This window comes from Cydia strobilella, chromosome 7 (genome assembly GCF_947568885.1).
Source record: "Cydia strobilella chromosome 7, ilCydStro3.1, whole genome shotgun sequence".
In the NCBI taxonomy this organism is placed as follows: Eukaryota; Metazoa; Arthropoda; class Insecta; order Lepidoptera; family Tortricidae; genus Cydia; species Cydia strobilella.
In genome coordinates, this window is record NC_086047.1 from 15615595 (window position 1) to 16144989 (window position 529395).

At 39.1% G+C, this 529395-nt stretch overlaps 23 protein-coding genes and 1 long non-coding RNA gene across 29 annotated transcripts; 10 read left to right on the top strand and 14 right to left on the bottom strand.

Moving 5' to 3' along the window:
* Positions 1-70300: 70300 nt before the first annotated feature.
* On the bottom strand, positions 70301-75291 carry LOC134743212 (dual specificity protein phosphatase 14). The gene is made up of 4 exons (XM_063676593.1): positions 75045-75291; positions 72405-72627; positions 71785-71921; positions 70301-71333 (listed from the first exon to the last, which is right to left on the bottom strand). Exons 1-4 carry the CDS (start codon positions 75137-75139, stop codon positions 71144-71146), a joined length of 645 nt encoding a protein of 214 aa, XP_063532663.1. The 5' UTR covers positions 75140-75291; the 3' UTR covers positions 70301-71143.
* A 2479-nt stretch (positions 75292-77770) lies between these two features.
* On the bottom strand, positions 77771-81363 carry LOC134743213 (cytochrome P450 6a2-like). Its single transcript, XM_063676594.1, has 2 exons — positions 79637-81363; positions 77771-78147 (listed from the first exon to the last, which is right to left on the bottom strand). The coding sequence occupies exons 1-2, from the start codon at positions 80997-80999 to the stop codon at positions 77975-77977; spliced, it is 1536 nt and encodes a 511-aa protein (XP_063532664.1). The 5' UTR covers positions 81000-81363; the 3' UTR covers positions 77771-77974.
* A 9645-nt stretch (positions 81364-91008) lies between these two features.
* Positions 91009-92818, top strand: LOC134742802 (probable cytochrome P450 6a13). The gene is made up of 2 exons (XM_063675989.1): positions 91009-92373; positions 92649-92818. The coding sequence occupies exons 1-2, from the start codon at positions 91014-91016 to the stop codon at positions 92816-92818; spliced, it is 1530 nt and encodes a 509-aa protein (XP_063532059.1). The 5' UTR covers positions 91009-91013.
* A 2149-nt stretch (positions 92819-94967) lies between these two features.
* Positions 94968-97539, top strand: LOC134743214 (uncharacterized). Of its 2 annotated transcripts, none has more exons than XM_063676596.1 (3): positions 94968-95048; positions 95510-95595; positions 97173-97539. In XM_063676596.1, the coding sequence occupies exons 1-3, from the start codon at positions 95003-95005 to the stop codon at positions 97509-97511; spliced, it is 471 nt and encodes a 156-aa protein (XP_063532666.1). In that variant the 5' UTR covers positions 94968-95002; the 3' UTR covers positions 97512-97539. The 2 variants fall into 2 exon arrangements, with proteins under 2 accessions (XP_063532666.1, XP_063532665.1); XM_063676595.1 differs by having other exon boundaries at positions 94974-95128.
* A 1268-nt stretch (positions 97540-98807) lies between these two features.
* LOC134742803 (probable cytochrome P450 6a13) lies at positions 98808-100588 on the top strand. Its single transcript, XM_063675990.1, has 2 exons — positions 98808-100168; positions 100404-100588. Exons 1-2 carry the CDS (start codon positions 98809-98811, stop codon positions 100571-100573), a joined length of 1530 nt encoding a protein of 509 aa, XP_063532060.1. The 5' UTR covers position 98808; the 3' UTR covers positions 100574-100588.
* A 2770-nt stretch (positions 100589-103358) lies between these two features.
* On the top strand, positions 103359-105502 carry LOC134743228 (cytochrome P450 6B1-like). The gene is made up of 2 exons (XM_063676630.1): positions 103359-104719; positions 105044-105502. Exons 1-2 carry the CDS (start codon positions 103360-103362, stop codon positions 105211-105213), a joined length of 1530 nt encoding a protein of 509 aa, XP_063532700.1. The 5' UTR covers position 103359; the 3' UTR covers positions 105214-105502.
* An 11031-nt stretch (positions 105503-116533) lies between these two features.
* LOC134743253 (protein transport protein Sec24A) lies at positions 116534-153693 on the bottom strand. The gene is made up of 16 exons (XM_063676662.1): positions 153515-153693; positions 151493-153314; positions 142530-142632; positions 140883-141009; positions 139933-140120; positions 139272-139425; positions 138004-138161; positions 130344-130417; positions 129506-129657; positions 128323-128476; positions 126652-126827; positions 123711-123821; positions 122213-122397; positions 121156-121340; positions 119279-119515; positions 116534-118051 (listed from the first exon to the last, which is right to left on the bottom strand). The coding sequence occupies exons 2-16, from the start codon at positions 153301-153303 to the stop codon at positions 117940-117942; spliced, it is 3927 nt and encodes a 1308-aa protein (XP_063532732.1). The 5' UTR covers positions 153304-153314; positions 153515-153693; the 3' UTR covers positions 116534-117939.
* Positions 153694-157222: 3529 nt separating this feature from the next.
* Positions 157223-193030, bottom strand: LOC134743231 (MAP kinase-interacting serine/threonine-protein kinase 1-like). Its single transcript, XM_063676634.1, has 7 exons — positions 192679-193030; positions 175518-175706; positions 173650-173891; positions 164609-164878; positions 162286-162507; positions 161728-161930; positions 157223-159362 (listed from the first exon to the last, which is right to left on the bottom strand). The coding sequence occupies exons 1-7, from the start codon at positions 192713-192715 to the stop codon at positions 159089-159091; spliced, it is 1437 nt and encodes a 478-aa protein (XP_063532704.1). The 5' UTR covers positions 192716-193030; the 3' UTR covers positions 157223-159088.
* Positions 193031-195337: 2307 nt separating this feature from the next.
* On the bottom strand, positions 195338-284668 carry LOC134743257 (uncharacterized). The gene is made up of 3 exons (XR_010128001.1): positions 284532-284668; positions 244382-244463; positions 195338-195439 (listed from the first exon to the last, which is right to left on the bottom strand). It is a non-coding gene; the product is annotated as an uncharacterized LOC134743257 (long non-coding RNA).
* On the bottom strand, positions 267085-275966 carry LOC134743225 (uncharacterized). 2 transcript variants are annotated; one of them, XM_063676626.1, is made up of 6 exons: positions 273099-273930; positions 272545-272663; positions 271725-271865; positions 270207-270920; positions 269560-269719; positions 267085-268221 (listed from the first exon to the last, which is right to left on the bottom strand). In XM_063676626.1, exons 1-6 carry the CDS (start codon positions 273160-273162, stop codon positions 267713-267715), a joined length of 1707 nt encoding a protein of 568 aa, XP_063532696.1. In that variant the 5' UTR covers positions 273163-273930; the 3' UTR covers positions 267085-267712. The 2 variants fall into 2 exon arrangements, 1 of the variants encoding a protein (XP_063532696.1); XR_010127998.1 differs by lacking the exons at positions 267085-268221; positions 269560-269719; positions 270207-270920; positions 272545-272663 and having other exon boundaries at positions 271333-271865; positions 273099-275966.
* Positions 284669-284962: 294 nt separating the features above from the next.
* LOC134742675 (E3 ubiquitin-protein ligase Hakai-like) lies at positions 284963-311246 on the top strand. Its single transcript, XM_063675866.1, has 8 exons — positions 284963-285436; positions 285822-286009; positions 302689-302763; positions 303731-303832; positions 306033-306134; positions 306839-306952; positions 308880-309039; positions 309937-311246. Exons 1-8 carry the CDS (start codon positions 285223-285225, stop codon positions 310029-310031), a joined length of 1050 nt encoding a protein of 349 aa, XP_063531936.1. The 5' UTR covers positions 284963-285222; the 3' UTR covers positions 310032-311246.
* A 119-nt stretch (positions 311247-311365) lies between these two features.
* Positions 311366-319620, bottom strand: LOC134742672 (transmembrane protein 115). Its single transcript, XM_063675861.1, has 4 exons — positions 319070-319620; positions 318717-318912; positions 315199-315375; positions 311366-314417 (listed from the first exon to the last, which is right to left on the bottom strand). The coding sequence occupies exons 1-4, from the start codon at positions 319578-319580 to the stop codon at positions 314213-314215; spliced, it is 1089 nt and encodes a 362-aa protein (XP_063531931.1). The 5' UTR covers positions 319581-319620; the 3' UTR covers positions 311366-314212.
* A 309-nt stretch (positions 319621-319929) lies between these two features.
* LOC134743259 (NAD(P)H-hydrate epimerase) lies at positions 319930-322680 on the top strand. The gene is made up of 4 exons (XM_063676664.1): positions 319930-320092; positions 320164-320366; positions 321346-321669; positions 322364-322680. The coding sequence occupies exons 1-4, from the start codon at positions 320057-320059 to the stop codon at positions 322596-322598; spliced, it is 798 nt and encodes a 265-aa protein (XP_063532734.1). The 5' UTR covers positions 319930-320056; the 3' UTR covers positions 322599-322680.
* A 6255-nt stretch (positions 322681-328935) lies between these two features.
* On the top strand, positions 328936-333143 carry LOC134743260 (proliferating cell nuclear antigen). The gene is made up of 7 exons (XM_063676666.1): positions 328936-329089; positions 329325-329444; positions 330169-330275; positions 330782-330939; positions 331295-331411; positions 332019-332194; positions 332704-333143. The coding sequence occupies exons 2-7, from the start codon at positions 329331-329333 to the stop codon at positions 332812-332814; spliced, it is 783 nt and encodes a 260-aa protein (XP_063532736.1). The 5' UTR covers positions 328936-329089; positions 329325-329330; the 3' UTR covers positions 332815-333143.
* Positions 333144-335877: 2734 nt separating this feature from the next.
* On the bottom strand, positions 335878-351502 carry LOC134743261 (zinc finger protein Xfin). The gene is made up of 11 exons (XM_063676667.1): positions 351125-351502; positions 350509-350825; positions 349845-350094; positions 349245-349423; positions 348268-348408; positions 343992-344158; positions 342246-342869; positions 340350-340461; positions 337910-338050; positions 336523-336671; positions 335878-336049 (listed from the first exon to the last, which is right to left on the bottom strand). The coding sequence occupies exons 2-11, from the start codon at positions 350798-350800 to the stop codon at positions 336032-336034; spliced, it is 2073 nt and encodes a 690-aa protein (XP_063532737.1). The 5' UTR covers positions 350801-350825; positions 351125-351502; the 3' UTR covers positions 335878-336031.
* A 5505-nt stretch (positions 351503-357007) lies between these two features.
* LOC134743262 (integrator complex subunit 5) lies at positions 357008-378014 on the top strand. The gene is made up of 17 exons (XM_063676668.1): positions 357008-357367; positions 357476-357623; positions 358205-358315; positions 359298-359461; positions 361093-361213; positions 361958-362122; positions 363733-363891; positions 364524-364839; positions 365603-365780; positions 366337-366451; positions 366784-367007; positions 367360-367521; positions 368910-369026; positions 370739-370928; positions 376377-376510; positions 377220-377304; positions 377694-378014. Exons 1-17 carry the CDS (start codon positions 357152-357154, stop codon positions 377954-377956), a joined length of 2868 nt encoding a protein of 955 aa, XP_063532738.1. The 5' UTR covers positions 357008-357151; the 3' UTR covers positions 377957-378014.
* A 685-nt stretch (positions 378015-378699) lies between these two features.
* LOC134742856 (uncharacterized) lies at positions 378700-386873 on the bottom strand. Its single transcript, XM_063676042.1, has 7 exons — positions 386867-386873; positions 383666-383829; positions 382160-382317; positions 381229-381341; positions 379897-380940; positions 379202-379417; positions 378700-378801 (listed from the first exon to the last, which is right to left on the bottom strand). The coding sequence occupies exons 1-7, from the start codon at positions 386871-386873 to the stop codon at positions 378734-378736; spliced, it is 1770 nt and encodes a 589-aa protein (XP_063532112.1). The 3' UTR covers positions 378700-378733.
* A 783-nt stretch (positions 386874-387656) lies between these two features.
* On the top strand, positions 387657-393273 carry LOC134742857 (uncharacterized). The gene is made up of 3 exons (XM_063676043.1): positions 387657-388920; positions 388986-389694; positions 391131-393273. Exons 1-3 carry the CDS (start codon positions 387657-387659, stop codon positions 393271-393273), a joined length of 4116 nt encoding a protein of 1371 aa, XP_063532113.1.
* A 3914-nt stretch (positions 393274-397187) lies between these two features.
* LOC134743263 (uncharacterized) lies at positions 397188-405563 on the bottom strand. The gene is made up of 7 exons (XM_063676669.1): positions 405396-405563; positions 405058-405233; positions 404048-404222; positions 402076-402233; positions 401117-401288; positions 400785-400909; positions 397188-398082 (listed from the first exon to the last, which is right to left on the bottom strand). Exons 1-7 carry the CDS (start codon positions 405460-405462, stop codon positions 397942-397944), a joined length of 1014 nt encoding a protein of 337 aa, XP_063532739.1. The 5' UTR covers positions 405463-405563; the 3' UTR covers positions 397188-397941.
* Positions 405564-410591: 5028 nt separating this feature from the next.
* On the bottom strand, positions 410592-417271 carry LOC134742808 (zonadhesin-like). The gene is made up of 6 exons (XM_063675994.1): positions 417190-417271; positions 413391-413576; positions 412766-412948; positions 412105-412284; positions 411283-411492; positions 410592-410725 (listed from the first exon to the last, which is right to left on the bottom strand). Exons 1-6 carry the CDS (start codon positions 417257-417259, stop codon positions 410700-410702), a joined length of 855 nt encoding a protein of 284 aa, XP_063532064.1. The 5' UTR covers positions 417260-417271; the 3' UTR covers positions 410592-410699.
* A 3336-nt stretch (positions 417272-420607) lies between these two features.
* Positions 420608-422743, bottom strand: LOC134743264 (aspartate--tRNA ligase, mitochondrial). Its single transcript, XM_063676670.1, has one exon. It carries the CDS (start codon positions 422592-422594, stop codon positions 420696-420698), a length of 1899 nt encoding a protein of 632 aa, XP_063532740.1. The 5' UTR covers positions 422595-422743; the 3' UTR covers positions 420608-420695.
* Positions 422744-423280: 537 nt separating this feature from the next.
* Positions 423281-441761, top strand: LOC134743265 (exocyst complex component 4). Of its 4 annotated transcripts, none has more exons than XM_063676671.1 (17): positions 423281-423415; positions 423542-423703; positions 427614-427783; positions 427963-428116; positions 428685-428805; positions 429528-429685; positions 430156-430373; positions 431877-431973; positions 432551-432707; positions 433296-433422; positions 434625-434777; positions 436435-436723; positions 437243-437374; positions 437697-437852; positions 438717-438857; positions 439369-439560; positions 440859-441761. In XM_063676671.1, the coding sequence occupies exons 1-17, from the start codon at positions 423359-423361 to the stop codon at positions 441021-441023; spliced, it is 2649 nt and encodes an 882-aa protein (XP_063532741.1). In that variant the 5' UTR covers positions 423281-423358; the 3' UTR covers positions 441024-441761. The 4 variants fall into 4 exon arrangements, with proteins under 4 accessions (XP_063532741.1, XP_063532742.1, XP_063532744.1 ...); XM_063676672.1 differs by having other exon boundaries at positions 423345-423460; positions 423515-423703; XM_063676674.1 differs by lacking the exons at positions 423281-423415; positions 423542-423703; positions 427614-427783; positions 427963-428116 and adding an exon at positions 428244-428266.
* Positions 441762-469196: 27435 nt separating this feature from the next.
* LOC134742655 (lysosomal proton-coupled steroid conjugate and bile acid symporter SLC46A3-like) lies at positions 469197-480303 on the bottom strand. Its single transcript, XM_063675838.1, has 7 exons — positions 479355-480303; positions 477524-477683; positions 472088-472189; positions 471209-471346; positions 470481-470564; positions 469741-469897; positions 469197-469330 (listed from the first exon to the last, which is right to left on the bottom strand). Exons 1-7 carry the CDS (start codon positions 480141-480143, stop codon positions 469225-469227), a joined length of 1536 nt encoding a protein of 511 aa, XP_063531908.1. The 5' UTR covers positions 480144-480303; the 3' UTR covers positions 469197-469224.
* A 2256-nt stretch (positions 480304-482559) lies between these two features.
* On the bottom strand, positions 482560-497581 carry LOC134742686 (proton-coupled folate transporter-like). Its single transcript, XM_063675881.1, has 7 exons — positions 496491-497581; positions 492552-492711; positions 491610-491711; positions 490128-490265; positions 484096-484179; positions 483205-483361; positions 482560-482690 (listed from the first exon to the last, which is right to left on the bottom strand). Exons 1-7 carry the CDS (start codon positions 497274-497276, stop codon positions 482621-482623), a joined length of 1497 nt encoding a protein of 498 aa, XP_063531951.1. The 5' UTR covers positions 497277-497581; the 3' UTR covers positions 482560-482620.
* Positions 497582-529395: the final 31814 nt, after the last annotated feature.

The following is a 529395-nucleotide window of genomic DNA, read 5'->3' on the forward strand; positions in this document are numbered from 1 at the left end:
AAAATGTATATTATAAAAATAATATCTAGTAATAGGTCAAAAGCGATGTCCCTATTAAAAACTCCAGCAGAGGCCGATGGAGCGATAGCGCACACCGCAAATAAGAGGGCTCCTTTGTTCAAACCCCGCGATTTGCAATACAGCCTTTTCTCCCGCTTTTTTGTGCATCTTAATACTCGCACAATAGTCTGTTTACTTTGTCGCCAGATGCCGCGGGCGCCCATTTATATTTAAAAGAAAATTATTCCGCAGCCTGTTAATGTGGAACTAGGGCGGGAAACGTACATTGTGAGGCATGTTTCTTTTATGCAAGCAATATGGGTGTCGCTTGAAATGAATATGTAGACATGAATAATTACGGCTGCCTACTTTGAACTGCTCTCAAAGGGAGTTTTTAAACATGATCATAATCATAATAATCATAAATCTTTATTTTGAAATAGATATAGTACTTACAGATCTCAGGCTAATTGTATATAGGTCTATATAAATATCTAGACTTAAATATATTTTTAGCTTACTCGCTAAAAACGCATCGCATTGTTTCAAAGTTTTTTTTAATTAATTCAGATGTTACGCCTACGCAACTGTAAAGGGGAAATTTGAAGGAGAACCAAGGTCATCACACACCTAAAAGGGTTTCTAGACTTTAGTAGTAGTCGCAGTCCTAGCAGGCATAATTTCGGAGAACCGTCGGCAAATGTGGTAGAAAAGACCTTGTATTATATACTCTTGCAGTAAGTCCAGAAAATCTACTTTACAGGTCGCGAAACTATTGTTATAAGTTTAATGTATATTCGTGTAGGTACGCATAGGTATTTATTTAGGTCAGCTGCAGAGAAAAGGTACCCTGAATAGAAGTATGTATGCAAATGTGCTAAGCTAATAGTATTGCTGACTTGTATTTATCAGTTACAGCCAAAACATAAGAAGCCGACACCTATATTAAAACTTCTTATAGATCTTATTCGTAACTCTGAGAAAGTAGCGAACTATCCTCCGAACGTAAACTAGATCATAAACTGACAGCGAAACTTTTCAAGATCGGAATTCTGCCACAAAATCTACCTCAAAGTATGAGGTAACTTCCAAACCCAATAGTGATTCTATATCAAAGGCGTCTCGTTTGCCGGCATTTATATTTATTTATGCAGATGTCATAAAACGTTCCCGCGGGTCAGGCGCGCGAATTATGCAAATTTCGCCCTTCGGCGGAGCACAATTAGAAGTGATTATCGCATGAAATTGAGTTTCGAAGTTGCGGATCAAATTCCGCCGCTGTGAGGGCGTCGATTGCGTTTTGTTCGAGTTTTTCGATGAGTCGTTAGAGCGTTTAGGAGTCTTTTATGATACTTCAAATGGTCTTGTGCGAATGCAGTATTTTTGGTGTAAAGCAATAAAATATTGTATTTTTTTATGTTAAATCGTGCAGTCTTTCCTTCAGCAATAAGTTTATAGATATGACAGCTAATCCATTAACATGTGCCCTTAATTTTTCTCCTCCTCGCCTTTTTCTGAAGTTTCCGGAAACTTAATTAATTCTACAAGTTTTCACAAATAAGTTTAAACAATAGGTACTTTATCAGAAAAAAATAACAGTATGCAGCAAGAAATAAAAAGTATCCATTTAAACCAAGCTAAAATAGTAATCAGATTAAAATCAGCAAAGTGAACTCAAAATGATCATAAAAAAAGGATAACTATTTATTAATATAGTTTTGAAAACTCATGTCCAACTCCCTTACACTGCATATTCATAGGCAGATGTTCAAAAACAATTAAAACACGCCCACGGCCCAGCACGATACGATAGACGGCGTGAAATTGTTTCACAGATTATGACATCATCTGGCCGCCATATCCTTTGAGCCAACCCTCATAATCACGGGGAAAAAAACCTAGCATCTGCGACTTTCATTTGGAATTAGGTCTGCGACTGGAAATAATTTAATCATTTGAGTTAAGGGGTCCACTGATTATCAGTCCGCCGGACGATATCGGCCTGTCAGTTGTTCGGAACTGTCAAATTTTTGTTCTAACTGACAGGCCGATATCGTCCGGCGGACTGATAGTCTTTGGGCCCCTTTAAGCACATTTGGTTTGAGGTAAGATAAATATGTAGGTAAAACAAATTCCACTATAATTATTGATTATTTATTTAAGTATCCCTGATAAGCGTTTTTTTTTTGTATACAGTGTGTCTCTGGCCATGGGGCTTTAAATTCAGGGCTCGATTCTACTCGCTAATTGAGCTACTTTTATTATGGGACCGACCCCAAAATCGCGAAACAAAATTTGGCTTTTAATTAGAAAACGTCGACATCTGATCAGCCAAAATGTATTGAAAAACACCTATTTTTTTTCGCGATTTCGTGGTCGGTCTTATAATAAAAGTAGCTCAGTTTAGGGAGTAAAATCGAGCCCTGAATTTAATGAATTAAAGCCCCACGGTAAATGACACACTGTAGGTAGGTAAGTTTGTACTTAGATAGCAGTTTAAATACAAAAGACAGAAGTAAGTGGAAGTAGGCTGTTACTGAACCGGTGAGCTCCATCTTAGGCCCTGTCTTCACTTTCCATCAGGTGTGACTAGGGCCAATCGCCGATCAGTTTATAATAAAAAAAAAAAAAAAAAAAGTATAGTTGATAATAAAATATCGTTATCATTTTTCACTCGTTAATATTGATTGCTTCAAGTAGGTTACAATATCTAAATGAAATTTAATTCGTATCTACCTCTAGTTAAATAGCTTTTTGTTACGAAACAAGAGTTATCTCTTGAAATTCAAAATGCTTCTTGAGAAAATACCCATCTGTGTACAATCTCCATCTCTGTGTAATCCAAATATTTGGAGTGAACTTTAACCTAAATACTTTACTCAAATGCTGATAATGTTTAAATTCTCTCTGTGTATCTGTTTATAAGCAAAATTCAGTTTATTCTATAATTGATCTCATTCCAAGTAAATCAAACTTCGCTAACATTGTAGCGCGCCTTAATTGTGTTTACTTCTGTGACTTAATTTCAAATGGTCGTAACTTTCATTGGCTTTAGTGAACATACGCCCTATTACTTCTTGAATGCATAGTTCTTCTTTTATAATGGTAACCGAATGACCCCTATGCTGTAAAACTGTAAATTTCAATGAAAAATGTAGTGGCGTGACACAGGAAAGGCTTTGTTCCTTTTGGGTCCGACGGAACACATTAACAAAGGATTTGTTGAAGCTATTGTGTGTCAGTGTCACGATACACATCGTTTTTACGAGACTATAAATTAAAGAAAGTGAGTATTTTTATTAGACTGGCTATCTTACGTAACTATACCTCCTCACTTATTAATAACATATATTTTAGCGATTTTCGTACGGTGATATAAATTTATCTTTATACTGATAATATGATTATGATCACTTAATTACGTTTTAGATTTCGAATAATATTTATCCAGTTTTATAAGAATAATATTTTCTTCGGTTTCCGCGATAGTTACCGCGAGAAAATATAATACATCCCGACGTTTCGAACGCTGTAAACCCTTTACAGCGTTCGAAACGTCGGGATGTATTATAAATTCAATATACGCGTTAAAATCCGTTTTCATCGTTTTATTTCAGTTTTATAAGATTAGTATCAGGTATAAGTGAAATACTTTTATTGGAGATGTGTAATTTCTTTTGCAAGTAAATAACAATATTTATAATAATATATTATTTACCTTTATAACGTGTAAACAAGTTTCTCATTACAAGTTCCTCGACTAATTTCAGGAATTTCCAAGCAACAAGATTAACGGCAAATCCAGAATAAACCAGAGCAAGTTTCCGTCACGCAAGCACAAACAACAGGTAGCTTTATGGAACCCCTGACATATTATTTATGGAACCCTCGGTCCGTAGTGGAACAAACGAATAGCTTATTAAGTTATTTGGAAATTTTCTTAATAACTTAAACGAACGGGTCACATGGCTCGTTAACGGGGGCAATGTTAGCTATCGATTAGTTAATAGGAATGAGTTTTGATAAAGTAGGTAAGTAGGTAATTTCTGAAATAAAAGTGAGAATTGTTTTATATATCCAAAATAGGCCACCAAATGAAGGAAAGCCGGGGGGAAATAATTCGCGGAGGGTTTTGAATCGAATTGCTTTGATTTTGATTTTGTTTGATATTTTACAGTTAGTATTTTCCTTGTGCTGGTGTGGTGAAATATTTTGTGTTTCATTCGGTGGCAAAATTTGTTTAACCCTCGTGCCTTGAAACCCTTGCAAAGCTCAAGACACTCGCTACGCTCGTGGTTCAATTTTGGAATCTTTCGCTTGCTCGGGTATCAATATTAGCACCAGAGGTTAAACTTGAACTTTGCCCCCTTGTCAAAACAAATAACTATTAGTCCAGTAGTAAATTCTATTAGTATTAGTCACTAGACTTGACTAAGGAAAGATAACACTGTTTTTTCAAAGTTACCCTTATTCAATATTCATTGCTCTTGAGTATATATTCAGATACTCACACACTTACTACGAATAAATTCAATCTTTATTCCTTAATCAACTTATTCAGAACTCAATATAGTTAAGACCGGTTGCAAAATTGAAAGTCTCATAAAGGAGCGTATTGGAAATGAATTAAACACCGATTTCTCGGAGTAATAAAAGCGTTGTGAAGGGCTATAAACGGGTGTAATACAGCTGAAAGCTGCGATGGCGGCCGCCGGCTTAGCGGTGTAAGGCCGCGTACATACACGCCGGGGGCCTGGCTAACATGACAATCGTTTATCGACAAATGCCAATTGAAAAGTCAAAATGCACCGGGATGACAGCTTCGGAAAAAAGTCACAAGCAGCGATCTGTGTGGACAGGGACTGTGGGAAGGGGTAACCCTTCCCAGAAAAAAGCCTTTAACTGGCTTAGTCGTTTATCGAATAAAAAAATTTAAAAAAATATAAAATATCGTTTATTTCAGGCTTTTAGCCCATAATACATGACGACACAATGGCATTGATACTATATAAAATAATAATTAAAGCAAAATTAAAATACTATTATAAAACACTTACTACTTAACTAAGTATGTACCTACGTCATTTAGCCCAGTTTTGGGACACTGGTGCATGCAATGACAACCAGTGTCCCATAAAGGGACCGTCAAGCCTGTCAGCGACGACTGCCAGCAGGGCGCTGCCGCTGGCGCGCACACGTCGCGCTGCTGAGGTTGCACTCTTGCGCATGGTGGCGTAAAAACAATCCACACGCGCCTCCGTGATATAATTTGGCCTGCGCGAACAACGCCCAACGGTTTGCTTTCCCTTTGAATTGATTACCCGTTCATTTTGCTTAGCTCTAGGAAGGGGCTTTCAGAGTTACCGCTATTTACAAATGAAAGGATATTACGAACTATTCGCGAGTGTGCCGTGTGTACGTACGCGGCTTAATGTATATTACAGCGGTATAACTTGTGTAGTCGGTGTCGATAACTTATGAAGCCCGTATAGTTCGCTTTCTGTGCTCTTTTTCTTGGAGCCAGAAGCCTACAATCGCAATGAGAAGTGGAAGAAAGTAACTGAGAAAACGCACACTTTAGGTAACGTTCGGACGTCAACTATGCATTACTCTTACTGTTGCGGAGTGTGGGTTTCCCTGACAAAATAAGTGACATCCACCGCTGCAACAGTAATGCAGTTGCAATTGACGTTGCCTTTACGCCTCAACCACGAAAGCACGCTCCGGGCGTGCACGCCCGATGCTGTCAAATTGGACCACCAAATTGGTGAAAACAAAATTAAATGTACTGTGTTCGACGCTGACGTCGATCGTGCAAGCTTAGAGCGAGCGTTCCATGGCCCTCGGGTAACTGTAGGATGGTCATTGGTCAAGTATCGAAATCTAACTCGTTTGTGCGAACGAATGGCTACCGAATGACGACGCGAATAAAGAGTTAATTTTTTTCTGCATTTACACATTACGTCGCCAAGCAGTTCTGCAACGTATATTTAAATTGATATTTATGGGCTTAGTAAACACATATTTTAAATGAATATGAATACCTAATCATTCTAGTTAAACTTTTGCACGCGACTGTAGTAAGAAGTTCTAATTGAATTACCGGCTTGCTCGAACCAGGTCAGTTACTGAATAACCTGGAATTATTTAAACTTCTTTGCACTGGATTGTGGTTGGTTACATTTCTCTTTACAGCTGGGGTACGCGGGCTCACCAGGCGCAAGCAGATAAAAACTTTAGCAGCGAATACCAAGAAAATAAGTAACTTCAATCATGCGTCTTCAGTTTTAAACCAGAAGAAAGGGCTGCAACAATCGTGCGTTCTTAGACTTCGGGTCGGAACCTAACCCAAGCCTCATTGATTTACAAGAACCAGTGACGTACAAATAAGACTTTAATTTAAACAAACACAAACTTAATACTATATGTATATAAACAATTATACAAATTTTACCTGCATTATACGCAGCCCTCGTATTAACTTTTAGCACAAATCATAAGCATCGAGTCACATTAAATAAATAAAATCAGAATGAAATCACAATTGTGCTATTTGCAACAAAATTGAGGAGAAAAAACAAAAGACGGGCGAATAGCTTTGTTTTTTTTTACAACCGGCCAATGCGCGCGGTGGCTGCACTATGCAGGTTTGCCATGTTACACACTGACATCAGAATTATATTTAAATCATGTTATTATATTTTAACCTCAGCAGCTCGAACAAGCCTACTTTCGTCACTCCCTAGAGTGAGGAAAGTGCGACTTTCCTCACTCCAGGGAGTGAAACAATGTAGCTTTTTAATTTAGTAAAGGCCATGAACTTCATACTTTTATTCCATTTTTTTGTATGGTCTGGTATGGTATGGTATGGTTTTGGTATGGTATGGTATGTTATGGTATGGTATGGTCTGGTATGGTGTGGTATGGTTTTGGTATGGTATGGTATGGTATGGTATGGTATGGTATGGTATGGTATGGTATGGTATGGTTTTGGTATGGTATGGGTTGGTATGGTATGGTATGGTATGGTATGGTATGGTATGGTATGGTATGGTATGGTATGGTCTGGTCTGGTATGGTATGGTATGGTATGGTCTGGTATGGTCTGGTATGGTATGGTAAGGTGTGGTATGGTATCGTATCGTATCGTATCGTATCGTATCGTATCGTATCGTATCGTATCGTATCGTATCGTATCGTATCGTATCGTATCGTATCGTATCGTATCGTATCGTATCATATCGTATCGTATCGTATGGTATGGTATGGTACATATATATATGGTGTGGTATAATACTTTTTTTTCTGTTTATTCTGTGTAATTCGAAATACATTTTAACCTTTAATTATGTTCTCACTACTGAGGTAAAAAAATTATGTGTGCAACACGAGAGCAAAGTTATTTTACATCTCGTGTTTTTGAGTCCCTCGCTACGCTCAAGATTCTACCTTATTATAGAATCTTTCGCTTTCTCAGGACTCAAAATAAACACCCGCAAGAAAAACCAACTTTCCTCTCTTGTTGCACAAATAACTATTAGTTATTGTGCGGTTTGCCCGCGCCAATACAAACTACACGTCAAAAGTTCTACTATTCTATAATAGCTTAAAAAAAGATATGTTAAACAATTAGATTGTGACAGATACCTACCCTAGAACGCGAGTATAAAAATATATATTTAATATATTTCTCTCTCTGCACCAATTGTAGGTATCTCTGTTTAGCCCTATTGGTTGACTGGTAGAGAATGTCATTTGGCATTCAGTCCGTCATTTGTACATTGTTGTATATATTTTGTGCAATAAGCTTAAATAAATAAATAAATATATGTATCCTCTACTATTGATTTAATTATGCTGTCACTCTTGCCGGCTATCCGGTTGTTAAAAGTTGACGTTTGATAGTTCTTCAACTGTCAAACTCGAGAGCATTTTTTTTATTACACATCTATGAATCTTCTGAATTGTAAAATTTCAAGTCAAGAATATTCAATGCAATGCAAGGTAGGCAGCAATAGTATGTCAGTAGCCATGTGTAATTCAGAGATGTGGCTCATCGAGCTACAGCCGGCGCGGCGGGACGACATAGCATTGCCTGCATTCCGCTCCAGGGCGTTCAGGTCATGTTGCGGTGACAATTTCGTCAGGCGCTGTAATGGCCTAGATTCAGCAATTGTGTAAGTATCTGAAGTAGGGTTGCCACCCATACTATAATATATAGTACCGTACTATATTTTAGTCACTTGTACTATATATAATAGAAAAACAATATAGTACGAAAAATACTATATTTTCATCACTCAAGAATGGGGTATACAAATGTCACCGATATCGCATCGTATGCGACTTGGTTTTTTTAATTTGCCTCAAATCTGCGTTATATATTTTTTAATTTCCCAGTAATTACTATATTTTTTCAATGTTTTGACAAAAATACTATATGTGTATAGAAAAAGGGTGGCAACCCTAATCTGAAGGGTACACGGAAAGAACATGTCTAGTCACTTTTTTCGGAAAATGAGACTTTCATTTCAAAATGTAGAGCTCTTATTGAACTATTAGTTATATCTTTTGCTACCACTGTATAATATATGTAACGAACTTTTTTTTAGTTAAAAAAGACCTGGTCACGGAATTACCATATATAGTTGGTCAAGCAAATCTTGCCAGTAGAAAAAAGCGCGAATTAAATTTTTCTATGGAACGATAACGATATCCCTTCGCGCCTACATCTTTTAAATTTGCCGCCTTTGCAATATTTGCCATTATATTTGATATTTGACAATATTTGCTTGACCAACTAGAGGTAGTAAACCTACTTGAAAATACTTTAATTTTACAATTTACCATGAAAAACAACAAGGTGCAATTAATATTTGACTGATTTTTGTTAGAATATTTTAACACCTGATAGTGCAACTGCTCTATAGGTATTTTTCTAACGTAAACAAATTTTAAAATTATATTTAAAATACAATACACTGCTTTTTATCCATAAAAGGCAGGCTTAGGTTAAGGCAGTCGTGTAAAAATATCAGGAAGAGCATGGTATTAATTAATTTAACCCCTATTTTCACCCCGTTCGAGTGATTGTTGCAAATTCTGATTAAATAAATAGACACCCCATGAATCTTTTGTACAAAGTTTTGCCGCAAAACACAATATCCGTCTCTCGCGAAATAGGGTAAATTCTGCTTAAAACTGCCCCTATTTCAATAAGGTGGTGATATCAGATAACCGCCCCTCGAAGAAGGTTCTTTACACCTTCGACATCTATTATAAGCGTGTAATGTAATAACGGATTACACGAAATGGATATGGGAGTATTAATTTGAAAGAAGATTATATGGTAGAATACTTGTCTTGTTTTATGGGGAAAGTGTACTCGTAATTATACATAAAAGAATTATTTCGTCATTTGAACCGTAGAACTGAGATAATTATAACTACGCTACGGTAAGTAAGATATATGGTATGTAAATGACATATAAATCTGTCTATTCATTGTTGTTTCAGTTGTAATTAATATATTACAAATACTCATGTACTGAATAAATTTAGTATTGATTTCACTAATTGGTAATGGCGTACATTGAAGATAATATTTATTTAGTATGAAAAATAGAAAGTCTAAAGACTATATATAATTTTTAAAGAGATTGAACAAAAGTGTCACCGTTTGAGCAGTGCAATTTATGTTTTAATTATTTGCTCGTGTTACAAGTCACACCCGGTATATTACGTGTATGTGTATATATATCGTTGTCTGGGTGCCCACAACACAGGCCTTCTTGAGCTTACTGTGTGGCTTAGTCAATTTGTGTAAGAATGTCCTATAATATTTATTTATGTAGGTCGTTCGCAAAAATGACAATTAGGTACTAGCCTATTTCACTTTTTCTAATCACTACAGTCATAAAGAGAAGGAGTAAGCCCTTTTGATACTTATCTTTGTTTGTAGCCTTAACCAAGCCTCTTAAACATCGGCGAATTTTCCGTAACATGTAAGCTACAGTGATATGTAGACAATAATATTTAGTAATCAGTCTGATGCTTATTTTTACCATCCACATACTTCATCATTCGCCATTCCTAAGCGGTTGCCAAAGCAGGCGTAGGGTAAATGCCTCAATAGTAGACGTATAAATCAGTACGTCGAACATTAAATCTGGCTCTCAGCGCGCCAACAATGCGCCGTACCGTGGAAAACATCGGAAGTCACTTGCAATACCTGCGTTTCCATTATACCGGTTTGGTTTCGCATTAAACTTCGATTCGCGACTTCGCAATTTTCTAGAGGTATGAGATTCTTTAAAACAGGAAATTAGGAGTTTACATAGATGTAGTGCGACTTTGTTTCTTTAGTGTACCTTCTTCAGTCAGCCGTATCAAGCCCCCCCCCCCACCCCTAGAGAATAAAATTTGTAACTATGTATGCCCCTCCCCTTGGCCATTAGACATATAAAGTGCCCCCCTCCCCCTAGCCCATCAGCTGGCGACGCCCTTAGGCCGTATGCATACTTGCCGTCGACTTTAGTATAGGCAGTGGGGGGGGACACTCCTTCTTTCGTGCAATTTCGGCTCCGTTCGGCTCAGCATTGCTCCAAGCAATTATTAGGATTGGCACAACTTGACGTCCCTTTGCATGCACGACCACAGATAAGATAATTACTTGCATTTTGACAACCCTAAATAGCCGGAGGCATTAGAAAGGGACATGCAGCATGAGTCGACCCTGAATCGCTGTCAAACTTCGGGTTTGTAGGAAGTGTCCTTTCTGTACGGTAGTACTATTACTTATTCTGTGGTATAGGTTAGAAGCGGTGGTTGTTTTTGACATTAATTTTGTGTATTGTAATATAATTCGAAGAATAAAATTTATCATTTTCCTTGTAAATGCTAAATCTACTTAATCGTACTGTAATTATAGCTTTAGCATGAAAAGCTTTTCTAAAAATATTACGGCTAACTAGGGCACATTTAACCAATATTAGGTCGTGAACGCAACTTTAATCAAAAAACCCTAACGAAATTTTCCATGAGCTTTTATATAAAAGCTTCATTTACCCTGGCAATGGAAACAGAAGCACTTCACCGTCGTAATACTTTCAGCAAATACTGACGTGTATGAGACAAACCTCGGAGGGTGGATTAGACGAGGGCTAAGGTGACGAACTTACAGCCCATCAAATCTACAATGTTCCTTTTTACCTGGTTTTAAGGTTGAATTTTGACTGATTTTGAGTTGAGTGTAAGATGTCGTTGATGGGTTGTGAAATATGATAATCGCGGCTGATGATGGCATTCATAGTTCGAGGGAAGTCTTATAGGTGAGGGGAAGAATTAGAAGGCACTCGTAATCCGCAGACGGAGTAAATCTGAGACCGCAGAGCTACAGCTTGAGAAAGGCGTATGTGTCATTGCCAATAGGGTATTTGACAAATTTTTATTAATGGTATCAGTCGATCAGGTTTGTTTTGAGGATCAAATGTCTGTATGGGACCCATTGTCTTAAGTCACAAATGATGGTCAACAATACAATTTTTTTAATAAAATGTAAGAAATCGAATGGTACCATTATTTTTTTCCTATTTGGAAGTTAAAACAAAAGTCTGAAACTGAGGTATTTTTATTTATTCCCATATTTTTTAAGTTTACCATTTATTGCATAAATTGCAATTTGCTCATTTTCTGTTTATTTACCTAGATTTAGCTATAAAATTCAACATGCTAACTATCGGTTCCAATTAGGCGATTCAGCAACGACTGTGTCATTATCATCATCTATTTATTATATAAATCAATTTGAGAATGTAAACCCCTTTTCTGAAAGCGGGACTGGAAGTTTTTTACGACTTCCAGGCGTATTATAATTTTAATAGGGTCAATTCGATACCTCCTACGCATTTGGTACATTGATTTAAAAAGTAAAATTATTATGATATTTAAGTCCTGTGAAAACATTCTATGGTGGGTCACAAATCAGTTTGTTCGATTGTACATCATCTATCACTTTCTCGAGCAAAATATTACTCTCGTAGGTACTTAAGACCTTGTATTATTGGATAGCTGCAAGTGTTGAGTTGCGGTAAGACGGTGGGGATCAGGTGTTGCGGTATTGGATTTTGTAAGCCGCTTGGATGGTGTAATTAAATATTGTGCAAGGAAAATGCAATTGATACCTTAATATAAAAGATTTACTTACCTACTCTACAAGATTGTATATAGTAATATCACAGATTAATAAATAGTTACTACGTAACAGATACATCATTCCCATACAAAAGCGAAAATACCTACGCTATAATAGCCTACAAAATCTTAATAATAATACCTGCTGCTCAGGACGAGAAGAAATGTACCATAAGTACGCGCACAAAGAGTCTAGACTGCCTTGCTCGCCGTGCGAGTCACGTGCCAACGCGTCATCGTAAGAATGCGCTAGGGTTGAACTGTTACTTATGTTATTATTGTAGTAAAACGAATGTTGCGAATCAACCATATTTTTTATTAGTCAATCAAATATTTAAAAACAACACTTATAATACCTGACTCAAAAAACTCCTTAATTTACTATTTACTTACTTATGTTCAAAGAAATAAATGGAGACAAAATTCACAAAGATAGATTTAAAATACTACTCGGTAAATACGACAAATTTTCCTTTGTTTTTTTGACTTTTACACCCATCTACTGCACAATAATTACGTGGTTTCGGAATTTCGAAGCGTAGGCGCGGGAAACGTGCGGTGCGAGCGCTCAGGCGGGCGTTCGGCGGCCCTCTGTCGGTTGTATCGTCCACGATACGCCGAGCGGTAGGCATATAGCGCGTGGCCTTAAGCGAGTGAAGGAGGCCTGGTAATATGCGGGTTGCGGATTTCTGGTTTGATATATACATAGAAGGAAGGTATAAAAGAGTGGGGAAAAACTAGTCGGACACAAAAGGATTGTAACTTTTTGGGAAGGATCTTTCAATAACTACTGTAAGATGTAGGTACTCATCTCGAACGTACCACTAAGTTGGAGCGAGATTCCTAATGTAATGAGACAAATCGCGGTGCGTTTCGCGCACATCTTTAAACACATCCATTATATCATTATTATCGTATCAATGATATTATATACCTTAACAGATTTTAAAATCAGAATACTTCCCTCTTAAGCAGCCAAACTGCGATTACATATACAGAATGGCTAAAAAAGAAGTGCGTTCCCGTTGCCAGGGAGGTTTTGGGATTATACTGAGCAACTTTTACTATGGGACCAACCCTGAAATCACGAAAAAAAATTTTGCTGTTCCATTTTCTATGGGAGGGTAAAAAAAAATTTCGCGATTTCGTAGTTGATCCCATAGTAAAAGTTGCTTAGTATAATCCCTGGCAACGGGAATGCACTTATTTTTTAGCCACCCTGTATACTACACATAGGTATGTAGATTCAAACGTGCTTTGCCTGTATTACAGCCGGTTTTTGGCCGACATAACACTTGAAAGGAGCTTAATCCCCGTAAAGCTTCCGTTCTCCGTCATAATACGTCAAGTTTAATCCGTTTAAGAGGCAATTTTACTGTTAAACACCCTCCTAAATATCCGCAGGTAACGTATTTAACTTAACGTCGCTTACCGAAAATTACTTTAAGTAATTACCTATTATACTTTATTTGATATTCCAAGAGAGGCAATGTGGAATCTAAAGAATGTTTAAAAAAATACTTACCTTAAGTAAAACCTAAAAAAATAAGTAAGTAAATCATGGGCCAATGTAAATCGCACTTTTGTTAAAAGAAACATTAGTTTAAGTTCCTCAAAAGAAACCCCACCGCCGATTGTGGGTAGGGTCATAATATTTTCAACAGGGCAAAACTAACGTTTGAATGTCCATCGCTCCAATCGAAAAACATTTACCAAATTAATGTCATGTCATTAGAATATTTAAGTTCTAGTGGCAGACATGCGAAATGCATGGAAAACAATTGAATTTTTAATTAAGAACAGTAAAATATTCAATGATATTATTGAATTTAACTAAACAAAGTTAAAGTTGAACGTAAGTCAACATCTCAAATTCAAGAGAATAACAACCCTCCCTTCTTATAACAAAGTTTAAATCTTATTTTGACTCTATAACAGAATGAGTCTAAAAATATATTCTCCCATTTCATTCGCAATGGCCAGATAACTCATATTCTAAGAAAAGAACAGGGAATAAAGTCTTATCCGCATTTCCCAGCTATTCAAGGACTTCAGTGGCAGACACAAAGGAGATTATCACCCAATTAGTTTTGTTTGCTCGCATTCAGCATTTTTCTCGTGAATGGGATCTAATAACTGAGATTTATAAGAGCGAGAGGTAACCTGAATAATAAATGGTATGGAAGTAATGAATTAAACGCTCTCGTTCGATGTATGCAGGAACGCAGGCAATTAACGCATTCAGTGATTTAAACAAGGCAAAGTGCCCGGTCGACGCCGTTCCGTTCGTACAAGCGTCACATTGTATACGAAGATAGAAATGCTTTTATAAATAGGACGTGACGCTGCATCAAGCGTCAATGTGTGTTGTGCGTCAACCGGAGACCAAAGCCTGTAGAATATTTTACGAAGATAATGATGAACAAATAAAATGCTTTGATTTTTTAACCTTTCGAACGCCAAGAACACCTAAAAGCGTCGTAACTAGTCGTGCCCACAGCGCCAGGGACAACTATAAGTGTTATGGCGGACGCTGTCAAAGTAACCAACCTTCACACTTGCAAGTAAGTTTTACATTAGCTCGCTTGCGCCCGATACCGTGGCGTGCTGGCGTGTCAGTGACGTTTTTGTTTAAGACGTAAAGCGTTCAAAGGTTTAAACTAAGTACGTACGAGGCAAATAACATATTAATTTAATGAACTCTTACGAGGTTGGAAGTTGTGTTTTCAAGTGTTGCATACTTAGTTTTATTTTTATACTTTGTACTTATTTACATACAAATCAAAAGTGAATTACGTGCTTGAAACGATACATTTATTTTTAAAATATTAGTGTAGTCGAGGTATTTTCATGAGATTCACATTGTATCTATTGGGTAATTTCCGTTTATATTAAGGACAAATTTTGCCCGTAATATTTTTGGAATGTGAAGTAGATATCCCGTTTATTAACTCACATAATACCTAACTAACAGTTACTATGTACATAGGTATCACGATATAACTGTAACACTACTGTCCGAGCAAGCTTCACTCGACAATTCTATTTCCATCCATTAAGTTCTAGCGGAGATACAAAGGTATCCTATGCTCACCTATCGTACCTATGCTAACTACGTTGAAACAGCTCAACTGCCGGGGCTGGTTCCCTTAGCCTGCTCAGACAAGGGAGGGACAGCTAAAAGCTCAAAACTCAATCCTGCATCAAGGATTCAAGTGCCACCGTAGACAATAGTACGCACCTGCCACTTGGGAGCGTGGTACAGGATAAAAGCGATTGGTGTCGTCGTTTTTTTACAGATATAATTTCCACATGTAACCATCATACGACGAATTTAGTGGCATCATGAACAAAGCGACAGAATATAATAGTTTAGGCATTTTCCTAACGATTTTTACATCATAATTATAATTATAAAAAGCAAAACGTTAAAAACTGTATAAAGAATGACTCAGGTTAGACCGGGCCGAGTCCGGACCGGAGCTTTTAGAATTAGAATTAGAATTGTTTATTGCACTCATATTAGTATACAGTTCTTAAAACGGCTTCCGGCGCTTACTTTTCTATGACAGATGACGGGTGATCTTACGTGATGCTTTCCATAGAAAACGAAGCGCCGGAAGCTCCGGCGCGAACCCGGCCCGGTCTAAATGTGAGTCATCCTTAACTCAACTAAAGATTATTAGGTCTACTAAATATTGCAACATCGCAACAAACGTGGGAGTGATTTTGATTGCTTATGAGGGTCAAACACATTTTGGACAAAGGTCACTTCTGTGGAAATTTTATTATGAAAGTTAACGACTCTTGTACATATGTATCCTGTTTTTCTTATTTGAATCTCAAGTAATTCTTCTTCTTGAAGACGTACTGAAAAAATATATCCCGCCTGTAAGGAAGTAGCGTAAAATTAGCTTTAAATTTCCTTAATTTTGCTATCTTCTTCTTCTTTGTCGTAACCTCATGGCTGAGGAACGTGACGAGTGTGGACACTCTTCACCAGTGCTCTCCAGGCCGCTCTGTCTTGGGCCCAGTGCATGCTAGCCTGCAGTGTGGCGTTTGTCACTGATGTTATTCTGTCCGCCCAACGCGTGGCCATACGTCCATCCCTACGCTTCCTTGCCATAATTTTGCTATATCTACCGGAAAGACGCGAACGAGTTCACCATACTGTAAAATGTGTATGACCCATGAGCTCTTCTATCACCCATCTTAAGTAATTTTATTTTATGGGACAGACTGAATTCCTGTGAGTCGGATCTTTACGTTTTAATTGCAATCTTTGCAGTTTTTGAATGCTCGTAATGTTTATAAATAAAACTGAAGAGGTATAGCGTTTACTTAATCAGTTGTAATAGCCCGCTATAAACATGTAACTTAGGGCAACCGACTCCTTTGTTTGGGGCCCTCACTTAGTGAGGGGGCCCAGGTGTGTCCCCGGATCGTGCCCAATCACGAGACAGCCCTTTGATGATGTTTACGTCCCGGGTTATCCGTAAGGAATGACATTCGACATTCATCTGAACGACGGAATTTCTTCTATATTGTAGCCAAATGTACAAGGGATATGCTATTTACCACTACTAATTTAGTACAAAATAGGTTATATTTGTGATAACACACACGAGTTTAACGTAACTCGGGAATTTTCAGCGAGTTTTCAAATGTAGTCAATTACTGCGGGCAAAATCTCACCGAAAAATGGTTGTAAGTATAATTTTTCATTCATTCCCAGTGAAAATGAAAATGCTAATTGGATGTATCAATTAAAAGCCAATTTTTGATTTTTTTTTTATATTTTTTTTAATTAGTTCCAATAAAGTTTATCAATTTTTGAAAGTGGTTGTAAATGTTTAATTACATGCTACATTTACAAAACGAGACTTATCGTATTCCACTATTTTGTTAAAATGTCTGCGTCAATTTAACATCTTATTCGTATTTCTTAAGATTTAATTTATTACAGGAATCATTAATTAATCCAAACAAATGCTTGACATCTCAAGTGGATTTGACATTTCGGTAACAACTCATAGATTACAAAATGTCTGACGAATCCACCTGCATTTGACAATTTCTCTTAAGACGAAAATCATAAAAGTATATGACTGTCAGCTGTTTTAAGACCTCTTCCTTTTACATAAGATTCATATTTGCTTGTGTTAGCTATTTAGTGAAGACATTACCAAAGTAAGGTAAGTAGTTACAGATAATATATTGCCAGTAGTTCAAGTGTAGCTGCGTCTCTTATTTTAGCAGTAGTAGCCCATTTTAACTAAAGAATCATAGGTATGGAGCGATTGTAGCGTATTTATGTTGCATATTTCAGGCATTTTGTAATGTTTAAAAGGTTAAAGGTTAATGTTTAACGTTATTTTGTCAGGTTTGACGACCGGCCTGTGAAGCCGATGGTCCTGGATCCGAATCCCGGTAATTTATTTTGTAATTTGTGATGAGCACAGATATTTGTTCCTCAGTCATGGGTGTTTTCTATGTTTAAGTATTTATATATATTATTATATATATCATTGTCTAAGTACCCATTACAGGAGCCTCCTTGGGCTTACCGTGGGACTTAGTCAAATATTTATTTATTTACTTATTTTATTTATTTATACCTTTTCTATAAAATCCTGCTACTTTGAAATTTTAGAGCTGATGGTTCTCAATTTTAGATACAAGTAAACAAGAATGAAATTATTTGATACACGGGTTTTAACCGAATACCAATTATCTATTTAATTTGTTTTTTAATAGTTCGTTGGTAGTTTAGTCAATTATTATAAATCAATCAAAAAAGTTCGTACCTAGTTCTAGATTCTACCTTCGACTTCAACACAATATATAGTAGTTCATGCTCGCAGAGCCTCTGCCTTGAGTAACACGTCTGTGCCCTCCGCCCCGCCGAATCAGCGTAATGCATCATTAGGCGAGAGTTTGGCATTCAAGGTCCCCTGCGGGGACGATCCGCACGATTGATATTTCCATTCATTCCCCGCTACGGCTCGACAAACTTCGGGAAACTTTCGGGAAATTCCGCCTGCCGCCATTTTCACAAATGTCCCCCTATTATAGATAGAACATAGGCCACAATGCAATATTGATTTTGACGGCGATATCGCAAAGCTTGTGTTATGTTATCAATTTCAATTTTTAATTGTCAATTTGCTTGTTGCATTTTTTCGCAAATTTATAGGAGGCAAATTTGAATAAACGATAACAGCTGGTGACATAAGAATAACCAATCATGAAGCTAATGTTCCAAATTTTAAACGTTTGTATATAAAGGAGTTATCCTATTTTTGTTTTTATCAAAATTTTATTTTAAACTAGCGATCCGCCCTGGCTTCGCACGGGTGCAATGCTGATGTATTATACATATAAACCTTCCTCTTGAATCACTATCTACAAAAAAATCCGTCCATCGAAATCCGTTGCGTAGTTTAAAAGATCTAAGCATACATAGGGACAGACAGACAGCAGGAAGCGACTTTGTTTTATATATTATGTAGTGATGATACCATTTTGTCAACATAAATAAGTACCTATGGGTACCTATAGCAAAAAATACTTCACAATGTATTTCAAAGATTAGATATGACTATCCTAACCTCTTACTAAGGCAATTAAGGTTCATCTTCATATTCGATACGTGATAATGGTGTCTCATAACCATATTACGGATCTGTTTCTAACATATCATTATATTTAATGCATATTCAAATATTACTTTACGACCCATTTTAGAAACATTAAATGGTGTACATACTAAGGGAAGCTAGGGTACTCAGAGATAGGGTTATATGGTGTTAGGTGGTCCTTAATTGTGTTTTGATTTAATTGGTAATTAAGAAATATATACTTGAACTTCCTGTACTCAAAAAGGGTTAATCTTGTACTATGCTTAAAGGTAAATGTTAAAGCACATGTTAAACTACCACTACTGAGATCGACCCTTTAAAATATTTTTGCTGCTTGGTTGCCTTTATTTTGGAACCTTGGGAGTTATTTTTATATTTTTCATTTCTCATGCTCTGAAAAAGGATCATATTTGTTCTAAAAGGTGCGCAGAAAATGATACGTGTCTGCACTAGAGCATTTTACGTTCGAAGTACGATTTTTAATTTTTTTTTTACGATAAGCAATTGAAATTTGAGTTCAAATGGATTTGTTATACAATTTCCATTTTGATATTTGACTCTCTATTCCATAAATTACGACACTTTAGGCTAAATTGTTAACTGAAAATACACTTAAAAAGTACTATGAAAGTTTATACTTGGTCATGTTTAAAAAAAATGCATTTTACTTTCCTCGTATTCGAAATGAAAAGTAGAGTGTTTAACTCGGGTGAAACGCATCATTTCAGCCTCGGACTATTAGCGCTCTCACTGCGTTCGAGCGCCAAAATACCTCGGCAGGAATGAGTGCCTTTCGTCCCTTGGTTAACAATCTACTATTAAATTCCACCTTATGCTTTGTCTAAATTTTTCCGAATAGCATTTATATCCTTATTCTTAAGTATAATTTCAGAGCATGAAAGATATAGGACAAAGTGAGATGTCATCTCACTCGAGGTGAAGCAGCCCAACAGAACGAGAACGTTTCTCCACCTCACAGAAGGCCACGGTAATAATAACACTACCAACGCTGTATAAATGTACTCTGTAGCTGACGGCGAGCAAAGTTACCAGACTTCCAGAGTATACAATGCGTTGCAATTTGCAATGGTAGTCGTAACGAACCTACTATCAGATCACCTTGCTGGAGACCATATTGCTCACCGTGTTATGCGGACTATGGTTTACCATCAGGAAGGCAGAAAGAAGTACGACCTCCTACCCTTAATTGCCATAAAAAAAACAATAAATGGTAAAAAAAAGCCTGAACGAATAACTGGAATTGTAGCATGCCTTCCGGGCGCTCCCAATCTAATCTTCTAAGTACAACGTCTAGACTCGGCCCCCTGTCAATTACTTTGAATTAAATGTAAAGAGATTTTAAAGGAGCTTATTTATTTTTTTAAAGATTAGGGGTGAGTCTAACGAGAAATGTCGCTTTTTACAGCCTGCCGGTGTTTCCTAGGAAGGCGCGCGGTTATGGGCAACGTGACAAAAGAGCGCAGTGTAGCTGGCTGAAAGGCCGCTTTATATATGAAACCGTTGTCAAAATTGGACCAAACGACGAATTTCTTCATATTTGGTCTGATCATGTTGAACATTGATATCTGAGGATGGGAAAGGCTCCTTAATATTAATCCGTCGTCAAACATTTTATAGCTATCTATGAATCTAATTCTATGGCCAAAGGACTTCGAAAATTAAGGTACCTCGTTGACACAGGATCTGATTTATGTGTTATCTCCCGGTCGGCTATCAAGACGCCTTGCCCATAATCAAAATTTGATCTAGTTGCAGCCAACAATATACCTATGGACCAATACAGCTGACAATCAACTTGGGCCTCCGAAGAGCGTTCTCATGGAACTTTACTATAGCCGACGTGTCAAAACCGATTATAGGAGTCGACATTCTCATTTATTACTGGTGGACTGCCGAAACCGTCGACTAATATATATAATAATCTTACATCGTTATCGGTAGCCGCAATACCCTACAAGTCATCCAATAATATTGCTGCCATCAAAACCGTTACCGGTGAAACAGAATTCCATGAGATCTTATGCGAGTACCCCGCCATCACTAGACCTCCAGGTAGACACTCTCCATCGAAGCATAACAGTTCATCAAAACCACTCCCGGACCGCCAGTATCCTGCAAGCCTCACCGCCTAACCACTGCTTTTATCACTACAACTTTGGGCAAAAAGCTGACAAATGTAGTAAGCCCTGCAGTTTCGACTCAGCAAACTTCCCGGGCGGTCGGAACTATTAGCGGCCAGCGACTGCTCTATCTCAAAATCTGGCCGTCTATTCATCGGACTTCGGTCCCCAGGCACAACACCCGCCTGGAGAAAGTACTCTCTATTACGTCTCTCTATCTTTCCTACGAAGTCAAAAATCTGGCTTTTTCAACGTCACGATTTTGGCGAATTACTAATTTACAGTTTGGAACGAACTACCAGTAGTATTATAAACCTCAATGCTAAATTAAATAGGTAAACCAGGTACCTATACTTAATCAAATAGTCTAATTTAACACACGCCTTGCTAATAGCCCTTTACTTTACCCCACACCCGGCGTATTGACAAACCATTCGCAGACCCATGTTTGGTCCCGCCCAGGCCGTGTCGCAGGTACTTTATTCACGTATCTTAGGGTTGACAACCACAGTATTCAAGGGAAATTTCATTTATAATTTCAGTACTACCAATAAAGGTACAATTACCTATATAAATGCGTGAATGCGTTGATAACGCGTGGGTAAGCTTCCTATCACGATGGACAGAAGACTTAGTAGATCCGCCTAGGCCTTGTCACATGTACTTTATTAAAATGACATTTTATTGTTAAATTGTACCAATCGTACCAGAAAACGTGGATGGGTATCCCACTAGATGGACAGAAGAACTAGGTAGAAATTGATAAACCATTCGCATACGTACCTATATTCGGCCAGGTCCCGTCCAGGCCGTGTTGCAAGTAGGTACCGCTTTATAACGTCTTCATGATGGCTTACGCAAAAATCTAAATTTGAAGAAAGTCTATGTTCACCTACATCACTCTTATAATACTAGAGTATCTAGAAAAGTGAGTGACCTACTCCAGTTCTGCTTCAGCCACAGAAAACTTAAGCAGTCCATATTTCGATGAATTTATGTTTTTATGATAATTCGAATAATGAAAGTTTTTCTGAGAACGATTTCAGATAACAAAAAAAAACTACTAGAATTATGGCGTTATTGAAGTTATGTAAACTTACGTGGGGAACTGACAACCCTAGGTTGCGAAACAGTGAGTAACGCTGAATTGATTCTATAGCATTGTACTGCGGAATCGGATCTTGGCATGCGTCGATACCGGCTACATATACTACATACCCTGCGTTGTGAGACAAAACCACTAACTTCCGTTATCATGGGGGCCTATTTTCAAATGAGCTTTTGATGTATTGAGATTGGGATCGAAAACGTAAAATGGATTTCGCTTGCACGTTTTCCCGAGGATAAACGTGTGTCATAATAAAGGTTGGAAATGCAATTTACCGAACTAGCGACAATTTGTACTCTTGGTTGTCAGCATATAGAAAACGAATTACTTAGGTAATTAACATTTAATACACAATGAAATTAGTAAATAGTAAATATGTACCAAAAATATACTACGTAGAAAAAATTGTATAAGTGTTGAAAACACTAGTTATACACAGTTAAAATAAGATTCATGATTTTATCTAAAGGGGACTTTCGGGTGGCAACTGCAGCTGCAGCGTACTACGTAGGCGAACAACACGCGAACGCGAAGCGAAGCGATGCGGCGCGGGGTGAATCAATCCTTTGATACCTATAGAAGTGTCCTGCGTGGGCGATCTCGTTGCGAACGCGAACGCCGTGGGCCCGCCGCGCCGCGCCGCTTCGCTTCGCTTCGCGTTCGCGAGTTGTTCGCTTACGTAAGACGCACACTGCTGCGGCCCAGTCACGGCCGCTTTAACTGTCAATTTCCTTGGAAAAATGAGCGCGTTTGTAGCTATAATCTGTCTATTTGCTAGCTTGTCCGAATGACACTAACGTGTGCTTGTATCTAAGTACTAATATTATTTTTGGATACAGCAAGTCCTTTATAGGGTTGAATTGCAACTAAATTGGTTGTCGCTAAATATAGGCACTGGGCCCCTGCTTCCGTCATACGCAGTCAAAGCCATGGGTATTGAAGAGTTTCCCCTTTTTATGTCGTGGCGTAAAAGAGATCATACATTTGACGAGTGTTTTGTTCCTGCACACGGATACAGTCAGATGTCTCTAGTCGACGCAGGCACTTATTCCCCTAACAACGAAATGGCGTTCATATCATTATGAGCACCTTGTCCGCTGTAATTTCTGCTGCTGACTGTACTTTACACATTGACACATTTGATTAAGTAATGTGCTAGTACTGCTAGTTAATTATAATGGAATATATTCGCCTACGATCTTTGTTGCCTGAAATATATACGAAAAAATCATTGAAATTTTACGTAGTTGGAATTTCACATTGAGCTTTTACGTAAATCCTTTATTGGCAACGACTGTTAACCCTTTACGTTTTGTTTTGCTGGAAATGGAAATGTCAGCTTCTCGTTCCCTTCACTCTTAATTTTGCACTGAAAATTGCATTTAGAAAATAAATAAAAAAGGGGACAAATGCGTGTCCCTACAAGGATTCCGCATCACTACACAATTTATTTAAAGACACACGAACCTAGTTAGCCGCCGACAAACATACATGTTTTTCTTTACATTCAACGTATCGCATCCCATCACCAGTTAGAAGTTTGTATCTTTAACCGCGAAGAGATAATAAATATGCTTCTTGTATACAGGGTGTCCTTAGCCATTGGACAAAGCCGAAATGTACATATGCATTAGGGTATTTAGAATCAGTATCGTAACAACCGGTGTAGCGGTTACGAAGAAATTAACAAATTGCGATTTTTCACTTAGGAGCAGCCTGTGTTGTTTTAATAGCTCCTGAGGTAATAAATAGTATGAAACCTTCTTCGACCTAATTGATTATCTTTTTTATTTATGACATATATAAGATTCTGACTTATGACAAATGTACGTCATCATTGCCGCACATTTTCGAACAAATAGTCAAAAACACTGCCAATGATTAATTCAGCATGTTTCTTTTTGTCGTCGATCATTGGAATTAATTTTTCTTAAAAAATATTAACGTTAGAGCATTCCTGAGAAGGAACCCTACGTGGGATTTCAGGGTTTGTCCAATGGTGTATTTGTGTGAATTAAAGAATAAGTAATATAATAGTAGGACACTTGAGCCTTTCTCAGACCTAATACTTTATGTTGGCTAAATATGTTGGATAATTCTATGAATGGCTACCGTTTTCAATGGATACTCCTACTTATTTGTGTAAAAGGCACCTATGTTATTACTATTGCGTATAAGTTGTCACACTAGTGTTGCAATTCTGTGGAACTCATATGTTTAAATAGAAACGAACTAAAATACTAAAACGCAAAAGTTTACAAAAAACGTCCTTGCTGAATATTAATGTCGTTTAAGTAGCAATAACTTAATAACTAACTTATATTTATAACGTTACTTTAATAAAAAGGTACACATTAGAACGCCCATAAACGACTGTTTAAACTATAAGCACCTATTCCATTTTTGCTATTTTGGCCTCGCGAACCGGACTCTTTCACCGCAAAGCTAAACAGCGGAGCAGACGGCAAACACCCCACAAAGAGTTGTAGAGACAGCGTCGAGCCCGGAGCGCTCGTGCCAAGAGCGGTCATTAGGGACACACTCTACCTGCCATCTTAAGAATTCTTGTAGAGTCGTGGTTTTAGTGTGCGTCTATCGCTCGCGCCACGCTTGTTTGGGATTAGGTTATCAAAACTGATCCAGGAAACTTTCCAGGAAAAAGCGGCAATATGAGGAGTATAAAACACATTTCAGTTTCAAAAAAACTAAAATCCTTCTAAAAATGGGTAGGCTCGAAGACTAGATACATACGCCAATTAGCAAGAATAAACGAAGAAACCGCGAACAAAGCCTAATTGGGTTACTGTGCTCATAATTGTCCGCTATTCTATTAACGATCTTCAAAGATGCGCGTTTTTCGTTTTCCCGTCTGTTAATAAAAGCTGATGTGGCTGTTTCATTTGAAAAAGAATACCTACAGGCATTACTATGTACTCCTAATTGTATTAGTTAAGATATTTTATTCTGATTAGGCAATTTTTAATCTCCACGATAATTCTCCAACGTTTGGCCATACTAGGTAGGTAATAGTCATAACGAATCATAAAAAATCATACGTTTAGCCAGGTAGGCTCTAGTAAAAGTTAGTTTAATTTGACTTAAGTACATTTATATATTGACCTCGTTGAGTACGGAAAAACATAATAAATACCTTCCTACTTCTGACTCTGTTCCTGGGTTTGAATCAAGGCATGGCTAGATATACCTAGTTATGATCGTCACGGATATTTCTGCACGAATGAAACAGCTTTGTGTATATAGTTCGCGACTAGATATGCTATTATTTCTAGAATAGAAAATGTTTGATAACCTAAATAGCTCACATAATTATATTATGGTGATGACTGTCATAGGAATGTATAAAGATACATTTCTATCCTGAAAACATCCCTTTATTTCACATTTATTAACACTTAATGACTATACTTATCACAGGTACCATTAAGAGTCCCCGGCAAGCTCGGCCGAATTGCACCTACCCATTCAAACGTAGTCCAGCTCTCATTTTAAAACTACGTGTTGGATTGTAATAAAACTGCACATATCTGACATGAGGTATATCTAGGTCTGAAATTAGTTTATATACCTCCAGTTTATAAAACTAACGAAATAGAGCAAAAACAAGTTTTGTATGAAAAACTTTAATTCGCTGTATTTTTTTAACTATGGTATCTGAAGCTACATAAACTAATTACAGACATAGATATACCTTATCCTATTGTTAGTTTTAAAATGAGAGCGGAACTACGTTTGTATGGAGAACCGAGCTTGCCGAAGACCCTTAACAATATCGGGCTATAACCAATATTAGTTATCCAATATGTGAATCCGTAACCCTTAACCTGCGACTTCTACGCCATAAATCGTGAGCCGTCGCCGGGGCCAATATAAGAGAGTTATACTCGTAGACCAGGAAATTAATTCGGTCGACACAAGTAGGGTTATGTATCAGGAGGAGGTTTGGCAGGGTTATGGGGCTGAGATTCAGGTAACCCTATTTATATTACTTGTACTATATTTGGCTACGAAGGTGTAGTTGTTTTAAACAGTAACATTTATGTGTTATAAGTATTTTAGTAGGTACTTTATTACTTTAACATTAGGATGAGATTTTTGTAATGATCCCAAAGACTAATCTCTTGTTGATTGATGTTTGAGAGTTGTGGTACAGTTATAACGTATTTATAATGTTAGTTATGCTACGGATGTAATTTTGCATCGTCCAGTACAATTATTGTGTTTCATATTTTGATGCATGTTACAAATTCTAAAGTATAGGACCTATGTTGATTATTAATAGAATAATGGCCGAGTATTTGGCGGTATCTCCTAAGGAGAGGTCAGTACTGTTCCACCAAGGATAAGCCAAGCCTTAACTGTTCAAACAAATTCAAATTTCAAGCGTTATTTTTCAATCCTTAGGCACTTTTAGTAAAGAGCTAACCACGAAATCTAAAAAAATAATATTTTATACATTTCGATATTTTCTAATAAAACATTTGTTCGAGATTTCAGGGTTCCTTCCATAGTAAAAGTTTCTTAATATGAACTACTTATATTATTCACCTATCAGAGTATGGCTATATTCCTGAATTGCCAAGATACGAGGACAGTCAGAAGGGTTTTATAATAGTAGGATAAAACAAGGTTTGTCTACCCGACAAATGAAATTGATTTTTCTGGTAAGCTGCTTATACAACATATAGCAACGAATAATAACTTTCTATGTTTCTGCATTTCTTTGTTCAAATGATACTTAATATAGGCTTATAATTTATTAGAGTCTTCATTTCAGTTGCACGATTGTCGATCACCTAACCTTACTTTTAGTTTTATAGTATAACATTTGAAACTTTCGCGTTTTGAATCACATTTACAATCGGGTCTACCGCGAATTTATTTTGTTACCTTTATTTATTTAGTTTTATAGTACCTAATACCTACTTTATTTGTTTTATAATACCTACTTAATTATCATAAATTATGTAGCTACAGTCTGCACAAGAGCTGCGTGCTGCAAGCATTATATAATTTGTATTAAAGTGCAGTCCGTCACTAATTTTATCAAGTAGGTATTAGTAGAGTCAGTATTTAGATTATTTCTTTATGGTTTTGGCTGAGTTTTTACTTACATTTATAAACTTATTTTACAGAACTACAGATATGAAATATTTTGTTGAGATTTTTTTCAGAATATTGTATTTATAACCAGTAATCTCAACTGTGCGAATTCATACATTTTGAATTGTGCATCTCGCAGCTCTCCGACTAAAGATAATTGACTGTGACAACGCCTGCTTTAATGCCACAGCAGTACGATAGTAACACAACAGCAATGCAGCTGCGGTTGCCATCATAAATGTCACGTTTTAAAGAAGCGGGAATGCGCCGCACTTTGTACCTATTGTACCTAGTTCATTGAAGCTCGTACGTAGACTGTTTCTTATATTATATATATATAGCAATAAGTTTTTAAGTATGTAAGGCTATCACACACTGACATATTCAGGTTCAGCTGGAAACAAGTATGATATATAGTGACTAACAAGCGCGCTTACAGCCCGCCTGATAATTAGTGAATACCGCAGGCTATAGACACTTTCAACTTTAGCGGTGCACACCAGGGACCCTTTAAAAGCGTATAATGCATATTGTTCCTTACCAATCATGCTGCTACTCCTTTGTTTCACTGTTCGATATTAACGTGGAACTTCGCAATGGCCTTTAAGTAATGAATTCTTCACTTCGCGCCCGAAGCGGGTAATTATACGTGGTCTATCGCCTGCCCTATTTAACGCATGCTTTCGATCTTTGCACAGATAACAGAGGTGCGTGCACAGTGCAGAAACTATACTCACATCATATTTATGTATTATTTTCGTCCTTTAATCAGATTGTCGACAATGTCGATATCAATTTCAGATACCAAATTCTCTTCCAGTTATCCTATGTTGCGATGTAGGGCTCGAATCATATTCTTCCACTAACTCCGACTCCCATTGCTCATAGGCACTGATAGGCACTGCAATAAAATAACAGAACCTTTGGACCTTGGAGGAGTTTGGGCTTATTCAAATCTTGAACCGCTAGTTGTTAAGAAAAGGACAGTCAGCAATAAAAGCTACTGTCGAAAATGACTTTTATAATAATCTCAGCTATTATAGTTAAAGTAGTTATCTACCAGTGGGTGGCGGTACCACTTGAGAATATTTCTGACGTTCCGCCACTGTTACGCAAAAAGTTTATAGTAGGCATTGTACGCGGGCCACTGTGGTCGTGCAGTGTATTGCCCGTACGCGGGTAACGCGGGTGTTTAGCTGCGCACTGGTTGTAAATCGAAGCGATGGCACGGTTTTGCTACGAGGGACTGGGCGTTTATTGACTACTAGCTTATCCTGTGGTTTCGCATGCAATGAAATTTTATGGAAAATCGGCATTTTACTATTTTCAAGGTTACAGAATTATATAAAAAAAACCTTTCCGATGGTATGTCGCTTATTTTTATTGATTCATGGGCCAGTGCTGTGTCCATATAAATCTGCCAATCCTGTAAATTTTGCTTGTACGGTGGGCCGCTAGGGGATAAATTGTAATCTGAATCGGGTTCCTTATGATATGACTCTTAAATTTGTAACCCTCTAACCCAGAGGAAACTTCACCGTCACGTACAGTGTTAACACACTAATTACTGCCGCATATACGGGATGTCCTTAGCCATTGGACAAAGCCGAAATGTACATATGCATTAGGGTATTTAGAACTAGTATACACCCAGTTTCATAACAAACGGTGTACCGGTTACGAAGAAACTAACAAATAACGATTTTTTACTTTGGCCTCTATGTGTTAGTAGTAGTAGCTCCTGGGGTAATAAATAGTATGAAACCTTCTTCGACCTTTTTGATTATCTTTTTTATTTAAGACACTAATAAGATTCCGGGTTTAGACAAATGTCATCATTGCCGCACATTTTTAAACAAATTGTCAAAAACACTGCCAATGATTAATACGGTATGTTTCTTTTTGTTGTCGAATTAACTTTTGTTTAAAAATTTATTTTTTTCTTTGGTTTTAATTAAAAAAATATTAACGTTAGAGCATTCCTGGGAAGTAACCCAACGTGGGATATCAGGGTTTGTCCAATGGCTAAGGACACTCTGTATACATTCCTTCCTCAAAGACATGCCTCGTCCTTTGTAACTTTGCTTTGTAGAAGCGTTAATTGTTTAATTAATGTCCCTGTTAATTAATTAGGTCGTTCAGTGCAATAAGGGCTTTAAACACTGAAATCACAGTTGGCTGTTGTAGACCTTACGCGATTTTATTTGAGTTTAATTTTATTACTTTAAATCGTCGCTTGGTCTGTTTTATATTTAATCTGACGGATGGTGAGGCAGAGTTTTAGAAAAAGTAAGGTTTTTCTGTTGACAAGAGGAACACACTCGAAATGAATTGGTAATTTTTGAATATCTACATTTCTAGGGAGTAACTTCTTCATTATCACCTTTATAATCATACTAGCTTTTGCCCGCGACTTCGTCTGCGTGGAGTCCAATCTGCTTTTTATCGATTTCCCATACAAACTTCCACCCCTCTTTTCACCCCCTTAAAGGATTATTTCTAGGATAAAAACTACCCTATCTACCCCGGGACTCAAACTATCTCTATACCAAATTAAAAAGAGGTAACAGACAGACAGACAGACATTCTCTGACAAGTTCGCTCTTCTGTCACTCTCACTGGTCGTAAGCGTGAGCGAGATGGAAGTGCGTGCCCGGGAGCGCGGATATCATGTTTTTAATTTTAATCTTTTGTGTGTTTTAAAAATAAAAATAAAGTAATCGTTGAGTTCCCCTTAAGCATAATATTGCTCATTTTTAGAAATAATTTTCATGTTTAGCTTTTGTGCAAAAATTATAATAATTTTTTAAACTTCATTTTAGACCTATGTTCGTGATTTTTTTCTATCGAGGTGGTATGGTTACGGGATCCAACTGGTGGCTATACTAGCCCTATACGGATTAAAATTAACATAGTACGTTACAGCCGCTCAGTTTAAACCAGAATTAGTGTAATCCTGGTTAGTAGCGTTTAAAAAAGGCACCGGTTAGTTCACTGTAAAGTATATCTACGCTAACCTCCCTGGGTTTTCACTATTAAAAGAGCACACAAAACCATTATACGTGACATGCTAGCAACACAAATGACCCTATACTCGAATGTCCGAATATTCCTGGTGCTTCTCACTCCTTATTATGCCAAGCGAAAGTATCGCAGCCATACCACAGAATAAGAAATGGTATTATCATACTGATCATACAGAACGGCCACGCATCGCCCCGCCCCGATTTGAATTACCTCGCCCCGCGACACCAGATTGACGAGCTTTTGGCGAACGCTCAGTTCGGTTTTAAGCAACTACTCACACAATGACGCATGTGCCGTTCACACATAGAAACGCAAATGATTTTTGATGTATGGCGTGTCCGCCCTGTGGTCATACAACGCGATAGCCGACCATAGTAGTAAAAGCATCACAGGTGCGCGTTGCCGGTTCCCAACAACCACAAACGATAAAGGTTAGGTAAGTTTATTTATGTTGTCTTGATCGTTGGTTTGCCGATACTGAAAAAACCTTGAAATTTAGGCAAATAATACAGTCGAGAAATAAGTTACAGTCCAAATTTTAACGTTTTAAAACACACTTATTTTATTGCTACATGGTACTTCACCTATGCCCGCAAATAATTAGACTTGTCAAAATGAATCACATGAGCCCAATATCAAGGGGTCTACTGGTAGCTGCCGAAGAGTTTCACTATCCGTCATCAGATCAGATCGATTGCTCCAAATTATTGTACTGCCATTATATTCTTGTGAAGTTTCAAATCGATACGGCTAGACTAAGGCGGCTAAAAGTAGGTTAAAATTGACTAGCAAGATATTAGATTGTTAATTACAAGTTAAGTCATTATAAGTGTAAACTGAAATGTCACATACTAAAGAAAAGTGACCACGCTGGTGGCCGAGGCCGGAATCTAACCAGCGTTTTCAGCTTTCTTTTTAAGTATATGACATCTACCCATTTCAGTTTATAATTTATACATTGTAGTATGACTACTTAAAAACGCAAATCAAAAAATATTTAATAAATTAATTTGATTTGTTCCCTAGTTTTCATCAACTAATATTGTGTGTTAATAATAAAGACTCCAAATTATTATACCTAGGTAACACTACCGTGTCTGCTGTAAAGGACGCGAAACTCCTTGGGTACGAGCACATACCTACTCGTAAGACATCTCACAGGCAGGTGCACGCGCGGCGGTCGGTTCCCAGCAACTCGTTAACTGAAGGGCCCGCTCGGATAAACGGGGATGCGTAGGAATGTGTAGAAGGGGCATGGTGTTTTAACTTTTTTTTAATTATTTATGGACTGTTAAATAACGAAAACTATTTAAAAAAAACACGCTACTCCGTCATTCGAATATAAGTAGAGGTACAACATTTTGTGTCATTGGAAGGACATCGCATGCACACCATATGTATCTAAGTTTGAACGAATTTCATGTAAGTTTTCTGTCAAATCAAGATGAGCTTTTTAACTTATAAATTATAAGGTAGGTACAGTAAGCATCAAAAGTATCTACCATTCTCTAATGCCATTACAAAAAGAGATAGAGTAAACCGTCTATTACTGGCCACCTTCCAATAAGAATAACTGGCCACCTTATACTAAAAAGGATTCTGTTTAATATTCACACAATGCAAGTTAATTTTCAGAACTAATGTTAAGTATTTTCAGTTTACTTGATTTGTGTAAAATAACTAAATAGAATTCTTATTTTAGCTATTTTAATATAAGGTGGCCAGTTATTGGAAGGTGGCCAGTAATAGACGGTTTACCCTATATGTAGAACAACTAGACTTTTGAAACATACTTTTGAACGCGTACTGTAGTGATATACCTATTTATCTCTATTTGGAATAGCGTTGAAAAAACCGGGAAAATTTCAAAACGGCTCGTTTTTTTCAAGTTTCTTTCGAAAGAAACAATGTATTTTTCAATATACTTAATTAGGAATTTAAACAGGTATGTATTTGTTTATGGCATTGATACTGTCATCACTCATCAGTGGCATTGTGTGTGACGTATTTAATTTTTCTGTATAGAACTGGAAAAAAAACCGAAAAAAACGAAATTTTGTAAAATTCCCGAAAAAACAATTGATTTTTTTCAGAATTTTCATCCCTAGTTTGGAAGTGAATTCCAGCGCGCATAGCCAACGTGCTAATCGTTAACGCTCCGTAGCGTATCGTAGTCATCTACCTCTATCACTCTTCCACACTAGTGCGACAGTGACAGTTGCGTTTCGTTCGCTACGGAGAGTTAACGATTGCACTTTGTCTACGCACCCAGGGCAACTGGACGTGTATAGCCTGTCCGATTTCTAAGAGCCAGTTCGCCATAGATTTACTAAGGCGAACTGGCTCTTAGAAAAGCGTACAGACTAGTTAGACCAAGAAAAACCTGCAACGATTTTGATAGCACTCGCAGTGCAAGAAAAGATAGATATAACTCCGTAATAGATAGATACAGTCTAAGGAAAAAACGTGCCTCGAAAATCAAGAAAATTTGATTCTCGTTCAGAGGGCGCTACTAGTTTTGGCCTACAGTCGTATAGATGGCGTTGACGGTTTCGTTTGTTATTTAACAATTTTAACGCATATCAGTGAAAGAATATGGGTCAAAATCAAAAAAAAAAATTAATGCAAATAAAAAAAAACATTTATCTGTATTTAAATACATTCTATCGTATTTTTATAAATCTTCATTTTTAGTTTTAAAGTGTGTCGACAGATGGCAGTGAATTTACTGGGGTTACAAAATTTACTATGACAGTACCGCTCTAGTATAAGTTACTCTATGGTGCAAGTGTTATTTTAAACGTCAAACTTCTATGAAATGATGACGTATAAATGACACTTGCACTGCGTATGCTATCAAAATCGTTGCAGATTTTTCTTGGTCTAACTCTACCCCTGTATATTTTTGGCGCGTTATTTCGTCCGCTACTACTGATGCTGACTATACAGCAAAATGGGGCCAATGAGTACGTCTACACCCGCCCTGTCGTCCCGCTTTTAACTCTACAATCCGTGTAGGGCGCTATTTGTCTCCGGGTGGATTAGTATAAGTGTTCCCGTGCCCACCTGCGTCATCATAAACAACCTTCACTCACCGACGCAACTTCTCCTTAATAGCTTACTAAGACATGTGAGCTACTTGCCGTTTGCAAAACAAAAGGGAGAAATGGAAAAATAAGACAGTTTTTTTTGTGCGTGTAACTTTAATTAACAGAATATATAATTTTAGTAGGTATTCGCTGACGCCGCCATGGTGGGTACATACATATTAACAGTGTGAAATTTGACAGCTATCAAATAAACATCCGGACTTCCGGTTCGAGCGCCATCTTGATAGTTAGCCTCGTGATTAATTCCTTTGTTTTTTGCTCATTAATATTGTTTAAAGCTTATACAGTAAACTAATGTGGTAGTGTACAGTGAATGGAGAATTAATCTTGAAGCGCGTTTAACTACCATTTTGGAGTCAACGGCCGGTAGCCCACGTGCTTCTTGTAAAGTCTAGCTATCGCTTTACAAGAGCTAATAAAATCACCGTACACTATCTTGTACTAATCGTACAATTTTAGTCGTATTTAAAGCTCCTAAGACCTTGATACTGGTGAAATGGTCCCACTGGACTGAATCCATAATTTTAAAAGAATGAATGAATGAAAAAAGAAACATCCATTGGAAAACAACCACGTTGACGTTGGCCGAGAATACGGTAAACAGAACGAGTTTTCCAATAACTTTACGACTAGAGTCGGACCACGCTAAGTTCTGTATTTGTATGTGACTTTATTGCACATAAACAGGTTTACACAAAATAGACATAACAAAGTCCTCATGCCAAGTGCTACGTCAAATATGGAGCTTACTCGAATTATGCGTGGTGAAAAACATCTAAGAAAAATTACTACCAGAGCATTTTACTCTGTATTATATTAAATCGTCCCTAATGATAGCGCAAGATCGCAAAAAATTCCCTTTTCCCTGAAAATGGCACATACTCGTAATATGGTACTCACGGCATTTCAAGGGATGTCACATGTATGAGTGCATTACCTCGCGGTATGTACATTATCTGGGCAAATCAGCATCAATCACCCGCGGCGACAGCCCTGCAGGAAGCTCTTGTAGTTATACAAAACTACATGTACATCGAGAATATAGTTTTATAAGTATGCATAAATAAAAAGGCTAGATGACATGTTTTAATGGTGTCAGTCAATCCGGGTTAATTTGAGGATATAGGATAAATGTCTATATGGGACCCGTTGAAACCACAGTAAAACATACTTAAATTTTGAGGCCTCGTCTCGTATTTTTCCATATTTTTTGTTGTGTCCAATTTATTGTTATAAATTAATCTTTTTCTATCTATTTAACTAGAATTTGTTAAAATTCAACATGTGTCATCTTTCCAATTATGTACTTTTCTATCTTTTGCTTCGTTACTATTTTAGTATGTAGCGAAACCTACCCAATTTCAAAAGTAGAAAAGATGAAGGAATCTAGCTTCTTCATAAAAGACCACCATTTAAACAAGAACAATCAAAAATTCAGGAGCTTTTGTCACTTTAATAAAAAACAATTTTATTTTATTTTATCAATAGTACATGAAGAACTTGCGCCAAAAACATCAAAAAACTACGTCCGGAAACTTGCGGAAACATCGCACGGCCGCTATCGCCGAGCAATACTGACGCGGCGCCACTGTCGCCGCGTCAGTGTCGTTGGGTTAATGGCGCCGGAGCCGCTTTGCTCGGAAGTCTACCTTAGGGATAGAATATTATTTCACAGTCTCTCGAATCTTCACCTAACTCACAGATCAATCATTATAATTATCACACGCAGACGAAGTTGCGGGCAGAGTTAGTATCCAACATGCCCGGAGAGTGTTTTGAGAGTAACTCGTTTAAAATTCGAAAGATTATCTACGCGATTGAAGCTCAGAGAACCGAAAATCTTCCTTCCCAGCCTCCCAACTCCTAAATTGAGTCTGATTCCATGTAATTTGTATTCATCTGTCCAAATCCAATTAGAGTAAACCGGCCATAATGGAAACGAATAGTTGCCAATCAACGGCTCGTTGGTTCAGCCGGTCCAATAAAACTGTTAACGACTTGCTTTTAATTAAATTTACTTCTTTTGTTTCTTGGCAGGGGATGGCCCTTTTACTCTCTGATTGTTGTTTTCCAAGTGACAATCGTTTATAGTAAACGTAAATCTAAACTAAAGTAATGAATGGAAATGTAAACCGAAGTAAATATCATATAGGTACGAAGGAAAAATGAAAAAGGCTCCAGTGGCTAAGGTGACAATCAGTTGCATTACGATAACGAAACGCTTTGTGTCAATTGTGTCTCTCTATCACTCTTTCATATCAGTGCGACAGTGACAGTTGCATTTCGTTCGGTTGGAGCGTAAACGATTGTCATGCTTGCTACACACCTAGCCGTGATTCTGTTATTTATAGAGTTATTCATTTGCTAGGGAATTTTGTCACTCAGAACCAAAGAACCAAACTATACAAAAAGTTGTATGTAATTAATATGTAATTTAAAAAAACCGGCCAAGTGCGAGTCGGACTCGCGTACGAAGGGTTCCGTACCATTACGCAAAAAACGGCAAAAAAATCACGTTTGTTGTATGGGAGCCCCCCTTAAATATTCATTTTATTCTGTTTTTAGTATTTGTTGTTATAGCGGCAACAGAAATACACCATCTGTGAAAATTTCAACTGTCTAGCTATCTCGGTTCATGAGATACAGCCTGGTGACAGACGGACAGACAGACGGACAGACGAACAGCGGAGTAATAGGGTCCCGTTTTTACCCTTTGGGTACGGAACTCTAATGAAGCCTGCGCTGTGGATATGATGGTATGCATTTTTTTTTTGGTTACTAAATAAAATAATACCATATAAACAAGTTTGAGAACAAATCAAATTATTTTATTAAATATTTTGATTTGTGTTTTTTAAAGTAGTCAATATATATAAATTAAAAACTGTAATAGATGTCATATATTAAAGAAAAAGTGACGAAGCCCTCCAGTGGTGAAGGCCGGATTCGATCCGCGGTAGCGGGGTGGCCTAGGGGTTCATGGCGTTAGCCGCGATAGCTAAAGACGCCGGTTCGAATCCGGCCTTCACCACTGGAGGGCTTCGTCACTTTTTCTTTAATATATGACATCTATTACAGTTTTTAATACCATATAATTTAAAATAATGAAGTACCTAAAATGTAAGTTGTGACCTGTAATATTACAATTACCAATAAATGATGTCTATGTCTATAATTTCCCCTTTTCTTTCAGAAATATCTATATTTTATAGATTAAATAAACATCAGCTTGCTCATTACAACTTTTACGAGATTAATTTCAATACTTTAACTATATTTAACCTACTGACAACATTAAGTAAACTCTTTACACACCCGTTACAAATTAAGTACCTATCCGGTCTTTCTGCCGTTCAATTATTTCTTAAAAGGCTTAACTACGTGAAATTACATATATACTTAATTAACTCACGTCTTTTTCTCACTACAGCTTGGAATAATCTCGGTGGATTAATCACTGTTGCACAATAGCAGGAACGGGAAGAAAATTTGCATAAAAAATGGCTACGGAAGAAATCTAAATAATAAATTGTGCATTGTTGTGTTGGTTAAATAATTCAAACAGGTAGCCACGCGTACAGTAAATGTCGCTAAAATTAAAATAGCCTGTGAATTTTAGCGGTTGGTGGCAAATTCAACTTGCATTGGCAGATCGTGACATGGCGAACGCAGGCCATTTTGTATTAAAACGCAATTTTAATGATTTTGCTGCATTTGGACATTCATTTGTAAAATGAATGTTCCTAATAAATGTAAATCAGATAGGGACCGTTTTTACCCTTTGGGTACGGAACCCTAAAAACCGAAAAAATCACGTTTGTTGTATGGGAACCCCACATAAATATTTATTTTATTATGTTTTTAGTATTTGTTTTTATAGCGGCAACAGAAATACGAGTACATCATCTATTAAAATTTCAACTGTCTAGCTATCACGGTTCATGAGATACAACCTGGTGACACAGACAGACAGACAGACAGAGGGACGGACAGCGGAGTCTTAGTAATAGGTTCCCGTTTTTACCCTTTGGGTACGGAAAACCCTAAAAATCATGAACATTAGGTCTAAAACGCAACTTTAAAATTCGTAACAATTTTTGCACTAAAGCTAGAAATATGAAAATTGCTTATCGATTTTTTTAAACTTACAAAAAATATAAATTCAAAAGCATGATATCCCGGGCACGCACAGCTCACTTACGCTTACGCTCAGTCAGAGTGGGAGAAGAATCTGAACGCACTTTTCGATAATACTGATGGGCTATGTATATGCTATGGGGGTTTTACACAAAACTGAATTTAATGCATCCTCGTGGGACGTCACAGCTAGGTAGCGTATAGTGAATGCTTTTAAAACATCAATTATGTATCAAGTTTCTTCTTTACGGCGTTTACACATTAGCGTTATGGTCGATTCAAGGCGCTTCTCCACACGAGACGAGGAGACCAATTCTGATTCAACAACTTTTTACGATTTTGATATAATTTACGATAGCTCGCGCTGATTGGTGCGAGCGGAATTCAATGGAAGTTTTATGATTACATGTTGTTGGTGCTCAATATAATAATTTTATACAACAATTTTGCTCATTAATTGATTTAATTTATATTAGGTATTTTTTTTATTTATTAAATTTTACAATTTTATTCATTCATGACTTCCCAAATGTTATTGTTGAAATGATTTAAATATCATTCTAACTATTATTTTAGTCATTTTTTTCTGATAATTTAGTTAAACTATTATTATATAAAAACCGGCCAAGTGCGAGTCGGACTCGCCCACCGAGGGCTCCGTACTTTTTAGTATTCGTTGTTCTAGCGGCAACAGAAATACATCATTTGTGAAAATTTCAACTGTCTAGCTATCACGGTTCATGAGATACAGCCTGCTGACAGACAGACGAACAGAGGAGTCTTAGTAATAGGGTCCTGTTTTTAGCCTTTGGGTACGGAACCCTAAAAATGCTGAACAACATGCATTAGGTTAGAATTCCAGATGTTCAATTTCTTGGTCTAATGTGCATTGCGTCTCATTGTCTCACCAAAGATAGATATAACTCTCACTAAGCAAAATGTGAGACGCAAATACACATTCGACAAAGAAATTGGATAGGCGACATTGTTAATTATTTTACTGCCATCTAGCGTTGCCACTAAACATCTTGCTACGCTAAACTTGAAAGTATTCCCGTGCTTATTCTCTGCTGAGATGCAAGCTTATTCCCTATTGTAAAAGTGTTAGAAGTGAAAGACAGATGGCGTTATAGTCGGCATCAATTAGTGACCGCATGAAGTGGCAAGACCATAAAGAAAATAGACGAGCCAAAATGTATGAAACAGCCAAATTTTTTTTCGCGATTTCGGGGTTGGTCCCATAGTAAAAGTTGCTCAGTATAATCCCAAAACCTCCCTGGCAACGGGAATGCACTTATTTTTTAGCCACCGTATACTACGTAAAAATACAAGTATGAGTGTTGAAAACACTAGTTATACACAGTTAAAATAAGATTAATTATTTTATCTAAAGGGGACTTTCGGGTGGCAACTGCAGATGCAGTGTACTATCGGGCTGGAATATACTAATAATTTTATTTGGTCTGTTGTCAATAAAACGATAATAAATATGATATTGAGAAACATATTAAGATAAATCAATTCAAACCTCGCACAAACTATTGTAATTATACTCTGGCAAGCCAGCTTTGACAATAGGTTTATTTTTATTTTATTTTATTTATTAACCAACTTTACATTTACAGTTAAACCAAACATGCAAGTTATGGGTTATATAGGTAAACATATATGTACTTAAAACTAAAATAATATGCTTATCACTAAATTAATTAATATTAATAGTTGTGGGCGTGGATATTGATTCTAGGTAGCGGGCTGCTGTGGCTAGGAATTTCGGTTCTGATTGCGAGAATATGTCAAGAGTGGGATTATGTAAAATTATGTTATTAATATGGTTAAGTGCGATAAATAGGTAGAATAAGGCGGCAAATTAGAAAATAGTAGGCGCGAAAGTTGAATCTCCCATATACATTTTGAATTTCGCGCCCTTTTCTACTGACAAAGTTGGCTTGCCAGACTATAAAAACATAAATTACTTACACTTGTTAATTTGACAAGAAATTTGGGTCAATATAAAAGAAACTGCTAATCCCAATAAAATAAATATGAAATCGCAATAAAGAAAACAAAGCTGCTATAACAAATAACGTATATTTCTAAAGCTATTTAAACATATTTAATCGTTTCCGCTGAAGATAAAGGAACCGCCGTCTCTGAAATTAATGTAAGCTGTTTGATTAATTCGGTGATTAATCATTTGCGTAACGAAAGTCGGTTGTGTAACGTAAGATGTAACATAACATCCGATTAGTTACGCGGCTGAAAACTATCGATTCACGCGGTAAAACTAAACACAACTGCATCAATGGATGTGGTTGATAATTTGTTTCCACGTTGCAATTCGACACGAGAATTGACGCCAGTCAGCATAGATTAACTGCGCTAAGTCGACTAGTCGCCGGCGACTCGGTTTCTCGGTGACCAAACTATAGGCAACTAGGGCCAGGAGACCAAGCAGAGCGCAAGCATCACTAACGCGCTTCGGCTTCAGCTAAGGCTTTACCATAGGTGGGAACGATCGTTGTGTCTCGCTCTAACCTCAAAATTAAACTCTATCTATTAAAATTAAACTATCGTTAGACATATTTCAAAATATTGAAATCACTACGGTTACACACTAGTATTATATCAATACACATACACACACATGCGCACACACACACACACACACACACACACACACACACACACACACACACACACACACACACACACACACACACACACACACACACACACACACACACACACACACACACACACACACACACACACACACACATACACATACACACACATACACGTTTTATCTCTCTCAATTTTGTTAATTTAATTGTTTTGAGTGCACTAATCTCTCAACATTATAACTATCATAATTTTATTTTACTTAATTGTAATGTAAATTGTATGTTAAACTTTACTTTAGCTAAAGTTCATACCACGTTCATACTAATTAATATGTTCACCTAAATATTAGTTTAAATGGTATGTTCGGTTACTATTAATAAAACCTTAATAGTTAGTAGCGGGGTCTTCTGTCACAAGTATTTAAGTCTGTTTTTTTGTAATGAAATGAACAATTTTTTCAATTTTTCCATTTTTATTTACATTTTTCAACCTATGGTTGTCGCCTTAGCCGAAGCCAGTCGCGCAATGTCGTGGCCAGCGCATAAAAAATGTTGTGTTCTTCACAACTATGTTCGAAAGAGAGACGGATACACATTTGTGTGTTTGCATACACAGTTGATGAGCTGCAAATGGTCAAAATCTATATGACGCAAGATAAGGTTTTTAACGTTTTAAATTAAAATAGATGACATGTAGTTGTAGAGCAGCCTCAGGCTTAGTTACTTTTCTATACAAGTATGTACATCGTCGCCTAGCAGCCATAGTACAAGCTTTGCTTTGTTTGGGGCTATATTGATCTGTATTAAGATGTCCCATGATATTGATCTATTTTATTTATACTGATTATTTCTAGTACCTATACATGATGTTTATGTAGAAGCCTCGGGTTACCAATAGCTGTAGTATATTAAAAGGTTAGGACTATAATCTAGGTTCCAGGAAAACCAGAATGCCAAACAATAAAAGGTTTCTGAAAACAATGGAGACACGCCTTCTACGCATCACGCAAGCACCTGTTTTCGCGGCAAAGCGCTATTTTCGTGCTGTTGATGAATGTTTTGCCAATTCTTTTCTATCGTAGGCGTGTCCGGGCATTCTGTGCGTACGTAACCAGTTTAAGTGAGGCTACACACTACAATTTATGGGATAACGACTATAACAGACAACTCAGCTACATTTTGCTACGGCATAGTACACGTAGTGTTGTAAATGTTAATTGACATAAACGAATAAAATTATACCTAAGAGCCACTTGCACTATTTCACTAACCCGGAGTTAACCTGTTAAACCTGGCGTTACCAGTACAATTTGACAGTGGGTTAACAGTTTAAACACTTAACCTCGGGTTAGTGGGATGGTGCAAGTGGACCTAAGAAACACAGGAGGAGGATTCCGGGAGGTTAATTCAAACTTTATAATCTCGTTATGAAACCGTTACGAATATGATCTGTCAGCTGTCAACAGTGACATTTCTTTAACCAGAAATGACTTACATAATGGGCCTCCGGTGCGTTAAACGAATGTACAAATTTCTTAAGAACGGAACGGTCATGTGACGATGTGGGAGCCGCATGGTGTAAAAAACATAGCCTACGCGCAGACATGACGTGCAACAACAACATGACGCCGCCATGTTGGCTGGATTAGATTTAACGATTTTACAGCGTAGTTTGTTGTTCAGGCGTCATTCATATCGCTTTCGGAATCGCCTTATTGAGGCAAGCAAGGCAAGGCAAGGGGTATACGAGTAAAACTTTCAAACAGTCATCATGTTTTGAATGCAAACCCGGTTCTTTTTGCATTCGTTCCCAATGTAGCTTTTTTTAAGCAGTTTGTGGAAAGTTATATGAAGGTTTTTTTCTGGTACTTAAATAGGTTTTAAACCACAAAAACTTTTTATAAATAATGAACGCCATCCGAGACTGAAAAGCTCTTATTTAAGACACTTCCCTGCTGTCTACTAAGGTTCCCGTTTGTTGAATAAAACGATTAAATCAGTTTAAAATTCAGGAAGAAGAAAAGAAAAGTTTAGAGCGAAACCAAAATAAACCGGTATATATATTTTTAACTAGTTATACTTAAACTTTCGTAGATGTGTGTGGTAGTCCAGTCATTAGTTTAAATCTCGGTCGTGCAGGAAAAATTGTTCTCGAGTAAAATCCAAAAAGGTGACTAAAATTTTGGTCAGAATCTTTATCGTACACCGACGAGCCGTTTATCCGTTATCCTATTTGAGTAAAAGTATGGTGACAACGCAGAAAAACTTCAAATCGTATAAAAATAAATAAGGAAGCTGAATAATCACTCACCTAATAATCTGTGATGATTAGTCTCACAATCAGATGTAGATTATTTGTACATTCCTTGTTACACACAAATATATTTTCGAATATTTGGCATGACAGTCATGACATCGTATGTCGACTGGCCAGCAGGCTACCAAAGTTTTTGTTAAGAAGGTTCGTGCTAAAAAGCAAATAAGATCGATAGAGTCTGTGCGGAGAGAACAGTCGTATATAGAATGTCTCCCTTACATTCCACGGCTCTTCTCTTTCCGCACAGACTAACACCACTTACCTACATATTTGTTTGTGTAGGCTCATAAAGCTGGGAAATAACATCCTTGGAATAGATTCAACGATACACGTAGTTTGTTGTCCACGACTTGTTTAGCGATCCCACGCCTACGAATGTAGGCGCAGTAAGATTATGACACAGCTATTCGCAAAAATAAATGTATAGTGTTTCTCTCGTGATAAACAAACCCTACGTCACTTTGTCGGTAACGATACGCCTAATTTAATTTTCGTAACAACTAGCATCCACTTCATAGTCAAACAAAACATCCCGGGAATCTAGATTGAAAACCAGATATTTTAAGTTCGAATGCTTATTCTGGCCTGTAACTTTGTGATTCATTTAATAAAACAGAGCTGTGTCGATTTTAATGACCTTATTTGTTTGTATGGCCTTATTTGTTAGAAAAAGAGGGAATTAGCTATTACAGGCCTCTATTAAACGCGACCATGGTGTTCAAACAAACAAGTAAGCATTTTAATGACCCCAAAAATATTTTAATAGCGCACAAGAATCCGTGACAAATGCGCGATAAATGCTGGCGAAACAGCCCTTTCGATGCTCGCCAATAACCGTTATCGTAATTTTATCTTAACTCGTGACCACAAAGCATGACAGAGCTATAAGTACTAAGTACTATTTATTTACGTGTCAAGTATTTAGTACCCACTTAGGTCACTCAGAAAGCTTTGTACCTAAATGCAGCCACTTCGTCGTTCGATTTAAAGCAGTCCATGGCGCTACGAGTACATTTTAAACTACCCTAATGATACTCTAAGAACAAATAAAATTATTTTCTATGAAAATATTTTAATTTGTGTTTTTTCAAGTAGACACACTACTATTTAAACTATAAACTGAAATAAATGTCATATACGAAGGAAAAAATTACCAATTTATTTTCCTTCGTATATGACATATATTTCAATTTACCCTAATGATATTTATATATATGAGCAATATAAATAGTTTATTTTGACGCAGTTTTTTATTCCTAGAAAAATCTTTGCCACGTGTAAGAAGTTATTTAGCCTCGCATAAATCTGCTATGAGACGAATACAACGCAGAAATATTCGCTATAAAATAAATAATATAATGTGAGATTTCATAGAAAATAAAAAATACTTACGCCTTTTTATTCGGTCGAGCCCAGCCATTCGATGGTTTGAGCGACGGCCAAAGATCATTAATACTTTTGGAGGTTGGGCTGTCTTGACAGGATTTTAAAGCCTAGAACTGATTTTTAGAACACAGGACATTGATGAGAATAGAGTGTATAGAGGGTTATTGTCATAGTAAATTTTCTAGTCACAGTCAATTTACTGACATCTTTCGACACATGACAGGATTAGAACTAAAAATGAAAATGAATAAAAATATCAAAAATATGTGTATACATATATATGGATAAATGCTTTTTTATTATTATTATTTTTAGAACGCCATATGACTTTGACCCATGTTCTTTCAACTTCTTTCACTAATATGTGTTAAAATTGTTAAATATAAAACGGTGTCGCCATCTACACGAGCCAAATCTTTGAAGTTTGGCGTAGGCCAAAGTTCAAAGTAAGTTCAAATTATTTTTTCTAGCCTTGCACGTTGTTCTGGCATTTTGTCATTGCTCACTTGAACATGTATAGGTACTTATTCTACTTTTTGCCCAAACGAGCGCGAAGTGCGAGCGGAGCGTCTTTCAGCTTTGGCAAGAATGCTTTTGTATGTCCGGCTGTTCTCCTCTATATAGAACTTAATAGTTTTTAGATTTTATTCCTAATGATGGGGCCTTGAAGGGGGAGGGGGGGTTCGCAAGGTTTCCAGCTCACAGGGCCACAAGTAATATCTATTACCTACGTGAAATCTTTGTAATCGCAATTAAAAAACGATCAGACGTTCCTTTAGAATCCGGTCGTGTAGACGATGCCTTACAGGATGAATGGCAACGACGTGAATCCCCCTCTGGCCCGGACACGATCTGACAGATGCGGAAGATTGAAAATATAGCTCAAGGCCACGCGTAAACAACAGCTGCCTATTGTTTTATGATGCAGCGTCAGACTGTGTGTATCAAATAAATTAGTGTGGATTTAAATGAGGCATGTGTAATTTGGAAGCTGAGTGGTACGCAGCCATCTTTGTAGTTCAGGTCATTGATTTTCAAAAGTATAAAATTAAAAAATATCGAAACTAAACACTTTTCCTCATTGCTTATTTCTGAAGCAAAAATTATGTTACCTTCAAAAACGAATATGCATTATTTATTTGTGCTGTGGTATAATTTTTTAAACGCGTGTTTAGTTAAATATTGCATTAAAGCATGATTACAGTAGGAAATTGCAAACAGGCTCAGTCATTAGTGATCCTACCTACGAAGTAGGAGAGGGTTCGAATCCCATTTGTGTGTTTATTACGAATATATATATTCCAGGGTTATGGATGTTTTCTTACGTGTCTAAGTATGTATTTATCATGTATATCGTCGCCTAATACCCATAGCTTTGCTTAGTTTGAGGCAAAGTCGATCTGGGTAAGATTCTAAATACCTATTCAATATTTAAACATCAAACATCAAACATTTATTCAGCAAATAGGCCACAGGGGCACTTTTACATGTAAATTTTTACAAACAATAAAATTAACCCAAAATTACAATTTATTTTGTATAGTTCATCAAAAAACATAGGTAAGTATAAGGTATACAGATTACCTACTTAAAAACTGTTTTATCAAGCTTACAACAAACAAATGACTTCAGAGGTGAACAATTATGTCACAATCAGTCGTCTCGGCCATTAAACACAAGTTACCGAAATGGAGCCAAGTGTTTACCATAATCCATACTAATACTAATATTATAAATGCGAAAGTGTGTCTCTCTGTCTGTCTGGTCTGGTGTTACCTAAGTACGCTTTAACCGCTGAACCGATTTAGTTGAAATTTGGTATAGAGATAGTTTGAGTCCCGGGGAAAGACCACAAAGACATAGGGTAGTTTTTTATCCCAGAAGTCATCCTTAACCCTTAATTTTGTATGGGAAATCGATAAAAAGCAGATTGGATAAGAAATAAGCCACGCAAATTACTATCTCCACGCAGACGAAGTCGCGGGCAATAGGCAATATTTTTTAATATTTTTAATAATGTTTTTTCTGCGGTAGCAACACATAAACCGTTTGTCCTTGCTTCCCTGCCAAATTCCATAGCAATGTGCTGTCCCCAAGTTTTATAGAAAAACAGTTCATATTATTCAATCAAGAATACAAATAGTCTTTTATTTCGGGAATAAATTGAGTATGAAAATAAAATGAACCAGCCGCACCACAGGAGTGGCGGTCCAGAGAGCTAAAAAAAATTAGGAATGACCGCTGACAACAATTTTGTAAAATTCGACGCCGTCCATGCCGTCTATGGGGCTATTTGGAATCTTCAGGATCCTAAATAACTAAAATAACTTTGGGAACTTTGATCCCAAATATTTTGGATCTGCTTCTTCCTTGATTCCTCATGACTGAGGTCTCGGCCATATGAGGTCGTTATTTGTGTGCACCAAGGCTCTACATTCTGCACGATCTTCCGCCTTCCTGATAATAGGCGCCTGTGTAGATCCCTGGCAGGCCTTCTTTACAGTGTCCACCCAGCAAGGTGGTGTCACAGATTTTGTATCACTATACCTTTAAAATTGAACCACGTCCATACTTTCTAAACGGTAACATACATAGCCCACAATTCAGACTCAAGGCTGTAATTTCAAGATGTCTGTTACCTGCAATAATATGTTTATTTTCGAAGGCCGCAAAAATATGCGACACGCTCTTATGGCTCTACAAATAAGATCGTGTCAGATATTTTTGCGGCCTTCATATTTAAAAAGCGTTCCAGTTGAATCCTACAGGTTCCCAAAAGTTTGGGTCATTTACTTATTTATGTCATAATTTTTTTCTTCCAGAAGAATCAATAGTACTGCTGATTGTGAGTAGGATTAGCTTAAACTTCTAGGAATCCTCAGAACACAAAAAAAGCCCTAGCCCTAGTAATCCCTGTTATTTACTTTAAAAAATTATCGTTCTTCGAAAACGATGTTTCATCATTCAGCTAGAGATACAGACTAGGTCACACACAGCGCACAGACTGTTACCTAGGTGCGAGTTGGACTACTCTCAATAACTCTTCTAAATTTACGCAAAGGTGCATCGCATCATCAGTGCGGCAAACATGACTCATAAGCTTTTTGAAGAAGAGCCCTGAAATGCATTCTACACGTCTTGAGGCGTATGCAGATTTAGGAAATATGATACTAATGTACCGTCGAAAAGTTTCAAAAATCTTCCACTTCGAAAATGAGTTTCCTACCTGTGTTCCTACCTATTTCCAAGAATTTTTTCAACTTCTTGGGCTTTTCGCAAGTTGCGAAATGTGGAAGTTGCACACCTGTAAACTGCGCCATTATGCATAACAGCCGTAAAAGCTTCGGAAAACCAATTTGAATTTTGATTTTAATACGTGAAACAGCCATTGAAAAAGCGATTGTTTACTGTATAAAACAATCGCTTTTTCAATGGCTGTTACAGCTGTTAATCGTGGTGAGCGGGGTGTACTCCCGGTAATGGTTTTCTAAACAAAAACAAACCGGGAAATCCCTGTATTCGTTATACAAATTTAGAACGGGCGCATTCCCAAGAGGTAGTGGGGCAATGTATCTATAGAATTGATATCTTATTGATTTCATTTTTTTAACTGAATAACAGATGGCCAAAGCTGCGGTCAAAAGACTCGAGAAAATATGCGAGAACAGAAGCATAAACCGCAAAACAAAAATCAGACTAATGCAGACCCTTGTTTTCTCAATCTTGGAATCTGGACTATCAAAACTGAAACCCGTCGCAGGATAAATGCATTCGAGATGTGGTGCTGGCGGAGAATGAGATCCGCATGGACTGAACGCCGTACAAATGCATCTATTATATACTCGACGAACTTAACATTAGAAGGAGGCTCTCCACTGTTTGCTTCCAACGTGTACTTAGTTTCTTAGGCCATCTGAGCAGGACAGGGACAGATAAAGGGTAAAGCTGGTAAAGCTCATAATTACTGGCCGCATGGCAAGGAAGCATAGGGAAGGACGTACGGACCACGCGTTGGGCGGACAGAATAACGTCAGAAACAAACGACACACTGCAGGCTAGCATACACTGGGCCCAAGACAGAGCGGCCTGGAGAGCACTGGTGAAGAGTGCCCACATTCGTCAAGTCCCTCAGCCATGAGGTCAAGACAAGGAAGAGAGAGAAATCTGAATTAAACAGCTTGATACTCAGGCAATTTAAAACCATGCTAAATAAGCATAAAGGTTAAAATGCATGTAGTTAGTTGTACATTAAAAGTACCTAAGCACTTGTAGATAATTAACTCTTGAAAATTACGAAATCATAGTCGTGTAAACTCGAGATACATTTTGAAGAGATGCATTTAAAATCGAATATTTATCTACCTACACACCTAGGTACTAACATATTAGATGAATGAATTTGAATAAGTTTGAAATTAAAACTCAACAGAAATATTTACAATATTTCTGCCCTTCACACTTCATAAATGTTATTGTCTGAATATTGTGCGCCAAGCCACATAACCTTGAAAAACAAATTCACATGTTAACGGCTTTGTTTACGGAACTAATCCCCGTATGAGAGAACATATCAAGCGTCACTTCTGGTCTATCACTATTTTGTACGTTCAATATATTCTTATAATAAAGTTTGGCACACTACCCATCGAAGTCACCTAACGCCATCCAGGGTAAAGAAACGAATTTCTACAAAATTGCGAAGACAAGCATGGCTAGGAAAATAGATTGAAAACTAGCTAGGTACTTAAAGCCTGACCACTATATTAATTATGATAATTGTCCAGAGAGCGCTGTTATTTTCATGGGTGACTGTTCAGTATATAGTATGAAACAGTTAGTTCCGGTGAAATTCCGCAACATTGCGCGTGATATTAAATTCCTGGTCAGGCTTTAAAAGATGATATGAAAATCTTTATTTTCAGGCAACTATTGGCCCATAGTGTAAAAATCAGTTTTTCGACATTTTGCCAAAATCGACTTTTTGTGATATTCGTAATGTACGGATTAAGCTGCATCGACCACTTTGGCCCGTTTTCCGATATGTGGCTTAGTTTTCGAGAAAAAAGTCGTAAAAAGGACGTATTTGCACTAATTTTCCAAGCATTCCTAGTCTAAAAAGCGACTATTTGACAAAACCAGGCTAAATCAACGTATATGCAGCTATATGTTTTTTACGCTCTGGTTTGCGTGAAATCTTATCCACTATGTCTAGCCTAAAAGTACGTATAAGACAAAAACTAAGCAAAAAACACATAAAAGACGCTATACGTATTTTAAGACTAGTCCAAAAAATCTTATAATATATTTTTTCTGTTTAAACGTTCAGTACGTTACGTGATCATAATAGTCTTTAAAACCGTATAACTGCTATACGTTCTTCTTTTTTTTGTATGGACGTCGTATTATATAAAAACAAACTTTTAAAATGGTCGAAAGTGCGTCTAACTAGTCTATAACGCAGTATACGCTCCAACCGTTGTCATTCCCCCGCGCGCCAAGAGGCACCTTACGCTAAGTAAAAGCCGTCAGCAGTGAGCGGCGAGCACCGGCGCAGCTTGTGGCTGCCGGTACGAGAGCGCTGCCCTCCTAGTGTAAAAAGCAGTTTTTCGACAAAAGCTAGTTTCGAGATAATCGCAAAAAACCTTCTTTTTTGAATTTCTACGAAACGGAAAGACTTATTCTAATATTTCTTTTTGTATGTAGTAGGTATAGGTATGTACTTATTTTAGGCATTTATAGTATGTTTCTAAACAGCTTGGTTTTTATTTTATAAATCATAAATCATAAATTATTTATTTGCATGAATAGGATATTATTTTTGGGTATTTGATAAAAACCACTTTAGATTAGTATTAAGCTTAAAAATGTGTAGGTCGTACTAGTCAAGAAGGCGGTAAACATGCGTTATACGGCGTTCTAATTTAGGATATTAGTAGAAACTTAGGTAATAATGCCGTATATGTCCCTTACTGCCTTTTAACCTAGCAACAATGTAATTTTCACTTAAGATCCTAAGTTAAAAGACCTTATTGCAGTTATTCGGCCTTTTTGGTCAGTATCCGGGTAAAATTTACGATTTTCCACCAGCGTCCTAGTGTAAAAGTACGTATAACACCAAAAACACCGAATATACGGCTTTATAGATTAGTATTTATGATAGAAAAGGGAATAAAAAAAGTGACGTAGTTTAAATGTTTATTTATTATACGAACAAAAAACGCAATCCTACTAGCTAATTATTTAAAAAAAAACGAGATCCACCGATTATAATCTTAATTATCAACACAAAAATTGGATTATTTTTATTAGTTACCATCACCATGTTACCAGATACCATTTTTCCACTAAAATTTTGTTAGAGTTCAATACAGTGTAAATAGTTTTAAATAAATATAGATTTCTTTAGTAAATAATTTAAAGTCGATGAGTGTTTCAGTAAACTGCCTTAAAAATGATTAAAATTAAATTAAAAACTAGTTTTGTATGGAAACTTAAATTTGTTGTATTTTTTAACTATGGTATCTGAAGCTACATACACTCATTACAGGCATAGATATATTAGATATACCTTATCCTATTGTAAGTACAAAGTTTTAGTTTAGACTAGAGCAATCTAGCTAATTGTTTTTAAATGAGATCGTAACTACGTTTGTATGGAGAACCTAGCTTGCAAACATTTAATTTTGTAGGCGACCAGTTTTTGATAGATAAATACCTTAAAACTAGCATACATTTATATATTTTATTTTTATTAGCCTACTTTGGTGTCCCACTGCTGGGCAAAGGCCTCCCCTCGTTTTTTCCACTCGACCCTATCATCGGAATTGTCCCATCATTTGGGGTTTATACATATACTTATTACTATATATTTCTTGGACATTTATATATTATACAATATTAATTACATATATATTATACATATTATGGTAGGATAGTACTAAATACACTGGAAATATGGCACGAAGATATTTTGCTTATTGAAGTAAAACTTCTTTAGGCGCGACTAGAGGGTAACTCAGATTTTTATTCTGACGGAAGTAACGCTCAGGAGACACGTCAAAGTGCCAACATAGCGATAAACGTCAGAGAAGTTTTACTTCAATCGCGCGTAAAAATTACACGCACACACTTTTTACAGCATTTATTGTCTTTTTATTAATGTTTAGCTTTTTAGAACTTATGCGACCTACATAATTTAAATTATTCCTAAAGTCGTAACACAGACACCGTTAGGTAGGAGTATACTATTTCAGGGAGTCGCAACGCAACCCTCAATGAGTATCCTGTATCTCAAGTATAATGGAACCCTCTCGAACCCTATAAATACCTGCATTCGGAATGGCATGCGTCCGGAACCGCTCCCATTTGGCGTCTCGCCAGCGAGGTGCAACGATGATTAACGCTCCATGTCGATCCCCTGATACCTGCTCCTATAGATTGGTCAACTTCTGATTAGATACCAAATATATCACCTATTAAAGATCAAATCTCTTCTATGTTGAATCTTCATATCTGAAGGTCATGATCACCATAATTTGCTCTATGATGTAGTTAATTGTATGCCTTTCAAATGACCTGGAGTCGACCTCCTTGATTAAAAAAGATAAAGGATAGGCGAAAGTGCTACCTATACAATCGAAAGATATACGGTGGCGTAAACAGCTTTAACCAGAATCTTGAGTAACAATTGCTTATTCATCATAGGGTCCATTTCAATGTCTGTCAAAGAACACTAGCTTAAGAGGACTAGTTAGTCCTTTTGTGAGATGCAATTAACTGTTCCTATTAGAATCTCGATTACGATTATACGGTCCTCAAAATGTCAATTTCGACTAAACCGGGATCTTTCGGCAAAAAACTTTTAGTTTCATTTGGTTCCTTTACGTTTTTAGGGTTCCGTACCTCAAAAGGAAAAAACGGAACCCTTATAGGATCACTCGTGCGTCTGTCTGTCTGTCTGTCCGTCTGTCACAGCCTATTTTCTCAGAAACTACTGGACTAATTAAGTTTAAATTTGGTACACATATGTAAGTTTGTGACCCAAAGATAGACATGTAACGTAAATATATTAATTTTAAACACGGGGGCCACTTTTGGGGGGTAAATTAGAAAATTAAAAAATAAAGTTTGTCAAACTATATCGTGTTACATATCAAATGAAAGAGCTCATTGTGAGAATCTCAAATATATATTTTTTATAATTTTAAAATAAATAGTTTAGAAGTTATTCAAGAAAATAGGCAAAAAATGACCATTCCCCTCCTTTATCTCCGAAACTACTGGGTCAAAAAATTTGAAAAAAATACACAAAATAGATCTTTACCTATAGATCACCGGAAAACCTATTAAAAATGTGTAGTCAAGCGTGAGTTGGACTTAATTACTTAGTTTTTGATCCGACCCCTACGGGTTTTTTTAAAGACATTTCACATAAAAAATACATTGTTTAAATTGTATAATGTACGGAACCCTTGGAACGCGAGTCCGACTCGCACTTGGCCGGTTTTTATAGAACTACGCAGTAGCGTCCTTAAAAATAAGATCTTTTACACTATAAGATCTTTTATACTTTTTTTATTATACACTCGCTAAAAACAGTATCTCAATTATGTGTAATTTGTCACTTGATAAAACAGAATGGGGTCAATCGACTTGTGACGTCGATATAAAAGTTAAAACTGAAAGACATATATTAAAGATTCTAGGTCGACGTTTGGTTAATAAATTACCTAGAAATTCGCAGACGACTTCTGCTTAGCGATGACAAAAACCATAATAAAACAGTACAGACACGAAATAGGCTTATAACTAGCGCCGGTTATCCTTCACGTGTTAAAAACTGCATCTCTAGGGATGGGATATGACAAGGCAGTGGCGGAGAAATGATTGTCATATACTTGGAAATTTCAACCCATGCCACCGTGACCGGATAGCCGAGCGGTTTAGGCACCTGTCCGGTAAACGGGGAACGCTGGTTCGATTCCAGCTCTGGACACTGGAGGCTTTGGTAATTTTTTCCTTCGTATATGACATTTATTTCAGTTTATATTATGAAGCTAATAATAATACACTAAGAAACTTTCATTCCGCTAGCAAAGAAAGCACGTAAGGATTTTTTTAAAGCGAACTTATTTGGCGCATTTTTTATGTTAAAAGGAAGGCTAATCAGCTTAGAATAAATTTAAAATCCAGAGGCTGTGAGTTCAAGTCTCACCCAAAGCAGTAATTTTTCCTCTTCAATTTACTTATTCTAAACATAAAATATAATAAGGTGATATACCTTAATGATATACAAAAAAACCTTTTACATATGGTGCTACTTTCTCGCACTAGTGCGTAAAGGCACTTTTCGTGCATATGTCGAAAGTTTAAAGGGCCATATGTACTGTAAAACGTTGTTCGATACACGTGCGAATAGGTAATTCGCAATTAACTCGTGTCGATTTAAAACACTCCCTGTGGTCGTGTTTTAATTTATCGCCACTCGTTTCGAATTTCCTCTTTTCCGCACTTGTATCGAAAATAACTATTCTAGGGCTCATCCTTTTCAAATCAAACTTAAAGACGCATTTGATGTTAATAAGTATCTTTATCAGCCGACATGGGGAATCGTTGCTCTCTGGCGGAACTCGCACATTTGAGAGGGTGTCGTCTATGAAATACTACTAAACTTTTGCTTTAAGTTTGAAATCTGAATTTGTTATGGATACTATCTATCAGTGTCAAAAGTCCAACCAACAATATCCTCAACCAGACATTTTGGGTATATCCTATATTTCCCAATTTCGTGAACTTAAAAAAGGATGAAACTGATCTACATATATTGTTTTCGAATTATTACGCAACCTGCACTCAGAGAATTTTCGACACAGCGCGCGGGGCATAGGAAACATTTGTTGTCTGTCATCTGCGCGTACGCACGCCCGGCGGTTGTGTAACGGATAATGAGATTGCTGTGTTTTCCAAAACGCTAAATTACAGTCATAGGGCTATTTTTACTCATGCTCAATGGGAGACTTTTTCATTTATTTACATACATATATACAGTGGTACTACGTAAACGAAATTAATAACTAGTCACCCGTTGACCACGAACGCTGTAAAGGGTTCGAAACGTCGGGATGTATTATAAATTCAATATACGCGATATAATCCGTTTTCATAGTTTTATTTCATTAATAACTAGCTTAAATCTAAAATAGGCCCTTGAGGCATTGTACCAAGGATGCTGGCGGCATTTCCCCGCTGTATCGCAATGCTGATACGTTGTGCGAGAAAGCCGCCAGCTCTTCGGTCACCAGTCCCAACTAAGCTACACTATGAGACTAATTAAAAGAAATATCATTTATTAATATGACATCAACAAAATTTATCAAAGCTTTCTGTCGATAGTTAGTGTAGCCTACTTGCAAAATAGAGACAATCGAACATCAAAACGCTCAAAATTCAGACTATAAACATTCAGATCTTTCTCAACCTGCTAACTAGACTAGAATGGGGTTGGCAACTGTCAAAGGTTTGCAGAGATGGCGCCATCATAGCTTGCCCCTTTTTCTATGAGATTTGGCTTAAAGGGCTGGCATCCAGGGCATTAAAAAAAAAACAAAAATTTGACACAATTCTAGGGATTGACAGGGCAAGCTACGCTGGCGCCGTCTGCTAATTATTAACCCCATGAGGTAATTTAGACGTAAATTATCAAAGCCCAGTCTATTTGACACGTTGTCTCTTTCGAATAATTAAATTACAATTGTATTGCTACTTTGAAGTCCAAGCAATGGGCGAACAAACCAAAAAAAATACGATTGAAAAATTGTTGTAATCGATTGTAACATCTGCTTCATATCAACATAAAAGCTAAACAGTCGTGTAAGAAATATAAATACCATGTCACGGCCAGAAGTTAGATTCCTGGGCCCTGGCTAGTCTCGGGGTCGGCCTTAATTCGACATTATGGTGTAAACAAACTGATATTACAATCACCTAGCGAGTGGTCAGTTGAACACTCGGAGAACCAGTGTAAGTAGACCAATTGCCAATATCATCTAGCGTCCACACGTATACAATTTCATAGTAAGTTCGGGAGCCATTTCTTTGAATTACGTTCTTGCAACCACACCACGCATTTGACAAATAAATAAGATTGTGTGAAAAATTGTCCCATCATGGACGCCCACTAAAGCAGATGTCCGATTTGGCGTGAAAGCGAGAAGATATCTATTAGTAGAAACGCAAGTGTAGATAGATCCCCCGAGAATAAAAAAATGCATACGTACGAGTATATCGATCGGTGATCGCGGACTGCAAGCCGATGAGAACTTTCGACAGTCTCGAAACTCGGTCGGACTCTCACCGGTTGTACATATTTTTTTTAGATCTAGATAGATGACATGAACGTAGAAGGTTATGGGAAGGCGATGTGAGCTTTTATGAAAGAAGCGCTAAATCTTTAGAAATAATATCAAGCTTGCCACTGTTGTCTTTGTCACCGGGCCACTGAAAGTTCTTTTTTAGAGATCCGTACACAAAGGGTAAAAACGGGACCCTATTACTAAGACTCCGCTGTCCGTCCGTCTGTCTGTCCATCTGTCACCAAGGCTGTATCTCATGAACCGTGATAGCTTGACAGTTGACATTTTCACAGATGATGTATAAGTATAAATTTCTGTTGCCACCATAGAGTACCTTATACTAGAGCGGTACTTTCATAGTAAATTTTGTAACCCCAGTAAATTCACTGCCATCTGTCGACACACTTTAAAACTAAAAATAAATATTTATAAAAATACGACAAAATGTACTTAAATATGGATAAAAAAAATTTATTTGCATTAATTATTTTTATGATTTTGGCCCATGTTCTTTCACTGATATGCGTTAAAATTGTTAAATAACAAACGAAACCGTCAACGCCATCTATACGACAGTAGGCCAAAGCTAGTGGCGCGCTCTGAACGAGAATCAAATTTTCTTGATTTTCGAGGCACGTTTTTTCCTTAGACTGTATCCATCTATTACGGAGTTATATCTATCTTTGGTTGCCGCTATATAACAACAAATACTAAAAACTGAATAAAATAAATATTAAAGTGGGGAACCCTTCGTGCGCGAGTCCGACTCGCACTTGGTATTTTATTTTTAAGAATGGGAAATCCATACGTAGGTACCTAAGATGCAAAGTAAAACTAAAATTAATACTTACATAAAACTGTGAGTGCGTTTAGGACTTTATGAATAATAAGTAATAGTATCTCTAATTTTAATTGTAATTAAGAGACTGGTGGAGCTGCAATAGAGTCCGTATAAACTATCTCCGCACAGACTTGAACAGAGAAAAGTGAGGGAGTGTGTTCCCTTAGGTATGTTAATTATTATAATAAAGTCACACCAAATTCACGTCACAGTCTCACGTCGTTTATTAAGTCACGTCATATATATATATATATATATTGCTTGATTGTTAGATGATATTGCCACACTTTTTCAATGCAAATGTCATGCACCAATTAGCTTGATCCGACTAAGCGTCAACGGTACGGATTTTCAGTCGTACACGTTGGATTACTGTTACTGCACTATAAAACAGTGTGCGCAATGCTTTAATGTTTCAGTCGGAATTATAGTGCGCGAGTCAGCCAATTACTCTCAGTAGGTACTGCTGATAGTTAAGGTGGAATGCGCATAAAAGTTTTATGTCCGTGGTTATGCGTACACAAGTCAGCGACGTTATCTGATGAAATATTGAATAGCACGTGCACGGCGTCGCTAGCCCGACACGAGTAGAGGTGTTTTACTCAATTGTGGCTTTCCATCAGAGAAAGGTGCTTATGCTTCATGTTTCATGTGCTATTAAGGACCTATTCTATCAGAATTTCTGTTGGAATTTCAGATAAAAAGGTCCTTATTGCACTTGAAGCATAAAGACACAATTATTGTTCTGGTGCGCACTGCTTACGACTGCCCCGAGCAGCCCTGGAGATACCTCAAGGCCGATGCTGATTTAATATTCTGTCAAAGTTTTTAACTTGATATGATACGATTCGCAGTACATCTCAACCGCACCAATAAGTGTGAGTGACATACCTAATAACACCTCTCCCTACACATTTCGCGCGCACCAATAAACGTGAGCGATCGCCAATTATTATTATTTTTGTTTTTGTTTTTTGCTATTATTTTTATATTCCCTTTTTTAAGCATCTTATTTCTTTCATCGTATTGTCCTGTGTATGTGTGTTTTATGGAATAAATGTCTTTCTTCTTCTTCTTCCAAGTAACGTAGCAAGATCAAAACCTTAACAAATTGTTTAAATCAGAGTCAGCCTCCTCAATTATTAACCGCGAAGGTAAGTTTATTCAAATTATTACTACTTCATCTGCTTGTGACAATTACTCGGGTGTCGAAAACTTCGTTTTCTGACACAAAAATCTATTGAACTAGCAGACTTTTAGATTAACTTTTAAGCGGCGGGGCTAAAGCGGGAAAAATCCCAACATTATGAAACATACACTCTCTCAACACCTTATTTATCATGGATTATTGCTATTGCTTTATAATTTGCAACTGAGATTTTTACACTTACGCCACATCACATGACTCATAAAAATCTCGTTGCGCCAGCTTTACATTGAACGCCGACACACAATATATCAAAGAGTAGCAATTTCGCCTACCTATCTATTGAAAAAGCCACAGTATAGGAAGAACCCTTACTTGATGGAGCGATGATCTGACCGGGAAAGGGGAGTGGGGAAGACGAAGTGATCGGGGAAGATCGTCAGCAATTGACGTCTTTCATGACTTTCGTCTATGATGACTAGTAGTTTGTCCGGAACTGACACCTCGTGACGTGGGTGAAAAAAACCGGCCATGTGCGAGTCGGACTCGCGCACCGAGGGTTTCGTACTTTTTAGTATTTGTTGTTATAGCGGCAACAGAAATACACCATCTGTGAAAATTTCAACTGTCTAGCTATCATGCACGGTTCATGAGATACAGCCTAGTGACAGACAGACGGACAGACGGACAGCGGATTCTTAATAATAGGGTCCCGTTTTTACCCTTTGGGTACGGAACCCTAAAAATGATGCAATTTGGGGACAATAGTAAAATGTATACTTTTATGATAAAAACACAACCTACTTATCCTCTAGCCGCCCTAAAATCAAAACTGGCCAAGTCTAATGCAATATTGAGTTGTCATATTAAAGATTTAAAATGGGAGACGTCTGTGCGGAAAATTCTAATATTTAGGACACACAAGGACTCCATAAATATTCGACTTCAAGAAACATTCTATCTACGGCAATAACTTGAGTTATTTCGTACCTACCGCGTATTTATGCAACTGATGCACTGCGAATGAATTACTTTTCTGCCACCACTGTGTAAGCAGTTTCTCGTTTCGCGAATCAAAGGGTAAATTCCTCGGTTTTGGCGCCACGTTTTGTAAACAGTTTATGTGTATGACTAGAAAATATCGTTCTGTTATCTAAATGTCGTGAGCGTTTGTTTTTACATTCCTGGCTGGGTTATTTCGTATGTTTTGATGAGTCAACATCTACATTTGATTTTACGCAATTGTTATTGTTTTTATGTTTAGATTAGCAGTGCACTCGCTGCTGCCAAGGTGATCCTTAGTTATCTATAGTTTTATAAGGGCCACTTGCACCATCCAGGGTTAGTCACTAACTCGGAATTAAATTAAAACCGGGTTGAATTGTACTAGTAAGTCCGGGTTTAACCGGCTAACCCTGGGTGGTGCAAGTGGCCCTTAAGATAAATAAGAAAAAAACAAATTAGATCAACGTTTGTCGAGTCAAAAAATGGTCAAGATGCGAATTGCTAAACGGTTTCGACCGAAACGGGAAGAAAGAAAAAACCGGCCAAGTGCGAGTCGGACTCGCGCACGAAGGGTTCCGTACCATTACGGATAAAAACAGCAAAAAAATCACGTTTGTTGTATGGGAGCCCCACTTAAAAAATTATATTGTTTTGTTTTTAGTATTTGTTGTTATAGCGGCAACAGAAATACATCATCTATGAAAATTTCAACTGTCTAGCTATCACGGTTCATGAGATACAGCCTGGTGACAGACAGACGGACAGCGGAGTCTTAGTAATAGGGTCCCGTTTTTACCCTTTGGGTACGGAACCCTAAAAATGATAATATCTGATCATGATATAAGGTCACTTGGAAAATCTGGTAGCCGAAAGGTAACGAGGGCGATTTCCAAACCGTAGGCCGTGGATTTTGGGATAATAAATAGTAATTTATCTGCTATGGAAGTAATATTTTCACACCTAGTTTATTTTAAAACTGTCCTCCTTATTTACTAATGAGAATAAGTTCATCAGACTATATTTTTTTAAAGTAGGTACCAATGAAAAACTTCAATACCATAACATTTACCAAAATAGTTACTGCAACTACTTACATTTCTATGCGTTTTTAAGATTAATTTCGAACCCAATGCCTAACCGACATCATTGTCATCCTCGCAATTAGTCTCCAAGTCCGCCGAGGCTCCCGTGGCGACTCAGCCGTGGGGAATGCGTGGCATTTGGGGCATAGCTGAATCTTGTGACATCGCTGAAGTGGGCCACTTACTTCCAGCGTGCCTCTGTTTACCCGGATTGTGACTTTAAAGAAATGCTGTGTCGCTCCAATTTAGATTGAACTGGTTATCGTTGAAGGAGCGTTCCATCAGAGTGTCGTGTTCTTTTCATGTTTAATTTAGTCCACTTTGCACAAGCCAAAAACCAAAAGCCAAAGCCTTCATTTCATTGTGGGAAGATTTTAAAGAAGGCGTTCAGCTTTGACGGTTTCACAAATAGCGAAGGCTAGGTGACATCAAATTCTCAGGAATCCGAAACTGATATTTAGTTAGTTATGGTGATAGTTGTTAGAATGTTATTGCTGTCTGTTTTTGTTTTGTCGCTTTCTGTTTCTTGTTCCACTAACACTTAGTTTTTAATCTTAATTGTTACTAACCATTATGGGCCAGTGTTGTCTTAAATAAATAAATTGAATTGAATTGAATTGATAAGCCTTTGGGAAAGAAAGGCATGATCTACAAATGCTTAGGGCAACAAACAGCCTATATCTGGAATCGGCGCTTAGAAATCCTCAATTTTAATACATATAATAAATTCGTGAACTTTCTCCTCGCATGTAATTAAATAAATAGGCTTTGTTTTTCTTTTTTTAAACTGAAGTGTCGGGCGCCCCGGCCCGGACCCGAACCGTTGTAGCGTGAGTCATCCTTAAAGTCATTTTGGTGATGTATAATGAGAATTCAAATAAAGAAACATAAGAAACGAGAGAAAAGGAAATTGTTCAATAAACTCAAAAGAGTAGGCGGGGCGGTATCAAGTCTAAAAACTTCTAAAATTATTTGTGTTTTTTACTTTTTTCAAAGGTGAATTATTATACTATAAATAAAAGATGAGTCAGGAGGATGTTCTGTGATATCTTCTTTTCCCATTGGGAACAGTAAAAAACATATTCTATGTATACATAATGTGCGTGCCGTTTTAATGGAGGCTGAGAACGGAATAATAACCTTCAGCTCAATTTCAAGACGTTCTAACATTTCTAACCTCTACGCAGAGTTCAGGCAGAACAATGTGCGAACAAATATTCTCATTTCGACATCACATTAACATTTCAACGTGCAATATCAGAATAACTGGGCGAAGTCGATATAAACAGCACATTCCTCCGGCGATGTCATTTTGGGCGACAGCCAGGTTGGTAGGGCTTTGCTCTCGTGGTCCGCACCGACCACTCGGGACGCTCATACATCCGGCAATCCTTCTTCGCGATGCAATTTAGATAGCCAAAACCGTATTGGAATTACCTTGACGGTTTTCCGTGCGTATGGTTGGTGCATGGTTGGTGCAGACCCGACTGTGATAGTCTGAGGATTGCAGGTGCAAAGATATAAGACCTATATTTCGACAGTGGAAATTTCAAATGTCGTAAGGGACATATGGCCGTGTGTCCCTTACGAAATTTAGTATAGTATTAATAAAGAGTATTTAATATAATCTGTTTAACACACATATAATTAATTAGGCAGTCAGGCCGATTAATAAGCCAGCATATTTGACAATATATGTGTATTTATCAATAAAATAGTGCCATGCTTTATCTTTATCACCGACCGGGCATTTTTCATGGTCGGGTTATGGCATGATAGCAAGAAGGCGATGGCGAAATACCGAAATTTATAAGAGTGAAAGAGAAAAAGGATTATAAGTTGCCATTATGGAGACTATATGAGGAGTCAAATCTCTATGTATGAAAATTGTCCATCAAAAAACAGTAATTAGGCGGCGCCACCATACACCGAAATACTACCAAAAACAACCTACGTAATTTGGTCGGGTTATTTGTTGCCTTATATGGTTCATGTTATACTCATGTCCCAGAGCCTAACTAACGCCACCGGAGAGATTAGGAACTATTATTTAAAGCTGAAAGCGGTCACTTTTGCAACAATTCTGCCATAAAGAGATTGGCACCCTTTCTATACCATCCATAGTTGCCATACATGAAACTGTCAATACATTAATATGTCTTTATCTTACTCCTGGTCGCTCGGTTTCATGTCTATAACTACTTGTATATACTATGTCTATGATTTCTCACTAATTTATTAAGTTTCTCACTAATGTTTTTGACCAGTTTCTTGTTTTATATGTCTTTCTCTTACCCCTGGTCTATAACTACTTGTATATACTATGTCTATGATTTCTCACTAATTTATTAAATTTATTAAATTTCTTACTAATGTTTTCGACCAGTTTCTTGTTTCTAGATAATCCGGAAAATGTCCATGTGCCGTGAAGCGAGCGGTGGAATGCGAGCATGAAGACGAGGATGACAGCGTCCAGCACCGTATAAATAGTCAGGCATGCGGCAGGAATGCGAAGCGACGACCCTTTGAACACCTCGAGTCTCGCGACGACTACTGGTTTTCGTGAATACTCATGTAAATTTTACTTTACTATTGTGAATCAGTAAATTTTATTACTTTATGTGAGGCTTTATATTTAAATGAGGCGTAAAGCCAGGAAATTTGAAGGCAACAAAAGAGGACACACCGAACGAAAATTTACACACGCAGGTACCTACGTGTTTTTGTTTTTGTGGTTAACGTTTCTTTCCCTATGTTTATTATTTTATTTCCATTGTGTATCAATTCATAAACAACGAATTATAAAATATTAGAGTAAACATTCGTGGCGTTGGTCACGTACACATATTGTTTCGGGAACGTTAACTAGCGCCACGTGGAACCAATCATTGGCAAAACACATCATGGAGTGATGAGGAGGAATGTGGCGTTTATAAACTTCCTCTAAATCTGAAAACTCATCTCGTGCCAAAGGTCCTGTGAGTCTAAAGCATATGGTTATGTGCGAAGTTGATTGTGGGGGAAATAAATACATGCGACGCTAACGCACGACATGGTGAAAAATATGAACTTTCCTGGAACAACTTCTTCATACCAGCTGCTAACTGTCAAATAAACAATATGTCCCACACCAAAGAGTATATTAGATAAAAAGAGCCATATTGCCCAAACTCATTTCAAAGCGCTATCTCTAATTTGGGTCCGAATTTAACACTGTGTGTGTGCACATTTACATATGCATCCGTATTGGGTACTTTCGTCCTACATAATAATATAAGGTCTACTTGGGCGGTTTACAAGTAAATTTTTTGTTTGATTTCTTGTAACTTAGAACACGATATCAAACATTTATTATATGTCGGACGATAGTACACAATTACGACGAGACCTAATATTGTGTAGAAAAGGTTTTAAAAGAATGAAATCAAAACAAATAAAACTAACTAAACTGTCTAGCTATCACGGTTCACGAGATACAGCCTGGTGACAGACAGACGGACAGACGAGTCTTAGTAATAGGGTCCCGTTTTTACCCTTTGGGTACGGAATCCTAAAAACACACTGTACTTTATAATAAAGCCAGTATGTTAATTGTTTTAAATTTGGTAGGTATACAATATTGTAAAAGACTAAGTGTAAAACTTGCAGCTTCTCTTTAGAATTGTTCTTCTTTTTACCTTTGTCTATCTTTCTGTACAAAGCTGCATGCTGCATTAGACTCTTTTTCTGTAACTTGCGTCTTATCTCAGTCTGACCTAGAAACTCTTTCATCTGCAAGTCAGTTATGCTGACTTGCCTGATTGTCAAGTTTCTAAACTGAGCGCTCCTTCTTTGACCTTAACATGTATCCTACTGGACTTGATTTCAAGATATTGCAGAGGTGTAGTGTCTAAGTAGGATCTTGCAATTCCCGGTAATTTTTCGCCTCGCTCTGTACCTGCGTACACAGTTCGCTTCAGATATTATTTAAAATAAACACATGAGTAATGTAAATATGTCATAATTCGAGTCCTTAATATAATATGATAAATTTCAGGCATAGGTCGTATGTTTTGTCTACGCACATTTTCATAGATGCACTCTATCTCGTCTTACTTAGCGGAATCAAATTGCACCAATTTTTGCAGTGGCATATCGGACAAGTTTGTCGTAAATAAAATTATAATAATTTTAAAGGTCTTTATCATAGCTAGCCTTTTCATCGCTGGTTGCAATGAGCGCCAAGGATGGTATTTTCTTCTTACCTTCGAGAATATCTAGGCCTCCCGGGATTGCTTTGAGCACTGTTAAAATTTTAAACCTTCAGGTTTTGTAACATTGGAACTATTGGGATTCTAATTAACCTATTTGAATTTTACTCGTGTTTAATGCTGCTGGCTTGCTTGCTCAAATTTGTTTAATACAATGTTATTAAAAATAAAATAAAAAAAAGCTTTTATTTCGGATTACATATTACATCCATAGATTTACACATTATTAAAAAAATAATAATAATAATACTAAACTTAAAATTAACTTAAACTTAACATACTTAAAAAGTTACTTTTGATAGATTGCATGTGGCGCGTGCGATTTCGCCCAGTGGCCGAAAATGGGGCTGTCATAGGCCCCTGCGACCGCGCTCAGCAGCCCGTTGGTGCTGCCGCGCGCACGGCGCATCAGGGACGCGATGGCATGGAAATCGTCCGTGTGTGCCTCCGCGAACATCCCCGAAGCACTGCAGTACCGCGGCAGCCCTATCAGCATCCTGAACGCATTATTGTAGAGGACGCGCAACGCACTATAAGCTTTCTTCGTGCAGTTGATCCACAGGCTGCAAGTGTAAAAAGTTTGGCAATATGATCTGAACAAGGTTAATTTAACACTTGTTGTGCATTTTGCAAACCTGCGGATCAACATGTTGCTTCTCACTGATAGTGCCCTACGCTCCCTCTCCACGTCCACGTCATCATTTTGAGACGCAGTGACCCAATGCCATGAGGTACTTAAACTGTGTTACTAATTTCAACTGAACGCCCCCTAACATGACTGGTGGTACTATATATGCTGTATGTTTTTAATGTTTGAAGATTTTTTTGTGAAATTCTTAGTATTAAATTTGATCTGTATAATAAGTTCATATCAATCATATCTCTGTTTACGATATATTTTTTTCTGACAGTAAATAACAGTTGCTAGGTAACAACCATGTAACAACTGTGTGTTACCTCTTCACGCTTAAACCGCTGAACCGATTTAGTTCAAATATGGCGTAGAGATAGTTTGAGTCCCGGGGAAGGGCATAGGATAGTTTTTATCCCGAAAATCATCCCTTAAGAGGGTGAAAAGCGGGGTGGAATCATGGTGGAATTGAGATAATTAATGAGTTGCCTAATATTTGTGTGCATATTATGCTCTAATTGAATGATTGCTATAAGACTTTTTCCAGGCGCTATTCTTACTCTAGCTGGGGTTACTAAGTCCACGCAGACCAAGTCGCGGGCAAAAGCTAGTTGGGAATAAAGATAGATCTTGATGTACGAGGTATTTGCAACCTTCTTAATATTATGTTATGTTATATATATTCATGCCTTTAATTTGTATTAATTTTATAGTGACATCTGGTGACATAGTTTACACAATAGTAAGTCAATTTTACGAAAAAGCCTAAAAGTAGGTTGTCCCGATCCAATTAATAGAAATTGCCTCCATCTTTACTAATGTTAACTACATTTCTAAGTGTCTATGAGCTCCTCTTACGATTGGGTCATCACATCATAGTCATCATGAGTGCTGACTGGGAAAGTTCATTGATAGTTAGGTTCCACATTATGACACATTTGCGCCCTATTCAGATAACCGACAAGATAGGAAACAAAATTTAGAATTGTAAGCCTGTGGAAAGTAAGGCTGAAATCATTTCTGCACTTTACACAGAAAAATACCAGCTTGCAAGTATACTTGCTTGGTACCAGTTTGCAGTTTGCTAATTTATGGCGACCAATGGCGCCAAGTTGATCATAAATGTGTTTGCAAGGTAAGTATAAATTTATTACGCTCTCGGATTTTATCGTCAAATGTCCTCAAACACTCGCTGTTTATAAACTCAATGAGTGTGTATTCAAAATTAAATGATGAGTCGGACAGAAAGGTCGAAGTGGGAATGCTTGCCGGCGAAAATAGCCCGGAATGTGCAAGGTATGGCCATGTATATTCTCAATGTTATGCGCGAGCAAGTCCAGTTTTAGGCCGCCAGTGTAAAGTGGCCTCAAAATTCTTAACAGCCATACTTGTTCAAAAGGTAAACTTATACTGATTCTCGTAAGCCATCAAAGCGGTTGGAATAACAACCCTGAGCTAAGTCTCGTCTACGCGCACAAGGCCGGACAAAACTATTCATCATAGTTTTTGTGAGCCATGTACAAACAGCTGTAGGTACAGACGATATTAAATATTGTCATTCCCGCACTCGGTACAAAAATACATAGGCGTTTGATTTTCTTCTGGCTATCATTTTTGCAGAAAATAACAGTAAAACTAAACACAGACTACATTACTGCAGTGTATGTGTATGTAGGTATACACAACTTTTTATTTTTAATAAGACAGAATGAAAATCTATGACACCGTGTGTCTTAGAGTCAGACCAAGAAAAGTCTGCGGCGATTTTGATAGCACATGCAGTACAAGTGTTATTTATACGTCATAATTTCATAGACGTTTGACGTTTAAAATAACACTTGCACTGCGTATGATATCAAAATGGCTGCAGACTTTTTGGTCTAACTCTATTTACCTTACTTACAAATTAATCTGGTGAAATTAAAAAACCAAACTAAGGACCGCGAACAAAATAACAAGAAGCAAGCAGTGCCGAAGTTGACAATATCATTCTCAGCCATATTTCTATAATGCTGTCGGTTTTGACGACCAAAAATAATTACAATTCGCTGCCAAAGCCTAATTAAGACGTGGTGTTATATTTGACCATGTGGCAGCAGTCCACAAAACAGCAAGGTGAGGAAACCGTACATTTGAGATGTCAAGTTGTCATGCCAAATCGCCATCAAAAATGACACATTGCCAAAATCTCGAAAATTTTGTTCGAAATAACTTTCAGGCCAAAATACTGTTGGAAAAGGAAGTAGTATTTTAAAATCCTGTTGCAGTATTTACAAAAAATCAAAGAATATCTAGTTAAATAATTATTTAATTTATTTCTCACAAGTCAGCAAACTTATGGTCTGAAAAAAAAATAGTTTTCATGCTATCATTTCGGTATCAGTTTTTATTTTTTTTACAATGTATACATTGTTCATTTTCATTTCATTTAAAGGGGCCCCCTGACTATCAGTCCGCCGGACGATATCGGCCTGTCAGTTAGAACAAAAATTTGACAGTTCCGAACAACTGACAGGCCGATAACGTCCGGCGGACTGATAGTCAGTGGGCCCCTTAGATTAAACAATCAAATGTTGTATACTGGCTTGAATATTAAAATCTGACAATAAACAAAACATATAAATTTTTGCTTTATGACTTCATACATTGAAATAACCCAGGTTTTTGATACATTAGAGAAACACATTAACAAAGATAATATTTTTCGTGGGCGGACGATACGCAACTGGGGTGCTGTTACCCAATGCCCAGTTCTTCTGCTGAACGAACTTTGAATGTGTAAACTACAGTGAAGTATACAATTTGAGAATGAAGATAATATTTTTAAATGCAAAACTTTTTAGCGTAAGTTTTTCGTAAAACGATGGATGCCCATTTCGCAGCAATCCGAGACGAAACATTTAAGTAAATTTCGCAAACATTAATTAAACATCCTTTCTGTTATACAAATTTTGCTTATTTCAGAGGGCCTACCGGGGACACCGAAGTTCGTAAATTGCGAGCATCAATCTCTGTTACTCTAATTACGCCTTAATTGGAGTAAAAGAGAAAGATGCCCGCAATTTGCAAACTTTGGTGTTCGCGGTAGACCATCAGGTACCATCGTTGGTTAAGTTATTTTGACAGTTGGAATCCCATTGGATATATGATGCTCTAACGTCCACATTAGCGTCGCCATCATTAACGTCACGTTCAAAAATACTACGTATGGCATGTCGGCTAATTATATTTCCACCGTGGCAATTAACATTGAACTTGAATCCCGTAACATTGCCAACTCTCGCCTAGCTAACCTAGACCTGTCTGTCAAAAAAATATTTGCTCTCGCCAATTCCATTGCCACGAGAACTTACCCTCTATATCTGAACGCATAAGTGTGTTTTATTTTGTTGAAAGCAAAATGTTTAATGTTTGCCAAATTTTTATTATTGTTTTCGCAAACAAGCCTTCAAAAGGTAGTTTTTGTAAAAGGCGATCGATGCTGGACGACAGCCAGGAATAGTTTTTTAAGCTTTAATTTCACCCGGATGCGGTAGCAATCATTCTAGTTTTCATTGATTTAAGCGCCAAAAACTAAAACAACGCTAGCGCCTGCGCTAGTACCTAGTTATACTAGCACCAACGGATGCATTGCGAGTTTATGCAGTCGCTAGCGATTACAGCCACTGCTGCATCGGCTGCATCTCTGGCACTATTAAATCTCCTCCGGTCCACTGGCTGCCGGTACTAAGCCGTGTAGCCCTGCCTCATCACGCGCTCAGGCTTTGAAGAGAGAAGCGAAGAAGTTTTTGAAAAACCCAACGCTACCAACCCATAAAGAATTCTGCCACCCTCCTCCACAACGGTTGGTTTCTCGAAACCCACCCTGTGCTATAGCGCCAAGCCTAAGCATCTTTAATATCTCGGACAGGTGGAAAGATGAATGGTCTACTGCCACGGCTAAAAAAGACGCCCAGATCCAGCGAGAAAACCAAAGGGGTTTCATCAACCTCGTAAGATCTGGTGTCGTCTGAATAAGTTGAGAACAGGTCATGGCCGCTGTAAATATTTTCAACATAAGTGGGGTTGGAAGGAGTCTTTCCTCTGCGAGTACGGCGAAGAAGATCAAACCACTGAGCACATATTTCGGCGCCTAGCTGAGGACCTGGATGCCCTGACACCCGACATGGTTACCTGGCTTAACAACCTCAAAGCTGTACTCTGATTGCCTAATCATGCATGCCATACGATTACATAACAGCCACTGTATACTCAATTACTCATGGTTAGGATATAGGTACCTAGTAAACTTACATGTTTTTACAAATTTCATAATACCTCAAAGTCTACTATTACCTACTGTCAATATACTGTACCGTCTTAAAAGCGAGGCAAACAAGTCGTATATTGCAACGTTTGATGTCCTCGTAGCAGAAACTTAAAAATTCCTGACACGGATCTTTTGCTTTAACCCATTTCCATGTCATATAAATTATTTGTTTAAATTTGAACTATAACTGTCAATAGAGTTGAATTTTATAACTGCCATATATTGCTTCGAGTGTACTAAAAGGTAAAGGCCTGTACCACAAGCGATTAGTATCATTCCAAAAATATGCTTAGCCCTAATAAATCTGTCCATTGATATATAGGTAATGCCATTAAAAATTACAACATAAAAACTTATACTATTAAGATGTGCTACATGTGGTACCTATAAAATGATTTCCATGTTAACATGGGCATCAATCAATGAACGAACTTTTCCTATACCTACCCATATTTTTACGTTTCATGATAGGTATTTGAATAAACCCGGAACACATGAGTCACTGATGAAAGCACTGGAGTTCAATGCCTGCATTTATCTCGTAAAAATAATTAATACCTATAGGGTAAATTCGCATTAATTGGTGATACGCCTAATTCGGTGATACAAGTGTTGAAGCATGACCCAGGGAAGCGCCACACCGTGTCTCTTGCCTTGAGCAAAAAAAACGATTCTCTTACCCCTCATGACCTTATAGGTAGTGAACACATCTCAAGGACATGTTGTTTGCCTGATAACAGATTGACAGAACTATGTGCCAATAGAAATTGAGTTGGAATGTTCTTTGCGGCGATGTAAATATTGCCAGCAAGACGCACTGTTGGAAAAAGAAACTTGATATTTGTATACGTCTAATGTGTGTGGAGGAATGACGACTGCGCCAGGAAAACAGCCATCACAGAAGAATGGCAGTGTGTTGTAGCTGAAGTGATGACCACGACCACTCTGCCAAGAGTAAAACGACAAAAAAGAAGAAAGAGTTTGTGTCAGGATAAGAAACTAAATAAAAACAAAATTAATGCTGGAGGAGGAGGATACTTTTCCAGCAAGGACTCCTCCATCCGTCACAAACCCAATCCATTCGGCAGAGCGCAGAACACACGTGAACGCGCAGCCCCCGCTCCTTTGGGCGGGCTATTTCTACTCCTGCTCAATGCCACGGGGCCAACAACTCGTGACTCAGTACTCGACTATGCCAATTAGGTAATACACGAGCTAAAAGTGTTAATGGATGAATTGGAGTAATTTGCGGTTTTGTCTGACGCGAATGAGATATTTTTTGTACGATACTATCGTGCTAATTATTTTCTGGAGTGCGCCGTCGTACGTCGTACCTACTCTACTTTGCAAACTTTTGATACTATCGTTTTCGTTTGCTTGTATCCCTTGGTACCTACTGGAAAATTCAAAGAAGACCGTTACTACCGTTACGTTACGTTGTGACTCATTTTCCTCTTTCAGACTGTGCGGGACCAAAAGGCAGCGACATTTATTGCCCTGTCCGTCGCATCACGGAGATCCTGCTCAGAGCAGGAATGCGGGCACGCCGGGCAAGATAGCATGTGTTCCATTGATTGGGGAGTCGTCCCACATGGACATTGGGCGTCTGAGCCGCTTAGAGCGCCCCCTGTTAATATATAAACTGCTGCAATTATAGCATTATTTGCTTCTATTACGTAAACATTTTGCAAACGTAGGTACTTACAGTAAATTAGACTCAATTAATATGACCTACAATTCTGTATTTCGTGTGCTCACTTTGAATAGCAAAACTGGACTTCTTTTTTTTACAATACAAGTGTTTCTTTTTAGTTTCTGTCGCTCTTACTATGTGTTTTACTACTAGAAATGAGCTGGGTAAACAATAAAAGTGAAACTGAAAATTCATAACTTATTTATTTTGGTCCCAATAAATTAAACACAAATAAATAACTTACTTGACTAAGATAACATAACAATTACATATCACATTGCTTTGAATGCTATCTTCCTACTTCAAAAGCTCAAGTTATTCGCGTAAATAATTATACATATTACTCTCATAACACATGTGAAGAGTAAAACAATTCCGTTTAAAAGTATATTAGACGTAAAAAATTAAGTTCCATCAATTGTAATTTTACTATTGCTATCATTTAGGTAATTGTAGATATGTACCTACTACCCGTGAGTTCTTAAAGTGTACTGGATAAATACTCAAAACTAGTTTTAAAAATGTTTACTGAATTAGGTACGCACACCGAAGAAAAAAACAATATTTTCGTTTTACATCAACAGAACTAACTTGAAATATGATACAGAAAATAAGTAGTGAAGTAATTAATATTTGGTACCTATAATCCAAATTACAGACCCTTGTTATACGATATAATTATTTTAACGTAATTACTTAACATTATATCGACAAAAAATCTTAAGAAATAACTCCTCCAGTCTTTCAAACCTCTCCTAGCACATCCGAAAGCATTCATTCGTTCAGTCTTGTATCACTACATACGATCTATTTCAGAGTCTCTATTCAGATCTACATTGCAGTCACTTTAACAAGATACTAGTTACTATAAGACTGAAAATTACTGAAATGATTCAGAACGGAAAAAAAAATTAAATTTTGAAGTAAATAAACAAAGAATATTTGAAAAAAGATCTCTAAAACTCTACTTTTGATGCAGAAAAACCACTAGCATCTTGCTAAATACGCAGTCATGCTTGTCCAGTCACTAGCACTTCTCGATCGGACCATATCTCTTCCGGAACCACATCATGCCTCTGTAGTCCGGTTCGTATACGTCCGGTATCTCCTTGTCGATGGCTTCGCAGTACACCATTTTGACTGAGGGCACACCGAACAACCTCTCTTCGTACTTAATCAGCTGTTTGAAGAATCCGGTGTTCGGCCGAATTTGCGGTCTGGAACAAGTAAGTCTTTATTAGCCAAAGGTGGTGGCGTCGCTCTGCATCCAACGGCTTGGTGCACTCATCTTCTCATAAACGTGTGGGAAATATAGAAAACTAACAATTTAAAATCTTCCGAAGACAATAGTGTTATGTGCTTGATATGGACTTTTATAGAATATTCTATTGTCAAGCGACCATCAATTGTAATATCTAAATAAATAAATAGAATATTCCTTCCAAAATCATTAAGCCATAAATAATGTTCACTCCTAATTAGTTTGTCATCACACTCAGCTTTTTCAAAGTTTTTGTGAAACCAACTGGCTTCGGAAACTAGGACTTATTGGGATTTATTAGACAAGTGAGTAACAAATCTTTAAGTTTGTGGAAACTATCAGCCATGTGATTAACACATAAACACAGCTTGTGGCATCTAACAGTGCAATCATGTTTGGCGGCTTACCGTCTAAGTTTCATATGGTGGTAGGCGTCCCGCAGTGTCATCTTCTCCCACTTGATCAGGTAAGCTAGACATAGCGTGACAGATCTGGACACGCCAGCGACGCAGTGCACTAACACGACTTCTCCTCGTGAAACGACCTACGGAAAACAAACTTCATTATATTAGTAGGAGATAATGTAAATTTGTAAGCAGTCTTAGGCAATGGGTGGCAGAAGGTTTGACCTTTTTTAAATATTAGGGGATCGTATACAGTATTATTGTGGCGTAGGTATGAGTGAGAGGATCTCGATATATCGAGATGTTCACCGCTGCACAATTGATGCTTCTGTTAGGGTAGATATCCTAATATCCACCTCTATCTACACACAAACGCGGGAGACATTTATCTTTATATTTCCAATATACTTCGAGCCATGGGAATCTTTTGTACCCTGTCGTCCTTAGTTATCCAGAAGGAATTTCTACAGTTAGTAATACCTACATTCCAAGTGTCGATTACGATTTCTGACAATGCTAGGACCGAGTTTTGACACATGGAACTGAAAGTGTAGTTTTTTAGCGACACGTGTGAAATGCTCCTAAAACATTAGAATATATCGTTAACTCCTGAAATGTATCACCTCATTAATCAGATCAGCCACCCTCTCCATGTACGGGTGCATGTCAGAATGCGGGGTGTCGAGCAGCGGCACGCAGTGCAGCGGCGCGCCCTCGAAGGGCGGGAGCTCCGGTGCCGCGCTCACCACGAGCCCGGGCCGCAGCGCCGCCACCGCGCCGGGCAGCGCGTGCGCACCGCACACGAACACGGATGATGTGACGCGGGACACGCCCAGGGGACAGCCTCTGGAAAAGCTTGGTGGTTAGTTACTAGAACATACCAAGATACGGCCTAAAGTTAAGCTACTAGATCGGACAACTAAAGAGATATCGGTATCTCTTGAGCGTTGGTTGCAGTTGTTCTAGGTGCCAAGTTATAAAAGCCTAAAAGGCCTTAATCGTTATTAAATAGAAGTACCATATACTTTTGATTCATTACGATTGAGGCATTTTCTAACTTTTACGATGATGATATTGTATAGGTATAGTTAAAGGGGAAAGGGGACACTAATTAGGAATATATGATGTGGTAGAGTGTTTTGTTTTAATGATACTTTAATACTTATAAGCATTAGCTTATTTTTGATTGGGCAGTTACCAATATCATTTTGAACCGATGTTAATTAAAATTATTTTTTGCATACAATATAAGGGTAAACTCGCATTATTTGGTGACACGCCTGATTCGGTGATACAAGTTTTGAAGCATGACACGAATTAGGCGTGTCACCAAATAATGCGAGTTTACCCTATGTTATTAACATAATAAGTACCTAACCATTTTTTTTTACCTATTATAAAATTTAGGAAATCAATGTCCTTCAGCGCTATCAAATCGTCTCGCCAACATCCCGTGTTGCTGAAGCCCGCATTCCAAACAGAGGAACGTAAACAAGGCACATTCCTGACTGCCATGTCAGCTGGCACGCGGCCAGCGCAAGGGAAGCTTCGCCCGTGAACTATCACGCACATCACGCACATGACAACATTTTTGTCAACTATCGATTGTATATTAAATCTGCGGGCGTTGGCACGACACGTAATAATGACGGGATAAAGGGATATTTCGTCAATTCGAATGCACATGATGTCAGATCAGAATGATATTTGAATCGTGTTATTCTATTATCGCGCATTTCGCTCGTACTTATTTCGGTTCTTCGGATATTTGTATATTGATAATATGTATTTAGGTACATATCAATCAATAAACTTTTGCCTCTGAAAAGTTACTACTTACTGAACAGTGTCCTCGAAAGCTAATGTTTTTTTTTTCTACTTTGGTAACATCATTACGGAGGCTGTCATTAACTAATTAATAGCTATTGCCCGCAGAAAGTCGCTGTAAAAAGTTTTATTGAGTTTAATGATGTTCATTTTTAGGGTTCCGTACCTCAAAAGGAAAAAACGGAACCTTTATAGGATCACTCGTGCGTCTGTCTGTCTGTCTGTCCGTCTGTCACAGCCTATTTTCTCCGAAACTACTGGACCAATTAAGTTGAAATTTGGTACACATATGTAAGTTTGTGACCCAAAGATGGACATGTAACGTAAACATATTAATTTTAAACACGGGGTCCACTTTTGGGGGGTAAATGAGAAAATTAAAAAATAAAGTTTGTCAAACTATATCGTGTTACATGTCAAATGAAAGAGCTTTTTGTGAGAATCTCAAATATGTTATTTTTATAATTTTAAAGTAAATAGTTTAGAAGTTATTCAAGAAAATAGGCAAATAATAACCATTCCTCCCCCTTTATCTCCGAAACTACTGGGTCAAAAATTTTGAAAAAAAAACACATAATAGATCTTTACCTATAGATCACCGGAAAACCTATTAGAAATGTGCAGTCAAGCGTGAGTCGGACTTAATTACTCAGTTTTTGATCCGACCCCTACGGGTTTTTTAAAGACATTTCACATAAAAAAATACATTGTTTAAATTGTATAATGTACGGAACCCTTGGAACGCGAGTCCGACTCGCACTTGGCCGGTTTTTTTGATGTGTATAATCCACTTTTTAGTCAATTTCAAACTTTATTATGTTAATGTTACCTTAATTAATATTGTTTACTTCAAGGATACATACATGTCATACAAAATAAAACATTACAAAATTTTTAACCTAAACTAGAACCTAACAAACACAAAAACTATTCACAAAATGCGCCCCGCGCCCCTCCAGATGCAAAGGAGCCCATCACTTTTTAGTAGGTATTCTTCTGCCGCTTATGTTATAATGTTGAAAATGAATCTGGACCCTTTTTCAATAAAATTTCTTATAAGTTATTTAATTGGAATTGTATATTAATAAAGTGGTTCAATGTTTTCACGACCCTTGAGTTAGGAATCAATATTTTTATTATAAATTATTGATTGTGTCAAAGTTGTTATTCCGCCCGAGGAGTAGTAAAAAATATTGATGATGATGATGAACTATTCCATAATTGGTGTCACAAATATATACATACTGTTTTTTTTATTCTAATAGAAATATATTCTAGTATGAAAATAATTATATTAAATGAACACTAGGTAAAAAAACTTTTTTTTTAAGTCCTAGTCATAATTGAACTTTTAATTTCTGCTGGTTCGAAAAAGTGATTTTTAGGGAAGTGAAAATAGGCAATCCTTTCTAGACTTTTCAATTTCCTGTAATTACCTGTTTAATTCTTCCTTGGGCAATTTCTGCGTTTCCTCCTCCACCCGCGGTTCTTCTCCCACATACGACACTTTGTCGCCAACAAGAACCTTCATCTTATTCACCAATAACAATTCAATTTTAAAACCACTTCCAACAAAAATTCAGTCAATGTCCGGTATCGTGTTCGATATCGATAAAGTTTTAGATTTGATCTAACGTTAAAGACGTACGTCTCTCGCGGAGTCTGAAGCTGAACTGAAATGTTTGCGCGAGCCACAGATAATAAAAGCACCGGCGCCCGCGCAGGCACCTGAGCGTCCTGCGGCGCAATATCCGGCATTCCACGGTTATTTTCGTACGGGTGTGACGATTATTTTGTTTACAATCCGCACTACATACTTATTTTGGTTAGTCAGATCGGAGATTCCTTTAACTATAATTTTGTCTGTACCGTATCTTCATCAAGTATACCTCTCTGTATAATACAAAAAATCCTGTTCCGTCATATACTTTTGAGTAGGATTTTTTTTCAACAAGAGTACTCTGACAACGCAACTGCAGTCACACATCATCTGTCAACGCTTGCTGCTGGTGAACATTTTTTGAGCTATTTTCGACTTAAAAACGTGAGTGATCCGTTTTAACATATAAATTATATCTAAGTCTCACGGAACTTTTGTTATTAAAATTCGCGTATCTAAAGTCGAATGGGAGAGTGGCTCACCCAGTCACATCTTCAAATACCGCCATTTTTATTTTATTTATTTATGTTATTTATTATTCTTATACATTATCAAGATGAACAAAAGAATTCGTGAGCTTCGTTGAATCACAGACGGTGCTTCCGTCCGCTGAGTGATTTATATTTCCTCAAGTCAGTCACAGAGGCGACTCTCATCTTACCCTTCACATACTTTGTGTGACTGAAATAGCTTTGGAATTTACCTAGGTCGAAACTGGGACCGTGGCGGCCCAGCGCGAAATTCTTATTTAACGAGATTTCCGAGCGCCTTGGCCGTAGAATAAGCCTGCGGGCAATCGTTGGGAGAAAACGCCAACCGAAGCTTAAATAAGCCAAGTTCGCAGGGGATAGGGAGAGTGGCGCATCGAAATACCATCACTTCTCTTCCCCTGCGATCCCACCTCGGCCGCCGAGGATAGGGAGAACGGCTTACCGCAATACCGACACTCCTCTTCCTCGACGGTCCACCATCGGCGCATCACAAGCGGGCTTAACCAGCCCACTGGAGCGTCCTCCTCGGGCCAGCCCGCGCCTCAAACAGGCCGGCCCTGGTTGCCTCTTCGCTTCACCGTGGGTACTAGTATAGTATTATATAATCTGTGCCGTGGGTGACCAAGCCACAGATTATATAATACTATAGTTTAGTGTTAATAGTTGGTTAAAAACTTTGACTTGATTTTTACTGTGTTGTATTTGTATTTTATTAAAGGTTGTCTGGAAGAGATCGCTTTTTAGCGATAAGATCGCCTGTTGTTTATCTCTACGTGTGTTACTGTTTTCTTTATGTATTATTTTCTTCTATTGAGGTGTGCATTAAAGAGTATTTGTATTGTATTGTAAGAAGACCATGGCAGATACTTAATTTTCAACGTGAACTGTAGATGCAGATTTCTGTTTGTAAAACTATTAGAGGGTTGCCGATATGTTTTACGCGTTGTTTCATCCGATCCAATACTGTTGATGCTGAATGTATCTACCTATCAGATTAATAAACAGATTTTTTATCTATGTTGAGATGTGTTATATTAGTTATATAAGTACCCATCTTAGGAGGTTCATTTGATGTTCATAAGCGCATTGTAATATGCCTACTTGTACTTGAAAAATTAACTATCTTTATCTTATTAGATTTAGACATTTATTGGCGTGATAACGTCTTATAAATCGATGAACACCAGCGGTATCAGCATGGTTGCATTTTTATCACCTGTTACTATGCCTGTCACTTTCGCACTTACATACTTGTTAGAACGTGACAGGCATGGTGACAGGCGATAAAAATGCTACCGTGCTAAGCCCGCAGTAGCATGTAGCATGCACGAAAAAGTGTCACATCGTGGACAAATCTCCATGGTAACGTTGTGGACAGATTTCCATGGTAACGTATATACCTAAAATTAATAAAAATTAGGTAGTCAAAGTTAGGATCGTCACTTCCTGTTCCTCTCACGGTGCACGGAAACCCAATATTTATATACAGGATTGTCCAGATACCCGGACAGCTCACGGAGAATACTGTTGTCAGACGTTCTTAGGCGACTCCAGAAGGTAGCGACGCGGGAGCGAATGATGGCAAAAAAGTCAGGGACTTCGGCCTCAGCAAACATGGTCGACGCGCTGCAGTATCTTGGCAGTTTCATTAGAATGCGGTATGCGTCATTATACTGAACTCTAATTTTATTCATCGCGCGTCTTGTGAATCTGCTCCAGAGCTGACATGTATAAAAGCATAAACAATATGCCCTAAACAATGTCACCTTCACTTCATCACTACAACGCGCGAATCTACGCGCAAGCATGTTGCACCGCACGGCCAAAGCCCTGCGCTCCCGCTCAATGTCTTCATCATCAAGCATACCCTCCGTGAGCATTATGATTATTCCTTTAATTGCTTTCTAGTCCAGAAATGAATTGCACTTCTGACAGCTGACAAATCAAATCCATAAAAATTTCAGTAATTCAAATCACAATGACAGTTAAAATTTATTCACGCCTATCGCTTTGAAATCAATTTTGACATCTGTTATTTTACTTATTTTAAGCTTACATTCGGATTGCGACTGCATTGCTGCAGAAAATATCAATTATCCAGGATATCGACGTAGTTTTAGACATTTCCATAAAAAAGACGTCCACAAATTACAATTAATTTCAAGCTTATTTATATGCTTAAGTGAACAGCAAATTTTTCAATTTTGATTCCGACTCATTGATCCCTAACAGTAAGCTGTAGCGGTAGGCCTCCCTTCACAGCCTGCACGATGTTAGACCGCGAGTCCACCCGCGGCACCCGCTTTGTGGTCGAAGCCGGTGCGACGCTGCATGCCTGCAGGACCGCTGCCAGCCCGGCCAGCGACTGCATCTCGCCCAGTCTCGATCCTGCACACAGAACATTATAAACATAAAAAACCGGCCAAGTGCGAGTCAGACTCGCGCAGTAAGGGTTCCGTACCATTACGCAAAAAACAGCAAAAAAAAACACGTTTGTTGTATGCGAGCCCCACTTAAATATATATTTATTTTATTCTGCTTTTAGTATTTGTTGTTATAGCAGCAACAGAAATACATCATCTGTGAAAATTTCAACTGTTTATGGTTCATGATATACAGCCTGGTGACAGACGGACAGACATACAGACAGACAGACAGCGGAGTCTTAGTAATAGGGTCCCGTTTTTACCCTTTGGATACGGAACCCTAAAAAGACAAATCAAATCACAAAAGACTACTTTTTAAGATTTTGACCGAGCGTTAGCACCTTCGCTAACGCTCATTTTCAAATTGGGTTAAAATGATTTTTTATATAGGGAACGTGCATAAACTGTAGCGGGGCAGCACAGGTTCCCCCAGTTTATTGGCACGAAGTGTAAATGTCAAGTTTATGCTTTCAATGTAGCCCACAAGATGGCAGAATCTACAATGCACAAGAAAACGTATATAAACGGTAGAGGGCAACACTTGCTTTGGCGTGAAGTGTCAATATATAGTTTATGTTTTCGATTCAGGCCACAACATGGCAGACCCTACAACTCGCATTGTCTCTATGTCCGGATGTTCTCCTCTGTAGGTCGCATTTCTGAACCGATTCTCGTGAAATATTGTGAGCAAGTTCTGTAGTTACTAGTTACAGCAGCGTACTACGTAGGCGAACAACACGCGAACGCGAAGCGGCGCGGCGCGGCGCGGAGCGGGGTGAATCAATCCTTTGATACCTATAATAGAAGTCTCCTACGTGGGCGTTTCGTTGCGAACATGAGCGTGAGCCTACGTAAGACGCAGCGTTAGATATAATTTTTCTGTTGTCATTTTTTTGGAAAATGTTCAAAATGGTGGAAATTGGCATTAAGAACTTATGTGACAGTAGAGAGTATTATATTCTTTGCAGCAGAGTCTATGGCACTTAAGACCATTGTGAGTCCGCTGTGACAATGACTCAACGATGTAATAATTTTTTGTTATTACATTTTTAACCTTACTTATGAAACTTATCGCGAGGTGTACTGCTCACAGAGCCACAGTATGGTCTTCGTTGGAAATTCCACTTCACCAAATAGTGCTTTCCAAAAGCACTAATGGGAGTTAAAAATACCCAAATCCCCGAAATACCCAAACTGTGGTCGGGAACTGTGGTCACCCGCGCCGCTGCCCGGACACGCCAACTAGCTTAACTCGCCCAACCGCTCACTCACCGCCGCTGCCCAGCCGCGCGCTGCTCTTACGGCGGTCAACTCGCCAACCAGCCTACATTATGCCGTCACCTTAAAGCCAACGAGTTCACGACATGGACTTTGCAACACATTTGTTAAGGAATGTTTACCCGTCAGTCGTAGGTATCAAATATCACTAACCACATACTCAAGTTACTTACCTATGCATGCTCGGGGTCCATCACCGAAGGGCAAATACACATATTTATGTCGCTTCTTTACTTCTTCAGGTCTAAATCGCTCTGGCCGAAACTTTTGCGGGTTGTCGAAGTATTTCTCATCGTTCTGCAGCGCTTCCAACGGGATTACGATCCTCACTCCGGGATCCACGGTCAGCCCTATCTCAGGGAAAATGTAAGGTCGAGCACACACGCGGTTCAACACGCCCAGAGACGGAAATATCCTCATCGCCTCCTTGAAAGCCATGCTCAACAGCGTCATCTCCGCCACGGCGTAGTAGCACAACTTATTATCATATTTCCGAAGCACTTCATCAATCTCCAATTGAATTTTTAATTGTAATTCAGGATTAAATGCGAGCTGGTGCAAAGTATAACTTGTGGCTGACGAGGACGTCTCAAACCCCGCGGCGAAGAATACGAACACTTGGGCCGCCATCATTTTCAAATCCATTTCCATGTCCACAGTCACAGCAGGTATACCGTCTGGGTTGTGGTGCTCAATTGATTCTCCTACGATCTTTCCCTTGCCTTCTAATTCAAGGAGCAGGTCTATGAAATCATGGCGGCCGGAGGGCTTGCACTGTCTAACTTCTCTTATATTCTTGACGAAACTGAAAAGAGCGTCTTCTAGTTTCCGGTCAAGTACATGAATGTAGGATCTTAGCGGAGGGAAAAGTTCCCAGATCATGTGCTTTATTATGACCGAGAGCGGCCTGGAAAATATGAGTCTGCCGATCTTTCTGAAGTGGGAGTCTTCGTACCCAAGGGAGTTGGTCTCGACGCCGAAACCGCAGGCACCGATGAACTCGGTAGTGAAACGCGCCATGAGCTCGCGCGCGTCGCAGGCACCGGGGCGGGCCGCGGCCGCGCGCGCCACGCCCTGCAGCCGCTCCGCGCACCGCACCACCAGCGGGAACATCGCCTTCAGCCGCGCGGTGGTGAACGCCGGCGTGAGCCGCTGCCGCATCAGCTTCCACAGGTCGCCGTCTGCGTGGAACAGATTCGACAGCAACGGCTCCACCTCCGGATTCCTTCCGAGACCCCGTGGATAGAAATATGCAAAGTCATTGCTTAATATATTCCTTACTATATCTGGGTCTCTTATGTACAGCTCCGGAGTCGATCCTCTATAGTATCCGACAACTTTCTCGTTAGGGAACCGGTTGTATAAGTCGTTGGCTACCTCTGTAAAGCTTTGCCGCCCGAAAAAGCCCTTGAAGTTGTTTCCGAACAGGAACACGGGCGGGTCGTGCTTGACGTTCCTCTTGGCCCAGTAGTGGTGGTTCCGAGTACCGAAATAGTACACAAGAATTGCCACTAATGCTAGCAATACAAAAATCATGTTTATTGTTTGAAAAACCAATAACTGAGTAGAATCAATGGAAAGCAAAAGTTTATATATATTACACTCCACTTTTGATACGCTCAAAATTTTGTTATAGATACATAGGTTCTGTTTGGCCCAGTGGTTGACTGGTAGAGAATGCCTCAAGGCATTAAGTCCGCCTTTTGTACTTGTTCTTGTGCAATAAAGTTTAAAATAAAAAAAATAAAAATAGGTAGATGCTCGAAGGTATAGTAGAAGATCCCGTTTTGAATCGGCTCTACCTGTAGTTTCAATATTTAAACAAAAAACAGACTATCCCATTCTATAAATAAACTATGAAATATTTAATTGGATTGTTTCGCTTGTTCGGCTACCAATATTATTAGCAAGAGGGATTAAATATTTAATAACTTTTCCACCATGTAAAACAAATTACTATTAGAATGGCACATTAAAGAATATAATACTCACGACCGGGCCCGTAAAATGACGTCACACTACATAGAGTATGATTCCAATTCGTCTTTTCGTAATAATTAATAATTAATCAACCTCATAAGTTAACCGATATCGATTTTTATCTTATGGTCACTCAACTAAATACATCTTTTCGATTTTTAATAGTGTCTTAATAACCATGCAAAAAATGACAATAAGGTGCGCGTAGGAACTTTAATATTTAATTAAATAATAATATTGAGTACTTGTGTTGCTTTCCTTAAAAAATGTGCGAATAATTAATTGCCAAGGATTAAAGCATTGTTTGTGTAACTTAGTCAAAATATTCTCATAATGTTTTTTGCCTTATTAAACCTTTTCATTTCATTTCTAAGCAAAGCGACTTCTAAACAAAGTGACACAGTGTGACGTCACGATGTGTTGCCATTTTGTTAGAGCGTTTGCTGAGTAAAGTGCGGGTGCCAGACTGACCATAATTTGTGACTTTTGTATTGATTAAAGACAATGTGTCCCATACAGACATTTCACAGACATAGTCACACGTCGCAGCATAAGGGTTCCTTTTGTACTTTGTTGGTACGGAACCCTAAAAATTTTCAACTACCCTATTTAATTGTTTGGTATGTCGTCTCCATAGTAATAATAACTGTAACCGCGGACGATCAATTTATAAAAAAGGCGTATACTTTATTTAAACTTATTTTTGACATATGTTATTCCACAAACAACGTCTTATTATGAAATATACCGATTGTCCTATCCACAACAGGCGTGATACCAAAACAATTCCATCAGTCTTTAAAGACCCTAAAACTACCGGCGAACACATACAACCTCCTTAAAGCAGTAATTCTTAACACATGCATGCTAGTAAAAAAAAATCTTACAAACAGACCAATCAACCCCTTCCCCGACGATACCATCCTTACAGGTCAGCTCACACCCAACCACACATGTAACCTACTATTTTTAGTAGAAAATAGGTTATATATTTGTGACATACATGACACTTGGGAATTTTCAGGGAGTTGTCAAATATAGTAGGGTATATTTCTGCGAGCAAAAAGTTGTAAAGCCTGACCAGAAATATATGATCATTGTCAAGAGAGCGCTATTATTCTCATTTATATGGCAACAGTTCAGTATAGTCTGAACAATGTGGATTGGCAACTCGTTTTTTGAATTACATACTTTTATTCACCGTAATCAAAATCAGAATCCAAATGTTCGGTGTTTACATTTTTTTATTGTCGGTTCTTCTTTTTTACCGTAAGAAAATCATGCATTTTCTTACGCATCAGCGCATCACACATAGTCAATGAACAAGATTGATCGTCTCCAATGTTTTCAAACTCAAACTGATTTTTGTTACTGTATTTCCTCGCTTGTATAACATAACACTACAATAACCAAGTCGTAATAACCAGACTATAATGACATTTTGATTTGTTTACCTGTCAGCTCTGATGTTAATTTGGAAATGTTTTGTAGGTAAATAGTTTAATTTCCCGAACGGTTCTTTTCCAGCAGTTTACTATTTACATTATTTACAATGTTTTGCTCTTGATTATGTGTAGTTTCGGACATTTTTTGTCAGTTAATATTTAATATTTTATAGGTTCTTAGCTAGAGCGTGTAGAACTTATAACGAAAAATTTTCTGATATAGATATATTCCATTTATCATTACAACAGTTTGTTTCTGCAAAAAAAAACAGCTAATAATAAAAATAATATCCATTAGTTCCATTATCATCTACTTGCCAACGTTTAAATGCTGTCTTCAACAATTCGAGTTAGGTATTTGAGTTTTGCATGCTTTAAATTGTATTAATGTTAAATTAAGTTTAAATTGTATTATTAATGTTAGTTTCTCAGCAACATAACTGTTATCATTCATTAGTGGAAACTGTGTGGCTTGTGAATGTGTTATCTGATTTTCTATGTTTGTTGTTTTTGGCTGTTTGTTTCCCAAAGGTTTAAATAAATAAATAAATATTCAACACTTAAGTATTATTTAAGTAAACCGCCACAAGACACTGACAACATTGACAGCCTATCATTATAATCATTGCCAGTGTAAGAAATTATTTCGAATGAAATTCCGCAACATGGCGCATGATCATATATTACTGGTCAGGCTTTACAAAATTAACGCAAGTAGAAAAAAATTGAGAACCCTTTGACAGATATTTCCGGGTTTCAGTTATAAACAGGCATCGTAAACTGCGAGCGAAATCCATTGAAGTACTAGGGTTGTTACTTAGTCAAGTCAAGTCAAAGTATGTCATTTCAATGGATTTCGCTCGCAGTTAACGATGCCTGGTTATAAAACATGAAGCACAGATTATGTCTATTGAGCCGTAAACTAAAAAAGCCTAAAGACACAAAAATTTTTGGCAGTGGGCAATGAATGTAGTGCTTTCCACGACCGATCTGGCCTAGTGGGTAATGACTCTGCCTGGGAAGCCGATGGTTCTGGGTTCGAATTCCGGTAAGGGCATTTATTTGTGTGATGAGCACAGATATTTGTTCCTAAGTCATGGGTGTTTTCTATGTATTTAAGTATTTATATATTATCATAAAGTGTGGTTTCACGAAAGTATGTTCGATATATATGCGAAAGTAATTTCGTGAAATTAGTGTCGTGAAATTATCAGCATCGAAGCTACACGTCCGCACAGCGCAGAGCGCAGGCACTTTCGCGACACTAGTTTTTCACGTCGCATATACACTACGAAATTAGTTGCATGACACTAATTCCTCCAAAAAATTAAATAGTGCAGGGCACGAAATTTGTTTGCTTTCATGAAATTAATGCATGTTGGTAAAATTTACTGTCACGAAATCAATTTCACGCTACTAATTTCGTAATGTAAATCCCGCTTCATCCTTATAATTTCCTGGCTTAACGCCCTCTTAACTTAAACCATTAATACTATAGGTATTTAATTTTTGGCTTCAAGGTGTTCCGCTGCAACATCCGCAATCTGCTATTCAACATGGAATGCGACTCGGACCCGGTCGCGTCGCGCGCCGTCCAGGCCTGCCTCGTCGCCTCCGACGAGCTCCAACGAGCCCGCAATGGCATGGCATTTGGTTTCAGTTTCAGGGTTATATTTGCCTTTTTAAAACTACCCCAGCCTGGTTCAAATACAAAAGAGCTCTTTTTTATTTTCTCTAGATACGCCTAGCTGTTTAATTGGAACATCTAGACACGCGGCAGCGTGTCCAGCCAAGTTAAAAGAAAAAGCAGCAACCGTGTGTAATATTACACGAACCATTTCGAGCTACTTTTGACCCCTTCATAACTTGAAACCTTTATATAACCTGCACATATGAAAATTGGCACATTTATTCAAGCCCCTTAGCTTGTCTAGAATACGAAATTTGGGTTGGGTATATTTGGAGCACCTAGTGGCAATGTGTCATAAATGTTACTATTTAATTTTGTTATCAAGAGAGAGACCTTTTTTTTCTTCCGAAATGTCATGTAATAACTTGTAATTATAACAATTCAGTTGTTCCTCGTAACTCCTCCAATTTCCACCACAAAAATTTTCTAAACTCGTAATAGGGAGCATGACCGGTGTGACATCTTAATGTTTTTGGTTTTTTCTTATTCTAGAAGCAATTTTCGTAAGTCGACGATACTCGGATTTGAGCCTGGCGATGATCGTAATTGTTTTATGAGTTGCAATAATGTATCCTTTGTTAATTCTTGTATTACCACTTGCAATTTTTATTTTAAATTCCTCTAGTAGTGACATTATCGATCTTTAGATTGTACCTCATTTTCATTACATTATTACCTAAAGATCTCTAAAAGCATCTGTACTTAGTGGAATCTAATTGTAATAAATTTGAGTTTTGTATTACATTATTACTATTATTATGGGTATCTCAAAGAATTAGTAATTACTTAGTGCAACCAAATTGTGGTAAATTTTAGTTTTGTGTTACATTATTACTCACAGATCTCTAAAAGTATCTTATTTGTTTTCTTTTAATAAATAATTTTGATTCGTCATCGTATTTTTATGAATTCCTTTAACGAGATAAATCATAATTTGATTACTTTAATTAAGCAATAAACCACAAAGTACCCAATTGTGCTTTTTCAGCTTCTAGATCGATTAGTAACATAAGCATAACTGTGTACTTGTGCTTTTATTTCTTAGACATCGTAGTGCAAAACTAACACAAAAAACATAAGTACGCACTTATGTCATTTAATCTTAGTAAAGATATTTTTATTCTATTTGTTTTACGAGGTAGTAACTATTTTTTCTAAATAACTTATTTAAATAAATAGATAATCGAATAATTTATAATGCATAAAAATTCTACACTATTACTTTGTTCATTAACAAAAGTTTCAACTTTGTACTTAAAATTTAACCTATTTGAACAGGAGCGCAAAGTTTTTTGGCTTTTTCTCGAAACTTACTTTTTGTCAGTTATGGTTTTTTTCCTTGAGACGGCAGAGTAGTAGTAGTAGTAAATCACTTTATTGTACAAAACAAAAAATACCCTAATAATATAATATTAGGTACCGCTAAATAAAACTACACTCCAAAATCAACAGTTTTTTTCGCCCTTATTCAAATTTTTGACGTGATTTAAACGACATAGAGAAGTAGGTGTATATCGGACGATACAGTACCACTTGTATTTTTACGTCCTTGACTGTACCTATCCAAATCAAATCCTCCTCCAGTCAAATCAGTCTAAGCATAAAAAGGTAAGAAATATACACATAAAATGTATACTTCCTAACAAACTGTCGAATTTAGGTCTAATATTAGTTAGAAGTAAGATTATAGGAAAGAATAATTGATATCAAAAACGTGAGGCCGAGTATTTACACTTTATTTACATACAGTTATGTTTATGCATGCACAACTAAAACATATAATTTACAATATTTCTTTGTACACCACATTGTGTACAAAGAAATATTATGCTCCGTCGACACGGCTTCTCCGGTGCCACACTCCGTCAGGATCTGCGCCTACATAATTATGTATTGCGTACGATGTCTTTGGGATCGCAATCGAGACTCGCGCTGGCTTACCGTTTCAACCCCTTTTTTTACCACCTTAAGGGATGAATTTTTAAAACGCTGAAAGTAGTCTTCTTGCTTTTTAATATAATACCTTTTTGCAGTTTCAAGTTCCTAGCTTAAAATAAAATTTGCACCCCAAGACAAACTTTCATCCCCTTTTCAACCCCCTGAGGGGTTAAAATTCCAAAAACGTTGAAGTTACTTTTTTTGTAATCGTTTATTCTTTCTAAGAAGTTTCAAAGCATTTGTAATGGATTCAAAATTTAAACCCCCTTTTAACCCCGTTAGGGGATGAATTTTTAAAAACGCTGAAATGATTTTCCTTTATTATAACAATATGCCTATATACAAAGTTTCAAGTAACGCACTCGAAAAATAAATTGATCTCCATACAAACTTTCAACCTTCTTTTCACCAACTTAGGGGATGAATTTTCCAAAACGCTGAAATTAGTTTTTCTTGTATTTCAATAATATATCTTTTTACGAAGTTTAAAATTGCTAGCTTAAAATAAATCTTGAACCCCATACAAACTTTCATCCCCTTTTTAACCTCGTTACGGGTAAAATTTCTCAATTTTTATAGCCTATAACCGTTGATTTTTTCGACAGATTAGTAGATTGCATCAAAATCCGTTCAGCCGTTTTCACGTGATGCGCGGTCAAATAAACAGACAAACAGATAAACAGATAATAAACAGATAATCAGATAAACAGATGATCAGATAAACAGATATAAAGATAAACCGATAAACAGATAAACAGACAAACAGACAATAATTCTAAAAACTGTTGGAACGTGTTCTGTTATCGATTCTAAGTATCCCCAGCCAATTTTATTTCAAATATCTTCCATTGTACAGACTTTCGACCCTCTTCGACTTTATTATATGTTATATAACAAACATATTAGATTAAATTATATAACAATATATTAGATTAAGTTATATGTATAACAAACATGGCACATATATAGGTCTTGGCGCCACCTAATTCCTACGGCGCCACCAAACCTAATTCTGAACTCACTACAGGCTGTGTTATACTTAAATCAGTAAAAAATAACCTAAACTGTGTGAAGTGAAAAACGTTACGTGAATATACGGACATTTTCTTTTCGGACAAAATTTTATAACCAAACAATTACAAAGCACGGTACGTTTATAACATCGCCAATAGATGTCGCTGTTATCAAACAGGAAGTGCTGCCATCTCTGAGATCGAGTAACAACTACTAAGATTAGTTGGGCAACAGTCCGAAACTCACACTAGTCGCATCCAACGGTTGCGCCTACGCAACATTTTAAGTAGTTACGTTAAGGGGCCACAGAGGGCGTAAATATTAAAAATGGACGAGCTAAAAGACATGTTAAAAACTATTTAGGAAGACATGAAACAATAACAACAATAATAATGAAGATAACAAGGAAATGGAAAATAGAATAACAAATACCATTACACAAAAGCTAGATGATAGATTTGATATTCTCGAAGGAAAACACTGACATGGAAGAGAAAATTGAAAAACAAGAAAAACGATTAAAATACATAGAAAAATAAATAAGGAAAAGAAACATCTTACTTTTTGGAGTACCTGAAACGGAGTTAAGCTATGAAAAATTATAAAAAACATACTGGATATTATTAACAACACGATGACAAATGATGATGGATGATAGATGTAGAGTATAGTCTGCTACAAGACGGGGTAAAAAAGCTGAAAATAAAGTCAGCCCAATAGCGATAACCCTATCAACGCTAGGCACAAAAATAACACTTTTAAAAAGCAAATAAAGTTTAGATACTAGAAAAACGTAGAGCCTTAGCGGAGGAATTAAAAACACGAAGAGAAGACGTAACCTGTCCGCATCCCCGGAAACCTCTAACGCATCACGTAACAAAGATAACGCTACCAGGAAGAATAAGAAAAATAAAACAGCAACGAACAGCACCCTGACATCGTACTGGCGCTCAATCGGGCCATTAGCAGAATCAGAATCCGATTTAGATACCCACAGGACCCCGTCAAACACATTAAGCAACAAGGCCTCCCTTTACGAATAATGAAATGAAGATATGTAAATAAAACGAATAAAATACATAATAGCTATAGCGGTTAGCAAAATGAAACTGCACTTGATGCAGAAAGCAAGCCGCTTTGCCCAGTGATACTAGGGACCAATCTGAATGATTTCATCCGAGGAAACACTAATTTCATCCACTAGAATTCAAGATGGCGGACCTTTTCCAAAATGGCGCCTGCATAATTTAAAAAAATTGTAGACACAAAACGGGTGCACCGATTTTAGTGATTGATATATCAATCAATTCGTATTGACACCTGTAATCGGGAAAAAAATATACCATTTAAGAAATTAAAGATGGCGGCCGAATATTAAGAAAATTATGTTTTTTTTTCTTCATTTTTTTCCTTTTACTGAAAATAACAACTAAATGTTCTATAGTATGGTCACATATTCTTTCATTTAAATGAAACCTGATAATATTAGCTACAAAATAAAATAAAAAACTTAACAATCCGTTGAGTAGTTTTTTAACTATACGGATTACAAAAAGCGCGTAACTCCCGTCCGAAACGGCCCCCTCGCGTCAAAACTGACAACTTTGATGATATTTCTTTATATTTAAAGGTAAAAAAGAAAATAATACATATTTACTTTATTTATTGAGCTATAAATAAATGTATTGCCGCTTATTATTTGTGACGTTCCACGGAAAAAGGAACCTTATGGAGGCTGGCGATTACGTCGCATAGCACCGCGATAGTATTGGAGCGGCGTTAATAATAGCTTAAGCGCCAACCGCCATAAGGTACCTTTACCCGTGGGACGTCACATTTACTTCTCTTTATCATCTTCGTCCAATGTGGTTGAACTGTAAAAAAAAGGCAATTCATATGAAATCATAACAAAATATACCTACCTAATATAATTAAATTGAATATATAGAAATGAACTACGCCAAACTGTCCTGCCCCTTCATTACTATTTCAATGTGTGTAGTATTGAGGTTTCATGAAGTACCTTAATAGTATATAGCATTAATTCAGGATATGTATACCAATGTCACTACCCAGATAGTAATCCAGCTGGAACCTGTGAAAAGTTTGAAATAAGCAACGGAGTGCATCAAGGGTCAATATTAAGCCCGTTATTATTTAACGTCACCATAGATTACCTAACAAGGGCTCACCAAAAACCAGTGCCATGGAACATATTATATGCTGATGACGTCGCCCTAATATCAGATAATGTCGAAGACCTCCAAAATCAACTAAACATTTGGACTAAATCATTAGAAGAAAATGGTTTGAGAGTAAGCCGTAAGAAAACAGAACACATTTCATGTTTGTTTGATAGTACAACAGATCCCAACTCAATCAAGCTCTACATAAATGATGTCCCACTGCCTACAGTGAAAGAATTTAAATACTTAGGGTCGATAATCAGCAACGATGGTAAAATTGATCTAGAGACGTAAAGCGAGGTTTAGACTAGCAAGAACTTGCATGCAATTTTCATTGCATTGCGGTATCTGGTAAACATGTTGAATGCAGTTTACCTTAGTAGTCAGCAATGTAACGTAAATTGCATGCAAGTTCTTGCTAATCTAAACCTCGCTTAACTCATAGAACCACAGTAGGCTGGATGAAGTGGAGGCAGTTGACCGGTGTTGTGTGATAACAAAATGCCTTTAAAAATAAAGGGTAAATTATATAAAACTGCAGTGCAACCCGCCATACTTTATGGAACCGAATGCTGGGCATCAACAAAACAACATGTTCAAAAACTGCATACAACAGCCCCCAAAATTAGTCGCCGTTGAAATTCATTTCTTGTAGCCTTCAGCAAAGTGTTGTGGTGTATGCCCCTAATAACATTTTCTACCGCAACCCTTAGCTCTTGAAGGGTTTCATAGCAAGTTTAGAGGTATAACTCCCATTAAACGATTTTCTTATCGAAGATTTCAACAAGGTACTTAGCGATAAATTAGCAAGCGTGTACTTCATACGAAGTCTTTGAATGTTGGTAAGATAAGAGAACTATTACGTGTCTTTTACTTGTTTAAAAGTAAACAGTAACCAAATGTTTGTTAGAGAAATTTTATTCTAAATAATAATACTATCGATTAGGATAATAAAATAGGAAATGTTTGTTTTTTTTTTTAATTTTTTCTTGGTTCGAGTCCCGGGCGAGGCACGCGAGTTTAAAAAAATTTTTGAATGCAGTTTTGTATCTTTTTAAAAGTAAAGGAATGTCTCTTTTAAGCAAAATGAGCCAGCTTAAGGATTTAAGGTAGTTTCCCTCCAGGGCCCGACTTATCTTTTCACACTGTATGTAGGTATGAGTTTTGGTTCGTAACTGGGTTGTATATGTCAATGACGTACCCACACAATCAGTCATATCATGTGTAGGACAAAAGTAGATATATAAAAAATCTGGTATTATAAACTTAGTTATCATTTGTTTGGCAAGCAGTAAACATGATACTGGTCTTGCTCGCGTTATTGGCAATTCTTGTGTACTATCTCGGTACCTGGAACCACCAGTACTGGGCCAAGAGGAACGTCAAGCACGACCCGCCCGTGTTCCTGTTCGGAAACAACTTCAAGGGCTTCTTCGGGCGGCAAAGCTTTACACAGGTTGCCAGCGACTTATACAACCGGTTCCCTAACGAGAAAGTTGTCGGATACTATAGAGGATCCACTCCCGAGCTGTACATAAGAGACCCAGATATAGTGAGGAATATATTAAGCAATGACTTTGCATATTTTTATCCACGGGGCCTCGGAAGGAATACGGATGTGGAGCCGTTGCTGGCGAATCTGCTCCACGCAGATGGCGACATGTGGAAGCTGATGCGGCAGCGGCTCACGCCGGCGTTCACCACCGCGCGGCTAAAGGCGATGTTCCCGCTGGTGGTGCGGTGCGCGGAGCGGCTTCAGGACGAAGCGCGCGCGGCCGCGGCCCGCCCCGGTGCCTGCGACGCGCGCGAGCTCATGGCGCGTTTCACTACCGAGTTCATCGGTGCCTGCGGTTTCGGCGTCGAGACCAACTCCCTTGGGTACCAAGACTCCCACTTCAGAAAGATCGGCAGGCTCATATTTTCCAGGCCGCTCTCGGTCATAATAAAGCACATGATCTGGGAACTTCTCCCTCCGCTAAGATCCTACATTCATGTATTTGACCGGAAACTAGAAAACGCTCTTTTCAGTTTCGTCAAGAATATAAGGGAAGTTAGACAGTGCAAGCCCTCCGGCCGCCATGATTTCATAGACCTGCTCCTGGAATTAGAAGGCAAGGGAAAGATCGTAGGAAAATCAATTGAGCACCACAATCCAGACGGTACGCCTATGACTGTAGACATAGAAATGGATTTGAAAATGATCACGGCCCAAGTGTTCATATTCTTTGCCGCGGGTTTTGAGACGTCCTCGTCGGCCACAAGTTATACTTTGCACCAGCTCGCATTTAATCCTGAATCACAATTAAAAATACAATCAGAGATCGACGAAGTTCTCCAGAAATATGATAATAAATTGTGCTACGACGCCGTGGCGGAGATGACGCTGCTAAGCATGGCTTTCAAAGAGGCAATGCGGATGTTTCCGTCGGCGGGCGTGCTGAAGCGCGTGTGCGCTCGACCTTACACGTTCCCTGAGCTGGGGCTGAACGTGGACCCCGGAGTGAAGATCGTGGTACCGGTGGAGGCGCTGCAGAACGACGAGAAATACTTCGACAACCCGCGGGATTTCCAACCTAATCGGTTCACTCCGGAGGAAATGAAGAAGCGACATAAATACGTATATTTACCTTTCGGCGATGGACCCAGGGCGTGTATAGGTACGTACCTAACGTAAATAGGTATGTGTCAAATTATACGTAAGGGCTGATACAGACGAACTGCAACCCGACTGCAATTAGTATGACAACTGCACGCCAACTGCAACCACCGACGTTGCACACACTTACATAGCATTTCGCTAGCTTAAAATAGTTCAAGCTTATAGAGGTACTACGTCGTTATATTATTGTTTCCTTCGTGCCGAAATGCGCTAGGCCTGTTTTATTTTGCTGTAGTCGCCAATAACGTGCCGAAAATAATAATTGTTTTACAGGGTCGCGTCTCGGAGAGATGCAGTCGCTGGCTGGCCTAGCTGCGGTCTTGCAAGTATGCAGTGTAGCACCAGCGCCGACCACAAGACGGGTACCGCCTGTGGACTCATCGTCTAATATCGTGCAGGCCGTAAGAGGCGGGCTGCCGCTCCAGCTCACCGTCAGACAATGATCAGCTTCGACGAAGCGAAACAATATCACGGCCTCTGAACAATTTTACCAGCAATTACTTTATTTTTTATTGCTTTACCTTCTCTAAATAATATATTTATTAGATGAATTAAATAACCGTTTAATCTGGGGCACAGCTGTGCCCCCGCCAAGACGAGAATACGGGCAAAAGGCAGTGCCTATCTTTTCTCGTCACGTTTCATCGTATTTTCGAACCTTCGTAGTTTCGGATTGGATAATGCTAGAGAGCTGAAATTTTTAGTATATCATGTAGTTAGTAAACTTATCAACAAACCACGCAATAAATGTTTTTCTGATTCTGATTCTGAAATACCTTCGGCCAAATCGGCTTCCATGAAGATACTTCCTGGAGACGTTGCGGGTAGCGCGCACCTGTCATACGCTTCGGGCATTTGGAATTCCGGCGTAGCCAAAATGGCAAAAACGGAACCTCTGAAAATATCAATTAAGAGGTCAGATGTTCATTAAGGATCTATTGGCTTTGCGTGATTTCTTCTATGTGATGTTCCCTAACACTTGCTAAAGCTTCCTCCTTAGTGAGACACCTCACACTCTTATTACACGTGGTATTTAATCTAATTGCATACTCATAATTTTAAACGCTCTTATCGCTCGCCCTGCAATCTTATTATTTACCTATATTTTTTTATGTGCCGACTGTCTGTTACCATGTTACCAATTCACTCGTCTTTGCGCAACTCTGAAAATGGCATTCTGTTAAACAAAATCCATTATTTCTTTTGTGTGAGCGCGTGGCCTTTGTGCCTGCGCGCGTGGCTAATTGTGTGTGAGCCTCAGGCACAAAGGCCACGCGCTCACACAAAAGAAATAATGGCTTGTTTAACATAATGCCATTGTTAGTACAGGTAAGTGAACGAGCTCAGTAGATATCGCTATCGCGTTAACTATACATAATATTTTATTTCTACGTAATACTGAATACTGGTATTCTTAGTGGTTATTACCAGAATGTTAGGAGCCTACGTACAAAATCACAAGAATTATTTTCACAAGTAACGCAGTCTAATTACGATTTCATTTGTTCAACTGAAACTTTGCATGCGGCAGATTTCTTTGATCGGGAATATTTTGATAGTAACTATAATGTTTTTCGTTGTGACCGATCGGCCGCGGATAGCGGTGCATCGCGCGGCGGCGGAGTGGCTGTGGGGCTGCGGGGGGAGCTCCGCCCGCTGCTCCGCGACTGGCCCGTCCCTTCAAGAGCCTATTGTGATTGTATTTGGGTTTCACTGCCTTTGATAACTGATAAACATAACACTGATAACATCATAGACCGCGGGCCAGGAACAGATTTCCATGACCAATCGCCTCCCGGGCAAAAACTCGTATAGTGATTAACGGCTATGTATGATGAAACCTCGTGAACGTCAGCTGCCGCTCCGTTGGTGGGTTGAGGAATGGTAGCAAATAAAGACCTAAAAAAAATTAGTCATCGCCGCCCGCTTGATACTTTGTCAGATTTTGCGCAATGAAATATTATTTGTTTTTGTAAAATGATTTAATGTTAGTATGTCTCACAACAGTTTAAATTCGAAGAACAAATTCAAGAAACTTCTTACACTACACACTACACTACTTACATAGTGATACTCTCTTCTACAAAGCTTTTAGTAGTTATAATTAATTTTAAAATACATATACAACCTTTTTGAAGTTATTTATGCTTACTCAGTCTTTTTGGTAAAGTTAGACAGCGACAGCTTTATACTGGCATTAACTACTATGGATGGTATAGAAAGGATCGCAATCTCTTATGGCAGAATTGTTGTAAAAGTGACCGCGTTAAGCTTTTAATAATAGTTCCTAATCTCTCCGGTGGCGCTAGTTACGCTCTGGGACATGAGTATAACATGAACCATATAAGGCAACAAATAACCCGACCAAATTACGTAGGTTGTTTTTGGTAGTATTTCGGTGTATGGTGGCGCCGCCTAATTACTGTTTTTTGATGGACACTTTTCATACGTAGAGATTTGGCTCCTTTATACAGTCTCCATGATTAACTACGTTTTAGGAGTAGGTTTCATTCCATTTTAGTTCCTGTCATAATGACATTATCAATGGCGCGTTGTCAACATAATACCTACATGTTATACTTTCATGTAGACAATATGTATAAAATCGTATAGTGTAACTAAAATCAATGCCTCTTGTATTCGAGGAACGTTTATTGGCGTACCAATGTCGCAGTACGTGAAAATTCATTACGGGCCTTATGAGGCGTTTCACACTACCTCGCATAAACCTGCTAAATTAAAAGGAGTCAGAGGTGAGTTCATGCGATTGTCTTGTCCGCATACCTCATAAATGTTGCAATTCATTGAAAACAAGGGTTGGCAAAACCACGCTCCCTAAATTCGCCTTTAGCTCATGAATCCGCCTTAAGGTGCAATGGGTTCAGCCTGCAGAGTGATTGAGAAATGGTAGCGCTTTTTTACATTTATATTCGCTGTCGCTCGGTCAAAATTTTAGATCAGTACAGTCAAGTGTAAAAATATGGATGCACTCATCATACTCAAAAATATATATAGCTATTAGCTCTTATGTCAGCGAAATAAGAACTATGGGACATATTTTTGAGTAAGTTGTATGCACCCATATTTTCGCACTTGACTGCACAAGTAAATAATGTTCGACTGTTAAATTATAGATAAGCTCCGGCGCCTAGGTTATCGAGTGGACCTGAACCCGGTGGAATACATTAACTACTGCGTTTTCGAGATTATGGGGTACCAGGTATAGTAAACAGTAAACACCCCTATGATGGGACTGGCACCAGTAATGGGATGGTATAGACAAATCCTGTAATGTAGGTATTTACTATCAGTTTTTAACTGCTGGCAACATTTTACCATAAACAAGAGCCATAGAGCTGTCTAAGTTTAATTTTTCATTGATATTTGTTACTTTGAAAATTATGGCGCCATACATCCCATGACTGGAGCTAAAAAACATAGTTTTAATTCATTAATAATATTGAAACCAATTGCAGTAGCTTTCATTAAATACGTCGAAAACATAAAGGAAGAATAGAACATTCAACTTTTAACGCATAATAAAGCAGTGGAAGTTTTACAGGTCTCGGCGAAATATCAAAAATACTCCAAATTTTCTCTTAAATGTCCGATGATTGGTACCGTAAACATTATGTACGCCATGTACGGCCTAATTTTGTTAATGTACATCCAGATCTAGCCAACGCTAATATGCGTGCGCACTCGCAACGCATTTGCTAGACCTAAACGCACTTTTAACAAAGCGGAACATCTGTACCTACCTGAAATAACACCCGCTCAGGCGCTCACTACCTACAACTATGTCAACATCACGTGCCTTTGTTGCGAAATGTACAATATGTATATAATAAATACCTACCGTGAAACTAGCCAACATTGCCTCCAGGGGTATCTTTGCCCAAAAACACATTTTTATGCAAATTCGTTAATATAGAGAAATGTATAACAGTACTAACACTACTATTTTTAGTAGAAAATAGGTTATATTTGTGACATACATGACACTTGGGAATTTTCAGCGAGTTGTCAAATATAGGGTATATTTCTGCGGGCAAAAAGTTGTTGAAAAATTAATGCAAGTAGAAAAAAATTGAGAACCGTTTGACAAATATTTCCGGGTTTCAGTTATAAAACATGAAGCACAGATTATGTCTATTCTAGGTGTAAACTAAAAACGCCTAAAGACTTGGACAAAAAAAAAAGTTTTGGCAGTGGGCAATATATGTAGTCCTTTCGACGACCGATCTGGCCTAGTGGGTAGTGACTCTGCCTGTGAAGCAGATGGTTCTGGGTTCGAATCCCGGTAAAGGCATTTATTTGTGTGATGAGCACTGATATTTGTTCCTGAGTCATGGGTGTTTTCTATGTATTTAAGTATTTATAATTATCATAAAGTGTGCTTTCACGAAAGTATGTTCGATATATATGCGAAAGTAATTTCGTGAAATTAGTGTCGTGAAATTGGCAGTATCGCAGTGACCACGGCCCCATCAACATCGAAGCTACACGTCCGCACAGCGCAGAGCGCAGGCACTTTCGCAACACTAGTTTTTTACGTCGCATATACACTACGAAATTAGTTGCATGACACTAATTCCTCCAAAAAATTAAATCGTGCAGGGCACGAAATTTGTTTGCTTTTATGAAATTAATGCATGTTGGTTGTACTGTCACGAAATCAATTTCACGCTACTAATTTCGTAATGTAAATCCCGCTTCATCCTTATAATTTCTTGGTTTAACGCCCTCTTAACTTAAACCATTAATACAATAGGTATTTGAATTTTTGTCTTCAAGGTGTTCCGCTGCAACATCTGCAATCTGCTATTCAACATGGAATGCGACTCGGACCCGGTCGCGGCGCGCGCCGTCCAGGCCTGCCTCGTCGCCTCCGACGAGCTCCAACGAGCCCGCCACCACTTCTGGCTGTCCCGCCTCATCAACGAAGACATCTTCAAGCGAACACCCTGCCAAGACCAGTGGCCATTCGATCTAAACATCAAACCTTATGCAACCTGCTTGGATTGCGTAGGGTGCTGCGGTATTTTGACTAGGGAAAAAGAAGACGCCGAAAAGAAAACGCTGTTAAATTATAATGAGATTAAGCAGAATTTGCTATATGATTTGAGCAATTAAAGGGTGGTCGATAAAATGTGATGAAATTCACTAATGATAAGCCCAAATTTTATTGCATTGATTTCAGTACTGTAACACACTTATTTTCAACTGGCTGTGCCCGCGGCTCCGCGCGCTTGGAATTCGATCTGTGTCAGTAAGCGGCTAATTCACACCTAATTTCTCTTCCTCTCCCCTGGAGGCGGAACTTTAAGTAAAGTTGACAGATGGATACGCTAGAGGACTGTAGTCCAGATAAAATATTTTACAATTAGGTACCGCTAAATAATACTACACTCCAAAATCAACAGGTTTTTTCGCCGTTATTAAAATTTTTGACGTGATTTAAACGACATAGAGAAGTAGGTGTATATCGGACAATACAGTACCACTTTTGTATTTTTACGTCCTTGACTGTATCTATCCAAATCAAGTCCATGGCAAATATCATCCAAATCGGTCCTCCAGTCAAATCAGTCTAAGCATAAAAAGGTAAGAAATATACACATAAAATTCATACCTCCTAACAAACATTCGAATTTAGATCTAATATTAGTTAGAACTTAGAAGTAAGATTAGAGGAAAGGATAATAGATATCAAAAGCAGGAACAGCTCCGTCGACATGGCTTCTCCGGCGCCACAAGTTCTTACTTCAACACTTTCGACACACAAACGATCTTAACCAGCAGTAGCCTTCGTACTATTAAGTGTTACTGGTTCCAGCGATAGCGAGAATGATCTTTTTACCCCATGGTACGTTATATTTATACTATGATTCATGATTAGAATTGGCGGGTAGGAGAGAAAGGTCATTTTCGCGACTACCGATGGATTAATTAACAAATATTCGGGTAAACACACATCACATTTTTAATCACAACCTACTGAAACCTAGTTTAACATAACACGAAATAATTATAAAAATATTTTCGAAATCTTATGAAATATCACATTTATCTAACACATTTTAACTGTTTTGTGGTTTTAACTGCCACTTATTCCTACTTAAAATTCTTAATTAAAGTTAATAAAACTAGCACCGCAAAATCTACCTATAATAATTACTTCTACAAAATCTAAAATAGTAGCATGGCTTGGTTCAGCTGGTTAACGCAGTATACAACAGATACGCTTTCCTTTGTTTACATTAATGTTTGCAGTAATTATATATGTAGGTACGAGTTTTGGTTCGTAACTGGGTTGTATATGTCAATGACGTACCCACACAATCAGTCATATCATGTGTAGGACAAAAGTAGATATATAAAAAATCTGGTATTATAAACTTAGTTATCATTTGTTTGGCAAGCAGTAAACATGATACTGGTCTTGCTCGCGTTATTGGCAATTCTTGTGTACTATCTCGGTACTTGGAACCACCACTACTGGGTCAAGAGGAACGTGAAGCACGACCCGCCCGTGTTCCTGTTCGGAAACAACTTCAAGGGCTTCTTCGGGCGGCAAAGCTTTACAGAGGTAGCCAACGACTTATACAACCGGTTCCCTAACGAGAAAGTTGTCGGATACTATAGAGGATCCACTCCGGAGCTGTACATAAGAGACCCAGATATAGTGAGGAATATATTAAGCAATGACTTTGCATATTTCTATCCACGGGGCCTCGGAAGGAATACGGAGGTGGAGCCGTTGCTGTCGAATCTGTTCCACGCAGACGGCGACCTGTGGAAGCTGACGCGGCAGCGGCTCACGCCGGCGTTCACCACCGCGCGGCTGAAGGCGATGTTCCCGCTGGTGGTGCGGTGCGCGGAGCGGCTGCAGGGAGTGGCGCGCGCGGCCGCGGCCCGCCCCGGCGCCTGCGACGTGCGCGAGCTCATGGCGCGTTTCACTACCGAGTTCATCGGTGCCTGCGGTTTCGGTGTCGAGACCAACTCCCTTGGATACGAAGACTCCCACTTCAGAAAGATCGGCAGGCTCGTATTTTCCAGGCCGCTCTCGGTCATAATAAAGCACATGATCTGGGACTTTTTTCCTCCGCTAAGATCCTACATTCATGTATTTGACCGGAAACTAGAAGACGCTCTTTTCAGTTTCGTCAAGAATATAAGAGAAGTTAGACAGTGCAAGCCCTCCGGCCGCCATGATTTCATAGACCTGCTCCTGGAATTAGAAGGCAAGGGAAAGATCGTAGGAGAATCAATTGAGTACCACAACCCAGACGGTACGCCTGTGACTGTAGACATAGAAATGGATTTAAAAATGATGACGGCCCAAGTGTTCATATTCTTTGCCGCGGGTTTTGAGACGTCCTCGTCGGCCACGAGTTATACTTTGCACCAGCTCGCATTTAATCCTGAATCGCAATTAAAAATACAATCGGAGATCGACGAAGTTCTCCAGAAATATGATAATAAATTGTGCTACGACGCCGTGGCAGAGATGACGCTGCTAAGTATGGCTTTCAAAGAGGCAATGAGGATGTTTCCGTCGGTGGGCGTGCTGAACCGCGTGTGCGCTCGACGTTACACGTTCCCTGAGCTGGGGCTGACCGTGGACCCCGGAGTGAAGATCGTGGTACCGGTGGAGGCGTTGCAGAACGACGAGAAATACTTCGACAACCCGCGGGATTTCCAACCTGAGCGGTTCACTCCTGAGGAAGTGAAGAAGCGACACAAATACGTATATTTACCATTCGGCGATGGACCCAGGACGTGTATAGGTACGTACCTAACGTAAAAAGGTATGTGTCAAATTATACGTAAGGGCCGATACCGCCCAGGCCGTCTGTACCGGCCCTAAGTACTTACATAGCATTTCGCTAGCTTAAATTAGTTCAAGCTTATAGAGGTACTACGTCGTTATATTATTGTTTCCTTCGTGCCGAAATGCGCTAGGCCTGTTTTATTTTGCTGTAGTCGCCAATAACGTGCTGAAAATAATAATTGTTTTTACAGGGTCGCGTCTCGGAGAGATGCAGTCGCTGGCTGGCCTAGCTGCGGTCTTGCAAGTATGCAGTGTAGCACCAGCGCCGACCACAAGACGGGTGCCGTCTGTGGTCTCGGCGTCTAATATAGTGCAGGCCGTAAGAGGCGGGCTGCCGCTCCAGCTCACCGTCAAACAATGATCGGCTTCGACGAAGCGAAACAATATAATAGAATAGAATTTCTTTATCACGGCCTCTGAACAATTTTACCAGCAATTACTTTATTTTTATTGCTTTACCTTCTGTACGTTTTCATATTTATCAGATGATTTAAATAACCCTTTAATCTGGGGGCACAGCCGTGCCCCCGCCAAGACGAGACAATGGGCAACAGGCAGTGCCTATCTTTTCTCGGCACGTTTCGTCGTATTTTCGAACCTTCGTAGTTTCGGCTTGGATTATGCTAGAGAGTTGAAATTTTTAGTATAAGTATCATGTAGTGTAGTTAGTAGACTAATCAAAAAAACAAACAAATTTTATTATTTTACCTATTGTAAGTACTTTAGATTTTATAAATATCTTAATTTTCACTGTCCGAATTCCGAAATATATGAAATTCATGTCATAGAAAATACAGACTACTTCCTGAAGTCTTAGAAAGCTGAAATTTGGCATATAGGGTCGGGTCTGCATGCAAACACATCTGGTGACCAGAAATCTGTAACTTTCGCCCTGCAACCCCTTAAAATGGGGGTACCAAATATACCTGTAAACCTGAAAACATGGGTTCCTGAAGTCCTAGAAACGTGAAATTTTGTGTGGTAGCAGTGATTGGAATGCTAATAAAAAAACAACAATAAAATAAAATAAAAAGTTTTTGAAGTACAGATTTGAACCAGGTTCACGTAAACCAGCCAAGTATCTATATTGGCATTGTTTCTTGTCGTAAACTTTCCAAAACCTTACAACTTTAACACAAGCGCTGGTGGCCTAGCCTTCGCGGGTTCAACCCCCGGCTCGTACAAATGAGTTTTTCGAAACTTATATTACGAAATTATATTTATCTGACGCTTTTCCGTGAAGGAAAACTTCGTGAGGAAACCGGACTAATCCTAATAAGGCCTACTTTCTCCTCTGGGTTGGAAGGTCAGATGGCAATCGCAGATCAAAAAACTGTATTGGCACAAAAATTCTTTTATCGAATTTGATACCTGATTAGCAATTAAATTGTCTGAATGCGAAGACCGATGGCGAGCACTTCGCAAGTAGGTATTTGTGGAAGTTGCAAGAAACTTGCATGCATTTAGACACTTGCAGGTACTAAAGTTTTATATTTGAACACTACAGACGCGCCTCTCTTGGACGCTTCTGACCTTAATACCTTCGGCCAAATCGTCTGCCATAAAGATACTTCCTGGAGACGTTGCGGGTAGCGCGCACCTGTCATACGCTCCGGGCATTTGGCCTTCCGGCGTAGTCAAAATGGCAAAAACGGAACCTCTGAAAATATTAATTAAGAGGTCCGATGTTCATTAAGGATCTATTGGCTTTGCGTGATTTCTTATGTGTGATGTTCCTAACACTTGCTAAAGCTTCCTCCTTAGTGAGACACCTCGCACTCTTATTACTTACAATAAAACACAAAATACAGTAAACGTGAAAATATGACCCGACGTGATACAATATTTAATAAAAATATTTCATAAATAAGGGAAGAAAATCCATAATTATTATCATAGTAATCCATACTAATATTATAAATGCGAAAGTCTATCTGTCTGTCTGTGTGTTACTTCTTCACGCTTAAAGTCTTCACGCGTCCCGGGAAAGGACATAGCCTATGTCGGAAATAATCCCTAAAGAGAGTGAAAAGGGGGGTAAAATTTAGAAATTTAATGAATTGCCGGATAGTTGATGTCAAGCAATTAAGCTTATGCTCATATTGAATGATTGCTATTACACTTTATCCAGGCGCTAAACTTACTCTAGCTGCTGTTACGGATTCCACACAGACAAAGTCGCGGGCAAAAGCTAAATACAAATAACTATTACAATGGTAAAAAATCAGCACGAGGCTATTCAAGCTGAAAAAAGGCAATGTTTACAATATTTGGAGTTGATGACGGGTAAGTGGAATGAAACATCTTAATTCTTGCACCATATGTAGATATAGTTATTTACGATACAATTTTAATGGAGTGTGTCCGAAATGAGCGACCCAGAAGACAAATATTTCATGACAATGACAGTTCCATTGGGTTATGTAATACCTACCTATCGAATCCCATGTCCGATGTAGTTGGAAAGGTATTAAATGTTGTTAAGTGCGGTCTGAGGGACAGAAATGTGTGATGTACATACTAGATTTGGCTGTTTATTTTTTTTAACTTTGTTAATTAAGTGATGTTTTATGGGGCGACATATTCGTTCACTCGAAAAAGCCCTTTAATAAAGATAAAAAAAAAAAGTGCGGAAAATAGGAAATTCGAAACGAGTGGCGATAAATTAAAACACGACCGCAGGGAGTGTTTTAAATCGACACGAGTTGCGAATTACCTATTCGCACGTGTGTCGTACAACGTTTTACAGTACATATGGCCCTTTAAACTTTCGACATATGCACGAAAAGTGCTCTTTTACGCACTAGTGCGAGAAAGTAGCACCATATGTACTGTAAATATAATATTGGGTTAGATTAAGGTTTCACAGCAAATTGAACACACCTAAGAGGTATAGGCATACTTACCTTATGAACTTCATCTTTAAGTTCCATATTGTTATGTTTTTAAATGTAGATATACTATAATCATTTGCAGTAATTATATGTACGAGTTTTGGTTTGAAACTGGGTTCTATTAGTAAATGACGTACACACAATCAGTAATATCATATACCACGATACGACGTAGATAGATAATAAATCTAGTAATCTGGTCTGTTCTGGTCTGGTTTAAACTCAGTTATCATTTGTTCGGCAATCAGTAAATATGATACTTGTCTTGCTCGCGTTACTGACAATTATTGTGTATTATTTCAGTACTCGCAACCATGATTACTGGGCCAAGAGGAACGTCAAGCACGACCCGCCCGTGTTCCTGTTCGGAAACAACTTCAAGGGCTTCTTCGGGCGGCAAAGCTTTGTGGAGGTAGCCAACGACTTATACAACCGGTTCCCTAACGAGAAAGTTGTCGGATACTATAGAGGATCCACTCCGGAGCTGTACATAAGAGACCCAGATATAGTGAGGAATATATTAAGCAATGACTTTGCATATTTCTATCCACGGGGCCTCGGAAGGAATACGGAGGTGGAGCCGTTGCTGGCGAATGTGTTCCATGCAGACGGCGACCTGTGGAAGCTGACGCGGCAACGGCTGACGCCAGCGTTCACCACCGCGCGGCTGAAGGCGATGTTCCCGCTGGTGGTGCGGTGCGCGGAGCGGCTGCAAGGCGTGGCGCGCGCGGCCGCGGCCCGCCCCGGTGCCTGCGACGTGCACGAGCTCATGGCGCGCTTCACCACCGAGTTCATCGGCGCCTGCGGCTTCGGCGTCGAGACCGACTCCCTTGGCAACGAAGACTCCCAATTCAGAAAGATCGGCAGGCTCATGTTTCTCCGACCGGTCCCGGTCATAATAAAGTTCATGATGTGGGAACTTTTCCCTCTGCTAAGATCCTACATTCATGTATTTGATCGGAAACTCGATAAAACTTTTTTTGATTTCGTAAAGAATATAAGGGATGTTAGACAATGCAAGCCCTCCGGCCGCCATGATTTCATAGACCTGCTCCTGGAACTAGAAGTCAAGGGAAAGATCGTAGGAGAATCAATTGAGCACCGAAACCCGGACGGTACGCCTGTGACTGTGGAAATGGAAATGGATTTGAAAATGATGGTAGCCCAAGTGTTCATATTCTTTGGCGCGGGTTTTGAGACGTCCTCGTCGGCCACAAGTTATACTTTGCACCAGCTCGCATTTAATCCTAAATCACAATTAAAAATACAATCGGAGATCGACGAAGTTCTCCAGAAATATGATAATAAATTGTGCTACGACGCCGTGGCGGAGATGACGCTGCTAAGTATGGCTTTCAAAGAGGCAATGAGGATGTTTCCGTCGGTGGGCGTGCTGAACCGCGTGTGCGCTCGACCTTACACGTTCCCTGAGCTGGGGCTGACCGTGGACCCCGGGGTGAAGATCGTGGTACCGGTGGAGGCGCTGCAGAACGACGAGAAATACTTTGACAACCCGCGGGATTTTCAACCTGAGCGGTTCACTCCGGAGGAAGTGAAGAAGCGACACAAATACGTATATTTACCATTCGGCGATGGACCTAGGGCGTGTATAGGTACGTAACGTAAATAGGTGTGTCAAATTATACGTAAGGGCTGATACAGACGGACTGCAACCCGACTGCAAGAGGTTGACAACTGCACGCCAACTGATGCAACGTCGTCGTGCAGTTCGCATACAAGGTACAGTCGGGTTGCAGTCCGTCTGTACCGGCCCTAAGTACTTACATAGCATTTCGCTAGCTTAAAATAGTTCAAGCTTAATAGAGGTAAATACTACGTCGTCATATTATTGTTTCCTGTGTGCCGAAATGCGCTGGGCCTGTTTTATTTTGATGCAGTCGCCAATAACGTGCTGAAAATAATAATTGTTTTTACAGGGTCGCGTCTCGGAGAGATGCAGTCGCTGGCTGGCCTAGCTGCGGTCTTGCAAGTATGCAGTGTAGCACCAGCGCCGACCACAAGACGGGTGCCGCCTGTGGACTCTGCGTCTAATGTCGTGCAGGCCGTAAGAGGCGGGCTGCCGCTCCAGCTCACCGTCAGGCAATGATCGGCTTAGACGAAGCGAAACAATATCGCGACCTCTGAACAATTTTACCAGCAATTACTTTAGTTCTTATTGCTTTATAGTACGGGCGCGGGGACCGTATGATCCACTACGTCCCGATACAAGAATAAGCCCCATGGCACACGTTCATAAGTGATGCTAATTTTAGAAATAATAGTAAACAAATTAGAATTGGCCGAAAGCACGAAAAAAGGGCCACTTCCGGTTACGAAAAAAAGTGAAACAGATAGGAATTAATATGTAAGTAGGTTCAGAAAATACTCGTCTGCCAGCTCCCAAATGGCCGAAAGTACGTCTGCCGGGCATTTAAAGGATGGAATACCTTTCAATGCCCGGCAGACGCACTATCGACCATTTGAAAGCTGGCAGACGAGTGTTTTCTGAATCTACATATAAATTGCTATATATTGCCACAATTTTCGTACCTTTACTTTAAGAGTCCCCGGCAAGCTCGGCCGAATTACACCTTCCCGTACAAACGAAGTCCCGCTCTCATTTTAAAACTACGTGTTGGATTGTAATGAAACTTTGCACATACAATGACATGAGGTATATCCAGGTCTGAAATTAGTTTATATAGCTCCAGTTTATAAAACAAACGAAATACAGCAAAAACTCTGAAGCTACATAAACTAATTACAGACATAGATATCCCTTATCCTATTGTAAGTACAAAGTTTCAGAGCAATCTAGCTAGTCGTTTTAAAATGAGAGCGGAAGCACGTTTGTATGGAGAACCGAGCTTGCCGGAGACCCTTAAGTGCCCGGCAGACGCACTTTCGGTCATTTGGGAGTACGTACGAGTATTTTCTGAACCTACATATTAATTCCTGTCTGTTGCCACGACGTAAATTCCACTCTTTGGGGTCATCCATTAATTACGTCCACGAATTTAGGTTTTTTGACCCCTCTCCCCCATGAGGATTCCATACAAGTGTTTGTCTTGCCCCGGTGATAGTCTTATCCCACTTTAGATTAGATTATATTGTTTGCTGTTATCATATAATATAATGCTGATTTCATAGATAAAATTAAAATACCGTACCTACCGACCGTTTTATCTGTAGGCAACTAGTCATTTACCTATAAAACGTATCTTTTTAATACAGCTCAAAGAGTGCTACTTCACGTAGCTGTTTAGCGTGCGGAAAGTTGGTTTTCGCGAACTAGTGCTTTTCACTTTTCCAATTTTATTAAATTTATACGTGTTCCAATTCATGACTACTTATTGATGAGTGTTAATATTAGTTTCCTTTAAACGTCGTAATCAACATAAAAACCTACTGTTACTGTAAGAATACGAAAAATATACATATTATTTCATTACTTACCTCTTCATCATAATAACACTTTTTTTTTAATATTGAATATTGAAAAACCGTTCTTAATAAGTTGTCTGTATAGCTGCTGAAACGCCCGTCAATGAAGAGGCGTTTTTTCTTACTGCAAGCATGTTTTAAGTTTCCAAAGACAACATTCGATATTGTTTTTATTCCTTACTTGTTGTTTTTCTTATTTTTTCGCAACTGTATAAAAAAAAACGTTCGATACACGTGCGGAAATGTCATTCTTCACCCGTCCCCACTAGCATCGAAATGTACTATTTTTTTAAGATGAACCTATGCTTCTCAATCCCAAAGATAAACTTAAGCTCCTCATCCCATTCTAAACATATTTAGTGATATAAACGTAGGTATTTTTAACCGACTTCAAGATTTCAAAGGAGGAGGTTCTTAATTCGGTTGTTTTTTTTTTTTTAATGTTTGTTACTCCATAACTCCGTCATTTCTGGACCGATTTTAAAAATTCTTTTTTTGATTGTAAGTATATACATACAGATTGGTCCCGTTTTTGTCAAAAAGCAGTTCTGATGATGGGATCCATAAGGGATCTAGGGAACTCCTCAAATGTGAAAGGCATACATATAGTGATTTTTGTATTTTTATAAACAAATTCAGCACTTCCATTTTAAAAAGTGACATTTGATGAAGTGGAACTGCTGATGATGATCAGAATGGAACTCTTTAATAACGCATTGTTTACGTTTGGCGATTTGTCCTCTTCTTTATGTTTGTTAAGCAACTTAAGTTTTTAAGAGCGCTATTACATTTCGGCGTTGAGCGAGTTTGGGTATTTTACGCGCTGCGGCGGGCTGTGCGAGCTCAGTATGCCGATCCCTTCTACCACGTTTTCCCTCTCGCTCGCACTACAATGATGGATTAAACAATCTTGATCCTTCGTGAAGCATATTGAAAACAATTATAACGACACTTAACTTAAAATCCTAATTATTGTTATTTGGTACGAAAATACAAAATCCAGTGCAAATAAAAGAATTATTTTATACTAGAAAGAAATTATACTCGCTTGTTTACATGTTTCGTCATTACATTTGGTACAGGTACAGGGTAACCGTACAGCTTGGGACAATGTCACTTGGTGCTAAATTATATCCCAAAAAGATAATTTTCACTGAAAATGACAAAAACTGTCAATCTGTCAAATTTGACTGATATGTCAAACAACACTAAACTATGTCACTTAGTACCAAACTTTAACAAAACATGTTAATTTTCACTAAAAATGACAAAAACTGTCAAACTGTCAATTTTGACAGTTTTGACAGATGTGTCAAACTAACCAATTGCATTACGCACCAATTGCATTAAAGTTAATTCGAATTAAATTTTTGAGACGTTAATGGCCATTGAAGTTAATGTTTTGTTTAGTGTTGTTTGACATTTCAGTCAAATTTGACAGATTGACAGTTTTTGTCATTTTCAGTGAAAATTATCTTTTTGGGATAGAATCTAGCACCCACTGACATTGTTAAATGTAGATTTATACTATCTGTCAAAATTGACAGTTGGTGACCTTTTGACAGTTTTAGATCCCAAATCGAAACGGCTTGTCCGATTTTGATAGGACCTTCAACATTAGTCATGGGATGGAAAATGTAGTTTGACACATCTGTCAAAACTGTCAAAATTGACAGTTTGACAGTTTTTGTCTTTTTTTGTGAAAATTAACATGGTTTGTTTGCTAAATTATATCCCAAAAAGATAATTTTCACTGAAAATGACAAAAACTGTCAATCTGTCAAACTTGACTGATATGTCAAACAACACTAAGCTATGTCACTTAGTACCAAACTTTAACAAAACGTTAATATTCACAAAAAATTACAAAAACTGCCATACTGTCAATTTTGACAGTTTTGACAGATGTGTCAAACTGCATTTTCCATTCCATGACTAATGTTGAAGGTCCTATCAAAATCGGACAAGCCGTTTCGATTTGGGATCCAAAACTGTCAAAAATGTAAATTTTGACAGATAGTATAAATCTACACTTAACAATGTCACTGGGTGCTAAATTCTATCCCAAAAAGATAATTTTCACTGAAAATGACAAAAACTGTCAATCTGTCAAATTTGACTGATATGTCAAACAACAGTGAACTATGTCACTTAGTACCAAACTAACAAAACATGTTAATTTTCACTAAAAATGACAAAACCTGTCAATTTTTACAGGTTGACTGGTAGAGAATGCCATAAGAAGGCATTAAGTCCGCCTTTTGTACCTTCATGTGTTGTGCAATAAAGCTTAAATAAATAAATAAAATGTCAATTTTAACAGATTGTATAAATCTACACATGACAATGTCACTTGGTGCTAAATTATATCCCAAAAAAAAAGTTTTCACTGAAAATGATAAAAACTGTCAATCTGTCAAATTTGACTGATATGTCAAACAACACTAAACTAGGTCACTTAGTACCAAACTTTAACAAAACATGTTAATTTTTACTAAAAATGACAAAAACTGTCAAATTGTCAATTTTGACAGTTTTGACAGATGTGTCAAACTACATTTTCCATCCCATGACTAATGTTGAAGGTCCTATCAAAATTGGACAAACCGTTTCGATTTGGGATCCAAAAATGTCAAAATGTCACAAAATCTCAATTTTGACAGATTGTATAAATTTATACTTAACAATGTCCTTGGTGCTAAATTATATCCCAAAAAGATGAAAATGACAAAAACTGTCAATCTGTCAAATTTGACTGATATGTCAAACAACACTAAACTATGTCACTTAGGACCAAACTTTAACAAAACATGTTAATTTTCACTCAAAATGACAAAAACTGTCAAACTGTCAATTTTGACAGTTTTGACAGATGTGTCAAACTACATTTTCCATCCCATGACTAATTTTGAAGGTCCTATCAAAATTGGACAAGCCGTTTCGATCTGGGATCCAAAACTGTCAAAAATGAAAATTTTGACAGATAGTATAAATCTACACTTAACAATGTTACTTGGTGCTAAATTCTATCCCAAAAAGATAATTTTCACTGAAAATGACAAAAACTGTCAATCTGTCAAATTTGACTGATATGTCAACCAAACCTTAGTTCCACTAGGTACTGCCAGGGTTCAGCATCAGCTCTATCATGGGTACTGCTCTCCTAAGTGCTCATCAAGACGAGTCGGATGACTAAAACAGCGTGTGCCTATGTTGCACCAAACCTTAGATCCACTAGGTACTGCCAGGGTTCAGCATCAGCTCTATCATGGGTACTGCTCTCCTAAGTGCTCATCAAGACGAGCCGGATGACTAAAACAGCGTGTGCCTATGTTGCACCAATCCTAAGTTCCACTAGGTACTGCCAGGGTTCAACATCAGCTCTATCATGAGTACTGCTCTCCCAAGTTGCTCATCAAGACGAGTCGAATGACCAAAACAGTGTGCGCCTATGTTGCACCAAACCTAAGTTCCACTAGGTACTGCCAGGGTTCATAAGGAGGATGAGTAATACATAATTAAAAACTTTTACAAGTTCAGTCTTAGTTATATCGGAGCATCGTTTATAATGGCGTAAGCGCCATCGACAAAAAGGTCCCTTTTTATAGGAAATACCACATTTTATTCTGTTTTTAGTTGTTTTTTTTTTTAGTCTATTGTTGTTATATCGGCAACAGAAATACATCATCTGTGAAAATTTCAACTAGCTATCACGGTTCATGAGATACAGCCTGGTGACAGACGGACAGACATACAGACAGACAGCGGAGTCCTAGTAATAGGGTCCCGTTTTTACCCTTTGGGTACGGAACCCTAAAAACAGAATAAAATAGATATTTAAGTGGGGCTCCCATACAACAAACGTGATTTATTTACCGTTTTGTGCGTAATAGTACGGAACCCTTTGTGCGCGAGTCCAACTCGCACTTGGCTGTTTTTTTTTAAATTTACTACCTATAAAATGTCAGGTCATTTCAAATATTTTTAATGTTGTTCGGAAGTTTGTTATGTTACTATACTATAATTATTATAATACTATAAAAACAAATACAGTACTCGGATCAAAGTTTCTCAGTCGCAATACGCACACAGTATAGCGTTTTACACGGCGCCTGCCGCACACAACGATAAAAAACCTCGTTGTCGTCGTCGAAAACGTGCGGAGCCGACCGACACAAGTCCGACCTCTTCAAGCTCTGCCGCGGTACTGAGATCGCCAGCGCGCGTCATCGGCAATATAGAGTAGTTTTCAAAAAATTGCCAAAAAATTAAAGTAGAATTTGATAAACACAAATGTATACCAACAGTATAAGCAAACGTTGTAGATTGCTCGTGTATAAAAATGACTTCGATACTAAGTAGATTTTCGTAGGAATTTACACTTGTTTCGAAGAGAAAATTCAATTCGTTTAACATTGATTTTCTCTTTCTTAAAAGCATGTAGGAAGAATATCATTCGATATTCCTAAAGTACAGGATATTAGTAATACAAAATATCCAACTTTAGCAGAGTAAACTTCTCAAAATTTACAAATAAGAGCTCACAATTCAGTGCTTCACGCGGTTTTTCGTAAACGACCATCAGAAAAACAATCATTACTAATTTAATTAGGCCTTTTTCTAAAATGTACAACGATATTCCTAAGGATAAGAAGACGCTCTTACTGAAACAAGTACTCTTTATTTCTAATAATGAGCGTAAAATCTTAAATGTTGTCGGGAATATCATCAATTTTACATTATTTCGACTTTTCTTGTAAGAACGCTCTTAAGACATATTTTTGTCAAGCTCGAGTTCTGATGATGAGACCCACGAGGAACCGAGGTAACTCCTCAAATGTGAAAGGCATACATATAGTGTTTTTTGTTTTTTTATCAACAAATCCAGCACTTACATTTAAAAAAGTGACATTTGATGAAATGGAAACTGCTGATAATGATCAGAATGGAACTCTTCAACGACACATAGTTCACGTTTGGCGATTTGTTCTCTTCCTTATGGACCCAGACCTAAATTTGGACCCGGACTCGGACCCGGACCCGGGTCTGAACATGGACCCCAACTGAACTCTGACCCGGACTGAACTCTGACCCAAACTTGGACCCGGACAGCCGGACACGGACCCGGACTCTGATCCGGACCCGGAAATGCTACTAGAAAAGTGGGTTAGGTGGGTGGTTGGGTTAGTTTTGAACTGCGATTCTCACAGAACAGAACTGCTATCAGAAAAGTAGGTTAGGTTAGAGCTGTGACCCTTACAGAAATAAAATGGTGTCAGAAAAGTAGGTTAGGTTAGGTTAGAACTGCGACCCTTACAGAAACGAAATGCTACTAGAAAAGTGGGTGGTTTTACCTCCTTTTCTACATTATTAGACAAAAGATCTTTTTCATTTCATTGTCTGGAATCTAAGAGTGCACCATCAACAATAAGTGAACTTTCAGCGGCATCCCCCATTGAAGTCGGTTTTTTTTTCTTAAAAATTATAATCTGATAGTTTACTAGCGGTAATGAATCTTAAGGGGCCCACTGACTATCAGTCCGCCGGACGATATCGGCCTGTCAGTTATAACAAAAATTGACAGTTCCGAACAACTAACATGCGGATATCGTCCGGCGGACTGATAGTCAATGGGCCCCTTTACCCCCCTGAACAATGCACGAAGTCGCCAAGCGCGCCCTAAAAGGAAAAGCTTAAAAGGTATTAAAACACATATATTTTGGATTCGTTATAATGAAACAAGTTACAAGGCTTTCGAGTTCAGTCGGCTAACAGTGGCCATAAAATGTTCATTCAGTCAACTACTGCGAGCGACGCGGCTTAGGCGATGCTCAGCCAAAGGGCCCTTATTTACTTTACCATAGACAATTCAAGAATTTGCATGCTATATTCGATACATTGCTCACTACAGAGTACAATAAATTCAGTCAATCGACCAAATATAGCAATGTAACGAAAATCGAATGCAAGTTATTGTCAACATGGGACTTAACACGTTCCCTGTCCGAATGCCTCCAATGTGGGGTCATGAAGCTTTTTTCTGGAGTCCGTGCTTCCACTACGGGTTCACAACTTTAAAGTGGAAGCACACTTGGGCGTGTGACTTTGTCATGAGGACAGTGAACGTGTTAAAGCAGGGGAGGTAAATTACCGTGGTCGTTGATGCCCATGAAATACCGTTATCGTCAGTTGTGGACGTAAAGTATAAAAGCGGCGAAACAGTACAGCGTCAACTCGCTTCTTTCTTATGTGTTAAGACATATCTGCATCTATGAACAATATATATCTGGCAATAAAACAACTATTCCTATACTTCGACATGTATTTTATATTTCTGGACATTTGTATTTCCGTAATGTTTCACCCGACCTCATTTCAGTATAAAACCGTCTACCTAAAATTTCATAAATAATTCTATTTTTACAATAAAAGTAATATCAAGTAAATACATGGATTAAAACTAATAAATTACAGATACACCTACTACCGAAATATAATAAAAATACACATCTGGCATTCGAAATGGAAAATAAACCATTTAAAGTAGATGCCGTGCCGTTTAGACCCCGCCTTCCCCAAAGCGTTGTGAATATTTCATTAATGGATATTCAATTTCACTGTGAGGATGGAATATGGCTCAAATTACATAGGGCCATCGCTTGATTTAACCGTTGAGGTTGCGACATACAAATAAAAAAACATTTTCTTTACACAACATCAAAACATAACCGAGTCACCTCAGTAAAAAGCAGCAAGGAGCAAATTAAAAATTCTATACGCCTAGTTGACTAAAAGGCCTTCGCTTCGCTCAGTGGACTAACGTGTTAATTTGCTCCTTGCTAACTTTAGTAAACAATCATAGCAATCATAATTACTCATTTTAAGATTCCGCCAAGATTAACCCTTCGAATGCCAGTGTCAAACATTTGTTACCGAATTAATAACCTTGAAATTGTAAATTAAAGTTCAAATTGTCTGTGACGTATACGGGACAAGGCATTCGAAGGGTTAAGGTTAACGTCTCACTTACATTTAATGCCCAAATATTCATGTGGTATCTCTTCTAGTTTGCAAAAAATGCGGAATCATATTTCCGCCATTATATACGATCGAGTGAGTTTTAGGTGTTGGTCTATAAAGTGACCTTGCAACAAAATATTCAATACACTTATTGCTTCATAACGTATAGCTCACAAAATGTTGCACAATTTTATATACCTCAAATGAGCTGAGCAGGTAAGGTTTTCAAAAATACACAACTTATTTGTTAAGTGAATATAAGCGCGTGCTCACTACTTCAGCTGCTGACTGTACAAAGCGTCCCCATATACCAAATTCTTAGTTAATTGTCTTAACATTACTGTTTTATGTTGATAATGGATCACACCTAGCCGATTGGCTAGTCTTATCGACTCTTTCGTTTTCTTTTTTAATCCTTTTCAGCTTTCTCTTATGGGCTACATTCGTCATTCTATGACATTATACCATTGACTCGTAAGTCATTGAGAATAATAATAAAATCACCAGCTCAGACAAAGGAACAAACATCTTATCAACAAACATAAATGTTGATAAATGGCAGTCAAACAAGTGCTGTTAAATTGTTGATTGAAATGTAGATATAGTTAATAAAAATAACACGGCAAAATTCATATACGATTCAGTTCGTAATACAAACCACAAATTTAAATCGAAGATTATAAAAAATATATCCTTTAAACAGTTCGAATTAAATTACAAGATGTTTCGATATAAATAACTTTATTTCTAAATCTGTCACAGTGGCGAATAGCAAAACAGTGCCTATGTTCGAAAAACATCCGAGCAGACAGTTGCTCGGTTTTGAAAACGTAATGTCATCAGTCATCAGTCATCAAGATATCATGTCGCGAGTATGGTTTTCCTTTTAAAAATTGTATACCATTAGGAAAAGCAGCTTTAAAATGTGCCTGTAAGCTAGGGGCCTCTATGTTTTCTTTATAAAATGAAGTAAAACACGATGTGAAAATTACACCCTTTTTATGCAACATTACTCAAACATTGCATGAATGCAAACCCCGAAGTACCAATACTCCTAGAAGTCTAGGACCTTCGAGCTACCACATAATTACTAAATGCTCTGTAGTTATGGCTTGAGAAAACGAACTGACTTATAAGAGACACTTAGCGTCTTCGAGCATGGCGACTTTTACAGCTTACGCACAACTGTTTGGAGAAACGATAAAGCCGGCTTGTTGAAGTAGATTAACGCTAAATCTTTGCCACATTGACAAGCAGGAAACGAAAAAACAGCAAAACGGACAATACCTTTTTTGTTAGTGACTGCATCACGACTGTATTTTTTTTATGATATAGGAGGCAAACGAGCAGACGGATCACTTGATTGGTAAGCGATTACCGCCGCCCATGTACACCCGCAACAGCAGAGGGGTTGTAAGTGCGTTGCCGGCCTTTAAGATGGGAGTACGCTCTTTTCTTGAAGGTTTTTATTTTCTTCTTTTGATTTATCTTGAAACGGTTGCCTTAGCTGCAAAAGCCGCCGTGATAGCTTTTTCAAAATAAGTAAGACAAAAATAAGCTGTGGAACTATATCCTTTAACTAAGCTTTTGACAATTCGATCCCTAACTCCTACTATCTCCAAGCTGTGTCATGCTTAGCTTTTTATGTCTGGCAGTGTCTCTTTTATGCTAGTATATTCTTGTTATAGTGAGTGCTTCCCATTCGTTCTATTCCATGGAACAAGCTGTATTGTTTCTGTAAAAGTAATAAGTAAACCCTTAGACCCAACAATCGTTATGATGTGTTTATAAAAACAACAAAAAAATAGATACAATGTGTTGATACAAGTAAGTAAGATATAACTCGATATATATTATGTTTCTTCTTCAGTCTTTTCCAAAAGTCGTATTTCTTCTATTTCGTTCAATTTTAGAACAAAATGTTTGCAGCATTATTTGTAGAAAGTAACATAGATTAAATGCCTTTGACATAGTTGTTATTATTATTTATAAATTATATATTATACATCTTAGTTCTATAGGACAAATGGGAATAACTCCTTGTAGTCGAATAATCTTAGTTATCTATAGATCTACATAACAAATCGCACACTTAATAATATAGATCCAAACTAAATGCTGCGTTCAATATTATTACCTCATATTAAGGGCGGTTACAGACTAACGTTTTATACGAGCGTACGCGTACGCACGTGTAAACTCCTATAGACCAATTGTATACGTGTATACGGACAGAAAAATACGCTAGTCTGAAACCGCCCTTATATGGTCGAAGATAATAAGGACCTCATCGTTTGTGTCTATTTTTAAGCGTGCGATTGCACATAAACACATTTATTTACAGTTATAAAGTTGGTCAAGCAAATCTTGTCAGTAGAAAAAGGCGGCAAATTTAAAAAATGTAGGCGCGAAGGGATATCGCCCCACGGAAAATTTGTATTTTGCGCCTTTTCTACTGTCAATATTTGCTTGACCAATATAGTAATTTAATTAAATATTTCGTTAAACTACTCGTCAACTTTAATATATCTATTATCTATACATTTTTAGCGTATTTTATCATCTAACAGGGTAGATTGTGTAATCGACTTCAAATACATCTAAACGGTCAAAGTGCGTACAAACATCTGAACACATTTTTTGTGAAGATTGATTACATTTTCTTTTAAAACAAAATCTTACGCCGCAGGTTTTTATAACGCCGTGTCATATGTTAACTGGATTTTTTCTAACCAAAGGTTTTATTGCGCCTTAAAGGGCATAAAAAACATGTTCAGTGATAGATGCACAAAAAATATCTAACAATACCAAAAAATCTTCTAACTTCTTGATCTTGCAATCTATCTTTTTGACGTGTTCAGATATTTGTGAGGATCTATTTTCCTTTGAAAAATTTGGTGGGGACTATACATAAGGGCATCTATAACGGCTGTTCAGAAACTAGAAGTAATAAGTCGCCAAGCTTTTAAACCATAGTATAATTCGTATAACTTAGATACATGTTACAATGAAGGTGTCACGTTTTTACAGTTCAACAATTGTTTAACAAGTTCAAGGCCGATAGCTATTGTTCAGCTAGTAGGTATTGTAGTCGTGTACATATCGATAACAAAGGATTGAGGTAGCGTTTATACGCGATATGCTTTATAATACAATATTTTCAAAGTTAAGCCATAATAATAAGATTCAATGTATCATTTAAGAGCAATTTAAACGAGCTTTATTTGGCATTTTCATTGAAAATACATCCGTCCTAGTAAAGTTCTTGTAATCGATTGATCAAGGAATTCTTTATTATTATAATAGGAAAACTAAATACAAAGAATGGGTAAGATTTCTTACAGTAACAACATAGAATCGCTTTCAGAGAAATATTATTCCAACGAATTAATCATGCGACAAAATACACTCGTGATTTAACCAAAGCACAGATAACTAACACAACATAACCTTTGTATGTAAGTTGGTCAAACCAAATTGTCAGTAAATAAGAACAAAAAAAACTATATTTGTCCATTTCTTTTGGGTGCTAGTACTAGTGTAAGACAAAGATAGTATGATTTCGATTATCTCTGTCTATGTTTGAAATGAGACAGTCCTTTGACAAACTATAGCTACAAGCTTCACAAATATCGATACCTCAACGCCACGTAGCGATGTGTGACGCACGATCAACTAGTGTTGGTACAGTCGCTATCAGATATATCGGAGCGGCCGAGGTGCTCAAAATATCTAAACACACACTCTTACGCCTTAACAATAGCGACATGTTGAAATATCTGTGAGAACTTTGGCCGCCCCGATATAATATTTGATGGAGACTGTACTCGACTCGTTTTCATGAAACGCAGCGTTTTAAAAACTTCCGAGTCCGGTCCTTTATTGAGTATTTTTTTAATCGCAACTCATAAAGGTTAAAGACTCCATCTACAATTTAATAGGTTTATCTAAATAACAGTAAAGAGAGTAGGCGTTATTGCATGATTTGTGTACCTAATAATCCATTTATATAATGCATTTTTATTTTATTTTCTGTAAAAAAAAAGAGTTCACTGAAAAGGACTCGAGTCTCGATATAATAAGAGTGAAAAACTGAGTTGAGTCTTAAAACATCACTCAAACGACTCGAGGCTTAACCAACACTACGCTCAACTGATCAGTACGGCCCCGCCACGACTACGCGCGGCAGCGACAGCGGCGAACGGCATCCATAGAGAACGAAAGGTCGGATCGCTGTCTCGCTTCAACCTATGGCCGCCGCTCGCCGCTGCCGCCGCCGCTCGTTAGTAGACCTTACGCCTTCGCAATAAGGTCCACATTCCCAGTTGTGTAAAATAATGTATAAACGCCTAGTCAACCGTTGACGTTATCATTTGACCTGCTGCTTGACGTGCTGTAAGAACTCATAGTAGGAGAAGGAGGACTCCATGCGGTCGTCGACGAGCCGCTCGATAAACAGGTGCCGCGAAGGCGAATTGTCTCTGTGGAAAAAGGTTCTTGTAAATAACGTTTAATCGATGTTGACTTATGTATTTGAAAGGAATAAAACATAAGGGGGATAGTGATTAAATTTAAACAATCACCTCCTCCTCCTTGCATCGGTTTCCTCGTCACTGAGGGTCGTGGTCACTTCTATCTCTATATCTTTAGGTATTTAATAATAAAAGTAAACAAACAATTTGTACATTTTCGGGTAGTTATAACATATATTGGTTAACCAACCAAATACAAAACCGCTTGGATCTGTTACTGAACGACCTGACTTTAACCTACATTATTTGATCTTGTAATGTTTTCAACCACCCTCAACTGGCTTAAGGAGCCATTTGAGGGTAGATTTGGTTTACTTTTATTTAAATACCTAAAGATTCAGAGTATAGGGAACAGCTTCTCTGGGACAATTTGCCACCACCTCTTTCTGTCTGTCGCCGAGTGTAGGGCACCGTGGAGCGTTACATCAAGGGCTGAGCGGGTTTGGTCTGTCCACCGCATTGGGCTCCTGTGTCTCGACTTATCGCCTTCGATTTTACCAGTGATTACCACAATGTGGCCAAAATACATAATTCTTCTTCATTAAGCTTCTCAATGAAGGCGTGCAGCGCTTCATTCGCGTCCGTCTCTATAGCAGGTAGACTTCTGGCTTCCTCAGGTAACAGTGTCGGTCTCACTTCAACTTACTGAGTTAGTGTCAGATACTGACCTTAAAACAAGTATCCCGGACTCATAAGGCCGGTCTTCATTAAGCTTCTCAATGAAGGCGTGCAGCGCTTCATTCGCGTCCGTCTCTATAGCAGGTAGACTTCTGGCTTCGTCAGGTAACAGAGTGTCGGTCTCACTTCAACTTACTGAGTTAGTATCAGATACTGACCTTAAAACAAGTATCCCGGACTCATAAGGCCGGTCTTCATTAAGCTTCTCAATGAAGGCGTGCAGCGCTTCATTCGCGTCCGTCTCTATAGCAGGTAGACTTCTGGCTTCGTCAGGTAACAGAGTGTCGGTCTCACTTCAACTTACTGAGTTAGTATCAGATACTGACCTTAAAACAAGTATCCCGGACTCATAAGGCCGGTCTTCATTAAGCTTCTCAATGAAGGCGTGCAGCGCTTCATTCGCGTCCGTCTCTATAGTAGGTAGACTTCTGGCTTCATCAGGTAACTGGTTAAAGTCGACACCTGCGAAGGTCTCACTAACTTAGTATAGATACTGACCTTAAAACAAGTATCCCGGACTCGTAAGGCCGATCTTCATTAAGCTTTTCAATGAAGGCGTGCAGTGCTTCATTCGCGTCCGTCTCTATAGCAGGTAGACTTCTGGCTTCGTCAGGTAACTGGCTGAAGGCGGCCACGCCGAAGGTCTCTGACAGGTAGGCGGGGGAGACGCCGTGACATACGTAGATGATCATCGTGTCTAGGTCGTCGAGGAGGTAGCAGCCATTTACGTTTATCCTGGATGAAAAAATAATCGAATTGAGAAAATGGATATTACACATACATACATACATACATACATACATATAATCACGCCTATTTCCCGGAGGGGTAGGCAGAGACCACGAATTTCCACTTGCTACGATTCTGACATACCTCTTTCGCTTCCTTCACTTTCATAACATTCCTCATACACGCTCGCCGGTTTAGGGTGCTCTTGACCCAAAATGGATATTAAGAATTGTCTTAGTCCATTTAAAACGCAGCAAAATGAAACCCTGATTCACCATAAAACTCCGTGATATTCAAAATCAAATATCTAATAAATCTGACATGTTCAGTGGTGGATCGGAGTCTCATTATCCAGATTGTTGAAAACAAAGTCAAATCTATTTTACCTGCTTGATCGATTAAGAAATATTTATTACTACGTAACATTGACAATGCTGTTGTTAACAATACAGTCAACAACCAACAACAGACCGCGAACTGTAGAATATTATCTCTATATGGAAAATAATTCCAAGATTGCAGATACATTTGGAGCGTTGTTTCTTCCGCTTCTAATATGCTGACTGAACAAGAGAGATTCCAACGCATATATGGTATAAATCTTCTCAAAAGATTTTAGCAAAAGCCATTGTTTCTTTTGTGCAAGCAGTCGGCCATTGTGTGCCGTTGTGTCTGAGCGCGTGCCACGAATCATTTGAGAAGATTCGTACTGTACACAGTAGTAGCTGTGGGCTGCAACATGATGCAACTTCGCGAAATAAACCTTTGTTAAAGAGAACCCAAATCAGTTTTTCAATACTTTTCATGTTATTATTCACAACGATGGGACTTAATCGCGTAAAATAAGCGCGCGGTATCGCGGTTTTAAGATCACATCCACATGGAACACAGTCATTAGTAAATGTAAGCGAAAACAAATATCTCAAGTTGAAAAATCAAATATCGTGAGTGTTATGTGTCGACCCGGTGACACCCCTAGTGCGCAAAACGTTCAAGTTAATAAACAAGACCAAGTGCGGGTAGACTTATATTGACCGGGATATAGACCGTGATTACCTTTTGTATTATTTGTGAGCTCCCGATATTTCGACGCAGTTACAAGTGTGAACGCGACCGGACCAACAAGTGTGAATGCGACCGTTGGTAACGTTGAAAGTGAACGCAGCCGACGCGCAAGAATGAGGGTAGACAGAGCGCTGTCTACACAACTTTGACACCCACCCGCTATCTTCAGTCACCCGTGAACATGATGCATGTAACTGCGTCGAAATATCGGGAGCTCACAAATAATACAAAAGGTAATCACGGTCTATATCCCGGTCAATATAAGTCTAGTGAAACTAACCGTGAATCATTCAAAACTCCAAGTGCGGGTAGTTCGAAAAACTCGCGCGCCTAGATGTTGATGTCAACTTTAGCCAGTCTTCTCCGAGACCACGGGGACAACGCCGTCCTCGAAACGTCGGAGGTAAATTTAAAACTTCTTTTACGCGATTAAGTCCCGTCGTTGTGAATAATAATGAGTAAAAATCGTGAGTTTAAATCAGTATTTTTCATGTTTACGTTTGAAATGACTAAAATTTTCGAAAAGACGGTAAGAGGGTATAACTAACTCCTCCCTAGTATCATATCTACTTTATTCTCACCTCTGCGCACTCAGCATGAGCTGTGGCAGCATGGGGTCCTCTTCCCTCATATTACACAACTCGTGTATAGGATAGAGAGGGGGATATGCGGCGCGTATTAGTTGTGGTAGTGGTAGGGACTTAATGTCGCACATGTCGGCCACGCGGTCGTCTAGTCGCGTCGACGTGCCCGTTCGGAACGCTTTCTGCAATAACACACAGCGAAGTTAAAAAGGTGCGCCTAATTCAGTGGTCTGAAGATTAAATGGTAGACACATAAGTCATTCTCTATTATTTATTTATCAGGCTAAACATATAGTAATAGTTAGGGTTGCCATACGTCCCGTACGGGACTGTCACCGTATTTAAGTACCGCCCCCCATAATATCAATCACATCATCATATATATATATATGTGTGTGTGTAGAATAGCTACAGAAATGTTCACAATCAACAACGTGATGGAGCAGCATATTTATCTACAACCTTACCCCCCCCCCCCCCCCCCCCCCCTCATAAGGACGGTTGTTTATAATTTTGACCAAATAGATCGGAGATACGATCAAGCATTCCTTTCATATATTTTTATAGATTTCAAAAACCAGCCTTGAAATGCCGCTGTTCGCCTTGTTGGTCGCTGGCGTCCACTAGGGTCAAGGCGGGAACAGTGGTTCAGTCGCCCAAATATCGCTATACACTGTAGAACCCTTACGTGTTAGAATAACTATTGCTCGTCCATTTGAATTTGTTCGATTACTGAATGTTTCCGTTGTACTAGCAGGGAAGCAAATAGCCTCTGACGTTGGAATTAGGTCGAGTGAGCCACCGTACCCGGCAATTTTTTTCAGAGTCACTGTTCCCTCCTTGACCCTACACGAAAATAGAAGTCCTATTAAATTATACTAAAACGGGTCACTCACGTATTATTAAGTCGAATAGCTCGACGTTTCGATCCAGTTAACGAGGATCCTCTTCACGGAGCAACGACACGTCTCCACTGGTCGAGGGCGCGGGCCAAACCCCGACTCGCACGGCCGCTCACGATAGAAGTCCTGTAAAGCGGAACACAGGAACTAACCCTTTTGAGCAGAGCTAGCAGCAGCAGCGGCAGCAGGCGCAGCGAGGCGGGCGCGTGCAGCGCGGGGGCGACGTTGCCGGGCGGCAGGTTCTGCGACAGCCGGTGTGCGGACAGGGCGTCGATCGCTACGTTTATTAGCGCTTCCCGCGCCTCCGACATGGACGCGTCTGCGCACCGGTCGACAGCTGTCAAATTAGTTTTTGACTAAAATTTCATTTTCGGTACGAGCTTTTATCGCTGACTGTACTTTTTTTCAACAGGCAACTAATACTCATCGAGACAATTTTAAAAACCCCAAACACAATTAGGTTGCGGTTTTTTATCATTTAATTTCATTTATTTATTCATAATCAATAATACATTGTATTTGAATGTTTACATTATTAAATAAAAAAATGTCTATTTACAAATTAAATAATTTCATTTACAATTTCAATATTCAATAACAATACCTATAATCACAAATAAAATAAAATATAATATATTATAATTAAAATCCATAGCACATTAAAAAGAACACAATATGTCAAAATAATGTATCACACAGTTCCTATGGTCGCCTGTCTCTATCATCAGATTAGCTCGATGATATCAATGATACAATAATGACTTAATGCTTGTGTTATCTGAATTTGCTTTTAAGTGTAAGACTTAAGTGGCGAGTGACCAGCGGAACGATCGGCGGCGGAGCGCGCAGCGCGCAGCGTGGCGTCAAATCGACCATTATTTGCGATATCACAGAAATAGTACATTATTGTCGAGGCTCGGAAGTAGCTACTTGCTGGCTGAGGATTCGTTTTAAACGGACGACCTTGGGAGTCCGTTTAATTGAATCCGAAGCCAGCAAGTAGCCTTCCAGCCGAGGCATATATAGTGCTTTTCTCAAAAATGGCGCAATAAATGCAAATATAATAGAAATATTTTACAGAAGCAACATTCTTATGTATATATTTTCACAGAAAAAAGTAAAAAGATTTGCTTTGCCGCCGTTTTATTTTTTTAATTAAAAATGGAAGTGTATTTTTCTGCTGAAAATACGCCAACCTATTTGAGACACCTAAATAGTCGCGGTACCAACATTATAATAATAAGTACTAATCATCTGTTTGGCTGTTTAATGGACTAAGCCTTCATTTGATATGGCCACTTCAACTTTTAAAAAGTTTGGAACTCGACAAATAATGGAATTTGTATGCAACATTGCAGTCCCGAAATCGAGACTGCAATGTTTTAACTTTTTAATTTTTTGACTGACCATAAACTACTTCGCGACCTACTTTTTAACCGGCAACGTCGACTTTGCCGTCCATTTTTGAGAAAAAACCTTTTTTTAACCTCCCAAATTTTATACAAATTATAAAAAAGTGGCTGTGGCATACGGACGGACAGACAAACAGACAGACATGACGAATCTATAAGGGTTCCGTTTTTTGCCATTTGGCTACGGAACCCTAAAAAGTACAAAATATCCTAGAATGAAAATTACACTGGTACTCACCCATTTTACTAAGTAGTCCTATGATGCACATCTGGTCGGCGGAATGCAGCACGTCCGTGAGCGTGTTTGCTATGGGCAGCGCCAGTGTGTGCACTCGTATCCTTCTTTCACCTGTCATAACATACATTTTTAATACAGTTGCTCAAAAAGTGCTACTTTACGTAGCTGTTTAGCGTGCGGAAAGTTGGTTTTCGCGAACTAGTGCTTTTTACTTTTCCAATTTTTTTAAATTTATTCTTGTTCCAATTCATGACTACTTATTGATGAGTGTTAATATTAGTTTCCTTTAAACGTAGTAATCAACATAAAAACCTACTGTTAATGTAAGAATACGAAAAATATACATATTTCATATTTTATTACATTACCTCTTCATCATTATAACACGTCTATTTCTTTTTTATATTGAATATTGAAAAACCGTTCTTAATAAGTTGTCTGAATGGAACGGAACGCCTGTCAAAGAAGAGGCATTTTTTTCTTTCTGCTTTAAGTTTCCAAAGGCAACATTCGATATTATTTTTATAAATGTACGATACACAAATAATCGTAATTAACGATATTTGGGTAATAATAGTACAATGTTTTATATTTACAATTGTTTCTGTCTGATAGAACATGCATTAAAAAAAAACTTTCATTGAAGTGGGTTCAATAATAATAACACCCAGCTAAAAAAACACCTCTTCATAATGTAAATGTCAATGATGTCACAGAATTAATAATATAAGTTTCGAATTCCTTACTTGTTGTTTTTCTTATTTTTTCGCAACTGTATTAAAAAACGTCGTTCGATACACGTGCGGAAATGTCATTCTTTCCGCACTAGCATCGAAATGTACTATTATTTTACAGGCTACTTTACCGCACTAGTGCGATAATTAGCACATTATGCACCTATGTCAAAATTTTAAAGGGCCATATGTACTGTAAAACGTTGTACGATACATGTGCGAATAGGTAATTCGCAACTCGTGTCGAATTAAAACACTCCCTTCGGTCGTGCTTTTAATTTATCGTTACTCGTTTCGAAATTTCTACTTTTCGGACTTGTGTCGTAATTTTTTATTATAGTGTTTAAAACATTTATTCACATACATATACGTACAAAGACAGAAAAAGAAACAACAATAAGTGTGCATAACGAAATTAAGCAAACTCAGCATAATTCCAGCATATACATAATTACTTACTGGGCGACTTTTACTGTGGATCGTTCACGTAGTTGTTAATCTCGCCTCTCCACATAGTATTTCCGACTTAGTACTGTTTTTTTACGTTTAAGGGTATGAAATTAAGGATAAAAAGTATTTATGGGGTATTAATTAACTACCTTTGTTTTTTTTCTAAATTCTTTCATCCGTTTTAACGTGATTGAGTGAGAAATATTCCAACGTACTAAAATTTTAATATTAGTATGATAAAACTAACCTTTACTACTAGTATACCTAGTCGGCTCATAAGTTCTGTCATATACATAGTATCAAATAAAATCAAAAGTTTAAGTTTATTCCGTATAATTTGTACAGCGTTTGAAAGCTTATAAACTAGAGAATCTAAATGTATAACATTTATTCAAAATGACCGCCATAATTATCTACACAGGCTTGAAGTCTTCGTGGCCAGTCGTCAATGGATTCACGCACCACTTTCATGTCGATATTGGCCACTGCCGTAAGCAAGAGATTTTTTCAGCGAGTCTAGATTTGCATGAGGTTTTGAGCACACCTTTTCCTCTAAATACTGCCATATTTTATAGTCTAAAGGATTAAGATCTGGGCTAGAGGAGGGCCAATCTTCATGCCGTATAAAGTCGATTTTATTGGAGGCGAGCCAGGCTTGTGTAGACTTTGCCTTATGGGCTGGAGCAGAGTCCTGCTGGAAAACCCAATGCTGGTTTAGAAACATCGTATGGGATAGTGGTTTCACAATATTAGTCAACACCGTGTCTTGGTACACTTTGGCACTAGTTTTTACTCCTTTCTCACAAAAATGCATACTAGTGACGCCCGCATAAGAAACTCCCAGCCAAACCATCACAGATGAAGGGTGATGACCTCTTTGAATACGGGGAATGCTATTAGACGCTTCTTTACTATTGCGAGCGTACACTCTATCATTTTGTTTATTACAGTTTTCTTCTATGTCAAAAATTTTCTCGTCCGAAAACAGTATACAACGGTGCTTATTTTTAGCGTACTTCTTCAATAAAGCTTTAGATCTTTTAAGCCTTAAGGCTTTAAGCCGACCATTGAGAAGATGGCCAGTTTTTCGTTTATAAGCACGAAGTCTCAGGTCTTGATTAAGCACTCTTTTCACCGTGTTTTTACTCAAACCCATCTGGAGGGCCATAACTTTTTGTTTCCTAGCGGGATTTCTGGCAATGCGTGCCCTAATTGCTTGTACAACCGCTGGAGTCCTAGCTGTACGCGGACGACCGCTTCTTTTCTTGTCATTTAAACTAGAGACCTCACTGTATCTTTCTATGGTACGATACACAAATCTTAGAGAGAATTTTAAATTTTCAAGTAGCTTAAAAATTTTAGTCGGCGAGTGACCACAACGATATAGTGCAATTATTGCGGTACGGCTATCTTTAAGCGTCCACTCCGTTGAAGAAAACAGAAAATTGCAAAATTATACTACTCAAATATTTAATAAAGATTCGAAATTCAAATGCAGAACGGTTTTTGTTTTAGGAGTTCCAAATTTAAATTTTAAAGGCCAGTGACAGAAGTTATGAGCCGACTAGGTACAACAGCGCCGCCTGGAAGTTAGCGGGATTGAGTGAGAAACATTCCAACGTACTAAAATTTTAATATTAGTAGGATAAAACTAACCTTTACTACTAGTATACAACAGCGCCGCCTGGAAGTTAGCGGGATTGAGTGAGAAACATTCCAACGTACTAAAATTGTAATATTAGTATGATAAAACTAACCTTTACTACTAGTATATAGCAGCGCCGCCTGGAAGCAGACTTGCTGTAGATCGGACAGCGACTCTTCTATAGCGAGCTGCATGCCGAACCCTGCGTCCGGCGACACGTTGGGGAGCGACAGCAGGTCCGTGGAGCGAACGAAGAAGTTGCCGTGGAACGTGTGGATAGAGATGCCCCTGTAGACAACCAACGTAGAATAAATAATTGTACTAGGTCCAGAAGTTCACTCTTTAACCAGGGACCGGCCCGCTATCCCTTATCGGGGTTTTATAGGGGTATTGCATAAGGCTTAACTCACCATACCCTTTGCCAGACGAAACCCTTTGTTTTGGTTTTAAAAACCCTTATATAAAGCTACCACATTTGAGTAATCGGTAGCCCAAATACCCTTACAAAACCCTTATCATCCGCTCACCAACACCTTGCATATTGCTTATAAGGGTTAGCCTTATAAAGGGCTTCCCTTTTAGCATATAAGCGTGCTAATTTAAGTCCACTTGCTAATTTAAGTCACCTTGTTCATAAAGCACACTTTACTTCGAATCCGAGCGATCGTCGGCGGCGACGGCGGCGTTCTTTGACTAGGCACGTATTTTCTTTCCTTTTCATACACTACCGTAGATATATACTAATCCTGTCTCTTTCACGCAAAGGAAAACCTTTATTAAAAGCGCTTAAAGATAAGGGTAACCCTTACTAAGTGCTAGCCTTATTTTTGGTTAGCTTTTCGGTAAGGGTTAGTCAAAGATAAGGGTATGAATGGGCTTGCAGTTCAAAAGGGAAAGTCTTTCAATGTGTTAGCCGTGTTTAAGTGTCGCCAATTGAAAGGGTTTTATCGCGGAAAGGGTTGTCCGGTCCCTGTCTTTAACACGTCTATTACGACAGATATGACCGCTAGGTGGCGCATGCGCGAACAGGCGTCCGTTCCGTAGCGGTGCGCAGCAATTACTATGGTTAGACCTCAGAACTGGGGGCGGCCGCATGTACATGTAGCGGAGCGACGAAATCGCGGAGTGAGTCACGCCTGGTATAAATCAGGTGTTTAAATAATTTAAAATTTTAATTTTAAAATCCACCGGGAAGAATATAATTTGAGAAACATCGTTAGCAAGTCCCTTTTAAAATACGTAATTTAATTTGTATAGTTGAATACAAAATAACACAATCTAAATGATTTTAGTATCAAAATTAGGCATAATTCTCTATTCACCCAAAATCTTATAAATTTATTGCGCGACATATAAGATTCGGTGTAGAATTTTGCCATGGCGCTTGCTCCGATTAAATTCGGTCATCTGCCCAATGTAACTGTCATATTAGTAGTAGGAGATTGGACAGCAGATCATTAGCCAATCAAATTGACGACCGGTCTGGCCTAGTGGGTAGTGACCCTGCCTGTGAAGCCGATGGTCCTGGGTTCGAATCCCGGTAAGGGCATTTATTTGTGTGATGAGCACAGATATTTGTTCCTGAGTCATGGGTGTTTTCTGTGTATTTAAGTATTTATATATTATATATATCGTTGCCTGAGTACCCACAACACAAGTCAATCTGTGTAAGAATGTCCTATAATATTTATAAAAAAAGAATGGCATTTTGGTATCCGGGATGTAAGAGCTAGGTTGGGTTCGGTCGGGTTGTGTGTAGTGTGTACTTGTGTAGAGACAGTACCTGGTACAGCGCACCCGCATGACGGCCTCGAAGCCGATCTTCCTGGTGAGGTACCGCGTGAGCATGCGCTCCAGCGTGGCGGCCTGCCACGAGCGGCTCGCCTTGAACACCGGGATGTGGTACACGGTCCCGCCGCTGAACTTGCTCATGCCGCCTGACAACCAAAATTATTATTAAATAAATGAAACAGAAAAACCGACCGACATTACGCAAAGAACGGCAAAAAAATCACGTTTGTTGTATGGGAGCTCCACTTAAATATTTATTTTATTCTGTTTTTAGGGTTCCGTACTCAAAGGGTAAAAACGGAACCCTATTACTAAGACTCCGCAGTCCGTCTGTCCGTCTGTCTGTCACCAGGCTGTATCTCATGAACCGTGATAGCTAGACAGTTGAAATTTTCACAGATGATGTATTTCTGTTGCCGCTATAACAAAAAATACTAAAAACAGAATAATATAAATATTTAAATGGGGCTCCCATACAACAAACGTGATTTTTAAGCTGTTTTTTTTCCGTAATGGTACGGAACCCTACGTGCGCGAGTCCGACTCGCACTTGGCCGGTTTTTTATTAGTATTTATTGTTATAGCGGCAACAGAAATACATCACCTGTGAAAATTTCAACTGTCTAGCTATCACGGTTCATGAGATACAGCCTGGTGACAGACAGACGGACAGCGGAGTCTTAGTAATAGGGTCCCGTTTTTACCCTTTGGCTACGGAACCCTAAAAACAAGTGAGTTGTGTAGGAGAGACGTTAATCATCAGCTCGAGCACATTTTACAAGCTTTTATTTAACTTGCCCCGTTAGTATGTTAGTGTGGGTCAAAGCATGGAAGCAAAATTTGTCCAACTTTCCGATTGTTGAAATTTTGCATACATATGTAAATTGGATGACAATGCAATATTTTGACATGGAGCTGATCTGATGATGGAGACAGGGTGGCCGTGGGAACTCTGTGATAAATGTGTGTTGTCTTAGTTGCCTGTGAAAAGAAAAGTACAGCCAGTGGTAAAAGCTTGTCCCAAAAATGAAGTTTTAGCCAACAACTTATTACTAAAGTCAAAACACTTGAATTTTTTCGGACGGTTGCTATGTCCCGTGGGCATTGCAGCATATATTTTGAAATCTGCACCCTCCAAACCATTGAAAATGGCTACCGAATGCTTCAATACTCACTTAATGTCGCCAAATCACTGTATTGCGAACTGAGCAGGAACAGATCGACGGCCACTTGTGCCCCGCTGCAGTCCAACGCGATACGTTTGTAAAAGTCCGTGGCCGGTTTTAAGTGCGCCACATCTTTCGACGACCGCGCGTTGGGGTCTTCCCTGAAAAAGAAAGAAGAACTTTCAAAACGACGCGTCTGGCCAACTCTATTACAACCAGAGGTCGGCGGGGGTGAGCTATTTGCCTTATAATATGACGTAAGGCATGTCAAATTATAAGGTAAATAGCTTACCCCCGCCGATCTCTGATTATAACACCTGCAGAAGAGTCTCTAAGACCAAGTTCTACCAGGCCAGCCACATTCGGGCCCATAATAGTATGGACGGTATATAAAGGACGACAATCTCTTATGGCAGAACTATTGCAAAAGTGACCAGCTTTCAGCTGTAAAAAATAGTTCCTAATCTCTCCGGTGGCGCTAGTTAGGCTCTGGGACATGAGTATAACATGAACCATGTAAGGCAATAAATAACCCGACCAAATTACGTAGGATGTTTTTGGTAGTATTTCGGTGTATAGTGGCACTGCCTTATTACTGTTTTTTGATGGACACTTTTCATACATAGAGATTTGGCTCCTTTATATAGTCTCCATGCATAATAGGCTTATTCCATAATTGCTGAGATCGCCGTCATCGAAATCGATGAGGAGGATTATATGTGTACAAAGAGAGCATAAAACAGTTAATTTCACCCGAGGCAATTTATCCGTCCCGAGAGAAGCAATGAGCAAAGGCATGTGTTATAATTTTAATAATTAAAACAAACAATGCTTGTGTACAGCATACCTTGATTCTAACCGTCCGGGTCCGATGGTCGGTAAGCATGTCTGGAACACTGTGATGCGACCTCCCGTGGGCGCCTGTAACATAACAAATGATTTAGTAAATTTTATATTTTTTACAATATTTTACAGTACAATGGTGCTACTTTTTCGCACTAGTGCGGGAATGAGCACTTTTCGTGCATATGTCGAAAGTTTAAAGGGCCATATGTACTGTAAAACGTTGTACGATACACGTGCGAAAAGGTAATTCGCAACTCGTGTTGATTTAAAACACTCCCTGCGGTCATGTTTTAATTTATCGCCACTCGTTTCGAATTTCCTCTTTTCCGCACTTGTATCGTAAATAACTATTATTGTTATATTTTTATTTTTTTTGCTCATAAGAGACATTATATATGGTCGACCTTCTCCTATACGGGTGAAACTTATATTTTATGAAAGAAAATATGTTCCTGAACGTAAATAAATAGGGTTGCCTAAAGAAACATGGTAAAGGCAATTTTTAATTAATTTAAAAAAATGTTTTTTTTTCCTTTAAATTTCACACACTTATTTGACGAACGAAATAAGTTCCAATGGAAAGTATACAACTTGTACAACATAATTATTGCCTATCTTTTTCCGGTCACTATTACCGTGTTTACAGGTGAGTTTTTATCGATAATTGCACTCATCTGTCTGACGCTCGAATTATATATCAAAATGATGGTAATTTTATTGCGAATACAGTAGTATAGGTTGCCTCAGTTGCCTGCGAAAATCCGGTCACTAATAAGGGTTGCCAGACTTTTAAATAAAACAAGAAGGGAAGACTTTTAGCGATAACTCAAAAACGGCTTAACTGATAACGAATATAGAAGTTCAAAGTATTGAAGGAAAAACTCTTTTTTTTTTCTAAATGATTATTTTCGAAATCAAACTAACTTTATCTTTTAACTTTATCAAAAAATGTGGCTTAAAGACCCCTATTTATTTTGAAAGACCTATCCAACGACATCCCACAACTATAGGGTTGAAGCGCTGTGTCTCGCACCGAGTACTGTATGCAGCCCCTTTACGAGTTAACTGACCAAATGTGAATCTTATAGCAACGCCGTAAGGTCCAAGTACAGTGTAGTAGAACAGTTACCATGAGCTTGTACCCGGCCTGCAGCGCGGCGCCGAGCGCGGCGGGCCCGGCGGCGCCGGCGCTGCGCCTCGCACCGAGTACTGTGAGCAGCTCCTTTATAGCAACGCCGTAAGGTCCAAGTACAGTGTAGTAGAACAGTTACCATGAGCTTGTACCCGGCCTGCAGCGCGGCGCCGAGCGCGGCGGGCCCGGCGGCGCCGGCGCTGCGCCTCGCACCGAGTACTGTGAGCAGCTCCTTTATAGCAACGCCGTAAGGTCCAAGTACAGTGTAGTAGAACAGTTACCATGAGCTTGTACCCGGCCTGCAGCGCGGCGCCGAGCGCGGCGGGCCCGGCGGCGCCGGCGCTGCGCCTCGCACCGAGTACTGTGAGCAGCTCCTTTATAGCAACGCCGTAAGGTCCAAGTACAGTGTAGTAGAACAGTTACCATGAGCTTGTACCCGGCCTGCAGCGCGGCGCCGAGCGCGGCGGGCCCGGCGGCGCCGGCGCTGCGCCTCGCACCGAGTACTGTGAGCAGCTCCTTTATAGCAACGCCGTAAGGTCCAAGTACAGTGTAGTAGAACAGTTACCATGAGCTTGTACCCGGCCTGCAGCGCGGCGCCGAGCGCGGCGGGCCCGGCGGCGCCGGCGCTGCGCCTCGCACCGAGTACTGTGAGCAGCTCCTTTATAGCAACGCCGTAAGGTCCAAGTACAGTGTAGTAGAACAGTTACCATGAGCTTGTACCCGGCCTGCAGCGCGGCGCCGAGCGCGGCGGGCCCGGCGGCGCCGGCGCTGCGCCTCGCACCGAGTACTGTGAGCAGCTCCTTTATAGCAACGCCGTAAGGTCCAAGTACAGTGTAGTAGAACAGTTACCATGAGCTTGTACCCGGCCTGCAGCGCGGCGCCGAGCGCGGCGGGCCCGGCGGCGCCGGCGCTGCGCCTCGCACCGAGTACTGTGAGCAGCTCCTTTATAGCAACGCCGTAAGGTCCAAGTACAGTGTAGTAGAACAGTTACCATGAGCTTGTACCCGGCCTGCAGCGCGGCGCCGAGCGCGGCGGGCCCGGCGGCGCCGGCGCTGCGCCTCGCACCGAGTACTGTGAGCAGCTCCTTTATAGCAACGCCGTAAGGTCCAAGTACAGTGTAGTAGAACAGTTACCATGAGCTTGTACCCGGCCTGCAGCGCGGCGCCGAGCGCGGCGGGCCCGGCGGCGCCGGCGCTGCGCCTCGCACCGAGTACTGTGAGCAGCTCCTTTATAGCAACGCCGTAAGGTCCAAGTACAGTGTAGTAGAACAGTTACCATGAGCTTGTACCCGGCCTGCAGCGCGGCGCCGAGCGCGGCGGGCCCGGCGGCGCCGGCGCTGCGCCTCGCACCGAGTACTGTGAGCAGCTCCTTTATAGCAACGCCGTAAGGTCCAAGTACAGTGTAGTAGAACAGTTACCATGAGCTTGTACCCGGCCTGCAGCGCGGCGCCGAGCGCGGCGGGCCCGGCGGCGCCGGCGCTGCGCCTCGCACCGAGTACTGTGAGCAGCTCCTTTATAGCAACGCCGTAAGGTCCAAGTACAGTGTAGTAGAACAGTTACCATGAGCTTGTACCCGGCCTGCAGCGCGGCGCCGAGCGCGGCGGGCCCGGCGGCGCCGGCGCTGCGCCTCGCACCGAGTACTGTGAGCAGCTCCTTTATAGCAACGCCGTAAGGTCCAAGTACAGTGTAGTAGAACAGTTACCATGAGCTTGTACCCGGCCTGCAGCGCGGCGCCGAGCGCGGCGGGCCCGGCGGCGCCGGCGCTGCGCCTCGCACCGAGTACTGTGAGCAGCTCCTTTATAGCAACGCCGTAAGGTCCAAGTACAGTGTAGTAGAACAGTTACCATGAGCTTGTACCCGGCCTGCAGCGCGGCGCCGAGCGCGGCGGGCCCGGCGGCGCCGGCGCTGCGCCTCGCACCGAGTACTGTGAGCAGCTCCTTTATAGCAACGCCGTAAGGTCCAAGTACAGTGTAGTAGAACAGTTACCATGAGCTTGTACCCGGCCTGCAGCGCGGCGCCGAGCGCGGCGGGCCCGGCGGCGCCGGCGCTGCGCCTCGCACCGAGTACTGTGAGCAGCTCCTTTATAGCAACGCCGTAAGGTCCAAGTACAGTGTAGTAGAACAGTTACCATGAGCTTGTACCCGGCCTGCAGCGCGGCGCCGAGCGCGGCGGGCCCGGCGGCGCCGGCGCTGCGCCTCGCACCGAGTACTGTGAGCAGCTCCTTTATAGCAACGCCGTAAGGTCCAAGTACAGTGTAGTAGAACAGTTACCATGAGCTTGTACCCGGCCTGCAGCGCGGCGCCGAGCGCGGCGGGCCCGGCGGCGCCGGCGCTGCGCCTCGCACCGAGTACTGTGAGCAGCTCCTTTATAGCAACGCCGTAAGGTCCAAGTACAGTGTAGTAGAACAGTTACCATGAGCTTGTACCCGGCCTGCAGCGCGGCGCCGAGCGCGGCGGGCCCGGCGGCGCCGGCGCTGCGCCTCGCACCGAGTACTGTGAGCAGCTCCTTTATAGCAACGCCGTAAGGTCCAAGTACAGTGTAGTAGAACAGTTACCATGAGCTTGTACCCGGCCTGCAGCGCGGCGCCGAGCGCGGCGGGCCCGGCGGCGCCGGCGCTGCGCCTCGCACCGAGTACTGTGAGCAGCTCCTTTATAGCAACGCCGTAAGGTCCAAGTACAGTGTAGTAGAACAGTTACCATGAGCTTGTACCCGGCCTGCAGCGCGGCGCCGAGCGCGGCGGGCCCGGCGGCGCCGGCGCTGCGCCTCGCACCGAGTACTGTGAGCAGCTCCTTTATAGCAACGCCGTAAGGTCCAAGTACAGTGTAGTAGAACAGTTACCATGAGCTTGTACCCGGCCTGCAGCGCGGCGCCGAGCGCGGCGGGCCCGGCGGCGCCGGCGCTGCGCCTCGCACCGAGTACTGTGAGCAGCTCCTTTATAGCAACGCCGTAAGGTCCAAGTACAGTGTAGTAGAACAGTTACCATGAGCTTGTACCCGGCCTGCAGCGCGGCGCCGAGCGCGGCGGGCCCGGCGGCGCCGGCGCTGCGCCTCGCACCGAGTACTGTGAGCAGCTCCTTTATAGCAACGCCGTAAGGTCCAAGTACAGTGTAGTAGAACAGTTACCATGAGCTTGTACCCGGCCTGCAGCGCGGCGCCGAGCGCGGCGGGCCCGGCGGCGCCGGCGCTGCGCCTCGCACCGAGTACTGTGAGCAGCTCCTTTATAGCAACGCCGTAAGGTCCAAGTACAGTGTAGTAGAACAGTTACCATGAGCTTGTACCCGGCCTGCAGCGCGGCGCCGAGCGCGGCGGGCCCGGCGGCGCCGGCGCTGCGCCTCGCACCGAGTACTGTGAGCAGCTCCTTTATAGCAACGCCGTAAGGTCCAAGTACAGTGTAGTAGAACAGTTACCATGAGCTTGTACCCGGCCTGCAGCGCGGCGCCGAGCGCGGCGGGCCCGGCGGCGCCGGCGCTGCGCCTCGCACCGAGTACTGTGAGCAGCTCCTTTATAGCAACGCCGTAAGGTCCAAGTACAGTGTAGTAGAACAGTTACCATGAGCTTGTACCCGGCCTGCAGCGCGGCGCCGAGCGCGGCGGGCCCGGCGGCGCCGGCGCTGCGCCTCGCACCGAGTACTGTGAGCAGCTCCTTTATAGCAACGCCGTAAGGTCCAAGTACAGTGTAGTAGAACAGTTACCATGAGCTTGTACCCGGCCTGCAGCGCGGCGCCGAGCGCGGCGGGCCCGGCGGCGCCGGCGCTGCGCCTCGCACCGAGTACTGTGAGCAGCTCCTTTATAGCAACGCCGTAAGGTCCAAGTACAGTGTAGTAGAACAGTTACCATGAGCTTGTACCCGGCCTGCAGCGCGGCGCCGAGCGCGGCGGGCCCGGCGGCGCCGGCGCTGCGCCTCGCACCGAGTACTGTGAGCAGCTCCTTTATAGCAACGCCGTAAGGTCCAAGTACAGTGTAGTAGAACAGTTACCATGAGCTTGTACCCGGCCTGCAGCGCGGCGCCGAGCGCGGCGGGCCCGGCGGCGCCGGCGCTGCGCCTCGCACCGAGTACTGTGAGCAGCTCCTTTATAGCAACGCCGTAAGGTCCAAGTACAGTGTAGTAGAACAGTTACCATGAGCTTGTACCCGGCCTGCAGCGCGGCGCCGAGCGCGGCGGGCCCGGCGGCGCCGGCGCTGCGCCTCGCACCGAGTACTGTGAGCAGCTCCTTTATAGCAACGCCGTAAGGTCCAAGTACAGTGTAGTAGAACAGTTGCCATGAGCTTGTACCCGGCCTGCAGCGCGGCGCCGAGCGCGGCGGGCCCGGCGGCGCCGGCGCTGCGCCTCGCACCGAGTACTGTGAGCAGCTCCTTTATAGCAACGCCGTAAGGTCCAAGTACAGTGTAGTAGAACAGTTACCATGAGCTTGTACCCGGCCTGCAGCGCGGCGCCGAGCGCGGCGGGCCCGGCGGCGCCGGCGCTGCGCCTCGCACCGAGTACTGTGAGCAGCTCCTTTATAGCAACGCCGTAAGGTCCAAGTACAGTGTAGTAGAACAGTTACCATGAGCTTGTACCCGGCCTGCAGCGCGGCGCCGAGCGCGGCGGGCCCGGCGGCGCCGGCGCTGCGCCTCGCACCGAGTACTGTGAGCAGCTCCTTTATAGCAACGCCGTAAGGTCCAAGTACAGTGTAGTAGAACAGTTACCATGAGCTTGTACCCGGCCTGCAGCGCGGCGCCGAGCGCGGCGGGCCCGGCGGCGCCGGCGCTGCGCCTCGCACCGAGTACTGTGAGCAGCTCCTTTATAGCAACGCCGTAAGGTCCAAGTACAGTGTAGTAGAACAGTTACCATGAGCTTGTACCCGGCCTGCAGCGCGGCGCCGAGCGCGGCGGGCCCGGCGGCGCCGGCGCTGCGCCTCGCACCGAGTACTGTGAGCAGCTCCTTTATAGCAACGCCGTAAGGTCCAAGTACAGTGTAGTAGAACAGTTACCATGAGCTTGTACCCGGCCTGCAGCGCGGCGCCGAGCGCGGCGGGCCCGGCGGCGCCGGCGCTGCGCCTCGCACCGAGTACTGTGAGCAGCTCCTTTATAGCAACGCCGTAAGGTCCAAGTACAGTGTAGTAGAACAGTTACCATGAGCTTGTACCCGGCCTGCAGCGCGGCGCCGAGCGCGGCGGGCCCGGCGGCGCCGGCGCTGCGCCTCGCACCGAGTACTGTGAGCAGCTCCTTTATAGCAACGCCGTAAGGTCCAAGTACAGTGTAGTAGAACAGTTACCATGAGCTTGTACCCGGCCTGCAGCGCGGCGCCGAGCGCGGCGGGCCCGGCGGCGCCGGCGCTGCGCCTCGCACCGAGTACTGTGAGCAGCTCCTTTATAGCAACGCCGTAAGGTCCAAGTACAGTGTAGTAGAACAGTTACCATGAGCTTGTACCCGGCCTGCAGCGCGGCGCCGAGCGCGGCGGGCCCGGCGGCGCCGGCGCTGCGCCTCGCACCGAGTACTGTGAGCAGCTCCTTTATAGCAACGCCGTAAGGTCCAAGTACAGTGTAGTAGAACAGTTACCATGAGCTTGTACCCGGCCTGCAGCGCGGCGCCGAGCGCGGCGGGCCCGGCGGCGCCGGCGCTGCGCCTCGCACCGAGTACTGTGAGCAGCTCCTTTATAGCAACGCCGTAAGGTCCAAGTACAGTGTAGTAGAACAGTTACCATGAGCTTGTACCCGGCCTGCAGCGCGGCGCCGAGCGCGGCGGGCCCGGCGGCGCCGGCGCTGCGCCTCGCACCGAGTACTGTGAGCAGCTCCTTTATAGCAACGCCGTAAGGTCCAAGTACAGTGTAGTAGAACAGTTACCATGAGCTTGTACCCGGCCTGCAGCGCGGCGCCGAGCGCGGCGGGCCCGGCGGCGCCGGCGCTGCGCCTCGCACCGAGTACTGTGAGCAGCTCCTTTATAGCAACGCCGTAAGGTCCAAGTACAGTGTAGTAGAACAGTTACCATGAGCTTGTACCCGGCCTGCAGCGCGGCGCCGAGCGCGGCGGGCCCGGCGGCGCCGGCGCTGCGCCTCGCACCGAGTACTGTGAGCAGCTCCTTTATAGCAACGCCGTAAGGTCCAAGTACAGTGTAGTAGAACAGTTACCATGAGCTTGTACCCGGCCTGCAGCGCGGCGCCGAGCGCGGCGGGCCCGGCGGCGCCGGCGCTGCGCCTCGCACCGAGTACTGTGAGCAGCTCCTTTATAGCAACGCCGTAAGGTCCAAGTACAGTGTAGTAGAACAGTTACCATGAGCTTGTACCCGGCCTGCAGCGCGGCGCCGAGCGCGGCGGGCCCGGCGGCGCCGGCGCTGCGCCTCGCACCGAGTACTGTGAGCAGCTCCTTTATAGCAACGCCGTAAGGTCCAAGTACAGTGTAGTAGAACAGTTACCATGAGCTTGTACCCGGCCTGCAGCGCGGCGCCGAGCGCGGCGGGCCCGGCGGCGCCGGCGCTGCGCCTCGCACCGAGTACTGTGAGCAGCTCCTTTATAGCAACGCCGTAAGGTCCAAGTACAGTGTAGTAGAACAGTTACCATGAGCTTGTACCCGGCCTGCAGCGCGGCGCCGAGCGCGGCGGGCCCGGCGGCGCCGGCGCTGCGCCTCGCACCGAGTACTGTGAGCAGCTCCTTCACCAGCTCCTTGCGCTCGCCCAGGTTCACCAGCAGCGACGAGGGGGACGGCAGGAATATGTCTGGAATACAAACAGCCTCGCTTTACACTGATGCGATATCGGGTCAGCGAGGATGATCAAAATTCGATCCTAATATTAAAACGTTAAGGTCACGTTTACCTGGTAAGTATTATTAAAGGTTAACAAAATCAAGAATAAAAGACATAAATAAATCCGTAGTAGCATAATGCGAGTTATTTTTACACGGTGATCGAAATCTGTGGATCTAGTCTGTGGACTAGATTACATGATGACGACTTCTAGCGTTTTTGTCAAGGTCATCATGTGAACGGTTTTGGTTTTCGGTTTGAAACCCAAAACCAATGTACACAAAACTTATAGGACCAAATCTATTTTTAATTTCAGTGCACTAACAATCAGAAAAATGCACCCTTAAAACAGAAACCATTATTTTTACCTCTAACTCTGAAATAATATTTTAAAATTGACCTTGTTAAGCGAACGATTGTGGTCTTCTCACTCGAAACGGAGGTAAATTTTGAAACTTAAATACGCGATTAAGTCCCGTTGTACAATTTAATAACTAAATTTAAAGACTAAAACTAAATTACTAACAAAAATGTATAATACTAACATAGCATTTACTTTTTTTTCTTTTGTAATCTGCAGCGATATAAAAGGTTTATATATTTATTTGATATACTCGCCCGGCAGCTGATCTAAATTGTTCCATAGTCTCGCACACTGTATTGTTCTTAACAAACGACACTCACTATCTATATCCAGCACAGTCATCTCCTTAGGCGTCGTGAGCCCCTCGCTCATTAGGTAGTAGTGCACGTGCGAGTCTTAGCAGATGAATGTCCAGTTCTCCTCAGGAAGTCACCTAGAGTGACCTGAGATGTGTAAATGATTGATGAAGCCCACCTGCGTGCGAACGTCACCGGGTAACTGGTCTAGGTTGTTCTTTAGTGCCTGCTGTATTGTTCTAACAAACACTCACCGTTAATATCCAGCACAATCATCTCCTCAGGCCTCGTGAGCCCTTCGCTTATGAGATAGTAGTGCACGTGCGAGTCGTAGCAGATGAAGCCCATCTGCGTGCGAGAGTCGCCGGGTAACAGGTCTAAATTCTTAAGTGCCTGCTGTATTGTTCTAACAAACACTCACCGTCAATATCCAGCACAGTCATCTCCTTAGGCCTCGTGAGCCCCTCGCTCATAAGGTAGTAGTGCACGTGCGAGTCGTAGCAGATGAAGCCCACCTGCGTGCGAGCGTCGCCGGGTAACTGGTCTAGATTGTTCTTCAGGGTCTCGCATACTACCTGTAATGGAATATTCAATATTAGAATTTGCGTTAGGAAAATATTTTTCGTTTTTTTAATTATTGTCTCGTGAGATATTTTAGAGTCTTGAATGATTCACGGTTAGTTTCACTAGACTTATATTGATTGATCGGGATAATGGACCGTGATTATCTTTTGTATTGTTGTAAAGGTTTTTAATTAAATTTTAGAGGTTGACTCTAGTGAAGAATGACGACGGTATAAATAACCATATATACCATAATGGTTTAATTTTGATAATAACCATTTACCTATAGAAAAGCAAACAGTCAGGTCCGATATCAATCCATTAACATCGGTCATATACCTACGTGGGTGGTTTAAGGTGTGTGACAAGACTTTAAAGTAGCACTGACCTGTGGCCGCAGTAGCGGGCGTGATAGCGTAAGGACTGTGTGTCGGCTCGGGTCTGCTAAGACTCACTTCTAATACAGTTATTATAGTCTTCTTCGACGATAGAGTCCCCTAAAACGATCAGAAACTTACTTGCAAGTACCCCGAGTCCATGGCAATCTGCGAGATATCGAACAGGAACAGATAGACGGCGGGCTGCGGCGGGCGCAGCATGTACTCGCCGGGCGCGATGAACTCGATGGTGGCCGACTTGATCTCGGGCCGCCGGGTCGGGTCGCCGTACGACTTGCTCACAGGGTCGTATTGGAATTCTTCGGGTACTGAAAGATAAAAAAGTCACAAGGTTCAATATGTAATTAGCTTTTTTTTTACTTTTTGTAATCATAATTTATATCGTTTTACCGGAGAAAATAAAAATACTTTTATTTATTTATTTAAGAAACAAACAGTATTTTATAGAACTACTACTACTAGAAATTTTCTTAAAGCTAGACTTACAGTTTCCTTAACACAAATATTTTAACATCATGTTTAATAAAGTTTCTACAGAGTAAAACAGAGCTATTTTTGCAAACAAGGACAAAAACAATAACAACACTAATTAAAAAAAATGCAAAAGTATCAGGGTGTTAACAATTAAATAAACCTTCACATTATTTTATTAAAAAATATTTAAAATGTTGAAAATTTTTAAATGGTTGTAACGCTCATAATTTTTGGCGCGAATTCGACAGAGCGTCACACGTTGGACGGTCCAACTGACGTTTTGACTAATGACACTTATGTGAACTAATCTGTCGAACGCGTGACGTCACGTGACGTTTCGCGCGTATCGCTCACTAGCTCTTCGGGGGCAATTTTTTGTACTTTTTATTTGTAACATGATATAACGGTAACAAACATCCGAATAAAAAATATTTCGTTCAAATATAAACTTCATGCATGAGGCTAATTTAAATTAACGCTTTGAGTATTCAGGAGTTATGTTGTCATTTGGTGCCGCGCTATCGTGGAGCTCTGAATAACGAGAGGTGCTGGAATATGCATGTTCGTACAACGGTATATACTCGTACTATACTTACAGTCGTTCACCCGGTAGCACAGGTTGCACTTCCATCGCTTGGCATCCACAAAGTACACGAACGGGTTGATGTACGTCCGGCACGCACGGCACCGCACTATCGTGGAGCACTGTATCACCGGGAGGTGCTGGAATAAGTACAATATTTGTTAAAACTTGAGTGTAATAGGGTACACTTAGGGTAGGGTAAACTTGGGTGTATAGGGTAGGGTAGGGAAAACTTGGGTGTATAGGGTAGGGTATTTGATTGCTAGTCAAATAGTTTCTTTTTTAACTGTCAAAACGATTTGCTAATATGGAATTTATATGAAACGTTAAACAATGACGTCACGGTCAACCCAGTACTAATTTGATCGTGACGTCACATGCTAGTGTTTCATTTAATATCCATAGTAGCAAATCGTTTTGACAGTTCCAAAAAAGAAACTTGATTTGACTAGTAATCAAATACCCTATATTGCATTCTCACCCAACTTACATATGTATGCAAATTTTCAACTCAATCGGAAATCGGGAAGTGGGTTAAATTCAGCTTGCAAAGTCAACCCACAATAACTAACAGACGAACGTAGGTACATACTAACAGGGCAAGTTAAATAAAAGCTTGTATTAAGGAAGTCGGTTAAAAATAGCTTTACTTTTACGCTTTTGGAACAGATGGATAAACTCATCGTGAACTGAATGTTTACTCCAATTTTTGCGATAATTTCATATCAATATGCGAATTTGAAACAGTCGCAGCGTGCGCGGTGACTAAAATGGGAACTTCTTCCAACAGCCAACTGTCAAAAACATTTTTGGATTTCCATCTAGCTCCCTATACCCTTATTATACGTCAGTATGACGTTCATGTGTCCGGAGGCGCCACCGACATGCATATAGCCAATAGTGACACACAAGAGAAGGTTAGAGTCAAGGCGACTGTCGAATTTAAAGTAGGCATTGGGGTCACTGCGGGTGTGAACGGAATACCTACAAAAATAGTGAGTGTGACGACACTTGCACGCAGCGCGCGTAATAACTTCGCGAAATTTAGTGAATGTTTATTGCAAATAAATAAATATGAGACAATTTGAAAGCACTGTACAGCAGAAGATAATGACCCGCAAATCGGATTATTTCTGTTATAAAATAATATAGTATAAGATGTTATATAAAAGGTCTAATGAAAAACTACAAATTTTGTATAAAACTTTGCAATGGTCCATTATCGATAATATGAATACCCAAGCAGCTCTATGACTTTCAAATTAAGCAAATACGCGAAATGACCAATGACAGTCGCGCTTATCCACATAAGAGATATTTTGTTATCAAATACCGCATTTAATTGTTATTCAGCATAAAGTGTGCGATATAATTAGTCATGCTTACTTCTGAGATTTTTGTAATGCACAAAAAACTAATTACTGCGATATATCCCTACTAATATTATAAATGCGAAAGTTACTATCTGTCTGTTTATGTGTCTGTTACTTCTTCACGCTTAAACCGCTGAACTGATTTAGATAAAATTTGATATGGTGATAGTTTGAGGCCCTAAAACGGACATAGGATAGTGCTTTATCAATCGTCATCATCATCCCACGCAGACGAAGTCGCGGCCAGAAGCTAGTTTTGTCATAAGTACATTACATTGAGAACTTACATTGAGATCCTTGAATGGATGTATTAGAATTCCTAGAGGCAAGCGCGACTTCTGCAGCAGACTGCTCGTCTCGGGTATACGGTTGATCGTACACCGGAAGATCCTGAAACCGACATCACAACATGTTATTTATTTATCGTATGGCATATGTACGTGTCACTGGATTACAATGTAAAAACAAAAACTTATGGTTAGTTAGAATTTCGCCCTTCCCAGGTACGCGACTGCTATATATGACAGGATCTTAAAATCGTCTACATGGCCTGTGTATCTAGTAAGAGGGCATTCCAAAATGATGTGGTTGATGGTCTGATCCGGGTGCCCGCAGTTAAACATTATCCTTTCCACTTCGTCAGTCGGGTCAGAGGAGAACAAGAGGCATTTTAAACCCTCCATTCTCAAGCATAGAATGTCAAAAAGTTCTGTGGTTTTGAACTTTTATTTTCATACATTCGGTTTCAAATCGCATGAGTATTTTCCATATCAGGGGGTTTTCGGTGCGGTGAGGGAAGGATGCCGTATGTTTATAACTTTGTTTATTGTTAAATAATTTCCAAACTATGAATAAAAATAGGTAATAAACTTTAAATGTGCTTACAAATGTTAAAATAGTTCATGTTTTTACAGTTTTTACCAATGTTTTGGCAGTGTAAAACATTCCCGCATCCAAAACCCCGGGGTATGGTGATATCACGTCCGTGGGATAAGTAAGTTTTCTGCCGACCCGATATCGCATCCGCGGGACTAGGGTCAATTAAAAACTTCCCAAAACATAAAGCATATATATATTTAATGTAAGGTTGTTCCTAAAAGATGTAAGAAAAGAGAAAGATTGTGTTCGTCCTATTTATGATTAGGTATACCGGTATACCACACAAAGCGCACGTGCAATAGTGCATGCTCGTAAACAATCATATAATTAAAGACACAATCCTGATAAAACATCACCTTATCTATATTACTATTCAACACAATGTAGCGTTATTTAACTAATTCAAAACGGAATAGGTACTTATAGAAAATTGATAAATTGATGCTTAAACTACACTAAAAAATGAAGACCATCTAAAAGCAGTTTTGTCTTAGACGTTAAGTTAACTACAACAATTACGATCTTATATATAGGTAAATCAAAGCCCTGATAATTAAAAAAAATAAGTGTATCTGTGATTGAACTAATAAAGTAGGTATTGTTTATCCTAACAATTGTATAAGTTGCATCTATTATTAACTTGTTGGCATAATTATGGTTGATCCAATCCTTAACAGCGCTTTGTTGATCTTACTAGGATCAATTCGTTAATTTAGTTAGCATAACTATTTTTCATGTAAATATTAAACAAGATCTTAATTATTATTCACAACGACGGGACTTAATCGCGTAAACTAAGTTTTAAATTTACCTCCGACGTTTCGAGGACGGCGTTGTCCTCGTGGTCTCGGAGAAGACTGGCTAAAGTTGACATCAACATGTTCCAGTTTACGCGATTAAGTCCCGTCGTTGTGAATAATAATGAGTAAAAATCGTGAGTTTAAATCAAGATCTTAATTGGCTCAGTTACATAGCAATAGTAAGAGCAATCAGAATTACCTTATTTGATGTGTCTAAGGCCTTGTTAGGCTCGTATAGAATCAAGATGATTGATTACGACTATCAAGATATTGATAGGGCCAGCCAAAATTATTTTAGAGTGTAAACTGACAACATCAATATGTAACAAAACAACGCCTTGACATTAGTTGACAATAGAGCCGTGTTCAGATATTTCTGAGCACCTTGGCCGCTCCGATATATCTCACGGCGACTGTACCTGCTATTTTGATTTAGGCTTATTTATAAAAATGTACGAAAGATAGATATAACTCCGTAATAGATGGATACAGTCTAAGGAAAAAACGTGCCTCGAAAATCACGAAAATTTGATTCTCGATCAGATGTCGCTACTACCTTTGGCCTACTCTCGTATAGAGGACGTTGACGGTTTCGTTTGTTATTTAACAATTTTAACGCATATCAGTGACAGTCAAAATAATAAAAATAATTAATGCAAATAAAAAAATCATTTATCCATATTTAAATACATTTTATCGTATTTTTATAAATCTTCATTTTTATTTTTTAAGTGTGTCGATAGATAGCAGTGAATTTACTGTGTTTACAAAATTTACTATGACAGTACCGCTCTATAATATTATATCCTCTTCGGATGTACTAAGGTAGTAACTGAATCAGTTAGGCACAACTTGGGTCTCGTCGCTAGTTCTTATCAAATTAGCTCCATGCATGAATTTATTTTTATTTTTGGATTCATAATTTATATCGTTGGAACACCGGAAATGATAAAAATACTTTTGTAAACCTTAACATTATTTTATTAAAAAATATTTAAAATGTTAATAATTTTTGGCGCGAATTCGACAGAGCGTGATGACGTCACACGTTGGGCGGCCCAACTGACGTTTGCTACTAATGACACTAATCTGTCGAACGCGTGACGTCACGTGGCGTTTCGAGCGTTTCGCTCACTAGCTTTTCGCGGGCAAATTTTTGTACTTTTTATTTATAATTTTAAGTAATTAAATGGTAATTTAAAAACGGAAATGCATTTCTAACATGATATAACGGTAACAAACATCCGAATAAAACATATTTCGTTCAAATATAAACTTCATGCATGAGGCTAATTGTAATAATAAAAAAAACTTACCTCGAATCTGTTTATAAACACATCAAAACTTCACAAAACGTCTTTGTGTCCAGTCATAATCGTAACCATAGTCAATTTAAGTCATTGTCCGATGACGCATGCATCGAAGACTCAAAGTCCAAATATAGCCCGTATTTACAACATTTGTAACGTGCCAGTCTCGTGTTGCATATTTAAAATAAACATGGCATTACAATGTTATCGTCAAATGCGTTGCGCATTTTATTCTTGATAGGGCCAAAGATAGATATAACTCCGTAATAGATGGATACAGTCTAAGGAAAAAACGTGCCTCAAAAATCAAGAAAATTTGATTCTCGTTCAGAGGGCGCTACTAGTTTTGGCCTACAGTCGTATAGATGGAGTTGACGGTTTCGTTTGTTATTTAACAATTTTAACGCATATCAGTGAAATAACATGGGTCAAAATCATAAAAATAATTAATGCATATAAAAAAAAACATTTTTCTATATTTAAATACATTCTATCGTATTTTTATAAATCTTCATTTTTAGTTTCAAAGTGTGTCGACAGATGGCAGTGAATTTACTGGGGTTACAAAATTTACTATGACAGTACCGCTCTAGTATAAGTTACTCTATGAAAGGGCGAAGGAAATCCTGCGGCCGCGAATAACCGTGTTAGCGTCTCTGTTTATAATTAAGATTATCAATGTGTCATGGCAAGTAGGGTAGGGTATAAGGATTCTAGAGTCTGTTCGGAAAGAGAAGAGTATTGGGCCCCATACATTCCACGACTCTTCTCTTTCCGCGCAGACTAACAATGCTTAGAATATAAAAGTGGAAAAATATAGACGAAACAGTGAATTTTTCCACTTTTCCTTTGCAATTAAGCATTGTCGTTTACAGACGTTTCTTTTCTGCCTAATGCATAATCAATTTAGGATTCTAACAATCTTAATAATTTCACACTTCTTCATAAACGACGGAAAGTGATGGGGAAATTGGGTATTGGCCCAACTACAGATATACCGTCGGTCAATTTTCAAACCCCACATGGAAAATTTCGGAAACTACTCATATTTTAGTATGGGAATCAAAGTTTTCTGTTTCCATAATGAAAGTTTCCCTTGTTTCCTGTAAATATTTCCTAGAATCTTTTAAACTTTGAAACCTTTCCTCAACTTGTACGTATGTAAGCCCAACCAATTCAAGAATACGGCTAAAAGATAAACAACTGTACATGATGCCGTGCTTACTCTTCTCGTGCGCTTTCCTGGTAAGTACTCAACCAGGAAAGTGTCAATAGACACCTCTTAGCGTTAGTACACAGCCATTACAAGTTAACTGCGAGATGACTGCGGTAACCTCGGTTCTCATCAATAAGGTGTATGACAGACACAAAAAAAAACTCCTGTACCCGAAAGTTAAGGACTCTACAGCCTAAATTCTGGTTGTGAGTTACATCGACCGAAAACGGTCCCGCCGTAGTTTTCAGGAGTATCAATTAAACTTGTGAGAATAACATTTATTGACATACCTATAGACATTTCCGCTACCTAAACGTTGTCTAGAAGAGATCCCTTTAGCGATAAGACCGCCTTTTGTTTACCTCTACTTGAGTTAAAGTATTCATTATATTGTTTGATGTATTAAGTTGTACAGAGTATTTGTATTGTAATAATGTATACCTACCCTATGAATCCTAATATTACTTTTAGGGTATAAGTTGAAGACATTCAAACACTAAATCTGTATGTGACCCAAAAAAATTAAAAGTAAGCCTAATTTATTCAAAACGATCTGGCATCCACTAGTTCAGTTCGTTAGAAATTAGTCAAAAAATTTGATTTTCTAACGTTTTCCAATCTTTGAATTAAGACACAGAAGACACTTATGACTTGTTTAACTGCAAAACAATTTTTTTGAAGAGTAACTCGAATAACTCTGACCTTCCATCTGATTTATCGTTATCAAAGATTACAAAGCATACACAGTTCAGTATCTTTACTTCTCTCATATGATAACACGCTACTTTTCTTTACGACAGGAGACTAACGATGTATGGATTTTTAAACACCTGGGTAAATTAAACACCGTGTGTTTTGGAAAATATGAGCATGATGCGATTTTTAACAATGTTTAAAACTGTCTCTTTCAAACACCTTTAACTTAATATTTACACTTTAATATTGTCTTCGGTTACCACGATAATTACTCATGAAATAAAACTATGAAAACGGATTATATCGCGTACATTGAAAAAAAACTTCGCTGCGCTGTAAAGGGTTCGAAACGTCGGGATGTATTATAAATTCAATATACGCGATATAATCCGTTTTCAATAGTTTTATTTCATTTACACTTTATGTATTTAATTTGATACCTGTTTTTTGTAGGTACAATCGACGTCAGACATGTGCCTTTTGTGCCTTATTCGTTTGTAATAAGGCGAAAAATGAAAACATATCTTTGACGTCTACTGTACCTATAATAATCCTATTTTTTTTATGTGATAGCAAACGTGCAGACGAGCCGCCTGATGGGAAGCGGTCATCGTCGCCCATGGACTTAATGCACTTAAGCGTTGCCGACCCTTGAGAACCCTAAATACCCGCTTCTTGAAAAAACCCATCTCATAGCACAAAGGAAATACCTCAGGAGGCAACTCATTCTACATTCTGCACGTTCTGGGAAGAAACGAGCGAGATGCCCGCTTATTCTTGGTGTGCCAAAGCCATTTAAAATCAGTAATTTTTTTAAATCAAAATTTCGGACGCAGATCACGGTCATTTAACGACCGCCATAACGATGAGTTGAAAATTGACCAAACAATTAGTACCCACTTAAAACGAGGGCATGTCAGTTGCAGATGTGGCTGAGTTATCTCCTGTAAAACAAAGTGCAACTGGTGTGGATCCCAGGGCACGAGGGATTCATGGGCAATGAAAATGCAGATGAACTTGCCAGAGCCGGATCTGCAAACAACCTTATAGGTCCGGAACCATTCGTGGGGCTCTCACAGGGAACCATCACAACGGCTATCAAAGACCTTACTAAGACCAAACACCAGGAAGAATGGGACAGTCTGACGGGTCTAAAGCACTCAAAGCTCTTTATACAAGGGGTAGACTCTGGTTGGAGCAAAAAGCTTTGGAAACTTAGCAAACGGCAACTCCAAATAATAACGGGGGTGTTTACTGGCCATTACGGGGTCAAGGGAATCCTGGCCAAGATGGGGCACGCTGACAACACCGATTGTCGTATGTGTGGCGAAGAGGAAGAGACAATAGAACACCTTATGTGTGAATGTCACGCCCTCGCCAGACAAAGAATGAAGGACTTTGGAACAGGCTACCTGGTACCAAAGGAATTCAAAAAGCTACCCATAAGGTCCATCATCCGGCATATGGAGATGGTGGGGAAGGCTCTTGAGTAGCGGACGGATCTTTTCTAGGGGGTAACTGCACAAAAGATCCCTATGGGTCGAAGTGTATCCGAAAGGGCCCCCGAAACTATAAGATAAGATAAGATATCTCCTGTTATATGTCAAATTTTAATCTATACGTGACTACGTTCAGTAACGTGTTATCAGTAGCATTAGATGATTAGACTCGTGTAAGATGAATAGAGAAAATAGATACATTTCAGTTAGTGCGGTTAAAGACTAGCGTTTTTTACGCGCCTATAAGCTCGTGTTTTATAGATCAAATGTAGCGAAATATAGCGCGGGTAACGGCCGTACACGCGCAGAAAAATGTTAAATTTTATGTAAGAAACACTAATTTAGATTTAGACCCCATTACTAAGTAAAATTGTCAACATAATCTATTTAAAAACCGGCCAAGGGTGAGTCGGACTCGCGCACGAAGGGTTCCGTACCATTACGGAAAAAAACAGCAAAAAAATCACGTTTGTTGTATGGGAGCCCCATTTAAATATTTATATTATTCTGTTTTTAGTATTTGTTGTTATAGAGGCAACAGAAATACATCATCTGTGAAAATTTCAACTGTCTAGCTATCACGGTTCATGAGATACAGCCTGGTGACAGACAGACGGACAGATGGACAGCGGAGTCTTAGTAATAGGCTCCCGTTTTTACTTTGGGTACGGAACCCTAAAAACTTTAAAGAATTAAGCAACTACTAATACGGAGGCAAAGTTTTAAACGCCTTTTTACCTCTCTAGCTGAGTGATAAGAAAGAAAGATTGTTTGTTTCTTTTTCGAAACTACAGTTCATGCAATTTGTTGGGTTTAAACAGTAGGTAAAAGTTGATTCTTCAAAGTTAGCATAAGATAATCAAAAAAGGATTGAAACTAAATTAAATATTAAATTAAAAATTAAATTAAATATTATATACTCAAACAACTTACAAATAGAATAACCTTGAAGTGCAGAGAAGCAAAGGCAGCAGACATTGAAAAAGCGTGCGATAATATAGAAGGTTGTATGAAAAGAGGAAAAATAGACATAGCCTATAAGGTGGTTAGAGACATAGGAAAACGCCACAGGACAAAAAGTGCTACAATAAAAGATGAAAACGGTAAAATTTTAATAAACAATGAAGATATTTTGCAAAGATGGATAAGATACATTGAAAGATTATATGAAGGCAATGGTTTAACAGACAATGATTTAGAAACCGTAATGGAAGTAGATGATGATAGATTAGGCCCAGAAATTATGAGAGAAGAATTTGATAGAGCGATAAATAGTATTCAGAACGGTAAAGCTGCAGGAGACGATCAAATTTACATTGAATATATAAACAAGTTAGAGTGTGAATCCATGAAAAATGAAATATTTACAATAGTTAAGGATATATACAATACAGGCGAAGTTCCAAGTGATTTCAAAATTAGTAAAACTATAGCATTACCTAAGAAATTAAACACACTTAAATGCGAAGAGCATAGAACATTAAGTCTTATATCACAGGCCTCTAAAATACTTCTGAAAATAATACAAAGCAGAATAAGACCGATAGCTGAAAGCTATTTAGGACCCGACCAATACGGTTTCAGACAACATAAAGGAACTAGGGAAGCCATTCTCGCTCTTAGGTTAATTATTGATAGAAGATTGGATGTAGGGCTTAATACCCACATCGCATTTATAGATTTAGAGAAAGCATTTGACAAGATAGACTGGATAAAGATGATGAACATTATGAAAACAATAGGCATAGATTATAGAGACAGACGAATTATACATGTATTCTATAAGGAACAGGAAACTATAGTAGAAATAGGACAGGAAAAAGGAAAGGCGAAAGTAAGACAGGGAGTGCGTCAGGGTTGTCCACTCTCGCCACTAATTTTTAATATATTCATTGAAACCGCCATCAGAAAAATTGTTGAACTAGAAAAGGGGGGTGTAAAACTTAACGGAGAAAGGTTTTATTTCGTTAGGTTTGCAGATGACATAGCAGCCATAGCAGAAAATTCTATAGAACTTGAACAGCTTGTAACGGAAATGGACCACATATTTACAGAATTTGGACTTAAAATCAACATCAATAAAACAAAAACATTAATAACATCCAAGCACAATAACAAAATAGATCCTATAAAAATCAGAAATACAGTCATTGAGCAAGTAAAAAGTTTTAAATACTTAGGAAGCATTATAACATGCAACTCCAGATGCACTTCGGATATCGTCACACGCATAGCCATGGCTAAGAAAGCTTTCAACACCAAAAAACACCTATTTAAAGCAAAGATATCTCGAAACATTAGAAAGCGATTTATCAAGACCTATGTCTGGAGTATAGCGTTATATGGTAGCGAGACGTGGACATTAACCCAGCGTGATAGAGACAGACTAAGCGCTTTTGAAATGTGGACATGGAGAAGAATGGAAGGTATAAGCTGGAAGGAGAGGAAAACGAATGCAGAAGTGTTGGACTTGGTAGGTGAGAAGCGATCTCTGCTGAGAATGATTGAAAACAGAAGGGGAATAATGTTGGGGCACCTGATACGTCACGATACTTACATAAAGGCTATAATAGAAGGAAGAATAGAAAAAAGCAGAGGCAGAGGAAGACCGAGACGTGCGTTTTTGGACCAAGCCAAAGAGAAAATCAACGTAGTGACGTATCAGGAGCTCAAAACAGCGGCAGAAGGAAGAACGGAGTGGCGGTTACTCCACCGACAAGAGCCAGGCTCTTAAGAGTTATGATGATGATGATACTCAAATTAAAATAGATACATTTTTTTCATATCAATTGGGCTGGCTTTGCTGAACCACTTTTGAAAGGCAAGAAATAATTATGAAACTAAACTCACTCTGGACTGCAGTTAGATGACTCTGCAAATTGGTGGCCGAGCCGTATCTCCGGTGGTTCCTCCGTATACTCCGGCAAGATATTCGTACACTGCAGCAAGTCTATCATCTGGTGACCCCAGAGCTGGTCAAAGCCTTGTTTCGTGACACTCAACTGACTCATTTGCTGCGTTATACCCTGAGTATTATACTGCTGAGCGTTGTATTGTGGTTGGATGTACTGTCTGTTCATAGCAGGTTGAGCCATATTAGATTGCGGAGGCATCACTGGCTGGTTACTGAAGTTGCTCTGAGGCATTTGTGGATATCTGCTCTGCATGTTGCTTTTAGGTGGCCCTGTTGGGACTCCAGGTGTGCTTTGAGGTACAGGCATAGGCGGCATTCCAGGTGGCATGTTTGGCCCTGATTGCATGTTTGGCCCAGGAGGCATGCTGGGTCTTGTTTGCATGTTTGGTCCTGGAGGTATGTTTTGAGGTCCTGGTTGAACATTTAGAAGTCCCAGAGGCCCCGATTGCATGCTTGGAGGCCCGGGAGGCATGTTAGGGGGCCCTGGTTGCATATTGTAAGGACCAGGAGGCATGCTAGTTGGTCCAGACTGCATGTTCAAAGGTTCTGGTGGTCCAGGCGGCATTTTAGGCACACCAGACTGTTGATGAAGACTTGTAGGTGGTAAACTTTGGAGACCGATAGGTGGTAAGCTTTTGGGTCCAGAAGGACCTTGCATTGGTGGTTGATTAGGAGCTGGGAATGAACCTGGAGGAAAAGAACCAGGTGGTCTGGAAGGTTGTGTTGGTCCCGAAGGTCCATTTAAATTAGGACCTGGGAACATCTGCTTTGGTGGCATGCCTGGTCCAAGATAACCACTAACAGGTGGATGAACTGATCCTCCTGTAGAAGGTGGACCACTTGGTGGATGAGCTATTGGTGGCCCCACATTAGGCACAGATGTAGGTGGACCTTGTGGTTGTCTCCCTGGTTGACTTGATGGTCCATTTACTCCTAATGGCATATTTGATGGAGCTGTTGTAGGTGCAATAGTGATTGGAGCACTTGTTGGTGGACCACTCGAGGGGGGACTAGATATTAATGGGCTGTTTCTCATCTGCCCTGGTTGTGGAGGCCCAGAAAATGGTATGTTAGCTTGACTGGTTGGTCCTTGGGGTCCAGGTGGTAGCGGTGAGCCCATTCCTTTTGGAATTTGTGTTCCAAGTGTAGGTCTATAGGCACTGTTAACATTAGGCGGTAACACTGTTTGTGGTGCACTTGAAAACACTGGGTACTGGCTTGGTGGCTGTGGACTGGGACCATTCATGACAGGTTGGAACTGACTAGAGGCAATGAGTGGAGGTGCATTGTCATTTATCTGTTGCTGTTGAGGTGGAATGTTAGGAGGGTTTGGATTAGGAGAAGGATTTGCATTAGACACTGTTTGTGGGCTGCCTGAGAGAGGAACATGCTGAGAATTCTGGTATCCAGTTGGAGTCACAGGTTTTAATGGTGGTCTTATTGGAGACGAGCCTAAACTAGTTTGCGCAGGTGGCATCATTCCTGAATTGTTGAATGCAGGTGAATTGCTTCCACTTTGATTGAATTGATTCACATTTGGAGCTTGTCGGGCGAAGTTATTCTGGGGCACCGACGTTGGCAGGTGTTGTGGAGTGTTTGAGTTTGTGTCCTGTTTTTGTCCATAGCCGGGAGGCAGCTGGCTGAGAGGAGGGATCTGATTGAACAGCTGTGGCTGTGGCCCCATGTTGGCGTTCGTCGGCGGAGCCCCGGGCAAGTTGCTATACGGGTTTGGTGGTAAATTGGACATCGTTCCTCAATCTAGAAAAGTTAAGGCAATATTATGACATAGTCATCGAACTTAACTGCTCACACGTTCACAGATGCTTTGTATGGAATTATTTCTTGTCCATGTTATATTAAAATTGAGATATAAATGACAATATTGCATTAAACATGCTAATTCACTGCTGGACTGACGGATGGGCGAAGACGTTTGCCAGACGGAAATCAACACTTACCGCGATCGGAACGGAATACTGAGACAGAAAACTGTACACACACTTTTGCACTTTTGCACTATTTTCACATATTAAAAGGGAGCGTAAAATAACGTAATTAAAGCAATAAAGTCAAGAAAAATACGACCCTGACTTACGTGGCCGAGCAATTTACAGCGCCCTCTGCAAATTGATTTTTGACATGTCACGTCAACGACGTTGCGTTTACAAAGTCTGTTAAATTTAAAGCGGCTTTTACACGATTTGATACATTTCTGTGAAGCATGCTGTGAAGTGTTTGCTTTTGTTTCTCGCCTGTCACATTCATTGTATCGAGCATGGAGACTATATAAAGGAGCCAAATCTCTTATGTATGAAAAGTGTCCATCAAAAGACAGTAATTAGGCGGCGCCACCATACACCGAAATACTACCAAAAACAACCTACGTAATTTGGTCGGGTTATTTGTTCGTTCATGTTATACTCATGTCCCAGAGCCTAACTAGCGCCACCGGAGAAATTAGGAACTATTATTTAAAGCTGAAAGCGGTTACTTTTGCAACAATTCTGCCATAAGAGATTGGCATCCTTTCTATACCATCCATAGTATCGATTTCAAATCGAGTTGATCCCATATACATAGCAACGTGCGCCCATTACATGGAGACTATATAAAGGAGCCAAATCTCTATGTACGAAAAGTGTCCATCAAAAAACAGTAATTAGGCGGCGCCACCATACACCGAAATACTACCAAAAATAACCTACGTAATTTGGTCGGGTTATTTGTTGCCTTATATGGTTCATGTTATACTCATGTCCCAGAGCCTAACTAGCGCCACCGGAGAGATTAGGAACTATTATTTACAGCTAAAAGCTGGTCACTTTTGCAATAGTTCTGCCATAAGAGATTGTCGTCCTTTCTATACCGTCCATAGCCCATTACATGAGGGACTGAACTTTGGACTGAACCACAGACTAATAAGAGATATGGACTGAACATACGCAATGCGACAATGAGGCCCTGTGTACTTGCCCCTTGATAAATTCAATTTTTAGACAGCTTTTTTCTTGATTTTGGCCACCGTAGCCTATGGAAACTAAAAGGCAACGCTAAGCGATTTTCGTAGTCTACTAAACTTATAGATCTTTGGATGTTGCTATATTAAGGATGTCACATGCGCGATTCCAACTTATGAATCTATTGTTTCTACTATACAACCTAAAATAAATAACTAATTTGAGCTATCGTTTTGTTTCGTCCTCTTGACTGCGGCGAGCTGTCATTGGTCAATTTCATTATAGTTGACTAAACCGTTTCGAAATGAATATTATAGTTGAGTTGGGAACCCATACATGAAAAGTACATAATTACAGTTTGGTATACAAAATCTTAATTCAACCATATATTACAGTCGACGAGTAGAAACAATTGTTATTAACTAGGGTAAACGTATTATTTGGTGACAGGCCTAATTCGGTGATGCAAGTTTTGAAGCATGACACCCAGGAAAGCTAGTGAATTAGGGCATTTTAAATGGGACCTCACGGCTTCGGCGGCTTTGCCGTGAGGTCCCTTTAAATAAATAAATAAAATAAAAAAATAAAAAAGCCTTTTATTTCCAATTTACAATTGTTTTTACATTAGAAGTTTTAGCATATTGGTTAGTAAGTTTCTTATAGTTAGTAGTTAGTGTTAGGTTTATGTATTCTATTTACTATCTATTTATTTAATTTGGACCCCTCTTTGGGTGTAGGCCTCCTCCAATTCTCTCCATTTCTGCCTGTCTTCCGCTTTGTTTAGCCAGTCTTTCCCTGCAATTTACTTAATTCCGAAACCATACCAGAGCAATGGTGTACATCCGACATAATATTGCCGTACAAGAAAGGCAACTCCTTAGACATCGGTAACTATAGGCCAATCAGCTTACTGGCGAGCATATACAAACTGTTCTCCTCAATAATGTTAAGGCGAATATCCAAAACAATTGACGACTCACAACCAAGAGAGCAGGCTGGTTTCAGGGCAGGTTTCAGCACCACTGATCACATACAAGCACTAGAACAGATGATAGAGAAGTATAAAGAGTTCAATAGGAACCTATACGTCGCCTTTATAGATTATAGCAAGGCATTTGAGGTCCCTTTACAAGGCCCTAATTCACTAGCTTTCCTGGGTGTCATGCTTCAAAACTTGTATCACCGAATTAGGCGTGTCACCAAATAATGCGAGTTTACCCTACTTTTCACCAGTTTGTACTGTACCAAAGCTTCGAGCAGCACCGGCTTCCGAGCTTCCGACACGTCGGAAGGGAGGAGCCCAAGCGATATCTCACCTTACAGATCATTCTGCCATTTTTTGCGGGGGAAACGTGCACACAGGCGCACTTATGCAAAATCCAATTTGTAATGACGACACAAATACATAGAGATTGACACACGTCAAAGACAAATCTTGCATACCTCGATCTCTTTTTGTGGGACTTTCGAATGATCCATGGAACATGGCGGATCGTGCTCCAGACAATTATTTTTTTATTTTTTGTATTGTGCTGTTTTATTGTATAATTTTGATAGCATATTACGCAGTGAAGGCAAACGTGACGGGTGCAGTTAATGAAGAATTCTTCTGGAATGCGAATAACCAATTCTTGAACATCATTCGGCGGTTCCTGGTCGTGGCCGCCATTATGCTTTGTACTACTGCTCCAGCTATCGCCCAGTGCATCGTGAAGGCCTATTACCGTACATCATGCATTAATACTTTGTATTGTGTTAAATTTCTTTTCTTAAACTTATTCTGTACTTGACTTTGGCCACAGGCCCTTCGACAAGAGGCTGCCTTCTCTAATCCATACTAATATTATAAATGCGAAAGTCTGTCTGTCTATCTGTGTGTTCCCTCTTCACGCTTAAACCGCTGAATCGATTTAGATGAAATTTGGCATAGAGATAGGTTGAGTCCCTGAGAAGGACATAGGATAGTTTTTATCCCGAAAATCATCCCTTAAGAAAGTAAAAAGCGGGGTTGAATTGAGATAATTAATGAAGTGTCTGCTAATTTGTGTGCATAATATGCTCAAATTTAGATTGCTATGAGATTTTTTCCAGGCGCTATTCTTACTCTAGCTGCGGTTACTAAGTCCACGCAGACAAAAGCTAGTAAATAACAATCTCTTTTGTGTACAGACATGTCACAACACGCACCGGCATAGGCACAGTTTTGCCGTGTCTATGCTTCGGCAGAGGGGAAATAGTACGAATACTGAATACTGTAGTAGAGTACTGAATGCCACCTCCCTTCCCGGTGTTGCTCGAAGTACCAAAGTAACGTTGTTTGAATTAAATTTGATGTTTCAACAGATATCTGACCATAGACCTAGCATTACATAGATCAGCTATACGCGTGCGCCCGTGAGGGACAAAACATACGCAATGCGACTATATCATTGGTCGAGTAGATTTGTAGCCCACCATAAACCATACTAAATTTACGGTGGGGAATAAAAAGAAATGTGAGACTGTGACAAGGACAAACAATAACAGCGCTTTCTCTGCTACTCCTACTGAAAGATACATAAGACTATCCCGTTCGGTCATTTCCCCCCACCCCTCATGACCGATCCAGTTATACTAGATTCATGTATCTGACTGAGATGGAAGGGCAATACTCTGGAGCAATATAGGTTCTTTTGTTTAAATACCTGCAGGGTAGATGGAATGAAAGTCTTATTTTCAAAATTCAAACTGTATTTTCAATGACATTTCAAATCAATGATTTAGTCGAAAACAAAATTTTAACAAGTATCTGCGTAAGTTCAGTTTTGATTGGATAAAGCCACATAATAATAAAATAAAATAGTTTCAAGTGAAAATTAAATCGTATTTCATAAAATTATAAATATAATCCAAATGTAGCTGTGAGGATGGTATTATGTTTGTATGTATGTTTCTTTCTCCAATCAAGGACGCAGGACACAGTCTAGCAGGTCTACACTTAACACTACTTCAATACTTCTCTCGCTCAGCAATATAAAAGTATTCAAACTGATCACATGTTCATATGGCAGTCCCATGGAACTCCATGCACTTAATACCACAGCTTCAGAATATATGACATTTCAAACAATCAGCTCACAAGTGCTATTACAAATTGATAAACATTATTTAATTAAAAAGCGAATTTGATTCATTCTCACAACACAACAATCGAGCGGCAGCATTCTTGCGTCTCGTAGCTAAATGTCACATATTGCCTTCAACTTCATCTTATACAAAAGGGTCGATTCACTCTTAATTAATGAGATGTGGGTTTTCCATCGTTGGTAAAATGCAAAAAAACAATCACATAACAGACTAGTTTCCGAATAACTCCTTCGAAAATAGAATATTTTACAATATTGCAAAGGATAGGCCTCGAAAGTAATTACACAAGTAAGATCAAATTTAAATTGACGGATTTTATAAATCCAAACATAATAATATTAAATCTGCGTTGATATTTAGTAGAACGGGATAACTATATTACGTCGTTTAAAGACCGCGCGGGGTCCGAGCGGCCCTCCCCTCCGCACCGCCAAAATAAACTCACAATACTCTATCGATAAAAACTATTCAGTCGTTTTTATTTATTCATAAAAATATATCTTTAAAAGGCTCAAATAAAACTGTTTACAGCTCTATAATTACCGTTCACATGGTTGCGATCGGACGTATCACTGGAGAATATCCGTTGGCACAGTGTCTCTGACGCCCCGAGCGACACCTGCGTGTTCTAGGAACATCTACTCTAGGGGGTCGCGCCGTGCCAAGTACGGTTATATGTACATTCATCGAGAACTAGACGACGGGTATTCAATTTACGTACATTTTTTTCATACTTCAAATTAGATTCTTCAGGTAATCGAGAGGAAATTCTAACTTACTTCTTCATAAAATACTACGTAATCTTCACTGTGCGTCTAATATGGCCGACGAAACGTTAATAAAATTTGATTTAAACAAAGTCGCCTACATAGAAACTGAAAAGATTTCAAGAAATATGTGGCCCAGAAGCAACAGCTTTACTACGAATTATATTAACGTCTTGTCGCCTGTTCACGAAAAACAGGAATTTTAAGGCTATCCAGCGAAATCGGGAAAAGTCTTACCTGTCAATCTGTCGTTACGACCGATGCTCATTATGCAAATACAATTTTGTGGCTTACAGAAAAACAGATCGGCGGTCAGATTGTTCGCTGGGTGACAATCGAAACTCGTCTGATCCCTTTTACAGTGCAGGATGGACGGTGCCAAGAATTCGAAATTTCAAGGTTCCGATTTTACAATTTGGAAATCTGCATTAGGATCAGCCTTACGAAATCGACTCGAAACATCGATATCTCAGGGTCTAACACCGAGCTTTTAGAAGTTCGACGAGTTTTAATTGTCCACTGTCTTAACGCAATCACCGCCAGCTATCCGGGCGGGTTCTCGTTTATCGCTCCGAAGCCGAGTTTCGCTCGGAGCGCTTAGCTCGTGCCGGCAATGAACGTGTTAAGGAAGCCTAGTTTAGAGTGTACGGCACGATACGAGAACACTGCAGTCGGAGTGCGGCTAGTGAGCCAGCGCGTCCTGCAGACGGCGGCGCAGCAGCTGGCTGTCGGCGGGCGGCGACAGGCCGAGCGGCGCGCAGCACGGCCGGCCCACGGCGACGGGCACGGGCACGGGCACGGGCACGGGCACGGGCACGGGCTGGCACGACTTGCTGGACCGCAGCGGAGCACTGGGCTCCAGGTACGAGTAGTTCATGGAGAAGTGCTGCTGGATCACGCGGTTCACCGCCATGGCCGATTCCGCGAAGTTGGACAGGTTGCGCGCCGACATGTTGCTGTGGACGAATGGAAACGTACTATAAATATATGATGTTCTTTCTAAACGTCTGACAGATCTAAAATTCTGAAAGGACCATACCAAAAACGACTCAAACGGTAATCCGTGAAAAAGGTACGAATACCGAAAACCAGTAAACTGGCGTATCACGTGTCTGCGTATCATAAGGGTGGCTAAAAAATAAGTGCATTCCCGTTGCCAGGGAGGTTTTGGGATTATACTGAGCTACTTTTACTATGGGACCAACTACAAAATGGCGAAAAACAATTTTCCCTCCCATAGAAAATGGACCAGCCAAAATCTATGAAATAGCCAAATTTTTTTCGCGATTTCGTGGTTGGTCCCATAGTAAAAGTAGCTCAGTATAATCCCAAAACCTCCCTGGCAACGGGAATGCACTTATTTTTTTGCCGTCACCGAGCCTCATGAGGTTAAAGCGGGTTTGACTACATTACTTAGGAGATCTTAGATCCCGTTTTCTAAGGGGACCTTGCATTTTCGATACAAAGCTAACCGCTCGGAACAGGTGTTCTGATTTAGAGTAAATCAGCTCAGATCACCCCCAGAAACACCTGTTCCAAACGGTTTGCTTTGTCTCAAAAATGCAAGGCGGTGGACTTAAGATCTCCGACTAACAGATAAAGAGAAATATGTTAGATCAAAAGTTACCGTTTAATATTGATGGGCGTCTGCAGCGGCGGGTAGCGGTCGCCGGAGCGCGTGTCGCTGGCGCGGCGCAGCCAGGGGTGCTGCAGCACGCGCTAAAGAGATATGTTAGATCAAAAGTTACCGTTTAATATTGATGGGCGTCTGCAGCGGCGGGTAGCGGTCGCCGGAGCGCGTGTCGCTGGCGCGGCGCAGCCAGGGGTGCTGCAGCACGCGCTAAAGAGATATGTTAGATCAAAAGTTACCGTTTAATATTGATGGGCGTCTGCAGCGGCGGGTAGCGGTCGCCGGAGCGCGTGTCGCTGGCGCGGCGCAGCCAGGGGTGCTGCAGCACGCGCTAAAGAGATATGTTAGATAAAAAGTTACCGTTTAATATTGATGGGCGTCTGCAGCGGCGGGTAGCGGTCGCCGGAGCGCGTGTCGCTGGCGCGGCGCAGCCAGGGGTGCTGCAGCACGCGCTAAAGAGATATGTAAGATAAAAAGTTACCGTTTAATATTGATGGGCGTCTGCAGCGGCGGGTAGCGGTCGCCGGAGCGCGTGTCGCTGGCGCGGCGCAGCCAGGGGTGCTGCAGCACGCGCTAAAGAGATATGTTAGATAAAAAGTTACCGTTTAATATTGATGGGCGTCTGCAGCGGCGGGTAGCGGTCGCCGGAGCGCGTGTCGCTGGCGCGGCGCAGCCAGGGGTGCTGCAGCACGCGCTAAAGAGATATGTTAGATAAAAAGTTACCGTTTAATATTGATGGGCGTCTGCAGCGGCGGGTAGCGGTCGCCGGAGCGCGTGTCGCTGGCGCGGCGCAGCCAGGGGTGCTGCAGCACGCGCTAAAGAGATATGTTAGATAAAAAGTTACCGTTTAATATTGATGGGCGTCTGCAGCGGCGGGTAGCGGTCGCCGGAGCGCGTGTCGCTGGCGCGGCGCAGCCAGGGGTGCTGCAGCACGCGCTAAAGAGATATGTTAGATAAAAAGTTACCGTTTAATATTGATGGGCGTCTGCAGCGGCGGGTAGCGGTCGCCGGAGCGCGTGTCGCTGGCGCGGCGCAGCCAGGGGTGCTGCAGCACGCGCTAAAGAGATATGTTAGATAAAAAGTTACCGTTTAATATTGATGGGCGTCTGCAGCGGCGGGTAGCGGTCGCCGGAGCGCGTGTCGCTGGCGCGGCGCAGCCAGGGGTGCTGCAGCACGCGCTAAAGAGATATGTTAGATAAAAAGTTACCGTTTAATATTGATGGGCGTCTGCAGCGGCGGGTAGCGGTCGCCGGAGCGCGTGTCGCTGGCGCGGCGCAGCCAGGGGTGCTGCAGCACGCGCTAAAGAGATATGTTAGATAAAAAGTTACCGTTTAATATTGATGGGCGTCTGCAGCGGCGGGTAGCGGTCGCCGGAGCGCGTGTCGCTGGCGCGGCGCAGCCAGGGGTGCTGCAGCACGCGCTAAAGAGATATGTTAGATAAAAAGTTACCGTTTAATATTGATGGGCGTCTGCAGCGGCGGGTAGCGGTCGCCGGAGCGCGTGTCGCTGGCGCGGCGCAGCCAGGGGTGCTGCAGCACGCGCTAAAGAGATATGTTAGATAAAAAGTTACCGTTTAATATTGATGGGCGTCTGCAGCGGCGGGTAGCGGTCGCCGGAGCGCGTGTCGCTGGCGCGGCGCAGCCAGGGGTGCTGCAGCACGCGCTAAAGAGATATGTTAGATAAAAAGTTACCGTTTAATATTGATGGGCGTCTGCAGCGGCGGGTAGCGGTCGCCGGAGCGCGTGTCGCTGGCGCGGCGCAGCCAGGGGTGCTGCAGCACGCGCTCGGCGCTGAGCCGTCGCCGCGCCTCGCGCACCAGCAGCTGCCGGATCAGGTCCTTGGCCTCGCCGCTGATCCCCGCCCACTCCTCCTCCGGGAACGTGTAGCGGCCCTCCTGGATAACGACACCGACAACCTCGTTACTCATTTACATTTTGCAGCTGACCGGATACAAATATTATGCAAGTAATCATCTTCCTAGCGTTGTTCCAGTATTATGCAGCACACTTAGGGGGTGCAGGCCCTAGTTTTTAAGAAAGCGACTGCCATCTGACCTTCCGATCCAGAAAAGAAACTACCTATCTCGACGAAAGAGTGACGGAGTTTTCCTTCACCCAAAAGCGACTTGTAAACATCAAGTGATGTTTCATACACGCGTTCTAAGATCGTTTGCAGCAAACGTTGGCAGGTACAGGCAGGGGGAAGTCTGTGAGCTACTGCCTAGTAGCATATATATGTGATTTACCAACCTGTATGGAAGTGAACAGGAGGTCCTGACACGCGCGACAGTTCTCGCCGCGCTCCCAGCCGCAGTCGGCCCCGCAATCCGCGCGGAAGGGCGGGTAGCCGCACAGCAGGATGTAGGCGATGACGCCGAGCGACCACAGGTCGCAGCGCTTGTCGTAGTGCGTCGCCGCCGAGCCCGCGAACAGCGACACCACCTCAGGGGCCATGAATTCCGCGCTGCCCACCTGAGGACAAACAAAAAATATCATCATGAATATATTTCATTTACGAAGTTTTTGTGGCTAAGTAAGTAATCTTGTGACGCATTTCCCTACGTCGATTCTGGTCGTTCGCCGGATAATCGCTTAATTGATTATTTATAAACCTTATTAAAATGTGATACGGTATATTATTGGCATACCCCGCGATCGAACTAGCAAATCGGTAGCAGTTGTACGTCAGGATTGTCACTATTGCCAAATGAGGATCATGTTTTTTTGGTACAATGTAAGTATTAGGTACAAGAAATACAGTAAATTTTGTTATCTTTTACTTGTTATCTTTATCTTTTAAAAGAAAATCTAAATGTGAAGAGAAACCATCTTTTTTTTTCTTGGTGGCTTTTACGTTTGACCACGTTGTGTTTCTTTGATTTTTATATTCACTGCACATATGATAAAAAAACTATTCCATATTAATATTTGAATGAAATACGGAAAATACGTGATTTCATATACAAAATGACAGACACATTTCATTTAACATTTATGACATTGATATGTTAATTTATTTTCTTTGATAGAAATTTAAACAAGGTTATATCAAAAGAGGGTCAGTAAAGTTATCATTAAATTGTATTAATATCATAATGACCAACCCTAACATAAAATTGTCATATGCTGTTGGGCCCATAATGTTGATACGTGCTTAACTTTCCTTCTATAGAGTTTTAACTTGTGATATGTGAGTCACTTACCTACTTACTATGAGTATTGCACTTCATATGAAGACAAAACAAAAGTACCTGACCTACGCGCAAGAATCTTAAACAAGAATAATATTATACAGGATGGGCCAGTGATAAATGCATTTAAATTTTTTTTTGTAAATAACCAATTTTTATGTTTTTAAATAAAAAATATAATTAGAAATTGGGATAAAGAAATAAATTTTACGTTTTAAAAATAAATCATCAAGATGTCGTCCGTAGCGGTTGCGGCACTCTTCCAGTCTTGCTTGTAAATTTTGAAAGACTTTCGTTAGAAGTTGCGGAGATATTGATTGGATTTCTTGACGAATATTCTCCTTTAATTCTGCTGTGGTTGTCGGATTATTGGAAACACTTCTTCAAGTAACCCCACAAAAAGAAGTCTGCCGAAGTTAAGTCAGGGCTCCTGGGAGGCCAAGCAAATGTCACCTCGCCTCGATATCAATTTTTGAGGAAACATTTCACGCAAAACTTCCAGGGTCACGTTACTTGTATGGCAGGTGGCCCCGTCTTGCTGAAACCATGTGTTGTTGTTGTAACCATAGGATTCGTGAAGTTTCGAAGCCAGGAAATCTCTTAACACGAAAGTCTTGTTAAGTCTTTGAAAATTTACAAGCAAGACTGGAAGAGTGCCGCAACCGCTACGGACGACATCTTGATGATTTAATTTTTAAAACGTAAAAATTATTTGTTTATTCCAAATTATAATTATTATTTAAAAACATAAAAATTGATTATTTATAAAAAAAATTAAAATGCATTTATCACTGGTGCACCCTGTACTATGTATTATAAAATAAAATATGAGTAAACTAAAATGTACTTCCTAATCACTGCTCATTCTGATATAACTTTATTCTTATCATTTATCACCTCCATAATTACGTTAGATAAAAAACTTGTTTAAAGACTTCATTGTTAAGTGGATATAATAAATTGTATTACTGTGTATGTAAGTGGTAACCGGTGGCCGACTGGATATGAAGTCCGACTTTCAATCCGGAGATCGCCGGGTTCAAATCCTGGCTCGTACCAATGAGTAACTTTTACAGGGAGATTTTCGTGACTTATACAGGTTGGCTAAAAAATAAGTGCATTCCCGTTGCCAGGGAGATTTTGGGATTATACTGAGCAACTTTTACTATGGGACCAACCACGAATTTGCGAAAAAAAAATAACCCCCCATAGAAAATGGACCAGCCAAAATGTGTAAAACAGCTAAAAAAATTTCGCCCTATTTTCAGGTAAGATGAATGAGAAATATTATTCTTAATTAACCATTGGTAGACTCATAACTCATTCTAATAGAAGAGTGAAGAATGGTCAGATAGATGTGTCGTCGATAGCATAGCACTCACCGGTGTCATGAGCTGCGGCGTGGCCAGCGGCCCCGCGAGGCTGGACGTGAAGCTGATGCCGCTGCCGAGGTCAAAGTCGCAGATCTTCACGGGGCACAGCCGGTCCGTGTGCACGCACAGGATGTTCTCCGGCTTGAGGTCGCGGTGCGCCACGCCCTTGCCGTGCAGGAAGTGTAGGGCGTTCGCGATCTCGCGGACGATCTCGGCCGCCTGCGGCTCCGAAAAGTAGTGGTGCTCCTGAATGCGGGATAGGAGCTGGCCACCGTTGATCTGCGACAATCGAAACGGAAGGTGAGATGGATTCCTTGTGGCCTAATAGATAAAAAAGAACAAATGCCGTCAACGCGCACTGCGATCCTCAGAGGATCTCATTTACGGTCAGAAACTTGGCTATTTAGAGTATCTAGTAGTGTTTATTATGGCTGGATTTCTGTAAGCTGAAGACATTTACTACCGACATAGGTTATAAAATCATGTTTTAAAGTAATAACACTAATAACTGAAAAAATAGATCATTTACTCGTAAAATGGTAGTTAGGTATCGTCCGAAGGTGCTTGCGTCAATGCAGTGAGTGCAAGTATATTATTCTAGTCATGTTTAAAGAACCGGAATAGGTCACTGCGCTTCCCTGCGTAATGTATGGGGCTGGACTGACGCTGAGAAGTTAGACTGCTGAGACCCTAACCAACTGCATCACATGGTTTTCGAATGCCTCATAACCAAGTATGACGGGTCACCCATGGATTTCAAAGAGCTCACGAGCGACGCTATCGACTACTTAAGGAATGCTAAATTTAAAATATGACTTGCATGTTAATAATAAAAACACAGTGTAAAATGCCATACGATAAATAAATAAATAAAGTATGACAAGTGACATAAGAGGAACATAAATCATTAATATTTTCTGATTATGTGACTTGTCATACTTTATTTATCTCCCCTGAAATCTACGTATGAATGTTTTGTATAAGGAGACAAGTATAAAACTCGTCATCACAATACATGAAAGTATGTTAATTTCCATATTCTACCTAACTTTATTTTTAAAACAATTCAGTTGAGCCGCACTCGCTGACACAAGATTTTTGGTTGTTTACATTGGATATGTTGTGTTAAGCTTGACGTAAATCATTATCATTCATTACCAAACAGTTTTGTTTTATGTTTATGTAGAAAAATGACGCAATTGTCGAGTAAGTACTGTCCCATTTTAAAATTTAAACATCCGATTAAAACAATAAGGCAGCAAATTAAGCACCGAGACCGCCCCAAATAAAACACAATATACGCTTCGATGTTATAGTCTAACGTTCCTATTGGACCTTATGTGCGGTACAATTGGATATAGATTGGAACTTCCCGAGCTTATGTCACAACATTGTTATCATTCAGTTAATGCATTAGCATTAAAACCATGCAATGTTGTGATCTATAATGTGGTCAACTGATTCAAATGTGAAAACGTGATCTGCGACCGCGTGACTATAAGTGTATTCGCAGCAAAACAGAGGAGTTATTATTTGTACCTACTGATGTGATAGGATAAGAACAATTACAGCTTGGAAAGAACGTTAAATAATACTTCTGCGAAGTAACAACTATCATGAATTAGAAAAAAACAGTGGCCATCATGAAACGAAGCGGCATGACATACTACATTTTTGCGTTCCAGTATAATTGCGCTTTTGGTGCCGGCAGCACCACGACACGTACCCGCTTAATTGCTATAACTGAGTAGATTAAGAAACTCGTCTCTTGGTAAGCCATGATTATTTACAACGCGGTCCACGGGTTTATCGCGTACAACAGGAACACATAAGGAGTAAAGATAAGGTGGCAAACAAAGAGGCAGATTACGCCGAAACAGGTAGTTATTTTATCTAAAAGTCCTCTCGTGGCTTTGCGAGATTTAAGGTTATCGCAGACATAGTAAAGAAAGATCGTTAGATCGCGAATGGAAACCACTGGCTACTGCAAAGTTCTGCCACTTACCGGATTTAAACACTGTATCGTGAACGGATTGATTTGCAGTCGGTAACGAGATAGCTTGCTAGTAGCGTTTAAACAGCAATAAATTATAATACGTAGAACCTACCAAGCTACCATTTCAAGCTGAAACAGGTAACTTTAGGGAGGTGTACAAATCCCTTGAAAGAGTAGAGTTCGGTTGTCGCATTTTTTTTTTTTTATGTACGTTCACCGATTACTCCGAAACCCGTAGTCCGATTTGAGTAATTATTTTTAGGGTTCCGTACCTAAAGGGTAAAAACGTAACCCTATTACTAAGACTCCTCTGTCCGTCTGTCTGTCACCAGGCTGTATCTCATGAACCGTGATAGATAACAGTTGAAATGTTCACAGATGATGTATTTCTGTTGCCACTATAACAACAAATACTAAAAAAGTACGTAACTCTCGGTGGGTGAGTCCGACTCGCACTTGTCCGGTCTTTTTGTTCGAAAGGAGCTACCTCCTATAGACTTAAAATAAAGCTGATTATTTTTGACTTTTATTGTTACTACTTGGCTTGGCACTGGCAAAAAGGATAATATTTTATTACATACTTTTTGAAGTCGGTTTTCTTTTTTTGTAAAGTTTTTATTGTGGCTTCAGCGGTTTTTTTTTTTAACATTTTCTCGTCAAAGTAATATAAAAAATATTGCATGCAGACAGGCATTCATACTATTTAGTTATTTACAGCCTAGAACAATACTAATTATTTATCGTATGGCTGGCCATGAGAGAACTTTGGCAGCTGCACTATCCTTATGATCTCGCAGCTTTCTCTACTCTTCACAACAATGAATCCGGATGCACAATACTCTAATAGTAACTCTGCGAGATGTTACTATCTGGAGCACAACAATAGTAAATTAATTTTATAATTTAATTATTATTGCAGTAGTCGGGTTAGTGGTCAACGACATATCTGTTTCCTCAATGCTTAAAGATAACATGCACGCACCATAACGAAGTGAGTAATTGTTTACATAGGCACTTTAGTATAATACCTACAGTTTGTCTTTAGTCTACCTTAAAACTATAACAATAAGTTGAATTAACAAAATTCTGAATGTCAATATTGCGAATACCGATATCTGAACAATACAAAACAGATGAAATTTCATTGTTATATTATATGGGATACGCGTGTTTATCCATATGGCGCGACTGTTTCGTTGAGTCATTGCTAAAAGCGGAAAATATCTACGATATATTTTCACCACATTATAAGTCTTATTATATGACATTAATACAAAAATATGGAATATTTACATATTAATGAATCCGTGAAGCGTCAAAAAAAATAGGAATACAGATGTAAATGCATAATTATTTTCCATCGTATTTTCACGGAAACGTACCAACGTGTCTTGCTATTTTAGTCAGTCTTGGTACAAAAAGTACTGAGGTTGACTGAAGTAGCATGACGAATACGAACGTTTCCGAGAAAATACGATGGAAAACAATTATGCAATACATCTGTACATAAGAATAGGTACCTATCATTACATCAGTAACTAAATATTTCGTTAACCTGAAAATAATGTGCTCGAAGCGATGGCTTTGCGAACACGAGTACCTTTGCATGACTAATAGAGTGGAAAAATGAAAAATTCCGAACATATGAGTCAGAACAACTGTTTTGAACCTAGACGTTGACAATGCAGTGACATTTTAGTTGAAAATTTATTTCATCCAACTATACCTGCCCTGCCTATAATGGTGGTATAAGTACCTACATGATTTCGTGATGTAACTGCGAGAGAAAGCTTAAGGCTTGCATATACGGCAAACAAGGACCAACGACCGTCTATAATAACTTGCTATAGGTTTCTTTACCTACAGCTATTTCGAAATAAAACATTTTGTATGGTCCGAGTACTAAGGACTCGCAAACAGTTGGGCAATCTGAAAGCTGAGACGGCAAGATGCGACGTTAGGATTTTGTAGATTTTTTTTACGCTGGATAGACTGATTTAAATTGTATTTACGCGCAGCGTATTATACATGTAACAGTACCAATGTAAACAGACAATGGCAAGAGTGTCGGGTCACAGTTATCCGATATTTTCACCAGTGATCGGAATAGGCAGAGTATAAATACCTAAACTTGGTAGAACAAAGTCATAAAGTGGAGACTGCCTTGCGATAACATTTTTTTTCGGGACTAAAGTCCCGGAAACGTACGAAGTAAATAATATTGTTATAAATACGGTAAAAAACAATGCATTCCTCGTTTTTGTTCAATACAAGCAATAGGCGTAAAATAAAATAACCAATTTGTTTCTGCAACTTTCCATATATATTTCTTAAATCTAAATACACACATATTGTCAATTAAATATTAGTTGCGAATATGATCCTGATTCTGACGACATATACTTAGATTTAAGAAATATACATAATCATTATTATTATTTTTTAATGTTATAAGCTTTATTGAAAAGATGATAAATAAAATTTACATTAATTGTATAAAACAATCATTGTACGTCGCGAGACATATTACAGAGAACAATAGTATTTTATACAATCGTGATATAATAGAGAGCTTTTCAGTCGAGTACCGTGTTTAAGCAACGAAGCTTGCTGGATTTGTTAGAACATTTTCCCGAACTCATTATTTCTTCGAAGTAAATTTTCCGTTCGCATTTTTCCCTGATCGGTAAAATCCATATGCATCATAATATACTTTTCGTTATTTTAGTCAGTAAGTACACTTTCCGTTCGCATTGTTCCCCGATCGGTAAAATCCATATGTACCATAATTATTATTTTTTTGTTTTTTCATTTCGCGTTTCTTCTTAAACGTTATTATAAGATATATACATCTCTCAAAGACCTTATATGCTAATTAAACCTACCTAACGTAACGTAACTTAGAGCCGCTACAGACTGACTGCAGTCTAACCGAAACATGTATGGGAACTCCGACTGCACGTTGTCTATACAAAATGCAGTTGGGTTGTAGTCCGTCTGTATCGGCCCTTAACCTATTGGTACCTAAACAATTTTTACAAATATAAAGTGACTGCCCCTGGATATTGGTAAGTATACAGTGAATCATGCTACTCGTTTTATGAGGAATTGATTAGCTGCAACAAGTAGTTAGGTTGGTTAGATTCGCTATCGAGTAAGTGTAAGTATGTATTCGAGTGTTTGCAGTTGTGTAGCGGGAAACCTCTTTGATTATCGTATTACTATGATTACTACCAAAGAGCATATAATCACTACGTTCTATTGTAATTATTTTTTGTTGAGTTTGACAATGATTTCGTAAGTCTGCCAAATTTCACCTACGTCGTTTGGTTCGAATTTAACATTGGATACTAAAAATGGATTCAGATTCATCCAGTAGTAGTGAGTGTAGTGACAATACCAATTTTAAGTTCATCGAAAGCACTCACGGTGGGCAACTGCTGATAAGAGCTGGACGTCGACATTACTTCCACCGGGCCAACAAAGATTCTTCAGTGTGGCGATGTTCTACAAAATATTGTAATGGGACTATAACAGTTAGTTCTAAGGAACCAACAATTCTAAAATCCAAGGATCACTCGTGCATACCCGATTATGAGAGCATCGACGTCGAAGAATCGATTATTGCTCTTAAGAAAAAAGTTGCTACTGATTTTCGACCTGTCCCTTTAATTTTTAAGGAAGAAATGCGAAAATTTCATAACCGGATAGAGTATGTCGACAAAGTCCCAACATTTTATGAAAAGCGGGATTCTTTGTACGCAGCACAGAAAAAGGCTTCGGGGAGTAATACCTTCCAGACTTGTGAAGACGTCATCATCCCAGATTTTTTATCGGAAAACTTTTTGGTATATAATGAAGATAATATCCTAATATTCATTAGCGAACAATGCAAGGACTACGTCAAACACGTTGACACCTACTTTTTTGACGGAACGTTTAAAATTGTCCCGAAGCCGTACACCCAGCTTTATACCATTCATGGGGATATAGGATCTACTGAAGAGCACACAAATGTGGTCCCATTTATATACGCCTTGCTTGGTAATAAAAAACAGAGCACTTATGAAAAATTATTCCTTGCTATTAAGAATACTATACCCAATTTCTCACCCAAATATGCCAAGATGGATTTTGAGGTAGCCGCAATTAATGCGATGAAGATAGTATTTGAGACTACAAAAGTCTCAGGTTGTTACTTCCACTTCACGCAAGCAGTGTGGAGTAAGGCTGAGCAATTTGGGATGACGCTAACTCGTGAAGGCAGCAGCTACGTGGCTAAATGTGTCGCTATCGCACATTTACCAGATTCCAAAATACTGGAAGGATGGTACACCGTTTCAGGAAAGCCCCCGACTCTACCAGCGGTTGAAAAATTCAACAGATATATGGCCTCTCAGTGGTTTTCCATGAAACAAATTAGGCTGGTTTCATGCTATGCACAGAGACATAGAACCAACAATGTTGTGGAGGGGTTCCACAGCCATCTTAATAAAGAGATGCAGAGAAACCGCAGCTTGTTTAACATGATTTCAAATTTGAAAGAACAATCAAAAGACTTTGATTTCAAGATCCTTCAAGCTGAATTAAAAACGGTTTCTCGCAAAAGAGCACTAAAATTCATTCACATGGACCAAAAAATCCAGAACATTATTGACAGTTATTTAACGAATGTCATAGATATCGGGCATTGCATTGAAAAGTTATCTTACTTAAAATATTAGATAAGTTTCAACAGTTTTTTTACGCTTTTTAAAGGAATGTTCAGTGTTTGTGTTTAATCAGTGGTATTTATGTTATGTTACAATGAATTGAATGTTATTTTTTTTAAGATAAGTTTTTAAGATAAGTTTAAGATATAGTTTAGGAATAAAAATTAAAAATGCTTTAAAATGTTTTTAATTAAGAACTTACAACATAACAGTAAATTTCATACATTCAATAAATAAGAGTTGGTACACTCAAGGTGCAAGGTAAAAAGTAATGAAATCTAGACAAAGTCGTGCCAAGTGTAAGGTTCCTTACTGAGATGTCTTTATTATTTTTAGTTAATGTTGTGTGACTTGACCGTTGACTTGTACCCAGTAACGTATAAAGAGTTTTCAAATTATATTCTCAACGAACATTCATACTACGTAATCCTCTGTGTACAAATGTGTTGAAAAAGGTGAATACCTTTATATTTGAATTTACAACAACAAGTCAACGTCCAAGTCACACAACATTAACTATAAATAATAAAGAAATCGCAGTAAGGAACCTTAGACTTGGCACGACTTTGTCTAGATTTCATTACTTTTTAGAGATAAACAAGCAGCTCCATCGAAGACTTGGCTAGTTTTTTACAGAATGTTTTTGATGGGATTTCACTTCTTTTTGTAGAAACGTGGGCTTAAATGAAGCAGGCCGATTCATCATCTAACTATCACCATACCAAGTTAAATATTTTTTGTAAAGGCGGTATATGTCGATATCTCTAATAGTTTGGTTGGGCTCTTGTTTTTTCTAATCAGGGTCACCAGGTACTCCAGATCTTCGATTATCCTAGTTTTTATATATATTATTATAGTTTTCCCTTTATGTGGCCATTAAACCCTATATCAGTACCAAATTTCAGCTCTCTGAGTTTATGGGAAGTACTAGTTCTATTTTGATGATCATGAGTGAGTGAGTGAGTGAGTGTCATAAATGCGAAACTTTGCTTTCACTTAGCTTCGGAACTAAATGACCTACAGACTTGAAATTTTGGATTTTAAGTATGTGATTATAGCTTACTGGATGACGAAAATTTCTGCGTTCTGGTTTCTGGCCTTATCCAGAGGTTCTCAAATAGGGGCCTGAAAATGCGGCGAAATGGTTCCAGTAAAGTATGGTACGGCAGTGTTTGCTACGCGCTCGACTTGGCGGGGGCACTGCCGTGCCCCCAGATTCTTATCAATACAGTGATTTAATTTATAATTATACCTGACAAACTTTTATAAATGATGAAACAAATCAACATTAGGCCTTCCTAATTGACAACATTTAAATATTATATAGATAGATGCTCTTAAACGAAAACTTTTTTTTATATTTGTTATTTAAATTGTCTAAATATTCATCATTGGAAAAAAACCGTTTTAATATAATCCCGAAAGTGTAAATATGCTGCATTGAAAAAAGACGATAGTAAAATATACTCATAGAAAAAAAAGAAAGCAATAAAATAAATAATCAGAAAACTATAATACTGTAAAAAAAAACTTTCGGGGAAAAATGCGAACGGAAAATTTACTTCGAAGAAATAATGAGTTCGGGAAAATGTTCTAACAAATCAGCTTATAACATTAAAAAATAATAATAATGATTATGTATATTTCTTAAATCTAAGTATATGTCGTCAGAATCAGGATCATATTCGCAACTAATATTTAATTGACAATATGTGTGTATTTAGATTTAAGAAATATATATGGAAAGTTGCAGAAACAAATTGGTTATTTTATTTTACGCCTATTGCTTGTATTGAACAAAAACGAGGAATGCATTGTTTTTTACCGTATTTATAACAATATTATTTACTTCGTACGTTTCCGGGACTTTAGTCCCGAAAAAAAATGTTATCGCAAGGCAGTCTCCACTTTATGACTTTGTTCTACCAAGTTTAGGTATTTATACTCTGCCTATTCCGATCACTGATTTTCACGTACACAAAAAGAGTTTTGCTTTACGATGCATTTGTATTCTGGCAATTAGATAGAAATATGATATGAATATGATAAGTTCCATGCCACAAGTAACAGATCTTTCCATTATTGTGCATTTATTTATCATCGGGCAAAACGATAAAATCATGACAAGTTTTTCACAAAACGATAACTGTTCAAATCCTTACATACCTTACGTATTAGTAGAAGGTAGCTGACTTTTAGGATTAAAATTAGTTTTTATATAACATTTACTTAACGTAATACAAATCAGCTTCGTTCAGCCAAGCCTTCAACCAGTCAGTGGCCCAGAAGACACAATTTTAAGAAAAAAAAAAGAAACTTAAGGATGTTTTAACTACACTTACCTTCTCAAAGACAAGATAAAACTTGTCGGTGTCCTCAAAGAATTCAATGAGCTGGATTATGTTTGGGTGTCCCTGGCAGTAGTGGAAGGTCTCCACCTCGCGGAACACCCGGGCGCGGGCGTGCCCCGGCACTTTGTCGATGATCTTCACAGCGAACTCCTGCCCAGTGTAGATGTTAACGCAAGTCTGCACCGAGGCGTACGCACCCTCGCCCAATACCTCGCCCGTGAGCTTGTACAGGTCTGGAACAAGTTACATTCTGTTAAATACAAACGTAGTGATCCTAACAGTGCCCCGTCTTTCTAAATTGATTTTCTATTATTATCTTCATAACATCTATCTATATCCGATATCTGATGTAGGCTGCTTTTGCATCAGAAACGTCCGTATCCGGTAGGTATTAAGGGGATCCCATGCCCCAATGATCTTCGATCTGATGCCCTTAGTTTTCTTATGTTTTTTGTAGCTTATCATATTAACAGGAACGGCTTTATAGTATCCCATATTTACTTCAAAGTTCATGTTTTCGAGATATTTGGCATCAAAGTTGATTAATTTTAGGCCAAAAAACTGGTTATCTGGTCATAACTTTTATGTTAATTAGTTTAAAATTAGACAAATTTTTAGACGTCAAAGACGAACCCAAATATGTAGATTTTGTATATGTAAGATCTTTCACAGCAATCGAGATACAAAAAAAGTGTTTTTTTAGACAATGTTTAAAAAAATCATAAATAAATAAGTATTAATTTCTTTCAAAATCCGGTAGACAAAAATGGAGATAAAAGATTGAAGAACCGATAGCCGTTTGTATTACAATTCTATATATAGTGCATAAGTAGGAGGTACGATTCAAAACTTGTTAAAAATCGATGAAAACCTCGATTTTTGACAAGTGGCATAGGTCAAAAGCTAAGTTACAAAACCTGTTTCCTTTGGCGCTAAGCTAAAATAATTATAAATAAATATATGTCATGTTGGTAATAAATGTAGACTTCGTCAGCTACCTATGCTCGGGTCAGTAAACTTCCTGTTTCTTAGTGTTTGATTAAAGTTCCTTGTTTCTATGTCCTACGACTTCTACGTTACAGAAAAGTTGTAAAACCTTATTTTTGTATACGAATAATACGATACCAAATGCATAACTACAATAGCAGTGAACTGGCGGAAACGTACAAACAGCCATAGAAACAGAAGCGATGGTTGTGCATCTTACATATAATGCTAATATAAACTATGATTCAATAACCTAACTAAGGCCATTCGAAGGGATTTTTAACTCCTTGAACGTTACAAGTGTAATTTACTAAACATCACGTTGAGCACCCATTTGTCAATTTAAATACGGAAACTGTTTACAATTTGGTCATTATTCAAGCCCACCTTGACACGATTTAATAGAATACCTAATCAAATTGTTGACAGCATTCGAAGCGTCGATACCGAATACCGATACCTATTGATAATTCCCTACTTATGATTATTGCTTCAGTCATGGTGATCCTGTCTGTCTGTCGAGTGCCTTATTTTGACTACCGCATGACTCAAGCTACCATTTGAATATTAACTACGACAGCAAAGTTCAGTGATTTTTCACGGTTCACCTTGAAAATGATACGACATTTAGGATTCTGTAATACCTACGAAAATTTAGCTAATAGTTGTTGCCTTGTTCTGTTGAAAGAACCTAGTTCAATTACTAAAAGGTGCGTCCAAATCTAGGGAATGCGCACATTTAGTTTGCTGTAGATTGCATACTTTTTGGGAGCCTTGAACGAGCTGCAAACTGAAGCATAATGCGTGCACGCTCGTGGCACATTTGCTAGATTTAGACGCACCTTGAGAATTTTGGGAATGTGTGACTGTACCTTGAAAACACGATGTGACCACCGAGCTTCCAGAGCGCTTCTTCCTCCGGCGCTTCCTTCGCGCCTCCTCCTTGCGCCGTTGCAGATCCTCGCTGTCAGGTATGGGAACGGGGGCCGACGGCTCCGAGCCTCGCGGACTCTCGTCGGACTCGCGCTCGCTCGACGACTGACTGCTGCAACGGCCTACGCCTGCAGGCAAAAAAGAAGATAAATAAAGTATGATTATTATGGAGCCTAAATTGTACTTTTAAGTAATACTTATTACATGTGATATTTTAATAAAAGTTTGTATTTAAAGAATATTGACAATAATGACATGGTATTGTATAGTCACAATAGTGCGCAGGTGTAAATTTCAGGTCATGAGACGGCCTTATGAGCATTTAAGCCAACAATTGCATGCAAAATGAGAACGCGGGTCGGAATTCGTATGTGCCTACTTCAATTTCTACTGCACGAAGCGTGCGTAATGGGCGAAGATAAGAAGTGAGCATCAAGGAGAAACGAGGATGTAAAAACAACGGAAGATTAATTATCACGGGGTCGAGGTGAGACGCCGCACATTTAAAAGCCGATCCCCAAAGAAGTCTTAAACCAGATGTAAAATAAGTACTACTTATTACATTAGGGAGGATACTCACAGTTAAATTTCCATACGAAAGTGTTTTGCGTAATGTATAAAAAAAAATAGCTACTGTGGTTTCACCAGTCACGTTAATTAATATTCGAAAATACAAAACATGCAAATGATTTTGCTTTTGAAAGAAAGAAAGAAAGAGAAAATAAATTTATTCAGGACGCTTACAGTATTGCTTAAATCTAATACAAAACTTTTATTAATAAAAAACATAAACGTCACTGAAAAGGTCTCCCCTCAGCTTGATGTCAAGTTACCTTTCTTTTGCAAAGGTAAATTAACGTGGTTAACAAAATAAAATGATAAATTAAGTAAGTGATTTAAAAATAGCAATCACACCACACCCCGCCACATGATTATGTACAATACATCTGTATGGAAACTGTCTCCACCTCTAAAGGACGGTGACCCGTAAGGTTGACTGAATTAAGAAGTCCCTTATTTTTCTGCAGTGCATGAATAACTAGGCATCATGCATGCTGCATCGATACAATGGCGACGATCGACAGCTCTCACTCAACGCGTACGTTGTGCCAGCTGCTATTGTTGCAACGTTTTCACAGTGGTTGCTTGCTTGCTTTTGTAATACTAACAGTTTAACATTGTTTTGAATAGATGAACTTTCGAAAACGTCAGGTAGTTTTTAAGACTTTCAAGTAAGAATATGGTTCTGAAATTTGAGCTCTCCTTCGTCGAATCCGTAATATGAACGTTTCAGCTCCCAGATTGTTGTAGTAAAATGATAAATCTCCACCTATTCAAGAGTTAATTTATAGATCGTAGGTATATGCGTAGCTCTCTAGATGAACTCGACGTTGATAATTTCGCTAAGTCCAATGCTCTAGTTTCAAAAACGATTTGCTATTAAAAACCTATAACGACTTTTTCCTTTCGTTAAAAAAAATACGTAGGTGTCCACCGTCACCCATATCCCAGTTGGCAGCCTCACAAGCGGTCCTTTCATCAGCCACGTGGCATGGCAGTCATCGATATCAATAATCTGTCGTGCAAGCTGAGTTGGCAAACAGTCGCGGTTCAACGACCGCCGCACCCGCGCTGCGCGTACGCCGCGCCCGCGTTACGTAGCGAGCTAGCGAGGTCGTGGTGGGAATGGCGACGGAGGTTCCTGATGCCGTCATCTGATAGTTATAGCTGGACTCATTGGTAACATTGGACTAACAGCTAATTAAATACAAATTACGCTTACCAATGTTATTTTATGACACAATACAAGAAGTTAATACTCGATCGAGTATTGGTAGAACACCAATGTTTTTTGAATAAAAGTATAGTCTAAAATATCTTAAAACGATATAAAGATATATAGGGCTCTCGAACAGAACAGAGTAACACGAAAAAACCGGCCAAGTGCGAGTCGGACTCGCGCACCGAGGGTTCCGTACTTTTTAGTATTTGTTGTTATAGCGGCAACAGAAATACATCATCTGTGAAGACAGACAGACGGACGGACAGACGGACAGCGGAGTCTTAGTAATAGGGTCCCGTTTTTACCCTTTGGCTACGGAACCCTAAAAAGGAAAATTACTGGTCGTGTAAATAGAAAAAAATATATGAAAAGGCGAAACTGAACTGCAGAGCGATTGTGTTAGAACAATTATGCTGTTCGTGCGGTTTAGTGATAAAAAAGAAACTTACAAGCAATGAGGTCATCGTAGGACGTACTTAACTACTCAGAGCAGGGCTATTTCAACGGTTTTTCGAGCATTTTCCCCAGGAAAACAAGTATTGTGTGACTTCCAATTATGTACAGCTGTTAAGCATATCAAGATCAGATTTGTTTTGGTTTCCGTGAAGTGCACGTTGGGCTATGACAATATCAGATAGAACAGTGCGCAATAGCAAGCAATGGTAACAATAAGATACGCCCACACACACACAATCTCCCGTTTCAACAGAGCTTCCTGTCTCAATAACAACATTGAATAATATTGCTATTTGTGTTTGTTTACAATAGTATTAAACGGTTCTATTTAATCTCCATAGTTTCCATAGCCTCCGGGAGCAGAGTCGCAGTCAAAACTTATACAAGAGCAAAGCGGAATATTTTTATGGTTCGATTGCGTCATGTGTAATTTTGATCTCGGAATGAACTCTTTTCTTGACACGTTTGATATATTTATTTCCATTTCGTCGTTAATCCAAACAGTTTACTAACATTTGAGATTGATCAGACAAAATACGCAATAAACAAATTACACAATCAAACCAGTTTTTATCAGAGCATGCTGAAGCTTTAGGGGGGATGGACAGTTATTTAGTTAATACTGTAGTATCACTAGACTTATATTGACCGGGATATAGACCGTGATTACCTTTTGTATTATTTGTAAGGTCCCGATATTTCGACGCAGTTACATGCATCATGTTCACGGGTGACTGAAGATAGCGGGTGGGTGTCAAAGTTGTGTAGACAGCGCTCTGTCTACCCTCATTCTTGCGCGTCGGCTGCGTTCACTTTCAACGTTACCAACGGTCGCATTCACACTTGTTGGTCCGGTCGCGTTCACAATCGTTGGTCTGTCCAAACACACTACACTCACGGTGTCACTACGCGTGTTTGATTCGGATATCACTGGTTTTTTACACAAACAAATCACAGGATTCCACACATTTGATAGTTTAAACCCATCTTCACGATTGAAATTTTTGTATTAGTGAATTTCAACGGCTTCTCTTACCAATCTTGGTATATAGTGGCGTTCTGTCGAAATGACCTTGGGACTATGCAACTCGATCCAGTGATTTGTACCCGACTCAAGGAGATGCTGAGCAATAGCTGACTTGCGAACGTCATTGTTCTTGACCGCAGCAATGTGTTCTTTAATTCTGCAGGCAATAGTGCGTTTGGTCTGCCCAATGTACGAACTACCACAGCTGCACTCAACTTTGTATACACCAGGTTTTTCCAGGGGAAAATTGTCTAGGCGACCGCAGAAATTGTGCAATTTTCCTGTGCGGGGTGAAGATAGTTTTTACAGAGTAGTTATTTAGTATCTTTGATATCTTGTCTGTCACACCCTTGACGTACGGCATAAACGCTGGCTGTCTCTCAACGCGACACACGCGACCACGGTCTATATCCCGGTCAATATAAGTCTAGTGAAACTAACCGTGAATCATTCAAAACTCTAATACTGTAGTGTTATCAGAATCTGCTATTTGTATTTTATTGTTTTTTAAGAAGTGTCGCGTGGAGATCGCGTGACACGCGACACCACGTGGCCGTGCCAACACACCCCGGGCAACGTGGCCAGTTGTTATGTAAATCTTTAGTTAACTGTGTTGCCAACAAATAAAAAAAACTTTGCGTTGTTAAAAAGAAAGTTCGGTCGACTGAAATTGACGAAATACCACAGCAATTTTTCAGCTTCGTTTACACGGTCACTACACGGACGATCATGACATGATGCTTAACAGCTGATAAACAGCTGTCCTATAGGCTGGGTATGGTACCTACCTGGTATATATAAACACCGAAATACACTATATGCGGGATAATTGTCCAAACGTATCGCAAATCGGCCGGGCCATTGTTAGCCGGCGAACCGAATCCGAACTAACGGAATGGAAAGGGCGGAAAGGCGAACGATTCGCATTGATTCGTTTAAATTTATGTGCAATAGGCAGTGAACAATACTATAAAACGCTGTTAAATTGATAATACAAGTCATACAGTTTTAAAAGGCCGTGCGTTAATGGATTCATTTATTTTACAGAGTTGGCCTAGTAAGTCGCCAAGCTTTATTAATGATATTGAAAGTATCGCTTCATTTCGCGTTTCCGTTCTTATTAAATCATCCTAAAAGGTCCGCCAATATGATTATGTAAACTGACCCACTCACTATTCAAATTAATATGCGTTATGTCATTAGAAGCGCCGGTCATCCTGCCTATTCAATTCATGCGCTTAAGGCCTCAGAACTTACTAATTTCAATAAACGCAATTCGCATTTCGTTAAACGCAAGTTTGGCGAACCTAGTATAAGTTTAAAATGTATTATACTTTTTTTTTTAAATAAAAATATAAAAACTTAATAATTACAATACAAAGCGAATAGAGGAATTAATTAATCGAGTCACGTCACGCTAAAGCGTAATATAAATTAGGTTAAATAGTCAGGATTACGCACACGATTTATCAAAATAACGAGTAGCAGTTACTTCAAATTTTTATACATTTGAAATCCCTTAGCTTGCAATCTGGTCCTGGAAACGTGTTTGATACAAAGTTAACTAATAATGTCGCCAATAGTCGTGCCCTAAGCCTACGGATTTCTATACTTTCTAATCTGGTTGCTGGCATTTACGCTTGGGCACGACTTAGTTGCCGAACGCAGGCCCAGTATACTTTTATTGTACCCTTAAGCAGATAGAAACAATCGCTTTCTAATTGGATGCAATGAAGTTTACAACCAACAATTGAAACAAAAGAGTTTATTTCGCTGTATCATAGTCACGTATGCAGTAATTTCTATGCGTGCTTCAAAATGATGACGAGACAAGAGTAAGAATAGGCATAGGGTCGTCGTATTACAGAGCCAATGAGACTCTTTTGGTACTAAGGACCTATCATCATTTGCCATCAGTTATGTTGAGACCGAGACCAGGGTGAATTTTTGGAAGGTTGGCAAAAAAAAACATTTTCCCAAAATATGTTTTACAATTCTTCGTTATATAGATAGACTTTTGCAGGAATCTAGGATTCAAAAATATTGATACAAACGTAAAGTCGGAAAGGAACTTAATATGCCCTGTGAAATGCAACTTAAGCAGTTGCAGAGGTATTTAGAGAGTAGATTAGAGAATTAGAACTATAAAGTAAATTGCCTTCTGAAACGGCTACCGCACAGCCAGATAGTATCTCAGTGAAACTTCAATGATAGCCTGCATGCTAAACTACTTTCACTACTAACAGATTTAGCCCCCATGTAGGCCGCTAATAAAGATAACGCATAAAATACTCCTTTACATCAAGGTACCCATTTCGAGATTCCTTTTATAGTAAGGACCGGTGTCGACACGCAACACCAAACTGCGGCGTAGTTAATAAAATATTCACTCCAGCCACGATACTTGTGGAAGCTTGAACGAAAACAATAATTTTAGTAAATAAAATATTTACTCCAGCCACGATACTTGTGGAAGCTTGAACGAAAACAATAATTTTAGTTAATAAAATATTCACTCCAGCCACGATACTTGTGGAAGCTTGAACGAAAACAATAATTTTAGTTAAATACAAAGTGAAACCAGATTAAGGTTTTCTAAAACTGTTATTTATGAGGCATGTGACTGACACCACATTGTCCACATTCATGAACACTACCTAAATCGTAGTAAGGATACAACAAAAATACATTGGCTTCTTAAATCAGAACTCTTCATTTAACCCTTAAGAGCCAACAGGAGCCGAGACCAAACTCAATTTTGAGATTTGAAAGAGAATATCGTCGTCGCGCTGACGGGGGCGGTACCGCGTACCGAGGCACTATCCCAGTGTGTGTGGTGCACGCACACCGACGCGCACGTTATTTGCGCTCCTCGCCGGCCTCACGCCGCTCGCGTTTTTAGTAACTAAATTCAATATCCTTCTACAACCTGCAATCTAATTAACATTTCGAGTTACAGAATAGTAAAAAAACATAACATAACATGGACATACAAGAAAACATTGTTGTATAAAAACATACAAGATAACGGCTGTTAAATTAATCCAATTAAATATTTTTAAATATGATAAACAAAAATATTAAATTATAGTCGTGAGTATTTTAAAAGTAAAACTCCCTTATACCTTGATTTTAAACAAAGTATTTTACTTATAACTTACTTGGTTCGTATGAATTAGTGACATACCTAATTAAAAAAGAAAGCTATAACTCCCGCGGGAACAATATAGGCCTTTTCCCTTCAGTACACCTGCATGAAATAAGATCTTTTCGAGCAAGCGTCTTGAAAAACAAATTTGCCGCTCTCCGGCTCCGTTGAATAGAAAAAAAGAAAGCCTCAGGTTAGATAAAATTATCATAATAAAGAAACATGTGACATGTGATATTTCTTACTTTGATGTAATTATACAGTTTTATTGATGGTCCGTTTTTTTATTTATGTGTCAGATTTTGATAAAAATAGGTATAAATTGAAGAGCTCCTAATTCTGATCGGAATAAATATGAAACCCAATAAATAAATAAATAATAATAAATATTAAATCAATATTATAGGACATTCTTACACAGATTGACTAAGTCCCACGGTAAGCCCAAGGAGGCTTGTGTTATGGGTACTCAGACAACGATATACATAATATATAAATACTTAAATACAAATAGAAAACACCCATGACTAAGGAACAAATATCTGTGCTCATCATATCATATCATCGAACCCAGGACCATCGGCTTCACAGGCAGGGTCACTACCTCCTAGGCCAGACGACCGGTCGTCGCCCAATATTTTGGGACAATAGTCTAGTCTACAAAAGGTTCAAGGTGGTGAAAAAAATAGTGTAAGCTGTTCGCATAAAAAAACCGCAAATCGATGTACAGGTTAGCCGTTTGGTACACGTATATACTAGTCAAAACAAAAATTTTGACCCGCAGTTCCTAAAAAAAATTCCCTTAGGAGGGGAGTGCTGAAACCTTATTTTGTATAAAAAAAAACTTTTTTTTTAAACCTATCGTATACTTCTCATCTATCATACGAAAGGGCTTTTTGAAGCGATTCTGAAAATATACCACATCATTGCATTTTAGCCATTTTTAGGGTTCCGTAGCCAAATGGCAAAAAACGGAACCCTTATGGATTCGTCATGTCTGTCTGTCTGTCGTCCGTCCGTATGTCACAGCCACTTCTTTCCGAAACTATAAGAACTGTTGAAACTTGGTAAGTAGATGTATTCTGTGAACCGCATTAAGATTTTCACTCAAAAATAGGAAAAAAAAAATTTTAGGGGTTCCCAAACCCAAAAATTTTTTTTTTCATCAAACCCATACGTGTGTGGTATCTATGGATAGGTCTTCAAAAATGATATTGAGGTTTCTCATATATTTTTTTTCTAAACTGAATAGTTTGCGCGAGACCGAGAGACACTTCCAAAGTGGTAAAATGTGTAACCCCCCCCTCTAACTTCTAAAATAAGAGAATGATAAAACTGAAAAAATATATGATGTACATTACCTTGCCAACTTTTACCGAGAACTGGTTTGAACGAGATCTAGTTAGTAGTTTTTTTTTAATACGTTATAAATCGTAAACCGCAATTTACCTTTCACTCACGTTTCACATAAAAATACATTGTTTAAATTGTGTAATGTATGGAACCCTCGGCGCCCGATTCCGATTCGCACTTGGCCGGTTTTTTCTTAAATTGAAAGAAAAAGAATTTTCAAAACATACCAAGTTTGGGTTCCTCCAGATACGATATGGCTGATTTTTTTTGTACAAATGATACGTGATATCCTCATATGTAACCCCAAAAAAGCAATAAAAAATTTATTTAGTTTTTTTTTTCAATACAAAGTGACACAGTTCTACTTAACCCTTTAACTTGACCCCAAACTTGGTGTGTTTTGAAAATTCTATTTGTTTTAATTTACAAAAAAATGGCTAAAATGTAATGATGTGGTATAATTTTAGAATCGCCTCAAAAAGCCCTTTCGTATGATACCACACACGATAGGTTTTTGGAAAAAAAATATGTTTTTTTTCATACAAAAAAAATGTTTCAGCATACCCCTCCTAAGGGATTTTTTTAGAAACTGCGGGTCAAAAATTTTGTTTTGACCTCTTAGTATGCGTGTGCCAAACGGCTAACCTGTACATCGATTTGCGGTTTTTCTTTGAAATTGGGCTTGTACGGCTGCCACTAATAGAGATACTAACTCCTAAAAATACGTATGATACCTCATTGGATTCAGAATGATGTCTAGAAAAATGTATTCGAAGCGTTTATTCCCACATAAAAAAGTTCAAAGCTATTAACAAAAAACGGCCAAGTGCGAATCGGTTCCGTACCATTACGCAAAAAACGGCAAAAAATCCCGTTTGTTGTTTGGGAGCCCCACTTAAAAAAATATTTTATTCTGTTTTTAGTATTTGTTGTTATAGCGGCAACAGAAATACATCATCCGTAAATATTGCAACTTTTTAGCTATCACGGTTCACGAGATACAGCCTGGTGACAGACGGACAGGCAGATTGACAGACAGACAGACAGATATTATTTTAAAGGTATTAAATATTCTTTTAAAAATTAGGAAATAATATGGTGTATTTAAAACATATCATGGAATATACTACGGTTATAAATTGATATTATGTAAAGTAATTTTTTCAACAAGTTAGGCAATTATTAAGTAACCACATTTTTTTCGAACTTTCGTCTTTGTTGTAAATTTAAAAAAAAAGAAAATAATTGGCGTAAAAAGTATTTCGCCTCGTGGAGCCCCTTTCATGAGATCACGTCACAAAAGTTTTAATAAAATTAATACTTTGTTTAAAATAAATTTTTGAATAATAGTGAAAATTGTAAAATATAAAGCAATATAATAATACGTACTTAGAACTGATACTTTTCTAAATAAAGAATGAATAAACTAAATTGTGTAATTAATTTTTAGTGCAAATCACCACAATTTGCTTCTAAAGAGCAAATCTGTGACCAAAAATTATATATATTTTTAATTTTTCGTTCGTATATTCAGATTTGTGTATGAAAATGTGAAACTATTATTTCTAAAATAAATTATTCGTCCCTAATTTACACAAAATTTATACCAAATTTGATCTCATATCAAGAGATAGGTAGAAATAGAGGCAAACTGGACCGCAGAAGCCGACTTTTCCCCTCCCTTTTTGGGGGGTAGCCAGGACTTAATCTCGTAGCTAGTGCGTCAGCTCAGCTTTGTATGAACCAAGGAATAATAAATAGTGTTAAACGATATCCCCTGAGGCCAAAGTGCATACTCACTTTACTTACTTCGCCTACTAAGAGGCAAATCGCGACTTTGTTATGGTTTATCGATAACTTATCACATCACTAGATTATCGACTTTCAATGTCGACTATTGCCCATCACTTTTCTGTCCGTGTACGTATTTAGAAACTTGACCCCGCCCCTAAAATTAGTGCGATAAGGACAACTGCAGCTTAGGCGAAAAATCCTGCGTAAAAATCTCAAAAATCGAGGTTTCGTACTCGACTGTTTCCTCCTCCAAAACTTAAGCAATCGTAACCAAATTTAGAAATCTAAATGATTATGAAATTGTCTGTGTCGGACTGTTTTGATTTTTTGGCTAATTGATACCAGTTTTGAATAGCACGCCTCGCATTGCGGCATAGTCAGTGAGGCCATTTTTGGCCATGTTTGAAGGGCTCTAGCGCCTTAAAAAACAAAAATATCAAAAAAAGCAAAACACACCGACACAGATATTGACAATATTAATCTGTGTTGAAAAAATCATTCCTCTAGCTTCAAAAACCAGGGAGGAAACAGTCGAGTACGTTTGTATGGAGAAATGACCACTCCTGTTGGCTCTTAAATGCATAGTGATGGATGCAGTCTACACAACAAAAAACACAATTTTATACATAATTTGATAAAATTGATTTGGTCCTGTATAATTATTTTGATCGTAAATTAATACACTTTCAGATGTTTTATTCAAATTTGCGCAATATTTTAGTTTAAAAAAATTACATTTGTTTTAAGACGAAATCGCGGAAAATAGGAAAATTTGGAAAAGTTGGTGATTTAGGCGTTTTTTTTTGTTTGCAATTATTTTATATTTAAAATATTTATCATACGTACAAGTATCACCTTTCTGATGGTAATAACATTTTTCATATATATCTTACTGAAAATTATATATTTACATAAATATGATTTAGCCTATGTAAATTCTAACACTGATTTAGCAGTGAAAATCGATGATTGAATTTTTTTTCCCAGAATCGGCAAACAATTACGTAACACATATATATAAATTTCAGGCAAAAAGAAAAAAACATGCATTTAAGGGTTAACGTTGTCACTTGTCAGATAAAAACCAGTTATGAACGGTCTGGTTTTAAATATAGGTACACGAAGTTTAAAGTTGGAAACGTAAATATGGTGGCGCGAGGGTTGTCTAAAAATAGCCATGCCAAAACCCTATGCAACTTCATTCGGGACGAAAATCGATTTGCAGAAGCAACGCGCAATAAGGGGTGGGGAGGGAAGGGAGGGAGGGGTATTACGCCGAACACGAAGGAGTCACGGTCAAGGTTACTCGATTAACTCAGCTGATAGACACGAATGACTGCTTTCCAATCACCATTACTGAAATGGAAAATTATTAATGTGTGACTGGAGGCACACGGAATTGTAACAACGGGGAAACAATTTGATAAAAACTCACGTGTCGCGTATTTCAACACGCATAATTACCATAAAATCAAATACATACATGTATCATCAAGTCAAGAGCAAAGGCAATCACTTTGTTCAAATTTCCATTGAAAAAGACCCGTTTTTGCTTTTGAGTTAACTCGTAATTCTTGCAAACAACTACTGAGATATTTTAACCCTTCACCCCATTTTGGGCGTCAATTATAGCACCTTCCGTCAATTACACACAGTGAAAATTCTAAACCTATAATAAACCTAGGACGTAAGCGTACAGACTAGACATGCGCAAAATAGCCCCCCGAGGTCACCTGTGGAAATTCACTCTCGGTGAGCTTATCTCACATAGGTAGGTAGGTCCCTATTACATAAGCTAAAACGCAGTTATGTTTTGTTTTATTCGCTGACCTTGACAATGAACGCTGCGGCGTCACGCTTGGGAGCCACTGTTGTTGTGGAAACGATAGGTACCACAGTAAGGGGGAACACTAATGGAATTGTGTTAAATTTTCAACGCATTCTTTCACAATTCGATTCACGCGAAAACAATGAAATCTTATCTGAGATGGAAACAGCGTTAATAGTTGAACAACATCATTTCGAGGTACATTGTACCTATGGAAAAAATTCTATAATTTCTCATTCAGAAAGCAATTTGATTTCAGTATTGTGCGTCTATAATGAATGTTAAATCAAAAAGAAACAATTTTCCTTTGTGTAGGATATCACGTTCCGTAGATTCATATTACACGGTTTCCTGAAAAACATCTGCTAAAAAGTTATAACAATAGCAATTCCTATGAAATCTAACTATATTAATTTCGGGCGGGGACGGGAAACTGGGAAGTTATTTTTTTCGAAAAAAATGGCAAAGAGTTGGATGTTTCGTATATTTTGTTCCGATGCATGCGTTTAGAAACACGATTGTATTCTATTTGAATATTGATGTTAAGTTTAAGACAAAAGGATCTAAAAAAAATAAAGAGCTGTGTTTTAAGAGTCTCACGAACCAAGCTGCCGCCATACAATTGAAGTAAAGCTCTCATTTTAAAACGACTTGATAAAATATAACATGTTACATGAAACTTGCCATGGACGTTCAAGTAACATTATTATCTGTTTGGTACTAGTTTTTGTTGCTAGAAATTGTAATACAAAGAAAATAGAACGAATAAAGGTTTACCATACAAAACGTATTACGATTTTTAGCAACAAGGATAAGGGCAACAATAAATTTTCAGAAAACTCGTGTTATTTCGCAAACTTAGTCAACTTTTGCATGATTTCTCTTGCCTTTTTTAATCCATGCCCTTAAATACAATCGCGTGTTTATTACATTTACAGGAAAAAATTTACACGTGGTTCTCCGTTGTTTTCATCAGTCAAAAGTTGTAGCAGCGGTTGCTAACTAGTAACAATTATGCGAAAAAATTATTCAGCAAAATAATGTATTCATAATTACATACTTTTATTAGGTTGGTATCTTGTTATACGAACGTATATCTGATCGGTCAACGTCCGCTAGAAGAACGGCGAACCTTGACATTTACAACGGTTAAATTGCACAACTAGCGTGCACTGAACACTGAACGTTATAGGTACCGACGAGTATTTTCTGGCTCCCTTCGATATTACGTCTTAAACTTAATTGGTTCGGTTGGTATGGATAGCAGGAGTGTTGCTGGGTCTCATCTCAAGCCACCAACTGAACAGTCAAAGATCAACATGAAACGTAAAACAACACGAAACTGCATCCCTTTTGTTTTTTACTAGAGAAAGACTTACATGAGGCTGGATCTCTTGTGTTATTCTTTACTAGGGAAAGTCTATATAGCTGATGCTACATGAATATTTTGACATATACGAACAAATGAGGTGAGTTCGCGGTTAGGAGGAATGTTACCTACTAAGGAGAACGTCTACAACCGGCTCCGAAGACTATAACCGTAGCAGACCGAAATGTGGTCTATGTAGGAATCTTTCCTGCTACAGATCTTCAGGAAAGGCAGTTTATTATTCCGTTCTACCTTCACATAGCTATTGAATAATAACCCTCGTCAGTTAATAGAACTAACCTTAGACAACAATAGAAATAGCCATAAAACCAATACAAGTGAACATAGGCACACGGTCACACTTCATAGGTAATAAAGTTAGGTTGAATGATGGACAATTGCGAATTGTTGGCTACGCGACTTCAAGCTTGTCTAGGGTCAGGACTAAGATGAGTGTGATCGTAAATAATAAGTTTTAGAAACAATAATGTGGTAAAACAAAATGTGCTAAAAGCCGCCGATATCAAGTTTCAAAGAAAGGTGTAATGAAATATTGATATAATTAAAGAAGTATACGTGTTGTTTTCAATCAAAAGGTACCACGTTGCGAGGGGTGTGCTCAAATCCGATAACTCGAGCAAAAGGGTTTTTGAAATTAGAACTAGGTATATGTATACGTGGAGTTCTTATTTGAATAAAAAAATATCTCGACTTATCTATCGGGTTTGACCGCTCAGCCCTCGATTGTCGCTTACCATAAGGACGCTCTGACAGGTTATTCGTATAGATACAATCCAATATCGTCCTTATGGTAAGCGACAATGGGGTACCTTTTGATTGAAAACGTCACATATAGCGAAGTAAAACTTTATGATAACTTGAGGCTTTTACGGAGTTAGAAGAACATGCCTAATATATGCACGAACGCGGACTATCAATATAATAGCTGGAGAGCCGGCGATGCTAAATGTGTAGTTACTCGAGCGTCGTAGAGACCTATTGGAATCGAAATATTACATAAGAAAAAAAGTTTATGTATAAGATTTTGTTTTTCACCGTGCAGGAAAGCGACTACAGATTTCTTAAATTTCGGGGGGTTGGTGGAGGGTTAAAAAAATCGTTAAGTAGATTGTGGATTTGGTCCCAGTTAATGGTATATTTTTTTTATAACTTGATATGACACATATTTGACCGCATTTCCTTAATCTGACGACCACAAGTTCGACACACGATAATTTGGACTAATATGACCAAATCCCCAATCTGATTAACGATTTGTTGAAACCTCCACCAACCAACGGCTCAACATAGACGGCTAAAAGTAGTAAAGGTAGTTAAATTTCGGGGGGGTTGGTGGAGGGTTAAAAAATCGTTAAGTAGATTGTGGATTTGGTCCAAGTTAATGGTATATTTTTTTATAACTTAATATGACACATATTTGTACGCATTTCCTTAATCTGACGACCACAAGTTCGACACACGATAATTTGGACTAATATGACCAAATCCACAATCTGATTAACGATTTGTTGAACCCTCCACCAACCAACGGTTCAACATAGACGGCTAAAAGTAGTAAAGGTAGTTAAATTTCGGGGGGTTGGTGGAGGGTTAAAAAAAAAATTAAGAAGATTGTGGATTTGGTCCAAGTTAATGGTATATTTTTTTATAACTTAATATGATAATATGACATATTTGTACGCATTTCCTTAATCTGACGACCACAAGTTCGACACACGATAATTTGGACTAATATGACCAAATCCACAATCTGATTAACGATTTGTTGAACCCTCCACCAACCAACGGCTCAACATAGACGGCTAAAAGTAGTAAAGGTAGTTAAATTTCGGGAGGTTGGTGGAGGGTTAAAAAATCGTTAAGTAGATTGTGGATTTGGTACAAGTTAATGGTATATTTTTTTATAACTTAATATGACACATATTTGTACGCATTTCCTTAATCTGACGACCACAAGTTCGACACACGATAATTTGGACTAATATGACCAAATCCACAATCTGATTAACGATTTGTTGAACCCTCCACCAACCAACGGCTCAACATAGACGGCTAAAAGTAGTAAGGGTAGTTAAATTTCGGGGGGTTGGTGGAGGGTTAAAAAATCGTTAAGTAGATTGTGGATTTGATCCAAGTTAATGGTATATTTTTTATAACTTAATATGACACATATTTGTACGCATTTCCTTAATCTGACGACCACAAGTTCGACACACGATAATTTGGACTAATATGACCAAATCCACAATCTGATTAACGATTTGTTGAACCCTCCACCAACCAACGGTTCAACATAGACGGCTAAAAGTAGTAAAGGTAGTTAAATTTCGAGGGGTTGGTGGAGGGTTAAAAAATCGTTAAGTAGATTGTGGATTTGGTCCAAGTAAATGGTATATTTTTTTATAACTTAATATGATAATATGACACATATTTGTACGCATTTCCTTAATCTGACGACCACAAGTTCGACACACGATAATTTGGACTAATATGACCAAATCCACAATCTGATTAACGATTTGTTGAACCCTCCACCAACCAACGGCTCAACATAGACGGCTAAAAGTAGTAAAGGTAGTTAAATTTCGGGGGGTTAGGAGGGTTAAAAAATCGTTAAGTAGATTGTGGATTTGGTCCAAGTTAATGGTATATTTTTTTATAACTTAATATGACACATATTTGTACGCATTTCCTTAATCTGACGACCACAAGTTCGACACACGATAATTTGGACTAATATGACCAAATCCACAATCTGATTAACGATTTGTTGAACCCTCCACCAACCAACGGCTCAACATAGACGGCTAAAAGTAGTAAAGGTAGTTAAATTTCGGGGGATTGGTGGAGGGTTAAAAAATCGTTAAGTAGATTGTGGATTTGATCCAAGTTAATGGTATATTTTTTTATAACTTAATATGACACATATTTGTACGCATTTCCTTAATCTGACGACCACAAGTTCGACACGCGATAATTTGGACTAATATGACCAAATCCACAATCTGATTAACGATTTGTCGAACCCTCCACCAACCAACGGCTCAACATAGACGGCTAAAAGTAGTAAAGGTAGTTAAATTTCGGGGGGTTGGTGGAGGGCTAAAAAATCGTTAAGTAGATTGTAGACCTTTACGGTAGACTCCACGGGGTACAAAAATATCACTCATATCATTATCTGACGCGCTCGAGTACATACAAAAATCCCCTCTTGGGCTCCCTAAACAATAACTTTGGTTAATGCTTATCCCATCTTTGAACTTCGGAATTGTAACAAATATGAAACAGGTATTCTGTAAAAAATGTGGACAAAGTTGCATTGACTGATAGACAAGGTAAGGAACTTAGTGCTAAGACTGCTAAGAAGGGTAACCAACCAAGCAACAGACAGGTATGAAATAAAGATAACGCCTACTGGAAATACCTAAATCAGATACCTAAATCTTCTGTATAGCCAACGAAAAAATATTTGGTTGGCTTTACATGTATCATATTATATGATATATTATGATATACAGGGCGGAATTTCTAAATGGGTCAGTGAGGGCAGCTACCAGATCCCGTGCTGCTACACGAAAACGGTCTTAGAAGACCGTCCCTCGATTTCAAATTAATGAAGATTGGCGTTTACAGATTTTGAAAAAAACATACAGGTTGCCAGAAAAAGGTAATTTTTGACAAACTTTTTTTTTGATGCTAATCGATCCCATTTCTATCCAGGATCAAAAGCTTGTATAGGATACAATTTGTATGAAAATGAAAACTTATTTTTCACATGCTATTTTTTAATGCCAATCGATGCCATTCCTATCCAGTATCAACAGTTTCCTAGGGTTCAACTTACGGTAATGTACTAAAAGTAAAAAGCCACAAACTAAAAAAAAACTTTTTCCATACATTTACTATGGAGAAAACGTGAAATTTTATTCACAGTTTTCTATCACGCCAATTTAGTTTTCCCGTAGCAGCACGTGATCTGGTAGCTGCCCTCGCTGACCTATTTAGAAAATCCACCCTGTATATACTTAACGTCCACTGTCTTTAAAAATAAATATAGAACCTAAATGGAGGGTAGTTTCCAAAACTCGTATTATGAACGCGCGTTTTGTAATCATCAAGCTCAATTAATCGAAACGTAATATGGTGCTATGGCAACAGCAGGAGGCCCAATTACGCAGTTGAACACAAAAGCCGGTCGGGCACATCAGATGATTGTACTGTATACATACACACACACGCACACACACACACACATGACTACCAAGTATACGACACCGGTCAATGAGAAAACAAACAATGGAATATTGAATTATTCACTCACCGCTATCGACACTCTCTTCTGAAATTTTCTTCACCATCCTGATGGCTGCCTGATGCGTTGACACAGCGATATTGAAAAAATACGAGTAGGTGTACTACTCTTGAAAAGCCGCTTTCAAACTTGGTGCGGCCGCCTTCTCGATGTGAAATCGGGACAACAGAAAATTAAATGCGAAGATAAATTAATTTAAAGCACCACAATCGAGAAGGATTTGCGGATAGTGTGCCGAAAGGTATAAACAAACACTGCTAGAAGGCGGAATTAAAAAAAAACTGCTGATGTGGTTAGCGATCCATTCTATACACGCCCGCCCGTCCGATGTTCTAAAATCCAACTGATTCAGATTGAGTGTTTGAGTGGGTAGGGGCCGCAGCCGGCTCGACGCGCAGTTGTACCCCGCGCGCCCCGCGCTCCCTCCGATCGTTGCGTCGTTCGCGTACCCTCTTCATCCGCGCTTGCGTTCTCGCTCGCACTCCGCTGACGTGTTTATATTTTTTTATCGTTTATTTTTTCACCAAGATGCTCACCATCTTCAGAGAATATGGTGTGATAGTTAACGTCTTCCTGTTTGAGATTATTATTACAGACCAGATGTTATTCGGTAATCAAAGGCAACTAGCGTTACCTTGCTGTGCAGTACAAGTCTAAAGACTTCTACCTATTTGAAAATCGTCGAATCTAGTTATTACAACCAAATCGCGACTATATTTTAAACTGATGTGGATAGTGTGGATTCATTGTTTTCATTTGTAAATGTTGTAGATATCTATTATATCATATTGCATCAGTTGCTAGTGTTGTTACGTTATTTCGTGACTCAACTGACTGAACGTCACTTAATTAATCATAAGATTCGTGAGAGATTGAGATTACATACTAAACTAAACTAAATTACTTACTAAGTAAATTACTTAACGGAACATCGGAAGATACTATCTCAACTCAACCAAGGTTTACGTATGGTCAGTTAATAGATGATTTTACTTCACTTATTATGTATATCGCTTTGTCTATAACAAATAACTACCTCGGACTAAGCACTACATATAATCAGGATAGAACTTCACTTCAGGTAAGTTCGTTTAATCCTGTAATTATTTTTAACCAGCAAAATAATATCCGCAAACATAAATATTGCATCATTTCGGACTAAGGACACGTAATCGTTGAGAATCTAGATTACGATTTTAAAAATGAACTAATATCCCACGAAGAATAATAAAACCGTAGGCAAGTAAGACAACGAATTACATGTGCTAGCATCAGGCAATGTAATCTTAAAAAAAATACAAGACATGCCCAGTAGAGTAACTGGTTATCGAATAATAGTAAAAGTCGCCCATTGAAACCAGTTTCTTTACTGAATAAGTTTCAGTCCTTCAAGGATCACTTCATCTCCCAGTTGTATGTTAAGTTTTGTTAATGTTAAGCGGTTATGGTGTTAGGCAATACTCGCAATAGTGATCCTTTGTCTTCCCTTACGTAACCTTCGCAGGACGTTTGTTGACAAACAAACTGAGGGAGCGGCCGCGTACACGGGTCTTATTCCATTCGCTTTCAGCGCACATTCACAAGGGTACATAAAATGCTTAGATGAGCCAGTCTATTGCGCTCTCCGGTAAAGACAAGTTGTTACGGATCTTGAGGTCACCGTTACATTGATAACATTGATTTAGCAGAGCAATCCGAATACTTGGCCAGCGCACGTGGTACCCGACCGGCACCCGACCCGGCAGCCACACCGCCATGTTTGTTGTCACGCCACCCACCCGTCCCTCTCTCGACACACTCTGTACTCTTCTAACCCGTTTTATATTTCATCTCCTTCCATCCAATAGCAATCCTATTCCCCTTCTCTCTTGCTAGCCTACGTGACTGACAATAACAAAATATAACCCCAGCAACTGCGGCAGCCTGTCCAATATACATAAATTGAACGCGTCTGTGTTCTTTCTGGTTGGCATCATAGCAATCAAGCGCCACAACAGCTACATTTTAATTCCAAATATGTATTAACATATATCTAACTACACCAATAGCTTTAAAACATTTTGTGAGCAGTTGGCAAACATTATAAAACATTCATGACAACGATGACTGTTGGTAAGCATCACCTGATAACTGTAAAGATTAGAGAAAAGGTTATCTTTAAAAACAAGTCAAGTAACTTTCGCGATTGCGTAGGTGTAGGTACGCTTGAACTAATTTAATGGATTAATATTATTTATTACTTAGCAATTTAATCATATCTACTCAATATGCCACATTAAATTTTATCGGAATCTACCGAAAATTTTGGGAAATTGGTCACTGATAAGGTTTCATAGAAGCCAAATAGGTATCTGCATAACCCGTTAATTGCAACATTTGCAAATGGCCACTTTCCCTTTTCCAGGAATCGACGGTTGGAACGGGGTGTGGAACATCGTTACGTTACGCATGGGCATCCCCGTAAGTTATGGCGGTTGGGGTGAGCAGGTAGCTTGCGCAATACAAATCGGGGTCTGGGAGCACTTTCTTTGTCCCGAAATGCGGGAACAAAAGCGATACTCAGCTTTGTAGTGCCTCATTATAGCTCTTTGAAAACACTGCGGTATATTGACGTCAGCCCAAAAATAAAGACCCTGTTTTTTATGCAGGTGGACTAAGCAATGTTTTATTAATACTAATAATTTTATTAATCTTGATTGTGCTTACCTTTAATCAAAAACTTCTGTATGACTTTTAGGATATCTTCATCGTCATCCATTTTGAAACTGATCTGAAACAATACATACAACGCCTTTGAATCGTGACTACTTTGGAACATCATAAAAATCATTATCTTCTTCCTCGCGTTGTCCCGGCATTTTGCCACAGCTCATGGGAGCCTGGGGTCCGCTTGGCAACTAATTCCAAAAACTGGCGTAGGCACTAGTTTTTACGAAAGCAACTGCCATCTAACCTACGAACCCAAAGGGTAAACTAGGCCAAATTGATATTAGTCCGGTTTCCACACGTGTGGAAAACATCTTGAGATGTTTTCTTTCACCGAAAAGCGACTGGTAAATATTAAATAATATTTCGTACAAGTTAGGAAAAACTCATTGGTACGACACGAAACGGGGTTTGAACCTGCGACCTCCGGATTGCAATTCGCATGCTCTTACCGCTAGGCCACCAGCGCATTTCTAGACCACCACCGCTTTTCTAGGCCACCAGCGCTTTTTTTAAATCATTAACATCATTATCATTAACCGAAATACGAAAACCAAGTAATGCAATAGATCCACGCATCTCTATGTCTTGAGAACATTTACGATCTGCTATAAACCGTGAGTTGAATATTTAACAGTAGGCCTTTTGTTAGATATTAACAAAATTGTGCTTAAAATATTTTCGAATAAATTTTATTTTCGAAATCAAATCGTATCGGTATACCTATAAATGAATAGCTTTACTTAGGGAGGGCGGTGCACCGGGGTATTCCCGTGGATCTAAAATTTGAGCCCTTTTGTGTAGCTCGAAGTCGCTCTGCTTCGCGTCACGTACGCCACATGCACCTGATGAACAAAGAACGATTTAGGGAATTGGGAATTCGGGAGTCAAAAAATCACAATGCTGTACTGAATGCGAATTTAAGTAATGCATGTTACTATTGTTACTTGAAACATTTTAAGGATGTATTAATGTGGTGTAATTTAAATACCACTAATTCCTATGAATAGGGTATTTCACATCATGCATGAAATAAAGCACCAGATAATTATTAGAAAAACATAGATAGCAGTTATTTTTAAAAACAATTTCTATTTAATCAATCGGATTTAAGTATAAAGAGCAGGTGAGTTGACCGCGACGTCATTGTATGTACTGTTTCATATAGATTCCATATTAGCAATTCGTTTTGACAGTTCTAAAAAAGAATCTGATTTGACTAGTAGAAGAATACCCTCTTAAATGTAGGTCACAAATTAAAACAACATAAGTAACAATTAGCAAGTGAAGTAACGATGACAGATGAAGATGAACACGTTACGTAACAGCATGTTAATTTTGTAAAACAACTAAAATCCTCAAGCAAACATAACATCGTGGCACTATTTGTACGTTCACGTCAATCTAGAAGTGTGATAAAAAGAGGTGAACTAAGTGCAACAGATAAGGCGCCGGATTCAGAGGATAAACAAGTATTACGTGTGTGAGTGAAAACATCGGGTCGTGTAAGAAGGAAGTAAAAATAAAAATGCTTTATGATAATTTTATAATAAACAAAATTGAAAACATTTGTATGTTTTCGTTAAAAAATTGCATATTGGGAATATGGATTAGATTTTATCTAAACTTAGATTGGTTTAAAAATTGGTTCATTTTTAAGTACTTATGTATATGTATAGATAACTGCGACACCGTTCTAATGTTAATTTTATTATGTAATATGCAAATTTAAAGATAGTAACTAAGTGCTTATTTTTTATACTTAACTGAACACTGAACTAATCTTAAGATCAAATAGGTAGGTACGGAAAATTATGAATGCCTATGGCCTATAGGCGGTTCATTGCCGCTACTATTTATAACGCTGACTTAGCTCTGATGAGTTGAATGGATTAAAATCAGAGCAGTTATACATAGACAACTTAAGTCACCTGATGAATTAGAATACTACTCGTAATTAGAAGATATTTGTGCCATTCTCAACCTAAAGGGTATTGTTGGTTAAGTACAATAAGTATATTAAGTATTGTCGGTTGTCAATAAGGCACAATTTCCATATAGCTTCAATTTGAACAACCTTATTGACAACCGAGAATGTGGTGTACCTAAAAAAATAGTATTATGTATAAATATTTAATATAAGATAACTCCTTAACTCAAAAAATCTTTTTAATTTAAGATTAGTAGTTAAGTTTAATATTATATAATGCGATTTTTTATAAAAAAATAAACAGTTTATTTTTTTTTAAGTATTTTACAGTTAAAATTAAATTTTGAATTTTAAAGCGTAGACACGTAGACACATACATGTATTTGAAACTATGTATTATTGTCATACGGTATACGGTACCGGTATATACATGTATAATAGTTTCCGTGAGATCATGGTCTCGTATATTCTGAAACGACGCAATAGCATAAAACACGGCATGACAAATATGTTCTCATTCTCATCAGCTTTACATGAGCTCGATATAGACATGGTACTATTTTTCCCCTGATCACCATACATTATACGGTCACCCAACACAAGGTTGCGGGAACCATTTGCCTTGCCGATTTAGTTTGCGCTAATCTAAGATGTTTTAAACATATGAGGCCCGCGGGCGGTAGAGTTAAGTCGACAATCTCGTACAAAAAAGGGGTACCTTATTTTTTATCCAATTTGTTTTTTATCGATTCCCCATACAAACTTCCACCCCCCTTTTCCTTAATTCCATTCTTGGGACTACAAACTATCTATATACCAAATTTCAACTAAATCGGTTCAGCTGTTTATGCGTGAAGAGATAATAGACAGACAGACACACTTTCGCATTTATAATATTAGTATGGATTTGAAGTTTGCCCAGGGTATAAACCTTCATGTATATGAATATCCCACCAAAAACATTTCATGTAAAATGTTGCCAAGACGAAACCATAATAAGGCTCGCACTGTGAAAAAGTTATCAGATCTTGTGCAGCCAAGCTTCTAACTCTATACAAGCCCTAACTTCACAAACTCTACACCTTAGTCAAATTATGTGGCTTGGCCGTTTATTGGCCAATTAATTACTTGTTAAATAGTGTCCATTTCAATAACCTGACGATTTTAGCGATCCGTAAGCGAGTGGCAGAGTCCCAGTTGCAAAAAAATCGCGACCTTGATGACTTGCTCCAGCGCGTTCGCTTTTTATTTTATTTTGAAGGGAATAATGCAAGAATAACGAATAAAAAAAACTGCCGTTTTGCGCAAGCCGGAATGTCAAAAATCGTTTATGAAGTTTAATCCTCTCAGCTCTTTTTCCCTTTCACTTTTTCGCTACCTTCAACTCCTATTTGTAAATTAAGCTCACTCATAGATATTATCTAAGGTAGCTTACGGGTGTAAAAAATTTATTGTTATTTAAGTATATTTTTAGCTGTTACAATCTTTTTTCTTTATTTCTCTCTCACCCCGCTTCATATATAGCCCTCCGTTACCATTATTTTAATAATACGCTTTTAACGAAATAATTAAAGTATTGTTAATAATAGGGGAGCCCAAGATGCAAAATTTGAAGTTACTCGAGCTTAAAAAAAACGATGTTAACATTTATTCAGAAATCTTTAAACTGTGATATCTTTTGAACCCGTTGGTCGATTTTGGTCTGTTTGGCGGCATTCTACGCAGTTTTTTAGGCACAAAAAAGTTTACACATAAACTAGGTAAATATATACGACAGGATTTTTTAACATGAACTTTAAAAAAAATATATCGTCAGAATAAGGATACTGCTCCACATTATCGTCAGATTAAGGTTTCACATAACTGGGACATCAATCTGAACCTGTCTGTATAATAATCTGACACGCTCGAGTATTTCAAGATGGGTTTTTTTTGCAACTTTGTGACCCTGCCATTAGCTTATAGATCGCTGAAATCGTCAGGTTATTTAAATTGACACTTTCGTAGGGTCCATTCCATACGCAGGGTACCAACCCCTTTGAAAAAACACCATGAGTCACTTGAGCGCGTCAGATATTGGTAGTGGTCCCGCAACATGTCTCTGAGGGTGGTCATATAGATAAGTAAAAAATTAGGAAAAAAAATTACTCGAAGTAAATTTAAAGTATTCGAGTAATTTTTTTTCCTAATTTTTTACTTATCTATATGACCACCCTGACCATGTAAAACGGCAGATTAACATACCCTTGTTATCAGAGACATGTTGCGGGACCACTACCAATATCTGACGCGCTCAAGTAACGCATGGTGTTTTTTTTTTACATTTTAAAAAATCTGTAGACGCTTTCCTGCTCGCTAAAAAAGAAAATATTATACTATAACCTTTTTTTCTTCCTATCATCTAAGCTATCAAAATCACTAATTGGATTTTTTTTCGATGAAAGCTGACTGAATGGGCCAAGCAACTAAATTAGAGAGAACTTTATCTGCTAGCTCAATTAGCTGAGAACGTTTTTTTTTTGGTAAATCTTTTATATAGTCAATGAACTTTTCACTATCTACTTCGATTTTACTAAACTCTCTTTTCTCCTCTTTCTCTTTATTGAATTCATCTACGTCTTCCCAAGACAGTTCACATTTCCCAATTTTTGCTTCTCTTCTGTTCCTTACTATCAGGTGAGATTGCGGTCAAATGCTTGCCTTTTTGTAATAAAATAAAAAGAACCTAGAACATCGAAAGGGGGTGAGAATAATTGCCTATTTCTGACCGGAATCAAACCCGTTTAGTACCCGTAGAGATCTGAGAATATTTACGATCTTTGACCAAATAAATTGAAATTATTTTACTGAATGTAAATACAATACAGCCATGAAGTTTTTGTTAAATATTTAGTTTTGAAACGGTCACATTTAATAAACAATGATGACAGGCTCCATAAATTAGTTACTTAAATGGGTCATGTCCTGTAATGCGTATGGGTAACCGCAGAATCACAGTCTAAATATTGTAAATAACCTTCATTTTAATTGTGACCAGACCGACGACCGACTCAGTACAACCCGGTCACAATATCTGTGCACCTGACCTCGTGACGTCATACCGCACCGCACCCCACCGCACCGGGCGCACCGGGGAGTGCGCGGAGAGGTGACAGGGGAAGCGGGAGAGGCGCCACATTCCAGCGAGGTGCACAGATATTGTGACCGGGTTGTACGGTTCATTATTTAAGAGTACCAGTAAGAAGTAGTTTATTCGTAAATACAGACCCCAAAGGAGACAATAATTAAAATAAGAAAAAACATAAAAAGTAGAATGTGCCACGAAATGGCCTCATCTCAGAATGAGGCCGGTGAATCCCAGGCATCCCAGCTTCCCAGCGCACTTATGTGGCAGAATGCAGAATTGTTTCCTCGGCCAAATAGCGGACCCGCTTATTAAATCGTTTATGCAGTGTGTAAATTTAATATGGGCGAATATTTAAACGGTGGTTAGCATAGGACCTATGAAGTATAGTTATGAGATAAATTTTGCTTAGAAATACAATAAAATTTATAATCATACAAAATAATTCGACCCGTAATATGCAACACACAAGTTACGAGATACGAGCTTTTTAAAGTAACTGTCAACGCTTGAGTGTAACTAAAAAAAACTTTTTAATTAATGATTACACGGATAAATTCTATATCTGGTTTAATTTATTGTCTGTATTGGATTTGGACACATGTATTAGTGATCTTCAAACAGGTCTAGTTAGCGCGCTCTTCCAACCCAGGCCGCGAAAAGCAGAAAATTCATAACAGCCACAGCAGCCATAAAAGCGATAGGTTTTGGCACGAATTAATTTATCTAAGGAGAAGAGGGTTAAAAAGTTTGGAGATCCATACTTCATATTGTCGTTCAGCATAGAAAGTTAAACGATTTAAAATACTGTTTCTATTCCAACTGTGACAAAATAGTGTCCCGCTCAAAACGTGAGATAACTCCGCTGGGGCTGAATGCGGTTAACATGACTTAGCTATTTAACGCAAGCAAACATGCCGCATGCAGCTAGTTAACCCGTAATACATATTAGAGAAGAAATGTGCTTAAACAATGGCGACCCGAACTAGATACATTATAGCAGCGACTATTGGCTATGTGTGAAATGCATGGTGGGGGGAACGCAAGCGACAACAACACTGAGTGGGACTAGTGGGATAAATAAGAACGTCTATGGGACCTCATCCTCATATTATTTGATTGCACAGAAGAGCTAATGTGTGAAATCTGTCTGTCCCATAGCCAGGGTGGCGCCACACTTCCACTGACTCACTGCTGACATAAATGGTATTGGTAGCAAATGTCATTTCAGCCACAATTCGCTTATCATTCCTTCCTTCCATTCCAATTTTAATATTATTTTATTCATTCCAATTCCAATCCAATCACTACGCTGTCTGATTCGCATTAAGTTGATAAAATATTACGTAGTCATGGTCGGTAAGGAACTTCTTTTCTATTAGCTTCCTATTTGTCAATTTGACATGGTTCCGTCAGTTCCGTGGTTATTTTCTTCAAAATAAAGGACAAAACGGACAAAATTTACAATTAGATAGCAATATCAGAAATAAAACAATGTTATTTGTATTAAAATGATGAAAGCTTTGACCTATGACCGATGACAATCTAATCATAGTTGTCAATTGACTGCATGAGATTTTAGGAGACATCTCAACTCAAAGAACTGTAGGTATATGTGATAATACTGGTTACCGCCGGTTGATATCTGTATTACCAAAATATTTGTATGACGGCTGTCACGAAGACACGGAAGATCAAAGATACCTACTGACAGGTATATTTTTGTCGGTTTGTTCATATACCCACTGATGTACTTAATTTAAACAAGAAATTTCGTTTACAAGCATAAACTAGATACACTTAAGAACAATTGACCCGTGTCAATTGTATGGAGATTTCCATGCAGAATAATTCACTGTTCTTGAGAACGAACAGTACCGGCCGATATGCTATTGGCTGGTACTGTGTGCCAATTGCAATGCGCTGATACATCAGGAGTAATTACCTTGGTTTTTGGAAATGACCAACTACCTACTTTTCTCTGACACTGTGACCCTTGGCTACTATACTTACACTTAGGTATTCGTTTAGCCGTGTGCCTATTTTATAATATAATGATAATAACGATATAAAAAGATTACAAATACACATCAAACAACGTTGGTTTTCAATTCCCTTTAGCAAAGCGACGCGATGTTCTTATTGAAGATCAAACGATGCTAAACATCAATTGACAGTTGTATATTACACCTGTCTATTTCCACGTTCCTCTGGTCAAGGCCTGGCATTGGCAATTCAGATTGCCAAAAACATCACCATTTGCTGCATGGCAATAACACCGGGTTCGTTGCGCCCGGACATGTAAAAATAGTCGATAGTCGTAGTTTACGGCTTTGGGTAACCATCCATCACTGCGACGGACGCGATCCATACATTTATTCAAAGTTGTGACGTCAAATTTATCTGGAATAAAGGAATATTAAAGCTAATTTGGCCATTCAGCTATCTCTTCTGTCAAACAGCAGTCCATGTTTCTTGCCGAGGTATTTAATAGGGAATATTACGCGAAACTCTGCGTAGGGGGCGCCAGGGCGCCACTACCACAATCTGAGGGTCTATCGGGAAACAAGATAATTTCTTTATCTAACCTCTCTGTCACTCTTGCATATTCAAGCGATAAAGAGGCAGATAGCGAATTTTCGGATTCGCGTTTCCCGATAGGTCCTCTGTAAGCAAACCGCCTTGATACATCAATGTCATATTTTATTATCTCTAAAAACTTGTCAAAAACCTGTTAAAGGTACAGTGTGTATAAGTTACTCTATGGTTTACTAAAAAGGCTAATCCTGCACTCTGGTGGCAGAACATTGCAGTAATATCCCCTATTACTTTTAGTTTCGAGCATGGTATAGTATCTCTGAAGAAGAGTAATGTAATGCTGATAATAATGCCATCTTTGGGTTATGCTTGACATATATTCCTCAACCGTGGTGCCCTGCTTTGCTAAAATGCGGTATCTCAATTGAAAATTGAATGCAAATAAGTACCTTAAATTTTAAGCATAAAGTTCCATTTCCAGTTCATTCGTTTTTGAGATAATGCCTTTTAGCATAAGGAGGGCTCAGTGTGGCTAGGTATAATTCTTGTATGTAGATGGTAGAAAACAAAATATACCAAACAAATATTTAAGCAGTTAACTTAATCGTATGTAATTAAATCTAGAAGAATATATTTTAATAAGAAATGTTTTGATAGTGTTACTAGCCTTACGTTGCAAATGAACTAGGAAACAAATTAAATTTGAAACGTAAGTAGGTTTTTTAATATATAGTGCAAATACCGTAAAATGACAGATTGACGTATTTTGACGAATAAAAAAACCAATTGACGTTTGGTTTGACGGGAATTTTCAAAATTAATATTATTCCCAATATTTCTTTATATGTGATAAAGCCAAGCTTTTACTCATACGAATAAAAAAACGCCGGCAAGCCGAAAGAAAAGAAATGGCACCGCGCCGATGCTGTGTGCCTTCTTGTACATCGGTACAAGGACAAGGTAAGTAAAGTTTCAAGTAATTACTTTATCGTGGTGCTCCTGAACATCTATTTATTATTTAATATTTGTCGCATCAAAAATACAGGCTGCAAAAGGCAGCTTTGATAGGAGCATTCTCTTGGTACCAGTAGCTTCGGGCAAAGCACAATATGTATTTATACATTGTTGGCGGTGGTAGGTATTTATATTGTAAGTTGTAATTGTAATACTTCAAAATTATGAGCAGCTAGGACTAGTGCTTATTTCCCTTTGTGTAAGGTAGATTTGGATAATAATAATAGATTTAAAATACTAATAACAAAGAAAAATTATACAACTGGCGGACTTAATACTAAATGCCATTCTCTTAATATTAAACTTTTTCAGCTACTTTTATGGCTCAATGGATAGTAATACAAATTGCTTTGCTTTTTCATTACATTTCATGTAATTTTCATGTCATATAATATAATTTTATAAATGGGAAAGCAACTCTGTCTGTCTGTTACGTACCTCTTCAAGCTTAAACTGCTAAACCGAATTAGATGAAATGAATGCAGATAGTTTAGGGCCCAAGGAAGGACAAAACAGTTTTTATCGACCAGTATCGTCGTCGTTCCACGCAGACGAAGTCGCGGGTAGAAGCTAGTTGGATATATTGCTCAATACATTATGAAAATACCATTTGAAAATAAGACTAGACTTAGGTTTGACAGACGCTTGTAATATGACAGACGTTACTGAAACTTATTGAAATGTATACATACCTGTTTTATACTTCTAGGATTACCTTTGCATGGGTTTCCGAACCCTGGTAAGCCCAATGAAATCGAAAGGTTTCGCACGTGGGTTATGAAAATCGGTGGCACCATCGTTGGCGAAAAAAATGAAGATATCTTCAACAATCGTCGCGTATGCCATCGGCATTTTGAAGAAAGACATACCTTTCCCAATCAGAGACTTACAAAATTGGCAATTCCATCTCTGAATATACCTGGTAATTATACGTCTAACTAATACATCGTAGTAAACAATAAGACGCCGTCATACAAAAAAAAGTTATTACGATCTCATTTTAAAACGCCTCTCGCTACAAATGTTTGATGGTGTATTGCATTTCTTTGACTGTACCATTACTTTAGGCGTGCATGCTGCTGCTTCGCGTCCAAGTATTCCAGACGTACAAGGGCATACTTCACCTACAACTGTTGAAGCTGCAACACCACAGTCTAACTCTAAAGCTGCTACACATGGTAGGTTTATTTATTGAATATTGTCTCTGGCCTATACATATAGACAAAGTCTCTTTCCTTTAATAAATCGACCTGCAACCTGCTAAAATAAGGAACATTAAGTTATTCCTACAAACGCCACAAACAATATTAAGCGTTAAATTGTATCGCCGTTTTAAACATATTTTCTATAACTAATTGTGTAATTCTCGTTACTGAGGGCCTACCGCGATCGACGTTCGACGTGTTGCCTCTCTGTCGCACTTGTAAATTCGTAACGTACGTAACATAAGTGTGACAGGGAGGCAACACATCAACGTGGTTAGCGGTAGGCCCTCTGTTAATTAGTTAGGGTAAATATATCTACAGACGTGCACCTGACATATGTATGTATAAAACGATAACAAAATTATCTCAGTTAGTTATCATTTGCGCGTTCATTTCGCTCGGACTTGTCTATACATGTATTAGCGCGATCGAGATGCACGCGCGAATGATAACTAAACTTTATAATGATGGCAGTAGGTACATTATTCAGATATCGTGTTGGTGTCAGGTGCACGTTTGATATGGCATATTAGATCTATAATTTATAATACTCGTTAGTCTGAGTCTTTTATAATTATTGTGCGGTGATGTTCATTAAACGTAACTAAATTATGTTTCAGGATCAACACCTATAAGATCAAAATGTCCTTCCACAATGTCAACAATGGAACGTGAATTAAGAGATACCTTGGCAACAACTAAAGCCACTTTAAGGAGATGCAATAAATCAAAGAACACGTTTAAGACTCGATTAATGTTGGCAAACAAAGTAATGAAGACCGAGGCTTTCCAGGTGGTGGAGAGCCAAATGTCCCCTGCTGCAAAAACATTTTTTAAAATGCAGATCAGCCAGTTTGGAAAAAAAGCAAGAGGTCGAAGATTTACTTTGGAAGAAAAAATATTTGCCCTCTCGGTATTCAAGCCTTGTCCAAAAGCTTACAGATTGCTTGAAAAAATTTGCATCTTACCGAAACGAAGAACTTTAGAGAAAATTTTACAAAAAGTGCAGTTATTCCCGGGAGTAAATGAAATCATTTTTGAAAATTTAAAAAAAAGAGTACGAAAAATGCCTCATCATCATAGATTTTGCACATTAGTTTTTGACGAGATGGCATTAACACCTCATATATGTTTTGACAAAACCAAAGACCAAATTTATGGATTTTTAGATAACGGAGTAAAAAGGGAAAAAATATTTTCCAACCATGTGTTGGTGTTCATGGTACGAGGTGTTATCAAAAAATATAAGCAGCCGGTTGCATTTACTTTCTGTTCAAACACAACCAAGACGAATGACCTTAAAAGACAAATTGAAGAAGTAACAAAAAAGGTTCTAGAATCTGGTCTTAACGTCATAGGCACCATATGCGATCAAGGTGCGACCAACATGGCTGCGATAAATCTACTGATAAAGGAAACGCAAGAGACATATTTGGCGCGTAATGAAGAATATAAAGGAGGATTTTTCGAGATAAGTGGCAGGAAAATTTACCCGATTTATGACCCACCTCATTTAATGAAAGGAATACGCAATAATTTGCTGACTAAAGACTTAGAGTATGTTCAGGACAAAAAAATTAAAAGAGCCAAATGGGCACACTTGGAGGCACTGTATAGACGAGGCCCAAGTTATAAAGGAGTACGACTGGCTAGTAAATTGACTGCAGAACACGTTACATCAAATCGTATACCAAAGATGAAGGTTAAATTCTGTACGCAAGTATTCAGTGAAAACGTAGGGGCCACCATGGGATACATGGCAGGTTTGTAAAATGTTAATAACGAAACTTAAGTCCCCGGTAAGCTCGGTTCTCCATTGTACAAACGTAGTTACGCTCTCATTTTAAAACGACTAGCTAGATTGCTCTGAAACTTTGTACTAACAGTAGGATAAGGTATATCTAGGTCTTTAATTAGTTTATGTAATTTCAGATACAATAGTTAAAAAAATACAGCGAATTTAAGTTTTTCACACAAAACTTGTTTTTGCTCTTTTTCGATTGTTTCATAAACTGTAGACTGAGCACATGATTGGCGCGACAGTATCTCGCCGCGAGATAGACTACCCCTCTTTTACTAACTGTATGAATTAAAGGGGGACGGGTAGTCTATGTCGCGGCGAGATACTCTCGCGCCAATCATGTGCTAGCCCGGCTGGAGCTATATAAACTAATTACAGACCTAGATATACCTCATGTCATTGTATGTGCAAGGTTTCATTACAATCCAACACGTAGTTTTAAAATGAGAACGAAACTCCGTTTGTATGGGAAGGTGAAATTCGGCCGAGCTTGCCGGGGACTCTTAAAATGTTAATACGGGTCACTCACGTACTTTCGTTCATTTTCTTCAACGATGACGCTTCCACACGCGTTGACTAAATCTCGGTCAGACAAAGTTGACAGTGACCCGTTTAATGTATTGAATAAATTGTAAAATATTTATATGCTTAAGTATATTGAAATGGCGCTAATTAAAAAATGATTTTAGTTATAGTGTCCTCAAATGTACCGACCTATCTCAATAAGTAAAATGTAATTTTTCTTTTGAGACAAATAAATATCTTTAACCCGATATAAATATATATTAAAAACATATATATTTATATAGGTACAGATTTTTAGGTAAACATAAAATTAGACAAATTGGCATATTTTCTTCCTTTTCCTCTATATAAAAAAAAACTTTTTGTAATTCGACAAGATCTTAATTGTAGATAACATTTTCAGGTGTTAAACAACTGCCGAAAGAAAGCTGCGACACGGCAGATATCCTGCTCTTCTTCGACAAGCTGTTTGACTCTGTCAATGGTAATTTTAGTGAGCCTAAAAAAGGAAAGATATACCGATGCGCTGTGAAACCCAGGTCACCGCACCGAAAATTGTGGATAAAGAGCCTGAAAGTCCTTAAAACCATGAAATATGTCACCAAAAATGGGTCGAAATCAGTAGTTCCATCAATATCAAGTTGGATCAAAACTATCGAAGCTTTTCAAGCCATCACAAAATACTTGCACTCACTTGGCTTGAATTCATTGCTGCTGCGAAATTTTAATCAGGATCCCATAGAAAACTTTTTTGGTGCAATTAGGGCTCATGGTTTAAGAAACACTAAACCAAGTGTGTACACGTTTATAAACTCATATAAAGCCCTAATGATTAATAATTTGACCTCACCTCATTCCATCGGGTCCAATTGTGAGGAAGACGATAATTATTGTCTTCAGTCTTTAAGATTTTCTTAACTGAGAAAATAGCAGTTCCTGACTTAGATGAATTGACTGTAGACAATGTTCATTTAATGATTGAGATTATAGACACAGAAAATTTAATTAAAACTCAAAAAGAGAAATCTGCAGCAGTGGCATATTGTAGCGGATGGCTAATAAAATTATCAAAAAAGAAAATATACAAAAATTGCCCCAAATGCAAGTGCGACTTAGAAAGCTACAACTTACAAGTATTTCACGAATACATCAAAATAAGAGAATACAGGCATGACAAAACTTGGCTTTTATATCCAACGAGACCGATTTTCGATATTTTTTGCCAAATGGAGAATATTACTCTTAAAGTTTTAAAGGTCTCTTGCCACATAAGAAGGCTCACCGAATACATAGAATTAATCGCAGCAATACATTTAGATTTTTCCTTTTTGACATGTGAAAAACATGGCGAGGAGTTGACGAAGTTTATGTTAAAACGAAGCATCATATTTTTTATCAATAATTGGTGCAGAGAAATAAATGAGATTTTAATGGGCAAAACCACATTTTGGGACCAGGAGGACGAGATGAAAAAGACCGCCTATGAATATTATTTAAAACACAAAGTCAGGAGATAGATAAAGGGGATCCCATGCCCCAATGACCTTTGATCGAAATCCCTTAGTTACTTACCAATAATTAATTAATTAATTAATTAATTAATTAGTAATTAATTAGTATAACGGGTGACCACTGATTGACTAGCACGTAAACTTTTCGAGGATTAGCAAAGTAATATAGTATACACAGTATGCGCTGTCTTAGTGACTGGGAACGTGTGTAAATAATCACTTATATTGTATAATATATTATACTTGAACTAATGTCAGTTTTCTTTCATTTGTTGAAAATTAAAACTGATTTATGTAATTTTCTGTGCAACGGACGACAAAGATTACTACATAAATCAGTTTCCAATAATAAAATTGTTAAGGTGAAGGGGGCGAAGTGCGCCTGCCGTGTAAGTGTGCCTATCTATATAGTCTATATAGATATATAGGGGTAGGCGCACTTACACGGCAGGCGCACTCCGCCCCCTTCACCTTACCTGCAGGTAAAGAGCCCACGAGTATGCGCATGTGTGTGTGGGTGTGTGTGTAGTGTGTACATGTGTGCGTGTTTTCTACTATAGTCTCATTAGTTGAGAGCAGGACCGCTAGAGGCAGCACTAGTAGAGACGTGAACGTGAAATGTCCGAGAGTTTCTTATCTATTACAGTAATAACATATACTAATCTATGGTTTCGAGTACCTAAGGGTCAATGGGTTCTACGTAAATATCAATCGCGAGGACATCTAACAATGAGATAGATGGACATATACTAACGAGTACTACCAATAGATATACTATAGAGTAAAGCTCAGACCAGAGATATTTGGAAGAAATTTACGTGCCACGACAACGAAAGCTGGGCCTTAAGTTCATGAACAACTAACAAAAAGATTCCAGACTTTATTTCAACTTTCTTAAACAACAAAGCGAAAAGTAGGTTCATTGCTTATTTCTTATTTAGTTTTTTACTTGTGTTGCATATTTGGTATCTTACACGTGTGTCTCTTGTTCTCGCGTGGGCCGATAGTTTCCGACAGACAATTTAAAATGCTTCCAAAACGACTTTGATATACCGAATTCATATTAAGAAGTAGAAACAAAATACTACTTTGTGAATCGTTGATAAAGCTCAAATGTTGAAGACCAAAAATTACAACGAGAGGCAAAGATGAAGTCAGTAGTTTAATGTCTGAAATGCTCAGTGAGTCAAATAACGAGTTTGAATTTTTGAATACATTGGTGGCTTATGCTTAGGTACACATCATGATGTCATCCATGTACACGACTGAGTAAGTAGGTAGGTACATGCAAACACTTTTAGTGTGATGTGGAAAGTTCCATCCATAGACCCATATTCAACCAATACTAACATAAAATGAATCTAGAATTGCCTCACGTTAAAAATGTATAAATGTAGCCTTGATTTAGAATCCTTAGCTGTATGTTTAATGGGACCGTGCACGACGACAGCGCCACACAGCAGTTACAAATATAGGCCCGGTATTTTGTCACAACTATTAAGCGAGAAGTAAGTACTTAAATCGTAATAATCTCAGTGAAAACTTACTGAACGGATTTTTATGCGGTTTTTACCTATGAATAGAGTGAATCTTGAGGAAGGTTGAGGAGTATAATTTGTTAAGGTTTTGTGTAAATTGGTTGAAATATGACGACGTTTGCTACTGAAGTCAGAAATCACGCTGGCTAAGAGCTTTAATCGAAAACGCTGCCCAATCCGTTTGAGATATAACAACACAATGTATGATGGAATTGTCTCTTTCATTGGCCTACAAAAAAGTCCGCGATGGTGTATGTATCTTTTAAGGATAACTTACTATACCCATTCTTATCTTCTACAAAAAGGTTTCATAATATGTGGTATTTGCAAAGCTATTTACACGGATACAGTATCAATAATTATCAAATGAAAGACGTCAGTTATATTAAGCATTTCATACAGATTACAATGGTCGCTTACACCATACAATCTAAATGAATATCTCATGAGTAATCGTAAATTAAAGTTCCATTTCAAGCTAACTTCCTTTAGTTGCCTATTTTTACCACCTTATGCGCTACGATCGCTTTACTTACCCCCACCGTGCACTTCGCACGGAGCGTATCAAGTTCAAGAGAATCAAGACTAAATCCAGTTACGCATAAAACAAGGCAAAGCTGTAAACAAGTTCCTTTTAGAATTCAACGGGAAAAAGAACTCCTTTCGTATTATTTTCGGTCAAGGTGTAAATACTTGTAGATACTGTAAATATATAAATAATAATAAAAAAATTATACATGCATATTAGGGTATAAATAAAAGATGAAATTCCGGAGTGTATGCCACCATTGATGAATAGTTGAGGTAAGTAAATTTATAATTAAAAATCCTATTTATTTTATTAACTTGTGATAACTGTAATGTCATTTAAACAAAGCGACATGTTTTCCTCATATGTGTAAAATAAGTACTTTAAGTTAAGACGCAATATAACGATAACCATTTTTTTTAAATATCTTTTTTTTTATCAGGGGGGCCACTATCTGGTACAATAATAAATAAGATGGATGAGTTTATGATAACCTGGAGCTTACGCACAGCACAGTTGATAGCATGTGATAGCCAGCATGTAAATTGTAAACATTACGGCCAGACGAAAACAAAGTTGTTGCGTAACAACACAAATAAGTTATCGTCTGCTAATGCATTAGATAACTAAGAAGCTTAGCAGTCTGCCAATGGCTTCATACAGTACAGGAAAGTCTATGTTAACTCGAACTATTGATCCAACTAAACAGAAGACCAAGCTAAGCGAAAGTGTTCAAAATTATCTGCACAATATTGCTGCCATAACAATCAAATTACCACATTGAACAACTCAGTGACTAGTGAACTGCCATATGTCTAATATACCTACTGTTAGACATAATTGTAGATGACCTGATTCTCAGAAGTCAAAAACCCCCGCACACAGATTTAGGGTCCTTTTTGGGTCTTGGATTTGGGTTCGAATAAAACGAAAATTCAAGGGGCGCGGCGCTACACCAGCTTCATGTATTAAGTGACTCGACTATGGCAGTATTTTTATTTTTGGGCACATTATCCATGCTTTATCAGCAATATAATCAAGCAAAAAATAAAGCTCCGGTTTGCCTTCGCATTTAAATGACACTGCATACTTTTGTAAACCCTTGAAAACAATGTCCTCCTTTATTTGTCAGTCGAATAAAAATGTATGTGTTGACTGTTGAAGTATATATTGCAGCACAAAAACAAACAAAACCATACCAATAGGGCATACTCGCTAGCATTTATCGGCCTAGAAAAAGCATCCGTCTTTCCCACATTCGCCAACTGGTTGAAAGAATACTACTGCTTTTATTACAATGTAAGTTGAGTATCTGCATGATCTGAAATAATTGTGATACTAAAACTGTAACTTAAATTTAAATTTAAATAACTTAATTTTTTTAGATTACAATATTATGAAAAAGAAAAATCTCTAACAACGACTGTATTACTGAAGGTAGACGATTCAAAAAAGAGAAGGTCATTCAGGAAGAAGGTTTACTTGAACATTTTTATTATGTTTAATATTTGTATTTTCTCGAAATACAAATAAAATACACTTTTTTACTATCAAATGATAAATGCAAAGAGGACAAATTAACCCTTCATTAATTTTACTACATGTGACGGTGTCTGGTTTGATGTTAACATTAAAACAGCGGCATCCAGAGAGTTGAAACCTGTCTAAGAACCAAGACGATAATAGACAACAGTTTCGATAAAAAAAACTGCACTTTTCATCCGTTGGGGAGCTACGATGCCACAGTCATACACACAGATAAACACGTTAAACTTATAACAACCCCCATTTTCCGTCGGGGTCAAAATTAAACCCAATGAACAAGCAAATTTTACAGAAGACCAATTACCTAATAAGGACAAAAGCCTGACCGTTCCGTTCGCCTAAAGTTAATTATCAACTCCCACACTTGTTCGAAAACTAATAGGCCACTTATTGATAGGTTACGAGGTAATGAGGCTATAGAAGGTTGTGTCAACAAACTGGCAATCTCATGCAATAGGTATATAACCGAAACCATAATATATAACTTTCGCGGTTGCGGAGAACAGGTACTTAATAATGACTTGGAATTTTATCCTATATACCACATTTGTTCCAAACAAACGTACCTACCTCTGATGATAATGTTAGCGTCTGTTATGGAATGGACGTTTGCAACTTGAGGATTTTTGAGTTGCGGACCCTGCAAGGGAGTATCATATGGTGGTCTAATTAAACATCTACAGCTCAACTTCGCTTCCTAGAGTTCCGAGTTACGTCGTCTGAGTAGTTTCATTGACCGCGCGGTCTTAGACCACCCTACCAGACGCCTTTTTTTTTCTTGAAGGACACAGTCCCTCTTGACAGAGAGCTATTTACAACCAGAGCATTTGACGGCTGGAAATTCCTCCTGCAACCATATAATTTAGACTAACGAATAAGAATGAACGTGAACTTCCTACCTTAACGGACAGAGTCAATACCCAAAATATAAAGCAATAGTGAACATCAACCCCTAGTTCTACTACCTAGTACATATTTTAATTTCTTCATTATTATATTTTAATTTCTAAATCATTCAGTAACCGTTCTGCACTTGAGGTTGCAGACTTAAACGGGTGAGTTCGCAATCAATGCATATTAATGGATTAAATTGTGTCAATACATTAGCCAAGCCTTGCGCTACGCTTACGCTATGCACGCTGCTATAATATATACGAAGTTTTGCAGTTATTTACCGATGCAACGATGTAATAATCATTAAATACGCAACATATTCTATGTTACTTGTAATCGTTTACCCGTTTATCATCCATGACCTGCTTATTCGAATGATATTAACGCTATTAGTTAGTGCCGCTGGAATTAAATTGCCATGTATTCTTTTAGAAAGTCCCGAACAAAAAACTAAAAGTAACTCTACTAAACACCAAAAATCCTGTAATCTTCTACGTTTTTACTTCTTTATTGGTTCTTAACACTACACAGAAGTGTACTAAAATCCATCGGACGTTCGGTTAATCCTAGCGTCTGGCATTCCCGACTGAAGTGTACCTAATCAAACCACTCTGTCTGATAATAATTGTTTTAAGCATGATCACAAGTTTAACACTGCAATTACTGCAACGCGTGTCATGATCGGTAAGGAAGTTAATGTACTTATACTCAAGTTCTATTTATGTACCTAAGCTCTTGAGTAAACACCGCAGTCAACGCATGTCTCTTTAAAATAAGGAAATGATAACAGATATACTTAGGACATATAACTATATACAGGAACTATATAACTATGTATATTAAAAATGTTAATACTGAGAATGCGTGTTGAATTCGATTATTAAAAACAATACTGACCAGTGTCAGGCACAATTATATATCACCATTGGACATCAGTTGGATTAATAGTACATTATTGTCAAGGCTCGGAAGTAGCTACTTGCTGGCTGAGGATTCGTTTTAAACGGACGACCTTGGGAGTCCGTTTAATTGAATCCGAAGCCAGCAAGTAGTCTTCCAGCCGAGTCATATATAGTGCTTTTCTCAAATATGGCGCAATAAATGCAAATATAATAGAAATATTTTACAGAAGCAACGTTCTTATGTATATATTTTCACAGAAAAAACTAAAAAGACTTGCTTTGCCGCCGTTTTATTTTTTAAAATTGAAAATGGAAGTGTATTTTTCTGCTGAAAATACGCCAACCTATTTGAGACACCTAAATAGTCGCGGTACCAACATTATAATAATAAGTACCGATCATCTGTTCGGCTGTTTAATGGACCTATTCCTTCATTTGATATGGCCATTTCAACTTTTAAAAAGTTTGGAACTCGACAAATAATGGAATTTGTATGCAACATTGCAGTCCCGAAATTGAGACTGCAATGTTTTTAACTTTTTAATTTTTTGACTGACCATAAACTGCGCACTTCGCGACCTACTTTTTATCCGGCAACGTCGACTTTGCCGTCCATTTTTGAGAAAAAGAATTTAATTATATTAGTAGAATTAAAATTGGTTGGCTTTACGCAATTAAGCTTGATTTAGGACTACGACAATTTGATTAGGAAACAGTATCAAACTAATGTATTTTCAATCACACCATCAAGTGCGCCGATAGCGACAGACACATCCAAGTGGAGTTTTATTTTTGGACATGAAGCCATTAAAGACCAGATACAGTTTATGGCATAAGCTGATGGAAAACACGCCAGAGGTTTCTAATGGGCCCCAATATTTTAACAGTCAAGGTCAACTTATATTAAGATTCGCGTTCGCGTTAATGTGTATGCTTTTACGTCACATTTTTGCAAGTCGGAGTAAAGAGTAGAAAAAGTGTTTGATACGTACAAAACAATGTACATATAGTGTGTTTGTTTCAAGTATGCCATAAACAAAATGTAGTTTAAAAGATACAAACAAAGCAAAACGTCCGAACCATTAGATTAGTGGAAATCGATAATAAAATAAATATTGATAAGTAATATGTGCCACATTATTGTTTACAGATTACGTAACTGTGACCAATCAGGTGACTGAAATTAAAGCTCATTGATAGCACTTACATAACATGCCTCTTCAACAACTATAGTAACTAGACAACTCTCGAAAAGTCTAGCTGATATATGATACCGGGTATAGGTAAATGTTTACTCAGTGAACGTTCCCCATAAAGATTTAAAAAAAAACACGTTTGCAAAAACACGACTGACCTTGCAAAACTCGATTCGCAAAAGATACGAGCGTTGTCATTGTATGTGTATCGTTACGTAACTAATGCAAATAAGAGTAGCGGAGTATAAAAAAAGAATTAAAACAGTCAGTTTGTATTTCAGTTTGTGATAAGAATAGGGCCTTTTGCGCAGTAATTCCATTTTCACATGAAATATGGACTAGATAACGAACAATTAGGGCTAGTACTGTGAACTAGCCTTAAGGATATTTGGCGTTGCTCAACGACCCAATAGTACATTCGATATCCACCTACTCTGACCTACATTTAAAAATATGTCTGGTTCTGATATGCTCGACACTGGCATTGGTCGGAATCTGTATATTTTCAAACATGATTCCATAAAAGATGTGTTTAGTTATAACGAGATAATTGAATACACTGATTTAAACTTTCACGATTTTTACTCATTATTATTCACAACGACGGGACTTAATCGCGTAAAATGTTTTAAATTTACTTCCGACGTTTCGAGGCTGGCGTTGTCCCCGTGGTCTCGGAGAAGACTGGCTCAAGTTGACATCAACATCTTCTAGGCGCGCGAGTTTTTCGAACTACCCGCACTTGGTCTTGTTTATTAACTTGAACGTTTTGCGCACTAGGGATGTCACCGGGTCGACACACAACACTCACGTCGGAACGTCGGAGGTAAATTTAAAACTTATTTTACGCGATTAAGTCCCGTCGTTGTGAATAATAATGAGATAATTGAATGTTATGAATTGTTTGCTCTTATAAACATCAGGAAACCGTGCAATTAATGCCGATAGAAATACTATCGAGATTACACAATAATACTGTAGGTCGAGGGTTCAATAAGGGGCTGGGTCTGGTTGATATCGTATGAAAGATTGTGTACCTGTTTGTACAAATTTTTAACACAAGTTTTTATATGAAAAGCATCAAGAGGATACCTGGCAAATCCAAAAGTCTATGCAAAATGCCACACAAAAGTCTTAGATCTTCTAAATGTTAGAGTACTTATACTTATGTAGGTAACTAAGATAGGTTATCATTATTTTGCCTTCTTCCTACTTGACTATTATTCTAAACTAAAACGTACGAAATAATCGGTAAGCGAGAAGCTATGTAAATTGTAAACACAGACTATTCAACAAAGTTAGGTATTAATTAAATTTTACTTATTGCGCAGTACTCTCGGTTCCGAAGTTATAAATACAGAATAATTTACATTAATGTTCCTGTTAAAAATAGTAATGTAATATATGTATAATTATTATAGTCACATGTTTATAACCGTACCTACGGTCCAATCCTATCTCCCGATCAGCCTCTTACTTTGTGCAAAGAGGATATAATAAGATAGAGCGGTACTGTCATTGTAAATTTTGTAACCACTGTAAATTTACTGCCATCTATCGACACACTTTAAAACTAAAAATGAAGATTTATAAAAATACGGTAAAATGTATTTAAATATGGATAAAGGATTTTTTTTTATATGCATTAATTATTTTTATATGATTTTGACCCATGTTCTTTCACTGATATGCGTTAAAATTATAAATAACAAACGAAACCGTCAACGCCCTCTATACGAAAGTAGGCCAAAGCTAGTGGTGCCCTCTGATCGAGAATCAAATTTTCGTGATTTTCGAGGCACGTTTTTTCCTTAGACTGTATCCATCTATTACGGAGTTATACCTATCTTTGCTTTGTGTCTAATGATTCTTCATTACCCATCATAAAATGAGAAAGGAATGAAAAAGTTTAATTAACACTTTTCCTGACTCACACTTACAGCATTTTGCCACGGCTTACTTGGGGAGCTTGGGGTCACCTAAGCTACGTAATACCATGAAACTGACATTATTGTTTGCGAGAGCGATTTCCATCTGACCTTCCAACCCAGATGGGAAACTAGGCTTTATTGGCATCTGACTCACATGTTTTATAAATTCCCAAAAGTAAAGATACGTGAAATATTATTCCCAAATAAAAAGTGAAGAGCAAAGTTAAAACAAATAAAAAACCGGCCAAGTGCGAGTCGCACTCGCGCACGAAGGGTTCCGTACCATTACAAAAAAAACAGCAAGAAAAATCACGTTTGTTCTATGGGAGCCCTATTTAATAATTTATATTATTCTGTTTTTAGTATTTGTTGTTATAGCGGCAACAGAAATACATCATCTGTGAAAATTTCAACTGTCTAGCTATCACGGTTCATGAGATACAGCCTGGTGACAGACGGACAGACAGACAGACGGACAGCGGAGTCTTAGTAATAGGATCCCGTTTTTACCCTTTGGGTACGGAACCCTAAAAAGGAGGAAAAACAGCAGCCATTGGTTGAAGCAGCCCGCCGTAGTATGTTTAGACTATGACGGAGGCTGGATAGTGCTCCAGTTGCCATGGGTGGGCGCAGGAAGCCTGTGTTTGACATTCCAGAATGTTCAGAATATTGTGCCTCTTGCAAATATTGAGTTTTCTTTTCACTAGTTTACTTTTCGTTTTTGAATTAGTTTACGTAGAAGTTGGATTTGTGTTATTTTATTTTGATTCTAAAGTTTGTTGACTAAAATATCTCATAAATAAAGATATATTTGTTCAAATACTTTCTTTGTTTCTTCAAAAAGGCTTAGGTGTCCGCCACTGAGGGGACTTCCCCCTACGAGTTTCTTTTCTAAGTAATCACGATACACGAAAATGGTCAGAAGATGAAAATGTGCAATGAGAAAGTGCAAACATCTAAATAAATCTAAATGTGTTTACCATTAATTAATAAACTGCACGAAGCAACTACCATAATACTATTATTACTATTAAGTTGACCATGCCTGGCCTATGCCAATTCGTTAAATTTTCGATTGGAATAGGGAATATTATGCAAAACTGCGTAGAGGGCGTCACTAGCACACTCACAGGGCCTACCGCGAAACATGAAAATCGAAAGTTCGGTTTCTGCCACTATCACTCTTGCCTATTCGATCGATAGAGACAGACACAAACTCTGAAACAAACCGCCCTGATGCATCATTGTCATAGTGAAAACTTGTCAAAAAACTGTATAAGGTCTAGTAGGCTAGTATGTATAACTTAGTCTATGGTTTAGTATGTGCACTAGTGCTGCACTCTGACGGCAGAATTGCAGTAATACTCCTTATCGCGAACTTAATATCATTTATCATGCACCCATTTAGCAATGCTATAGAAGCTATAGTCACCGGTTAAGATCTTAAGCTAGTGACATTGCTTAATAAATTAATTAATTAACAAGGTTAATTAAACGATCGCAAAACAGCCTAGGAGTTCCTCACAGCAATCGTCTTGCGCGCATTATCAACGCTAAATACCAAAATAAATAAACGCGTAAATAAACATTAATGGGTGGAAGTTACTAGCCCTTATGTAATTTAGTGGTTGACAAATCTGATATAAACAACTGTTGTCAATGTGTGCAAAGCAAACTGGGTCAGTGCGAGGCGTTGTGTGGTTGTGTGCATCAGCTGACGGCCGCCGGAGGTCGATGCCCTCTAGCAACGAGGACGACGACCCCCTTACACCGCATCCCCTAATTGGCAAGGTGAATCGCGGGTTCGTTTATAATTTTGTATGTAAATGCGCACAGGAGCGTTGCTAAAGTGACGTAGGCATTTGCTATGCGTAACACGAAGGCTAATCTAAACATTAATTCCAGTTCAAAATTCAATGTTTTGATATAAATATTCATTACACTTAATGGGTCTAAATCTTGCGTGGTAACAACTCCTTGTGTGTGGCATACATTCCCGGTGTGCATATATACACGACACAACATAATATTTGCAAAATTCACCATACTTAGATGACATGTCCGTTTTACGTCTTTATATTCTTCATTTGCCTTTGATATGTCTTTATACAAATAGGTTATCGTCACTATCAGTTATCATTTGATCTATGATAAAACAGTTCTTGTTGTTACATATTATGTTTAAAAAAATCAAACCTAATTAGTTGGATGAGGCATGATTTTGTAATGTAAATGTAAAGGGTAAATACGGGAACCTATTACTAAGACTCCGCTGTCGAAATTTTGAAATTTCACACATGATGTATTTTATGTTGCCGCAACAACAACAAATACTAAAAAGTACGGAACACTCGGTGGGCGAGTCCGACTCGCACTTGTCCGGTTTTTTTGTTTTCTGTTTACATACTTATAGGAAAAACTTTCTACTGTATCACTTCATTGAAGAATATGGTTCACCCTACAAATTCACCATTTCAAATCACCATACCGGTAAGGATAGTGACAGGTGGCAAGTTGGCAACTCTCATTTGGCAGAACAGATTGCCATAAGAAAAACGTATAGACACCTTTAGAGGTCCAGAAGACGTCGTGATAAACCCTATGGATTAACTTATAAATATAGCAAATCTTGCAAACGAGGTCTATAGATTCACGACAGCCGGAGGCTGGAGTGAATTAAAGACTCGAGTTTGCAACATTTTTACCCCCGGAACTAAACACAATGCTTTTCATCAAATCATCACACTAGCAAAGAAAAAACTAAATTTTAAGCGAAATCATTCTTAAATACGGTGACATATTTTAAACATAAACAAAACAATTAAATTATTAACGTTAGTATTTTGCAAGTAAAACTCATTTTATAGGAACCTTGACTTTTAACAAGTACATATTTGACTTCGAACCTACTTGGTTCGTATGAGTTAGTGACATAATTAAAAAAAAAAACTAGAACTTCCGTGAGAGTAAAATGGACTTTAACTCCCTCTGCAGTTTGCACTTGCGTAAAATAGTGCGCTTACTGCGCAAAATAAATAATCAACAAGTCAGGGTTGTAAAACAATTTTTAGGAGAACCTGAAACTGAGGGCTATGAAAATAACGTGTTTTTTAGTTAGTTACAGCTTCACATAAATGTGGCTTTTAAATATGTTTAAAAAAGTATATGTTTTATTTTACCTGCAGAACTTAAAAACCGTACAAATAGCAACACTATTCTGTCCATCGGTGGACCTTATTACAAAAGACATAAGGTTCACAGTGTGGGCGATGGTACAGTGGAATATGATTTTATCAAACTATTAATACCGCCCACACAAATAACTAAACCGATTAGAACCTCTAAAACTGTTTGGGACTTAAATTATGCAGGGCGCCGGGTCTCGCTCGTTTCTGTTGAAGTAGAAGAGGATAGAAGACTAGATAAAGTGTCGAGGGGTCGAGCAACTCTTAATTGGCCTTCTAATGCGTCAGCGCAGACCTAGCAGCCCGTAAACACGCCTGCGTTTGTTGGAGCACGTACGCAGTGCGAGCGGCCTCGCTTATTTATTATATTTTAAAAGAGAACATTCAAAAAGAAAAACAAAACACTTTAAAAAACATCGAAAGTAATTAGCAGAGTTTGTAAGCAATCCGAAAGTTCCGAAGTACCGTTAGAAGAAGCAGCGCAGAAGACATGTGGTCTAAGAAAAGCTCGTGCCTTGAGTTTGACAGCTCAAGTAGATGCGGCAATTTGTTTTCAAAAGTTGACATTTGACGATTCCGTTACAATCCCCGTATAGCCCTATAGAGTTCGGCCGGAAAACTCCGGAGAAAGTTTATTTTTCTTGGATTACACCTCTTCTACAATCAAGAACTCTTTGATAAGTACCATACATGTATAGTATGTTTATCGGTTATATAGTGCCAGCTTTGATTTTCAGGTCTAAGTTCCCATTAATTCCATTTTGTGATGTCGAGGTAAACCACAAACAAAAATTCTAAAGAATTGTATTCCTTTTCCTTCCTGCATTTGACTCCAAACTTGACTATGAATACTACAAAAGCCTTCAAAATCTAACACTGAACTCTGCACATTCAAATATATTTGACAAATAGAAATGTATATGCTAAGTGCGTAATGGGAAGCCAGGTGATAAACAGAATATTTTCCGACGGATCGAATGATGTTTATTAACTGCTGGTCAATATTGACTGATGGAGTGATGGCACAAATGAACGGTTCTACCGACAACACAGCCGGCTGACCATCTGTAAACCTTATGGTAACGAGTTAAAGTCTACGTTAGTACGATAAGCCATACGACCATGATAACTCGAGTTATTAAGAACATTTGACATCCAATATTGGTTTAAAGGACGAATTAGGGCAATATCGTGATCTTCAGAAGGTTACAAATACAATAGACGCAGTATAAATATTTATATAGGGAAACAATTGCCAGAAATGGTAGTTTAACGCGAGTAATTAATTTTCCATATAAAAAATACTACAGCTTATGTTTAGCATATCAGATTAGTAACCTGAACAAGAACAATGTCTGGGTGTTCCTCCGTCGTTCCGAATTTCACTGGATTTTTCGGCCAAAAATATATGTTCATTCTGCTAAATTTACGAATACTATACATTTTAATTTTCCCCAAAAATATCACATATGTGTGACTCTGTAGGTACCTAAAGTAAAACATACATATTTATTTTGCAGCAAAATAATTAATAAGCAAAATTTTTGCTGATACAAATTTATCCTAAGTACATTGTTGTACACCTCAATTACATGAATTTAGCTTACATTTAAACGTTATATTAAGGACACTATAAATGAAAGTAATTTTAATGATTATATCGGAATTATGTATGTAGGGTGCACCTGTACCTACTGTGCCGATTATGAAACAAAAGGTGTTTGCCTGCCTACAACTAATTTTATAGGACCCCTCTTTCTCTTATTAACAAAGGCATACGTTCGTTCGTACAGTTGCTACGGGATCGTGATAAATGGAGGGAGGTAAGAAGAAGCCCAGAAATGATCATTCTTCATTAAAAGTGATCTTCAAAGTCTTCAAACTAAACTTGGTCGAATAAAAAGGAAGTAGTGTCATAACTTGCAATATTTTTTCTAATAATTATCATTCATCATCAAGCCGGCAATATTTCCGAAATCAGAATGAAAACGGTAAACGGTTTTTTGGAGGTTTATATATTCAAGCTACAATGTGTATTGCATTTATTTCATTCCCTATCGCGGCACAATACTATATTTTTTACCGGCGGTGAACCAACAAAAGAGAATCGAATCGAGTTCTCAAGCAAACAAAGGAACTAATACTTAATGAAATTTAAAAACGCATCGAAGTTTCCACTGAAAATGTGTTATTTCCTGTCGAATTGTCGATTGTGTAGTTAAGTCTAAAGACTTCTTAACTTAACTTCTTAACTTTGTTCAGTAGCATTTATTTTTAGGCAGCTCTTTCGAGCGACCAAAATAAACCGAATGTCTGTCGAGTCAGTCGAGTGCGTTGAAAACGGGTCCGCTTTTGTATAGAAACTTGTCAAAGTTCTGCCCTTTTTTACCCGACTTCAAGATTTCAAAAGGAGGAGGTTCTCAATTCGGTTGTATGTTTTTTTTGTTTTTTTTTTTTCTTAAGTGTAACCCTATTAAATTCACCGTCCTTGTTTGTAATGTGCGAATTTCTAAATATAAGTTTTACTTTCTCAGGTGATTTGGCATCGAGAGTCAACAACAAGATTGTAATCAAACGCAAGACGGTCGTCACGCATTCTTCGGGAGCTAGGGATGGAAAAATCTGTGAAGGAACGTCTAAGGTTAAACCAAGGAAGCAAAGGAGATGATATCTACACACGCAACATTTTTAACACAAGGAAACGAAACTATAGAAAACCCTCAGTCCTAACAAATACATCTTAGACGAAAACAGAACATAACGAACTGGGTTATTCGTTATGAAGGACCAACGACCAATGTTTGAGTATCGTGCGACACGTACATACTGTACTGTAGGAACGGCCAAGGTGCTCAAAAATATCCGAACACGCATTTTAACGCCTTGACAATTGACGTGTTCCGAAATTTGTGAGCACCTCGGCCGCTCCGATATATCTGATGGCGACTGTACGTGCGTGTATTTTGGTGACAGGCAGAATTCACCGACATATCTATTAACACATTTTCAACAAGATTCATTCGAAATCGGTCCATCCGGTTGGAGAGCTACGACAGCCACAGACAGACAGACAGACAGACAGACAGACAGACAGACAGACATTGGCGTTAAACATCACATACTTATAACAGTTATAACACCCCTCTCTTTGCGTTGGTAGTTTATTTATTTATTTTTATTTTTTATTTTATTGGTATTAAGGATAACAACAGCCGTAAATATAACTAAGACATAATTATGTTTACATAAAACAAGGCCAATAACAGTCATCCATTGAGTTACATTATGTAACGATTAAAAAATAACAAAACACGAGAATGTACATTACATAGACACAAATGCTCGCTGCGCTAGAAGTACTACATATTGGTTGTAAAATATTTAAGTAATATAGTTTAATTTACTTCTTAAAATTATTTTAATTTCACTTAATCTACACAAAAACATGAAACATGAAACAAGTCAGACATCAGCCAAAATCCACAGAATAAGCACCTTAAAAGAAAACACAATATAGAACGTGTACTGCAATTCAAAGTACGAGGATGAATCAAAAAGTTATTAGAACTACATATTTACAAAACCTCTTTACGCGTAGTTTTATTTTTATTTTAAACTGTCATTATGACGTATTATTTGACAGTTATTTGTTTTCGAAATTCTCCCGCCATTTCATTGTAATTAATTATTTTGTGCAACAAGTTAGCAAATTAGTTCAATTATGGAAAAAAATGAGTTGCGTGCCGTGATAAAATACCTGTGTTTAAAAAAAATGTCTACCAAAGACATTTTTTTGGATATTCAGCAAACTGTTGGCATTAATGCTTTACCCTATTCTACGGTCGCTTACTGGGTTGCTGAATTGAAAAGAGGCAGATCTGGCTGTGAAGATGACCCCCGTTCAGGCCGGCCTTCCACCTCAGTTAATGAAATAAATGTTGAAAAAATCGAAAAAATGGTGTTAGAAGATAGGCGAATTACTATTAACTATCTAGCAGAGACCCTTAAGATTTCATTTGGTAGCGTGCAATCAATACTAACGGATGTTTTAGGGTTTAAAAAAGTATCCGCCAGATGGGTTCCACGAATGTTAACCGAGGCGAACAAAGATTTGCGTTTGGAGATTTCAAAGCGAAATCTAAAAATTATCGAGCGTGATCCGGATACTTTTTTGGCGTTTTGTCACCATGGATGAAACATGGGTTCACCATTTTGATCCCGAAACGAAAAAGCAAAGCATGTCCTGGAAACGCCCGTCTTCTCCGCCAATGAAGAAATTTCGAGTATTTCCGACGGCAGGGAAAGTCATGGCCTCAGTTTTCTGGGATACTGATGGTATCCTTTTGATTGACTATCTGCCAAAAGGAAAAACCATAACAGGTGCTTATTACCCGGAATTGATCCCGAAAGTGCGGCAGGCAATTAAAGAAAAACGTCGAGGAAAATTGCGTGCTGGCGTGTTGTTCCACCATGATAACGCTCCTGCTCATCGGTCACAGATGGCTGTCACTGCAATCCGCCAAGCTGGTTTTGAGATCTTCGACCACCCACCCTACTCACCAGACTTAGCTCCGAGTGATTTTTACTTATTTCCCAAATTAAAAGAGCACATCCGTGGAACTAAATTTGATGACGATAATGCGGTGATGAGTGCTGTCGAGGAGTTTTTCGAGACTCAAGGAAAAACATTTTTTTCGGAAGGAATAAAAAAACTTGAAAAACGGTACTTAAATTGTATTGAAAAAGAAGGAGATTATGTAGAAAAATAAAAATAAAAACAATGATTATCTTTTGTTTTTGACCCTATTTCTAAGAACTTTTTGATTTACCCTCGTATATGTTAAATGGTACGCGAATTGCGTAGTCTAAGATAATATCTAGTACGTAAAAAGTCCGTGTCCGTGAGCTTAGTATAAATAAATCACAATAGGGAGTCCGTCAATAGAGATCATGGCTAATTCGAATCATCCCATTGCCCACATTATCGAAGTTCATTCGGGATCATCTCGTCAACAAGCCATTGATAGCATTTTTGTGTTTGTTGCCCACGCCCACATCGAATCGTACGTTACATATGTACTCGATGTTTATACGGGCAACTGACGCACGTGGTTTGGTATCGTACGACTGTCGTGCGTCGGCCGTATCTTTCAAAGATGATGCAAGTTATAGGAAATGTCACTTAATTTATATGCAATCCGGTGCGGTAATTGGCGCGAAAAATTGTCTGGTTCGAAGGACCACCTGGTTATTTTCATCCGTTATTATTAATACCTGGATCAGTTTCTGTTATACTGCTGAAACCTATATTGTTATGGATTAAAGTTGTTAAAGTCAAATTCTTGACAATGAAAAAAAAAAAACTTGAATATATGATGGTTTCTTCATTTAAAAACTGGACTTGAAATTCTTTTATCTTTTATCAGAACCATTTTTCAATAGAGTTTAATTCGCTTATACTTGGAATTGGTTGAGGCCCGATATTTATTTTTTGGCATTCGTCGCTCGACAAAAACTCATAATGAGGGCCGCCATGTGTACAAAATGAATCGTAACAAAGTCAAAGTTTAAGTAAGATGATAGTTTTAATAACCATACAAAAAACGGGACCGAACAATTTGAAGGTGCTGAGAGAGAACCATCAAATTCTAGAACCAGTACAGATTTTGCACATCATAACATCCTCCCATCCGGTATTTATTTATTGACGTTGATTGGATCTTGATTTTATTAATCTGTGGTTTCAGTGAGCTTGTTAACATTGGTTTATTTTTGAACAATATTATTGTATGCTTTCTGCTACTCACGGGGCATAGTCAAGGATCATTTAATTGAGCAAGGTTAAGATTTTAATGCGTATTAAGGGGCCCACTGTACCTTTCATTAATTATTGCCTTTATCCAAAGAACGGAACATATTAAGTGCTTACGTTGACGTAGACAGTGCTCACGTGCTTTTTGCAACTTTAGTTACCAGTCGTCATTACCTTAGCTAATCAGTTCTATGAAAAATATCAGACAAGTGAGTGGCTATAGCAGCTCCTCTTGTTGATTGCATAAAACGGAATATTTTGATAGTTTTAAGGATCTCTGCTATGCTATTTCTCAACGCCCACGCGAGTTATTTGTAAATTAGGTATGATATAATATATTGTTACGCCGGAGTTTCAGGAAAGACGTCAATGGGAGAAGAGGAAATGGACCAGGAAGAACGCTAGTGACCGAGTATTCATTTACTGAAATAGATTTAGTCGGTATCACATAAAGTGGGTGAATAATTACTTTGAAAGTTTACGCGAGTTGGACACTTTTATTGTAGTCCAAGATCTTTATGTTTCCATAGTCTGGATTAAAGAGTCCAGAGAAAGTTTTCGTTGAAACATAAATTTAAGACGTCTTTCTGTAGATAAATTTCTAATAATATACACATTAAAACTCATACTACTGCCAATCTATATACCTATACATGAGTATGGCTCCCGCCTGGCTGCTGTGGGGCGGGCATATTAACTACTTTGACACTTGGCATCCGTCGAATAGTTGTAAAAAGTAAAAAAAACGGGTCCAAGTGCGAGTCGGACTCACCCACCGAGAGTTCCGTACTTTTTATTATTTGTTGTTATAGCGGCAACAGAAATACATCATCTGTGAAAATTTCAACTGTCTAGCTATCACGGTTCAGCCTGGTGACAGACAGACGGAGCGACGGACAGTAGAGTCTTAGTAATAGGGCCCATTTTTACCCTTTTGGTACGGAACCCTAAAAACATAGGTCCACAAAAAAGTTATAATTGTATACCTACGGCAATTTAATTTCAGTAAGTACCATTTCTTGTCACAGTGGCAATACTAATGCTCCCTAGCGACTTTCATATTGATTGTCACTTTGACAAGGTAGAAAATGGTACTGAAATTAAATTATTTGACTGCACGTTGTGATTGCGTTTAGGCAAATATTTTATAATTTATATCCAAAATCCTATATCGCAAGATTACCTCCGATTAGCCGTGGACTTGTGGATCAAGTCCAAATGTCGCAAGCAGAGAACTATAACTGCTGGTTACAATCTCAATTAGACATACAGATAACTGCAACCTGCCCGAAGAGATACGAAGTAACCGCTAGCCACGCCTTGGATAAATGCCAACACCTTTCGCCAGGTCATTCTCGCAAGAAATCTGGAATAACTTCTGTCTGATCTAGTATGTAATCGACCGCGTGGCCGATACCTAGAACCCGTCAACCAGATCTGGCGACAAATAAAAATAAAAATTACCTCATTATATATCTTGACTCGGTAGCCAGCCTTTTGTCACAAATCTGGAAGAACTGACTCAAACCGTCTGCTGACCAACCGAATGGCCGATACCTAGAATCCCTAAACTTGAATCGAAGCCAGTGGTGTGACAGAAAATGTAAAAATAAAAATTACCACTTAACTCTTGAGTGACTATTTCACAAACTAAACGACGCATGCAATGACTAATATAAAGCCACTGATATAATGTAATGTGCGAAATCTACAACTGAGTGGCAGATTTTTAGAGCACAAGGTTATTTGTTCCGTCTGTGAGTTTCTTTGATTATCATTAACAAACGGACTACTGTCTGACTGAGGCATTAACCTATTTAACGTTAGCTAGTTCCTAATTGAGTCACAATACTCACAATCCTTCCGCCCTGCGAACGGTTTTTATCAGAGCGTAGGAAAAATACTAATCTATAATTGATTTTTTATTTGTTTATTTGTTTTTTAACTAAATGTGCCATTTTCAACCAAAAGGGTACTTATTGTCGCTTGTCAGTAAGGTAAGTAAAAACTTCTCGAAATCTCGTTTCTGGGTATGAGAATAGAAAATTTCCTTCCTCATACAAAAAATTACAAAATTTTCCGAATAATTTCCACGTGGAAAATTTCGAGACAGCAGTAGGCAGTTGACTTAGTTATTAATTAATTATGATAATGAATTGAATCCGTTCCGATTCCGAAGGTAGATTAAGCATGTTATTTATCGTCGTGCATTAAATAATAATAGGTACCATCAAGTCCATCAACTATGCTAGCCAGTTGGCTACTGCCTACTGCGCAGTAAGTGAACAATATATTATTATCTACCTATGTACAATATGTATCTCAAGAATGTAGCTTAAGAACTAAAGTATTGTTATATTCTGTGTGCTAATCCATTGGACACGAATTTCAGTCATGAATCATGAATAATCGTCGCAGAGAAACCCTGATTGTTTTGAACTTCTGACAAAGTGCTTGCAAACTGTGACAGCAAAATGCTTTTTGTTCGCACTTTTTTGTTCCAGTAAGGTAAAGAAAACAAAAGATCTGTAAATTGTGAACATACCTATCAATATTACTAAAGACATGAATAATTTCCTTCAGTGCTTATCGGTTTAAATTGCCAATAAGTTCCAAGAGGAGTCTCTCTTTGACTTCCATCTTACTATACATTAGGTACGTGATCATTGACGTCTTGCATGTAGAATACCATATAGCGTAATCATACATTTTAAATAATAAAGGAAAGAGTTCAAAAGTAACTGAAAAAGAAGTGTAGAACTGCAAGACAACTGCACATATAACTCTTTACGGCACTAGCAACCAATACTTATGGCAGTTAAAATATAATATTCAACTATTAAAAGCTATTTACGTTCAAATTTTAACAAATATTTTTTTTGACATGCGTTTTTTGACATACATGACCATAATACCAATTTGAAAACGGACTTTCATCGATTTTCCTTCGCTTCTTATTTATGTCGACATTTCTTATTAAAACCCGTAGAATGCTTTAAAATCTCACAAACTGAAATTAGCAAGTTCATTTGCGGATACAAGTAATCAAACAAAACGATAAGATACTCGTAACCACTCCTAACAATATCTAATAATCTTGTACAGTCAACATCAAAGACATGTTTACACAGTCATTTGTACCTTATTCCATTGTGATAAGGGATGTTTAGATATATTTGGCACGGCCGGCACAATTACCTCTGTAAACGGAACGCACTAAGTATTATATACCCGTCGGTAATTCTGTAGCTGTACCACCTTTAAATCAGGTTCTACATCCGTTCGCTATCATTTGACTTTCCATTTCCATTTCATCAACCACGTTTACTGGTTTGCAACGGAAATTAAAAATAAAGCCCGGTGTAACATACATTAACATAAAATACAGATTTATTCACAAAATCTGGCGCCATAATGCCTATGAAAATAATTAATGGCATATATTATATTAGTACAATTCACGTAACGGGGCTACCGCGAAAACCGAAATTCGCAAATTGCGGGGATCTTTCTCTTTTACTCTAATGAAGGCGTAATTAGAGAGACAGAGAAAAATGCCCGCAATTTGCGAATTTCAATTTTCGCGGTTATAGCCCAGCGCCAACAGCTCTTTTGTATGCGGCTTTGAATTGAGGACTGAAAAGATAGTAGAAAATGCCTTATGCCTTGTGGCGTAACCAACCTATTAGTAAGTACTTTCAAGTATTTATATATCTACCGATAATTGGAAATATTACAATTTGTTCGTACAACCAGAGCGCACTCATTAGTTTTCAGACAACTACAATAAAGTTCCCATTGAAGAAGTCTAAAACGTCTTATTTACACTATCACTGCAAGGCTACATTCACAGCCAAAGTTTATGAAACGAATAATAAACTTGATAGAATAAATTATAATTCTGTATTGTGTTGTGTAAGTATACAAATGTTCAAATTAAGCGAACAAGTTTGACAAGTTCTGGTTACGCTGTCGCCAAGCACAGAGGATAGTTCCATATGCAATAATTTCGTTTTATGAAAGTAAAAGGTAGGTAAACAATTAAAGAACCAGAAAAAGTTCTGGGGGCTAAAGACCGTATCGTTAATTGTGTCATTCTCAAACAAAAGGTACCACATTGTCGCTTATGGATTCCGAGATATCAATGAAATTGTAAATCAAGTCGTCGAAATTGCCGAAATTTTGTTTTGTTCAGAAACAGTCTCTAGATAGGCCAGGAAATAAATGCCCAAAAAAAGGTATAGAGGGAAATGCTTGGAACACAATTTTTGACTTCGTAGCTTTGTTTGGACTAGTTAGGAGGTGAACATATCAAAAGTCCCCGGCCATAACCCTGGTGCTGGGGGGGAGAGGGGGTTTGAAGGTTCCAGTTTTCGGTTTTTCGATTATATCTCGGAAACTATGCGTCTGAGCGACTTGGCCACTTATACAAAATGAAAAGAGATTTAATTTGTTACAAGTTTTATTCAGTCAAGTTTTTCGATATCTTGTATAGTTTTTGAGATATCCGCTCTTGAAGGTTTATTTAGGGCTCTCATTTTTAAGCTTAGAATAAATTTAAAAGTGGAAAAATTACTGCCTTGGGTGAGACTTGAACTCACGGCCTCTGGATAGATACTCCAGCGCTCTGCCAACTGAGCCACCAAGACCTCATCCATAGTCAGCAAATCTTCCCACTATATGGGTCTAGGGGACCCTAGCGACATCTATCGTAAGAGTGTTACACTTCTTAAACGGCCACCGGAGTTCCAAGTCATATTGGAAATTAAGTGTAAAGAGGAGTTTTATAACAAATCATTTTTTTAAATTTTGTTTTTACTTCGGAAAGGTGTCAATGTTGATACCATAAATGAATTCAGCACCCCCGATTTATACGCAAAACGATCCCAAACCCGGCCTAGCAGCTTCACTGATGTAGATAATCAAGATAAAAATGAGAGCCCTAAATAAACCTTCAAGGGCGGATATCTCAAAAACTATACAAGATATCGAAAAACTTGACTGAATAAAACTTGTAACAAATTAAATCTCTTTTCATTTTGTATAAGTGACGAAGTCGCTCAGACGCATAGTTTCCGAGATATAATCGAAAAACTGAAAAATGGAATCTTCAAACCCCCCTCTCCCCCCAGCAATAATATTATCGAAATCGATGTTATTATTTAGCAATAATAACATTTTCACAGATAAAAAATTTGCTGTAACAAAGCAGTTTATCTTAATGTTGGCCATTATTTACGGATTTTGAAAGCATCATAGAGGGTTTATGATATGTGTGTAGATAAAAGAATAAATTTATAAATAACTTAGAACGTATAGTCTATTTTGTCATCTTAGTCTTCGGAATAAAAAATAGACTAGTAGTATTACGTAATCTCTAAGGAATAGATATCAGTCATAATTATGTTCGCCTAAAGGCTAAACAATCAATCAAATTCAAATCGATTTAATGCTATTTTTAATTTTTTATAGACACGAATGATAAAAACTAGCATGATTATCACGCAAAGTGGAGCAGTGGAATATTTCCCTAATATATAGGTACAATGCCATAATAGTGGTGGGGTGGTATTAATGGTAGTGTGTAAGTGGCGTACACGAAGAGAGGCCTATGCTCAGCAGACTCAGCAGTGGGCGACTGAAGGCTAGAATGATGATGATGACAATGCTATTATGTAGATAGGTATAAGTCTCGTGTAACGGCACGTGTGCTCATTAATGGGTGAATCAAATTTTCTTGCAACTCGTTACCATGGTTACGGTCTCCTGGGTCACTCTTGGAATGGTTCTTTTTAGTTTTATAGTATTAAAAACAACCAAACATATTTTTATGGCAGTTATAATCCCTTTTCATAATGGGTCATCTACTTAGCATATAACGTAGTTAGGTATTACATTTCATCTAACAAAATAATTAGTATGCTAGTACTCGTACTGTCGCCTGGGTGACGGGATAGAATAACAACAAATAAAAGTTGATACACATTTTTTTTTATCAAGCCATATTATTGGTAAAAAATACCTCCACTTCAGAAAACTATTCCTCATCCTTTTCGCTGACGATGACCTGCTGACGAGGGTGTGTCATTTTCTTAGAATTTTGATATTTCAAATGTCTCAAGTTGCCTAATTAAATATAACTACGATCTGCATTTAAAATATCTACCCGACATGTCTTTTAGCTTGCTCAATGGCCTTGAAGTTTAGAAAATTTCATACAAAAGGGACAAAAATAATCAAGTTAGTTTTGCTTAATCTGATATTTTAATATTAATTAAAACATGCAATTAATAAAATGTCATTGCAAAATAAATCTAAAATTACTTACCGTCTATTTACCAGCTCATTAACGAATCTTCCATCAATAAAAAGCGAATGGATCAAACAATACCATGTAAATAATTGTAATAATTTACAAGTATAATTTTATACACCATGTCTCTATCCTGCACAATCTCCTGCAAGTTACCGGCTAGATGACCGCGTAAGACTGATTGAACAGCGTTCTCCCAACGATACTGAGGGTCCTGAGGGCCTATCGCGAAAAACGAAAATCGAAATGTTGTTATCTGCCTCTCTATCGCTCTTGCCTATTTGAGCGATTTCGTTTTTCGATCGACCTCCTCTTTACTAAGTGTCCCTATTATATTGTTCCTTGCCGATTTCAAATTGAATCTTACGGCAGTAACGGCTTATTGACTACCGAAAATAGGTACCCTTATGATAGAGTAGGCACATAAGTAGTATACCTGTAGTGAGTGTGTTGTGGGGATATCGCGGGCATGGCGACGAGCGAACTGCGCAGCGCGTTATTTTGGTCGGAACAGCTGACTAACATCAGTACCTCGTTCCACATGGCGGGAATTCACCTTTTTAGACGCTTTTACTTAGCTTCACTGAGTATTAATCCACTTCCCGGTGACTGGTAGGTATATAACTTTTATGACATTGCAATAAATGCGGATCCTGATGAAATTGATGACGGGTCGGAAGGTGGCTATAAAAAATGTACATCGATTTTGAGCTGAAAATAAAGATCTCGAGAAGGAATTATCAGACGTATGTACAAAGAACAGAGAATATTTGTATTAGGTTCCAGTCAGCAATAAGTGACTATAATCATAAGTAAAATATTTTATTGACAGTAAATAGTTGACACCATTAAACTAACACGCTTGGGTCCCCCCGTCTTAGGGACCAAAGTTAGGTCCCTCTCACCGTTTACACTGCATCAATAATATTATTGGAAGAAATTAAATAGCGGAACTAAAACGCGTTAAACAATTACGGCATCGCAAAAACATGTGCTAAATCGACATCACAATTATTTGACTGTACTTGACCTTTATTGCAACGACGTAAGATCTACCAATGGTCATTCAGCTGTTATATGGCGAACTTATTTAATTGCTTACTAAAGCAAGTTAGTTCATATGATTCATAACATAACGTTATTGTTACACATTGTACCTATAATTTAAAAGTATGAATCACTAACATAGATTGTAATCACGATTCACGAACTATTTGAGCAGGAAAATTGCTTTAAAACATGACAATATGAACGATATTGATTGGGTGGTCAATTCGAACGTATCTGACATCTGTCTCACTCGTACCAACATGTACGGACAAGATATCATTTCTAAAGTCAGTGTACTTTCGGATTGGCCTGTGGGTGACATGGAATGGTAGATAGCTATTTCATTGCAAACCAGGTTCAAAGGAGACTCACAAAAAGGTAAAATGGGGCTTGGATTTTACTTCTTCATTTAACAAAATATATTTACTAGTGTTCTATGAGTTAGGTACATACACGAATAGATTAATTTAAAGAAAAAATGGCAAAAGTAAGCTCTGCATGATTTTGCGTATTTTGTATTAGGATGAATTAATTTTTTCTTGTTATTCCTTGCCATGGTTACGATTTCATGGGTCACTCTTAAAACCCTGGTTTTATGATATGTATTTAAAATAAACAAACATATAATTTTATGACAAGCCCTTTCCATAGTGTGTCATCTACTTAGCATATTAGTAGAACGTAGTAGGTATGTCACTTATTCTTTCAAAATATGCTACTATTGTCTCCTGGCTAACGGGACAGAGTAACAAAAAAAAGTTGATCTATCCATTAAAAACCTGAACCATTTACGTATCGGCCAACGAAAACTCTAGAAACTGATACGGTGTAATTATAAGATAAGCGCGAACTATTTACTCATTCCAAATCTAAGTCATCAAACCTTTATACCTACGGTTAAACAATCAAATCAACACCGATCGAAATCATAAATCAAGCAAAAAATGTAGTAGTAATATGATGTAATAGATTATTGTAATAAGAGCCAAAATTCTTAGCCTTTCTGTTTCTACTTGAGACTTCGACATTAAAATTACAATAATTGGCATTATATTGTCTTTTATCTACACACATATCATAAACCCTCTATGATGCCTTCAAAATCCGTAAATAATAGGGTAATATAGGTAAAGAACTATTTTGTGTATTTTTTTCAAATTTTTTGACCCAGTAGTTTTGGAGATTAAGGGGGAAATGGTCATTTGTTGCCTATTTTCTTGAATAACTTCTAAACTGTTTATCCTAAAATTATTAAAAAATTTATATGTAGTTTGATACTTTTTTTTTAATTTTCTCATTTAGCCCCCAAAAGTGGCCCTCATGTCTAAAATTCCTTTGTTTACGTTACATATATCCGTCTGCTTACCATCAGGCGGGCCGTATGCTTAATTGCCACCAACGTGGTATGAAAAATAAATACATCCGTCTTTGGGTCTCAAAGTTACGTATATGTATACCAAATTTCAACTTAATTGGTCAAGTAGTTTCGAAGAAAATAGGCTGTGAGAGACGGTCAGACAAAAAGTCACAATCCATACGATTGAGAAAGAAAGGAGAATGAGAATGAGGATGACGAACACGGACACAGACATGGACACGAAGAACATGAACAGTGAGCATGAGCATGGAATGAACACGTCACCAGCCTTTTTTAACTTCGTTCCAACCGAATGTTCCACGACACTGACCATATTTTTTATTCAGCCAATAGCCATATAGATATTGTTGGTCGTACCGTACCACCGCCTGTTCTTTGCACTTCTATTAACTCAGTGTTGTTGCGCTTTATCGTCTAAATTTTAACATACCAGCAAATACAATAAAACGTTAATTTAACTCTGACTAAGACTGACCAATTGGCATTTATCGGACTTCTAAAACCATATGTCAGAAAGCCAGACTAAATTGCGTGCATGGCGTGGCACATGATGAAAATGACAAAAAAAAAACAAGTGAACAAAGAAAAGTTTGTCCTACTAAGATACTATCGCTATAGATTTTGGAGCGCCGCCAGTGGCTTCAATTGCCTTAGGTTCATTCACGTGTCTTTTACCTAGTTTTCGTGTTACCAACCCGGTATTAACGAGCCAATAAAGTGCAATTTTGGTGTCACATGCATGTACATGTATGTATACGCGAAATATTTTATTATATTTGTATAAAAAACTGTAGGACAGAATTTATTTGGGTTTATTTCTTATTTACAACTGATTTTACTCACGATCCAGACAATAAATAACACTTAACTAGAGAAATCAGTCATTCGCGAATCGCTATTGCGTCATTTACATTAAGCTATAGGGGGAAAAGAAGGGTTGCAGCATTGCGACATACTTTCATCATCAATGGCAGCAAGCCAACAAGCGCTGTGTAGTCTAAACCTAGTCTTTTTCTAATTGGATTTAATAGCAGCGTTCCACTATTATAATTTGTAGCGTCGGTAAACTCAGCCATTAGATATTTATCTATACTGGTTCAACCTACACTACCGGCGCGGGCGACTTCAAATGGATCATATCTGCAATTTGTTCTGCGTTCACTCCCCACAGGTTTACTGAGTATAATTTAGATTTCGGCGAGTTCTAGATTTACATATGAAGGCCAACAAAAAAGAATTGATAAATTAATAGGGTATTTGACTGTATTTAAAATAAATTATTTAATACCATGCATGAAATAAAGCACCAAAAGATTAATAGAGAAACGTAGACAGCAGTTATTTTTAGACACAATTTCAATTTAAAAACCTGTATAAAACTGTATGTACACAACTATGTACAGAGTAGGCAATTTGATTGTGACGTCACATGCTAGTGGTCCATATAAATTCCATAGTAGCAAAACCGTTTTGACAGTTCGAAAAAAGAAACTGATTTGACTAGTAGTCAAATACTCTATTTAAGTACTTAGATGGTTTGATCACGTTTAATCATGCTGTAAAATAATTCCGATAAATATAAAAAAAATACAGTCCGACCACGCTACGCTGTCTTCTCAATTTACATTACGAATAAAATAACAATTGGTCTGGAAACTGAAATGCAATGCATTTCCACTCATTTGTCTTTTCCCTTGGACATAAGAAATATACAATAATAAAGTTAAGTTCCGGTGCAAAAAGGGCTGAAAAACGAGCCAAGTGCGAGTCGGACTCACGCACCGAGGGTTCCGTACTTTTTAGTATTTGTTGTTATAGCGGCAACAGAAATACATCATCTGAGAAAATTTCAACTGTCTAGCTATCACGGTTCATGAGATACAGCCTGGTGACAGACAGACGGACGGACAGACGGACAGCGGAGTCTTAGCAATAGGGTCCCGTTTTTACCCTTTGGGTACGGAACCCTAAAAACGAGCCGCCTTCCGCTCATTATTTGAGTTTATGGTCACCCGGTGAAAATCACAGCAGAATATTAATAGTATGCAAATGAATTACGTAATTTCAACAAAAACATTGGCACGCTAAAGTGTATGTAATTAATTTTCTGTTCCTTTCACTAAATAATTGTTTCTGTATTATATATAAAAGGTCAGGTCACAGTATTTTAAAACAATATATACGACAAAGGCAGGTATGCTTGTGTTAGCTTCTGAGTAACGATATACAAGTAGATATATTTACTGATTCCTGGTCTAGCTACGCTAGCGTCCAGGTGCCTCGCTTACTGTGAGACTAATGAATGAGTGAAAGAGCTGAAGAATAATTTCTACACTGTTACTTGTGTATAAGTGTGTTAATATTCATAAATTGCAAGTGTAATTGTAGTTAACCGTTCTTGTAAGATAAATAAATAATAATAAATAATCGAACTTAAACTATCGTGAGACATATTTCAAAATATTTAGATCAGTACGGTTTCACTTACTATTATTTTTAGTCGCTTTTGGCGACATGTTTCGGATTCTTTGGGAATCCTTCCTCAGGCACTAGTGTCCGCGGCGGTGTGCACGACGTACAACCGCCGCGGACACTCGTGGACTAAAAATAATAGTGAGTGAAACCGTACTGATCTAAATATTTTTAATAATAAATAAATAAGAGAAAATCTTAACCCTTTGAACACGACGCCCATCTTGTGCGGCGTGTTGTTGTGTGTGCATCGTGAACCTTGTCGCAATCCACGTAGGTTGATATTTGGCTGTAGCTGCGTGCGTCAGTTGACGTCTTTGGCGGTCAAATGGTTATATTGTGCATAAAGAACATTTGTATATGAAGCATCATTTTCCAAGGGGGTAGTTAGGCCCTGCTACTTTTGCGGCTACTTTTGACAAATCGACTGATGTGTGGACTGAAACTTTCAAATTGCAAGAAAAAAGGAATCCAAAAATTTTTTCTTGCAATTTGAAAGTCCGAATATTCGGTAATTCTTCGGTATTCGGCATATTAGGCAAGTTGCGCAATGTTCGTATTCGGCCGAATTATTCGGTTAATAGTGTCGAATATAATATTTTTTATTACGTTTGTCTTGTTGCAAACTGTAAAATGTACCTATAAGCTCGTCTAAAATTTTATAAGTACTCTATTCCATCAGGTTACGTTTTCCCGTTGTCATTAAAACACGTTGAATTTATAGGATGTTTTGATTATTCGGAGTGTGTTGAAAATTTGTTTGCGAGTCCCTTGCTTTCTGATCTGTTGTTTTCCCGGGGACTGCCTAGGAAGTGATTCATCTTTATATGAACCGATTAATTCAGCCGAATATTCGGTTCGATAGGATCTGAACCCAACATTCAGCCATATATTCGTATTCGGCAAACTCCATATTCGGCACATCTCTACTTTGAATCAATGTGATTTTCCACAAGTTTCTGTGAACTTTTCCAACCTTGAGAAACTTTCTGTAACGTGCACTATGTCTAAATGAAATCGGACGGCTACTATGTGACTCAAGTACTAAGTATGTTCATCCATTAAAACTACAATGGCTATTGACAGTGATAAACGACAGAGTTTTCACAAAATAACTTAGCTCTGACGTTAGCAAATGAACATGAACGTAATTAATAAGTCAAGAGATAACTGGCCAGAAACTACAAACACTAACGTCTAATCTATGGAATCAGAGCAGCGTGCCGTAGAGTCACGACAACAACGCTAAAGCACAGCCATTTCGGTGTATGAATATGAATAAGCAACACAGCATGTTGAAAAGCGGTTCCAAGGCGGCAAATAGGTATTTATTACAGCCAGACTACGCCAGAGTAGAAAAAGTAGTAGATCTTTTAACAAACGTCCAGTCCACCAGTCATAAAACTAAGTTCGTCCATTGACGGGAGGAAATGGGCTGTGTTTTGATACTGACCCAGGGCTCGGGGGCTTCACATACAACTTTGGAATATATACATAGTAGATTAATCATATATGAATAGTAGATGAATCGCCCCTTCCTCGTAGCTTTTGATTTCCTCACGATGTTGTCTGCTAAATCCGAGCATTCCCGTCTGGTTCTGCTGTCCAAATAAATAGTCCCACCCATGTACATATCTGCAAAGCTACAACACCAGTTATGGAGTTGCATGATTACTGTAATTCCGGAGTGAGCTACGTACTCTACATATTGTAATAACTAGTACGTATCTCGCGCCAACTCAGCATTAACCTGTTCGTAGCCAATACAACATTCACTCTAGAAGGGTCTGATATATTACTTATTAACGCCTATATACTCTGTCCCTGCGGCCGTCAATAGCAATTGAAGTTCACCGTCTGCGTCAATTAGATTGTTTACCAACTTAAACCGGTAGTAATTCCTCGTTAACTCCCCCTCGCTATTTAAATCAGTTTTATTGGATTATATGAATTCTTACACATCGTGGTATTACAGGGTACATTTAAACGAATGCATTTTTCTCATGATCACATTATCCAACTCGATGTTGTCTTAATCGTGATTGCCGGACCAAAAACAGGAACATACATAAATAGTACCTAATAATAATAGTGTGAAAAACTGCGTTGTTTAAGTGTATACTAATAGACTAATACATTGATCCTATGAATCACAACTAGAGATTTCAACGATTGGCGAGAAATTGAAAACAAATCCGCACCTAAGCAAATGCATTTTGTCTTACATCGGTCGTGCCAATGGAAAGACAGCGAACTTGTTATTGAAACGTATCAAAATAGGAATATTAAATACATGAAGCTCAGCAATTTCTTTACAATAGGATATCACATATCACCTACGTATACTTAACGTAATACTCGAAACTCTCATGAACGATAGGGGAAATCATAATACGTGAACAACTTCACATATCATTTAGTTAGTAGCTACTTACACCATGTTACTCGAAAACTCTGCAGAGTGCATTGCATTGTGTATTTAGTTAAAGAGTCAAGAAACAATATTCAAGTCGTTTCTGCAGAGTGGTCGGAGTCTTCATGTTAGATAATTTTAATTATGGCGGCAGCGGCAATTGCATCAAATTTATTGCAATTCTCCGAAGGCCGATATTTAAAAGTGTACCCGTTTATATTGCTGCATGTTATTATAATATTATTTTATTAGGTATACCATCTACAGATTTAGCGTGCTCTAAACTTTAAATGTTCTATCCCTTAAGCGCGTGGCACCGCACGATTAACTGTCTCTAAATTATATGCTTAAACAAGATATGTCTACTAAGCCTTCACTTCCATTATATTGTCTCTTGAAAAACAGGGTCGAGTCCTACGTAAAGTAGATCGACTATACGCAGGGGTCGGCAACAGGCGGCCCGCGAACCTCTCGCTTGCGGCCCGCGAGCCTCCCTGTGGCTATTTTGTATGTGATTTTGACAAACGACAATACCTGATAAAGTCATAAATATTAGCAAAGTGCGGCCCGCGTCAATTTCATCAACTGCTATGTGGCCCTTGGCTGCTAAATGGTTGCCGACCCCTGGACTATAGCAACCGCTGTCCGTAGCAACATAACCTGAGGGCAGTGGGAGGCACACCTGCCCCAACTGGTTCTGAGCGGGGACGTCGAAATCCTACGGAACATTCTATGTAAATTTAAGCCCCTTGGCTTCATTACTATCGCGACCGACCGACACCCACACAGGATAATGCTGTTTACAAAAAATTGACTAGACGTTTAGACCGCGGGCCAGGAACAGATTTCATGACCAATCGCCTCCCGGGCGAAAACTCGTATAGTGGTTAACGGCTATGTATGATGAACCCTCGTGAACGTCAGCTGCCGCTCCGTTGGTGGGTTGAGGAATGGCAGCAAATAAAGTCTATAAAATTTTTTTTGTCATCGCCTCCCGCTTGATACTTTGTCAGATGATAGTTCAGATGCTATTGTAAATAAACAAAATCGTCAGCCGATTGTATCGCTGTGGAAAGACCGTCAGCTGGTCACATGAACATGTAAAAAAGAAAATTCTTTTCAGTCATCGGCGTCATCGCCTCCCGTTTGATACTTTGTTAGATGATAGTTTAGATGCTATTGTTAATAAAACAAATCGTCAGCCGGTTGTATCGCGGTGGAAAGACCGTGTTACGCGCTTCGGTGGCTGCCATTCTCAACCCACCAACGGAGCGGCAGCTGACGTTCACGAGGGTTCATCATACATAGCCGTTAACCGCTATACGAGTTTTCGCCCGGGAGGCGATGACTGACGAAATTTGCGCCTGGCTCGCGGTCCAGTTGTTTTGTGTTTACAAAGATACCAACTAGACGAGCCCACTTTCGAAAATTCGAAGTAATTTGTAGTATCTGATACACACATAAGTAAGTAAGTATGTATCTTATAGGCCGTATTTTAATTGTCAGAGGATCTATATAACATTTAAAACTTTCGCGGTTTGAACACATATTAAATCACATTTAGAAACCTTTACAAAAATAAAGGTAACAAAATAAATTCGCGATAGACCCGTTTCTAAATGTGATTTAATATGTCAAAGGTCTAGCTCGTTAGAGCCATGAGTTATGGTTACGGTTATGGGCGCAGATTTTCGCACTTAGCTAATAAATAGTACGCCGTTGTGTGTGTCATGTATTAAGTATATACCAGCTAGTGGTCTAGCCAGCCTAACTCCTTGAACTCCTTCCAGACACGCAGGATTCTCATACAGAGTTTACGCGAGACCAATTACAAAGACAATCTCACTGAAGCCAATCCATCGTCTAAAAATGTTTAAATGAATATAATGCATGCCCAGGAACCCAGGTGACGAACTTATGGATTTCTATAGTTCTGCCATTTCGCATATTATGTTCTGCGGGGAAAATATACCTTATCCGTTCATTCAATAAGGTATTGTCATGGTTAAAATAGTTATTTGTTATACAAGGGTGCAAAGTTGTATTTTACCCGCGAGTGTGGAATTGAAACACGAGCAAGCGAAAGGATTCTATAGTTGAACCACGAGCGAAGCGAGTGGTTCTAAAATAGAAACCTGAGCGTAGCAAGTGTTTCAACACACGAGAAGTAAAATACATTTGCACCCGTGTGTAACACAAAACTCTTCACCTCACTATAGCGAGGAAAGTGCAACATCCACAGGCGTTAGATCATCTTCATCACTGCAATCACTCATTTTTTTACTATATTATAACAAAAAACTGGAAATTCTGTATTTTTACGTGAGAACTTTAAGGTTTATGACATAAAATCATTAAATAAAGCTAAATTGGGTATTTTTTATTTGATTCTCAAACCATTTGTTTAATGATAATTAATATCAAACGAATCATTATTATGAGCGTTTTACGATTTGTTATCTGTCAAGCTACTTAAACACGCTCCATCCAATGTCAAATTACTTTCCCCACTAGTGAATAAAATGCGTTTTTCCCCGCTTGTTTTTAAGGATAAAAGAAAACTTTCCGAGCTAGTGAGGGGAAAAATACATTGTTGGACTCTCCTTTCCTAACCCTGCCCTACATCTTTACTGCGTAGGTACGTTATTGTGCCAGGTCAGACCTACTAAGGTAGGGAATATTATTAGGGTGCATAGTGAAAAGGGCAAGTGGTCCGTTACGCTCGTGACCATGGTGTATAAGTTGTATAATCAACTCTCGATTCAACCCTCGATTCACTGTTCCCAAGGAAGATATAGTTACGCGCTCTGGTAATTTTATTAACGTGATTACAAGTAAGAATGCTAAGGAAAATATTTTTCACTTGTTAATGTTGTTGTTTTTCTTTTTATTACTCGTACAACTATGTATCAATTGAAAAATAAATAAAATGTGAAATTCGCTTAGCTTTCTTTACATCGTTTTTTTAAGAACATTGGGAAAAGAAAAAGGAAATAATGTAGGTACGAGTAAGTCATTAAAACTTATAATAATATTTATGCATGAATTCTGCCCGGATAATGTAGGAATAAATTGCACATTAAAACGCTTATATTACATTTTATACATCTCGAATTAGCTGAGAAGTCTAATGGCGTTTTCCATACACTTCTGTCAAATCGTTGATAATTATTTGTCCTTATACCTAGTATCCGTCATTTAGAAATTTGTATTAAACAAAATTAACCTTAAATCTATAACTTGGTCTTAATTACGATCTATACACAAAAAACTATACCAGGAACCATACATTACGCCTTTAAACGTAAACCTCAGCAATAACGAGACAAGATGCTGTTTGAAAACTTGTAATTAGATACTTCTCTCGCTCAAGACAACGAAGTCCTTACTAACCTGTTGCACGAAAATCAATTAAAACTAAAAACGACGGGAAACACAAATTTTAAGTGTTGGGAATATCTAGCTAGGCAATAATAGAAACCTGACAAGCGCACGTCACGCTCGGAGCTTTGACCGGCCGCGTGCGTCAGCGATTTTCGGTTTGCACGGAAATAAACTGCCTAGGAAACTTTGGCACCGTATACCGCAGCGGGAGACACGCGCCTAAATCTAAAACACGTTGGATTTTGGAGAAATTTTGAAACCACATGCGCCCGTGATCATTCAGATAAGGGAAAGAAGACTGATGGGGTGTCTCAAAGGAATATGTAGTTTGTAAATGTAAGATGGCCAGCAATTCCTAAAGAAATATCTTAAGGATGTGAAATCTTTAGGCGTGTCAGTCGTGGAGAAGTAAACAATGATAGGTAATAAGCACGCGCCAAAAGGTATAACATAACATACCTATAATTCTTGTGTTATTTGAAGATAAGTCATTCCAAGATTAATTCATACTGATCAAAACAACACTAATTGGATTTAATTGAAGCCGATTAGTCTGGTTGGTCGAAGATATCGTGAAATACCTACTAAACTGTTGTCTATAACATACATCATTACCCGACTTCCAAATGAGAGTAAGATAACTGTAATTATTCAAATAGTAAAGTTTAATTATATTCACTATTATGGTCGAATGAAATGATTCCGTAAAATCAACCCACTCAAGTTGGTTGAATAGGCGCAGCGAATAGTGGATATTAACATTGACATGTTCCATGGCTAAAATAATACTTAAGAATTTGCATAAAATGTACTTACCTCTCAATATGGATGTGCAGCAGGCACGAGGTTACACGATGAAGATATCGAATGGAAATCGATCAGGGGCCACGTTGATTATCTGAAACAAAGGAAGCTCCAATGGTAGGTAAATACAATCTTATTCGTTGAAAACATTGCAAAATAAGACTTAAAACAATGAGTGTTATACATATACAATATACATCTTTATATAAACTATCTGATAATATTTGGCGATACGATACAAGCATCCTAACTCGTAAAGTACGTCATCACACTCATCACCAATATCTGACAATCAATAAAATATTACTGTACATTAATGCATATAAATGCACATATATAGTTCCTTGGTATCTTTAAAATTTTCCAATGTAACTATCATATAAATGTTATCTAATAATGCAATTACAGTCGCCTGTCACGAAACATAAGCTGTCCACCGATTTTATTTTACAGCTTCATTTGTATGCCGTATAGAATTTAATTGTAAACCATATAAGTAGTTTAGGAACCTTCTGTCACTGTGATAGTGTTGTAGGTATACTTAACTTGTAGAATGCATGAATATTTCGAAATTTTCGTAATATCAAGAGCGAGCTTTATAGCCATGCTGCGATTCGAGCTTTATCATTAAACAAAGTCACGCAGCATACAGAAATGGATTTGACGCAATTTGAAAGCGAATTGGGCACTGATCCAAGCCACCGGAAACCACCGATGTTTATCAGTGATTATCATACACAAAGTATATGAAAAATCACTTTATATTAAATATTGACCGAATAGGAGGAGGCTCGACTCATCAATAAATTTATTAGATTTGGTCGGCACACTAAATTACCAACATGCCCGAAATAGATAAATGCATACCTAATAAGTAGAATAAACTGCCACTTATCTAATTGCATAAATAAAACACAAGGTTCATAGTGGCGCGATTATTATCTCCGAATATATTAATGATATGATGCTAGCTGGCCGGCACGGCGCGGCGCTATCAGCACGTGAGCTGAGCACTGAACCTTGTTTTCAATTATTTGTTATCAGTGCGCGATATATTTTTAGTTCACGCGGCGTATCCACGATGTAAAGCACGGCAGCTGAACTGTAAACATTGCAAAAATTGAAAGGGGGCAGACTGCGAGCGACCACGTAGTTCGCGTAGATAAAAATCGAAATAGATTTGGCTAAGCGCCGCGTGCGCATACGCAGCGAGCTGCACAATGCTGGAAAGTAGGTCGACAATCTGTTTACAGTCAGTCAAAAATGCGAATAATCCGCTACAGATATTGCCGCTGAACATCCCTCAAATCGCATTACTGGAGAAACTGAAATGCGATTCCGTCTCGTGAATTTGAGTAACGCGGCTAAAGAATCTGAATGTTTATGGATGAACACAAATTATTCAGCTAAGCTCGTATTTCAGGTTTATTTTGCACGGGATTTAGTAATATTTCTTATTGGTATCCGTATGCGCGTTTACGGAAACCTTGAGTTTCAATTTTATGTTGCGAAAATTAGTTCGCACTATTAAATTAACATAGTTGACATATTTATAACCTCCGCGTTAGTATATTAACGTTTAGAACAGTAATCATTTGTCGTGAAGACTAAATATTGTGGGAATTCTATGATCACATGACTGTCAGGCCAAATCGAACGTACACTGAAATTAGTGACATTAGAATGATATTTGAATCATGTTATTTAGTTATCGTTCGTCTCGCCAACGCTAATGATACATGTACGGATAAGTGTATGAGCGAAATGCACGATAATTGAATGACATCATTTAGATGCCATTCGGATGATTCTGATATCAGTGTACGTTCGAATTGGCCTGTGTGACTTTAAAGACAGAAAACCTATGAAGGTTTACTCCACTTTCACATAATTTTTATTCTTTGGAGTTGACACAATTAATTTGTACAAGCGTTCGCGGAACTTATCTCTGTATACCTACAGTCAGAAAACGGTTGCCCTTGTCGGCCAATTTCATTTCCTTATTTACAGTAAGCGCTTCGTTCAACAGTTTAATGGAAGAAATGAGTTAATTAACGCTTTCAGTAGTTTATTAGTTTCATTGGAGCAGGGTAAAATTTTAGAGACATTTATTATGATAATTATTTTGTTATCCGCACTGACAGCACCGAACACATCGAGAGGTCATGGACAGAGCCAATATGTTTTTAAATATTAAGTGTCACCTACAGAAATAGGGTTGTTTAATCTTCAAATAACAAGATATTGTTTTTTTGTTTTTGCATTATATCCTTAATTTGTGAACTGTCTCGTCAATCGGGAATTTGGAGAATTTTCAACATATTTTGTATCCTTTTTAGGGTTTCGTACCCAAAGGGTAAAAACGGGACTATTACTAAGACTCCGCTGTCCGTCTGTCTGTCTGTCACCAGGCTGTATCTCATGAATTTTCACAGATGATGTATTTCTGTTGCCGCTATAACAACAAATACTAAAAACAGAATAATATAAATATTTAAATGGGGCTCCCATACATCGAACGTGATTTTTTTGCTGTTTTTTCCGTAATGGTATGGAACCCTTCGTGCGCGAGTCCGACTCGCACTTGGCCGGTTTTTTTATATTCAAGCGCCCTTATTTCACACCCGTTTTAAAACGATGTTACAGTTTTCAAGATGTTATAAAACGATACTTAAGGTTCAAGATAAAATCTATGTAAGTTGACAACTAAATCATGCAAGTTAACAGAAATTGATACCGTGTCATGGGTATGGGCATCTATCATGCCTAACAGATATTTCTAAAATACACATTTGACGTCAGGATCTAAAAAGGATGTGCCCGATAGTCGAATTGCCATCCGTTAATACAGTAAGTGGGTGTCTATTTCGTTTCAAGTGAGCAAAATGCTGCTTGCGAAGTTCACGTGATCACTCAGCAGACCACCGCGGCGCGGCGTGTTCAATTGTAGTTTCAATGACAACATTGTAAGTTTCTTACTACGCTAAATTAGTTTTAACAACTACTAATACTACCTATCGAATTTTGAAAGCGAATAGCAATTTTTATAGCAATATGAAGGGTTCCTACTTCTTTATATGACGACAATATGACCGTATAAACGTAAAACACTTCAAATAGCTCGTAAACATAAGTCATCAGGAACAGTGGATGCTATAATCTTGATCATAATTGAAGGCTAATTACTAGAAATGGTAGCTCTGACTCCACATATGGTTTGGTATATTTATCTACAGCCGCTTGATCTGCTTCAATTTATTTTCGCATATGACCTCGAAGACAGTAATATTCGCGACAACGTTAACGATTGCATTATCGACTTGACCTTCTGTTAATCCAGACGGTATAATGGGACGTTAACAATAAATTTAGCAAATTTCAAGAACTTTGAACAAGAAACTTCACAAATGTAATGAAAGTGCCGCTTCCGCGTTCCACACAATTCCCATATTCACAATTCTAGAAAAGTGAAGATATTTTAGTATACTTTTAAGAGCGAAATCATGCACGTGTTAGATGAGAAATATAAAAAGACGCGAGGCGTGCCGGAAACTTAGGCTACACGACCGAATTAATTTAACTATTTTAATTGGCATACGCCAATTCAGTTTATTTTTATTTTATACGTAAACTACGCTCTTCATTATACTATGGACCGGTTTAAGTGCGTAATGTGAGGCGATGTTTCATTGTTTGGTTTAATTTTTCCGTCTATTACCAGTGTAAATTTAACACGAACCACCACCACGAACGCGGAATTTTAACACGCAATGAAGCCAGTTGAAAATCTACACTACCGCTCATAACTATTTAGGCATTCGTAATTTTTTCCATACAATTGTATAAAAAATCGACTTTCAGAATTATACCGCTAAGTCGCAGTCGGGTAACAGTTTTTTGTGAAGTTTACTTTTTTAATTTAACAAACATATCGAGCTTCAAAATGATTTGCAGAATATTCGTGTACCATTGCCTATTTACCAAATGGCAAGCATAAAAAAATCCATAAATCGTTTTATTTTGTATGAACTAGTACATAAGGGTTTTTTAAATCGTTGCATAAAGTAAACTCGAAATTTTAAAGGATGTCTTGGACAACAATTTGAGAACACTAACTTTAACAATTTACATAAATAAAAATTCAATCCAACATGTAAGAGACTCATTTGCCTGCAATCGAACAGTATGATTTTGAAAATAATTTTTGTATACAATTGTATGGTGAAAAGTGCGGGTGCCTAAATACTTTTGAGCGGTAGTGTATATCAAACCGTAGATTTTTTTTGTGACAATTTCGAGCAGATAAAACTGATATTTATTCCATGATTAGTCCCTAAAATTATGACGTTGCCGTTGATTCTCAAATTCATGCACTAATCGCAATTGGTCAAATCGAGCCTTTGCCAATATCAATTTCAAACCTGCCCAATCCACAGCTGATCTTGTTTCTTCGTTTTGTAACTGAGGCAGTATGCTATGAAACTTTTATTCGTGTTGGAGTAAACGTGCCAATAAACACGGGCGGACGGGTGGACGGCCATCGACTGTTATTCGGTCAAGGATCACAGTGGATTTAGAGGGAATTAACGACGTTCTCTAACGATGGTTTAAAAGAGTGTATGTTAGATGGATAATTTATTATCAAGTGTCGAACGAGGATACTGGGTTGTGGAGGGAACAGTAGAAACAACACTCGACATACACAAATCACTCGCAGTGTATATCTATAGTAGACTCAAAACTAGAATTGAGTGACTTGTAAAATGTATTTTATTTTACCAATAAAGATCTGTATATCTCATGAAATAAAACTATGAAAACGGATTATATCGCGTATATTGAATTTATAATACATCCCGACGTTTCGAACCCTTTACGTCGGGATGTATTATAAATTCAATATACGCGATATAATTTGTTTTCATAGTTTTATTTCATGAGTAACTATCGCGGTAACCGAAGACAATATTATCTGTATATCTGTAAAACAACCTGACGACCGGGGTCATATCTCTATCTCTCTCACCCTACCTGCGACCACGCGTGAATGAGAAGTTTTACGACCCCAGTCGTCAGTTTGGTTTGCGTCTACTATAGATGAGCGGAAAAACAACAAGCAAAGGAGAAACAATTTTCCCAAACATATGAAGCTTTACAGTCCGCAAATTGTCTCAAAACTAAGGCACTTGAAAATTTAGTCCTCAACACATCAAGTAGATGAGAACTAAAATTACATTTTGAAATACTCGTGGCGCATTTCTTTTAATATTTATAACAATGTTCAGTGTTCTAGTTGGCAAGAGTCACGATCATTAGAATATTGACACGAGGCCCACGGGGGTCAATAAATAATCTCTGGTTTGTTGAACTTACAATATGAAATCAACATGTAAACGGTCCGTAAACGGACGACGAAACAATATTAACCCTGCGTCACTGAATGCTTAAAGAAAGTGTCTTATTAAAATGTATAAAGCAAAAGGAAAATTCATTGTAAATATCTACCGGATATTTATTTACTGAATAATAAATGTGCAACAGGCAATTCCTTTTTCAAATTACTAAATTGTATTAAAAGTTTTCCCTCTTGATCTATCGATTCAATTCCTTTGATCGAAATCAAAGAAAAGAAGAAAAAACGGCTGAAAGATGTGCTTGAATCATTTCAGAAAACTATCGAGGGCGTTCTTTAAAATTCAAATTAAAAATAAATCTAGAGTAATCTGTTTTCAAGCTATAATTCTATGATGCCACAGACCAACATACAGATGCACACGTCAAACATACTAAATCCCTTGGTTCGCGGGGAGATCCAAACAGTTTGACAGATTAACGTAAATACGAATAAAAATTTTTAAAAGGTGTTTCTGCAGAATTGACACATGATTAATGAGGATAGAAACGAAAATACATATTAACGCCCACTCATATTTAGCAGACAAGCAAATACTATTTAAATCGAATCGAAGTAGTAGGTCAATGCCGCATTGGCTATCGATTTTGGAAGGTGACTGTAAATGCTGAATACACTTGTACTACATAAGCATGCTTTTGATAAAAAATATAATGTCAGACGGTTTTTCATAATACTACCTCATAAAACTCCTATGATGATGAATAAGCTGTTTTTGTTGGAGGTTACAAAAAACTAAAAAGTAGAATAGAAGGGCAGTGGTGTAGTATTAATAATCTGAATTGTTTTTTTTTAAACGACAGGCTATGTATATGGTTTATTTTACGAACCTTTAATTGATATTTGAAACTAGAAATAGTTAAGCAAGCAAGGTTCTGAAAAATCTAAACATGCTCTCTTAACGCATTCGCAAAAGAAACCCATAAAGGGGTCCACTAATTATCAGGCCGCCGGACGATATCAGCCTTTTTTTATATACGACGTCGGTGGCAATCAAGCATAAGGCCCGCCTGATGGTAAGCAGTTACCGTAGCCTATGGACGCTTGCAACACCAGAGACATGCGCGTTGTCGACCCTTTAAAAACCTGTACACTCCTTTTTTTAATCCTCCTTTAGCCCCTCGGGAAAACCTCGGCAGGAAGCTCATTTCACAGCCGAAGCGTCTGCGGGAGGAAATTCCTCTTAAACCGCACAGTACGCGACCATTTAGGTTCTAGGGTGTGAGGATGAACACAATGCCGAACAAAAATTTGACGGAACAACTGACAGGCCGATATCGTCTGGCGGACTGGTAACCAGTCACTGATTACCAGAAGTGGGCCCCTTTAGTAACCTTATACAATTATTTTCTCAACCCAATGGACACAAGGAGGTTGTAAATTGCATTATTCCTTTACTTAACATGGAACGAGCTACAATATCGACAGTTGATATTAGGTAAATAAAATTTGTATCAGTTATGCGTGTTGTAAATTTGACACGAATTGCGTCAGAATACACGAGTCAGCTTGGGTCACAGATTTGCACTCAGCTGATACTTTTTTAATTTAACCATTATCTGCCTCGTGACCACTATCGCCATTATCAGGAGTATTTTCTTGCACCCAAATACAAAATAATTGTAGACAGTAATAGTCTAGCTGTAGGTAAGTTACAATTTTTTTCCCTATGCTTTGAAAGTCATGACATAAATTTCGAAATGTCTAAATATGAGTTTCAATTAAGTTACGCTAGGCACGGCACTAGGCACATTTCTTCTAAAAACATGCACATGTTTGCTTAACACAGCGACTCTAAATTTAAGACAGGGCTATATAATAGGCTGATTGTTATTGCCCTATTTCTAATGTTTCTGATCTGAAAGAAATACACTTGTGGCTGGCTGTTTAATTAATGAAATCATCGATAAGCAAATCCTTTCCTACGGTGTAATCTCTATTTTCTTTAGGCGTTAATATTAAAAATAATACTCATAATGTCCTTGTAAACACCGATGAAAACTGGTTTTGTTCGGAAAATATATATTGTTCCACGCTATTTAGTTTGTACAGGTGTACCTTTTGTAGGTGTTTCTACAATCTACATAATCCCCACTTTACTAATCGTGCGTCTGACACGTTTCTTATAAATGGCGATGGTTGGATTCGCTAGACAATTTAACAAAACAGTTAGTATTTTTTTACTGCGGAGACGAAATTTTCAGTCTTTGTAATAATAAACCGATTTTAATTACAGCAGTGTTTACTGAAATGACATCACTGTTGACCGTTCATGTTTAAGCACGTTTATGAGATGTTTGTTTACGATGAGGTTCAGAACGTATAGGGCGCATACAGGACAAAAATATTCGCTTTACACCATCGTACAAATATGGCCGAGAAAACAACAGTGCAATCAAGCCAAATGAAATCAAAAAATAAAATCGGAGTCATTGATTCGCACCAAAAGAGTGATTCTAACTAAGACATCTCAAATCTGATACGCACTTGACGTATATTATTCATTCTTCTTTCCTTATCTATTCCTTTCCTACCAATCGTGATGAGTTTAACCGTAGGTGTCAATAGTGTTTCATATGTTTATTATTAAACTAAGTATATAGAGGCAAAATATTAAGTACATCGTATTATCGTATACAATACCTACTCCTGTTGTAACGTGCTAGATCAATCGTATTCTCTAACCAGCTTATTGCAGACAATATGTGAATAACTATAGGTAGATCTGAAATCATAACGGCAATATTGAAGATAATTATAATAAATAAATAAACTACATTTCGAAAAAGGAATCTTATTAGGGCGATTAATGCTAACGTCTTAAGTGCTGGCATAAAAAGTTACATTTAAATTAAAGCAAAAGTATTAAGTAGAGCACTTGATTGCACCGCAATGCCCTAACACGCCTTTTTGATTGGAATCAAACAAAAAGAACTTATAGACCGACAAGAAATTGTAGAAAATTATTGAGGGCGCCACTTCCTGGGACATTTTTCACGTAAAATACTTAAACATGGCAATTTAGTATGGAATTTTTCCATTTTATTTAATTTCTACTATTTTATGTCGCACTATACAAGGCTCTTATTTTAGTATAAGCAAGTTTTAGCTAAGCAGATAAGCTGCCAATAAAAACTAAGGGCAAAGTATATAAGGCGGCCGTCAGACCTGCCATGACATATGGTTCCGAATGCTGGGCAACTTTGAGGAAGCACGAGCAAAAGCTCCACACAGCAGAGATGAAAATGCTCCGGTGGGCAGGAGGCGTGACGCGCTTAGATAAAGTGCGGAACGAATACGTGAGAGGTTCCTTCAAAGTTGCACCAATAGCCGAGAAGGTCAAGGAGGGCCGACTAAGATGGTACGGGCACGTCATGAGGCGAGACGATAGCCACTCCGTAAAAACAGTGCTGAACATTAATAGCACGCAGCGACCAAGAGGCAGAGGCAGACCGCCCGCCACTTGGTGGTACACCGTCGAGAGGGACCTAAAAACCCAGAATATCCCATTGTTGACAACCCAGGACAGACTGGCCTGGCGCAAGCGCACAAGAAGGCCCGACCCCAAATGAAGTTGGGATTAAGGGCAGGAAGAAGAAGAAGTTTTAGCTAAGCACTAAAGTGATAAAGCTCTAAAAACATAATTTGTACCTAATAGCAAATATATCAATATTAATAAGCGAGAATTTGCAAAGATAAATTAAAAGCTTGCGTTTTGCGTTCCACGTAAACAAACGAGAATATTAAAGCAACATCATAAATAAATGCGCGATAGTTCAAGCTATTCAATAAGGTTTCATGTCGAGACACTGAGAAATGCTAATTAAATTAATGACTACAACACTGAAGGATTCATACATACAGAGTGTAAATAGAAATAGATTCAAATACTGGTTAAAATAGAATAAGGGCGGGTTGAACTACGCACAATATCCAAACTAATCACTGTCAAATATGGCGGCGGCGGCGGTAGCTGTCTTTCCATAGAGTAAAGACAAACTTGTTATACCTACAAGCATTTTAGTCAATTATGATGACGTTGAGACGTTGACAGACGTCACATACGTTGGTGCAACTCGTCATAAATTTATGGGGCGGTTGTTCTAAACCTAACGATCGTTAAAGTTATGTTTGTCAAAATAAGAAGTTTGGAATTGTCTACTAGAATTTTAGCAAATTAAGCCAGTAATCAGAAAAATATTATGCGTTAATAAATAAACTTATTCCAATAAAGATATTTTTGTTATGTGTCATGACTTCGACGACCTATGCTTTCGTATCTCGTGTAACCCAGTTCGTGAAAGATTGGAGATAATCACAGAATGGAAATGTTAATGCATGTTCTGGTGCTATAGATATACGTGTCACGCAGACTTATTAATGTATTAACTACTTCAGTGGTGATGCAGAACGAATAAATGGTTTCATCTGCAAAATCTCAGCTATTTATTTTAAGTCTAATGGCAGTAATGCATGTTTATTTGATGAGAGACCTCTGCAAACAAGCAAAGGCTCAGGTCGCGATTGAGTTCAGGGTTTCTGTGGAGCCATCTGCGTTGAAGGTGAAAGGAGGGCACTGCCCGCCGAGCCTAGCTTAGACAACCAATGCCATAAATCAACACTCAACTGGATTAGAAGATATTGAAGTGCATACGGGTATTACAAACTTCTATGTCGGTGTAACTAATGTAACATATCGTGTTGCTAGGGATTTTAATACTGTTGCCACGGGACTGTTTTAACAGCCTGGTACTACCTATATGGAATTATAGTTATAAAAATCATAAGCTTCTAAGAGTACCTAAGTAAATCAGTCCCATTATGCAGTAATGTTATTAACGCAATACTTTAAGGAAAAGCTTCAGTAAAATGTTAAATACACCTTGAGGTACAAAATACCTGCTACAACACAGTAGTAGCGGCCACGTAACACCATCACGACAGTTTTAATGTGTATATTGAATACGTCGAATCAGCAGTGGCAAGGGACTAGTAAGGTAATGTCAGTAATGTGCAAGGGACTTTCGAAGGCTGAGCGTTCAGTGACCGGCGGCAGATTTATCATTTAACGCATTTATAACAACATTTTACGTACCATTCGATTGTGAAACTTGCGACATTGTGATACGCGAAGAATTTTAAGCGTATAAACAGTTTTTCAAGAACGGTTCGTAGCAAGTAAGTCATGACAATCGTATTCATAACTCTAAAAATATAAACTGCATTTATGTTTTAAGGGGTTTAAGGGGTTGGGGTGGGTTTTAGGGGGTTGTACAGTATGGGGTTCTTCAAAAAAGGAGTGTACAGGTTTTTAAAGGGTCGGCAACGCGCGTGTAATATCTCCGGTGTTGCAGGCGTTCATAGGCTACGGTAACTGCTTACCATCAGGCGGGCCGTATGCTTGATTGCCACCGACGTGGTATAAAAAATGTTTTAAGGAATAAACTGAAATAAAGACAAGGAGACAAGGAAATTTAACCGCAAAATTGCATCATGTTAACTCTATATTCCCTGATATGCTTGCCAAATTAAGTAGTAGTAGCACAGAATAACTAATAGTGTAGTAGTAATCACTTTATTGTACACAACACAGGTTTACAAAAATAAATTACAGTAATGGAAGTACAAAGGCGCACTTATCCCTATAAGGGATCTATTCCAGCTAACCTTCGATTAGATGAGTGGAAAACTCTAGCCAGGTCAGATAAACAAACTTACGGGATGTACAATAATATTTAAAAAAGTAAACTAACATTGTCTACTCATAAAATACATAAATAACATTATAGATTAAAATACATAAAATACATACCAGCATACATACATACACTGATTTAAACTTTCACGATTTTTACTCATTATTATTTATCTCCACGGGACTTAATCGCGTAAAATAGTTTTAAATTTACCTCCGACGTTTCGAGGACGGCGTTGTCCCCGTGGTCTCGGAGAAGACTGGCATCGGGGAAACGAAACGTACCATTGCGGAGCGAGTTTAGGAACATATCGCAGCTGTCAAGAACCGTCAGGTGAACAAGTCTGCCGTTGCTGAGCATTTACTAGAGTCAGGGCCAAACCACTGGATTGAGCTTCACAACCCTAGAATACTCTCTACAGATCGTGGGTTTTATAATAGAAAAATCCGTGAAGCCATTGAAATCAAGAAACATATAAATTTCAATCGAGACGAAGGTTTTAAGATCTCATCCACATGGAACCCAGTCATTAGTAAGTGTAAGCGAAACCAAATATCGAAAGTTGAAAAATCGAATATTGTGAGTGTTGTGTGTCGACCCGGTAGCATCCCTAGTGCGCAAAACGTTCAAGTTAATAAACAAGACCAAGTGCGGGTAGTTCGAGAAACTCGCGCGCCTAGAAGATGTTGATGTCAACTTTAGCCAGTCTTCTCCGAGACCACGGGGACAACGCCGTCCTCGAAACGTCGGAGGTAAATTTAAAACTATTTTACGCGATTAAGTCCCGTGGAGATAAATAATAATACATACATACAATACTAAATATATATATAAATATTACAAGTGTAAAAAAAAGGTTAGATTAAGTCATGGTTGCGGAATTTCATTGGAACTAAATTTTTCATACTAATGTGAACTGTCACCACATACATGAGAATAACAGCGCCTTCTATGATCATATATTTCTGGCCGGGCTTTACGTAATTTTTGAAATCCGAAATTTAGCGTTGCTAAGCAAAATATTCCATTAAATAGAAAAGTCCGTCTATTCCTGTTCGTGGTAATGGCCATGGGAGCTCCTGCGGACGTCAGAAAGAAAATTGCTATGATTCTGGGAAACACGAAAATGGCTGCCAAAAATACATTTTACAACTGCTCTGCCAATATCTGGCCACCGTCTGTTATATCCCAAGAGCTTTCTACAAGCGAAGGCCTCTTGTTCATTTTTTGTAAATATTTGCTGTCAGTCCTGAACAGACTATTTACAACTTTATGGACTGTCAGAATACTCCGCGCGAGCATTCAAATTTGAAAGCGGGGCCGGGGGGCATCTAAACATTTTGTACCGAAATATGTACTATCGGTGTTTATTACTATAGTAATTTACTTAATGCTGGGACTGAAGGGTGACTTTTATTATGTACAAAATTTGGTACCGCAGGACTTAGGAGGTTAAGGTCGTCTTGGCAACATTTTACATAAAAATGTTTTTGGTGGGATTTCAAAATTCACTGATCTTCGCTACTTTTTGTAGGTTCCTTGTGACATCTTCTATCCCCTAATTTAAAGAAAGTGGGGTGATTTAATAAAAATTCTGAAATACGTATTTTATTATTTATAACATCCATATATCAATTTTCAGACCTCTAGCATCAAAATTTCCGGAAGTCTCATGAGAACTTCCATCCCTTAGTTTAACGGGTTGGGGGTAGGGAATGCAAACCGGTTTTCAATCGTATGGAAAAAACGGTTATTCACCGAAATTTCATACAAATAAAAACCGGTTTGCATTCCCTAGTTGGGGGGTAAAAGTTCCATGTTGTAGGATTTTTTTGTTGTTTGTGACAAAAAATGACAGCAAACGTCAAATTACTATCTAGTACTGGATACAACTGTAATACGATTGTGGTTGAAAGCTTACATTAGATAAACTAGAAAATATCTAAGTTTCTACCTCTGCAACCATCTCAGTTAAGTCGTGCTGAAATATCTTTCCGGTGGCGAATGCACTAGTACCATAAACGCACTATTAGTCAATACACTCTAATTTTGAAAGCCCCTTTTCTCATAAAAAACTAGGCCCAAAACACTATATTTCCTAAAGGTCCCATTCTCGATTTACACCAGAACCATTGCGAACTAGGCCCAAAATACACCTTTCTCAAAATACCCCAAATTGTGGTGGCGAAATACTTTAGTCTCATATTTAATGCATAGTTCTCAAACCACTCTAATCCCAAAATACCCTATTTTTTTTCTTTTATTTCCGCACGTCTCTTTGTAAGGTTAAGGTTTACGTTTATGTCATACGTTGACACTGAAATAATGTAAATGGCCTAAATTAATTTTGATAGCTAGTGTCTATGGGTGAGAGATTAAGGTTTTGTTCAATTACAACTGAAAGTGGCCAAGAAGTTTTGAAACAGCCACATATAGCTCAAAAGATTCTGACGCTTTCTGCCAGGAACGCAGAATGTCAGATTAGCAGGATGCCAGATTCGCAAAAAGTCAGATTATTAACTTAACTAGACGGAGCCCCGCGGAGCGGGGCTCCTATTTCTCGGCGATTTGCCCTTCGGGCATCTGAAGCTACCTAACGAACCTAACCTACCTACGCTTTTTTCACCGAAGTGTAATGTTTTCACGGACTTCACACTAGTTCACACTAAATCAATAGGTAGGTAGGTTAGGTTCGTTAGGTAGCTTCAAATGCCCGAAGGGCAAACTGCCCAGAAATAGGAGCCCCGCGAAGCGGCCGGGGCTCCGTCTAGTTAAGTTGTGAAGGGAATGTTTTACTACAGATTTGACATTTGGGGAATTAGACCTACGAAGAATGAACATTTAGGAATTTATGCGAATCTGACATTATGAGAATCTGACTTTTTGCGAATCTGGCATCCTGCTAATCTGACATTCTGCGTTCCTGGCATAAAGCGTCAGAATCGCTCAAAAGAATATTTCATTAAAAACTGTTTTTGCAAAAACGACTCTTAGCGTGAAACGGGCAACGGTTACGGCTGATAGCAATTACAAAGAGACATGCGGAAATAAAAGAGAAAAAAAGGGTATTCTGGGATTAAAGTGATTTGAAAACACATGCATTATGACACTAAAGTATTTCGCCACCTACAGGTGAACACAATTTGGGGTATTTTGGGACCTGTTCGCAATGGTTCTGGTGTAAAACGAGAATGGACCCTTTTGGAAATATGGTGTTTTGGGCCTAGTTTCTTATGAGAAGAGGGGCTTTCGAAATTAGAGTGTATTGACTAATAGTGCGTTTTAGAAAATATTTACCTTTCCGGTGGCGAATGCACTAGATTCGCCACCGGAAAGGTAAATATTAGTATAACTATCGACTACATTGAATGACTACATATTTCGGAGAAATTTTCTGTAGGCACGGCACTAGGGAATGCAAACCGGTTTTTATTTGTATGAAATTTCGGTGAATAACCGGTTATTAACCGGTTTTCCCATACGATTGAAAACCGGTTTGCATTCCCTACACGGCACTAGTTTAAATAAGTATTTAAATTGTAAGTAGCCATGTAGTAATTAACATAACTGGATTGTTTGTGGGTGCAATGCAAACGTTACCATATACATACCTTTGATGGTGTTTTCCAATTTAACATTTGTGGCTTTCTAGCATAGAAGGGTCCTTAATGCTTCATGTGCAATAAGGTCCTTTCCATCTGAACTTCCACCAGAAATTCTGGTAAAAAGGTTCTTATTGCACATGAAACATAAGGACCCTGTCCTGATGGAAAGCTAGAAGCTACATTTAAGGCGGTTCCCTGAGCCAGAAGGCGAAAAATTTCCTTATATGATCATATTTTTCTAAGAGACGTTGATATTCGCAGACGTGGAAATAAATATGTAGTTCTTGATTACATTATCTTTAATTTATACGCTTCCGATACACGAATTATGACACTTCGCTCGATACAATTAATTCCCAAAGTAACCTCTAACTAGGACTTTTAATCCAACTTTACTCGGTTATTTATTATGTGACACTATAAACAAAAAAAGAAGAAAAAACAATCTTAACTTAAAGAGTAATTTTACCGCTTTCGAATTTCGATATTGTAAGGCAACGTTTTTAAAATAAATATAAATCGACAAATTTCGAACAAAAGTGACACTTGGCGCGCGTGGTCTTTCCCGTTCTTTCTTGCGAAATGTGACAGTGATAGCGGCAAACCGATGGAACGGCCTTCTCTACTAATAAATCTATGACAGTACAAACAAAACATATAGATAGGATTAAAATTCCCGTAATCAACAAAAGAATAATGTTGTTTAATCAGTCATTCCCATATGATTAATATATATACAAACACCAATTACTTAGCCATAATCGATCAACTCGCAACGTAAGTAATCATTTTAAGGTCTCGTATAGACGTCAAGTATCTTATCGCGTAACAATACTTCGAACGCCAGCCGATTTGTGGGTCTATAAACTCTAACGAGAAAGTCGTGTATAGTTCGATATAATTTTTGTGACAATTTTATATGTATTCATATTAGTTATTCATTTGTTTTAAATATCAAGTTTCGGCGCGGGCCTTTGAGGGCCGAACCGGGACCGCGGGAGAGTTAGTATATCTTGGGTAGTCGAACAATATAAAGCCTGACCAGAAATATATGATCATTGTCAAGATATTCTCATGTTTAGGGTGACAGTTCAGTATATAGTATGAAAAAAATAGTTCCAGTGAAATTCCGCAACATGGCGCGTGATCATATATTCCTGGTCAGGCTTTACACTCCTGTGACATAATTAAATCGTATCAACAGTACAGATATGATGGTCGTTCTTGACTACGTGACCGCGTGATAAAGCTGTGTCCGTTGTCTATCCCGCAATGTTAAAAAGTGACAGTTATTTTATCAGTATCACGTCGATAAAGCGATCCATAATATGCCTGACGTTCCGTATTTACCTCGTACAGAACGAAATAAAAGTTTACTGCTTTACGATGGTGTTTTAATTGAAGAATCGGCTTACAATCGTAAGTATCGTAACCTATTTTTAATTATAAACCCTATTTATTCATCTTCGGGTATCTAAAACGAGTTTTAGGTCAAGTAAAATTAAGACGACCCTTAAATAAAAAGGCTAAGTTTAGCGCGAGTGACGTAGGTTCTAAATGTGTAAGTCAATTGGTTTAACTTTCAAATAAGTTAACGCCACAAAAATAAGAAACAATTTTTAACTTGATTGTTTTCAGTTATAAAATAGATGACGCTCCACAAAACCACAATAAGTTATAAGATTACAGGCATTTTTACAGCACAAATCATCATAAAAAAGTATCAGTCAGTTGGTCAGAAGGCTGTTTACCGGTTCTATGTGCAGGGTGGGCCAGTGATAAATGCATTTAAAAAAAAAAAAATTATGTTTTTAAATAAAAACTATAATTAGAATTTGGGATAAAGAAATAAATTTTACGTTTTAAAAATTAAATCATCAAGATGTCGTCCGTAGCGGTTGCGGCACTCTTCCAGTCTTGCTTGTAAATTTTGAAAGACTTTCGTTAGAAGTTGCGGAGATATTGACTGAATTTCTTGACGAATATTCTCCTTTAATTCTGCTGTGGTTGTCGGATTATTGGAGTACACTTTACTCTTCAAGTAACCCTACAAAAAGAAGTCTGCCGAAGTTAAGTCAGGGCTCCTGGGAGGCCAAGCAATGTCACCTCGCCTCGATATCAATTTTTGAGGAAACATTTCACGCAAAACTTCCAGGTTCACGTTACTTGTATGGCAGGTGGCCCCGTCTTGCTGAAACCATTTGTTGTTGTTGTAACCATACGATTCGTGAAGTTTCGGAGCCAGGAAATCTCTTAACACGAAAGTCTTGTTAAGTCTTTCAAAATTTACAAACAAGACTGGAAGAGTGCCGCAAGCGCTACGGACGACATCTTGATGATTTAATTTTTAAAACGTAAAATTTATTTCTGCATCCCAAATTCTTATTATAATTTTTATTTAAAAACATAAAAATTGATTATTTATTTAAAAAAAAATGCACACTCAGAGAAAACTATTGTGAAAATAACAAAAAAACGTTGCTAAATAGGAGCCGACAGAGTCAAATTGCGGGCGCAGCAAGCTTAATTTTGCGAAAAAAAATTGCGTAAATGACAAAGCGAAAGCGTTAACTTTGTGAAAAAGCACATAGCGAATTTCACAAAGTCGAATTTTTCACAATTTTACTCTGTCGGCTCCTATTTCGCAATTTCAACTTTGTGAAAAATCATATAGCTAATTTCACAACGTAACATTTCTCGCAATTTGACTCTGTCTGCTCCTATTTTGCAATTTTAACTTTGTGAATATTCAGCAATGTCGACATTGTGAAATAACGTTGACAATAATACATAGTAAAAGTTGTGATTTATAACATTGCTAATTTAGCAAATCTTTACATTGCAATATGAACATTGTTAATTTAACAAATTTAGTTTTTAACAATTTTTCTTTGATGCCTATTCCGAACATAGCTATTTTAGCAATTTTTATTTTGTGGTTTTATCAAGTGAACTTCGTTATATAAACTACTTTGAAGTCGTAGTTTTAGCAAAGTTGAAAGACGGAATAGAGAAGTCATCAATGTTGATATTGTTAGCTCAGCAGAATAATATTGCGGGGATAGCAATGTTAATGTTGCTAGCTCCGCAGTGTAATATTGTGGTTATAGCAATGCTGACGTTGCTAGCTCCGCAGTGTAATATTGCGGGGATAGCAATGCTGACGTTGCTAACTCCGCAATGGAATATTGCGGGGATAGCAATACTGACGTTGCTAACTCCGCAGTGGAATATTGCGGGGATAGCAATACTGACTTTGCTAGCTCCGCAGTGGAATATTGCGGGGATAGCAATTCTGACGCTGCTAGTTCCGCAGTAGAATATTGCGGGGACAGCAATGTTGACGTTGCTAGTTCCGCAGTGGAATATTGCGGGGATAGCAATGCTGACGTTGCTAACTCCGCAGTGGAATATTGCGGGGATAGCAATACTGACGTTGCTAACTCCGCAGTGGAATGTTGCGGGGATAGCAATACTGTCTTTGCTAGCTCCGCAGTGGAATATTGCGGGGATAGCAATTCTGACGCTGCTAGTTCCGCAGTAGAATATTGCGGGGACAGCAATGTTGACGTTGCTAGTTCCGCAGTGAAATATTGCGGGGATAGCAATGCTGACGTTGATAGCTCCGCAGAGGAATATTGCGGGGATAGCAATGCTGACGTTGCTAGCTCCGCAGTGGAATATTGCGGGGATAGCAATACTGACTTTGCTAGCTCCGCAGTGGAATATTGCGGGGATAGCAATGCTGACGTTGCTAGTTCCGCAGTGGAATATTGCGGGGATAGCAATGCTGACGTTGCTAGCTCCGCAGAGGAATATTTCGGGGATAGCAATGCTGACGTTGCTAGTTCCGCAGTGGAATATTGCGGGGATAGCAATGCTGACATTGCTAGCTCCGCAGAGGAATATTGCGGGGATAGCAATGCTGACATTGCTAGCTCCGCAGAGGAATATTGCGGGGATAGCAATGCTGACGTTGCTAGCTCCGCAGTGGAATATTGCGGGGATAGCAATGCTGACGTTGCTAGCTCCGCAGTGGAATATTGCGGGGATAGCAATGCTGACGTTGCTAGCTCCGCAGTGGAATATTGCGGGGATAGCAATTCAGACGTTGCTAGCTCCGCAGTGGAATATTGCGGGGATAGCAATGCTGACGTTGCTAGCTCCGCAGTGGAATATCGCGGGGATAGCAATGTTTACGTTCAACATTGCAGAACTAGCAATGCCAAAAGTCGCGAACGACAATAGCTACCTGAAAAAATACAACAATATTTATAAAACTAACTTTTATTATTAAAAAACGTTTGCAGGTCCGTAAGAATAGAAAAAAATGTTGCCCACTAAAATACAAATAATGTAGATAATAATGGGAAACTAAAAGTTTCCAGTGAAAAATCAACTATTTACTAATATGTAAATCAAAAACAAACACTCGGTGTTTCGAAAATGGGAATTGAACCCGCTAAATGAAAGAAAGACCTGCAATTTACTGTACCGATCGGAAGGCTTAATTACATACATTTATTTAAGATGCTATGTTATTTTGAAGAACCCTTTGATTGAGCCTTTCGATCGGTACAGTAAAATTGAAAGGTTTTTTTTGTTTTTCACATTTAGCGGTATAGTAACAGTTAAGCTATGTCAGCTCATATTCAAGCGCGCGTGCACCGCGATTTGATCTGATTAGCCAAAACCCATATCCGTAGGAACGGATCAACGGGACGCCAGTCCCGCCTGAACCATTGTACAGTTAACTGGTTATTTTAATATACGGAGTCGAATATAAAAGTGATTATTATTCAACACTAAAATACCTATTTAAATACTATTTACCCTCTAGCCACTATACAGAAGTACCGTCAGCGGGATCCGGGAATCGAACCCGCTTTAGAAGTACTAAAAAAGCGGGTTCGATTCCCGGATCAGCCAGGCGACTTTTTTCAAATTCTTTGAATGTAGTTCGTATTGTTTTTAAATAAATATAGAAATGAAGCTATTTTTACTTCCACTCGTCAAATATTTGGTGACAACTCGCCAAATATATCGAAACACAACCTTATTCCCATGGCAAGAAAGGTGTGTTGCGACATATTTGGCGACTTTGGCTGGCTATTTGAAGCTGACTGTACCTACTATTTCAAAGTTAAATGGATGCGAATGGATTAGAAGTATGACCATATATTTGACGAGTAGAAGTAAAAATAGCTTCCTTTCATTTTTATTTCAAAACAATACGAATTGCAAATAATTAAGAAAAATCGCCTGGCTGATCCGGGAATCGAACCCGCTAAATGTGAACAAATAATAATAATTAGCATACCGTCAGGTAACAAGCAAAACTCACTAACTACTGAAAAATAATTAAACAAAAATCAACCTTATTCGCATAATATTACGGTTCACTATGGCTATGAACTTGTGGTGGTACTTAGTGACTTTTGCTTATCACCCGACGATATATCTACCTGCTGTTAACCTAACCTAACCTAACCTAAGTACTGGTAATAACCAACAACAGTATAACGTGACCCACCCCGTGCAGTTCTGTACCTTACTGTCAATATTATAGTGACAACGCTATTCATACATCAGGTCACTACTTACATGCAAGGTGTTTCCTAACACAACAATCTAGCGCCACTTGCACCATCCTACTAACTAATGAGGGGTTAACCGGTTAACCCCTCATTAGTTAGTAGGATGGTGCAAGTGGCGCTTAGGGCCACAACTGTAGTTACATATCGTTTAAATAGAAACTAAACTTATAGCCACGTCAAATTAAGCCGAAAATATCAATCAGCGGAAATAATTCGTGTTGTTTTGAAAATTGGTATAGTTATTTATACCTTGTGGTGTCCAGATAAACATACTAAAAGTCCTCGAGGGTGTAGGGGGGGGATTTTCCAAACCACGAATTATATCCGCAGATTTTTTATTTTTTTTTGGGTTATTAGCATATTATCACTGCATGAACAAAACTGTTTTCATAATGAGGGCTATTCCCATCAATAATCATTACATATTTACCGTAATATAACATTTGATTACTTCCTGTAAAATAAAATACGAACAAAAATATGTTTAAAATAGGAATTGTTAACACTGTAATGTTCCACGGCCCTTTTGAACTTAATTTACTAAACTGAGTTAGGGTATGCATTACCTGCATAAGTAATTGTAATCATACTTACTATTACTACAAATTATTAAATCTTACTCTAGTTGGGTTAATTAAATCGGTTTACTGAGTACGATATGATACTCAGGAAGATTAATGTTATGCCCAATGACTACACAGTTGCACAAAAACGGATACTGCATGGTGTCTTGATCAATGTATATGTGTGATGATTGTAATGAGTCCAGTACATTATAAGCATGGTAATGATTATCAAAACCAATTGTTTGTAAAGGCTTAGCCTTGAAACTAATCTTAGACACTCCATCAACATATATGTCATCAATTTTGGAAAAATAAATGTTTTCTTCATTAATAGCAGTAACTATTACAGAATTTACTTGGTAGCGCTCGGAACACTTTGCCGCCCAACTCACTTTATATAATTTTGTAATATCTGACCATTGCATTTGATCTAAAATCTGTTTACATTCACTAACTGGTACTTCTGCTTGGCCCCCAAACGAAAGAGGCGAACGAATAGTTTCTTTCAAGAATATGTCATTTAACATCAACTGATGCTTTCGAGCTACTGTCAGTGTCATGTTAATTCGGTTATTTGTTGATTTTGCAGCTAACTTGTTGAAGCGATGTTTAGCTTCGTAGCGCATTGAAGACAGAAATCTCAAGGGACCAAAACGTAACATTGCCGAATGATAGTGCAGTAAATTGTGAAATTTAGGCTTAAGACTTTGGTTAAACAGTGTGATGTACATTTCGCAAAAGTCAGCGATCATATACTTAAAATAGTCTATTTGCTCAGATACAAAACGGGGTGACATAATAAAATCTAAAACAGTCATTAATTGAATATACAGTTGCCAATATTTATTATGTCTTGGAATGAAATCACCAAACATTACACCAAAATACTTGCAAAATGTGCTCATTTCGGCAGCATTTAAACGTATATTGCCTTTTCGTAAATTGGACATGGCCAGCGTGACGGGCTTATCTTTTTTATCGGGACCGTATTGAAATGAGGAAATTTTGTTATTAACAATATCAATTGTAAGATATTTCATTTTGTCTACAAAAACCACAAGTAAAGAGCACATGACGTATTTGGCACAGCCTTCGTGCATGTCATGCATTACATCAAAACCCATTTGCGAAAATAAATTAAAATTTTCTATGTCGAGCCATATACATTTTTCTTTGACGCCTGTCAGAGATGAATTATTCGTTTTTAAATCATCCTGGTAATTTGACTCGGTCCTTAAGAGAGATTCATCTTCATAAACCTGATTAGCCATGACTTTTTTCTCTACTTTGCATGTTCTGCAAGGAAAATTGCTTGAAAAACTCTCAACAAATCCTAAAACACTATGCAAGCCTAAATTATCTCCTAAAATTAATGACAACTCAAAGTAAATTGTGCCCTTGAAATCTGGCAAATCAAAAACTATTCCATGCTTAAATAAATCATTAAACTGGTCAATCAGGGGCTGAAATATTATACGATTCCCAAATTCCACTCTGTCAGTGGAATGATAGAGTAAGACTAAAAATATGTTACCTAACAGAGAGGCACAATAGTACGGCAGGCAAGGAAGAGAAATGTATGCGGCTCCTAGTTTGTGCACACCACTATGACTACCCAAAGGGTTCAAAGTCTCGAAATCGTCAATTTGCAAAAATATGGGCATGACTATCTTATCTCCATGATCTTTCTGTCTCCAAAATGAACCATGCATATAATGCTCTATACTGTTTGACGTGTCATGAGCCATCAGTTTTTTCATAGCATCGATGGTCTCATGAAGTATGTTAGGCAACGAAAAAAATTTGTGCAACACATCTCTAATAGGTATTTTATGGGCTATGCACTCTACTGCTTGGTAATAAGTTTTACCTTTTTTTTTTACGTAATCAAATCGTCGCCCTACAGTATAAGGCTCAGGATTAACTAAAGTACCCTTACTTTCAAAGAACTGATGTCGTTTATAAGTTGAACTAAACATCTCTAGATCGGTTGTCAGTTTTGCTACGGCAGAGCTAGATGTTACTGGTAACAGAGGTCTGATTGACATAGTGAACATGTTGTGAATACCGCTATAAACTGTATCTAGCACATTGTTCGGCAAATGGGGATTACTATACAGGGATGAGAAAAGTTGACCTAAACTGTCGCTTAGCGGCGGTGTGTTGTGTTTGCTATCACTCTGTATAGTACTATTATTTTCTTTAATTTGAAACTCGGTTGCGCTACACACATTATGTAATGGATCATTATTCACGGGAGAGGTCTCTTGTCCAATAGCAAAATCCTGTACACTTGAAGCCTGTTGTAACATAGAAGAATCTGAATGTTCTTTCAAATAATGACGCCTAAATGAATTGTAGAGTTGATAAGTTCTCCCACAATCCATGTTTGGACAAATATAACATTTACCTGGATGATAAAATGTAAAATGGGTTTTAAATTGCTTCATTTGGACAAAAGACCTTTTACATATTGCACACAGCACCATCGTGCCTGTTAGAAACAGAAGCAAGCAAATCTAGCATAGGAGTGCCTTCAGTGTCAAACTTGCTCTTCATTACATATATACTTCTTTGGATAAACATCCAGACTGGGGCACAATCTTTTGAATATGGTAAGTCTAATGCCCATAGAATCTTAAAAGTATTTGAAACAGCTTTACAAATGCTGGGAAACGTGTACCTGATGTCTTCAGAGATTATTAAATCATACTGCGTAACATCCTGCCAGCAAGCCCCAACAGCAACCAAATATGGAAGAACAGGCAATTTTTTTTCCTGCAATGTGGCCTTCCGTTCACTGAAGTGGCTTTGAAGGTCCGATGTAGATGGCACCAAGCTTAAAAACGCGTTGCTTACTTCTAATCTAGACGGGTTCCAGGGTTTTCTGACTCCTTTCACGGGAACAGTGTGCATTTGTTTCAGCAACAGGGGAACTGCCAGAAAAGTCGCAACATTCGCTTGTTCCTCCCCCGCTGCAAAAATAATTAATACTTAGTATGGTTAACGGTTACTTAAGGTAAAGTTTCTATTGAGTAAAATTCGTCATCTCCTCTATCTATAGTACCTACTTCACTTCCAGCCGGGCTAGCACATGATTGGCGCGAGAGTATCTCGCCGCGACATAGACTACCCGTCGCCTTTAAATTCATACAGTTAGTAAAAGACGGGTAGTCTATCTCGCGGCGAGATACTGTCGCATCAATCATGTGCTCGGCCTACAGGTGTCGTTAAAAAAATCTACCCTGTATATAATATGTTATTTTCATCACACTTGCTCGAAAAAGATCTAATATCATGCAGGTGTACTAAAGGACAAAGGCCTATATTGTTCCCGCAGGAGTTATGGATTGTGAAAAAAAGGTGTAACTCTCTAGGGAGTTACAGCTTTTTTTTTATTATGTCATAACTACTACTATTACTACTTAATATGAACCAAGTAGGTATACATGAGTTTTACTTTTAAAATACTGACGTTTATAATTAGATATTTCGGTTAATTAATTTAATAGCTGTTCAAAATAATATTCTTACTCAATTTTCAATCGTGGCTGAATGCCGGATGGGTATGTGCCTTAGATGCCTAACTTGGCAAAAAATCACAATATGGCGGACGAATGTTTGAAATGTCACCGTATTTAAGAATTTTTTCGCATAAAATTTAGTTTTTTCTTCGCAAGTGTGATTCTGTGTTACTCCGGGAGTAAGAATATTAACAAACTCGAGCCCCTTGCAAGAACTTGAACGTTATGCTTAGGTACTTACTTCTATATAATCTATATGGCTGAACAAATAAAACGTATGTACCAGGGTGGTTCACGTGTGTATGGGAAAAATTCAAGCTCTACCCCCTTATTTTGTTGATCAATCACAACTTTATCTCAACTACAATTTTTATTCCCATAATTTGAAAATGCGATTTATAAGTTATTAAGTAAAAAAACATTTTTATTTCAAATTTTTATGAATTTTTAGGTGAATTTAAAAAAATCTACCTTTTGAAAAATTACAAAAAATAGAAATGAAATTGTTTTTTTTTTTACTTCAAAACTTATAAATCAAATATTCAAATGGTGTGTAAACAGATACATAAATAAAAATCTAAATAATAAATACGCATCCTCTTGTAGTTAAAGTTACAAAATTGGGAATATTTTTTCAGCAAAATGAGTGTAACAAAATAAAACAAAAGGTTTTTTAGAGCCACCCTAGTATGTACAGTGTATGCAATTTCGAAGCTCACTGTACATACTGTATTTACATATAGAGGCAATAAAGACACTATTTGACAAAAAAACGATAATATAACTTACAAGTTGCAAGATCCAAAACAGTTTGAATAGAAGTGTCAGGTCGTGTTAGCTGTTGAGCCTTCTCATCTAGTAATGATAGCAGGCGACCTTTCACTACCGGGAAATTTTCTTCGAACTTTCCTTCTATTTCAGGGTATATTTTGTCAAAGTCACTGGCCAGCTGAAAATAAACAGAAATCAAACATTTGTTATTCAATTAGAGCTTAAAAGCTCTTTCACAAAATCAAAAATGTTGCTAGTCATCAATCATCATTCATAATCATACAACGAGAAATGTTGCTAGTGTATATATGAGTATTTAAAATGAAAATCAATAACCCGACTGCATAATAATAATATAATCTACTAGCCCGCGACTCCACCCGCCACAGATAGACACACTTTCGCATTTATAATATTAGTATGGATTTACTCGCAAAACTGAGACAAATGTAATGACACCTCATATGTTAAACTCCGCTAAATGGTTTAGGCAGTAGAGCGTGCCAAATAATTAAAGATACATACATACATACGCTTTAAAAACTTAACCTCCTTTCTGCAGTTGGGTATAAAAATAACTTAACACAAATTGATGACTTCTGCCTGGTGATGTCATGAAGTCTGGCATGAAGACACTTGATTGATTAGTATTATCATTGACTCACCAATTCATAGCCCCAAGGACATTGCAGTGCTGGGAAGATGCTCAAATAACTAACATGGTCGCCTTCTTGCAGTGCAGCCATGCGTTCATGTAGACAACTGTTCCATTTTGTTTCTACCAATTCTCTCGGTGAAGAAGAGTGCTTCAACCACTGCACGGTATCTTTTTCAGAGTCTTGATTGGTACTTATTGTTTGAAAGGTGTCAGGAAAAGGTCTAACCCGTGCATTAGAAGATTTGACAGCAGATTTTTTTCTCTTGTTTTGGTCTCCGCTGCTGTCGCTGCTCTTGTCGCTATTACTGCTGTTACGACTTCTGCTGCGGCTGCGGATTTCTGCATTTAATTTTCTGCGTACTGTTATTAATCGGTTCACTATCAGGCCACTGGCCTGGATAGCTTTTCCATCAACAAGACGAAAAGGATTATAATATACCCCCTTTGTTTCACCTGGGAAAAGCTTTATAATTTCTGATGTCCACGTATCCCAGGTTTCTTTTCGTATTGGGTCAGTGTTTTCTTTCAATTTCCGCACCTCAGCCTCAACAATAAGGGCCGTCAGTATCTTTCGGTCACTAGACGATAATACTTTTTTATTGATTAGAGGTTTCCCAATACTGGATGTCTCTAAAATTTGTTTAAGATTTCCGCCAGTTATAGCCCCTATGAGTTTGCTTGCATCTATAAACTGTAAATCGTCACAATTGATGTCCCATTCCTGAAAATCAAGTAAGCACTAAGTTACTAAAGAACTAGAAGTCACGTCATGTGGGTATTTACTATTTGGGCACAATCATAATATTTACATAAAATAAATACATAAAATAAATATTTGGAGACAATCTTATTCAGAAAATCAACCTAGTCCCAAACTAAACGTTATTTATTTATTTTAGACTTAAAAACAAAACATTCATATTGACTACATATGATAGAAATAGCTTACACTTTTAATCTTTTGGATAGTAAAAAACCGGCCAATTGCGAGTCGGACTCGAGCACCGAGGGTTCCGTACTTTATAGTATTTGTTGTTATAGCGGCAACAGAAATACATCATCTGTGAAAATGACAACTGTCTAGCTATCACGGTTCATGAGATACAGCCTGGTGACAGACAGACAGACGGACAGCGGAGTCTTAGTAATAGGGTCCCGTTTTTACCCTTTGGGTACGGAACCCTAAAAATATATGATTATAATTAAATGTATTATAAATTAGTCGGAGTAATTCGTATTAAAATAAGTTGAAATAATTTGACCCAAAATAATAATGTACCTTAATATAATTATTCTGTGAAATGTATTTATTTCCTGGCCTACTTGTAATATGGGTACTAGTGACGATATAAATACTTATATAGTTTAATACATAGAAAACACCTAAGACTCAGGAACAAATACTCGTGTTTATCACACAAATATTTGCCCTGACCGGGGATTGAACAGACAGTTGACTCCCTCTGCATAACAAAAACATGATCCACCTTAAATACAGAGTAAAGATAAATATTATTATAATTACCAATAATTCAGTTGATGTTGTAACAACAGAGGATGTACTAGATTTTTGGCTACTTGATGGAATCACAAAGGAGTCTTGCTTTTTAATTGGAGCTATAACTTGCTGTACATCTACATCCCTCGGATCTTTTGTAACTCCTCTCTATAAAATAAAATTAGGAGTGATTAATTTAACCATAATGCCCATTCACATTATTTTATTTATTTTTATTTATTTATCAAATGGCACTATTTAATTGTTAATGCTTAGTTTATTGATGAAAATACAAAAGTCGCTGTATGTATGCTTATAAGATTTGAGGAGTTCCCTCAATCCCTAAGAATCCATCATCAGACTTAACCTTGATAAAAAATTCTTTATAAATCTTACTGGCTTAGTAAACATAACGAAGAGGACAAATCGTCAAAGTGAACTATGCATCGTTAAAGAGTTTCGTTTTGATCATCATCAGCAGTTCCACTTCATTAAATGTCAGTTTTTCTGAACGTGAATACTAGATTCATTAATGAAAATACAAAAATCGCTATATGTATGCCTATAAGATTCAAGAATTTTTCCCTGGATTCCTCATGGATCCCATCATCAAAACTGGGTTTTGACAAAAACGGGACCAACTTGGGACTATACACATTCAAACAAAAAAACAATTTTCCAAATCGGTTCACCAATGACGGAGTTATGACGTAACATACATACAAAAAAAAAAACGGTCGAATTGATAACCTCCTCCTTTTTTGAAGTCGGTTAAAAATTGATTCAAAGTAATGAAAACATCTAAATTTTGAATCAAGTAGGTATACGAAAAAATGAAACTGCTCACGCGTTCTCTCTCACGGTCTAACGCCATACGCAGTTTCCCTTTTTGAACTGCTGCCGGGACCAATAACGACAACTCATGGTCGTTTGCGTTCAATAAAAAATCGAGATCCGCGCCCTGATCTATAAGCATAGAGATAAATAATAAGTACTGCATATTGCATAAATTTAACCCACTACACTGCACTGTCATGGCGGTAACAATGCCGGCAATATTTTTGCAGATATATTTGTCCATGGGGCTTCAAAGTGCCATAATTTCATTGCAACGTGTATTTTCCATGATTTCAAGAAAAATAAGAAGTAAATGGCCATTTCGATGGAGCTATAATGTCTACAACAATACATTGCTTTATTTGGGCAGTCGTGTAAAAAAAAATGGTCCAACATTGCAATTCAAAAATAACCTAAAAATAATTGTTTTAAATTCGATTTAAGAAATCTTCGACTTCGAATAGTTTATTAGGATGAAACAAATATCGATTAGCAACGACAGTCACATTACATTAACTACAATAGTAACTAGTTAGAACTATGTAAATACAAATTATAACTTACCGTTTAGCGATCCAAAAAGGTGTATCAAATCACAGTTGAACAGAAACACACTTAAGTCGTCCATCCTTTATATTTACTATTTACCTATAACTGTCTTAACTTTAAAGAAACTATTTCCTTATATTTTTAACAACGTGAACGGTTCGTTGTTTGAAAAGACAATAATAATCACTAAATAAATACGTTCCGTTGTTAGCGATTTGTCACGCATCCTAACCGTACGAATGTTGCCAGCGAAATGAACGATTCTTTTGTCAATTTTGCAAAGGACTAGTCAACATCACTATTTTAACAAAGTTAACATTGTGTTTCTAGCAATGCTTATATTATTTCGCAATGTAAAAGTTGTGAAATTATTAACTTGAGAAATTTTTCCCTTGTAAATTCCGCAATTCTAACATTGCGACTTGAGCAATCAAATACCTTTCTTAGAATTCCGTTTTTAGGGTAAAGGCATTAGTAAGTAGGTACTAAGTACAAATAATAATAATTAAGTACGTTGTTCCTTATAAAAAACTGCAAACCTGGAGAGTGGAGTCATAGCACGGTACGCTTATCACCATGCCTGTCACGTTCTAACAAGTATGTGAGTGCGAAAGTGACGGACTTAGTGATAGGGGAAACCATGCTGTGCGGGCAGCACGTAGTACGTACAGAAGGTTATAATTTATTATGTGTGAGCATTTGACAGATTCAAAGAGCAGTTAGATTAAAAACTATTTTAGGTAATAATTGCTTATCTAGAGAGATCGGTGCGGGCGGGTTGTGAGCGCGGCGCTGGCGGGCCGCGAGCATGACGTTGTCACTGACGCTGTCGCTAAATCTAGAGCCCGCGCAGCATGGTTTCCCCTATCACTAAGTCCGTCACTTTCGCACTCACATACTTGTTAGAACGTGACAGGCATGGTGATAAGCGTACCGTGCTACGACTCAGACAAAATTAATACAGCCGCCTTGAATAGCCGCCGAATAGTAAATCATATTTTTACTTCTAGCGCCTAAACTATTGAGTGGATTTCAATCAAATAGACATCAGTAGATCCATAATTAGTACACGAGTGCTATGCAATACAAATTTACTAAAATAAGTGGAGGAAAAATGTGTAAAACTTAAAAATGTGACTACAAAAACAGATTTTAGGTCTTAAATGGGGTTTAAATAATAGTGACAGTAATGAAATTTGACACCTACAATTTCAGGGATCCCTGTTTGCGTGTCATAAAATTGGAGCTTCGGGTCCACGGGGATCAAACGCCATCTTGAAAAGTATAAGTCTTTTTTGGTTTTTCTTTTTTTCTCGGAATATCTGGGTTTAATGTGAATACTGTGTATAGCGAAACGAAAGCTTGTTAAATTCCACATTAAAAAGTTATACAACACCATGTCCCAAAAACGAAGCCTTTTTCTAGAAATTACCAATTTTTGGAACACAAACACATTATCTACCCAACCACGAAAAAAAAAATGTGTGGAAACTTGTAAGCTTCCCTTGTAACTTGTAAGCCCTATTTGATAGTTTGTATGGAGATCAAACCTTTTTTTGAGTACAGGACTAAGAAGTCTTTGTATGAAGGCATATTATTAGAATACAAGAAAAGTAATTTAAGCGTTTTTAAATATTCATCCCTTAAAAGAGTTAAAAAGGGGTTGAAAGTTTGAATTCATTACAAATGCTTATTGAAATTTCTCAGAAAGGCATTGTATAATATTACAAAAAAGGTTATTTCAACGTTCTTAATAATTCTACCCTTAAGGGTGTTAAAAAGGGGATGTATATAAGTTTATATGTAGTACAAGTTTTCGTTTTAGCTAGGAACATGAAACTTGGTAAAAGGGCATTATATTAAAATAGACGAAAACTGATTGCACCGTGTTTGAAAAGTTTGTATTAATAAAGTTTGCAGTGGGAGCGAACATTTTTTTTAAATAGTGGACTTGAAAATCTGAGTGTTGAGAGGGTTTATATCGAGAACAATTTTTTTCAGCTAGGGGCTTGAAACTTTGTACTTTGTGAAAGACAAATTTCATGCGCTGTATAATTATTAACAAATGATTTACCGTCCCTACTGATATCTTTTGCTGCATAATGTTCTATGCTCATTTAAAATATATAACCACCAACATACAAATCCACGCGTACGAAGTCGCGGGCAACAGCTAGTATATTTAATATGTCTTAACCGTTTCAACGCCAAGCAGCGAAGTAATTCGACGTGACTCAGACCAGACGCCAAGCAATAAACCAAATGTATGGTTTTCTAATAGGAGCAAATGTCGTGGCGTCAGTGGTACGACTTTCCGCTGACGTGATTTTCCGTCTTTGGCGGTGAAAAGGTTAAAACAAAAACCTATTATTGGATTATTTACCCTTGTAACACCTGCAAACATTGTAAATCAACTTAAAATTTGTAGTTAAGAGTTCTCTTTTGTGATTTTGACAAAGGCTCTCTCAAAGTTGCTAAAATCACAAGGTATTAATCAATGTGGTTGTGAACACTGTCAACCTCCAAACTTTAGCCGTGTAGATTCCGCAGAGTTCTATTTTGTTATTTTGACAAAAGCTCTTGAAGTTGCTAATATCACAAAGTAAAAAACAATGTGGCGGCCAACATTGCGAACCGCACAAAACTTAACTGTGAAGATTTCGCAGAGTTATTCTTTGTTATTTTGACAAAGGTCCTCAAAGTTGCTAACATTACAAGGTTTAAATCAATGTGGTTGTGAACACTGTCAACCCTCAAACTTTATCCGTGTAGATTCCGCAGAGTTCTATTTTGTTATTTTGACAAAGGCGCTTAAAATTGGTAATGTCACAAAGTAAAAAACAATGTGGCGGCCAACATTGCGAACCGCACAAAACTTAACTGTGAAAATTTCGCAGAGTTATTCTTTGTTATTTTGACAAAGGTCCTCAAAGTTGCTAACATTACAAGGTTTAAATCAATGTGGTTGTGAACACTGTCAACCCCCAAACTTTAGCCGTGTAGATTCAGCAGAGTTCTATTTTGTTATTTTGGCAAAGGCTCTTGAAGTTGCTAATGTCTCAAAGTAAAAAACAATGTCGCGGCCAACATTGCGAACCGCACAAAACTTAACTGTGAAGATTTCACAGAGTTATTCTTTGTTATTTTGACAAGGGTCCTCAAAGTTGCTAACATTACAAGGTTTAAATCAATGTGGTTGTGAACACTGTCAACCCTCAAACTTTATCCGTGTAGATTCCGCAGAGTTCTATTTTGTTATTTTGACAAAGGCGCTTAAAATTGGTAATGTCACAAAGTAAAAAACAATGTGGCGGCCAACATTGCGAATAGCACAAAACTTAACTGTGAAAATTTCGCAGAGTTATTCTTTGTTATTTTGACAAAGGTCCTCAAAGTTGCTAACATTACAAGGTTTAAATCAATGTGGTTGTGAACACTGTCAACCCCCAAACTTTAGCCGTGTAGATTCAGCAGAGTTCTATTTTGTTATTTTGGCAAAGGCTCTTGAAGTTGCTAATGTCACAAAGTAAAAAACAATGTCGCGGCCAACATTGCGAACCGCACAAAACTTAACTGTGAAGATTTCACAGAGTTATTCTTTGTTATTTTGACAAGGGTCCTCAAAGTTGCTAACATTACAAGGTTTAAATCAATGTGGTTGTGAACACTGTCAACCCCCAAACTTTAGCCGTGTAGATTCCGCAGAGTTCTATTTTGTTATATTGACAAAGGCTCTTGAAATTGGTAATGTCACAAAGTAAAAAACAATGTGGCGGCCAACATTGCGAACCTCACAAAACTTTACTGTGAAGATTTCGCAGAGTTATTCTTTGTTATTTTGACAAAGGTCCTCAAATTTGCTAACATCACAAGGTATAAATCAATGTGGTTGTGAACACTGTCAACTCCCAAACTTTAGCCGTGTAGATTCCGCAGAGTTCTGTTTTGTTATTTTGACAAAGGCTCTTGAAGTTGCTATTGTCACAAAGTAAAAAACAATGTGTCGGCGAACATTGCGAACCGCACAAACTTTAACTGTGAAGATTTCGCAGAGTTATCTTTTGTTATTTTGACAAAGGTCCTCAAAGTTGCTAAAACCACAACTCACAAATCACACGTTGTGCAATGAGCAAAGCCAAACTATGTTAAATTCGCATTTTTAACTATGCTATTATGACAAGGCATCGAAAAATTGATAGTTTAACAACATTTTTATTGTTAGTTTCGCAATAATTGCGTTTCGCAAAAAAAAAGTTGCTGCGCTAGCAAAGGCTAGGTTGTCAATGTCCCAAAGTAGTTTTGTGTTTTTATCAATAATTCGTTCGCAACGTAAAACTGCAGCCTTGTCTCCGGATTTTTCTCTGAGTGCATGTATCACTGGCCCACCCTGTATAAAAGGCAATCCCGGGCAGCAGGGCCTGATTTACCCACAGGCTAATAAGGCTAAAGCCTAGGGCGCAAGGACCACGGGGGCGCGCAAGGGGGCGCGGCGGCGGCTCTGAGTTGAGACAAGCGGGGGGCGGATATACATAGTCAGCCTAGGGCGGTCAGAACTCTAAGTCAGGCCCTGCCAGGCAGCCTTTTCCATGTGGACGCTAATCTAGAACCGTTTTCTTCCACCAGTCATAGGTTCTAGTTCAGTGTGGTCAGTCCACTGCCACCTAAGCTGTGTAAACTGGTTGAGCTATGTTGTCGATCTTGGTTTTCCTTGATAAGAAGGCCACCAACATGGCGGTTAGGCGCTTTGGCCCAGAGCACAGACAGGTATAGAGGACATTCTTAGAGGGGGCCTTTGATCAATAATTGAACTGTCTTTAGGCTTGTATGATCGTAGTAGCTATGAAAAGGAAATCAGTTTCAGAAAGAAAAATAAATAACTCGAAGAAGAAAATGCTTACAAAACTGTAATCAATAAAAAGCTATGAGTAATCAGTCCTAATTGCAAAGCTGATTGACTAGGCACTAAATAGCAATAATAGGCAATTGATAATGTTAAGCAAGGCGAATAGAACGTTAATTGAACTCTTGGATGTTAATTTGTTTAGGTTTTTATAATTTCCTTGACAAAGAAGGTAAATGCATATAATTATCATACCTTATTATATTATACACCTATTTAGTAAAAACGCATAGTCCTCAGATATTAGGATACGTGTAAACTACTAACTAAATCAGCCATATTTGTATGTGTTTCCATTATGGGGCTTTCTATGAAAAGGGACCTTATTGTCGATGGCGCTTACGCCGCACAGCGTCGCGCGGCATTGTATTTATATCAGAGCATCATTTATAATGGCGTAAGCGCCATCGTCAATAAGGTCCCTTTTTATAGAAAATATCACATATTATGGCATACGTGTTTATAGTATTTTTGTCTATTTCTACTTTCTTTGTACAATAAAAGGGATAATAGAAATACAAAAAAAAAACATAAAATGTTTTTAATTATAGCATGTAATTATTAATACAGCAATAATTTTATTCTCGTTTGCAGTTATTTCTCCAACTGAACAATACAATAATTTAACAACGACTACATAAAGCCACACAAATACAAACTCTTCGTGGACGCCATAAGCTCCTCTCATGACGTATTATCAATATTATTATGGTGCTGTTAATGTCAATATATTGGAGGCCGTTCCCTTTTGTCTCTGCGTTATCTGCGTAATCTGGCATTACGCAAGTCTTCAGTTGAGCGGACTGAGGACTTAAAGCGGTCACGGCCGGCCGTCGCTCCGCAGCCCTAGCATGCGATGGAAATTGATGAAAACTAACTACTCCTTGCTGGCGGGACGGGAAATTTAATTGGCAGTTATCGGTGACGGGGCGAGGTAGAGAACTAAAATTGGCAAAATTGCAATGTATATAGTTTATGCTTCGCAGGACTGAGCAGGCCCAAATATTTTGATTCAAAACAAAACAAATACAAAAAGATGGTCGATAGTGATATTAGTGATGTGATGTCACTCCTAACGGACACAAGAGTGGGATACAAAGAATTATTAAAACGCGAAAGCGGAGAATAAGTGCGAAATAATTACTTAGTTTAGCCTTAGTTTTGACAGCTGGAGTAGATGGCGCACCATAACTTCATTAATATATACGTACTAACATGATCTGAGACAAAAGTTATTCAAAAGGACATACGAGAATATCTACATATAGGGAACAATAACTCTTATACACAAGTAAAATTTTAACCCAAAAGAATGCCTATTATTCCTATCCTATCCACCACCATACCAAAGATCAACACAAAAATAATCCTAATTCCTAATCCAACTACGTCCTGTTCTTTGAACAAATATAAACAATAGATGTAAAATCCTTATTAAAATGCAAAATTCATTAATTATAACTAAACTCACGTTCCAAACTTTCAAACACCTACAGAATCGTTAAAACAAGCGGCAGAGCTCAAGGCTCAACCGCATATCATAATATGTCGACCACACATGACAAGCATTCGAATAACATAAATCATGGGAAGTTTCGTACAGCTAACACTGTTGATACCATAGATTAGTATATGTTATGTTGATACGTATCATATATCCATATGTCAAAATCTACCAAACGGTTACGCTGCCTATAGAGTCATTCTCTGAGAATATGTCTGCGGTTGCGTCTAATTTCCAACGCCTCTTTTCATACATTTTGTATGGATCGCGGCCAGGGGTCGGAAACCGGTATTTGCTCCATACAAAAATACCGGTATTATTACGTTCTTTTTCGTTCTTTTGTTTATAATTTCATTTTTAATGAGACGTTTTAATAATGCAAAATTGTTTCCTAAATACATGATTCAGTCCTACGTAATGAGCATAAAAAAATTCAAAATATTCGGCTATTTCGGGGTTTTTAAAAAATACCGGCTCCGAGCCCTGGTCGCGGCAATTAGACCGCAGACATATTTTTTTTAAAAGGACCCTATAGCGTGCCAATGAGTTATACTCAGGTAAGTACTTTGGTAACAGTACAAATAAAAGGCTCTGGGTCAATCCACGGTGACTCAAGTTACTTCATAGTCACTATACGTAGTATACGTGAGGATGTTGTCGTATATTTCAAATCTATTGCTGCCTATATCGATAACTTGGTAATAATATCACAAAGGACATCAGTGTGAATAATAATTCAAAGTACTTTGTGATCAGACTACACTACTAAGATCTTATTCACGACGATTGACAAAGCAAGGATTTTGATTCCGTCTCGACAATACGTAACCGCATCCTTTTAATCGGCTGACAGGATCAACTGCAGGTAGCAAGTAGCGACCTAACACCGAGATATGTGCATGCCAGAATGTTCGAATTTACGATAGAGCGCAGTCTCGTACCGATCGTATGAGTATAAGGTATTATACAGAGGTGAATGATTACACACACATAGTAGGTACTAATCGCAAAAACAGTATTGAATGAATGAATGTGACTTACGCGTACGATATTAAACTTAAAAAATAAAATAAAAAACCTTGAAGAAACTTTTTGATGCATTTTGCAGTTGCAAAAACGAATACCTACTGAATTTCAAAATCTCGCTGTCACTAGGATGATTTTGTTGTTGTTTCGGCTCAATAAACAACATTGTGAATAAAACCTAAAACTGTTGTAGTTATCTTATCTTATAGTTTCGGGGGCCCTTGCGGATTACACTTCGACCCATAGGGATTTTTTGTGCAGTTACCCTCTAGGAAAGATCTGTCCGCTACTCAAGAGCTTTCCCTACCATCTCCATATTGATGATGATGGCCCTTATGGGTAGCGTTTTGAATTCCTTTGGTTCCAGATAGCCTGTTCCAAACTGTTGTAGTTAATAGTTAAGATATTGAAATTTACGTTAAACAATGATTTGCGCTGTTTTAATTACGTCAGCATAGCTTCTTCCAAAATAAACATTATTCAAAAGCAGCAAAAGCTAGAAAGACATGCGATAGCACTCGACTTTTTTATTTATTTGATAGAAGACTTATACAAGCGTGACAGAGTGGTCAGAAACAAGACAACGAAAATAATTTTGGCCCACGCTCATAATTATATTATTATTGCTGTCCCACTACTATTCAACTCGCTAAGTAATAGAAAAGAACATTCGCCATTGAATTAAATATTGGATTTGTAAATTGCTTTCGGAAACATATTCATTCTACACCAAGTCAGACGACGCAACGGAGCAACGCTGTTATGTCGTCGCCCAAATCTTAAATACTTACTTAATTTTTTGTGTTTTCTGTTTTGTATTTCACAGTGCCTTGGTAGTAATACTGTAATGCTGTGTAACTAATTTGAATAATAAAATAAAATTACGCAATCTAAGGAATTGGTAATTCGCGTTAAAATAAAAATTCATTCGCCTATGTTTCAGATAAATAAGTTTCATTTATTCTAATTCACTGGTTTAGGAGCCATTGACATTGACCTCATGAATTTTGGAAGACCTCTGGGTAAATACTCAAATTATACAATATCATATGAATATATAAATATTTGTTTGTTTCCCTGAATTCTACACCCCTCAGAAGTATTTCACTAACATGTTTGAGGAAAACCGTTTCAGTAAAATAATAAATTGTAGAAGGCAAAAGAAAAGACTAGAGCTATTAATAATACAAGTACTAATATAATTGTTATGATATACCTACAGTAAGAACGCTTTATACGAAGAAAACCTCGTTGACCAGCCTGTTCCTATCTCTATCGCACGCGCACAATTATATTCCTGTACCGCTCGTACAATGGCATTGACCGCCGGCATCATGAGTTGGTCATTCTTCATGAATGGAATTCATTCATAAAGTGGGTATGGGTATGCACTTTTGCAACTCGCTGTACCTAATATACTTGCACGATTATTTTGTTTTATAAAATGTACAAAACATAATGGGCGGTTTTTTTTCGTTGTAAGTTAATGAGAATCATGAGTTGCTAGGGATTTGTGAAATTTTAGTTTTTTTTCTACTTAGAATCATGAGCCCTATCGAATCTAGTATCTACTAAGTGAAAAAAAAGTGTCCCAATTTTTACCTATAACTATAAACGCTACTGCCATACTGCCTAAGAAAAGTAGCGTTATTAGAACAAAAAAAAATGAGACACTTTTTTTCACCTAGTAGACTAGAAAGGGCTCGGGGAAAAACCTAAAATTTCACGGATCCCTAACAACTCAGGATTCATGAACTTACAACGGAAAAAAACGCCCTAAATGTAAATTTTTTGTTTACAGTATGGTAAATATTGTACATTGCATCCTCTTACTATTTTATTGTATGATAACTTTAATAATGAATTAATTAGTTGTCTTATTCAAAATAAAAAGTTATATAAATAAGTTTTTAGTTTTTTATTATATTAGCTTATCAAAGAACATTAATGATTGATGAATTAATGATAATACCTATATTAAACGTTTTGCGAGTAAGTGAGTCACTCTCAAAGGCTTAAAAATGTTACACAATTTTGAAAGCCAGAAAAATAATATGGGTAAGTTTTTCAACTTTGTTTTTATGGTTGTTCATTGTTAAGTTCTTGTGAAATTCAGAAAATAAGGTAATTTTAAAAGCTTCTCCAATTATTTTAAATTTAAACGTTAATATGGATATTATATTAGTTATAACCATTATTCTACGTATGGTGTGTGTTATTAGTATTGTGCTGTAAATGCAAATATTAAATCTCTTTATATTTATTTTCCTCTGTACTAATTGTTTTACTTAGGTAGAAAAACTAAAATTATTAAATTCAACTATGTACTAGAAACATTAACTATATGTACCTAGTAGTGGTTATTGCATTGAATAGTTGGCTTAATTTTTTAATTTGCTGCATAATTATTACAAAAGGAATTAAAAATGGACAGCATCATTAGCAATTCATTTTAAAAACAACACTAACCTGTAATGCCTGAAATATAAATGGAAGTTTCCTTTCAACATCATTTGTTAGAAAGAGGTGTATATTAAACAGCACTCTAGTGGCTGGTATTGGTACTAATAATACTGTATAATTCATAAAATCTAAAATTAAAATATTTTTTCCCACATGTTACTTCGCAACTGACATGAAGTTAACAACATTGACACTTAAAATCCCTACTAATATTATAAATGCAAAAGTAACTGGATGTCTGTCTATTACCTCTTCACATGTAATCCGCTGAACCAATTTATATAAAATTTGTTATGGATATAGTTTGAGGCCTTGGCAAAGACACAGGACAGTTTTTATCAATCATCATTATTCAAAGATGCAGCCAAAAATTTAGTATCTATAGCACAAAAATAGACAAATTTACATATCTTAGGGTGGTAATTCCAACTGTCCAATGTCATTGAGTCTAGTGAGACGCACACACATTTTGCTTAATGAGAGAGTGCTCTCATTAAGCAAAATGTGAGACGCAATACACTTTGGACAAAGAAATTGGACAGTTGCAATACCACCCTAATACTTCACTTTGTGGTTTGTTATCCAATTGAGTGACTACACTGGCTACATTACTTTTGTTTACCAGGAAAATAACTGCAACGTGGTATAGCTGTCATTAAGTTAAAAATATAAGGCCACTTTAATTTACATAGGTTAAACATTTTGTTGTAAAATTATAATAAAAAATAAGGTAATAAGAATAGTTACAAAAATTTGCACAATGTCTATAATCGCAGACACCAGATTTAATAATACCGACTAAATTAAACAATGTAATATAAATAAAATGAAATAAAACTATGAAAACGGATTATATCGCGTGTATTGAATTTATAATACAACCCGACGTTTCGAACCCTTTACAGCGTTTGTGGTCAACGGGTAATCCGTTTTCATAGTTTTATTTCATGAGTAACTATCGCGGTAACCAAAGACAATATTATGTAGATATGCAGTTTTTTGGCATATTTAAAGAATTCAAATTGAGTAGGATTGTCTGATAATGTATTCGGAACGGAGATCTTAATAAAAACAGTGGACGTGTAACTGTCTTGCTAAAAAATAAAGTTTGTCAAGGTAAAACATGTAGATACAGATGTAGTGCATAATTATTTTCCTTCGTATTTTCACGGAAACGTACGAACATGTCTTGCTATTTTAGTCAGTCTTCGCACAAAAAGTACTGAGGTTGACCGAAGTAAAATACGAGAAAATACGATGGGAAAACAATTATGCACTACATTTGTACGAAGTTTAGTACTAATACCAGTTGAAGTTTTTTTTTACATATTTAAAGAATTCAAATTGAGTAAGATTGTCAGATATTGTATTCCGAACGGAGATCTTTATAAATGCAGTGTACTTGTAATTGTCTTCCTAAAAAACAAAGTTCGTTACGGTAAAAAAACAATGCTTACAACATCTACAAGGACCGTTGTTCAAATCAAACAATTTGTTTACTTGGCTCGTATTGTATGTCTGGTAAAATAATATATGTAATTTATATGTTACTCACCGAGATTGCTGGTTTTCTTACTTCACCCATAATCCTTCATTGAGCGTAGATTAGTTGGAAGAAAATCTAAGATTCTCTTCCGATGAAAATTCCAATGACGTATCGGCGTGGAGCGGTGAATTCAAATTTAATTTGACAGTTGAGTTGACAGTTCCATAGACAAAGTAAAAAATAGTGACGTTCTCGACGATGAACCTTGGATGAACCCTCAGATGAACCATGGATGAACTTTAATTTAGGGGTCCATATTTCCCATACGGAACCCTACGTTTACGAAAGAAAGTTAAGTGTGGTATACACGCTTCACACACAAATTCACTAGCAAAGAATATACTCTGTTCACGAGAATAGAAAAACATTTGAAAAACGCCTAGAAAAATGCTCATCCAGGCCATAAATGTAAAAAAAAAACTTAGAGAAATGCCAAAAAAATCTAGTTTGCGTTGTCTTGTCGGTTGTTAAATGTAGGAAAATCTAATTCAACAATTATTGCTTTTATCACAGAATAAGTAATAGTACTCTTTATGTACAAAAGCTAACAAGTCATTCATTCGTGTTCTCAAATTGAACCATGTTTTGAATTAATAGTTTTATATTAGAAACTGTTAAAGAGAGGTTAAGTGTCAACAAAACAGGGCGCCGTTTAGACGGCAAAACACTTAGTTTTTCAGTTTTTACACCATATTTCTAAATGAATAGTGAAAAGAGGAATGCCCGGGGCCGTGGCCGAGGTAGAGGCCGGGGCCGGGGTCGCGGAAGAGGCCGTGGTCGCGGCAAGAAAGTGCCGAAGGTGATGTCTTCTGATGAAGAAGAGTGTTCTGTTGAAGAAAGTTCACAAGACCAGGAGGAGTCTTTAACTACTGAGGAGGCAAAGGAAGAGGCTGAACAAGCCGAACCCCCTAAACGTGAGTAACTAGGCGCCTTGTCAATCGGTGATAATTGTGATCTTTCCTCAGAATAGTCAGAATGATCAGAATATGATAGCAAAACCACAGAATAACTAATAGTATTACCATAAAACCCACTGGCTTAGGTAGTTTTTCTGTATTTGACAAGATTAGTGGCTAGCTTGGTGATAAATAAATCCCCGTGTAACGTTTTTGAGATACCAGTACATCTAATTAGGCTATTTGTTGAATCATTGCAATTACACATTCCTTGACTGCTTTTAATTGGGTAGTTTTAGCTAGGTATCTGAATGATGAATTATTTGCAAAAGTCTTGCTAAAGAAATTCGGAAGCAAATTCTCTTTGAGAAAAATATGATTTACCATTTGTCAACCTTTCCAGTGGAAGTCCCTTCCGACATATCACAACTAGAAGCCCCAGTATTCACAACACTGCAGCGTGGCCCGCCAGAACCCATGCTGCATTTGGACTGGGACCACCGTGCAGCACTCATTGGGGAAAAAGTCCTGAACCCCATGATATACTGCTGTGATATCTGCTCAAAGCCTATACTTATATATGGTAGAATGGTAAGTGGGTCAAAATTCTTTTCATTGTCTTGTTTCTGACCACTCTGTCACGCTTGTATTTTTTATTATTATTATTATTTAGCTTTATCCCACATTAGTGGTCCCCAAGGCCTCCATCCTCCATCTGTCTCCACCTCTCTTTGTCGGTGGCAACATCCATCCATTTTTTTCCCGCAGCCTGCATGATGTCATCTGCCCATCTTTTTCTTTACCTTCCTGTTCTTCTTTTTCCAGCTGGGTCTGGCCATTTTGTTACAAGACTTGTCCACTTAATTGATGATGGCGAGGTGCAATTGTTACTTCAAATAAATACGTTGACACTCAAAAAAGAATATTTGTTTAACAAAGTACAAAAGGCTTATGATCTATCCAAAACTGTTAAATTGGATAGTCTAGACTCGGTGCAAGATTACATGGTTCAGTTTTCGGAACTCGATGACGCACGTTGCGACTTCGAAAAAATTGTCATGGAGATTATCATGCTTGAGATGCAGGCAAATCCCAAAGCTAAACCTTCAATAAGCTCGTTAGAAAGTTTCGACTCATTATATTTCGCTTGCAAAAAGGTAGCTTTAAACTGCAACCGTTTAGTCCAGGAGCCAACCAAAAATAATTTCACTGAAATCAGGGATGATTGTTTAGCTAGGCCACTTTTACCGAAGCTGACTTTGTTTGAGTTTGATGGTCAGGTGGAGAATTGGGCCACATTTCATGATACCTTTGTGTCTTTGGTTCACAATCGCAAGTTCGAGAACATAGATAAATTTCATTATCTGCTGTCTTGTGTCAAAGGCCCAGCACTGAATATTGTCAAGAGTCTTCCGATCACGTCTTTTAACTATCCTGTAGTTTGGCAAAGCTTACTTGATAAGTACCAAGATGTCAGGGCGTTGACCGGCAGGTATCTGGATAAAATGCTGAACTTTTCACCTTTGACAAAAGACAGTGCAGCGAATTTAACTTCATTCGTGGAGACTTTTGACCATTCCTTGAAAGCTATTCACGCCTTGCAGATTGAGAACTTGGACGACTATCTGGTTTGTCATCTGGCACTTCGCGGGCTAGACAGTCATACTCGGAAATTGTTTGAAGAAAGCCGCGATCAAAATAAATTACCTACATTCGCGGAATTAATCAATTTTGCGAACAAACAAATTAAAGTGGAACATACTTTTCCTAGTACTAGCTCCCGGGCTATAAACAATCAACAAGTCAAAGTGAAGTCACCTGTCAACTTCACGCAACCGAGTCATAAACCTACCAGTTGACAATCTGGAGGAGTAGCGCGCTGAGTGAGTGGTTCGTTTTGAGGTTATATTCCCATAAATAAAACAACTTTCCTTATTTACTAATCAGGTGGTGGAATATTTTAATATAGGCGTTTAGATGGATGGTAACGAGAAGGAGAAGCCTCCAGATGAGGCTGATGATAATGACATGAACTGGGAGAACGTCTCAAGTAAGCGTAAGCGTAACTTAGATTTATCACCGACCAAGCTGGAGCCTTCCCCTAAAAAAATTGTAATTAACACGACAGAGGCCGACAAGCAGTCGGGTAATACAAATAATACAGTCGAGCCTAATAATAGTCATGTGGTCGAATTAAATAAAAATAATCCAATGGAGGTAAGTCAAAATACTACAGTCGATTTAAACAAAAACAATCCAGTCGAGTTCAACCCACATTTATACAAACACCCCAGTCTGGACAGCAAATACCGAGAGTACAATGCCGAAGATGGTGGACCATTTATAGTTCACGTCTCTAGAGAGTCTGTACCATCTTCCAATGCTTCCCTAAAACCCATCAATGTAGGCCTTTTGCTTACTCAAGCAAAGGTTAACAACATCCAAAAAGAAGGTGGTATTAAGTCAGTAGGTCGCAACAGAGTAGCAGTTACTTTCACCACAGCAGCTGATGCAAATAGCCTCTTAAAGCACCCGCTACTAGCCCAAAATAAGTTTATAGCTGATATTCCCTCATACCATGTATCGCGTATGGGAGTTATACGGGGAGTTCCTTCGGATTGGACTATGGAGGATTTAGTCAACGGTACAAACCTCAAAGAAGGCAAAGGAAAAATCCTTAAGGCTCGCCGTCTGCAGCGGAAAGTGACAAAAGATGATGGATCCCCATCCTGGGCACCAACCCAGTCGGTGGTGGTTACCTTTGAAGGACAATCCTTACCGTCAAAAATTTTCGCCTACTACACCTCACTAGTTGTAGAAGTATATCAACTGCCAATTATTCAATGCAGAAAGTGCCTTAGGTTCGGACATATTCAAACACAGTGCCGGTCTGATGCTAGATGTTATAAGTGTGCACAAAAACACCCCGGTGATGGATGCAATGTAGCTCCAGAACATGTGACGTGTATATTCTGTTCAGGCAGACACTTTGCTACAGACAAAGTATGCAATGAATATGGTCGACAAAAGTCCATTAAACTTGCCATGTCTGAGCAGAATGTCTCATATGCAGAAGCAGCAATACAGTTCTCAGCGGTTCGTAAGCCATATTCAGATGTAGCAAGAATCATGTTTGAACAGGTTACAGACTCTTCCCGATCTTCACAGCCCCCATGCGACCCTAATACTTTCAGGCCATCTCCTTCTCCTCCGCCCACCACTTCATATCGTAAAACCGTATATCGAGCGCCCCGAACGAGGGTCTCTCTCTCTCCGGGTTATGATAGAGAAGCCCACAACAATATTGTCCGAACTCCCCCACCTCAACTCCCCAATGGCCAAGCTCTGAATAGTTCTTACAATAGAATCACCCACAATGAAGACCTAATGGAGCTCTGTTTAAAATTTTTAACAAACATAATCGCTAAGTGGAGCGATTGCCTACCGAACGACGTTGCGCCCTTAATGATCACACTCGCTGAAAGACTTACATTTCACAACAACGGCCCCCCCGGTCACATTTCTACAATGGAATAGCCGAAGCATTGTCCCAAAAAAACCTGACCTTATTCAGCTCATCAACACCTATGAAATGAAATGAAATGAAATGAAATGAAATGAAATGAAATGAAATATTTATTGTCAGACCACAGGTAGAAATATAAAAGATGTTAATGGTGATAATTTAAGTCCTTTTCCGCAGTCTACCGTATTTACGGTGTACAATATTTAGTGTCATGCACAACATGCAGGCAAGTTATTTACACTATTTACATATGTCACAGTATTTCATACAATAATGTCCCCAGTTTTGTGTCACTTTATTACGCTATATCGGAATATGTCAAGTATGTCATGTATTATTACATCATTAATTATTATTATTTTATAATTTACCATTGTTGTTTAAAAAGTCAAGTGGGGAATAAAACATTTTGCTCAACAACCATTCATTAAGTGCCTTTTTAAATTTAGTATTGTCAAGGTTTTTAAATACATCCGGAATATTGTTATAAATCTTGATTGACATTGAAAAAATGCTATTTTTGTAAAAGACCGATTTAGTTTGATGCGTATTTACGAGTTTGTACTCGTTTCTCAAGTTACGATGGAATTTATCGTTCCTTGGATATAAATTAAGGTTTTTTTTTACAAACATAGCAACTTCTTTAACATATAAACAAGGCAGTGGTAAAATCTTATATTTATGAAAGAGAGGCCTACAGGAGTCTCTCTGAGATGCACCGCACAGCGCTCTTACACATCGTTTCTGCATCTTAAAAACTTTTAACCAGTCAGTAGAGTTTCCCCAAAAAATTATCCCGTACGTGATGCTAGACTGAACGTAACCAAAATATGACATTAGTCCCGCTTTTTCCGATGCATTATGTATCAGTCTACGTATCGGATAAACGAACTTTGAAAGTCTCGAGCATAATTCGTTTATATGACATTGCCAATTACAATTACTGTCAAGTATGAGTCCAAGAAATTTAGTCGTCTCTGACTCTGTGATTGCGTCTGCTTTATGCGATAAGTTGATTGCCAAACTTGGTCTACGGCTCGTATGAAATTGGACAAAGTGAGTTTTAGACAAATTAATGCTTAATTCATTATTTTCCATCCAAGTAATGATATCATTAAGAGTATTATTAATTTCAAGTTCATATTCTTCAGTTGTGCTTGAACATCGTATTAAAGCACTACTGTCATCTGCAAAAAGCACTACTTGATTTTTCGTCTGCTGAGGAAGATCGTTTATATAAAACAGGAATAAGAGGGGGCCAAGAATACTGCCTTGAGGCACGCCTCTTGGATTAGGTTTGTATGCAGATCTTTTAGTTTCAATGGTATTGCTTTTTGAACAGTAGTAATTGATCTCAGTACATTGGAACCTGTTTGAGAGATAATTTTTTATCCACTCGAGAGCCTGCCCCCGAATACCGTAGCGGTCGAGTTTATTAAGCAGTATGGCATGGTTAACGCAGTCGAAAGCTTTAGACATATCAGTGAAGATCGAGGATACATGTATTCGTTTGTCTATGCATTCATGAATAGTTTTCAGCAGTTGAAAAATAGCAAGATTTGTAGACCTATTCCTTCGAAAACCACATTGTTCGTTTCTTAGTAGGTGGTATTTGTCAGAGTACTCTATTATTCTGTTATACATAAGTCGCTCAATCACTTTCGAGAAAATTGGGATCAATGTTATAGGCCTATAATTGCCTAGACTGGTTTTTTCCCCTTGTTTGAAAAGTGGTTTAATAATTGACTTTTTCAGTCTTTCCGGGAACATACCAGTTTGAAAGGACAGATTTACTATATGCGCCAATGGGGTAGATATTAAAAATGCAGTATCTTTTATTGTTTCCGTACTTATATCGTCATAACCTACAGCTGTAGTGTTGTTAAGTGATTTTATTGCTCTGAAAACTTCTTGAGGAGTAACAGGATAGAGATATATACTATTTAAGTTATGATCTATGATTTTACACGGGTTTTTGCTAGCCGTTATAGCATTAGGAAGTGAATCAATGAAGAAGTTATTAAAGTGTGTTGCAATATGTTCAGGTTTATCAACTAATTCCCCATTGCGATCTATCTGTTCTATCATGTTTGGCATTTCGTTGTTTCCCGTGTATTGTTTAATTATTTTCCAGGAAGCCTTACATTTGTTTCTCGCACTTTCTATTAACTTATGATTAGCTTTTTTTAATGAAATTTTTACACATTTCTTTAACATGCATGCGTATTTTAAATATAATTCTTTTACACATTTTAAACCTTTATATTGATAATCCATGTATAAGCATCTTTTGACTTTGCTAGATATCTTGATCCCTTTTGTTATAAACTTATTTTTATTCTTTGATTTTATTTTTATTTTTATTTTGGGAAAACATAAATCGTAAAATAATTTAAAATCATTAGTAAAATTATTATATGCGCTGTTTACATCCTCTGAATTTAGTACCTCCGAGAAGGATAAAGCTGTTAAACAATGTATGAATTTGGAAACATTTTCTACACTATGGTCTCTTTTATATACAAACCAGTATTTTGGCTGAAGTTTTTGTCTTAATTTTATTGTAATTGTTTGGGCAGTATGGTCCGAAAGAGCTAGATGATGAACTTTTGCCGTTCCATTTTTAAAATTACATAATATATTATCAATACTACTTTGAGTTCTATGTGTTATTCTAGTGGGTTCAAGTATCCGCGGGTATAAGTTAAACGTCCCTAACAGACTTTTAAACCAATTCTTTAAGTTTGGATTTTTATTATTTTTGTCCAGGATATCTATGTTGAAGTCACCACATATTATAATTTTATGCTTCTTGTAACATATTTTTAACAAAAGTTTCACTAGCTTTTCAAAAAATAAGTTTATATCACTATTGGGAGTACGATATAGACAGACCAGATACACTTTTTCGATTGGTAAAAATATACCGCAACATTCAAAGATCTTTTCTGAACCCAACGATTTAATGTCGTTGATAACTTGGAACTCTAAGCCTCTCCTAACCATAATACAAGAGCCACCCCTTTTTTCATTATTTTTCCGTAACATATTATCACTGTGCTTATCTTTCTTTCTGACAAAAATATCCGCCAGTACATAATCTTCTACTTGAATATTTTTTTCTTGGCCAAATGGCACAAAGTGTTCTGTAAGACATAGAACGTCAGGACATGCAGTCTGCGTTTCTAATTGACTCAGTGCAATGGTGAGTTGATCTAGTTTTCCCAGAACCCCCGCTATATTTTGATGGAAAACACAGAATTCCCTATCTCTGAGTTGAATATTGTTCGGACATGGCGTTAGGCGGTTAGAATGGTTACTATGCTCATTCCTGCTCACGAAAAAACAAGCTTCTTTCCTTATCACTTTGCGACTGTAAACTTATACCTTTTTCGAGTCGTGGAAAATAATCACATATCTTTTTTTGTACCTTGTTATAGTTTCCCCTTAATATATTCCGATTACGAGTGACATGATTGTTATAAGAAATAAACCTATTGATGTGACCTATAATATTTTCCATCCCCAAATTATTAACACGTCCTGTCGTTTCCGAAAACATTTCAAAAGTCAGATCCAGGTTTGAATCAAATGAGAAATGATTTTCATGAAATTTTATGTTCTTGTGTAATAAGTTGTTAAATAACTCAATCCTAAAATTGTACAATGGTTTACCACAAATATAAGTAGGGCATACAATAATTATATTTGTATTTTTGATCTGATATAGAGTATCAGCAATACATGTTACTAGGTCATCGTAATTTTCATTCTCATAAAAGTTCTCTTCACCCACCATTACGACATAATAATCTGACATAGTTAAGTTTTTTACATGAAATTCAGTTTGCTGTAGTATTTGCCTGACTCCTGCACCAGGCGTTACAAGATGACAGTAGCTGTAATTATCTAAGATTGCATTCCTCCAAAGGTTTGTTATATGACTATTTTTGATGTTGCTGGCTATAACTAATCTGTTTTTATTTGGGTTCTTTTTGAATGATGAATTAACTTGATTACAGTTTACAGGTGAATTGGTTTTAGTACTACTATTAGAAGGATCAGGTGATGTTTTCTTTGGCGGAGCCGGGTTTACCTTTTCTTGCACGTTTTCATTGTAAGTTTGTGTACTTGGCGAACCAGCTGACGCATTCTTCGGTGAGCCCGGCTGAAAGGTTTTTTGCGTGTCGATCCTCATCATTTTAGCGGCACCATTATTACAGTCCTGGCATTTCTCAATGTTGTTCATAATTTCCTGGAGTTTACCAAGTTCATGTTGTGACTTGAGTAATTCTATTTCCAAGTCTTTAATCTGGTGTTCCATAGCGGTAATGTTTGCCGAGGTTGTTGATTGTAGGTCAGAGTTGGTTGGCACACTTTTTTTTTTTTTTGACTGTTGTGGGGATTTACATATGTTTTTAAGAGTACAGATTTCCCGCATGAGTTTTTCGTTTTGACGTGTACATTCATTTTTTTCCAAGATAACGTTTTGAAGCTCATTGTCAGAGATAGACAGGTCTAGTTTCAGCCTTTCGATTTCAATTTTTAATTCTGATACTATTCCAATATCATTACTTAAATCTAGACTTTTTGACATTGTGTCGTCCAAAATTTGAAGAGAGTCATCACCTTGAGTTAGCGACTCGCTGGATCTCGATTTAATTACCGAGGTTTCCTGTTGTGGACAGTTATGCAGGTCATTCCTTGCGTCTTCAGTTTCTGTATCAGCAGGGGTAGTTGGCACTGGTGGCCTACTCATTGGGCTTTTTAGAGGAGATTCGCAATCTTGAATAAGAGATTCGCTAGATCCTGATTTGATAGGTGATGTTTCGTGTTGCGGGGAGTTATTACAGTCCTTATTTTCGTTTTCATTTTTTGCATTGACAGTGGCGGCATTGGCAGCGATAGTTAATGCTGGTGGTGTACTGATTGCGTTCTTTAAAAGTGTGTTTTTCTTCCTCACTGTAATGTTGTTGTCATCGAAACTTTTAGTTGAGTTGCCTATTTGCTTTTTGATGTGAGCAGAGTTAGTATTTTTTGTTGTACGACATGATATGCATATCCAGGATTTTTTACTTTCGGTTGTCATAAGCTGGTAAAGTTTTGATGATTTTAAAGCGCAATTTGAATGAAAATTCTTTTTACACTTTGAACATTGCAGCGCATCCTTGTCATTTAATAATAAGCATTCCTTACATAAGGCACAATTTTGCGACATCCTTCCGTCCGTAGTAGTAATAGGGTAGCTAATCGTATGATAGTGAGCGCCGCCGCACGGCTAGGTCTATGCTGTGTCTGTTGCGGCTATTTCGGAGACGTGGTTACGTCCCGGCACTCTTCTCAGAGTGCCGGGCTTCTCATGTCTCCGGGAGGACCGTAATGATGGACACGCCGGATGTGCGTTGTTGATCAAGCGCAGTTACCCTTTCTCCCAAATTCATATCCCCCCTCACTCGGATGGGATTAATGCCGTAGCTGCCAGGGTTATGGGCATTAATTTCATCTCTATATATATCCCCCATCCTGAAGTAGTTAATATGCATGAATTACAATCTATTCTCAAATCGATTCCACCTCCTCTTATGATTTTAGGGGACTTTAATTGTCACAATATGTCCTGGGGGTCATACCATTCGGATGCGTTTTCATCAGCCCTGCTGGATTTGTTCGATGAAATCAATGTAGGAGTTGTTAATGACGGAACTCCCACGCATCGGGTATACCCAGGCCAGAACCCCCAATCAGTTCCCGATTTATCTGTCTGTTCCCCGAGTTTGTCTTCTTTACTATCCTGGAGGGTATTACGCCAGTCGTTTGGCAGTGACCATTTCCCGATTATTATCACCAAGCCTTCTTCTATTCTTCCATCTCCTTCCCCCGAACCTCTTCTGAAACACAAAATTCAATCAGCAGACTGGCCCAATTATGCATTATTTATAGAGGAAAATATGAAAGAGTGGGACACGAGCGAAATAAGTCAGGATGAAAAATATATAAAATTTAAAAATGTGTTAATAGAGTCCGCCGATAAATATATACCAAAAAAGAAACCTGCTAAACTCAAAATCCCATCACCCCCGTGGTGGAACGCAGACTGTACGGCAGCCGTTAAAAAAAGAGATGCCGCTGAGCAGGATTTCAACAATACAGGAAATTTGGAAGACTACATTTCTTTCAAAAAAATCTCGGCCCGTACAAAACGCTTCCTAGCAAAGGCAAAAAAGAGGGGATGGAAGGGGTTCTGCGAGAATTTATCTCCTAGAACCCCTACATCACTTATATGGCGGAATATAAGGAGGTTCAGGGGTTCGTTTAATCCAGAATCTATGGCCACCACAGATTCTTCCTGGCTGTCAGACTTTGCAGATAAACTTGCCCCGCCAACTGTCCCTGAAGCATCCTGTTTGTTACTTCCCCCGCTGCCAGGCACCGGGAGCTCTCTAGACATGCCTTTCTCATTCTCAGAGCTTAGTCTAGTGCTTAGTGGATTGAGAGATACTACACCGGGAGAGGATGGCATACCATACTGTTTCCTATCTAAGTTAAATACATCCTCACAGGAGTACCTGCTTGGTATTCTAAACCATGCCTTTGGCACGGGAGAGATCCCTGTTGACTGGAAGACCCAAGTCATTATTCCAATCCTAAAACCGTCTAAAAACCCAGACGAGGCTAGCTCATATCGCCCGATTGCCCTGTCCGCGACAATGGGAAAGATACTGGAACATCTGGTTAAAAACAGACTCGAATGGTTTGTGGAAAACAAAGGTATTCTAGCTGACACGCAGTTTGGCTTCCGAAAGGGCCGTAGTACAATGGACAGTTTAAACATTTTAGCAACTGATATCCGACTAAGCTTTTCGAAAAACGAATATCTTCTGGGATGTTTCCTAGATATCTCTGCGGCCTACGACAATGTCCTTCTTCCGGTGCTCAGGGCAAAAATGCTTCATCTGAGCATTCCCGCGAAGATTGTACATATTGTCACCAACTTATTCATGGGTAGGTCAATTAAAATTAGAAATGGTAATTCCTATTACCCGCCTCGGACTTTGTGGCGAGGTCTCCCGCAAGGATCTGTACTCAGCCCCCTGCTTTACAGTATCTACACCTACGACTTGGAACAATCTGTCCTTTCCTTCTGTAATGTCTTGCAGTATGCTGATGATCTGGTCTTATACACCTCAGCAAACTCAATGGACAAAGCCACTGCTAGTCTGAATACAGCGCTGGGTTACCTCAAAGATTGGCTTGATGAACATGGTCTTACCCTATCGCCAACAAAAAGTTGTTTAGTGACTTTCAGTCGCAGAAGGATCATGCCTCCTGCAGATGTCCGTTATGGTGGTGTCATGATACCAAGTAAAGAGTCAGTAAAATTTCTAGGTGTTATTTTAGACCACAAAATGTCGGCCTCCTCACATCACAAATATGTACTGAGTAAATGTGAAAAAAATATTAATATTCTGCGAGCATTATCAGGTGTTTGGTGGGGCTCTCACCCTTATTGCCAGAAGCTACTATACAATGCCATCATACGCAGCCATATAGACTATGGGTCATTTCTAATGGAACCTTGCAATAAGGATGGCCTAGATAAATTAGACCTCATACAGGCAAAATGTTTAAGGATCATACTGGGTGCTATGCTTCCTTCTCCCAAAAATGGCATGCAGGTAGAAGCTGTTGAACCTCCTTTGTCTCTCCGCAGACAATATCTTGCCGACAGGTTCTTGATCAAAGCCAGCTCTTACAACAACCACTTGTTGCTTCCACGCTTGCGGGCACTGGCACTGGAGGTCACTGAAAACCGATATTGGACATATAAAGCCTTTCCAAGAATAATAATGTCTTTTTCAAAACTGTCTAATATTAACCCCAGTCTATATAAATCCGGCGCTAACCCTTTATTTGAGGTGGCATTTGAGACCTTAATATATTCACCTAAAGTTCTATTAGATATAGGAATTTTCAAAAATGATCCAGGAGCAAACAACAAGTTCAATAAATTTTTAGATAAATGGCAAGATTACTTACCGGTTTTTACTGACGCTTCAAAGGTGGATCCTACAAAATGTGTGGGAGCAGCGGTGTGGATTCCTCGGTACAATATTGCCCTCCCATTTAAATGTCCTCCTCAAGCATCCATTTTCACAGGCGAGGCAGTTGCTATTCTTGAGGCTGTCAAATATGCAGAGACCCACAATATTAAAAACACCATTATCATCTCTGATAGTAGGAGTTGCCTGCAGGCTATTGTAGGCAACCAATTCAAATTCAAAGCAAAATTTCCATTGATTCTCGAAATCAAAGCTTTGCTACGTAGGTGTGAATCAAGGGGCCTACATATTGTTCTCGGGTGGGTTCCAAGCCACTGTGGTATTAACGGCAATGAGATGGCTGATATGTGGGCAAAACGAGCGATTGACATCGGATCAATGAAGCAGGAAATTTACGGTACTGACCTATTGAGTTGTGCGCTATCCAATATGTTTAATACATGGCAGAAGCAATGGGATACCTCTAGAATACAGACAGGTAAACATTATGGCTGTGTACAACCTCGAATTACTCGAAAACCGTGGTTCTATCGTTTTCGTACTTCTCCGAAATGGGTAATATCGACCATTTGTCGTTTACGCTTAGGTAAAGTATGTACTCCGTTATTTCTGGCTATGATTGGTGTCCGTGCGAACTCATTGTGTGAATGCGGGTTGGATGAGGGTAACTTGGACCACATCTTCTTTGCTTGTTCAGGGTGTAGTTATTCACTGTACGATGTATTACCCGAAAATGTTCCACGACCTATATGCTTTAGCTCACTGCTTTGTCACATGGATACTAGGCTTACTTCTATACTCATTAAATATTTACAAACGAACAACATTAAACTCTAAATAGCGCCTTATCTTTTATAATCTAATGCGTCTAATTATTTATGTTTTATTCTATACTTCATATTTATTTTATATATCGTTTTCTTCTCTTCCACTTCCTTCATGTTGGCACTATTAACGTTCTGTCACCCACTTCCCGCTTTTTTTCTACTAATTTTTGTATTCGTCATGTGTTTGTCTGTGATGTTCATAACAATTATTCGTTTTTAGGTCTTCCCAACCACAACCTCCCAGACTACCGAACATTCTCCTCACGTGTGAAAGTCAAAAACCGACATTGGCAAATTCACCCCGTGCAAAATTGCGGGGAGTAAAAGCCAGATAGGATAAAAAAAAAAAAAAAAAAAAAAAAAACCTACCAGTTTCAAATATTCGAACGCGACCTCGTCTTCGCAAAAGGTTGGATTAGCTGTTTCGCGTATTAATGATACTCAAAATAATTCTTACCAAAACAAAATGACTTGCGTGCATTGCAACCTAAATCATCTGATATATCGTTGCGAACAGTTTCGTAAACTGTTAATTCAAGATAGGATTGACCGTGTCAACGCCTTAAATATATGCAGCAACTGTTTAAAAAGTGGTCATGAAGCGTCAAATTGTAAGAGCAACATGACTTGTGGAGTTTGCTCTCAGCCTCACCACTATTTACTACATCGGGATGGAAGTGTTCTGCAGGCACCGGCCGTGCCGAACCTGCAGACGCCCCGCGCTGCCGTGCATGCAGCGGGGCCTGCGCCGCCACGCTCCGTGAGTGTGACGCCCGCTCCAACTGGAACTGAGAATTTTCATTCCGTGAGTGAAAATTCAGGTTCTTACGGTGTAGTGTTGGGGACTACGAGGACTCTAGTGGTTGACATCACTGGTCAACATCAGAACTGCCGTGCTGTTCTTGATTCTGGAGCTCAAAGCTCATTTATTACTTTGAATTGTGCTCAACGTTTGGGCTTACCTCGCAACAAGTGTCCTTACACAGTATCAGGACTAGGAGGTGAACTTGTCAAAAACTTTGGCATGGTGACATGTGACCTGAAGTCGTGTAAACCGGACGGTCCGAGTTTCCAGGTGGAGATGGTCGTCGTGGAGAAGGTGTCATCTGAAATGCCAAATGTTTCGTTTCCGCCAGAAGTTGTGGAAGAATACAAGAATTTTGAATTGGCTGACCCGTGTTTTTTCAAGAAGTCATCGGTGGCTATTCTACTGGACAATGGCGTCGTGTCCGATTTGATAACGGACAAGCCTACTACTGTCAAACCGAACATTCCAAAAGTTATTGAAACAATTTTTGGTTATGTCGTTAGTGGAAGATTATACAACGACACCGAACAACCAACAGAGAGTTTCCATCTGACGATTTCCTTAGAGAAGACCTTGGACAAAACGCTGCGTGACTTCTGGGAAGTAGAGGAATTGCCGTGCAAACCTGTACTCAGCCCACAAGATCAGCTAGCTGAAGACATTTACGTACGAGATCACTCCCGTGATGAGGGGGGGAGGTATATCGTGCCGCTGCCCTTTATTCCTGATGCGCCGATTCTCGGTGACTCTCGCGCTGCAGCCGAGCGACGACTGCTGGCAACAGAGCGCAAACTTGCGCGCTCACCAGTGCTGCAGCAAGCCTACAATGACTTCATGTTGGAGTATGAGAAACTAGACCACATGGAATTGTATGCTGGTCGCGAGCCTAGCAAATATCTCATACCGCACCACAGTATTTTAAGGCCAAGCAGCACATCTACTCCCTTGCGCGTAGTTTTTGATGTTAGTGCAAAAACGTCTACAAACGTCTCTCTTAATGATACCCAGTTGACGGGACCAAACCTATATCGTGATATAGGAGCCATTATAACAAATTTTCGATTATTCGAATACTGTTTCGCAAGTGATATTTGCAAAATGTATCGTGCAATCCTTGTGCGCGAATCTGACCGAAAGTATCAACACATTTTATATCGGTCGTCCGTTGATGAGCCGATAAAAGTCTATGAGTTAAAAACAATTACATATGGCGTGAGTTCGAGTCCATTTCTGGCCATACGCACTTTGCTAGAATTAGCCAGTGATGAAGGCGAACGTTTCCCTTCTGCTGCTGAAGTTGTACGGCAAGGCATCTATATGGATGATATCCTGTGGTCATGGATTCATCATCATCGAATCCGGCTCGAAGGACCAGAAAATGTGGCGTAAAGCCAGTGGACTGTAGTTGGTGTTTTAGCGTATATTAATCCAATAGATTTAGGTGGGCTTACCGGATGGGTTTGTGGTCTGCTGCTGGCAGAGGCCTCTGCTGGAGGATGCCTGGTGTATTCTTTCGTGGTGTATCCTTCCTTCGAGCACTTTAAGAGGGTTTTTACTGAATATTATTTGCTTTCGCGTTAGGTTCTGATCACGTTTTTTATGACACTGACGTCGTTAGTTATTATGTTTTTTAAGACCTCTTTTGTGACCGGCCAGTAACCGCGCTACTTCCAATGAGTTAATATAGCATTTACTAAACACCCCCTACCGAAAGCACTATGTGGCTTTCTCACAAAACATAAGGAAAATAAGAGAAACAGAACATGCGCATGTTTAGGCGCGAGAAATAAAATCTATGCAATTATTGAGAAAAAAAAGAGGGGATTTAGTGAGTATAGGGCAGAGGACACAGTTTATTAACAGGTCTCAAAAAGGAATTGTTAGCTCTTGTGCGCAGAGTAACCTTGCGCACAATGCCGTCTAAACCGGGATGTGTTTGTTGAACAATTGCAAGTGGCCAACTGCAAGGAGAAACTCGGTCGTCCTTGACCAACACTAAGTCTCCTACATTAATATTGGGAGGCGAGGTGAACCATTTTGACCTTTGCTGTAAGGTATGTAAATAATCTTGGCTCCATTTCTTCCAAAACAGTTGTGAGCAATTTTGTAAATATTGCCAATGTGATAGTCGATTTACAGGTACAGATTGCAAATCATACTCTGGTACAGCTGTCAGACTCTTGCCTATCAAGAAGTGTCCAGGAGTTAAGACATTAAACTCGTGAGGATTATCACTAGCCGGAAGAGCACATAATGGCCGTGAGTTCATTATGGCTTCAATTTTACAGAAAATTGTCGTTAGCTCCTGAAAAGTCAAAGCTTTGTCACCGACAGCACGCACAAGATGATATTTCGCAATGCGAACGCAGCTCTCCCACAAACCACCCATGTGAGGGGCACTAGGAGGATTGAACTGCCAGTTAATCAAGCGCTGGGCGCAGCCGTTTAAAATATCCTGTTGAGTGCTGTTGTCAGACATAAATTTCTGAACGTCAGCAAGATGTTTACTGGCTGCTGTGAAATTCGTCCCACAATCGGAATAAAAGCATGCCGAGAGACCGCGACGGGATACGAATCTATCTAGAGTAGCCAGAAAGCAATCGGCAGATAGAGAAGAGAGCGTTTCTAAATGCACGGCTTTAGTTGAAAAGCAAACGAAGACCGCTAAATAAGCCTTCTCTATCTTGGCATTGCGCCGCAAGCTTTCCTTTATATAGAAAGGTCCGGCCAGGTCTACACCTACATGCTCAAACACCTTATTAGGCAACAGCCGAGTTGTTGGAAGGTCACCCATTTTAGGCTGCAGCAGAGTGGGTCTACATTTGTAGCAGCTCCTGCACTTTGAATGAATGGAACGAATAAGACTACGAGCCGATACGATCCAATATCTCTGGTTGAGAATATTTTGCAAGGTCTGCGGACCTGTGTGTAAATATTTCTTATGAAAATATTCAACCAAGAGCTTTGTAAACCTACTTTGCTTCGGCTGCAATAAAGGATGCTTCGCATTGTACGGCAGGTCAGAGTGCGGGATACGACCCCCCACCCTGAGGAAGCCACGATCGTCAAGAAAGGGTGCAAGCTTCCTTAACGAAGGGATGTACGTGACGCCCTTTTTCAAAGTTTCAATTTGCTCTTTGAAGTAAGCAGCTTGTACTAATTTAATCAAGCTATCATGGGCTTGATTCAAGTCTTTAGTCGTTAAGACTTGGTTGTAAATCGAAACGTCACCGCGGAATCGTTGCAGTAAACGCAAGATCCAGGCGATGCTTCTTTGCATTCTAGAGTAAGAAGAGAACTGGTTACATACACGATCAACGAATTCCAGTTTACCTTCTTCTCCCGTTTGTAGAGATAGCAAATTAAATGTATTTGTATTTAACTTCACCTCTGGGATTTGTGTTTCACATTTGTTTATGAAAGTGGAAACAGGCCAATTCTCACAATCGTCATACATCCAGGCAGGCCCTTCAAACCACTGAGAGCTACCAGCCATGAATGATCGAATCCTGAATTCCTGATATCTTGCTATATGACCTGCCCACCTCCACTTTTGTTTTAAACTAAACTGGAGGGCATCTGTTCTCTTGCGGATGTCTATATTTCATGTTTTTTGTATTCATCATAAACTTGTATATTTTTGTCTTTTATCAAATAAATAAAAAAAGTTGAGTGCTATTGCATGTCTTTCTAACTGTAGATTATAATTCACATGAGAAAAATTAAAAACTAAATTTCACCCCATATTTTAAAGCTCCACTCCGTCACATGTTTTGGGGACAAAAAACAAGACAACAAAAAGAATTTTGACCCAAGTATCATATGAATGATATTTAACAAACAAATAATGTTCTTCTGTGACTGTCCTCTATTCTGAATTTCTTAACTTGGACATGATATTCTTTGCCTCAATCATAATCCTGCCCAAAGATAGTATTTCAATTTAAATCTATTTGCATTAACTTTTTATTTTAGCCATCAAAGTTAAACACTGAATTGGTTTAAAAACTATTTTTTTAGTGTTTAATTTTTTTGTTTAATTTTTCCAGATACCATGCAAGCATGTGTTTTGCCTTTCTTGCGCGCGAGCAGATCACACACACTGTCCACGGTGTAGGGAAAAGGTATGTTTGTTAAGTCCATGTATTTTTTTTATTGGAAAAAACAATGTCCAAATCAAATGGTGCATTAGAGCCATTTAGAGCCTACATAATATCATTCTTTACAGTTTCTACCTCTACTTTATGACTGTATGGCATTATTTGACAAGCAAAATTTAAATACATAGACTTAAGTTTTACCTATCTACTTTGTGCATGATATATATTATATGGTTAAGCCAGTAATATTAAGTAAAACCTTTGAATTAAAATATTATTTTCATAAAGATCCTCCTCACTTTTGGAATTTGATTGAAAATATATCATATGTAACTTGAAAAATATATCCTTCCTTCATCAAATCTAATCACTAACCAACATAACATAGACTGCTAAACTCATAGAATCAGACCAAGCTAACTCTGCATGGTATTTGGGTCAAAATTCTTTGCGTTGTCTTGTTTCTGACCACCCTGTCACACTAGTATTTCCGTCTTCTAACAAATAAATAAACAAAAATCGCTATTGCATGTCTTTCTAGCTGTTTTTATTTATTTATTTCTTTAAGCCTTTATTTTCCTTAAATAGTTTTACATGATAAAAAAAAAGTTTTCTAATATTATTGTTTTCCATTTTTACTATTTTAAGGACCCCTGTCGGGTATAGGCCTCCTCCATATCTTTCCACCTTTCTCGGTCTTTTGCCTTGATTAATGATGAATATCCTTGGACCACCTTATTATGGGTTTTCCCCGCCTTCTTCTTTCTAGCTGTACTACATTATATTTTGAATGAGAAAAATTTAAAACTAAATTTCATCACATAGGTGCAAAAAGATCCACTCTGTCACATTTTTTAAGAACAAAAAACAAGACAACAAAAAGAATTTTACCCATTTGTAACAGCAACTGTCCCCACTTTGTTGTACATTTTAAAGTTGGTGCAGAGTTAGCTCATATGGACTCTTAACACTTCTTTTTCTGTATTGGCAGGTTCTGCGCGTGGAGCAGACAGGCCTCGGCACGGTGTTCATGTGCACGCACGCGGGCACGCGCTACGGCAACACGGGCTGCCGGCGGACATACCTCTCTCAGGTACCGTTCAAATAGGTGACCTGGGCCGTGTTGCATAATAAACTATAACTGACATTACAAGCGGAACTCATTTTCTAATTCCACTTATTGGAAAAGGAGTTCCGCTTGTAATATTAGTTGTAGTTTATTATGCAACACGGCCCATTTCCAATTTAATTAGGCTGCAAATGAGGTGGACTGATAATTATTTACGAAAACGGGACATAATAGCGTATAAGTTATTGTTGCCTTAAAACCTCTTCTTTTAATCTTCTCGAGGCAGGGGCGTAGGGTTAGAGCGGGTGTAGATGTAGTGCATAATTGTTTTCCATCGTATTTTCTCGGAAACGTTCAGTCAACCTCAGTACTTTTTGTACCGAGACTGACTGAAATACTTTTTAGCCTTCTAAGCTCTTCTAGCTCAATAACCCCTTGATCGAGCCTGCTCATGATTTAATTACTAAAATATAATGCCCTCAACTAGTTTACCCAATTTCATTTAAATTAGAACAAATTACTTAAGTTAGTTGTCCATCAAACTATCCTCTGATAGCAAAACAGGTTCGTAAGTTTCCGTGAAAATACGATGGAAAATAATTATGCACTACATCTGTAGCTTTATTTGACGTTCATATACTATATTTATAATAAACTATATTTATCTTATCTTTTATCTTGTCTGTCTATGATCCTGACAGATTTTAGTCATCTTTTTTATTTATTATTATTCACAACGACGGGACTTAATTGCGTTAACTAAGTTTAAAATTTACCTCCGACGTTTCAAGGACGGCGTTGTCCCCGTGGTCTCGGAGAAGACTTACGCGATTAAGTCCCGTCGTGAAAGTTTATATCTTTTTTATTTGTTTAAGAACGATTTTGTCTGCTAACCACACACATCAATGAAAGGTTAAATTTGTTTTTACAAGGTTTAATTAAAGTGTTATTTGTCTCAGTTCCAGATGTCTGTAATATAAATATAATTTCTAGTTGCCGACAAGAAAAATTCGTTGTTAAATTTGAATTAGTGCTAAAGGAAAATGTAATTTAATTTGTTTCGTTTTAAAACCGAACGAAACAACAAAAGCGACTCTGTTCCATTTAAAAATGATTTAAATTTCATTGAAGGTAATAATTTGTATTAGGACCATGGGACACTAGAGGAGAAACTGAAATCTCTATACGAATTTGACTGATTTCTATACCTGTATGAAATAGTGTAAGATAACATTTGAGCATCTTAGTAATTCAGTTGAAGGATTCATTATTGTCCTAACGTCTGGGGTGGTCAATATGGAACTAATATGACTTTTGAGCTGGACTGGTTAACCTTTTCGCCGCCATTGACTTGATATAAAGTCAGAATATTTCGTGACTCACACGCCACGACTTGATATGTTATACGGGTTGTTTACGTGCAATTTGTGGCTTGGCGTTGACACTTTATTACTTCATTGAAGTGGCGGCGAAAAGGTTAAAGAAATTCAGTTATAAAACACTGGCTTTTGCCCGCGAGTTCGTCTGCGTGAAATCAGTAACAGCAGCTAGAGTAAGTTTAGCGCCTGGATAAAGTGTAATAGCAATCATTCAATTTGAGCATAAGCCTAATTGATTGACATCAATTATCAGGCAACTCATTAAATCTCTCAAATTCACCTCCCTTTTCACTATCTTTAAGGATGATTTCCGACATAAAAACTATTCTATATCCTTCCCCGGGACTCAAACTATCTCTATGCCAAATTTCAACTAAATCGGTTCAGCGGTTTAAGTATGAAGAGGTAACACGCAAACAGACAGACTTTCGCATTTATAATACTAGATTTTGCCCGCGACTTCGTCTGCGTGGACTTAGTAACAGCAGCTAAAGTAAGTATAGCGCCTGGAAAAATCTCATAGCAATCTAAATTTGAGCATATTATGCACACAAATTAGCAGGCACTTCGTTAATTATCTCAATTCCACCCCGCTTTTTACTTTCTTAAGGGATGATTTTCGGGATAAAAACTATCCTATGTCCTTCTCAGGAACTCAACCTATCTCTATGCTAAATTTCATCTAAATCGGTTCAGCAGTTTAAGCGTGAAGAGGGAACACACAGACAGACAGACAGACTTTCGCATTTATAATATTAGTATGGATGGATTGCCAATTGCATTGGTTGATCTGAGAGTAGTTGGTGGTCTGAGCTGCGAGCATTGTTGGTGTGTAATGTACGCAGAGGGACCTACAGGCGCACATCAACCACCGCCACGTGTCGGGCGCCGAGCCGCACGCCGCCGCCGCCGAGCCCGCCGCGCTCGCCATCGTCAAACCCATCTCCGTAAGTGCTCATCAATATCATTGAACAGTGAACACAACTCGACTTAGACTTAGGCGGATAGGCGGTGCCAGGCGTGGCTCACTCCGCGATTTCGTCGCGTCGCTACAAGTACATGCGGCCCACACCAATTTTGGTGTCTAGCCCTAGTAGTTGCCGCGCACCGCTACGGAACGGACGCCTGCACGCGCTTGCGCCACCTTGCGGTCATATCTGTCGTAATAGACGCGATTTGTCACAGAGTGCACCTTCTGCACCTAGTACTATATTGTGTGGCCGTACGTACTGGTACGTAGACTTGCCTCGCCCGACTCACGCGCCTCTTGCGCCTCTTGCGAGGCACATGCTACGCGCGGCAATGGGGTTAGCAACTGTCAAAGGTTTTTATAGATAGCGCCAGCATAGGTTTTACCTAGTTTTCCTCTATGAGATTTGGCTTACAGAGCATCCAGTTCTTAAAATAAAATAATAAATTTAAGAATTTTACACTATTCGTAGGATTTACAGGTAAAACCTATGCTGGCGCCATCTGTAAAATACTTTAACCGGCCAACCCCATTTCCTTGTGAGGTGGTTCATTCAGTGTTAACCCGCCTAGCTAGTCAAATATAACATTAATAGTTCGCCAATGTTCTTATACATTTTATTTCTGTTATGTTATGTATATACAATAGTGTTTTACTACTAATAGAATGTATTGTGGCCAGGTCGGAAGCGGGGTTGGGGCGTCCAACGACCCGCGGCACGCGGTGTCGACGCGGCGGAATCTCATCACGGTGCCCATTCAGGACCCGGACCCTAATTATTACAATTATTATCAGGTTAGTATCACACATTTTTTAAATATTGAAAAAAAAATATCTTTAAAACTTTAAAGATTTTTTGTTTCGGGAAGTAATATTATATTAGCAACTACTCAAACATTACTTAATATTTAATAACCTATTGAAAGCTAGATGACCATGACATTATATTTACGAATGACACGATAGATGGCGATGCGCTTTATAGCGAAAATCCTGCATCGCGCTATCAAAATTTATATTGCTATTATAATGACCCCAGATAAAAAAAAAGTTTAGTTTACGAGTTGCACGTTAGATGGCGCTGTTTCATGTAGTGAAAATCTATCAAGATTTTTCTTGCTATAATGACCCCAGAATGTGTAAAAATTATTTTGTTTAGGAACTGAATGTTAGATGGCGCTATTTCCTGTAGTGAAAATTTTGCATCGCGCTATCAAGATTTTTCTTGGGATAATGACTAATGACCTTAGATTCGTGTAAAAACTTTTTAGTCGACAAATTGCGCATTACGTGACTCCGTTTGTTGTCACACTGAATCGCGTTAGGAAGATTTTTCAATGGATACCTTGGAACCAGTCTGACGATGAAGGCCATAGGGTACGTCATAAAACACCATCATCTTGTGATAGAGCTCGATAGAATCGCCTTTGAGAGTAAAAGCTTACATAGTATGAATTTTCTCAAATGATTTTTATGCCTCACACCCTAATCTGTTAAACAAAAGCCTTCTTTTGTTAAGCGGTTACCAATGCTACCGCTACTGGCTGAACGGGAACGAACTCGTTTAACCCTTAAATGCATGATTTTTTCTTTTTGCCTGAAATTAATATATGTCTTACATAATTGTTTACTGATTCTAGGAAAAATAAAAATATAAATTAAAACATCGATTTTCACTGCTTAACCAGTATTAGAATTTACATAGGGTAAATAATAATTTATGTAAATTTATACAATTATTGGTAAAAGATATAAAAAATCTTACTACCATTAGAAATTTATACTATTTGTAATATACCTATAATAAAGATTTTAAATATAAATAATTACAAACCCCGAAAAAACCGCCTAAATTACATATTAAAAATCATTAAATTTTCCCAATTTTCCGCCATTTCGTGTTAAAAGAAATGTAATTTTTTTAAACTTAAATACTGCGCAAATTTCAATAAAACGACGGAAAGTGTATTAATTTACGATCAAAATAATATACAGGACCAAATAGATTTTACCTAATTATGCATAAAATTATATGTTTTTTGTTGTGTACATACATACATCACTATGCATTTAAGGGTTAAAAAGAAATTTTACCGTCCTATTTATATGGTTCAAATTTATGTAACAGCTCATTCTAAGGCCTCACACAGGCAACCGATCGCCCTTCATTACCCAAACTCGTTATCTTAGAATGAGCCGGTACATAAGTTTGAACCTTAATACTATCACAATAGTTGCTTTTTAATGACAACGAGTTGCTTTGGCACGCGCTCGGCACGAGACTAAGGCGCCTCTCCATAAAATAAAGAAAGGTTTTTGTTTAATGGATTAGGCTTTGGCCTAAAAATCATTTGAGAAAATTCATACTATATGAAATAGTTATTTGTGCAACAAGAGGGGAAAGTTGGTTTTTCTTGCGAGTGTTTATTTTGAGTCCCGAGAAAGCGAAAGATTCTAAGTTAGAATCTTGAGCGTAGCTAGGGACTCAAAAACACGAGCTGTAAAATAACTTTGCTCTCGTGTTGCACACATAATTTTTCACCTCAGTAGTGAGAACATATTAAAGGTTAAAATGTATTTCGAATTACACAGAATAATACGAAAAAAAAGTATGAAGTGGCAAGTTCATGGCCTTCACTAAATTAAAAAGCTACTTTGTACGAAAGTAGGCTTGTTCGGGCTGCTGAGGTGAAAATGTTTTTTTTTTTCTATAATATTGTAGCAACCCGTGGCGCCGGTAGGGGCGAGCGTGGGCACTAGCGGGGCGCCCGCGACGGCGGCCGCTGGCGGCGGCGTGCTGCACAACATGAGCGTGCCGCCGCCGCAGTACTACGCGCCCGGCGCCTACCCGCCCTCCTACTCGCAACCGCAACCGCAACCAGGTAAATATCTTCAATAGGCTTAGGCTACATGACAAATTTTTATCAATGGTATCGATCGATCGGGTTTGTTTTTAGGATCAAATGTCTATATGGGACCCGTTGCATTAAGAGACATTCGTCACATTCCTTTTTCGTCAGAATAAATTCTAGCCAATTTTTTTCGGACGAAAACGGACTTTAGGTCCGATTCCGCTTTCGTCAGAATATTTAAAATAGGCTGTTTAACAACTAACCGCACTAAGTGTTTCTTTTTCAAAAACATTTCCTTCACAACTTAACTAGACGGAGCGCCGCTTGGCGGGGCCAGGGCCGGATCTAGGGTAGAGCGAGTGGAGCGGCCGCTCTAGGCGCCGGATGGCAAGGGGGGCGCCAAAATGGCAAATGAGAAAAATATTTAAATTGTTCGGTCCCCTGGTGGATAGTAAGAAATACAAAGTATCACAGGATAATTCCAAATCTTCCACACCAAAGTTAAGTTTTTTCTTTTAAAAGAGGAATTCCGTTTTCGCCCTAAAAAAACAGGTTATAAATTATCTTCAAACTCAAACATGATATTGCCGATTATTGGAAGCAATTTTCATATTTTTAGCTTTTGTGTGTATTTTAGACCTAACATAGTGATTTTTTTCTATCGACCGAAAGTCAAAAACCCTGGATTCGTATTGATACAATCCCTCGAGATAGGTCTCAAGATTGCTAATTAAATTTATGGCAGCCGCATCGTGTACCAAAAAAGCGCTTCTCCGTTTTCTGCACCTATTGCACCTTAACGCGTTCCGTGGCGAAAGGCGATACGATTACGCACATAATGAACGTATAAATAAAAAAATGTGATTAAAAAGCTTATTTCGGATTTCGGTTTTTTTTTTGTATAGTAAACAGTAATTAATGTTGCAGGCGGCAGCCTGGCCCCGGCCGCGGCGGCGCCCTCGCCGGCCGAGCGCTGGCCGGAGGGCTACGCGCCCGCCTGGCCGGCGCACTACTACCGGTAGCGCCCGCCTGACCGCCGCACTACTACCGGTAGCGCCCGCCTGACCGCCGCAATACTACCGGTAGCCGCACCGGGACTCGCTATAGTGTGTACCAACAGTGTGGAACGCCATGCCTATTAAATTAACGCGCCATCGTAAACCTTATTGTACGATTCCCACCGACCGGCTGGAGTCGGGCCGCGCCGGAGCGCATTTTCAATGTGCCTATACGTATGCAGAAGCGATGGCGTCCGTCCGGAGCTGTCCGCGAGGGCTTGCACCGTACAAATGTGAAATGCGCTCCGACTCCTCCCGTTCGGTGGGAATCGTACTTACTGGAATGCATGAAATAACGGTTAGTGTAAAAAAACGCAAAGTCTGTATTACACTAACCGTGCGCGCCAGGTGTAGTAGGGTAAGTGCATTGAGTATGCACTTTTGTCTCAGGCGATGCGACGATTAGGTCAAACAAAGCTTTTGACCCGGTAGCCACGAGATGGTAGCGTGCATACCCCCCAAAAAGGGGGAGGGGTGAAAGGATCGGCTCCCTAGGTCCAATATATGCTATATTTCTTCCTGTTCATAGCAACTAAAGGCAAGTTATAATCATTTTCGTATAGTTTGGAGACTAGGAATTTATTTTTGAAATAATTATTATACCTTTCCATACAACGCATAAATTGGACCTGGGAAACTGACCCTTTCACTCCCCCTTTTTGGGGGGTATGCACGGTACGATCTCGTGGCTACCGGGCCAAATTAGCTTTGTTTGACCTAATCGTATCCGTAATCCTAAGGAACAATCGTGCCAAGCGGCATCGCCTGAGACAAGTGCATACTGCTCCATACATTTAGACGCCTCATCACGGACGCCTCGCCACACGCCCCATTAAGCGTCTCCTCAGTTTGTACACTGAGAGGGAAGGAAAGATTAGACGTTATATGTACTCGTGAACGTCCAGTGCATAATAATAATGCGATTATTGCATCTGATTTTCTCGTGTATGAATTTTATTATAACAGCGGTCGGCAACCGTTTAGCAGTCAAGGGCCACATAAGTAGTTAGCGAAGTTGAAGCGGGCCGCACTTTGTTAATATTTGTGATTTTATCATACAGTCGGGTGTCAACAATACATACAAAATAGCCAGGCAGGCTCGCAGGCCGCAAGCGAGAGGTTCGTGGCCGCCTGTTGCAGACCGCTGAATTATAATATTGTTCCGATCGTTCCTCAAAACTTGAGACAGAATTTGTACTAAGAAAATAATAAATTATAAAACCCTTTCATACGACATGAAACAACAAATAGGTATATAAGAGACTGGAATATAATATAAAATAAAAAATTACACCACATTGATTGGATATTATTTATTAATGTAACACTAGTCAATATTAATTATATTTACAAGTCTCATTCACACCTCCCCAATATCTTGGTATCAATTTTAACAAATGCATTAAAATCTGCAAAAAATATCTTTCTTTGTATACCATAGTCGCTGTCCCCATACTGAAACAAGTATGGGATTAAGGGAAATAAAATAAATACTAGAATTGTAAGAATTCACAGCGCAATTGCAGAAATTCTAATTAGAAAAATAAATTCACTGTTAAATGCATTAGGATTACCTCTGAATGCCTGCACTAACAGAATATATATATATATATATATATATAATAGCGATATTTTTACTCTGGCCGCTTCCTTATTTAGCTTTGCGGGGTTGGTCGGTACTTTTGCATTTCTATTAGAAATAGCACAAAAATGAAAGTGACAAATATCTATTTTGTTACTTTTTTTAAGTGACCAAGAAAACTATCGTCGATTATGTTTAATAATTGTAATATTTTTAGAAATACTTCAATTTATTTGTAATTCTCGATAGGCTTGTACCAGTTGTAAACAAGCCAAAAACCGGCCTTACTTGATGTGAAATCGCTATTCGTAATTAAAATGATGAGCTTCTGAAATTACTGGTTATGGCAGTGATATTAAAATATCACTGTTCAATCCGAAATACCATCGTCCACATGACAATTCGTAAATACATACATAAGGTCCATCAAGGGACAAGTTAAGAGGGTTGTTGTTAGTACAGTCGCCATCAGATATATCGGAGCGGCCATGGTGGTCAAAAAGATCTGAACAAGCACCTTAACGCCTTAACAATAGGGTATTTGACTGTATTTAAAATAAATTATTTTACACTATGCAAGAAATAAAGCACCAGAAGATTAATAGAGAAACGTAGACAGTTATTTTTAGACACAATTTCTATTTTAAAACCTGTATAAAACTAAAGAGTAGGTAATTTGATTGTGACGTACATGCTACTGTTTCATATAAATTCCATAGTAGCAAAATCGTTTTGACAGTTCGAAAAAAGAAACTGATTTGACTAGTCGTCAAATACCCTATAGAGGCTTTGTTCAGATATTTGTGAACACCTTGCCGCTCCGATATATCCGATGGCGACTGTACACTTTAATAGCTCACGAACTGCGAAAATGGACCCCACACATTTTTTAACCCTTAATGCGCCAGCGCCACGCATGTCGATAATAACTTAAATTTGTTAACCCTTCGCCGCGATTACCTCTAGTTTAGAATTGACAGATGGTTTTAAAGATTTCCACCTAAATGAAAATCGCGGACAGTTACAGTTAGACAATTTTTAGCACAAACAAAGAATGATTGGATTTTAGGACCCGATTATATTCTCGCAAATCGGCTTAAAAGGCACTTGGCGTTTCGGGCCATAGCGAGTGGCAGAATTTGTCAGTCTGTCATAAAGTGACAGACTTTTTGTGTGGCTTTAGACGCCGCAATCATGCTGATGTAAGTAGATTTTGAGAGGGCTTAAAGTTAATGAAAGCATGTTCTTTTCCACTTTAGCACTCTATCTTCCTTTACAGTTGCAACAAGTTATTTAAATTATCATATTATTGTAGAATACGTTTCTAAGAACACAAAAACATAAGTAACCATACAGGTCTTACGTTTTCGTTTCCCGACCTAGAATACAAATAGACTTCTTGACATTTTAAATACACTAGTGCAACTACTATTCACACTCTTTTCTATTATAGTGCGTCCAGATCTGGCGAAAACGGCGCGAACGAGCGTTTGCGTCTGACAGCGAAAAGTGTGCTGACTGCCCGCGTACATTACCGACTCGGATCATTTGCTTTTGGTAAAGTAACAAGCACGAACAATTTCGTACCTGTTCCTATCTCTATCGCACGCGCGTAATTATATTGCTGTAGAGGTCATGATGCCGGCGGTCAATTCCATTCTGCGAGCTCACTAATACCACAGAATAAATAATAGTATTAGGTACAGAAGGTTCACTCTCTAACAAAAAGCGTCTATTACGACAGATATGACCGCAAGGTGGCGCAAGCGCGAGCAGGCGTCCGTTCCGTAGCGGTGCGCGGCAACTACTATGGCTAGACACCAAAATTGGTGTGGGCCGCATATACTTGTAGCGACGCGACGAAATCGCGGAGTGATTTTAATAACAAAACTTCCGTGAAACACAAGACATATTTAATATATAACCGTGCTGGCGAAAGAAAAGTTTGTGATTCAGCGAAAAGTACAGGAGGCTATCGAAATTAGTCGTCATCCGAATTTTAACCGTGATTGTTGTTGGTCAGTGCCTCCGAGCTGGAAAACTGTTTTGGGTACTACGTCGGTGGACAGTGTGGACATTAGCGAATGACGTAGTGAGTGGTGTGTAACCCATCATTTGACAATAATGCCGTAAACGAGGGTAGTTTCTCGCCCCCCCTGCCGCCACCGGCGCCCGCGCCGAGTCATCGGTGCCGTCAACGCAAGCTCCTGATGACTCGGTACGGAGTGAAACATGTCAAGCGTTTTTCGACTTAAAATACGTGAGTGACCCGTTATTAATATATTTAATAAATCGCGGAGTGAGCCACGCTTGCTAATACAGTAAAGACGGGTACTCTATCTCGCGGGTAAGATAGTTTCGCGACGCTCCTGTGCTAAGAAGGCTGTCAAATTCAAAGCATGAATTTGTCTACATCTTATACAGTCAATGGATAATTCGCACGACGTATACGGGGAGCGATTAGCAAATAGCGAGTTTGCGCCACATTCGCCAGACCCAAACACACTATATCACCTAATTACAACCATCCCAGTGAACGTTCCTACTACAAATTGTTCATAGATCATGACTGCTTCGTCGTGGGAGTCTCCAGGTCCACCAGCGTGGCCTCCGGGGGCGGCGCGGGCTCGGCGGGGAAGGCGGGGATGACGTTGGAGGCCTGCGCTTTGCGGACGGCCTCCATGTTCACTTTTGTCGAGAGGTTCTTCTGTCGCGTCTGTTCGGATGTTTTGGAGAGGCGCTCGCTTAGAGCTTTGAGCGCGATTTGTCTGGAAGAAAAAAATATATTTAATTTTGTCACACAGTTATCTAAATATACAGGTTGTTTTTATTGAATTCCGTTAACGTTGGAGCATGGCTAAGTACATTTAAGGAAACTAAATGGCATGGTTAACTGTAGAAAAAAAAATATTTTTCATAAAAAAATATAAAATGCTGCATATAGCGTTGTTGTAACACAGACATTATATTTAACACTTTTACTGTCCGTGCATTACATGTAATGCACCGTTCAATTAACTCTGTCTACGTCTACGTGACGTCAGAAATGGATAGCTGTTATTTAACTCAACAAAACAATGGAAAACTATGACATATATCTATGTCATTTTGAACATAGATAGTCCGAGACAGTACTTCCGTACTAGTACCTACTACCGAGATAGTAATCATCGATTACTAATCAATATGTAAACAGGCCGTAAGGCAAGTGTACACGCTCGTAAGGGTCTTATCTGATAAAGTTAAATTATTGATTCTTAACCAGCATACCCTATACTAGTTATAAAAAATTTAACTTACTATAAAAAGTTGTGACCTATTTCTAAGTGCTAATGATTAGTTGGTAGATAAGATGGTTTTATCATGCCTATAAAATTGTCATTACACGGCTTAGCCTTCTTTGAAGAAGCATTTAGTCTAGTATTACTAATGTTGCCAAGGTCATATGTGTAAAGTATGTTGAGTAAATGTACTAATCATTAGTACATTTACTGTCGAATGTATGTCGCATTAGTTACATACATTAAATTTGTCAAACTTATGTCTTACCGCCTCCTCTCCATGTCCTGGGGCTCCACGCCCGGCATGGAGATGGTGACGCCACGAGGACTCATGGCCAAGTGCACCCGGCGCTGGCTGGGCGAGCAGAGCCCTATGCGGACCAAGCAGCGGTGCGGTGGGCCCAGGATACCCCGCACTATGGGCTGTAGGACTGTGGGGAAGAAGCTGAAACAAATTTATGTGAATTAATTTTGTGTGGTTACCACGTGGTTACTGATCTTAAGGGTGTAGATACAAGTACAAGATAAGTATAAGTACATTTTTGATTGATATGAAAGGTAAGAACTCGAGACATGCTCCTGCTACATGAATTCAATGCCCCTGAAAGGAAAGTGGGAGAGCCAAGGCCTGCCAAAGCCCCTTAGGTCAAAAACTTTGTAGACCTCTGGGTTTAAAATGACATTATTTAATGGTCTTCTACCCTTCACCAGAGATGGGCAAAATGTAATCGACTAACGATTAACGATTAAGATTACAAGAATTAATTGCGACTGACGATTGAAAACGACGATTGATCAATCTTAGTTGTATAGAGTGCAACTAATTTAGTTGCAACTAAATTAGTTGCCGATTGATTTCGGACAACTAAATTTTGTAATCGACTAATTAGTTAGACTATTTTCTCGCGACTAATGTTAGAAGCAAATTGAATAGAATACCTCGGTATGGCTATGTTGACAGACTGATTAGGACATCTTAACGGATGTTTAAAAATAAAATAGTCATGTATTACTTACGATATTTTGACCGTTTCTAAGGAGTGAGATCTGTTCTCACTATTATTTTGCTACTAAAGTAAGTAAGTTTAATGACCACACGTTGAAAACAAAATAGACCGCGTAGATAATAAACAACATGCAGATGTGTCATTCAATAGAACGTGTTATTTTTAGAAGATGCGTCGGCACTTGCACCAAAATGCAACAAACAACTTCCAGTTCCAGGTAAGTAGGATTATCCCATTGTTTTGTCACCGCGTGACACTAAAAAGAGATTTACTATTGTCAGAGACAGCAAAATATTGATAGTTTCTATGTCTAAGATTTACTCAGTATCGTATAATTCAAAGTATTAATAATGCACCTACCTACTTTATTGTTTGCGATTTGTAAACAATGCAGTTTTTCGCTATTTGTCGTTATTACCAATATATCGTTATAATAATATTATGGCATTATTTGCATTGTCATTCAAGCATTTCAAATTAAACGTGTATACATAATTTTAGCTCAATCGGATGAAGATATCTGCTTCAAAATAAGTCGCAAAATTCTACCCAAACTAACATAGTTACAACATACGAGTACCTCCGTATGTTGCATACATACGTACTTGTAGTTACATATTGCAAGATAAAACATGCAAAAACGGGCGACTACGTAGTTTTAATATAGATTTAATCGTGAAATTTAGTCGATTGAAACTAAAACTAATTTAGTTGTTAGTCGAACATTCTCACAACTAATTTAATCGCAACTAAATTAATCGCGATTAAAAAATGACGATTGATATTTTTAATCGATTGATTAGTTAACTAAAAGATTAATCGATTAATGCCCATCTCTGCCCTTCACCAAGTGGTGATTTCCGAGAGTGAATGCAAACAAAAAAGGAATTTCCGAATAGGACCATAATAATATAGCTAAAAGAAAAGAATAGATATCATTAATGTTAATAAAAAAAAAACATATCCTCCTTCAAATTTTCGAAGTCTAGAAAGGGCAAATATTATGTATAAACTAGAAAACTCATACCACAGTGATAGAATAGAGGTACTGTGCATAATGAAAAACTTGATCCAATATAAGTTACATAACTTGCATTTTGCAACACCTGCCTGGCCTTGCTTCTGAAAGACGTTCAGTCACCATCAGATATATCGGAGCTGCCAAGTTGTTTACAAATATCTGAACAAAGAATATATTATTATAAGACTTGTGACTTTTTATTGTGCCACTAAAGTGAATGTTTAGATATTTTTAAGAACCTTGGCTGCTCTTATATATATGATGATAGTGACTGTTCCCATGTTTAACTAATCAGTAATCACATTAAGTGCCAGTTGCACCATTCGCACTTGACAGACTGATCAATATCACCCGGCGCGCTGCGGCAGTTTACTATGAAACTTTCCATACAATAAAACTTAGCAAACTCTTTAACGATACAACCAGTTTGGTGCAACCGACCCTAAAAGTGACAAGTAAAAGAAACAAGTTTGTAAACAAATGAACTATGTATGATATTCACCATTGCTTTGTTATGATACAGTTAACACTAACTGTTAAATAAAAACAGTTACTCGCTCCACTGAGATGAGCAAATAACAGTTTGTTGCGGCATATAGCTGATAGATGTTAAGATTTTTGCAAAAGGTCTGGCCGTTTGATAAATGAGGTTTTAAATTTAAACTTTGGAACTGTATAGGGTTTTACTGTGGTAAAATTAAATAATGTATAAATACATTTAATCTTATTATACCCATTTCTATTTAAAAGTCTGTTTTGAAATGGTATTCTAGTTGGGGGTCAGAGTTTATAGATGTCAAATATTGCATCATTCAATACTCTGAGCCACTTTTTCATGTAAGTCATGTTAAAATTACATTGAATAGGGGGTATTACTATAATGTTCTGCCACCAGAGTACAGCACTAGCCCGTTTAGTAAACTTAGAGTAACTTATACATACTGTGCCTTTAACAGTTTTTTTGAGGGATAATAAAATATGACATTGATGCACCAGGCGGTTTGTTTACAGAGAACTTACTGAGAAACACGAATCCGAAATTTCGCTATCTGCCTCTTTATCGCTCGAATATGATGCTGCAGGTTTTGCCTGTTTCGTAGTGAATGTTCGCGCAGACTCATTTGTAAGGATCGAAATGAGTGCGCGTGTAAGTGAGTGGAATGTTAAAATTGTTTTAAAATAGTAAACGAGTACGATTTGACCGTGACTGTTTCTTAAATCCAATTTGTTTACTCTGAAATCAAGCAAAGTTACTATCCGGTATGAGGCCGGATAGTATGTCACTATCCGATATCCGACCAAATATTAAAAATAAGGGCCATATAGGCCGGATACCGGATAGTAACCGAATATCCGGTGCATCTCTATTAAAAACAAAATCAAGGTAAGGTAGTTTAATTTTTTATTTGGGGCTCTGACAAAAATTTCGCTTTTCAAACGGGTTCTGATACCAAAAAAGTTTGAGAACCGTTGCCCTATGTAACTACTCTCAGTGAAGCTGGGAGGGCCCATCTAGGTGCGCTGCCATCATCTGAAGGAAGATTTAAATATAAAGAATTACAGCATTTTCTTTATATTAAGTTCAGATAAAAGGTATCTACTGATACCAAACCTTCCATAAAATTTAAAATCATAAGTGTTATTGTGTACACAATTTGACACACATACTTCAATATCTGTTTAAAATTACAACCTTATCAGTGACATCAATGTTACATTACATAGTATTAAATTTTACTGAATACACACAAAACTCACTTGTCAAAGCTGAAATTATCAGCCATATCCCCTCGGGTCCCGCTGCTATGTCTCTGCCAGAACCTCAGGTACATCCATGACAGAATGGTACCACTGCCCCACATGCAAGGATAGGTTCCCTCCAGGGCTCCGATAGCCCATAGGATTATAGCCGCTATAAGCAGTAGGAGTGGTAGTGATCTGTTTGTAAGTTTGCCTGGAATAGTGACAATGATGTTTTAGAAAATAGAGATTACTTTCTTTACACTTTGATTTATTATGAAAGTAATCAGTAATCACCTTGACTGCATCTTAAATGATATAACACATATAGGAAACACTTAATACAGGAAACAAAACAAAGTATGCCATACCTAGGGGTGTCTTTACAAGGAGATGGTCAGGTAATATCTGCTTTACAGCCACACACACCGCGGCCAGGTACCCCGCCAGGCCGTGCACATGTATGTCAAACAGATACGATGTCTGTCCCGTGCACGCAAATATCACCAAGTAGTAAAACGTTGTCAGAAATGCCACGCCAAAGTTCGTCAGAAAGAAGAACTTCATCATTTCCATTTGGCCCCATAGCGGCTCTATTAACTTCCCACACAATCCCACAGTTACTATGTCGATAACTACTTCCCATAAGTGTATCTCGAGAAACCAGAACGTAAAAGTAGACCACAATTGAAACGAAGGAGGCAACAAATATCCTGGAGTTACACTTAGAACGTTCACGACATCTTCAGAGAACGATAACACGTATCCTATTACTACGACAACGCAAATAAATTTCACTGAAGGCGATGTGTTTCCTAGTAATGCTGAAAATTGTTGTCGAAAATATGGTAAATTACGGCTAAATACTCTAAGCGCAGCCATTTTTGTGACGGTTGATTGGGAAAAATAGACATTAGAAATCTGTCAATTGTTTTCCGTTCAGAAACGAATCGTTTATTTTTATTGGATTTAACCCTGTGAATGTTTTAGGGTTCCATAGCAGAACGGAACCCTCTGCTTTTTAAGTCTAATTTAGTTTAGAATTTGTCGTTGTCAGAAATTTGTGATACTTGTATTTGAGCGCAAGTTAAATTTGAAAAATAATTAAAAATTTATTGGGATTCCTTTTAAAAACCAAAGATAAAATGTTGCCTCAAATAGTCTGATATGAAAATATAAAAATGTCAATTGATGTCTACAGTTGTCTACAGTCTACACTCATCAGTGTCATTTGGTGTCATTGACAATGTCAACGACCTTGTTGTGATTTGATACTTCTTATTTCTTATAGTGAAAGTGAAATAATAAATATACTGACTACGATTGCTTCTACTCATTGAGGAGTTGTTAATGGTTAAATGTTATTCCTCCGGTCCATCGGCAGCGCTTTGTTGGTATACTCTAGTAAACGACCAATCAAATTCGATATCATTAAGTATATTTGTCAATAAACTGATATTTTTAGTTGCGGGCAGCCAGCGTGTGGGGTAACGGGATGACGGGTGTGAAACAATGCAGTAGTGGCCGGGTGAGCTACCTCACGCAGTCTAACGCAGCGGCGTTGGACCAGGACTTATTCAATGAGTACAAATTCAGCGTTGACCAGTTGATGGAGTTGGCTGGATTGAGCGTGGCGACAGCGGTAGCAAAAGTCTATCCACCTCAAACGTAAAACCTTATTTTAGTTGTCTTGTCCTTTCTTATGAAGCCTACTATTTTATTTTGTATTTATAGTAGGGTAGAACGGGGACAATTGAAACACGTTATGATTGAAACAACAACAAGCCAAATTTATTGAATACTATGCGGTCGGTCATTCTTAAATCCTGGACCAATAGCGTTTAAGCGTGCGATCAACGCGGTAGTGTTGAGAAGCCGGTCAAAAATGTTCTCGGTATAAAGTCAAGTACCTGTGCTGTAAAGTATGTTAGTATTTTAACGTATAATGTATAAGGTATTAACGTAACAACAAAGAAGTCTTGATGTCTTTTTTTTGCATCCCTTTTCATTGATCAAGATCTTCAGAATTTCAGATGCAGATAAATTGTGAAATGTTTATAATTTTTTTGCGAATTTTAGTTGATCTCATTGAATACAGTGATAGTTATTTAAAAAAGATTAGAAATAACAAATTATCTTTCATTTTGCCGAACATATTAAAGTGTTTCAAACGTCCCCACATAGTGTTTCAATTAACACACCTATGTGGTCAATTGAACCACTCTTTCACATTTTCTTTAATGCCCTATCATAACGTAACCATGGGTGATAGGCTTTTCAAACACATTTTATTTAATTACTAAATAAATAACCTTTAATAATACAGGCACATACCCTTCTAATTGTAAAAATAAAACAGTTACAGGCGGTTAAACATAGTGTTTCAATTGTCCCCAGCCTACCCTAACAATTATTTAAACTACCGAGGGCCTACCGCGAACCACGTTCGACGTGTTGTCTCCATGTCACGCTTACGTACGAATTTACAAGTGCGACAGAGAGGCAACAGGTCTAACGTGGTTCGCGGTAGGCCCTGTTGAAGGATCATAATCCAATTTACTTTGGAATGTAGGCAGAAAGTTATTTTCTCTTTGAGATTTATTTATTATTCAAGAACAAATGTATAAATCAGTGTATATTTTTTCAGGCATCAATCTGCCCTAATAATCTGTGGCCCAGGCAACAATGGAGGTGATGGTTTAGTGGCAGCTCGCCACATGGCTCTGTTTGGATACTCTGTGGCAGTCCACTACCCTAAACGCACACCCAAGCCCCTCTATGAGAACTTACTAGAACAGTGCAAGCAGTTTAATGTGCAAATTGTTGATGATTTACCACCAGTAACTGAGTTGAAACAAATTTACAAAGTACTTGTAGATGCACTGTTTGGGTTTAGTTTTAAACCGCCAGTCAGAGAGCAGTTGAAACCTGCATTGGATGCTCTGATTAATGCAGGACTACCAGTTTGCAGGTATTTTGCATTTCAATTCATAATATATTAAGAAACTATTGTTTTGCCCGCAATGTTGGTTCATCATCATCATCTCAGCCGAAACACGTCCACTGCTGGACAAAGGCACAAGGATCTCCACTACGAACATTTGCTGCCCTCAACCAACGGTTTCCCGCGACTTTTTATTTATTTATTTATTATTATTCCTTATAATTAACACTTACAGTCAAGCTACAGATGTTAAAAGGAGTGACATTATATTAACAATCAGAGATTACTCAACATACATAGCTAAAATGCTAACTATACAATAATTGAGCTCGGTGTCGTTATGGACTCCAGGTACTTTGGTACTCCAGGTACAGGACTTTAACCAGATCGTCGGTCCATCTAGTCTGGGGCCTTCCCACGCTGCGTCTTCCAATACGTGGTCGCCACTCGAGAACCTTTCTGCCCCATCGGCCCGCCCACTGCCACTCAAGTCTGGCAAATGTTGGTTAGAAACAACATAACTTTTGGCCATCTTTCTGTATTTTTCCGAACCAGAATCATTAGGACAATAAAATTGAGCATCAAAAAGACTTGAACCTTGAAGTCATTGCCTTAGCCATTTTTTGCATTTAAAGGGTTAATTATAAAAATTATTATTGAACATTATTTGTAATTTTTATAAATTATATTTTTGTTACCTACATAGAATTTTGTTTTACAGTGTAGATATTCCAAGTGGATGGGACGTCGAAACAGGACCAGGCAATGAACCAGCATTAAAACCATCTCTTCTGATCTCTTTATCAGCTCCTAAGCTTTGTGCAAAGCCAGAATTTCTACAGGATGCTAAACATTATCTTGGGGGCAGATTTCTGCCACCAGGAATTGTCTCTAAATATAATTTGACTTTGCCACCTTATCCAGCTCAAGAACAAGTGGTTCAGTTGTCTTGTTGACTTTTTTATCATTTGGAAATAAGCTTTTAATAGAGGTTAAGTGGTTGGTGTAATTTTTAAGGGAAATAAAAATAATAAAATGTTATTCTATTTTTAATGTCTTGTGTTTCATTGTTTTTTTAGTTTGATACAATTTTAACCCTTTGACCGCCAATGTTATGAATGATTGTATTATGAAGCATGAAAATATGATTAGGCTTTTTCTTTATTAAAATGCAGTTATAATCAATTTTTTAACATGCAGATATGTCTGCGAGCGATACTCCAAATTTTATATTAAAGGAAAAAATGGAAAAAGTTACACTTCCGGCAAGTTTCGGTTCTTCAATTTTTTCCTTTAATAAAGGCGTTTTACCTTACAATAAAACGCTTATTAAATACTTACCTTATTCGAAGCCTACAAACATAATGAGAGAAGCATTTCCGTTTCCCAATAGTATCAGACATAATTTGCCTACATTTTCCGGTATCCCTACCACCCCCTCCACTGCCAGCCTGGTGAGTCAGCCATCTTGGATGGAGCTGCTCGCCCCTTGCCTCATTGCGGCTCAGTATGCGCCAGGCAGGACTTATTTTGTAGGCTTCGAATAAGGTAAGTATTTAATAAGCGTTTTATTGTAAGGTAAAACGCCTTTATTAAATCCTGTACCTGTATTCGAAGCCTACAAACATAATGAGACGTGTTTGTTATCGCCTGGCAGTGAAGGTAAAACGCTAATGTGATGAAAAGTTAGCTAGAAATACACTGGTTTGCAAAACCCATTACAATTAAATATTATATACCAATGGGTACATAAAACTGCAGGTTCTATGGTAGTGGTACTAGTGGTAGGGTGACATAATTTAAACCATTGTATAATCAATAGAACATTTATTTTTATTTAATTATTGTAATTAAATAGGCAACAAATTGCTATTCACACATAAATGATTTCCTCGCTATGATCATAAACAATTGAACAAATTGCTTAAATTAACAACATTTTCGTCACGTGACGACGATGATTTAATTATTTCTCGACGATAAAACAATCTAAATGTGTCTCCTGAACGCCAATTTCCTTGTTCTAGAATTTTATCTATTGGAAAATTCTCTATCCAATTCTTGGAGGCTACTGCCGCACGAACACTACCTGGTGTAGCCTTAATGCCGGCGTCACGTAATAGACTCTTTACCCAACCGGCTATTACAGTCCGTGAAGCGGCCTTTGGAGTACTATGTACAGTAAGAAAGAGATTTTGACTCTTACAAGCAAGACGTTTCTCTTGTGATAGCTCTATTAGTCTTTTTATCCAAAAAACTGGATTGACGGCAGCGCACTGTGTGTTACTAAGAAGCTTCCATCCTGACTGTCTGTGATCTGCGGAGTCAGTCTTAGACCCGAAACGAGGCCAGAAGGTGATGCAGTCTTCGGATTCAATCATGTGTTCGGGGTCTATAGATAAGAGTGTAAGGTCATGGACCCTTCTACCCGAGCACAACAACAACAAAGTGGCCGTCTGTCTAGCCACATCGAAAAAATTATCGGATTTGATATGCCTAGAAGCCATAAAGGACACTAAATTTGAAACATCCCATATGGGTGGTTTTGGATCTTTAGGCTTTTGCAGGGCTATAGCTTTCAGAACTTGCTTAACAAGTTTGTGCGAACTTAGTACTTCCGCGCTATTAACGTTACATAGCGACGACACCACTGACTTATGCATTAAAATTGTACTGTATGCAAGGCCCTCTTTTTGAAACAAGTCTGATAAATAGCGGGCTAGCTGTGATCCAGAAGGTGCAAAATAATCGATATTATTTTCTTCAGCCCAGCGGCACCATCTATTCCAAGCAACTGAATATGTTTTTATAGTTGAAGGACGCCAACCCGACAAAAGCAAGGACTTTTGATCTGTAGACCAGCTTTCTAGGTCCCTCGACCACCCCCACACTTCCAGACCTCGAGCGTCATTTGATCTACTTTCGGCGGAGGAAGACCGGTTGCGACATCGACTAGCACGTCCTTCAGGTTCCATATCGTATGTGGGGGGCCCATGGCTCGACTCTTCAGATCCGCGCGCCAAAAAACCCTCTCCCATCTGGGGACTACCATTAAGTACACTCCTTTGGCCTGATTTAGGTGGTGTAGGATTTTGGGTATCAAACATGGGGGTGGAAAGACCCATGCTAGATTGAAACTCCAAGTCAGGCTCAGTGCATCGCAAAATAGCGCCTGATTGTCGGTCTGATCCAGTGAACAGTACGTCGCTACAACATGCGCCGTTCGGGACGCAAATAGGTCGATTTGAGGCGTTCCCCACTTGCGGAAGATTGGTGACGTGGCTTTTGGTAGCAGGTGCCACTCGGGGAGTACCTTGAGCCTTGAAAGGTGGTCGGCCTCGACATTGTATATCCCTGGAAGATGGTAGATACGTAACTGAATCCGAAACATATCCAGAAACCGGTATATTTTGTAGGTTAAGGTCATAAGCATGTCCGACCGAGTGCCGCCTTCGTTTCTTAGATATGCTACCACAGTCCGGTTGTCGCTCTGAATTAATAGTGAAGCGTCGCACAGATTTTGACACTGACTCAGCTGCAGGATTTTGAGAATAGTCAGTAGTTCTTTTTGGTTGCAGTGTAATTTCTTCTCGGCTGCAGTCCAAAGACCCGAGAAGTGCACATTGTTCAATTTTCCTCCCCATGCGACATCCGATGCGTCGGTCGTCAAATAATGTGTCGGTGGAGGGATCTGCATAGGTGATGTGCTCTGACAATTGGTCTTCCACCAATCCAATTCTGACAATATTTCGCTGGGGAGCAAAAACCGCTTCTTCGGGTTTTGACACAGAAGCTGGTTGACTCTCTTCTGTATGAAACGAAAGTTTAGGCGACCTCTCGGTACTACGAAGCTTGCAAAGTTCAGCATCCCCGCTAAAGATTGCAGTTCTTTGAGATTCGCAGCCTGTTGGTGAACAAGATTTGATATGAAACTCAATATTTTGAGTACTTTCTTTTCGGGGAGACTCTTCTCGTCTGTCCACGGATCCCATATTATACCCAAGTACTCTAGGCGTGTCCTGGGACTTAAGATGGATTTTTGCCAATTGATCTGCCATCCTAGCTCTTGTAGCAATTGCGTTGCAATGTTTATGTGGATCTTGAGAGTATGTGGATCCTGGTGAGCTATTAAAAAATCGTCCAAATAAACCAGGATTCTCAATCCACGCTCTCTCAGTACTTGAGCGATCCAATTTGTAACTGAAGCGAAAACTTTTGGTGCCGAACTCAAGCCAAACGCGAGACACGTCATCTGCAGCAGTTGGTTTTGGTAAACAAGTCGCAAGAACCTGCGATGACTCTTCACAATCGGGATATGAAAATATGCTTGAGACAGGTCTATCTTTGCAAGCCAGTCCCTGCTCTGTACAAAATCCTGTATTTTGACAACGTTTATCAGGCGGAACGATTCGGTTCCGACGTAGAAATTCAGGGCAATTCATTTGAAAATGGGCCTCTGCGAGCCATCCGCCTTTTCTACCAAAAACATTGTGGATAAAAAGCTTGGACTCGTGGTGGCTGCCTCCAAGGCGCCCTGATCTTTCAGTTCCTGAATCACTGCAGTCATTTCTGGCGATGCCTGTGTTGCAAAGTTCTCGTTTTGAAGCGATGCTATGAGAGGCGGTTTTGTTAAAAAGGGTATGCGATAACCCTGAATTATTTTTAAAATGAAAGGCGGTGCTTGTAGGTCTTTCCAATTTTTGTAAAAGCGTTGTAGCTGTCCTGCTTGGAAGGGCCTCGAGTCAAAAGCGCCTTCGTTTATTAGATTTATCCTTGTAAGAAGGGGATGCGCTCCGCTTATTGCCACGGGTGTCGCGCCCGTTCCTATTAGGTCGCCAGTTTCGGGGACGATAAGTGGTGTTATCGCGGCGTTGATTTGCCCTCTGATCCCCACCATTGTTTGTTCCTTGCGCAGGACAATGTTGGCATTTGCTGGGACCTGCTCCCTGCGAGGGATAATGACTGCACATACCCTGCGCGGGTGTGTATTGAGGAGGGCCACGCCTCTTACTCTGATATTGATAGCCTTGCGCAGGCATATTAGTAGCAAAGGACCCCTGCGCGGGGCGATGCACATTTCCACTGCCACCTGCTTGCGCAGCAGGGGCACTGGTGGATGACTTTGGTTTAGGCCAGAAAGCCTTGTGTACGCCTCCAGCCTTCTCGAGCACAGCTGCGAAAGGTTGAGGATCAAACAGGTTGGTAGTAGTGGGTGGAATTTTCCGTAAATTGGACTTATCGAGCGGGTCCCGCACTGCCCGCAATATCAAGTCCCTTCTCTGTTCAACTATATCAGCTCGATGACCGCACACAAGTTGTAAAGTATCTACGGACACCTTATGAAATTCACCTGTATCGAAAAGTCCTTCTAGTTTTTCTTTAATTGATGTAAACGTCAATTCACTATAGCCCTGTGCCCAGTCAAGGAATTCACGAACATTGTTCTCAATAGTTTCCTTTTGCTTTAACAACACAAAAGTAAGCGCAGCGTACGATCGCTCTGTATGTGACAGTGATTTAGATGTATTATAAGCTAGCACTTCCTCATTGGTTTCTAACTTCACAAAACCGGGAGAATGCGTGTATAGTTTTTAAACATCCAGATAACGCACATCGGTCCACGTCTTATTAGTAAAACGGTTTAATTTTTGCAAAGCTTCGAGATAACTATCAGGCGTTTTTGGAATAGCGGGTGCTTTTACGCTAGTTTCTAAATTTATAGAGAACTTTGACTGGGCAGGGGCGTTCGCAGCAACTTGTTGCTCGATAACGATATCATTACCAACATTAGCATCAGCCAACACGTCGTCATACAAATCGCCACTAACATTGTGATCGATAAAATTTAAATTATCGGCTGGCGGGTAGTTTGGAGTACTGCTACCAGGGCGGAATAGTACATTACTACAGAGGCCGGGAAGGAAGGGGTTGCCGGCCGAATATAATATACGGCCGAACGTAGTGAGGCCGGATAGTTATGAGGCCGACAACCCGTTTTCACGCCGATGTATGTATAGTGCTTTTCTCAAACCCGGCTACCATCCCCCCACACAGCCCTACCGCTCTAATGCCATAGAGCCCGTCAGGTTAAAAAAAAACTTTTTTTTCTAATAGGCGTATTGGCAGAACGTCATAAACGAACCAAAAAGCAAATATTGCTTATAGTTTTTTTTTAATGGCTGAATGCCATGATGCTGTGCCACAATTATATGTGAAATAGAAATTAAAAAAAAGCCACTTCCCGGCCTAGGCCTGCAACTTTGTATGAAATTTCATTACAGACCTCTCGTCTAGCCGCGCCTGAAACGTGATACTTCCCAGCCTAATATAAAGAACGTAATATCAATATTACATAGCATGTTTGAGAAAAAACAATTTACGTAACTCGCTTACCTCCTTTGCAAGTTTTTTCACCTTGTTGTTTGAATACTGATTCCGCCTTTTATGACGACGTCTTTTCTTTGCAGACGAATCACTGCTCGAACTTGAAGACGAACTCGAGCTTTCCGAATCATTCCTATTTCTCTCGGGGTCCTTACCTTGACCACTCATTGTTGCTGCAAGCAAATCACGTTAAAACAAAAAGCACAATCTTAAAATTACGTTAGACCGGAAATGTAACAGTTAAAATTTTACTTTTTCAAATATCGAACGGCAATAACCGTTATTCATTCAAAAAATACTATTATTTGAACAGAACTAAAAATTCAATAAAGAATTTTAATGATACTATACGTTATGAAACTTGTGAAAGGCTAAAATTTAAAAAGACTTTATTCTCGGTGGGACAAGACGGGCTCGTCTTAGACCACGACCGTTCACTTTGGGAAACAAAACGCTAATGAGGCAAGGGGCGAGCAGCTCCATCCAAGATGGCTGACTGACCAGGCTGGCAGTGGAGGGGGTGGTAGGGATACCGGAAAATGTAGGCAAATTATGTCTGATACTATTGGGAAACGGAAATGCTTCTCTCATTATGTTTGTAGGCTTCGAATACAGGTACAGGATTTAATATAAAATTTAAAATGCAGTTGTTGCCACTAAGGCAACATTGAAAATGCCAAATGTTATGTACATTGTACATTACAGGTTTAAATATCTAAATCATATTAATTGTTTTAGTGCACATTCTGCACAAAAAAAATTCAGTGTATCGCCTCAACTCAAATTCAACAAGCAGGTTTGCCAACATAAACCTTTGAAGAAAAAACTGGTGCTATTCGAGTCACATTTTATAACTTACGATGCTGAACCACGCAACCAAAGAGTATATAACCTCTACAGGCTACATGATTGACGTTTGAACTGTCGTTTTCATTTCGCGCCATTTTTTCCCTCCACCGGCTGTCACATTCGCAAGCTCGTGAGGTCAGCTCAGCACCCAGCGTCATTTATTTAGTCTCAAGGCATTTGTTCTTGTCGCAATCCCGCAAATATTCTGTAATACGTGAGTATTCTTGTGCAATGGTATTCTAAACATATAAGTAACATGTGTACATGATATGGTGCATTTGAAACAGTGAACTAACAAAATCCGTTACTTGCGTCGTTTGCTACGTGCCATGTTTTCTTTGTTACCAACGCTTGTAGTTGAACCACCAGTTTGAAACTTACGCGATTAACTTAAATAAATAGAACATTCAAACGTACAGTGTAAATTAGTCTTGTTACTTCATTGCCAGGTAACAATGTTCGAGGCACGTTTACTCAAAAGCTCAATCCTCAAGAAGGTGCTGGAAGCAATCAAAGATCTGCTAACACAAGCTACGTTCGACTGCGATGACAATGGAATTCAGTTACAGGTAAATCCCTTTGTCTGTTTATGGACTAACATAACCTAAGTTCACATATACTTTTAAAGAACTGATTCTTTCTTCTCTTTGATATTGTTTACCAAGATCCCAATATTCCACATTTGGTCTCAATCAGGGGTTGCAAACCATGGCCATCAACTTCCACATTAACCCTGAATGATTTTACAGTTAGCATGAAATAGATATGACGGCTAGAATGGCTAAGTGTGGAATCACATCTATAAGGTATTTGACTACTAGTATTCAGACCAGTTTCTTTTTTTGAATGATTGAAATGAAATGATTTTGCTACTACAAACTTTACTTGAAACACTAGCATGTGACGTCACAATCTTATTACCTACTCTTTAAAGTTTTATACTGGTTTCAAAATATAAATTGTATCTAAAAATAACTGTTGACTATGTTTCTCTATTAATCTTTTGGTGCTTTAATTCATGCATGGTGTAATTTTTTTTATTTTAGATACAGTCAAATACCCTATTGGCATTGAACCACACATTTTATATATGAGAAATCACTTATTAGTATGAAGATACCCATCTTCATACTAATAAGTGATTTCTGCAAAATATATAGCTACATACCCTATGTTGCAATATACATATATTTGGCAATAACTATCTATTTGATGCTGTCTGTACTACATTTGGATTTTGAAAAACAGTTCATTTAGATTATAACTATAAATTCCTTCTTTGTATTCTATTAGGCCATGGACAACTCCCATGTGTCTCTCGTGTCCCTCACTCTCCGAGCAGATGGCTTCGATAAATACAGATGCGACAGAAACATTTCCATGGGCATGAATCTGGGAAGGTAAGTTTATAAAAATGTAATCACCAAATTGTTCTTTCTTAACCCTTCAATTGGCATAGGGTCAAGGTGAAAACAGTGGCTCGGTAGAAAAAGGCCGGGTACAGTGGCTTACTTACCTTCAACGCGAGAGAGGCAATATTTGGGCGACTGAGCCACTATTCGAGCTGAGCCACTGTTTCCGCCTTGACCCTACATCATTTTAGAGCTCTTAGAATTGTTACTGACTATTTATTAAATTTAAAATAGATGTTATCCCATGATTACAGGTTTATGAGTATATTGCCAGTAGAGTGATAAGATAAGCATTCAATTTAAATTTTAGGTTTTACTTTCAGATCCAAAAAATGATTTTCAAAACACATTTATTTTGATTATTTTTAATCTACATACATAATTTGAACTAGTTTCAAGGAAGAGAAGGAATGGCAGCATCAAATACTAAAAATAATTAAATAAACAAACACTGCACTACTACTAAAGTACCATTTTACTTTATTTCTCCACAGCATGTCCAAGATCCTTAAGTGTGCAGGCGACAAAGACACAGTGACCATGAAGGCACAAGACAATGCGGACACAGTCACATTTGTCTTTGAGAGCCCTAACCAGGAAAAAGTCTCAGATTATGAAATGAAACTTATGAATTTGGATCTTGAACATTTAGGTAAGTTGTATAAAGATAATAGATTTTATTTGACATTTTTAATTTAAAATATGTGCCCTCCTGTTTACACTTTTGCCCACTTGTGTTTGTTTCAAATTGCGCGCCTAATTAATGTTACTCTTGCAAGACTCGCATAAAGCGCGTTTAATTTTTTTTTTCTTTCATTATAGTACAGTTATATTTTTAAATAAACAGCAGGTATGAAAATGTATGGTTTTCCTGGAATTAAAAGTAAATATAATATTAAATACCGACTTAGGTAATTTCACCTAAACTACCCACTTTTTCAACTACGCTACACCACTACAATTCATAATTTCTCAGTTTATTAAAATGTAAAATTAAAATAATACAGGTATTCCCGAGACTGAGTACAGCTGCACAATCCGCCTGCCCAGTGGGGAGTTCGCGCGGATCTGCCGGGACCTCTCCCAGTTTGGCGAGTCCATGGTCATATCTTGCACCAAGGAGGGTAAGAATTTCTATATTTAACCAATATTAACAGTCTGAACCAATATCAACCGAGTCTAGTGGGCTCTTTATGAATATGTAACCTGTAATAAATGCCAAAATATCTTTCTAATAAATATGGTTGCTAGGAAGACGCTTCTGCTTGTATTATAGATATATAGATTATAGGCCTAAACAGCCCCCACAAGGTTTTAAATTAATGTAAAATGTGTAGATACCTATGTGTTAACAAAACACAAATTACTGACCAAAAGAAATTTCCTTGAAATGAAATAAAATGTATTTATTTGTCAGAATATGGTACATTGATGTGATCTTAAGTTAGAATTAATGCAAGTTCCATCATATTCTACCGTGAAGTCGCCTTATCCCTTATTAGGCGGGTCCACACAGGCTGCTTTGCGCGGCAATTTTCTCGCAAGGCGGCTCGTTCTGTGTGGACGCACCTATTAAGAGCACTTGAAACATGTTTTTTAAACTCTTACCTGGATAAGGGTTATACATTCAGCATTCAGGTGTTAGTTTTACTAATGATCCAATATTTATGCTAAATAAAAAAAAAAACAATCATAAATTCTCCAACAGTTTTCTCTTGTCAATGCCCTCAGGCGTGAAGTTCTCATCGACGGGCGACATCGGCTCCGCCAACATCAAGCTGGCGCAGACCGCATCCGTGGACAAGGAGGAGGAAGCCGTCGTCATCGAGATGGACGAGCCCGTCACCCTCACGTTCGCCTGCCAGTATCTCAACTACTTCACTAAGGCCACGTCGCTGAGCCCGCAGGTATTTACCTCTTTTGGACTGACCGATGTGAATTATCTAACTCGTCTTGCGTATGTGATGAGCAGAATAAGCAAAACTACAAGATGAACGGGCACGCAATGATTGCCCTGCGCCGGCCAGATTTTCAGGTGACCGCAACAAGCGCTCTCACGTTTTTTTTTTTAAATTAGACAACCAATGTCTTGTTTGGCGTTGCTTAATATGGCATAACAGACTGCGAAACGCAACAACTCGTCACTTTTTTCACTTAAGTTAAAGTCGAGATGTCGTATATAAAACAAAATTTTTGCAAGTATTATTTGTTATAAAATATTTTGCTTTGTTATTTTAATTAGAAACACTACAACGAACCAGTGTCTTCTGCATTCGCGGCAGACGCCATCACCACTAAGCCACCCAGCCCTGGGCTGGCAGCCGCATTACTCACTTTTTCTTTCGTACATGATGTTTATTTCAGTTCACGTAACAATTTTTATTCAATCGTTTACAGTACTCAATTTTAATCACAGGTCCAACTGTCTATGTCGGCTGATGTCCCTTTGGTGGTGGAATACCGCATCCTGGACATCGGCCACATCCGCTACTATCTCGCGCCCAAGATCGAGGAAGAAGACAGCTAGACTAATCGCCATTAAGGATAATACTAGTTTTAATCCACACTATTAATTTAGGTTTTATACAGCATCGGTTTCTGTTATCGTGTCTTTGTAATTGTCAATTTCGAGAATAAATTTAGACAATTACATTTTCTGGCTATAGAAGCTTGAAAGTAGCTGGGCCATTTCTTCATTTAGCGTGTTAAAGTAAAATGTAATTGTGGGTATGACCTAACTTTCCAGATTTGTTAGCTACTGCTAAAATGAGCGGGACTCGCGCAAGTATTGTCACGACTGATATAAATTATGCTATTTTGTACTATGTTGCACAATATACGTAATTCCATAAACCATTATTGAGTATAATTTGTCTGTCAAATCATATTTCCAAAAATAAGCCAGGGATCTTCAAACTGCCCGAAACAAGAAAAACTGGAGAATTAAAAGCTAAACAAACCGCTTTGAATACCCATAATTTTAGAAATATAAGCGGTAAAAGCAATTCTTTCTATTTAAACGAGAAAAAGCTTAGCCAAATCATCAAGGATGTATCATGGATCCTCAAATTAAAATAAAACAGAAGATACACCTTTAGGAAAATTTATATTGACATTCCATCATAATAATATAAAAAAATACTACACAGTATTTCAAATCATGTCCATGTTTCACATGAGTATTTAATCTGAAATATGAATAAGAAATCAATGCTTATTAGTTATTACAGAAAGCTCACAAAATAAAATCATTCTAACTCAAATGGAATGTAAAACTTACGTCTATTCAATAATTTAGCAGGTTCTAAACCTTTGTTTTAAATAATATTACATCTACAAATGCCTTTGGTCTTTATGTACTAGCCAATGCGGTAAAATATATGAACTTTTGCGGAGAATGTACAATGTCATGCAATAGTGAAAAGTTCTTCAAACGTATATAATCGTCATATTAGTAGATTAGGTGGGTCCACACAGGACGAGCACGTCTCGCGGCAATTTCCTCGCGAGGCCGCTCGTTCTGTGTGGACCCACCTATCCAATCACTGTGATGATCCTATAAACCCACGTTTCAATAACTGGGCAACAACAATTTACTGTGAATTTCTTTCATTTCCAAATATCAAAGATATTATAGTAATCTATTTTACGTGAATTTTACTAGCCAAGGCGGAGTTATTGAATCACAACATAGCTCTTAAATGGCAACGTGACTAGACCATATTAAACTTACAGTCGTACAATAAGCATACACAGATTGTAAAATAAATAAAAATATCCTGTTCCCGAAAGAATGGTGAGTATCAGGATGGCGGGTGTACATCAACAAATGGAGCTGCGGTATACGTCAGGAGTTAGTGCTAGCAATGTGCCAAATGTGCGCCAAAATTGGAGCAATGTACTGTTTAAACTCCAGAGATATTTAAGATATAAATGACGTCCGCCAACCTGACGTCAGGTTGGCGGGTGCATTTCCAGGTCTAGCTAATGGCTGCCTACTCAAGGGTGAAAGTACTGCCTACAGTTAGTGCTCGCAATGTGCTTCCACATGTATGAAGCACAATCAAATTCAGAGAACGGTTAAAGAGTAATATGGAATTGAATGAGTATATATATAGACGCCTGCTTATTTGAAATAGCTATATCACAAATCATATCTTTATCATTGCTATTTCAAATAAGCAGGCGTCTATTGTATATATACTTATTCAATTCCATATTACTCTTTAACCGCTCTCTGAATTTGATTGTACTTCATACATGTGGAAGCACATTGCGAGCACTAACCGTAGGCAGTACTTTCACCCTTGAGTAAGCAGCCATTAGCTAGAACTGGAAATGCACCCGCCAAACTGACGTCAGGTTGGCGGACGTCATTTATATCTTGAATATCTCTGGAGTTTAAAGAACACATTGCTCTAATTTTGGCGCACATTTGGCACATTGCTAGCACTAACTCCTGACGTCTGCGCGAGCTTCGAGTCACCAATTGGCGAGAGGTCGCACAGGATCGAGAAAAGTGGCGCTGTCTTGTGTCGGAGGCCAAGTCTAATTTTGGGTCGCTGAGCCAACGGAGTAAGTAAGTAAGTAACTCCTGACGTATACCGCAGCTCTATTTGTTGATGTACACCCGCCATCCTGATACTCACAAAGAATGCAGTTGGAAATTAATTTCGACTTAAGAAACTTAACTTTCAGAAACAGGAAATACTAATTAAGAACCTAAATCTGTGTATGGTACATAACACTAGGATTAAAGAAACGATACACTCTTATATAACTAATGTTAAACATAAGGAGGGCGGAACGGAGCGTAGTTCAGATGACCGCGACGCTACGAATTTTGATAACAAACTCAGAGAGATAGAAATCAAAATGAAGTCACCTCCGGGCCGGTATTGGGTAACTTGACAAGACAACTTGCTTCAAATATGTACTTAAAACTGAAAGTGACGCCGATTTTAGTTTGTAACTTTGAACCATAAAATTTAATTTTAGACCGAATGGCATTTTTCATGTTAGAAGTTTTACCTTAACTTATAACTAGAACACTGTAGACGAATTTGTGTGATCTTATAGGTAATATCGCCTTACGTTTTCATACACTCGGTTCAGCTTTCTATAACGTCAGCTATTTACTACAGATCGATTCGCCAAAGCTGAACGTCATAATAACTGGAAAGAAGATACTTACCTTTCTATCCACAGTCGGCAAGTCAGTACCTCAAAGTACCCACGTTGCCATACTTGCTGTACATAAAATTGGATACTTATGTTAGGGCACTGACTGTACACATAGCTGCAAAAATGCAATCCCACTATGAACTGAATTCTTTTATAAAACGGTGTTGCACTTTTGCAGCTCGCCGTACGTGATACACTACACGCCAGCTCTAGTGACTCGCGGCTCTGTACATTGTTCTCTTTCTAACATTTCGACCACAGTTATTTTCTCTGTCGAGTTATTTTTTAGCGAGTAGTCTCCAAATCGGCGTCACGTCACCGAATAAAATGTTACAATTCGTAAAAAGTAAATCAAGCGTTACCCGGACACCGCACCGGTCCGGCGGCACATGGGTCGTGGCTCGTGGCGCAGGTCCGGCGGGCTACTGCTTCCACTTCTTGGCGGAGAAGAGCACGGCGCGCTGCTTGAGGAACAGCGAGTAGCTCTGCTTGCGCGGCGGCGGCGGCGGCACCGCGCGCCGGCCTCGCCGCCCCCGCCCCCGCCCCGCCCCCCCGCGCCCTCAGGACTCGCGCTTCACCTGCGACATAAGGGATTACCATACTCGTACATTACCAGACAGATACTATACTACTAATGGGAATGGATCGCCTATCACTACCCCGTGGTTCCTCGAGCCACAGGTTGGACCACGTAATAGATGAAACAGTTATTTATACGCATAAACGAGCTTCATTTTGGCTCGTCTCAAAGTAATTCGCGTGCTTTAGCCAGAAATCTTGCCTATAACTGTGTGAATCTTTATTAACTCGCCTCTAGAACACAATTTTCACTAACGTCAATTTAAGGCCGCTTCTCCGCTTGGCGGTGCGGTATCGGTGCAGTACGCAGTATTTCTTCCTGATTGGCTGAAAAATACTGCGTACTGCACCGATACCGCACCGCCAAGTGGGGAAGCGGCCTAACGCTTATCATCGTATCCAGGATCGCGGATCGCTCAATATAGCGAACAATTAGTAGTATTTAGGATAGTGAAATAGGGAAGTACGGTACCTCGCTCGGGCCCTCGGTCTCGTCGTCCGCCTCGCCCTCGACCAGCGCGGGGCTGATGATCTGGTCGTGCAGCGTGCGGAGATGCCGCAATAAGTTGGACTTCACGTTGAAACCTTTGTTGCACAGCCCGCATACGAACGGACGCTCACCTGAAAGGTTTTATTGATGAGTATTGTTTACATGCTCGTGTAGCAACAACCTACCGACTACATATTATAGATAAGTACCCTAGTTCACACTCGTATTAGCTACGCGGAAAATTTGGCTGTTAAAAAAGACCTAATTAGTAAGAGTGTAATGAGTGTATGCAAAGTAAACATTTAGGGGCATTTTTTGTTTTAAGTTCGATCATTACAACCCATAAAATACGGACATTATTTGATAGAAAAAATAGTTATTAGATATGCAGTTATGCACATACCTAGGTACAATGTACGTAAATTGCACACCTTTAAAGATAAGAGTGTAATGAGTGTATGCAAAGTAAACATTTAGGGGCATTTTTTGTTTTAAGTTCGATCATTACAACCCATAAAATACGAACATTATTTGATAGAAAAAATAGTTATTAGATATGCAGTTATGCACATAGGTACAATGTACGTAAATTGCACACCTTTAAAGATAAGAGTGTAATGAGTGTATGCAAAGTAAACATTTAGGGGCATTTTTTGTTTTAAGTTCGATCATTACAACCCATAAAATACGGACATTATTTGATAGAAAAAATGGTTATTAGATATGCAGTTATGCACATAGGTACAATGTACGTAAATTGCACACCTTTAAAGATTAGGTATGCCAAAGTAAAATTAAATCGAGAGATTATTTCACGGTAGGTCACAAGGTTAATAACACATACGTGTTTCCTAGCTGAAAACTCTAGTTAAATAATCTGTTTATATATCCTAGATTTAATCTATCCTATTTTAATATCTAGGACGTAGATAGTAGAATAGCGGGTATGGCTGGCTTGAGTATACTTAACTCTCATCATCATCATTGGCCTTTTCGTCTATCGCAGACGATTTATGGTGTAACACCGAAATATATAACTCTAAAATCCCCGAAAATAATACTACTGTTGAATTACATAAAATGTCAATGTTGTACAAATTATATCCACTTAATCTCATTGTTATTTTTAATATAAAACGTAGGTACATACCTACATCCGTCGATTAAAAAAAGCTAATTTGAATAACTACTATAGATACCTATACTATAGTCTGTCAAGCCATTTCTGTCAGTAGAAAAATGCGGCAAATTTAAAAAATGTAGGCGCGAAGGGTTATCGTCCCATAGAAAATTTGAGTTTCGCACCTTTTTCTATACTGACATAGTTGTTTGACGGACTATATATTATGGAAATACAAGTAATACGAACCTGTATGCGTCCTCATGTGTATGAGCATGGAGGCATGCGACGGGAAGGTTTTCTTGCAGTGCGAGCAAGTCTTGTTTTGCGCGCCCTCTGTGAAACGATTGTGACGTTTTGGTGGGGCACTGTTGTTTGATATGGCCAATTCTAGACAACCGACATCGATACATTTAGAAAGGGTTATTAGGACATCATGTTTTAAGAGATGATGGCATGCTGGTTGTCACAGTTACATATATCAGAAGTGTGATTTCAGTTCCTTATATTTTTTAGCATAGTAACGGATTAATATTGAAAGGGAATTTAAAATGTCAGCAGTAACACTGAAATAAGTATGTCACGGTAATTATCATTTTAAAATACCTAGAGTATCAAGGCGCGTTTTAATTTCTTAGCAGACCTTTATGCCCACAAGTTCAACGCTTAATAAATTAAGTACCAATACCATTGTTATTTTTAGTATTTTCTGAATGTTTTTCACCATTTATGAAACTATTTTGCCTCAGAAATAATAGTCACACCTAAGACAAGATATTCGAGTTAATTTTGGACCACAGTTGGGAGTTTTTGGATTATACTTGGGTGGTTTTACGGTACGTAGAAACATTCTAATTTGATCAATGTCATGTCTTCTTTAAGTTAGCTATTATATAATCTGTGGCTATGGTCCCAAGGTATTGGAGAATGGGGCATTCAAATATTACCTATTGACCCCCATTATCTTCAGCAAAGTATAATCATAAAATTGAAGAAATGAGCGAGCGTGTATGAGAAATATTGTATGAAAGTGGAGGAAGCGAAAGAGGTATGTGAGAATCGTAGCAAGTGGAAATCCGTGTTCTCTGCCTACCCCTCTGGGAAATAGGCGTGATTATATGTATTTATTTTATCCCCCCCTCCCTCCCGCCCCCGTAACGCATCGTAACGTTTTACAAGACTCCCCTTCCCCCAAATTGTGTTACGTAATATTTAAATGCCCCCGAACCCACTTTTTTTAGTCATTGCCTTCAGATCTTCTTCATATTATATGAAAACTGGGCCTTAGGCCAGGATTACACTTGTAAGTTTTACTTACGTAAGTAGGGACAAAGCTATTTGCTAGAATGAGATAACGATATTCATATCTCATTCTGTAGTATAGCTGTGTCCCTACTTACGTAAGTAAAACTTACAAGTGTAATCCTGGCCTTACTAAGAGCAACTTGATTGTTAGGTTAGGAGTTTTCCAGCCACTCTAAAGAAAAGGAACATTTTTATATTTCTTTCACTATCCATCCGTAGTCTTCTAAGTATTCAGGGAGACCTCCATGCCATCACCTCAGGTCGCAAAGTGCTGTTAAGCGACAAGCAAAGCCAATATTAAACATAACTGAAGTGATCATCATGTGTAGCGGGGTGAGAGCATTGCGGAAACTCAGTGGTTAATAGGTAATGAGTAACTTACGTAAACTTTTTACTATTCGCTTGTCGAGAATCAGCCACGTTCATAACAATCAGATTTCAGCTATGTTGCTTATTTTAGTTCAATCGTGTTCAAATTACCACCTTCCGAAATCATCATATTTTTTTTTTATGTGTACGAAATGAACTAATACCTATTTCAAAATCCATGTTATCCATAACATGTAATAGACATACACATATAACATATTAATTTAGGTCCTAAAATATTTAAAAAAAGTTAGTAGTAGTTAAAGTATAGACCAATATTTGTAACAGAAATGAAGCTAAGCAAGATTATAGTAGCTTAAAATGGTGGTATTTTGAGAATGACCTAATTACATTTTCATTTACAGCGAAACTTATAGCAACGATTTTTCCGCCGTGAACATGGTATTTTGAGAACGAGAATTTGCAATAAGTAGTAATAATTATTTGGGACAGTTTATTCAGGGCCTAAAAATATTCTCAATAGGTTCAAATCAAAAAGGTACGAGTTATTATAGTCTCTAACGGAAAGCTTTAATTGGCACTCTTTATATTTGGAATATAGTCTGTTCTTATTAGGAATATAATACAAACAAGTAAGAATATGTGACTCGGTCATGCGGCCTAAGCGCCTTGTATTTATATACCTACTACAAAATATATAGTATTATTAAACGGCTTAATGCCTGCATCATGTGATTAAAGTTTTTATTTATATTCCTTTAAATTCCTAAGGCATGAGTCGGCAAACCGCGGAAATGACTTTGAAGGTATATACAATTGTGGCTCTTTAGGGCACTCAAAAGATAACACTTGGGAGTATCTAGTTCTGGACAACGTACGAGTAAAACAACATTTGCAGCTGTTTGGAATTTCTAAAACGAGTGATTTGCACTGCGGTTCACTCTTCTCAAAAGTTTACCGACCCCCGGACCTAAGAGCATTTCATACCCGAAAGATAAGTTAAGTTTCAAAGTCTATAGTGTGAAGGTGTAGTGTGAAGTAAAAAGGAACACACCTGTTTCAGTGTGGGTGCTCTGCACGTGGCGTACCCACTCGGCGGGGTTGGGGAAGTGCTTTTGGCAAAGATCGCAGCGGAGTAGTGCCATCGTCTCCTCGGTGTCATCGCTCTGTGCACAAATAATACAAAATTAAATTAGTGTAAACGTTAAAGGCCTCCACAGACCTTGTATTATATCGCATGCGATTTCAGACAATTGCTAGCTAAGTAGGTAGAATAAATTTAATCGTGGGATCAAATGCCACAATGTAACGCAAATCGCATGCAATTATCGGTGAGGTGTATAGAGGCCCCAATGCAGAATAGGTTCAGAGGTAAAGTAAGGTATCACTCGTTACCGTAAAAAAATCATCTTTCAAAGCCGGTCTGACATTTACATATATAATAATAATAAAGGTTACCATATCTGAATAAAAACCTGTTAATAACCCTTAAAAAACCCTATCGGGATGGGGTTTTGAGATTAACCCTTTCAATAAACTTACCATTACAATCAGGTAACAGTATGATAGGGTTACTGAATAATAAGGTAAACGAATTGATTGGTTTACCGAATTGATACGATTAAGTGTAAAGATGGGTTTTCCGGTCCTTGGTGGTACTATGTTCAAAGTACTAAACTTCGAAGCCACTTTTTTTAATACAAAACTAAATTATTTTGTACTGTTTTTATACTTTTTGGTTAATTTTACGCATAAACTAACGTGTACAATGCTTGCTGACACATAATTCATTGATTTTATGTAAGATTTATAAGAATGATGTTGGTTTTTGTTTTATTTAAAAAGAAAAGTTTATTACACATTATAGCTGTTTAATGATTTTTATTAGCATCCCTACATTATAGATTTGCAAGGGCAATATAAGTTAGCCTAGAACTTGTCAATTTAAAGCCATAAAAAAGATTTTTTTATTTTATTTCATGTCCCAATACCCTACGTGCTTTATTTTATAATATCTCAATTATATGTATAATATTAGAGATTCAATGTCATTTATTTAGGAGTATAATGATTAAGGAACATTTAAAAACCGCTATCTCCATAACTTCGTACTAGAACTTGGTATTTTAACTTTTCAAACTTTAACATCAAATATCTCAAAACTGTACATTTACATGATGAATTTTCAAAAAATCATAGAAAAATAAGTACTAAACTTAGTTCTGATTCTTTTTGCATATATATAAATATCTTTTGAACTATATGCTGGTAGCAATAACTCAATACCGACAATAAGTACCCTTTTGATTGAAGATGACACATCTCTTCACATAGGTATTTTATTTATTTATTTGAGAAATGCTAATTTAAAAACCACACCCCAAAATAAAATTATAAAAAGAAACTCCCTCGCCGGGATTCGATTCGAACCCAGGGCCATTAGCTTCGTGAACAGTAGTACTACCAAACTAGTACCCACCAAGCTAAGTCGGTTGGCAATTTTAGTTGCATTGATTTTTTTGTATGGAGTTATCGTTTTTCTCCTAGTATTATATTCTTTGCGCGCTACCGCTGCCATATCGATACGCAAGTAGGGGGTCTTCAAATCGGATGCGGTGTACGAGCGGGACATCGCTATATAGGTGGTGCGCGCTGTCACGCTCACACATGGGAGAGATAAGCTGGTCGTTGCAGAGGAACATAGAAGGTAGGATCCTATAGAAGTGGCCTACCGCGTGCGCGTGTGGGACAGAACATACGCAATGCGACAATATGATTGGTCGAGTAGATTTGTAGCCCACCATAAACCATACTTACGGCGGGGAATAAAAAAAATGTGAGACTGTAACAAGGACAAACAATAATAACGATTTCTCTGGTACTCCTACTGAAAGATACATAAGACTATCTCGTTCTGACAGCTCCCCCCACCAGTGTACGGTGTACGTACCGCGGAGCGATGCTTGCGCTTGCGCGCGTGCGTGTGGTCGGCGCGCGCGTGGCCCTGCACGTGGCGCACCCAGGCGGCCGGCAGCGTGAACACCTCCGCGCACAGCTCGCACGCCAGCGGGCTGTACACCTGGCCGGTAGTTGTAGAGGGGAGGGGTGTACGTACCGCGGAGCGATGCTTGCGCTTGCGCGCGTGCGTGTGGTCGGCGCGCGCGTGGCCCTGCACGTGGCGCACCCAGGCGGCCGGCAGCGTGAACACCTCCGCGCACAGCTCGCACGCCAGCGGGCTGTACACCTGGCCGGTAGTTGTAGAGGGGAGGGGTGTACGTACCGCGGAGCGATGCTTGCGCTTGCGCGCGTGCGTGTGGTCGGCGCGCGCGTGGCCCTGCACGTGGCGCACCCAGGCGGCCGGCAGCGTGAACACCTCCGCGCACAGCTCGCACGCCAGCGGGCTGTACACCTGGCCGGTAGTTGTAGAGGGGAGGGGTGTACGTACCGCGGAGCGATGCTTGCGCTTGCGCGCGTGCGTGTGGTCGGCGCGCGCGTGGCCCTGCACGTGGCGCACCCAGGCGGCCGGCAGCGTGAACACCTCCGCGCACAGCTCGCACGCCAGCGGGCTGTACACCTGCATCACGAAAACACACCCTGTTGTACATACAGATCCACATTATTGCCTATTTTTTTTTACTTTTTTAAAAATATTTAATTTAGTGTGTTGTGTATTTTAATTTTTTTTTGTATTGTAATTTTTGAAATGTGTTTTCGACCACATTCGTAAGCGGCCAACCTTGCGCAAGGGAGGGAATTACCGCGCAAGACGGGGCGAGCAATAACCTATTTTGAACTTAGCTAGTTCATAGATATAGATAGAAGACAGCTCATGTGTAGCACAGCTCAAGAGCGGCTGTCTATGCTTGCCGGTTGGGGGAGGTCTTGCGCTATCGTTGTAGGCGGGCATAGTCGTGTGTTTGGGTCACCTAACACTTGTAGCGACACACAGTACGAACTCACACAGCACGAGTCAGCGCGAGTGACTAAAACAAGTGTCTAAACCGTAAAATGATTTAATGTTAATGAAATTATTTTCAAAATTGCTTTCTTGGGGTTGGATATGAGGATATCACGTATCATTTGTGGTATATTGTACAAAAAAAATCAGCCATATCGTATCTGGAGAAGCCCGAACTTGGTATGTTTCGAAAATTCTTTTTGTTTTAATTAAAAAAAAATGGCCGAAATGTAATGATGTGATATATGTTTAGAATCGCCTCAAAAAGACCTTTCGTATGATACCACACACGAAGGTTTTGGAAAAAAAGTTTTTTTTTCATACAAAAAAAATAATGTTTTATCACCCCCCCCCGGGATTTTTTTTAAGAACTGCGGGTCAAAAATTTTGTTTTGACCTCTAGTATGCGTGTGCCAAACGGCTAACCTGTACATCGATTTGCGGTATTTCTTTGTAATTGGGGTTCAGCGGCTTCCGCTAATGTAATCTCAATCTCCAAAATCGCATGCGAGTTCGCACGCCGTCTAAGTTAGCCTTTAGGCAGGCAGGCCATATATAACTTGGCGCCATGCGGTAAAGTTCCCACGTGCAATTCCTAGCAAGACTTCTGTGCCTATTGTTTTTCATTGACTATGAATTTCTGATCTGAAGCAGTTAAGGAATTACTGTCAATATGCTGACTAATGCCGATTTGTGTTTGTCAAAAATTGAAAACTATATCTATAATTCTATACATACCAGTCCCTCCTCGTCGATATCCAGATCCTCAGGCTCTTGTTTGACGCTCATCTCTTGTTGGAACATTTCGGCGATCGATCGTTCCTCCTCTTCGATGCTGGATGCGTCCCATTCCGGCTCCTCCTTTATAGACACGTCTGGGTCGTTGTTGCTTGCTGTTGATTTTTCTGATAAAAAAAAATAAAGGTTAGTGGCCGGAAAATATAACAAAATAAAATAAACAAGAACATGCAGGTAATTTTAATAACAAAACTTCCGTGAGACTCACTCACGTATTTTCCGAGTCAAGTGCTGCGGCCCGCAGTCTGCGCCGGTCCGTCACTGTCAGCGCAAGCTCCTGATGACACTACTCGGTACGGAGTGAAACATGTCGAGCGTTTTTCGACTTAAAATACGTGAGTGACCCGTTATTAATATATTTAATATCTCTCTTCTCCAGTCGGTCCCTCGATCGTGACATCATGTCCTTCTGCTGAAGACCAGATTCCTCCATAGGGTTCTGTTCCTCGCCAAGCGCATGGTCTCGTGCAGTTTTAAATTGGTGCCCTAATTTGAGCACACCATCTAGTGGGAGGAGGGCCCTGAGGTCTCGTGCCTTCAACTTTGCCCTTTGATATTGCCGAAAAAGTTCCCACCTATGGCCGCCGCCCGCCGCTGCCGCCGCACGCCGCATGTCGTGGCCGGGCCGTTATGCCTCAGCAATAAGGTTGACGACGAGTTAACAGTGTGGACTGTACTTACTGGAGGTATTATCTTCGGCATCCTTGTCATCATGGTCGTGGGGTTTCTGCTGCTTGTCGTACTTGCGCTCGGCCGCGAGTCGTCGCAGAGGGCCTTACCGCGAAAATCGCCTCTTCATCTACCTTTCTATCGAATATGCAAGCACGGCTGATCACGAAATTTGGATTTTCGCTGCAGGAATCGGAGCCTCGTCTGACGAATCGTCGAAGCTATAGACACTATACTCTACGTATACTCTGGCAAGCCAACTTTGTCAATAGAAAAAAGCACAAAATTCAACAATAGTATGAGACACTGATTCGTCCTGCCTACATTTTTCAATGGGGTTGGCCGGCCGAAATAATTAGCAGAGGGCGCCAGCATAGCTTGCCCTGTCAATCCCTAGAATTGTGTAATATTTTTGTTTTTTTAATGCCTTGGATGCCAGCCCTTTAAGCCAAATCTCATAGAAAAAGGGGCAAGCTATGATGGCGCCATCTCTGCAAACCTTTGACAGTTGCCAACCCCATTTTCTACCGATGTGTGGCTTGCCAGACGACACATTGTATATACTCACTGGAGGCAGTATCGTCGGCATCCTTGTCGTCGGTGTCGTCGGGTTTCTGCCGCTTGCCGTACTTGCGCTCGGCCGCGTGCCGGCGCCTCGTCCGGCGAGTCGTCCGCTATCGTCGTCGAAGCTAGAGAGAGATAGACAATAGTAGTATATACATATATTGTACTCACTGGAGGCAGTATCGTCGGCATCCTTGTCGTCGGTGTCGTCGGGTTTCTGCCGCTTGCCGTACTTGCGCTCGGCCGCGTGCCGGCGCCTCGTCCGGCGAGTCGTCCGCTATCGTCGTCGAAGCTAGAGAGAGATAGACAATAGTAGTATATACATATATTGTACTCACTGGAGGCAGTATCGTCGGCATCCTTGTCGTCGGTGTCGTCGGGTTTCTGCCGCTTGCCGTACTTGCGCTCGGCCGCGTGCCGGCGCCTCGTCCGGCGAGTCGTCCGCTATCGTCGTCGAAGCTAGAGAGAGATAGACAATAGTAGTATATACATATATTGTACTCACTGGAGGCAGTATCGTCGGCATCCTTATCGTCGGTGTCGTCGGGTTTCTGCCGCTTGCCGTACTTGCGCTCGGCCGCGTGCCGGCGCCTCGTCCGGCGAGTCGTCCGCTATCGTCGTCGAAGCTAGAGAGAGATAGACAATAGTAGTATATACATATATTGTACTCACTGGAGGCAGTATCGTCGGCATCCTTGTCGTCGGTGTCGTCGGGTTTCTGCCGCTTGCCGTACTTGCGCTCGGCCGCGTGCCGGCGCCTCGTCCGGCGAGTCGTCCGCTATCGTCGTCGAAGCTAGAGAGAGATAGACAATAGTAGTATATACATATATTGTACTCACTGGAGGCAGTATCGTCGGCATCCTTGTCGTCGGTGTCGTCGGGTTTCTGCCGCTTGCCGTACTTGCGCTCGGCCGCGTGCCGGCGCCTCGTCCGGCGAGTCGTCCGCTATCGTCGTCGAAGCTAGAGAGAGATAGACAATAGTAGTATATACATATATTGTACTCACTGGAGGCAGTATCGTCGGCATCCTTGTCGTCGGTGTCGTCGGGTTTCTGCCGCTTGCCGTACTTGCGCTCGGCCGCGTGCCGGCGCCTCGTCCGGCGAGTCGTCCGCTATCGTCGTCGAAGCTAGAGAGAGATAGACAATAGTAGTATATACATATATTGTACTCACTGGAGGCAGTATCGTCGGCATCCTTGTCGTCGGTGTCGTCGGGTTTCTGCCGCTTGCCGTACTTGCGCTCGGCCGCGTGCCGGCGCCTCGTCCGGCGAGTCGTCCGCTATCGTCGTCGAAGCTAGAGAGAGATAGACAATAGTAGTATATACATATATTGTACTCACTGGAGGCAGTATCGTCGGCATCCTTGTCGTCGGTGTCGTCGGGTTTCTGCCGCTTGCCGTACTTGCGCTCGGCCGCGTGCCGGCGCAGGATGCGCGGCGCCGGCGCCTCGTCCGGCGAGTCGTCCGCTATCGTCGTCGAAGCTAGAGAGAGATAGACAATAGTAGTATATACATATATTGTACTCACTGGAGGCAGTATCGTCGGCATCCTTGTCGTCGGTGTCGTCGGGTTTCTGCCGCTTGCCGTACTTGCGCTCGGCCGCGTGCCGGCGCAGGATGCGCGGCGCCGGCGCCTCGTCCGGCGAGTCGTCCGCTATCGTCGTCGAAGCTAGAGAGAGATAGACAATAGTAGTATATACATATATTGTACTCACTGGAGGCAGTATCGTCGGCATCCTTGTCGTCGGTGTCGTCGGGTTTCTGCCGCTTGCCGTACTTGCGCTCGGCCGCGTGCCGGCGCCTCGTCCGGCGAGTCGTCCGCTATCGTCGTCGAAGCTAGAGAGAGATAGACAATAGTAGTATATACATATATTGTACTCACTGGAGGCAGTATCGTCGGCATCCTTGTCGTCGGTGTCGTCGGGTTTCTGCCGCTTGCCGTACTTGCGCTCGGCCGCGTGCCGGCGCAGGATGCGCGGCGCCGGCGCCTCGTCCGGCGAGTCGTCCGCTATCGTCGTCGAAGCTAGAGAGAGATAGACAATAGTAGTATATACATATATTGTACTCACTGGAGGCAGTATCGTCGGCATCCTTGTCGTCGGTGTCGTCGGGTTTCTGCCGCTTGCCGTACTTGCGCTCGGCCGCGTGCCGGCGCAGGATGCGCGGCGCCGGCGCCTCGTCCGGCGAGTCGTCCGCTATCGTCGTCGAAGCTAGAGAGAGATAGACAATAGTAGTATATACATATATTGTACTCACTGGAGGCAGTATCGTCGGCATCCTTGTCGTCGGTGTCGTCGGGTTTCTGCCGCTTGCCGTACTTGCGCTCGGCCGCGTGCCGGCGCCTCGTCCGGCGAGTCGTCCGCTATCGTCGTCGAAGCTAGAGAGAGATAGACAATAGTAGTATATACATATATTGTACTCACTGGAGGCAGTATCGTCGGCATCCTTGTCGTCGGTGTCGTCGGGTTTCTGCCGCTTGCCGTACTTGCGCTCGGCCGCGTGCCGGCGCAGGATGCGCGGCGCCGGCGCCTCGTCCGGCGAGTCGTCCGCTATCGTCGTCGAAGCTAGAGAGAGATAGACAATAGTAGTATATACATATATTGTACTCACTGGAGGCAGTATCGTCGGCATCCTTGTCGTCGGTGTCGTCGGGTTTCTGCCGCTTGCCGTACTTGCGCTCGGCCGCGTGCCGGCGCAGGATGCGCGGCGCCGGCGCCTCGTCCGGCGAGTCGTCCGCTATCGTCGTCGAAGCTAGAGAGAGATAGACAATAGTAGTATATACATATATTGTACTCACTGGAGGCAGTATCGTCGGCATCCTTGTCGTCGGTGTCGTCGGGTTTCTGCCGCTTGCCGTACTTGCGCTCGGCCGCGTGCCGGCGCAGGATGCGCGGCGCCGGCGCCTCGTCCGGCGAGTCGTCCGCTATCGTCGTCGAAGCTAGAGAGAGATAGACAATAGTAGTATATACATATATTGTACTCACTGGAGGCAGTATCGTCGGCATCCTTGTCGTCGGTGTCGTCGGGTTTCTGCCGCTTGCCGTACTTGCGCTCGGCCGCGTGCCGGCGCAGGATGCGCGGCGCCGGCGCCTCGTCCGGCGAGTCGTCCGCTATCGTCGTCGAAGCTACATAAAGATACAATACTTAGTGCCAGTTGCACCAAGCCGCCTGTCACCGTTAAAACGTTCGTTAAATTTTATTGTATGGGAAGTTTCATAGTTCACTGCTGAGTAACGTTGATCAGTCTGTCAAATGTGGTCGGTGCAACTCGCCCTTATAGTCCGACAACTAATTGTACAAAATTATTGAGGGTGCCACAACAATTTAGTATGGAATTTTTTTAGTTCCATTTTATTTAATTTATACTACTTTATGTACTAATCCCAACAAGGCCTAGTTTCCCCTCTGGGTTGGAAGGTCAGATGGCAGTCGCTTTCGTAAAAACTAGTGCCTATGCCAATTCTCGGGATTAGTTGCCAAGCGGACCCCAGGCTCCCATGAGCCGTGGCAAAATGCCGGGACAACGCGAGGAAGATGATGATACTACTTTATGTCGCACTATATTTGCAAGGAGGAAAAGTTTTTGTTTAACCTTTTCGACGCCGCCGTGTCTAACACAAAAGCTGTCACTCGGACGCCACGTCACCGAAGTGTCAAAACTGAAATTGAACTTTATGCACATGCACGTAGGTCTATGTTGCTCTGTGGTCTGTGACGGATTAATCGGTCTTTGGCGTTGGAGCTACGCTGCCGATATATTCGTCATTGGCTTCCAAAAGGTTAATCGCTCGTGCTAATATTGATACCCGACCCGAGCAAGCCAAAGATTTCAAGAGAGGGGGCAAACACTGATGCAACAGTATAGTTTAGCCCTTAGGCCCGCCTGACCGAAACTCCTGCGCGAAACCAGTTTGGTTGTGATACTTGTGATGAACATAGATCTAGATAAATAGATAATTACCTATAGCTATTGAAGTGGAGGTTGTGGTAGTAGTAGCAGAGGTGGTAGAGGTGTCCAGGGAGGGCGCGGGTGCAACCAGTATAGTTTGGCCCTTAGGCCCGGCCGATCGTATCGCCGCCTGTGTGCCTCCCTCTGTGGTCTTGATGAACACCAGTTTGGGTGGTCCGATGAACATGGGTCTGGAATATAAATTACAATTATCGTAAATTTTCAATTATATTTGAAATGGTTGAACAAACCTCTCACACTCTCAAACTCAAACTTCCCATACAATATAAGTCTGGTTTAGTAACTAACCCGGTAAGGCCTAACTAGAGCGAAGGGCAGAATAATTATAATTATAATTTATATTTATTATGGTCAGGTTATTGTTACATGTAATATTAAAACATATTGCAAAACTTATGTGAATAAGATTTTTTTTGTAGCCTGAACACACTAAAACCACCCATTTCAAAGTACATGCTCTGTAGACCCCTGTTAGTGCACAGTAAAAGAAAACCTTATTGCTGTGAGTTTACCTTAGACATTTTCTCTAGGTGGATTTTGAACTCTGAAAATGCCTCAAGTAAAATTAAGAAAAATGTCATAAGTTGTTACCTTGTGACCCCTTGCTGCTGCATTGGTGTAAAACTCTTAAGTAGTTTATCATCTTTCTTGACTGCAATCTTAGGCTGTAAGTCCTCCGGTTTCTTCACCGGCTGTTTGTTAACACTAGCTACTTGTGTGGTTGTCTTCTCCGCCGGAGGGTCACCAGCTTCATCCGTCTGCCGCCATAAGCCTCGGATCTTTAGGACCTCACCGGCTTTTAATACTGTATCTAGAACTTCATTCGAAACTGTTGTTTCACCTGGAAATATAGGGTTCCTTAGGTTTTCTGTTGTTATGGGATCCTCACATCTGTAGACTATCAATTTAACTGATCAGAACTGGGTTTTGGGTGATAGGAATATGATTTCGACGTAAACATTTCCTTTCTCCCTTAACTCCCACCGTCCAGCGTTGCGGTGTCGCACGCGCGATTTTATATAAAATATATGAGTAATCAGAAACACCTGGGACTCCTGGGAGTTAGGTACTTGGGATTTCGAAGCGACGAGTTTAGGAGCTAAAAATGACTATATATATATAGTCCTCCTCATCGTTTTCGATGACGGCGACCCCAAATAAACATTATGGACGTTGTCTAGCGTGAGCCCTAATGTGGCTACTAGTATAGTGTAAAATGACTACTAGTATAGTGTAAATACTTTAAAAAACGTACCTTTATACATATACTCCACTAAAATCTTGAGCGCCTTCGTAGATATCTCCGACGGCAGAACGACGTAAAGCATACCGCCCATCCGCGTGACATGCCGCTGGCCCTCGAACAACCCGCTCAAGTAAACACTGCACGAACTGAGGATGAACTTGTGAGCCGGGATTTGAGACCCGTCCATCGTGCACAGCACCACATCCGTGAACCGCTCCGAGCGCAGCAAAGCCGCAACGGACCCGTTCAAATGTGAACTGTGCGAGTGCCATTTCAACTGATATGTGTCCGTCGACGTCATTGTCGTTATATCACGTCCACTCCATCTGCGGCGAAATTGTTATTTTACGTTACGCGGTTTGTTTTTGTTTACACATGCGAAAATGCCGCCATCGAGAACTTCGAGAAGCGGCTACTCGTCTTCGTTTTACCGGAAAGAAATCAAACTTTGTATTATAAAAACAATTAATGCGAAATTTGTAATTATACATTTAAAAACTCGTTTTTAATTTCAAAAAAACATTTACGAAATACATAGCTATTGTGAGTATATTATTTATTTAGAATTTATTTATTTTTAAATAAGAAGTTACGTAACGACTTCAAATAATAATTAAAAAAATACCTTGTAAAAACCGGAAATTAGGAAAATCGATATTTTAAAATGGTTACGATAACGACTTTACTATTTGTTCATAACTTTCTTACATACACAATAAAATCCTAATGAGGTCGCGTCTACGAAAACTATAAAGCTAAAGAAATATATGAAAACAATGCGCGCAACCACCGCGTGCGACCCTCAAATCTAGTGTGCGGCGGCTGCGGCTGTAAAAATCGATGGAAAGGGTATTGATTTTTGCAGCGGGGTTGCGCGTTTATCTCATCGATCCATGCCGGTGAGCGTCGGTCTGCGCCGCGCGCCTGCGCCGTGTGCGAGGGGTGCGTCGGCCGCGGCCCGCGCGTCCGCCGTCAGCTCGCGCAGCCACCCTGTTCACGCGCAAAATGCGAGAAGTAGGTATCAAGTATCAACCGGCCTACGAATGTATTATTTTATTACAGCTAACCGGTAAATGACGAGGTATTTAATTTATTTGCCCCCAAAAAATACTGTACTGTACTGTAGTTTATTTCGTATAACTATAACCTTTTAATGTAGTTACAGTCAGCAAAACTATTAGCCTAGCAGTCCTGTGTACATTTTTGTATGCTAAGCAGATCGTTTTGCTGAATGTACTTATTTCAAATTCTAAACCATTCATTTAAATGTATTTCTAATTGGACTCGTAAAAAAAACAGTAGGAGTACGGGCATGGGACTGAGACGGAGTCAACTCGGTTTTGAGTTGGTTTTCATTAAATAAAATTTTCTTTAGGTAAATATAAATAGTCCAGGATACGAATGCGTAAATTCGAATGTTACCTATCTAGTCTTGTGGCTCATTTGCACTTCCCTGAATTCATCCTTATATGTCTTTGTGTTGTGTAGGATTAATTATTTAGTAAACAAGTGCGAGTCGGACTTGCGTTTCAAGGGTTCCGTACATTACACAATTTAAACAATATATTTCTTATGTGAAATGTCTTTATAAAACCCGTAGGGGTCGGATCAAAAACTAAGTAATTAAGTCCGACTCACGCTTGACTGTACATTTCTAATAGGTTTTCCTGTGATCTATAGGTAAAGATCTATTTTGTATATTTTTTTTTCAAAATGTTTGACCCAGCAGTTTCGGAGATAAAGAGGGAATGGTCGTTTTTTTTGCTATTTTCTTGAATAACTTCTAAACTGTTTATCTTAAAATTATAAAAAAATATATTTGAGATTCTCACAATGAGCTCTTTCATATGATATGTAACACGGACATGACAGACGGACAGACAGACGCACGAGTGATCCTATAAGAGTTCCGTTTTTTCCTTTTGAGGTACAGAACCCTAAAAGATAGGAAATAAGTTAGTTGAAAGCAAAATTTCGCCTTATTTGTTCATTCATTCAAGATGAAACAAAAGGTATGTTCCTTGTACTGATTTTGTATGACCGGAACACCGGTTTTCCTGTAGCGAAATAATGATATATATTAATTAACTTACCTAAAAACTAAATTGTGTTTTTAGTATAATTATAATTCCTAGTCTCGCATATCAACACTTCATAACCAGTAAAGTACGAGCTACGCCGCGGTTCTTAGCTTATGTTAATTCTTATTATTTTATATTTAAACTAATACTGGATCCGAAATCCGAACGTAAACATCATTATGGTTTTCCGGATAAAACTATAAACTCCGCCTCAGAGCCTTGTGGAAACTACATTTTATTTTAGGGTTCCATGCATGCTTCGCAAAGAATTTACGCATCCATAAAAGTTCGCCATAAAAAAATTGGTAAATAGTGTGATTCTAATAAGTTTATTTATTGCAAATGTACCATATATTTCAAAAAGTTTTTTTATCTTTTAAACAAAAATTCATCAATATAACAAGTCAGAAGTAAGTCATTAGTCAAGTGCCTTAGTAATAAGGAATATGTGTTTCTGTTATTTAGGTAATTGGTAGCGATGGCTTTAATGTGTTTTTGTTATTAGGTAATTGGTAGCGATGGCTTTACAGCCAATTTGTTTATTATAAAAACAGGCATTTATCATTATTTGGACCCCAGAAACGATTATATAGGCACAGTCGACGCCACAAGTATGTTTGCTTACACTTTTGCACCTTACTCCTTTGTAATACGTCGAAAGATGTACACTTTTCTTTGACATTGACTATACGTTACAACTACAAATATGTACGTACTGTTTGTTATGTAACTTTAAGGGTGCTTGGTATTAAAGCAAAGGTACATATATGGATCGCGGATTGAACCTCACGAGGTTTAATTTTTTTTCTTTATTTATTTGAGATTTCGATAACTGACTATATTGAATTACTATTCAATAAGTGATTCACTACATAGCCCATCGTCTTTTAGTAGCTATCATAATTAGAGCATGGTTGAAGCGCATTAAATTAGTTGCATAGCTCGATCGATCAAATAGAACGTAGGTATTAATAATAGAAATGTATAGGTATATAGAGGGTTGTTACGCGTGGGGTGGCCGCGATCAATACGAGCTACGGACTGCGCACGCGTTTCGGGTGGACTCATGTCGTCATGGACGCCATAGAGATATGTACGTAGATATACAGAGACCAATAAAGTAACTAAACCAAATACTGACTCATTCTTAGCCCATAAAAAGTACCTAGTTAAAAATATTCCTTGTTAAATACTTTTACCAATAATTTTCAAACAAAACATCATGTAGTGATTGCATAAAGGATGACTCACGTTAGACCGGGCCGTGTCCGGGCCGGAGGTTCCGGCGCTTACTTTTCTATGACATGACAGGTGATCACGTGATGCTTTCCATAGAAAACGAAGCGCCGGAAGCTCCGGCCCGGACACGGCCCGGTCTAACGTGAGTCATCCTTTAATCGTTGTCATAATATGTATTTGCATTCCAGTTTTCCAGTATACCTTTGCTTTAGAATAGAAACTAATATGAGTACAGGGTCCAGAACATAAAGCCGGGGATAACTTGTAGAACATGTGATAAACAAAGTTACCCACCAGCACCACTTAGCTACCGAAACACCGATGTAAAAATGAGCTTCGATTACACATTGTTATTACGATGATGCGGGTCACACTATACTAGCGCAGCGGCAAGTTCACGGACGAAAACAAAACTATTTGTAAATTGATAACAGGCAGGTGCGTCGCATCTAGCTTTGTACATTTGAAATAATACAGAGTTATCTATTCGAAAAACATTTACTAAAAGTTCATTAATTCAAAAAAACTGTTGTTGATATGCAACATTTTGTTTTATGATCTCTTTTCTTAACTTTTTCTGACAATGAGTACAATTTTTGATTACATATGTACATAACTCTGACGTCGATTGTAAGTGGTAATTTGTAATGCGCTACATCCTAATTACTTTTTATCTCCCACAATAGTTAGAACCTAGAGGCAGTAGTCATTTATTTATATTATATTGCAATCTTTAATTTTGTATTAGATAAACACTTATTTATAGCCCGGGAAATGACCAATAAATAAGCTATTTAATATTTTGCATTTTAGTTACAGTCAGACCAAGACAAGTCTGCAACAATTTTGTAGTGCAAGTGTTATCTTAAACGTCAAACTTCTATAAAATTATGACGTATAAATAAAACTTGCATTGCGTGTACTATCAAAATCGTTGCAGACTTATCTTGGTCTAACTCTAGTAGACGTTGGCCTCTTACTATTTTGTTACACTGGTCAAGGAAATAGTCATCTTTGAGGGTCTACCGCGAAAATTTATAATCGAAATTCCTTTATCTGCCTCGCTATCCTTCGAATATGAAAGAGTGGTCACTCTAGTGTCTAGTCACCGGTACCGTCTACGACGATTTGACTGGGCCGTTTGAAAATCAAGTATATTCTGCATGCAGCTAGCCCCCCTCTGGTTCCTCCCTTGAGTATACCTTGATTTTATTTTCAAGATTATTATTGTTATTGTTTATTATCCAAAAACATTGTAACTACAGCGTTCCCTAATACATTACAATCTTAATACTAACCAATATTACTTAACCTAATGAAATAAGTAATTGAATAACTTCGTTTTCTTCATATCATATTATAAGATTTATAAGCTTTCGAAGTTTCGATGTCCGAAAATGATTGAAACCTTATTGAGTTTACTGTGGGAATACAAAGGCCGATTTTGTAATGGACCTATTATTTAGGTATTTTATTTGGTTTGTTTTGACGAGACAAGTTATGATATATTAACAGTATTATCGTTTAGATATGCTGCTAGTTTTTAATAAACGGGCGTAAGTACAGTAACTTTACTAACTAGTTACGCCCTTTGATATTCGAGATCCGGTGTCCTAATATATTAGCTATTAAACTTATATCATTGGATTCATTGGTTACTAAATTTATTTTACCTATTTACACACCATAACTACTACACCCCCCCTGTTGTAGTGAATAATTATTTTAACAATAAGTATAAGATTTTCCTTGTAGGCTCTTCGACTATATTAACTGTGACTTGAGGGGCCTTAATTTCGCTGAATAGCGAACTAGACTCCACACTCGCGTTCGCGGCTTCGCGCCGAGATTCGCGCATGAGTGTGGAGAGACCTTTAGAGTTAGACCAAGATAAACCTGCAACCATTTTGATAGCACACGCAGTGCAAGTATTATTTATATAGTATGTGAAAGGACTGTCTTATTTGAAACAAAGACAGAGAGAATCATACTATCTTTGTCTTACACTAGTACTAGCATCCAAAATAAAAGGATTAGTATATATATATTTTTTTGTTCTTTTTTACTGACAATTTGGTTTGACCAACTATATGTCATAATTTCATAGAAGTTAGACGTTTAAAAAAACGGCTAATTGCGAGTCGGTTCGCGTTCCAAGGGTTCCGTACATTACACAATATAATAAGTCCGACTCACGCTTGACTGCAATTTCTAATAAGTTTTCCTGTAATCTATAGGTAAAGATCTATTTTGTGTATTTTTTTCAAAATTTTAGACCTAGTAGTTTCGGAGATAAGGGGGGGGGGGAATGGTAGTTTTTTGCCTATTTTCTTGAATAACTTCTAAATTGTTTATCCTAAAATTAGAAAAAAAAAAAATTGAGATTCCCACAATGAGCTCTTTCATTTGATATATAACACGATATAGTTTGAAAAACTTAATTTTTTAATTTTCTCATTTACGCCCCAAAAGTGGCCCCCATGTTTAAAATTCATTTGTTTACGTTACATGTCCGTCTTTGGGTCACACACTTACATATGTATACCAAATTTCAACTTAATTGGTCCAGTAGTTTCGGAGAAAATAGGCTGTGACAGACGGACAGACAGACAGACAGACAGACGCACGAGTGATCCTATAAGGGTTACGTTTTTTCCTTTTGAGGTGCGGAACCCTAAAAATAACTTGCACTACTTGATGGTCTAACTCTACAAAGTATGGAAATCGATTTTTTATTACAATTCTTTGCATTTTATTTTATAATGTATTGTTAAACTTTTAAATTGAAACAACATAAAAAATATTGTAATGTATTATACGTTTTCATTTCTTTGTTTATTTATAAATATTACTAGTATGTAAATTAAATAAATTAATAGATTGTGTAATTTTGTTTGTTATAGTCTGTCAAGCCATTTCCGTCAGTAGAAAAAAGCGGCAAATTGAAAAAGTGGATGTAGGCGCGAAGGGTAATCGTACCATAGAAAATTTGAATTTCGCGCCTTTTGCTACTATTTGCTATTTTATTATTTCATGTTTGGCCGCCATAATTTGTATTAATAGAAATTTGCATTGGTAACATTTTAAAAAGTCAACATGACTATCTGTCAGACTGTCAGGCTGGCATGTGTCACTTGTGTCTTGTGTCACATTCAAAGAGTATTGTAATTTCATGACTGGATCAAGTTCTGATATTGAAATTCTGCTCCCACAACCTTGATGCTGGCAAAATTGTCCCAATGGACAGATGCCATAAGAACCAAAAACTGAACTGAACTGAACTGAATCACTTATGTATTGTTATTAGACAACTAAGTAACTAAATAAACAAAATGAATCCCTCTGGCAATTCCACTGCATTGTCTGCAGACCTTAACAACTTTATTTATGGCGTATCACGAAGGAACTTCCAGAATGCCTCCGAACTAACAAAAATCGGTATCACCCTGTTGAAGACGTTCCCAGCCGCTAGAGATGCCGTTCTCGAGTATTTCGCGATGGTTTTTCATAGTGCGGTCAATGTTTCTATCAACCCAACCGACTACGAGGTATGCTTTTGTGAATTTTGCGTCTTAAAGATCCGGTCTTTAGACTAGCCTATTTTTCTTAAAGTACACAGCTATATAGCTTAAAATAACTCACGGTTTGTTCCTCAGAACGACCCTAATACAAACGGAGCGCTGGAGAGTGTAAACATGATTGGCCCAGAGCTCTGCAGTCTTGGAGAAGCCTGGGCTCCCTTCATTGCACCATGGTGCATCAATCTGATTATGGATATTGCTACACAAAAAGAAAATGTGCCAAGTAAGTAAACACTGTTGCAGTATTAGAAATAACAGTATTTCATTATGTGGCCTTATAAGCATACATGTGCTAACTCGGGGCACGTTCTAGGGATTTGATGTCGACAAATAAGATGTCAATGTATATATATTTATTTATATGTTCACTGATAAATTCTCGATTACTATGAAGAAGTTCGATACCATGTCTGATATTAAGCCTCTTAACCTTTTTGACACCGTGTCATCCAGACGCCACATCACCAAAGTGTCAAAACTGAAATTGAACTTGATGCATATGCATCGGTCTTTGGCGTTGAACCTACGGTGCATATATATCAGTCATTGGTGTCCAAAAGGTTAAGATAATGAAAGTATACAGATGTAATTTCAATCAAAATAATCATACTAAAAAATAAATTCACGATAGACTCTATTGTAAATGTGATTTAACATGTGTTCAAAATGCTAAAGTTTTAAATGTTAAAAGACTACAGCCATGAAGATGGCCCGATGGACCTCAGCTTGCCAAATATTGATTATGTTTCAAGGAATTTTTTACATTATAGCTAAATTTTATATAAATGTTTTTTTACCTTCCAGGTGGAACCCTCCAAACGACTGAACCAATAAGGATACTGTTGGACATCACAGCACAAAACCTGACATTACTAGACACCGACAGAAGAGCTAAATGTATAGATATGATGCTGGGTAAGAAATTGCGCACCTAATATTTTAAGAGTTTGTAAAGTTTAGTGCCAGTTTTGGGTTTGGTGTTGGTGTGGGTGTCTGGAGGTGGTGGGTTCACCCTGGCTTGTACCAGTGAGTTTTTAGGTCATTTGATGTTTACCATTAATTTGGCGAAGGAAAGAATAGGGGATATTACTGCAATGTTCTGTCATCAGAGTGCAGCACTAGCCTTTTTAGTAAACCATAGAGTAACTTATACCACCTTATACATACTGTACCTTTAACAGGTTTTTGACAAGTTTTCAGAGATAATAAAATATGACATTTATGCATCAAGGCGGTTTGTTTACAGATGACCTACGGGAAAACACGAATCCGAAATTTCTCTCTCTCTCTCTCTATCTCTTTATCGCTCGAATGTGCAAGAGTGACAGAGATGTTAGATAACGAGATTTCGATTTTCTTGTTTCGCGATAGATTGTGGTAGTGGCGCCACCTGCGTATAGTTTCGCGTAATATTCCTTATTATGGCCTAGGTAAACTACTAAGCTTATATTAGACGTACTGTAGGGACGCCCGGCTGGAAAGACGCCGATGCTTGTTGCATTCATTCAGCCTATTTTATATTAGGGAGGGTTAAATCTTATATTTTATTTATATTGCATATAAATTAATGTTTTTTTAATCCCTACATTATCATTTATAACATTTTATTTTTAACATTTAATTCATTGCATTTTATGATTAACATCAACATCAAACATTTATTCAGCAAATAGGTCACAGGGGCACTTTTTGTAAATTTTTACAAGGAATAAAATTAACCAAAAATTACAAAAAACAATTACAAATATGGAATCAATGAAATGTTAGATAGAGATGTATCCAGTCTAAATGTCAAATTTCACAAAAAAAAACTAATAAAAAATATACAAAGAGCAGACAAGTACTAAAATTGTTTATAGAGATGGCATATTTTCTTTCATGATTATGTTGTTGGCAGGCTGCCGCGCGTGCTCTTGGGCGGTGGGCTGGATCGGCCGCGCCGAGCCGGCGCTGGTGGCCCCGCGGGCGCTGGCGCTGGGCGCCGACGCCGTGCTGGCGCACCTGGCCAACCATCCGCCGGCTTTGTTGCATGTTCGGCGAGCGCTGCTCGATCTGTTCCAGGTACTGCAGGGTTGAGGGGTCATCCATTAACCTTTCGTATGCTTAGGAGCAGATCTGCTCCATATATATTCAACTTAAACATGAAGTTCACGGCTAAGGAGTGGAATTCACTTCCTGCAAAAATATTCCCAGTCCACTATAACTTGGATCTTTTTAAATCGAGAGTGAATAGACATCTTTTAGGTAAGCATGATCCATCATTCATCCTAGACTGCATCGGCACTTACCATCAGGTGAGATTACGGTCAAATGTTTGCCTTTTTGTAATAAAAAAAAAAATTGTCACGATTGCTATTTATATGGCAATTTTTTGACATTGCGCATACGAAAGGGTAATTACATCACACGTTTAGGGGGGGGGGGGTGTCAAGAAAATGTGACAAAGGGGAGGGGGGAGTCACAAAATTTATGACGTCATTTTAACTTATTTAAATTATTTTATTCGCTGTTTTTGGAATGATAATCATTTTTATTCGTTTAATTTTCTTTCCTAATCAGTTTTGGGTTATAAAATTACTAATATTAATTTTGTCAAAAATATTTTGATAAAATATTAATAATACTTAATTCGATTAGCCGATTCCATTAGCATGGCACTTAAAATGTGGGTGTTGAAAAAAAAAAGGTAAGCTCAGGTAAAGTTGATTGCAGTCTATTGTCTTGTGATGGCTGGCATTTGCAGACTAAGATAAGGGATCCAAAATGCATCCTAACTGGTTATCTTTATGGGGAGGCGAAGCTTAGCCTAAACAGCAACAACTAATAAACTGTCCTTACTACCTATTGTTTGTCTCATTACCTGTTTTTACCCTTTCCATTATTAAGGGGATCACATGCCCCAATGACCTTCGATTTGAATCCCTTAGTTTTGTAATGTTTTTTGTAGCTTATCATATTAACAGCAACGGATTTTAGCAATACAGTATCCCATATTTACTTCAAAGTTCATTGTTTTCGAAATATTTGGCATCAAAGTTGAACAATTTTAGGCCAAAAAACTGGTTTTCTGGCCATAACTTTTGTGTTAATTAGTTTAAAATTAAAACCTTAGACAAATTTTTAGAGACGTCTAAGACGAACCCAAATATGTAGATTTCGTATAAGTAAGATCTTTCACAGCAATCGAGATACGAAAAAAGTGTTTTTTTAGACAATGTTTAAAACAATCATGAATAAATAAGTATTCATTTTTTTCACAATCCGGTAGACAAAAATGGAGATAAAAGATTGAAGAACCGATAGCCGCTTGTCTTATAATTCTATATGTAGTGCAAAAGTAGGAGATACGATTCAAAACTTGCCAAAAATCGATGAAAACCTCAGGTAGCCCCTTAAGATAAAGAATCCTAAATGCATCGTAATTGGTTATCTCTATGAGGCGGAGTTTAGCTCGCTCGTAAGGATCGAGGAATTTTTTTTCTGAAGTGGTTCACCGGGAATGTCCCCGATTGCCGTTGTAGAATGCCCCTGAGGCTTTTTCTATGTGGCTATTTTCGGGAGACAATCGATAACGTTTTAGAGCAATATATAAGTCCATAAATAGTCCAAAATATGTCAATATAACGTTCATCAATGCACAGTATAAATGCTCCATCTAGCTATAAGTATTATAATATTTGACTTGATTGCAGGAAGGCATCTTATTGAAGGGTGACTCCGAGAAGCAGCGAGACGTGATCCCGTATCTGTTGAACTTGGCTGCCAAGTCCGATATTGTGCTTAAAGCTATAACGCAAGACATTAAGCAGACGCGTAAGTATGAACTTTACGTTCTTGATATAAGATCTAATTTCACTTGACCGGTGTCATTGAAAAGTGACTCTGAGAAAGAGCGAGACGTGATCCCCTCCCTACCTGTTGAACTTGGTTGCTTGGCTGTCAAGTCCGACATCGTGCTCATAGCCACGCAAGACATTAAACAAACGCGTAAGTGTGCAATGTAAACAAAGTGTACGCTCAAACAGGGCTTGCAGTAGGTAGTTGTGTTTTAGATTTATATGATACTAGCTTTTGCCCGCGACTTCGTCTGCGTGGAGTTAGTACTTTGAGTAGCTTATTTTTACCCAATCTGCTTTTTATCGATTCCCATACAAACTTCCACCCCCCTTTTCACCCCCTTAAAGGATGATTACTGGGATAAAAACTACCGTATGTCCTTCCCCGGGACTCAAACTATTTTATACTATATTTCAACTAAATCGGTTCAGCGGTTTAAGCGTGAAGAGGTAACAGACAGACAGACAAACACACTTTCGCATTTATAATATTAGTATGGATTTGCACTTAGTACCAGTGGCTAGCTATTAATGTTGCGATTTTACTAATCAGTATGCTAGCTATTAATGTTGCGATTTTCTGATTAGAATCAGTCTAATTTAACTAAGAATTTTACATTATTGTGGTGCTTCCCTAATGTCGCTTCCTAAGTCGGGGCAGAATTAACTTGGACTTACATATTATGCACTAAACACTAAAGGTTTGTGCTTCGTTTGCCAGTGACAGACGAGGTGGTCCAACGGCTATGGGTGGTGTGGTCCCACCAGCGCAACACGGCGGCCTGGGAGGGAGTCGGGCCCGAGTCGCTGGTGGCTCTACTCGTGCGCGCCTCCGTGCAGTGCACTCTACTTCTCCTGCACCATCCTGTGTGCCGGCAGCTGCTTGGTAAGTGCACCCACCCCCACCGACCCACCAGCGCAAATAGTTTTTAGGCTTAGATGGCACTGCGGTTTTTTCAAAAGCGGCTCCGCAACCGCAAAAAATGTAACGTACGGCATGCTTTATAAACGCACGCACTTAAAAGACTGAAACCGCATGAAAAAAACCGCAGTGCTTTCTAAGCCTTACGCATTTTTATACAAAACATTATACAATTGAATCATATGGCCTCTCGGCGGCAAATGTTTTGCGATGTGCGTTATTATTATTTTGTACCGTAGCGTCACAGCTACAAAGTCGATTTAGATAAAGGAGTTGTCAATATTTGTTTTATGAATTGTTGTGACATAATGTTTTTTTTTTTTTTTACTAGCCTAATTTAGTGTCCCACTGCTGGGCAAAGGCCTCCCCTCGTTTCCTCCACTCGACCCTGTCGTTTGTAGTGTCCCGCCAATCCGGATAAAATGCGTCTAAGTCGTCCCGCCATCTCCTTTTCGGCCTGCCTGCACCCCGGCCAGCACCATCTATGGTGTTCCGTGGGTCCCACTCGGTAACCATTTTGGCCCACCTTTCAGGGTGCATGCGGCAGACATGCCCAGCCCAGTCCCACTTAAGCTTAGCGGTCTGGACACCTACATCTACAACTTTAGTTCTGGAGCGCAGTTCCGTGTTTCTGATTCTATCAGTTCTGCGAACACCTAGTATACTGCGCTCCATCGCTCGCTGGCAAACCTTGAGTTTGGACTTTAACGCCTCAGTTAATGACCATGTTTGAGCACCGTAGGTTAGGATAGGCAGGATACACATGTCGATGAGTTTGCGCTTGAGACACAGGGGAAGGTCGCCCTTCAATAGCGCCTTCATGGACCAGAAGCTCTTCCAGGCGTTGTCAATACGTCTATTGACCTCTATGGTTTGCCTGTTTTCGAAGGAGGCTATCTGGCCCAAGTAAATGTACTCATCAACATACTGTATATCCTGCCCATCTACCGTGACCCTGTGTTTTGCTCCATTGGTCATCAACTGAGATTTCGCTCTGTTCATTGTGAGTCCAACCTCAAGGCTCGCTGTGCTGAGATCTTGTAGCATGTGTTGTAGTTGAGATGCCGTGTGGGAGAAAAGGTCGATGTCGTCGGCAAAACGCAGGTTAGTTAACCGTTTATTACCGACGACAATGCCCAATCCTTCCCACGAGACCGCCAGCTTTTTGAATATCTCCTCTAGGCAACTGGTGAACAGTTTAGGAGACAGCGGGTCGCCCTGTTTAACGCCTTTCTCTATTTTAAATATAGGACCAGGTGCGTGTAATTTAATGTTGGCTAATGGCTATAATGAAGTATTTTCTTTAAATGTTGGTGGCAAACATGCACACCTCCCGTCCGATGGTAAGCGGTTACCGTAGCCTATGGAGGCCTGTGACGTCAGTAACAGTGATTTCGACGATTGTCGCACCTGTCACCGTGCTGAAATAGGGGCAGGATGAGATAGTCCACATTTAAAATTTTGAAACGGCTACAGGAAAAATTCAAAATTGGCTTGTAATTTTTCGATCTATCTTTATCGATGTAAATATTGTGACTATACCAATGGCGAGTTTATCTTTTTTTTTATTACAGAGTACCTCCTACAGAAGCTGGAACTATCAGGTCTACTCCCGGACGCCGACTTTCCACTTCTAACTAGTGCTGCCGAAGAGGCGCCAGTGCTCAGGGAGAGACTCCTGGTCGGAGACCAGTTGGAACAATATACTATAGCCCGACTGCTCATACTTGTCAGTAAGTAAAATCAAATTATATTCCGCAAACAAAGCAAATAAACAAATTTCACTTTCTTTAAATTCGATTATCTGGAAATGATTACTTGTTCTTTTCACTTTTAGAGTAGGCATGTTTTTAGGTAGCAGGTGAAACTTAGGTAGTGATAGCTATTCCACTTTCACTGTCAGTTTTTTTACCCATTTCCTATAGTATTTAGAAGTGGGTCCTGCGGTTAGAGTCAGACCGAGATAAGTCTGCAACGATTTTGATAGCACACGCAGTGCAAGTGTTATTTTGAACGTCAAACTTCTTTGAAATTATGACGTATAAATAACACTTGCACTGCGTGTGCTATCAAAATCGTTGCAAACTTACCTCGGTCTTACTCTTATTTCCACTAACATAACGCGGTTATTGATGTGGATCCGCAAGTTTTATGCGCCGGTGTGTGAGCGAGAGATGCGAGCGATATACAGGGATGTCTTGATCGCACAGCACGCATTGGAGCAGCGTGCGGATCCGCATACAATGTGAAGATCGCCTAGTTTCTATTGTTTACTCGTTATTAGCTTTTTAATACATTTATAACTTTTTTCGAGTTTTTACGGTTGTTTTTATTAAGATAACGCCCTCACCTAGCCTATTTTCAGGTTGCCGCCACCCCTCAGAATACATCAACACACTAAGCTACCTCCTCCAATACTCTCGCAACGACACAACCCTAGCTCTGTTCGTACGCATCATGTCCGGAACCATGTCCATGCACATCCCCAACGACACCTCAGAACGCGCGCTAGGCTCAGCCGAACGATACCAGGAGAATATTCAGACGGCCGTCGGAAACGCTTTGAGGAATTCTATGCAGTCAGATACGCAGATAAAGAAGAGTTTCGTGCAGGGGACGGTGCCGGCCGATCAGAAGACGTATTTGCATCATTTTTGTCTGAATATCGTCAAGTTGTTGAGGTGAGTTCTCATATATTCGTAACAATGAAACCCCGTCATTATACCGCAATGACACTTTAGATTGAGAAAACGCCTCTGACTGACTGAAACTGGACTAAACATAATAATAATCTATTTTATATTATTCAGTTTATGAATTTGATGCCTGTTCGAGACATGTCTCAAGATAGCTTAATAATATATGCTAAATATATAATAATATAATATAGGGGTTGACTAATAGTTACTTCATGTAATTATTTGTATTCATAGGTTTATTTGACATTTGTATATATTATATTATATAATTTCATATTATATTATAATATATAATAATAATATATGCTGAGCTAATATTTGTCGCTTGCAACATTTTAGGATAAGTTTGTCTATGGTGCGCTGTCAGCGCTCTCTTCATTCTGTGCCATAAGCCATAACCGAATGTAGTAGCATAATTAATTTAGCTTTCAATAAAAGTAAATTTTTTATATAATTTACATGAAATTATAAGTATGTATTATTTTAATGTGGACGCAAATGTTTAACTAAATAAATTTTTAATAAAGAGGCAGCAGTACGCGACCCGCCGCTTTTAAAGATCGTAATATTTACCTATTAATTGGACGTACCTTTCCAATTTAGCGATATGATCAAATGGAAAAAAAAAACAGACCTTGAATTGTACAAACAGAATTGTACTTGTAACCTAAAACTAACCTAATTGTACTTGTAACCTATAGCTCTCGAAAATTATTTGGAAACTGATATAATTATTTGTTCATAGATGGGAGAACTCCAACCGCGTAGCACACCTCCGCACCCGCCCCATAGGTCGAGCGGTGGAAGCCAACCTCTGCCGCTTTGGAACTGCGTTACAAGAGACTGCATCTCTTCTGCGTATCACCGTCGACTGCACTATGTCTACGCTGCCTGAGATGCCTGCATGCCACGCATTAGTAGAGGTCAATAAAAGCAATAAAAACCGATTCATAATCATCATCATCTCAGCCGAAAGACGTCCAATGCTTGACAAAGGCCTCCCCCAAGGATCTCCACAACGAACGGTCATTCGCTGCCCTCGACTAACGGTTTCCCGTCGGGATCTAATCTAGGGTCTTCCCACGCTGCGTCTTCTGACAAAACGGATTGCTTTACTAGAAATCTTCATAGTCTTCTATGCTCTTTGTTTATATGCTTGCTGCAAATATTGCTATAGTGAATCGCAGCCGAACCCCGGGTTTTCTTGTCGTTTAAATGAGCTAAACCCGTAGCGGATTACAACGTCTATGCACACTCATGGCTACGGTACGGCATCACTTTGTGGGGTAAAAATACTTCGTTGTCTTGTGTCCACACGATGGTTGTCTTATCTAAACTAAAAGCACGAAAACGAACCTAAACGACTTAATTATGGAAATGTTGTAATTGAATAAACAGTTATCGTTATACTTTCGGCGGTTGAATGTTTAATAAGTTACTTACTTTAAACGTGATATTTTTATTGGTCTATTTTTGCAGGTATTGGACAGAATAGACTTGACGGGAACGAAGGGGTTGCCACCGAGCGTGGAGGCCATCTTGAAGATCGTTAAAGCCACAGTCATGTATTTCTTCCGGTGTCTACATGAAGAAGGTAGAAAACATTCTATATTCTGCTATGAGTTGCTTCTAATTGGCTATCTGCACGACAGTCAGCGCCTTTTTATTACACTTGGCCTAATTTAAGAAAAAGTTACACGTCATATTTTCTTAGACCCCACCGCCCCCTCCCCCATGGTGATTATTCGTGATTTTTTCAGATTCCCCCCTTACTTCTTATGAAGTGATCAATGGATGCCCTCCAACTAGTTGAAATGTAAAATTTATGAAAGAGTTGTGTTAAAAAATAATTTTATTTATCGTGTCGTGCTTTGCGTGGCGCCCGGCCTTATCAATAGAAACCAAAACACATGTTTTGTTCCGCAGATATCCTAACAAAACTCCGCGGCGTACAAATCGCGAGTCGCCTGCTGCGCAAGCTTTGTCTCCACAGCAAGCTCGCCCGCGCAGCCGCGCTCAGGGACTTGCTCGAGACGGCCATGTTCAGGGAAGAGGCGGCCTTTGGTAGCAAGAGTTTCGCGAACAACACCGTTGTGCCGGCTAGGGATTGGCAGCCGGAGGAACTGCTGCTGCAGATGAATCAGAAACATGTAAGTTTAAGGTTAATACATACCCATACCTTACAGATACGTATCCACCAGGGATGTAACGGATGTGGTTTTATCGGAACCGAAAGCGGAACCAGATGTTTTAAATTTAGTTTATCGGAACCAGAAACGGAATCGGACCCGGAACCAGAATCGGAGCCTGGAGAGGTGGACGAGATGTGGAGGAACTACCACAATTCATAACGCTTCTTTAGGCGGATTACAAAGTTAAACTTGCATATGTTGAAAATAAATAAGTAGGTAAATAAATTAATTGATTACTAAACGGGAGGAGACGGGGGAAGTTTAACGACTTCCGCTTTTGTTAAACCCTTAAAATGTTCGATTCCTTCAGGGCCCAATAACCCAACTGACCCAGAGCCACACTTCAGTGTTCCACGCGGGCATCATCGGCTCAGGCATCCGGAAACAGAACCTCTACGAGTCCAAGAAGGACATTCCGCCCATCCTCACCACAAACAACGAGTTGCTTATGGGCGCCCTAATGTCCTGTATGGTGAGTTGATTCCATACTCATACTCATACTCATATTATTTATTATATTTCTAATATAACATGTCAAATCAGGATACAATTTATTTATTAACTGTAAATGGGTTAATAAAATAAAATAATTAGCTAAACATTTAAAAATTCGTCATAATTATAGAACGTGTGCTCGAGAAGCCAACTTTTTAGTTTTGACTTAAATGAAGGAGCTGAAGTGACCGTCTCAGGTAGCCTATTGTAAACAGTTGGACCCATTACGTGTGTTACCTTGTTCGACCGTGCGAGTCTTCTTTGTACCGGAAGCAGTCTGCTTGGGTTCCGTAAATGGCGACCGGAGTCCGCGCGTGTTTTATATTCAGATTGGTTCATGTGTACGTAGATTGCTATCTGGTATATTAGTAGTGAGGGTAAAGTTAGGATACCCAATTCTTTAAAGCAAGGCCTCGCCGAGGTATCTTGGGACACCTGGGCTACCGAACGCACGGCTCTTTTTTGAAGTCTGAAAGCGCGCTGCCAGTCCGCCGCGCGCCCCCATAATTCCACACCGTCCTGCAGCAGCGAATGAACCGTCGCGAAGTAGCTGGCTTTCACGACATGCCGCGGTACGACACGCGCGAGCCGGCCCAGTGCGAAGCATGCTCCATATGACCCTCTATCTACATATGACCCTCAATAATTTTCAAATTCTTCAGACATGTCTCCAGGCGGTCTAGCATAAGTTGCGTTCTCGTGCGCGAGTACATACTTGAAGTCGCGCTAGATGTACGGAGTCGCGCGCGAGATCGCAACTCATGCTAGCAGGTCAGAAACTAACAAGTAAACAAACAACTAAGCGTCAAACACGAGAACTGTTTTATTTACACAAGTCACCATTACGGCTTTCTAGCGTGTGCGTAACTTAGGTACCTACTTTCTATGCACTAATACGCGAGTACGAGCGAGATGTATAGAAAGTAAGTTCCGCAGACGTTAGCGGATATGTCAGTTTGAAACTGCTAAAGCAGTCGTGGTAAATACTACAGATTGTCATAATTATGTCAGGTGGCGCAACAGAAAACTGCGTCGCCAAAATTTTATTATTATTGTATGTATGTTAATTTGTAAGGTATGTATCTATGAGCCTTAGTCTGATAATAAATGATATTTGATAATTGATTTTTTCCACGTTGACTTTATTGTAAATGACGTCGTTAATCCCATAATCCAAACAAAATGCACTTACGTAGTTTAGTAGTGCTTTATTCGGGTTATTCCTATATCCATGATTAATTATCATCGCATATCTTGTTAATTATTCGAAATTTATGTAAATCGGAGGTCAGCGAAAGTTCTGGCCATTAATGTTTTCGGTTTTAAACTATTATTATTTCTAGTGTAAACGGTTTTTTTTAACAGGACGGTAACAACGGTGTGGTCGAAGGTTGTACCTCAGTGGCGTTACTTTTGGTGGAGCTGGTATCACCTGATGTCATGTACAACGGTCTGCCTTGGCCGGACGAAGATTTTACTAAGGTCAGTGTTTGTTATCCTTGTGGGATTTTATTACGTGCACATGATCGGGAAAATCAGTTTGAAAGCGTCGTAAAGTAAAATTCATATTTTGCGATGATGGAAATCTCGAAGACATTTCGTTTGTGAGGTGGGGCGTTAAAAGACTTCGGCTGGACTATACGTTTATTAATGTGTCTTAAATAACAAGTACAGTCAGCTGCACTGAAAAGGTACCTCACGTCCATACTAATTTACAGAACTTTGTATGCAGGGGGGGTGGCTTTTTTCTGCAGCTGACTGTACATCCCGTTATATACTAAGCAATGCGCGTGTGTGGGGTGTGGGTAAGGCTTAGTACGTACACTACATATCAGTGAAAACGAAAATTCATTGCAAAAAATAATTAAACAAAAATCAACTTAATTTGGTACAACATAAGTTTACTATGGCTTTGAACTTGTGGTAGTAATTACAGAGTTTTGGTTGTCACCTGACGATTTATGAAAGGAAAAAGTTGTTTATATAGTTTGTAAAGAGATTTAAGTCAGTGGCCATTGTGGCCAAGAAACCAATTTTAAGTTGTCTACATTAATGGTACTGTGTGTTATCCATACTAATATTGCGCGCGCATGCAGGTTGTATAATGAAAAGTGTATGAACGCGGATATATTTGGCAGTTCGTTAGGGTTATTTAAGAAGAAAGTTTATTCTCTATTAAATTAGTATTAAAGCTAGGTTAAGTTATCTCATTATTTGTTAATTTCACTGTTGTCTCAGATAGCATTTCATAGTATTAAGTTTTATTAATAATTTACATACAGGAAACTATAGGTCTACATTGTAATAAATTCTAGCTGTCAGCTTATTCACCTACATGTTTTATAAGACTGTTTGTTTCTAAATAAATTAAAAAAAAAAAAAAAATATTATAAATGCGAGAGTGTCTGTCTTTCTGTCTGTGTATTCCCTCTTCACGCTTAAACCGCTGAACCGATTTAGATGAAATTTGGCATAGAGATAGGTTGAGTCCCTGAGAAGGACATAGGATAGTTTTTATCCCGAAAATCATCCCTTAAGAAAGTAAAAAGCGGGGTGGAATTGAGATAATTAACGGAGTGCCTGCTAATTTGTGTGCATAATATGCTCAAATTTAGATTGCTATGAGTTTTTTTCCAGGCGCTATTCTTACTCTAGCTGCTGTTACTAAGTCCACGCAGACGAAGTCGCGGGCTAAAGCTAGTGTGTGTATAACCGAGCTTTTAATAATTTCACTGAGGATAGGATATCATTAGAAATAATGCCAAACTTTGTTTGCTTGTTTCTAAATTATGTAAAACGACTGGACGGATTTGCATTTAGTTTGGCACACAAGTAGATTATAGCCAACATAGTCTGAAAAGTGACAAGTTTGGCATTTTACCAATAATATCTGGGAGACCGAGCTTTACTAAACTTTACTAAACCTAAAAATGCGCGTTTTCACAGTGATAAGACCTAGGCTAGATCGATTTTTCGTCCCGAAAAACCCCCATACAGCAAATTTCATCGAAATCCTTAGAGCCGTTTCCGAGATCCCCGATTTTTATTTTTTATTTTTTATTTATTTATTTAAGAAACATGATATTTATTTAAGAAACAGAAATATATGAATATATATACATACATACAAGAATTACTCGTTTAAAGGTATAAGATAAAGGCGAGGCCGGGTCAAATCTTCACTTTGATTACAGCAAGTAAGCATAGAGCGTGAACTGTACATGCGCTCCGCTTTGGAAAGCAGCGCCGTAGCGCGCGCGGCGCTGCGGCGTTGCGCCGGCGCACGGCCCGCGCTGTGCCTCGCGTCCGCGCTACTGCGCGCCGCCGCCGCCACCGCCGCGCCGCTGCACCGCCTCGCCACACAACAAGGTTGGTTACGTCCTCGTTGCGCCGGCGCACGGCCCGCGCTGTGCCTCGCGTCCGCGCTACTGCGCGCCGCCGCCGCCACCGCCGCGCCGCTGCACCGCCTCGCCACACAACAAGGTTGGTTACGTCCTCGTTGCGCCGGCGCACGGCCCGCGCTGTGCCTCGCGTCCGCGCTACTGCGCGCCGCCGCCGCCACCGCCGCGCCGCTGCACCGCCTCGCCACACAACAAGGTTGGTTACGTCCTCGTTGCGCCGGCGCACGGCCCGCGCTGTGCCTCGCGTCCGCGCTACTGCGCGCCGCCGCCGCCACCGCCGCGCCGCTGCACCGCCTCGCCACACAACAAGGTTGGTTACGTCCTCGTTGCGCCGGCGCACGGCCCGCGCTGTGCCTCGCGTCCGCGCTACTGCGCGCCGCCGCCGCCACCGCCGCGCCGCTGCACCGCCTCGCCACACAACAAGGTTGGTTACGTCCTCGTTGCGCCGGCGCACGGCCCGCGCTGTGCCTCGCGTCCGCGCTACTGCGCGCCGCCGCCGCCACCGCCGCGCCGCTGCACCGCCTCGCCACACAACAAGGTTGGTTACGTCCTCGTTGCGCCGGCGCACGGCCCGCGCTGTGCCTCGCGTCCGCGCTACTGCGCGCCGCCGCCGCCACCGCCGCGCCGCTGCACCGCCTCGCCACACAACAAGGTTGGTTACGTCCTCGTTGCGCCGGCGCACGGCCCGCGCTGTGCCTCGCGTCCGCGCTACTGCGCGCCGCCGCCGCCACCGCCGCGCCGCTGCACCGCCTCGCCACACAACAAGGTTGGTTACGTCCTCGTTGCGCCGGCGCACGGCCCGCGCTGTGCCTCGCGTCCGCGCTACTGCGCGCCGCCGCCGCCACCGCCGCGCCGCTGCACCGCCTCGCCACACAACAATGTTGGTTACGTCCTCGTTGCGCCGGCGCACGGCCCGCGCTGTGCCTCGCGTCCGCGCTACTGCGCGCCGCCGCCGCCACCGCCGCGCCGCTGCACCGCCTCGCCACACAACAAGGTTGGTTACGTCCTCGTTGCGCCGGCGCACGGCCCGCGCTGTGCCTCGCGTCCGCGCTACTGCGCGCCGCCGCCGCCACCGCCGCGCCGCTGCACCGCCTCGCCACACAACAAGGTTGGTTACGTCCTCGTTGCGCCGGCGCACGGCCCGCGCTGTGCCTCGCGTCCGCGCTACTGCGCGCCGCCGCCGCCACCGCCGCGCCGCTGCACCGCCTCGCCACACAACAAGGTTGGTTACGTCCTCGTTGCGCCGGCGCACGGCCCGCGCTGTGCCTCGCGTCCGCGCTACTGCGCGCCGCCGCCGCCACCGCCGCGCCGCTGCACCGCCTCGCCACACAACAAGGTTGGTTACGTCCTCGTTGCGCCGGCGCACGGCCCGCGCTGTGCCTCGCGTCCGCGCTACTGCGCGCCGCCGCCGCCACCGCCGCGCCGCTGCACCGCCTCGCCACACAACAAGGTTGGTTACGTCCTCGTTGCGCCGGCGCACGGCCCGCGCTGTGCCTCGCGTCCGCGCTACTGCGCGCCGCCGCCGCCACCGCCGCGCCGCTGCACCGCCTCGCCACACAACAAGGTTGGTTACGTCCTCGTTGCGCCGGCGCACGGCCCGCGCTGTGCCTCGCGTCCGCGCTACTGCGCGCCGCCGCCGCCACCGCCGCGCCGCTGCACCGCCTCGCCACACAACAAGGTTGGTTACGTCCTCGTTGCGCCGGCGCACGGCCCGCGCTGTGCCTCGCGTCCGCGCTACTGCGCGCCGCCGCCGCCACCGCCGCGCCGCTGCACCGCCTCGCCACACAACAAGGTTGGTTACGTCCTCGTTGCGCCGGCGCACGGCCCGCGCTGTGCCTCGCGTCCGCGCTACTGCGCGCCGCCGCCGCCACCGCCGCGCCGCTGCACCGCCTCGCCACACAACAAGGTTGGTTACGTCCTCGTTGCGCCGGCGCACGGCCCGCGCTGTGCCTCGCGTCCGCGCTACTGCGCGCCGCCGCCGCCACCGCCGCGCCGCTGCACCGCCTCGCCACACAACAAGGTTGGTTACGTCCTCGTTGCGCCGGCGCACGGCCCGCGCTGTGCCTCGCGTCCGCGCTACTGCGCGCCGCCGCCGCCACCGCCGCGCCGCTGCACCGCCTCGCCACACAACAAGGTTGGTTACGTCCTCGTTGCGCCGGCGCACGGCCCGCGCTGTGCCTCGCGTCCGCGCTACTGCGCGCCGCCGCCGCCACCGCCGCGCCGCTGCACCGCCTCGCCACACAACAAGGTTGGTTACGTCCTCGTTGCGCCGGCGCACGGCCCGCGCTGTGCCTCGCGTCCGCGCTACTGCGCGCCGCCGCCGCCACCGCCGCGCCGCTGCACCGCCTCGCCACACAACAAGGTTGGTTACGTCCTCGTTGCGCCGGCGCACGGCCCGCGCTGTGCCTCGCGTCCGCGCTACTGCGCGCCGCCGCCGCCACCGCCGCGCCGCTGCACCGCCTCGCCACACAACAAGGTTGGTTACGTCCTCGTTGCGCCGGCGCACGGCCCGCGCTGTGCCTCGCGTCCGCGCTACTGCGCGCCGCCGCCGCCACCGCCGCGCCGCTGCACCGCCTCGCCACACAACAAGGTTGGTTACGTCCTCGTTGCGCCGGCGCACGGCCCGCGCTGTGCCTCGCGTCCGCGCTACTGCGCGCCGCCGCCGCCACCGCCGCGCCGCTGCACCGCCTCGCCACACAACAAGGTTGGTTACGTCCTCGTTGCGCCGGCGCACGGCCCGCGCTGTGCCTCGCGTCCGCGCTACTGCGCGCCGCCGCCGCCACCGCCGCGCCGCTGCACCGCCTCGCCACACAACAAGGTTGGTTACGTCCTCGTTGCGCCGGCGCACGGCCCGCGCTGTGCCTCGCGTCCGCGCTACTGCGCGCCGCCGCCGCCACCGCCGCGCCGCTGCACCGCCTCGCCACACAACAAGGTTGGTTACGTCCTCGTTGCGCCGGCGCACGGCCCGCGCTGTGCCTCGCGTCCGCGCTACTGCGCGCCGCCGCCGCCACCGCCGCGCCGCTGCACCGCCTCGCCACACAACAAGGTTGGTTACGTCCTCGTTGCGCCGGCGCACGGCCCGCGCTGTGCCTCGCGTCCGCGCTACTGCGCGCCGCCGCCGCCACCGCCGCGCCGCTGCACCGCCTCGCCACACAACAAGGTTGGTTACGTCCTCGTTGCGCCGGCGCACGGCCCGCGCTGTGCCTCGCGTCCGCGCTACTGCGCGCCGCCGCCGCCACCGCCGCGCCGCTGCACCGCCTCGCCACACAACAAGGTTGGTTACGTCCTCGTTGCGCCGGCGCACGGCCCGCGCTGTGCCTCGCGTCCGCGCTACTGCGCGCCGCCGCCGCCACCGCCGCGCCGCTGCACCGCCTCGCCACACAACAAGGTTGGTTACGTCCTCGTTGCGCCGGCGCACGGCCCGCGCTGTGCCTCGCGTCCGCGCTACTGCGCGCCGCCGCCGCCACCGCCGCGCCGCTGCACCGCCTCGCCACACAACAAGGTTGGTTACGTCCTCGTTGCGCCGGCGCACGGCCCGCGCTGTGCCTCGCGTCCGCGCTACTGCGCGCCGCCGCCGCCACCGCCGCGCCGCTGCACCGCCTCGCCACACAACAAGGTTGGTTACGTCCTCGTTGCGCCGGCGCACGGCCCGCGCTGTGCCTCGCGTCCGCGCTACTGCGCGCCGCCGCCGCCACCGCCGCGCCGCTGCACCGCCTCGCCACACAACAATGTTGGTTACGTCCTCGTTGCGCCGGCGCACGGCCCGCGCTGTGCCTCGCGTCCGCGCTACTGCGCGCCGCCGCCGCCACCGCCGCGCCGCTGCACCGCCTCGCCACACAACAAGGTTGGTTACGTCCTCGTTGCGCCGGCGCACGGCCCGCGCTGTGCCTCGCGTCCGCGCTACTGCGCGCCGCCGCCGCCACCGCCGCGCCGCTGCACCGCCTCGCCACACAACAAGGTTGGTTACGTCCTCGTTGCGCCGGCGCACGGCCCGCGCTGTGCCTCGCGTCCGCGCTACTGCGCGCCGCCGCCGCCACCGCCGCGCCGCTGCACCGCCTCGCCACACAACAAGGTTGGTTACGTCCTCGTTGCGCCGGCGCACGGCCCGCGCTGTGCCTCGCGTCCGCGCTACTGCGCGCCGCCGCCGCCACCGCCGCGCCGCTGCACCGCCTCGCCACACAACAATGTTGGTTACGTCCTCGTTGCGCCGGCGCACGGCCCGCGCTGTGCCTCGCGTCCGCGCTACTGCGCGCCGCCGCCGCCACCGCCGCGCCGCTGCACCGCCTCGCCACACAACAAGGTTGGTTACGTCCTCGTTGCGCCGGCGCACGGCCCGCGCTGTGCCTCGCGTCCGCGCTACTGCGCGCCGCCGCCGCCACCGCCGCGCCGCTGCACCGCCTCGCCACACAACAAGGTTGGTTACGTCCTCGTTGCGCCGGCGCACGGCCCGCGCTGTGCCTCGCGTCCGCGCTACTGCGCGCCGCCGCCGCCACCGCCGCGCCGCTGCACCGCCTCGCCACACAACAAGGTTGGTTACGTCCTCGTTGCGCCGGCGCACGGCCCGCGCTGTGCCTCGCGTCCGCGCTACTGCGCGCCGCCGCCGCCACCGCCGCGCCGCTGCACCGCCTCGCCACACAACAAGGTTGGTTACGTCCTCGTTGCGCCGGCGCACGGCCCGCGCTGTGCCTCGCGTCCGCGCTACTGCGCGCCGCCGCCGCCACCGCCGCGCCGCTGCACCGCCTCGCCACACAACAAGGTTGGTTACGTCCTCGTTGCGCCGGCGCACGGCCCGCGCTGTGCCTCGCGTCCGCGCTACTGCGCGCCGCCGCCGCCACCGCCGCGCCGCTGCACCGCCTCGCCACACAACAAGGTTGGTTACGTCCTCGTTGCGCCGGCGCACGGCCCGCGCTGTGCCTCGCGTCCGCGCTACTGCGCGCCGCCGCCGCCACCGCCGCGCCGCTGCACCGCCTCGCCACACAACAAGGTTGGTTACGTCCTCGTTGCGCCGGCGCACGGCCCGCGCTGTGCCTCGCGTCCGCGCTACTGCGCGCCGCCGCCGCCACCGCCGCGCCGCTGCACCGCCTCGCCACACAACAAGGTTGGTTACGTCCTCGTTGCGCCGGCGCACGGCCCGCGCTGTGCCTCGCGTCCGCGCTACTGCGCGCCGCCGCCGCCAACAAGGTTGGTTACGTCCGTTTTCGTTTTAGCACCTACAGTACCCGGCGATAAGAAATCAAATCCTGATTATATATCAACTACTATATATCGCTACGCGCATACAGTTAAGAATGGCAGACTAGCACTAGTTCGTTAGTTTAAATACCAGATTTTTAAGAGTGACCCAGAATATCGTAGTTATATGGCAGGGACTGACAAGAAAAAGTTGTTCACCCCAATACACTTTATTAATTTATTTTTTATTTTTTAGCAGACTCCCAATCGCCCGAGATAATCCGCGAGAAGACCGCACTAAAAGAACTGCTGGAAACTATGACGCTGGGACAGTTGCTGCCGCACCCACTAAGCCACATGATTGAGTTGGTGCCCAATCTCTCCGCTATCGAGGTTCGCTATCGTTGTTTTCTCATTAACTCTCAAATCCTAAAATAGGTACTTTTTTGACACCATTATATAAATATCTCTTTTATGTGTAATGCAAGTCATTGTCTAATTTGTATCGGTACCACCAACACCAAACCATCTGTCACTGTCAAAATGTTCGCAAAATTGTAATGTATGGGAAGTTTCATCGAGACGTATAATCAGTCCGTCTATTCTGCTGCTGGTGCTAGGCCCAGGCCTTGAGAGGGAAGTTACGTAGTACTACAAAAAGAGAAAATGTTTTTCCACTTCTAAGTATTTTCCATTCTCCATGATTTGTTAGTACGTTATTGACACAATGAAAAAGTAGATTTAATTATAGGTTTTCCTGTTTTCAAAATTTGCAATACAATTTTTTTTTTAAGTGAAACCTACCTACAATATATGATGCTGAAGAGATCGACATTAAAATCAAAATGATTTGTTAATATTTAGTTTGTGGGAACCGTTTTCTCCCGAAATGGAAATTTTATAGAATTCTTCCCTCTTAAGTAATACCCATTTCGTGAAAGCTTGTTACTTGTAGGTAATATTAGAGGAAGTTTTAAGTCTTTTTATTTTTTTCATGCCAACTTTGGCTTTGGTTCTACCTACTTTCGAACTACTACTGCCATTCGAACTTCCTTGAACCCGGTGTACAATCTTCTATAATCATAATCACATTTGGTTGCAGATCGTGCAAGTTTTACGGGATTGTCTGTGGAGCTACACGCGAGACAACGTGCCTTCTCCAGCCTTGTTCATTGGTGACGTCACAGGTAAATCATAATTATACTTAATCTATTTATTTATCAAAAAAGTAAAATTATAAAAAAAGAACAGAAATGACCAACAACAAGAAAACGACGCTAGTACAGGGTAGAGGTCATTGAAACCGAAGAAATGTTGGACGGATTTGAATCTGTGCCGTGTCCCACGAATACACATGCTGGCTCGGATTATCGAAATCATATCTTAGCCAGTCCATTACTACACTAAGGGATCTATTCCACCGGTCAGCGATTTCCACAGGTAAATCAAGCTTACAAAACATTGAGAAACATGCATTCGGCTTCGTAAGTTTTTGTTCAGAATTAGCTCTCGTTGGTTTAGTGCTAAAATGTCAACTTTGAAATTGAAATACTATACGGAGCCTTCCTTCTACCAGGTCTACACTGGCGAGACCCAGCCACATGTCAACCCGCGCCAGCCTACACGGACACCCTTCGTGCCATCCTACAGAACGGCATCAAAACGCACGGTCGCCTCTACCCGCTCATGTTCATGGACCTGAAAACACCCACCGAGGGCAAACCTGAGGACGAAGGCACCGATGGGACGGCCGAGTTGACGATAGATCTGGATGCGTCGGAACCTATGGATGTGCCTTCGGAACCCACAGCACAAACTTCATCGGCTGCGACTTATTGAAAAAAAGTTTGGATAACGTTTTAAATTGCAAGTTTCATTGCAATCGTATTTTTTTTAAATGAACGTGTAAATAATAGCTGTAAGTGAAATTTAATAAAAATATGGAAAATAATGCTTTTTTTATTCATATTAAAAACGCACAGCCACCTGTACCCGCTCATGTTCATGGATCTGAAAACGCCCACTGAGGATAAACCTGAGGGCGAAGGGACCGAAGGAACGGCCGAGTTGACGATAGATCTTGATGCGTTGGAACCTATGGAGGTGCCTTCGGAACCTACAGCACAAACTTCATCGGCTGCTACTTATTAAAAAAAGTTTGAACACACGGTTAATAACCATAGACCTCGCCTCTTCATCATCTGGCAATTGTAGTCGATGTATTTTTATGTAAATAATATTTCTAAGTTAATTTAAAAAAAATAACGATTTTCAAAGCGTACCTAACACTTTCAGTTTGTAAGAAAATCGCCGTAGCAAGCAAGGCAAACTTTACTGGTTCTCGGGGACCACTCGACAATATTATTTTTGAGGGACAACCGTCAAAACTTTATTTTTTTGGCACATATTTTGTTTCAAGTTAGCTTATTCTGATCTTATTAGACCAATCGTAACGCGCCGAACAAGGCAAATGGAAATTAAATACGCGAATTCCTAAAAACTTTATTTACATTCCGAAAACAAAGTTACACATGCAAAAGTACACCAAGAGCCTTAAGAAGAGATTAAAAGTATTCTTAATTACTTAAAACTTATTTGAATCCAATATAGATCTTCTCACGTCTTTGACTGGGTGCCATCAGGTTTGGTGACCGTAGTCGTTGTGATAACTCTTGGTGGTAAATCTGAAAAAACGAGTAACCATTGAGTATTCTTACTTTTTATTTCATTCACTCTCGTGTGTCATTAAAAAAACCCAAGATAATGTACGGGGATTTTTCTTTCTCAATACGTTCGATGATGTCACCCTTGTAATTGTAAACGCGCGCTTATTTGCTATCAACATCACCCCACAAAAATAAAATCTAATCTGAATTAGAGAACTCTGACAATAGGAACCGCGCGCAGGGTCTGCTACGTTGCGGTATAAATTGAATCTTTTATCTTTTGACACTTCCCGGCAATAAGCAGGTCAGTGCCGTTAATTTAACTTGATATTATCACTTCCCGCCAATAAACGGGAGCTCCTGGGCTGCCTGTACATTTAACGCACTCATGTTCTCTACAGCTTCTTAAAATACTCACCCTCGTCGTCATAAATGGTCTGCGTCACTTCTTCCACCACAGTACCGTCAGCATGTAAAGTGGTTTTAGTTTCTCTCGTGACCTTCTGCGCCCGCGGCACGTTGAAGATGTACACGACGTCGAAGGTTTCGTCTCCGGTCGTCAGCTTCTCCCAGAAGTCAAGGTCCTTCGTCCTGAACCACACTACTGGTTTCGAGCCATTTACTTGAAGTACGTCTGAAACATCAAGACAATCAAGCTAAAGCCTATATAATTCAAAACGAGAACTAAGTTTCTTCGTCTTTTTTGGGTGTCTGATGTACCCGGCATTTTGTGCGGCAGTTATTTATTACCTACATTAAATTCATCCCTCCGGATGTTATCGGCACAGCACAGATGATACGTACAAGAAATACAATAAAAATTTTATCATAGAAAAAAATTATTATTTTTTTTGTACAAATTATGTCGCTGAATTAAGTAGCACAATTGTATTTAAAAAAATGCGACCACTGCTAAACAAAGGCCTAATCAAACGGCTTTAGTTTTTTTACATAAGGGCGTTAGTTGCTTGCGTTAGAATATATAATTTAAGTTTAGTTGCTTACGATAGTATTAAGTACTAACATGTATGGACCATTATGAAGTCTGAAATAAACGAATTTAATAGAATTTACTGGTTGGTTAAAATACCTACTAGTCTCATAGACACGTACCGATATCGTTCTTCGTATCCTTTGGCTGCACGGTCGGTTTTGGGCCAGGTACGATGCCGGTTTGAATTGGTATGGGTTTGGAGTTAACTGTTGAAGGTGGTTCAGCAGGGTCAGCGATTGGACCCACAGGTGCTGGTGCTGCGTTAATTGGTGCCGGTGCAGGATTTACTGGTGAAGGGGCTGGATTTACTGGTGCCGGGGCTGGGGCTACTGGTGGCGTAGGTACAGCGTTTGCTTGCGCAGTGGCCTTGGCTGGAGCGACTGGGGCATTAGGTGCAGCTGAAGATACTGGGGCCATTGGTGCGTCAGGTGCTTGTGCTACAGGGGCCGTAGGTGGCGATCGGGGTACTGGAGCCGCAGGTACTGGGGCATTTGGTGTCGCTGGTGACACTGGGGCATTCGGTGTCACTGGTGCCACTGGGGCATTTGGTGTCGCTGGTGCCGCTGGGGCATTCGGTACCGCTGGTGCTACTGCGGCATTTGGTGTCACTGGTGCATTTGGTTCCACTGGGGCATTTGGTGCCGCTCGTGGCACTGGGGAATTAGGTGCTACGGGGGCAACTGGGGCCTGTGGGACTGCAGGGATAACTGGTGCCGTTGGTGCTACTGGGGCATTCGGTGTCGCTGGTGCCACTGGGGCATTTGGTGTCGCTGGTGCCACTGGGGCATTTGGTGCCGCTGGTGCCACTGGGGCTTTCGGTACCGCTGTTGCTACTGGGGCATTTGGTGTCACTGGTGCATTTGGTGCCACTGGGGCATTTGGTGCCGTTGGTGTCACTAGGGAATTAGGTGCTACGGGGGCAACTGGGGTCTGTGGGACCACCGGACTTTGCGCTGATCCTGGTTTTGAACTTTCATTCTGTGATGTAACGCTTTTAGCGTTCAATAAGATGTAATTAGGGTGTTGTTCAACGATATGTTCGATCTTGTCGATATGCTCGATGGTTCCGTTAGGGTGGAGCACTAAATAACGTTTTTTGAGCGGTGTGGAAGCTAGGACTTGCTGGATTCGCGGTTGGGACGCCAGATTTTGTGCGCTGAATTCTAAAAACAGTAATTACGAATTAACATACATAGAAGAGCAGAGTTGAGACCGCGTGGATAATCACTTGATTTGGTTTTTAAACGGTTTTATTATAGATTAGTTTACCTATGTAAAATACTTATTTTTAAAAATAGTTCGAGGTGTCGTCTATCATATTGTAAATATTTTTGAGAATATCCGTTCGACACTTATGCCTCGAAAGGTATACCTACCTAAGGACTTACAATTTTTTAACTAGATATTGGAATTGTTAGCTGATCTAAACAACTGAACTTTCCGTGACTTACGCGCATAATGGTACGGGTTGTGTGTCTGCTGGCTCGCGCCCTGAGAGTTCCCGGCTTCGGCGTGGGCCTCTGCTGCTACTTGGAAGTCCGGGCTTTGCACTGGCTGGTATTGCCTAATTGACATTAATAAAATAATAAATAACATAAAAATTATCAAATATCAATAAATTGCATTTTATGGAAAAGGATTTTTTATTTAAAAGTTAAAGTACTTAAACTTGAAGCATTTCAAAAGAGCGTACGTGCATCCCTGTACTTATCGATATGTAGGATAATAGGTTTTGGTTGTCAAACCACGATACGATTCTAGGTCCACGGGTTTAAGGGTGAAATTATATGGGATCGTTCACCTATTTTAGTATATTTCAAACACGAAGGGTACGCTAACATGTGTCATCTGAATACGATTTTAGGTAATTTGGCGTTTTAAAGTTATAAATTACATGGAGTTGACACAGTCTGCGGGTCTACCGCAAACCACGTTCGACGTGTTGCCTCCCTGTCACACTTTCGTACGAATTGACAAGTGCGACAGAGAGGCAACACGTCGAACATCGCTCGCGGTAGGCCCTCTGTCACCCTACTCTTTGTGTTTGAAAAATACTTATAATGACATACGACAGCATGTTTTTTTCTTTCATGCATTTCGACTTATCACTATCAGGGGCCATAAAAAGCTTGTAGCTTGTAATACAAGTGGAAGTCTCTTTTTGACAGCTTTTGTTAGAAAGGGACTTCCACTTGTATTACAAGCTACAATTAAGCTTTTGATCAACGGGCCCCAGTTGCCCATGTGACACTTGAAATTTTTATGACTACAAAATTGATACCATCGTGAAAGCTGTTCAGTAACGATCTATATACACGTTCACCTCATAAAATATGACTACGGTTGGAAAAACAACCTGTAATATAATATCAAAATACCTACCGAATAGGCTGCTGGCGCTGCACAGGATAGAATTGCGGCGTTAAGGGCGCCTCATACTGAGCGCGCTGAATCGGCCGCTGCAAAGGGATCGAGTTGATATACGGTTCGCGTACGGTGTTCAACACAGGTTGAATATTGTAGCTCGGCCGCGTCAGGATCTGGACATACGGATATAACTGGGCCCTATCACAAAAAACTTTACAAGTGTACAGGTCGCCAATATTGTTACGTTGTAGATCATGTTACATGCACAAATATGACATACACATGATACGAAGAGGATATAATAAGATAGAGCGGTACTGTCATAGTAAATTTTGTAACCACTGTAAATTCACTGCCATCTATCGACATACTTTAAAACTAAAAATGAAGATTTATAAAAATACGTTAAAATGTATTTAAATATGGATAAATGTTATTTTTATTTGCATTAATTATTTTTATATGATTTTGACCCATGTTCTTTCACTGATATGCGTTAAAATTATTAATAACAAACGAAACCGTCAACGCCCTCTATACGAGAGTAGGCCAAAACTAGTGGTGCCCTCTGATCGAGAATCAAATTTTCGTGATTTTCGAGGCACGTTTTTTCCTTAGACTGTATCCATCTATTACGGAGTTATATCTATCTTTGATATGATATTTGTTAAGAAGTGTTATGTTTCGGATATGACAGTTAGCGCCATCTGGTCTCCATGATAGGCAACAGCGCATTTTCAGTGACGCCATATAGTAACGATGCGCTTTTAGGCGGTCGCTTTTGAATGTGGGATGGTATCAGATCTACAAGTTTACAACCTACAAAAATTCACACTTAACAACGCGTAACACAAAACATAGTGCTTATGTCAAATGTAGATTTATTCCTACAATTTACATATTTGTTTATAATAAATAATGCAAGTTTGTCGCTTATTGTGTTTTCTGGTACACAAACTTGTTAAATATACAAACTTGTCACTTGTAAATTGCAATTGTACTCGTAAGTTTTTTTTGGTTTTTTGATATAGGGCTTAAGTTAAGGGGGTTAAGTTAGTCTAGTAACTAGTTAGTGTACTACTTTTATGGTAGATGTCGCTAGGCGCGCTTCTAAGGCGTGTAGGTACATATCGACGGTGGAAATATCAAATGTCGTAAGGGACATACGGTGAAATTTCCACCGTCAATATACTCTATGGTGTACATCAATGAAGGTGACAATTTACTTCTTGGCTTCTTGTGGTGGCCTGATTTTTCAAGGCTGCGAGTTTCGAATTCCCAATATATTTTTTTGAGTTTGTTACTTTGTTCTTTATTTTAAGAAAATATTAACTTTGTTATTATTAAATATGAAGTGAAGCTGTGAAAGAGCCCTTGATATTGATTTCTGCAAGATTAGAGCTCTCGAGGCCTACTTGCAGAACAAATTTTGACTGTAGGTAAACATAATTATTTCCATGACCCTATTTTCTAGTGTATCTTAATAAAAATTTACATGTACTTAAAAATCTATCTATTTACCTGATTCCTCAACAAGTTCTCATAGTTCTGCCTGCGGATGTCATCATTCTGCTGCTCGAGGTAACGTTGTTGCTCGTAGAGGTCGGGAGAGTGTGCTAGATTTGGTATTTGGATTTCTTGGGGCTCGTACGTTTCATAGTACGCGCCCGGGAATGGGAACGAGGCTAGAATAAAGTGTATAAAGTAAGATTAAGTAAACAACAGTTACTATTTACCACGAACCGGACTCAATCGCGCACACTTTAGTTTTTGTTTGTCCTGATGTTTTGTTGTGACGTCAAGTTCAGTCTTGTTGTCGCGACAGACGCGAATTTATAACGCCCAAGACGAATTTCCTTGCGGCAACACCTAACAGCGCCCTCTAGGTGGAATTGTGGTAAGTTAATCCGATGTGAAGGTTAAAGCAGTAAAAGACAATATGGCGCGTGTGAATGAGCAAGGCGCGCGAGTTCTCGAAAGTGATATAAAGTGAGGAAGTCTACAGCTGTCCAGAATCATCTAAAGCTAAGTATTTTATCTGCTTAGTGGCTCGCAGTGGTGGTATGGTTTCTCTATACGATTATCTCCTTATTTGTTTCGGCTTGCCACGGTCTCCGCCGTGGAAGCAATAAGTTTGTGTGAGTACAACTTGCTACGGTCTCCGCCGTGGAAGTTGTGTGGAGCTTATCTTAGGTAAGGCGGACTAGGTAATTTATAGATTATGTAGGAGAGGGGTGGCTTCGGCTGCTGACGTCTCCTTTATCAATATGTAAGAGTGACCACAACGGTGGCCGACTCTAGGAGTTCTGTGGCCTTGGCTGCTAGGTTCTCCTTTATCCTGTGCAGGAGTGCAGAGATAACTACGGTCGCTTGGTATTCCATTATCAGCACGTATTATGCATGTACTGAGCACACACTTTGCGAAGGGCGGCTACATTGGTAGCTGATATATCCTACATCCGGCCGGGTAAGATGTGGCTCGCTAGTAAAGATGTTATATTTATGTGTGGGGTTAATTGTTAGGAGAATACCATGTTCATAGAGCAATTTCACCCACAGATCTCGGTGCGATAATACAGCCGCCATAAATTAAGCGAAGCAGAGACTGAGGCTCCTCTGGCCCTGGAGTAGAGCAGAGGTCCAGAGAGAGCGAGGATGAAGAAACCTTCATAGTATATGAAGGTATGTATGCTAAGCATTCTATAACTTTTACACCCATAGTAACATTATATTTGTTGCCGCCTTTCCCCTTTTTACGGTCTCATTTATATACCGTAGGCGGCTAGGTGAGAGGTGGCCACAATGGTGGAGGTGCTGGGATGCAGCAGATAAAGAACCAAGGCTTATATTATACATATAAAGAATGCAAAGCATACATCTTCACTATAGGCATACATTTACAATCGAAAATTATAGATGGCGCTACGAGTAGCGAAAGTTTTATATTTGATGTATACGTTTTAAGGTATTTTCTTACGATGTCTGGTTCGGCATTAATTTGGGCTCGATTAAATAAAGAGGCTGGCATTAATACTTACTAATTGAAGATAATTTGAGTAAAAAAGGTCATGTTTTTATTCGCGTAACCGGCAGAAAATAGACATTGTACGGACTGCCAACATGAAGAAATTGCATCATGGTGAACGGAAATGGCAGAAAGACGTTTCTATTAAAGATGTATTTATTTTCCAATTAGAAAGGAGAAGCTAACTAGCAAGAAGAATATACAGAGATAAAAATAAAATTTACTGAAGCATTTGTCTGTATTTATCAATTATGATACTTATTATTTTTATATTAAGTGATACTATTGAGTAATAGTACCTTAGAGTTACCAACATAATCGCAAGAATAGACTAGGCTAGACACCTAGGAAAGGCCCGAAGTCAGCGACAGGTGTTGCCACTTCAGGAAGACTACCCAAGAAGTCGGCGGAAATACATGGATCATCGGGACTATCAAGATAACTAAAGAAAAGGAAAAAATTTAGTTACTAAGTGGATTCGACTTTGAAAAGTTATGCGATAATTAATTACCAATTAGACGGTTAGGTAGTTACGTTGTAGCAAACTATACCTAGTGATAAAGAGGTAATATATTTAAGTTTATGAATTTAAGATAAATTGATTGTTTAATATTTTTAAAAGATTAGCACATTCAAAAGGAGTATGATAAGAAGGTAAAAAAGAATCATAATGACTAATTGGTATCTTATAAGAAATATACGCGTAGTAAATGAGAGTTTGTATACTCTTTATTTGCTTCGTGTATCATATTATACCTTTTATCTGGTTCCAAGAAATAGAGTCTATCATCATTTACAAGGAATTAGCTTAGAAAACGTGAGAATTTTCAACAAGAGTTCGAGATTCGTTCCGTATTTGATAAAAATTTAGGGAGAAGCTGAGTCGACTTTGGCAACATTGACTGCTGAACCTTACACTTTACTCGCTTCGCCATTTTAAATTGTTGGTGGCCGGTCCTGATACAGTCGCAAGCTTCCCCAAGAAGGCTCAAAATTTAAAGGTAATTATTGAGAATATTGTAATAAAAGGGGCTCCGACAACGGGGCAAGCGTGTATATATGTAGGATCTTCAAAAATGTGTACATTTACGTTCATAGGTACAGGGAATTCGCCGCCGCCAACCATACCGGACAAGACAACCTCGGATTTGACAAAAACCCCTGATTATACAAAGTTACTCGGACTAGACTATCTCGGTAAGTTTTTAAACATTTTCTTTGTAGTGATAGTACCTTATTCTAAAATATAGGTACAGGATCATCATTTACACCGGCGTGGTCGAGGACAACCATGCGGTGGCCATGATTATTTTAAGGTTAAAACAAAGAAAAGTATTAAATTTAATGAAGTTTCTTTCGTTATTGTGTGAATTACGGGTCTATTTCATCCTTTTATTGAATTGTTTTAACTTTCTAGAAATTTACGAGATGAAATAAGCTTATACGGTATGGTAATAAAGTTCAGTCGTAGAAACTTCTAGAACATGGCGGATCTTAATATTTTCACAAGTTACAGGACCTTTTAGAACATTCTCACGGGTTCTAAGATAGATAGTTCGGTATTTTTCCATTTCATTATACTCTTATTGGAAATTCAAAATACAGTTAACTTCCCTTCTAATTGATCTTATGAGTTCATAAGTAAAGTTTTATTTGAGGTTATTTTGAATAATCACAGATATGGAAAGATTTAGTACCTGTCATTTGAACTAAAATTACTTGAGGGAATTTATACCCAATTTATTTTACATAAATTAGCTACGAAAGGCCAGGTTATGTTATATTATATCATTCATAACAATTGTGCTGTGTATAGATATAAGCTGACACTTTCTTTGCAGGTATTATAATTATAATTATGTGTTCCTGGATTTATTGAATAAGTGTTTCTTTCAAGTGTTCAAATACCAATAAATAATCAAACAAGTGAAGCAAATAAAATAATAATAATTATTTCAAGAGTTCAAGTGGTAGCTAACGTTAACGGTAGATTTTGTATTGTGGTAACAGTGTACAAACGTCATCGTCACTTACTGATTTTAACAAGGCCTCAGGCTTGGCCTGGTGGAACCTATAAATGATATAAAAGAAAGATAGGTCGCCGAGCACATTCATATGTCAGTATGTATGTTATGTTGTTAATCACTTTTATTTTGTCTTCTTTCATGGTAATTTTGAAGGAAACTTTTATTCGATTAAGTCAATGATTTTAATTAGATAAAGTAAATTGGATTCAACTTTATCTCTTTAAGTTTCAAATTTGAAAGGCTTGTAAGGGTCTTTAGTTGAACCTTGATTTCAATATTTGATTTTATTAAAATAAATAATGAATGAAATTACTAAAAAATTAATAAAACTAAATTATTATAAAATAAAATTATTGAGTTAATATCATTAAAATTTTAGATTAAAGGAATTTAGGTTATATAGGTTTGTCTCTGTACTTTACAGGCTTAGACAAGACTAAAGCTTAAACAAAACATCAAAATGGACGACATTCTTTTAAGAAGGCTTAGGCTCATTAACGACAAACTCACTACGGACTTAGAAATAATTCCTGATATAGTAAATTCAGAAAACTTAATGCAGGCTCAAATTGCATACAGTAAATTGGAAGCGTCTCTGAAAAGGCTTGGCAGCTACCTGATAGAATATTTCAGACTAGCTTCGACTCCCGCGTCCGATGAAATCTGCTTAATAAGTGAAGTACAACTTCAAGCCGAGGAGACTTTAGCGGAGCTTAAGGTGAAGATCGACCAAGTGACTTCGACGAACAAACCTTCCGAGAAACTAACAGAACCGAACTCCTCGTGCCGACTTCCTAAACTTCAACTGCCGGTGTACAGCGGGGACGTACTAGCCTGGTGTGAATTCTGGGACGTCTTCAGAAGCAACATCGATTCAAGGAACCTGCCTGAAGTGGACAAGCTATCATATCTTAAGACTTCAGTGGCAGGAGATGCCAAGAAAGCCATTGACGGACTGTCAACTACTAATGCCAACTATGATATCGCAGTTTCGATATTGAAAGAGCGGTTTGGCAAGACGTCTCATTTAATAGATGCACACTATGCTGCACTATATAAGGTTAAGATGGCAAAAGGCTCCGCTGAAGATTGCAGGAAGACATTCAACGAAATTGAGAAGCATCTTAAAATTTTAGAGTCGTTAGGTGAAGATATTAACCACAATCATCTACGATTCATGCTATTGGAGAAATTTCCTTCGGAACTAGTATACGAAATAAAACTAAAAGTTAATGATGAATCTATACAGGAACTCAGAGGCCAGTTAGATAGAATTATCACCGCTAAGGAGGATTCAGAAAGGATCTCGGGCAGGAAACGCCCTCATGAAACGGAAGATAGTACCGTTGGAACTCTTCATATAAACGCAAAACGTGCGAAATACGCAAACCAACCCCAACCACAACACAGTAACCAGAAGAAACAAAACCAACAAGGAGGCTTTGATAGAAGATCGGTGCAGATCAAGAAGTTTATTGGTTTTAAGAAACAGAATAAAGGGAACAGACCGAACCAAACTCAAACTTCAAATAAAGGTCAATCCGAACCTCAGCCAGGCCCCTCTGGAGAGAAGAAAGAATGGGTATGCGTCTTTTGCAAAGGGAATCACTTTAATGACAAATGCACTGAAGCTACTACCTTGGTAGAAAGAAAGAAACGACTAGGAAAACGATGCTTCCTATGTTTTAAGTTAAATCACTTTATGAAAGATTGCAAGATCGGTCGTAAGTGTACCGTTTGCCACGGTGAAGTACTGCATAACCGAGCTTTATGTCCTTTAAATTTTCAGAAGGAAGGCCCGGTGAAGAAACAGTTGTGACTGTCCTAGAAGAGGGTATTACAACGCTCCAAACAGCAATAGTTTATGCAAACCCCTTAGATGATAAAAATAAACAATATAAATATAGACTTCTTTTAGATCCCGGTTCTCAACGCTCCTATGTCACGTTTCAAACGGCCAAAGAATTGAAGCTTCCCGTCGAAGAAGAAAGTCATTTAGTAGTGTTCACCTTTGGTGATGATCCTCCTAAAGAAATACACAGCCCTATAGTTACTCTACAGTTGCTGTCAAGAACAAATAAGAAGATAGTTATACGGGTTAACTGCGTAGAACGTATTTCAAGAGGGTACATACCTAATGTCAAGATGAAGGACTTACCGGAGACATATGTACTAGCGGATGACGGTTCGTTAAGCGGACCAGTACAGATTCTGGTCGGAAACGAGTACTATTGTAACATAACCTATGAGAAGAAAGTACAATTGGACAGTAACCTGTTTCTGATCGACTCTGCCCTTGGTTGGATAATAAGTGGTAGAACAGAATCACAACTTAGTGACGAACCGTACGTAGTGACTTACACTCAGACTTGCATTGAAACGAAGCTTCATCAACCAGACCCACCTCTTTGTGATGCTGACATAAAGAGCCTTTGGGAACTAGAATGTATAGGTATCAGTGATTCCCCAAGAGCAACTAGAGAAGAAGAAGCGATCAAGTATTTCAACGATACTACAGTTAACCTAAATAATCGTTACACGGTAAGCTGGCCTTGGATAACTTATCCACCTGACTTACCTAACAATTTTGGAATGGCCTTTGGTCGCTTATCAAGCTTATTGAAGCGTATGGATCAAGACACGTTACTAGCGTATAGCGATACTTTTAAACAACAATTAGATAAAGGTATAATAGAAATAGTACCTACTTCAAGAATGTCAATGGGTAACCTCGTGCATTACTTACCTTTCCACGGAGTACATCATCGAGGGAAACCTATGAGGATAGTTTATGATGCTAGCTCTAAGAGTAGCAAGGATACGAAAAGTCTGAACGAATGTTTGTACAGAGGACCACTCATGTTAGAAGACCTCACTGGCTTACTTATAAAATTTAGAACCCATCAAATAGGTTTAACCTCAGATATTGAGAAAGCTTTTTTACAGATGGCGTTGCATGAAAAGGATCGTGATGTTACCAGATTCTTGTGGCTCAAAGATACCTCTAAACCGGTATCTCAGGACAACTTACTATACCTTAGATTTTGTAGAGTACCATTCGGCGTCATTTCTTCACCGTTTTTACTTAATGCAACTATCAAACACCACCTGTCCAAAGCGGAAGACCAACAAGTCAAACAGAAAGCGAATGACATATATGTAGATAACTTTGTATCGGGTTCCAACACTACGGATGAAGCGATGGAGCTCTACAGAAACCTAAAAGGGTCTTTTCAAGATATTTCAATGTCACTCAGGGATTGGAGTTCGAATTCTAAGGAATTCATGAAGAAGGTTTCTGATACATATAAAAAAGATAAAGTAAAGGTACTTGGGTTAGAATGGGACATCAAAAGGGATACTCTTCAGTTGAAGCCTAACTTGCAAGAGGAAGCGGTAACAAAAAGAGGAGTACTGAAGACTATCGCATCAATCTACGATCCATGTGGTTATGCTGCACCCTATACCCTAGCGTCTAAACTTTTTCTACAAAGACTTTGGAAGGCTGGAGTATTATGGGACTCACCGTTATCAAGCGAACTAACGGAAGAATGGAACATAATCCGACAGAATTTGAAAGCCATTGGAGAAGTGTCGGTGGACAGATGCTACATAAAGACACCAATGGAAAGGAACTACCAACTACACTGTTTCACAGATGCCTCTCTACAGGCTTATGCAGCATCAGTTTTTTTAGTTTGCGGTTCAAAGAGAAGTTTCATTATGGGAAAATCCCGTCTGATACCGGTAAAAGACCAGGAGAGTCTCAAGATACCCCGTCTGGAACTTTTAGGAGTACTGATTGGCAGTAGGCTAATAAAGTTCGTTCTTAAGTTTCTTCAGCAGAAGATAGTAAGGCAAGTCTTGTGGACCGACAGCCAGATTGTTGTAGAATGGTGCAAATCTGATAAACTGTTGCCACCTTCGTTGCCAGGCGGGTAGAAGAGATCAGAAAGAATAAAGATCTGGAGATCAGATACCTTTCAACAGACCTGAATCCAGCAGACGTAGGCACCAGACCCACCTGTTCGAGAGAGGACAGAGAGAAATGGCTGACTGGTCCACAATTTATAGTAGAAGATCCTAAGACGTGGCCAACTACATCTAGCAGTGGACCAACCAGTTCTCTCTTGATTGGGGAGGGTCTTGGAATCCAAGAAGAAGAACCGATGGAAACAGTTGATCCAGACATACCCGATGTTAGTCCGATGGAAACGAGACATAGTGCAACCGCAAAAGAAGTAACCGCACAAGAAAATGATCAGACGCCAGATGATAAGTTTCTAAGGTTGAAAGAAATTCAAGCTGAATACTTTCCTCTAGAGGTAGAAGGAAAAGTAACTAGTTTAAGTTTGAATTTAGGCGTATTTAAAGACATAGATGACTTACTAAGATGTAAAGGTCGTATGAAACATGCAGACTGGTCATTTGATAAACGCTACCCTATACTTATACCGAAAAATTCAGACTTCACCAACGAAACTATAATGAAGATTCATCGAGAAAATATGCATGTTGGCGTGAGTCACACGTTAAGCAAGATAAGGGAAACTTACTGGATACCACAAGGAAGAAGCAAAGTTCAAAATATTTTGAGGAAATGTCCTGAATGTAAGAAACATGACGGAGGGCCATATAAACTACCGGAAACTCCTGCTTTACCGAAAGAGAGGGTTAATTATAGTTCTCCATTTACATACGTTGGCACAGACTACCTGGGACCACTTCTAGTTAACAATGGGAATGGCAGTTGCAAAAGGTGGATTAGCCTCTACACATGTTTAGCTGTAAGAGCCATTCATCTAGAAGTTGTAAAGGACCTAACGGCGGAAGAAGGTTTAATGGCCTTACGTAGAATGATCTCAACAAGAGGAGTACCTTCCTTGATAACGTCTGATAACGCGGCTCACTATAAGTTACTCTCAGAGATTCTTCAGATCCCATACTGCTTAGATAAGGAGATAAGATGGAAATTTATACCACAGTTAGCACCATGGCATGGAGGTTTCTACGAAAGATTGGTCGGTTTAGTTAAGAACTGTATGAAGAAAACTTTACAGAAACATCTATTGAACGACAGCCAGCTCGTTACAGCGGTAAAAGAAATTGAAGCAGTTCTGAACACAAGACCATTAACATACGTGGATTCAGAGCCTGATCATGTACTAAAACCATCAGACTTCCTTACCATGGGAAAGTGTATTACTATGGAAACGTCGAATAAGGATCCTACGTCACAAGGGACGGTGACTAAAGATAACCTAATTAAAGGTTGGAAGAAAGCACAGATAATTCTACGAGAGTTTAAAGAGATGTTTGAGAACAGGTACCTCCTAAATTTGAGAGAAAGATATTCCCACCACCCTAAAGAACCTAGGGTGACTTCAAAGTTAGAACCGAAGATAGGTCAAATCGTGCAGATTAAAGGTGACACGAGGAATAGGATCAACTGGAAAGTTGGGAAAATAGTATCTTTAAGGGAAAGCGCCGATGGATTATGTAGGGTTGCCACGGTACGAGTAGGAGATACCGAATACACAAGATCTATCACGCATCTCTACCCTTTAGAGATCGAAGAGGGAGAAGAACACTGTAAACAAACATCACCTTATAACGAAAGCGCAGAAGAACCTCTGCAGCTTCCTGACCTTCCACCTCCATCTTGCGGGAACGTTGACGTCCAAGACGTTGCTGAGTCTCCTTCTGAACAAAGATTCACTCCAGTAACAGCTAGAGATGATCCAGAAGAAGAAGTTCTACCATATGCCTCGCCAGTAGAGGAAAGGAGTTCCTTCAAACAAGTAGTAGAGTCTACATCTAGTAAGTTAAACGAGCCTAAGCCTAAGTCTATGTCCGAACCAGAACCACTCGCGGTCGTCGACCCCGAGTATTACGACCACACTGATCCCGAGCTACACCACTTGGAGGAAATTGCGCCAGAAGGACAAGAAGACGAATCAAGACCTAAAAGAGCCGCAGCTCTTCGGGCCCTTGAAAAGATTAAAGAATGGACCAGCAATCTAGTCGCTGTGCTTCTGCCTGAGGCGGGGAGTGTCGCGACAGACGCGAATTTATAACGCCCAAGACGAATTTCCTTGCGGCAACACCTAACAGCGCCCTCTAGGTGGAATTGTGGTAAGTTAATCCGATGTGAAGGTTAAAGCAGTAAAAGACAATATGGCGCGTGTGAATGAGCAAGGCGCGCGAGTTCTCGAAAGTGATATAAAGTGAGGAAGTCTACAGCTGTCCAGAATCATCTAAAGCTAAGTATTTTATCTGCTTAGTGGCTCGCAGTGGTGGTATGGTTTCTCTATACGATTATCTCCTTATTTGTTTCGGCTTGCCACGGTCTCCGCCGTGGAAGCAATAAGTTTGTGTGAGTACAACTTGCTACGGTCTCCGCCGTGGAAGTTGTGTGGAGCCCATCTTAGGTAAGGCGGACTAGGTAATTTATAGATTATGTAGGAGAGGGGTGGCTTCGGCTGCTGACGTCTCCTTTATCAATATGTAAGAGTGACCACAACGGTGGCCGACTCTAGGAGTTCTGTGGCCTTGGCTGCTAGGTTCTCCTTTATCCTGTGCAGGAGTGCAGAGATAACTACGGTCGCTTGGTATTCCATTATCAGCACGTATTATGCATGTACTGAGCACACACTTTGCGAAGGGCGGCTACATTGGTAGCTGATATATCCTACATCCGGCCGGGTAAGATGTGGCTCGCTAGTAAAGATGTTATATTTATGTGTGGGGTTAATTGTTAGGAGAATACCATGTTCATAGAGCAATTTCACCCACAGATCTCGGTGCGATAATACAGCCGCCATAAATTAAGCGAAGCAGAGACTGAGGCTCCTCTGGCCCTGGAGTAGAGCAGAGGTCCAGAGAGAGCGAGGATGAAGAAACCTTCATAGTATATGAAGGTATGTATGCTAAGCATTCTATAACTTTTACACCCATAGTAACATTATATTTGTTGCCGCCTTTCCCCTTTTTACGGTCTCATTTATATACCGTAGGCGGCTAGGGGAGAGGTGGCCACACTTGTCTCATTAAAATAATATGCGAAAATCGGTTAGTTCCCGATTTGCCGAATTCATGTTTCGTCGGATTCTCGTTTAGTCGAATTGTGACGTACTAAAGTAAATCCGGCGAATCGGGAGTTAATCCGACGTGAATGTTCAAATCACTAGTTTTAAATAAGACAGTCATTCACGGTTAGTTTCACTAGAGTTATATTGACCGGGATATAGGCTCTACACAACTTTTACACCCACCCGCTATCTTCATGCAGTCACCCGTGAACATGATGCATGTAACTGCGTCGAAATATCGGGAGCTCATAAATAATACAAAAGGTAATAATCACGGTTTATATCCCGGTCAATATAAGTCCAGTAATTCGATATTTTGCATATCTAAATCTTATCGGTGAAGACAATCTAAATTAAGTAGGTAGTGATATTATTATAGATTTAAAGAAAATAAGACAAAATTACATTGAGTATAAAACTAGGGCCAAGACCTGTGGTTCTATTGGTTGCATGCATATGGTTTCTTCTGGAGACAAAAAGCCCTTAGTCTCGTAACTTATTTAATACCTGCTGACTTTTAACCCTTTGAACGCCAATAACTCCTAAAGTGGTCGTTACTAGTCGTGCCCACACCGCCAAGGACCACTATAGGTGTTATGGCGGCCGCTGTCAAAGTAACCTTCACACTTTCAAGTAAAGTTTAGATTCGCTCGCTTGCGCCTATTATCTTGGCGTGACAGTGACGTTTATGTTTATGACAGCGTTCAAAAGGTTAAAGCAAAACGAGAGTTAATTGAACTATGTCAAATAATTAACAAGGAAATACTTACAGACTAGCTCCAAAATAAATATAGCGTACACGACTATTGTCTTCATTGTCGCTACATGTATACTAACACGACTCTAACCGTTGTCAGCGCCCCTCTCTTATAAGCGCGTGTTTGAACAAACACAAGAAAAAAGCTGTTTAAATAGTCCGCCATTGTCTTTAGCCTGCTCCGGTTACTGAATACATGTTTATGTCGCACAAAGAAAATTCAGGGCCTCATAATGTTAGTTGCGTAAATACCGAAATAATAAGTCCTTATGCAAACATTGGGTTCGTAATAAATCTGGTTGACGGAAGATAAATAGGTACTTATGTTCCACATGTAGGGTGTTGTTCAAATAGTTGTCTGAACTTAGATAAGATGATCCTTGAAAGCTTAAGAGCCCGTTATCGATTTTAGTCGCAAAAATTTAAAATTGATAGATTTAGTCGCTAAAATTGTACTGAATGATCATTGAATTTTTCGAAAACGCTTTGTAGCCGAGTTTAGGTCTAAATGTTAAATTTTTAAGTCATGCTATTATCAGACTAAAAACGGCGCGCGTAGCATTTACCAAGTAAGAGAGCGTTTATGTGTGATGACCTGCGGTGGCAGCATGGTTCCATTTTTATCGCCTGTCACTTTCGTACTTACATACTTGTTACAACGTGACAGGTGATAAAAATGCGACCGTGCTGGCTGTCCGAGAGCAGTACCAAAGGGGGTCTCAGTTACATTGGTTGCTTACCTTGCAATGGCGCCTGTAACCTATTGACGTCAATTCTTGATTTATTGTTACACACGTACACAATAGTTTCCTAGTGTTATCTTATCATAAATCATTATAATGTGGTTGTGCAGCGGAACATTTGGTGTTCGTCATTAAGAAAGACGCAAATAAAAATCGCACCTTATTTGACAAAAGATCCAGACATGAAGTAGGCTCTTTTCAGACTTCAAAATTAAGGTTTACGAATTCATTTGATTGTTTATTTTGAATGTAGGCTATGTGAGAGCATCACTACTTCTAAATATATTTGTATTTTTTAAACAAATGTACGACTTCCAGCTTCCAGATTCCACTTATGTCAAACTCTAGTTCGAAAGATTCTAGTGTCCCAAGAAACCAAGTGAATTCTTCATATTTGAATCGCTATAGGGACCGTGCGCGTTGGAGGGTCTGCCATCTTGTGGCCTGAATCGGAACCATAAACATGTACATCACATGTACATTAACACTTCACGCCAAAGCGAGTGCTGCCATCTTGTGGGCTACTTTGGAAGCATAAACTACACATTTACGCCTCGCGCCAAAAATCTGACGTCTCCTGTGCTGCCCCCTACAGTTTATGCACGCTCCCTATAGACATGCATGTCATACATACGAGAGCGATTTTAGTATTTTCATCGACAAACCCACTATTATATAATATTTATAATACAAACTTATCATTTACATTTATTTATACGGGGCAACGTATACGTAGCCCGCATGAGCGACGGTCGCTGGACAACGGCGCTAACTAAATGGCCAGGACCGCTAGGTAAAAGAAAACGAGGAAAACCAAGAGCCAGATGGGAAGACGACATCACACATACGGCTGGCAAACAATGGACGACACAAGCCAAAGATAGAGACCGCTGGTCATCTCTGGAGGAGGCCTTTACCCTCAGCTGAGAGGGGTTCTCGCTTGACATTGCTATTTATACTTTAATATTATATTACTATTGACTATTGACATTTAAACTATCAAGCTGCATTTTGTTGACTCTATTATTCTATTAATTATAAGGCATGAAAATATTCAATTTAATTAAATGTATTAAACTTAATTAATAATTAATTAATGCCTACTAAGGAATTTATCAAAATTTGCATGACAGAATAGGGAGATATAGAAATGTACTGTAACTTTTTACGAAGCACCTTTGACTATAAATTTAATTCTATGAGTGTACTTTTTCTTATATCTGCGAGAAATAAAAGGCTTTTTTATTTATTTTATTTATTTATTTATACGGGGCAAAGTGGAGAAGACCGGCATATAATTTTTTTGTACAAATGCAAGAGTAAGAAGCGACGAAAGAGCTTGTAGACGGTTTTTACCACGTTATTGTTTTTTTACAAAGGTTTTTATGAATAAAACTGAATTTATATATGATATCCTAATTTATTTCCGGTGGTATTTTACACATAAACATTACGATTAACTTAACCGATTCATAATTATTTTTTCAACACACTTGCTCAAAACGACGTTTTTATTCCACCGATTTTTGGCTCATAATCCTAGATATTAAACGTGCGTGCTCTTTCAGTGTATTATTCCACTCGTGCTTTTTCATTATATTATCCGACTGAGTTAAGAAGCTAACTGATTGCTAATAATATGCATGGAAAGGGAGCCTTCTTTAATGAGGGCTATCGTTTTTTTGCTCACCAGTTGGCGCCTCTGTTGATGGTGGTCCAAAAGACTAAAGAACAGCTGTCAGTCATTGAAGTGACAAGTGACATTTCGAACTATGGAAAAGACCACCATCTACACTAGCGCCCCTAGCGGCGAATTCATACGCGTTAGCCCTCATTGGTCGGACTGGCGGGCACGGGCGCGCCCGCAGGCAAGTGCGCCGCCCGCGGCCGGGGCGAGCGAGGGCCGGCCGGCAGTACGAGTATGACAGATGAAACACACAATACTAACTGTTTTAACTATTAAAATTTGATTAATATGAAAGTTTCTTTTTTTTCTCGCAAGTGTGTTGAAAAACGTCGTATGAAACGCGTGTGCATTGGTCATTACACACATCGGCTTCCTTATTGCGCGCTAGCTTACAGCTCGCGCGCACAATATCGCCTGGTGTGTAGTGACCAACTTAGCACACTTGTATCATAATGTACTATTTTATGTTAGTTATCTTCAGCCTCATCTCCACTGGACTCGGAGCAGTCCTCGACGTGGAAGGTATCGTCGTTGGCGTGGTTGGCGTTGGCATTGCGCCGGTGACGCTTTCGACAGTTGCGACGCGACTCGAGTAGCGGGCTGTCGACCTGAAAGTTATAAATTTGAATAGATTTTTTTACAGTTACATGGGGCGTAAAATAGGGTATTCTCCACTAGTCAAATCAGTCTAATGTGGAATCTATATGAAACAGTACACAATGACGTCACGGTCAACTCACCTACTTTTTGTACTTCAATCCGATTGATTAAATAGAAATTGTGTTTAAAAATAACTGCTATTTTTTTCTAATAATTATGTGGTGCTTTATTTCATGCATGGTGTGAAATAATTTATTTTAAATACAGTGTAATATAATACCCTATAGTCACAATCAACCGCGATGCGGCGTAAGATTGCGGCGGAGTGTTTGTGTGCTTGAGTTGGTATAGTATATCATAGTACGATTTATCGACCACATACACGCCAATAGAATTTAAACTTTAGCATTCCAATTTAAGGTTTAAATTAGATTGCAAGTTCGGGAAATGTGACTTGTCTTCAAATTAATCATCAAAGATGGTTCTTTTTTTAAAAACCTTGTAGATTGGTGCGGCCTGGAAAAGGGTTAAGGTGTTGAAGGCTGGGAAGTACGCGATTGTTGGTTGAGTTTGATAAATGGACGAACGACGCGAGCGACTAAGAATGACACCTTTTTATTTAAAAAATATATTTGGTGAGATGACGTTGACAGACAGATGGACGACAACATCAGGCAAGGGCCTGACACTCTTTGATAGAGAAAAATTGTCTTATTGCGATTCCTATAAGAGGAAAGAGAAAATAGTGCCATGCTTTGTCCTTATCACCGACCGGGTTTTTTTTTCATGGTCGGGTTATGGCAGCATAGGTAGGAGGCAATGGCGAAATACCGAAATTTATAAGAGTGAAAGAGAAAAAGGATTAAGCTGCCATACATTAACCTGTTAATACATGAATATGTCTTTCTCTTACCCCTGGTCGCTCGGTTTTATGTCTATAACTACTATACTATGTCTATGACATCAGGATATATATGTACTTTGGTAATAGGGTTGCGTTTGTCACTTTGGTTATAGAATTTCAAAAAGCTTGTCTTAGAATATTTTTAAGAATTGAATTTAATACCCAAAACGTTCACCTGTATTTTTTTTATTGAAATTAAAGAAAAGCCGCCTTAAAGTAGAAAGAGTATACTGATAATGACACAATAGGTCACCTGGATTAAAAAGGCAAACAAAAATGTACCTTGTTGCAAAGAGACAAGGTGTGTAGGTATTTCAACATTCTGACTCAATGTAAAGTACACAATTCTTTAGGAAAAAACCTGGTTCCGCGATGGCACATAATTCGTTCAAATAGATTTATTAATAAATTGATTCATTAACAATTTGAACAGATGTGAAAATTCCTGGAAGCGTGACGCATGTAATTGTATGCATTATAATACAATAATAAGAATAATATATGCAATAATACGCTAGTTACAATACAGTGTGGGATTTCACCTAAAAATCGGACATCGTACAATATTACGCGAAACTCTGCGTAATCTGAGGGTCTATCGCGAAACAGGAAAATCGAAATTTCGTTATCTAACATCTCTATTCTCTGTCACTCTTGCATGTTCGAGCGATAAAGAGGCAGATAGCGAAATTTCGAATTCGCGTTTCCTGATGTCATATTTTATTATCTCTGAAAACTTGTCAAAAACCTGTTAAAGGTACAGTATGTATAAGCATAGAGTAACTTATACTAGAGCGGTACTGTCATAGTAAATTTTGTAACCCCAGTAAATTCACTGCCATCTGTCGACACACTTTAAAACTAAAAATAAATATTTATAAAAATACGATAAAATGTATTTAAATATGGATAAATGACTTTTTTTATTTGCATTAATTATTTTTATGATTTTGACCCATGTTCTTTCACTGATATGCGTTTAAAATTATAAATAACAAACGAAACCGTCAACGCCCTCTATACGAGTGTAGGCCAAAACTAGTGGCGCCCTCTGATCGAGAATCAAATTTTCGTGATTTTCGAGGCACGTTTTTTCCTTAGACTGTATCCATCTATTACGGAGTTATATCTATCTTTGGTATAAGTTACTCTATGGTTTACTAAAATGGCTAGTGCTGCACTCTGGTGGCAGAACATTGCAGTAAAATCCCCTATTGTTGTTATGCTAGTTACATAGGTACCAATAATACCAGCAGTACTTATTAAAACCAATTTGGTAAATTATTATTGATGTGTTGATGCTGTTAATACATTTAATTAATAAATAAATTAGATACACTCTCATTTTGAAACGACATGCTGAAATAAGTTTAAAAATACAAATGTTTAATTAGGCAGTTTTCGCTTTGGATGCGAATTCGCAATTCGCTCCGGAGTGCGAGCGGGATACGTGTATATTGTGTTGCAGAAAGTTTTTTGACGTATCTTTGTATTGCATAATGTTACTTGGTAGAAATATCGTTAGGGAGAAACACTATTGGCATACTGCTTTTCGCATTACTTTGCAGAATTTCTTTTCGCATAATATTATTTGGCAGAAAACTTACTTAGGAAATTCTGCCAAATGAATATTATGCGAAATGACTATTATGGCAAGTATATATTTATGCGAAAGTATCATTCGACTAAAAGTTTTCTGCGATACGTTTTATGCGAAGTGTATTTCTGACAAACAATATTATGCCAGATGAGGGGATCTCCTCGCTCATACACCGGAGCGACGTGATATCACGTTACAATACTTACATGTCTGACCAGTTTGTAGGGGCCCTCGTCGTCGATGAAGGCCAGTTTGAAGGCTTTTGTCAGAGGGTATTTCTTGAACAACAAGAACTGCTCCCACAGCGTCTCTTGAGGTTTATCTGATAAACCTGAAAGACAAACATTTACAAAAAATAATATAGGAATTCAGAAAACTTACATAGCCTTTGCCTAAACACAAGTCATGATATAAATGTAGTGCAATATGAATTATGCTCTCTGTGGCTTTGCTGTCTTCTTCTAGTTCGTTTCTAACGACGAATGTGATCTCCATCTAAATTAGGAACAATATTAAATTGAAATAAAATCATACGTACCTTTGAAGGAATAATCTCTAGGCCGAATGTCATACATAGTGTAGTTCAATATGAATGTAATGCTCTCTGTGGCTTCACTGTCTTCCTCCAGTTCGTTTCTGACGACGAATGTGAACTCCATCTGTGTGCCGTCCATCAGTTTGAACAGCGACGCGTCCACGCTTAGATACACCTTAAAAATAATATCATGGTTAAGTAATTACCTGAATACACATACAAAACGTTTAAATAACAATAACCTATGTTTTTTTCGTATAAAACATCAGCCTGTGTCAAAGAAAAAAATAATATACACAATATATATGCATATTGTCACATAACTGGGTCAGGAAATCAGTACTGGCAATGCTGCATGTTGGTTACCTTCAATTTTATTTTTAAGCAGCAGTGGTGAAATTATTTTCAGTGCCTTATCCCAGGCAAAGATAGATATAACTCCGTAATAGATGGATACAGTCTAAGGAAAAAACGTGCCTCGAAAATCAAGAAAATTTGATTCTCGTTCAGAGGGCGCTACTAGTTTTGGCCTACAGTCGTATAGATGGCGTTGACGGTTTCGTTTGTTATTTAACAATTTTAACGCATATCAGTGAAAGAACATGGGTCAAAATCATAAAAATAATTAATGCAAATAAAAAAAATCATTTATCTATATTTAAATACATTCTATCGTATTTTTATAAATCTTCATTTTTAGTTTTAAAGTGTGTCGACAGATGGCAGTGAATTTACTGGGGTTACAATATTTACTATGACAGTACCGCTCTAGTATAAGTTACTCTATGTCCCAGGCAGGCAATCAATTATATATATTTGGTACACCTTCTTATTAGCTAACAATATAGAAATGTTGTAGAAACTATTTCTTGTGATGCAAACCATCCGAGTTATGTGGCTTGCAGATAATTCTGTTTACTTTACCTTGAAGGCCATTTTTTTTATTTAATTTTAATGTTTACCTTGAGGTCTTCATACTGTTCAAGTCTGGCATAGTAGGCGGTGAGTGCTTTCCTGATGACGTCAAAGGTTTTGAATGAAATCTCGTTGTTGCAGCCATCTAACATTGACTTTAGGTTGAAGCCGAGGGGCAGAGAGCTGCCTGTGATCTTTTGTTCACCTGAAAGGCATTGTTATGAATTTGATGAGTTTGTGTTTAAAATCTTAGAGATAAAGTCGAACCACGCTAAGTTTTTCTGCCAAATGCTACGTCAACTATGGTACTATACTACTGCTAGTGCAGTGTCAGTGCAAAGTTGGCATGCTCGGAGTATAAGCTCGGTTTTGTACACATTTTTTGTATTTTATGTAATAAAGACTCAACACAACTACATACCTACTTAATTTCACATAATTAGTATTCATATATATTTAGCTGCATCGGTGTTTGTTGCTCAACTATGTAAAAACAACTTATTTAGTCAACCTCAGTATGAATTGTTCTTTCAATAATATCCAAAGTATGTGAGTATTGTGGTACTGATAATAGGAGCATTCCACGGGCTGTCCTTACAGACGCATTCTATTTCCTGTGTTGCGACTTTTTTTTCGTTCAAGCGATTATTTTTCTGTGCATATTATTATTATGTATCTCCTTCTGGATTTCACGGGCCTATAAATCCCGGTCTTTTGATAGGCTTGCGTGGGGATATAGATCCAACACGTAGAGGCCCCTTGGAGAGCTTTAATGTCATGTAGAATGCCTGCTGGAACCCGTTCACAGGTGCAACAATAGACACCCATGAACCGGTCGCAGCAGGCATTGGGACTATTGTAGAAAAAGTGAACAGTATACCGGTTTATGGATTGAAGTTTGGCTGGTCAAAAGATTGGGCTATTGCTGAGAGGTCCGGACACCTGCCATAACAATGTCTGTATACGTTATCGAGGCAGGCGGTGACTCGCCGCTGACTAGATGGGCCCCTGAAACTGCCGTCGTAAAGACGACCAGGAGCAACACCGGTGTGAGCGGCTCAGGGGTGTCGAGAGGTGTGCGCCGCTTTCTACCCAGTGGCTGTTACCAGCCACTGTGCCAACTCGCGTCTTATGCATCTTTCACTTCCACCCCTGAAGCATATAGCTCTTACGACTCCCCTCTGGACGGCCAATGAAGGCAAGCCAGAGCTGAGAGTCCTGCGGGTCCCCTTGGGGTCCACTCCGACCGACGAAGACTCACCGGAGACGGAGACCCTGACCGACTCTCTGGAGCACTCGGGTCCGTGGGGTCGTCACTCCCCAACAGCTCGCCACAAGCTGCCCTGCGGGCTTATTATTATTATTATTATATTATTATATACGAATGCACAGGCAGCTTAAAATAGCTGATTCGTGCATATCAATGTCCTGCACTTGTGTTTTGTCCATTCGTAAAATGTTTGTCGAGTCTGTTTTTAAAGGAGTTCACTGAAGGCGCACTGATTACGGATTCGGGCAAACTGTTCCACACTTTCAGTACATGGTTAGACAGGAAGTGTCGTCTTGGGTTGCTACTACTCTGCGTCCGTGCCAGCTTCAGAGAATGTCCTCTCAGTCTGTTATTCATATTCCGAGTGAAAATCTTTTTGACCATTTGTCATAGAAAAGGACTCTTACACCTGCAAATCTTCAGAAAATACGCGTTCGTACGGGACAACGATGGACAATTTCATGGAATGCTCCAATAGCCGGGTCCACACAGAGCAAGCATACGCGCGAGGCAATTTCCACGCGCACAAACCTGCCAATGTAAACGTGCGTCGGCCGAGGCGGCGCGCGCGAGGCACGTCTAAGAATGTCGATATAACACATTACCAAATAACCAATCGATGGCAAATAAATCGACCTCTATCTTTTTTAAGATTTTCTCAAATTCTGTATTTTATTTTTAATGTAGTGTGCAAATTAAATATAAAAATAAATCTACTACCACTTCTCAAAAGCTCAAAATAGACTCACCGTCTACTTCGGATATGGTGACTCCATGTTTGACATCCATATCTCTGTCAAGTTGCATGTGGAATATGACACTGCAGTGGTCCCGGTCATAGGACTCTACCACCATGCCCGTCAACATTGTTGTCACGTCCAGGGTCTTCTGCCATCTGTCTATGTGGTGTTTCACGATTAATGACTGGAAAATATCGAAGGTTTATAATAAATGAAGATTATAATTTATAACTTTCGCGACCCATTTAGAGAAGTCCTAAAACTCTTGATTATGGCTTTTTGTTTAATAAATAAATAAAATATACACCATTACTCAGGAAGAGTGCATCATTTTATAAATGGTAGATGATTAGACTATTTAGAACACTAGAAATGCTTAATTACCATGTACAATCATCATATATATTCTTATTTACAACCTCAGATGAAATCCAACAACTACTGCAAAATATAAAATACAAATAAAATGGCAGATTGTGCTCCAGATGTTTTTATTTATTTTTTACATTCTGCTGTTTAATGTATACTTTTGATAGGATATTATGCAGTGAATGGCAAGCACAATGAGTGCAGTTAATGAAGAATTCTTCTGGAAATTCGGCGGTTTGTGGTCTCGGCCGCCATTATGCTTTGTACTGCTGCTCCAGCTATCCTCCAGTGCATTGTGAATGCCTCGACGCAGTGCCAGCCCGAGTCCTTGATCAGGGTAGAGCGAAACCGGGTTTTGGCGCCCTTCGTTGAAGCTTTTTACCCAAAAGCAAAACGAACCGTATTTTGGGCCCGCGACACTAGCGTTATTTAAAACTTTTTTTCTCATTTGCGATTTTGGCGCCCCCCTTGCCATCTGGCGCCTAGAGCGGCCGCTCCACTCGCTCTACCCTAGATCCGGCCCTGCCTCGACGGATGACTGAATATTGACGACTTACTATTATAATTATATTTCTAATACACTTGACGTTAGCAAAGTGCCCTGGTAGCAGAGATGCCATTATTACGAATAAATAAAAAATAGAACATACTTTAGTATTAGCAACATCATTATCTTCAGTTCTCTTCGGGACTACAACAGGGTGCCGGTAGCTCGCCCTCTGGATTTGGAACAGGTAATTTTGTTTCTCTTGAAGCTTTCGTTCTAATTCCGCCACCTCCTGCTGTAACTCACTATTTTCATCGTTTTCCTTAAGGATTCTGGGACCTACAACATCTAAATTAATATTAGAGATACTAGAATGTTTTCTCTTAATATTACGCTGGCATTAAAGCCGATCAAGTTGCTATGCTACACTGCTGTAAAAGGATGCACGAATTGCACGACCATCCTATTCCCATGAAGTAATATGTTTTTATAAATACTCACGTTTATTTCCTTTGCGAAACAGCTTTGTTATTTTTAATTGTTTTTTATTTACTTTCGTCATCGTCATTTCGGAATATTTAATGATTTCACAAACTTAGAAACATAAATTTGAGGAATAAAATACAAGTAACGGCACTAACGGCTTCAATCCAAACATCGGCCATTTGAAACTTTTGACATTGACATTGTCACATTGACGTATTTGACGTTGGGCGTTTCACATGAATGCTCAGCCAATTAATGCACAACTAGATAATCCGCGTTCACTTAAAGGGCCAATTTAGGGTCCTCAGACCTTGGGCCCGTTTATCAAAAGCTTGTTGCTTGTAAAGCTCGCTCCAGACTACGCGGCGCGAAGCCGCGAACGCGAGTGTGGAGTCGATTTCGCTGATTAGCGAACTACACACTCGCGTTCGCGGCTTCGCGCCGTGATTCGCGTATGAGTGTGGAGGGCGGCCCTTAAGAGTTGCAATGTATTCAAAATCGTATTAGTGGAAGCTGTACGAGCCCAATTTCAAAGAAGGGCTTTATAAAGGGCTCCAGACTTATACTATATAATTTTTATATAGTATAAGTCTGGAGCGGACTACGCGGCTTCGCGCCGCGATTAGAGCACGAGTGTGGAGGGCCCTATATAGAAAAATAAAATTGCAGTTTACTCTATGCCGTAGGATCCCCTTTTAAATGTCATAAATCCAAATATGGCGGCCATACCCATCGACAAAAAAAAGTCTAGTTTTGAGATCATTTCTTGCATTTGACAACTAGAATCCCATTAATCGTGATTAATGTGTGATTAATCCTGACTAGAGCTGGGACACGTAGGCAAAATTCGTACCAAGCATAGACCTAGCATTACATAGACCAGCTATACGCGTGCGCCCGTAAGGGATAGACATAGATGACGTCATAAACGTGGGGATACCATGTTGGTAAAAATTACCCCAATATTTGATATCACGTTGGGGCGATTACCCTGGAGGCAAAGTTAGCTTGTTTGACGGTATTAAAAAATTGTTAAATAAAATGTCAATGGGCCGTTCTTTTTAGGCGTATAAACAATGAAATACCTACTATAATGCGCGCAGGTGGTACAAAACTAAACATGTTTAGTAAATAAAACGTAAACTAAAATATATTATGGGTTTTAATTTAAAGAAATCACAAATCGCAATCACACCAATTAATGTACACCACATTTAATCTTCACGACATTTGTTTATTTAATTTTTGGAATTAGAAGTACGAAAAAACTTCGAGGTCAAAATTACCCATAAAATTATGATATTTTCATCTGGTATCCCTAACATGATTGTTATGCAGCTAAATTAAGAAGTAGTTTAAAAATGGCTGACCTCAGACTCCTACCTACCTACGTAATTTGGGCGGATAATTTTACAAATAATGTTTTGTTAATTTGCGTAAATAATTGTGATATTTTTATTGAAATCGTTTGATTCCACATTGCTTTGAGTGTAACGTAATTTTACGATGTTATTCTCACATATTGCGTTAAGAGGAAGGTGTAAAATACCGTACTTACGTGTGAAAGGTTATGTTCTCATATTTTTGCTCAGAGCGGTTATTACAGCCGATTACAGAACAATTCACCAGTATTTTATCAAAGTTCAAGCATTCAAAACTCTAACCATCACTATATTTCATAAGAGAAAGCACAATTTCATACAAAACAACGATAATTAAACAAGCAACGAACAAACATGACATGTCACGTACTTATTTGTTTGCCACAACCTCGGTTGTGGCAGCGGTGGAAAAGTGAAACTATGACAAGGACAAACAATAACAGCGCTTTCTCTGCTACTCCTACTGAAAGATACATAAGACTATCCCGTTCGGTCATTTTCCCCCACTCCTCATGACCGATCCAGTTATACTAGATTCATGGTACCAAGAGTACGTTTCTATGAAAATACTCGTACCAGTTTTACGAGTACGACCCCCAATAGGCAATTTACGCACTTACAACCCCTCTGGTGTTGCGGGTGTCCATGGGCGGCGGTAATCGCTTACCATCAGGTGATCCGTCTGCTCGTTTGCCTCCTATTTCATAAAAAAAAATAAAAAAAATACGTGTTTACCGCTTCCATTAATCAACTGACATATTAACAATGTAAAAATTATCTCTATTATTTTTTTAACCAACAGACACCCAGACACCAGACGACTGTCAGTTAACAATAGTTATTTGTGCAACAAGAGAGGAAAGTTGGTTTTTCTTGCGAGTGTTTATTTTAAGTCCCGAGAAAGCGAAAGATCCTATAATTGAATTACGAGCGAAGCGAGTGATTCTAAGGTAGAATCTTGAGCGTAGCGAGGGACTCAAAAACACGAGATGTAAAATAACTTTGCTCTCGTGTTGCACACATAATTTTTCACCTCAGTAGTGAGAACATATTAAAGGACCGGACCGGACCGGACCGGATCGGACCAAACCGGACCGAACCGGACCGGACCGGACCGGACCGGACCGTACCGTACCGTACCATAAAAAAAATGTAATAAAAGTATGAAGTTCATGGTCTTCACTTAATTAAAAAGCTACATTGTTTTACTCCCTGGAGTGAGGAAAGTCGCACTTTCCTCACTCCAGGGAGTGACGAAAGTAGGCTTGTTCGAGCTGCTGAGGTGAAATAAAAATATTTTACTTAAAGTAAAGGTAAGAATGGAGGTTTGGAGGTACGAGGTGTTGGAAATTTCATATTGTTATATTTCAAAAATTATAGTTCGTGCTTTTAAATACCCGACAAACTAAAAGTCGTCCATTAATAAAAACCTGCTGTTCCAAAAACTATTCCAGTAAAACGCTCCACCTCTAGTATGGATATGTTCTCAGGATATGTTCACTACCTGTCAGTGAATTTACCTATTCGAGAACATACGATTTCTTCCATTCAACGCAAGGGCCTGACACTCTTTGATAAAGAAAGATAGTCTTATTGCGATACCTTTAAGAGGAAAGCGAAAATAGTTGCATGCTTTGTCCTTATCACCGACCGGGTGGCATCATAGGTAGGAGGCGATGGCGAAATACCGAAATTTATAAGAGTGAAAGAGAAAAAATTCTATGCTGCCCAAATTTTATATGAATATTCTTTCTCTTACCCCCCGGGCGCTCGGTGGCGCGTCTATAACTTCTTGTATTATAGGTACTATGGAAGGTAAAGGTAAGGAAATGAATCTTCATGTATCAAAAAGTGACCGTAAAAAACAGTAAATAGGCGGCGCCACCATACACCTAGTATTTTATATAGATGTGCACCCGTGCGATCTTGAGGGACAGAACATACGCAATGCGACAAAATTAAAAACAGGTTTTAACATTCCTAACAACATACCAGAAACAACCTACGTAATTTGGTCGGGTTATTTGCTGTCCCTCCCCCATTTCATCTCTACATTATTATGCCTCTTTGGTTCATGTCATAGAGTCCCCTATATATTACAATACTCTTTGGTCTCAGAGCCTACCTAGCGCCACCGGAGAGATTAGGAACTATTATTTAAAGCTGAAAGCGGTCACTTTTGCAACATGTTTGCAACAATTCTGCCATAAAAGATTGGCATCCTTTCTATACCATCCATATTAGGTACTATGTCTATGATTCAACTCAACGGCAAAGAGTATTGTAATATATAGGAGGCTCAACGGGAGTTCAACACGTGACGTCAGTTGTCGCTAATGTCATTTTTCAATGAAATAAAATAAATGAAAAACAGTGACGTCTGTGCCTTTGTATTATAACAATAGTCAAACAACATGAACAAAGTTTACACAAATTGTAATGACGGCGAGTTCATCCAAATTACGCACATTTTGGAAGAGCAAAGTTGGAAGGGTAAACATTTTAAAAACACAAGCAGCGGTACGTTTCTATGCTTGTTGTTACTGCGTAGGTAGTAGGTAGAGATATACCGTACAGATGTGTGCGTCAGGTTACCACTATAAATTGATAGATTTATTGCCCACCAGACCAGAGACAGATCATATTCCTCTAATTATGCGTATTCCTTCCTAGCCTCGAACTATAGTAAATACAAAGAGCACAACATATTTAGATATATTAAATGTAGAAGAGGTGTAGTCTTAGAATTCGGAGTTTGACAGCCGAACCAGATGGCGCTATACGGCGCCGTATATTTTGTAGCAACTTGTGGAAAGTTTTGACAATCAGGCGGTCTAGCATAAGTTGCGTTTTTGCGCGCGAGTCCATACTTGAAGTCCCGCTAGATGTATGGAGTCGCGCGCGAGAATGCAACTCATGCTAGCAGGTCAGAAAGTTACCGCATAATGTACGGGGCCGGCGAACCACTTCTTCTTCTCACGTGTCCAAACCATCTCAACATACCTTTCTCAATTTTTGTCACTACATACTACATCATCGTTCAGAGTGCAGTCCCCAGTCCACACTTTTACACTGTTCCTAATTCTATCTTGCAATCTCACACCACACACACTTCTCAACGCACTCATTTCCACTGCATTCACTTGGCTCTGATGCCTCTTCTGCCATACCCAACTTTCGCTACCATAATTCAAATTTTAGGTGTTTGCCGCTGTCTTAGAAAACATAATTATTGTGTGCAACGGTACATAATTAGGTCTTAAAATTCTCGGACTTGTCTTTACAAAATTCAACTTAGTTTAGTTTGTTACTTTGGCGTTTCAAATAAATCAAAAATTGTTGAAATCGGTTCACATGATAAAGATCTGAATTATCCCTGACAAACCAACATACATACAGGTCGCGCAAATTAGTTAGTCAATTTGCCGATAGATGGCGCTGTGTGGCGCTGATAGTGTACTCGTATGTTACTTAAATTGTTTGCAGTTTCACCAAGTTTCCGCTCGGTGCAGATAGAACAGCGTGCAGGTCACCTAAGAGCTTGTTACACAAGAGTGTTGTTGTGTTGTGTGTGTTGTAGGAAACTACAGGACAGGCACGCAGCAGTAACGTAGAAGTGAGATAAAGATATCTCCATCATGTCTCACGTATTGCAGCCACGGATGTAGATTTGCAGCGTCCCGTCCCGTCCCTCTTGTCAGCTTACTGAATTTATGATTCAATTCAGGAAGGTGTAACAGGTCTTTCATGAGTCTGCGTTTCAGGTAATAAATAAAACATGAAAGTAGAAGATTCATTTTCTTTATTTTGAGAATCTTTTAGTTAAGGCCTTCAGGCAAATCTCAGAATGAAATTTTGTACAGGTAGGCACTTTTTTCGATAATACCTCAATGAAGCGTTGCTGGCCGTACCCACCCATGCACTTATTTCCTTTTCTCTATTCCGCAGTTGTGCCTTTGCCCGCTGAAAAAAAAGGGTTTCGTTAGTATTTTCACAAAGGGCGTCGCCAGGGGGTGGCAGGGGGTCAGTAGCTAAATAAAAAAAATACAAAAATTAAGCTTTTGGGGTGTTAGTAATAGTATAACATCGTGTAGAATACAACTTAGTTGTGCTGCTCGATTCGTAGCATTTTACAAGTAAAATTAATAATGTGTGGAGACGGTGATCTCGTACTCCTTGTAATCGCTTTATAATGCGGTGTTTGTGTAGTCTGTGAGTTAAATGATATTTTAGTTTTATTTTTTAATGACATTCTGTAAAAGTGTGTAAATAAGTAAAATATTCCTAAAAGTTCTTTGTCAACGTATTTTAGGTCATCTTACACTTCTAACACTTCACTAAGTGCAAGATGCCCCAGTCATTGCGTCATTGGTACGACCGGCTCGGTTTGAACTCGCGACCTCAGGATTTAAAAGTCGCACGTTCTTACCGCTAGGCTCTTACGTTTTTTTTTATTGATTTGTGTTTCTAATAATGTTTAGAATTTATTTAATAGAACATATAGAAACATATCAACTTACGGCATTGATTGTAAGGCACGCAGACCTTGTCCTCATTCCAAAAGTAGCCCTTCTTGCACCGACAGCTCGGCCTGCATTCCAGTACAATACCTATTCTACCGATATATGCAGGACAGGCTCCTGTTGGCGTGGCCTGGCTGCAGAACCCGTTTGGACAGAGCGGCGGGCAAGGGTTGTATTCTTCGAAGGGTTTGTTGCACTCAAATGGGGCTGTGAAAACAGTAATGTCAGTATTTAGGATTTAAAGACGATTTTCACGTTTGCGAATCCGCAAGCCGCTCTGAGGGCCTACCGCGAACCGCGCACGAAGCATTTGTAAAAACCAAACTTCGTAAATCGATAGTAGTTCGCCGTAGTCCCTCTGGTGTAAAAGACGCCACCATTTTTAAAGAAGCCCACTCATCACGAAACGTAACGATTGATTTATATATGAGTCAATTGTAAAATAAAATCGTGTCATCACAATAGCAGTTTTCTCTAGCTAATTATACCGGTCTGGAACTTGGAAGAGGATAGCGCACGCGCTGATCTGATTAAGATAATGTTTGTATCGGCGTATGGAATAAATAAGTAAGTTTACCAGTCAACAGTAGCCTATATTCACGCCAGCCGCGGCCCCAAAACTAATTATCAGCTGCATTTGTAAGTAAGGTCAATTCAGAGCAAATTTGCTGTGAGAGACGTACGGAACGGACCGACAGACAGATAGTCCAGAAAGACACACAAGTGATGATCCTATATTTCCTATAGGTAAGGTTTCCATTTTAAACCAAAAGCGATCCAGCATTATTTTTAGAAAAGGCTAAGATAAAATATACTCACGGCAATCGCGTGTACGTATACAGGTCCCATTATCAGCGCGACGGTAGTTGAATCTACACTTGCACTGTGGCGGAGGACAGACAGTCGGGCGAGGACAAGAGACGGTCTTCGCGGTTTCAGGGCAGTAGTCAGTGGCGCAGTCAGCTGGACAATAGTCTTTTGCTTCTCGATTACCGCATGCTGTTGGAATATATGGATTAATACCCATAGTCTGCTAGCTACTCAGAAGTGAAAGTTTGGTTGGGTGTATCTAAGTTCAACTTCTTTACTGCCACGATTAGAGCGGAAGCCACGATCGAGCCAAATTCTACCGTAAGCGAACCTGACGTCCGTACCGTGGTGTGCGCGGTGAGTGTGTGCGGAAAGAGAAGAGTCATATAATGTATTTATTGGTTTCTTTTAATTCCACGACTCTTCTCTTTTCGCACGTCAGTTTCGTTGTTAATCGAATTTAAACTCGTCAAGCGTAGGAAAATAAGAATTGAAAGCAACTTGTAACGGCTCGGTCACGAGTCACGACACTGCGAGACGGCGCGACGACATGAGAGAATTGAGAGAGCGAGGGGTCACATTGCGGCGTCTCACCCCCACCCATGGAGGAAAATCGTGACCAAGCTGCTAACTCAGCAATTCTATTACATTCTACCTAACGAGTTCTTACGTTTGTTGCACTGGTCGGTCGGCACGCACACATCGTTCTCATCTCTCGCAGTACCGGGGCTGCAGTAGCACTGCTCCTTACACTGCTCACTGTCCTGGTCTGCCGACTTGTCGGTGAGCGACGCACACGTCTGGTCTGGTTGAACTCGGCACGAGAAGTATTCGTTTTGGCCACCGCATTTTGCTGGAAAAGAAATAACAGAGTATATATCGACAGTTGGGGCATTACAAATTTTACTATATTAAAGGAAAAACAGAAAAAGTACCCTTCCGGCTGGACTTGAATTACCCGCGACCTCTGCAATCCTTGCATATATGTGCTTCCATGCAAGAATGTAGAATGGTAAGTGGAAATTAAATCAACTTTCACAGATACCGGATGATTGGATACTATAAGCTATTTAGATTTTAGATTATCAATAACGGAGGCACATAATTATATTCTGATTAATATGTAGTTTGACAGAGTATCCCGAGGTTCGTAACCTCAACGTGTTTTGAATACTTATTTAATGTGTCCCAGCTGGAAAAGTGTTTCAGGACAAACCCTCAATAGGTAACCCAAAATTCTTAAATATAGGTAATGCATGTTGTAAAATATAATAATAGTTACTGGACACACTTACTGCAATCGTCTCTAGTCACACAATCCCCTCCAGGATTCCTGTAGTACCCCTCTTTGCAGACGCACGTATCCTTGCAAACTTCTGAGACGATGTGCAGGCAAGATACTTGTATGTCCATGTTTCGACAGGTTTTCTGCGGTGGACAGGCCTTCACGCAGCGCTTCTCCTCGTTCGGTTTGTTGCATTCTGTGTTGCCAACAAATAAAAATATCTAACGAATGGGCGCTAAGTATTAAAGTCGGACCACGCTTAGTTCTTCTGCAAGGTGGAACGACGCGTTCTTACTGCCAAGTCTGTGCAACGTCAGCGTGGTCAGAGCCTATCACTTTTATATGATATTGTTCATGATATTCTGCTACCCTCAACGACAGGTAAATAAAAGCGCCCGATTGCTGCAATTTGGGGAACCACCATTTTCTTAACATTCAGAAGATTAAACGGTCGTTGGATTGAAGGTATAGGGACGGTTTTTTCTTAATAAATATGCCTATCTGAACATAAGTACATACATCTAAGTTATCTAAAAAATATTGACGGATTATACGAGTAGGTATAAGTACATACCTAAATAAATTCAGGTACAAGTAAATGTCTAAGCTATTGTGCAAGTTTTATTGCTAAATAAAATAGATTACTGTATGAAATCTTGTTATTGAAACCTGAATAAACACAAATTATTTACAATAGCTACGTCTAATACGTCTCACATCTGTTTCAACATAACTATGGTTGCTGGTGAAACAATAATTTGGCCTCCGCTCTAGAACCTTTAGATTGGGTCTCGAGGTCATAATAGGCCAGCTAGCACAGCAACATTACATTTATTTGTATAATTGGGCAATTGTATTATTTTCAACTACAACCAGGCGTGGCTCACTCCGCGATTTCGCCGTGCCGCTGCAAGTGCATGCGGGCCACACCAATTTTGGTGTCTAGCAGTGGTTGCCGCGCACCGCTACGGAACGGATAATTTTTGATACATTTTTATATATCCACACTAAGTGGTGGCAAGGAGATGTCAAACAAAAAATCCATCAAAAGAAAATCCTCTTCAAAACCTGGCAACATAGCAAGGACGATAAAGATCTTGACTTGTACAAAGTAGCAAAAAAGGAAGCAAAACGAGCAGTTGCGCAAGCCAGGACATCATCAAGGGACGATTTCTATACCAAACTAGAAACCGCCATAACCGATAAAGAAATCTTCCAAATCGCTAAGCAAAGGCATAATAACTCAAAAGATACGAAAACCATCAAGTATATTAAAGACAAAAGTGGCCGACTACTAACTTCGAATAAGGAAATACAAGAGAGGTGGAAGGAGTATTACTCGAATTTACTCAACGAAACCTATCCCTGTAAAACACTACCTGAAATCCCTTGTGTACAAGGGCCGATACAAAACATCAGTAAAGAAGAAGTCGAGACCGCTATAAAAAAGATGGCCAATCACAAAGCTACTGGGCCTGACGAAATCCCAGCGGAACTGTTGAAAAGGCTTGGCGATGAAGGAGTTTCTTTTCTGACGGATTTGTTTAATGGTATTCTGACACATGGTATTCCGGACGAATGGAGACGTAGCTACTTGGTGCCTTTTTTCAAAAACAAAGGTGACCTGAGAGACTGTGGGAATTACAGAGCAATAAAGCTAATACCACACTCCTTCAAAATATGGGAACGCGTTATAAGCAAAAAACTCGGCCAGCTCACCAATATCAGTGAGAACCAATGTGGTTTTGTAGCCGGAAAGTCCACTACTGATGCCCTCCATACATTCAGGTTACTGATTGAAAAATTACAGAGATAACAGAACCGACCTCCACATGGTGTTCATCGATCTGGAGAAAGCTTTCGACCGCGTGCCCCGAAAACTCATTTGGCACTCACTACGCGCCAAAAATGTTCCAGAATACTATATTTCTATAGTGATGGACATGTACAAAGACGTAAAGTCAACCATTCGAAGTCCAGCTGGCAATAGCGATGAATTCCATGTGGGGGTGGGTGTCCACCAGGGATCGGCTCTCAGCCCGTTATTATTCAATTTGGTTATGGACCACCTCACGTCGCATATACAACGTCAACCCCCATGGGATTTGCTCTACGCAGATGACATAGTTTTGATCAGCGAAGACGTAAAAGAGCTGCAAAACATTCTAGAAACCTGGAGAGTAGCCCTGGAGGACGGCGGACTGCGTGTAAGCCGACAGAAGACCGAAGTGATGCACTGCAACTTCAGTGGCGCCAACCTCCGCAGCACTATTTACTTGGACGGCAACCCTCTGAACGAAGTAACAAGCTTCAAATATCTTGGTTCGAACATGCAAAACGACGGATCTATAGATGCAGATATCGTCAACCGTATCAATACTGGATGGGTGAAGTGGCGTGAGCTCACGGGCGTTCTCTGCGATAAACGAATGCCAGTTCGTATTAAGGGCAAAGTTTATAAGGCAGCTGTGCGCCCGGCAATGACATACGGCTCTGAGTGTTGGCCACTCAAAAAAGAACAAGTCGCTAAACTGCATGCTGCGGAGATGAGAATGCTGAGATGGGCTGGCGGAGTAACGTTGTTGGATCATATTAGGAATATCCACGTTAGAGGCAGTTTCAGAGTAAGGCCAATCGAAGAAAAGCTCACCGAAAATCGACTACGATGGTATGGCCACGTCATGAGGCGCCCACCAGACCACATGACGAGAAAGGTGATAGAGATGAGTGAAAAGCCTAGGGGTCGCGGAAGGCCCAAGATAACAATTAAAGGGTCGGCAACGCGCATGTAATATCTCTGGTGTTGCAGGCGTCCATAGGCTACGGTAACTGCTTACCATCAGGCGGGCCGTATGCTTGATTGCCACCGACGTGGTATAAAAAAAATACACGTTATGGTACATTGTGCAACATGGGGCGTAAGTTAAATATTGCAAACGAGAATATATTTAGTTATATGTAGACTCGAGTTTGCAATATTATTACGTCCCGAGTTACACACAATGTTTTTCATCACACTTGCTATACAAAAATGAAGTATAAAGACAATAACCTGTTAATTATAATACTAGAAACTTCATAACTGCCTAGGGAAAACGCTTTATCTAGTTCCCGCTAAGCCTGCGTGCAATTCCACATTTACTGAGCGAGTGTGATGAAATAGTTATTTGTTATACAAGGGTGCAAAGTTGTATTTTACCGGCGAGTGTGGAATTGAAACATGACCGTAGCGAGTGTTTCAAGACACGAGAAGTAAAATACATTTGCACCCGTGTGTAACACAAAACTTTTCCCCTCATTATAGCGAGGAAAGTGCAACATCCACAGGCGTTAGATCATCTTCATCACTGGAATCACTAATTTTTTTACGATATTATAACAAAAAACACTAGAAATTCTGATTTTTACGTGAGTCGGTGAGAAGAACAGTAAAAATTTTGTTGGAAATTTGTATTTTTTTATTAGATTCTCAAACCATTTATTTAATGATAATTAATATCGAACGAACCATTATTATGAGCGTTTTAAGTTTTGTTATCTGTCAAGCCAATCTCCATCCAAGGTCAAATTACTTTCCCCACTAGTGGATAAAATGCGTTTTTCCCCGCTTGTTTTAAAGGATAATAAACGGCTTTCCGAGCTAGTGAGGGGAAAAACATATAACTCCTCTTTTTCCGTCTGGACCCCAGACTGGTAAAAAAAACCGAGACTACATTGATTATTCTGACAACTTTAATAGCCTCTGAGCCAGAATTACACACTTAGATAGGTATTAGGTACAAATATTTTTATGATTTATACGTATTTACCTGTGCTCTGAGCAGCAACCGCTGAGATTACCACTGATATGATAACGACAAATGCTGACGATTTAACCATCTTGCTAGCCGGCTGCGCCACGTCTGAACAAACTGGCTGTTTTCCGTCTTACTTATAATTTTATTGCCATTATTTGTACTCGTGACAATAAGAGCAAAGGATGAGTCACTATAGTTTCGTGCTTGCTGGCAACAGTTTCTTTAAAATATTTGTCGGTGTCGAGCAGCCGCTGCTAAGGACACGTAGGTATTCGTACCTCTTCTAATTAGGTATTGAAAAATTCATTCAATTGTTTACCCTTTTTTTCACGCAATGAATAAAAAAACTTACTTATGGATGTAGCAAAATATTACCATATGGCATTATTCATATACGCACTACAAGCCTTAATTAGCTATTATTCGTTTGTCTAGCCTGTTATTTTGACTTATGCATTTGTATGAAAAAGACTTGTAAAGTTTTATGAATAAATGTATTTCACTTTCCTCGTATTCGAAATGAAAAGTAGAGTGCTTACCTCGGATGAAAGGCATCATTTCAGCCTCGGACCATTGGCGCTTTCACTGCGCTCGAGCGCCCACTGTTAACACATACACCATCGGCATTGTCGCATACCTTTCATCGCAGTATTTGCAGTAACACATATCGGTACATCTAATGTTCCTTATTGGGTGGTATCCTACCGACTGCGCCATGTTATGTATTGGGACACGTAAGTCAAACACAAGGTACAAAGACTGATTTATTCATATCATGCTATAGCGACACTTGTGGCTCCCTTCGTGCAATGTTGCGTAGATATAAATTTACGTTTATTGTTAACAGTTTTCGATGGGAACACATACACCATTAGCGTCCCTCGCATACTCCTCGTCGCAGTAACACATATCGTTACACCTGATGTTCCTTATCGGGCAGTTCTTCTGGCTCTGTTCGTGTAAAGTTGCGCAGACGTTGTCGCACGCGCCGCCGCAAGAGTAATACTCGTGAGGGCCTGTGCAGCGTTCTGGGAGACAAATGAAAATTTGTTTAAATAATTACAGGTTTTCATTGCATCTTGGCGTAATTTATTTAGAGATTATTACGGGACGTATTCCCAATCTACAAGTAAGCCGCCTTGATGCATCAAGGCGGTTTGTTTACAGAGGAGTCAGAGGACCTACCGGGAAACGCGAATCCGAAATTTCGCTATCTGCCTCTTTGTCACTCGAATATGGAAGAGTGACAGAGATGTTAGATAACGAAACATAAATTTCTTGTTTCGCGATAGACCCTCAGATTGTGGTAGAGGCGCCCCTTGCGCAGAGTTTCGCGTAATATTCCCTATTGCATAGTGATGGATGCAGCCCACACACAACAAAAAAAATTTTATGCATTTATATTAGATAAAATCGATTTGTTCCTATATAATTATTGTTATAGTAAATTAATACATTTTTCGATTTTGTATTCAAATTTGCACAGTACCTACCTATATTTTAGTTTTAAAAATTTACATTTGTTTTAAGACAAAAGGGTGGAAAATTTGGAAAATGCCATAAAAGTTGATGATTTTTAGTAAGTAAGTAGGGTGCGTTGGGGTAAGATTGAACGGGGATTGAAGATTGATTTTTCATGCGGGGTAAGATGAAAAGTCGTCCGTATGCTTCGGCATACGGACTATTTTTTGTCTTACCCCTCGTAAAAAACCCGTTCTATCTCCCAACGCACCCTATGTGAATTAGACGGTTTTTTTCGGGGTTTGCAATTATTTTATATTTAAAAACTTTATTACAGGTAATATAGGTATACCACAAATAGTGTAAATTTCTGATGGTAGTTAATATATCTTTTACCAATATTTGTATATTTAATAAATTATGATATACCCTTTGATAAGATAATATACATTTTTTATTGATCAAATTGTACAAATTTTACACGTCACTTCAATGTGAATTCTTTTACCATACTATAAGTACGAAGTATATAATGATGTCAACCATATTATGAATTATAATAAGTTTATATTACAATACAATGTTCAATTTGTCTTCATCAATTTTCATAATATATCTCCCGTGTATATTACTTAACGTTTACGACTAATTGTGCGTTTTATTTTATTTTATTTTATTTATTTAAGGTTTACCAACAATTGTTGACATCGATACATTAATAATGTACTAAGCTAAAACATGTAAGGAGTGGTGTCACAATTACTTACAGGTAAACACCGCATGCATAACAAATATAAGTAAACAACTATAGTAATACCTAAATTTAAACTTATTTTCTAATTATTTATGTTTCTAATTATTTGTGTTTTAAGAAATATTTATCGCTTAATACAATCCGTTACTCCCTCGGGAGTAACATTTTAGCTCACTACCAGCCCTACAAATATTTCTTTCTAGGGTTTGGTCGTAGATAGTGTACCTGCTACCGAGTGCAATAAAGGCTGTTTGTAATTTTATTTTACTGTACCTATTCGAGACCAACAAGCACCTACCTGCACCACCATCAACCTCAGGCCAATCCAAAGAATTGACCCCACACAAACATAATCCAATGATTAAGAACACGAAATAACCTTCCATAGCGCACGACGTGCAGTATTCTACTAGTACTAACTGACGATAATGTACTGTACTAGGTAACAAAGAGTATATGTATAACCACTAGGTAAGACATTTGTCTGACGTGTGACGCATATCGGTTTCATACATTTACTTAATATGGTTGTGTTCACATTTGTCTGATGCAGGCTGCGTCAGACAAATATATATGCACGCAATCATATTAACTGTATGAAACCGATATGCGTCACGACACAACACAACACGACACGACAGATAAATGTAAACCGGGCTTTAAGTACCCAAGTCGCCATACGAGCTGTATAGAAAAGTGGATACTTTACTTATGTTAGGGCACCGACTGTAACACTCTTAAATTAACAAATGGTATACCTTATGGATTTGCAATAAGGTTTAAAATCGTCACTTAACCATAAGGACGATGATACGGCAGCCGGTTTGTTATTTCCTTGATCATTTGTGGTATTTTCTATGAAAAGGGACCTTATTGTCGATGGCGCTTACGCAATTATAAACGATGCTCCGATATAAATACAATGCCGCGCGACGCTGTGCGGCGTAAGCGCCATCGACAATAAGGCCCCTTATCACAGAAAATGCCCCATTTATCCTATCAACAAACTCGCATAATATGTGTTAATTACTTTAATTTGCGTGTTTGTATGATATTAACCTTGAAATTAAGTAATGCTGAATGACGTAAGCTCGAAAATAAATGCTAGTGGTTTTCTGGGGAGTTCCTAGCCCAAGGCATACCAAATGCTTAATATAAAAGTACCTAAAAAGCGTGTTTGGCACAATAGATTTAGATATAGAGGTGATTTAATAGGACTTAAATAAATCATTTACTTATATGGTAATTTTTTAATGGATACAAATGATTGCTAAAACTAATATAAATAAACATTTGTTTATTGTTATTTACTAACTATATGGTAGTATTGTTTGTCCTCATCTGAAATGGCATTAGGTGCACCTGACAATGGATCTTTTCCTTCATGAGTCTTTGGGAAGGCTATAACATCACGAATGGACTCCGTGTTACACACTATAGATACCAGCCTGTCTATGCCTAGAGCTATCCCGCCATGTGGCGGACACCCACTTTGTAAAGCATTCAAGAAGTGTCTCAATTTCCCGGCGTCCATTCCCAACATCTTCAACAATTTCTCTTGTAACCTCACATTGTGGACTCTCACTGAACCTCCCCCAATTTCATTTCCATTCATGACTAAATCATATGCTAATGATCTGACGCTCAATGGATCAGACTCCAGTAGATGTATATCCTCGGGATGCGGCGAGGTAAAGGGGTGGTGACATGTTTCTAAACCATTCTTTCCTTTAGTAAATAATGGGAAATCCACTACCCAAAATATTTCAGTACTATTCTTAAGTTCTAGTAAATTTTTAGACTGTAGTAAAGAAGCAATTATTAGTCGAATTTCTCCTAAGCAGTTGCAGGCATTATCTAAGTCCCCAATTGAAATGAAGGATGCATTTTCATTACCAATAATACTTTTCAGTTTTCCATCAAATTCTTTATTAAATGCTTTATGAATATCATGGTCCAATACCACTTTGACATTATATTTCTTAGCTATTTGCTTTATTTGCTCTTTAGTTTTTGTTGTTACTTTCCCTAATGCTGCAGGATAAGGCAAAGCATAGGCAGAAAAATCAGAATGATTAGCTTTTTCTGGAAATAAATCTCTTATATTTTTAAATTTCAAGCCATATTGAATGTTAGGTTTGTCAGTGCCATAATTTTCCAATGCATATTTGTATGACAGTCTTCTAAACGGTGGCTTTTGTAAAAGTTTTGGAAATGTGTCAACGAGCAATGATTCAATCATAGATAAAACTCCATCTAGATTAGTAAAGGACATTTCTATATCTAACTGAGTGAACTCAGGTTGTCTATCTGGCCGTGTAGTTTCGTCCCTATAGCACCTGGCTATTTGGAAGTACCGATCAACGCCTCCAGACATCAACATTTGTTTAAACTGCTGTGGACTTTGTACTAAGGAGTAAAACAATCCCGTGTGATGTGTTGGAACCACAAACTCCCTTGCTCCTCCAGGAGTCTGACAAAACAGTGTAGGTGTCTCCACTTCAACAAACCCATGCCGTTCAACAAGAAATCGTCTCATATTGTGCAGCATTCGCGATCTCAATCTTAGAATACTTTGCATTTCTGGAAATCGTAAGTCAATGTAGCGGTGCTGCATCCTTATCTGCTCTTGAGGCTTCTGATATTCCCTTAAATTAAATGGGAGGTTCTCAGCCATATTTAAAACTTCTAACCTATCAATTATAACCTCAATTTCACCAGTTAACATATCAGAATTAACTGCATTTCGTGGTCTTTGAGTTACTTCACCATGTATTTTAACTACAGACTCGAGTGGTATTTTAGAAAAGTCTATATTTACAGGGCCAACAGTACACTGTACGATTCCATAGGCGTCTCGTAGTAGAAGAAACTTTGACAGACGTAAATACTGTACCCAACCACACAAAGATACTTTTTCGCCGGCATTACAAGCTCTTAGTTCCCCACATGTGTGAGTCCTATAAGTAAACGAGTTAACATTTGCCGTGGAGCTATCTTCAACGCAAAATTTGTCTGTAAGTGGTGCACTTCTCTGACTGCTGTGGCGAACGCTCGAGGCCCCAATGTTTAGCGACTGTGGATTTCTGATTATGCATTGCGCTGCTAAAGGACGTGTAGTAAGACTTCTCGTGTTGATCACTGCCTGTTTGCATGCAGAAGCACTAAATGTCTTCAGATGAATTATGTTTCTCCTCCACATGTTTATTCACTTTACTAGCCGATCTTGCGAGGTAATGCAATTAGGTAACTTGAATGTGGAATGCAAAACTTATTTAAATCAATATTAAGATGATATAATTCGCCTACTTTAAGCAATGTTTAGTTTTGTTTACAATTCCGAAATGTCGTTTCGAGTTTGGTTGACAGTTATTTGACATATAAGTAAAAATCCAGCTGTTTGAGATATGGATAAAAGATGGATAAAAGTAATTTTGGATCTTAAAAAGAAAAATACACTTTTGAATAACCTCATAAAATTTATGGATTTTTAACTCACCTCAAATGTATTTGTGATTTTGAGCAATATTATTGCCATGAAATTCATTAAATAGGCAAGTATTCGAAAAAAATGGGAATTACGTTTTGATCTTTGCCAGGAAAAGGAATTCCCCTTTTTTAAACTACCGGTTAAACCAACTTAATATAGTTGGTCAAGCAAATCTTGTCAGTAAATAAGAACAAAAAAACTATACTCATCCTTTTCATTTAGGTGGTAGTACTAGTGTAAGACAAAGATAGTATGTTTTTCTCTGTCTATGTTTGAAATGAGACAGTCCTTTGACAAACTATATATAGCTTATCCATATCGGTAAAAAATTAAACAACTATTAAACAACAGAATAGGAAAAATTGACTCGCTAAACGTCAACGTCATCAATGTCATTGCATCCTTCAACGGGGCGTAGTGATGAATAATATTTAGATTTTTCATTTTTCTTCAAAAATTATTTTGCTAAGGAAATAATGTCGTCACCACCGCCTACAAAACCTCCTAGAGGGGTGAAACAAGGAAGAGAAACGGTAATACAAGGAATATCCTCCGTACTTTTTGCGAGAATGAATACTGTATAGTGTATTTTTTTTAATTTATTTTTTACAGGACCTTTATATACTGTATAGTTGATAACATAATAACTTTACTTACAGAGTGGACTTTTAATGTCGGTTATTCGCACTTTATCGGCGAGTGAGACCAACGAGCAGCGAGAAAAAGAACGTGCTAAACTAGAGAAGGAGTATAAAAAAAGTGATGCGAGATTGGACGAGCTGGTTGCCGAACATGCACAGGAAATCATGGAAGTTATGCAGGTACTAGGCTAGGGTAGGATTAAAATTGAAAATCGCTCTTGAAAGTTAGTTTTTTGAGTTTATATTATAGTTTAATACAAAAAAGTAAAGAAAACAAGTACAAGTTATAGTTTTAGGGTCACTGCACTGCAGATTTTTTTTAAATGTTTATGATGGCCTATAAACTGTAAACCATAAACTGAACACACTAAAACGAACCTACTGGGCCGTCATGGCAGGGCCGTAACATGAACCTGAGGGTGCTAAAGAAAGGATGCTTTGAACAAGGAATTTCATACATTGACCCGCCTGGACCTGTCTCTGTCACACGCCCATAATTATATTACTGTCTCGCCCATGATGACGCCGAGCGAGCAGTACAGCAAAATGCTTAAGCACATGCAATAGTGATAGGAACAGATGGGTCAAAGTACAAAATTCCTCGTGGTAAGTGTCTAAAATTGCCTTTGTAAGGATGGGACCCAAGACAGAAGTAAAACACAAGACTGTCGGTTAAATACTGAAGATATAATGCCTTAATTTAAAATATACAATCCTTTATATACTAAATTATCTAGGTTAACTATGAATCACACTACTTGGGAGGTCTACACGTGAAAGGTGTCAAATGGTTGTTAGAGAGTCATCTTACATTACTTTCCGTATATGGATTACATTCCTAACCTAATATGGGGAGAGTCGTCTTACATAACACAAAAATAATATTCATATGTCTTCCACTATAATAAGTATGGTTCATAATTATGCTAACATAAAATTTTACTTACATGTTAAAATAAAACCATTAATAATACAAAAATCTCTTATCTTAATAAAATTAAACTTATTTGATAACAAAGTAATTCTTAATTCAATCTCCTTTTCTATTAATTCTCTTATTTCTCATTGTCATTGTCATTATATAATACGCGTATTAATTATTTGTCACAATCATAGGTACCTTAAATTACACAGGTTTTTTTTCATATTGTCAGTATGCATAACTTTTCATAGTATCGTCTTTCCTATTTACTTGCAAGAAAATAATGTTTCACAATTTTTATTTATTTATCTCTTTCTCTTTTATGACGTCTTCACATGCTTATTATGTTTATTATTTGTTTTCATACTATCTCTTTTATAAAGCATGCACTGTATGCGATTCTCATTGCAAGGGTATACAGCATAATTATCTATTCTGTAGCGCTACAATATCTCTTCAATATATCATATATTCATTAATTCACTCATTTATTATTTTATTCATTATTTCTTTCAGGATACAAGGTATATTTTTATTATTATTTCTTTCTTTATTGCGCATATATTATTTATACCATTAATTATTACTTAACAGGCAGTTCTTTTAACACTTCCTTTCTTTAACAAACATACCACGTGTCCAAGGACCTTCACGAAAGGTAGCTCGACCGAATCATGATCAGGTAACAAGGATTTCGTGCCTGCCCTTGTATCCCGGTGTACCTTGCTACATTGTTTTAATTCGCACAACAGTTCCCTTCGGGCCACTGAAGCTAACGAATATCATTATTACCGCTCTCATATAATCTTTTTTAAAATAATTAATTTTCCTCATAATCTATACAATTATTATCCGCTTCAGATTACTCACAAGCCATCAAAACTACAACATATAGGTATTTAATTCGCTTTTAGGTGATCAGGCTAATTGCATCATAAAACCATAGAGTAACTTATACTAGAGCGTTACTGTCATAGTAAATTTTGTAACCCCAGTAAATTCACTGCCATCTGTCGACACACTTTAAAACTAAAAATAAATATTTATAAAAATACGATAAAATGTATTTAAATATGGATAAATGATTTTTTTATTTGCATTAATTATTTTTATATGATTTTGACCCATGTTCTTTCACTGGTATGCGTTAAAATTATAAATAACAAACGAAACAGTCAACGCCCTCTATACAAGTGTAGGCCAAAACTAGTGGCGCCATCTGATCGAGAATCAAATTTTCGTGATTTTCGAGGCACGTTTTTTCCTTAGACTGTATCCATCTATTACGGAGTTATATCTATCTTTGATAAAACTTATCTGCTTAGCTTTGCCATCTTTAACACAACTTTATAAACCTCACAATTTTAACCTTCTATCTTCGCGAATTTTATCTTTAAACCAGTCCTTTACATTGTAATAACTTCATTTTCTAAAATAATCATTTAACTTCACTTTACAAAATGTTACCTACGAACATTTAATTTTCCATATCCCATAGTAAAATAATATCAAGTTTTATTTCATAGACATATCATAATATTTAACCGTTTTTCGTTTAATCTTTGTTACATATATGTATTCCACGTTTAATTTTTCTATCACTTATCACTTATTTTCTTCCTCGTTATTTGTTTATTATGCATCAAGTCCGTGTTAACAAAGTAAAATCCGGTAAAATCATATCTTCTTACTATAAGTATCCTATGTATTTTCCTTCATACTTGACATATATCTACTTAATTTACCTTATAATAAAATAAACATTATAAAATCAATAAATTTAATGCATTTCGCCTAAGAATCTATTAAGAAGAAGTTAAAAGAATGTAATATTTCTATTTTTAAATTTATTGAATCTACATCTAAGAATTTCTTGTTTTTTTTTTAAATACATTTTATTAACCTTAGATATTTGCAATTTAAAAAAAAAAACTACCCTGAAAATACAGCTTGTTATGACAGTCAAATTAAATATCCACATGTACACTCTAAAAAAATAATTAAGATCTCGAACACAATTATTGAGTGTACCTTAATATAATAGGAGTCCATTTCTTCTTGTCTATTTGGGTCCACTTAGAGTCATCCAGCCGCGCCCACAGCTTTCGTTACTGGTTAGCAATAACCGTCATCACATCATACACATGCAGTCTTGGTTCGCGGATTTGCACAGTACTTTATCCGAATAGTTAAATCACGTTTTCACATTCACGCTGATAGATTTCTCACAAAAATAGTTTTATTTACGTTATATTAGCAAACCGGCGCTGGTATATCACTTGCCTTCTTGTCCATATTATGTCTTGCTTTATTTAATTTTACGTATGTTTATCACTAGAGTCCACTTTCCCACACATTATTTTAGTTTATTTAAATTATTGTTTGTTTTTCACTTTCAGTTTTTGCTTTTTGATATTTTAGTTTTTCACTGTTTTTTTTTTCTTGCGAATGTCCACATATTAAGAGTTTTAAATTATTTTCTTGTATTTTTCACACGAATTTTTGCCATTGAAGCGCGCCCTGCCAGTGCAGAACCACCTACTGCACCGGCAGGCGCCATATGACGTAGACTTTACGCCACTGGCAGGATCGCCATGTAAGGATGGGACCCAAGACAGAAGTAAAACACAAGACTGTCGGTTAAATACTGAAGATATAATGCCTTAATTTAAAATATACAATCCTTTATATACTAAATTATCTAGGTTAACTATGAATCACACTACTTGGGAGGTCTACACGTGAAAGGTGTCAAATGGTTGTTAGAGAGTCATCTTACATTACTTTCCGTATATGGATTACATTCCTAACCTAATATGGGGAGAGTCGTCTTACATGACTCTCCTTATATGGTACCGCTAAGCTATATGATCCTTATGATCTAATTACATGTTATTTGAATCCTTACCTAATATTCTATACCTACACTTCACCTTGAAGATTGCTGTATACAGGTAACTGTCTCTGTTTAGCCCAATGGTTGACTGGTAGAGAATGCCTCAAGGCGTCAAGTCCGCCATTTGTACTCTTTGCGTAAATTTGTGCAATAAAGTTTAAATAAATAAATAAATAAACATTGTTACCTAATTGCTTGCTTTCTTATTAAATAATAACAACACATTTTAAAATGCAAAGTCAGTCTTCTAATTCATAATTTATATCCCTCAGAAATTCAACAGTGTTCAAGCAGCCCTAGCGAGCTGGGGTCAGCACACTGACGCAGCCACAGCTCGGCTGACTGCATGTCGCAGCTTGCTGCGCGTGCGGCGCGATGAGCTGCGGCGGCTGTGGCAGGATGCCAGGACACACCACCACGCGCTTCACATGCTCACCATCATGTAAGTTACTGTAGAAGAAACATAAGGATCCTTCAGACCAGATATGGGCAAATCATTGTTGACCTGCCAGATCTGCGACGCCCGCTCCACACTCGCGTTCTCGGTTTCGCGCCGCGATTCGCACACGGGTGTGGAGCGGGCTTTAGGTAAATGAGCCAAACTTTCACCTTTTTTTGCAGCGAACGTGTGGTAATCTCCGAGCGCGACATCCGCGATCACCTCTCGCGCGGGCTCGTGCTCGCTTGCGCTCACTCGCTTCGCTCCGCGCTTGACACGGCCGCAACCACGCTGTCGCATGTCAGCGCGCTCAACACTACGAGGGCGCATCTCGAGGTACACTCAACGTCCATTAGGTGGCGCGGCGATTCCTGCATCGTGCTAATGATGTGTCGACGTAGAATCCTTAAGTAATCAGAACGGTTTTGTTGTTACGGGGAGATACCGAGCGCGCATCCGCTCAACACCACCAGGGCGCATCTCGAGGTAGTCACACTAACGTCCGATAGGTGGTGGTGTACCGGCCGCAGCGATTCCTGCATCGCGCTAAAAGCGCGCGCGCTAAGTGTTGGCGTGTTATGTGTGAGAGTTTCTGACTTTCTGCGCTTGACACGGCCGCCACCACATTGTCGTATACATGTTAGTGCGCTTAACACCACCATGGCGCATCTCGAGGTAGTTTTACCGATGGCCGTTAGGTGGTGCTGAAACGGCCGCCACGATTCCTGCGTCGCGCCAACGATGTGTCGATATATAATCCTGAAGTAAAACGAGTTTTAATTATTGTTCTTTCATGACCGCCTCAGCATTACACAAAGCAATTTTCATCATCGCGCCGCACTGTCCCAAGTGTCCCAACTCAGTGTTTGGGTAGTTAATTTTTATAAATATATTGTTTACGCAGGAAAAGAAGCACGAGCTGGTGACGGTGATTATAAGGCGGTTGTCATCGGCACTGTACGGCGAAGCAGCGCCGCTCACACGACGAATGTCGTCACGCCGCCGAACAGCGCTCCTATTGGCAGGTAATACAACCTTGTATTGTTGATGAATAAATCTAATTTTTTTTTCTAGCCTAACCTCACTAAGTATAGAATGAGGTCAAAATGACGATGGTCCATGATAAACCTAATTTTGTATGGCGGGAAGTAGTTTTTATATAGTTTTGCGGAAATATTTCACCGTGTCGTTTCGAATTGGTCTGAATTAGAAAAAAAAAAACAATAAAATTAAAAGGTTGTGGAATAAAGTTGTGGGAAAGATTTTTGCTCAACTTGACTAAATTCGCGATAGACCCGATTGTAAATGTGATTTAACTGATTTAATATGTGTTCAAAACGCGAAAGTTTTAAATGTTGTATAGTTTGTCAAAGGACTGTCTCATTTCAAACATAGACTCATACTATATTTGTCTTACACTAGTACTATCACCAAAAAGAAAAGGATGAGTATAGTTTTTATTGATAATAATAGTATTTTTTTTAATATAAATAAATCTAATAATAAATTATTAAATCGAATTAATAAATAAATCCCAGCTGTAACTAAAGTTGATGAATGAACTAATGCTGAAACAGGAGTAGGAGCAGAATGATTATGATTATGATTGTTCTTATTTACTGACAATTTGGCTTGACCAACTGTATATCGCTTATTTACAGTTGACTTACACCAGCCTTCCCTATTAAACTCTTTTATGAAGTCGATTTTATTGCTAAAAATTATATACATACATATTTGTTGGCAGAGCTGACAAAGAGCGAAGAAGTTACCGACGCGTACTTACAAGACATAACGCCTGAATTTGAGGCGTCACTCACCGAGGAAGATAAAACGTTTGAGACTACCGTCATGATATCGCTAGAAGCTCTGGGAGTCTTGAACCAACTCAAAGAAGCCACTGAGGTAAGATTTTGAACCTTATCTATTTAGTATTAAGTCAGTATTTCCTCAGAGGAAAGGCAAAACATTTGAAACTACCGTCATTATATCGATGATTTCGTTAGAAGTTCTAGGGGTCTTGAAGCAGCTTAAAGAAGCCAATGAGGTTAGATTTTGAACCTTAGGGAGCTTACTCATACTACGTGACCCAATTTTAACAACTTTATATTTGTGTCTGTGACAGTTGCCATGTAAGAACAATTTAAAGTTTCAAAGTTATAAGTAAAAGAACGAAGTAACAGTAAGAGAACGTTTTTTCTACGCACTAAGCTATATGTAAATATTTAGCGCCATCTATTACATGATGAGCCACGAGGTAACATGGAACACCTTGTTTCACTGGTTTAAAATGAAGAAATTAATACATATTTATGACTTTGAATAGTCCATGTCATAAATATGTATTAATTTCTTACGCCGGATTATCGTTACAGAAATTCAAAGTCCAGATCCAAGATGAGCTCCTAACCGTGATAGAATCCGTGTCTCGCCGGATAATCGAAGACGGAGACGTGGAGCCGGACGTTCCGGACGTGCCGGACGTGCCGGACTCGCCGGACGTACCGTACGAGGTGGTCGAGAACTCGAAACCGTTGCGGCTTGTGAACGCGCTGGTGGAGCAGTTTAGAGCGTGTGCTGCGAGGAATAAAAGGTAGCTCCAATAATCGACATTTTCAATCATAATGTCATAGCAATAAAGTTGACAGCAAGGTGTCGTCGATCGTTTACGCTATATAGTAACGGGCACCTTGGTGTATGCTGTTTGCTGATGACATTATGCTTGTAGGTGAAAACGAACTAGAGGTGCAGAGCAGACTTGAGAAATAGCGGCAAAAATTGGAGAATGTTGGCCTAAAGATCAGCAGATCTAAAACAGAACACATGTTCTGCAATTTTGGCGGTCTCTCCAGTTTTGCTGCCATAGAACTCGATAGCGTTACATTGCCGGTCTGCTCCGACTTCAAGTACCTCGGTTCGCTCGTACAGTGCGATGGCGATATTGACCGTGACGTGAAAAACCGGATTAGCACAGGATGGATGAAATGGCGACAGGTTACGGGAACCATTTGTGACGCCCGTATGCCCCTTCGGTTGAAGGGTAAAATTTATAAAACGATCATAAGACCTGTCGTCATGTATGGATCAGGGTGTTGGGCCCTAAAGGTGACGGATGAAAAGAGATTGCATGTAGCGGAAATGAGAATGTTAAGGTGGATGTGTGGCGTGACGAGAATGGATAGGATAAGGAATGAGTATATAAGAGGAAGCCTGAAAGTTGCACCCATAACAGAAAAAGTAAGGGCAAATCGTCTAGCATGGTAAGGGCATGTGATGCGGAGGGATGAAAGTCATGTGACGAGAAAGGTATTAAGAATGAATGTGGAGGGAAGTACGAGGAGAGGAAAACCGAGGAAAAGGTGGATGGACTGTGTGAAAGATGATATGAAACTAACGCAAGTGAATGATGAGATGACGGGTGACAGAGATGTATGGAAGAAAAAGACATGCTGCGCCGACCCCAAGTGAATGGGACAAGGGCAAGCGAATGACTAATCATGGAACATTTAAGAGAAAATTTTGACTTTTTTTTATTTTTCACCGACACCTGCAAAATTTCTACATCCCAATACTAGTGCCAGTCCCATTATAGGAGTGGTTACTATATAGCAAAGATAGATATAACTCCGTAATAGATGGATACAGTCTAAGGAAAAAACGTGCCTCGAAAATCAAGAAAATTTGATTCTCGATCAGATGGCGCCACTACCTTTGGCCTACTCTCGGATAGATGGCGTTGACGGTTTCGTTTGTTATTTAACAATTTTAACGCATATCAGTGAAAGAACATGGGTCAAAATCATATTAAATAATTCATGCAAATAAAAAGAATCATTTATCCATATATAAATACATTTTATGGTATTTTTATACATCTTCATTTTTAATTTTAATCGTGTGTCGATAGATGGCAGTGAATTTACTGTGGTTACAAAAATTACTATGACGGTACCGCTCTATCATATTATATCCTCTTTGCTATATAGTCAGTTTGTACGGTATGGTACTGAAAAAGATAGTTATTGCATATATGTATAGTTAAATATGTATGCACCGTACGAATGTACCGGACGTGATTCCATTTGTTTTGTTACAGACTCCTTCAACTGTGGCGGGCCGCGTTACAGAAACATAAGATCTCAGACTCGTGTCTCCACACCGAGATACATTACTGGAGCGCCGTTCAACAAGTCGTGAGTATTGCTTATACCAGGGATAACCTTTATTATCAGCCTAATTTTAGTGTCTCATTGCTACTATTACTAGGCAAATTCCTCCCCTCTTTTCCTCCACTCGAACTGTTTGTATTTAATCCAAATTAAACTATCGTGAGACATATTTCCAAATATTTAGATCAGTACGGTTTCACGCACTATTATTTTTAGTCGCTTTTGGTGACATGTTTCGGATTCTTCGAGAATCCTTCCTCAGGCACGAGTGTCCGCGGCGGCTGTACGTCGTGCACTCAACAGCACGCACTAGCGACTAAAAATAATAGTGAAACCGTACTGATCTAATTATTTGTTGTATTTACTATTTTCCCACCATTCCCAGTCGTCCAGCCATCTCCTTTTAGGTTTATTTTTATCCCGGCACCGGCAGCCATCTGTGGTTTTCCGTGAGCGAGGGTCCATTTTGGCGTACCTTTCCGGGTGCATGCGGGAGGCAGTTCTAATACCTAGATGTGTATCTTATAATACTATGTTTTCGTCTGCGGGAAAATACGATAATGATTGTGAGTGATTGTCTGATTGTTTGATTTGTTTTCAGCTCCAACTACTACTGACAGACTACCTCCAAATAGAGAGCGTGACTCTCGCCGCCGCCCGTTCCACCAGCGCTTCGGACACGCACAGCGAACTTCGCATCGCCGACTATTTCGCCAAAAAGCGACCGCAGCGGCGCGAGAAACTTTTCAAGCTTAATGGTAAGACAGTGTTCTCTCGTTGGTACTATAATAAGTTAATAACCCCGGGAATCAATTCGCACACGTGAATGTACTAATAGGGTTGTTTCCACATGTTGAATTTTATAACTAAATCTAGTTAAATAGATAGGAAATGAGCAATGTATCACAATAAATTGGGAACTTAAAAAATATATGCGAATATTAAATAAATTAAATAAATAAAAAAACATTTTTTTTTAACTTTCAAATAGAAAAAAAATAATGGTATCATTCGATTCCTTACATTTTATTAAAACATATATTGTATGGCAACAATATACATAAACGCAATATTTTACCGCTAAAATCGCAATTTCCTTGTTTTCCACGGCTTCTAAGTAATACAATTAAAGTCAATAGCGACATTACATGCTGACGATGTAATGCCAATTTGTTAGAAGCGTTTCGTCAGTAAAGTGCGGGTGTCAGACTTTGACCATCATTTGTGACTTTTGTATTGCTTTAACACAATGGGTCCCATACAGACATTTCATCCTCAAAACAAACCTGATCGACTGATACCATTATTAAACATTTGTGGAATACCCTATTATGAATGTTTTGCAGTGGGCGTGGTACCGACAGTAAGCGCGGTGGCGCGCCGGTACCCGCTCGTGTGCCGCCCGGACCCCGGCCTGCTGCACGTGCTGCTGCCGACTCTACACGCGCTCACACACGACATCGAGCCCGTCGTGTGAGTATGACTATGTTTTTATTGGTTGACGGCGTAAATATTTATTTAAACTTTATTGCACAAAATATATACAACAATGTACAAATGGCGGACTTAAAATGCCAAATGGCATTCTCTACCAGTCAACCACAGGGCCAAACAGAGACACTTACAATTGGTGCAGATAGATAGATAGATAGATAAAACGTTTATTTGGATGCTGCAAAAACACTCAATTTTTATAAATAGGTATATTGCAATCAGAACAAAACTTATGTACTAACTTAAATTAACAAAAAATTTACTTAAACACGAAAAAATAGTTTTTAGTAATTAGCTGTACGCTGTGTGCATTGCAGCAACAACAAAAGGGTTCCGACTCAGCTATACGCTCAACTCTATTGAGCAAAGCACTGATATTCTGCCGGAACCCAGATCACGTTACAGTTGGGTAAATATGACGGTGATAAGTATACGGTACTGTAAAAAGTGTGTAGTTGAGTGGTGTTAGAAAGTTCTGAAATATAATACATAAATAAAACAGAAAATAAGCATACACATAGAAATAAAAATAGAAGTGGCCATAAAATAAGAGTGAGAAAGTGCGAAAGGTTCAGTACAAGATCTCTTAGCAATACCGATTAGATCCTGAAATCAGCACCAAAAAGCCGTATAGTATCCCTGTTTTTTTGTTTTTCAAGCAGTATCTTTTTAAACTGGTGTTTAAAAGTTTGCTTATTTTTGAGCCGTCTACAGGTGGAGGGATATCATTCCAGCATTTGGTTGCGAGATATCGGAAACAACCGGTAAATGCAATCGTTCTATGAGGGTACATGTCTAAGAGAGCAGAGAGAGAATAGCAAACTAATATACTTATAAACTATATATTACAAAAATACGAACATTATTAAAAAATACAAACAAACACATTACACACTATAAATATAATAGAAACATTCATACATACTACATACATCAATATTTGGAGCGTGCGTGAAATGTACGACACGGGTGCCGCCTTTTTATTGGCGCGAAATATCAATGTTACAGTCTGGCAAAAAAGAGTAGAAATTAAAAAGTGGCACTGTAGTGTCGTCCCTTTCAAATCAATCTTAGAAAAACGGTTGTTATATCAACTGGAAATATAAAAACATTAGAGGAATTTGCAGTTATTTTTGTTATGAAGGGCCAAAAATAATTAAAGGGGAAATTTTTAATAACAGCGGCGGCGAATGCTCGCTACGAGCGTTCATCACGGACTACGTCCGGTCCGGGGAGAGCGAGCGGCTCGCGAGCGAGGCGAGGGCTTCTATCGAGGTCGCTATGAAGGCTGCTGCGTGGCGCGAGCGAGCGCCGCCGGAACCACCGAGCGCTAAGTAAGTTTATTATTAATTATAAACAAGTTTGGAAACAAATCAAATTATTTTATTTAATATTTTGATTTGTGTTTTTTAAGTAGTCACACTACTAAAATATAAATTATAAACTGTAATAGATGTCATATAATAAAGAAAAAGTGACGAAGCCCTCCAGTGGTGCAGGCCGGATTCGAACCGGCGTCTTTAGCTATCGCGGCTAACTGGAGGGCTTCGTCACTTTTTCTTTAATATATGACATCTATTACAGTTTATAATTTATTATTAATTATAATTGAATAAGTATTTGTAAGTTTGTCTGTCTGTTACTTCTTTACGGTACAATCAATCTGTAATATAATGATATAATATATTGTTTCCTCAGACTTAAAATAAATGCCGCAAGAAATATTCGGAATGTTTAACTTGTAACTTTCATTCTTCACATTCTTTGACATTGTGTTGTTGACATTGGAAAATGACATTGTGTTGGATATATCGGATAATAAGTTAAATGTACATAATGTATGCACTTGCCTTTCTTGCCACGAACGATGTCAGACTTCTCCGGTTATTGAAGAAGTGAGTAATAGTGATCAATTTGTATCATTTTCATTGCATATTCATTCGAATCATGGTATCTGAACGAAAATACATATAGTGCTTCCTACAAACATAGTCAAAATAAGTGTGCCGTGACTGATTTGCGTAGTAACAGAGCATGTGATTTTTTTTACTTTTTATGAAAAAAACATCTCTAACTTGTTTTGTGGCTTTTAACTAAGAAGTTTCTGATCATGTACAGAAGTATAATAGGTATGAAATTAAAAAGTTGGATAATATTTTTTTTTTCTTAAGGTTTATTATTTAAAATGTTAGTGGAGATCTTAAACCATTTCCCATTAAAACATACATTCCTGTATCCATCCACATTACGAGTAAAAAAATATATATATTATTTTTAATTTTTTTTTCTACTCGTTGACTGAACTAAAATTTCGTATACCAAACTGTCATTGGATTCTTTACATGTATGGGCTCCCAACTCAACTATAATATTCATTTCGAACTATAATGAAATTTAACAATCACAGCTCATCGCGGTCAAGAGGACGAAACAAAACGACAGCTCATATTTATTATTTATTTTAGGTTGTATAGAAAGTCAGAAACGCGCATGTGACACCCTTAATATAGCAACATCCATAGACCGCTTAGCATTGCTTGTTAGTCTCCATAGGCTACGGTGGTCCAAATCGAGAAAAAAAACTGTCTAAAAATTGAATTTATTTAGCAAGGGGCAAGTACCAGGGCCTCATGAGTTACGAGAAGGAAATTTTATTTTATGGGTGAATCAACTATTTCTTGTTGTTATTGTGTCCCGTCAGCCAGGGGACAATATTAGCACAGTTTGTTAGACGGAATGTTGTATAACGATCCACAAACGTGCACGTTTGGTTATTTTAATTACCATAAAATCGGGGTTTTAGGAGTGACCCAGGGGAACGTAACCATGGCAACTTGTTACAAGATAAAGTCGATTCACCCTTATTCACACTTCCTGGCAAATGTCTTATCCTAAACCGTCGGTTTTTCGTCAAAAACGACGTTTAATTTTCACTCGCCTAAGAGCTCGTGATTCAAAAATGATCTACATCAAAATGAAAATATAACGCAGCCACCGGCTGGTGTTCTCGTGCTGCACGGCGGGCTGGGCGGCGGTGGCGCGCTGCGCGCTGGCGGCGCGGCGCTGCGGCGCGAGCGGCGCCACGCACGCCCTGCGCGCGCTGCCCGCCGCGCTGGCCGCGCTCGCCGCGCACGCGCGCGCCGCGCACCAGCGCCTGCAGCCCGCCGCGCCCGCCAGGGCGGCCAAGTGGCTGGCCGACGATGACATCGTCCGCTTCCTGCAGGCGCTGCCTAACTGGCAGGCCGTTGTGGACCCGAACTCCGCCAGTAAAAACGAGCAGGTATGTGAAAAACATAACGCGCCCCGAAACATATCACTCGTGCATTTTACCGTGATATTAGATTTGCCCGCGACGCGCCTGTCGCTTGTATCCCGCTGCGCCGTTCCGTGCGACGACGCTGATGATACAGCTAGCTGCACTCGCCACGCACGCGTGCACGAAAAATCCTTACAAATCCCAAACTAAAAACTTAAATATGAACGCGCCTTCCTATATATATATACTTACAATTTCACTATAAAGGTACGCTGCAAATTAAAACAGAATGTAACGTTCGAATTAATTTCACATAACAAATGTCAGAAATACATACGAAATGTTACTCGCACCACCGTAACGACTCAAAACCTTGTACACGTTGTTTTTGGTGTGCACAAAGTACAGCCGCCGCGGACACTCGTGCCCGAGGAAGGATTCCCGGTGAATCTGAAACATGTCGCCAAAAGCGACTAAATATAATAGTGAGTGAAACCGTACTGATCTAAATATTAAAAAACCTCGTTTATCATCTTTCGACAGGATCTGAAACAGGCATACGAACGGGAGGCCGAAATTTTGGGCTCGAGTCTCGGTGACGGCGCCGTGTCTCGCCGCGAAATCGTCGGGGACATCAATGCTTTAGGCGACCTGGCATTACTCTGCGAGTCCATGGTAAGACAGATGCCGAAAATCGGCGAACGCCTAAGTCGAAGGCTAAAAACCCGGCTGAGGTGCGAAAGTGGCGATAATTACGGATTCGTCGGCGACATCGACGTTTTGACGCCGCAACGGGTTTCTGGCATTACCTAAGCACCTCCCTACACAGCTCAAAAGTAGCAAAAAGGCACGTAACTGGCATGTGTCACAACGAACATTAAAAACAAAAGTTATTTTAGGTCCCTGGATATTACCCCAGAATGTAATGCCATATTCAAATAAAGACGTATCACATGCATAATAAGATTAAAACTACAAAATTTGACATGTGTTTTAGGACTGGCTGGCCTCCAACATCCGGTCGCTGCCGGGGCTGCTCACGGCGCCGTCCGGCGGCGTCCGGTTGACCGACAAGCTGCGCGAAGACATATCTGCCGCGGCCGCTATCTTTGACGAGATCTCTTATAAATGCCTGCTGTTTCTACATCTGGAGGTAAATGCTATATGCCAAACGGAAGAATTGCCTGTTGTTGTTGTTTTTTGAAAGAAGATTCTAATCGCACAAAGAAAGAAACGGACATGTCACACCCGCTACTTTCCGACTGATGACGAAAGGACACCGACCAATAAGCGGAATAAAACGATAAAAGAGAGATAGGTTTTTGATACAAAAACAGCGTTGATCGACGTGTAAAAAAATTATCATTACCAGACATTTCCTTAATATCGAGGATCTTTGGATTGGAGTGGATTTCATGTCCTGTTGAAGAAAACTTTCGTTCATAGGCTTGTCTCCCTCGCCAAGCGTGGGGCCTCGTGTAGTTTTAATTCCATACGTGCTGTACTTAGGGGCCCACCATCTAGCCGGGGAGGGCCCTTGGGTCTCAGCACTTCAACGTTGCTCTTAATTTCTCTGAGAGCATCGTTATAGGTGTAGTCTAGCATGACTGTGGACCTAACATGTCGTCGACCACCGGCGTTTGGCTTAGCACGCACTGCGATTAATTTCTTGCCGTTTCAGAACCGCAAAATGTGTAACTTACGGCATACGCACTTGCAAGACTGAAACCGCAAGAAATTAATCGCAATGCGTGCTAAGCCTTTGATGCCCACCATCCTATTTTCATGTTTTTTATTTAGGGTTCCGTACCCAAAGGGAAAAAGCGGGACTATTAACTAAGACTCCTCTATCCGTCTGTCCGTCTGTCTGTCTGTCACCAGGCTGTATCATGAACCGTGATAGCTAGACAATTGAAATTTTCACAGTTGATGTATTTCTGTTGCCGCTATAACAACAAATATTAATAAGTACGGAAGCCTCGGTCCGAGACTTGCACTTGTCCGGTTTTGTTGTCAGATGCGAATCCAATGCTTCCACTACCTCGGTCAGCCGGCGGGCGGGGACGACGACGAGGCGGGCGGCGCGGGGCGCCTCGCACACGCGCTGCTCGCCTTCCACGAACACGCGCACAATGTCATGGCGGCCGGCCGGACAGCGGTGAGTACTCACACTGTCTGACATTGTCTGACACTGTCTGACATTGTCTAACACTGTCAAACACTGTCTAACACTGTCTGACATTGTCTAATACTGTCCAACATTGTCTAACATTGTTTGACACTGTCCAACACTGTCTTGACATTGTCTAACATTGACGACGACGACGACCTGCCGACGAAAGGCGGTCAGTACTAACACTATCTGATATTTTCTGACAGTATCTGACATTGGCTGACAGTATCTGATATTGTCTGAACGTATCTGACATTATATGAAAGTGTCCGTTATTGGCTAATAGTATCCTAATTTGCCTGACAGTATTTGACAATGTCTGAACGTAGGTATATGAATATAGTACTAATCACCATTGTCTGATCTTGGGCAGCTAGCAGACGGCAAGAGATTAATTTTTTTTGCAAGTTTGACATATCGATCCATTTTAGCAAAAAAATCTGTTTTAGTGTAGATAATTGATTGCCACATAATTTACGAATGATTTATCTCACAGTACATCTTCAACGGCATCGGTGAGATGATGTCCGCGGGCGTAGTGTGGCGCTGGCAGTGCATGGACGCGGAGCTAGCAGGCGGAACCCTCGCTACGCTCAGGCACTGCTTAGCGGCTCTCTCGCTGCCGCACGCCGGTTTGCAGCGAGCGCACGAATATTCGCGTCTATTGCTCGCCATGCCGGAGCCTGAGGTAATCATCATCATCAGTCATAATCCTGTACCGTTTAGCTGTTATTATCAGCCTTAGAGCTCTTTTTCCCACTGACGTCCAGTTTTTTGCGGGTAGCAAACAGAATGCTCGTGTGAATCCACACTATACTATAATATAATATTATAAATACGAAAGTGTGTCTGTCTTTCTGTCTGTCTGTAACCTCTTCATGTTTAAACCGCTGAACCGATTTAGTTGAAATTTGGTATAGAGATAGTTTTGAGTCCCGGGGAAGGACATAGGGTAGTTTTTATCCCAGAAATCATCCTTTATGGGGGTGAAAAGGGGGGATGGAAATTTGTATGGAGAATCAATAACCGCTGAACCGATTTAAATGATATTTGGTATGGAGTTTGAAATGTGAGTAGAGATATAGAATAGGTTTTATTCCCGAAATCATCCCTTAAGGGTGTCAAAAGGGTGAAAGTTTGTATGGGGAATCAATAATTTCTTAAATGGGAATAAAACTCAATATCTAATTACTAATTTGACGCAGACGAAGTATACTACTAAAACGGGATCCTGCAGAAAACCGTACCCGCAAAAAACTGGACGTCAATGGGGAAGAGCTCTTACACATGCACCGAATGCAAAGTTGGTTTGAATTACTTTTGAATGCCGGTGTTCGAGTTTTGACTACAACGTACATTCACTATGTATGTATGCTGACAGAAAATTTCCAAAACTATATCCGCTTTCTTTACTTTCAAATGTAAATTTGTGTTTGATCGTCCCCTGATATTAATTACTAATTCTAATAGGCTAGATGTCAAATTTTCATTAATTGTATCAATCGATCAGGTTTGTTTTTATGATCAAATGTCTTATGGGACATGGGACCCATTGCATTAAAGCCAAAATACAAAAACAAGCAAAAGTCAGAAATGATAGTCAAAGTCTGACAGTTGTACTTCACTCGCGAAACGCTCCTAACAAAACGATAAGTGAACGTGATCTCAAGGTCACTGAGAGCCCATCTTGAATGTATCAATTATTTTTAAAAATAAAATGTAAGGAATCGAATGGTACCCTTTCCTTTTCCTTTTTTGGAAGTTAAAAAAAAAAACTTCAATACAATACAATACAATACAATAATTTATTAATAAAATTCGAAACTTCGAAACTCGAGCTTCGAAACTTTCAGGTCCTGTATTTTTGTATTATTCCATATATTATTTTAATATCCATATTATTGTGATAAATTGCTCATATGCTATCTATTTTACTAGATTTTGTTATAAAATTCAACATGTGTCATCCCTATTATTTGTCAACAGGAAATCATAGCATCGATTCGGGAGAAGGGCGCACAATTCACTGAATTGGAGTATCTGAACGCCTTCAAAGTGATCGCGGCGCGTCGCGGGCTGTCCCAAGCCGACATGAAACCACATCTCAAAGCTCTGGCTAGTGCCTTAGGTCATGTTGGGGTCACTGTTTAAGGCTCTATATCTGGGGAGCCAAAATTATTAAACCGCTTCGATTCAGATTGAGTAAACCTGAGTAGCAAGATGAGAGAGTGTCCTGGATTTGTCCTAGGGCTTATACATAAGTCGGTTTGAGAGAAAATTTCTCCCGCCATTCAGTCTGACTACTCTGCTCAGCGAACAGTCGTGTTGGAGTCACTGTTTGAGGTCCTAGCTGTCTTAGCACCCTAGGGTTATCGTGTAAACTTGTGAAGCATTTATCGGACTGGCGCCTGGAAATCGACTGGCTCTACTACTGACTGTTTTCTCATACAAGAAACGTACGACTAGAAGTAGTCCTCATATAAATAAAAGATAGATCTAGCAGCAGGTCAGGATCTCGACGACTACCCGTGCAGGTCAGGAACTAATACGAGAATAATCTGCCAAAAGGTACTGTTCGTCTATTGTCGTAAGTTATTTTACATGCCCGGCGTTTAGAGTTTAACGTTAGAGCGTTTCTTTTTTCTAGCTTTCTATTATACAAATACATAGAAGTATTGATTATGGATTTTACATGAATTCATTGACAATTAGTGTACTCGTTAATTAAGGCATTAAGGTAACACTTCTTTAAATCATGTCTTTTATTCATATGGATATCATGTTTATATTAAAATTTAAAAGACTTTATATTTAAATCAAATTAATAAAATTCTGTTCATGAGTTGTTCGATTTGTAGCTGGCCTGGTCTATTGTTAAGTAAAACCACACGTGCTCAATAAAGCACGGCGATACTTTACTCCGGGGCAAAGACTGCTGCTATATAAATCGCAAGTCAGACCCCATATGGAGTACTGCTGTCACCTTTGGGCAGGAGCACCTGGATGCTAGCTTGGACCCTTCGACTCAGTCCAAAGGCGCGCTGTACGAATCGTCGACGATCCCAAACTCACAAGCGGTATCGAACCTTTAAGTCTAAGGAGAGACTTCGCCTCCTTGTGTGTGTTCTACCGCTTGTACAATGGGCTGTGCTCTGAAGAATTGTTTGACATGATGCCAACGGCCGCTTTCTATCACCGCACCGCTCGCCATCGGCAGGGTGTTCATCCTCACACCCTAGCACCTAAATGGTCGCGTACTGTGCGGTTTAAGAGGAATTTCCTCCCGCGTACGCTTCGGCTGTGGAATGAGCTCCCTGCCGAGGTTTTCCCGAGGGGCTACAGTATGGGGTTCTTCAAAAAAGGAGTGTACAGGTTTTTAAAGGGTCGGCAACGCGCGTGTAATATCTCCGGTGTTGCAGGCGTTCATAGGCTACGGTAACTGCTTACCATCAGGCGGGCCGTATGCTTGATTGCCACCGACGTGGTATAAAAAAAAAATGCATAAAAAATGGTTCGGTCACTTTCATCGGTTATTGAATTACAACTCCTATGGAAATTGCAATAAGATTCAAAATTAACAAATGGAAAAATAATTTGCGATTTCTAGTGTGGCCTCTACGGTTACTGAGTGCCGGCGAGTCGAACGCTACAGAACCAGTCTAAAGTTTGTCATCGAGATGCGTAACAAAGGCGCGTTATCGGAGAGCGCACCTAAGCTGGTTTTTTGAGCGTTGGATTAGCCCGCGCTCGGGTGCCAATTAGAATTATACGACCCTTTTTTTGGGGCCAGCTACAAATCGAACAACATACCTATACGCTGATTTAATTGTAGCTATATGTTATATTAATTGTAAGATTATTTATGTTATGTAACTTATTTGCAATGTAGGTATTTTAATTTTAAATAAATTAAATATAAAACTATGAAAACGGATTATATCGCGTATATTGAATTTATAATACATCCCGACGTTTCGAACTCTTTACAGCGTTCGTGGTCAACGGGTGACTGAGGAAAAATTACAAAGTGCAAAAATACCCACATACTAAAATAATGAACAATCATAGACTACAAACTTTAAGGCTGGTTGTACATGCAAAAACCGGTTCATAAGGCTAGTTATACACTATAATTATTTTTCAAGTAAAGATATATATATATACGCGATAAAAACTATGCCGGCTCCAACCCTTCACCACGGACCCGAGAAGATTTAATTCCCTCCTAAATTGTAGGAGGGTATCCCAATATGGGACCGGCAACAAACTCGGCGGGACACATCTTTTCAAAACATCAGAATGTCCAGCATCATCCAACACTAAGGTCTCACAGTCTATGTCTCGCTTGCTCCTTTATCAGGTGGACTACAGGATCCCAAGCTGGTGGTAGAGAAAAGCCATCTTCCCTATTAAAGTTTGGATATTTCTTAATCTCAATGGCCTCGCGCAGCATTCTGGGTATGTAACGCTTCTCCTTGGCAAGAACCAGAGGCTTATCAAACTTGATTGAGTGATTGGCTTTATCCATGACATGCTCACAGACAGCAGACCTAGGTCGACGGTGCTTGACATCAGCTATGTGTTCCTTCACCCGAGTGGAAATGCTCCGTTTCGTCTGCCCGACATATGATAGGCCACACTCACAGTCCAGCCTGTACACTCCTGCAGTCTGTAGAGGGGTATTGCATTTTACAGGCCTCAGGAATTGTGACATCTTCTTCATTGGCTTGAAATATGTTTTTATAGAAGCACGCTTCAAGATGTGGCTGATCCTGTCCGTGACCCCCCTGACAAAAGGCAGAATGGCAGGCCTGCGCTCGACTGTGGGGATCTTAATGTGGGACCTCTGGTTGACCCGCGGTATCCTGAGCTCATTTGCCTGGAGCGCGCGCCTGGCATGCTGGAGCTCCGCGGCCAGATGCTGGTCATCACATATCCTCTGGGCTCTCTGAAACAAAGATTTGCCTACTGTAACAAGTTGACTGGGATGGTGATGCGATTTGCCATTTAAGTACCTATCAGTATGAGTAGGTTTCCTATACACAGGCGCGCGCTCCAGGCAAATGAGCTCAGGATACCGCGGGTCAACCAGAGGTCCCACATTAAGATCCCCACAGTCGAGCGCAGGCCTGCCATTCTGCCTTTTGTCAGGGGGGTCACGGACAGGATCAGCCACATCTTGAAGCGTGCTTCTATAAAAACATATTTCAAGCCAATGAAGAAGATGTCACAATTCCTGAGGCCTGTAAAATGCAATACCCCTCTACAGACTGCAGGAGTGTACAGGCTGGACTGTGAGTGTGGCCTATCATATGTCGGGCAGACGAAACGGAGCATTTCCACTCGGGTGAAGGAACACATAGCTGATGTCAAGCACCGTCGACCTAGGTCTGCTGTCTGTGAGCATGTCATGGATAAAGCCAATCACTCAATCAAGTTTGATAAGCCTCTGGTTCTTGCCAAGGAGAAGCGTTACATACCCAGAATGCTGCGCGAGGCCATTGAGATTAAGAAATATCCAAACTTTAATAGGGAAGATGGCTTTTCTCTACCACCAGCTTGGGATCCTGTAGTCCACCTGATAAAGGAGCAAGCGAGACATAGACTGTGAGACCTTAGTGTTGGATGATGCTGGACATTCTGATGTTTTGAAAAGATGTGTCCCGCCGAGTTTGTTGCCGGTCCCATATTGGGATACCCTCCTACAATTTAGGAGGGAATTAAATCTTCTCGGGTCCGTGGTGAAGGGTTGGAGCCGGCATAGTTTTTATCGCGTATATATATATATCTTTACTTGAAAAATAATTATAGTGTATAACTAGCCTTATGAACCGGTTTTTGCATGTACAACCAGCCTTAAAGTTTGTAGTCTATGATTGTTCATTATTTTAGTATGTGGGTATTTTTGCACTTTGTAATTTTTCCTCAGTCACCCGTTGACCACGAACGCTGTAAAGAGTTCGAAACGTCGGGATGTATTATAAATTCAATATACGCGATATAATCCGTTTTCATAGTTTTATTTCATGAGTAACTATCGCGGTAACCGAAGACAATATTAAATTAAATATATTTTCAAAGTTTACTGGTTTAATTATTTACATTCTAATGCGAATCCTCCACTCATTCAATAATATTTAATTATCGATTCGATCATTTCAATTACTTAGTTGCTGCCAAGATATTCCTGAGAATTTGTCATAATTTTTTTTTGTGGTTGACTGTAGTAGCGAAACACGTAAAATGTCCGAAAATATTTTACAACAAGAACTGTCTTCATAAAATAAAGTAAAACTTATTTTTAGCTTTATTTAATTAACTTAAAAATTCATCATATCCTTTGGAGTAATGACAGCGAAAATGAGCCCTGCGCCCCTGCCTGGAATAATATATTTTACTAGCAAATGTGATTGAAATAATTTTTATCTACACATATCATAAATCCTCTATGATGCCGTCAAAAGCAACCAACTAACGGCCAGCAAAAAGAATCCATTTCAAACTTTTCTGTTGCATTGCAGTAACTACTTGTATATACTATGTATGTCTATGTGTTGCAGCGAATTTCTTATTTGTGGAAATGTTATTAATGCGTAATAGTGATATTCATATTTCGAACATCTGAAAAACAAAGGAATTTGATTTGATCTCGTTTCTAGCATCCTGAGTCACAGGCTAATTCGAACGTAAGTGCGTCTCGCCCGCGCCATCACATGTACGGACAAGTACGAGCGAAATGCACGATAACTGAATGACATAAGATAATGATGTCATTCTGATATCAGTGTACGTTCGAATTGGCCTGTGAGTCGTGATGATGTTTTATTTAGAGTGTGAACAAAAGTTGCAATGGCGGTCATAACATGCGGTTCCTATACACATAGATAAACCCACACTCGTATTTTACTGGCTTTAATTATGTAGCAGTCACATAAAAAAATATTATGATATTTCTTGTCGATCGTGATCATATTACTACTACACTTTATAAAACAAAGTCTCCCGCCGCGTCTGTCTGTGTGTATGTATGTTCGCGATAAACTCAAAAACTACTAAACGGAAGTTCATGCGGTTTTAACCTATCAATAGAGAGGTTATTAAGAAAGGTTTAGGTATATAATTTGTTGTGCGAAGCCGGGGCATTGCCGGGGCACCTCGCTTTTGATTTTTATGACTGCTGTGTTCGTACCTACTTGGAACCTACATACTATAACTTACTTTTTATGCAGCAAAAAAGAATTCCTAATGTCACTGTCAGTCTCAAGGGTGATTGAGATGTTTTATTCCTCAGTGTTATATTCTGTGTTGCTTATTATTTTATAATAATTTCGAGGTGTGTCTGTTGTTTCGTGTTGTGTGTGTCGTTTTGCTTAGTTCAGTGTGTGTACGTGTTTAGTAACTAGTGAGTGATTGTGGCCAGTCTCTCCATTTTCAACGCTACGAGTTACTACGCGTAAGTAAACTTACCTAAATAAACTAATTAAATTAACTAATTTTACGGTTAAGACACTTGTTTTTAGTCACTCGCGCGACATGTTTCGGAGAGCCTAGGTCTCCTTCCTCCAGCGCTAACAGTGCGAGCAGCGTTCACGACGGCCGTGTATCGCGTACTGCAGCGCGCCGCGTCGCCCGCTGCGCGCGCGCGGAGAGATGCGCGGAGAGGGCGCGGTTGAGTTCTTGCGGTTCTTGCGCTGTCGTTGTAGGCGGGCATAGTGATGTGTTTGGGTTTGGGTCACCTAACACTTGTAGCGACACACAGCACGAACTCACTATGTCCACTACACTGTCACAACACTCACTGGCATTCTGCTGAAGAATCACAGGCTTCCATGCTGGCGGCACAGCCCAGCCGCTATCCCGATTGAAATTAGGGCGCCGCCCAATCTCGATCGCTTCACGTATTTTATGTAGTACGTAGCATTTTGGGATTGGGCAGCCACATAATTTGACTAAGGTTTAGTTAGAGTTTGTGAAGTTAGGGCTTGTAGAGTAAAAAGCTTGGCTCTACAAGAGATCTGATAACTTTTTGACAGTGAGAGCCTTATGGTTTCGTCTTGGCAACATTTTACATGAAAATGTTTTTGGTGGGTAAAGAATTATCTACATACATTAAGGTCGCTCAAATTAGAGAGCCGATTAGCCGATAGATGGCTGGCGCTGTACACAGATAGATATATTTAGTAAACTTCTGGTCAAAAATCTTTTGCATTTAAGTTATACCTATAGTTACATGAAATAATTGAAAGTTTGTACAGAACCTTCATTTGTTTCTTGCATAGAAAATGTTTGGCGTAGTATTTTAGGTATAGTTAAAAAAAATAGAATATACATATTCATGTTGCCTGTTCCTGTCAGTAACATTTCCGCCATCCAATCCCCAACATCAATACACCCAAGTCCAAAACACCCGGTTAACGTAGGCAGAAATAAAAACACAAAAGTAAATTGTTGTCGAGTTTTCAAAGGCCGGCTATTGTGAAAGTTGTCAGTTTGTGTCGGGCTGTGTGTCGAACTCATCAAACTTGGCCGGCGGAAGTTTGAACGGCGAAATATTGTATTTTTGCGAGGAAGCTGTGTCGTGAGTTGGACCCGAGTTTGCCATTTTGTACCGTTCATGGAACGCTGGGTACATTGATTATATTACAGTAGATTTCGCGCTATGAAGCAAAGACTTGTAAGTTAGGTAAACGCATCTTTCAGTTGCTGATACGTTTGACTAAGTAGCAAAATATGTCATGTCTCCTTACGTAATTGTAAAATATTTCATGATTAGCTGGAAATGTTTCTAATTTAGACGAAAGGGGATGACCGCCCCGAACCCGCCTTTCCATACAAAAGTAGGTAGTACCTATTTTCCTCTCTGGATATTAACATTATTGAAAATATTTTTACACAATTTGATGTATTTTAATCATATCTATGATTTGTTTTATTTTTTTCATTATTATAAGAGTTAGGAGCATTAAAAAAATTGTATGAAACATGTTTTCGCTCCTAAATTTTATAATTATTTAAAAGAAGAAAAAAATAAATCGGCCCGACCGGCCATAGATAGCTAAAATACATAAAATTCTGTAAATTTTCCATCATGTCAATATTCAGGGAGGTAAATGAGGCCGACGTTTAACGGGAGCATAGATCTCTTAATGTTGTAACTTTTTACTTAGCCACCTAAATTACAAGTACCTAGTATAATCGAGTTCACAAACTGAAACGAGCTAAATCCTGCAACAAATGATTCATTCAATTAAGATCGCGTGTTAACGACACGACATATTCACCTCAAAATAAGGCTTCTACAAGGTGATCGTATTTCCAAGAATCAATTAACAAGACTGTATAAAACGAAATTGAGCCTTGAGCCAAATCCCAGGAACGTAGCTTTCCACGATATGAGCTAAACCATAGAGAAATAAGTAGGCTAAGAGTGGTCTCCATACTTAGCTAAAAACCCATTTTAGGTCAATGTTGCCAAATCCGTCATAGGGGCAAATTCCGTACCGTTCATCGACAAAGCAGCGATTGCTTTTAGTTTTAGCAATGAAAAGCAGATGGGCTTTTTCTTCCTACGGTTGAAAAGAAATATACGCTCGTGTACGGAATTAGCCCTAATGGCCCTATAACACATTTGGCCGCATTGACCTTATGAAAAGTTTTAAGCGAGCTTTGCGAAAACTTATTTGTAAGTAATAATATTTAAGTTAATATTTTAAGCGAGTTTATTCTTTTTTATATTATAATTATAATACGTTTTACCATACCTCCCATACAACTTATTAAGTAAGGAAACTGAGGAGTTAGCGCTCTAAGCTTACTTATTTCTCTATAGCTAAACAGACTAAACCCAATAACTTAAGTTACGCGAAGTGGCCGCGGGGCATCACGTCCAGCTACCTTGCTATTCACAAAACGTTTTTCTACTCCTCTGTACTCTCGAACCTAGTATAATTTGATCTCTTGTAGTAAGAAGCTTCTTAAAATTTGCTCCACCACTGTATTCGATTTAAACGTGACCTCAAATAAAATTAGTCCTTTAAATGTGGAAAGTATTTTAATACGGTTTTCATCATATAGCTTTTACTTACTTAGTTGGCTCAGCGACCCGAAATGAGACTTGGCCTCCGACACAAGACAGCGCCACTTTTCTCGGTCCTGTGCGACCTCTCGCCAATTGTTGACTCGAAGTTCGCGCAGATCCGCCTCCACCATGTCGCACCAGCGATATCTGGGGCGTCCGATAGGACGGCGGCCCAGGTATGCTCTTTTCACGTTCCGATCTTCCGATCTTCATCGATTCTCTCAAGATGGCCCAACCAACGGAATCTGTGAGCTTTAGTCTCCCCATAATTAAGTTCAGCCCCTAGGTTTTCTAGATCAATCTCACGGTTCGTAAGAACTGCCCAGCTTCCATCTGGTCTTTTTTTGGGCCCAGTATCTCACGGAGGATATTCCTCTCGGCCACTAGCAGCACATTTTCTTCCTTGTATGTCAGTACATAGCTTTTAGAAGTCCATTTATTTTATGATGTTCACAAGAAAGACGCATAACTTAACTCACAATAAAAGCTTTGCGTCACCTAAAAGTAATTTTCGACAGCACTAGGTATTCGGCTTGAATGTGACCTAGAATAATATTGTAGAACACTATTCGCTCTGCATGACCTGAAAATAATATTCGACATCACTCGTCGCCGTAAACCCATATACGCACAGGGGGCCTAGCCACGATGACAATCGAAATTTAAATATGGAAATATCTAGTCACGTGACTTTTCGTAGCGTCTGTCATCCCGATATTTTTTTTCTTTATTTTGTCGATGATTGTTATCTGGGCTAGGCCCCCAGATTTCACGGACTCTAGTTACGCCAGCGATGAGCTCACGGTTCCCATGTTTTGTAAATTGTTTCTGATTTTAGAACTTGGGGCGGTCACGTGGGCACTCGCAATATCCAATCCACGTCAACGTTTTTAAAATGCAGTATGCGTTTTATTGCGAACGTCTCTCATTAAGTTGAGGTTGTTTCATATTTATTTATTATCTCTATTGCGCAGTGCTGGAAATATTACTAATTCTAAAGAAAGTATTATTGGAGATTATGTGCGCTACTGGCACAATACATAATAAACTTATTATGATGTAAATGTAATGATGTGATATATTTTTAGAACTGGCTCAGAATGCTCTTTAAATAATAAAAATATTTTTTTTCCATACAAAAAAAGATGTCATAACTCCTCTCCTTTTTTTTTTGGTGCTTCGGGTCAAATTGATTTATATGGACTAAAGATCAATCGTGCCGATTTTCATAGCTTTAACACCAGTTGCAGCGTTTTTTGGCGAACCGCTATCACTATATCTGCTCCACATCTCTGATCCCAAGAGTAGGGTTTTTCTAATAGGTCATGTCATGTGCCTCACGCACTGATTGCTAGTTTAGTAAAAGTGTGGTAGAAAAATTTGAGTAGTTGTGAAACTTGCGTAAATTATGTCTGAAGAGAAAGAGAAAGGCATAAGTGGTATAAAATTTTTGTCTACCTAATACATAATACATAGCACCTTTTATAAATGGTACTTACTAAAACATTCAGTTACAGCGGCTCGACCTTCACCGTTCAGCAGCTAATCAAATCAAAAACCTAATGAACGAAGCAAAACATTTAATAAACCAAATACAGCTCCATATAAACTGCTTGAAAGGGCGCCGTATTTTATCAGGGCGACTGATAAATTGGTCCAAATTCAATTTAAAAGGGGTAATGTTTGTGTCCCTATTACGACGTCACTCGACGGCACACTGTGAGTCGAATGCCAGCTCTTGTGGACAAAAAGTAAATTTGTAATTTTTGATACACTTTATTCTTTAGCCGCCGAGGGCGAAAAAATCTAAATTGCATTTGTCTTATCAAGTTTTTAGGTCAATGTATGCTTAAATAGTTCGCTTCTTTTAACAACTAATACTAAAAAGTACGAAACCCTATGGTGGCAGCATGGTGGCATTTTTTGTCACTATGCCTGTCACTTTCGCACTTACATACTTGTTAGAACGTGACAGGGATGGTGACAGGCGATAAAAATACGACCGTGCTTAGCTCGCTGGGCGAGTCCGACTCGCACTTGTCCGGTTTTTTTTAAATAATCAAGTTACAAAATTAGGTTAGGACGGTTCAGAAAGAGGCAAGAACACGGAATTGATGATTTAATTCTAAATTATCTCCAACTGTATATTCAACAATACTTGTAAATGTAATTCTAAACCTTTGTCCGCGGCACCTCGATTTCAACCCACAGTGCGGCATCCATAAACTCTGTCGGTCCACTGAACAATTGAAATATCGAGCCCTCCTCCGGCATAAAAATATTGGGGTCTACTATGAGTACGCCGCGTTTTAAAGTGATTGGGTTCAGATTAACCGTAGCGCGTAAGATAAATACGAGTATGAGGTGGGTGAGGTATTGCTCCAGTGTAAATTGTTTTCTTTAAGGGGGGAATATTATTGATGTAAATTTTATTGAGACCCATTTTTTTTAAACGCAGCATGCCTGCATGCGTTTTATTAGGGTATTTGACTGTATTTAAAATACATTATTTTACACCATACATGAAAAGCACTAGAAGATTAATAGAGAAACGTAGACAGCAGTTATTTTTTGACACAATTTATATTTTAAAACCCGTAAAAAACTATAAAGAGTAGGTAATTTGATTATGACGTCACATGCTAGTGTTTCATATAAATTCCATAGTACCAAAATTGTTTTGACAGTTCGAAAAAAGACACTGATTTGACTAGTAGTCAAATACCCTGGAGTCCGATTCAAATTTTACAACTTGTTACGGTTTTGTTCTTATATTGATACGAGCTTGAAGATCGCTCACGCATGCACATGCGACATGAAGTGAAAGTGGAGCAGCAAGACCAGTTTTGATAAGAATCGACCTCCCGGTGGTGCGTCCGGATAAAAATTCAATAGTGGAGTTTTGAACTTTAGAAAAATAATAATTACGTGTCGTATATAAAACGAGATCCACTAGTAGTTAGTGACACAAGCTCATAAATGTCTCCGGCAAGCTCGGTTCTCCATACAAACGTAGTTCCGCTCTCATTTTAAAATGACTCGCTTGATTGCTCTAAAATATGGATGGTATAGAAAGGATCGCAATCTCTTATGGCAGAATTGTTGTAAAAGTGACCGCGTTAAGCTTTAAATAATAGTTCCTAATCTCTCCGGTGGCGCTAGTTAGGCTCTGGGACATGAGTATAACATGAACCATATAAGGCAACAAATAACCCGACCAAATTACGTAGGTTGTTTTTGGAAGTATTTCGGTGTATGGTGGCGCCGCCTAATTACTGTTTTTTGATGGACACTTTTCATACATAGAGATTTGGCTCCTTTATACAGTCTCCATGCTCTAAAACTTTGTATGGTATATCTATGTCTGTAATTAGTTTATGTAGCTTCAGATACCATAGTTAAAAAAATACAGCGAATTTAAGTTTTTCATACAGAACTTGTTTTTGCTGTATTTCGTTTGTTTTATAAACTGGAGCCATATACACTAATTTCAGACCTCATTTCATTTCATTGTATGTGCAAAGTTTCATTACAATCCAACACGTAATAGTTTTAAAATGAGAACGGAACTACGTTTGTATGGGAAGGTGCAATTCGGCTGAGCTTGCCGGAGACTCATAAGTGCATTTTTATAACAACATAAAATACTCGATGAGTGATTCCATCGCGATACTTTTATGCGTTTGACGCCGAATAACAAAAGGATAAATTGTAAACCTTAACTTCAAAGAAATAATGCACATTTTAGTTAAACACAGTTTCAGCATTAGATAATATGAAAGGCTTATTTTAAGTGAATATTTAGGTATGATATGACTCTTTAGTTATAATATGTTGGACCTTATGGAGTGCCTTGATAGGTGCTGTTTTACGAGTTCTGTGAGCATGATCGAAATGAGGTTCCATTATAGTTTAGTGGCAAGAAGCATTTGTTTGGGATTTTTAATTAGTTTTATCCATGAAATAAAACTATGAAAACGGATTATATCGCGTATATTGAATTTATAATACATCCCGACGTTTCGAACTCTTTACAGCGTTCGTGGTCAACGGAGCATTTCCACTCGGGTGAAGGAACACATATTAGCTGATGTCAAGCACCGTCGACCTAGGTCTGCAGTCTGTGAGCATGTCATGGATAAAGCCAATCACTCAATCAAGTTTGATAAGCCTCTGGTTCTTGAGAGAAGCGATACATACCCAGAATGCTGCGCGAGGCCATTGAGATTAAGAAATATCCAAACTTTAATAGGGAAGATGGCTTTTCTCTACCACCATCTTGGGATCCTGTAGTCCATCTGATAAAGGAGCAAGCGAGACATAGACTGTGAGACCTTAGTGTTGGATGATGTTGGACATTCTGAGTATAATATGTTTTGAAGAGATGTGTCCCGCCGAGTTTGTTGCCGGTCCCATATTGGGATACCCTCCTACAATTTAGGAGGGAATTAAATCTTCTCGGGTCCGAGGTGTAGGGTTGGAGCCGGCGTAGTTTTTATCGCGTTTATATATATCTTTCCTTGAAAATAATTGTAGTGTATAACTAGCCTTATGAACCGATTTTGCATGTACAACCAGCCTTAAAGTTTATAGTCTATGATGGTTCATTATTTTTAGTATGTGGGTATTTTTGCATTTTGTAGTTTTCCTCAGTCACCCGTTAACCACGAACGCTGTAAAGAGTTCGAAACGTCGGGATGTATTATTAATTCAATATACGCGATATAATCCGTTTTCATAGTTTTATTTCATGAGTAACTATCGTAGTTTTATCCAACAAACTATAATAACTACAGAAGTCTGACTAGAGCTCGAAAATGACTACGAAATTTGTGCCGGGAGCGACTTACTGTTCAGTACGTATATAAATACTGCGCGCATGTTGAATTGTTGACAACGTCAAATATTCTTATGCCGCAGAAAAATCTTATTCTTGAGGAAGGTTTAGGTGTATATATCATTTGCATACATCGGGGTTTTTGGTGCGGGAATGTTTTACACTAGCCCAAAAATAGGTAAAACTGTAAAAACCGATACTATTTTAACATTTCTAAGCACATTAGGAGCTTACTACCTATTTTTAATTAATAGTTTGGCAATTATCTATATCTATCTATATATTTATACTCTGCCTATTCCGTTCACTGATAATTATTAACAAATGATTAACTGTCCCTACTGCTATCTTATGCTGCATAATGTTCTATGCTCATGTAGAATGTGTATAACCACTAACACGTAAATCGTAAATCCACGCGTACGAAGTCGCGGGCAACATCTAGTTTTACAATAAACAAAGTTATAAATACACGAAATCATTCCCGCACCAAAAACCCCGATGTATTCATTTGTTAAGGTTTTGTGTAACCCGTGCGAAGCCGGGGCGGATCGCTAGTGTGTCAGATAAGTGTCAGTCATATGGACCGTTATTGGGGGTGAAATTAAAAAGTTAGAAGTTCCTATATCGATGAACTCTAACCCTATGATCCTTGCTAGGTTATAGTGACGTAGGAGGAGATAAAATAAATAACATTTTAGTGGCCGCTTTTCATTTGGTCATCTTATCTGCCTATAGTTTGTTATTTACAGTATCCTTCAGAAACTTCAACTACAGGAACTCGAGACAATACACCGATTTATCAACCGCCGCAGCCAAAATCGACAGCTCCCACTTAGATGTATACGAAAACAATAGAATTACCGCTCCTCCCAAAAAGGTTGACCCATTTGTTTCCGAACGGGACACTTTTTTCCTGACAAATTGCCTGAAAGTAATTTTGAACCCAAGACCTGTTATTTATATGTATTACTCTGACTTTATGTTCTTTCAGCGTCATGCGCATGGGTCACATTAGGTTTTAAAGCTATTTTATTTATTACCTATAAAAAAATCCCAGACGTTTTTTATTTACTTAGCCCTCACACCGGTATTGCCCTTGAGCCAACTTAGTGGTTGCTTTTTGTGGGGGCCCATCTTGTGGGGGCGAGTCGCGGTCGGCCGGAAATAAAATTGCATACAATTTTATTAGGCCGGCGTCCGGTTTTATATCCCATACTTCCCATAGTCATAGTATTTAGTGCATCACTTTCCCCCAACACCCTAGTTCATTTTGGATTCCATCAATTCAATACTTCTTACTTACACCATAGAGTAATACACCCTGATGGCGGATGCTGCCTTAAAAAATCCTAATTCTGTTTAAATTTGTAAAATGAAGACATTCTGGGAAAGTTGTCAAAATTAGAGTCACGACGGTTTTGTCGCTAATTGGGGAACATATAATATTGCAAAAGCAAATAAATATTGTTCTAATAATTATAATGGAAGTCCGTAAACGTGACCCAATTAATAACTTGTAACAGCACTTACGTCAATTATTCACCGTCTTTGATCAAACAAATTTCCATTAAATCTTTGAAAAGCAGCACGTGAGCATCAAACACCATAGCGCTTAATTCTGAGGGCCTACCGCGAACACCAAAATTCGCAAATTGCGGGCATCTTTCTCTTTTACTCCAATTAAGGCCTAATTGAAGTGACATAGAAAGATCGGAGTACTTCGGTGTTCGCGGTAGGTCTTCTATAATGGTGTACGCGGCGGAATCCTTGATCTTTGCACGGCTAATGTTTTTTTTATACTACTTCGGTGGCAAACAAGCATACGGCCCGCCTGATGTTAAGCAGTCTCCGTAGCCTATGTACGCATGTATGTATGTATGCTATGTATGTATGTGCGGGTGTATGTGTGTGTCGTAATGGAATGGGGAAGGGGCTAATTTTACGTGCGATCGCGCAAGCGGCGATAGCTGCCAAATTAACTCGATCCCGTGCGGCGCAGCTACAGTGGACACGAATTTAATACAATTCTTTATTAGAAAGAAGTTTAAGTTTCGATTTATGGCCTTTTCTAACGTCACCGATAATCGAATGCGATTTACAATAGGTACAATGCGGCATTTAATCGATCGATTGAATTAGTTGCTCCTACTTTGCCAGCAATTATATAATTAAAATCGCATTGCATGCCATTTGTTGCCAGGTCTATAGAAGCCTTAGGCCACAAGACAGCAGACCCTCCATCCCTCCAACAAACAAGGAGCGTGTGTGCTTATTGTCGTGAGGTCAATCAAGGTGGCTGAGCCTCTAACGCCCATCTTCCTGTAGCGTAAGGTTTTAAAAATCTGTATTTTTCAAACGTGTTGTTGCCTAATAGCTAAGGATTTATAATATAGAGATTTGAGAGTTTCATGAGTTTTCGGTATTCAGTGTGCTATGTCGGTATCGTTAGAATTTTCCTGAAGTTGGGTAGGTATATCTTCTTCTTCTTCTTCCGGTCTTGTCCCATTTCTAATTGGGGTCGGCTCTCCTAATCTAAGTTGGGTAGGTATATGAAAACCCGCTGTCAAAACAGCGGCCACAATATTTTGCAGCACTTTGTGTGTCTTACAATTTTATTTGTGTATTGTAATAGACATGTATTGGATTTAAGAAATATGAATGGGATAATTACGAATAAAACGGTCGCAAAATAAAACACTGCGCATCTGGCAACCACTGTAGAACGTTTTTCAATAGTCGCGGTGAACGGATTGTGATGTCGAACGAATCAAATCTAGATGTGGGACTAGCTGTAATTGAACTAGGCTTTTTGGGAAACGAAGCAGCGAGCGAAGAAGTGGTTTGGTGCAGATTGCATCTGCCGAGGAATCTCGTCTTTAAATTCTAAATGTCCTAACTACACTTTATTTTCTATTAACATAGGACGCTTTACGTAGGCGAAGCGAAATTGGAAATGTATTAAGTGCGCTAAAATTCAGTGAAGTGTAGGTACGATTTAAGTAAGATAGAAATTATTGGTTTGGCGATGTAGCAAATTGTTCAAATCACGAATATCCAGAATGTGATCTATGCAATTCCATTTATAACCGTCGTAAAGGAAATGAAATGGCTTATTGCAATTACAATGATCTTCAGACGAGATTAGCTTAGGCCGATTTGTAAGTGATATTTTCTATAAATCTGTCACAACTGCCAGTTTAATTTCCGATAAAGGAGGACACAAAGGAGTTAAATATTTTGATATTACTAAATGCTATTACGCGATTACATAAAGTTCGTTTGATAGAAAATCGAACAGCTATAAATCGCATGGCCTAACCGCGGTTTAAGGTTTAAACATTTGTGTAGTGTACAAACAGTGTAGTACCTATGTATGTAGTATAGTAATCTATCGACGATGCCTTTCTTTACCGCCTCCAATTTATATCAGTTCTTTAGAATAGAATTTCTTTATTTGCCAGAATACGTATGTTACAACTGTTACAAGATGACAACAGAAAAGGTTTTACATGTATCAGTATTCAGTCGAAGACACAACATACGAATAATTGACAATTTGATAATTAGAATTAGACTTTACCTCTATTCAAAACAATTATCTTTGCCAATGGGTACTATTACAATTTTTTGTTAAGAAAAATTGGCTCAAATAATACCAGACAATCAACAAGTTTATGAAGTAGGGTAAGCTGATTGACAGTGGGTTGGTGGTGCACAGTAATGATCGCAAATTCTGAGAAAACGCAAAATATTTCTAATACTTTTTTTCGCATAAAAGGTGCCTCTTGGCAACAAGTTTTTACTAACCTAAGTAAATATTCAATAATCTGAACACAACAACAAGGAGTTCTGTTTAAGTGAATTTGCTGCGTGGGCAAATATTTACGATTATTAAAGTTTAATGTGTTTATGGAAATATAAAACTGTATGAATTCATTTATTGTTTTTTCTTTTAAACTATTTCATAAGGTACTTCTACATGACATTTATTTATATTTTGACTCTTTGTTTATTTTTGTAATTAAAATTTATTTTGTAATTGAGGCCTGGGTAGTGGATCGATTGGGTCAGGGTGACAGTAGGTCAAAGCTCGTCAAAAAACAATGCATTTTTTTAGCGAATCAAAGTTAGTTTTGCTTTATAACTACCTGGAGAAATTTCCCTCGTAGGAAAACATTGTGATAGGGGCTTAAGACTTTAGGATGTCTACTCATCGGAAATTAGTAAATTTATAATATCAATATTTTTTTTACTTATTTACTCAGTCTATTCATTGATCAAATATTTATTTTTAAGAAGATCACAAGTCGTTTGAGCATAATAACCAACTAGTACAATAATTTAGCAGACGATTTCCATCTTTGATTTACTGCAGACCCCTAGGTAATTTAATGTACCCACCCCCTGTTGCACAGTGAGTCAATTCTAGATGATTCTACTAAATGGTTAGAAATTTAGATTTTAAAGTATAACATAATTAAAGTTGAATAAATCATGTCTAACATTATAATATTGTCTTCGGTTACCGCGATAATTACTCATGAAATTCAATACACGCGATATAATTCGTTTTCATAGTTTTATTTTATGTCTACAATAGTTCACAAATCAAATATGTATCAAGTTATTACTTGAGATACGGACACTAGAAAATGGAGTGATCCAGTGTCAACTATCTTACCCTACGTTATAAATTCACGAATTAAATGAAGGCATCTCGGAGAGCTTATTTGTGTTTTCCTTAAAAAAGGCGTTTATTGCTCCGGGCGGTTTAATACAGCCGCGCCAGACGGCATCGGCCGTAAAAAGTATAAAAATCACATTATCGCGATGGAGGAAATATTTTATTGCCTATTTACTGTCTTGTTGGATATTTTGACGACGTTGTGACGTCAATAATCATTGTTTTACAGAAAATATTGAATTGAACTTTACTCTTATGAATTATTCGATTGTCTTTTTAGGTTTCCGTACTAAAAAGGTACAAAAGGAACCCTTATGCTGCGACTCTGTCCGTCCATCTGTCAAAAATTGCTAAATATCTCGAGAACTACTTCTATCGATTTGAAATTTGGAATAGTCACGAAGAATGCTTACCCAAACACACTGAAAGTGTTATTTTTCAATTTATTTTTATTAACTGGAAAATGCCCAATATGAAGAGGGAGCAAATTTTCAAAATTTAGTTACTAGGTTAAGTGGGATATCATTTGAAAGAGCTTAAATTGTACATTCGAAAACAATTTTTATATTTTTTTTAATAATATCTCCGAAGTCTACTAACGAAAAATTATGTTGTATTTTACATAGCATTATCATTAATATTACAGGAAAAATATAATCGCACCTCTCTATTGATAACTTTTTTTTAATTATCAAAAAACATTTTAAAATTTTATTTGCAATTTAACCCCTTTGCAAGTACGTTTATTATACTTGAAATTTCTGAGATTACACTAATTGGACCATCTAGCTGGTCCAGCGCTAGGCCATCGTGTAGATCAGCCATAACCATCGCATGGCTATTTCGTTTCTCGTCCGCACATCAAAGGTAGTGGGCACCGATGGTGCGTACGCATCTATACGTGGCCCATTCCATTGTGCGTGCTTTCAACAGTTTCAACCATCGCATGGCCATCTAGCTGGTCCAGCGTTAGGCCTGTAATGGAGCCATATAATGTAGGTATGGGGCTGTGAGGAACGAATTTTTATTACACTTTACAAACCAGCCCTGCATCTACGATACATTTGTATGTCATGTTCTTTTTCATATTGGTGAGGAATAAAGAATATTTGTATTGTATTGTAATAGTACGATTACATTCGGATTTGATCTGCAGCTAGCTGCATTACTGTTGTAACATTACTGCGGCGGCGTAGATGCCGCCGCTGCGCTGTTTCTGTAAATTTCCTTGACAAAATGAGTGATGAATTGAACTTCATAATCGCAACAGTAATGTGGCGGCGAACGTCTCTCATTTTATCAAGAAAATTGACAGATGTGTCAGCGACGGTGATGCCGTAGAAGTGTCTCAACAGCCAGTTCAACACTGATATGAAATGTAATTAACTTACTGCTAAAATGCCCTCGCAATATACTTAGTTTTGCCTTCAAGTGAAGTTATGACACTTATAACCTCATATCATAAAATTTAATAACGCTTTTAGTAAACCCTTTCATTTTCCAAACGCTTTCATGGGGGTGGCTAATGCATTCTTATTTACTTAATAGTTAATACCATACCTAGTTCTTAAAAGTCGCAGTCAAAGTAGTACCTACAGTATTTTAACTTGATTAATATTTTGAGGCATCCCAATTATTGACGTCCGCACGGTTGCACGGAGCAGGTGAGTGGGTTATCGAAAAGTAGTATGAAGCAACGCTAACTGGCGCAGACGCGTGCGATGGCACCCGCGTACTTGCGCCCGCTCCGTGCACCCGCGCCAGCTAATCATAATCATTTATTTGCATATAAAAAGGGTTATACATAGATATTTTTTTCATTTATTTCATTTATTTTATATATAATATTAGCACTAACAGATAAACCTTACATGCTCTCTCTCTCTCTCTCCTTAGCAATTATTATTCCCATCTGATTGTGGGGTCTGCTTTTCTTGTCTTTTCTCTCCACTTCGCACGATCGGACGTGTCGTCTACTGAAACGTCGCAGGCCCTCATGTCTTTTGCTATGGTATCTGCCCATCTCATCTTCGGTCTTCCTCTTCCTCTGGACCCAGCAATGTTCAGATCCATAGCAACATTCCCGATGTAATCAGGAGGTCTTCTTTTCACGTGTCCAAACCATCTCAGTCGACTCTCTTGTAGCTTATCGGCGATATCACGTACTCCGAGGCTACCGCGAACGTGCTCGTTGCGTATCTTATCAAGCCTCGTTACTCCGCACATCCACCGAAGCATCTTCATTTCGGCGACTTGGATGGACCGGGCATGGCTCTGCGTCATAGCCCATGTTTCACTCCCATAGGTTAGAACCGGTCGTATTATGCTCTTATATACTAGGCCCTTAAGCTTCACGGGCATCCTCCGATCACAGGTAACGCCAGTCACTTCCCGCCATTTCAGCCAGGCAGCGGCGATCCGGTGCTGCAAGTTCATTTCCAATTTTCCTGAGGTGTGCAACATGGTACCCAGATATTTGTATTCGTCACACCGAGTGACTTGCTGTCCATCGATAACGAGGGGGTCTTCAGGCTGGTTTGGTTCATTACACACCATGTATTGGGATTTTGCGATGCTCAGCATCAGGCCCCCCGCCTTCAACTGACGTTTCCAGTCACCGAGAGCTACTTCTAACTCTTCTCGGGATGTTGTGCAGATGGCTACATCGTCTGCGTAAATAAATGTCCATGGTGCTTTGGTTTGGGCATGTTCAGTGAGTGCATCCATCACCAGGCAGAAGAGGTATGGACTTAGCACAGAACCTTGGTGTACCCCTTCGGTAACTGCTATTGGCTTGGTTTGCCCCACTGTGGTTCGGATGACCGATTTTACGTTTCTGTACATGTCAGCTATTACATCAATGTACCTCTCTGGGATATTTTTCCTCCGAAGACTCCACCAGATTGTCGGACGAGGAACACGATCAAATGCCTTTTCCATGTCTAGAAAAGCAATAAAAAGCGGTGTGTTTTTAGCCCTGAATTCTTGTGCAACCAGGTTTATGGCAAACATAGGGTCGATGGTGGATAGCCATATTGGTTTTTAGATAAGGAGCTCTCTGTTCTTAACCGGGCGTCGATCACTCGTTCATATAGCTTCATCGTGTGGCTCATCAACTTTATTCCACGATAATTGTTGCACTCATATCTACTACCCTTACCCTTGTAGAGGGGAACGATGGTGCTTATCCTCCATGCGTCCGGTATACATGAAGTTTCCCAAGCTTTTAGAAATAGATGGGTAAGGAGATATATTCCCTTCTCCTCTAGGCATTTCCAGGCTTCAATGGGGATTCCATCAGGGCCCGTGGACTTCTTGTTAGACATTTTTCGTAGCGCCGTTTTAACTTCCTGAGGTGATATCGGTGGGACGACCCCGAGATTTCTCTCGACCACTGGAAGGTCAACAATTCTTGTTGTTGTATTGAGAAGTTGGTTATAGTAAGTATACCACGCCGCCAGGATTTCGTCATCCTTGTACAAAAGCGTCCCGTCAGCGCCTTTGACAACCCTTGTCTTTATTGGGTCTTGTGATGCCTTGTTTCGGTATAAACCTTACATGCTAACATTCAAATTACAGTTATATTTATATTTACTCTTTAGCTTATACACTATATTTCATAATAATTTTATTTTATTTAGGTAGGTTAATGTATTTAATTTATTAGACTTAAGGTATAACTATGTTTATTGTACTTATATGTTTAGTGTATATGTTTGGTAGGTAGACTAGTAGTTAACAGTATAATTGTATTAAAAGGTAATAGAGCTTTTAGTGACTAGTGTCTCCAGGTACCGGCTTGATGCTATCAAAAGTTTTGATACTGGGGTAAAAAAAACATCCAGGGAGCTGTCGCTGGTCAGGATATTGTTTATAAGCGTCAGAGCTAGGTGCAGGGGGGAGGAAGAAAGAGCGCGCGTGCGCGCCGGCGGGATGGCTAACGGGCCGCGTTGCCTCGTGCGCAACTGCATGCCACACGTATTAATTGTTAGTCCTCGGATTAGTTTTCTAAAGTATTTTACTAGATACATATGTCTTCGAAACTCGAGGGATGTGTAGTCTACCATTCCGAGGACGAAGAGAGTTGGGTATAGGTACGGGTAGCGTCCATATATTTTGTGGTACAAACAGCGCACAAATGACTTTTGTACTTTTTCCAACTGGAGCGTATATTGGTGCTCATGGGGGTAAACGACGGAATCCGTTTCCAACCTGCTGCGCACATATGCATTATCATCATCATCATCATGTCAGCCGATAGACGTCCACTGCTGGACATAGGCCTCCCATAGGCATATGCATTATATAAGACGCTAATAGCGTGCTGGTTGGTAAACAGTTTGGTTTGACGAATGACAAATCCTAAACACTTTCTAGCTCCATTGCACAGCTTGGCAATATGCGGATTAAATGTAAGTCGAACGTCAAACCATGTGCCGAGGTCTTTTACTTCATTTACATGTTTCAAGGGTTTAGTGTCATATTATAAAAGTTACAAGAGTTGATGTGCTAGCGGGACGCCCTACTGGGACGCTCTTCTTGTTTAACGTGAGGTAATGTTTGAATTGCGACGTACAGAGACAAACCAACGAGGAAACCATGTTTAATTTTTTTTTGTTTTTGCCATTTTGGCTACAGAACCTTATAAAAGAGAATGTTACACTCATGTTGTATAAATAAATTAATACTTTGTTGTTGATCAAGGTAAAGTTGAAATAGGATGAGTTAAGCTTAAGATATTCGAAAAGGAGTGTACAGGTTTTTAAAGGGTCGGCAACGCGCATGTAATAATATCTGTGGTGTAACAGGCGTCCGTAGGCTACTTTGACTACTTACCATCAGGCGGGCCGTATGCTTGTTTGCCACCGACGTGGTAAAAAAAAGTAGTTAAAATACTTAGGTGCCTTATAGTAACCGTGTTTCATCCGTTAACCACTTGCAGCTAATGCGCTCGCTGCTGTAATGCGCGCCGGAATGTTTTACTAAGTGGCTGTTTTCGCTAGGTTTTAGACGCAAAGTGTGTAGCTACGTACTGGGATTGGATTTTCCAGTTACTTTAGAATATAATAGAATACAAGAAATTCCAGGACCAGCAACGCCGAAATATATATATATATATTGAAAGATAACCTTCTATAAGAAGTTCTTTAAAAAATATATAATGTCTCGGGTTGGTTGTTGGTGATTCCCGCCGTACCCAAAGGGTAAAAACGGGACCCTATTACTAAGACTCCGCTGTCCGTCTGTCCGTCTGTCTGTCTGTCACCAGGCTGTATCTCATGAACTGTGAAATTTACACCGATGATGAATTTCTGTTGCCGCTATAGCAACAAATACAAAAAACAGAATAAAATAAATATTTAAGTGGGGCTCCCATACACCAAACGTAATTTTGTTGCCGTTTTTTGCGTAATGGTACGGAACCCTTCGTGCGCAAGTCCGACTCGCACTTGGCCTCTAGGCCTGACGTCTAGTTTGTTGGCGTAGTCACTTATTATTTCGATAGCAGACTGAAATACCATACCAAATTCTCACGACGTTGAGTCAAGTTACTCCATCAAGTGAATCCAGGACCCAAGTTCCCGCGCCGCCATGTAATCTAAGTTGCTCCCAGTTTGGCCGCTACAATGTATTTTGTGTCAAAAAGTTTATTTGGCTTCGCGCCAACGGCTACGGCCCGTATTGTCCGTTGATTTGAGGTTTGGGTGTGTGTTGCTGATGGTTTAGGTTAACTCGTATTTTTTTAATGTGTCAGGTTTAGGTCTCTTCATTTGGAGAACGGCGGCGGAATTGGCTACTTCCCTACTAGTCAAATCAGCTTCTTTTATAAAACTGTCAAAATGATTTGCTAATAGAATTTATATGAAAACGTGTATAGTGACGTTACGGTCAACTCGGCTACTTTTTAGGGTTCCCTACCCAAAGGGTAAAAACGGGACCCTATTACTAAGACTCCGCTGTCCGTCTGTCCGTCCGTCTGTCCGTCTGTCTGTCAGTCACCAGGCTGTATCTCATGAACCGTGATAGCTAGACAGTTAAAATTTTCACAGATGATGTATTTCTGTTGCCGCTAAAACAACAAATACTAAAAACAGAATAATATAAATATTTAAATGGGGCTCCTATACAACAAACGTGATTTTTTTGCTGTTTTTTTTTCCGTAATGGTACGGAACCCTTCGTGCGCGAGTCCGACTCGCACTTGGCCAGTTTTTATATTTAAATCCGATTTATTAAATAGAAATTGTGTTTTAAAAATAAATGCTATCTATGTTTTTCTAATAATTATCTGGTGTTTTATTTTGTGCACAGTGTGAAATAATTTATTTTAAGAAGAGGAAACATCCCGATTAACATAGGTGATGGTTCCGGCCATCATATCTAGTTTAGTTTTATTTGTTATTTTGTTTGAGAAATGTCATTCTATATATCGTAAAATGGAACACATTGATCAGCGACAGTAGGTAGGGTAGTTTTTCGAATATTTTTTATGGCCGATTCGATTCGATTAGATGGCCGCTCATTCTCGTATGCGCAAGCGCGTTCGTCGTGATAAACCCAAAATGTGTTAAAACTGTCGATTTGTGTGCTCAAAACCCTCGTCGCAGCCAATACAGCACCAGCTCGCCGTTGGAGTGTCGGTACCGACCAGCCGTTCGACATGCAGACACGGGGTGAGTTGGCTTTCGATTGATTCGCTTTCACTGGCAGTAGATCGTTAAATTTATCTCGAAATACAATTGTCCTACTCGAGGGCGATTGTACCTACAATAGGTGTACAGTACAGCACAACAGGGTCCATGTTTTTAAGAAACCAAACACAGCATAGTGCACGCATGTTAGTTTATGTATTGCACTTTAACTGCCCAAAATTCATTTAAACAAATGGAAAAATTTGATTACAGCCTTCACTCCACAGAGGCTAACAGGAGGAGTTACTTAACCTAACCGTTATCTACTGATGAAAGTTATGTTTATTCACTTGTTTATTTGTAATATTATATGAAACAAATAAAAACCGGCCAAGCGCGAGTCGGACTCGCCCACCGAGGGTTCCGTACTTTTTAGTATTTGTTGTTATAGCGGCAAAAGAAATACATCATTTGTGAAAATTTCAACTGTCTAGTTATCACGGTTCATGAGATACAGCCCGCTGACAGACAGACGAACAGACAGACAGACGGACAGCGGAGTCTTCTCCCAGCCTTAAGTTACTCAGAAAACGTTCTCAAGGCTTGTAACTTGTAAAACAAACCATTCATCAGTTATATGAATCGCCAACAGTGTACTAAGTAAAACGGCCTTTATTTTTTACAAGCCCTACAACTGCCTATGTTCTGGATGTTATACCGCTCTTAAACGAGTCGAAATTTCAGGCAAAACCAGTGTCAATGTGACCGTGAGCTCGATTCTTGATTCATCTCTAGGCCAGAAATGTCACTGTTGACAGCTGCAGCTCTATCAATAACATAACATATATTATCCAATTGTCAAATCTTGTTATACCTACGTGGTGCAGACCTCTAGGTACTTGATACCGATTTTCAGAATTTTTGAAACATGTACGGTTTTGGCAAAAATCCTTTCGGGCAAAAAAACACATATTTAGATTAGTACGGTTTTTACTCACTATTATTCTTAGTCGCAAAATAATATTGAGTAAAAACCGTACTGATCTAAATATTTTGAAATATGTCTCACGATAGTTTAAGTTCGAAAAAAACACATGTTGATGGATGATTAAAATACCCTTTTAATTTTATAACTCCTGTTTAATTAACAATGAACCTTAATTGAATGGTCCCGAGCGATTTTCACAGGACGAATTGGCGGAGTTGAAATGCCTTTAGGCATCTACAGGTTGTTTTTTCAACACTTAGTCATATTTTGTGAGGTTTAATATAAGCGTTTGACTCGTTTCGTTCGGTAAATCCGGAATAGGTAACCCCCTAGGGCAGTAAACAGGCTGTAAACGTATCCGACTGCACGTTAGTGCGAATCGTAAACTGCCAGTAATTAATCCCCTAGTTAGCGACGTTTACGGTTTTTTGCCCCCAATGAAACTAGATAAAACTGTCAGTTTAGCCCGTGCAGAGCGAAACGAACAGTTTCTAAATAAATACACTAGTTTCTAAGTAAATAGACCGAGGATAGGTAATCCTGCACAGACTACAGTGAGAGAATGTGGAAATATCTACCACTACCTATACAGGGGGGCTAAAAAATAAGTGCATTCCCATTGCCAGGGAGGGGTTGGGATGATACTGAGCAACTTTTACTATGGGACCAACCAGGCAATCGCGAAAAAAAAAATTCCTATAGTAAAAGTACAAGTTGCTCAGCATAATCCCAAAACCTCCCTGGCAACGGGAATGCACTTATTTTTTAGCCACCGTGTATAAGCGTCTAATTCCTATATAATTTATTTCCATGAAGTATTAGTACATTGTGTAACAATGGGGGTAAGTGAAATTTTGTAAACGAGGTCTATAATTCACAACCGCCGCAGGCAGTTAAAGCTAATGATTATTGTCAAGAGGGCGCTGTTCATTCTCATAGTGGTAGAGGGTGATAGTTCAGTATAGTATGAAAAAATTAGTTCCAGTTAAATTCCGCAACATGGCGCGTGATCATATATTCCTGGTCAGGCTTTAACAGGCAGGTTAAAGACTCGAATTTCCAATATTCTTGCCCCCGGTTACATACAATGTTTTTTATCGCACTTGCGAAGAAAAAAATAATTTTTAAGCTAAATAATTCTTAAATACGGTGACATTTCAAACATTCATCTTCCATATTGCCTTTTTGATAGGTTAGACATCGAAGGCATAGACCTATTCAGCATTCAGCCACCATTGAAAATTGCGTAAAAATATTTTAAACGGCTAATAAATCAATCAAACAAAATATTTTTAAACATAAACAAAAATATTATATAATAAACGCCGGTATTTTAAACTCCAATGTAAAACTCCTATATACCTTGACTTTAAACAATAGCTATTTATGGCGTTCTCGAAATACTACTTTTTTCCATAGGTAGATAGTCAAATTGACAGTCCCCCCCCCCGCTCGTTGTCCCCCATCAACAGTAAAATATATCGAACTTCCCGCTATTTTTCCAACAGTGTGTACGAATATAAACATGTTCAGTGTTTTATTGCAAGTAAGTTAAATCTCGTTTCTATGCCGTTCGGCTGTAACAGTTCTGCAGTTCAAAAACTTGGGGCATTAATCCCTAGTCGACAAAACACGGATTCCCTAACGGCACAACTCGCTCGTTATTTAGATTAAGGCAAATCAGGGCGTTCCTCTCACTTGCACGCGTGCCGTTTGTCTTACAGTTTTTGGAAGAGTTAATACTCATTTGGGGTCGGGATGTGTAGGCCAGTGGAAGCTAGCAATAGTTTTCAATCTCTCACTCACCGGTCTAGCATGAGTGTGCAAAAGGGAAGCCATCAATATATGAACATTTCGTGAGTGCGAAAGAAAAACCTGACCATTTTCAGCCAAGCTTCACTTTAACATAAAAAGGTCTAAAGGAGTAAGGCATATAGGGAGGATATGGTGGAAATATTCGCTGTAGGCCAGTCTGGCAGTCCGGTAGCTAAGTTAATAGCGCGGCTGGCTTTTGTCCTGGAGTTACGAGTCTCGCCCGAGGCAATGATTTTTCCTCTAATTCTAATATTCAAAGTTAGTCAAAAGTTTGACCGGGGCGGTTCAAGTTGATATCATTCACCAGCGGTTGGTTTGTTCACGTGCCTTTTTAGGAATATTATTTTGTAGATACATAGCTTTAAGGCAAATAAGTAAATTAGAGTGGTAATTTCGCAAGCGAGATAGCTAATTTTGAATTCCGCTAACTGTAGCATCAGTAAGTAGGTAGGCAACGATAAGTGCCTTGAAGTAGCTGTGTAAAAGTTGCCAAAGTATGAAATGGTTTGGTGTAGTAAATATTACCAATTTTCAAAATTACCTCGCTTTCTAAGTTCCTTATAGCACCTTAATGGCGTAACAAAGACGAGGCCTTAATACTTAGAGGTGGGTGACTTCAGGGTGAAATGGGTGAATACATTAATATAGCTTTCGCTTTCGGTGTACCTATAGCTTCTGTTGTAGCAAGGGGACAGAGTAACAAGTAATTTATTCCGTACGCGATTGTCTTGGAGTTAATTAACGCATATTCCTCATCCGGCCATCTCTGCCATGTTTGTCGCTAATCTGTTTTAAATTACAGCTCTTACTCTTACCGAATGTTAGGAAGTCATGGATTTTAATGATAATTTATTGGCTATAAGAACGTGCTGTAATTATGTAGCTACTAATATAATTTTATAAATTTAAAAAACCCGCGAAGGGTTTACTCCCATAGGAAATTTGAATATCTCGCCTTTTTCTGCTGATAGTGAGTTTGCCAGAATATATTTCAACTTAATTGGTCTAGTAGATTCGGAGAAAATAGGCTGTGACAGACGGACAGACAGACGCACAGACAGAAGCACGAATGATCCTACTTATAAGAGTTCCGTTTTTTCCTTTTGAGGTACGGAACCCTAAAAAAACAAAAATTGTCGAACCACCTAAATTAAGAATAAGGGTTTTTTGTCCACTCTGTTTATAAAATCCATGTGTTTATAATTTCGAAATGCCAAGAATGCGCAATTCGACTAGTATAAAATTAGAAAGAAAGAAAGAAAGACTTTTATTGTAATTTTACAAATTTATTTCCGAAAAAACTCCACGTGAGAGTTTAGGCGGGAACTATAGCAACGTCCGCGACACCAGGTGCAGGCGGAGTCACGGGGCAATCTGCTCTTTTGGTCTTCAAGTCTTTTTTGTGCCGATTGTAGAACCATCTGAAATTCAGGAAAAATAATCAACATTACCATTTGTTGCCGTTACAAATTCAAAGTCCAGAATTTACTTTTTATCTGATTTCTTATGTCATATTATTACTTTTTTATAAACGTTGATTTTAGATTGCAAGGTAGTACGTTGTTGTTTTACATTTTTGTCCACGAGCATACTATCCTATTATCTGTACAATTATTTAGTAGGTATCATCGAGCAAACCTGATGTACACAAATAAATAAAAAACAATTTGACAAAAACTTATGGTTACTTGCTAGTTGATACCTTTATACTTATTTACCCAATGCCTTAAAACTAAAACTAAGCTCAATGTTAAAAAAATCCTAACTTAAACTCCCGTTGATTCATTACTTTAAAATAAAATTTTGGCACTGCCGACGGCGAACGCCTTACCCGAATATTCCCAACGCAGGAATCGTGGCTGCTGCACTGAGTAGCATGAAGGCGCCTGGCAGCGCGTGCAGCGTGAGGATGTATACTCGGGTATATAGCGGCGCGAAGATGAGAGGCATCAGGGTCTCGGCCACACCGAACAGTGAGAACACCTTGCCTGTAACACAAGTCACTACTCAATTAGTCCAGAAATACTCCAAGAGCAGCTAGCACCCCATTTGGCTCTTTGAATAAGGAGTCAATTCCTCTGTCACAATGAGGTGCTGTAGATCAGATTAGATTAGATATATTTATTTCTTAAAGAAAAAGGCACAGTATTTTACAAAAAGGGATAAAACAAAGGCTTTCACTAAAAGATCGTCAACTTAAGATTAGAACAGAAATCAAATAATAGAATATAAAATTAATAAATAAAACAAATGTCACAAAAAAAGAGATGTCAATGTATACATAGCTAGGGCCAACCTAGGTTTTGTCGAATGTCAAGAACAAGAAAAAAAAACAACAGGAAACAGGAAACATGTATGTAGAGTATGGCGTGAACAAAGACTGTTCAAAAAACAATGGAGCGGTTGGTGCATGGAATGAAATTTTCTTGGTTGGTTCTTGGTTCTTGGTTAGAAATGGGATCTTCTTCCAAAATTTACCGCCAAACTTTTCCAAAACTATCAACCAAACCTTTCACGAGTAAACAGCAAAGAGATTGAAGTCAGGTGAAAAGGGTTCAGTTCTTAACTTACCTAATTCTTTATACGAGACCAGCTTGGAGGCTATGGACTTCAAAGCGATGGCTGATGTTCCATTCAAGATCTCAACGAGGGGGCCTGTAAACATAAATATTCTTTAGAACTGAAAAATACTGATAATATAAAAAATAAACATTTTCTTGATCTGCAGGCGTACGCCTGCATCTGCATCTGGATGGCTTTATTCAACTCCATGGGCTCAGATGTATGGGCATGGGGTCAATCTGCAGTGACTCGTGGTATGGATACTAGATCGTATGCTGAAAAATGATTGTGAGGTCATACACGGATATGTGATAAACTTTGATTTAGCAGGTAGGTAGGTTTAGCGTTCTGTGATAATTTTGGAAAATGATGACTGACTGAATAAGTAAAATATTCGCTGAATGGTATAATACCTAAAAACTTACATAGATACACTTCATAATGGTTTCTAGCGAACGCTATGAGCAGGGCTCCGAGGATCTTGCTGGAGGTGGATATGACTCCCAGCACGGCGTCGTCGGCGTGAAGCCACTGGCTAGCTGAACACGCTGATGGAGAACAGCGTTCCTGAACACTTACATAAATACACTTCATAATCCTTCCTAGCGAATGCCATGAGCAGGGCTCCGAGGATATTTATTGCTGGAGGTGGATATGACGCCTAGCACGGCGTCGTCGGCGTGGAGCCACTGGCCAGCTGAACACGCTGATGGAGAACAGCGTTCCTGAACACTTACATAAATACACTTCATAATCGTTCCTAGCGAACGCCATGAGCAGGGCTCCGAGGATCTTGCTGGAGGTGGATATGACGCCCAGCACAGCGTCATCGGCGTGAAGCCTCCGGCTGAACACACTGATGGAGAACAGCGTTCCTGACAACAGCCTTTAGATGAGGTTGTGATATCGATTTCATATAAACAAACTTTTGGAGCATATTTACCCAGTGGGGAGCAAAGAAGGCATATTTTACGGTAATGTAGCTTATCGACGCATGTGACTTGCTTGCTTGTGTTCCAGACAGTTTATAGATTCATTGGACAGATTTTAGACCCCTGATCAGGTAAAAATTTTGTTTCAGAAATCAGAAATTATTTAGGTATTTGCTTTGATACAGTATGGGGATATTACAATACATTGTGTTACAGTTCATGTATCTAGCTTGCATGCAAGCGTGCAAATTTAATATCAATAAAATTACACACAATAAATTTAAATCAATATAAAATGTCAAATAGAGATACTCAATTGAAAAAGTTAACATAATAGGCATACATATGTCAATACAATTATATAACTAAGTACTTATGACTAATTTGAATGCTGCTGGTATTTGAGATACGACTTTACGCTGTAAAAATAACGCTCTAAGAGCCAGCCAGAGCCAGAGTTTGTGAAATTTTTTAAATATTTCGAAGAGTAGTCGAAAGAAATGTACCGCGATGCCTTGAACATTAGCTGTCGATCCGTTGGTGGGTCGAGGAACGTACTTACATACACTTGGAAACAATTGAAGAAACGATTCTTTCCAATAGACGAGTAAGTAATCAGATTGAAGATAGATGATGATTTATGTAAGCCTTATGTAGTTTTGGAGAAAGTTACTTCTCTCTTACCTGCAGAATGAGCAACGAAGTTGAAGGTGGAATAGATGCTGAATCTGACTTCATCCCAGTTGAAACGGTAGCGCATAAATATGTACATCACGCTAAGCTCTCCTGAAAAAAAGGGGGAATTATAAATACAGTTATCATCAGTATTGTAATTACAACGCCTTTAGGTATTCGTTACGTGCATAACTGTGGCGTCACCCTAGCGGATATATATGGGAACCGTTAGTAATGTAATCTGACAGTTGGCAGCTGTCGTTTATTTATAGTTGTATTTTATTTACTTAATATAGTTATTTGTTATACAAGGGTGCAAAGTTGTATTTTACCCGCGAGTGTGGAACTGAAACACGAGGAAGCGAAAGGATTCTATAGTTGAACCACGAGCGAAGCGCGTGGTTCTAAAATAGAATCCTGAGCGTAGCGAGTGTTTTAACACACGAGAAGTAAAATACATTTGCACCCGTGTGTGACACAAAAGTTTTCCCCTCACTATAGCGAGGAAAGTGCAACATCCACAGGCGTTAGATCATCTTCATCACTGGAATCACTCATTTTTTTTTACGATAATACGATATTATAACAGTTTGGACAATCTACTGATCCAATTCAAGATATTAACTTATATAATTAGATTTGCTTTAGATTATTTACATTAATTATAATAACTAGTAAAGGTAATTACGGATTGTGATATTTTAAAGGTTTTTTTTTAGAATTTTAGATTTTCTTATTGGAATTTTTAGTATTTTAGACAAGTCTAGGTTTAGCTGTCTAGGGCTAGTTAGAGAGAGTGGTGGGAGAGTGTTACAAGTTGTGTATTTTTACGTGCCGGTGAGAATTTTTTTGTTGATAATGTCTCAGGACAATGTTGACAATGACATTTCTGACGATGCGTTTTTAAATTGCATCGACTCAACTTGTGCGTTTAGAATTACATTCAACATCATTTAAAAAAACAAATGTTTCTTATGGAAGTTAAGGTTAATGACTTAAAATCATTAAATAAAGCTAAATTTGGTATTTTTTATTAAATTTTCAAACCATCTATTTAATGATAATTAATATCGAACGAACCATTATTATGAGCATTTTACGTTTTGTTATCTGTCAACAGCTACTTAAACACGCTCCATCCAAGGTCAAATTACTTTCCCCACTAGTGGATAAAATGCGTTTTTCCCCGCTTGTTTTAAAGGATAAAAGACGGCTTTCCGAGCTAGTGAGGGTAAAAAAAAATTTGTCTGATTTTGTTTCGTCATTCGTTAGTCTTAAGTTAGTTATAAGTTATTAGGTCCCAACCGAAAATCAGCGCTGCGGTTTGCCGTGACCGTGACATTACGCTGAGTACGCTGAGAGGGGAGTCCTTTTTTTCGACCGTCATTTTTATACCCGCTTTTACTCGTATGTAATAAACTGGTGTGACGTAAATAAATGTATTTTATTTCTTGTTTCTTTCTTTCAAATAGTATGAAAATATCATCGTTCACATTTTGCTCACGCCGTGTGTCGTCGCTCGCATTTTGCAATCCATATAGAAAATACAATACTTTTGTTGGCTAAATATATAATTAGATACATAGACAACGTCCATAACTCAGGACAAAATATGTGTGATAAACTTGATAAATACACAAATAAAATGGCAGTGGCCAAGGATAAACAGAAAGAGATGACTCGTTGTCCATATTGACCAGAGGTCGAGAGCTCGTGGCTGAAGTTTGCTAATATCAAACATGGACTATGTGATGACGACTATTCGACCATTGACAATACGGGGAAGCGATTTTTTTACACTTTTTTGTAGGTAAAGGTGCAATTCCAAGCAGGGTATGCCGTGTGTGTGGGATTAATCGCTATGTAATTTTGCTAGAGAATAGGTCGGTACTTAATGGGTGGTTCCGCGCTGTCGATTGATGTTCTATTAGATAACTACGTTAGATTGATCAATTCAGGCGGCCTAGCCAAGGTGACAAATTGACAATCGCTATCGCTTCGCCATCGAATCGCTTTGTGTCTCTCTATCACTCTTCCATATTAGTGTCACAGTGACAGTTGCGTTTCGTTCGCTACGTAGCGTTATCGATTGGCATGTTGTCTACGGGTCCTGTATTCCAAAGATCGATAAATAAAATAGTCTAAAACCAGAGTTTCATTTCTCTAACAAAGTTTTACTCATTAATCATACAAACTTCGAACCTTTTTTTTCCCTATTTTCTTCTTGTTCTCTGATTATCCAATCAAACAACAGGATCATTATATTTGCACATTATTAAGTACCTAGTTACCTACTTAATAATTTACATACGATGTTACAAGTTGCTCATTTATAAACGTAAGGAACGTAAGGAAATACTTGGAATGAATTCGAAATTACCAATTATTATAAACTAATGATATAATCCAGTAACAGATTTAAAGGAAATAATATATGTTGGTTCGCCGACAACATACTCGCTTACGCTCGTGCAAGCAATGATCACACTATGTGGATATGAATTTTGATGAATGAAAATTGACGTGTGCGCAGCATCCGCCCTTAATTACGTGGTTGCGTCAGGACATGTCTATTATTCAATATATCCTGATACTATTAAACGAGCGATACGTTTTTTTTTGTAAATTTCTTGAAATATCTTGAACATTGGTGTTCCTGGCTCCTAGGAACTATATTTATTTAAACATATTTCTGATGTTAATGTGTACATCACACAGTAAGCAAAGCTACATGCATGCTATTTTGGAAGACGTCAATTGATTCTACTTATTCCTGTGAGATTCAAATGTTTCTCTCCTCCGTAATAGGGTGCTAAGTATCTATTGTATAGTCGCCAATCGAAGCGGCCAAGGCGCTCGCTAATATCTGAACAGGCCTCTATTGGCAAGGCGTTGGCGTGTTTAGATATTTTTGAGCACCTCGGCCGGCGACTGTACCAAAGAAATTTCACATCGCGAGTCAAAACACCTCATCCAAAAAGCGCGCCCTAGTAGAGCAATCGTTAAAATAAGTTTTTCATTATTTACGCCGTAAAACTGCGTTTAATAATTATACATATGTTTAAAGTTGACATCAACTCTTTCTTGATATAACACAAGGAGTCTAACAAAAGCGTTAGCATATCCCGATTGGGGCAATTAAAACAAACATTTTAAAATTTTAGGTACGCTTTTAAACTCGAATATCTTTACAAAATGCTTTAAAAAAATTGTATATGTATTAAAAAAAAGTTTCAGATTTTTGGATTAATTCTGTGTTGTTAAACGTCTTTATAAAATAAAAAAATTACAATAAGTTTCAAGCATGTAGTCCGTCCCATGTACTAATATGTGTATCTATATCGTCCTTGTTTACCGCGCTAGATAGATTGTGTTACCATTAGTCAATGACTAAACATACATGATACTAAGATAAGGACTGTAACTGTATCGTTTACTATAAAATATCTGGGAGACCGAGCTTTGCTCTTAAAACATACAAACTCAAAAATGCGCGTTTTCCCAGAGATAAGACCTAGCTAGATCGATTTTTCGCCCCCAAAAACCCCCATATAGCAAAATTCATCGAAATCGTTAAGGCCGTTTCCGAGATCCCCGAAATATATATACATATATACAAGAATTGCTCGTTTAAAGGTATAAGATAAGATATATAAGATACAACTTTACTTTTACGTTTTTAGGGTTCCGTACCCAAAGGGTAAAAACGGGACCCTATTACCTACTAAGTCTCCGCTGTCCGTCTGTTCGTCTGTCCGTCTGTGTCCGTCTGTCCGTCTGTCCGACTGTCCGTCTGTCCGTCTGTCCGACTGTCCGTCTGTCCGTCTGTCCGTCTGTCCGTCTGTCTGTCACCAGGCTGTATCTCATGAACCGTGATAGCTAGACAGTTGAAATTTTCACAGATGATGTATTTCTGTTGCCGCTACCCAACAAATACAAAAAAGTACGGAACCCTCGGTGTGCGAGTCCGACTCGCACTTGGCCGGTTTTTATTTTTGGACGTCAGCAAATATGTCAGTTTGACACTGCTAATGCAGTCGTGGTAAGACTAGAGAGGGCGTCTACAACGTCTACGGCGTCTACAACGAAAAATCTAAAATCGAGTTTATTGCCTCTCTATCGCTCGAATATGCAGTTTCAATGTTGGCGGCGGGTCCATAGTAAAATGTTGTACTTTTTAGGGTTCCGTACCTCAAAAGGAATAAAACGTAACCCATATAGGATCACTTTGTTGTCCGTCCGTCTGTCAGCATGTCTGTCAAGGCCCTTTATCTCGGGAACGCGTGGAGGTATCGAATTGAAATTAAAATCATATAAGTACGTACTTACGCGTATTCCACGCAAAGTTGTGAAGTTTAGGTACTTAGTTAATTTTCCATATAACATATAAGTGGTCAAACATACGAGTCATGTTAGGGGTGAACGATAATATATGTAAGGTAGAAAAAGTCGGTAGTAGATGAAAACTTAAGTGTCTTAAGTGTGTGTTAATCTTACGATTCTTTTTAAAACCGAAATTGTTTCTTACTGCAAGTGCGAATTTGATTTTAAAATAACGAGTTTGTATTCTTAAGTATTCAGCCTTTTATAGCTATATATCTTTTTGTTAACTAATGCACTTGAGGCAGGCTTGAGCAGGCTGGTAAAATGGCAAGAAAAGCTGGAAAGTGTGGGACTGAAAATAAGCAGAACCAAAACGGAGCACATGTTCTGCGATTTCGGTGATCTAACCAGTTTTTCCCATATTGCCTTAGATGGTGTATCCCTACCAGTCTGCTCCGACTTCCGGTACCTTGGGTCATTGATCCAGAGCGACGGACGCATCGACCGTGACGTGAAAAATAGAATAAATGCGGGATGGATGAAATGGGGACAGGTCTCTGGAACAACTTGCGATCCACGAATGCCTCTTAAACTTAAGGGGAAAATTTACAGGACGATCGTGAGACCTGTTGTTGTAATGTATGGATCAGAATGCTGGGCGACGAAAGTGACGGATGAAAGAAGAGTGCACGCAGCGGAAATGAGAATGTTGAGATGGATGTGTGGAGTGACGAGGAAGGATCGGATTAAGAATGAGTATATTAGGGGAAGTTTGAAAGTAGCACCAGTAACGGAGAAGATAAGGTTAGCGTAGTATGGGCAAGTGATGAGGAGGGATGAATGCCATATAGGCAAAAAAATGTTAGGGATGAATGTTGATGGACGGAGAGCGTATGGTAGACCCAAAAAGCGATGGATGGATTGTGTGAAAGAGGATATGAGAAAGAAAGGAGTTAGTGCTGAGGTGACGAAAGATAGAGCAGAATGGAAGAGAAAAACATGTTGTGCCGACCCCACATAACGTGGGATAAGGGTAGGAAGAAGAAGATATCTTTTTGTTAACTGTTCAGAAATACATTTTGTTTTACCAACCTAATTCATCCTCATCACACAAATACTTACCCCACATAGGTCCAAACGTAAGACAGACGACAGTAAGAATGAGGCAGATCCGCAATCTCCTGTTGTTGTCTCCTTTTTTAAACACTATGCCAAGTGTTTCTTTCAGGCTGGCAAAGTCGAAAAAATCCAGCAACAAGGCGGTGCAACCAGTAGACTGAACCTTGACATAAAATTAATGGGATATACCTACAGGGTGGCTAAAAAATAAGTGCATTTCCATCACCAGAGAGGTTTTGGGATTATACTGAGCAACTTTTATTATGGGACCAACCACGAAATTGCGAAGAAAAAATTTACCCTCCCATAGAAAATGGACCAGCCAAAATATATAAAACAGCCAATTTTTTTCGCGATTTCGGGGTTGACCCATAGTAAAAGTTGGCAACGGGAATGCATTTATTTTTTAGCCACCGTGTATAGATAATAATGGGTCTGCTCAGACTGCTTGACAAGCCGCCCTCTGCGGTGGGCTACTGCCGGCCGTCCGCGACCGACGACGTGCGTATGCTATGTTCGTAAATGTATTTGTGGTCTGGCTCACCCACCACACGCGACGTCTACTTGAGGCGGACGAAGGCCGCCGCACCGTCTATTGTACATAATAGAGCTGATTAACAAAGAAAAAATAGTTTACTCATGAGTTTAGTGCAATTCGTGACGTATCATGGTCAAGCAGACGAGTCACCCGCGGCGGATAGCGTGTCAGTCGGCTGTCGTGACGTCAGGCCCCGTAGACAACATGCCAATCGCTAGCGCTACGTAGCAAACGAAACGCAACTGTCACTGTCACACTAATATGGAAGAGTGATAGAGAGACACAAAGCGATTCGATGGCGAAGCGATAGCGATTGTTACCTTGGCTAGGCCGCCGGGCGTCCGTCGTGTGTGGCTTTTTAAGTAAACCGTACTCTAAGAGGATCCGATATCGGATATCAGATGACCGTTGGAGAAAAACTGCTGGTAGAAAATGCCATGTGGCATTGAGTCTTTGCATTATTAATGCTTTCTTTCGAACAGCAAACAATAATTAAATGTATAAAAAATATAAAATTGCACATTTTTACTTTTTGATTCTTTGTTGTCGTATCCGACATTGGATATCGAATCGAACAATGTGAAAACGCTCTAAGCTCGGTTCTGCTTGAAGTCGTACGGTGCGGAAAGTGTCTTGAACTTTGTATGTTTTCCACGGCGTCAACTGGAGACCAAGGTCTTAGAGGTTACAGACAAAAAGAATCGCAGGTGCTCAGGACACTCGTGCTCATAATATTTCCTCTGTTAATAATTATCACATCTAACCGATATGCTACGAAAATCTTTAGGTGAACCTAACTACGTATTTTCAAAGTTTTTAATTTTGTGTTATGTATTTAATGAAACAGTCGTATTATTTTACATACCTATAAAAATGTAAAATTTACTGAATGTACCTGTTAAGATTCATAATAATGAAAACAAAACTGACGGTTTGACGGTTGTTTATTGACAGTGTAACACTGTGCGATTTATTTGTGATAAGGTCAGATAAGAGAAACATAGTTTATTTGTTTGGGCAAGATAAACCGTATGAGGAAAGTCCTTCTACGTAAGTATTTTTAAGTAATTAAATTTTAGCATTAGTTTTATTTTTAGTTAGTAGTGTTAGTTATAGTTTTATTTTCCCTTATAATAGTATCTCTTGCTCCATAGTTTCTCTTACCCCACCTAACTTTATGTTCAGTAGGTAATAATAACACGTTACACAGGATCTAAAAGTGGGCTGTCTTATAATAAAACCCGCAGACCCACTACTTCATGAACCGTCTTAGTCAAGTAGCAGAGCAGTACTCACCTTTTCCCTGGTCTGAAGCCACGTGTGATCTTGTAAAAAGAAGTAAACGTAGAAGAAGTTGACACACTGCAGGCTAGCCGATATACTGAACACACCGTAATAGCCCAAACGCCTCAATAAGACTCCACTCAAACCCATCCCAATAGGGAAACCAATGGTCATACACAAACTCAAAATCCCCATTCGGAAAGTTCTAGTTTCTTTCGAAGTTATATCACCTAGATAGCTGAAAGTGGCCAGGAACATTGTATACCAGCCACCTGTGAGGGCTGGGAAAAGAACTTCCATAGCTACCGTCCATTCTACGCTGACTTCGTAGAAAAAATACGTGTTTATCATGTTAATGACACAGGTTAGGAATTCTCCAATGATAGGCATGAGCATGCAGATCTTCCTTCTGCCAGTCTTGTCACTCCATGCCCCGACAAAAAGCATCAGGATCGTCGGGACAGCTGTCTGGATAACGGACTTCCATCCTTGGACAGATGCTATTAACCTCTGTATTTCATCTTCTTCGTACGTATAGTTCGCTCGCTTTCTTAATCTCAGCGCGGTACACACTTCATCCCCAAAACCCAGGTTCACTCGACAAGCCTTGTCCAGGTTTAGATTCTGCGTGGCTAATATGGCTAGAACGCTTGGCATAACAAACATAGCTAACACAGGTTCCACAGTAATGTTTGATTTGATGTATTTAAATTTTTCAATCACAGTCATTTGTTCTATTTGTTTGACATCCTTTTTTAAAGGCGATTCTTCGGTCGTGTCATCTTGCGTTTTAGTCTCCATAGTGGCTATCCAATTCGATAACTTAAAATTATTAAATAACAGATTATTCTTGCACTATTTGCGGATTCGTCTAACTATAATTCACATCGTAGTGTACACACCCGCACTACTCAATAGACAGAGACTGATGTTGAATGTTATGTGGCCAGTCCGTCACTGTATGCACTATTGTTTGACTCTTAGTAAGCGAACAGTCACAGCTTAAGTGTATGTAACAGTATATTTCTTAGCATGACCGTTTATCGTAATTCAATATAAAAATGTATAATTTTAATCATCATCTTCCTCGCATTGTCCCGGCTTTTTTGCCACGGCTTATGGGAGCCTGGGGTCCGCTTGGCAACTAATCCCAAGAATTGGCGCAGGCACTAGTTATTACGGCAGTGACTGCCATCTGACCTTCCAACCCAGAGGGTAAACTAGGCCTTATTGGGGTTAGTCCGGTTTCCTCACGATGTTTTCCTTCATCGTGAAGTAACTGGTAAATATCAAATGATATTTCGTACATAAGTTCCGAAAAAGTCATTGGTACGAGCCGGGGTTTGAACCCGCGCCCTCCGGATTGAAAGTCGCACGCTCTTACCGCTAGGCCACCAGCGCTTACAAATGTATAATTTTAGTGATTTTTTTCCTTAACAACGGGAGCATTACCAAAGGATGTTATCAAAGGATGGCAATGACGATCAGTAGATAAGATCATTCGAATCGAAATTGATTGGGAATAGCAAATAGTACTGGTTAAACCAAAGTTGCTTGTTAAAATCCCGTTTTGGCCATATATAGGTAATTATGTACAAATATTTGGACGTCAGCATAGCTTAAGACGAAGTTAAGTATTATGTGTAAATAAACTGTGTCACAGTATGTAGCCATATCACAGTAATGCGTTCACAAACATTAGAGCGACTGGGATCGAGAATAAACTTACTCGTATTGAATAAGCATGTGATAACGATAATATTGATGGTTGATACTCGATGGCGCCGAGTTTACAAAGGATATGAGTGCAGCTATTGTTTAAAATATTGATAGGTAATTCACATCTAGAGAGGGAAAAACATAACTTCATATAATTTAATGTTTTTCTCGACTACGGTAAGACGTTTGTGATAACGACGAAAACGTTTTCGATAAATCTGGTGTCAATATATTCGTTTTGTTACATGATTTTTTTAACATTTTTAATCGAAGTCCAAGAAGAGGGATTTAAACTGAAATAAATGTCATATAGGAAGGAAAAAATGAACAAAGCCTCTAGTGTCCAGAGCTGGAATCGAACCAGCGTCCCCCGTTTACCGGACAGGTGCCTGAACCGCTCGGCTATCCGGTCACGGTGGCATGGGTCGAAATTTCCAAGTATATGACAATTTCCCGAAGGCTTGCGGCGCGCCCTGGCCACCTCTAAGGTAGAACAGTATGATTCAACCTTCTACCTGAATCAACTCGGGTGATTACGGGCTAAATTAAAATATTTTCATAGAAAATAATTTAATTTGTTCTTAGAAGAGGGAATTTCTATAAAAAATCCGTTAATTAATTTAACAATTAAAGATTTTCAAACCAACAAATTATACTCGCAACTTCATTTACACTCAACACTTGTGAAATAGTGTCCTGTTTGGTGTTAACCAATGAGTATCATATCAAGTAGAAATAGGCTTAAGAGGCTGTCAATATCTAAAGCGCTCACTGTCTATTTTATCGGAGTAAATGTAGCACTGTCGCATGTTATTGGGCCTGGACAATAAGGAAATTATAAGAAAACTATTGAAATTAAAAAAATGTGGAATAATCCAAATAATTGTGTAATATTACTCGTTAGCAGTTTAGGTATAAATGTTATGAAATTGAGATTTTAATTGCAGACCCATAAGTCAAAAAAAGACATAGAACCGTTTAATGGTCATTTTAAGACCAATCTTTGCCATTATTTTATATCGAGCCGATTTCGTTCAATCATGTATCGGGTACGGCCACGGTCTTTGAAATAGAATGAATATTAACATATTTTTTTTTGCTTTACTAATACAAATGATTTATCTTAAAAAACTGCTTAAGTAACATCAATTTCAAGGGCTTTGGGTGTTGACAGCCCCTTAAATGGTACTGTCTAGATAATACACTCAAAATAAAAAAAGTGATAATTTTTTATGACAATGTCCATAAAAATGTGTCATCTTTTTATTGCTCTTGAGTGTGGATACGAAAGTGATGCAGATGGTAAATTTAATTAAAACCTGAAAGAATTGTTAACCAAGTATTTTTTTATTAAATATCCCTCACTTAAACATATAAACAGACATTGATCTTTAAATCGCACAAATCAATAATATAAAATTAGTATACCCTTCTTTAAATTTGTAGGTATAATGTCTAGAAATGTGATATTACTGCATTATTTCAAACCATTCTGTGCAGAATTACACTATTTTGACAATGGACAAATTTTAGTTGTAGAATTTATTTAAGTCTAGAATCTAGACTTCTTTGTTGGCGTTTTCAGCTGCCGCGAGACGAGTGTCCTCTTTCTGCTCGAAATACATCCAGCTGTAACAAAAAAATGTACATGACTTATAACAATAAAGAGCATGCATGAGCTGTGCATGAACTGTGTGTACAATTTTGCACTAAGGTCTCGAAAGGGAAGCAAGAAACAAAAGGTGTAGACCTCTAGCTATTTTTAAACACTCCCACGCGCACGTTTCCTATAAATATATGCTACATTGCTACCACCATGTTAATTTTTGATATTCGTAATAGTAGGTTTATTGCAAGACACAAGAATGAGATGTAAGGAAAATTTAAAGATTAGTAGTAGTAGTAGTAGTAGTAAGATTAACCTAGAAAAAAACAAAACCGGCTGTAGTCAATCGTTTGGAAAGTTTGATGATGTTTAATGCCGGTGCGCGGTAAGGGACAAATGTCTTGCGACATGCGACTTATAAAAATAGTATGAATTAACTGTCAGTGGAAACTGTTTTGGCTAATGTGTTAAAATACCTTTCTTAGACTATATGCTGTTTGTTTCACTAATAAAAATAAATAAATTTAAATAACTTGCCCGAAAATAGCCACAGCAGGAACCGTCATAGCCGCTCCGAGCAGAAAGACTGCCCCCGGGAGGAAGCTGAGCGTGGCCATGTACACCCTGGAGTACAGAGGCCCGTATACTAGGGGCATCATGGCTTCCGCCAGTCCGAATAGGGAGTTCACTTTACCTGTAAATGATTGACACACTTGACTTAGGTAACTACTTCTTAAAAATACAATCTTTGTACCGAAACGGCCGAACACCTGAAGGTGCAAATATGAACCTATCGACTTTAGCTGCATCTTTGAGCCGTTTTGAGTGGAAAAACTCGGGCCCAGGGGATCTGGAGCTCCCATTATTTAAAAAAAACTGAGCAAACGTCTTGTAGATGCTATCGGTGACCAGAGGGTTGGCTCATTACTTGCCAGGCGCATAGGGGTTGCCATCCAGCGCGGCAACTCTGCCAGTCTTCCGGGCACGCTATTTGTAAATAATGTAAATATGTACAGCATTTTGTAGTTTTTTAGGGTTCCGTATACAAAGGGTAAAAACGGGACCCTATTACTAAAACTCCGCTGTCCGTCTGTCCGTCTGTCTGTCACCAGACTGTATCTCATGAACCGTGATAGCTAGACAGTTGAAATATTCACAGATGATGTATTTCTGTTGCCGCTATAACAACAAATACTAAAAAGTACGAAACCCGAAAGCGCGGTGGGACAAATCATGGATAAAAGGTTTTAATCAATTTGTGATGTTTGATTGGGTTAGAATTTGGGATATTTGGCAGGTGGCCATAGGAACTGTGATAATATAACGCAATATATTAAGTTTGGGCAAGTTAGATTTGCCTGTCGATAATAATATTAATTATAGTAGTTTGATTCAGGGTCAGAGTTAAAGGAATGATAATGTTTTTACCTAATTCTTCACTGGTAACCAGTTTGGAGGCTATGGACCGCATGGCGATGAAAGATGTTCCATTGAAGATCTCCACCAGAGGAGCTGTAACAAACACGTATTCAAATGTATCTATGTCTGATGGAATAGTTTTAATTGAAAAGATTATGTCCTAGCCTAGCGTAGTTAAAATTTAGTAGTCTTGTAGTAGACAAAATTATAGCAGCGTTGTCTGGTGAGTTATAAGTTATAACTTATCTAGGAACCATCACTGGTGAAGTGGTGACAAATCCTTTACAGAAAATCGGCTAAAAAGCGACTTAAGGGATCGATACGTTAACAATTATTCGTGTGCACCAACAACAAGACTGTTACTCACCTTGAAAATAACTGTAATTGTTTTATTTGTAAAACAAGAAAATATAAAGGGCCATATGTACTGTAAAACGTTGTACGATACATGTGCGAATAGGTAATTACTAAATTAACAACTCGTGTCCTTCCTATATTTCGCATTTGTATCGTAATGTACCTAGTATTTATTATATCTGTTATTTATCTGAATGTTTTAATCAAAGTAAAAATATCCCACGCGGCGATTTGTAACATCCTTTTTGGCACAGCGGCTGCCGGTTTCACGAGTCATGTCATCAAGATAGCACTCAAGGTAAAAGGAGGTCTATTGTATGAAGACAGTAAATTTCTAACTCACTTTCATTCACATTTCGCGCACGCATTCTGAGGAATTTCGCGGGGGCGTGATGGGCAAAAGTCCATTACTACAGTACTGTGCACTTCGTGTGCGAGTTACACACCCAGCATCGTGTTAATTTATTGTTATCCCGTGAAACGCATGCTTTATTTATATCAATGAACATTACAAGCATTATTAAGCGGATAATTCCATATTGTTTAACTCAACAATGGAATGTGTAACACGTGTATAATATTGTCGAGACAAAGCCGATAATAAACACTTCAACGACGTATCGTGTCAACGTTCGATGTTGATAGATATTGTTGAAGACGTGGACAAACCAATAAAATAATAAAATATAAATAAATACATAAATATATACGAGTATATATGTATAAATACAGTGTGAAAAAAAATTAATGGCCCTGGGGGAAAGTACTTAAGGAAAATTAGATAACTTAAGGTTTTAAGGCACTTTCCCTCCAGGGCCTATTAATTTTTTCCAACCTATATATTGGTACATAAATATTTGTTATAAATAATACCTACTTATAATGTTATACCAACCGTACTAGTCAAAGTAAGAGATGATTGTATTTTTCTGTATGACTAATACAACGGAACGGACGGAACGAAAAGTGTATAAAAATAGGATTTTTTTTAACTCCTACCAGAATACAAGAAGATGGTGTAATAAATAAATAATTAATTTCTTTATTCAGACATGGTGTTAGTTAGTTACTTAAAAGCTAGGTTATTTCTACTAAAAATATTTTTACACTTAATTACCTAAGTAAAAAAAAATCACATCCCCTGAATAGGGGTTTATTAGTGCAGATATTCAATGTATCCCTGCCCTGCACTACCCTGTATTCTGCTTCTGATGGATGATGGACATGATTTTTTTGCGCATAATGGCGTGGCGCGTTATGACACGAGATATTTTATACTAGCTGTGCCCGCGGCTTCGCCTGCGTGGAATTCGGTCTGTGTCAGTAAGCGGCTAATTCACCCCTAATTTATCTCCCTGTCGGACGACCCTGTCCCTGTTTAGACGGAACTTAAAGTAAAGTTGACAAATGGATACGCTAGAGGACTGTAGTCCAGATAAAATATTTTACAATTAGGTACCTACCACCAAAGATAGATATAACTCCGTAATAGATGGATACAGTCTAAGGAAAAAACGTGCCTCGAAAATCACGAAAATTTGATTCTCGATCAGATGTCGCCACTACCTTTTGCCTACTCTCGTATAGAGGGCGTTAACGGTTTCGTTTGTTATTATTTAACAATTTTAACGCATATCAGTGAAAGAACATGGGTCAAAATAATACAAATAATTAATGCAAATAAAATAAAAAACATTTATCCATAATTAAATACATTTTATCGTATTTTTATAAATCTTCATTTTTAGTTTTAAAGTGTGTCGATAGATGGCAGTGAATTTAGTGTGGTTACAAAATTTACTATGACAGTACCGCTCTATAATATTACATCCTCTTTGCTACCACTAAATAAAATTACACTCCAAAATGTTTTTTTTTTGCCCTTATTCAAATTTTTGACGTGATTTAAACGGCATAGAGTAGTAGGTAGGTGTATATCGAGCGATACAGTACCATTTTTGTATTTTTACGTCCTTGACTGTACCTATCCAAATCGGGTACACTACATATTTCCGAAAAAAAATTATTCCGAATTTTAGAATGTCGAATTTTATCATTCCGATTTTTAAATGCTCGACCCATCAAAATTCCGATTGTCATAATTACGAATGATGAAAATCACGAAGATTTATATTTCCGAAAACCCAAAAAGCCGAATTTTGTAAATTCCGAACTACATAATTCCGACTATAACAATTCCGATGGTGGCAAACACCGAATTTAACATTTACGATTTTCAAAATCACGCATTCGGAATTGCCCTTATTCCGAATTAACGTGATTCCTATTTTAAATATCCCAATTTTTAAATTTCCACTTTTTTGGCAACAGTTCGTTTTCTTGGGGGTCGCAGTTCTAACCTAACCTAACCCACTTTTCTGGCAACAGTTCGTTTTCTTGGGGGTCGCAATTCTAACCTAACCTAACCCACTTCTGGCAACAGTTCGTTTTCTTGGGGGTCGCAGTTCTAACCTAACCTAACCCACTTCTAGCAACAGTTCGGGTTCGCAGTTCTGTCTAATTTATTTATGCCGAATTTTTATGCCAAAAATATTTTATGCCGAATTTAACATGACGCGGCACGACAGGTACCCGTAATAATTACTAAAACGTGAGTCTTCATTTGAATATCACGGACTTCATTTTTCCAATCTTGTAAAAAACCGAATTTCTGAATACCGAATTATTTTATTTCCGATCGGACAATGATTTTTCGGAATTTAGGAATTCGGAAAAAAAAATTTTTCGGAAAAGTGTAAAATCGGAACTTTAAGCTTTCTGTCAAGTGACAATCGGATTTAAAATTTTCGGAAATAGCACATTCGTAATTTTATTCCATCGTGTTTTTAAAAATTGTAATTTTGATATTTCGGACTTATAAATAATCGGGATTATGAAAGTCGTGGTTATAAAAATCGGAAAAACGTATTTCGGAATATTTGGGTGTTCCCATCAAAATCACGTCATCCAAATCGGTCCTCCAGTGAAATCAGTCTAAGCATGACGCCGGCGGCGGGCAGTGTCTGCCCCTTTTTTTTGTTTTCGGAGTGGGAAATGCAACTGCGTAGCGTCTGCCCCTACGACTTGTTGATAGTCATAGCGAAGCAGACGCTCACGGGGACCTGTAGGCGCTTAAAGCGGAACGGGAAGTTGCTCGGAATGAGGGGGATACGCAGGATGAACACGGCTTCTCCGGCGCCACACTCCATCAGGATCTGCGCCTACATAATTATGTATTGCGTACGATGTATTTGGGATCACAATCGAGACTCGCGCTGGCTTGCCGTTTCAGCCGAAAGCGAAGCGACCTGCCTGGCTAGAGCGCCACTGAGTCTCTCACCGTGGTTTTTCTTAGACTCCTGTGACCGTGCCGCTTGTGGCCGCAATGCATTGCGAGACTTTCGCGAAAGATTCGATTTTTTCGGGAAAGCATGGTAACGCGTATAAGTCCCAAATCGTTTGACATTTACTGAAAAATGTTTTTTTTTTTTAAAGTACCCACCTTCGTGACCATTATTAAGAGGAAAGGGCACGGCCGCTTCTCCATGCAAACGCAGTCTCCATTTTTTGGATAAAAACTACCCTATGTTCTTCCACGGGATTCAAACTATTTCTATACCAAATTTTATCTAAATCGGTTTAGCGGTTTAAGCGTAAAGAGAAATTAAAAAAAGTTTTTTTCATATTTTTTGTGTTTTCACTCGGGAATGGTGTCATTTTGATATCATAAATGAATTCGGCATACCCGATTTATACAAAAACGATACCTAACTTGGCCTAGTAGCTAAAATGATATAGTTATCAAGATAAAGTTTTAACCCCTTTTTCTATGGGGGATGAATTTTTAAAAACGCTGAAAAAAAAATCTTGCTTTTTAATATAATTAACGTTTTGCAAAGTTTTAAGTTCCTGGCTTAAAATAAAATTTGCGACCCAAGACAAACTTTCATCCCCTTTTCAACCCCCTGAGGGGTTAAATTTCCAAAAACGTCAAAATTAGTTTTTTTGTAATCGTCTATCATACATTTCTAAGAAGTTTTAAAGCATTTGTAATGGATTCAAACTTTCAACCCCCTTTTAACCCTGTTAGGGGACGAATTCTTGAAAACGCTAAAATTACTTTTCCTGTATTATAATAATATGCCCATTATACAAAGTTTCAAGTAACGCACTCAAAAAAAATGAACTCCATACAAACTTTCAACCTCTATTTCACCTCCTTAGGGGATGAATTTTCAAAAACGCTGAAATTAGTTTTCTTGTATTTCAATAATATATCTTCTTACGAAGTTTCAAATTGCTAGCTTAAAATAAATCTTGAACTCCATACAAACTTTCATCCCCTTTTTAACCCCCTTAGGGGTAAAATTTCTCAAATTTTTATAGCCTATAACCTGGCCGTGGATTTTTTGGACAGATTAGTAAAGTTTGCATCAAAATCCGTTCAGCCGTTTTCATTTGTAGCGCGGTCAAATAAACAGACAAACAGATAAACAGATAAACAGATAAACAGACAAACAGATAAACAGACAAAAATTCTAAAAACTGTTGGAATGTGTTCTGTTATCGATTCTAAGTATCCCCAGCCAATTTTTTTTCGAATATCTTCCATGTACAGACTTTCAACCCTCTTCCGCTTTATTATATGTATAGATTACCTAACAATTTAACGAATAGTTAGAGTTTTGAATGATTCACGGTTAGTTTCACTAGACTTATATTGACCGGGATATAGACCGTGATTACCTACCCGCTATCTTCAGTCACCCGTGAACATGATGCATGTAACTGCGTCGAAATATCGCGAGCTCACAAATAATACAAAAGGTAATCACGGTCCATATCCCGGTCAATATAAGTTTAACGAATAGTATTTTGTTATTTGGAATCATATTAGAAGATTTGCGACGACGAACAAAACTGTCAAAATTTTAATAGAATAAATGAAGAATGTATGAAGCCTCTCCGCTGATTTCAAGAGATTCCAATCCTATACATACATATAAGCTTCTAATCCGCCAATTTCGTATGTAACAAATTATTTACCTAAAAGGGAAACGGGAACTTATTTAATATTTAATAGAGTTTATATTCCAACGAGATATAAATGTAATAATATTTTGAATTACTGATAAGCCTGTCTAGACAATACATTATGTTACCCGAGTGATATTTCGTAGCTAAATATAGATTATTCTCAAAGGAATTTAATAATAACTAGAAATGTTTGAAATTTTGTCTAAATAAAATTCATCATGCGGAACGTTTGGAAATTACGATTGTGTAATTTTTAGAGATGCCCCGAATAGTGGTTTTGGCCGAATACCGAATATTCGGCCCTTCTCTCAGCGAACCGCCGAATATGCGGCGACCGAATGTTCGGCATATATGTGTTGCTCGAACAACATGTGAACATTTTCAGTTATAATTATTATGGAAACTGTTCGCCAACAAAGCACCACGGTACAGCCGCTATTTAAACGACATTGTTGCTTTGGCACGCGCTCAAACACAAGCTGACCGCTGGCACAAAAGAAACAATGGCTTTTGTTTAACAGATTAGGGTCATACCCGTAAAAATAATTTGAGAAGATTCATACTATATGTACCTATCATGTATTATGAGCATCTCTCAAGTCCGTAGACTATCTAACAAACCACGATGCGGATGTTTCGCAACTTACCCAAATATATCTCCGTGGTGGTAGTGGCGAAGGCGAAGATGAAGGAGGCGAGGATCTTGCTGGCGCAGGAGATGATGCCCACTACCGTGTCGTCCAACTTTAAGAAGTCACTGAAGATGCTGATAGAGAACAGCGTACCTGAAGCACACGCGCAATACTTAAGTTTTTAGGATGAACCATAATTTATTGCACTAATTTTCCAAAATTCTCACTTAAAGTAGAGGTAATCCAATTCAGTAATGTGTAGAAATCGCGAAAGTTTAAATCAGTGTAATCCAATTCAGGTCGGGCAATTCGGTATTTGTAGAAACGTACTGTTTAACATTTAGGTATTTTGGGACTAAATTATTTTGAAATTTAGGAAAAATAAAGACAATGCCATTATGGTATATAGGCGTAATGACACCAAAGCTTCGACTGGCTGATAAAGGAACAAGCTACAGAGTATTTTTTGGGTAAGAAATGCCATGAAATTTTGTCCAAGTACTTGTGAAAGACAGAAAAGATAAACGTCGTGTCATATCAGGTGATGAAAGAGAAGGCACAGAACAAAAGATACAAGGAAAATGCTCCAATAAGAACCTCTGATGATGAAATGATAAATATGACCTCAAAACTTTAAAAAAATACCAAAGCGGGTATAGACGTAAAACGTGATGAAATTCGCTCGACAAAAAATCAAACGGAAAATTACTAATTCGGCTTGAGGGCTGAAAAAGAGTGCCTTTTATACATTAGAAACATGAACTTATACTTTTACTATCTAATACTTACTTAAATAATGTTAAATTGAACACAAATGCAGATAATGTTACTACTATATTACTATATATTAAGGTTTCCGATCTCGAACGATAAAATTTTCTGAAATATGTGGAAAAAGATCAAGCAATTTAAGTTGCATTTAGAAGTTGCATTTATGAGTACCTGCTACTGCCGATAACTTCCAAACATTATTGAGCGGTATATTATTGTCGGTTTAAGAACTAACAGAAAAAAATGCATCGGAAAAAATATAACACATTTCGATCATTGTAACTTAATAGAGGTTAATGTTTTTCCGAATTCGACGTACTTACTTCGCGTACGAAGATTTAAATTGGTGATTTGGTAGTAAATAACTACGCACAACGCACAACACACACAGAGGTTCTGTCACAGCTTGGCATCAAAATACGTCTGTCCACCATATGCAACGGTTGCTGCCTTACTTTGGCCAAGTCATGCGTAGAGGTGATGAAAGCTTAGAGAAAATGGTCGTACTCGGAAAAGTGGAAGGCGTAAGACCGCAGGGCCTCCCATCAACTAGATGGTCCGACCAAGTTAAGAAGGCCACCTCAGGCAAACTCCATCAAGCGGTAAGGGCTACGGGAGATCGAGACCGATGGAGACAAATCACAGGAGCTGCAAAACCAAGTGGTCACGATCCTCAGTAATAAGGGACCGACAAAGAAGAGAAGAGAGTAACTACGCCCAACTTACCTACTAAGTTTGTGATGATGCTGTACGTGCAGAACATGCTGAACTGCACCTCGTCCCAGTTGAACCGATACCTCATGAACAGGTACAGCACGTTCATTTCACCTGCACAAAAAAACATCCCAAATAGTCGATGTTTGTAAATGGGTCAAAATTCTTTTCGTTGCCTTGTTTTTTGTCCCCAAAAAATGTGACGGAGTGGAGCTTTTTGTATGGGGCGAAATTTAGTTTTCAATTTTTCTCAAGAGAATTATAATCTACAGCTAGAAAAACATGCAATACCACTCAACTTTTTAATTTATTTGATAAAAGACAAAAATGGAAGCGTGACAGAGTGGTCAGAAACAAGACAACGAAAACAATTTTGACCCAGATGACAGGTAAGGGTCGAATTTATGTTCATGTCAACTTTTCTTTTTCGTCAGATTTCGATAAGGTGGATGGATAGAGTTCCCTATCCTGTACAACATAAGCGCAATTACACGTATGTCCTAAAATATCTGAGTAACGAAAACGTATGATTTTTTCGTAACTTAATGGAAGATTACATTTTTTTGGGATATTTGTCTATTCCACCCAGAATAGAGCTCTTAAAAATGGTTATATTTTATCCAAAATTCGACAGCAAAATGAAAATCGTCCCGTAAATTCCAATATTTGCATTGTATGGGAAATAATATATCATTCGCTGCTGGTGCTAACTAGCTTTAATAGATTGAATAATTATATTATGCCGAAAATACAAACTGTAAGCAACCACAAATTGGATTTCCATACTTACCGTGAAGTGGCCCAAATATGACGCACACGACCACTATAAGCAGTGAGACCCGCAGACACCGCCGTCGCGAAATAATGCTGCACGCCACGCCACGGCTAGGGTCTACGTAATTAGTTATCTTAGAGTTTACTATTTGTAATCATAGTGCTAATAATCATACTTACCGTGAAGTGGCCCAAATATGACGCACACGACCACAATAAGTAGTGAGACCCGCAGTCGCCGCCGCCGCGACCCGCTCCTAAACGCCACGGTGAGCGTCTCGCGCACATGACGCGCGTCGAAGAAGGAACATACCCAGCCGCGGCAGCCGACTGGCGTTTCCTGGAAAATAAACCAATATGTTTTGGTTATGAGGAAAAAGTTGCCCTTTTCATACGGTACTTTTGTAATGCGGGGTCTTGTACAAATTGGGTCGATTTATGGTATTGAGACAGGCATAACCTAGTGTGGCAGTCATAGGTTAAGAAAAACTTGTACCATTTTTTGGCAAATAACTATTTTTATTTATTTATTTTATTTTATTTGAAAACATTACTATGTGAGTGAGGCACGATTCACCTCCGTCGCCTTTTGGAATTATTGCATTTTAAGTCCGATGGCACTGTTTTGTGTAGTAAAAATTCTGTATGCGCTGTCTAGATTTATTTTGACTCCAGACTCATACAGATATTGCCCATTGCACCAACAAATCCATACTATATAAGGTTTCTTAGAGCCAACCTTATTTGAGTTAGTATCCCTTTGGGTGTTTTCTCTCCTTTTCTGCCTTTACGTTTACGTTTTTTATATGATGATGATGATTGACAAATCTTACTCGTATGTCTTTCCCCGGGCCGCAAACTATCTCCATACCGAATTTCATTTAAATCTGTTCAGCGGTTTAAGCGTGTAGAGGTAACAGACAGACAGATAGACAGACAGACAGAGTTACTTTCGCGTTTATAATGTTAGGTAAAGGGATAAACAATACGTTTTATTCCTCGTACGTCTTGATATAAAGCAAAATCTTGTCTCAATTTTCTATTGTTTGCTACACTATACACTATTTAGGCTCAGAAAATTAATGTTTATAGAAATTCTAGGTCCATCCTTCTAAACCCTACCTACTAGATGTAGTGGGTTCTTATCACAGACATATATTATGTAAACAAATCCCTCATATACCCATATATTAGTACGAGCGCGAGCGTGATCCATAAAGAGTAATGTCACATCAATAAATCAATAACAGACTTTTATAATCTGAATGCCTTTCCAGATATTTGTTTTATGCGTGGTTGAGGAAAAGCGATGATAGCGAATGTTGTGGTGTAAATGTGAAAATTATTGGGCTCACATATTATTTGACGATCGCGAAAGTATTAGGTAAATTGTCAAACTGCTGTACGTAACAGTCAATGAGAATTTTAAAGAGCATTAAAACTTAAATTACGTTAGCTTCAAATCGTATTTGTGCCAAATGATGCAGTCATATATTTTGCTTTATTTATTTGCCATTACGATTAAAATGGATTGAATGGTACATTCATTTATCGATGGTACAGTCCGCATTATTAATAGCGGAGGCGTCAAAACTACTACCATTTTTCAATAGCTTTTCAAAATCCGTCTCTATATTGTAAACAGTGAGGCAGATACTTTTAAAAACAAACTGGAGAGAGATATTTCTATTAAATTTGTTAAATGACGAGTGGTTTCATATGTTACTATGGAAGCGTATTCAGATGTGCATTGAGGCATGTCGGAATACTTAGAAAAGTTCTCGGAAATTTTGTAAAATTATATAAAGAATAAAATAAGTATGAAAAAATTTCCGGGTCGTTTAATAAGTCTTTGAAAACTTTTCCCAACTTACACATCTGTTATGCTGACTGACCATGGCATGGCATGCGCCGGTCTATTCAGATGCACATCTGCGACAATCGCAAAGTGGCAGATCGCGTATGGCGCGCAATCCGACAATGATCCATAATTTATGTCGCCAACACAATGCGGCAATCGCAAAAGGAGAGGCTCGGACATTGTAATTTACAGGCGTAGGTCGTAACGTAGGTTAGAAGGATGTTTTACGCACTTTTATTGCCTAACCGTGGGCGGAATTGCCAAAAATACACTACTTTTTTGCTGTAGGTACCTACTTAATCTATTTAAAATTAATTTTAAGTTATGTTGTCGGATCAAAAGTTATTGTAAAAGGGCCCACTGACTATCAGTCTACTGGACGATATCGGCCTGTCAGTTGTTCGTAACTGTCAAATCTTTGTTCTAACTGACAGGCCGATATCGTCCGGCGGACTGATAGTCAGCGGGCCCCTTAATGGTGTAAATAAAATGTATTAGGACGGTCGGAGAAATATATATTTCGAAACAAACAAGGTTACCGTATGACATTAGATATTTCAAAGGATGTTAGAATCAGAATCAGAATCACAATGCTTTATTTGTATAGTGACAGCAAAATATAATATGTTATTATTCTATTTGTAATTAAAAAAAAAATTGTTGTAATCAGAGAATTACCTCTGCCTGTTACTTAATCGCCTAGTATTTTGACCAAGTATATATATAAATTTTAACATATGTGGCTGTGTGTTTATATCTGGATTGATAGCTCTCGCATGAAATTTTGACGAATAATGTTTTTTTGAACGATGGATTGGAAACTAGTTTGATGTGGAAAAATCCATTTTTGCCACTTCCACCTAGTGTGCGTCGCGAAAGTGTGAGTTCCCCTTTGTACACGCGCAATTTACCACTTAGCCGAGGACTAAGGCTAGGTTCACACGGCGTTAATTTTTCCCATATACCGTATACGGGATTTTATCGAATATCGTAGTGACAGCAAAATATGTATGGCAACTTACGTTTACACGGAGACGGCTTTCCCGCATAGACGCCGTGTGAACTATTTTGGATACGTATGCGGTATACGGGAAAAAATAACGCCGTGTGAGCCTAGCCTAACTGACGGACAGGCTTAACGTACGCTTTATCGTATAGTGACCGAATTAAATCAATTAGGTTACGTGAGCTGAAAAACAAAAAAGTAGCCAAGAATAAGAAACAAAAAATATCTGGATCGGCTATTCAGTAATTGTGTTAAGTTTGGACAAACCTAGCTGAGAATATAAGAAACAAGACCTACCTACCTAATAGTATAAATAAAAAAATATACACACTTTTATTGCTTACTGTGCTTCCATCACAATCTTTTGCACGTCTATCAAATACTCCTTGAGATCATTCTAATGAATCTTAACTCAGTTTTTCCACCGAGGATTTCTTTTGGCTAACTTCCGACTGCATCATTCGAACATAATTACTTGTATATACTATGTCTATGCTAGAACAGCTCCACGTTAATATTTCATTGCATTGTCACCATATCTACATTGCTTTGGTGTTTACAACTATGTATGTCCTATATGTAAAATATTGCTTTTAAGTTCATTTGTAAAATTATAGGTATGAACGTATTTTGGTAGGTACGAGTATAATGATTATTATTGGAAAAAGGAGTGTATGTGACGTAATAAAAATACTTACATTATGATACGAGGCTAAATCTATCTAAATATGTTTCTAAAGCGCTACAAGCTACCCACGTGGGTGTACCCACGAAAGGAATAAATATAACCACGTCGAGCACGCATTCGTACGTAATTATGTTTTAATAAGTACTCTTTCGACCTTTATATCTCAATTATTCCAGTAAAAAATCACTGACAAATACAGTCAAAATTATCATAAAAAGAAAACTTTATCCTGCAACCTACACCTATCTATTAAGGAAACTCATTGTGTGTAAAAATGGGCCAACGTAATAAAGAAGAGTTACAATTTTATTGTACATTCTCTCTCACAAAAAGGTCAATAGCCTAGAAGAATAAAGCATCTCTACGTTTCGCTTTATTTCCAAGCTGATTTACTAACCTTTTGTAAACACTGAATACATGCAATTTCTTCCCAAGGAGAGCATTTAAAAGTAAAGGTAAAAGCGTCTTCAAAAGGCTTTTGAGCGAGTAATATTATAAAAGGACAATGCAGGACTGCTTTTTTACCAAACAATTCTCCGTAAATAAAACTTAAGTGACACTTACTTTTTGTCGTTCCTCCGATATTTCTGGATCCTTTAGCCTGATATATCCATAGATCAAACTGGTGAAATATAAGCAGTTTGATATGAAGAATATACCGTAGTAACCTATTTGTTGCAGAAGAATACCGCTCAGGGACATGCCTATAGGTATTCCTAGCGACATGCACAGATTGGCTACCCCCACTCTGAATGTCCTCATCTCCTTGGTGGTCACATCGCCGATGTAACTGAAGACGCCGACGCACACCGTGATCCATCCTCCAGTGAGGGACGGGAAGAGGTCAGAAAGTGCTGTGATCTCCAGAGGCAGCTCGTAGAAGAAATACGTGTTTAAAATGAAGCTTGTGCAGCAAAGGACTTCCCCCACTATCGGGAGTAGGATGCACGCCTTCCTCTTGCCTGTTTTGTCACTCCACGAGCCAACGAACAGCACTAGTATGCAGGGGAACGCTGTTTGTACAATATTCTTCCACGCTTGCACTGACGCCGTTAATTTCTGCACTTCCGCCTCTTCCAGTGTATAGTTCACGGTTTGTCTCTTGTTCAGCGCTGAACACACTTCATCACTATACCCTAAATTTACTCGACACGCCTTCTCTAAATTTAAATTCTGTACAGCTAGTCCGGAGAACACATTTGACATAATATAACACGCGATTATAGGTTCCACTGTAATGTTTGCTCTGATTTGCATTAGCTTTTGCCGCACACCCGACTTTGTCACTTTAGCTTCATTTGGAGTTTCCTCTTCCACCGCTAGCTTCGCGGCGGTGTTTATTCCATTCATGCTGACAACTGTCCGTGATCCGATGTACTTCAATCAATCTAGATATAGACTGTGAATGCAATTATTCGGGAGGCGTTCTTCCTTTTTCTTGGCCATGGTGGCTTGACCAGGTCGGTTAGTCCATACCAGTTTAAGTCCTGTGCACTGTCGCTCTGTAGTGTCGTTCCATCAGATAGACGAGGAGAGACTAAAGGACTCTTGTCTTAGATGATTGCACGGATACGGGTCCGAGTGGTACATTAGAGGCAATTGGGCTAGCGCGCGGAGCGGCGGTCCCCGTGAGTGTGCGGGCGCAGCCTTGCTGTGAGGGCCCGATTATTCCATTAGGCCAATGTCTGCCGTATGTGAAACAGCGGGCGCGAGGCGATTAGCACGGTCAAGGTATATCATCACCTTGCTACTTGTGGTACTCGTGCGAAGAAAAAAACTAATTTTTGGCAGTTGCGTGGAGCTAGATCATAGAATGGAGAAGAATGAAAACGCTAAATTTGACTATCAAGCGTCTTTAAACCGTGCACAATGAGCACTTAAACTAGACGAGGTACAGGATGCACAGAAGGAACCCGAAGAATTTTGAGCGGCGTATTTATACTAATATTCATAAACTACCTATAAAGTGTCGCATAAAGTAAAACTCGGTCTAGTTCAAAGATAAATCAGTTTTCCGAAATTCTTTTCAACACGAATTAGTGCAAAACGAATTTTAAATTGCGTTGCCACTATGTGGCACAGTTATTGATAGACATCGAATCCATAATAATACCTACTTTCCGCATATGCAGTTTTTATATAGAATGCTAGTTTTTTTCAATGTTGTTCCTGGTTGTATTTACATTTAACTTAATATTGCCAGAGGCTACGAAATCATTTTATTCTGTGAGCAATTTTCTCGACGCAAAAGCACTGAGCAATCGATATGAAGCAATCGAATTGTAATAAAATCCTCTCAGACTGTTCTTAGCCGACTTGGGATTTAAAATATTCCGTTGAAGAAGTTACAACAAAAACTAGCGGGTGCTGGGATAATTCGTTTTGCTGGGTGTATGTTCCAATTCGCTTACCGAGGTTATACTTCGGCCACAGTCGACGAGTGGCATGGGAAGTAACCAGGCAAGTAGGCAGAGACGTAGTGTGGGATTTACATTACGAAATTAGTGGCGTGAAATTAATGTCGTGACAATAATGTAAATCCCGCTTAACGTATGACCCGTTTTCAGGCATATTACAAACACTTACAACTCATTGTCTCTTGTCAATAGCAGGCCACTTCACCTCCGGTTGAATCAGTACAAACTGTACAAAGGCACTTTCAGGTTACAAGTTGTTTAGCTTCTGATTTAGCCATTAGCCACTACCCCCTTGGAATTTCCGTTTATATTGTTCGTACACGTGCCGCTTAGTAACATCGGATTTATTGAAGCCTGAGGGCCTACCGCGAGCAACGTTCGACGTGTTGCCTCCCTGTCACAAGTACGTATTTACAAGTGCGACAGAGAGGCAACACGTCGAACGTGGTTCGCGGTAGGCCCTCTGGGAGCACTATAAAACTACTACGATATTATATCTCTCACCTCGAATTATGGTCCTTATGACAGTTATTTTAAGTCTCTTTTTGCTGGGCTTTATTTAGAAAATAATTGAAGAAATGTGTTTTTACCGTATTAAAAACATAATATTAAGGCCGTTCCATCGGTTTGTCGCTATCACTGGCACATGTCACAAGATAGAACGGGAAAGACCATGCGCGCCAAGTGTCAATTTTGATTGAATTTTGTCGATTTTTATTTATTTTGAAAACGTTTCCTTACAATATCGAAATTCGAAAGCTGTGAGATTACTATTCAAGTTAAGATTGTTTTTTCTTCTTTTTTGTTTGTTTGTAGTGTCTTAATAATTAATTCTAGTGACATGTGTGATCACATAATAAATAACCGAGTAAAGTTGGATTAAGGGTCCTAGTTAGAGGTTACTTTGGGAATTAATTGTATCGAGCGAAGTGTCATAATTCGTGTATTGGAAGTTGGAAGCCGTGTTATTAAAGATAATATAATCAAGAATTACATATATTTTTTCCATCGTCTACGAATATCAACGTCTCTTAGAAAAATATGATCACATAAGAAGATTTTTCGGCTTCTGGCTCAGGAAACAACGGCTTTAAACGTTACCTACATTTCTAAATAAATTAATTTGCTAAGCCGGCCTGGCTGGGCGAGTGTAATCTTGCAATACACTCGTCCTAGGAGCCTGAATGCACTATATATTAGGCCTTAGTCTCCTGTTGATGCCTCTTTACGTTCTCTAAAAATGTGGTTGTCTTGCCATAGGTATAAGATATGGCCGTCACGCGGGTTTTTATCTCGTATCTCAATTACTTTGAAAATATACTTCTGCTCGGCTATATCACTAGCTATTTTACACTACAATTATAATGCTATGGTATGCAGAACTGAAAATAAACGAAAATTAGATGTTTTCGTGATTTTTTCTATGGAGCTTTTAGAGAAAAATCGAGAACTTTAACCTTTAAATAATTTGGTTCGAGTCTGCTCTTGCAAATAGGGTCTAGTACCGTGTGAATTTACGTGTAAACATTCAATATATAAAAACCAAATTTGGCGTTAGCCCCTTAAAGATCCCTGTCCCGGTTTCAGAAACCTCGAATCCACGGACTTCGTGCGCGAGCAGGTCCTGATAGGTAAACACAAAACGAGTAGTACAATAGTAGTAGTAGTAGTGCGACGAAAAGTCACGTGACTATTTTCATACATTATGTGAGTTTTGTTTGGCGTTTTCTTTCAACGATTGTCACCTTGGCTAGGCCACCGGATCAGAATACTAATAAGGATATATGTGACGTTTTCAACCAAAAGGTACCACATTGTCGCTTGTTGATAAGGTTGATTTCTAATTGAAGCTACGAGTATATTGAAATAGCGCCTTACTGACAAGCGACAATAAGTACCCTTTTGGTTGAAAATAGCACATATTATTGACTTGATACACCAATTGTTAAAAATAAATAACTGATGTAGGTACAGAATAAAAATGTGTAAAAGAACTACGCAAACCCAAACCACAAAATAAATAGGCGTTACTAGAGATAACCAAAACCAATAGGTTTTTAACATAGCTAAAAACATTAAAGAAGGCCCCCAGGTCACTGTATATTAGTTAGGCTAAGAACTTGAAAACCCACACTCGCGCAGGAAATGAGAATATGCGACCGTTCCCTTGTCACAAAAAAAAGATGTAGCTCTGCATGGAGCTTGTTGAGACATACGGCATTCTTCTTTTGAGTGGTCCGCCAAAGCTTAAGGCCACGCTGGGCTGCAATTGTTTCAGAAAAAGACAGCTCACCATAATTATGGCACAGAAATACAGCTTTTGAATAGAATAAATAAGTGATTGTGGAGTTGTTTGTGGAGTTGCAGAATGGCGGATTCCTCATGCTGCTTCTATTGTTAGTAGTAGCTTAGTAGTAGGTAGTAGGTAATCACTTCATTGTACGCAACACAGGTTAACATAAAATTTACAGAAATAGAGGTACAAAGGCGAACTTATCCCTATAAGGGATCTCTTCCAGCAAACCTTCGAGTAGATGAGGGGAGAATTCAAATCAGATAGACAAACTTACGTAATGCACAATATTATTTTAAAAGTAAACTAACCAGTACTTGTTTTAGCTTAGCAGACGATTTTTACGCTTAATCTAACGCCGTCACATTTCATGCATGTTATGTCAGAACTAGGTTCGTGTGACTTTTAAGAAAGGAAAAAAAGAAGGAAGGAAGAAGGTTCTATAGAGAAATGGCGAAAATCTATTTAACAAACCGATTTACCTTTATCATTAACATTTTATCACGGAATTTTACAAAGGAAATGGTCCCAATAACAATGTATATACCTATTTACGATCCATCAACATCCAAATTTTAACTGACTTCAAACAACGTTCACGTTATGCGAAGGGACGGAAACTACACAGTGAGGAAGGCTATGAACATCCCAAGCAACCCCAGGGGAAGAGGCAGAAGACCAGCAACCTGGTGGTCCAATGTCGAAAAAGAGATGAGGACACAAAACCTGACAACACAGACAACCCAAGATAGATCGTCCTGCATGGCGCCGACGTACGAGGAGGCCCGAGGGCCCGCTCCCAGCTAAACTGGGAAATGGGCTGGACAAAGAAAGAAGAACTGATTTCAAAAAAAGGAGGTTATCAATTCAACAATTTTTTGTATCTTTGTTACCTCAGAACTCCGACATTTCTGAACCGATATGGAAAATTTTGTTTTTGTTCTAAAGTATATACCTATTTATATTAAATATATTAATAACGGGTCACTCACGTATTTTAAGTCGATTTAAAATACGTTAGTGACCCGTTATTAATATATTTAATATGTCTGTGTCTCACGGAAGTTTTGTTATGTACCTATTTAGTTCCAAGCTGGTCCCATTTTTGCCAAATCCAGTTCTAATCATGATTGGTTCAGGTCCAGACCTTGAACTTGAAACGTGTCCGGAGCGCGAAACTTTTTAGTGACATGACATGATGAGTTTGACCTGACAGGAACGAGTCCTGCAGAATGCTGCATCACCCAAAAACAATGATTAAAACTAAAAATGGTTAAAATGGAAAAATAGAATTAACCTTAAAAAAAAAAACTGACTTCACAATGGCGAAAATAAAATATCTCTTTTACTTGCGTTAGCATCTGATATGTTTGTAAATTCAAAAAGTGAATTTGTTTGCAAAATAAAACATAATCCTCTCTATTTTATTAACAGCGGCTGAACCGTAAATATAAGGTAAAAAATTGTTGAAATTTTCACAGTGTATAGTTTGCCGCTATAACTAAAATGTCAAAAAAATCAGATCATATTCAGTATCTTGAAAATTTTAAAATTCTTTTGGACATTTGGAGATCCATTCAGCAAGTAACTAGCGTCAGCATCGTGTTACTTTTTGCGCCCTGACAATATATCACTCCTTTGCTTTGTTAAAAAAAACCTTTAGCCTTTAGCAGTTTTAGGAATGCCGCCTTAACACACGTCTTCCAGAGGTGCGTAATAACGGTAGCCATTACTCAATATTAATAGTTTCCACTTACCAGCCGTCTATTGGTCCGGCCATTTTCCCGTGTCGAATTTTGAGACGAAATGAGGCGGTCATTAGGAGAGCGAGTGTTATGGCGTAATATTTCAGGCAGAGAGCAATAATGTACCTTTGGTCGGTTTGGTAGTGGTTACAAGTACTTAACCTTTTGGACGCCAATGACCGATATATACGCACCGTGGTTTCAACGCCAAAGACCGATTCCGGTCATAGACCACAGAGCAATATAGACCTACATGCATATGCATAAAGTTCAATTTCAGTTTTGAAACTTCGGTGACGTGGCGTCTGGATGACCGCTTTTGTGTTTGACACGGCGTCGAAAAGGTTAATAGTTTAAATTTCTAGTAATTGGACACAATTTAAATAATTTCCAAATTCTTATATCCTGCCACCTGATTGCTGTTGAAAATATCAAAATAGACAACATATTTCAAACTATTGAAAAACAAAGAAAAACATAATTAAATGTGTAGAATTTTACCACTATGAGTGAGCATGAGGATGATTGGTGCCTATTAATAAATTTGCAATGTTTTTATTCATTAAAATATTGTGGGGTAATCTAATTTTAGCGCCTGGCAATATTTATTAGCACTGTCGAACTCTAAAGGCAGGTGATGAATTTTAATTTTTCTATACAAGATTCCACCAGTATCGAGTTTCCACCAAACAGCTACTTTTTATCTTTTTAATTCTGACTATGTTTATTGTTTGGCATATAAAACAAAGAGCCATACTGACGATAGCAATATGCAATTAATAATCGTCTATTAGATTATGTTTATTTTAACCAAACAGTTCTCGACCTTGTTGGCTGTTGTAGTATCACTGCCACCATAAAACAGTGAAGGTTGCGGTGGCTGGGCCATGCTTTACGTATGGACCCAGATAGACTTCCCCGGGCAGTGTTGCTGAGCGAAATTGCATACGCCAAACGACCAGTCGGACGCCCCATGCTTCGCTATAAGGATTCCTGCAAGCGGGACATGTTGTCCTTTGGCATCGACCCGAACACCTGGGAAACGGAAGCCCTTGAAAGAGCGGGATGGCGTAACCTTCTACGTGATGGCGTAGCGAAGCATGACGAAGTCTGGCTCGATGATTTGAAGCAGAAAAGACTCCGGGTTTCACAGGAACCACCAACAGACTCGCGTTTCACCTGCGATCTTTGTGGCAGAGAGTGTCGTGCTGCGATTGGACTTTACAGCCACAGGAAGAGATGTGCCGCACCTCCGATCTCCGACGGCGCACAGACCTCTTCTTCATAATAAACTGTCGCTGCAACAATCATCTGTCAAGATGCTGTGGCCAATGATGATGATGATTAGATTATTAATTGCACATTGATAATTCCTATTTATTGTGATATACGATTCAGCTATGCTCACCTTAATAAGTTAATATTTCCCATCTACTCTTATAGCAGTGATGAACATTTTAATATTTTCTACTAACTACATATTTGTCCATTATGAGTAAAGACAAAGTCTATGCATCAATCACAGACATCAAAACATAGACAAGTTTCATTTAAAGTTACCGCACCTATGTGTACCTACAGTTTAATTATTTCACTCCAAAGAATTTCAAGAGATCTCTGCTTGCTTTTCGAAGCTTCGATATCAAAACGGTTTTCAGCTCATAAATTCGTTCCAACATAACATACAGGTCCAGGATAATGGGCCAACTTCCGAAAATCAAGATATAGTGCGCGCGAACATAACACATTTCAGGATTACACCTCCATCCCCAAATTAATTGTACCTACAGTATCACAAGGAAACTCGTATACAGGTAGGTACCTATACAGGTATACGAGTTTCCTTGTGTATTAAATTATGGTTCTAAAAATCAACATTTGTTAATGACCTCTATAATTAGCTCCGTGTTTTTTAAATATTGATTTATCTTGTAGAAAATAATAGTAAGTAATTGAATATTCATGTATAAATATACAACAAGAACGGACAAAACTGATGGTGATGACGCTATAGTCTTTCTAATAAGAAAACCTTTTTTTAATACTACGTTGGTGGAAACAATTGTGCCGCCCGCCTGATGCTAAACAGCCATCACACTACAAGAGGGGCGCTTGCAACTCTAGAGGTGTGTTAGACGCGCGTTGCTTGCCGACCCTGCAAGCTTACAAGGATTTCCTTTGGGAGCACTGGCTGGAAACCTTACTCACCATCAGGAACACAACACTACATTACAGAGTAAGTAGCAGTGCTATTATGGCTAATCGAACTTGGACGTATGACGAAGTGAGTTTAAAAAATTTAAAAAGTCAGGTTCAAGATAAATTGATTACGTATAAAATTTTCTCTATTAATATTTCGAATCCTCAGGAAATAAAAATCTAATAAAAACAACCCCATATGGGAATATTTTTTGATGTAAACATTCGTTCTTGTTTTATGAAATTTAAATCAGTTTAATTATTAAAGGAATAGGAGCCTAATTTACATTTTTCTAGCAGTTTTGATTGAGCGGCTAGTTCTGAAGCGAATGCTCTTATAAAAATAGAACTTTAATAGAGTGGAATATTATAACTGCCATATATGGCTGCGTATGCGGTATAGTTCGTGTCATCCACGATGACGCGTAGATTTGTCAAATCTAACCTTTAATGACATGACAATTCGAATCAAGGCACGCGTCTTCGTCAATGACACGATCTATAAAAGGTTAAAAGAATTAAAAACGCGTTTATGGTTAGACTATTGTTGCAAACGTTTACATCTATTACAAACTTATTCCAGATTCAGGTGTAAGGTGAAAAGTTTCCGAAACGTGTCACGATCGCTCGATTAAACCAATGAACAGCGCCATCTATGGTTAGAATATGCAGTCAGAAACAAAAACTTCAAATTCTGTTCGGCTGCCCTATACCACCCGTGTTACACACAATGTTATAAATATCATATTAACATAAAAAATCCCAAAAAAGGTCACAATCCATTCAAACCAGTTACACAAAATAATCCCAACCATTCATTAACCCATAAAAATTTTAAAACCCATGCCAAAAAATGTAAAAAAATTCAAGTCGACGTCAAAAATTCAAATAACAATAACGCCGTACAAAAACGCAAATCTATTATTTTCATACGAATTTTATGGTGTAATAAATCATTGAGATAAAAGTATCCAATGTCCTACTCCCAGCCCTTGACATATGCCATTTTGATTGCGTTCCGTATTTAATCTGTGGACCCAGGGGCGAGGGCAATTCATTATAATAATTTACTGCTTCTGAAAATTCATTTTTGTCAACCCTGCTTTGTATTTAATTTGATCATTGAATTGTAGGTACGTTTGTTTTTGTTGGAGGTCCGGGACAAACAGGAGGCAGATTCTGTTTTGATAAATTGAAGCGGTTTTCATTTCGTTTTGATACGAACTTGAGTCGTATTATCAAGAATCTCACACGCATCAATAAGTGCGAGCGAAATGTCTTAAGACTTCTTCTTCTACATACCTCACTGACAATTGTGGCATTTAGTTAAACGATCGATTAAATTCATTGCAGCTACTTGGCGAGCAATTATATAAAATCGCATGCGATTTGTTGCAAGGTCCGTGGAGCCTTTATGAGACAGCTCCTTAACAATCCTCAAAAATCAAACAACAGCAATCAGCTTGAGCTGGTAACGCTGATTGGTGCTCACGGTCAAGGTCGTATTTAAAATAAGATTAAAACCATATCAATTTGTTAAAATAGAATTAGCCTCCATTTTAATGAAATCTTTTGACGTTCGTCGATTTATTTCTTTACTGCTAAATACTTTCAGATTTTTTTAATTCCTCCCCTATTGAGAAAATGAACGGTACTTTGTGTAGCCTAACCATTTAATTTTAGACCCAATTAGTACCTACATACAGGTACTAATTGGGTCTAAATAGTTAGGCTTAAGCTTAAACTGGTAGACATGATGACTTGAATATAATTATTAATTGCCTAGTTTGTAGACGTTTTTTTGGAAGTTTAGCACATTCATTTACTTAGAAATGTAACGTTTAAGGTTTAAGTATAAACTAATAACACAAAATCATAAATAAATACCTGATATTCTTGAGCACTTTGGTCACTTCGATTTATCTGATAGCAACTGTACAATGAGATTAAGGGTCGGTTGCACCAAGCTGTTTGTCATCGTTAAAGAGTTCGCTAAATTTTATAGTATGGAAAGTTTCATAGTAAACCGCCGCGGCGCGCCGGGTGACATTGATCAGTCTGTCAAGTGCGGATGGTGCAACTGGCACAAAGCCTCTACTTGTTACTAACAAACATATTCTAAAATATATAGTTTTTTTCTTTATTATTAGGTATAAAAGAATTACAAGAAAACTCAACCGTTTGCGAAGAAGGGTAGATACTTAAATTATTTAAAGCCCTGAGACCTGATACAAGATTACTCGAAGTAATTTAATTATTGCGCTTTCAAAATTCAACTTCAAGTGGCCACTCAAAGCTTCGATGTCAAAACGAATTTCAGCACATAAATTTCGTTGGAAATTTCAGCCAGGGCCAGCTATAATGGGACAAGTTCTGAAAATCAAGATATAGTGCGCGCGAACACAACACATTTCAGGATTACAGGCCCCAGACTAATTGTGCCTGTACCAAGTATACCTAGTTATTTCAGATTTTCTTTGAATTATAGTCTCTAAAAATAACAAAAGAAAAAACAATATGACGTATAAAAATGACATAACGTAATACAGGAAAATAAATAACAACAATTTTAATACAATTGACAGCCATAAGCTTGACAGCTGAAGTAGGTGACACGGTCAACAGAAAACGAGTTCTAGGCATATTATGTAATAGACAAAAGAGCAATAAGAGCATAAAGTCGTCGTCAATAGAACTTGCTGATAATGTAAACAAATATGACAGATTTTGTTAGCGTTTGACACATAACCTAACATTTTTACGAAGGCTATTTTACCTGAAATATGACTTCCGGTTCGAACGCCATCTTGATAGTAGCCTCGTGATTAATTCCTTTGTTTTTTGCTCATAAATATTGTTTAATGTGTAATATCGATAGCTTTATTATACAGTAATCTAATGTGGTAGTGTGTAGTGAATGGAGAATTAATCTCAAAGCGTGTTTAACCACCATTTTGGAGTCAACGGCCGGTAGTCCACGTGCTTCTCGTAAAATCCAGCTATCGGTTTTACGAGACAACTACAACAACCACCGAACAACGTCGTGCTCTAAGAGCATTTGGTATTTCTACCTCTAACCGTGTCTGGCTAGAGCCCTAGAGACCCATAATTTTATTGTTTACCGTACACTGGCTATGGCCGATGGCCGATATGTTTTAATCAAGAAATATTAATTCGATCCCACGTGGATCCCACTTTGACGTTGGCGAAATCATCGACAGTATCGATGGAGCCATACTACCTGAAAAATTGATTGATACCTGAAATATTTATTAATAATTAATATTTAATTTAACTAAATATTTATATAAATAAAATATTTAAGTATATAGACTGTTGATAAGGTCATGATTGTACTTTTAAAATGAAGGTAAAATGGTTTGTTTACATTATTTGCAAGTTCTATTGACGACTTTATCTATTAAGGGGCTCCCTGGCGCCAATGACATTTGATCTGAATCCCTTAGTTTTCTAATGCTTTTTGTAGCTTATCATATTAACAGCAACGGCTTTAAACAATATAGTATCCCATATTTATTTCAAAATTCATTGACTTCGAGATATTTGGCATCAAAATTAAACAATTTTAAGCCAAAAAACTGGTTTTCTGACCACAACTTTTATGTTAATTAAACGGAGAAAACGCTTTATGATACCAAGTCCAGGAGTAGAACGTGCTTTCAACTCAAATTAAATAAATTTCGTTACTACTTAGTGCCACTTGCACAATCCCACTAACCCGGGGTTAACCAGTTAAACCGTTAACCCTGTGTCAAATTGTACTGATAACCATGGTAACTCCAGATTTAACCGGTTAACCTCGGGTTAGTGAATGGTGCAAGTGGCCCCTAGTTACCCAGCGACCCATAATCCATAATATTCGTACATACACTCACAAATTGTTTGCAGTCAACTTAATCTCATTTTGAAATCATTATTTAGTGAATTTCACTCGTATTCATGTTTGCGTGATCGAGATGCGTTGCGACATATCAATGACGAAAAAAACCGGCCAAGTGCGAGTCGGACTCGCCCACCGAGGGTTCCGTACTTTTTAGCGGTAACAGAATCATCATCATCTGTGAAAATTTCAACTGTAACTATCACGGGTCATGAGATACAGCCTGGTGACAGACAGACAGACGGACAGATGGACAGACGGACAGACGGTCAGACGGACAGACGGACAGCGAGTCTTAGTAATAGGGTCCCGATTTTACCCTTTGGGGACGGAACCCTAAAAAATGGAATGCCTATTCCTAAAAAATCTAGCATTTGTTTTGTCCATTCCATGGAATAATGCCGTTCCCGCCGTAAAAATGCGATGCATGTTTCGGAATTGTAAGCTGCATTGAAATTTCCAGTTCGCAACTGTGTAGACACAAACCTGACGTGTGAGTTGTAAGTATGGTCAGCATCAATAGTAGCGTATTATCTGCCCCTCGATTTCCTAAAATATATGTCTCGACAACTTGCGTTCTGAGGTGTCTGAAACTGTTTAATTGTTCTTTGTATAGACACATATCTCTCTTGGTTAAACTATAATGACAATACTAGAAAATACAAGTGCGGAAAAGAGGAAATTCGAAATGCGAATTTCCTATGCGCACGTGTATTGTACAACGTTTTACAGTACTTTTGGCCCTTTAAACTTTCGACATATGTGCTTCGTGCTCTTTTACGCACCAGTGCGAGAAAGTAGCACCATATTATGTACTGTAATAGTTATTTACGATACAAGTGCGGAAAAGAGGAAATTCGAAACGAGTGGCGATAAATTAAAACACGACCGCAGGGAGTGTTTTAAATCGACACGAGGTGCGAATTACCTATTCACACGTGTATCGTACAACGTTTTACAGTACATATGGCCCTTTAGACTTTCGACATATGCACGAAAAGTGCTCTTTTACGCACTAGTGCGAGAAAGTTGACCATATGCACTGTAAAATATGTTATTGATCGCCACGATACAGGCCTGCCTAGTGCGGTTACCAATGTTTACCTACTCTTTAATTGGAATAACTTTTTGACTAATAAATATTTTTTAATTTTTTTCATACCTAACGTAGGTAGTTTTGAAATGAAATGAAATATCTTTATTTCAGGCAACCAGAGGCCCATATATAAATACCTTAAAACTAGCATATTATAAAAACTATATCTAAAAACTACAAAGCACGTTATGGCTGCGATGTACTTCGCAAACCCGTAGTGTCACAGGATGCCGGCCGCGGGACCGCCGGAACTGGACACCCTGCGGCCAAAACTCCTCTTTGGTCAAAACTGCTCCTTTTGATAGTTTTGATGCTGACTTTACCGTCCAAATGTAATTGGTAATTCCTAAACCCTATTACAAGGGCATAAGATCTACCAGTGGTCAGGTAATTTTGACGTGTTAAAATTGTTGAAAAAAATGTTATGGACCTTTCTTTATAACATAAATGAAGAATGAAACACCTATTAATTCCTGGAAAAGGTGTAAAAAAAAATAGAAATATAAGACTTTCAAAACGGTTATAAAGTAATTTCGGCACATTCACCTCCTGCTGGTTTGTTACTGCTTCGCATAACTGCGTCACTTAGGTTTGACATATTGATGACAGAGATGAAAAACCTTTATCAAAGAAATTGACAGTGGCTTCGCCCGTTTGCCGCAACTGAACGCTGTAGCAATATAGTAGTTTATGCAACTGATACATAATGATTAAAACACAAGTGTGGTTTTATGAAACGAGCGTTTGTGAGTTTCATAATAGAATCACACAAGTGTTTTAAGGCTTAATTATGTACAGTTGCATACATTTAGTTGAAAATATGAGTAGTTTCTTCCTGTATATGTTCAAATTTATTTTTTATTGCATTATTTTAATACCTATAGTCTATAGATATTTTACAGGTAGCATTAGTAGCAATGCAGGTCATTTCCTACGGTTTCTGAACGCATTTTAGAGCCTAACGATATGTGCGTAGATAAACACTGTTAAGGTCGCAATCAGAATGTAACCTTTTTCCTTCCTTCACTTACATAATCTCACTTACATTCCAAGTCCAACACAAGTACGACACAACGGCAAGTACGGTACGGCGATCGGGGAGTAATAATTATTGGGCGAGTTTAAACACTTCCCTCCGGGCGGGCATTAGGCGGGAATCGCCCAAGTTGCCCCGTAAACACGCTCTTGGGCGAGAGCCCGGGGAATCTATTATATTGCATTTTTATATAGCTACGTCTGCAGGTATTACAAACAGTTGACAAAATCTATTTACGAAAAGTAAATAAAAAATTTGATGGTTTCAAGAACCTAGATGGTTTGATGGCGTGCCTGTGGTTGTGAGGTACTATGCGTTTAAATAATACATACGCCTGCAGTTATATAGTTGTTAGTAAACAGTTGATATAATACCTAAATGATGTCATTTTGTTATCATTTACCCGTGCGTCTCGCTTGCGCCAATACAACAAGTTTGTGCAAAATGCATGCGTAAAATGATAACAAAATGACATCATTTAGACATCAACATGTACTCGAATTGGCCTCCGGATCTGTCTAGAAAAATAAATAAAAATCTTTAGGGCTCCTAAAGCGTTTTAAGTAACATCATCATCATCATGGTAGCCTTTTGGTGATCCAATCTTGTATGTAGGCCTCTTCCCTCTTCTTCCACTCCTGTCGAACTTGTGCCCGATTCATCCAGTCCCGACCTCCGTGTCGTCGGATGTCGTCCACCCAGCGCTGCGGTGGTCTACCGCTCCCTCGGGTAACATAAGGACTTTTAAAGTAGCTTATACCAAAGAGGCAGGATATATAGGATAGAGGGGGACTGTCATAGTAAATTTTGTAGCCACAGTAAATTCACTGCCATATATCGACACACGATTAAAACTAAAAACAAAGATGGTTAAAAATACTAGAAAATGTATGTATATATGATAAATGATTGCATTTATTATTTTTATATGATTTTGACCCGTTCTTTCACTGATATGCGTTAAAATTGTTAAATAACAAACGAAACCATTAACGCCACCTAGTCGAGAATAGGCCAAAGGTGGTAAAACTTGATGGCGCCATCTGTTCGAGAATCAAATTTTCTTGATTTCCGAGGCACGTTTTTTCCTTACTGTATTCATCTTATATGGAGTTATATAAATCTTTGCTTATACCTATGCGGGTAATGTCGCGGGCAGTTGCTAGTTATGTTTATAAATATCTCCACAACACGCTCCACGCATCAACTTCACTTTAGATATCGATACTAATATTCCATATTCAAATAAACTCGCCAAATGGCCGAAATTTCAATATCATGATGGGTTAAATGTGCAAACACGCAAACAGCGTATCACGTAAACTATTAAGCGAAGTGCTCCGTGCAGTCCCAGGTTCCATTCCGATATTGAAAACTCGAAACTGGCCTTAGATTGAAATTGACTCATGAACTTTCTTCGGAACTTAGTTGACTTGCGGCGAATACAGGTTGCTCTGAAAAGGGGAGCTGTGAAAAGAGGAACTGAGCTTGGGTGAATCTACTTTTTAATGTCACTCGCAATGATTTATATTGTAATTCCAGATAGGATAGGTGTTCCAAAATTGAAGCGCTTTGTATAAATTGTACAGTTGCTCATTAGTCGCGCCTAGGCAAGGGTGAAATGTGCACGTCTTAACATGCTCCCGAAAGAGAAATAGATAAACTTATATTCAATAACGAGCGTAATAAAGATCAATCAAATGGTATACGAAAACTAATCAACAAAAACAGATTCATTCGCAGATAATGAAATAAATATGGAAGTATGTTTGTGCTCCTTATATGTATTATATGAGTAGTTCTAACCTATCTATAGGTCGTTCATTGCCATGATTATCTTACGGTTAGTTGTATAGGGGTGAAATAGCTGTTAAAATCCTGATTATATTTTATTTAAATTTACCACAATTAATTTTTGTGGTAGTTCTAAGCGACTTCCATGTTAAAAGAACGTGATACATTTCTTCAAACAAACTGTGCCACATTAAGAAGATCCAACTTTTTTATGATATAAGGCAAACGAGCAGACGAATCACCTGATGGTATGTAATTACCGTCACCCATGGATACCGGCAACACCAGATGAGAGAACGGTCCAGAAATATATATAGTTCATTCCACAGTCTATCGAGCTAGACCACACAGCTGTGTGAGGCAGGAAGTATCCTATAAAAGGATGCTTTTATGGATAGCCCCGGAAGAAGCACGACATATAAAATTAAGTAAAATACGATGTCTTGATGGTATTGGAATTATATGATGGCCATATTACCAATAAATCATCTAAATAAGCTTGCTCGCAATTGATTTCACTGGGAGTAATAACTGATACGCGAACTACGGCTATATTATATCTTTTCTAGGGTTCCGTACCTCAAAAGGAAAAAAACGGAACCCTTATAGGATCACTCATGCGTCTGTCTGTCTGTCCGTCTGTCACAGCCTATTTTTCCGAAACTACTGGACCAATTAAGTTGAAATTTGGCAGACATATGTAAGTCTGTGACCCAAAGACGGGCATGTAACGTAAACAAATGAATTTTAAGTATGGGGGCCACTTTTGGGGGGTAAATGAGAGAATTAAAAAATAAAGTTTTTCAAACTATATCGTGTTACATATCAAATGAAAGAGCTCATTGTGGGAATTTTAAATATATTTTTTTTATAATTTTAAAATAAACAGTTTAGAAGTTATTCAAGAAAATAGACAAAAAATTACCATTCCCCCCCTTTATCTCCGAAACTACTGGGTCAAAAATTTTGAAAAAAATACACAATATAGATCTTTACCTATAGATTACAGGAAAACCTATTAGAAATGTGCTGTCAAGCGTGAGTCGGACTTAATTACTTATTTTTGATCCGACCCCTACGGGTTTTACATAAAAAATACGTTGTTTAAATTGTGTAATGTACGAAACCCTTGGAACGCGAGTCCGACTCGCACTTGGCCGGTTTTTTGTAGATAAAGCTATTAGACACGTCTTATTGTAAAAACAATTACACAGTATATTAATCCATTTATATGGTTATATAAATAAAAGCTGTTTAGCGTATTATTTTATGCTCGTTTAAATCAATAATTATGGAAAACTTTAGAAACCCATTTCTAAAGATACTGAATCCATTGTTGGTTAAAACAAGATGTTTTAAAATCAAATAGTGATTCGAGATGAATAGAAATTCATGTTTATCATGTTTGTTGAAATTAACATTTATTTTATATAGTGATGCGTAAACACTACTCATCGAAAAATCAAAACCCCTTACCATTATTATTTTACCATTCCGAGCACCCTGTACAGCATAATAGCTTTATTTATTATTACAGGGTGTATCTGCAAAGTTTGCGGACTTGCAACGCCCGCCCGGGCCACGAAAAATTATATCAAAAACTTTGTACGACCTCCTCAATGGGGTTAGCATATTTTCATCCTTTTCGAGGGCTTTGGAGAGTGGATGTTCTTTCCTTAATGGGGTTTGCGGCATTATTATGAGTTATTTATTTTATGTTCTCGGGCGTAACCATCTGAATCATAACACTGTTTATTGTTGTCATGAGGAGTCCTATCTAACTTGAATCGTATTATGACATCATACTAGCAGCATGTTTTTCTAACGCAAAATTGTAATTGTTATATTGAAATTTTACACGTTTCAATCAAGGGCAAGTGCCATAAAAAATACACACACCAAAACTAGACTATATTTGCAAGCGTAGACTCCAACCAAAACTTAAAAAGGTTGAAGTTAGATTAATTGAAAAAAATCACGAAAACATGCCTAATTTTCTTTTATTTTCAGTTTTATATCGTTTCCCTGCATATCATAGCATTTTACTCGGAGCTGAAGGAGGGCAAGCGAAAGTACGGCGGCATTTGTTTCCTTCTAATTTCCTTGCTTAACGTTTCCTCTTAATACCTATTTATAAGTACGAGCAAGAAGCATTGTGAAGCATTGTACTCGTCGGTACCTATGTTAAAATGGGAAATTAGATTTATTTGTCAAGTGCCTCCAGCCTCTCGGAGCGAACAAGGTGCGTATATCTTAACGCGGTTTTATTGTCAAGGCGTTGCAATATTTTGGAGCTCCTGTATGAACATGGAAATATAATAGCTATATACCACAGCCCGTGTTCGTTTTGTCATTTGGTATACGTTTATATCTATCTATTATATCAATACAAATGTAGGATTAAAAAAAGCCAAAGTCCCACTCGGATAGGACCTAGAGTTGTAAGTAAATAATCGAATCTAAAGAAAAATCAACAAATATCAAGCTTTTGCCGATAAATAAAATTGTCTCCGGATCAGAGAGGTCCGACAATTCGACTGACAAATCAGATATACGAGATTTTTGCAAACATTTCGTTACTAAAGGAGGTATGAAACACGTGTAAGCCGGAAAAAGGATAAGAAGTATTACTAGAAATTTACCTTTATAGAAAAACTTGCGCTGTCCTGAAGCATTCAAATGATATTAAGTAGGCAAATACCTACTTAATACAGCTCAGATTTGGCAGGTATAAAATTTACGCCATATATTTCGAAAAGAATGCCAACACTGTTACTTTGCTCTACCATAATAATAATCAGATAAATTTTCTGATGAAATTATAAACATACCCTTCAATGTTGTGCGTCAAATTGTAGAAACATACCCAATGACCCGATATACAGAAATCTGTGAGAAAAAGCTTTGTGTATTAAATTAAATCACTCTTATGGTGCTATTTCACTCCTACTAATTTTGTGCGAGAGATATGCACTGCTAGAAATATTCAACACATTCAAATCAAATTTTTATGGCGTTATTTATATATATATATATATATATATATATTTTATACTACGTCGGTGGCAAACAAGCATACGGCCCGCCTGATGTTAAGCAGTCTCCGTAGCCTATGTACGCCTGCAACTCCAGAGGAGTTACATGCGCGTTGCCGACCCTATCACTCCTCTCCCTCGAGCTCTGGCAACCTTACCCACCGGCAGGAACACAACACTATGAGGGGTCTAGTGTTATTTGGCTGCGGTATATATAACCGCTTGTCAACATTAACTAGATTGATAATAATTTTTCCTTATCCGTCATTTTGACATCTGTTCTATTAGACATCTGTGTTTGTTAGTTTTAAGAAAGGTTAGCTAAGTTTTAAGAATAAGGGTGTAAAAGTCTGATTGCCGCTCACTGTATTCCACATAGATATGGCTATAAGTTTTTGAGCTATTACTCAATGGTTACTGACATTGTTTGGATCTAGGTCGATCTAGACAGGTTCCGAATAAGTAATAGAAAAATTATGAGTAAAAAGTTTTTGATAATAAATGGCATCCTATCTGGCGGGGCAGTTTCAACGATTGACAGACAAATCTGATTTGCGAATCATGCATGCAATTATGGCGATTTAACTTCTTAAGGCCATAATAACGAAAAATCCAAAATTTGCTAAAAACATTAGGACCTATAGTGGTATTATAGTATATAGAGTTGATTTGGTTGTTTGGAAACCGAATGAAAAAACATAGAGCCAAATTGATAACCTCCTCCTTTTGAAATCTTGAAGTCGGTTAACAACAATGACACGATGGCCTGTAATTAGTTTATATAGCTCCAGCTTATAAAAGAAACGTAATATGTTGTTAACTTTGCTTTTTTTAATTACTTGCATGTGGTGTTTACCAGTTATTAGTTATACATTCAGCATGTCATTAATGTTGGTATAGATATAAGCTTCAATGTAATAACTGTTGGTGAACCTTAAAATAAAAATAGAGCAAAAACAAGTTTTGTATGATTTTTTTTAATTCGCTGTATTTTTTAGCTAAGATATCTGAAGCTACATAAACTACGAGTAATTACAGGCATAGATATACCCTATTGTAAGACTTTACCCTATTGTAAGTACTAAATTTCAGAGCAATCTAGCCAGTCGTTTCAAAATGGGAGCATAACTACGTTTGTATGGAGAACCGAGCTTGTTGCGGACTCTTAATTAAATATTATTTGGTACCAACTAACCCAGAATTAGTAAACGTACATTCCAGGCATCTTACTTTGACAAAACTTTCGCACTTGAGTATTAGCCAAAACTGTGAATACACCCGCCATTCTAATAGTTCGCTTCGCTGCGCACTTACTTTTCGAAATAACCCCACTGAAACGTACGTTGATTAAAATTTTGTGCACATTCGGCACATTGCTTGCAAAATCTTTAAACCTCTAACAGAACAAAATGCATGCAGTTCTGTTTGAATTGAATACAATTTGTATTTTTATATGCGTTTGGGCGGCCAGAGGTTAACGTCACCATTTAACAAACACCATTTATCGACATTACCTACTGTTTAACTATGGAAAAGGCTGGTACTTACGGTAAAGCGAGTTGAAAAGTATAGGTGCTAAAAGTTAACAACGGCCACGGATAGTACCTTATAAAGAAGTGTCCTTTGGATTATGTTATTATAATAATGTTACGACAAAAACCAGTTTTTAGGGAAAATATATTTTTCCTAGTTAAAATTAGTTTTTAGTATCGCCTCAGTGAAGACTCGATTCACTAGTTAAAACTAAGGCCTAGGTGAAAACTAGTTTTGATTGGGATTTTCTAGTCAAAACTAAGTTTTCCCAATGTGCCTCGCATAAGTCGCATAATAATATATGAAGCAACAAAAATCGCATGTTTGTTAGGTCTGCATTTCATGTACCTATAACTACAATTTTCTATTACCTTCCCTTGGAATGAGAGTTTAACCCGGGTGAAAGCACCTATATCCTCAAACTATTGACGCTCTCTTTGCTCGAGTGCCAAACTAGCTCGCTTTCAACCGTTGGTTAACAATCTTCTGTAACGTCACCTTTGTTGACACACGCCCGCCATCCTTATCACTTTACGACACTCTGAACCTATTTGCCGTGAGAACAATGCCCCAGGTGTGTCCGGTAGACAATATTTTAGTCTGCCCGCTGAAGGCCATCCTCGTATAATGTATAAGGCATTGCCAGGCTCAATAGGGCTGTTCCTATTTTCACCTGAAAAAGGTTGTGACACGTTCGTTTAAAGTAATAATCCTGTTAAATTGTCTAAAATGGACAAGAGTCAAAGGAAGATGATGTATTGAAATTATATCTTTAAAAACGGTTAGTGCTTCGATAGACTTTAATCACTTTGAGGGATGACTCACCACAGAACGGTCTGCGTCCGGGCCGAGGCGTCTGAGTTAGAGAATGAACCTTCTGAACCTAGTACTATTATTTATTCTGTGGTAACACAGAAATTCACGAAATATATTATAAAGTTTTGTAATGTATATGCCTTTTTTCTTGGAATAGCTAACGAAATAATTTTTCTGAACAGCCAGACAAGTGAGGGTAAGCGAGAAGTCCATGGGAAAAATATGTTTATTTTTCTAAAATTTTTTTGTCATTCTTTAATTTTTCTGTAGGAGAATATAGCCATATTTTATCCCTTAAAATTAAATAATTTTACGGTTTAGACACCTATTTTAGTCACTCGCGCGACATGTTTCGGAGAGCCTAGGTCTTTCTCAAGCTTTAATACACCCGAAACAACATGTCGCGCGAGTGACTAAAATAATGATTCTAAACCGTAAAATTATTTAGTGTTAGTATGTCTCACAACAGTTTAAATTCAATATTTTATACCCTCTTCAACTTTGGGTTAAAAATATATGATATTTTACCGTGTACTATTTAGAATTCTACCTAAATATCACATGGACTATTGTCGATTTGCTGCTGGACTCTAGAAACAGGAATAGCCCAGAAGGCTCATAAGTACTCATAACGTATGCGCCGCTCGTCCCGCCTCTTACGCCCGGCTTGACCGTAAATAATTCCCGCATATTCACGATCCCGCTTATTGATTTAAATTCAAGTCTGGGTTGCTGTGTAAGTGCGCATCCATTTTTAATCCCCTGGACCTGATAAGAATAACGTTGCTTGAGGTTAAAATACTGACTTTTATAAAATTGTACCATTAACTGCTATACAGCTGTTGTAGCACTACTACCTATTAGGCATGCCTTATTCGACAAGCGAATACTGACTTATCCTATGACGTGTGACTACATGTTCACGGTTCAACTAACAGGTGGGGATGACGTGTACCGAGCTACTAACAATGGCGAATGTATGCAGCTCGGGTGCGCGCGGTACACCCCTGGCCTCTCGCACCCCGCATGATTGCCCTATCTAGACGGCTTCGCTCGTCAATTAGCTCGGCTATTTAGCTTGTCAAGTATTTAGAAAATTTTAAAATAACACATTAGTTACATTAGTCAAAGATTCATCATCTCGGACATTCCTTCTTACCTTTATTTCAAGTAAAATAAATTATGTTAGCAGTCGGTCGTTTGGGTCTCTGTGGGTTAATAAATTAATGCAAAGGATTTTTACATTGTTAATTCAAACTTATATTTTGATGTACGAGTATTATACCCGCGCGTCTCGCCTGCACATGTAACGAAAGCACACACGAATGATAACTAAACTACATCATTCCGATATCAAAATGTAAGTTCGAATTGGCCTTCTGGTTACTATTGTTGTGTGAAGACACTTGCAATTCAGTTCTGGTCAATATAATTTTTAAAACTTTGTCGCTCAAAAGCTGCAAAGACAATATGCATGCCAAGAAAGCAATATACCCGAGTTTTCTGGCAAATTTTCCAATAACAAGACGAAAATCTTGATTGACTATTCAAAAAATTCTGAAAACTGTTGAAAGATATACCATCGTGTCTTTGTGCTTGTATTAAATTCCGCTATGCATCTGTCGGGTTTGGAGAAAAGAAAACCTTGTGTATAGGTTTAAGGGTATCATTTTGGTTTTCCAGCGAAACGACGAGGAAAACTTCTGGCTATGGACTATAACTTGTTGCATTTTCTCCACTACGATGCAGCTTGAACGCCGGGAACTTTGTACACTGCCGGAATATGCGATATGAAACTCAAAAGACTAGATGTCAGAATTTTTTTATCGCTCACGTAACCGAGGGCTGGATTAAACCAGCGTGGGGCCTGTATACATTTTTTTTGAGGATAGGTTTATGCTTTAGGTACAATGTGAGACAAAATGCCACAAAATAGCGATTCTAAAGAAAGTGAGAGAATGTATAAACACATGAACTATGAAACATTGCAAAACCTTCTCTTTTTAAACAATTGTATTCGTATTTCTAAAATCTTGATTTGTCATTTTTCTCTCAGTAGGTAGGACTTGCTCGCACTCGTATATCGCTAAGTATTTTTTAAAGTGCCAATACAGCTCCAAGTAGTTTTTTAGTCGAGATACGCTTGCAGTGTAACAGTGCCTATAATCGTGCTATAATCCCTACTCACGACAGGATCTTAACTGCCACATGTTACTGCCCTTATGTTTTATTTTGGGATGTCATTTCAGCCGTTCTGATTGGATAAATATCTTCGTTTTTACTAGTGTTCGATGTTGATTCAATTTGGAGACGAGATGGTATATTTTAGATAATGCTGTGATTTCAAAAATAATACTGCCATGTTATAATTATATGCAAATTTTTAGTATTTAGTTTTTTAGCGTAAGTGCTTTCCTTATGTATGTAATATATGTATAAACTGATTTTAACATTTTTTTTTATAAATCATTACATATAAATTTAGATGGGCGAGTGCCCTACAAATGCAGGTACATGCACCTATGTATACCTCCAGCCACCTGTGGGTAAAGTAATCTGAGAGACACTGTTCTTATTTTAAGGGAATCTCTTGTAGACGTGATAAGTGTGGCACTACAAAATGAGATTAATAGCGCAGATGCGAATTACTCGACAAAAATTGAAGTAAATACGTAACGAATTTATCGGCGAAACGAGATATTCTCTATTTTCCAAAATTAACTTGGTATAAAATAGGTCGGAAAACTCATTTTAATTAATACAATGTCAGACGCCAGTCCCTGTCAGATTTCAATTGTTATTACCGTAGCCCGTCCGGAGGCGCTATTTATAATCCAGTAAGTTTGTCGCCTTTTGTAACGGGGTTGTTTGCGCCAAATCCGGTAGTCCTGATTTTTTGCACTTGTTTATGATGTTGGCTCAATGAATAATCCAAGTTTTTGATCTGGAGCGCCGAACGCAACTTTGTAAAAAATCGAAAGACCGCGAAAATTTCGGATTTTTGAAGTGAAAACTTCTTTAGGCGCGTTGGGCATTTTTGAGATGGGAAAAAACATTGAACTCGCGTCACCGTTACCATCACCGTTACCGATTTCACGAAGGCTGATATTTGCTTGTAACTTCATACAAAAATTTTAAAGACGACCTTATTAACCTTAAATACGGGAAGGCTACAGCCAAATTTAAATCAATTCTGTCAATTACACACGTAATTTAGGCCAGGAAATGATGAGCTGGAGGTAGTCGAGAGCTCTATTGCATCAGCATGCTATGCCTTACGTTACGGTGTCTTAGGGAAGTCATGGGAATCGATCAGCTCAAGACAGTCTATTACGTTTTGATAGAATCCGACTCGCACTTGGCAGGTTTTTTCTTTAAGACTACATTTTAATGATTCAGTGTACCACAAAGAAAATTTAGCAACATTGTTTATTCTTAGCAGTGGCGTATGCTTCTTTATAACTAGATTACATTTTTCATAAAATACTCGAACACACTCGTTAACGCACGTCTGAGCTGAACATAATAATGCTGGCAAGTCGGTCGAACTCAGCTCCATATTGATCTCCCTAAAATTGTATTTATTAAAGTAAAGGCGCTTAACAGACAATTAAGTATCCATTACCTTTCCATGTGCAGTGAAATTTACATCAATCACAATAGATGGATGATGCACATCCAGCCTACTCATTGGTTCAGCACCATAAACTTTGACTAAATCAACATTGGATAAAACAAGCAATTCTTCTGAGCACACCTGGCTATCATTATTTTTTGGACCAGGAAATAACTAAATCAAAATGACACAGTTTTATCATAATTATTATCATCGGGAAAACGCGGTTAAAGTGGATGGAGTTGAATAGGTTTAGGCACCTGATAATCGAAATAGCATTTGACCTTCAAAAATCTATCACCTTTAAAGAATTGAAGTGTTACCTTCATACCAAGGTGACTTTCCAATCGAGTCACTCAAAATTATACTTTCTGTCCTTATATTAAACTCGCTTCTACAATAATCTAGTAGACCGATTTCCAGTTACCTCAGTAAGGAATCGCCGAACTTTTTCAATTCCATCAAGAAATTGCTTCGAACCTTAACGGTTATTAAAAACTACAGACCATGAAAATTGAGCTTCAGCCCTGTGAAATATGGTATGGTGAGGCACAGTTAAAATATTTTATTGTTCATGTCAGGTACTATGGAAATACAATCCTCTAGTTATTGGTTGTTCTGTATCTAAATCAATTATGACTGAAAGTCAATGAAATCAATAAGTATATAGTAGATTGTTAACCAAGGGTTGAAAGGCACCCATCTCTGCCTAATTTTAAAATGATTTGTTCATTATAGTAACAAAATCAGCGGAATTGCCTCTTACTTTTTAATTTTTTACTTTTTTGTTCTAAAACAACCAATAGTCAATGGCATCTTAGTGATTCAGCCAACATGCAACATAATAAAAGTATTTTAAAGGATTTAAATATTAAATAACAATTTAAGTAATGAATAAAATAAACAATCTTTATCTTATATTTTATATGATTTTCATGAATATAGTGCTAAAAACCAATTTAATATCGTACAAACGTTTCTTCAAGGTCATTTTTGTATTTATCTCAAGTTCCACCTCTACCTCTACACACGTAACAGTAACCCGTTATTAACATTTTGGAGGATACTGCTGCGAACGCAACTTTTTATTTATATAAAATATTCGTAGCAGTAGCTAAACGCAGCCGTCGGGCTCTGTTAGTATGCGGAGGCTTTTTTTAAAGCACCAATAGGAGCGCTCCACATACTTTTTTGTATCGCGGCCAATTAGAGGCACCTGAATTTAAACCACCTTTTTTCTGTTCAATTTCGCTTAATCACTCTCTCATCAGCCTCCATACCATAACCACCACTTCTACACTTTTTAACCGTTTCGTCAACTGTACCTTGTAACCAGTAGATACCTATTGAAGAATATAAGTTTACTTCAAATCGAAGTCTTTTTATTTGAGTCGACGAGACCTGCACGGCGGCTACAGATACTTTTTATGGTTTCATTCAATAATACACTGTTTACTCCAACTAAAGGTCCGTTCGGATTCAGACTACACAAGCATTACTGCTGCTGAGTAATGTAGCAGATAGAGATAGGAAATGGATGGTCAATGTACGAAATTATTTGTCCTTAGCGTCCTTACTTTAGGAGCTTACTTTATAAAGTTGACAAACAGAAAAACTTACTTACGTTGTGTCGTTACGACACGTTTACTCACACAAAGCTAAGGCCCAAATTCCGCTTCGCGGCCTGAGCCCAATCATGAAATGTTGGCTGAAATTAAAAACAGTATTGGCCTGTATATCAATGGAATGGTCCTCGGGGCAGATTTAGTGTGAAAGTTTTTTAAAACGTGAAAAGTTAGCTGGCGATTAAATCAAAGTTGGGCGTTACAAACCATTTGTTACTGTAAGGCCAACGCTAACTCGCTTGCCCATCGGAACTGTATCGGATACGGTTGAGAGTGTAAGTATACAGGAATGCTTGCCTGGAGATCCATATAGTTGTTAATCGTTTATTGACAAGCGGCAATAAAAATAGTAAAAATGTATTGATGACCAATGTGTTTCTTAACACAGGTATTTCTATAGATACTTAAAAAGGGGCACCAACCTGTATTTTGTCAAAAAAATGCTTGTTGTTACTTAATAAATAATTTTTGGTGCGCTTGGTGCTACTGGTGCCAGCTTAGTAGTGGTTATGTCAAGTTAAATGTCAAATACAGTGTTTTATATGGCACGAAAACAGAAACTACTTATATCTTAATTTCGGAAAATGAATAATGAGATTAATGAGGATGATCTGTGAAAAACCCAAATCAAACGACTGAACATACCAGGATAGTTACGCCATTTTGCTTGCCATAACTGATGGGATTAAAGCAAGACTCACGATAAAACTGTCCGGGACCAGCCCGAGGCATCCCACACTTCGTTTTCTATAGAAAGCATCACGTGATTACTGGAAAACGAAGCATCGGACGCTTCGGCTCGGACCTGGACCGTTGTAACACTTCATTCTTAAGGCTACAAGTGTTCGGTGAATTAAACACCGCATGCAAACTGATCTAATTCTAACGTGTTCTAGTATACCTTTTATATTGTAATGTCAGAATGCAACAGGAAAAGTAACATACAAGTAGGTATGAGAGGGAGAACGTAAGCGGATAAGGAAATAAATAAGTATAATAATATTTTCTTTTCAACACACTTGCTCAAAACGACGTTTTTATTCCACCGATTTTTGGCTCATAATCCTAGATATTAAACACGCGTGCTCTTTCAGTGTATTATTCCACTCGTGCTTTTTTATTATATTATCCGACTGAGTTAAGAAGGTAACTGATTGCTAATAATATGCATGGAAAGGGAGCCTTCTTTAATTGGTCGGACTGGCGGGCACCGGCGCGCCCGACCGCCTGCGCGGCGCGCGGCCCGGCCGGCCCGCCCGCCGCGCCGCCCGCGGCCGGGGCGAGGAGGGGCGGCCGGCAGTATGACAGATTCAACACACAAACTCACTGTTTTAACTGTTTTAACTATTAAAATTTTATTAATATGAGTTTCTTTTTTTTCCCTCGCAAGTGTGTTGAAAAACGTCGTATGAAACGCGTGTGCATTGGTCATACACACATCGGCTTTCTTATTACACAATATCGCCTCGTGTGTAATGACCAACTTAGCACACTTGTATCATAATGTACTATTATTGCGTCATTAAGTAAAAAAAAGTTACACAGCGGCTAATCAAACAACTAGAATAAAATTAGTCTTTCACGATTCACAACGACGGGACTTAATCGCGTAAACGATTCCCGTAAGTCTTCTCCGAGACCACGGGGACAACGCCTTCCTCGAAACGTCGGAGGTAAATTTAAAACTTATTTTACGCGATTAAGTCCCGTCGTTGTGAATAATAATGAGCTAGATTTAGGTAGTCAGGTACCTAACGCGGCCACGCATAAGTTCTAAATAACTCTTTCGGTGATAACATAAACAAAATATTCCCCACAGAAGCCATGTTTCGCAAAGTTTGAGGCGTACGTTGTAATTGGGCAGTTTTTATTCCCCGGGCGACATCAATTAGTAGCATGTGCAAGCTTTAGCTTGCGCATTCCCATTGCTGTGCAAGCAAAGGCGAGTCGAGGCTTCGGGCGGCTCATATAATCCATATGTATGTTGAGGCCTAGGCTCCTTTCTAAGTATACTGCAGGGATGCCTAGTGGATCTTCCATGAAGACTTATTATTTTAAATTATGTACAAAGATTTATATTATAACTTAGGAGTCTTAGGACTGAATTACAGTACAACTTTATCGCTCAATGTAGTTTTGAAGATCCACTAGGCATCCCTGGAAAGGAGCCTAGGCCTCAACATATGGATCCCAGAGGCCTTTATAACAGACGAATTGAAACATTTATTTTTTAATTTTATTAAATGAGGTAAGGTTCCTAATTAAAATATACCCCAAACGCTTTTGGGAATCAGGAATTCATCATTGGGAATATACTTAGATTGAAAAAGATGTGGCATGCACTTGGATGCCGATTCTCAGTTTGAAATCTTAAATTGATTTCTTATTGTTACAATACGACTTAGACATGTCGAATGCATATTGCGCGCACCAACAAGCGTGCGAGCAAGATACCGTATGACATGACTCGCAGTGTAGGTATATCAAACACTTAACCATACATTTTAAAATTTGCATAGTTACAAACAGACATATGACAACCAAGCATACCGATTTCGTATACTTATACCGAACAGGCGAAAAAAAGATTCTACGAAAATTACGTTTTGTTTCTATATTAATATCATTATCCTTTTCTTATGAATATTTCCGTTTTATTTTTAATTTAACTTCATATAAAATGTAATGATAAATAAAGAAAACATACCAAAAAATAATTCAAGTTTTACAAAAGGTGGTCATCGAACAAGAGGAAATAATTTCCCACCAGAAACCCCCTCCACATTTTACATTTTTTTTCTGAGTCTAGATGCCGAACTTGCCTATAAATCGACCCCAGTTTCTCATTTGCAGAAAATTGATGCTCTGTCCTATTAAGGGTTAATTTAATATAATGTGAAATGTAGCGTTGCGGCTCGCGACAGGTTTACCACATTTTTTCTAGGTTTGTAGAATTGTTTAATTAACGCATAGCATAGTGCACGCTTATACTGGTTTGATTAAAGCCACTACGCGCTTGTTTAGTAAACGTTGGTTATCTTTTCAGTATCCGCACACAGCCCGCGCTGACCGTATGATCTATCGATGCTGGAACGTCCGTTTTCTACTCCAGAACTCTTATTTGTAGATTAAATGACAGCTAGTGAGTTCAAATCAACTTCAAGAAGTGCGGCGCGCGGGGCCCCGGCGGCGCAGGGTTCTTAGAACCCTAACAACAGTGTTTTTAGGAATATACATACAATGTTAAAATTTCTAAGATAGATTGTGTTTGGCAATGGAGCAAATGTAATAAGATAACATAAGATAAGATAAGATAATATTTATTCATTTAAAACTTATGCTAATTGGTTTTATACAATGGTAAATATATAATTTATACTTAAATACTAGTACATTCATAGATTCAACTCAAAATAGGTATGCTTGCAATGCTTTGAGGGAGGCGTGTTTAAGGGCTGTTACGCACTGTCGACTTGTCGCCGGCGACTCAGTCGATGGCGACCGTAATTTTCTATAGTTCATGGGTGTTTACTGTGTTTACGCACTTAGTCATCGGTCGCGACTGGGTGACTCGCTGCGAAGTGGCGACGCACAAGCGACTGCTAGTCACCGGAGACTAAAATATTAACATATAGGTAGATAACAAGATTAAAATATTAACAAATAAAATCTGAATAAATCCCTAAATCAGTGCCAATGCCCTCTTCTAGACAATCTACAGCCGTGGCCGGTGGGTTCCAAGGCGGCTTATTAAAATGGCGACTTTAAAATATGTCACGTTAGGGTGCCGGCGTCGGATAAATAATGTAGGGCAGACGACACCCAGTGTGGACATAGCCTTATCGTTTCGTATGTTTAGGATAGTTTTACACTGTTTAGTACCTATAAATCACTCTGGTTACAGGCAAATCAATATTTAAAGAGTCACGAAGTTGATTGCTCAATTGATTAATTCTCATTTCTTTATTATTTCAAGCATTATTATTTCTCAACATCTGTCACTCACTGCATCACCTACTCACATTAATTGTTTTTTTTTGCCTTGTCTCCACTACCCTAAGATTGTCTGGAAGAAATCGCTCTTTAGCGATAAGACCGCCTGTTGTTTACCATAGTTTAAGTGCTGAATTTGTATGTCAATGTCATGTTCTTTTTCATATTGGTGAGCAATATTTATTTATTTAAACTTTATTGCACAATTTAAGAAATATACCAGACCTGAGGATGGGTATAAGCTACTTTATTAGAAATCTATCCTATGGAGAGAGGAAGGGAAAAATTACTTATACTATACTTATAACGTCCTACTAACTGTTATTTTATTAGTTTTTTTTTCACACTCACTGTAAACTTCACGAGAGTGAAGAATGACAACATTTTTCACTATCGTTCGAGCGAAACGATGAGAAGTATGAAATTTTAAAGTGTATTTTCTTTTGTAAAATATGAGTTAGAGCCGAAATAACAAAACACGTGTCCATTATTTTTTCATGTTCTCCAGCATAATATAATCAAACCAGTAATTAACTAGCAATTTGCTTGAACAAAACTCTCTACAGAAGTTAGAGGGTTTTGTCACTTTTCAGTAGTTTGTAGGTAATCCCAGTAGGTTGAGTTTGGGCAGCTAAAAAAAAATACATGTCTGTTATTTTAGACGACTCTATAACATATATAAAAATAAACTAAACTAAATTAAATTGGAGCCGGACAGTTTGGTACCTATCCTTGTTAGTAGAAGTCTAAGCTTTGTTTTCATATCCTAGATAATAAAATAAGAGTTCAATTGGCTACTTTACTACCCATTTGGATAATTAGATTGCTTTTTATCAATTTTGTACTGTATGCATGTTTGTATAATCATATTGGGGCAATCAGACTGTCATGTTAGTATCTGAAAAAAGGTTTAGAGCCCGTTATGTTTAGTGTTTATATTAGGTACAGTCAAGGGAATAAATATATATACCTATATTCCCAAAGTTTTAAAAATACGCTCTTACACCTTAGACAATAAAGTCGTGTTCGCATATTTTTGAGCCATTTGTCTGGATCGATATTTTTGCCTTCGACTAAAGTACCAAAGTAAAGAAACTAAAGGTTTAGATGCCTATTTTTATAGGATTTTACGTTTTTGATGGTCCTTCCATACTTTGTAATGGCAAGGTCTCTGTAGAGTCCGCTTGATTTAAATTTGGAAAAAAAAATGCGGTCTTATCTTCCCTAAACTTTCGTTGCGCGAGTGCTACCAATGGTTCCTATCCACGCTTCAATTCTCCCCGCCGTATATTAGCGGCACCATAGATATCGATGGCATCGATGCGATATTTTAGGGAAAACGGACGGTTCCCAGCGATAAACTGCCGGTAATAATAAACATTTCAGACCTCAGGTGCGGCTGTTGGAACGGGTGGAGGGGATTTTGGCGGGATTTGTCATAATTTGATAAGTATTTGAAGATGAAAGTGGAGGAACCGCTCGAAATCGCCTTTTCATACAAACGTACATCTTTTTCCTCTCTGGATATTAACATTATTGAAAATATTTCGGCACAATTATATATAATATTTTTTCGCTCCTAATTTTTACAATAATCAAAAAATCAAAAAAAGTCAATCGTAGCTATGGTTAATTAATCTACATCAAATTATTTAAAAATATTTTCCATAATGTCAATATCCAGAGAGGAAAATGGGGACTACGTTTGTATGGAGAAACGGCCGTCCCCTTTCCTCGTAAGTGTGTAACAGCTACTTTACCCGACTACGGAAAAATCAAAATGTTTATGATTTTAAAGAGACATCTATGTAGGTAAGTTACTTAACTTGATTGACTAACAGAAATTAAATAACAAATAATGAATAAAACAGAAAATTGGATTATCACTATAACTCAATTCGGTACCGTACCCGTATACTCAATACCGGATTTAATTGGTCCGTAGGTTGAACGTACGTTCGCGTATTTTAGTTTCATTGTACTGTTTAGGGCCACTTGCACCATCCCACTAACCCGGGTTTTACCGGTTAAATGTTAACTCGTAGTCAAATTGTACTGGTAACCGTATCTTCCCAGATTAATTTAAAGTGTTAATAAACGTGTATCTTTAACCCAATTTTGTGTAGTGATCCTGGCAGGGTTGCCATGTAATAATCGTCACTCGGTGACTGACCGCACGCGCGACACCGTATCCTGGCAGGGTCGCCATGTAAGGTGAGGATTCAGAGTTGAGTAGAAACGAGTGTTCAGCTTAAACGATGCTTTATTACTGCTCTACAAACTTATGTAAATGGTCCTTATATATATCCTATGAGCTACAAACATAATTATGTCTAGTATACACTACACAGTAAAAACCAAACAGGATTA

Bases quoted from the DNA above. Each gene is read 5' to 3' on its own strand.
- LOC134743212 (XM_063676593.1), bottom strand. From the start codon at position 75,139: ATGAAGGTTCTTGTTGGCGACAAAGTGTCGTATGTGGGAGAAGAACCG. The intron at 72,628-75,044 runs GTAATTACAGGA...AAGCTTTTCCAG, and splicing joins CCCAAGGAAGAATTAAACAG to AGGCTGTCCCCTGGGCGTGT. The intron at 71,334-71,784 runs GTAAGCCGCCAA...TACTTGTTCCAG, and splicing joins CACCATATGAAACTTAGACG to ACCGCAAATTCGGCCGAACA.
- LOC134743213 (XM_063676594.1), bottom strand. From the start codon at position 80,999: ATGATTTTTGTATTGCTAGCATTAGTGGCAATTCTTGTGTACTATTTC. The intron at 78,148-79,636 runs GTAAGTAACTTG...TTCTGTGTGCAG, and splicing joins TGGACCCCGAGCATGCATAG to GATCGAGACTGGGCGAGATG.
- LOC134742802 (XM_063675989.1), top strand. From the start codon at position 91,014: ATGATACTGGTCTTGCTCGCGTTATTGGCAATTCTTGTGTACTATCTC. The intron at 92,374-92,648 runs GTACGTACCTAA...ATTGTTTTACAG, and splicing joins TGGACCCAGGGCGTGTATAG to GGTCGCGTCTCGGAGAGATG.
- LOC134743214 (XM_063676595.1), top strand. From the start codon at position 95,041: ATGTCGCAGTACGTGAAAATTCATTACGGGCCTTATGAGGCGTTTCAC. The intron at 95,129-95,509 runs GTGAGTTCATGC...GTTAAATTATAG, and splicing joins TAAATTAAAAGGAGTCAGAG to ATAAGCTCCGGCGCCTAGGT. The intron at 95,596-97,172 runs GTATAGTAAACA...TTTGTCTTCAAG, and splicing joins TCGAGATTATGGGGTACCAG to GTGTTCCGCTGCAACATCTG.
- LOC134742803 (XM_063675990.1), top strand. From the start codon at position 98,809: ATGATACTGGTCTTGCTCGCGTTATTGGCAATTCTTGTGTACTATCTC. The intron at 100,169-100,403 runs GTACGTACCTAA...TTGTTTTTACAG, and splicing joins TGGACCCAGGACGTGTATAG to GGTCGCGTCTCGGAGAGATG.
- LOC134743228 (XM_063676630.1), top strand. From the start codon at position 103,360: ATGATACTTGTCTTGCTCGCGTTACTGACAATTATTGTGTATTATTTC. The intron at 104,720-105,043 runs GTACGTAACGTA...TTGTTTTTACAG, and splicing joins TGGACCTAGGGCGTGTATAG to GGTCGCGTCTCGGAGAGATG.
- LOC134743253 (XM_063676662.1), bottom strand. From the start codon at position 153,303: ATGTCCAATTTACCACCAAACCCGTATAGCAACTTGCCCGGGGCTCCG. The intron at 138,162-139,271 runs GTGAGTGTTTGT...TTTGTATTCCAG, and splicing joins GACTGTGCTGGATATTGACG to ACATATTCCTGCCGTCCCCC. The intron at 126,828-128,322 runs GTACTGTCTCTA...GGTTGTCTACAG, and splicing joins ATGCGGGTGCGCTGTACCAG to GGGCATCTCTATCCACACGT.
- LOC134743231 (XM_063676634.1), bottom strand. From the start codon at position 192,715: ATGGTGAAGAAAATTTCAGAAGAGAGTGTCGATAGCG. The intron at 175,707-192,678 runs GTGAGTGAATAA...TTTTGCCTGCAG, and splicing joins AGAAGAGAGTGTCGATAGCG to GCGTAGGCCGTTGCAGCAGT. The intron at 173,892-175,517 runs GTACAGTCACAC...AACTTGTTCCAG, and splicing joins GGTCACATCGTGTTTTCAAG to ACCTGTACAAGCTCACGGGC.
- LOC134743225 (XM_063676626.1), bottom strand. From the start codon at position 273,162: ATGGACGACTTAAGTGTGTTTCTGTTCAACTGTGATTTGATACACCTT. The intron at 269,720-270,206 runs GTGAGTCAATGA...GTTTATTTTCAG, and splicing joins GTCCTTGGGGCTATGAATTG to CTGGCCAGTGACTTTGACAA. The intron at 268,222-269,559 runs GTAAGTTATATT...TTATTTTTGCAG, and splicing joins TGTTTTGGATCTTGCAACTT to CGGGGGAGGAACAAGCGAAT.
- LOC134742675 (XM_063675866.1), top strand. From the start codon at position 285,223: ATGAATAGTGAAAAGAGGAATGCCCGGGGCCGTGGCCGAGGTAGAGGC. The intron at 286,010-302,688 runs GTAAGTGGGTCA...TAATTTTTCCAG, and splicing joins TACTTATATATGGTAGAATG to ATACCATGCAAGCATGTGTT. The intron at 302,764-303,730 runs GTATGTTTGTTA...CTGTATTGGCAG, and splicing joins GTCCACGGTGTAGGGAAAAG to GTTCTGCGCGTGGAGCAGAC.
- LOC134742672 (XM_063675861.1), bottom strand. From the start codon at position 319,580: ATGGCTGCGCTTAGAGTATTTAGCCGTAATTTACCATATTTTCGACAA. The intron at 318,913-319,069 runs GTATGGCATACT...TCACTATTCCAG, and splicing joins CCTTGTAAAGACACCCCTAG to GCAAACTTACAAACAGATCA. The intron at 315,376-318,716 runs GTGAGTTTTGTG...AATTTGTTTCAG, and splicing joins GATAATTTCAGCTTTGACAA to CTTCTTCCCCACAGTCCTAC.
- LOC134743259 (XM_063676664.1), top strand. From the start codon at position 320,057: ATGTTATTCCTCCGGTCCATCGGCAGCGCTTTGTTG. The intron at 320,093-320,163 runs GTATACTCTAGT...TGATATTTTTAG, and splicing joins CCATCGGCAGCGCTTTGTTG to TTGCGGGCAGCCAGCGTGTG. The intron at 321,670-322,363 runs GTATTTTGCATT...TTTGTTTTACAG, and splicing joins GCAGGACTACCAGTTTGCAG to TGTAGATATTCCAAGTGGAT.
- LOC134743260 (XM_063676666.1), top strand. From the start codon at position 329,331: ATGTTCGAGGCACGTTTACTCAAAAGCTCAATCCTCAAGAAGGTGCTG. The intron at 329,445-330,168 runs GTAAATCCCTTT...GTATTCTATTAG, and splicing joins ACAATGGAATTCAGTTACAG to GCCATGGACAACTCCCATGT. The intron at 332,195-332,703 runs GTATTTACCTCT...TTTTAATCACAG, and splicing joins CCACGTCGCTGAGCCCGCAG to GTCCAACTGTCTATGTCGGC.
- LOC134743261 (XM_063676667.1), bottom strand. From the start codon at position 350,800: ATGACGTCGACGGACACATATCAGTTGAAATGGCACTCGCACAGTTCA. The intron at 348,409-349,244 runs GTAATTATCTAT...ATCTTTATGTAG, and splicing joins CTCCACTTCAATAGCTATAG to CTTCGACGACGATAGCGGAC. The intron at 338,051-340,349 runs GTGTGTTCCTTT...TCGGTTGTCTAG, and splicing joins GAGCACCCACACTGAAACAG to AATTGGCCATATCAAACAAC.
- LOC134743262 (XM_063676668.1), top strand. From the start codon at position 357,152: ATGAATCCCTCTGGCAATTCCACTGCATTGTCTGCAGACCTTAACAAC. The intron at 358,316-359,297 runs GTAAGAAATTGC...TGTTGTTGGCAG, and splicing joins ATGTATAGATATGATGCTGG to GCTGCCGCGCGTGCTCTTGG. The intron at 362,123-363,732 runs GTAAGTGCACCC...TTTTTATTACAG, and splicing joins TGTGTGCCGGCAGCTGCTTG to AGTACCTCCTACAGAAGCTG.
- LOC134742856 (XM_063676042.1), bottom strand. The intron at 381,342-382,159 runs GTAGGTATTTTG...AATGTCAATTAG, and splicing joins CAGCGCCAGCAGCCTATTCG to GCAATACCAGCCAGTGCAAA. The intron at 379,418-379,896 runs GTACGTGTCTAT...TTGATGTTTCAG, and splicing joins GGATACGAAGAACGATATCG to ACGTACTTCAAGTAAATGGC.
- LOC134742857 (XM_063676043.1), top strand. From the start codon at position 387,657: ATGGACGACATTCTTTTAAGAAGGCTTAGGCTCATTAACGACAAACTC. The intron at 388,921-388,985 runs GTAAGTGTACCG...TTAAATTTTCAG, and splicing joins GAAAGATTGCAAGATCGGTC to AAGGAAGGCCCGGTGAAGAA. The intron at 389,695-391,130 runs GTATTTCAACGA...CTTCGTTGCCAG, and splicing joins AGAGAAGAAGAAGCGATCAA to GCGGGTAGAAGAGATCAGAA.
- LOC134743263 (XM_063676669.1), bottom strand. From the start codon at position 405,462: ATGACGATGACGAAAGTAAATAAAAAACAATTAAAAATAACAAAGCTG. The intron at 401,289-402,075 runs GTAAACATTAAA...ATTATTTTTAAG, and splicing joins AACAGTATGAAGACCTCAAG to GTGTATCTAAGCGTGGACGC. The intron at 400,910-401,116 runs GTACGTATGATT...TTTGTCTTTCAG, and splicing joins TAGAGATTATTCCTTCAAAG to GTTTATCAGATAAACCTCAA.
- LOC134742808 (XM_063675994.1), bottom strand. From the start codon at position 417,259: ATGGTTAAATCGTCAGCATTTGTCGTTATCATATCAGTGGTAATCTCA. The intron at 412,285-412,765 runs GTAAGAACTCGT...ATATTCCAACAG, and splicing joins GACCGACCAGTGCAACAAAC to CATGCGGTAATCGAGAAGCA. The intron at 411,493-412,104 runs GTGAGTATATTT...CTGTTTTCACAG, and splicing joins TATACGTACACGCGATTGCC to CCCCATTTGAGTGCAACAAA.
- LOC134743264 (XM_063676670.1), bottom strand. From the start codon at position 422,594: ATGTGGAGGAGAAACATAATTCATCTGAAGACATTTAGTGCTTCTGCA.
- LOC134743265 (XM_063676671.1), top strand. From the start codon at position 423,359: ATGTCGTCACCACCGCCTACAAAACCTCCTAGAGGGGTGAAACAAGGA. The intron at 437,375-437,696 runs GTAAGACAGATG...CATGTGTTTTAG, and splicing joins CATTACTCTGCGAGTCCATG to GACTGGCTGGCCTCCAACAT. The intron at 439,561-440,858 runs GTAATCATCATC...ATTTGTCAACAG, and splicing joins TCGCCATGCCGGAGCCTGAG to GAAATCATAGCATCGATTCG.
- LOC134742655 (XM_063675838.1), bottom strand. From the start codon at position 480,143: ATGGAGACTAAAACGCAAGATGACACGACCGAAGAATCGCCTTTAAAA. The intron at 472,190-477,523 runs GTAAGTATTTGT...CCTTTTTTTCAG, and splicing joins TACGTTTGGACCTATGTGGG to GAGAGCTTAGCGTGATGTAC. The intron at 469,331-469,740 runs GTAAGGCGTTCG...CCTGAATTTCAG, and splicing joins CCTGCGTTGGGAATATTCGG to ATGGTTCTACAATCGGCACA.
- LOC134742686 (XM_063675881.1), bottom strand. From the start codon at position 497,276: ATGAATGGAATAAACACCGCCGCGAAGCTAGCGGTGGAAGAGGAAACT. The intron at 490,266-491,609 runs GTAAGTTGGGCG...CGTGTGCTTCAG, and splicing joins CATCATCACAAACTTAGTAG to GTACGCTGTTCTCTATCAGC. The intron at 483,362-484,095 runs GTAAAAACATTA...AATCATTTACAG, and splicing joins GGTTACCAGTGAAGAATTAG to GTAAAGTGAACTCCCTATTC.